Source organism: Geotrypetes seraphini, chromosome 15, assembly GCF_902459505.1.
Source record: "Geotrypetes seraphini chromosome 15, aGeoSer1.1, whole genome shotgun sequence".
In the NCBI taxonomy this organism is placed as follows: Eukaryota; Metazoa; Chordata; class Amphibia; order Gymnophiona; family Dermophiidae; genus Geotrypetes; species Geotrypetes seraphini.
In genome coordinates, this window is record NC_047098.1 from 38391434 (window position 1) to 38851321 (window position 459888).

Below are 459888 nucleotides of genomic sequence, written 5' to 3' on the forward strand. Positions count from 1 at the left end.
AAAGAGCGTTGATTGAACTGGGACATAATATTCAGTGGCACATACCAGCTCTTTCATTAAGCAGCTAGAACGGGCTTTAGTCCTTAGCCTGGACCTGTGCTAACATTTACTGTACATTAAAACCAGCACTGTGGTATAAAAACCAGTGCAAGCTGTATAAAGTGGATAGGTGCAGGAACTGAGGCTGACGTAGGTGGATCAGAGGAATGGCCAGCTGTGAGAATGAGCACATGGATCATGCACTAGCTGTCACAACTGCTGATAATGCAGCTGCACTCAAACTGCCACCTTAAGGGAGTTGCTAAGTACAGCCAAGCTGCTAGCAGTCTAGGAGCGCAGTCATAGATCAATTGGTGCAGGTCCTCACCTCCCTCCCTTGATCTGACTCCCCCCCCAACATCCAATTTCCCCTCCCACGACACCCCTTGATCAAATACCGAGCTCCTGATTCCTCAGTCATTTAATCCTCGACTGCCTCAGGTGCAGAGCTTCTGAAAAGAATTAAAAGCTTACACTTACAAATGCATGCTGGTAAACATGGAGCAGATTCTACAGTTGGCACTGAAAAAGATTAGGGCTAAGTGCTGTTCTATAAAGGGTGCGCACTTATGCGCGGATCTTGTGCCTAACTTTGGGTGCCAGACGTACATCTGCTGAAATCTGGTGTAAATGTTGGCATCCAAGTTGGGCACACTGAAACATTCTATACGAATTTGCATAGTTTGTCGGAATGCTCCAGACCCGCCTTGTCACCCCCATAACCTTGCCCCCGTTTGGTTTGTGCGCTAAGGGAGTCAGATGCCTGCATTACAGAATAGTATGCAGTCAGATGCATGCACAAAGTCTAACTTTAGCCAATTAACATCAATAAATGGCGGTGATTGTTAATGACTCATTAAGCTATTAAGCTGTGCATGCATTCTGGCAGTGTGCCCAAATTTTGGAGCCCAACATCACATGCCATATATAGAACCTGGGAATGTGCCAATGCTTTTTAAATGTCCATGTGTAAAAAAGAAGTTCATTTAGGCATTGAATATCCTGGTTCATCACCTGCAGCAGACATTAACAGTGCTGCCTGACACTGGTTGTATATTGGGGGGGAGGGAGGGGGAGGAGTAAAGAGTCCAATTATTTGTTTAATGAGAATTTGTTAGAAGAGTATTTGACAGTTGTAAGAATTACTGAGGACAACATTTCAGTTATGAACATGATTTATCCAGAAGGACCAAGTATCCTACCTCACTTACTCTGGGAAATCATTTTGAAGAAATAGTTATGCTAATAAAAAGTTATATATAACCTTTAATATATAAAAAAAAATCTTTAGTAAAATTATTCCTGGTTTAATTAACAGATTGAATACATTTTGCACTTAATGTTACTTTGAGAGTTTTTGTAAAAGTTTGCTTCATCTCATAGAATACAGCCTCGTTCACCGATTTTGGGTAAACTATGAACTCTCCATCATACATAGGAGCCAGCTCTGTGGGTGCTTTGGGTGCTTGAACACCTCTAATACTGAACAAATTCCTTGACTGTGGTCATTTCTGTTGGGTTTAGCACCTATAATAATTTTAAAGTTGGCTCTTATGCCATCTTTTTATGCCATCTTATGCCATCTTATGCCATCTTATGCCAAATATTAACAATGGTTAATATTTTTTTTAAAAAATCTTGTATAAAACTATTCCTGGTTTAACACAGAAGATCGAATACATTTTGCAGTCAGTGTTACTTTGACAGTTTTTATAAAGGCTTGCTTCTTCTCATAGTATGCAGCCTCGTTCACAAATGTTGGGTAAACTGTGTAGTCTCCATCATAGACAATGACATTCCCATCCAGATCCAAGAAAACTGGGTCCCCTGGTTTCAGTGCCTGCCAGTCTTGATCCTTCAAAAAATATAGACATTTTAAGAGCTTCTGTCTCTTTCTCATAAGATGTAAAGACAATTTAGAAGACAAAAATCATTTTATTTATTCAATTTGCTATACTGGTCTCCCAGGGGAGCTCAGAATAGTTTGCATGAGTTCATTTAGGTACTAAAGCAATTTTCTCTGTTTGTCCCAATGTGCTCATAATCTATCTAATGTACATGAGGCAATGAGGGAATTAAGTGACTTGCCAAGGTCACAAGGAGCAGTATGGATTTGAACCCACAACTTCAGGATGCTGAGGCTGTAGCTTAAACCACTGCGCCACACACTCACACTTTCTAAACTTCTATAACTGAACTCTCCATTCAATTCATGCCACTGACAACAATTGCACAGTGAAGAAACCACAATAGCTAACATCTTTCATCAACAAGATTCTTTTATTAACATTTGAGGTTGTTAATAGCAATTCACCTGTGACCATTACCTCAAGTTGGAGAAAATATTTCTTTACTCAACGTGTAATTAAACTCTGGAATTTGTTGGCAGAGAATGTGTTAAAAGCAGTTAGCTTAGCAGGTCTAAAAAAAAGTTTGGATAGTTTCCTAAAAGAAAAGTTCATAAGCCATTATTAAGATGGACTTGGGAAAATCCACTACTTTTTTCTAGGATACGCAGCATAAAATCAGTTTTACTCTTTGGGATCTTGCCAGGTACTTCTGACCTCGGTTGGCCACTGTTGGAAACAGGATACTGAGCTTGATGGACCTTTGGTCTGTCCCAATATGGCAACTCTTATGTTCATATGTTTGTGTATGTACCATCTCTTTCCTAATAATTCCTAGCATCCTGTTTGCTTTTTTGCCACTAGGCAGAAGTCATTTTTTTTGGGTGCTGACTCCTAAGGTGGACCCTGACATAAGGTAACTATGATTTGGATTTTTCATAGTCCTCATGTGTTTTGACAACTTTGAATAGTTTTGTGTCACCTGCAAATTTAATCACCTCACTGAGTGAAAAAGGTCTCGAAATGGCCTGAAGGCCAAAAAATCAAAAGTGAAGAATATTTAACCAAATTCAAGGGAATGACTACAAAATAAGAAAAATGAAGAAAACTACAATAAAATAAAATTGGGAAGGCATAAAAAGATTTCTAAGTTTGATTCGCTGAGAAGACACCAAAGGTACAGCTTCTCAGCTCCGCAGAAAACTGAGAACTGATGGTCCTGCAAGCTGATGTCTTTCAGGAAGGCACCGGCACGCATGTGCAGTATGGGCACTGCCTAAAGATTTAAAGTGACAGTGCATTTTACAGTGTCTGTACCGGGTTCCGTGGATGACATCACCCACATGTTAGAATATTTTGCCTGCTTGTCCTTGGAGATATTATATTATACATTTTTATATACTGTATAGCAGGCATATCCAACTTCGAACAGTTTCATGATCTACTTTTTCCGGCCAAAAGTGCCAGTGATCAACCACCATGAAAATTAAGTTTCAAACTAAATTTTAACCCAATAAAGTTTTATCTAGAATAGTGGATGGGATTTGCTTGCATTCTCACTAGAGAATTCAAGTACGCTTTGGGTAAGATCTTCTAGATACCTGCCGTTGCAGGCCTAGGTAGTACATTTTTCTGGCTTTTGCTATCTAATTAATTGGCATTAAAAGAATATACTTGCACAGACACACACTGATCCATAAGAAGAACCGTACCCTGAGTAAACCCCAGCGCCACATAAATTCAGTAATATTCAAGAGGGGTTTGAGTAGTGGCTCGTGGCTGGTTATGGGACGGAAATGGGAATGGATGTTAGGACATGATAAGTGCAGTATTTTTTGTGAAGTTTTTTTTCTACAAAAGGCCAGTTTTTCGTATGATTCTGGGTAATTCTAGTTAGACAAACATCTGTGTTAGTTAAGGACTGCGCCCAAATAGAAGCATACGGAAAAACAGGTGAATAAAAATTTAAATAATAATGTAGCTAAGGCCAGAGAAAAATACACTAAGGATTAATATAAGGGAAAGCATAATAATATCTGTGTATGTACTTTGCTGTTGAGCCAAATCATGGTGGAAAACATGATTACATGGAATCCATCTTGTGCCAGTGATTAGTTTTCTGCCTTCTTTGTCCTCTCTGAGTTTTCCCGCTCCCAGCAGCGTGGTGTTAATTAATGCCACATATGCTTGCTTTAGACTGGTAAAGAAGGATAACGTGCCCCAAACTGAATTGGATGTAGTTTTGAATGAAAATTATGATTTATTGAATGAATGAAAGCTTGACCAAGCAAAGAGTGAATGAAACAAATATGATTGGATTGAAGTGTATGACTGTGTTGCTTTGAAAAAACATATTTTATATATTTTAAACCTGAAGAAACACTAAGGAAAATCCTAAGGCAGCATCTGGAAGTAATTAGAGTCAGTCTCAAGAATAGGAAGAAGGGGGGCATTGGAAGCCCACGCTTCAGGGAGAAGAGAGGGGGATTTGCCCCCCCTTCCTCCAGAGTAAGGTTTCTGTGTAAGGCTGTGCAATTTGAACCTGTCAGCTTAGGAAGAGTTTTTTCCTTTAGGGCTGAGAATTTCTCAGCACCATGTTAATAATTATAGATTCTCTTGAATGTTATAATGTTAATTCAGAAATCAAAAGTAATTTTCTGAAAACTTTGTATAACTTTTAAACATGGAGGAATGTTTCTTTGTCTAAACTTTAAGACCACCCATAGAAATGTTATTGGTCGTCAACCTTGATGATGTCACTAAACCAAAAGTTATATAATAGAATGTTGTTAGAAGGCCAGCCTTTGGGCCACAATGACGATCTCCCATTAGCGCAACGTTAAGCAATGATGCTGTTCTTTTGATCTAATAATGGAAAAATAGAATCAATAATTCAATAAATCTTGGTTATCATTTTAAAAACCTTGCGCTGGTGTAATTTTGCATGTATTATTGTTTTCAAACCTGAAGCTTTCACAAAGGCGTTGATGTCCCTTGCTCAAAGTCACAGAATCTATTTTTGAATTCCTGGATAACAGAACAGATTTCTATCACATACTTCTCCCAGATGGTCCTGTGTATTAGGGAAATGATCAAAAGTGTTGTTTGCAAGGTCAGTTATCATTAGTTCAAATTTGCTCTTGTAGGATGAAACTACTCATCTCGCCAATGTATTTGTTTTCACCTTGTAGTTCAAGGTTCATATCACTTAGTTCGCATGTAAAGTCAGCGAGAAATGCCAGATCACATAACCACTCCTCATCTTCCAACTCTGCTTGGTCATCTCCCCTCTCCTTCAAAAAACTTCTTATTTCATTCAACAAATCACAAAATACATGACACAACTAATACGGTAAGTGTATTCAGGTTAAGCTTGGGCGAATGGATATCATCCAGTATATAACACACTGCTAAGGGGTGTTGGGGTAATTCTGAGAGGCAGGAGACCAGGTATGATGCCAGGCCTGTGGGGTATTGTCATGGGGCGTGAGGCGTGAGCGGCGTCCCCCTGGGGTACCCACAAACTATTGGCACAAATATAACAAGGGCACCTAATACACCCGCAGGCAAGATTCCCACAAGCAGGGAAAAAAGGATCAGCAGCGGTGGCAAGCCCTCGGCAGACGACCTGCCGGCACGAGCTCTCTCCTAGCGACGGGGTGAGCTGCTGGAGAGATAGAGCCAAGTAGGGCTGGCGATCTACTTCTGACCACTCCGCGATCTACAGGTAGATCGCGATCTACCTGTTGGACATGCCTGCTGTATAGACATATGCGTTAATAAAATCAGCTGCTAAACAAAAGATCTTACCTGGAGGTGATGGTGGACAAAAGCAACAATTTCACCAGCTTCATTTCTGGGATAATCAACTTTTTCTTGTATTTTATATACCTCAATGCTGCAAGGAGGAAATTCTTTTCCTAGAAAGAATATAATGTTATAAAAGATTGCAATGAGAAAATTATTTTCCTAGGAAAAAATATAAGGTTATAAAAGACTAAGGGGTTCATAATAAAAACAAACAAACTAAAAAGTGTCCTAAATGGCTACTTGGATGATCAAAAAGCCTGATCGTCCAAGTATCCATAACCAAAGCTGGTTTTTAGACGTATCTAAAAACAGCTTAGGCCTTTCCCCTGCCTCTAAACGCACAGAGAGAAAAGAGGCATGTTTAGAAGAGGGGAAAGGGCGGGTGGTGGGCGGGAGGTGGGCCGACCTACACCTAGGCGTACAATACGTATAACCAAACATTTGACAGGTTGACTAGTCGGTACTTAAACCTTTTTGACTTAGATGAAATCAAACCAGGTCTAAGTGCCGAAAAAGGGGCCGCTGAGCTGATGGCCACTGGCACGATCAGTTCAGCGGCCCGGCAACCTACCCACCGCAACCATCACGGCAGGAGAGATGCCTCATCTCCCCTACCACGATGCGATCACCCCTCTGCCCAAACTGCCGCGACCCACGGCAGGAGAGATGCCCAATCTTTCCTGCTGCGGGTTGTGGCAGTTCGGGTAGAGGAGGGATCGCATCGCGGCAGGGAAGATGGCCAATCTCTCCTGCCGCGATATATCACACCCCCTCCCGATGATATCAGGGCAAGAGGGAGCCCAAGCCTTCTTGCCCCGGCGATCGTGCCCCGCTACTTGATATGGCCAGGAGGTAGCCCAAGCCCTCCTGGCCCCGGCGACCCCCCCAACTAACACAACAGGCCAGGAGAGAGCCCAAGCTCTCCTGGCCCTGGTGACCCCCCCCCCTCCGATACAACGGGCCAGGAGAGAGCCCAATCTCTCCTGGCCCCGGCGACCCCCCCCCCCCTCTGATACAACGGGCCAAGAGGGAGTCCAAGCCCCCCTGGCCCCGGCGACCCCCTACCCCCATCCCCCACTACAATACGGGCAGGAGGGATCCCAGGCCCTCCTGCCCTCGACACAACCCCCTTCCCCCCAAGGACCCCCCCCCCCAGAACCCCGATCGGACCCCCCCCGCCGACCCGCGACCCCCCTAGCCGACCCCACTACCCCCCCACCCCTTCCCCATACTTGTAAGTTGGCCAGATGGACGGGTGCCAAGCCCGCCCGTCCGGCAGGCCAGCCGGGTCCAGAATGGGGTCGGATTGGCCCAGGAGACAGAAACCCCGCCCACAGGTGGAGTCTGAGGTGCCTGGGCCAATCAGAATAGGCCCCTCCTGTTTTTTTGCCTAGGTTTAGGCACCGTTTATAGAATTTCCCTCTTAGTGTTGATTCCCATACCCAACTCTGGGCATCAGACTTATGCCTGCTGAAACCTAGGGGTCCTTTTATCCTCCTCCTCCTTTTATCAAGCCGTGGTAGGTGTTTAACGCGTGTAATACTGCACGTTAAACCATCTGCCGTGCTAGTCGCTAACACCTGCATTGAGTAGGCATTAGTTTTTTAGCCAGCTGCGGGGGTTAGCGCGTGATGAAATGTCCGACGCGCTAACCCTGCTAGCGCAGCTTGATAAAAGGACCCCCTAGTGTAAATTCTGGTGACCAGGTTGGGTGTGGAGACCCAATAGTCTATAACACTATATGCCCTTGACCTGCCCATGCCTTTCCCATAGCCACACCCCATTTTGAGTTGGTCACTGTGGCATTTAGTTGCCTGGCATTAGAATAGCGCTACCCAACAAATTAGAAAGCCAAACTAATAGCCTCCAAACTTATCTCCAGAAAAAAGATGGTATTAAAAATTTATATAGTTAAAAAGATGGTATTAAAAACTTATTAAGCCAGCTTTATGCATTTCTAATGCTATAAGGGATTTTTGATAGTTATAGTAGCACTTGGGAATTTTGGCTGGTTATTACAAATGAGAAGGTTGTTAAATTGCTCTGGTCTATATTTTTTTGCAACTTATAGATCCATTTGAGTCAGTCCTGTACAATTCAGTCCTGTGTGCATCCCCAGAAGAAGCTGACACAAGTTTGGCAAAACAGGCACTATCAGGATTGGACTGATGAAAAAACTTTGAGATAAGTTTGGAGGCTCTTTAGTTTCATGGTTATTTTTATGTCAGCTGTTACCAATGTGCACCTGATTATATTCCAAGAACATAAGAACATAAGCAATGCCTCCGCTGGGTCAGACCCGAGGTCCATCGTGCCCAGCAGTCGCTCACGCGGCGGCCCAACAGGTCCAGGACCTGTGCAGTAATCCTCTATTTATCTTTTTCTATCCCCTTTTCCAGGAGAAAACTTCATTCACTACATACAAAAGGGTTTCATGAATACACAGTAGTGTCTGAAGATAGTTAAATGGGAAATCATATATAAAAATGATTAAAAAATAATTGAGAAATATAAATATAAGTTAATATACACAAAATAGGGTGTTTGAAAATATGAGAGTTTTTTTTTTTACAGGATCAGTGATCAAAATCTGGAACTGATAAGTCTCAGACTCAAATCTTTTAGCATTTCATCAGTTTCTGAGATCCTTTTTCTCTCATATATAACTAAACACCTTTTAGTTGTTATGAGAAGCCATATTTTCATTATAGAATAGCGCACAGCCAGATGTATGCACAAATCCTAATTGGTGCCAATTCATATCAATATGTTAGCATCCAATTATTGATGATTAATAGCTCATTAACCCAGATCTGGGCACCGTATATAAGAATGCAGGGATAGTGCTTTTGCATATCAGAGGCTTCAGATTCTATGATTGAAGGTGGTCATACCTAAAATCTAGGCATGCATTTGCCCTGCTAGACTAGTATTTATTTAAAAAAAAAAAACCAACAACAAAAACCCCCACCAAAAATAAACAACTGGGCAGCTACTTTCCTTTGTAGAATAGGTTCCAAACATGTGCTTTCTTGGTGCCTAAATATAATTGCCTCTTTACAGAATTACCTTCTATCATTAAACAAGAGCTAAGACAACTTCCCCCTCCAGGGCTGTGAATGCTGCCTCCATTGCATTCCCAGGCACAGCCAAGTATGAGAATAATACCAAAGATCCTTCTTCTTTTTAACCTACCACTATTAAAAAGTTCCACAAAATCTAAACCATGTTTGATAATCCTCCTCATGTTATCCAAAATATCAGCTCTGACAACTCCGTGGGATTGGGGACCAACTTCTACACCTGCGTTTGGAAGATGAAGGGTACAGTATTAGAAAGGTCATTTGAGAATAAATTATGGCACAGCTCTAATTCCTGGTATAATGTGAAATCTTTTACTGTATCACAGAAAAACAATATAACAATGCCATAGCTAGGAAGGAGAGGTTTCTACCCAGTTAAATTAGGCTGAGTGTCTCAGCAGCAGTTAACTGAGCAATGCCATTGAAAGTCCCTTTTGATCAATGGCATAGTGAGGGTGAGTGGCACCAGGGTGGTGGCAGCTCTCTTTTGCCCTCTTCCCCACCCCCCTATCACATTTGCGCCCCTTCCCTGGACCTTTTTAATGTCAGTGTGAGCGGCCGCCAACATGCTGCCCATGTCGGCTTCGGCGCACTCTCTGTCACTTTCTAGGCGCAAGTCCTGGAAGTGATGTCAGAGAGAGAGCGCCAAAGCAGAGGCGGGCAAGTTGGTGGCAGCTCTCACCGAAGTTAAAAAGGTATAGGGGAAGGGCGCACGTGCGGCAGGGGAGGAGTGAGAAGGGGGACAGAGAGGAGGAGGGGTGCCGGTGCCCCAAGCAATGTGCCCAGGGCGGACCACCCCCCCTTACTACGCCACTGCCCTTGACCACCATGGCACTATCTAGGCACAACCAGAGCAGTCATAAGAACATAAGAATTGCCATCTCCGGATCAGACTCTGGGTCCATCAAGTCATAGAAACATAGAAAATGGTGGCAGAAAAGGGCCATAGCCCATCGAGTCTGCCCATTCCAAGTATCCACCCCTCTGAATTTACTCCCTTAAAGATCCCACGTGAGCATCCCATTTTCTCTTAAAATCTGTCACGTTGCTGGCTTCAATCACCTGCAGTGGGAGTCTGTTCTAATGATCCGCACATGCGGAGGCCCCGCCAGGTCTACCCTGGCATAGTTTTAGTCCCCATATAACTGTATGCTTCTCAAGGGAGATGTGCATCTAACTTAACCTTACCCGTATCACTCTATGCCACTCTTAAGGAGATGTGCATCTAGTTTACCCTTAAATCCTAGAATGGTGTATTCTGCAATTACTTCCTCTGGGAGAGCATTCCAGGCGTCCACCACTCGCTGTGCTGATATTCGTCCTGGACCTGTCCCCCCTCAGCCTCAGTCTATGTCCTCTTGTCCGTGTCACATTGGACATTGTAAATAACTGCTTTCCCTGCTCCATTTTGTCAAATCCTTTCAGTATTTTGAAAGTCTCGATCAGATCCCCTCGTAGTCTCCTCTTCTCAAAGGAGAACAACCCCAGTCCTAGAAGTTATGCAGATACCATCAATATAATAATCCTAACTTTGCCCCGTTAGCTTTGAAAGGTACAGCACTGAATATCCATCTAACTGCACGACATCCAGGTATCGCCATATTCAGTTCTGGTGCTGACATGGCCTGGCATTGAATATCCAGGTCTAAATTAGCCAGCAGCAGTCAGCGTTTATAAAAATGTTCACTGTTGCTGGCTAAATATTGACCTGTGTATGTTCAAAACAACAGAGCTCCTTTCTTTAGATGACACAAAGAAGGAAATTCTTTGATATTTGAAGATGTAAGTTATGTGGCCATGAAAGTTTGCATATTATTCTTATAGTGGCTCAAAAAATATATATTGGCTTATAATATATACAGTTTGTCATACTTCCAAAGCTGTAATGTTAATTCAATAAATGGCATCTAAAGTTAGGCATCATTAAAATCCATGCTATGCACCAGTTCTATAAAGGACACTTAGTATTAAGCAACCTTTATAAGAACATAAGAAATTGCCTCCACTGGATCAGACCGAGGTCCATCTCGCCCAGTGGTCCGCTCCCGCGGTGGCTCCTCAGGTCTGCAACCTATGAAGTGGTTTCTGACCCCTTCTATAACCTACCTCAAGTTCTATCTGTACCCCTCTATCCCTTTATCCTCCAGGAACCTATCCAAACCCTCCTTGAACCCCTGTACAGAGTTCTGGCCTATCACATCCTCCGGAAGCGCGTTCCATGTGTCCACCACCCTCTGGGTAAAAAAGAACTTCCTAGCATTTATTCTAAACCTGTCCCCTTTCAATTTCTCCGTGTGACCCCTAGTGCTTGTGGCTCCCCACAGTTTGAAGAATCTGTCCTTATTTACTCTCTCTATGCCCTTAAAGATTTTGAAGGTTTCTATCATGTCCCCCCTAAGTCTCCTCTTCTCCAGGGAGAACAGCCCCAGCATTTTTAACCTGTCAGCGTATAAAAAATTTTCCATACCTTTTATCAGTTTAGTCGCCCTCCTCTGCACTCCCTCGAGTACCGCCATGTCCTTCTTGAGGTACGGCGACCAGTATTGAACACAGTACTCCAGGTGCGGGCACACCATTGTGCAATACAGCGGCATGATGACTTCCTTCGTCCTGGTTGTGATACCCTTTTTGATGATGCCCAGCTTTGATGATGTTTGCTTTCTTTGAGGCTGTCGCACATTGCGTCGATGGTTTCAGTGATGTGTGAATAGTACTTAGCATGGATTTATGCCTGTTGAAACCTGGTGTACGAGGGGCCGCTGAAAAGTTCTCAGCCCAACCAACAAAGTTGGGGGTAGTCTCCATCAAGGGCTATTACACTCAGTCCAGTGATTTTTCCACTTTTTTCATTCCATCGGAAAAATACGGAACAGACAAAAATGGAAAACCATTGGATTAAGTGTATCACCCTAGATGGAGACTGCCCCAACTTTGTTATTTGGGATGAGAACTTTTGAGAGGCCCCTCGTAAATCCTCATGCCCAACTGATGGCACTTGAGCATGTAAATCCAAGTATTCTATAGCGTGATGCCTAACTTCTGGAAATGCCCCTGATCTGCTCATGCCCCTCCCCCCCCCCCTTATGAGTTGCACGCTATGAAATTTAGGCAAGAATGTTATAGAATAGGGCACAGGACAGATGTGTGCAGAACTCCTAATTACTGCCAATTAAATGCCAGTCAGCTCCAATAATTAATGGTTAGCGTTTAATTGACTAATTAGTTTACACATGCATCTGGGATCTGTGTCCAAATTAGGGTGGCCTATATAGAATCCAGGGCGATGTGGCAGGATAACGCTCTCCACTGTGAGCAGCAGAATGACATCAAGGCTCTTTCTTTCATAAGAACATAAGAAATGCCTTCACCGGATCAGACCCTAAGTCCATCTAGTCCGGTGACCCGCATACGCGGAGGCCAAGCTTGGTGCTCCCTGTTGGAGACCTTAATTTCCATATTCCTCAATGTGATTTGCAAGAAGGTGTGCATCCAACTTGCGCTTGAATCCCAGAATGGTGGTCTCCGTCACAACCTCCTCCGGGAGAGCATTCCAAGCATCCACCACTCTTTGTCCTGACATTTGTCCTGGACCTACTGCCCCTCAGTTTCTGTCCATGACCTCTTGTCCGTGTCACATTCGAGAAAGTGAATAATGATGTTTCTTGGTCTATTTTGTCACTTCACATTAACCTGTTTATTTTTGTGGTCAAACAGCACAAGTTGGAAGTACTGTACAAGAAAATTTTGTATCTTCACTTTAATCCCAACACATTAAAAAGTATCAAATGTAGTAAGGAAAGGAGTGTTGTCAATAGTTCTCCTTTTAGCAACTACTGTACATAGTCAAACTGATGATGACATTCATGTGCTGCTTACCTACAGAATGCTTTGCTACAGATCGAGTTGTTGCATACTTCAGGTTTGAATGATCAATCAAAAGCACAGGGCAAGATGCTGGAGATAAAGCAAGCTAGGAAAAATTGGTAAAGTATTTCTATCACTTAATATGTATTTTGCTTCAGCAATAAAGAAATATGCATCTTGTTGGCAGGTTTAATGGACCATATAGGTCTTTATCTGCTGTCACCTACTATGTTACAATTAGGGGCATTTTCAAAACACAAAAACATTCCCTCCCCCCCCATCCCAAATTCAAAATTGGCACTTGGACGTTTTTCTCAGTAAAATGTCCAAGAGGCAGTTTTCAAACCAAATATTTTATTCCACTATGTTCGCCCTCCTGGATATCTTAAGTCATAAAAGGGCATGTTAGAGATGTGTTTTGGGTGGGATTGGGCCGGTTTAGACTTAGACATCTCACGGTGATAATCAAACCTTTCACAAAACGTCCTGGATGGAACTTAGATATTATTACCTAGACCTGTTTTAGAAGCGTCTAAGTGCCAAAAAGGTACCTAAACTGACCAGACGACCACTGGAAGCATTAAGGTATGATCTCCCAAACTCCCCAATTAGTCACTAACTCCTCTCCCCCCCCCCCCCCAAATATGTGAATGAAACAGTACATACCTGTGTCTAGAACAGCAGCATCTGATATAGGAAAGCCTAGTAGAACTCCATACAGCTGTCTTAAGTAGCCAAGTTGGGGGGGGGGGGGGCTAATGAACCATAGAGAGAAGGAGCCAGACCCATAAGCCAATGTAACATTTATGGTGAAAAGTATGAGCCCCACCAAAACCCTACTATACTGCCATATAGGTGCCACCTGCAGCCATAAGGGCTATTGAGGTGGTAGACAGGTGGGTATAGTAGGTTTTAGGGGAGTTTGGGAGCACTAAGCATAAATTATAAGGGGTTTATGGTGAGATGTATATCTGGCACCCTTTATGTGAAGTTCACAGCATAGAATTAGAATAGTGACCTATCTCACAACTAAATGGTATTAGAAAGCAAAAAGATGTGACTGTTTCTAAGAGGCTTTTGAAGAGACATCTTTTTTGCGAAATGAAGCATGGGTGTATGATATGTTGATTAAATTTATACATGTGTGTCTTATGGCTGTTTGGAATGCTTATTGTGAATGTAGTATTGTAACCCACCTTGTTAAAGGGGGGCTATAACTAAACAAACCATACTGATTTGGACATTTCTAACTTGGACATTTTTGTGGTCGAAAATGGTAAATAAGGTTAAATGTCCTGGTAGTCTAGACCAGTGGTCCTGGAGGACCACCAGGCCAATCGGGTTTTCAGGCTAGCTCTAATGAATATGCATGAGAGAGATTTGCATATAATGGAAGTGACAGGCATACAAATCTGCTCCATGCATATTCACTAGGGCTAGCCTGAAAACCCAATTGGCCTGGTGGTCCTCCAGGACAGGGTTGGGAACCACTGGTCTAGATGTTTTGGCAGTCAAGCCGTCCAAGTAGGCAATTTTCACCCAAAAAATTATTTGGACGTCCTGTTTAAAAATGGATTTTTCTCCACCTCAGATTTTGGATGTCTTGGGGGAAACGTCAAAATTTGGACTTGGACGTCCTATCGAAAATTGTCCTCCACATATTTATATATTTACAAAAAAAAACCACCATTCAAATAATAATGCATTCTAAATACATAAGAATCACTTTTCATAGAAACATAAACACCTGATGTTTTCCATAAACAACAGGATTGATCAGCCACAAAAGCTGATATCATGCAACAATACAGGAAGCGACAGCTCTCCCAGAGGTAAAATTCTGAGCATGTGTGGCTCTTCCCACATACAGTGATCTACTTAAGTCCCTCAGCTAGTTCCATAGTTCAAGAAGAAATAAAACTCTCAGAGAGGTGGGATGGATTGTGTGCTTGATCAATTCTGTACTCTATCTGGCTAATAGTCCTAGATTTCAAACGTACGGACTTTAATGCAATGGGAAAGTACCTGAAGAAAGAGCTGTTAGGATGGGAGGACATAAGAGAAGTGGAAAGACAGTGGTCTAAGCTGAAAGGAGCGATAAAAATGGCTACGGACCTTTATGTGAAGAAAATCAATAAAAACAAGAGAAAAAGGAAGCCGATATGGTTCTCCAACCTAGTGGCTGAGAAAATAAAGGCGAAAGAGTTGGCGTTCATGAAATATAAAAAAACCCAAGAAGAGGAGAGCAGAAAGGACTACAGGGTGAAACTGAAAGAAGCCAAGAGAGAGATACGTTTAGCGAAGGCACAGGCGGAAGAACAAATGGCTAAAAATGTAAAAAAGGGAGATAAAAATTTTTTCAGATATATTAGTGAAAGGAGGAAGATAAAAAATGGAATTGCTAGGCTAAAAGATGCTGGGAACAAATATGTGGAGAGTGATGAGGAGAAAGCAAATGTGCTAAACAAATACTTCTGTTCTGTGTTCACAGAAGAAAATCCTGGAGAAGGACCGAGATTGTCCGGCAAAGTTACACGAGAAAATGGAGTAGATTCTGCGCCGTTCACGGAGGAGGGTGTTTATGAGCAACTGGAAAAACTGAAGGTGGACAAAGCGATGGGACCAGACGGGATCCATCCCAGGATACTAAGGGAACTCAGAGAGGTTCTGGCGAGTCCTATTAAAGACTTGTTCAACAAATCTCTGGAGACGGGAGTGATTCCTGGGGATTGGAGGAGAGCGGATGTGGTCCCTATTCATAAAAGTGGTCACAGGGATGAAGCAGGAAACTACAGGCCGGTGAGCCTCACTTCAGTTGTTGGAAAAATAATGGAAGTGTTGCTGAAAGAAAGGATAGTGTATTTCCTTGAATCTAATGGGTTACAGGATCCGAGGCAACATGGCTTTACAAAAGGTAAATCGTGCCAAACGAACCTGATTGAATTTTTTGATTGGGTGACCAGAGAGCTGGATCAAGGACATATGCTAGATGTAATTTACTTGGATTTCAGCAAAGCCTTTGATACAGTTCCTCATAGGAGGCTGTTGAACAAACTTGAAGGGCTGAAGTTAGGACCCAAAGTGGTGAACTGGGTCAGAAACTGGCTATCGGACAGATGCCAGAGGGTGGTGGTTAATGGAAGTCGCTCGAAGGAAGGAAAGGTGACTAGTGGAGTCCCTCAGGGTTCGGTGCTGGGGCCAATCCTGTTCAATATGTATGTAAGTGACATTGCTGAAGGGCTAGAAGGAAAAGTGTGCCTTTTTGCAGATGATACCAAGATTTGTAACAGAGTAGACACCGAAGAGGGAGTGGATAATATGAAAAAGGATCTGCAAAAGTTAGAGGAATGGTCTAATGCCTGGCAACTAAAATTCAATGCAAAGAAATGCAGAGTAATGCATTTGGGGATTAATAATAGGAAGGAACCGTATATGCTGGGAGGAGAGAAGCTGATATGCACGGACGGAGAGAGGGACCTTGGGGTGATAGTGTCCGAAGATCTAAAGGCGAAAAAACAGTGTGATAAGGCAGTGGCTGCTGCCAGAAGGATTCTGGGCTGTATAAAGAGAGGCGTAGTCAGTAGAAGGAAGAAGGTGTTGATGCCCCTGTACAGGTCATTGGTGAGGCCCCACTTGGAGTATTGTGTTCAGTTTTGGAGACCGTATCTGGCGAAAGACATAAGAAGACTTGAGGCGGTCCAGAGGAGGGCGACGAAAATGATAGGAGGCTTGCGCCAGAAGACGTATGAGGAGAGACTGGAAGACCTGAATATGTATACCCTAGAGGAAAGGAGAGACAGGGGAGATATGATTCAGACGTTCAAATACTTAAAGGGTATTAACGTAGAACAAAATCTTTTCCAGAGAAAGGAAAATGGTAAAACCAGAGGACATAATTTGAGGTTGAGGGGTGGTAGATTCAGGGGCAATGTTAGGAAATTCTACTTTACGGAGAGGGTGGTGGATGCCTGGAATGCGCTCCCGAGAGAGGTGGTGGAGAGTAAAACTGTGACTGAGTTCAAAGAAGCGTGGGATGAACACAGAAGATTTAGAATCAGAAAATAATATTAAATATTGAACTAGGCCAGTTACTGGGCAGACTTGCACGGTCTGTGTCTGTATATGGCCGTTTGGTGGAGGATGGGCTGGGGAGGGCTTCAATGGCTGGGAGGGTGTAGTTGGGCTGGAGTAAGTCTTAACAGAGATTTTGGCAGTTGGAACTCAAGCACAGTACCGGGTAAAGCTTTGGATTCTCGCCCAGAAATAGCTAAGAAGAAAAAAAAAAAAAAATTTAAATTGAATCAGGTTGGGCAGACTGGATGGACCATTCGGGTCTTTATCTGCCGTCATCTACTATGTTACTATGTTACTATGTTACTATGTTAATAAAGAAAATAAAGACATCAAAAACCGTCATAAATCGACACTTGGATGTTCAAATGCCAATTTTTGAAGCTGAACTACTGAACATCTAGTGAGGCATTTTGCTCGCTGTGCACCTAGAGACCTAGGTGGCATTTTGGGAGGTATGGTATGAGCGGGCTTTGGGTGGGCTTAGACTTGGATGTTTTGCAATGATAATAGAAACTTTCCAAAACGTCCAGACGAAGACTTATGCATTCTGACTTAGACCTGATTTACAATCATCTAAGTGCCAAAAAGGTGCCCAAACCAAGGTGACCACTAGAGGGATAAAGTATTGATCCACATACTCCCCCAGTGGTCACTGACCCCCTTCACACCCCACAAAGATCTGAATGAAAGAATACATACCTGGCTCTAGAACAGCAGCACCTGGTATGGGAAAGCCTAGCAGAGTCATGTACTGTTGTCTGCCTGGTGAACCAGTGAACCATAGAGAGATGTATCCAGGCCCATAAGCCACTCTAGCCACTACATTGATGGTGCAAAGTGTGAGCCCACCAAAACCCTGCTATAGTGCAGACAGGTGCCATCTGCAGCCATAAGGGCTATTGGAGTAATATACAGATGGGTATGGGAGATGTGGGGGGAGGTTTGGAGGGCTCAGCATAAATCATAAGGGGGTTATGATAAGATATATACCTGGCAACCTTTATGTGAAGTTCACAGCAGTGCCCTCTATAGTGGACTACTGCTATGGTTACCATATGGCTCCAAAAAAAGGAAAAATGGGCTCCGGTTGGGAATGGATATTTTCTGCTTTGTTCTTTATGTGCTTTGAGCTGCCTGTATTTTGCAACTGTGACTATATGAAGGTAAGTACCATTACCTTTACAATTTAGTATGTCAAAGTCTACTTGGTTGTAATATTTGATAATACATAAGTACTAATGGAAGGAAACAATATTTTGTGAAAGTGAAATTATATTTTGGAACAGTTTGCGTTGTGTTTTTGACTAAGTTTTTTCAGACATGTATTTTACTTCTATTGCTTTAAATGGAAGTAAAACCCGGTTGTCCCAATCCATCCTCCTTTTTCTGGAGCCTTATGGTGTCTACCCACTACTCTGTTGGCATGTCTTTGCTAGTGTCAGGTCTATCCTAGAGTATACCCTTATCAGTTAGGTGTTTTGGAGGCAGTGTATACTGTACACATCATTCTCCATGTACATATTCATTGGGGATATCCTGAACATCTGACTGGCATGGGGTACTCCAGGACAGACTTGGGAAACGCTGGTCTATGTGGCCAGAGTATACAAATGCTTGCCTTTCTCACGTCCAACTGGTCTGGTTTAGGACGTCTTCAAGTTGAACGGTTATGTGGTTGAAAATGAGGTAAAACTTTGGACATCTTGGCATTCTGAATGTCCTGTTGCACAAGACGTCCACATAGATGATTTTCGGGACTTCAATATTTGGACGTTTGTTTCGAAAATGGACCTTTTCCTTCATCCGAATTTGGATGTCATGGGGTAAATGTCCAAATTCAGACTTAGACATACTATTGCAATGCCCCTCTATGGAAACAACTGTTACAGATGAGAAATAATGCTTTTTCCATCAACAAGCAGGGCTGAGTGAGGGAAACGCCAAGGGCTGCCTAAGGCCACTTCTGGGTGAAACCACACCCACACCTAGCCTTAGGCGAGCTTAGGTGGCCCTAAGCACCTCCCTAGGCTTGCGAAAATGCCTACAATGTAGGTTACCATCCTCGGGGCTTTTTTAAAAATTATTTTTAATGTACATCTTGATTGGCTGGCTAGACAGCGGTAGGACGTCTACTGCTGCCTACAATCGGGACACTGTTTATAGAATTTGCCCCTTAGTCCAGTGATTTTCCAATTGATTTGTTCTGTATTTTTCCGATGAAACAAAACAAGTAGGAAATCACTGGACTAAGTGTATAGCCTTCGAAGGAGACTATTGGTTGGGCTGAGAACTTTTCAGCAGCCCCTTGTACTGCCCGGGATCCAGGTCACTTTCAGTCTGCTCCTAGGTGAATGTATTTTTCTGTGCTGCAACCTCACCTCCATTGCCTCACTAAGCAAAATGAATCAGTGAGAAAGTCCTTTCTTGAAAAGATTGGCAGCATAACACAAACTTGCACATTTATGGACTCAGCTCTTTAAAATGGCAATAGTTATATAGTAAACCAGGGATTTATTTATTAAACAACGTCAAGTCAGGATCACTGTAATGAAAAGGGGAGCTGAGTTCTGACTTTTAAGCCATTCTCCTTATTGTTTCTCTGCAACAGTTTTGCCCCAGCGCAAAACAGCTATATATTGGGCAAGTGCTTTAATCCAATTCTTAATTTACCTTAATATAGTGAAACATCTGTACTGTGAAGTCATCATTTAAATCTTCAAGAATAAGAGTGCTACCCATGTTAGATGTTGTGTTGTGTAGGTCAAATATAAGATCAAAGGCATCATCACTACCTTTAGGACCAAATATGGAATTGATTTTCTGAGCTCTTTTCACTTCATATAACATATCTTCAGTTTCTTGCTCGCTGTTAATGTTGGTAGAAAAAAAGATAATAATTAACCATGTCACTTTTTCTTTATTTTCTATTTCTATCACACTTATATTCTGTCTTTTACCTATGAAGGAGGACTCGCAGGGAAATTCTATACATTTTTGAAATAATATTGCGTAAATAGAAAAAACCCCAGAAATGAAAGCTGATATAGACCATATTAAAATAAGAATAGCCTTACTAGATCAAAGCAATGGTCCATCTAGCCCAGTATCCCGTATTCATGGAGGCCAATCCAGGTCACAAGTACCTGGCAAAAACCAAATAGTAGCATGCCATGCCAATAGTAGCATTCCATGCCACAGATCCAGGACAAACAGTGGCTTTTCCCATGTCTGTCTCAACAGCAGTTTATGGACTTTTCCTCCAGGAACTTGTCAAAACCTTTTTTTAAAATCAAAGGCAAAATTACAGCTGGCTCCATTTTGTGAGGAGCCAGCTGTAATTTTGCCTTGTTAAGAAGCGTGGAGTATTCCGAATTATATGGATCCCCTGAAGTAGCCGTTTTCGGGCGAAACAGAAAGTCTTTTCTGTCGGGACTATGAAGTTTCACATTGTCAGATGAGTGATATTTGATATTTCGGTTTTTCAAAAATCACGCAGCTTCACGAAGTTTACATGCTTATAGCTGAGCTGATTGCCACATTGTAGGTGTTTGGGAATGAATTCTCCTTTGTGTTTTGGACAGATCTAATAAGTGATATCTTGAATTATATTAAAAATATTGAAGAAAACGATAAAAGACTGAAAAAATTTAGAAAAAAAATCTAATACTTTGATGTATGAAAGTTATCTATAATTGTACGGAGTTTTTTTATAAACCCGTGATGATGAGAGCGGCTTAGGGCTGCTCTCAATTGAGGTTTATTTTTCTCCATTGTGTTTTATGATTTTGTCTACAGTCTTTTTCTGTCCGTTTTGGTATGAATGAATCCCTTCTACCTAACAGCATTTACAATACGTGTTGATTCAAAGTTTTTTGTGTATAGAAACATAGAAACATGATAGCAGATAAAGGCCAAATGGCCCATCCAGTCTGCCTTTCCACAACATCTGCTATCGCCTCCTCTCTCTATGAGATGCCACATGCCTCTCACATACTATCTTGAATTCAGAAACAGTCTTCATCTGCACCATCTCCATTGGGAGACTATTCCATGCATCTTATGCACATTTATGCCACATGGGTACTTAAACATCTATCATTTCTCCCCTCTGCGCCTTTCTTCCAAATTATACAGTATACAGTATATTGAGATCTTAAGTCTGTCTCCATGTGCTCTCTGATTCAAATTTTTGAGGGACCCTGAGGCCAGGGCCGCCATCAGGGCAGTACTACCAGTCCTGCATTCAGGGGCCCGGAGCTGACAGGGGGCCCGGGCCAGTAGCGTACCTAGGGGGGGGGGGGGGCGGTGCGCCCAGGGTGCACGCCCCAAGGGGGTGCACAGGAGAGAGAGCTGAACGGGGACGGTGGGGGACCCGCGGGGTTAAATATAACTCAAGCCGCGAGGCTCGTCTTCTACTCCGACTGCCCTGCCGCTCACACAGCCGATCGGAAGTCTTCCCCGACGTCAGCGCTGACGTCGGAGGGAGGGCTTAAGCAAAGCCTGCCCTCCGACATCAGCGCTGAAGTCGGGGAAGACTTTTGGTCGGCTATGTGTGCGTGGCGGGACAGGCAGGAAATAGAAGACAAGCCTACGCGGCTCGAGCTACATTTTGCTGAGAAAGTTGCTAAGATGGGCTGGGAGGCAAACGGGGAACACAAAAGGGGGAGGGAGTGCGTTTTGGACACAAGGCATGAACTTGGGAGAGAGGAAGGGAGGGAAAGAGATGCTGAGGTTGGGGAGGGAATGCATTTTTGGACTCAGAAGGCATTGGCTTGGGAGAGAGGAAGGGAGGGAAAGAGATGCTGAGGTGGGGGAGGGAATGTTTTTGGGCACAGAAGGCAAGGACTTGGGAGAGAGGAAGGGAGGGAAAGAGATGGTTGTGTACACGGGGAATAGAAGAAAGGAGAATTTTTGGTCATAGGGAGGGAGTGAGGTACAGACAGTGGCATACCAAGGTGGAGTGGGGGCGGTCTGCCCCGGGTTTACGCCCCAAGGTTTACAGCTGGCCATCCTCCAGTGTTCTCCCTAGGCTGGCAAACTGTGTCTCTTTAGCCACTTGAGTGCCACCGCCGCCATTGGGAACAGGCCGGTGCCAAGTTCTCCCTGCTTTTCCCTGTGGGGCCGACCAACTCGCCCCGCGGGGAAGAGAAGCAGGGCGAACTCGGCGCCGGCCTGTTCCCGATAGCAGCAATGGCAGCCTATTCCCCAGTGGCGGTGGCAGCATTTTCCCAATGGTGGTGGCATAGGGGAGGGCAAGGAGAAAGAAAGAAAGGGGGGGACAGGGAGCCAGAAAAAAAAGAAAGAAAGGGGGCTGGGTGAAACAAAGAAAAATGGGGCACGGAGAGAGAGAGAAAGACAGACAAACAGAATGAAAGGGGGTATGGAGAGAGAGAAAAAGAAAGAAGGGGGCAGGGTGAAACAAAGAAAAAGTTTGGGGAGGGAATGAGGTCTGGAGGAGAGGAAGCATACAGGAGGCTGAAAAAAGGGAAGAAATATTGGATGCACAGTCAGAAGAATAAAATGCAACCAGAGACTGATGAAATTACCAAAGGTAGGAAAATGATTTTATTTTCAGTTTAGTGATCAAAATGTGTCCGTTTTGAGAATTTATATATGGTGTCTATATTTTGCACTATGGCCCCCTTTTACTAAACCGCAATAGCTTTTTTTAGCGCAGGGAACCTATTTGCTTCAAGAGCAGCGTGGGGCATTCAGCGCAGGTCCCTGCGCTAAAAACCGCTATCGCGGTTTAGTAAAAAGGGAGGGGGAATATTTGTCTATTTTTTATAGTTGTTACTGAGGTGACATTGCATAAAGTCATCTGCCTTGACCTCTTTGAAAACCCGCGGAATATAAATGATAATTAACATTTTCTCTGCGTACAGCGTGCTTTGTGTTTTTAAAATTTTATTGTTGGTAGATCATTTTGACTTGGCCACAAAGGTAAGGGGGAGGGAGGGGAGCTGCTGAAAGAGTCTACCTTGACGTGGTTGCAGGCTTACAAATCTTTTGGTCAAAGAGTGCGGCGACAGAGAAAAGTATGTATGTATTCGGCCCATGGAAGAAGGGGGGGGGGGGGGCGGGGGGGAAGGGGTTCGTGGGGGGCCCAATAGGATTGCTCAGTAAGGGGCCCAGAAATTTCTGATGGCGGCCCTGCCTGAGGCCTTTATACACAGATGCCTGGTTTAAGAGGTTTAAGGAGGCTAGGCATCTCAAGCCCAAATTATGACTTTTCCCACCTCTGCTGCTGCTTCCCTTTACAGCAGCAGCAGTGATAAACAAAAGAGGTGTGGAGCTGCTTTCTCTATGTCTGTCATTGTTGGCTCTGCTGGTCCCACCCCCTCTGATGTTGTCTTCCTGTTTCAGGATCAACAGAGCCAGCAGTGGTGCGCACAGTGGAAGCAATTCCTCTTCTGTTTTGTTTTGTTTTTTTGCCACTATTGTTGCTGCTTCTTCCCCTTTTAAGAAACGTCACTTCAAGACTTCCATGCCAGTAGTTAAAGCAATAGCTCAATCCCAGTACTGCAGCAACATTAAAAATATACATATAGAAAAGAAATGATTTTTTTAAAATGACGATCCTACTGATATTCAGCCTGTAGTGGTAAACGTTTTTGACAGCACGGGGCAGAATTAGGCCCAGATATTCAGCGTCAGCACTTATTTAGGTACTGACACTGATATCTGAATAGCGCCTGGAAATTATGCAGAGGCAGCCAATATTCAGTGCCATAAAGCACAGTTACTTACCGTAACAGGTGTTATCCAGGGACAGCAGGCAGATATTCTCACATGTGGGTGACGTCATCTACGGAGCCCCAGCGCGGACAGCTTTTCAAGCAAACTTGATTGAAGTTTCAAGTTTGCTACACTGCACCACGCATGTGCATGCCTTCTTGCCCACTAGAGGGCGCATCCCACCTCGTGGTCCTCAGTTCCATAACTAGCAAAGAAGCCATCCTCGGGGAGGCGGGCGGGTTGTGAGAATATCTGCCTGCTGTCCCTGGATAACACCTGTTACGGTAAGTAACTGTGCTTTATCCCAGGACAAGCAGGCAGCATATTCTCACATGTGGGTGACCTCCAAGCCAACCAAAAAAGGGCAGGTGGGAGGATGGCAATTTATGAAAACAGATTACGTAACACCGACTGGCCAAACCGGCCGTCGTTTCTGGACAAAGTGTCCAGACAATAGTGGGAGGTGAACGTATGAACCGAAGACCAAGTGGCAGCTTTACATATGTCCTCCATAGGAGTAGATCGGAGGAAAGCAACCGAAGCTGCCATCGCCCGGACCTTATGCCCCGTGACTCGACCCGGGAGCGTAAGACCAGCCTGAGCGTAGCAAAAAGAAATACAAGCAGCCAACCAGTTGGACAAGGTGCGCTTGGAAACAGGGTGTCCTAAACGATTAGGATCAAAGGACAAAAACAATTGAGGAACCTTCTGATGAGACCTGGTACGTTGGAGATAAAATGCCAACGCCCTCTTACAGTCAAGCGTGTGGAGCGCCGTCTCGCCAGGATGGGAGTGGGGCTTAGGAAAGAACACAGGAAGGACAATGGACTGATTGAGGTGGAAATCAGACACAACTTTAGGTAAAAATTTAGGATGGGTGCGGAGAACCACCTTGTCATGATGGAACACAGTGAAAGGCGGGTCCGCAACCAAAGCTTGCAACTCACTAATCCGTCGAGCAGATGTGAGGGCAATCAGAAATACCACCTTCCAAGTAAGGAATTTCAGGAGAGACTTGTCGATAGGCTCAAAGGGAGGTTTCATCAGTTGAGCCAAGACAACATTCAAATCCCAAACGACAGGAGGGGGCTTCAGAGGGGGACAAACATTGATTAGACCCTTCATAAAACGCGTCACCAGAGGATGAAGCGAAAGAGAACGTCCATCCAAGTGCCGATGGAAAGCCAAAATGGCACTGAGATGTACCCGGACAGATGTCGTCTTCAGGCCGGAATTAGACAAATGTAACAAATAGTCCAGAACCGAAGACACCGGGACCGAATCCGGATCCAGATGACGCGAGGAACACCAGGAGGAAAACCTGGTCCACTTTTGGGAATAACAAAGTCTGGTCGAGACCTTGCGAGAGGCTTCCAAAACTTCCCGCACCGACTGAGAACCGGAACCGAAGTCAAGGGGAAAGGAACCAAGCGGTCAGGTGTAACGCCTGAAGATTGGGATGCAACAGCGAACCCCGACTCTGAGATAGCAGAGAGGGAAACACAGGCAGAAGCAGAGGCTCCCTGACACTGAGTTGAAGAAGCAGGGAGAACCAGTGTTGACGAGGCCACCAAGGCGCAATGAGAATCATAGTGGCTCTGGATGACTTGAGACGAACCAACGTCCTCAAGATCAGCGGAAAAGGAGGAAACGCATAAAGGAACCTCCCTCCCCAGTCGAGAAGAAAGGCGTCCGCTTCCAGACGGTCCGGGGAGTACATTCGAGAACAATACAGGGGTAGTTTGCGAGTCTCCGGGGAGGCAAACAAATCCACTTGTGGAGTCCCCCAGCGGTCAAAGACCTCGCGCAGGACTCTGGAGTTGAGGGACCACTCGTGCGGCTGGAGAAGCCGACTGAGTTTGTCTGCCAAGCAGTTCTGTTCCCCCTGGATATAGACCGCCTGTAGGAAGATGTTCTGGGAGATCGCCCATTCCCAAAGGCGCAGAGCTTCCCGGCAAAGGGACCAAGAGCCTGTCCCACCTTGCTTGTTCACATAATACATGGCCACCTGGTTGTCCGTTCGAACGAGGACTACCTGATCGCAGAGCAGGTGGCAGAAAGCTCGAGCAGCCAGAAAGATGGCGCGAAGCTCCAACACATTGATGTGTCAGCGTCGGTCCTCCACCGACCACAGACCGTCCGCAGACCGTCGAGATGGGCCCCCCACGCGTACTCCGAGGAGTCCGTGGTCAGAACCTTGCGATGCGGAGGGACGAGAAAGAGCAAACCCCTGGAAAGATTCGAAGAGACGGTCCACCAACGGAGTGAGCGTCTCAAAGAAGGAGTCACCGTTATGCGAGAAGAGACAGGATCGCACTCCTGGCGCCACTGAGAGGCCAGAGTCCACTGAGGAATTCTCATGTGCAGTCTGGCGAACGGCGTGACGTGGACCGTAGAAGCCATGTGGCCCAGAAGCATCATCATGCGCTGAGCCGACACCATCGGCAGCTGAAGGATGAGACGACCCAACCGAACCAAAGCCTCCAACCGCGGAGGAGGTAGGAATGAACGGAGGCGAACAGTGTCCAGCACTGCGCCTATAAACTGAAGCGATTGGGTCGGGCATAATTGGGACTTGGGAAAGTTCACTTCGAACCCTAGTCGTTGAAGGAAGGCGATAGACTGTAGGGTCGCTGAGATAACCCCTTCCCTGGTCGGGGCCTTGATCAGCCAATCGTCCAGGTAAGGGAAGACCTGAAACCCCCGAGACCGCAGTGCTGCAGCGACTACCACCATACACTTCGTGAAGACTCGAGGGGACGAGGCCAGGCCGAAGGGGAGGACTCTGTACTGCAGGTGCAGCTCGCCCACCTGGAACCGTAAGAATTTGCGGAAAGCGGGATGCACCGGAACATGGGTGTACGCTTCCTTCAGGTCCAGGGAGCACATCCAGTCCCCTTCCTCCAAGAGAGGATATAACACCGGAAGTGACAACATCCGGAACTTCTCCCGGACCAGGAACTTGTTGAGCTTCCTGAGGTCTAGAATGGGGCGTAAGTCCCCGGTCTTCTTTGGGACCAAAAAGTAACGGGAGTAAGGTCGGAGGGTACAGGTTCCACCGCCCGAAGCCTCAACAAGGCCCTGGCCTCGGCCATGAGGACGGGGAGCTGGGTCCGGTTGTATGGGCAAGCCCCCGGTGAATGTTCCGGCGGCGCAGAGCAAAAGTTGAGAGAGTAGCCCTCGGAGACGGTCCGGAGCACCCAAGCGTCGGATGTTATCTCGGTCCAGGCCGCGTAAAAGGACCGGAGTCGACCCCCTATGGGAAGGGGGTCCGGCGCGATGGCGGAGGGGGGCCGGCCCCATCCGCCTATCCCGTCAAAAGGACGGCGCCGGCTTGGCAGGACCCTGCGCTGGAGTTTTGGTTTGTCCCCCTCTGCCCTGTCGAGGGGGGCGCCGAGGCGGTGGCCTTGAAAAAGCCGGGGTCGACTTCTGAGGGTACCTCCTCGGGGGAGGCCGGAAGGGTTTCTGCGGCGTGGCTCGAGGTTTCGGACGGACCAAGGAGGCTAATGAGCGCTCCTGTTCCAAGAGCCGTTTGGTCGCCGCCTCCAGGGATTCATCGAATAATTCGGACCCCACGCAAGGCAAGTCCGCAAGGCGTTCCTGCAGGTTTGGGTCCATATCGAGGGTGCGTAGCCACGCCAACCGGCGCATAGCTACCGCAAAGGCCGACACCCTCGATACCAGCTCAAACGTATCGTACACCGCATGGAAAAGGTACAACCGCAATTGAGACAGGTTGGACACAAACCTGTTGAACCCTTCCTTGCGGGAGTCCGGCAAGGCCTCACGATATTGGGGCAGATCCTTTACCATGCCACGTAGATAGGAGGAAAAGGTAAAGGCATAATTTAACGCCCTGGTTGCCATGAAGGAATTGGCATAGAGGCGACGACCAAACTTGTCAAGGGTCCGACCCTCCCTGCCGGGCGGAACCGCCGCAGAAACCCGGGAGGGTTGAGTCTTTTTGAGCGCAGACTCGACCAGTAGAGACTGGTGGGAGAGTTGAGCTTTCTCAAACCCCTTGGGTGGTATCGTCCTGTACTTGGACTCCATCTTAGACGGCACCGCTGCGACTGTAAGAGGTGAAGTCAGGTTCTTAAGCAAGGTCTGATGAAGGACCTTGTTCAGGGGCAGCCGAGGGGATTCCCTTGGGGGAGCAGGAAGGTCCTGCTCCTCGAGGAACTCCTTAGTATATTGCGACCCAGCCATGAGGTCCAGGCCCAAGGCACACGCCATGTCCTGCACAAAACTAGAGAAGGAGGACTGCCTGGCCGGCGGGGAGGGAGTTCTCGACCTCTCCGCCGAACAAAAGGGGGAGGGCTCGTGAGAATAACAGGGCTCCCTACCGGACCCCGAGCCCCATGAGGCCAGATCTAATGGTCTCGAGGGGGTCGGGGAACGTCTCCGCCTCGAAGAACCCCTGGGAGACGTCCCAGGCGTCCGAGGAACCGAGGTACGCCCCCTTTTCCTCGGCGAGGAGTCACGAGAACCCCCTCTCGCAGGGGAACGGAGAAGCCTCGGGTTGTCGAGACGAAGCTCCGAAACCCGCAAGGCCTCGCCCCCGAGCGGCGAGGAGCGGCCACGTCGCCGAGGAGAGCCTCGCGAACGCTTCGGCTTCCTCGGGCGACGCCTCGCCCGAGGCCGGCCCGAGGGCGAGGAGCCCCGGGAGGACCTCGAGGAGGAGGAGGAGGAGGAAATCCGTCTCACTCTGCGCACCTTGTCCCGGGGCCGAACGCTGCTCTCAGGAGGGGCCCCCGAGGTCGAGGGCAAGGTCGAGGCCGAGGTCGGTGGTGCCCCGGTTAGCCGAGACCGAGGGAGTCGAGACCGAGGTCGCCGAGGTCGGTGCCCCCGAGGCCAAAGCAGTCGAGGTCGCAGCCCGCTGCAGTTGTTCGAGGGCGCCAGACAGCTCCAAGGAAATCAATGCTCGGAGCAGGTCCTGGAACGCCGGGATCCCAACAATGGTAGGCAGGTCCGAGGCCGGGGGATGCTCCCTGGAGGGCGACCTCGGTCTCGAGTATTCCCTCGGTGCATTAGTGGCCGGAGTCCTGGGCGGGGCCGAGGACGACCCACCCGCCTCAGAGGAACTCGAGGATGGCTTCTTCAACGACCCTGGAGTCGGGGATGGAAAAGAGGACTTACCCGAGGCAGGTTTGGTCGCAGGCGTCGGCTTCGAAGTCGAGGTCGAGGCATGCGGCGACGCCGAAGGCGCCGAGGCCGAGGTCAAGGCCGGGGCCGAAGCCGAGGCCGACGTCGAGGCCTTCCCGGGCGCGGAGTCAACTGTAAAAAGCTCCGCCATCCTGGTGCGGCGTCGACGGAGCGCTCTAGCCTGAAGAGTGGAACACCGATCGCAGGAATTAGTCGGATGCTCGGGTCCAAGGCAGAGCAAGCACCACCGGTGGGGGTCAGTGATGGATAGTAACCGCTCACACCGGGTGCATTTCTTAAAGCCCGTCGAGGGACGGGACATGAAAAAGAAAGGGGTCGGGAACGAACGAAGTCCCGCGGCCGCGGCTCCCGGGAGCCCCCGGAGCCGAACGGAGGAAACAAACCTTGTTTTTTTTTTTCGACGAAAAACGACGGACTATGAAGGAAAAACAATAAATAAAGCACAGCGACCGAGCTAAACAACCCAGACGCGGTGTCAGAAGGCAGAAAAATAGGAGCTCAATTTCCACAGGGCTTCTGGCTCCGCGGAAAAAACTGAACTGAGGACCACGAGGTGGGATGCGCCCTCTAGTGGGCAAGAAGGCATGCACATGCGTGGTGCAGTGTAGCAAACTTGAAACTTCAATCAAGTTTGCTTGAAAAGCTGTCCGCGCTGGGGCTCCGTAGATGACGTCACCCACCCATATGCTGCCTGCTTGTCCTGGGATAACTGGACAGCTACCAGGCATAGTCTCCCAGTAGAGGTGGCGGAGACAAAGTCTATGTCTGAATTCAAGAAAGCGTGGGACAGGCACATGTGATCTCTTAGGGAGAGGTGAAGATAGTGGATGCTGTGGATGGGGAGACTTGATGGGCCATTTGGCCTTTATTTGATGTCCTGTTTCTATGTTTTTGTAACCATAAAGCTCTATGACCTCACAATGCAGGTGTAATGAGCCTTAACCTATAGGGAGAGGAGGAGATAGTGGATGCTGCAGATAGGCAGACTGGATAGGCCGTTTTCCTTTATCTGCCGTCATGTTTCTATGTTAGAATTGCATTATATGTGGTCCATTGTGCTCAGTTAGCTATCCAGGCACCAGCACGGAATGCCTGTGGTGCCCAGATAACTTCTGGATTTGCCCATACTCCACACCTGGACCATTTCCCAGAACCCTCATCTAATATTGCCACAGTGGTTAGTGCTAATATTCTGTAGTATTATCTGGTTTAATATCGCTGAATATTAGTAACTGGGTCGGTCAATATAGCATATTAGCAACTGGGTCGGTCAATACCCAATATTAACCCTCTTGCCCCATTAAATTATTTTTTAATATCAGGCCCAAAGTTTCCAAAATTACAGCTTCCTATGGTTATTCCAGTAGTCATTTACACTGATATTTGCATACATTATACTTCAATTCTCTATCCTGAGTGTTAATCTTGTCAAATTTGTGGCAACCCTCCTTTTAAAAATTTTAAGCAATAATCCATAATGGACATATCATTAATTGATAATTACAGTAATACTAAGAGCCTTTATTCAGACAAGGCATCTACTTACAAGCAATTCCTTACCCAATTGGGATGAACTGTGATGACTATGATAAACTAAAACATTTGGGGTCGATATTCAGCCAGCAGCGATGAGCAGCTGGTAAAACTCTTCCAGACATGAGCTGGCTTAATCCTGGATATTCACAGCTGGGGCATGCACAGCTCCTGGCACTGACAACCCAGGAGTTAACCAGGGCATGTCTGACAACCCAGGAGTTAACTAGGCACCGGCTGATACCCAGACCAGGGCCCAGCTAACTCAATGCATAAAAGACTTTCCTGCCTCAATCGCCTCAAGCCCCAGCCAATCAGGTTTGAGGACCCACCATATATAAAGACAAACTGCATACTTCCCAGCACACCCTGAAGAAAGCAACAGCCTGAAGGCTGAAACATCAGTTCTACCAACCCAGATGCAGCCAGACCCAGACAACTGCAACAATCAGCACATAAAGTTAGGACAGATGTTTTGCTCTCCTAACTTTATGCTCTAAATCCACCCCAGCCTGCCCCTAATCTAGTCAGTTATGAAATGGCTAGTTAGCAGTGTTATCCAGCAGCATTAATTGGTAATGTGCTGCTGAATATCAGCGACAGCTAGCTCAGTGGAGTTTAACGGAGTGGAAGCTTCTCCTGCCTGGTTAAACCCTTTTGATTATTAACCTCTTTAATTCATATAAGTAGTATTGTAAAAAAAAAAAAAAAGACACGACATAAACATTTTGGGCTCCTTTTATCAAGCCGCGCTAGCGGGGTTAGCGTGTGTGACTTTTAATCACGTGCTAACCCCCGTGCTGGCCATAAAACTACCGCCTGCTCAAGGCAGGCGTTAGCGGCTAGCGCAGCCAGAGGTTTAACGCGTGCTATTACGCGCATTAAACCTCTAGCGCGGCTTGATAAAAGGAGCCCTTTGTCTATAACCAGCAACATTGTTCAAAAGCAAACTGAACAATTTGCTCAGTAAGCATTTTTAAATCTCAAGTAAATCTACTTTAAATTCCCATCATCTCACCCACCCCATGTTACAAAGTAACTGAAATATCCACAGGATTGACCATTTTAAAATCCTGATGCATATACTGATGCATTCAAAGAAATTAATATTATTGATCTTAAGCAATATTTGCCAAAAGAGAGTATTTCTTACCTAAGATGTTCAGTGTCAAAAACTCGGTTCAGATCGCAGTCAATATACCTAGCACATTTTTGCACTGCTCTTGGATTGGTAAGAAAAGGCTTCACCACCATGCCTACTCTTTGAATTTCAGCACTGTTCTCCAGCCAGTGCTTAACTAACAACACTCCTGATAATTCATTGCCATGAGTCCCTCCAAAGATAGCAACCCTTCGTACAGGAGCAAGCTCGTGATCAACATGGCAGAAGGCCATTACACTACGTGTCTTATAGGAAGTGCTGCAAATCCAAACAGAATAGACTCAAAGTACCACAACTGATTCCGAGTAAAGAGTTAGAAACAAAAAAGTTACAGAATTCTATGTGACAGAGTTCTGTGCCAAGGTCAGAAGTGAACTACAGCATGTTTACAGTTGTCAAATAACTCTTCAGAGAGTTCGCTGCTGTGCTTGGGCGTTGCCAAAGTGTGCTCCCACTGAAAGCCAGCCCTTCAATTACCATGTTTGGGAAGTAATGTGTGCACATCAGCTAAACACACAAACTCGAGTGAAGATGCACATCCAGTATTTTTATGGAATCCTGGGGAATACAAAGTGCACTGCTTTCATAACTGCATTTCTTTACTACAGCTCAAAGATAATTCCTACTCTCTATTGCTACTGTAATCTAATAAAAATGTATTTCTACAAGGAAGATATCATGCAGTTCAAAATGATCTGTATCATATTGTCAGTAATCCTCATTTAAAACCCAGGCTCCATTTACAATTAAAACCAAAGAATGAAAAATACTAAAAAAGCAAAGAGTAGTTAAAGAAAACATGTAGACTTCAAAGCTTCTTTTGTTAAGTTTTTAATGCAAGATATTTGATAAGGCAGGTCAATATTCAAAAGCACTTAGCCAGACAGTGCATCTGAATATTCTTACAGAGTATCTCAGCGTCATGTGAATAGTGCTGGGGCAAAGCATGGGTAGAGCCAGGACAATCCCAGAACTTATCTAGAGAGCAAAAATTTTCAGGGGGAAAACAATCAATGTGGGCTACTCTTAGGATGTGTTATTTTACTGTTAACCACCATTATTAGTAAGTAGGTCTTATTACATCAAATGTATCTAGATTTATCAAATGAGCAGAATCATGTACATATGATTCGATTTTAGGAATATTTGATCTCAAGAAAGAGTCCTCAAAGATGGATAAAGGTTCAAGTACTGAGCCATTAGCCGATACTATTGGTCATCCTGGTGGATTAAAAGTAGTCTTGTGGATCTTGGGTAACATGTACCGTATATATTTGGTCGCACGGGATGCTGAACTTTTAAAAAGTTTTTTTCTTTAGTTGTTATGAATCCTGCTCCAAATGCTATATCCACTAATTTATAAATCTCTTCCTTGAGATGTTCTGTGGGGTCATCATCAACAAGAGGTTTGTAGTATCTTGAGTCATAGTCATTTCTGTTTTATATCACAGTTCCCCCCACCTTTATTGGCTGGTTTGATGACAATCTGATTACTGGAGGAAAGTGAGTGAACTGTGTAAAACTCCTCCTGTGAAGTTGAAATGCCTCTGTTTCTTTCTTTTCACTAATGCAGCGATGTCTTTTGTAGCAGACTGAGAATGCTTCAATAAGAGGATCTTTGGTTGTTGATGGTATCCATTTCTTGACCTATCTAAGTGGTCACATGTTGTATTTGGAAACGCATGTATAATCTGGAGTTTACGGGTAAAATGGAAAAGATCAATTTTGGTTTGGAATGTATTGTATTTACAGGATGGCACAAAGTTAAGGCCTTTTTTCAAGGTTAGAGGGGGGTCGGGGGGTTCAGGTGGGATTAAGAGGGGTTTGAGTGGGGGTGTGGGGGGTCTGGGTGAGGGTGGAGGGGGGATCCAGGCTAGGCGATCTACGAGGGGGTTCCAGCAGGAGGGATTGGGCATCCCTCCTGCCAGTAGTCTTTGCGGGGGGAGGGGGGGGACAGGCTGCTGCTAAACTTATAGCGGCATGTGCGAGGGGTGTATCAGTCCTTGTTAAAATCCTTTAAATAGCGTTAATGTAAAAAAATAAAGGTTATGTGTGCTTCAAATATTGTATTCTAAAATAGCTTTTAACACTTATGTAAACACCAAGGTCCGGATTCTGTATAGGACGCCTGATCTCAGAAACCGATGGGTGTCCTATACAGAATCGTACCAAAGCCCGCATAAAAAGAACCCGATTTTCTAACTGACGCCATGTTATAGATGCTGGTTAGAGAATCAGGTTGCCGCTGAGCTTGTTGCGGCAAGGGATCTCCCTGCCACGATAAGTTTAGCAGCAACCTGTCCTCACCCCCCACAAAGACTACTGGCAGGAAGGATGCCCAATCCCTCCTGCTGGTACCCCCTCATAGATCACCAAGCCTGGATCCCCCCTCCACCCCCACCCCCACACGGACCCCCCACACCTCCACTTGAACCCCTCTTAACCCCACCTGAACCCCCCGACCCCCCTCTAATCTTTTTCGATGGATAGGTGGGTCCTCCCTCTGTCCAGCCAGCAGGCCCGCCTCCATGTGAATGGCGGGCCTGCCCCTTCCCAGTGCATTATGGGATGCATTGGGGAGGGGCATAAGGCCTGATTGGCCCAGGCACCTAAAGCCCCGCCCATAGGAGGTTATGATGAAATGTGTCCCTGGGACCTTTTATTTGATGTTCACTACAGTTCCCCCTAGGGTGCTGCACTCCCCTGCTGGAATGTCTGTGTGGCCAGTGTGCTAAGAATGCTGGCTCCTCCTATGTCCCAATGCCTGGTATTTGTGCGTTTTTCATTTGGACATTTTTTTTTCTGAAAGTGGTTCAAAACGATAGACACACTGAAGATAAACACATCTGAGAAATGGTCATTTTTTTTTTTTTTTTTTTAAAGGCATTTTCCTTTTTTTAAATATGGTCATTTTCTCCATTGAATTTTTGAATGTTTTCCCAAAACATCCAAAATTGGATTTAGATATACATATTGAAAATGACCCTCCACATAATTTCAGGAAAAATACCTTAAATACTCGTAAATAATTATTTACAGAGAGTACAGCTTGTCACTTTGTCAAGGGATATGTTAATTCAGTCACTGTTGCAATTCTGCAAAAATTATTTACCATTGCCATCATAATTACTTGCCCTTTGAATCATTTCTGTTGAGTTTAAACAGCTCAGCACTTCTACACAAAACTGAGGAAAGCAACCATACTCGAGTTAATCTTTAATCTCAGACCAGTCTAACAATGCTTTATATCCAGTTAATTGAATATGAGTGCTACTTAAATCATATCTTCAGCTTACTGAAAACTCAAAAGCTCTTATTTACTAAAGTATGCTAAGATTTTGCAACTACCTTGCGGTAATAATCAAATCATGGTAACTTCAATACCTCTGCATTAACTATAGAAGCATTCTCAGCATTTTTGGGAAGGAGTTGTACAGTTAACACAACAAAGTTGTTACTTCACCTAAAAGAGGGCAGACTCGTATATAACTGGATACCCCCTTTTAGGTGCTCCAATGCTGTGCAGTGAGAGGCTATTCTATAATAACATCTGGGCACCAAGATTCCATAGAATACTACTGTGACCTGGCATCATAAGAACATAAGAACATAAGCAGTGCCTCCGCCGGGTCAGACCATAGGTCCATCCTGCCCAGCAGTCCGCTCCCGCGGCGGCCCCAAACAGGTCACGACCTGTCCAAATCACCAGAAGGGGCCCCCATGCCACCTTGGTTTCCTATTGAGTCCTATCTTCCCATCAAAGTCCTAGCCCTCCGGTCTTGCACATGCACGACCTGGTCGGGTTTCTATACTTATTTTCTGGTTAGCTTTCTCAGTATCCCACGATCCCTTTATCCCTCAGGAATCCGTCCAGTCTCTGTTTGAATCCTTGTACCGTACTCTGCCCAATCACGTCCTCCGGTAGCGCATTCCAAGTGTCCACGACCCTTTGGGTGAAAAAAAAACTTCCTTGCATTCGTTTTGAACCTATCTCCCTTCAGTTTCTCTGAATGCCCCCTCGTACCTGTTGTCCCCTTCAGCCTGAAGAATCTGTCCCTATCCACCCTCTCTATGCCCCTCATGATCTTGAAGGTCTCTATCATATCACCCCTGAGCCTCCTTTTTTCCAGAGAGAAGAGCCCCAGCCTATCCAACCTCTCGGCATATGGGCAGTGTTCCAGCCCTCTTACCAGTTTCGTTGCTCTCCTTTGGACTCTCTCGAGTACCGCCATGTCCCTCTTGAGGTACGGCGACCAATATTGAACGCAATATTCCAGATGCGGACGCACCATCGCTCGATACAGTGGCAAGATGACTTCCCTCGTCCTGGTTGTTATGCCCCTTTTTATGATGCCCAGCATCCTGTTGGCTTTTTTTTGAGGCCGCTGCGCACTGTGCAGATGGCTTCAGTGATGCATCCACCAGCACTCCCAAGTCTCTCTCAAGACTGCTTTCTCCCAACAATGCCCCCCCCAATTTGTAGTTGAACAACGGGTTTTTTTTCCCCTATATGCATGACCTTGCATTTTTCCACGTTAAAGCGCATTTGCCATTTGTTCGCCCAGTCTTCCAGCTTGTCTAGGTCCCTTTGCAGGTCCTCACACTCCTCCCTGGAGCTAACTCTGCCGCACAGTTTGGTATCGTCTGCAAATTTTATAACCTCGCACTTTGCCTCCTTTTCCAGGTCATTGATAAATATGTTGAAGAGTAACGGCCCCAGCACCGATCCCTGCGGCACACCGCTCGTGACTCCCCGCCAGTCAGAATATTGGCCCTTCACTCCGACCCTCTGCAGTCTACCCGACAACCAGTGCTCTATCCATCGGTGCACATCCCCTCCCACCCCGTGGTTCCACAGCACAGCACAGCACAGCACAGCACAGCACATCTTACGTTTATACACCTGCAGTTACACCAGCCATAGACCTGGCATAATTGGAGTTATGTAAATAAGGCAAAGCTGCATATAACTTACAGTATGTGGCAAGTTACATGCATAAGTGGCAGCTCCACCTATGTCCCTCCGGTGACCTGACCTTATGAACAACCCATCCCCTTTACATTTACATGTTATGCTACTTATGTGTGCCTTTACAAAAAAGCTTTAGTTGCTTTGGGGTCAATATTCAGTCATTTAACTGGCTCTTGGCCAGTTAAATTGCTTGCTTGGGGCTAATTAGTCATTTTCAGCAGCACTTAACCACTTAGTGCCGCTGAAAATGTCCAGTTAGTACTGCACATAAAACTGACTATTTGGGGGGTGTTTCAGAGGCAGAAGCAGCGCTTGGCTGGTTAAGTGCCGATATTCAGCACTTAAGTGCCAAGCTTTAGACAGTGTCTCAAGCTGGTTGAGTGATGAATATTGCACTTAACTGGCTTTGGTTTAGCTGGCTCAGGCATTGAATTTCTGGGCATAATGCTGGCGGCAGACAGCAAAACACTGAGCAGTACCAGCTGAATATCAATCCCTTTAATGCCACTTAAATGCATATGTGTATACTTACCTATGAAAGTGCTGGTATTCTATACATTTACATGCACAAATGACATAACTGCATCTACCCCATCTTCCTTCTGTATTGTTATTTTTGTTATTTTTGTCCTATTTGTGAAACGCCATTTACTTAACTTGTTTTAATCTTTTTTAATTGTATTGTTGCTGGTGTTTTTTATTTTATTTTGTATTCCTGATTATTTTATCTGTAAATCGATTAGCTGTATAAGCGATAGTATCAAATTTTAATAAAAACTAAAAACTTGAAACTTGAGTAATGCAGTTAGCTACACCTCTTGATGTAGCATCAATTGTTCTGATTTTTTGGTGTGTGAATAGCCAGTTATGCCAGTATTCTATAATGGAACCTATGCAACTAGTTTCCTAGTTATAGAATTGCCCCTTTTACATCTGCTTTGAAGCAGGTTTAAATGCTGACATCCAGTAGCAAAGTAAGGGGGCAGGGGGTACTGTTCCCTCTAAGCTGAGCAGGAGTCCTCCACTTTTGGTCCTGCCAGTCGGGGGTGGGGGGGAGGGAGAGTGTTGTTTCAATATTAAATTTTCAAACTGAGGGACAGGCAAGCTTTGCAGAACCCCAAGGAACCTGTCTGTCCCTAGCAATTGAAAATACAATATTGAAGCACCACCTCCCGCTGGCAGCAATGCAGTTGGAAGACTCCCATTCAGCTTAGAGGGAACAGTGGCGAGTGGGTGGAGGAGCAGAGCTTTCCGGGCACTCTCTTAGCAGGAGCGCAACACAGCAGCACAGCAATAATGTGGCTGGTGGGGATCCTTAAGTCCTGAAAGCTGAAGATTCCCAGCATCTATTCTCCCCCCTCCCCCCCCCATTTCCAACAATGGGCATCTCTTAAATGCATTGCCCCTCCCCGGTACTTCTTAAATCAACCAGTCATCCAGATACTGAGTCTTACTCTGATACAGGTTTTATGGCCGCAATATCCAGACGTCTGTGGACTGTGGCCTGCACCCGAACCACCTTCTCAAGGCGATCTGCAGGTGAATCCAGAAAATACTCTGTCAGAGGACAGAGAAACTCCAGTTTGTAGCCATCCCTGAGAGCCTCCAGGACCCAGCGGTCGGGGATAATGGCCTACCATTCCACCAGAAAGGCCGACAACCGTCCCTCCAATGCACGGGACAGGAGCCACCAGCCTGGCATCAAAACTGTTTCTTTGCAGAAACTGCCAGACTCCTCGTGGACAGCTGAAGTCGAGACTTGCTGAAGCACGGTCTGGCAGATGAAGAGGACTGTTGGCCCGTGGAAGAGCCCAGTGGCTGCCAAATCAAGCAGACGCTCATTTTTACCAGGCCAATACGTGTACTGAGCAATAGGGCAGTAGCATATCAAGGGCAGGGCACTCCGCCCCGGTTGCAGGGAGTTGGGGAGGGTACTGGGGGAGTTGCGGGCTGCAGTCCACCTGCGCATGGCCGTCAGCTCCACCATCCCCTGCCCACTCTGATGTCATCTTCCTGTTCCAGGACATCTAGGTTTTTACTTCTATTGAACTCCACTGCTGAGCTTTTTGTATCGACTCCAAAGAGGACGTTACATGTTTATATTACTATTATTTAAAAAAATGGCTCTTGCAAAGCTTAATCAAATTTAAGAGTTGGTAGATGGTTTAATGTTAGAAAAATGTCTGTAATAATTTTATAGCTTTTGTTTGAAAAAAACATAATGGACAAATTACCAAATACAACCCTCTCCCCCTCCCCTATATTTATGGATTAAATAGATATTACAGCTCCTCTAACTTTACCCATCCGGTCATTAGAAAATAATTCATTCAAAAGTTTTATAATTCTGGTTGAGCCTCTGAGAACCCGCCCCTTTCCTCCTCTTTGGGTTTACAACCAGCTTGACTCTACAGTACTTGTTTGAAATGGGGCATGTGACTACTAGAATCTTGGGCTCGAGCTCTATAAATCTTCCCGCTCTTTTTTGCGTCCAACCGTTACTACTGTACATGCTGTGCGGCTTCAAGTCCACGCGCTTCCTTCGAGAGGGAGGGTGTGTGCGTGGCTTGTTCAAAGGGACGGCGGACACCAAGAGATTAGTGACGCACAGAGGTTCTGTAGCATTCTTGCGCCCCCTAGTTTCTTGTCGTGGTGAAAGGGTTCGTGTGTCTTTATGAAGCGGGACTGATTTTTTTTCAGGCATTTGTATTCAATAGTAACGCCTTTGTCCAACGTTTTCCTGTCTTATGCATGTGAGGGGCTTTTTAAAAAATATATTTACGTTTTCCTGCCTTATGCATGTGAGGGAAAAGGTGTGTGTGTGGAGGGGCTTTTTAAAAAATATATTTTAAAAAATCTTTTCAAAATGAGTAGCTTATTTCACTCACCTAGTTAATATGAAATGCCTGGATTATTTACAGACATTTCTTATAACAGATTGGGTAAAATTCATAGTTATTCAACTGAACTTAATAGATATCAGGAGAGTTTATGGCAGTAACTATGAGTCTTCCTGTTTTGTGTGATGGAGGTTATTTTTAGAAAAGCCACTGCTTACTTGTATAAATTACAGCAGCTACAGTTTTGAACGGGACATATTGACATGATTAGAGTGGGTCTGAGAAGTATACATGCATTTCCAATTTGGAAACTGCAATACCCACATATTTTTTAAAATTCTAATGATGGCATTCACGATTGCTTTGAGGCACAGGTAAATGTCTACTAATTGCTGGTTTGGACCTGGAGTTTGCAGGAATGATTTGGAATGCAATTGTGCGTATATTTCTGACATTTAAAACCACTTTTAAAATGCCAAAAATAAGTTTTTTAGTTTGCCTCCTTAATTAGCTATTCTTCCACATTCAAAACCCCATGGGATACTCTTTTTTTTAATACGTTCCATCCTCAGCATTTTTCCAGACCATTCTACTCACATAGATTTATGTTTAACCAGCAGATGGAGACATCATTCTATACAGATACTGTGCAGTCCCTAGATAGCCAGTGTTTCTCTGTCTCCATCAGATGGTAGGCATTGGTGTAGTTTGCCAATTTGGGGAGCAGAGGAAGCAAAGTGCAAACAGTCATATTGGCTGGGGGGGGGGAGCAAATGGACCAATTAAGCATTAGCACCCAGAACATTTCATGGTGGCCCAAACTATGCCTATCAATATCCAATGTAATCTGACAGTAGCCTGAAGAGACTAGGTATTTATGAACATTCCAGGAGTGGGGAGATCTAGTTTTCCCCTCCAATGGGCTACAGGCAGAAAGGCTTAGATTGGCTAATACCAATCTTGGAGCCCTGTAGGACCTGCTAGTGCAGGGTCTCCACTCCCCCCCCCCCCCCCCCATGCACTGTATCTAAACTGGGTAGAGGTGTGGATGCAGTGGTCTCTTTCTTCCTCCTTTGTGGTTAGGAGGGGCCAGGGACCTGGGGAAGTATTTTTCCTTTAGCTGATTATATTAAAGTTGTTAGAAAAAAGATGGGGGTGGGGTTCAAGTGATGGTGAGCTAGGAACAAGACTTGTCTTGCTGGAATTCCTAAAAAAACGCATTGTTTCTCTCACATACTTGTAAAGCTGACAGATTGAAATACAAAGACAACCAAATTTGGATATTTCAGAATTGTAGTGCACAATGACAAAAAACACCAACAGTTCCAGGAAGTGAAGAAATGATCGCACTCCCATGGTATTCAATTAGCTATGCTGTACTTAGCCAAGTTAAAAATTTGGTGGAGGAAAGAAGTAATCTATCTTTCAAAGGAGATGGAGATCGGAAAAGTTTTAATGCTGCACTTGCCTTACCTAACACTCCTACCTGGGAACAAAGACAGTGCAAAACGCCACAGGGTAGAATAGACAGTATGTCAGATATGTTGCTACAAGTCAACAGTGGAGAAAACCGTTTGGACACTTGGGGGGGGGGGGGGAGGAGAGTTGAACAAATAAAGATATAGTAAAGCATTTTACCTGTAGTAGGAGGGGTTGAATTTTCTGGGACAATGAGCTATCGGAGGACTAGTTAAAAATCTGATTGATTTGTTACTACTATTTGAATAAGCAAAGTGGTTTACAACTTTTCAAAATTGAAAGAGAAAGAAAAGCAGAAACAGCACACTAAGCAGAGGCAGGAGTGGGTAAGAATATAACATATAGACACCAACCAGCAATCCCATTCAGTGCGCAGTTGCCAGATCTCTGAATGCTATCTAAAAATAGTGGGTATTAAGCAAACTAAACTAAAGCTTAACTTTGTATACCAAGTCATCATTCTGAGAAGGCTCGACTCGGTTTACAGCAATTAAATAAACAGGGATTTACAAATGATAAATAGAAGATAATAGCAAAATTTCAAAAGAATGATTTTTCAAAATATTTGGCAAATAGAGTAGTTTTTAAAGATTTATGGAAAAATTGAAATGAACTGGAACTCCTTAAAATTAAGGGGAGATCATTCCAAAGTTGAGAGTTTAAAGACCAAAGATTGACTGAAGATCTTGACTCCTTTAATCCTTTTTTTAGAAGGAAGGGAGAGTTTAAATTGTTGGATTTGTCTTGCAAAGGAGAATCAGTAAACATTCCAAAATAAAGGAATAAGAGGATTAAAGATACCATGTAGAATTTTAAAAGAAATAAAAGCGCATTTAAATTGAATTCTAAAATAAACCGGGAGCCAATGAAGACTCTGAAGCAAAGGGGTCACATGGTCAAATTTACGTTTTCCAAAGATCAGCTTCGCAGCAGATTTCTGAATTAATTGTAATCTATGAAGACAAATTTTTGTAATTCTGAGGTAGATAGCATTACTGTAATCAACTATTGTGAAACAGTAGTGCAGGTTTATAGATGACATTTTTTTCAGTTGGGATGACACTGAACTTTTGGACTTTGTGAATTTTATGAACACCTGTCATTTTTCAATTAAATTTGACATTACTTACCATGCTACTGAATTGCATTTCTTGGATGTGAAAATTGGTTAGATCAAGGTTTTCGCACTACAGTTTTCACAAAAAAACCAGGCCGTAATTCTTTGCTCCATTATTCCAGCATTCACTCGGAGGCTTTGAAAAATAGCCTTCCTAGGTCTCCGTTTCTTTGTTACAGAAGAATTTGTGACAGTGTTCAAGAGTATGACACGCAGGTTCACGGAGCGGGGTTATCCCAGAAGAATTATGAAGAAAGCGGAGAAAAGAGCTCGCTGTAACCCCAGGGAACAGTTGTTGACATATAGGAGACAACAGGAGCAGTCTGTGGTTTGTGTGCTTCATTTTTCTCAGATGTCCTCAGTTATTAACCAGAGTGTTAAGAAATATTGGCCAATTTTACAAACGCACCACAAATTGAAAGATATACCATGAATGGTGGTTTACAGCAGGGTGTGGAACCTGAATGATAAATTGTGCAAAGCTGATATATGGACTGATCAATACAGGGGGCCTACGGGTCACTACAAATGCAATCAGTGTGTGATGTGTGATGTCATGTTGGAAGGGATGGCGATTGAAATTCCTTACTGAAGGGAAGTTACATTGAAGAGATCCACCACATGTGCCTCTGAATGGGTGGTGTATGTTTTGGTATGCCCGTCATACTATTTTTTAAATTTACGTGTTGGTTTTTTTTTTTTTTTTAAGTATTTCTTTACAATCCTTCAATTTAGTCTCCCTGCTTTGCAATGATCAAGTCCCAACGTCCAGGAAGCTTCATTATTCCATCCAAGACAGTTGCCAATTTGTTCAGTTGCCGAATGGCTTGGGTATAGGTGGAAAAAAGCTCTTCCAGAGATGCAAAACGATATCCATGCATAGATTGTTTAAACTTTGGGAAAAGGTCGAAGTCTGGTGGACTCATGTCCGGACTGTAGGAAACATGAGGTAACACCTCCCAGCCGTATTTGTGTAGTTTTTCAATGATGAGTGGAGAACTCCATCTTCCTCACAGCCAATCAAAAGTCAAACAAATGATGATTTTTGCTTATGATCATACGAACATAAGATTTGCTGCTGCTGGGTCAAACCAGTGGTCCATCATGCCCAGCAGTCTGCTCACGTGGCGGACCTTAGGTCAAAGACCAATGCCCTATTTGAGTCTAGCCTTACCTGTGTATGTTCTGTTCCAGTAGGAACTTATCCAACCTTTTCTTGAATCCCAGAAGGGTGCATTCCCCTATGACAGCCTCCAGAAAAGCGTTCCAGATTTCTACCACACTTTTCCCTTCTAACTTTAGCAAGTGCCCTCTCGTTCTCTTCACCTTGGAGAGGGTGAACAATCTCTCTTTCTCTACTAAGTCAATTCCCTTCAATATCTTGAATGTTTCGATCATGTCCCCTCTCAGTCTCCTCTTTTCAAGGGAGAAGATGCCCAGTTTCTCTAGCCTCTAATCATTACAGACAAAGTTCCATGTGGAAGAAGTATCACAGCAGTGTATTATGATGTTTTGCAAAACAATGTGCAGAAAAATGCACAAAACCTGGCCTCAGTTGCTCTTGGCTTGGCCACTCATTCTTCACGACAACGCTCACCTGCACATAGGGAATGCTGTTATTGAAAAACTACACAAATACTGCTCTTGTTTCTGTGGTGTTGGCTTTCCTCCAAGCCGGCCTTTACAAGGGACTTACAGTTGCTTCCCTTCAGGTCCAAGTTACAGGGCTTTCTTGTTTTAGAGCTTGAGATTGCAAGTCTATGCTGGTGTCTCATCCAGACATAGCCAGATCTCTGTTCAAAGCCCCGTTCCCTTCGTGGGATCTTAATGTGGTTCTGAGAGGTTTCAGCCAAGCCTCGTTTGAGCCTCTGAATGAAGCGTCACTGATGGATTTGACACTTGTGGCTGTGACTTCAGCCAGACAGGTTTCGGACTCTAAGCTCTTTCTTGTAGGGAGCCTTTCCTTAAAATCTCTGATACTGGAGTCTCTTTACAACACCATTCCTTCCTTCATATCGAAGGTGGTTTTAGAATTTCATTTCAACCAAGAAATTCGATTACCAGCATTTCAGTCCACAGGTTTCAAGAAACAGGACCAGATTTTAAAGAAGTTGGAGGTGGGAAGAGTGATTCTTAAATATCCTGAGGTCACCAATGAGTTTAGGCTTGAGTATCTTTATGTACTGACTAATCCAGCTAGATGAGGTGTACCATCTTCCAAGACCACATTTGCTTTGTGGATCTGGAGGGCCATTTCCTCTGCATACATTGTTTGTGGGAAACAATCCCCTGTCTCCATCAAGGCACATTCGACCAGAGGCATGGCTTTGTCGTGGGCCGAAGCTAGGGCAATCTCTCCCGAGGAGATTTGTAGGGCGATGACTTGGTCCACTCTACATACATTTGCTAAATTTTACAGAGTGGATGTGACGTCAAGGGAGGACTCGGCCTTTGGGTTTTGGTCCTTTGAGGGGTCACGAATCTGTGGGATGAAGACTGATTCTTAACAGTTACTCCAACATCCTGTATTGTTGTAGATTGTGGCAGTGGTGGTAGTGGTAGAGGAGACTTAGGTATGTTTTCTTTGTTACAGAAATACTGGCTGTCCAGGGTCTTCAGAGGACCTATATAGGTGAAATCATCAAGCAACTTGTTCTCGCTCTCCTTCTGCTCATTGGAGAACATAAACCTATGCATCTGGACTGGTGTGGAGGGACTCAATGAAAGAAAATTAGCAGGTAAAATTTAATTTCTCTCAGAGGCAAAGTCTCCAAATCAGTTCATTTTAAACATAACATGGCAGTTATGAACCTTACTCCTAAATCAGGGTTTGTGGAGTATGAACTCAGTCTCTTAAATTTATTGCTAACACTCACCATAGTACTTTCACTGTACTAAAAGGAACTTCCTTCTGGAGTTCATAAGGTATAACATGTAAGGGCAACCAGTCCAAGTGTGTTTGAAAATTCCATTTAATCAAACCTGTGGCTCTCAATATAACAGTAAATGTTATGTATTTTTTTTGCTATATTTTCTTGACTTCTGACTACATTTCTTGGCATTTAAGAATCTCCAGCTCCATTTGATTCATAGAAGAATCACTTGGAACTGACATCTCTATAATCAGTGAGGGTCTGGTTAGAGAATAACACAGGGAAAAAATTTGTCCTCGTCTCCACCCTGTCCCCGGGAACTTGGTTCCTGTCCCTGTAAGCTCAATCCCCGTCTCCACCCTGTCCCCGCAAACCATTTGATCCCATCCGCACAAGCCTCGAATAGTTTTATACTGAACTTATTTTATTAAAGTATAAAAAGAAACAATATTACATTACATTACAGATTTCTATTCCGCCATTACCTTTTGGTTCAAAGCGGATTACAAAAAGAGTTATGGAAGAAGGGTTACAAAGTTAGATCAGAGATCTTTTCCAAGAGAGGGATAAGAAGGATCAGGGGTTGGGGAGGGGATGGTAAGAAGGGGTATTCAAGGTGGTAAGAAGGGGTTTCTTGAAGAGTATAGTTTTTATTTCCTTTCTGAACATCTTGTACAATTGTCATTTTATAAATCAGAGTTCTGGCTGCTGAACTGGCGGAAGAGATCTTCTGCTGGCAGGCCTTTGTTTAGAAACGTTTGTCAACACAGCTACAATACTACTTTATCCTAAAGTAAAAAAAGAAACAGAATTTTTGTCATCTGCTTTCCTCATTTTCTCATCATTCTCTTTGTTCCATCCACTATCTGCCTTCTCTTTGCCTCTTCCATATGGCATCTGCTCTATTTCTATGTCTCTGCCAGAAACTATCCGCCTCTCCCTTCCATCTCTCCCTTCCCCCCTCCCCAATTGGTCTGGCACCCATCTTCTTCCCTTCATTCCCCCCATGTCTTCTTCCCTTCCATCTCTCACTCCCTCTCCCAGGTAGTTTTTAGCTTCTCTCTCCTCCTTCCTCCTCCCCTCAGATCTGGTATTTGTCTCCCCAATCCAGCATGTGCCCTTTTTTCTTTAACCCCTCCTTCCATCCATTATGTGTTCCCCTCGCTCTCTCCTCCCCACTTCCCTTCAGCGTCTGTTCCAGTCTCTCCCCTCCCCACTTCCATCCAGTGTCTGTGCCTCCCTCTCCACTTTCTTCCAGCATCTGTTCCCCTCTCTCCTCCCCACTTCCCTTCAGCGTCTGCTCCCCTCTCTCTCTTCCCCACTTCTTTCCAGCATTTGTTCCCCTCTCTCTCTTCTACACGGTTCCATGCATCTGCTCCTTCCTCCCCTTCCCCTCTCTACTTCTTTCCAGTGTGTTTCCTTCTCTTCTCTCCTAAACACTTTCATGCTGTGTCTACTCCCCACTCTCTCCTCTCCATTTCCCTTCAGCATCTGTTCCTCTCTCCCCTACCCCTCTCTCTCCATTTCCCTTGAGCGCCCTTCGCTCTGTCCAGCAGCCCTCTCCCAATCACCTTCAGGCATCTCTTTCCCTCGTTGGGGCATTTCTTCCCCTCACCTTCGCAGGCAATTTTCAGTTTTCTCTTTCTGAGCTGCCTGAGCCGTTTCACAAGTCATGTGTGTGACTGCCCCAAAACTTCTCTGATGCAACTTCCTGTTTCCGCCTGGGTGGCTCGCGTCAGAGGAGAAGTTTCAGGGCAGCCACGATCACAACTTGTGAAAAGGCTGAGGCCGCTTGGAGAGAGAAAACTGAAAATTGCCAGTGAAGGTGAGGGAGGGAGATGCCCCGCCGAGGGGAAGAGATGCCCGGACAGCGGTGATCAGAAGGGAGGGGGCTGCTGGACCGCGCGATTGCGAGGGCTGCTGACAAGGAGGGGTGAGAAGTGAGACATTGCTGAAACAAGGCTGCCTTGTGAACTTCTAAAAGCTAAGTTACTCAGCATTTCATATTCTGCTCTTTTCACTGGTTTTCAGCATTATATCTGCTTAATTTCTCTTTTCCTCCCTGTTTCTTACTAAAAAAAAATATAAAAAAGCACAAAAAAATAAATCCTTCTCTTTCCTCTGTTAAATCTTATTTCCTCTTCCTGCATTTTTGTTTAAAATACTGTGTTTTAGGTGGTATAGAGCCTATATTTCTGGTGCCTGTGGCTCAGGGTGACTAAAGTAGGGAAAATCCTGTTATAAAATCCTGTGTTTTAGGGTAGCACTGATAGAACCTGCATTTTTGTTTAAAATACTGTGTTTTAGGTGGTATAGAGCCTATATTTCTGATGCCTGTGGCTCAGGGTGACTAATGTAGGGAAAATCCTGTTATAAATCCTGTGTTTTAGGGTAGCACTGATAGAACCTGCATTTTTGTTTAAAATACTGTGTTTTAGGTGGTATAGAGCCTATATTTCTGACTCACTAGTTTTTAGCCATTGTGTCTGATTAGGTGGAGAAGGGAGGGGCTCTGTTTTACTTCTAAGGTTAATTGCATTATCTTTGGGACATTGCTGAAACAAGGCTGCCCTGTGAACTTCTAAAAGCTAAGTTACTCAGCATTTCATATTCTGCTCTTTTCACTGGTTTTCAGCATTATATCTGCTTAATTTCTCTTCTCCTCCCTGTTTCTTACTAAAAAAAAATATAAAAAAGCACAAAAAAAATAAATCCTTCTCTTTCCTCTGTTAAATCTTATTTCCTCTTCCTGCATTTTTGTTTAAAATACTGTGTTTTAGGTGGTATAGAGCCTATATTTCTGGTGCCTGTGGCTCAGGGTGACTAAAGTAGGGAAAATCCTGTAATAAATCCTGTGTTTTAGGGTAGCACTGATAGAACCTGCAGTTTTGTTTAGGTGGTATAGAGCCTATATTTCTGGTGCCTGTGGCTCAGGGTGACTAAAGTAGGGAAAATCCTGTTATAAATCCTGTGTTTTAGGGTAGCACTGATAGAACCTGCATTTTTGTTTAAAATACTGTGTTTTAGGTGGTATAGAGCCTTTATCCCAGGACAAGCAGGCAGGTATTCTCACTAGTGGGTGATGTCATCCGACAGAGCCCCGATACGGACATCTTGCAAGCATGTCTTGCTTGAAGAAACTCAGAAGTTTCGAGATGCCCGCACCGCACATGCGCCAGTGCCTTCCTGCCCGATGTACCGGGCGTGTCTCCTCAGTTCTTTTCTTTCCGCGGAGCTGAGAAGTTTCACTTCATTCTGCGCTGACTGAATTTCAGTAAATTTTGCCTTCTTTGTCCGCGTTTTTTGTTTATTTGTTTATTCTACCTTAACTTAGAACGTGTATTTCTTTAAAAAAAAAAAAAAAAGTTAAAATTATTTCTTCTGGCGGTTCGGCCGGGCCGGCCTCGCGGCCTTGCAGCAACGATTTTCCGGCCTATGTCCCGGCCAATCACCGGTTTTAAAAAGTGCAGCAAGTGCCAGCGCGCGATTTCGTTGACGGACCCGCATCGACGCTGTCTTCAGTGTCTTGGTCCAGAACACATACCGAAATCATAAGAACATAAGAACATAAGCAGTGCCTCCGCCGGGTCAGACCATAGGTCCATCCTGCCCAGCAGTCCGCTCCCGCGGCGGCCCAAACAGGTCACGACCTGTCCAAATCACCAGAAGAGGCCCCCATGCCACCTTGGTTTCCTATTGAGTCCTATCTTCCCATCAAAGTCCTAGCCCTCCGGTCTTGCACATGCACGACCTGGTCGGGTTTCTATACTTATTTTCTGGTTAGCTTTCTCAGTATCCCACGATCCCTTTATCCCTCAGGAATCCGTCCAGTCTCTGTTTGAATCCCTGTACCGTACTCTGCCCAATCACGTCCTCCGGTAGCGCATTCCAAGTGTCCACGACCCTTTGGGTGAAAAAAAACTTCCTTGCATTCGTTTTGAACCTATCTCCCTTCAGTTTCTCCGAATGCCCCCTCGTACCTGTTGTCCCCTTCAGCCTGAAGAATCTGTCCCTATCCACCCTCTCTATGCCCCTCATGATCTTGAAGGTCTCTATCATATCACCCCTGAGCCTCCTTTTTTCCAGAGAGAAGAGCCCCAGCCTATCCAACCTCTCGGCATATGGGCAGTGTTCCAGCCCTCTTACCAGTTTTGTTGCTCTCCTTTGGACTCTCTCGAGTACCGCCATGTCCTTCTTGAGGTACGGCGACCAATATTGAACACAATATTCCAGATGCGGACGCACCATTGCTCGATACAGTGGCATGATGACTTCCCTCGTCCTGGTTGTTATGCCTCTTTTTATGATGCCCAGCATCCTGTTGGCTTTTTTTGAGGCCGCTGCGCACTGTGCAGATGGCTTCAGTGATGCATCCACCAGCACTCCCAAGTCTCTCTCAAGACCGCTTTCTCCCAACAATGCCCCCCCCAATTTGTAGTTGAACAACGGGTTCTTTTTCCCTATATGCATGACCTTGCATTTTTCCACGTTAAAGCGCATTTGCCATTTGTTCGCCCAGTCTTCCAGCTTGTCTAGGTCCCTTTGCAGGTCCTCACACTCCTCCCTGGAGCTAACTCTGCCGCACAGTTTGGTATCGTCTGCAAATTTTATAACCTCGCACTTTGCCTCCTTTTCCAGGTCATTGATAAATATGTTGAAGAGTAACGGCCCCAGCACCGATCCCTGCGGCACACCGCTCGTGACTCCCCGCCAGTCAGAATATTGGCCCTTTACTCCGACCCTCTGCAGTCTACCCGTCAACCAGTGCTCTATCCATCGGTGCACATCCCCTCCCACCCCGTGGTTCCACAGCTTCCTAAGCAGCCTTTCATGTGGCACCTTGTCGAAAGCCTTTTGAAAATCGAGGTAAATGATGTCGATGGGTTCCCCATTGTCCACCCGACTGCTTATTCCCTCAAAGAAGTACAGAAGGTTCGTTAAGCATGACCTTCCCTTACAGAATCCGTGCTGGCTTGTTCTCAGTAGGCCATTTCTCTCAATGTGCTCGCAAATGCCGTCCTTTATCATAGCTTCCACCATCTTCCCTATAATTGAAGTCAGGCTCACCGGCCTGTAGTTCCCGGGGTCACCCCTCGATCCCTTTTTGAAGATAGGTGTGACATTCGCCAATTTCCAGTCCTCTGGTACCTCTCCAGTTTTCAAGGATAGGTTACAAACATGCTGTATTGTGCCCGCTATTTCTTGTCTTAGCTCCTTCAGAACCCTCGGGTGGATCCCGTCCGGACCCGGTGATTTGCCGCATTTTAACCTGTCTATCTGTTTGAGGACATCCTCCTTACTTACCTCTATGTGCTCCAATTTTTCAGCCTGTTCCCCACTCATGAGCTCCTCTGAGTCCGGTATATTAGATGTGTCTTCTCTCGTGAAAACCGACGAGAAGAACGTGTTCAGCCTCTCAGCTACCTCTTTATCCTCTTTAATCACTCCCCCTCCTATCCCCATCGTCCAACGGCCCCACCTCCTCTCTTGCTGGTCGTTTCCCCTTTACGTAACTGAAGAATGCCTTGAAGTTTTTCGCCTCCCTGGCCAGCCCCTCTTCGTATTTCCCTTTTGCTTTTCTAACCTCTCGGTGGCATTCTTTTTGGCATTTCCTGTGCGCCTGGTGATTTTCCTCCGTTGGATCCTTTTTCCATCTCCGGAAGGATACTTTTTTGTCGTTTATTGCCCTCTTTACTTCTGCTGAGATCCAAATCGGGTCCTTTGACCGCTTGTTCTTGCAGCCTTTCCTGAAACTGGGGACGTACATTTTTTGTGCTTCCTGCAGGGTGTCCCTGAATAGGGTCCAGGCGCTTTCCACAGTCTCCATCCTAAAGATGTTTCTGAGCTTCCTCCCCACCATTTCCCTCATAGCAACATAGTTCCCCTTCTTGAAGTTGAGCGCAGTTGTTGCGGTCCTCCTTACTATGGGTGTCCCCCTTTCTAAAGTGAATCTGATCGCATTGTGGTCACTGTTGCCTAGTGGTCCTCCCACTTCTACCCCTCTTGCAGGCCCTCCTAATCCGTTCAGGATGAGGTCAAGAGTAGCACTCCCCCGCGTCGGTTCCCTGATCAGTTGCTCCATAAAGCAGTCCCTCACAGCTTCTACAAATCCTGTTTCCCTAGTGCAGTTGGAGTGACCCGTACTCCAGTCTATCCCCGGGTAGTTGAAGTCCCCCATCACTGTTACACTTCCAGTCCTGCACTCCTGTCTCAGTTCAGCTTCCAAGTCGTGTCCGACTCCTTCCGGCGCACCAGGTGGGCGATAATACAGCCCCAGTTTTATGTCTGCACCCTTGTTTCCCGGCAGTTTGACCCATAGCGATTCCAGCCCCTCTGCCTTCGTTGCCATATCCATCCCGACCGAGTAGATAGAGTCTTTTATATATAGTGCTATGCCTCCCCCCTTCTTGTGGGTCCTGTCTCTCCTGTAGAGCTTGTACCCCGGCAGCGCCACATCCCATTGATTCTGCTCTGTCCACCATGTTTCTGTAATTCCAATTATATCTAGGTCTTCCCCCTTGGCCACGACCTCTAGTTCACCCATCTTGGCCATGAGGCTTCTTGCATTTGCGTATAAGCACCGCAGGTCCCGTTGTTTTTTCTCCACCTCTGCATTCACCTGGGCCGCCTCTCCTGTTCCCTGTACTTCTGCTTTGCCCTCAGCCTTTACCCTCGTAGCTTTCATCTTCCCCACATTTCCGCCACCCCACTTCCCCGCTTTTCCTCTGGGTTTTCTTGCCCCCTCCTGGGCCCCTGCCTCTGTTCGATCCCCCTCGCCTTGTGTAGCCCCTATGATACCCTCAACTTTCGCCCTCGCGCCACCCAGTCCCCCTGTGTCTCCATGCCCTTTAGTCTCTTCCCAGCAAGCTCCCTTTACCTGTTGTTTCCCTCGCTGTCTGATCATAAGGTCCACTGGTCTCTCTACTTCCTCCGTGCAGTCAGCCCGTTCAGCATCTGTTCTGGATACTGTTGTCCGAAGCGTCAACATCAGATCAGCTGTCGGCTTTCCCCCTCTCCTCAGTTTAAAGCCCTCTCGATCTCCTTCTTCACATTGGCAGCCAGTAGTCTAGTTCCCTCTGTGCTCAGGTGCAGGCCGTCCCGCCGGTAGAGCTTACTCTTTCCCCAGAAGGACGTCCAGTTCCTCACAAAGTGGAAGCCCTCCTCCTGGCACCATCTCCGCAACCATGCATTCACAGCCTGGATGTCTGCCTGCCTCTTTGCATCTGCTCTCGGTACAGGCAGGATCTCTGAGAACGCTATCCTCCGGGTACTCCGCTTCAGTTTTCGTCCCAGGACCCTGAACTGGTCAGTCAGCGTGGCCATGCTGAAGTTCCTCCGGCTCACATCATTTGTTCCGACGTGGATTATCACCACAGTCTCCTCTGCCTCTGCTCCGTCCAGGATCCTCTCGATCCTATCAGTGACGTCTCGTGTCTTGGCCCCTGGGAGACAAGTCACTAGCCGGTCCTCCCTTCCTCCAGCTACGTGACTATCTACCTCTCTCAAGATCGAGTCTCCCACCACAATAGCAGACTTCCCTTTCCTCAGCAACCTCCTCTGTCTCAGGTCCGTGTCCTCGGTGTAGTGTGGTGTCTCACTCTCGGGGTCTCGGTGAGTCACGGTCTCCTCCTCTTGCGTGGTTCCTCCGCTAGGTCCTTCCTCGGTGTCGCCTTGTGGATCCTGGGTCTCGTCTGCCGACATCCATCCGTGCAGCTGCTGGTCCTGTCCTCCCGCCTTCCTATAGGCCTCCTCGATGAATCTCTCGAGGTCCCTCACCTGGTCCACAATGAGGCCTGCTCCGTCTGTGTCCTTGGTTGACCAGCTCGTCTCCTCTGTGTCGCGCAGTCCCTCCAGTCCCTCCAGTTCCTGGACCTTGACCCTCAATCTGCTGACCTCCATCCTCAGGCTTTCCAGTTCCTGACACCGACCGCATATGTATGCCCGCCTCCCGGAGGGGAGGTAGTCATACATATGACACTCGACGCAGTAAACTGGGTAGCTCTGCTGGGTTCCTGTAGCCTCCATATCCTTCTCTTTGCTCCTGCGGTCCCTCGGTGGTTGTGAGTGCCGGCCTTGTTCCACGCTTACTGCGCGTTCGTTTAAACGGCGCTGCTTGCTGTGGGAGTCGATGTTTAAGATGGAGACTGCTAAGGAGCCGTTTGCTTCCACTTCTGCTGATGTTTCGCCAGTCCATGCGAAGCCTGCATCGTCAACTCCTGCATCTGGCCTTTTGAAGCCAGCATCGTTCGCCCCGACTTCAGCCTCGAGTTCGACGCCGGTGCCTGTTCCCGTCTCCTCGGTTCAGGTTCCGCCGTCCACTGTCCCTCCGGTGGTCATCAAAGTGCCTAAGGCTAGCAAGCAGAAGCACTTGGCTGCAAAGGAGCGCGAAGACCGTGCTGGAGGACCCCCTTTCGGTGCGGATCCCTCCATATCGGCTTCGCTGCGATCCCTGCTGGAAGCTCAATTTGTCGAGCTTATGCAGACTATGGGACCTCGGCTCATCGCCTCCATCCAGGGTGACCTCCCGGTACCGGTCCCGGTCCCGGGGGGCGAGCCGCCCCCTCCCCCTCCTCCTCATCGTTCGATCTCGCTACTCGACGAGGAGGATCGGCGGAGGGCGGCGGGGGCCTCGCGGCGGGCTTCCTTTAGTGATATGCCACCTTTGGAGCCCATCACGCCTCCTCGCCATCAGAGTACTATACCAGCCGCTGATAATCGGAGCCCTGGGCATACTACCTCGCAGGAAGAGTTCTTCCGCACTCCATACCAGGCCTGGGTGGCAGCGCGTGAGTCCGCATCCTTGCCACCTCTCCGATCCACCGCATCCAGTCCCATCCATTCCGTGGAGGCTTCGGGGGACCGTGCAATGCATAGGCGTTCACGTTCTCCATCCCGTCACCGGGAGGGGCATCGATCTCGACACTCGTCTCGACACTCTTCACGTCATTCGGAGGTGTCTCCGCAAAAGAAGATGCAGCGTATGGGATAATCCTCGTCGGATTTATCCCCGCCTGAGGGACCGGAGTATGAGGAACCATCTACATCCTATTCTCCTTGCCGTTCTCAGTTCTCTCTGGACCCGGAGGCTTCTACTTCTTCTAGTCCGTCTCGCCGACCGGCGCTGGCGGACCAACTGTCCTTTTCTTCCTTCCTCCGTCAAATGGCGGATGACTTGGATGTGACTTTGGACACTGGTTCTCGATATTCCAAGGAGTATCTAGACACCATGCATTTACCTCACCCTCCGGCGGAGTCGCTTCGGCTTCCTCTGCATAAACTGCTTGACCAGACATTCATGCGCTGTTTTGAGATGCCATACTCCATCCCTGCAGTTCCCAGCAAGTTGGATGCTCGATACCGCATCATCCACCACAAAGGGTTTGAGGGGGCTCAACTCTCTCATCAGTCCCTCTTGGTCGAGTCCTCTCTCAAGCGATCTCATCCCTCCCAGGTTTATGCCTCAGTACCACCGGGTCGAGAAGGGAGGACGATGGATAAGTTTGGTAGACATATCTACCAGAACTCTATGATGGCGTCTCGAGTGCTCAATTACAATTTCTTCTTTTCTTCATATTTGGAGTTCTTCTTGCCGGTGCTCCGCAAGTTTATCCCTTTCATCGATGCTCAGGCTCGATTCGAGTTCGAAGAAGTGGTGGCGACCCTTTCCCAGCTACGCCTCCAGCTGATGCAATCCTCCTACGATGCCTTCGAGCTCTCGGCACGGGCGGCCGCCTGTTCGGTAGCCATGCGTCGCCTGGCATGGCTTCGTACGATTGATATGGATCCGAACCTCCAAGACAGGCTTGCAAATGTGCCTTGTGCGGGAGCGGATCTGTTCGATGAGTCTATCGAGACTGTTACTAAGAAGCTTTCGGATCATGAGAAGTCCTTTCAGTCTATCCTACGACCTAAGCCCAAGCCTCAACAGTCTCGACCTACTAGGCCGCCTTTGATTTACCAGCGGCGTTATACTCCTCGCCAAACTCCTCAAGCGAGACAACCTGCGAAGAGACAGCCCCCCCAGAAGACTCAGCAGAAGCCTCAGATGCCGGCTGCACCCAAGGCTACTCAGCCTTTTTGACTCTCTTCCAGGGAGCGTAACCGACCTCGTTCTGCCTCCCCCCATTTTTCCCATTGGGGGTCGTCTCCATCATTTTTGTCATCGATGGGAGACCATTACCACGGACCTTTGGGTCCTTACCATCGTAAGAGAGGGATACTCTCTTCATTTCCAACGGGTCCCTCTGGACCACCCGCCAAGAGAGTATCCTTCAAACTTGACGCAGACCGCTCTTCCTCTTCAGGAGGCTCAGGCTCTGCTTCGGCTCCGGGCCATCGAGCCGGTTCCGTTGGACCAGCAAAACCAGGGGTTTTACTCCCGGTACTTCCTCGTCCCGAAGAAGACGGGCGATCTGCGTCCCATTTTGGACCTTCGGGTCCTCAACAAGTTTTTGGTCAAGGAGCGATTCCGCATGCTGACCCTTGCTTCTCTCTACCCCCTCCTCGAGCAGAACAATTGGTTATGCTCTCTGGATCTCAAGGAGGCCTACACTCACATCCCCATTCATCCGGCCTCCCGCAAGTTCCTCAGATTTCGGGTGGGACATCTACATCTGCAGTATCGAGTGCTTCCATTCGGCCTCTCCTCGTCTCCCAGAGTCTTCACGAAGTGTCTGGTGGTGGTGGCCGCGGCACTCCGGAACATGGGCCTTCAGGTGTTTCCATACCTCGACGACTGGCTCATCAAGGCCCCATCAGCTCCAGAGGTCATTTCGGCGACCTTGACTACCATTTGTTTCCTGCAAAGCTTGGGCTTCGAGATCAACTTTCCCAAGTCACATCTTCAGCCCACCCAGTCTCTCCCCTTTATCGGGGCGGTCCTGGATACCATTCAACTTCGAGCGTTCCTTCCTCCTCAGCGCATGGATGCTCTCCTTCTACTCTGCCAGTCGGTGTCTTCTCGCCAATCCATCTCAGCGAGACACATGATGGTCCTCTTGGGCCACATGGCATCTACAGTTCATGTGACGCCTTTTGCCAGACTACATCTCAGAATTCCTCAATGGACCCTGGCATCTCAGTGGACTCAGGTATCCGACCCGTTGTCCCGTCACATCATAGTCACTCCTGCTCTTCGGCAGTCTCTATTTTGGTGGATGACCTCTTCGAATCTCTCCAGAGGTTTGCTGTTTCACTCTCCTCCCCACCAGAAAGTTCTCACGACCGATTCTTCGTACTATGCCTGGGGGGCCCATCTGGATGGTCTTCGCACACAAGGGTTCTGGACCAGTGCGGAACGGCTCCATCAAATCAATCTTCTGGAGCTCAGAGCCATCTTCAACGCTCTCCAAGCTTTCCAGCATCTGCTTCACGACATGGTGGTCCTCATCCGTACAGACAACCAGGTCGCCATGTATTATGTCAACAAGCAAGGGGGCACGGGCTCGGCCCCTCTTTGCCAGGAAGCCCTTCGGGTCTGGGATTGGGCTGTTCGCCACAACTCCTTCCTCAAAGCTGTCAACATTCAGGGGAAGGACAACGTCTTGGCAGACAAATTGAGTCGTCTCTTGCAGCCTCACGAGTGGACGCTCCATTCCGACCCCCTTCATCAGATCTTTGCTCAGTGGGGGACGCCTCAGATAGACCTCTTTGCTGCCCCCCACAACTTCAAGCTGCCTCAGTTTTGCTCCAGGGTCTACACTCCTCATCGCCTCGAGGCAGATGCTTTTCTGCTGGATTGGAGGAATCAATTTCTGTACGCATTTCCTCCATTTCCTCTCATTCAAAAGACCCTGGTCAAATTGAAATCGGACCAAGCCACCATGATTCTGATAGCTCCTCGGTGGCCCAGACAACCCTGGTTCTCCCTTCTGCTTCAACTCAGCAGCAGGACACCAGTCCTTCTTCCAGTGTTTCCTTCTCTGCTTACTCAACATCAGGGATCACTGCTTCATCCCAACCTGCAGTCTCTTCACCTGACAGCTTGGTTCCTCTCAACGTAACTCCTCACCAGTTCTCTCAAGCAGTGAGGGAGGTCTTGGAGGCTTCCAGGAAGCCTGCTACTCGACAATGCTATTCCCAAAATGGACTAGATTTTCTTTCTGGTGTATTTCCAATGCCATGGAGCCTCAGCGAGCTTCCCTATCCTCTGTGTTGGACTATCTTCTACACCTGTCTCAGTCTGGTCTCAAGTCTACCTCTATACGAGTCCACCTGAGTGCTATTGCGGCTTTCCATCAGCCTCTTCAGGGGAAACCTCTGTCTGCTCATCCTGTGGTTTCCAGATTTATGAAAGGACTTTTCCATGTCCACCCTCCTATCAAACCTCCTCCTATGGTTTGGGATCTCAATGTTGTCCTGTCTCAACTCATGAAGCCTCCGTTTGAACCTCTCAACAGGGCTCCCCTTAAGTTTCTCACCTAGAAGGTGGTTTTTCTGGTGGCCCTCACGTCTGCTCGCAGAGTCAGTGAGCTTCAGGCCCTAGTGGCGGATCCATCGTTCACAGTATTTCATCATGACAAGGTGGTCCTCCGTACTCATCCAAAATTCCTGCCTAAAGTGGTCTCTGAATTTCACTTCAACCAATCTATTTTACTTCCAGTATTTTTTCCAAAGCCTCATTCTCATCCTGGAGAATCAGCTCTTCACACTCTGGACTGTAAACGTGCTTTGGCTTTCTACTTAGATCGCACCAAGCCGCACAGAACTGATCCTCAACTTTTCATCTCCTTTGATCCAAACAAGTTGGGACGACCTGTATCGAAGCGCACCATTTCCAACTGGATGGCGGCTTGTATCTCTTCCTGCTATGCCCAGGCTGGATTATCCCTTCCTTGTAAGGTCACAGCCCATAAGGTCAGAGCAATGGCAGCCTCTGTAGCCTTCCTCAGATCGACACCGATTGAGGAGATTTGTAAGGCTGCCACTTGGTCCTCGGTTCATACATTCACCTCTCATTATTGTCTGGATACTTTCTCCAGACGGGATGGACAGTTTGGCCAAACAGTGTTACAAAATTTGTTCTCTTAAGTTGCCAACTCTCCCACCATCCCATTAGGGTTTGCTTGGAGGTCACCCACTAGTGAGAATACCTGCCTGCTTGTCCTGGTGTAAAGCAATGTTACTTACCGTAACAGTTGTTATCCAGGGACAGCAGGCAGCTATTCTCACGTCCCACCCACCTCCCCTGGGTTGGCTTCTCAGGCTAGCTACCTGAACTGAGGAGACACGCTCGGTACATCGGGCGGGAAGGCACTGGCGCATGCGCGGTGCGGGCATCTCGAAACTTCTGAGTTTCTTCAAGCAAGACATGCTTGCAAGATGTCCGTATCGGGGCTCTGTCAGATGACATCACCCACTAGTGAGAATAGCTGCCTGCTGTCCCTGGATAACAACTGTTACAGTAAGTAACATTGCTATATTTCTGGTGCCTGTGGCTCAGGGTGACTAAAGTAGGGAAAATCCTGTTATAAATCCTGTGTTTTAGGGTAGCACTGATAGAACCTGCATTTTTGTTTAAAATACTGTGTTTTAGGTGGTATAGAGCCTATATTTCTGACTCACTAGTTTTTAGCCATTGTGTCTGATTAGGTGGAGAAGGGAGGGGCTCTGTTTTACTTCTAAGGTTAATTGCATTATCTTTGGGACATTGCTGAAACAAGGCTGCCCTGTGAACTTCTAAAAGCTAAGTTACTCAGCATTTCATATTCTGCTCTTTTCACTGGTTTTCAGCATTATATCTGCTTAATTTCTCTTCTCCTCCCTGTTTCTTACTAAAAAAAATATAAAAAAGCACAAAAAAATAAATCCTTCTCTTTCCTCTGTTAAATCTTATTTCCTCTTCCTGCATTTTTGTTTAAAATACTGTGTTTTAGGTGGTATAGAGCCTATATTTCTGGTGCCTGTGGCTCAGGGTGACTAAAGTAGGGAAAATCCTGTAATAAATCCTGTGTTTTAGGGTAGCACTGATAGAACCTGCAGTTTTGTTTAGGTGGTATAGAGCCTATATTTCTGGTGCCTGTGGCTCAGGGTGACTAAAGTAGGGAAAATCTGTTATAAATCCTGTGTTTTAGGGTAGCACTGATAGAACCTGCAGTTTTGTTTAAAATACTGTGTTTTAGGTGGTATAGAGCCTATATTTCTGCCTTACTTGTAGTCTTACTTATAGTCCCACCAACCCCAGGGACCACTATTCATATATAGAGACCCATATAATCAGGACTACTCAAATCAAGTCACTTCACAACCAATCAAGATGACCTTTATTCTATGCAATCACTGTGGTGCTTTAATTCCAAGACATACTATTTGGAGACTTAAGGCTTGCCCCATCTGTCTTCAACTTGCCAGTATTAAGGAGGAGCTCTGCAAACTTAAACAGGAATTGAATACAATTAAAGCAGCTTCCATCACTCCACAAAATCATACCAACTTACCACCTCAAAGAATAAAACAGCCCAGGAATAAATGGGTCACAGTAGGCTCAGGAAGACTGCGACATATAACACAGAAACATCCACCTTCACTAATATTACCTCTACAGAATTCCTTCGCTCCACTTGTGCACTGCGATACTCAGGAAAACAGAAGGGAGGTGGGACTTGAACCAATGAAGGAAACTCAAGAGAACAAGAGCACCCTAAGTACAAATAAAAAAGCCAAAAACAGAAAACTATTACTGTTGGGGGATTCCATCATCAGAGGCATTAACCTTGGAATACAGGGCGAGGAGACCAAAATAGTGAAATGTCTTCCAGGATCCTCAGCTACCAGGAGTTCCAGGCAAATACTGACTATAATTAAGGAAGAAACTAAGGATTTTAACACTGATGTTGTTATCCATCTGGGAACAAATGACCTGGCCAACAACTCCACACTTGCAGCACAGAAAGCTTTTCGGGAGCTTGGTGAGGGCGTGAAACCTTTTGTAAAGACTTTAGCTTTTTCTGAAATACTGCCTGCATATGGAAAAGGAGAGCAAAGAGTGAAAAACACAGAGGACTTTAATAGATGGCTCAGAGCCTGGTGTCATCAAGAAGGCTTCAGGTACATAGGAGGATGGGGAAATACATGGAAGGACAAGAAGCTATATTGCACTGATGGGCTACATATTACTACAGCAGGAAAAAGAAACCTTGCAGAGAAATTTAGACAATATTTTTCTAGGCATTTAAACTAGAAGGTGGGGGTGGTGTATGTATGAAGGACAATTATAGAGACCACCCCCGGCAAAAGAAAAGATGTGATAGTAGTAAAGGCTGCAACATAAGCAATATCAGCAACTCATTTCTTAGTATTGCAACGGAAAGTGAAACGACACAAAAATCCATACGAAAAAGGAGATTATCGCTGAAAAATAGCTGGAAAGCGATGACCACAAATGCTCGCAGTCTAAGCAACAAAGTTCATGATCTGCAAGCCCTGATATTAGAGGCAGATCTAGATATTGTTGCTATCACAGAGACATGGTTCAGTGAATCACATGGATGGGATGCAAACATACCGGGATATAATCTTTTTAGGAAGGACAGAGATGGTCATAAAGGTGGAGGAGTAGCTCTCTATGTAAAGATCAATATCCAAGCGACCGAAATGCAAGGGACCTGGGGAGAGGAAGAAGCGATATGGATTGCTCTGAAAAGAGAAGATGGAACTTCTATCTACGTGGGTGTAGTCTACAGACCTCTGACTCAATCGCAGCAAATTGATAAGGATCTGATTGTGGATATCCAAAAGTTTGGAAGGAAAGAGGAGGTTCTGCTGTTGGGAGATTTCAACCTGCCGGATGCGGACTGGAATGTTCCGTCTGCGGAATCGGAAAGAAGTAGGGAGATTGTGGATGCCTTTCAAGAGGCTCTGCTCAGACAAATGGTGACGGAACCCACAAGGGAAAAAGCGATATTGGATCTGGTCCTCACAAATGGAGAGAGTATCTCTAATGTTCGAGTGGGTGCTCACCTGGGTAGTAGCGATCATCAAACGGTTTGGTTTGATATAACGGCTAAAGTGGAGAGCGGCCGCACGATACTTAAAGTTCTAGATTTCAAACGTACGGACTTTAATGCAATGGGAAAGTACCTGAAGAAAGAGCTGTTAGGATGGGAGGACATAAGAGAAGTGGAAAGACAGTGGTCTAAGCTGAAAGGAGCGATAAAAATGGCTACGGACCTTTATGTGAAGAAAATCAATAAAAACAAGAGAAAAAGGAAGCCGATATGGTTCTCCAACCTAGTGGCTGAGAAAATAAAGGCGAAAGAGTTGGCGTTCATGAAATATTAAAAAACCCAAGAAGAAGAGAGCAGAAAGGACTACAGGGTGAAACTGAAAGAAGCCAAGAGAGAGATACGTTTGGCGAAGGCACAGGCGGAAGAACAAATGGCTAAAAATGTAAAAAAGGGAGATAAAATTTTTTTCTGATATATTAGTGAAAGGAGGAAGATAAAAAATGGAATTGCTAGGCTAAAAGATGCTGGGAACAAATATGTGGAGAGTGATGAGGAGAAAGCAAATGTGCTAAACAAATACTTCTGTTCTGTGTTCACAGAAGAAAATCCTGGAGAAGGACCGAGATTGTCTGGCAAAGTTACACGAGAAAATGGAGTAGATTCTACGCCGTTCACGGAGGAGGGTGTTTATGAGCAACTTGAAAAACTGAAGGTGGACAAAGCGATGGGACCAGACGGGATCCATCCCAGGATACTAAGGGAGCTCAGAGAGGTTCTGGCGAGTCCTATTAAAGACTTGTTCAACAAATCTCTGGAGACGGGAGTGATTCCTGGGGATTGGAGGAGAGCGGATGTGGTCCCTATTCATAAAAGTGGTCACAGGGATGAAGCAGGAAACTACAGGCCGGTGAGCCTCACTTCAGTTGTTGGAAAAATAATGGAAGTGTTGCTGAAAGAAAGGATAGTGTATTTCCTTGAATCTAATGGGTTACAGGATCCGAGGCAACATGGCTTTACAAAAGGTAAATCGTGCCAAACGAACCTGATTGAATTTTTTGATTGGGTGACCAGAGAGCTGGATCGAGGACATATGCTAGATGTAATTTACTTGGATTTCAGCAAAGCCTTTGATACAGTTCCTCATAGGAGGCTGTTGAACAAACTTGAAGGGCTGAAGTTAGGACCCAAAGTGGTGAACTGGGTCAGAAACTGGCTGTTGGACAGACGCCAGAGGGTGGTGGTTAATGGAAGTCGCTCGAAGGAAAGAAAAGTGACTAGTGGAGTCCCTCAGGGTTCGGTGCTGGGGCCAATCCTGTTCAATATGTATGTAAGTGACATTGCTGAAGGGTTAGAAGGAAAAGTGTGCCTTTTTGCAGATGATACCAAGATTTGTAACAGAGTAGACACCGAAGAGGGAGTGGAAAATATGAAAAAGGATCTGCAAAAGTTAGAGGAATGGTCTAATGCCTGGCAACTAAAATTCAATGCAAAGAAATGCAGAGTAATGCATTTGGGGATTAATAATAGGAAGGAACCGTATATGCTGGGAGGGACGGGGAGAGGGACCTTGGGGTGATAGTGTCCGAAGATCTAAAGGCAAAAAAACAGTGTGACAAGGCAGTGGCTGCTGCCAGAAGGATTCTGGGCTGTATAAAGAGAGGCGTAGTCAGTAGAAGGAAGAAGGTGTTGATGCCCCTGTACAGGTCATTGGTGAGGCCCCACTTGTGTTCAGTTTTGGAGACCGTATCTGGCGAAAGATGTAAGAAGACTTGAGGTGGTCCAGAGGAGGGCGACGAAAATGATAGGAGGCTTGCGTATGAGGAGAGACTGGAAGCCCTGAATATGTATACCCTAGAGGAAAGGAGGGACAGGGGAGATATGATTCAGACGTTCAAATACTTAAAGGGTATTAACGTAGAACAAAATCTTTTCCAGAGAAAGGAAAATGGTAAAACCAGAGGACATAATTTGAGGTTGAGGGGTGGTAGATTCAGGGGCAATGTTAGGAAATTCTACTTTACGGAGAGGGTGGTGGATGCCTGGAATGCGCTCCCGAGAGAGGTGGTGGAGAGTAAAACTGTGACTGAGTTCAAAGAAGCGTGGGATGAACACAGAAGATTTAGAATCAGAAAATAATATTAAAGATTGAACTAGGCCAGTTACTGGGCAGACTTGTACGGTCTGCGTCTGTGTATGGCCGTTTGGAGGAGGATGGGCAGGGGAGGGCTTCAATGGCTGGGAGGGTGTAGATGGGCTGGAGTAAGTCTTAACAGTGATTTCGGCAGTTGGAACCCAAGCACAGTACCGGGTAAAGCTTTGGATTCTCGCCCAGAAATAGCTAAGAAGAAGAAAAAAAAAAAAAAATTAAATTGAATCAGGTTGGGCAGACTGGATGGACCATTCGGGTCTTTATCTGCCGTCATCTACTATGAGACAACATATGCAAGATATTTAACTGCTTGACAAATGGCCTGTACCCATGGCAACCAGGTTTTTTTTCCTCCCTGTTCCAGCAAGTTACCTATGGCTAGCCGCAGGTAAGTCACCATGTCATTCTCTAGTTTTGGTGTTTCTCCTTTGTGAAATGGCTGTTCTAGCTGTATATGCTGCAAACTATGCATGTATTTCCCCTAAACTCCTATTTATTTTCCAGAAAAAAAACTCCATTGTTAGTGAGCCTTTTATAAAATACTTAGGAAATTGTACATGTTCAAACTTGGATATCCCTATTTCTAGCTAGACAACATGCTGTAAGTTGAACCAGACTTATATATGTGTCAGTTTACTAGTCATAAAACTTCAAGAAATAAGCTGACATCATGTGCCAAAGTTGTTAACATTTGCATGTCATATAATGTGTTCTTTTTTTCTTTGTTGAAGACTACTCTGATACTGTGAAGAAGATGAAGAGGATTTTTAATGAAAATCCAATATGTACTACTGCAGGTTATTTCACAGCTGCTATATATATATTTATGTATGTTGTTTTAGTGTTGTCTAATTCATAAAAATAGAAAACTTGAAGACAGATCAAAAACACAAGGTCAGCTTTTTTCTCCCTGTTTCCTCCTTATGTCTTGCCATATCTGCAGACTTACATTCATTTTCCAATCATTATGGACCAGATTCACTTCATTTTTTTATATAGTCTTGGACAATGACTAGTCAGATTTTCATGGGGAAATCCATTCTCTGTTATTTCTAGAAATAAGATGTGGTGATTCCCAATTATATGGCACTTCAATCATATAGCACTCAAAGCAAAGGTTGCTTTGGGTGCCTGCTTCCCTTTTGGGCTCATGTGCTTGATTATTCACAGACTGAGTCAAAAAGGGAAGCATAGTGCCTCTCTACCAAACTTGGCACCAAGAACGGTCATCTTGTATGCCAAGCTCTTGTATTAGCCCTGCCCACCTCTATCTGCCCCCATAAACTTGGTCAAATATTTTTTTAAACCCAGCAATATTACTGGCTATGACCATATTCTCTGATAATAAATTTCCACAGATTAACTGTGTATTAACTAAAAAATATTCTTCAAATTTGCTTTTCCTCATCATCCCTAAAGACCAGTCCAGATAATAGGTATACAATCTCCTGCTAGCAAGTGAAGACTGAGAACCACAAATTAAAATATGTCACCCTATAAATATCCTGTGCAGCATCTAACCAGACAGCATTTCTGAGTCTCTAGCAGCTGGCAGATGAGACATTCTGTGCAATCTGGATTTGGTCTCATAGGCCTTGCCTAGGACTGTTATGGTAATTTTGGTTATCTGTCCCCCTAGCATATTTAAAAAAATAATAATAATAAAGTAACTTTAGAAGACTAAAGATCTGGAAATGCTTGGACTGGCTGAGACCACTTCAGTGTAACTTCAGGGTGCTAAACTCAGCTGAGTTGCCATCCTCTCCCACTGAAATCTCCTTTGGAGCTTCTGGTGATCAGTGCTGTGGCTTTCCTCCCCTATTATTTGAGGAGTCCCCAATATTTTAATATGGAATTTTGAAATATAAACAACAGCTTCAGAGACACACAATTTATGCAAACTCAGAGAAAAAAGTGAATATGTAAAGTTTAAAGTCCCTTGAGTGTTGTTTCTGGGTAGTAAGTCCCATCAACAAATATAATGTGTAAAAAAATAGAGAAAGAAAATCAAGTAAGGGCTCTTCTACAGTTGTAGCAGCTGAGGGCAGAGTTAGACCCTAGTGCAAGTAGGGATAAAGATGATGGATCACAATCCTTCTGGGCTCAGTAAAGTATTTGGGTGACCCTGACCAAGTGAAAGTATACAGCTGCTAGCAGTGCATATTGTACGTTCTTACCGCCCCATCATTCAACTATCTTCCACTCCTTCCCAAATCTAAATGATATAATAGCACCACATTGTCCTACAGCAACTCTTCTTGTACACCATCTTGAACTGAAAAGGTATGACGGGATATAAATAAATCTATTATTATTATTATTATTATTACGGTGACTGTATCACTGGAGTTTCAACAAGTGGCTGCTGGTGTATGTGTGTTTGTGTGTGACGCAGCTGGTGGAGAAGTAGCATGAAGAAATGAATAGGATTGTGGCCCTGTCTGTAAACTGAATCCTGATATTGAAAGTGACCCAGTTCTGGCATAAGTAGCCACCATTTTGTGGGAGGTGCAACCACAGTCTCCTCAGGAATGGCACCAGTACTGAGTCTGATGGAGGCTCAGATGAATGCATACTTTAACTCTTAAATCCTGCCCTGCTACCTGGCTAGATCTTGGTTTGTCCTATCCATGTATCAGAAATGTCTGTGGAAGGACCTGGAACCTAGAGGTTGGTGGGGACTATTGGATCTTTTTAGCACATAAAGGACAGTGGAAAGTTTCCTTGGCAGGGAAGCTGGATAAGGTAGAGTCTTTGGTGTCTGCAGATTGTTTGGGCATAAATGAGGATCAGATAGGGATCCAGTGAGTGCTAAGCATTCCCAGTGTTGAGCGAGCTGCTTCATTGTGTCCAGGGGAGGAGTAATTTGTATTTCCAGTTCAATAGGCAAGACATTTTAGACAGATGGTAATATCCCTATAGCTATAGCTGTGTACATCTCAAGAAGGAATCCACTCTGCCTCTGTTGTACTTCACTGGGCTTCTTAGCTCCACCTACAGTTCTTTCCTTCTGCACGTGTGCCTACAGGAGAGTTTGTTCTGCTCTCCTCATTTTATTATTTTATTCAATGTATTTTCGTCCCTTTTTCGGGAATTCTAGAGCTTGTAGCATTTTCTCAGCTCTGCTTGCTTTGAGAACACAGATTATCCCAGGACAAGCAGGCAGGTATTCTCACAAGTGAGTGACGTCATCCGACGGAGTCTCGATGCGGACGCCTCACAAGCAGACTTGCTTGAAGAAACTCGAAGTTTCAAGTCGCCCGCACCGCGCATGCGTGAGTGCCTTCCCGCCCAGTGCAGGGCACGTCTCCTCAGTTCTTACTTTTCCACGGACCCGAGAAGTCCGTCTTCGACTTTCTGCATGAAGTATTTTGTAATCCGCCTAGAACTGCAAGGTACAGGCGGAATAGAAGTCATTAATGTAATGTAATGTAATGTAATGTAATGTATTTTCACTTGTGTCTTCTTTTGTTCGCGGTTTTGTTTTATATTTACTAAGAATCGCTATGTCCCGGCCTGCAACCGGTTTTAAAAAGTGTTCCAAGTGCCAGCGCGCGATTTCCCTGACGCGATTTCCTCATCGATGCTGTCTTCGGTGTCTCGGGCCTCAACATCTCCCGAAATCGTGTCGGCCTTGCTCAACACTTAAGTCTCATGCTTTCAAGCGTCATTGCATCCTGTGGGAGCAGCTTTTCAGCATGGAGTCTTCGATGGAGCTTTCGTCCTCGAGGGGTGCTTCACCCTCAACATCATCCGATGCTCTCCAGGCTTCCACAGCTTCTGCTCCGAGTCTCATCAAACCTGCCTCGTTTGTACCGGCTATGTCTTTAATGCTTGCTGCAGTGCCTTCCTCTGTCTCTTCAGGTCAGATAGCACAGCAGCCCATTCCCCCGGTGGTGCTTAAAGTGCCCAAGGCTTCTAAGTCCAAGCACTCTCATACTGCTTCGAGGGAGCACGAAGCCCGTGCAGGTGGTCCCTTTGGAGATGCAGATCCATGCTTGCCGGCTTCGTTCCAGATCTTATTAGAGAAGCAATTCATTCAGCTCTTTACTACTTTTTCACAAGCTGCTTTCACAAATCCAGCCTGGGCATTCGGAGGTCTCCCGCGAGGTCGAGCCTCCTCCTGTGCCTCAGTCGCATGCACACTGTTTGCAGGGAGCAGAGTCTCTGCGAGTGTCTGGTCTGGCATCTCGGCATGCATCGCAAGGAGCAGAGTCTTTGCCCATGCCTCCATTGGAACCCTTACACTCGATGCAAGGAGTAGAGTCTTTGCGAGTGCCTCGAGGTTCTTCCATTCAGCCTCTTCTGCTTCGTTCCACAGCCTCAAGCCCTATCCATTCTCTGGGGACTTTGACTGGGACACACTCTCCTCGATTGTTAAGGCCTGCTTCTAGGCACAGCTCGCATCATAGATCGAGGCATTCTTCAAAGCATTCATCCAGGCATGCCTCACCTCATCGGAAGCAGCCTTTTCTTCAATATTCTCCACCGCCTACATCTCGAAGACCCGGTGGGTTCTTTTTCTCCATCCAGATCTCCTTCTTCACTGGAGCAAGCTGTCAGGAGGCCTACACACACATTCCCATCCAGCCGGCCTCACGTCAATTCCTCAGATTTCGGGTGGGAAATCTTCATTATCAATACAGAGTGCTCCCTTTCGGCCTGGCCTCGTCACCCAGAGTCTTCACTAAGTGCCTGGTAGTGGTGGCCGCTGCGCTCAGGAACCATGGTTTTCAGGTGTTTCCCTACCTGGACGACTGGCTCATCAAGGATTCCACATCTCAAGGAGTCGTCTAGCGACCCAGCGGACTATCTGGTTCCTGCAGAGTCTGGGATTCGAAATCAACTTTCCAAAATCCCATCTCCAGCCTACTCAGACTCTTCCATTCATCGGAGCTGTTCTGGATACTGTCCAACTCAGAGCGTTCCTTCCTCAACAACGTCTGGAGGCTCTTCTCCATCTTTGTCATTCAGTCTCCTCTCGCCCGTCCATCTCGGCGAGACACATGATGATTCTTTTGGGTCACATGGCTTCCACAGTACATGTGACTCTTTTTTCCAGACTTCACCTCAGAATTCCTCAGTGGACCCTGGCATCTCAATGGACGCAGGTTTCCAACCCTCTGACTTGACACATCCAGGTCACTCCTGCTCTGACACAGTCTCTTCGCTGATGGATGCTCTCTTCCAATCTATCCAGAGGCTTACTTTTTCACATGCCACCCCATCAGAAGGTTCTCACAACCGATTCTTCAATTTACGCTTGGGGGGCTCATCTAGATGGTCTCCGTACCCAGGGCTGGATCGTCAATGTCACATCAATCTCCTGGAACTCAGGGTGATTTTCAATGCGCTCACTGCTTTTCAACATCTTCTTCACGACCGTGTAGTCCTCATTCGAACAGACAATCAGGTCGCCATGTATTATGTCAACAAACGGAGGCACGTCTGTCAGGAACCTCTGAAAGTATGGAATTGGGCAATTCGCCACAACACCTTCCTCCAAGCTGTCTACATTCAGGGGGCGGACAACACCTTAGCAGACAACTTAAGTCGTCTTCTACAGACTCACGAATGGACTCTCCATTCCAAGTCTCTTCATCACATCTTCTCTCAGTGGGGAACGCCTCAGATAGATCTCTTTGCAGCCCCCCACAACTTCAAACTTCCTCAGTTCTGCTCCAGGATCTACACTTCTCATCGCATCGAGGCGGATGCTTACCTTCTGGACTGGACGAATCTCTTTCTATATGCGTTTTCTCCATTTCCTCTCATCCAAAAGACGCTGGTCAAGCTGAAGACCGACCGTGCCACCATGATTCTGATTGCTCCTCGGTGGCCCAGACAACCCTGGTACTCCCTTCTTCTTCAACTCAGCAGCAGGGAGCCATACCTACTTCCAGTTTTTCCCTCTCTGCTTACACAGCATCAGGGATATCTGCTTCATCCCAACCTGCAGTCTCTCCACCTGACAGCTTGGTTCCTCTCAACGTAGCTCCTCTACAGTTTTCTCAATCTGTGAGGGATGTTTTGGAAGCTTCACCGAAGCATTGTCTAGTTGTAACTAGACAATGCTATCACCAAAAATGATCTAGATTTTCTACTTGGTGTTTTTCTCATCATCAGGAACCTCAACATTCCTCCTTATCTTCAGTTTTGGACTATCTTTTGCACCTTTCTCATTCTGGCCTCAAGTCTACATCGATACGAGTCCATCTTAGTGTAATTGCGGCTTTCCATCAGCCTCTGGAAGGGAAACCCCTCTCTGCTCAGCCTGTGGTTGCCAGATTCATGAAAGGACTTTTCAATGTCAATCCTCCTCTCAAACCACCTCCTGTGGTTTGGGACCTCAATATTGTTCTTTCTCAGCTCATGAAACCTCTATTTGAACCAATTGACAAGGCTCATCTGAAGTATCTCACTTGGAAAGTGGTGTTTCTCATTGGTCTCACTTCTGCTCGACAAGTCAGTGAGCTTCAAGCGTTGGTTGTGGATCCACCTTTTACAGTGTTATATCATGACAAGGTGGTTCTTCGCACTCATCCGAAATTCCTTCCTAAAGTAGTCTCGGAATTTCATCTCAACCAATCCATTGTTCTTCCAGTGTTTTTTCCGAAGCCTCATTCTCATCCTGGAAAATCAGCTCTTCATACTCTGGACTGTAAACGTGCTTTGGCTTTCTATTTGGAATGCACTAATCCACACAGAACTGCTCCTCAACTTTTTGTCTCCTTTGATCCGAACAAGTTGGGACGTCCTATCTCTAATCGTACCATCTCCAATTGGATGGCGGCTTGTATCTCATTCTGCTATACCCAGGCTGGATTACCTCTTCACAATAAAGTTACAGCCCATAAGGTCAGAGCAATGGCAGCTTCTGTGGCTTTTCTCAGATCTACACCTATTGAGGAAATTTGTAGAGCTGCTACTTGGTCCTCGGTTCATACCTTCACTTCTCATTATTGTCTGGATACTTTCTCCAGACGGGATGGACAGTTTGGCCAAACAGTATTGCAAAATTTATTCTCCTAAGTTGCGAACTCTCCCACCATCCCACTTAGGTTAGCTTGGAGGTCACCCACTTGTGAGAATACCTGCCTGCTTGTCCTGGGATAAAGCACAGTTACTTACCGTAACAGTTGTTATCCAAGGACAGCAGGCAGCTATTCTCACATCCCACCCACCTCCCCGGGTTGGCTTATCTGCTAGCTATCAGAACTGAGGAGATGCGCCCTGCGCTGGGCGGGAAGGCACTTGCGCATGCGCGGTGCGGGCGACTCGAAACTTCAAGTTTCATCAAGTAAGTCTGCTTGTGAGGCGTCCGCATCGAGGCTCCGTCGGATGACGTCACCCACTTGTGAGAATAGCTGCCTGCTGTCCCTGGATAACAACTGTTACGGTAAGTAACTGTGCTTTTTGGTCTGTAGCTGACAAGCCGATTCCACTGAGTACTTGTTAGCTAGTCTTCATAGTTTTCTCCAAAGCTCAGGGCCATTCCAGAAGTGGGCTCACCTACTGCTAAGCAGGGGGTCAAGCGCAGGATGTAAGGTGCCCTTAGGAGGCTCGATAGTGTCTCGTAAGGTGCTGGCTGCATCTTCTTGCCTCTGCCCATCCTGGTGCACATACATTGGTCCACAGGGGTGGAGTTGCAGTCAGACATGGGGTCTGACTGGCAGCCCAAAGATCAGCTTTGCAGAAGCATTCCCATTATTGAGGCAGTAAATTTCCCATTCAACTACTGTGAGAGAGATGAGACAGACCACATCACAAATCTTTTGTCAGGTCACAGTGAGTACAGGCGAGATGAATCGGAGGAGATTGGAAAAGTGGGGTTTTAAGTGTTTCTGCATGTTTCCCTGTGCTCTCCCTCCTGAAAAATCCTACAATTGCTGTTGTTAGCCTTTTTTTCTAAAGCTCCCTGCTTCTCCAAAACTGCAAATTTTGCCTAAAAATTTGCTGGGATGGAGTCTTGGACTCTCTTCATGTGGATTCTTGCCAGAATTGTGCAAAATTAGCGCTTTTAGAGTGTACAGTGGTACCTTGGATTATCCCAGGACAAGCAGGCATGATATTCTCACATGTGGGTGACGTCATCTACGGAGCCCCAGCGCGGACAGCTTTTCAAGCAAACTTGATAGAAGTTTCAAGTTTGCACACTGCACCACGCATGTGCTAGCCTTCTTGCCCACTAGAGGGCGCATCCCCACCTCGTGGTCCTCAGTTCAATTTCATCTGCGGAGCCAGAAGCCCTGTGGAAAAATTGTGCTCGTGTTGCCTTCTGTCGCCGCGGCTGTGTACGGTTTTTCGACGCGGTCGCTGCGTTTGTATTGTGTTTTTTCTTTCTAGTTTCGTTTTCTCAAAAAAAAAAAGTTTATTTTTTCCGTCGCTCCGGGGGCTCCCGGTACCCGCGGCCGAGGAACCTCGTCTGTTCCCGGCCTCTTTTTGGGCCCATGTCCCGGCCCGTTACGGGATTTAAAAAGTGCGGTCGGTGTGAAAGACTCTTGTCGATCACAGACCCTCACCGGTGCTGTTTACGGTGCTTGGGGCCCCAGCACCCTACAGCCTCGTGTCCTAAGTGTGCCACCTTCCAGAAGAGGGCTCTCACACACCGCAAGGCCCGCATGGCGGAACTTTTTGCCGTCGAGACCCCGTCGGGGAAGGCCTCGAGTTCGGCCTCGGCTTCGGCCCCGGCCTCGATCTCGGCCTCGAACTCGGCTTCGGGCCCTTCTGCCTCGCCTCGTCCCTCGCTGCCCTCGAAGCCGGTTGCCTCGTCCAAGCAGGCCTCGGGTAAGTCTCCACTTCCCTCCTCAGCTCCAGGATCATCCAGGAAGCCATCCTCGGGCCCCGCGACGGCGGGTGGGTCTGCCTCCGTCCAGCCCAAGGTGTCCAAGTCGATAGCCCCGAGGGAATACTCGAGACCGAGGTCGCCCTCTGAGGAGCATCGACAGGTGTTGCCGCCGGGGCTGTCGATCCCGGCGTTTCAGGACTTGCTCCGGGCTTTGATCGCCTCGGAGCTGTCCGGGGCCATTGAGCACCTGCAGCAGGCTTCGGCCTCGACTGCCTCGGTCTCGGCGGCCCCACAGTTGGCGACCTCGGCCTCGGGTACCGGGGCTTCAGCTACCGAGGCACCTATAGCCTCGACCTCGGCGTTGCCCTCGGACCCGGCCTCGGTGGGACAGCCTGAGCGTAGTGTGCGGTCCCGGGACAAGCTGCGCCGGGTGCCGAGGATCTCTTCCACCTCGTCTTCGAGGTCCTCGCGGGGCTCCTCGCCTGCGGGCAGGCCTCGGGCGAGGCGCCGCCCGAGGAAGGCCAAGCGGTCTCGGGCCTCGCCTCGGAGGCGCGGCCGCTCGTCGCCGCCCGGGGGCGATTCCCTGTGAGTCGAGGAACTCCGCTTGGATAACCCCAGGCTTTTTCGTTCCCAGATCGGGGAGAGTTCCCGTGCCTCCTCGCCGGGGCGGAAGGGACGGGCCTCGATACCCCGTACCCCGGGGGGGTCCCCTAGGGACTCTTTGAGGCGAGCTCGGTCCCCGACCCCTTCGAGGTCACGGAATTGTGCCTCGTGGGGATCGGGGTCGGGTAGGGAGCCGAGGTACTCCCACCAGGCCTCTCCCTTCGGCTCGGCGGGGAGATCTCGGACACCCTCTCCTCCGGCGAGGCCTTCGTCTTTTTCGAAGTTCGTGCACGATATGGCGGGGGCCTTGGGGGTCGACTTGTTAGCGGGGTCCCATCACACTAAGGAATTTTTAGAAGAGCAGGATCTTCCCGCTCCCCCTCGGGAATCTCCTCGCCTCCCGCTGAACAAGGTCCTCCATCAGACCTTCCTAAAAAATTTGGAAGCCCCTCTTACAGTCGCGGTAGTGCCCACCAAGATGGAGTCGAAGTACCGGACCATTCCTCCTAAGGGGTTCGAAAAGGGACAACTCTCGCACCAATCGCTCCTGGTGGAGTCGGCGCTTAAGAGGTCGCAACCTTCCAGGGTCTCTGCTGCGGTCCCGCTTGGGAGGGAAGGTCGGACCCTCGATAAATTTGGCCGTCGCCTTTATGCGAATTCTCTGATGGCGACGAGGGTCCTGAATTATGCTTTTTCCTATTCGTCATATTTAAGAGCAATGGTGAAGGACCTTCCCGGGTTCCAGGAGGTGATCCCGGATTCTCATAGGGACAGGTTCGCCACCTTTATGTCGAACCTGTCCCAACTGTGCCTGTATCTGTTCCATGCGGTATACGACGCATTTGAACTCGCCTCGAGGGTATCGGCCTGTGCTGTAGCTATGCGCCGGCTGGCGTGGCTGCGTACCCTCGAGATGGACCCCAACCTGCAGGAGCGATTGGCTAATTTGCCCTGCGTGGGGTCGGAGTTATTCGACGACTCCTTGGAGGCGGCGACCAAGAGGCTTTCGGATCAAGAGCGCTCTCTTGCCTCCCTGGTGCGCCCGAAACCTAAGGCCCCGCCGCAAAGGCCTTTTTGGCAGCCCCCGAGACGTTATCCTCAAAAGACTACACCGGCCTTTTCCAGGCCTCCACCCCGGCGCCCACCCCAACAGGGTAGGGGAGGTCCCTCCAAGCCCGCCGCGCAGGGAACATCCAAGCCTGCGCCGTCCTTTTGACGGGATGGGCGGTTGGGGGCGGGCCCCCACCGCAATTTCGCTAAACCCCCTTCCCATCGGGGGTCGACTCCAGGCTTTTGCCGGGGCTTGGACAGAGATCACGTCAGACGCATGGGTGCTCCGGACCGTCTCAGAGGGCTATTCGCTCAACTTCTCCGTGCAGCCTCCAGACATGCCACCCGGGGCTTGCCCGCCCAATCTGAGCCAGTTGGCCCTGCTCCGGGACGAAGCCAGGGCCTTGTTGAGCCTACGGGCAGTCGAGGTTGTGCCTCTCGACCAGAGGGGTCGGGGGTTTTACTTCCGTTACTTTTTGGTCCCGAAAAAGACCGGGGACTTACGCCCCATTTTGGACCTCCGGAAGCTCAACAAGTTCCTGGTCCGGGAGAAGTTCCGTATGTTATCGCTCCCGGTTTTATATCCTCTGTTGGAGGAGGGGGATTGGATGTGCTCTCTGGACTTGAAGGAAGCGTATACCCATGTTCCGGTGCATCCCGCTTTCCGCAAGTTTTTACGGTTTCAAGTGGGAGAGTGGCACCTTCAGTATCGGGTGCTTCCCTTTGGTCTGGCGTCCTCTCCTCGGGTCTTCACCAAGTGTATGGTGGTGGTTGCGGCGGCCCTGCGCTCGCGGGGACTGCAGGTCTTTCCCTACCTGGACGATTGGCTGATCAAGGCCCCGACCAGGGAAGGGGTTATTTCAGCGACCCAACAGACTATATCTCTTCTCCAAGACCTGGGGTTCGAAGTGAACTTTCCCAAGTCTCAGTTGTGCCCGGCTCAGTCCCTCCAGTTTATAGAAGCCGTGCTGGACAAGGTTCGCCTTAGTTCTTTCCTCCCCCTTCCTCGGTTGGAGGCCCTCCTTCGATTGAGTCGTCAGATTTTGCTGATGCCAGTCTTATCTGCTCAGCGCATGATGGTCCTCCTGGGCCACATGGCATCGACGGTCCATGTTGCTCCGTTCGCCCGCTTGCATCTGAGGCTTCCTCAGTGGACCTTGGCCTCACAGTGGCGTCAGGATCGCGACCCAGTATCTCGTCCAATAACGGTGACTCCTTCTTTGAGACGCTTGCTCCGTTGGTGGACCAACTCTTCGAATCTTTCCGGGGGTTTGCTCTTTCGCGTTCCTCCGCATCGCAAAGTCCTGACCACGGACTCCTCGGAGTATGCGTGGGGGGCACATCTCAACGGTCTTCGAACGCAGGGTCTGTGGTCGGCCGAGGACTGTCTTTGTCACATCAATGTGTTGGAGCTTCGTGCCATTTTTCTGGCTGCTCGAGCTTTCTGTCATCTCCTGCACGATCAAGTAGTACTCGTAAGGACAGACAACCAGGTGGCAATGTATTATGTAAACAAGCAAGGGGGGACGGGCTCTTGGCCTCTGTGTCAGGAAGCCCTGCGACTTTGGGAATGGGCAGTCTCCCAGAACATTTTCCTGCGTGCGGTTTACATTCAGGGAGAGCGGAACTGTCTGGCAGACAAACTCAGTCGTCTGCTCCAGCCGCACGAGTGGTCGCTGAACTCCCGGGTTCTGCGCGAGGTCTTCGACTGCTGGGGGACTCCTCAGGTGGATCTGTTTGCCTCCCCGGAGACTCACAAACTGCCCCTCTATTGTTCTCGGAGGTACTCCCCGGACCGTCTCGAGGCCGACGCCTTCCTTCTCGACTGGGAGGAGAAGTTCCTTTATGCGTTCCCTCCTTTTCCTCTGATTTTGAGAACGTTGGTACATCTCAAATCGACCAGGGCCACTATGATTCTCATTGCGCCTCGTTGGCCCAGACAGCACTGGTTCTCCCTGCTTCTTCAACTCAGTGTCAGGGAACCGCTGCTTCTGCCTGTCTTTCCCTCTCTGCTGTCTCAGAGTCGGGGTTCGCTGTTACATCCCAATCTTCAGTCTTTACATCTGACCGCTTGGTTCCTCTCCCCTTGACTTCGGTTCCTGTTTCTCAGTCGGTGAGGGAGATTTTGGAAGCCTCGCGCAAGGTCTCGACTAGGCTTTGTTATTCTCAGAAGTGGACCAGATTTTCATCCTGGTGCTCCTCCAATCATCTGGACCCGAGTTCAGTTTCCGTGTCTTCGGTGCTGGAATATTTGTTGCATCTGTCGAAGTCTGGTCTGAAGATGACTTCCATTCGGGTGCATCTCAGTGCCATTGCGGCATTCCATCGGCATCTCGAGGGTCGTTCCCTTTCTCTTCATCCTCTGGTTACTCGCTTCATGAGGGGTCTCGTGAATGTCCATCCTCCTCTGAAACCTCCTCCTGTAGTGTGGGATCTTAATGTGGTCTTAGCTCAACTGATGAAGCCGCCTTTTGAGCCTATCGACAAATCTCTTCTTAAGTTTCTCACTTGGAAAGTGGTCTTTTTGATTGCGCTCACGTCCGCTCGCCGGATTAGCGAGCTGCAGGCTTTGGTTGCGGATCCTCCTTTCACTGTGTTTCATCATGACAAGGTGGTTCTTCGCACGCATCCTAAATTTTTACCTAAAGTTGTGTCTGATTTCCACCTCAATCAGTCTATTGTTCTTCCGGTATTCTTCCCGAAGCCCCACTCTCATCCTGGTGAGGCGGCGCTTCACACGCTTGACTGTAAGAGGGCGTTGGCCTTTTATCTCCAACGTACCAAGTCTCATCGGAAGGTTCCTCAATTGTTTTGTCCTTTGACCCTAATCGGATGGGACGTCCTGTTTCCAAGCGCACCTTGTCCAACTGGTTGGCTGCTTGTATTTCTTTTTGCTACGCTCAGGCTGGTCTCCCGCTCTCGGGTCGAGTCACGGGACATAGGGTCCGAGCAATGGCAGCGTCGGTTGCTTTCCTCCGTTCCACACCTATGGAGGACATATGTAAAGCTGCCACTTGGTCTTCGGTTCATACGTTCACCTCCCACTACTGTCTGGACACTTTGTCCAGAAGCGACGGCCGGTTTGGCCAGTCGGTGTTACGTAATCTGTTTTCATAAATTGCCATCCTCCCACCTGCCCTTTTTTGGTTGGCTTGGAGGTCACCCACATGTGAGAATATCATGCCTGCTTGTCCTGGGATAAAGCACAGTTACTTACTGTAACAGGTGTTATCCAGGGACAGCAGGCATATATTCTCACAACCCGCCCTCCTCCCCGGGGATGGCTTCTTTGCTTGATATGGAACTGAGGACCACGAGGTGGGGATGCGCCCTCTAGTGGGCAAGAAGGCTAGCACATGCGTGGTGCAGTGTGCAAACTTGAAACTTCTATCAAGTTTGCTTGAAAAGCTGTCCGCGCTGGGGCTCTGTAGATGACGTCACTCACATGTGAGAATATATGCCTGCTGTCCCTGGATAACACCTGTTACGGTAAGTAACTGTGCTTTACGAGCATAATCCGTTCCAGGAGCATGCTCATAATCCAAAATGCTCGTTTATCAAAGCGAGTTTCCCCATAGGAAATAATGGAAATTCGCTTTGATACGTTTCCCCCCCTCACCCCCCGATAACCGGCATTGCTCCCCCCGAAGACCCCCCTGTGATCCGGCACCCTCCCCCCCTCTGCGATCCGGCACCCCCCTCCCCCCCGCCATGATTGGGCACACCCCCCCCCGCCGCTTCTTACAGTCATCTGGGCACCGGCACCGGCATGTCCTGTGCTTGGTGCCGATGCCCGAAGATTGGCCTCCTCTTCTGCTGGGCCTTCAGCATCTGCGCATGCTCAAGTCCTGCGAGTTCACGGGGGGAGGGTGCCGGATCGTGGGGGGGAGGGTATCGGATCGCGGGAGAGCGCTCATAAATCGAGCAACGCTCGGTTTCCAAGGTGCCGATTTTGCAAATGTTTTGCTCATCTTGCAAAACACTCGCAAACCGGTGCAGTCATAAACCGAGGTACCACTGTACTTTAGAGCAGTGTTCTTCAACCGCCGGTCCACAGAAATTTTCTGCCAGTCCACAGGGCTTGCACCTCCATCAGGCCCAAGAGATTGTTCTGTAGCTGCCGGTCCTTGGTGTGATCAACGTGGCGTCTTCAGGCCAGCTTCCTGAGTGCTGCAGTGCACAAAGCTGTGGGAAAAGGCTCCTACCCGCAACCTGCGCCTGACCCGGAAGCCTTCTCTCTGACGTCGCAACATCAGAGGGAAGGCTTCTATATGAGGCATGGGACGAGCACGAGGAACCGCTTCCCACAGCTTTGTGCAATGTAGCACGCAGGGAGCCGGCCCGAAGACCCTGCATTGATCGCATCGTGGACCGGCCTGAAGGGGACAGGCCAGAAGGTAAGGCACATGGAGGGAGAGAGTCAACAACAGTAGGGGAAATGCTTTTATTTTTTTTTTTATTTAGTGATTTTACATCTGCTGTCTGTTCAGGAAGAAATGAATTTGTTTGTTTTTCTCTGGGTGTTGTATTGCTTGCAGAGTCTTGCATCTTTTTATATTGTACACCATTTAGACATTTGTTTTGATAGACAGTATATCAAAAATAAACAAACTTGAAACTTAGGGTTTGTTTGTGAATATTAATACTTTTAGGTTTTGGTCCTGCATTTGCATGGGGTTATCTGTTTTCTGGTAGAAATGAATGTTGAAAAGCATACAGTGTGCTTTGTGTATTTTAATTTTGTGGTTAACCATAATGTGTTGTTAATACAATTATATTATGTGTATATATGAAAAATGAATGGAAAAAATGGTGTTACAATTAGTACTACTATGGGGGTGGGGTCTGGGGTGGAGATGGGCACAACTTAGTCCAGTGTTCTTCAACTGCCGGTCCACAAAATAATTATTTTATTTCTGCCGGTCCATGGGTGTCAAAAGGTTGAAGAACACTGCTTTAGAGTGTCATATGGTGCAGTCAGAGGCAGCAACGTTCAGCTTAGCCTTTCCCCTGCCTAAACAGGTGACTAAACGCTCAGCTAGACTGGCGGGGCGGCCTTCTTAACTTTCGGGACTCGGCATGGCTATAAGTTTCATATGCCTGGCTGCGGATCCTCCGCAGTCTAAGACACAAAATTAAGTCGTCCCAGGGTGGCTCTTCACCCCAGCAGCCAGACATTGGTCAGACTTTATGAAATTTTTGTGGTCTGAGTTTCAGAACTGGCATTCTCCCCCTGCACAGTCCCATTCCGCTTCCATGGTGTCTCTCAGTAGCGTTGATCCTTTGGACCCATCCTTGACTCAGCCTGCCACTATTTTTGTGCACCCTGACTCTGATCTGGGGGATCATGATGTGAATAACCAGTTTGCTGACCCCTTATGTGCAGGTGCAGTGCTTCCTGGAATGGGAGATCAGGAATTATGTACTGGATCTGTGGATCCTGGGGATGATCCCATGGCGCTTCACTTATTTAAGTCTGCGGCTTTGCTGGACCTTATTTCTGAATCTTTGCAGGAGTTGCATTTGGTCACTTATTCAGCTCCGTCCACTTTTTCTTCCTGGCTTGATGGTATGCACTCACAGTCTGCTAGCTTTCCCTGGCACCTTGATGTGAGCATTCTGGTCTCGAAGCAGTTTGACTCTCTGGAGGGTGCTCTTAACATTGCTAGAGCTATGTCACGCTTGTATCCTCTGGCACAGAAGTGTCAGCAGCTTTTGGGTCAGCCCAGGGTAGAATGTTTGGTTGCATAGGTGTCTAAAAATACCTCTCTCCCCAGTGACGTTGTGGTGGTAATGGCAATGCAGTACCGCCATATGGTTGTGGTCCTCCAGAAACTCCTTGGCGCAGCTGCTTTAGGCATCCAAGCTGCTTCGGTGATGTCCTTTGTCACACATGCCTGTCTCTCTCAACTGCACACACTGGAGAGTGAGGCTATGGATCCTCTTCCCCACCTTCTTTTGGCTGGGACAGATTATATTGTTGATGCATTATATGCCTTAGGTGAGTTTTGGCAGAAGTGTCAGTGTACTCCATCTCTGCTCACAGGGTGCTCTGGATCAGATCATGAGCTGGTGATTCCACTTCCAAGGCTACTTTGGCTAGGCTGCCCTTTAAGGGGCAGTTATTGTTTGGCAAAAATTTGGATGCCCTCATAGATTTTGTTATGGACCATCACTTTCAAACTCTGTGGTTTCTTGGGTGAGGGCGCACGTGTCTCCTTCAGCATGCTTTGCTATCTTGCTGAGCTCCACACAGAGATGCCTTACAGGCTTGTCTTCCTTGGACTGTGGAACCTCAAGCATGTATGGATTGGTGGCTTCTCCTGCTCCTGAATCGTGGTGATGACTGATGCCAGCCTTCGGGGCTGTGGAGCCCATTGAAATCGTTGTGCTGTTCAGGGATGTTAATCGCCCTCTCAGTGGAAATGGTCAATCAACTGGTTGGACCTCAGAGCCTTTCGGCTAGCTCAGATGCAATTGCAAAAGACTCTGGAGGGCCAAGTGGTCAGGATCTTCTCCAACTTTGCAACAGCAATAGCATAAGAACCTTACTAGGTCATACCAATTGTCCATCAAGCCCAGTAGCCTGTCCTCACGGTGGTCAATCCAGGTCACTAGTACCTGGCAAAACCCCGAAGAGTAGCAACATTCCATGCTATACCCCTCTGGCTCAGGAAGCCTACCTTCTTTTTCTTTGAGTGGAACGTCATCTCCGAGCGCTGATGACAGCACATGTAGCAGGAGTTGGCAATGTTCAAGCATACTTCCTCAACAGACAGAGTCTGGATCTGGTTGAGTGGATTCTGTCCGTAGGGGTATTCTGAGCCATAGTGGGGTCAACCATGCTTCATCCTCATGGCCACGATGAGAAAAAAGACAGTGAGTCATTTTCTTTAGTTGAAGATCCAAGACCATGGCCTCTGGAAATTCTCCTGTATGTCTTGGCGGATCACAATCCATCCGCTGGTAAGGGAACAAAGCCCATAGGTCTGGACAGGTCTAGCAGGATCCTAAGAAAGGAAATCAGCAGGTAAGAACAAATTATTTTATTAATTATTTTGTGGTTTGAATGGCAGCTCATGTTCCCTATTAGGCTCGGTCATGTTCTCAGTATTAAAATGCCTAGACTATAAAGAAAACAGAATATTAATAGATACATGGAAAACCTTACGGTATGTCAATAATTTCACACCTGTTCCAATTCAAAAATCTACAAATCAAACTATATGGCTAAACTCCAAGATTCAAATAGGTGGATTCAAGATTGTCTGGAAGTATTGGATTAAAGCAGCTATACGTACGTTAGATGATGTTATACCACAAGGGGCGTGGCTTGGGAGTGCACGAGGATGGTCAGGTAGGGCAGAGGCTCTGTACATACAGACATTAATGACATAAAATACTGAAATAAAATTTTCATTTTAACGGAAGAAACGAAGGAAAATACAACGTGATGGCTTCAGGAAAACAAAACAAGTCTGAAATGGGGATTTCTAATACCGGCAGTGTTAAGAGATCTAAGCCAGAGCCGGCAACACCCTCAAAGTGTCCGTTGTCAAGAGAGAAAAGTGACATTGATTTTTGGAAAGAAATACAAGAGATAAAAGAAATTCTTCTAAAAAACGCCAAAAAGCTGGATGAAATACAGGAAGAAGTAATGACTTTAAATAAAAGAACAGAAGTGCTGGAGATTAAAACAACAAAAATGGAAATGAGAATGGACAGTTTTGAAGCAGAAAAAAGGCAATATAAACTGGACAGAGAAAAAATCTTTACACTCACCAGGGAAGTCGAGGATTGCCAGAATCGCATGAGACGGAGTAATTTGAGACTTTTGGGCGTACCGGAAGGGGTGGAGAAAAATAATCCGATTTCATTTGTGGAAAATTTTTTGATGAAAGTCCTGCCCCTCAAATCCAATTACCCGATAGAAGTTGAACGTGCACATCGCATACCAATGAAAAGATTGGATACTTTAAAAGGTCCTCGCCCCATAATTTTCAAGTTGCTAAGACACCAGCAAGTTTTAGAGGTGTTAATAATGGCTAAAGAACATGCAAATTTAAAATGTCAGGATGCCAAAGTCCACATCGTTCCTGATTTCGCTAAAACAACGGCAGATAAAAGGAAAAAATTTCTAGACATGAGGCCGAAGTTAAGAGACATCGGAGCTAGATTTGGCCTGATATACCCTGCGATTATGAAAATAACTATTGACAACAAAACTATGAGCTTTGATGAACCTGTGAAGTTGGAAATGTTTTTAAATCAAAGGGAGCAGCCGATGTCAATTTAATTTGACTTATTCACTTCCTGGAGTTGGAGTTGATTCTTCTTGGTTTTTATTTGATTTTATTTGTTATTCATCTTTAATATATTTGAGAATCTGCTAACTGACAGTTTGGCTCTGTTTATTTTGAATGGAAACTGTGAAATGGAATGATGATGAAAAAGGCAGTTTGTTTCTCTGTGAGCATTTAATATCTCTTTCTCAAAGTATGACTTTAAAGTTGAAATGAATTGATCCTTTGCTGTTACATATCTTAATAAAATATTAGAATATCTGATATATGTTATTACAATATATTCATGAAGATAAGATATTAATATACAGAGCTTATAGTGGCAGATTTAGATCATAGGTTATGATGAGTTAATGGAGGTTTTGATAAAAATTCAGTACAAAAGATTTCAGTTAGCAAAGATTTTCAAGGGACTCTAGTTTAAGGTTTAGTAGGCTTCTTTGAGAATATTTAAATAATAACAATAATTAAAAAAAAAAAAAGGAAAATATATTATTAATGCTTAATTTTCATTTATAGGTTTCTTACAAGTCTGATACTTTTAGCAGACATATAGAGTTTCACATTCTTTATTATCATTTATAATATGAGTGGAAGATCTTTATTTAGTTTCTTATTTTGATTTTTTAATATTTTGAGAATATTACATAAATTATTTATAAAAATACATATGATTATTACATACAATATTGTTTTATAATTGAAGTCTGTATAGAGCTTTTAGTTTAGCTTTACTTGGTCTTGTATGTGCAGTTCCAGGTTTTATCAGCCAATATTAAGGGTGGGAGAGGGAGGGATGGGAGGGGGGTTAAAGGGATTTGATAATTGGGGTAGGGATGTTGGATTGGGAGATATAAATGAAGATGGTGTTTATTCATTTCAAATGATTTCAGTTTTTTGTTCAGATATAATAATTGGAAGAACTTTTGTAAAAATTATTTGGATTGATGGAGATTAAAATTTTTTCACTCAATGTTAATGGCCTTAATCACCCAGTAAAGAGGAAAAAAATGTTAGCATTTTTAAAAAGGCAACAGGCTGATGTGTAATATATTCAAGAGACACATTTATCAGTGGTTGAATCCAAAAAGCTAGAAGATAATTGGGTGAAACACTGTTTTTTTCGCTCCCGCAATAGGGAAAAAGGCAGGAGTGGCTATATTAGTGAACACAAAATGTTTAGCTTCATTTAAAATGATAGATTTTGATCCTTTAGGGAGATGGATACGAGCGGAAATGAGAATGGGAAATAATACTTTGACTTTATTAAATATCTATGCCCCGAACTCGAATCAAAATGATTTTTTTATTAATATACAAAAATTAATACTCCCACTGGCTGCTTCTAATTTAATAGTAGCTGGAGATTTTAATGCTGTTATGGATCCTTTTTTGGATAAAAAACCAAGCAAAAATATAAAATCATTAGGGTTAGATAATTTGGTGAATACTTGTAATTTGAAAGATATATGGCGTATTCTTCATTTTAATGATCAGGAGTTCTCTTTTTGCTCACCAGTTCATAAATCTTTTTCAAGAATTGATTACATATTGGTATCAAATTCCATAGTGCAACAAGTGACACAAGCTTCCATTGATCCAATTATTTTGTCAGATCATGGAGGAGTGTGGATTACACTTACACTAGATAATAATGAATACAATAGATCATTATGGAGGTTTGATAATACAGTGGTGCCTCACACAACGGACGCCTCGCACAGCGCACGCTGCGCACAACGAACTTTATGTCTTGATTCGTACAACGAACTTCGTTTCACACAACGAAGTCGCCCGAGCTGCATCCTTCCGCGCAGGCACTGCGCTTAACTGCCCTCTCTCCGCCTGGCTCCCTCTTGCCCCCCCGACTCCCCGACACGATCGGGGCAAAAAGGAGCCCAAGCCCTCTTGCCCCGCCGATTCCCCAACTCCCCGACAATATCGGGCCAGGAGGGAGCCCAAGTCCTCCTGGCCACGGCGACCCCCTAACCCCACCCTGCACTACATTACGGGCAGGAGGGATCCCAGGCCCTCCTGCCCTCGACGCAAACCCCCCTCCCCCCAACGACCGCCCCCCCCCAAGAACCTCCGACCGCCCCCCCAGCCGACCCGCGACCCCCCTGGCCGACCCCCACGACACCCCCAACCCCCTTCCCCGTACCTTTCTGTAGTTGGCCGGACAGACGGGAGCCAAACCCGCCTGTCCGGCAGGCAGCCAACGACGGAATGAGGCCGGATTGGCCCATCCGTCCCAAAGCTCCGCCTACTGGTGGGGCCTAAGGCGCCTGGGCCAATCAGAATAGGCCCAGGAGCCTTAGGTCCCTCCTGGGGGCGGGGCCTGAGGCACATGGGCCCAACCCGACCATGTGCCTCAGGCCCTGCCCCCAGGAGGGACCTAAGGCTCCCGGGCCTATTCTGATTGGCCCAGGCGCCTTAGGCCCCACCAGTAGGCGGAGCTTTGGGACGGATGGGCCAATCCGGCCTCATTCCGTCGTTGGCTGCCTGCCGGACAGGCGGGTTTGGCTCCCGTCTGTCCGGCCAACTACAGAAAGGTACGGGGAAGGGGGTTGGGGGTGTCGTGGGGGTCGGCCAGGGGGGTCGCGGGTCGGCTGGGGGGGCGGTCGGAGGTTCTTGGGGGGGGCGGTCGTTGGGGGGAGGGGGGGTTTGCGTCGAGGGCAGGAGGGCCTGGGATCCCTCCTGCCCGTAATGTAGTGCAAGGTGGGGTTAGGGGGTCGCCGTGGCCAGGAGGACATGGGCTCCCTCCTGGCCCGATATTGTCGGGGAGTTGGGGAATCGGCGGGGCAAGAGGGCTTGGGCTCCCTTTTGCCCCGATCGTGTCGGGGAGTCGGGGGGGCAAGAGGGCTTGAGCTCCCTTTTGCCCCGATCGTGTCGGGGAGTCGGGGGGGCAAGAGGGCTTGAGCTCCCTCTTGCCCCGATCGTGTCGGGGGTGCCAGGGACCACACGGAGTCATCCACGTACCACCCGATTCGGGTAAGCGCAGGTATCGATGGGTGGCTTATTTGCGGGGGGGTGCCTTATTTTACATTTTTTTCTAAAAAGGGGGGGCTGTCTTATTTGATGGCCCTGCCTTATCATCGGGGAAACACGGTAGAAAAAAAAAAAATGAACAGTTAAGTCCCAGTTTTTGCCGCTGAGACTCTGCCCTCTCTCACTGTAAAATTAGACTCTACTTAGTCTGTCTTTAAATTTAAAAAATGTGTGTTGTTTTAAAAAACAATTATGTTTTTAGATGTATCTAAATAAAAATAATAACCAAAAATTTATCTTTTTTTATGTCATCTTAGCATATTTTATGCTACAGAACGAATTATTTTTTTTAACATGTATTGTTATGGGAAAACGCGTTTCACATAACGAACTTTTCGCATAACAAACTTGCTCCTGGAATGAATTAAGTTCGTTGTGTGAGGCACCACTGTACATTGGTTTCAGATTCAACTTTTCTTGAAGAAATTAAGTTAAAAATTTTGGAATTTTTCCAAATAAATACCTCAGCAGATATTAATGCGGAAATCTTATGGGATGCATTTAAAGCTACTATAAGAGGTAATATTATTTCTTATTCTGCGTATATTAAAAAACAACTTATTAAACAATTTTCAGATTTGGAAAAAGAAATTAAATTGCTGGAATCCAAATTAATAGATGATTGGAATCATGAAAATTTGCAAACTTTATTAAAGACTAAAGGCAAATATAATGAAATTTCTTCAAAAATGGCAAGGAAAGATTTGTTTTCTCTGCAAACCTTGTATTATGGAAAATCTAATAAGGCAGGAAGTTTACTTGCAAATTATCTTAAAGCAAAAAAGAGAAGAATAAAAATAAGTGCAATAAAAGATGAGACAGGAAATATGCATAATCAAACTAATAACATTTTAAATCAATTTTTAGCTTTTTACAAAGAGTTATATTCTTCCGAGTCTTCTATTGATAAAGTTCAAAAAGGTATGGAATTTTTAAATCTTCTTGAGGGTCCAAAGCTTCCTGATCATATAAAAAGAAGTTTAGAAGAACCTATATCATTAAAAGAATTAGAAACAGCATTGAAGTCTCTTAGAGTTGGATCCGCTCCAGGTGGGGATGGTTTTACTGTGGAATTCTATAAAACATTTCAAAATTCTTTATTACCCTATTTACTAAATTTATATCAGTTTCAACTTAATAAAGGTTGTATTAAAAGTACTATGGCAGAATCTATGGTGATTGTTTTGCCAAAGCCAAATAAAGATCCCACTATGGTTTCAAATTACAGGCCAATATCATTAATTAATGTAGATGGAAAATTAATGGCTAAAACACTGGCATTAAGATTGGCAAAGGCTCTTCCTTACATAATTGATGTACATCAAACAGGTTTCATTGCTAACAAACATTCTTCTAACAATACAAGATTGACATTTCATACATTAAATTTAACTAAAATGATGAATGAACCAGCTTTTGCTCTTTCATTAGATGCAGAAAAAGCTTTTGATAGGGTAGAATGGTCATTCATGTATCAGACTTTGGATTGGTTTGGTGTGGGTCCTGGTTTTGTTCAAATGATTAAAACTTTGTATAGCTCCCCTATGGCAAGATTATACATTAATAATAATTTATCTGAGAGTTTTAAATTACATAGAGGAGTTAGACAAGGATGTCCATTATCTCCTTTGCTGTTTGATATTGTTTTAGAACCCTTATTGATAGCTATTAATCAGACAAAGGGGATACAGGGTATTCCCTTGAAAGAATGGGAATACAAATTATCTGCTTATGCGGATGATATTTTATTATTTATCCCAGGACAAGCAGGCATGATATTCTCACATGTGGGTGACGTCATCTACGGAGCCCCAGCGCGGACAGCTTTTCAAGCAAACTTGATTGAAGTTTCAAGTTTGCACACTGCACCACGCATGTGCATGCCTTCTCGCCCACTAGAGGGCGCATCCCACCTCGTGGTCCTCAGTTCAATTTTTTCCGCGGAGCCAGAAAGCCCTGTGGATTTGAGCTCCAATTTTGCTGCCTTTCTGCTGCCGCGTTCCGTCTTTTTTCGAATCGCGGTGCTCTTTATTTTCATAGTATTATTTCAGTTCATTTCTAAAAAAAAAAAAAAAAATTTTTCTTTTCGTTGGGCTCCGGGGGCTCCCGGCAGCCGTGGCCGCGGGACGTCGGTCGTTCCCGGCCTGTTTTTCCGTACATGTCCCGTCCTGTGACGGGTTTTAAGAAATGCAGCCGGTGTGAGAGGTTACTTTCTATAACTGACCCCCACTGGTGGTGCATTGTTTGTCTGGGCCCGGATCATCCGACAGCTTCTTGTGACCGTTGTGCTACAGCCCAGAGCTCTCCGCCGCCGTCGGGCCAGAATGGCGGAGTTGTTTGCCGTGGACGCGCCTGTGAAGGCCTCGACGTCGGCCTCGGCTTCGGCCCCGGCCTTGACCTCGGCCTCGGCGCCCTCGGGAAAACCTGCTTCGGGTAAGTCCTCTGTTCCATCCCCGACAGCTAAGAAGCCATCCTCTGCCCCGGCTAAGGCGAGTGGGTCGGCGTCGGCCCCGCCTAGGGCCCCGGCATCGCACACCCCGAGGGAATACTCGAGACCGAGGTCGCCCTCCAGGGAGTGTGCTCCGGACATGGAACTCCCGACCTTCGTCGGGATTCCGGCCTTTCAGGACCTCCTCCGAGCTCTAATTTCATCGGAGCTGTCGGGGGCCCTGGAAGTGCTGCAACGGGCTTCGGTCACGGCTGCCTCGACCTCGGAGGCCCCGACCTCGGCGGCCTCGGCCTCGGGTATTGAGGCTCCATTGACCTCGACCTCGGTCTTGCCTTCGACCTCGGCCTCGGGGGTGCCGCCTGAGCATAGTGTGCGGCCCAAGGACAAGATGCGCCGGGTGCGCCGCATTTCCTCCTCCTCCTCCTTGAGGTCTTCCCGGGGCTCCTCGCCCTCGAAGCGACCTCGGACGGGGCGCCGCTCGAGAAAGCCGAAGCGCCCGCGGGGCTCGCCTCGACGGCGCGATCGTTCCTCGCCGCTCGGGGGCGAGGCCTTGCAGGTATCGGAGTTGCGCCTCGATAACCCGAGGCTTCTCCAATCTCCTCCTAGAAGGATTTCACGTGCCGCCTCGCCGAGGAAGAGGGAGAGTGCCCCCCGGACCCCGGGGTCCTCACCCAAGGGTTCTTCGAGGCGGAGAATTTCTCCTTCCCCCTCGAGGCCTTTGGAGCGGGGATCCTGGGGCTCGGGGTCGGCCAGGGACCCTCATTATTCCCACGAGGCCTCTCCCCTTTCCTCGGTGGGGAGGTCGAGAACCCCTTCTCCACCCGCCAGGCCGTCCTCATTTTCCACCTTTGTTCAGGACATGGCCCGAGCCCAGGGGTTGGACCTCATGGTGGGTTCTCAGTATTCTAAATAATTTTTGGAGGAGCAGGACCTCCCCACCCCACCTAGGGAGGTACCTCGGCTCCCCTTAAATAGAGTCCTCCTGCAGACCTGGCTGAAGAATTTGGCTAACCCTCTTACGGTCACGTCTGTCCCATCCAAGATGGAAGCGAAATATAGGACGGTGCCCCCTAAGGGGTTTGAGAAGGCGCAACTCTCCCACCAGTCCTTACTGGTGGAGTCTGCCCTTAAGAAAACGCAGCCCTCCCGGGTTTCGGCGGCGGTTCCACCCGGCAGGGAGGGGCGGACCCTGGACAAGTTCGGCCGTCGCCTCTATTCTAATTCCCTGATGGCCACCAGGGTACTAAATTATGCCTTCACCTTTTCCTCATATCTGCGTGGCATGGTGAAGGACCTCCCTCAATATCGTGACTCCCTACCGGACTCCCAAAGGGCAGGATTTGACAAGTTTATGTCCAACCTGTCTCAATTGCGGTTGTACCTCTTCCATGCGGTGTACGATGCATTTGAGCTGGTTTCGAGGGTGTCGGCCTTCGCAGTGGCCATGCGCCGTCTGGCCTGGCTTTGCACCCTCGATATGGACCCAAACCTGCAGGAACGTCTTGCAGACTTGCCTTGTGTGGGGTCCGAGTTATTTGACGAGTCCTTAGAGGCGGCGACCAAACGGTTGTCGGAACAGGAGCGCTCGTTAGCCTCCCTGGTCCGCCCCAAGCCTAGGCCCCCGCCGCAGAAACCCTTCCGTCCTCCGCCGCGCCGATACCTTCAGAAGTCTACCTCGGCTTTTTCTAGGCCACCGCCGAGACGCCCATCTCAGCGAGGCAGGGGGGGACAATCCCAAGCCCCGGCGCAGGGTCCTTCCAAACCCGCGCCCTCCTTTTGACGGGCTGAGCGGAAAGGGGCGGGTTCCCCTCCGCGATCTCACAGGAACCCCTTCCCATAGGGGGGCGTCTTCGGTCCTTCTATGTGGCTTGGACCGAGATCACATCAGACGCTTGGGTGCTCCGGACCGTCTCCGAGGGCTACTCGCTCAACTTTGTGTCCGCGCCACCGGATCAACCCCCGGGGGCTGCCTCTTACAACCGAGCACAACTTCCCATCCTTCTGGCCGAAGCCAGGGCTCTGTTGAAGCTTCGGGCGGTGGAACCGGTCCCCAAAGATCAGCTGGGGAAGGGGTTTTACTCCCGTTACTTTTTGGTCCCAAAGAAGACCGGGGACTTACGCCCCATTCTGGATCTCAGGAAGCTCAACAAATTCCTGGTCCGGGAGAAGTTTCGAATGCTGTCTCTCCCGATCTTGTATCCTCTTTTAGAGGAAGGGGACTGGATGTGCTCCCTCGATCTGAAGGAAGCGTACACCCATGTTCCGGTGCACCCCGCCTACCGGAGGTTTTTACGGTTCCAGGTGGGAGACCTGCATCTTCAGTACAGGGTCCTGCCCTTCGGCCTGGCCTCGTCCCCTCGAGTCTTCACGAAGTGCATGGTGGTGGTCGCGGCAGCCCTGAGATCTCGTGGGCTTCATGTATTCCCGTACCTGGACGATTGGCTCATCAAGGCCCCGACCGGGGAGGGGGTTATCTCAGCGACCCGACAGTCTATCGTCTTCCTGCAGCGACTGGGGTTCGAGATAAATTTTCCCAAGTCACAGTTATCCCCGGCCCAGTCTCTTCAATTTATAGGCGCAGTGCTGGACACTGTGCGCCTGCGTTCGTACCTCCCACCTCCGCGGTTGGAAGCCTTGGTGCGGATGGGACGTCTGATCTCTCAATTGTCGGTGGTGTCGGCCCAGCGCATGATGATGCTGCTGGGCCACATGGCGTCGAGGGTCCACGTCACTCCCTTCGCCAGGCTGCACCTGAGGATTCCTCAGTGGACCCTAGCTTCTCAGTGGCGTCCGGATCGCGATCCGGTGTCTCGTCTCATTGCGGTGACTCCTCCTTTGCGAAGATCGCTATGTTGGTGGACCAACTCTGCCAATCTGTCAGGGGGTTTACTGTTTCTCACCCCTCCTTTTCGCAAGGTTCTGACCACAGACTCCTCGGAGTACGCGTGGGGAGCCCACCTCGACGGTCTTCGGACGCAGGGCCTATGGTCTGCCGAGGACCGTCGTTGTCACATCAACGTGCTGGAACTTCGTGCCATCTTTCTGGCGGTTCGAGCGTTCGACCACATACTGCAAGATCAGGTAGTCCTCGTTCGTACGGACAACCAAGTGGCGATGTACTATGTGAACAAGCAAGGTGGGACGGGTTCTTGGCCCCTCTGCTCGGAGGCTCTTCGCCTTTGGGAGTGGGCGGTCTCCCGGAACATCTTCCTACAGGCGGTCTACATTCAGGGAGAACAGAACTGTCTAGCGGACAAACTCAGTCGGCTTCTGCAGCCGCACGAGTGGTCACTAAACACCGGAATCCTGCGCGAGGTTTTCGATCGCTGGGGGACGCCGCAGGTGGATCTGTTTGCCTCTCCGGAAACCCGCAAACTGCCCCTGTATTGTTCTCGGATGTACTCCCTGGACCGTCTGGAAGCAGATGCCTTCCTTCTCGATTGGGAAGGGAGGTTCCTGTATGCGTTCCCTCCTTTTCCTCTGATCATGAGAACGTTAGTGCGTCTCAAATCGTCCGCGGCCACTATGATTCTCATTGCGCCTCGGTGGCCGCGTCAGCACTGGTTCTCCCTGCTGCTTCAGCTCAGTACCAGGGATCCTCTACTTCTGCCTGTGTTTCCTTCTCTGCTGTCTCAGAGTCAAGGGTCAATGTTACATCCCAATCTTCAGTCATTACACCTGACAGCTTGGTTTCTTGCTCCTTAACTTCGCCCTGTGTGTCTCAATCTGTGAGGGAGGTGTTGGAAGCCTCCCGCAAGATTTCGACCAGGCTTTGTTATTCACAAAAATGGACCAGGTTTTCCACCTGGTGTTCTTCTTTTCACCTGGATCCTGTTTCGGTTCCGGTGTCCTCGGTCCTGGAATACTTATGGCACCTGTCGCACTCTGGTCTGAAAACCACATCTGTGCGTGTTCATCTTAGTGCCATTTCGGCTTTCCATCAACACCTGGATGGACGTGCTCTTTCGCTCCATCCTTTGGTGACGCGTTTCATGAAAGGGCTACTTAGGGTTTGTCCCCCTCTTAAGCCTCCTCCCGTCGTGTGGGATTTAAATGTGGTTTTGGCTCAACTGATGAAACCTCCTTTTGAGCCACTCGACAGGTCTCTTTTGAAATTTCTGACTTGGAAGGTGATTTTTCTGATTGCTCTCACATCCGCAAGACGGATTGGGGAGTTGCAAGCTTTGGTTGCGGACCCTCCCTTTACTGTGTTCCATCATGATAAGGTGGTTCTCCGCACACATCCGAAATTTTTACCAAAGGTGGTGTCTGATTTTCACCTCAATCAGTCCATTGTCCTTCCTGTGTTCTTTCCGAAACCCCACTCCCATCCTGGCGAGACGGCGCTTCACACGCTTGACTGTAAGAGGGCGTTAGAATATTACCTTCAACGCACCAGGTCTCATAGGAAAGTTCCTCAATTGTTTTTGTCCTTTGATCCTAATCGATTAGGGCATCCTGTTTCCAAGCGCACTCTGTCTAACTGGTTGGCTGCTTGTATTTCTTTTTGCAATGCTCAGGCTGGTCTTCCGCCCCCGGGTCGAGTCACGGGGCATAAGGTCAGAGCGATGGCAGCCTCTGTAGCTTTCCTCCGTTCTACACCTGTGGAGGACATATGCAAGGCTGCCACTTGGTCTTCGGTTCATACATTCACCTCCCACTACTGTCTGGACACATTGTCCAGAAGCGACGGCCGGTTTGGCCAGTCGGTATTGCGTAATCTGTTTTCCTAAATTGCCATCCTCCCACCTGCCCTTTTTTGGTTGGCTTGGAGGTCACCCACATGTGAGAATATCATGCCTGCTTGTCCTGGGATAAAGCATAGTTACTTACCGTAACAGGTGTTATCCAGGGACAGCAGGCATATATTCTCACAACCCGCCCGCCTCCCCGGGGATGGCTTCTTTGCTAGTTATGGAACTGAGGACCACGAGGTGGGATGCGCCCTCTAGTGGGCGAGAAGGCATGCACATGCGTGGTGCAGTGTGCAAACTTGAAACTTCAATCAAGTTTGCTTGAAAAGCTGTCCGCGCTGGGGCTCCGTAGATGACGTCACCCACATGTGAGAATATATGCCTGCTGTCCCTGGATAACACCTGTTACGGTAAGTAACTGTGCTATTTGCGCAATCCAGGTTCAACTATACCATGTTTGTTAGAATTGATTGAAAGATTTGGAATGTTTTCAGGATATAAAATCAATTGGAATAAATCTGAAATTCTTTGCTTAATGTGCATTGCATAAAATCTATGTTTGATTCATTTCCTTTTGTATGGAAAGAGGATGGATTAAAATATTTAGGAATTTGGATTAAAAATTCAATAGAAGATACAGTAAAAGAAAATGAAAAACTTTTATTAAAAAAGGTTTTGGAATTATGTGAACAATGGAACCCATTACATATATCTTGGTGGGGAAGAGTTCAAACCATAAAAATGATGATATTGCCTGTGGTTTGCTATCAAATGTGTATGATTCCGGTATTTTTTCAGAACTCTTTTTATAAAAAATTGAATGCAATAATTATTAAGTTTGTTTGGCTTGGCAAAACACCTAGAATTGCTTTGGTATCTTTACAGAAATCAATTAAGGAGGGTGGGGTAAATTTCCCAAATTTCTATAGGTATCATCAGGCCTATATTTTACGTCAAGGTATGTATTGGGTCCTCCCAAATCTCATTGAATACACTCCAGATTGGTTATACTTGGAATGGCGACTCCTGTCTCCTTTACATCTTTGTCACATTCTCAGTATCAAGATGCCCAGATTGTATAAAGAAAATAAACTTTTATTAGATACATGGAAAACTCTAAGATATGTAAGTAATTTAACTGAAATTCCTATTAGTAAATCGACAAATCAATCTATATGGCTAAACTCCAAGATTCAGATTGGCGGAACTAAGATTGTCTGGAGGCATTGGTTAAATGCAGGAATACGAACTTTAAATGATGTTATTTCAAATGGAAAGATGCTTGAGTTTACACAATTGCAAAATAAATTTGGACTGAATAAATCACAATTTTATAAATGGTTGCAATTGAAGCAGGCCATTCAGGCAGGGTTCCCTGAATGGAAAACTTTAAATTTTCAATACAGCATGGAATTTTTATGCTTCCAGGCAGATTTTCTGGGTCACCAGGCCGCACAGTGGTATAAAGTTATTAGTGAATTGGTTAATAAAAAACCTAAAAATGGTCTTAGGGATATTTGGAGCATTGAGATTAAACATCAAATTTTGGCATCTCAATGGCCACAAATTTGGTCTTGGAGAATAAGATGTACACTGTCAGCATCTATGAGACAAACTTGGTTTTTTCTTTTGCATAGAGCATTTTGGACCCCTGTTAGATTAGTTAGATAGTTCAATGTCTAATAGATGCTGGCATTGTAAGCTTGAAGTAGGGACTTTGGATCATCTTTTATTTTTCTGTCCTTTTGGAATTTGATCTGGGATCAAATAAATTCTTTATTAGATAATCCTGTAGCATTAACTTATGATACTGTGATATTTGGCATATCTATGAGGAAAAAGAGTCAGATATCGGCAAGTAATAACAAACTTTTATTGATTATGACAGGAGTTGCCATGCAACATATTACTACAAATTGGAAAGATCACACAAGACTTAATTTTAATTTCTGGTGGAATTCACTATGTCACATATATAGAATGGAACGTTCAATAGCAATACAAAATGGAAATTATAAAAGGTTTAATGAAATATGGGGGCCATTGACATTGTTTTGTAATGAATAAACACCATTTTCTTAACATTATTTATGATTGGAAGGGAAAGGGGAGGGTTTATATAAATGAAAAAAAATAAAAATAAAAATGTAAAAAAGAAATATGACAAAGATTGATTCAATTAAATAATTGTATGGAAAGGGAGGAGGGAAGAAGGGTTTAGATATATATACCTTTGTTATGATCTTGATAGATTTATCAAGTGATGTTAGTAAATCTATGTATTACTTATATTGTGCACTTGCTGAAAGTTTAAAAATAAATAAAGAATTATAAAAAAAAAAGATGATGTTATACCTAATGGTAAACTGCTTGATTTTTCACAGTTGCAACAAAAATTTGGTCTTGCTAAATCACAAAGTTATAGGTGGTTGCAGCTGAAGCAGGCTATTCAGGCGGGGTTCCCTGAATGGAAAAATCTTAACAATCAATTTAGTTTAGAGTTCTTATGCTTTCAGGCAGATTTCCTGGGACACCAGGCCACACAGTGGTACAAATTAATATCTGAATATGTGAATAAAAACCCAAAAACTGGACTCAGCATCAAATTACTGCGTCTCAATGGCCACGAATTTGGTCTTGGAGGATGAAATGTACAATGTCTGCATCTATGAGGCAAACATGTTTTTTTCTGTTGCATAGAGCATTCTGGACCCCTGTTCATTTACAAAGATTAGATTGCTCTAAGTCTAATAGATGTTGGCATTGTCATCTCGAAGCAGGGACTTTAGATAATTTATTGTTCTATTGTCCATTTATTTTGGCTTTTTGGAATTCGATTTGGGACCAAATAAATTGTTTGTTAGAGAATCATGTAGCATTGTCGTATGACACAGTTTTATTTGGCATGTCTATGAGAGCCCAAGAGCCAAATATCTTCCAACAATAATAAACTTTTATTAATTCTGACTGGAGTTGCCATTCAACAAATAACGTATAATTGGAAAGATTGGAAAAGACTGAATTATAGTTTTTGGTGGAATTCAGTGTGTCACATGTATAAAATGGAAAGAGCGATAGCTGTTCAAAAAGGTTATTTTAATAAGTTTAATGATGTGTGGGGGCCATTGATAAATTATTGTAAAGAATAGTTACCGTTTTTCCCTGATTTTAAATAATTGAAAGATTTGGGAGGGGGGGTTTGACTTTTTAATATTCGATATGAAGAGTACGAATGATTTTATTATATTGTATGTATCAACTGATATTAGTATGGTGGGTGGGAAGGGGATAAATTTTATTTTGGGAATATGTGTGATATTTCAAATGATGTATTAAGTTAATCTGTATTATTTTCTGTACACTTGATGTAAATATAAAATGAATAAAGAATATTTAAAAAAAAATATTTTAGATTATTTTTTAACACAATTTTGAACAAGCATACTTTAACCAATAATTTATGAAGCATAAAAAAAGTACAATGTCATATAGTGTAATTTTTTTGCTGTATCTTTTTCTTTTTTTCAAATCCAGGTTGTCTTCCTGTACCGGTATATAATCAAAAAAGGAGAAACAGACAACCTTTAACATCTTTTCCAGAGAACAATGAACCAAGCATCAGTAGTATAAACTCTTTTCCTGAAAATTTTGATTTTTCTCCTATGTCAGAAGGTAAGAACAAAAATGAAATTTATTTTATTTATTTAAAGATTTATTACTCGCTCCATCCTGTAGTTCTGTGTGAGTTACATAATTACATTCATAATTAAAATACTAACAATAAAATATTTTACATACAAGACAGCAAACCTAAACAATTCACTACTTTCTTCGCACTTCTGCATATACAACAGACATCATTCTGGAAAATGTTAAACTAAACTAAACCTTAAGTTTGTATACCACATCATCTCCACAATCATATAGCTCGGCAGGGGCCAAGTTAGGAGAGTAAGGGGGCTGGGGAAAAACTGCCATTGCATTTTTTGCGCAAAATTTGTGATTATCCCAGGACAAGCAGGCAGCATATTCTTGACTGATGGGTGACGGCACCGACGGAGCCCCGGTACGGACAATTTTAGAGTGATTGCACTCTAAGAACTTTTTAGAAAGTTCTAGCTCGGCCGCACCGCGCACGCGCGAGTGCCTTCCCGCCCGACAGAGGCGCGCGGTCCCTCAGTTTCTTAGTTTCCGCGGAGCTAAGAAGACGCGTTTTCAACGGCTGTTGAAATTTTTTCCTAACTTGCCTTCCCGCTCGCGTAAACGTTTGGCTTCATTTGCCTTTTTTCTTTCTTTTCTTGTGTTAAAAAAAAAAAAAAAAAAAAACTTTTATTTTTTTCTTCAATTTTCGGTTTCCCCCGGCGGGGCCTTCTGCCACCATCGAAGCCTCGGCCTTCGATTTGGCGGAAGCCGTTTTTCCTTTCATGCCCCCTCAACCGGGTTTTAAAAAGTGCCAGCGGTGTGCTAGGCCTATATCTCTCACGGACCCACACAACTGGTGTTTACAGTGTTTGGGTCCTGAGCATCAGGCCTCTACTTGCACCCGCTGTGCCACTCTCAAAAAACGGACTTTAAAAAATCGCTTAATTCAACAGCGATTGTTGTTCGGTGCCGAGATGTCCGACCCCGTTCCTTCGACTCCGGCTTCGGCGCCGATTCAGTCGGCACCCTCGTCTTCGACGCCGCGTGATTCCACACCGGCATCCCAACAGTCAGGTAAGCCGGCTAAGAAGCCTTCCCCGCTGGAACGTCTTCCGGCCTCGAGTGCAGTGAGTCCAATCCTGCCGCCTGTAAGACGCCAGCGGAAGCGCTCCGCCCCTATAGAGGTGAGTCCCTCGACATCGGGCTCCTCATCTCCGGGGCGTCGAGCGGCACCGCAGGTACCGCAGAAGAAAAAAGCGGTACCGGTGCCATCCCTCGATGACCGCATTACGGCCATCCTTCAGGTGCAGCTTAAGGAGCAATTAGAACGACTCCTTCCTGCTATCATGACACCGAACCTTCCGGTGCCAGTCCGCACCGAGCCATCGGTACCGGTTGTGGAACAACCCGTCTCGATACCGATTGTGGAACCCGTGTTACCCGCTTCCACTGTTTCGGTACCGCTTCACCTAACCTCATCGGTATCGATGCCAGTCCTTGCACCGGAGCCGAGAGCTCACCATCAATCGGTGCAGACTTCGGCACCGGTGCGACCGATAACTTCTCCGGACACGGTATCGATGAGGTCGGGTAAGTCGGTGCGCAAAACCCGACACATGCAAACGTCGACACCTGAGTCTCGGGACCATTCTTCCCATGTCAGGGACCCTGATCTGTGGGGAGACTCAGAGGAACCCTTTCTTTCCGAAGGAGAATGTTCCTCAGAGGAGGAGGATTCGGCTGTCCCTGACCCATCCTCCAAACAGGCCACTTCCTCTTTCTCTAGTTTTTTGAAAGAGATGTGTGAGTCCTTGTCCATTCCTTTGGAGGCTGAATCCAAAAAGTCTAAAGCTTTTTTGGATGCCCTTGATTTTGATCAGCCTCCAAAGGAATTTTTGAAACTTCCCCTTCATGATATCTTGAGGGAAACTTTCTATAAGAATTTAGAGACTCCTCTAACTGTCCCAGGGGCCCCACGTAAACTGGATTCTCTATATAAGGTAATTCCCATTCCTGGGTTCGACAAACCTCAACTACCACATGAATCCTTATTTGTCGAATCCACCCTTAAAAAGACTTCAGGAGCCAGTGTATATGCATCTGTCCCTCCTGGCAGAGAAGGAAGGGCCATGGATAAATTTGGTAAGAGGCTCTACCAAAATGCTATGTTGGCAAATAGGGCTAGTAATTATGCTTTTCATTTTTCTTTTTATTTAAAGCATCTCCTTACCACCATGGCTTCTTTCGAGAAATATCTTCCTTCACGAAAGCATCCCGCTTTTCACACATGCTTGTCGTCTCTTCTCCAATTGCGTAAGTTTATGGTTAGATCAATATATGACACCTTTGAACTTACCTCCAGAGCGACAGCAATGTCAGTAGCTATGCGTCGTTTGGCCTGGCTTCGGGTATCCGAGCTTGATGTTAACCATCAAGATCGGTTAGCCAATGCCCCATGTCTAGGGGATGAGCTCTTTGGGGATTCCATGGACTCAACCACACAAAAGCTCTCTGCTCATGAGACGCGCTGGGATACCCTGCTCAAGAATAAAAAGAAGCCTCCTCTGCCAAGACCATACAGGCAGCAATTGGCCTATCAACGCCGCTTCACAGCTCGTCCATTGACTACCACTGCTCAACAACCTAGGCGTCAGAGGCAACAGCAGCGTCAGCCTCCCAGACAACAGCAGCAGCAACAAGCTGTAAAACAACCTCCTCAGCAGAAGTCACAGCCCTTTTGACTTCATTCTCCGCAGTATAGCCAGTATCCCTATTCCTGCTCTCCTGCCTCAGCCTATAGGAGGTCGACTTTCTCTGTTCCTCAGCCGGTGGGAAGTAATCACTTCGGACCAATGGGTCCTCAACATCATCCGCCACGGCTATTCTCTCAACTTTCAGACTCTTCCACCTCAAAACCTGCCAAAAGAGTCTGCTTTGAACAGTCCTCAATCGGCCCTCCTTATTCAGGAGGTCCAATCCCTCCTCATTCTGAACGCTATAGAGGAAGTTCCTCTAGATCAAAAGGGGCAGGGATTCTACTCCCGTTACTTTCTAGTTCCCAAAAAGACAGGAGATCTCAGACCCATCCTGGATCTTCGCGACCTCAACATTCATCTAGTAAAAGAAAAATTCAAGATGCTTTCTTTAGCCATCCTTTATCCCCTTCTAAATCAAAACGACTGGCTATGCTCCCTCGATCTCAAAGAGGCTTACACTCACATACCGATCAATGTAACCTCGAGACCATATCTCCGATTCATGATCAATCATTGTCATTACCAGTACAAGGTGCTGCCCTTCGGTCTTGCCTCATCTCCAAGGGTATTCACCAAATGTCTCATTGTGGTAGCGGCATTTCTACGCTCTCACCACCTGCATGTATTTCCTTACCTGGACGATTGGTTGATCAAAGCCACTTCTGCTCAAGCGGTCCTTCTGGCCACCAACCAAACCATCCAGTTTCTACAACTTCTGGGATTCGAGATCAATCTACCCAAATCTCATATCATTCCCACTCAGAGACTTCAATTCATTGGAGCGATCCTAGATACACTCCTCATGAGAGCTTTCTTACCATCCAATCGTCTCCAGACTCTTCAGTCTCTATGTCACCAGGTACTTCCTCTGCCGTCCATCTCAGCAAGACAAATGATGGTACTCTTGGGACACATGGCATCCACAGTTCATGTCACACCTCATGCCCGTCTTCACCTGCGCACTCCTCAATGGACCCTTGCTACTCAGTGGTCCCAAGCGTCGGACCCTTGCTCACGACACATATCTGTGACATCATCTCTTCGTCAGTCTCTTCAATGGTGGTTGGTATCCTCAAATCTATCCAGAGGTCTTCTGTTCCATCAGCCGCCTCATCAACTAGTCATCACCACCGACGCCTCTCTGTATGCATGGGGAGCTCACTTGAACGAGTTCCAGACTCAAGGTCTTTGGTCAGCCCAGGAGAGGAAGCATCAAATCAATTTCCTGGAACTCAGAGCGATGTTTTACGCCCTCAAGGCCTTCCAACACCTTCTCTTTCCTCAGGTCCTTCTGTTGTGCACAGACAATCAGGTTGCGATGTACTACATCAACAAACAGGGTGGGACAGGCTCTCGCCTTTTATGCCAGGAAGCCCAGAAGATATGGACTTGGGCCATAGATCACCATCTCTTCCTGAAAGCTATCTACATTCAGGGGAAACAAAATTCCTTAGCGGACAAACTCAGCAGAATTCTCCAACCTCACGAGTGGACACTCGATCCTGTAACTCTACAGTCTATCTTCGATCAATGGGGCACTCCTCAGATAGACCTCTTTGCAGCTCCTCACAATCATCAGCTGCCCCTATTCTGCTCCAGACTTTACTCTCCACACCGTCTATCAGCAGATGCTTTTCTCCTCAACTGGTCGAATCAGTTCCTGTACGCCTTCCCTCCTCTGCCTCTCATGTTGAGAACCTTGTTCAAGCTCAAGAGGGAACGAGCCACCATGATTCTGATTGCTCCGAGGTGGCCCAGGCAACATTGGTTCTCCCTTCTACTTCAACTCAGTTCCAGGGAACCTTTTCTTCTTCCTCTGTTTCCTTCTCTGCTTACGCAACAGCAGGGAACCCTTCTGCATCCCAACCTCCAGTCTCTACACCTGATGGCTTGGTATCTCTCGGGCTGAACTCGACTGATACTCTTTTATCTCAGCCCGTTCGTTCCATTCTGGATGCCTCCAGGAAACCAGCCACTCTACAATGTTACCATCAAAAGTGGACGAGGTTTTCTTCCTGGTGTCTTCTTCATCATCTTGATCCCACTTCCCTAGCGGTGGAGACGTTGTTGGATTATCTTCTTTCTTTGTCTGATTCTGGCCTGAAGTCCTCTTCCATCAGGGTCCACCTCAGTGCCATTGCAGCTTTTCATGAGCCAGTCCATGGAAAACTTCTTTCAGCTCATCCCCTGGTGTCCAGGTTCATGCGTGGGCTTTTTAATGTGAAACCACCTCTTAAAGCCCCTCCGGTTATCTGGGATCTCAATGTGGTTCTTTCAGCTTTAATGAAGCCTCCATTTGAACCTTTAGCTACTTCTCCTTTCAAATTTCTCACTTGGAAGGTACTTTTCCTTATTGCTCTTACCTCTGCCAGGAGAGTCAGTGAGCTTCATGCACTGGTTGCAGATCCACCTTTTACGGTCTTTCATCATGACAAGGTGGTTCTGCGTACACATCCAAAGTTTCTCCCCAAGGTTGTTTCTGAATTTCATCTCAACCAATCCATTGTTCTACCGGTTTTCTTTCCAAAACCTCATTCTCATTCTGGGGAACAAGCTCTGCATACTTTGGATTGTAAAAGGGCTCTTGCTTACTATCTGGAGCGTACGAAACCCCACAGATCAGTTCCCCAACTCTTTCTATCCTTTGATCCGAATAAATTGGGACGTCCTGTTTCTAAACGTACGTTGTCTAATTGGCTAGCAGCGTGCATCTCATTCTGTTATGCTCAGACCGGACTGACACTGGAAGGTTCTGTCACGGCCCATAGAGTCAGAGCAATGGCAGCATCTGTAGCTTTCCTCCGTTCCACTCCTATTGAGGAAATCTGCAAAGCTGCTACTTGGTCCTCAGTTCACACTTTTACATCTCATTATTGTCTGGATGCATTCTCCAGAAGGGATGGTCACTTCGGCCAATCTGTTTTACAAAATTTGTTTTCTTAATGGCCAACCTTCCCTCCATCCCTTTTTTTGTTAGCTTAGAGGTCACCCATCAGTCAAGAATATGCTGCCTGCTTGTCCTGGGATAAAGCACAGTTACTTACCGTAACAGGTGTTATCCAGGGACAGCAGGCAGATATTCTTGCGTCCCACCCACCTCCCCGGGTTGGCTTCTTAGCTGGCTTATACTAACTGAGGGACCGCGCGCCTCTGTCGGGCGGGAAGGCACTCGCGCGTGCGCGGTGCGGCCGAGCTAGAACTTTCTAAAAAGTTCTTAGAGTGCAATCACTCTAAAATTGTCCGTACCGGGGCTCCGTCGGTGCCGTCACCCATCAGTCAAGAATATCTGCCTGCTGTCCCTGGATAACACCTGTTACGGTAAGTAACTGTGCTATTTTGACATATTCAAACACCTTCCACGACTCATGACATGTTCCCCATAAGCCACTTTCAACATTTCATTAGCTTCTGTAGCTTTCTTTTTTTGTTTTATAAATCTTTATTCATTTTCTTATGTTACAGCAAGTGGATTACATAAGCTCAATTAAAACTTGGATATACACACTTGATAAACTCATAATAAGTATCAGTAAAACATTTTTCTTTTGAAGCAAAGTATAAAATACAGATTAATATATAAGAATTTTAAATTATATAATAAATACTGAATATAATAGTTTCCCATCCCCTCCCCCCTCCCTTCCAGTCAATAATATATATTTTTATTGTATTCTCTTCTGTTATTGGTATAATAATTTAAATTATTGAAATATTTTGTATTAACCAGAAATATGCTCCCCTCCCTTTTCCCTTCTTATCATATATTTTAATTATGGGAAAAATGTATCATTCTTTACAAAAATTTGTTAATGGTCCCCATATTTTTTGAAATTTATTCATATATCCTTTTTGTGTTGCAATAGCGAGTTCCATTTTGTATATGTGGCATACCGAGTTCCACCAGAAAATATAGTTTAATCTGTCATGTTGTTTCCAATTAAATGTGATTTGTTGTATTGCTATTCCAGTTAAAATAAATAGAAGTTTGTTATTACTTGATGAAATTTGACTTCTTGCTCTCATGGTTGTTCCAAATAATATAGTATCATATGTCAAGGCTACCGGATTTTCTAACATCCTATTAATTTGGGGCCAAATTGATTTCCAGAATGATAAGATTAATGGACAAAAGAATAAAAGATGATCTAATGTCCCAACTTCAGTATGACAGTGCCAGCATCTATTAGATCTTGAGCTATCTATTTTTTGTAAACGAACAGGGGTCCAAAAAGCTCTATGTAGAAGAAAAAACCAAGTTTGTCTCATAGATGCTGACACTGTACATTTTAACCTCCAAGACCAAAGCCGTGGCCATTGAGATGCACTAATCTGATGCTTTATCTCAATGCTCCAAATGTCTCTAAGACCATTTTTTGGTTTTTTATTTATAAATCCGGATATTATTTTATACCACTGTGCGGCTTTATGTCCTATTGAGTCCATCTGGAAACACAAGAATTCCAAACTGTGATATTTAGTGAGGTTTTTCCATTCAGGGAACCCTACCTGAATAGACTGCTTCAATTGCAACCATTTAAAATATTGTGTTTTATTAAGGCCAAAATTGTGTTGCAATTGTGAAAACTCCAGCAACTTTCCATTTTTTATTACATCATCCAAAATACGAATACCTGCTATCATCCAGTGCTTCCAGATGACTTTAAAACCGCCAATCTTGATCTTGGGGTTTAGCCATATAGTTTGAGTAGTTGATTTACTAATTGGAATATGAGTTAGATTACTTATGTATCTTATAGTTTTCCAGGTATCCATAAATATTTTATGGTCTTTGTATAACCTTGGCATTTTGATACTAATTACATGACTAAGACGTAATGGAAACATAAGCCTCCATTCCAGCCAGAACCAGTCTGGAATATTATCTGTGGGCTCTGGGAGGATCCAATACATACCATGACGTAAAATATAGGCTTGATGATACCTATAAAAGTTGGGAAAATTTACCCCTCCCTCTTTAATTGGTTTTTGCAACGACACTAGAGCAATTCTTGGTTTTTTATCAAGCCATATAAATTTTGTCAAAATCCTATTTAATTTTTTATAAAAAGAATCTTGAAAGAAAACTGGTATCATCCCCATTTGGTAGCAAACTACAGGTAGAATCATCATTTTAACTGTTTGTATTCTTCCCCACCAAGATAAATGTAAAGGATTCCATTGCTCACACATTTCTATCACTTTTTGTAATAAACATTTTTCATTAATTTTCATTGTTTCATCTATTGTTTTTGTTATCAAAATTCCAAGGTATTTAATAGACTCTTCCTTCCAAACAAAAGAGAATGTATCAAATAAACCTTGTGTATATTTAGTGGAAGAACCTCTGATTTATTCCAGTTAATTTTATATCCTGAAAAATTTCCAAATTTCTCAATCAGTTCAAGTAGATATGGAATGGTGGATTCTGGATTCCTCAAATATAATAATAAATCGTCTGCATAAGCAGATATCTTATATTCTCTGTCTGAATGAGGTATACCTTGTATCTCCTTTGCTTGTTGGATAGCTAATATTAAGGGTTCTAAAACAATATCAAACAGCAAAGGAGATAAGGGACATCCTTGTCTAACTCCTCTCTGTAGATTAAATTTTTCTGAAAACGTGTTATTAATATATAATCTAGCAGAAGGGGAGCTGTACAATGTTTGTATCATTTGTATGAATCCAGGACCTATACCAAACCATTCCATTGCCTGATACATAAAAGGCCATTCTACTCTATCAAAAGCCTTTTCTGCATCCAATGAGACAGCAAAAGTAGGCTCATTCATTTTTTTTGTTAAATATAACATATGGAATGTTAATCTGGTATTATGATATGAATGTCTCTGAGCAACGAATCCTGTTTGATGCATACCTATAATATGGGGGAGAGCATTAGCCAATCTTAACGCAAGTATTTTTGCTAATAATTTTCCATCTACATTTATTAAAGATATTGGTCTATAGTTTGAGACCAAAGTGGGATCTTTATTAGATTTTGGCAAAACAATAGTTAAAGATTCTGATATAGTGCCGTTAATACAACCTTTATTAAGTTGATATTGATAAAGATTTAATAAATAGGGTAATAAAAAATTTTTAAATGTTTTATAGAATTCAACTGTATATCCATCACCACCTGGAGCGGATCCAACTCTAAGGGATTTCAAAGCTGTTCCTAATTCTTTTAGTGATATTGGTTCTTCTAAACTTCGTTTTATATGTTCAGGAATTTTTGGACCCTCTAACATTTTTAAAAATTCTAAACCATCTTTTTCTTTATTTAAATAAGTCTTGGAAGAATAAAGAGATCTATAAAATTTTAGGAATTGTTTTAAAATAGGTTCAATTTGTGTAAGTGTGTCACCATTTTCATCTTTTATAGCAATTAATTTTGTTTTTCTTTTTTTTGCTTTAAGATAGTTTGCTAATATTCTTCCCGACTTATTTGAGTTACCATAATACAACGTTTGCTGAGAAAATAAATCTTTCCTAATCATTTTAGATGAGATCTCATTATATTTACCTTTTAGTTTTAGTAATTCTTGTTGAATAGAATATTCCCATTTTTCTATAAGTTTTGATTCTAAATTTTTAATCTCTTTTTCTAAGATTAAAAATTGTTTTTTAATCTGTTTTTTAAGAAAAGCCGAATAGGAAATTATTTGTCCTCTAATTGATGCCTTAAAAGCATCCCATAGAGTTTCTCTATTAATCTCATCTTTGTCATTTATTTGAAAAAATTCTTTCATTTTTATTAGAAGATTTTCACAAAAAATTGGATCAGCTAACAATGTATTATCTAACTTCCAAATTGGTCTATTATTGTTTTGATCTATAATTTTAATTTTGATCCATACTCCACCATGATCAGATAAAATAATAGGATCAATAGCAGCCTGTGTCACCTGATGTGCTAGATGATTTGAAATAAAAATATAATCTATTCTTGAAAAAGAATTATGAACATGAGAACAGAAAGAAAATTCCCGACCATCAAAATGAAGTATTCGCCATATATCTGCTAAATCGCAAGATTGAATCAAATTTTCTAATCCCATAGATTTCATAACTCTACTTGGGTTTTTATCCAATAAAGGATCCATTACAGCACTGAAATCCCCTGCTACTATAAGATTTGAAGTAGCCAGTGGTAAAATTAGTTGTTGAAGAGTTTTAAAGAATTCATTTTGGTTCGAATTAGGGGCGTATATATTAAACAACGTCATGGTAGTATTTCCCATATTCATTTCTACAATTACCCATCTTCCATGAATATCTGAAGCTTTTAATTTGAATGTAGCAGAGCATTTTTTATTTACTAGAATAGCAACACCCGCTTTTTTCCCTACAGCTGGTGAGAAAAAACAATGTTTGACCCAACCTCCTTCTAGCTTAATAGATTCAATATGTGAAAGGTGGGTCTCTTGTATAAAGCATATATCTGTATTTTGCCTCTTTAAAAATAATAGTGCTTTTTTCCTTTTTATCATATGATTTAGACCATTAACATTTAAGGACATTATTTTAAGATCCATTTATCTTTTTTTTTTTTTTAATTTTTTAGATAATAAACAATAAATGATTTTAAGATAAAAATTTTCCCAATAATTTAAATATTTTGTATCTTTTCCCCCCCCCCCCTTCACCTATCCTTTTCTTATATATCTCCCTTCTATTCCCTCCTATCCCTCCCATCCCTCCCTTTTTAATTACGAAAACTTGGATACGCAGATTGAGGTTAGATTTAAATAACTCCCTCAAGCTATTAATTAATTTATCTAAATTACTACCAAAAAAAATTATTATTATTATTTTTTTTTTTTAAATCAAAGTAATCAAAGTAATATATGAAAATCTTGGTAATAAAACATTTTTCATTAATTTGGTCATTCTTAAAATATAAAATATTTTTTTTATCCATTTTTGTATATTTTTAAGTTTATAAGGATAACTCATTCCAAATGAAATAAAATATAAAAATATATTATCATATTATATAAAAAAATTTTATATAATATTTTAAATTTGATAATCAATTTATAAAACTTAAGTAATTAAGTAATTAATATATTCATCTTCTATTTTCATGTGCATTTTTATACAATAATATGTTTTTTAGGAACATTTCATATAGAGATCAAAAAGAAATTCATTTTTTACATTACTAATATTTCTAAGTATCAGATTTTGTTATTTCATCCAACTAAACCCATAGGATTTGAATGAACATCGGTGCATTTTAAAATTATCAATTTTGTATGAGGAATATATATTTATTTTATATGAGGAATAAATATGAGGCATAAGGGAATCCTTAAAGTAAAATCAAAAACTTGTCAGGCAAACTTGCGTTTCAAATTTTATATATTTTTCTATTGAAACGCAATGTAATGTATTTGAAACCCAAGTTTAGCCGGAAGCACCGCCTCTTACAGGAAATCATTCGATTAAACCAGACATAATATGATTGGAGGATGGCTTTCTTTCCTCTCTATACTCCGCCCTCAATATTTTCTATCCAATCAGCACATCCCTTATTCTTTTGTCAAAGAGAAAATCATCCTTCGTCATCATTTCAAGATGGATCTCTGTCTAATTCACATTCTTGCATGTTTAAAAGTTCTAGAATTGAATCTTGTGGATTTCTTCTTTGCTTCTTGTTGAGAACGTTGCATGTTGTTTAAATTTTTAATTCGATCCTCGTGCAAATTTTCCGTTGTCTTGAAAGTTTTGAATCTTTAACCGATGTTTTCAAATTTTCTTCTATATTGAAAGATTTATTTCCTATATAAGTATATATAAGTTTATAAGTATTAAAAGTAGCCATCAAATGTCTTTAAGTTGTCATTGGTTGATCGTGTTGATCCAGAAATTCCTGTAGTTTTTTGGGGTCCATAAAGTTTTGAGTTTTGTTAGCGATAGTAACTTTCATTACCGCTGGTTAAAGGAGTCCAAACCTAGCTCCTAAAGATCTCAGTTGGGGTCTCATGTCCAGAAATTGTTTTCTTTTTGATGCTGTTTCTTTCGCAAAATCTGGGACAATATGTATTTTTGAGTCTTGGCATTTGAGATTTTTGTTTTCCTTGGCTAGTTGACATATTTCTATTGCTTGTTGATGCCTTAAAAGTTTAAATATTAAAGTCCTTGGTCCCGTTTGCGTATTATTTCTTTGTGTTGGAATCCTGTGTGCTCTTTCGATTTCTAATTCTGTTTTAAATTTTAGTGGCAATATTTTAGGTAGAAATTTTTCCAGAAAGGCAATCGGATCGTTTTTTTCCACTCCTTCCGGTAGTCCAATAATTCTTAAATTATTCCTTCGTTCACGATTCCGGCTGTCTTCAAGATTTCTTTTAATTTCTGTCACCTCTTTCCATATGGTTTTGCTGTATCTCATATCTATGTTTAGTTGCTCTGCATTATCTTCCAATGTAGAAATTCTGTTTTCTGTCATGTCCACTCTTTTTGTAAGGATTGCGGCTTCTTCAATCGCTTTTTGTAGTTTTTTATTACTATCTAAGACAATTTCTTTTATTTGTCTCAGTTCTTCCATAACGTCTGGATTTTTTTCCGATAGCAGCAGCATTTTAGATGGTGTAACCGGCTCTGGTTTCGATCTCTTATTGCTTCCTGTTCCAGATACTCCGGCACCCAAATCAGCTTTATTTTGTTTACTAGAAGCCATGTTCTGTTATATTTCAGTGATTTCTTTTAAAAATAAATTTTTTTTTTGGTAGTATTTCTTATATATATAGCTTGTCTATGCGGAGCTACTCTCTCACCCAACCATCAGAGTTCGCGTCCAAGCCACGCCCCCTTCTGTAGCTTTCTTACCCAAATTAAAACAGAACTTCACGCTGTAGCACTGCTTATTGAGGTCACACATGATGAAAAATAGCCGATCACGAAAACACACTTTCACAAAAACTGCTGTAGCTCGGAGACGAAAACAGATACAGTATCGACAAACGGAAAAAAGGAGGTTGCACATGATGTTTCAAGCTACTCAATGCCCACCTAGCGTGTCTGAAAAGAACATCCAACGGTGCGCAATTCAAACTGTTATGGAACTTTTTGAACAAATCTCGTACATTCCAGTTCAGTGTGCTGTTTGTAGTCCTTGATACTATCAAGTGAAATCAGTGCTTCACATCCCATAATTTCCAGGATAGGGTTGCAGAAATCCAGGACTAGTTCAGAATCTCCATCCTGGAACTGGGTAACTTTTCAGCTCTAAAGGATTACATATAAGTTTCTCGCTTGATTGTTCACATGTGTTTTTTACTTATACAAATTTATTTTCCATGTGCTTTTTTGTGTAGGTGTCATGTACTTACAGGGATGTTATAGATGTATCTGTATGCATTGGGGTTTTTTGTATAAACAGTGTCCCAGCAGTAGGCGTCCTACCACTGTCTAACCAGCCAATCGGGATGCACATTTTCAGAAAAAAACCTACCTGAGGCAGGTGGCCTACACTGTAGGCATTTTCAAGGGTCTAGAGCAGGGGTCTGCAACCTTTAAGACATAAAGAGCCACTTGGACCCGTTTTCGAAAAGAAAAAAAAACTTGGAGCCGCAAAACCATTATAAAACAAATCTAACACTGCATATATTGTTTCTTATCTTAATGCTATATACAGGATCACTAAATTGAAAATAAAATCATTTTTCCTACCTTTGCTATTTGGTGATTTCATGAGTCTCTGGTTGCACTTTCTTCTTCTGACTGTGCATCCAATCTTTCTTCCTTTCTTTCAGCCTCCTGTATGTTTCCTCTCCTCCAGACCTCATTCTCTCCCCCAACTTTTTCTTTCTGTCTCCCTGTTCCCCCTTCTTTCTGTCTCCGTGCCCTCCCCCAAGCCACTCGGTTTGCTGCCACCGCAATCGGGGAACAGCCCCCAAGCCACCGCCGTCCCAAGCTTTCCCTGCAGAAGTGTTGCGCTGACCAGCATTCCGCTCCCTGACGTCAATTCTGACGTAGGAGAGGAAGTTCCGGGCCAACAAGGCATTTCTACTCATTCCATCCAGCCTGAGCCCCATCTCTCCTTGATCCAGCATTTCCCTTCTGTGTCTGTCAGAATTACCATTCCACCTATTTTCCAGCATCACCCTTCTTTGTGTCCATCTCACCTATATCCCTATCTCACCACTTTTTCAGAATCTTCATTTGTCTCTGTCCTTATCTTTACGCCATGTTCACCATTTGCCCTTTCAATGTCTTTATCTCCCCCCCCCCACTTTTTCAGCATTACTTCTATGTCTCTATTTCACCTCCTCTTCATGTCCCCTCTGTATCTCTATCCTTATTCAGTAGGTCCTGCTTACCCTTTCTCTTCTTTGTGTCACTATCTCCATTTTCAGCTTTCCCCCCCTTTTCCTTTGTTACTGCACCCTGTAGCTAGAATCTTTCCACCCTCCCTCCACTCCGGCCCAGCCCAGTATGAAAGATTTCCTTTTGTTTCCCTCCCCTCTCTCTTTCTCTCTCTCTTCTCCTCCCTCACCCACGAGTCCTGCATCTGGCCCTCTCCCTTCTATCTGCACCCGGCAACACCCCCTGCTCCGCGGCTCTCTTCAGCAACTCGTCAGCAGCAGTGATCAAGACAAGCTGCCGACATCGAGGCCTTCCCTCTATGAGTCCCGCCTTTGTGGAAAAAGGAAGTTGAAACAAGCGGGACTCGCAGAGGGTAGGCCCCGACGTCAGAAGCTTGTGTCGATCACTGCTGCTGAGTTGCCGAAGAGAGCCGCGGAGCAGGGGATGTGGCCGGAAGCAGGTAGAAAGGAGAGGGAGATAGGAAGGCTGTAGATCTCCGGAGCATGACACCGACCCCGGCCAGGATGATTTCTTTTTCAGGCGTGCACCTTACAAGTCCAGCGTCGCGGCGGGAAATAGCCATGCTGAGCAGTGAGCTCAGCACTACACAGATGAAAGCCTTGCTTGCTGATTGGTCCGGCGGCACGGCGGGGCGGGGCCGCCGGACCAATCAGCAAACAAGGCTTTCATCTGTGGATGTGCTGAGCTCACTGCTCAGCATGGCTATTTCCCGCTGCGACGCCGGACTTGTAAGCTGCATGCCTGCGTGACACACTACCGGAGCCGCAGCAAAGGTGGAAAAGAGCCGCATGCGGCTCTGGAGCCGCAGGTTGCCGACCCCCGGTCTAGAGAGATGAGTAGGAACACCTAAGCTTTCCCGAGGGAGATTCCCTTGCCACTATCAGCTCAGCAGCAACATAATTTTCTAACCGGCATCTATGCCGGTTACATAATTGGGGTGGTTAGGTGGAGTTATGCATCTCTCCCTTAGGGCATATATGATTCTGTGTAGGATGCCGGTGTGAGATTCTCAGCCTCTTCTTAGGCGGCTGCAGAAACTGGCATCCTATACAGAATTTCCCCCATGTGACTCCAGAGGTAGGTGGTTTTCTTGCCAAAACACAGGCTATGTCACATCATTCTACATGTTAATGTGGTTCTATGACAATAAAACTTGGAGTTTATATTGAACTTTAGTCCATCTTCTTTCTCTACTTTGTCATTGTGTTCTAACCCCAAAATAAACATGTTCAAACCACTGAGCCACTCAACACTGATGTTCATGAATAACAATGGTCAACAATATTGAAGTACTGTCTGTCTATCTATCTAGTACCTGTTTTATAGTAATCTCTTTAAATAATTGCTGATGACTTCAGATTGATAAAATACTTTTCTTGTTTGGTAACAATTTCACTTTTTTAACCTTTTATTACTAGTTCCTGTCCAAGATTTGTTTGGGAAAAATAGAATGGCAACATTATCTCACCAAGGAAAAACAATGGATAATAGTAGGTAGGAAAAAATGATACTGCTTTTGATTTTTTAAATCAAATTTTAAGAAACTTTTGCTGGCTTTTACAAAGCTGTAGTTGAGGTTTTATACTGTGAGCTAGCTGGGTGAATGCTCCGAAGCTCATAGAAACCATGGCTTTGTAAATGGAGCCATTTATATTTTCATGTTTTCATACATTATAGTTTGCATTTTTTATATAATAATATCAGACTGCCTAATTATAACATTTGGATACATTCTCTAGCTGATTACATGTTAAATCAACTTCTTTAGTAACTCTCCAGACCGGCCCAGTTCACTGGGAATCACGTCCATTTTGTCTGCAGCCTCAAGTGACCTTCCCCCTGTATTGGAGAGACAGGAGCAGGTTTCTGCTGGGTCCACTGCTTTGGCAGTGAGTCACATTGGGCTGCAAGGGGGTTTTTCTCCTGATTTTGTTTTAGCCTTGTGCAAGGCTTATCTTCAGGTGGCCGGGAGAAGAGAAAGACTTTTCAGCAGACATTGGTCAGGTGGTTGGACCTCAAAGCGGTAGTCCCAGTGCCTCCTCAGGAGCTTCGCACCGTCAAGTACTCCATTTACTTCATGGTGCCCTAGCAAAAGGGATCTTTTCGGCCCATTTTGGATCTCAAAGGTGTCTACAGTGCTCTCCCAGTGGAAACCCTGAATTCGGTAATTCTGGCCATTCAGCCTGGGAAATTTCTGACTTCTCTCGATCTGACAGAGGCCTATCTGCATGTTCCTTTTTGGACCTCTCATCAGTGCTTCCTACACTTTGCGATTTTGGGAGAGCTTTATCAGTTTTGTTCACTTCCCTTTGGTCTAGCTATGGTGCCACACACTTTCACCAAGATTATTATTTGTGATGGCAGCTGCCTTCTGCAAAGGAGGGCATTCTGGTGCACCCCTATCTGGACGATTGGTTAAATCTAGCGAAGTTGTTACAGGAGAGTATGGAGTTTCCCAGATCCTGGGCTGGGAGGTCAACCTGTCCAAGAGCCAGTTGACTCTGTCTCAGTGATTGGCATATCTCGGCGTTCTTTTTGACTCCAGCTTGGAGAGAGTTTTCCTTCCGGAGGCCAGAGTGTGCAAATTGCAGATGCAGATTCCCTCTCTGATGGCTTGCCGATGTCCGCTGGTGCAAGCCTTTCTGTAGGTCTTGGGGTTTATGGCAGCCTCCTTGGAAGTGGTCCAGTGGGCTCATGCTGACATGTATCCTCTTAAGTATGTGCTGTTTTGGCGGTGGTCACCAAAGATGCAAGATCTGGCCTCGCTGGTCCCACTCGGGGGTTAAGAACATAATAACATAAGAAGTTGCCTCCGCTGAGGTAGACCAGAGGTCCATCTCGCCCAGCGGTCCGCTCCCGCGGCGGCCCATCAGGTTCTTTGCCTGAGCAGTGGTCCCTGACTAGCTTTATAACCTATCTCTACTCCTATTCCTGTAACTTACCTCTACTCCTATCCCTATAACCCATCTCTACACTTATCTATACCCCTCAATCCCTTTGTCCTCTAGGAACCTATCCAAGCCTTCCTTGAAGCCCTGTACAGTGCTCCTATCTACCTCTGGAAGCACATTCCATGTATCCACCACCCTCTGGGTGAAAAAGAACTTCCTAGCGTTTGTTCTAAACCTGTCCCCTTTCAATTTCTCCGAGTGACCCCTTGTACTTGTAGTCCCCCTTAGTTTGAAAAATCTGTCCCTGTCTACTTTCTCTATGCCTTTCAGGATCTTGAAGGTTTCTATCATGTCTCCCCTAAGTCTCCGCTTTTCCAGGGAGAACAGTCCTAACTGTTTCAATCTGTCAGTATATGAGAGATTTTCCATACCCTTTATCAGCTTAGTTGCTCTTCTCTGAACTCCCTCAAGTACCGCCATGTCCTTTTTGAGGTACGGCGACCAGTACTGGACACAGTATTCCAGATGCGGCCGCACCATTGCACGATATAGTGGCAGGATGACTTCCTTCGACCTGGTGGTGATACCCTTTTTAATGATACCCAACATTTTGTTTGCTTTCTTCGAGGCTGTGGCGCACTGCGCTGACTCCTTCAGTGTTGTGTCTACCATCACTCCCAGGTCTCTTTCAAGGTTACTTACCCCTAGTAGTGATCCCCCCATTTTGTAGCTGAACATCGGGTTCTTTTTCCCCACATGCATGACCTTGCATTTCCCTATGTTGAAGCTCATTTGCCACTTTTTGGCCCACTCTTCCAGTGTCGTTAGATCCTTTTGGAGATCTTCGCAGTCTTTCATGGTTTTAACCCTGCTGTATAGTTTGGTGTCATCCGCAAATTTAATGACCTCACATTTTGTTCCCACCTCTAGGTTGTTTATGTAGACATTGAACAGGAGCGGTCCCAGCACTGACCCCTGCGGAACCCCACTCGTGACCCATTTCCAGTCTGAGTAATGTCCCTTTATTCCAACCCTCTGCTTCCTGTCCACCAGCCAGTTTTTGATCCATTGGTGGACCTCCCCTTGCATCCCGTTAGTTCGATGCAGCCTACACTGGGGGCTTCAGTCTTCCAAACTGGTTCAGAGTGACTCTCAATCAGCCCCAGTGGACAGTGCTTCTCACGGACACCATCCTCCTTAGTTGGGGAGCTTAATGTCTTGGTCGCTCAGCTCAGGGCTGCTGGTCTCTGGTGGAGGCGTCCTGGTTGTAGCCACACTGCAGTTTGAGGCCGGGACTCAGCAGTGCTCTCAGTGGCTATACACAAAAAGTGCACCGGAGTGTGACCCGGACTGGAGTCACCCTGCAGGTTTTATCAAGGAACTGGAATCAAACACAAACATGGCTGTAGCATGGCAACATGAAAAATTTACTATACAAAAATAAAGTCAGACTGTTCCACAAATCAAAAATGGCTCCAAGCTGAACAAAATAAATAACTGTCACAAAACAAAAATGGCCAGAGGGAAACTCTGGCAGCTCTCAGGATTTCTTACTTTTACCCAAAGTTTGTTTCCACCCAAGTCTGCTCCCAAGCAGAGCTCAGGTAAGTGCGGTTCACAACTCTCCAAACAGTCCTTGCAAAAATTATGTTTTTCACCTTGCAGTCTTCCTGGTCTCAAAACCATAAACCAAAAAGCAATCTCCAGCCTAACAATATATCCGGGCTGGGCACAGAGGAGTGGTCTAAGTTTGCCTTTCCAAAAAGCGCACACACAGCTTTCAAAACTCCCTCCCGGGTGTCAGCAAACTTCTCCCCCCAACTCTCTCTGAGTTTCACAAGCAAAACACAGTCCAGAAAGATGACTGGAAGCAGGAAAAAGAATCCAGTCACAAAAATTAGAAATCCACAAAAACTCACAGTCTTTGCTTAGTCCTTGAACATGGTTGCCAAGCCCACTTCCATTGGTTCTGGAAACCCAGCTAGCTCCTCATCAGGCAGTTCTCCCTGAAGTTCCATGGGAGTTTCTTCCTCTGGTACTGGTAGTTCTGGAGGTATTCTAGCTTCTTCTACCTCCATGGGTGTACAGCCATTACCCCTGCTTGAGCCTGTGAGGTCCTCAGGAGAGAGAGACCTCAGCATTCTCCCAATCCTGCCTAACAGCTTATTCCAGACTGTTGGCTTTTCTAGAGAAGGGACACCCTGCTCTGCCTGAGTCAGCAGGGAACCGATCTCTCTTGGTCCCCCAGTGGTGACCTGGATACAGGTTTCTCTGAGGGTTCTCAGTTCTAGCTTCATTCTGGCTCCCCCTGGTGGACAGCCAGGAAACCACCGTGACCAAGGTAGGTACGGATCCCGCCTGGTCACATGGTCAAGCAATGTTCTGGAGACCAGAGCCATTTGGCTAGCTTAAGTGGAATGCTTAAGTCCTTACTGGAGGGCAAGTTAGTTTGAGTTCTCTCAGACAATGCCAGCAGTGACCTATGTCACTCGTCAGGGGGGCACCAAAAGTCTTCTGGTGGCGCTAGATACCTTTCTGCTCATGGAGTGGGTAGAGGCTCATCTTCAGGTCATCTTGGCTTCCCACATTGCCAGTGGGGACAATGTTCAGGCAGATTTTCCCAGTTGTCATGTGCTGGCTCCCAGCAAATGGTGTCTCAGCCTTCAAGTTAATTGTTCAGTCCTGGGGTCGGCTGATCATGGATCTCATGGCCATAAGTGTCAGCACAAAAGCACCAAGGTTCTTCAGTCGCCAAGGGATTACCAGGCCGAGGGGCTGGATGCTCTGTTGCAGGACAGCCGGCTGTATATCTTTCCTTCCATGGTCTCTGGTGGGCAGAGTTCTTCTCCAGATTGCCCAGCACTCAGACCATGTGATTCTCATGGCTCCGGACTGGCCCAGGCGCCCATGGTACACGGATCTGGTTCATCTGCTAGTGGCAGGTCCTCTCCCGCTAACCCTCTTGCCCATTCTTCTGTCTGAGGGTCCATTTCCACAGTTCATTCCAGGTCCCTTTTATCTTACGACTTGGCTCTTGAAAGAGGCTCACCTCGGGAAGAGGGGATGTTCCGATATGGCGATCTCCACTTTCTTGGGATTGCAGAGAATTTCCGCTCTCGGGCTTATGTCTGTATTTGGCATCTTTTTGGAGAGTAGTGTTCTGCGCGTGGTGTGGTTCCCCTTCGAGCTCCTGGAGTTTCTGCAGGATGGCCTGGAGCGAGGCCTTGCCTAGTCTTCCCTTTGGATGCAGATTGCAGCTTTGTCTCCATGCTCGTGCATCCTCCATTTGAGCCTCTCGACACTTGTCATTGAAGGACCTTACTCTTAAGGCGGTTTTCTTGGTGTGGCTGTTCAGGCATGTTGGGGCACGGTGTTTGGTGAGCGTGTTCTTCTGGCAGCTCTTCAAGGGTCCCATGGGTACCCTAATATCTAATAGCATGGGTACTCTAATATCTAATAGCACAGCTAGGGGCCTACAGAATCATAGTTCACTGTATAAATTAAGCTATAATTTACAACAAACTAAACTTAAGGAAAAACAGTTTGGGGGTATCCCAGAAGAAGCAACAATTCAGGTAAATCTTAATTCTTTATTGTGTAAAAATATAGTAGACTAACATATCTACTGCTGAGTCTAAAGTAGTAGTCTATGTGGAGAATCTTTCTCAGTTTCAACTAATCACTTTCACTGCTTTGGTGCATCCCATCCGTTTTTGTGCCAGTCTGGAAGGACACTAAAGAAGGAGAAATTAAGTCCTTACCTGCTAATTTTCTTTCTTTTAGTCTCTCCAGATCGGCACAGACCCCGCCCAGTCATTTTGTTCGGTATTTTCGCGAAGAGTATGGGTTTTTTCTGCGTGATTTGGTTGTTGCTGGTTGTTTTGGGGAGTTGAAAGAGCAGAAGCATTTGGTTCGACTGGTTTTGCTGGCGAACTGTAGAACATTCTGAAAGGTTCTTGTTCTAATCAGTATCCAACAGTGTCTCCTGGTCTGATTTGGGACTGTTCCTTGGTCTTCTCCATGTGAGTATCGAGTTGTATGTTCTGGTTTAGCCTAGTGATTTCTGCATGGCTATTCGTAAAGACTGATTGTAAGAGGGATTGCACAGCCCACTTGTACTGTAGCCAAAAGTTAGTGTCTTAGTCTCCACCTTCTGGCAGAGGAGTGTTAAACCCATCTGTTTCTGTGCCGGTCTGGAGGGACCTAAAGAAAGAAAATTAGCAGGTAAGGAACTAATTTCTCCTTTTTCAATATCAAGCTTCATACCTTTTAGCTAATTATAATTATTCATATATAACATGAAAGTATGCTTGGGAGGAAGGATTGTTGTGGCTATGTTATCCGTGGGAGGTGCAAGACTTTGGCATGCCCTGCCAGGTGTTCTGCGATTTTGTACTGCCAGAATGGGTTTTAAGAAAATGCTGAAGACAATTGTTTGTAAGTGCCTTTCTGAACTGAGATTTTACATAATGTAACTGCTAATGTTTTATCTGATTAATGATCAAATTTTATGGTATAGTTTTTTGAAACTAGTTAAAATGTTTGTTTGTCTAACATTTATGACTATGATTATGTAAACTGTATAGATAATATACAGTATATAAATTTTTTAATATATAAATATGTACATTTTACAGGTTAAAAGGTGAAAAACAGAATATGAATGCTGGAATTTGGAAAGGAAATGATTGTCTGTTTCCAAGCAGAACAGATTTCATGTCTGATACAGAAATGGTTCATGGCCAGATCAGTACTTTGGGAAATATTTGGCAACAAAGGAGCTGTGAACCTTGTAAAACAAGGACAACTGCCTCTGAAAAAATGTATTCATCAACAGCACAATGGCCTCTAATATCTAATAGCACAGCTAGGGGCCTACAGAATCATAGTTCACTGTATAAATTAAGCTATAATTTACAACAAACTAAACTTAAGGAAAAACAGTTTGGGGGTATCCCAGAAGAAGCAACAATTCAGGTAAATCTTAATTCTTTATTGTGTAAAAATATAGTAGACTAACATATCTACTGCTGAGTCTAAAGTAGTAGTCTATGTGGAGAATCTTTCTCAGTTTCAACTAATCACTTTCACTCTTCTATTTAAAGTTAGTTCCCAGAATGCAAGTGAAAATCAAAGAAAATGATAGTTCTCTACGAATCATACCTGCAGTCATCGAATGCATGAAGCTTTGGAGTGAATATACTTATAAAGTACCATTGTTGTTTGAAGTGTTAGGTATGTAAAGTTTCAAACAAGTAACAGAAATTTGTAAAATTATAGAGAATGATCTAAATAGGTGTCCTGTATTCTCTTTCCATGGATTTGCATTATTTGAATGGTAACTCCTTAGATTATTTGGTTTTGGTTGCATATTCATTATATAAATTTTTAAGACTTTATCCAAGGCAGATTATTGCAGCCTTGAAGGCAATGAAACTCACAACAGCAATTCCCAATCCACTTCATGAAAATGTTCTTAAGCATCACATTACTAAAGTGGGTCCCTTCATTCATCTTATGGTTGAAGCGAGTCTCTTCCAAGGCCTTGTTCACCCCTCCTGGAAAACTGCTATCATACATCCTAAGCTCAAGGATCCAAAAAAGACCATTACCTCATGCTCTATTGCCAGTTTCCCATTTGTGGCAAAGCTCAGAGAAGACATTGTTCTCCCTCAGCTTAACGACTTTGTAGAAAAGACAAATACCCTCCATCCAAACCAGACTGTTTTTAGACCACTTTAGTAGGCATCACCACTTTTATTCCCTACTATTTAAATCAATCTAAATGTGTTCTCCTCCTTTCACTGGATCTGTCAACTGCATTTGATGTTGTAGACCAGGAGTGTCCAAGTCTTAGCCCATGCAGCTCGGCAAGGTATTTTGTGCGGCCCAGCTTGAGGGCTATGTGGCGTTTTGCTCATTGCTGCCCCTGGATGTTTACCTTCTGGCCGGCTCCCTCCTCTTCTCTGCCACAGTTATTTCTCTGCACAAAGCTGCGGGCGGCAGCTCCTCGCGCATCCCGCGGCTGAGCTGGAAACCTTCCCTCTAACATTGCTCAGTTGCAGGACGCATGTAGGAGCCGCCACCCGTGGCTTTGTGCAGAGAAACAACTGTGGCAGGGAGAAGGAGGGAGCCGGCAGAATGGAAATACCCGCCGGAGGGAGACATGTACTTGAGGCACAGAATGGAGGGAGAGGGATGTATTGGGAGTTGAGAAGGAGGGAGCACAAACTTCGGACAAATGATGGAAGGAAGGAGGAAGGAGGCATGAACTCGGGACACAGAATGAAGGGAAGGAGGGAGGGGAGCATGAGCCATAGGATGGAAGAATGAAGAGAGTGAAAATCGGGTGTTTGAGAGAGGAAAAGAGAGATGGTGCACGTGGGGAGATGAAGAAAGAGGAGAATTGGGCATAGGGAGGGAGAGAGAATTATTTGACATGGGAGTGGTAGAGGAGTGAGGTAGAGATGAATGGGGAAGAGAGATGAGAGGGAGTAATGTTTGATGTGGTGGTAGAGAGGGAACAGTGGGATGGTTGGAAAAGGATGTAAGAGGGACCTCAAGGAGGTGGAGAAGGTGGGAAGAATACTAGGATCTGAGTTACATACAAATTCAACTTAACGGTTAAAAAAACGGAACCCGTTCTTAACCCGGGCCTGTAGGGCCTCTAGTGTGGGTCCTATTACTTAGGCCGGGGTAATTTATTACGATTTGAAGAGGTTGTGAGAGCTGAGTTTGGAGAGCCTTGGTGAACCTAACACCCAATAAAGTGCAAAAAAGTCATAAGAAAAAAAAAATCTGCAGCTGATTGTGATTTGTGATGAGGCAGTTCTATTGGTGAGGGGTAGATTTTTTTCATTCAGATATTCATTAAAATGCTGAGGGTCAACACAATGATGGCTCTAGTGTTACTGAATATCTCATAGACTGCTGTTATTTACAAATTTGTAAAAAAATATAAAATCTTAATCTCACTGAAAAAAATCTACCCCTCACTTGCAGAACTTCCCCATCACAAATCACAAACAGTTTTGTAGAATTATTATAACTAAGATTTTTGTTGTTAGAAAAATGCACATCCGGGGGGGGGGGGGGAGGAATATAAGGTTATTTTAATTGATTATTTATACGGATGGTAATAGGGGGGAAGGGTGATATTTTGAGGTTTAATAAATAAGTCTGAATGATTATATATGTGTAATTTAGGTTTAAAATATGTATAATGTATTTCTGAAACTATGATAAAATTTTATAGTTACTTTAATGATAAAATTAGGTTGGGTGGGGGAGGGTAATCTGTATGAATCTTCTAAAATTTTAAGTGATGTCTAAAGTGTTAAATGTTTAATCTATTCTGTTTCCACTTATTGAAAGTGTTTTAAAATGAAAAAAAGATTATTTAAAAAAAAATCACAATCAGTTGCAGGAGATTTTTTTATTATTATTATAAATGACTTTTTTGCACTTTATTGGGTGTTAGGTTCACCAAGGCTCTCCAAACTCAGTTCTCACACCCTCTTCAAATCTTAATAAATTATGAGTAAGCTAGGGAGAGCCATGGAAGTAAATGACTCTAATCTTTGGAACCCCTGCTACATGCAATTATTATGCGACAAGCAAGGACCCACTCAACACGGCAGTGTAATTAAAAACTCCTAGTTCAAGGAAAGCCAAAAGCAGCAAGTAAATTTTCTAACATTGGAGCTAAGATGTATAGACTGCAAGGGACAGCACATGAAGTACTCTGGACGCTTGGGGGCCATATCTGTAAGCAAAGCCTGACTGAGAGGTGAAAAGTGAAGGCAAAAAAGCTGTTTTTTTAAGCGCTGGTCCGTGAAAACGCAAATATTGGGCCTCTTCTATTAAACTGAGCTAGCAGTTAATAGCATGGGGAGCCACGCTGAATGGCCCCCGTTGCTCCCGACACTCATAGGAACTCTATGAGCGTCAGAAGCAGCGCAGGCCATTCAGTGCGGCTCACCGTGCTAAAAACTGCTATCGCAGTTTCGTAGAAGAGGGGGATAGTGGTGCAAATGGGGAATATTGGTTGCATTTGATGCAAGTGCAGTTAGGCAAAATTGCACATCAACGCACGAGTAAGAGAATGGACTGTATATGTACACACATACACATGTATAAGCCATTATTCTACTACTATTTATCATTTTTCTATCGCTGAAAAGCGTACGCAGTATTGTACATTCAACATTCTAAACTTTTACATGCATATTTAGCTCGTAAATGTTAGTCCCCATTTTATAGAATTGTGGTGGGTGGGTATTATTTTTATTTATCTCATAATGCATATGAATATATCAATAGTCTCAATATATTTGTATGAAATTCTGTTCCGGGAGGGGATGGGGATGGGAGGGTTCTATTTAATAATAATTGTTTAGATATTAGGTATATTACATAATATTCAAGATATTATAGAATATAAATATGTAATGAAATGTTATATTTAATGTGTTATATGAGAGTTAATCAAGTGTGTATTTATAAGTTCATATGATTTTATCTAATACACTTGTTGTAATATGCAAAAATGAATAAAGAATTTGAAACGAAGAATTGTCTTCTAAATATTTCTGATTTGAATAAGGTACAACTTGGGCAGTTCAAGCCAACAGCCCCATTTTTGGCAGGACTTAAAAGCTGGAATTGAGACATCTAGGACAGAACATTTCAAGTTTCACAAGTATTTTAGAACAGAATTTGCTAACCTAGAGGCTGTTCTAATGTACAGGAGAAATGAGCATTTATGTACTGAGTGTTGGTGACATAAACATCCCTTTTAGGAAAAAAAAAAAAAAAAGGCAAAACTTTCCACGGATTGGAAACTAGCACATAAACATATTGGTGACAGCACCTGCAAATATATGTTATAGAATAGCAATATGCACATGCACACATTGGCACATACATGTTTATGTTTACCATTGTAGAAAAATAAACGTGTTTTCCCAACACTGTCACAGACACCGGTATCCCTTGCCAGTTTGGCTTTTTGGGAGGAACAAAAAACACTATGGGATTTATGAGACAACCTCCTTTAATTCCTCCAGGGAGGGTCCTGCTCAATAAGAGTAGTTTGCCAATACCTAAACATTCTCAGTAGCAGGTAGATTTACAGTGTGGATCTTTTAGTCCTCTTCTGAAATGGGGAATAAATGTCTATGAACTTATCATGCCCTAGTCTTGCCCAAAACATATGCATGAACTTGAGTTTTGAGATGTGTGTATCCTGCTTTGTAAAATGGGACTTAAATGTTTATGGACATCTGAAACACAACTAGCCCTTCTAAGATGAGCACTATAGCATGGTTTTTCAGGATCTTTATTTAACATAGAGCTTATACATTGAAGCTTCAGTATTGGATGTTTCTATGGATAAGTATTTTTGCACTTAGATAGCATATTCAGTGGAGCTAGTGATACATGTTGAACCACTGAATGTAGGTATAATTTGAAATATTTAAGTGTGTGTGTGTGTGTGTGTATATATATATATATATATATTAGATTTCTTATAGTAAATTAATTGCAACAATTTATTAAACAAAGTACTGAATTGTATGTCTTCTTGTTCTATATTACCTAGCAACACTTGATTCTGCAGTGACCTCTGGACCATATAGTGCAAAGACCTTTCTCCTGAGAGATGGACAGGCTTCTGTGCCCTGTGTATTCTATGAAATAGTAAGTACTTTTCATATTAAACTTAAAAAAATGTTGGGGGGGGTTAATTAAGTTTGCAATAATTCACAAATAAACACTTGTTACAGAAAAACAGAAAAATAAAATTAAATACATAAGAAAATTATTAATAGAAGAATTCAAAATCATCTTTCTTAGACCACAATTACAGGGGGATGTCCATTAACCCCATAGAGAAGACACTCAAAAGGAAAACAATTTTCAAAGAAAAGCAGAATGCATTGTGACAGAAATAAAGGAACAAATTCAAGATTTGGGTTTTAACACACAAAGGCATTGCAGCAGGAAGCCCCTTGCTACCTTTCTACCATTTTAAAAATCAACAAACCCACAAGGGCACTCAAAAGCACATTGAGATTATCCATTCTTTTCTTGACTAAGGTACATTTTGAGGAGACAAGGTGTTGTACTTTCTGTATTACTGATCTTTATGGGTGGAATAGATTTCCTCTTGATCATAGGCTTTCTTCAGACATGACTCAGTTTAAGAGGCAATTAAAATCTTTGATATTTTTGGTAACTAATGCTACCCAACTTGATAAGACCCTTTGATTCTTCTTAATTATACTGGACTCCCCCCCTCCCCTTTTATAAAACCATAAAGCGGTTTTAGCACTGGCCATGGCGGTAACAGCTCCGTCGCTCATAGTAATTCTATGTGTGTCGGAGCTGTTACCACCATGGCTGGCGCTAAAAAACGTGCTACGGTTTTGTAAAAGGGGGGTAGCCAAGTATAATTTGTTAGGCGGGATATATAACATCACATTTCTGAACTCAACAGTGATTGGTCTAATTATACTATTGGTTGTTTATTTGAGATGGGAGAGGGGTTTTCCTCTTGCATTATTATCTGAATACTGTATATTTTTCTATGAATGTATCGTTTTCATAACTGTTTGAAAAGAAATTCCAAATATCACTTGATAGTCTGTTAGCACAAATTATTTAAAAATTGAATTTAGGCCAAATAACTTATTTAATTTTTTTATAATTTATGATAGGATCGAGACCTTCCAAAATTAATTAGAGGTCGAGTTCACAGGTGCATGGGAACCTATGACAGAAAGAGGAACCTGTTCAAGTGTGTATCAGTAAGACCTGCTTCAGTTGCAGAGCAAAGAACTTTTGAAGAGTTTGTTAAAGTTGCAGATGCTGAAATCAGGCAATATATGAAAACAATAAATGAACTGTAAAAATATTAACAACATTTACAGTAACATCAACATATTTAGGATACCTTTCATCAATTAAAGCACCACTAGATCAAACATCTTACAAAACTATATTTTGTTCCAGTGGCATGTGGTCAGGGCTTTCATGGGATTCAGTGAATGCCCAGCTATGACATGGTAGTTTTTTTATTTTATTTATTGTAAAGTTTGCAGCATTTTCATGTCTTTACTTTCCTCCCCTCCTACCATGAGACCAGCTGAAGGAGGAAAGGGAAAAGTGTTGGACTTCTGGGGAGGTGGAGCTGAGGGAGGGAGAGGAATAGAAATGAAGAGGCAATTGATTCACAGAGGAGAAGGAGGGGAAGAGGCACTGGACCTGGAGGGGAGGGGGGAGTACAGTGAGAAGTGCTGGATCTGTGGGGGGAGGGTACAGGGGAAATATCAGACTGAAGGAGGGAACCAGAGAGAGAGGGGAGAGATGCTGGACTATGGTGGGATAGGAAAGAGTAAGAAAGATGATGGTCTGTGTGGGATGGAAGGAGGGGAGATGCTAGACACCCAAAATAGAGATACTGTACCTAGTAGGGAGAGAAGAGAAGATAGCCAGAGAGCGATGGCAGCTTGTGGGAAATGAATGGAAGACAGATGGATGAATGCTGAACCACATAGGAATGCTGAACACACAAAGAGGAATAGAATGAAGAGGCAATTGATTCACAGAGGAGAAGGAGGGGAAGAGGCACTGGACCTGGAGGGGAGGGGGGAGTACAGTGAGAAGTGCTGGATCTGTGGGGGGAGGGTACAGGGGAAATATCAGACTGAAGGAGGGAACCAGAGAGAGAGGGGAGAGATGCTGGGCTATGGTGGGATAGGAAAGAGTAAGAAAGATGATGGTCTGTGTGGGATGGAAGGAGGGGAGATGCTAGACACCCAAAATAGAGATACTGTACCTAGTAGGGAGAGAAGAGAAGATAGCCAGAGAGCGATGGCAGCTTGTGGGAAATGAATGGAAGACAGATGGATGAATGCTGAACCACATAGGGCAGGGATGTCAAAGTCCCTCCTCAAGGGCCTCAATCCAGTCAGGTTTTCAGGATTTCCCCAATGAATATGCATGAGATCTATTTGCATGCACTGCTTTCATAGTATGCTAATAGATCTCATGCATATTCATTGGGGAAATCCTGAAAACCCGACTGGATTGCGGCCCTCGAGGAGGAACTTTGACACCCCTGACATAGGGTGAGGGAAGGATAGGACAGAGAGATTGTGTTGAGTAGGGAGTTAAAAAAAAGAAGAGAAGCAGGACAGAGAGGGACAACTTAAGGACACAGAAGGGGATACTGGGACATGGACACAGAGGAACAATGTTGGATACTAGTGGAGATGTTGGATACGGTGGTGGAAATAGGGACAGGCACACAGTGATGATGCTGGACACTGGGAGGGAGAGGGACACAAAGGGGTGATATTGGACATGGGAGGATAGGAAAACAGGGATGATGCTGAACAAAGGAGTGGACAGTTAAACAGAAGGGCACTGGACATGGGGTATAGGGATATAAAAGAATGATGCTGAACATGGGAGGAGGACTGTGGACACAGAAAGAAGATGTTGAACAGGAGAAGAGAGGGACAGAAGAAGGGAGATGTTGAATTTGGGGATGGATAGGGAAATGCTGTACATGGAGAGAGGATAGGGACAGAGGGGATATCCTGAATATGGGTGAATATGGATGACTAAGGTAGAAAAATAATTTTATTTTCTATTTATTGATCAGAATACATATGTCAGTTATTGGAATATACAACTGCCAGAACTGGTGTTAAGGCATGGGTAGAGCTCAGTGCATAAATTTAGGAAGGGACTCCCAAAGCCCACTGCCAAACTGTGCTTTCAGGTTCAGGCATACTTGGGGCTCTCTTTGGCTATGGGTGAAAGGCAATTTCCTTGACTGCACCCCTCCTAACACTTCTGACATCTTCTATCTTTATGTTTTGCACAGAACTCTTTCTTATTCTTGGTTTTGTGACACATGCAAGGTCTAGATTCTTAGGGTTTCAATTTAATTTCTGTCAGTGCATTTCTACTATATTTCCAAGTTTGTAGTCAGTTATTCTGTATGTAGTGTCTGTTTTATGTGTGTGACCTAAACCGGCTATACTTTTAGTAAGAATTTTTTATTTAATCATCTGTAGTAAGTTGGCTTGTTCACTTTTCCCAATAGATGTATTGACATTCTGTGACCTACTTATTGTAATATTTAGGACATTAAGACCCAGATTCTGAAAACAGCTGTTAGGAAGGCGCCAGTAGGTACTCTAACAGCATCTAAGTTAAGTGTTTTCCAGTGTAATAGGTGAAACATTCTAGACAGATGGGTTGTGTCCCCATGGCTGCTTGCCATCTGCAGAAGGAATCCACTCTGGTTTTTTTTCTCTGTGCCTCTGCTGTACTTCACTGGGCTCCTTAGCTCCACCTACAGTTTTTCCCTTCCGCATGTGTGCCAGCAGGAATGTGTTTGTTCTGCTCTCTCCATTTTATTATTTTATTCAATGTCTTTTTGTCCCTTTTTGGGGGGGTTTGTTGTGCTTGGAACGATTATTCACAAAGACTTCAGTCTGCAGCTGATGGGTGAGTCCCTGGTGGTACCTGTCAGCCAGCTTGTATTTATTTCACAGGTGTTTGGGGCCATCCCCATCTTTCTCCTTCTGCCGAACAAAGGTTCAGGAGCAGGCTGTTGGGCATCCGTAGGAGATTTTGCGCCTCACCTCTGCCTTTCCCTGAGCGCACCCATTGGTCCACAGGGGTAGAGGTGCAGTCAGGCATAGGGTCTGACTGGAAGTCTGAAGATCATCGAGAAGGCATTCCCAGTATGAGGCAATGATTCTCTGATTCCAGCTACTGTAAGAGAGCTGAGGCTGTCACAGCCTGTGAGGTGAATCAGAGCAGGTTTGAAAATCAAAGTTTTAAGGGTTTCTGCATGTCTCCATGTATTACCCCACCTGAAAGATCCTAAAATTGCCATTTTTGCATTTTGTTTAATGTGAAAATTATCACAATTTTGGCATGAATTTCTTAGCAGCAGGCATCTTGGATTTTTAGCAATATTTTTTTCTAAAGCTTCCTGCTTCTGCAAAACAGCAGTTTTTGCCTCAAAACTTGTTGGGATGGAGTCCTTGGGATCTCCTAATGTGAATTCTTGCTAGAATTGCACAAATTTAGCACCTTAAGAGCATCCTTGTGCTACGTGGCACAGCCAGGAGAGGCAGCAGCCCCAAGTTTAGTCTTTCCCATGCTTAGCAGGTGAAAACACGCTCGGCTAACCCAATAGGGCAGCTTTTTTTATTTTAGTGGATTGACATGGCTGCTAGTTCCATGCACTTGGCTGCGGATTCTCTGCAGCCTAAGAAACGCAAAGTTAAGTCATCTGAGGGTGACTCTACGCCCCAGGAGCCAGAGGCTTTCTCAGAATTTATGAAACATTTGTGGATTGTTTCAAAGCAGCTGTTCTTCCTATGCACTGTCCCACTTCACATCAGATGCATCTCTCAGTAGCATTTCTTCTATGGGCACATTCTCAGCTCAGTCAGCCACTGTTCTTGTGCTGCCTGATCCTTGTCTGGGAGATCCTTTTGATAAGGACCTGCTTGCTGACCCCTTATTTATAGGCACAGTGCTTCCTGGGATGGGGGTCCAGGGGCTGTGTGCTGGATCTGTAGATCCCTCAGGGTATTTGGAACCTGGGGACATTCACACAGATCTTAAGTCTGTGGCTTTGTCGGTTTTAGTCATTGCAGGAGTTGAATTTAGTCACTCAGCCAACTCCGTCCACTTCTTCCACCTGGCTTTATGGTGTGTGCTCATAGTCTGCTTTCCTTCCCCTGTCACCTTGATATGAGTGTTCTAATCTTGGAGCAGTATGCCTCTCCAGAAGGTGTTTTAAGGATAGCGAGAGTCATGTCTCATTTGTAATCTCTGGCACAGGAGTGCCATTAGTTTTTGGGTCAGCCTAGGGTGGATTCTTTGCTTGCACAGGTGACTAAATACACCTCTCTAACCACTGAAGGTGGTGTGGTGCTTAAAGATATGCAGGACCACCATGTGGATGTGGTCCTTCAGAGACTCTGATGCAGCTGCTTTAGGCATAAAAGCTGCTTCGGCGGCATCATTTGTTACACATGCTTATCTCTCTCGGCTGTACAGGCTGGAGAGTGAGGCTGTGGATCCTTCTCTTCAACTTCTTTTGGCTGGATCAGATTATGTTGCTGACACATTGTAGCACTTATGCATGTTTTGGCAACAGTATTGGCATACTCCATTTCTACCTGCTGGATGCTCTGGATCAGACAATGGGCTGGTAATTCCACTTCACAGGCTACTTTGGCTAGACTTCCTTTTAATGGGCAGTTCTTGTTTTGCAAGGACCTGGATAACCTCATGAATTCTGTGGTGGATATCTGTATGCAAGTGCCACATCTCAGAGATATTTTTTCCAGGGCTCCCAACAATGGTATGCCAACTGCAGATGATCCCAGCCCTCCATCTCCCATTCTGCACCCTCTGCCAAAAAGGTGCAGTGAAGCTAGGCCGAGGGAGACCCCTGTACAGATAGAGGACAGACTCAGCATTCTTGTCCGCCTGGATTTATATGTCATCCAACCAATGGGTCTTATTTGGTTGGGCTGCAAGTTGGAGGGCCAAGCGGTCAGGGTCTTCTCCTACAATGCAACGGCAGTATCCTGTGTCAGTCGCCAGGGAGGGACCAAGAGCATTCCTTTGGCTCAGAAGCTTGCCTTTTTCTTTGGGCAGAACACCACCTCTAGGTGCTATCAGCAGCACATGTGGCGGGAGTCGACGATGTTGAAGACGACTTCCTCAGCAGCAGACTTTGGATCCGGGTGAGTGGGCCCTGTCCTCTGCAAACTATAGTGCGGCTTTGCTCTCATGGCCCCAGCAAAGAATGAAAAAGTAGATTATTTTTTCAGCCGACGATCTGAGCCCAGAAGCAAGGGTCTGGTTGCTCATGTGCAGCCAAGGCCTCAGAAGTTTCTCCTATATATCTTTCCTCCCTGGCACATGATAGGCCAGGTCATTCAGCAGATCATGGTCCATCCGGGCTGAGTCATTCTGGTGGCTCCAGATTGGCCTTGCAGACAGTCTGCATGGAGGACCCGGGACACTTTGCTCTTATGGCTTGGCTCTTGAGCACACAGCCTTAGCACACAAAGGCTATTTTGATGTGGCTTTGACACTTTTCTCAAGTCTAAGAAGTCATCTACGGTTTCTGCTTATGCTAAAGTGTGGAAGGCTTTCCAACATTGGTGCGCTCAGGACAAGGAGGAGCTTTATTCAGCTCTGATCTTGGTGATTCTCACCTTTCTTCAGGCTTGTCTTGATAATGGCCTCAATGTAGTATCTCTTTGGATTCAGTTAGCTGGGCTCTCTTGTTTTAGAGTTCAGGATTATTATTCCTCTTTGGTGTCTCATACTGATGTTGCTAGATTTCTGAAGGGGGTTCTTCACATCAGACACCAGTTAAACAGCTGTTCCCTTCCTGAGACCTCAACCTAGTGCTGTTGAAGGTGATTTTGGCTTTCCATGTTAATCAGGAAGTGCATTTGCCTGTTTTTCAGCCTACTGGTTCCCTGACACAAGATTGCTTTTTGAGAAAATTTGATGTGCGTAGAATGCTTCTTCGCTTCCTGGAGGTCACTAATGAATTTTGTCTCTCTGACCATCTGTTTATGCTGACCCTGTCAAACGGTACTTCCAAGGCCATGATTTCCAGGTGGATCTATAGAGCCATTTCATTAGCCTATATTCTTTCTGCGAAGCAGTATTCCATTTCTGTCAAGACGCATTCTATTAGGAGTGTGGCTTCTTCTTGGACCAAAGCTACTGCTGTTTCCCCTGAGGAGAACTGCAAGATGACAATGTGGTCCTCTCTACACACGTTTGCCAAGTTTTACAGAATGGATGTAGTGGTGAGACAGGACTCTGCTTTATGGTCTTTGGTCTTAGGGGCCAGTTCAGCAAGCCCACCTTAGCTTTTTGGGACTGCTTTTATACATTCCATCTGTCTAGAATATCATACTTATTGCACTGAAAAAAGAGATTATGTACTTACCCTGGTAAGCTCTTTTCCAGTAGATAAGTGAGACATTCTAGGCTCCCGTCCTGTCCTTCCTGCACCTGCTTACTATCTCAGTCTGTTTATGTTTCTCAGTTGTTTCTGGAATGCCTGTCAGCCCTTGGAGGTTAGGAAGAATACTGTATATATGTTACTCTTTCTATGGGAGTAGTTTCTGAGCTCCTTTGAGGCCTTTGTTGGCTGTTTGCAGTTGATGTTCTACTATTACTTCTTGAGCAGAACAATCATTGCTGAGCTTGATTGCCATAGATGTCTCTACTTCATGTTTATTTAGTGGATTTCAGTGCTTGGGTACTAACTGTAGGTGGAGCTAAGGAGCCCAGTGAAGTACAGCAGAGGCACAGAGAAAAAATCCAAAGTGGATTCCTTCTTCAGATGGCACGCAGCCATGGGGACACAACCCATCTGTCTAGAACTGTGTTTCTCAACTCAGTCCTGGAGTACCCCCTCGCCAGTCAGGTTTTCAGGATATCCATAATGAATATGCATAAACTTGATTTGCATACACTGCCTCCATTATATGCAAATTTCTTTCATGCATATTCATTGTGTATATCCAGAAAACATGACTGGCATGGGGGTACTCCAGGACCGGGTTGAGAGACACTGGTCTAGAATGTCTCACCTATCTACTGGAAAAGAGCTTACCAGAGTAAGTACATAATCTCTTTTTAATTGGCTATTAAAGTTGTGGTAATTGACCAATTAAAAACAAAAGAAAAAAGTAGGCACTTTGAGGTGCCTACAAAACACAGTGCCGGAATCACCTTTCCATAGATGCTCTGCGGTGACAAATGTCAAAAGAGGCATGGTTATGGGCATGGTTGACATTTGGCGCCGCTGAACGTGATTCTACTTTGAAGGTAGTTGCCAGAAATGTAGGCCTGTAAAAATCTGGCCATTTCCAGCTCCTACCTTCAATGCAGGCCGCAATTCTGAAAATTGTGCCATAATTGGAGTGACACGTGACTGATGACATTTTTTCATGCACCTGCCAATTATGGCACCCCTTTCAGAATCCAGGCCTTATTTTTTGAAGGTAGGGTCTTTGGTTTGGAAGTTAATGCTGGCATGGTAGATTTTTTTGTTGAGTGATATTACTTCACAATATGCCTGATACTGAGATGGTTTATGTTGCTGTTAATGAGATTTCACCATAATCAGAAATGTTTTTGTATGGTGAACTTTATGAGAAAATGTCCTAGCTCTGTACCATTGTTAGGGGAGGGCCAGAGGGTTCTCTAAATGCAGAATTTTTTTTGCCTCAATACCATATGGGGGAAGCATATATGTGTTGGGAGTATGTGGCTCATTTAGGGTCTGAAGAGTGCAATCTCTTCGACTCCCACCTGCAAGACTTGGTGTTTCTTTCAGGTGCTGAATCTTGCCCTAGCTGCAGTTATTTTGGGGATTCAGGGCAGGGGGCAGAACTTGAGTGCAGCAGGTTTTTGTCTTTCAAAAAGTTTGGCAACCCTAGACTATTTGGTCCCCAATTAGAAGCAGGAGGTAGCATTTCCATTAATGGCTTTCCATCTCTCCCTCTAGCGCCCCACCCTCACAGTTAGAACATCTCACCAGGTCACTGAAGGAGGAAAAAAAAAGTTGGGTTGTCATTGTCATGATACAGTAGTAAGGAGAATTGATTTACTAGGTCACATGCCTTTCTTTGGCCTGGTCAGGAACTCAAAGCAGGAACCTAATAACATTAAGTTTGACCTAAAGAGTTCTCATTAAAATTTAGAAGGCATGACAGGTTGTTAAATCTGTAGTTCATCAAACTGCAGGAATAATGCTTTTCCAGTTTCAGACAGCTAATAACTGGAATTATATGGACTGTCTTACTTAAGTTTGTAGCATTATATGCCTGGAATCTGCTCTCAGATAGCCATAATTTTCCAAATTTGTAAAGACAGTCATTGTACTATCACATATTGTATGCAATTTGTAGATTTGAGCCAAACAAGTGATTGGCTATATGATCTGTTTACCATATATTATAATTTAAGTTTCTTAAGAACATATATCACATTTGTTATTTAAATTGTTATTGTTAATTAATATGTTGCTAAAATAATAAAAAATTATCTGTAAAATGAGTGGTGTCCAGGTATTGTTACAGTATCAAAGGATTTAAAAAATTGGTTTTCTTCTATTTTGAAGTTAGCCAAGACTGAAAAAGGATAATTGTTAACTTTGGGAAGGTTGTTAGATGTATGGAATGGCCTCCTGGTGGAGATGGTGAAGACAAAGAATGTCTGTCTCTGAATTCAATAAAATGTAAGATAAGCACAAAGGAGGGAATAGTAAAAATTACTAGATGTTAAGGATGGGCAGTGAATATATCATATAATCAGTGAAATACACTTCCCCCTCCCCATTTGTGGTTTCCCTACTCGCGATTTCACATAATCGTGATTTTTTTTTGGGGGGGGAGGAGGAAAAAAAACCCATATTTTTGTCTTCCCCCGGCATCCCGGCCTTACCTGGTGGTCTAGCTGGTTTTTGGGGCAGGAACAATCTTCCTACGCTCCTGCCCCGTGCAGATAGCCATTAGGAAATGGCTGTGAGGAGTTCCCGTAGTCTTGGAACCTTTGCTCTGATGTCAGAATTGACGTCGGAGGGGAAGGCCCAAGTTGTGATCCGGCTGCGTGCAGCATATGAGTCGCTACATGTGCCCTGGCCCATCCCTGTGCAGAGTTGCTGATGGAGCGTGTTGGCTTCAGGGGTGGGGGGTGGTGCAGCAGGTGGGCAGATAGGGAGGGATCCCCGGCAGCAGCGGCTTTAGCAGGGAGCAGGCAGGGATCCCCAGTGGCGCCTGTGGCTTCTATGGACGGGTCGACTTCAGGGGGGGTGAAGAGGAGGCACAAACTTGACACGGAAGGGAAGGGGCATCAACATGGGGGCACTAACTTGGGACCTAGGAGGGAGGAAATAGAAAGGGAGAATTGATGGGCATGAGTGTGTGAGTGAGAGATGGTACACATGGGGAAAGGAAAATTGGGCATAGAGAGAAGTGAGGTAGAGATGCATGGGGAATAGAAGGATGAGAGGGAGAAATGTTGGATATGGTAGTGGAGAGGGCAGATTGAAGGTGATGCAAGGGGGAGGAATGTTGGACATAGTGATTTAGGGAGAAATGTCCAGAAAATAAGGCAAAACAAATAGTCTAAGGGTTCTGAGAGTGCGAAGTGCAAATAAGATACACCTAAATTAAATAACAATACTAAATAATCAATAATGTTAGTGATAGAGGCAACCTCAGTGTGGAGGATCAGCGAAGGGAGAAAAACTCCAGCGCTTCACACTAAAGGGCAAAGGTATAACACCTTTGCCTGCACATCATCATCGGTGGCCTCATGTGTGCAGAAATCAAAATAATAAATTAATAAGTGCCAAATCACAATCAGGTAATAATAACACTAGGTGTGGAAAAATAGCAAAAAAAAAACACTCTGAGAACCCTGAGTTCCATTTAATTTGCACTTCGCACTCTTAAGAGTTTTCTTTTTAAAGATGCATTCAATATTTAATTGAATTGCCTACTGCTCTTCTGTTTATTTTTAAACCTTCTATTCAGTTTTGTCTTTCCCTTCCTGTTGTGCTTAACCTCTAATTGTTGACTCCTACATTACTTAGATTGTATTTCTTTCCTTGCCTTGCCTATTGTTTCATTGTGTTCGTAAATGAGTTTTTTATTACGTTTTGCAAACTTAGTCCCTTTGTTAGTTATGTATATTTATTTTATGTATATTTTAACTATGTTTATCCCAGGACAAGCAGGCAGCATATTCTTGACTGATGGGTGACGGCACCGACGGAGCCCCGGTATGGACAATTTTAGAGTGATTGCACTCTAAGAACTTGGAAAGTTCTGGTAGGCCGCACCGCGTACGCGCGAGTGCCTTCCCGCCCGACAGAGGCGCGCGGTCCCCAGTTTCTTAGTTTCCGCGGAGCTAAGAAGACGCGTTTCCTCAACGGCTGTTGAAGAAAATTTTTCGATCTTCCCGCTCGCGTAAACCTTTGCTTAAATAAAGGTTTCTTTATTTCATTTCTTTTCTTTTCTTTAAAAAAAAAAAAAAAAAAGACTAACTTAGTTGTTTTTCTTTTCATTTTTCGTTTCGCCCCGGCGGGGCCTGTTGCCACAATCGAAGCCTCGGCCTTCGATTTGGCAGAGGCTGTCTTCACTTTCATGCCCCCTCAGCCCGGGTTTAAAAAGTGCCAGCGGTGCGCTCGGCCAATCTCACTGACAGACCCGCATAACTGGTGTCTGCAGTGTCTTGGTCCCGACCATCAAGCGTCCACTTGCACCCGCTGTGCAACTTTGAAAAAAAGAACACTTAAAAACCGCCAAATCCAGCAGCGGTTACTCTTCGGTGCCGAGATGTCCGATTCCACCGTACCGGCACCGACATCGATTCCATCTCAATCGGCACCGACTTCATCGACACCGCGCGATACCGCGCCGGCGTCGCATCCAGCAGGTAAGCCGGCTAAGAAGCCTTCCCCGCTGGAGCGTCCTCCGGTCTCCACTGCAGTGAGTCCAATCCTGCCGACCTCGAGGCGTCCACGGAAGCGCTCCGCTCCGATTGAAGTTAGCCCCTCGACATCGGGTTCTTCGTCGGAGTGTCGAGCAGCACCCAAGGTACCGCAGAAGAAAAAAGCGGTACTGGTGCCTTCGCTGGACGAGCGTATTGCCGCCGTTCTGCAGGTACAGCTGAGAGAGCAACTCCAACAGCTACTTCCTGCTCTTTTACCCCAGAACCTTCCAGTTCCGGTACGGTCGGAGCCACCGGTACCGATAGTGGAACGCCCTCTTTTATCGGCATCCACTTTGTCGGTACCGGTTCTTACCACTTCATCGACTTCGATGCCGATTTTAGCTCCAGCGCCTAAATCTCACCACCAGGCGGTACAAACCTCGGTACCAGCACAACAGGTTGCATCGCCTGGTACCGTATCCATGAGGTCGGGCAAGTCCACCCATAAGACCCGACACCTGGATCCCTCCACACCAGAGTCTCGACACCATGGCTCTCAGGTTAGGGATCCTGATTTATGGGGTGATTCTGAAGAGCCCTTTCTATCCGAAGGTGAATGCTCTTCTGATGAGGAGGAACGCCTTGTTACCAATCCCTCTTCTCACCCAGATTCCACATCTTTTCCATCTTTCTTAAAAGAAATGTGTGAATCTTTGTCTATTCCCTTGGAGGCTGAGTCAAAGAAATCTAAGGCATTTCTTGATGCATTGGACTTTGACCAGCCTCCAAGGGAATTTCTTAAACTTCCTCTCCATGATATCTTGAGAGAAACATTTTATAAAAACCTAGAGACTCCCCTGACTGTCCCAGGAGCCCCTCGTAAACTGGACTCCTTATACAGGGTGATTCCTATTCCTGGGTTTGATAAACCCCAACTCCCGCATGAATCTCTTTTAGTGGAATCCACTTTAAAGAAATCAGCGGGAGCTAATGTGTATGCCTCAGTCCCTCCTGGCAGAGAAGGCAAATCAATGGACAAATTTGGCAAGCGTTTATATCAAAACGCCATACTAGCCAACAGATCAGGAAACTATGCTTTTCATTTCTCATTTTATTTGAAGCATTTGATCCAAACAATATCTACTTTTGAGAAATATCTTCCTGATCGCAAAAAATCTAATTTTCAGGCCTGTACTTCTTCTCTTCTCCAGTTAAGAAAGTTTCTAGTAAGATCAATTTATGATACTTTCGAATTGACTTCTAGAGCCACGGCTATGTCAGTGGCTATGCGCAGGTTGGCATGGCTCAGGGTCTCAGAACTAGAGGTAAACCACCAAGACCGTCTAGCAAATGCACCTTTCTTAGGGGATGAGCTGTTTGGTGATTCCATGGATTCCACCACGCAAAAACTATCGGCGCATGAGACACGTTGGGATACTCTCCTAAAGAATAAAAAGAAGACTCCACCTACTAGGCCTTTCCGACAACAATCGGCCTACCAACGCCGTTTTGCTGCTCGGCCCTTACCTCAGGCTACTCAACAGCCTAGACGTCAGCGACAACAACAACAACGTCAACCTCCGAGGCAGACGCAACATCAACAAAAACCTCCTCCACCTCAAAAGTCTACCCAACCCTTTTGACGTGTTTCTCCAGAGCATAGCCAATATTCCACCATCTGCCCATCTTCCTCAACTGATAGGAGGGCGCCTGACCTATTATCTCAGCCGTTGGGAGATCATTACATCCGATCAATGGGTCCTCAACATCATTCGCCACGGCTACTCTCTCAACTTCCAGACTTATCCCGATCAAAGTCTGCCAAAAGAGTCTGCTTTGAACACTCCTCAATCCTCTCTCCTGATTCAAGAGGTTCAATCCCTCCTTCTTCTGAACGCCATAGAAGAAGTTCTTCTAGATCAGAAAGGACAGGGATTTTACTCCCGTTACTTTCTAGTTCCAAAGAAAACAGGAGGTCTCAGGCCCATTTTAGATCTTCGAGATCTCAACAAATGCTTGGTCAAGGAAAAATTCAAGATGCTTTCCTTAGCAATTCTTTATCCTCTGCTCAATCAGGGCGAATGGCTATGCTCCCTCGACCTCAAGGAGGCATACACTCATATTCCCATCCATCTAGCCTCCAGACAGTATCTCCGCTTCATGATCAACCACTGTCATTACCAATACAAAGTTCTCCCCTTCGGACTTGCTTCATCTCCAAGAGTGTTCACCAAATGTCTGATTGTGGTGGCTGCTTTCCTTCGTTCACATAAGAACATAAGAACATAAGCAGTGCCTCCGCTGGGTCAGACCACAGGTCCATCCTGCCCAGCAGTCCGCTCCCGCGGACATCATCTTCAAGTTTTCCCTTACCTGGACGATTGGTTGATAAAGGCCAATTCTCCTCAAACAGTGCTACTGGCCACCAATCAAACCATCTTGTTCTTACAGTTTCTGGGGTTCGAGATCAATTTTCCCAAATCTCATCTCATCCCCACTCAGAGACTTCAATTCATTGGAGCGGTGCTGGACACGACCCTCATGAGAGCATTCCTGCCGTCCAACCGTCTCCACACTCTTCAAGTTCTGTGTCAACAGGTTCTTACTCAAAGTTCCATCTCTGCCAAACAAATGATGATACTACTGGGACACATGGCTTCAATAGTTCATGTCACCCCTCTGCTACGTCTTCACCTGCGCACACCTCAATGGACCCTAGCTACCCAGTGGTCCCAAGCAACGGATCCTTGCTCACGTCACATATCTGTGACATCATCTCTTCGTCAGTCTCTACAATGGTGGTTGGTATCCTCAAATCTATCCAGAGGTCTTCTGTTCCATCTACCTCCTCATCAACTAGTCATCACAACCGATGCCTCCCCTTATGCTTGGGGAGCTCATTTGAATGAGTTCCAAACTCAAGGCCTTTGGACAGCCCAGGAAAAGAAGCATCACATCAATTTCCTGGAACTCAGAGCGATGTTTTATGCCCTCAAGGCTTTCCAACATCTTCTCTACCCTCAAGTTCTTCTGCTGTGCACAGACAATCAAGTAGCAATGTACTACATCAACAAGCAGGGTGGAACGGGCTCTCGCCTCTTGTGCCAGGAAGCCCAAAAAATCTGGACTTGGGCCATAAATCATCATTTATTCCTGAAAGCGATTTACATTCAGGGAGAAAAGAATTCCTTAGCGGACAAGCTCAGCAGAATTCTCCAGCCTCACGAGTGGACAATCGATCCCTTCACTCTACAATCCATCTTCGCTCAATGGGGCACTCCTCAGATAGACCTCTTTGCAGCCCCTCACAATTACCAGCTGCCCCTATTCTGCTCCAGACTCTACTCTCCTCACCGTCTGGCAGCGGATGCGTTTCTCCTCGACTGGTCAAATCTGTTCCTGTATGCTTTCCCTCCTCTGCCTCTCATGTTGAGGACCTTGTTCAAGCTCAAGAGGGAACGAGCCACCATGATTCTGATTGCTCCGAGGTGGCCCAGGCAGCATTGGTTCTCCCTTCTACTTCAACTCAGTTCCAGGGAACCTTTTCTTCTTCCAATGTTTCCTTCTCTGCTTACACAGCATCAGGAGACCCTTCTTCATCCCAACCTCCAGTCTCTGCACCTGACAGCTTGGTATCTCTCGGGCTGACTTCTCATGATACACTTTTTCTCAGCCTGTTCGTTCAATTCTGGATGCCTCCAGGAAACCGGCCACTCTGCAATGTTACCATCAGAAGTGGACACGTTTTTCTTCCTGGTGTCTTCTTCATCATCATGATCCCACTTCCCTTGCAGTGGAGACCTTGTTGGATTATCTTCTTTCTTTGTCCGATTCTGGCCTCAAGTCCACTTCAATCAGAGTCCACCTCAGTGCTATTGCGGCTTTTCATGAGCCAGTCCATGGAAAACTCCTCTCAGCTCATCCCTTGGTGTCCAGGTTCATGCGGGGTCTTTTTAATGTGAAACCACCTCTTAAAGCCCCTCCTGTTATCTGGGATCTCAATGTAGTTCTTTCCGCTTTAATGAAGCCTCCATTTGAACCTTTGGCTACCGCTTCTTTCAAGTTCCTCACTTGGAAGGTACTTTTCCTGATTGCTCTTACCTCTGCCAGGAGGGTCAGCGAGCTACATGCACTAGTTGCGGATCCACCTTTTACAATCTTCCATCATGACAAGGTGGTTCTGCGTACACATCCAAAGTTTCTCCCTAAGGTTGTCTCTGAATTCCATCTCAACCAATCCATTGTTCTGCCTGTCTTCTTTCCGAAACCTCACACACATTCTGGAGAACAGGCTCTGCATACTTTGGACTGTAAGAGGGCACTGGCTTACTATTTAAACCGTACTAAGCCCCACAGATCATTCCCTCAACTTTTTCTGTCCTTTGATCCAAATAAATTGGGACGTCCTGTTTCTAAACGTACGTTGTCTAATTGGCTGGCAGCGTGCATTTCATTCTGTTACGCTCAGACCGGACTAACACTGGAAGGTTCTGTCACGGCCCATAGAGTCCGAGCTATGGCAGCATCTGTAGCTTTCCTCCGTTCCACTCCTATTGAGGAAATCTGCAAGGCTGCTACTTGGTCCTCAGTTCATACTTTTACATCTCACTATTGTCTGGATGCATTCTCCAGACGGGATGGACACTTCGGCCAATCTGTTTTGCAAAATTTGTTTTCCTAATGGCCAACCTTCCCTCCATCCCTCTTTTTGTTAGCTTGGAGGTCACCCATCAGTCAAGAATATGCTGCCTGCTTGTCCTTACCGTAACAGGTGTTATCCAGGGACAGCAGGCAGATATTCTTGCGTCCCTCCCACCTCCCCGGGTTGGCTTCTTAGCTGGCTTATCCTAACTGGGGACCGCGCACCTCTGTCGGGCGGGAAGGCACTGGCGCGTGCGCGGTGCGGCCTACCAGAACTTTCCAAGTTCTTAGAGTGCAATCACTCTAAAATTGTCCGTACCGGTGCCGTCACCCATCAGTCAAGAATATCTGCCTGCTGTCCCTGGATAACACCTGTTACGGTAAGTAACTGTGCTATTTTGCTGATTTGTACATCACTTAGAATTTGGAATAGGCGATTAATCAAATTGTAAATAAACTTGAAACTTGAACCCTTAGACTTTTGTTTTGCCTTATTTTCTGGATCTTTTAAGTATATGTGGCAAAGTTTTTTGGGGAGTTTTATATTGTTTAATAGGGAGAAATGTGGCGTGCTGGAGAGGGGTGATAGAAAGAGAAATGGGGACGGTGGGCAGTGGTGAAAAATGCTGCACATGATCCAGGGGATGAGAGAGGGAGAAATGTTGGATTTGGCAGTAGAGGGGGTGGAAGAGATGCCTGGATCTCTCAAGACAGATGGACTGAGAGAGAGAGAGAGACATATTGCCAATAGGGGTGGAGGAGAGAGGAAGAAAAGTTGGACTCATGGAGGGACAAAGAGAGAGAGATGTTGGTTTGGAAAGGGAATGGGGTCTGGAAGAGAGGAAGCGTGCAGGAGGAAGAAAGAAATATTGGAAATGCAATAGGAGTCTCATGACAACAAAGGTAGGAAAAATAGACTCATGACAACAAAGGTAGGAAAAATAATTTTATTTTCAATTTAGTGATCAAAATGTGTCAGTTTTGTGAATTTGTATCTGTTGTCTATATTTTGCTCTATATTTGTCTATTTTTCTATAGTTGTTACTGATTGCATATTTTAAAGTCATCTGCCTTGACCTCTTTGAAAAATAAAACAAATATAAATGATAATTAACATTTTCTGTGCACAGTGTGCTTTGTGTTTTTTTTAATTTTGTGGTTACCATTATATATTAAAAAGATTATATTGTGTGTATATGAAAAATGGATGGAAGAAATTGCGTTACAATTAGTACTTTTATTCTGAGGGTGGAGTCAGGGGCAGAGCTTGGGCGGGTGTACTCGGTTGGTATTTGTTAGGCTTAGGGGGTACTTGGCTTGAAGAAGTTGAGAAAACTGGCCCAGAGGATAGAGGCACTTACTGACTACAGCTGCCAATGGGGAAGGGAAGAGCAGTAGACAGGTACTAAAAAAAGGAAAGAAAGCCAAGTCACATTAACTTTATTGATATAACGGCGTTGCCAAAGTGGTACACTTTGCAGTTAAGGTTAAAAAAGAGAACTGTAGCTAGCTTTGGGAACCATGTGCTCTTCTGGGATGGGATATTTTCAGATTGGGGATGGTATCTTGGAGCTGGGGGGTTGTTTCTGACCTTGAGGAAGTTTGTGGTGGGAGGAGGATCACCAAGCCTTCTTGTTGTGGTAGGCTTTCTGGAGCTGTGTTGCAACCTATGGGTGAGTGGTAATTGGGGAGGGATGAGAGGGGTGAGTGGACGTGGGGAGGATGTTGTACTTTGTTGTGTTATGTTCTTTACTTGCCGTTTTGTTTATTGACAAATTAATAAAATATTTCAACACTAAAAAAGAGAGAACTATTTGGAGAGAGAATGCTGCTGTGAAGAGCTGAGAGTGGTAGAAAATAGCTGTAAGGGGAACAGAGACTGAGTGATGGAGACAGAGGTTGGAGTGGGAGAGGAATAAAGAGTGCTAAGAAGGGATGAAGAGAACTGGCAGGGGGAGAGAATGTTGTTTGAATTGCTGAAGGTGGCATAAAACAGCTATAAGAGGAGGAGGGGGAACAGGCTGAGAGTGAAGCTATGGGAGGAAAATAGAGGGAGCTGGAAGAGGTGAAGAGAAATTGAAATTGATTGCTGACTGGAAGAGACACTACTGCTGTAAAGAGCTAGACGCAGTAGAAAGAAGCTTTAAAGGGAAGAGAGACTGGTTGATGGGGATAGGTACACAATGCAAGAATGAGTGAACATATGTTAAGGTGCTGATGCTGTAGTTCTGCTACATTGAGCCTAGATATCTGGCTGCTACTATTTTAAAAGCACTACAACCTTAGGAAGTAGTCAGAGTCTACAGTCAGGCACCTTCAAAATCTAGAGTCCTTTCCATAGCCTGCATTGGAGGAGGAAAACTGTTTTGTTAGTTGTCACAACAGCAGCACTGATAGCCATACACTCCTGGATGTATTTACTTATAGGGCCTAAGGTATTTACTCTCTAGGCCTAAGGTAGCTGCCCCTTTTGCTAGAGATAAAAGCCACCCTGATTCCAACTGTTGAGCCCAAGTTCCCTGATATCTTCCACAATTATTGCATATGCTTTGCATCCACTGGTGTTGGTGTGGCATTGGCAAGTCGTCAACAGAATCCTGTGAGTGCGGATTAGTGGGGCCTTGTCTTCTCACTGGTTGACCCGCTTATCATCATAGTGTTTCCATCCACTTGACACCAGTGGCTTCATATCTTTGATCAGTGGGATCTGAGCTCCATACCATCACTGGCGTGTTATTTCACTAGCTGTTTTACTCCATGCTACTGCTAACTACTGTATCCCCAGCAGCATGTCCACTGCTCCTCAAATCCACCAACACATCCTTCTCAGAGGGCAGACTTGACTTAGTGCTGTGTACCATGTGATATCCACTCATGTCTATGCACAGAGAGTTCTGCAATAAATTCAACAATCACAACTTCAACTTGCTTTTATATCTTTTTAGTAATTGGCTGGTTTCATATATTCCATTATCCAGATAAACTTCTCCTTTCTTTAAACTAGTCAATTGTATAGGATATCCAAAAAGTCTCCCATTATCTGGCATTCTTTAATCAGGAAATGTACCTTATTTGGAAAAACAAATCTATTATCCAGAATAAACCTGCTTCCAATTAATCTGCCTAAGATTTAGTATTATACACTGTGTAGCACAATGTATAAAAAATGTCTATCCAAAGTTGATGCAGAGTATTGGACTGTATCAAAGTGATTTTTAAGTAACTAATCTCACAGTTGCTGCTATATTCCCAGATCCAGCCTCAACAGAAACAACAAAAAAAAGCTGAAATGATAGATTAGTGAAGGTGATCAATTTTATTACACGGTATTACACATGTTAAAGAAATGAAATTTATCTGACACATTAAATTAAGAAAACAATATTCTAGAAAGCAGTCAGCTAGTTAACTAAAAATATCTGATGGAGAATACAGCTTTTAGTTTAATTTTAAAAATTATATTTCTAGAGTAGAAGGAGACCTTGAATGGTAAAAGTTTTTTTTAATAATAAGAAAAATATTGTACACTTTTTAAGTTCACAATCTTCAATAAAAATGGTGACTTGTCAGTGCTATAAAATGTCCCCCTGATATATAATGATGCAGCCAGCATCTTAAAGCAACACCAACCATGTCATTTTACTTTACTTATATATCCAGATATTCAGCACTTTCTGTTATCTGGATACCAGCACCTGAATATGCAGGAATAAGCTGTTTGCCAGCTGTTATCCAAGTACAGTACTGCTGATATTCAGCAATGGCAAAACTATCTGGACAAAGCTAAGACAGCCTTTTAGCTTTAGCTGTTCTAACTTTATCAAGTAGTTCAGGTTCATAAACTGAATATTGCCGCTAACCAGCTGGAAACTTCACACTAGCACAAACTGGACTGCCTAGGCAGTGTTCCCAGATTTTCAGCAGCATTATCTGGATAATTCCGCTGAAAATCTGTGTATGAGCCCAGTGACCAGCACTTATCCAGATAGGAGCCAGTTTTATCCAGATAAGTGATGCTGAATATCAACCAATGTATTTGTATTGAATCACTTCTAGACATTTTTCCTTACAATTATGAATTAAAATATGTCATGGTTGTGAAAAAAAGAGAAGAGGTTATTAAATACATTTCCAAAATACATTAGCACTAACAAATCACTTTTTAACAAAACATTCAATGAAAAATCACAAACATTACACAAAAATACAGAAAAAAATTATACAACACTTTTATACAATGTACATTTTTTTCAGTGGTTGATGAAAATTTCTGTAAATGTTAATTTAGTTTCATTGTTCTATTGTAAAGGCACAGGTTGGTTGGGAAAGATAGGTATGAAACCCTCTTTATGCTGTTATGGTTTAATTTTTGCCTGTTTAACAAATTTACATCCACCCCCCTTACAAAACCATAGTATGGTTTTTAGCATCAGCCACGGCAGTAACAGCTCCGACACTTCCTATGAGGACAATTCCTATGAGTGTCGGAGCTGCCTGGCACTAAAAACTGTGCTGCGGTTTTATAAAAAGGGGGGGGGGTAATTTTTATAATTTATGAGATGTGGAAGGGCATGTTTGATATGATATCTAAATCAAAGTTTGGACATTTTGCAGAAAAAGTCCCAAAATTCAGTAGCAAACATGACCATCTTTAAAACAGGAAAACATCTCTCTGAAAATGCCCATTTCTTAGATGTGTTTGTGCAAAAAAAAAAAAAAAGTCCAAATGAAAAATGCACAAAAGAAGCCATTGGGATGAAAGAAAAACCTTGCATTGGCATCCTCATCTTTTAAATATCTCACTTGGAAAGTGGTATTTTTAATCTGTATCACTTCTGCACTTCTGTATCACTTCTGCACATGTAAGCACTGGTATCGGATCCTCCATATACAACCTTTTATCACGACAGAGTAGTTCTCCAAACTCATCCTAAGTTCCTGCCAAAGGTTGTATCAGAATTTCACCTGAACCAGTCTATAGTTCTACCTGCCTTCTTTCCAAGAATTTATTCACACCCTGGAGAAGCAGCACTTCACACATTGGACTGTAAACATACTGTTGCTTATTACTTTCATCAGATAAAACCCCATAGAAAATCCACTCGGTTGTTTTTGTCATTTGATCTCAACAGACTTGGAAGAACTGTTCTAAGAGAACCATTTCCATATGGTTGATGGACTGCATCTCTTTCTCTTATGCCTGGACTAGGCTACCACTGCAAGGTCGTGTCACCACTCATAAAGTTAGAGCGATGGCAACTTCAGAACCTCACCTTCAATACATTCCTATTGAGGACATCTATAAAGCAGCCACTTAAAGTGGTCCTCAATTCATACCTTCACATCCCACTGCTATTTGGAGAATCATTCCAGACGGGATAGTCAATTCAGCCAAGCAGTTCTTCAGGGTTTTTTTTCTACATGACAGCCAACTTCCCTCCATCCCATTTTTCGTCACAGCTACAGAGTCTCACATGTGAACATATGCTGCCTGCTTGTCCTAGGATATAGCACAGTTACTTACCTGTAACAGGTATTATCCCAGGACAAGCAGGCAGCATATTCTTGACTGATGGCACCGGTACGGACAATTTTAGAGTGATTGCACTCTAAGAACTTGGAAAGTTCTAGCAGGCCGCACCGCGCACGCGCGAGTGCCTTCCCGCCCGACGGAGGCGCGCGGTCCCCAGTTTCTTAGTTTCCGCGGAGCTAAGAAGACACACGTTTCAACGGCTGTTGAAAACTTTTTTCTATTTTCGCCTTCCCGCTCGCGTAAACTCGTTGGGAAATATTGTTTCCCTCATTTTATTTTATTTTCTTTGTTAAAAAAAAAAACAACTTAATTCGTTTTTCTTTCATTTTTTCGGTTTCGCCCCAGCGGGGCCTGTTGCCACCATCGAAGCCTCGGCCTTCGATTTGGCTGAAGCCGTTTTTACATTCATGCCCCCTCAAGAAGTTTAAGAAGTGCCCGCTGTGTGCTCGACCAATTTCACTCACAGACCCGCACAACTGGTGTCTACAGTGTCTTGGTCCTGACCATCAAGCGTCTACTTGCACCCGCTGTGCCACTCTTAAAAAGAGAACTTTAAAAAATCGACAAATCCAACAGCGATTATTCTTTGGTACCGAGATGTCGGATTCGGCGGCACCGGTCCCCACTTCGACCCCGACGCAGTCGGCACCTGCCTCGTCGACACCGCGCCGGCGTCGCACCCTTCAGGTAAGCCGGCTAAGAAGCCTTCCCCGCTGGAGCGCCCTCCAGTCTCAATGGCAGCGAGCCCAATCCTGCCGACCTCGAGGTGCCCGCGGAAGCGCTCCGCTCCGATTGAGGTAAGCCCCTCGACATCGGGTTCCTCTTCGGAGTGTAGAGCGGCACCGCAGAAGAAGGTACCGCAGAAGAAAAAAGCGGTACCGGTGCCTTCACTGGACGAGCGCATTGCCGCCGTCCTGCAAGTACAGCTTAAAGAACAACTACAGCAGCTGTTACCTGCCCTTCCAGTCCCGGTCCGGTCTGAGCCTCTGGTACCGACAGTGGAGCAGCCTCCTTTGTCGGCATCCACCTTGTCGGTACCGATGCATACCACTTCCTCGGTATCTATGCCAGTCTTAGCACCGGAACCGAGATCCTTACACCAGGCTGTTCAAACATCGGCGCCGACACAGCCTATAACATCTCCCGGTACCGTTTCACAGAGGTCTGGGAAGTCGATGCATAAAACTCGACACCTAGAAACCTCCACACCGGAATCCCGGGACCGCAGTTTTCAAGTGCGGGACCCTGATCTGTGGGGCGATTCGGAGGACCCTCTTCTCTCAGAGGGAGAGTGTTCATCAGGAGAAGAGGATCCTTCTGTTTTGGATCCATCCTCTAAACCTGATGCAACTTCTTTTACCTCTTTTCTCAAAGAGATGTGTGAATCTCTCTCTATTCCCTTGGAGGCTGAATCCAAAAAATCCAAGGCATTTCTTGATGCTCTGGATTTTGACCAGCCTCCAAGGGAATTTCTCAAACTGCCTCTCCATGACATATTAAGAGAGACATTTTACAAAAATCTAGAGACACCCTTGACCATCCCAGGAGCTCCCCGCAAACTGGACTCCTTATATAAGGTCATACCTATTCCAGGCTTTGACAAGCCGCAACTCCCCCATGAGTCCTTACTGGTGGAATCTACTTTAAAGAAATCCACGGGGGCTAGTGTATACGCTTCTGTCCCTCCTGGCAGAGAAGGTAAGGCCATGGATAAGTTTGGCAAGAGGTTGTATCAAAATGCGATGCTAGCAAATAGATCAGGGAACTATGCTTTCCATTTTTCTTTTTACCTTAAGCATCTCATTCAGACTTTGTCATCTTTTGAGAAATATCTCCCTGACCGTAAAAAATCTGCCTTTCGCCAAACTTCTTCATCGCTCTTACAACTGCGCAAGTTCATGGTCAGATCAATCTATGACACCTTTGAGCTGACCTCTAGGGCCACGGCTATGTCGGTAGCTATGCGGCGACTGGCCTGGCTCAGAGTTTCAAAACTCGATGTCAATCATCAAGATCGACTGGCCAATGCACCTTGTTTGGGGGATGAGCTGTTTGGAGAATCCATGGACTCCACTACTCAGAAACTCTCAGCTCATGAGACTCGATGGGACACTCTCCTTAAGACAAAGAAGAAGACCCCACCTACTAGGCCTTTTCGCCAACAATTGGCCTATCAACGTAGATTTGTGGCTCGTCCTTTACCTCAGACCCAGCAGCAACCCAGGCGTCAGAGGCAACAACAGAGGCAAGCTGCTAGACCAGCACAGCAGCAACAGCAGGTGAAACCTCCCCCTTCACAGAAATCAACTCAACCCTTTTGACTTGGTTCTCCAGGACATAGCCAGTCTCCCTCCTTCTGCCCATCTTCAGCAGCCCATAGGAGGACGCCTTACTCATTTCATAAGCCGTTGGGAAATCATCACCTCGGATCAGTGGGTCCTCAACATCATCCACCACGGCTACTCTCTCAATTTCCAGACTCTTCCTGCCCAAAGTCTGCCAAGAGAGTCTGCTTTGAACACTTCTCAGTCTTCCCTCCTTCTTCAAGAGGTTCAATCCCTCCTTCTGAACGCCATAGAGGAGGTTCCTCTGGATCAAAAGGGGCAGGGATTTTACTCCCGTTACTTTCTAGTTCCCAAAAAGACAGGAGATCTCAGACCCATTTTAGATCTTCGCGATCTCAACAAATGCTTGGTAAAAGAGAAATTCAAGATGCTTTCTCTAGCTACTCTTTATCCTCTTCTCAATCAAGGCAACTGGCTATGTTCCCTAGATCTCAAAGAAGCATACACTCACATACCGGTCAATCTGGCCTCCAGACAGTACCTCCGCTTCATGATCAACCATTGTCATTACCAATACAAGGTGCTACCCTTCGGTCTGGCCTCCTCTCCAAGAGTGTTCACCAAATGTCTGATTGTGGTGGCCGCCTTTCTACGTTCCCACCACCTTCAGGTGTTTCCTTACCTGGACGATTGGTTGATAAAGGCCAATTCTTCTCAGATAGTACTCCAGGCCACCAACCAGACCATCATGTTTCTACAACTTCTGGGGTTCGAGATCAATCTACCCAAATCTCATATTATCCCCACTCAGAGACTTCAATTCATTGGAGCGGTGCTGGACACAGTCCTCATGAGAGCTTTTCTGCCGTCCAACCGTCTTCACACTCTCCAATCTCTGTGTCAGCAGGTTCCATCTCTGCCAAGCAAATGATGATACTCTTGGGTCACATGGCCTCCACAGTTCATGTCACACCCTTCGCACGTCTCCACCTACGCACTCCTCAATGGACCCTAGCGACCCAGTGGTCCCAAGCGACGGATCCTTGCTCACGACACATATCTGTGATATCCTCTCTTCATCAGTCTCTACAATGGTGGTTGATATCCTCAAATTTCTCCAGAGGTCTTTTGTTCCATCTACCTCCTCATCAACTTGTCATCACCACCGACGCCTCCCCTTATGCCTGGGGAGCTCATTTGAACGAATTCCAAACTCAAGGACTTTGGACAGCCCAGGAAATGAAACATCACATCAACTTCCTGGAACTCAGAGCGATGTTTTATGCCCTCAAGGCCTTCCAGCATCTTCTCTTTCCTCAGGTCCTTCTACTGTGCACAGACAATCAAGTTGCGATGTACTACATCAACAAGCAGGGTGGGACGGGCTCTCGCCTCTTGTGCCAGGAAGCCCAGAAGATTTGGGCTTGGGCCACAGATCACCACCTATTCCTAAAAGCTATCTACATTCAGGGAGAACAGAATTCCTTAGCGGACAAGCTCAGCAGAATTCTCCAGCCTCACGAGTGGACACTCGATCCTTTTACTCTGCAGTCCATCTTCGCTCAGTGGGGCACTCCTCAGATAGACCTCTTTGCAGCTCCTCACAATCATCAGCTGCCCCACTTCTGCTCCAGACTCTACTCTCCTCACCGTCTGGCAGCGGATGCATTTCTCCTGGATTGGTCCAATCTCTTCCTGTATGCTTTCCCTCCTCTGCCTCTCATGCTCAGGACCTTGTTCAAGCTCCAGAGGGAACAGGCCACCATGATTCTGATTGCGCCACGGTGGCCCAGGCAGCATTGGTTCTCCCTTCTACTTCAACTCAGTTCCAGGGAACCTATTCTACTTCCACAATTTCCTTCTCTGCTCACACAACATCAGGAGACCCTTCTGCATCCCAACCTCCAGTCTCTGCACCTGACAGCCTGGTATCTCTCGGGCTGACTTCATCTCTGCCCGTTCCTTCTGTTCTGGATGCCTCCAGGAAACCGGCCACTCTGCAATGTTACCATCAGAAGTGGGCACGGTTTTCTTCCTGGTGTCTTCTTCATCATCATAATCCTACGTCCCTTGCTGTGGAGACCGTGTTGGATTACCTTCTTTCTTTGTCTGATTCTGGTCTCAAGTTTACTTCCATCAGAGTCCACCTCAGTGCTATTGCTGCTTTTCATGAGCCAGTCCATGGGAAACTCCTTTCAGCTCATCCCTTGGTCTCCAGATTCATGCGAGGACTTTTCAATGTGAAACCACCTCTTAAACCTCCTCCTGTGATCTGGGATCTTAACGTGGTTCTTTCAGCCTTAATGAAACCTCCGTTTGAACCTTTGGCCACGGCTTCTTTCAAATTTCTCACTTGGAAGGTTCTCTTCCTGATTGCTCTCACCTCTGCCAGGAGGGTCAGTGAGCTCCATGCACTAGTAGCAGACCCACCCTTTACCGTCTTTCATCATGACAAGGTGGTTCTGCGTACACATCCAAAGTTTCTCCCTAAGGTTGTCTCTGAATTCCATCTCAACCAATCCATTGTTCTGCCTGTTTTCTTTCCGAAACCTCACTCTCACTCTGGAGAACAGGCTTTGCATACTTTGGACTGTAAGCGGGCTTTAGCTTACTACTTAGACCGTACTAAGCCCCACAGATCATTCCCTCAACTCTTTCTGTCCTTTGATCCGAATAAATTGGGACATCCTGTTTCTAAACGTACGCTGTCCAATTGGCTCGCAGTGTGCATTTCTTTCTGTTATGCTCAGACCGGACTGACTCTGGAAGGTTCTGTCACGGCCCATAGAATTAGAGCTATGGCAGCATCTGTAGCTTTCCTCCGTTCCACTCCTATTGAGGAAATCTGCAAGGCTGCCACTTGGTCCTCAGTTCATACTTTTACATCTCACTATTGTCTGGACGCATTCTCCAGACAGGATGGTCACTTCGGCCAATCTGTTTTGCAAAATTTGTTTTCCTAATGGCCAACCTTCCCACCATCCCTCTTTTTGTTAGCTTGGAGGTCACCCATCAGTCAAGAATATGCTGCCTGCTTGTCCTGGGATAAAGCACAGTTACTTACTGTAACAGGTGTTATTCTTGCGTCCCACCCACCTCCCCGGGTTGGCTTCTTAGCTGGCTTATCCTAACTGGGGAACGCGCGCCTCCGTCGGGCGGGAAGGCACTCGTGCGTGCGCGGTGCGGCCTGCTAAACTTTCCAAGTTCTTAGAGTGCAATCACTCTAAAATTGTCCGTACCGGGGCTCCGTCGGTGCCGTCACCCATCAGTCAAGAATATCTGCCTGCTGTCCCTGGATAACACCTGTTATCCCAGGACAAGCAGGCAGCATATTCTTGACTGATGGGTGACGGCACCGACGGAGCCCCGGTACGGACAATTTTAGAGTGATTGCACTCTAAGAACTTTAGAAAGTTCTAGCTAGGCCGCACCGCGCGTGCGCGAGTGCCTTCCCGCCCGACAGAGGCGCGCGGTCCCCAGTTTTCTTAATTCCGCGGAGCTAAGAAGACGCGTGTTTCCAACGGCTGTTGGAAGTTTTTTTATATTTCACTTGCCTTCCCGCTCGCGCGTATTTTTTTTCTTCATATTTTATTTCTTTCTTTCTTTTTTACCCTTTGTGTAAAAAAAAAAAAAAAAAAAATTATTATTTTTCATTTTTTTATCGAATCTGACCCGGCGGGGCCTGTTGGCACCATCGAAGCCTCGGGCTTCGATTTTGCTACAGCAGTATTTCCCTTCATGCCCCCGTCACCGGGTTTCAAAAAGTGTCAGCGGTGTGCGCGCCCTATCTCCCTTTCCGACCCACACAAGTGGTGCCTCCAGTGTCTGGGTCCGGACCATAGGGCTGAAACCTGCACCCGCTGTAGTTCTTTACAAAAAAGAACTTTAAAAAATCGACAAATTCAGCAGCGGATCCTTTTCGGTACCGCTATGGAAGTTGCACCGGTATCGACGTCGACGACTTCCTCCAAGTCGACTCCGACTACCTCGGCACCGCCAGATCCATCGTCGGTGTCAACTCCTGTAGGTAAGCCGGCTAAGAAGCCTTCCCCTACTGTTCTAGGCCCGCCAGTCGAGCATGCAGTGAGCCAAGTCCTGCAGACTGAGCGCCGGCCCCGTAAACGCTCCGCTCCCATTGAAGTCTCTGCATCGTCATCGGCATCGACTTCACCCGAGCGTCGAGCGGCACCGAAGGTACCGAGCAAGAAAAAACCGGTACCGGTGCCATCGGGACCAACGTTGGATGAGCGCATTGCCTCTATCCTCCAGGTCCAGCTTAAGCAGCAACTACAACAGTTGCTCCCAGCTCTATTGTCTCCGAACCTTCCAGTGTCGGTACCGACTGAGCCTTCGGTGCCGTCTGTCGAACAGCCTCTGTTATCGGCATCGACTGTTTCGGCACTGCAAAAATCTTTGTCCATGCCTGTTCTATCAGCAGAACCAAAACGGCGTGCTACTCCTACGGTGTCGGAACCGGTACTGGTCTCTGAACCCCGTACCGTACTACATTCCCCAGGTACCGTCTCCACTCGGTCTGGTAAATCGGTACACAAGACTAAACATACTGATACATCGACTCCACTTTCCCAGGGTCGTTTACAATCGGTACGGGACCCTGACTTGTGGGACGATTCAGATGATCCCCTCGGTACCGAGGAGGATTACACATCTGATGAGGAGGAACCATCGGTGCAGGATACTACTGCTAAGCCAGAGCACTCCTCCTTCACAAAATTTTTAAAGGAGATGTCAGACACCCTGTCTATTCCTTTAGAGTCTGACTCTAAAAAATCCAAGGCATATTTGGATGCCTTGGATTTTGACCAACCTCCTAAAGAGTTTTTAAAGTTACCCCTCCATGACATCTTGAGGGAAACTTTTTATAAGAATCTGGAAACTCCTTTGACAATCCCAGGAGCCCCAAGAAAACTAGAATCTCTATATAAAGTGATTCCAATACCTGAATTTGACAAACCCCAACTTCCTCATGAATCCCTGTTGGTAGAGTCAACCCTAAAGAAGACTACAGGAGCCAGTATGTATGCCTCTGTCCCTCCTGGTAGGGAAGGAAAGGCCATGGACAAATTTGGAAAGCGTCTTTACCAAAATGCAATGCTGGCCAACCGTTCAAGTAATTACGCTTTCCACTTCTCGTTTTACCTGAAGCACCTCATTCAACAGGTAACCTCTTTTCAAAAGTATATTCCGGACCGTAAACTTCCTGCTTTTCAGCAATGTACCTCTAGTCTTCTGCAACTCAGGAAGTTTATGGTCCGTTCTATTTATGATACTTTTGAACTGACGTCTCGTGCTACTGCTATCTCTGTAGCAATGAGAAGATTGGCATGGCTACGGACCTCAGAACTGGACGTAAACCATCAGGACCGGCTTGCCAATGCTCCTTGCCTAGGGGATGAGCTGTTTGGGGAGTCCATGGATACCACCACACAAAAGCTCTCCGCCCATGAAACTAGGTGGGACACCTTGTTAAAAAACAAGAAGAAACCTCCTCCTCCTCGTCCATTCAGGCAACAACCTTCATATCAAAGGAGGTTTTCTGCTCGACCGGCGCAGTCCCATCCTCCTCAACCTCGCAGGCAGCGTCAGCAGCAACAACAGACTCGTCAACAACAGCAGCCTGCTGTCAAACCAGCTATTCAACCTAAGTCGACACAGCCCTTTTGACTCCTTTCTCCAGGACATTGCCAGTCTTCCTCCCTCGTGTCCTCTACCTCAGCCCATAGGAGGTCGACTACAAGTTTTTCTATCTCGCTGGGAAGCAATCACCTCCGACCAGTGGGTACTTGCTATCATCGCCCACGGCTACTCCCTAAATTTTCAGACTCCTCCACCTCTAAGTCTGCCAAAAGAGTCTGCTTCCAACAAGGCTCAATCCCTCCTCCTCGCTCAGGAGGTTCACTCCCTCCTTCTTCTCAATGCCATCGAACCGGTTCCTCTGGACCAGCAAGGCCTGGGATTTTACTCCCGGTACTTTCTTGTACCCAAAAAGACCGGAGATCTCAGACCAATATTAGATCTCAGAGATCTCAACAAATGTCTGGTCAAGGAGAAGTTCAAGATGTTATCTCTTGCCACCCTATATCCTCTTCTTTCTCAGGAAGACTGGCTATGTTCCCTCGATCTCAAGGAGGCGTATACTCACATTCCAATTCATCTGATGTCCAGACAATATCTGCGCTTTCTTGTCAATCAACATCATTACCAATACAAGGTGCTACCCTTCGGCCTAGCCTCCTCGCCCAGGGTATTCACCAAATGTCTGATTGTGGTCGCAGCTTATCTCCGCTCCCACAACTTTCAAGTCTTCCCTTACCTGGACGACTGGCTCATCAAGGCTCCTTCTCCTCAGTCCGTTCACAAAGCCACGGATCAGACCATTTACTTCCTTCGACTGTTGGGGTTCGAAATCAATCTACCCAAGTCGCACCTCATTCCGACTCAGCGGCTTCAATTCATTGGAGCCATTCTGGATACTGTTCAGATGAGGGCTTTTCTTCCTCTAAACCGCCTTCACACCATCCTTCATCTCTGTCAGCAGGTGTTCCAGCAACCTTCCATCTCTGCGAATCACATGATGGTGCTCTTGGGACACATGGCCTCCACAGTACATGTCACTCCCTTCGCACGTCTCCACCTGCGTATTCCTCAATGGACCCTAGCGACTCAGTGGTCACAAGCGACGGATCCTTGTTCACAACACATATCTGTGACCTCGTCTCTTCGACAGTCGCTTCTTTGGTGGTTGAAATCATCAAATCTATCCAGAGGTCTACTGTTCCATCTACCTCCTCATCAACTGGTCATCACCACGGATTCCTCCCCCTATGCATGGGGAGCTCACTTGAACGAGTTTCAAACTCAGGGGTTTTGGACCACCCAGGAAAAGAAACACCACATCAATTTCCTGGAACTCAGAGCGATATTTTACGCTCTCAAAGCTTTCCAACATCTCCTTTTTCCTCAGGTTCTTCTCATTTGCACAGACAACCAAGTTGCAATGTATTACATCAACAAACAGGGAGGGACGGGATCCCGTCCCTTATGTCAGGAGGCTCAAAGGATTTGGACCTGGGCGACTGCTCGTCACTTATTCCTGAAGGCAGTCTACATTCAAGGGGAACAGAATTGCTTAGCAGACAATCTCAGCAGAATTCTTCAACCTCACGAATGGACTCTCGACCCTTCGACTCTCCAGTCCATTTTCTCTCAATGGGGCACACCTCAAGTGGATCTTTTTGCAGCTCCCCACAACCATCAACTGCCCCTGTTTTGCTCCAGACTTTACTCTCCTCACCGTCTGGAACCCGATGCATTTCTCCTAGATTGGACCAATCTCTTCCTTTATGCATTCCCTCCTCTTCCGCTCATGCTGCGCACCTTATTCAAGCTCAAGAGGGAACAAGCCACCATGATTCTCATCGCTCCACGGTGGCCCAGACAGCATTGGTTTTCCCTTCTACTTCAACTCAGTTCCAGGGAACCCATACCTCTTCCTCTGTTTCCTTCACTGCTTACACAGCATCAGCAAACACTGCTTCATCCCAACTTACAGTCTCTGCACCTGACAGCTTGGTATCTCTCGGGCTGACTCCAGCTCATGCTCTCCTGTCTCAGCCTGTTCGTTCTATTATTGATGCCTCCAGGAAACCGTCCACTCTTCAATGTTACCAACAAAAGTGGTCTCGCTTTTCTTCCTGGTGCCGGTTACATCACCACAATCCCATATCTACAGCAGTGGGACTGGTGTTGGACTATTTATTGTCCTTATCTGACTCTGGTCTGAAATCCTCTTCGATAAGGGTCCACCTTAGTGCCATTGCAGCTTTTCATGAGCCGATTCATGGGAAACCCCTCTCAGCTCATCCCTTAGTTTCAAGGTTCATGAAGGGCCTCTTCAATGTGAAACCACCTCTTAAAGCCCCTCCTGTTGTTTGGGATCTCAATGTGGTTCTTTCTGCGTTGATGAAGCCTCCTTTCGAGCCGTTGGCCTCAATGCATTTTAAATTTCTCACTTGGAAAGTGGTCTTTCTAATAGCTCTCACTTCTGCCAGGAGGGTCAGTGAGCTTCATGCGCTGGTGGCGGATCCACCTTTCACGGTTTTTCACCATGATAAGGTCGTCCTCCGCACACATCCCAAATTCCTTCCTAAGGTTGTGTCTGAATTTCATCTTAACCAATCCATAGTTCTACCTGTTTTTTTCCCAAAGCCTCATTCTACTCCAGGTGAACAGGCTCTGCATACCTTGGATTGTAAACGTGCTCTGGCTTACTATCTTGATCGCACCAAACCTCACAGATCATCTCCTCAACTATTCTTGTCATTTGATCCTAACAAGTTGGGTCATCCTGTCTCTAAACGCACTCTATCCAATTGGCTTGCTGCTTGCGTTTCTTTTTGTTATGCTCAGTCAGGCCTGACACTGGAAGGTTCTGTCACAGGCCACAAAATTAGAGCTATGGCAGCGTCTGTAGCTTTCCTCCGTTCCACTCCTATTGAGGAAATCTGCAAGGCTGCTACTTGGTCCTCAGTTCATACTTTTACATCTCATTATTGTCTGGATGCATTCTCCAGACGGGATGGACACTTCGGCCAATCTGTTTTGCAAAATTTGTTTTCCTAATGGCTAACCTTCCCTCCATCCCTCTTTTTGTTAGCTTGGAGGTCACCCATCAGTCAAGAATATGCTGCCTGCTTGTCCTGGGATAAAGCACAGTTACTTACCGTAACAGGTGTTATCCAGGGACAGCAGGCAGATATTCTTGCGTCCCTCCCACCTCCCCGGGTTGGCTTCTTAGCTGGCTTATCCTAACTGGGGACCGCGCGCCTCTGTCGGGCGGGAAGGCACTCGCGCACGCGCGGTGCGGCCTAGCTAGAACTTTCTAAAGTTCTTAGAGTGCAATCACTCTAAAATTGTCCGTACCGGGGCTCCGTCGGTGCCGTCACCCATCAGTCAAGAATATCTGCCTGCTGTCCCTGGATAACACCTGTTACGGTAAGTAACTGTGCTTTACGGTAAGTAACTGTGCTTTATCTGAGGACAGCAAGCAAATATTCTCCCAACCCTCCCACTTCCCACTTTGGCTTCTTAACTTTTGTACTGAACTGATGGTCCCACGAGCAAATGTCGGGCAGGAAAGCACCAGCAGATGTGCCCTATGGGCAGTCTCGAGACTTTGAAAGATTTAAAGTGACGGTATACTTTTGCACTGTCTGTACCAGGCTCTGTGGATGATGTCACCCACATGTGAGAATATCTGCCAGCTGTCCTCAGATAATACAGGTAAGTAACTGTGCTGTATAGCACTTTAGTTAATTAAAACAACAAGGCCCATTTTTAACCTCAGGACTTGATATTCAAAGCCATTTATTCAGATAATGGCAGCCGTTATACAGATAAATGATTTAGCCACTGCTATGCATGAATATCAGAAACACCATTAGGATGTACCACTGAATATTCTTACAGAGCTTCTTGGCACTATCCAAACAACGTTTGGGTGAAGCAGGAAGTAATCCAGTCAGTGGATAAAATTAGGACAGAAAAATTGCTGTTCTAACCTTATCCAGAAATCTATTCCAGTAGTTTGAAGATTGCTGCTACCCAGATAAAAATGGTACCCACTCTGTATAGATAATTAGTTCTCACTATCTTGCTGAATATCAGTGAATAATTGAAATGCCATGATTGGCATTTAAAACAAAGGCAAGGTGCAAAGTTTAAATACTGACCTGTTAAAAAGTTAACTGCATAGGATGTTTTGTGCAGCCTGAACCTTCCAGTCAGTAAATCAGCTGATTCTAAAGCATCCACAAAAATGTAATAATCTAAGGGCTCCTTTTACTAAGCTGCGATAGCGTTTTTAGCGTGCGCAGAAATGCCGCGCACGCTAAACCCGCGCTACATGGCTAGAACTAATGCCAGCTCAATGCTGGTGCTAGCTTCTAGCTAAAAACACTATTGCACCTTAGTAAAAGGAGCCCTAAGTTTGGCTTAGGGCCACAGGATTTGTTTGTACTACTTCAGCGTTCTCATATCTCCACCATTCTATATCTCCCCCTATAACTGAGTTTTCAGAAAAGCAGAAACCAATGTAACTGTACTTAAAAATTGTGTATAGATCATAAACATAACAGCTCAGAAAGTTGCCAGTTTTACTGATTAATTCAAGCATAAAACCCCCCCTCATTCTATAAAAGGAATGCCTAAGGGCTCCTTTTATCAAACCGCGCTAGCGGGTTAGCGCGTGCGACTTTTCATCACGCATTAACCCCTGCGCTGGCCAAAAACTACCGCCTGCTCAAGAGGAGGCAGTAGCAGCTAGCGCAGCCGGCGGTTTAACATGCACTATTACGCATGTTAAACTGCTATCACGGCTTGATAAAGGGAGCCCTAAATGTAAGCACCATTGGTGAGCACAGATTTATAGAATACTAGCACTTACGTGTCTGAATTTTACATATTTTCATGTAAGTGCTAGTTCGGCACTAACCTTTAATTCTATATATGATGCTAAAAATTATGCATGCTGGATTGGGCATGCATGCAATATAATTGCATAATGAGCCAATTAGTTCCAATAATAGGGTGTTAACAGTTATCGACGTTAATTGGTAATAATTAAAATTTATGTATACATCTTTTAGATGTTATTCTATAATGATGTGTGCATAAATCTTTATACACATATACAAAAAGATGGTATGTGTATGGGTGGGTCAGGGGCATTCCTGGAATTTGCACATTGTGTTACAGAATTAAGTAGATCCACACCTAATTTAAGCATGCGGATTTTCATCAGGTTTCTATTGATATAAATTGTCTTGCCCAAAATTGGGCACAGATCCCGGCACCAAACACTATTCTATAAACGGTTCCCAACTTGGAGCACCATTTATAGAATAGTGCATTTCAAGTAGAGAATGACATGGTGACAAAATTCATCACCGTTCCCGTCCCCGCAGATAACCGCGGGAAATAATCCCATGTCATTTTTTTAGTGTCTATTTCAGCCTCAGTCCTCCTACACCAGCATTCTTCAAAGCAAAGCTTGAGGGTCAGTAGTTGTGGCCATTCATACTCTGATTCTTCCCTCTCTCCTTAAAGAATGACATGAAGATTGTTTACCGCGGTTATGGACGGGGACGGTGATGAATTTTGTCACCGTGCCATTCTCTAATATCAAGCTCATTTTTTCAGCACCCTACGTATACACAATTCAGGCCCCAGTGGTTTTCTGTAATCTCAGCGTGCAATTTGCAAAGCACACAAATGCAAAGGGGCATTCACATGCACATGTCATCTATGCACTAAAGTGCTGAATTTACGTGCATACATTTATATCTACCACATACATGATATAAGTTGGCACCTAAATGCCAGTGTATGCTAGTGTTCTATAAAGGAATCAGGACTCCCAGATACTACGATTATAGAATTTGCACTTACAACTAACATTTTGACTCCTAACTTTTGGCACACTTTATAGAATTGCCCCTAAATGTAAAATAATGTTGTGTGCAATTAAACTTTGAAATATTAAAATTATTAGTAAACATTCATTTTAAAAAAAACTTCAGCTTCCAGGTACAGTCTGAAATTTCAGTTTTCTCAAAATGGAATCAAATGGGAATGAATTGATAATAAATTAAACCTGATCAGTCCTTTTGTTTAAGGCAAATGGTGCATTTGTGTGAGTTCTTGTTATAAACAGAGTCAACATCATTGAGCACAGATATCACAGGAAATACAACCAATACAGCAGGCTATTTGCCCCCCTTTATTAGTATTTTCATGCAAGCATTTAGATCAGGGTTTCCCAACCTGTGTACAGTGGCACACTAGCATTCCTTGAGACCTAGTCAGGCATGCTGTGGAAAAAAAGTCTTCACTGCCTAATGCTTGGCTCCAGATCTTCACATGAACTTTGCTCTCAGGTACAACACAGCAGTTAGAGACCACAGCAAGATTTCTGAGCAGATATGAGGTCACATATACCTTTTTCTTTAAGATGCAGCATGAGCCCTGGAATGTGGAAATTATCAGGCAGCATATAGGATTTAGACAGGCCCTGCTTTGTCTATGCAGCATACTGTACCATACTTCCTCTTCCCTGATTACTATCAGTCTGTGGTTGGGCTTTCCCAGCTTATCTTTCAGCCAAAGGAATCCCCTCCATATCAGCACTGCACGTTCCACAGTGCTTGCTGTGCCACACAACATTTTGTTAACATATGTGCACCTTGGACTTGAAAAGGTTCAGGAAGAATCTTGAGATATTTGTGGCCTTTAAGATCTTGTGATGTACATGGGCTTCTTTAACAGCAGGAATAAATAATAATTCAAATATACTCTAGCAAAGTTTTTTGTTTTTTTACTATACTCTGAGTAGAATAAAATGTGCATTCATTTCTCAAAAAAATGTGTTCAATAGGTGTCATAATCAGTGTTCCCTCTAAGCGGGCGGGTGTTGTGAGCAAACTTTTTTCACTGTGAGCTAAAAATATCGGGCGCCAGCAAGTTATGAGCCAAATAAATATGTTGCTTTCTACCACAGAACTTCCTTACGTTTGTATGGAATCTATCCCCTTTCAACTTTAGAGAGTGCCCTCTCGTTCTCCCTGCCTTAGCTACTAAGTCTATTCCCTTCAGTACCTTGAATGTTTCTATCATGTCCCCTCTCAATCTCCTCTGCTCAAGGGAGAAGAGGCCCAGTTTCTCTAATCTTTCACTGTACGGCAACTCCTCCAGCCCCTTAACCATTTTAGTTGCTCTTCTCTGGATCCTTTCGAGTAGTACCGTGTCCTTCTTAAAGTACCAGTGCTGGACGCAGTACTCCAGGTGAGGGCGTACCATGGCCCGGTACAGCAGCATGATAACCTTCTCTGTCTCTTCAGTCCAGCATCTGCCCCTTCCATTCACTGTCTGTCTTTCCCTGCCATCTCTCCTCCTGCCCCCCCCACCCCCCAATTTGGTCTAGCATCCATCATCTTCCTTCTGTTCCCCTCATGGTCTGGCATCTCTATCCTTCCCTCCCCCCTGTGGTTTTTAGCATATCTCTCTTCTCATTTCCTCCACTCAGATCTGATCATTCTCTGCTCTCTCTTCCCTTTTCTTCTCTGGTCTTCCTTCTCTATTTTCTGCCTCCATCTAAATTAAATTTAGTCCCGTTTCCCTCTTTTCACTGTGTCTACACACAGCTTGTCACCCCTTTCCCTCACCCCTCCATTATCTTACTATTTTCTTCCCCCTTTATTTATCTCCTCCTTCCATCCAGTATGTGTTCTTTCCCCACTTCCATTCAGCATCTGCTCTCCCTTCTCAGCTGACATCCATCTGCCTTCTGCTCTCTCTCCCTTCTTCTCACTTCCATCATCTGTCCCCTTCTCTCTCTCTCTCATCTCCTCCATTCCATCATCTGCCCCTTCTCTCTCTCTCTCTCTCTCTCCCCCCCCCAACTTCCATCATCTGCCCCCCTTCCCCTCACCTTTGTGGGTCACTTTCTTTCCCCTGAGGGTGGCTCATGTCACAGGGGAAGCTTTGGCCGAGCAGAACCGCTTGATTGACAGTGGAACTTACTTGATTGATGTCGATGCTGGGGCCCGTTGCCATTTGAAGGAAAAAAAAAAAGGTGGAAAAAAGGAACCTGTAAAGGCGAGAGGAAGGGAAACCTCCAGGACAGCTGCTTTTTGCCCTCCTTCAGCGGCCCAAGAGTTCAGACCAGCAGCGGCAGCTCTGTATGCTTTTAACTTCGGCACAGAGCTGCCCCTAATCAATAGTTTAGCGCGGTTTCATGAGGCAGCCTCGGGGCCTTTGATAGCCGGCCCGCTTCGATGATGCGATGTGGGCCGGCCTAGCAAAGGCCCCGAGGCTGCCTTATGAAACCGCGCTAAACTATTGATTAGGGGCAGCTCTGTGCCGAAGTTAAAAGCATACACAGCTGCCGCTGCTGGTCTGGAGGTGCGGAGACAAGGCAGGAGGCAAACGCGGTGGAAGGCAGGAGTCCCGGCGAAGGCAGGAGTCCCGGCACAGCGACTGCAACAGGAAGTTGCAAGTCAGCTGACGCCGGCCTTTCGTTGCGGCGGGGACCGAATCCTTCGCGGACCGGCAAGATTTTGTTTGCGGACCGGCGGTTGAAGAACTGTGCTCTACACTGTGTGCGCTGTGACGAGAAACTTGTGCACTGCGAGGTAATATTTTGTGCGTCAGTGCACCCCAGCGCAGCTTAGCGGGAACACTGCATAATACTTCATGCAAAATAATCTGGAGTGCTATTCTAAACTATATAGTGTCTGGAAAAAATGGGACCCCTTACATAGTTTCAAAATACCGTACTTTACAATTGTTTGCACATTTGATGTGACTTTTGAAAATATGTTAATTTTCTTAGTTAATTCATAATTTGTGTGCAAAGTGTCCTCCTTCAACCTTGACACAGTCACAAAGTCTTCAACTACCACTGAGCTGTTGGCTCAATGAATTCAGTGGTTTCATTAATTAAGATCTCAACTCTTTTTCAAGCTCAATGTGCAAGAACTCCATTCTGTTGAGAAATAAAGTACTCAGAAATGTCTGGAATTTCAGGCAGAAGTTTCTGCCGCAGTAGGATGTTTTTGGGTTATTTGGAAAAATGTTCTGGGTCCCATTTTTTCCAGACATCATGTAGATTCATTGGATCCAAATTTTTAAAATAGGTGCCGAGAAATGATTTGAGCATTTGGAAACTGAATTTCTTGTAAAAAAAAAATATGCTCAATAAAACACCCAGCAGTCATTATAGAATCACATCGCAGAAGATATGTCTGAAATATGTTGTTACAGAAAAGAGTCTGTTTTCTTGCATAATTGTTCATGGCAATCAACAATTCACAGCTTTAAAAAGACACCTTAGCAAACAATGTTTTCTCCATAACAACTGATGGATATATCCTGGTTTTTCAAAAAGTTAATATTGTATCGATTGACATAAAAAAATGAAACTGGGGTTTTTTAATGACGTGATATTTGTGAGACAGAGAAATTATTTGGGAGGTAGACAGATATTTATGTTGAGGGTGAAGAAAATCCATGGTAGTAAAAATCCATACATAATGAGCAGAAGGACTGCTTGGTTACCATATTTGATTCCCAGATTGCTATCATGCTTAAGGAAGACTAGCAATGCACTTTTGGTCTTTGTGAGTGTGACCTTTTTGTGTTTAGCCAAACAGCGAATATGAAGTGCTCAAATACCATCTACCTGTTTGTTTTACATAGAAATGTTCTTTTTGTTAAATACTAATAAAATACTATAAAATGGTAGGTATGGGCGTGAGAGAGATGTGCTCTTTTGGTGCATATTTGGCAAAAAAAGGCAAAAAAACAGACAACATGACCCCAACAATTGCCAGCATGTACCCCCATCCAATCTGGCAGTTTCCTGCATAGTAGATGCTTGAATTCTCACAGTATTTCTTCACAGTTGCAGAGTTGAGGCCAAAAGGATAAACCAAAAGTCCAGAAGCCATAATGAATACTGGAGGAGGAAAAAGAAATTTGATCATTAAATATTTTACATCTTTGAAAATATTTTTACATGCCATGCATTTAACTAGAAATACTATTAAAGATAAGTTCAATCAGGTTAATCTGAATATCTATAGAGTGTAACTTTCAAAGTTTGCTCCATTAGTAAACTAGCACTTTGCCTGCTGATGTGATCTTTTGTTTATGTTTATTGAAAGCTTCTATCTATACCACTACTAATGACTGAGAAGTCAATTCAGAGCAGTTTACATGAGCTTCTGTAATGGTGTTACAATACAGTTAGCGCTTTTTGAGATGGTTTTCAATACTCACATTTAGACCATAATCAATCATCTTGAAATTTTTAGCTTAATTCTATAAAACTTTTCTATATATAAAACATGTTTTACTTACATTACATTAGTGACTTTTATTCCACCATTACCTTGCGGTTCAAGGCGGATTACATTAGAAGTTATCTGGACAATTCCAGAAGAGATTACCGTATTTTCGCGGATATAACGCGCGCGTTATACGTGATTTTACGTACCGCGCATACCCCTCGCGCGTTATATGCCTGAGCGCGGTATACAAAAGTTTTTAAACATAGTTCCCACCCCGCCCGACGCCCGATTCACCCCCCCAGCAGGACCGCTCGCACCCCCACCCCGAACGACCGCTCGCACGCGCTCCCACCCGCACCCGCATCCACGATCGGAGCAAGAGGGAGCCCAAGCCCTCTTGCCCGGCCGACTCCCCGACGTCCGATACATCCCCCCCCCCCCGGCAGGACCACTCGCACCCTCACCCCGAAGGACCGCCGACTCCCCAACAATATCGGGCCAGGAGGGAGCCCAAACCCTCCTGGCCACGGCGACCCCCTAACCCCACCCCGCACTACATTACGGGCAGGAGGGATCCCAGGCCCTCCTGCCCTCGACGCAAACCCCCTCCCCCCAACGACCGCCCCCCCCAAGAACCTCCGCCCGTCCCCCAGCCGACCCGCGACCCCCCTGGCCGACCCCCACGACACCCCCACCCGCCTTCCCCGTACTTTGTGTAGTTGGGCCAGAAGGGAGCCCAAACCCTCCTGGCCACGGCGACCCCCTAACCCCACCCCGCACTACATTACGGGCAGGAGGGATCCCAGGCCCTCCTGCCCTCGACGCAAACCCCCCTCCCTCCAACGACCGCCCCCCCCAAGAACCTCCGACCGACCCACGACCCCCCTGGCCGACCCCCCCACCCCCCTTCCCCGTACCTTTGGAAGTTGGCCGGACAGACGGGAGCCAAACCCGCCTGTCCGGCAGGCAGCCAACGAAGGAATGAGGCCGGATTGGCCCATCCGTCCTAAAGCTCCGCCTACTGGTGGGGCCTAAGGCGCGTGGGCCAATCAGAATAGGCCCTGGAGCCTTAGGTCCCACCTGGGGGCGCGGCCTGAGGCACATGGGCCAAACCCGACCATGTGTCTCAGGCCGCGCCCCCAGGTGGGACCTAAGGCTCCAGGGCCTATTCTGATTGGCCCACGCGCCTTAGGCCCCACCAGTAGGCGGAGCTTTAGGACGGATGGGCCAATCCGGCCTCATTCCTTCGTTGGCTGCCTGCCGGACAGGCGGGTTTGGCTCCCGTCTGTCCGGCCAACTTCCAAAGGTACGGGGAAGGGGGGTGGGGGGGTCGGCCAGGGGGGTCGCGGGACGGTCGGAGGTTCTTGGGGGGGGGCGGTCGTTGGAGGGAGGGGGGTTTGCGTCGAGGGCAGGAGGGCCTGGGATCCCTCCTGCCCGTAATGTAGTGCGGGGTGGGGTTAGGGGGTCGCCGTGGCCAGGAGGGTTTGGGCTCCCTTCTGGCCCAACTACACAAAGTACGGGGAAGGCGGGTGGGGGTGTCGTGGGGGTCGGCCAGGGGGGTCGCGGGTCGGCTGGGGGACGGGCGGAGGTTCTTGGGGGGGGCGGTCGTTGGGGGGAGGGGGTTTGCGTCGAGGGCAGGAGGGCCTGGGATCCCTCCTGCCCGTAATGTAGTGCGGGGTGGGGTTAGGGGGTCGCCGTGGCCAGGAGGATTTGGGCTCCCTCCTGGCCCAATATTGTCGGGGAGTCGGCGGTCCTTCGGGGTGGGGGTGCGAGTGGTCCTGCCGAGGGGGGAGAAGAATCGGACGTCGAGGGGGGGCATCAGGCTTTCAGGATGGGGACAGGACTTCAAGGGGGGACAGGCAGACCTTCAAGGGGGGACAGGCAGACCTTCAAGGGGGGACAGGACTTCAAGGGGGACAGGCACGGAGAGGCGGGGCAGTGCACCGAAAGTCAGGGCGGGTGAACGGTGAGTCGGGGCAACCAGAGGAGAGTCGGGGCAGTGCACCGAAAGTCAGGGTGAGTCGGGGCAACCAGAGGAGAGTCGGGGCAGTGCACCGAAAGTCAGGGTGAGTCGGGGCAACCAGAGGAGAGTCGGGGCAGTGCACCGAAAGTCAGGGTGAGTCGGGGCAACCAGATGAGAGTCGGGGAGAGCGAAAGGAGAGTCGGGGTGGCCAGAGGAGAGTCGGGCAGCATGCGCGTTATATGCCTGAGCGCGGTATAGAAAAGTTTTTGTACATATCATCGTGATTTCTGCGCGCTATACCCCTGTGCGCGTTTTACAATGGTGCGCGTTATATCCGCGAAAATACGGTACATAGTTGAGCAGTTTACTTTGGGGGATTAAGATACTTTCTGTGGAGTTGGTTTGTCTTGATGGAGGTTTTGTAGTCTGGTGTCGTCATCAGTAGATTGGATAATTGGTGGTCAAGTTTTGCTGCCTACGTGGCCAGTAGGCCATCATACATTTTTTTGCATTTGACGCCTCTGATTGGGGGGCGTGAATGGTGTTTGGGTTCTCCTTTGCATGGTTGTGTCAGTTTGGATAAGGCGGTTGTTCAAGTAGGCTGGGCTGTCTCCATTGATTGCTTTAAATAGTAGACAATAAAATTTGAATTGTATTCTTGCTTGTATTGGGAGCCAGTGTGAGTCGAGGTATGCGGCGGTGATGTGGTTGTATTTCTTCAGCGAATAAATCAGTCTCAGCTCTGTGTTTTGTACTTTTTGCAGTTGTTTTATCATGACTGCAGGGCACGGGAGATAGAGGATGTTACAGTAGTCTAGAAGTCCTAGGACTAGGGATTGGACCACGAGCTGGAATTGTTTTCTGTCAAAGAATTTTCAGATTTGCCTTAAGTTTCTCATGACTGCGAATGACTTCTGCATTGTTGTGTTGATTTGTGGTTGCATGGTACAGCTTCTGTCTATCATCACTCCCAGAAGTCTTAGGGTGGGTTGAGTGGGGTATGTGATTGAGTTTATTACTAAGTTTGTTATGGTTGATATTTTGTTTGTTTCAAGAAGAATAAATTTTGTTTTGTCTGGGTTCAGTTTTAGTTTGTGTTCTTTCATCCATGTAGCCATTAATTCTAGTGTTCTGTGTAGTTTGTCTGTTATGGAGTGTATAGGTTGATCAAAAAGGAGGATGGTGATGTCGTCTGCATAGTTATAGGAATTTAAGCCTACTTTGTCTAGGTAGGTGCCAAGGGATGCAGTGTAGAGATTGAAGAGAATTGGGGATAAAGGTGATCCTTGGGGTATGCCACAGGGGTTGGACCATGGCTCTGATTTTTCTTTGTTTCTTATGCCATGTCAATGACACATGTAAACTAGTATGCTAAGTGTATCACGTGATGATATGCATATAGTATTGTATAAATTATGGGTCAAATTCTACACTGTTAGCCAGTGCTGTCAGAAAAGAAACCACACATTTACTAGAAGGTCTCAGAGTGCCCTCAAAAATATTTAACCTGCCCTTAATGTGAGCATTCCTGCTTTGGAGCATCCTATGTAATCATGCTGTGATGTGGAGAAGTTTAAAATATAGTAGTGATTCAGCCATAGGCCGCTGCCTAAACAGTCTCACCACCACTACTTAGGTTAGTACACTTATATATATATATATAAAAATACTTTTAAAGGCTCTAAACTGAATGTTAAATTAAATGATATATATAGTTATTATTTTAAATGTATTTAATGGTTTTAATTGAACGGAAAGTTGTTGAATCTCGGAGAGAGCGAGACCAGAAGTCTTTGAGCATGCGCAAATGCTCAAAGCCCAGTCCAGCCCAGCACAGGGAAGAGGGAGGATCTCCGTCGCACCGCCCAGCCCAGCCCAGCCCAGCCCAGGCCAGATGAGGGAGGATCTTATACCGACCTTATACCAACAGCAAAATGTTCAAAGTTCAAAATTCCCTCCTTACAAGACATTGAATCTTTATTTTCTCAGGTTAATTTAAAAGGCTCCCGATCTGAATTAATTCCCCCCTTCTATTTAAAAAAATACCATTCTCATTTTGGCCCTTTCATATTGTCTCTTATTCAATGCAGCCTGACTACCTCTACAGTTCCATCACAATGGAAATTTGCCTATATTACCCCTATTGTGAAAAATTACAAAACCAGTATTAATGAATTAACTAACTATCGTCCGATATCAAACATTCCATTTCTTGCAAAATTAACAGAAAAAATCATATTCAATCAACTTTCTGATTTTTTCGAAAAAACAAATGCATTGCACCCGAACCAAACAGGATTCAGAAAATTCCATAATACCGAGTATTCCCTAATAGGTTTAACCTCTAATATCCATTACTATCTCGATCAACACAAATCAGTAATACTTTTTTCCTTAGATATTTCCGCCGCCTTCGACACCATTGATCACGATCTTCTCTTAAGAAGACTAGAAGAAAAAGGAATTAACGATCAAGTCTTAGACTGGTTTAAATCTTACTTCACTAATCGAACCTCTACCGTTAGAATTCCACAAGGATCTATTTTGTCCCCTCTATTGTTTAATATCTTTCTTGCTCCTCTTTTAGAACTTTGTCAGGCCATAGGCTTCATCCCCTATTCTTACGCAGATGATATTCAACTCATACACCCTTTAGATCCCGAAAACACTACGGATATTTCCTCAATAAATCAAAAGCTAGAGCACGTGCAAAATTGGTTAAACACAAATAAATTGGCATTAAACACATATAGAAATTTTTATTCAAAAGCTGTCACATAAAGATTTGCCACACTGGGGGCCATGGCTGTACCCACGGCTACCCCGTGAGTTTGGAGAAAAAAGTCACCTTGAACTTCAAAAAAGTTTTTCTGCAACACTAAAGCAGCAAGTTCCATCAAAAATGACTTAGAAATCTTGGAATCATTCGGAAGCATGGATAAAGTAGCATCCACTATCATCCCTTCTGCTTCTATTCCTTTCTCTCCTCTCTTCTACCTTCCAAAGTATTTAGATCAACGCTGTCTTGTTAAAATGTTTATTTTATTTTTATTTTTCCTCTAACTCTACTTTTCACTTCTCTATTACCCTCCAGGTACTTTAGTTAGATTGTGAGCCTTCGGGACAGTAAGGGAATTTTTCAAGTACCTTTCTTATTTCTAATCTTAATGTATATTTTCTGTAAACCGCTTAGAACCTAACGGATGTAGCGGTATATAAGAAATAAATTACATTACATTACATTACATTAAACATTAATAAGACTCAATCCATTTTATTTAATTGGAAAAAAGATATTTCTCTTTCCAAACCTTTTCTCCTTAATAACACCCCCATTAACATGGTATCTTCAACAAAAATTCTTGGCGTTTATATAGATGAAAAACTATCCTACCATGAACACATATCATATATGGTTAAAAATTGTTTTTTTAAATTGCGGCAGATACGATCTATTGCTAAATTTCTCACTCCTTCTTCTTTAAATATTCTTATTCATTCATTTATAATAGCGAAAATAGACTACTGTAATGCCTTATTCTTAAACATCACACATAAAGAAATAAGAAGAATACAAATAATTCAAAATACAGCAGTAAAATTAATTTATAATTCAAAAAAATTTGACCACGTATCTCCATTGCTAATAGACGCACACTGGTTACCAGTAAATCATAGGATCTGTTTTAAACTAATGCTCCTAATTTTCAAAACTCTAACATCCAATGAACCTCAATTTATCTCTAAAACTCTAATTCCATATAAACCTCATCGATCTCTTCGCTCTACTGATCAATGCTTACTAACTGTTCCATCTTTAAAAATCATAGGCACCAGAAGAGCAGATATTTTTACTGTCGCCGGACCACAAAGGTGGAATAAGCTCCCTCAATTTATTAGAATTGAAAAAAATATTACAACATTTAAAAAACTTTTAAAAACATATTTATTTAAAGATGCCTTTGACTTTTAATAGTTCCTCTAAATTACTTATGATCTGGTATTATTGTTAATGAAGTATGCTTAAGCCATTTTGTTCTATCTTTTTTACCCTACCTCTTGTACTTTCCCTTTTTATTACAAAACCCGAAATTGTAACTTTTTAATTTTCCCTTGCCCCTCAAGTATGTTTTAAATGTTTTTATTTTGTGTTATATTAATATAATTAATTATGTTAAGTTTCTTATCTCTTATTATTACACTATGTACATCGCTTAGAAATTGTTATAGGCGATCCATCAAAAGATTGAATAAACTTGAAACTTGAAACTTGAAACTTGATCTTCGGGCACCGGCACCTCCTGTGCACTGGTGCTGGTGCTGGTACCAGTGCCCAATCGGGATAAACGATGTCGTTGCGGTGCTCGAGGGCGGGGGGGATGTAGGATCATGGGGGGGGGAATGCCGGATCACGGGGGGTGGCGCTCGTAAACCGAGTCAAACTCGGTTTCAGAGGCGCCGATTTTGCGAATATTTTGCTCATCTTGCAAAACACTCACAAACCGGTGCACTCGTAAACCAAGGTTTGACTGTACCTAACTTTTAAGAATGCCCATATCCCACCCATCTAGCCCAGCATCCTTTTTCCACAATGGCCAATGCAGGTCAGAAACCCAAATAGTAGCAACATTCCATGCTATCGATCCCAGGGCAAGAATTGGCTCCCCCCATATCCGTCTCAATAGCAGATTATCAATTTACAGTATGTCAATCCAGTAAGCAATGTCTATGGCACAATATGTCACATCCAAAAGTCTTCATAATTCTCACTGAAAGTAGCTAACATTTTCTTCTTGTAAGTGCCACTGATCCAGTAACAGCAATCAAATTTTAAGCAAAATAAATGTTTCATACAATTAACTGAAAGCAATATTTTGGACAGAAATTTAAAGCATCTTAAGATATGAACTGTTTGGGGTCTAATCACTAAAAGTGATAATTCTGGTAATTTATCATATTTTATAGATAAAACTCATTGGGGTCCTTGAGCATGCTTGCCACACTTTAAAAGGCTTACCATAGGGCATGCATTTCTGTCCCACGATAAATTTTGCTATCTGAATGTGTACACTGCATGGTAACATAATTTTTCATAATTTTCTTCTAAGGGAGCAAGTTTGTTGATGAGAGTATGCATTGTCACATGTTATTTGATTAGCCTGGTATTAGCTCATGGGGCCTTATTATCTATAAAATAGGTGTCAGTAAGGGCTTACGTGGTAACTTTGTTTGATGGTCGTGCACCAATGACAAGATTAGTGCATGGCCATTAATTAGGAAAAAGGGAAAGTGGGCCATTTTCCAGCCATGGCACAAGTGGCTTTAATGCATAGGCAATGCACTAATGGCCACTTTTGCCATGGCTTCAGTAAAAGGACCCCATTGTGCCTTAAGTGTGCTTCATTTTTATACTATTCACCAAAATTAAGATGCAAATAAAGAGAATTATTGCATCTAAATAGACTTATCAAACTTTAATGTCTCATCTTCCTTCAGGCTCTGCAGCGGTACAGAGAGGGACTGTAAATCGCACAAGCTGCAGTTCTTAGTACAGATGTACAGAGGGTGCCATTGAACCTTTCCATAACTGGCAGCTATACTGAGTTACAAGTCTGTGCAGCCTTGGCTGCTCTATTACAAAGAAGCAAAGTCAGCTCAGTAAGTCCTTAGTCTTGTCTTTCTTGAATGCAACAGAATTACAATATCAAAGCAAACTGCTTCCCAGATACACCAGGACTGGTAAATTAAGTACAGTATATCTGAAATACTGAGAACTACACAGCTTTTCTATAGATACCTGGAAGACAATTTTAAAAGAAAGAAAACAAGTGGGGAGTGGGATAGAACATGTCAACCTTGAGACAATCTTTTATTTGTATAAACTTAAAATAAAATACATGAATAAAAAGTCCTATAAACTTAAATGTCCTCATTGTGAAAGGATCCAGTTGATGACCCAAAATGGTCCGTGTTTCGGCCTCCAGGTGGAGGCCTGCCTCAGGGTGTCACTCCAGTGCTGGGAATACGGACTTTAAAAATAAAACTTGTAGGATTCGTAAAACAGATCAAAGCTAAAAAAAATTTAAAAAACAACAACAAAACACCAGGGTACGCAAAGGTCTGGGAGGGCTAGAATTGAGGTGATCATGATTGTTGGGGGAGCCAAGGGGCCTAAAATGTAATTAGTGGAGGGGGGAGGACATAAACTGAAGGGTTGACAAGGACATGCATTTCCTTCCACCAGCCCTGCTTCTCTGTTAAAGTACATTCTTCTGAATGTACTTTAACAGAGACCCAATTTTAAGATGTAGTTTAAACATTTACCTGTGCATCTCTAAACAGAAGCATTTTTAAAGTAACTGCAGCTGCTGTTTGTTTTCTGTTCTGCAGGATGAACTTTGAGAAAAGGAAGCAGCTGAAAGATCTTTTAAACAAAGGGAGGAGGATATGATTTTTTTTTTTTTTTATACCGCCTGGAGTCTCAGCGGTTTTCCAAATTACATACATAAAAAACATAACCACATACTCATGCCATTTTACAATACTTCTTAAAGAAATATATGCAAAATAAAGAATGCTGGCATGAAAAACTGAGCTCACAGGATCACCTCTACATTTGTTAAGGATCTCTGCCAAACACTTATAGAGCAGCTATTTTTAGGGACTGATATATAAACCCTGGAAATTATCCAGGCTGATTCCCAAGCTCGGCAGCGAACCCAGACATTTGATGCTGGGCCATATCTGGTGACCAGCATTTAATTTCCAGTCTATTTTTGGCCACTAAAAATATAGCTGGCTAAGTTATAGCAGTCAAAAATAGACCAGCTGTTTACGTGGGTCTGACTGCTCAACTTAGTTGGTGAGTCAGTGAATATTGGCACTAACTGGTTATGTTGTGCGACATAGCCAGTGACCGGACTGGCCACTAAGCGCTAATATTTAGCAGCCATCTTGCATTGAATATTAGAGCTTAGCCAGCTAAATGTTGTTCCTGGCTGGTTAAATAGCTCTCAATATCAGGAAATTTAACTTTATTTTTATTTTATTTTAATAAATGTTTTTGATTACAGGATGCTGGGCTGTATAAAGAGAGGCGTAGTCAGTAGAAGGAAGAAGGTGTTGATGCCCCTGTACATTGGTGAGGCCCCACTTGGAGTATTGTGTTCAGTTTTGGAGACCATATCTGGCGAAGGACGTAAGAAGACTTGAGGCGGTCCAGAGGAGGGCGACGAAAATGATAGGAGGTTTGCGCCAGAAGACGTATGAGGAGAGACTGGAAGCCCTGAATATGTATACCCTAGAGCAGGGGTGCCCACACTTTTTGGGCTTGCGAGCTACTTTTAAAATGACCAAGTCAAAATGATCTACCAACAATAAAATTTAAAAAAAACACAAAGCATAGAAAATGTTAATTATCATTCCTAGTCCAGGGTTTTTCAAAGAGGTCAAAGCCGATGACTCTATGCACTATCACCTCAGTAACAACCATACAAAAATAGATAAATATACCCCCCTCCCTTTTTACTAAACCACGATAGCAGTTTTTAGCGCAGGGAGCTGCGCTGAATACCCAGTGCTGCTCTCGACGCTCATAGGCTCCCTCGCTAAAAACCTCTATTGCGGTTTAGTAAAAGGGGACCTTAGTGTAAAATATAGACAGCAGATATAAATTCAGACACATTTTGATCACTAAATTTAAAATAAAATCATTTTTCCTACCTTGTCTGGTGAATTCATGAGTCTCTGGTTGCACTTTCTTCTTCTGACTGTGCATCCAATCTTTCTTCCCTTCTTTTAGCCTGTATGCTTCCTCTCCTCCAGACCTCATTCCCTCCCTCAACTTTTCCTTCCTCTCTCCCTGCCCTTTCTTTCTCTCTGCCTCCCTTTTTTTTCTGTTTCTCTTCTTTCCTTCTGTCTCCCTACCTGCCCTTTTTCTTTTTTTCTCCATGCCCTCCCCCAAGCCACTGCCACTGCCATCGGGGACCAGGACCCAAACCGCCACCAATAACAGGCCCAAAAGCCGACACTGCCCCAAGCTCTCCCTGCTTCGGCCGACCAGCATCGCGATCAACCTATTGGGGGAAATGCTGCCGGGTCCTGCCTTCGCGGAAACAGAAAGTAGGCAGGACCCACCAACAAGAAGAGGAAATGCTTCACTAACCTGTCTCCCGCCTTAGCCCGTATCGAACGCTTGCTTCAGGGCTCTCAACATATGCGTGCCGGCTTCCCTTCTCCCCCCCCCCCCCCGGACATAACTTCCGGTTTCGGCGGGAAGAGAAGAGAAGCCGGCATGCACACGTTAGAGCCAGGAGCACAAGTTCACTACGGGCTGAAATCTCCAAGCCGGGGTTTTTTTTTTTATGTTCAGCAGCGGCGGCAGCAGCAGATGACAGCTGGGTGGACCGCCCAGCTAAAAGGCCCTAGGGAGAACACAGAGGAAGGCTGATCGGCCCGGTAGATTAGGACGGCAACACGAGTCTATCACGGAGCCCGGGATGGGCTCCGCGCTTGACTCAAATTGCCTTCCTGAGCTACCAGTCGATTGCGATCGACGTATTGGGCACCCCTGCCCTAGAGGAAAGGAGAGACAGGGGAGATATGATTCAGACGTTCAAATACTTGAAAGGTATTAACGTATTTCTCTTTTCCAGAGAAAGGAAAATGGTAAAACCAGAGGACATAATTTGAGGTTGAGGGGTGGTAGATTCAAGAGCAATGTTAGGAAATTCTACTTTATGGCGAGGGTGGTGGATGTCTGGAATGCGCTTCTGGGAGAGGTGGTGGAGAAGAAAACGGTGATGGAGTTCAAAGAAGTGTGGTATGAACACAGAGGATCTAGAATCAGAAAATAATATTAAATATTGAACTAAGGCCAGTACTGGGCAGACTTGCATGGGCTGTGTCTGTATATGGCCATTTGGGTTGGTTGGGCAGACTGGATGGACCATTCGGGTCTTTATCTGCTGTCATCTACTATGTTACTATGGATGAGGATGGGCTGGGGAGGGCTGGGAGGGTGTAGATGGGCTGGAGTAGGTTTTAATGGAGATTTCGGCAGTTGGAACCCAAGCACAGTACCGGGTAGAGCTTTGGATTTTTGCCCAGAAATAGCTAAGAAGAAAAAAATTTAAATTGAATCAGGTTGAGCAAACTGGATGGACCATTTGGGCCTTTATCTGCCGTCATCTATTACGTTACTATGTTACACTGAAATCAGGGAAGAAATCCAGCAGAAAACATGTCAGATTCCATGCTTACTCTGTTACATAATGAACTGAATGTGGGTACTTGAAATCTCACTGTTTCAAATAGTTAGACACCTTTAACAAAGGCCAACTGCCCTTTATATAGCAAATTTTGCAAGAACTTATACAGCAAGAACAGCTATTATAATGAACTGCTTGTAGCAAATGATTCTTTTATTTATTTATTTTTTTAAGCCATGAGAGTCCTTGCCAAACTGTATCACATTTCCAGAGATATTTAAGGGACAAGTTAAAAACACGCCCAAAGCGTGTGGCTATCCAGTCCTGTGCCTTGCTGCTTGCTTCTCTTTACAAACCTCAGTTGCCAATCCTTTTATGCATGAAAGAGTTTAAATTGATGGTTTACTATGACAACGGTGGCAGCTCCCTTTTTTTGCAAGTGGTTGTTAAGATGCCTGCCGTAGTTCACACAAGGGTACATGCCAGGATTCCCAGCCCGTTCATTACAGCATCATAGAAAGCACACATATCCCTTTCTTTTTAAGATTTGTTTTATTCCTCCAGGAAGGGAAAACATCTCTGCCTAGCTGATTTTCATCTCCAGTCTACTACTACTACTACTATGTATTATTTCTATAGCGCTGAAAGGCGTACACAGCACTATACATTCTAACACACAATAGACAGTCCCTGCTCAGAAGAGCTTACATTACATTAGTGACTTATATTCCACCCGTACCTTGCAGTTCTTGGGAGGAGCCAGCTTACAATCCAAGCCTCCTGAGTAAGCATTTAGTGGTGTAGCGAGGGGGAAAAGTGCCCGAGGTTGTGGTGCCACTTCCCTGCCCTCTTTTCCGCTCCCACCCCCCTTCACTCCTACCCCGATCCCTCCTGCTGCACGCTCGCCCCCTTCCTCTTTACCATTCCCAGCGCGAGCAACAACCCCAACCTGCTACATGTGCCGTCAGCTCTTCCTCTGACATCGCTTCCTAGGCGCAGGTCCAGGAAGTGAAGGCAGAGGAAGAGCCGATGCTGGCACAAGCAGCAGGGTGGGGTTGCTCGTGCTGGGAACGTTAAAGAGGTACATGGGAAGGGGCGTGTGGGGCAGGGAAGGAGCGGGGCTGGAGAGGAGGACGGGTGCCGGCGCTTCCACCACAACTGTGCCCAGGACAGACCGCCTTCCCTTACCACACCACTGCGTGCCTTCCTATCACCTGAAACCAGGTAGCTCCTTATAGAATTACCCCCGGGGTGACTATTCTCTTACATACTTGGCCATCTAGCAGGAAACTCTTTTCCCAGGTTAAAACAAGAGGGAGTGAAGAAGGGGAGGGTTGTTCTTATTCATGGCTCTGGATTACTAAATTGAAAAAGTCGGGGAGTTATCATTACTCAAAAGCGTCTTTGAAGAGGAAACATTTTAACACCCCTTTGAATTTAACTAAGCTTTTTTCTTCCCTGAGATAAGAATTCCAAATGAGAGGAGCTGTTACACTAGCTGAATATTTACCCCTATGTGCTCAGGCTTGCAGAAATGTATAGAATGCTAGTAATTGACAAAATTATGCTTTCTACGTACAAAAACAATTTTACCCATTGGACATTTTAATACTAAGACTGTTGAATTTACACAAGAAGTTCTGTACTGCTATGAAGACCAATTTTGACCCCTGACGCAGGCACTTGCCGAAACATGGACCATGTTGTATCATCCAAGAAAATCTGCTCTGTCTGATTTTTGGCTATGCCTTGTTGTTCCATCTGCGACACCACTTCACCGTTATTACTCAATGTTTGGTTTGTGTTTCTGCTTCCCTTCCCTCTGGTCTGCTCTACCTAACTGGACAGTGCCACTGAATACTGGCCATTTTGTAAGTGTGCAGGAGAGGGATGTTCCAAAAGCAAAGCTGGGGAGGAGCCAGTAGTTATGCAGGAGCTGGCAATATTCAGTGTCAGTGCCCGCACAGCTAAGCAACCAAATGGGACTTTTGTCACTTAGCTACGCAGGTGCCAGTAGTGAATATCAAGTCCTGCAAGTAGCAGCCGAAGATGTGGATGTGCGCTCCTTCCTCCCACCACTCCTACTATGGTCCAACTGCTTTCAAGTTTCAAGTTTATTAGGTTGCTTGTTGAATCGCTTAATCAAACTTCTAAGCGATGTACAATAAAATATAAATGAAGGGAAACAAAAACATTACATACAATTTCTCAATTATAACGTAAAAAAAAAAAAGGGTAAAAAGGGAAAGAACTCCATTTTTTATAGTAAAGAAAGAACATAAAGGGAAAACACATAAGGAAGTTAAAATTGGCTGAAAAATAATTTACTAAAATAACACTGTATAAAAAATTTTACTTAATTTGCAAATGCATCCTTGAACAAAAAGGTTTTTAATTCGCATTTAAATTTCCCGAACACTTTCTCCTCCCGTAAAAACATAGGAAGCGCATTCCAGATCTGGGGGGCTGTACATGAAAAAATATATTGTCTTCTTGTGCCTATTACTTTCAAAGTAGGAATTGATAAGAGATTCCGTTCACTAGATCTTAAAGTTCTTTTAACAGAATATGGGATAAGTAGTCTGAATAAAAATGCTGGAGTTTTATTTTCTAATGTTTTAAAGATAATAGTACATAATTTGTGTGTAATTCTGTGTATGACAGGAAGCCAATGAGCCTTTTTAAGGAGTGGTGTCACATGGTCGAATTTTTTAGATTTTGTTATTAATTTAATGGAAGCATTTTGAATAATTTGTAAACGTTTAATTTCTTGTAGCGTAATTCCTGTAAATAATGAGTTGCAATAATCGATTTTAGACATCACCAGAGAGTGAATAAGAATATTAAGTGCTTTAGGACAGAGGAATTTAGAAATGGATCGAATTTTCCGCAATCTATAGAAGGTGGTTTTAACAATACTACTAATATGATCATGATAATTTAGTTTGTTATCAAAAATTACTCCTAGAATTTTAGTATTTTTAACTAATTGAAGAGGAATATTTTGAATCATAATAGGAGTAACTAAGGAAAAGTTTTCCTTCCAAGATCCTACCCCCTACAACCCCACTTCCCCACCCCCCAACAGAGATCAGATCCCACCATCCTGCTCCTTCACTCACCTACCTTTAGGCCCCCTCAGAGCCTTCTCACATTCCTGGAATGCTGATCTCTAGCAGTAGCACTGCTAGACTACCACAGTCCAGGCTACTCCACTGGACCACCAGGGAAATTATGTATGCTCTTGGAAGGCAACTTACAAGTGAGTGGGGGAAGAAGGGGATAATCTCAGGGGACCATAAAGGAGATCAAAATTAACATGGGGGAAGAAAATGACAGATCCACTTATGCTGGTCCCAGCTGATATTCAGCCAGAATTTACATAAGTCCTGTTTGAAAATTGGCCACATAAGTTCAGATGACCAGCAGACTCAGGTATTTAATGCTGGTGCCTGGATATAGACCAGCATTGAACATCCAGGTCTAATTTAACAGCGATGGTCAGTGTTTAAAAAAAAAAAAATGTGACCACTGATAGCTGAATATTGACCAGATAAATGACTTGGTTAAATGGCACGTCTGTGCAATAGCCCAAGCCCTACCCCCTTTTCAGACAGATAATTGTGGCTGTGCATGAATTTATGCTTTTGAATATTGACCTCAATGTGTCTAGCAATTAAATGTTTTGTTGGTAATATGTACATGGAATATGCCCAGACTTGGTACCAGTAAACTCTAGGATTAAATCTCACCGCTTGCATTCTCTATGAGATTAGCTGTCATGGTGATTAATTAGTCATATAAGCTCTTAGTCAAATATATGCCTTTCTCTCAACTAACCCTACAACTGTTGATTAACAGAGCTGTGCAAGTATTTTCTACATATATTAAAATTATGCATAAAAAGAAAAATTGGGAAAGAGCAGTATTAAAGGGAATTTCATAGTGAGGATCAACGCTATTGAGTATTCCTATGAGAAAAATCAGATCACCCCAATACCACATAATTTTGAGATCTCACTATAAGGGTAATTAACATGAAAGGAGAGCCTTGTGGTTAGAGAGCAGGGAAGTCACAATTTGGAACCCTGCCGATGCTTATTGTTACTTTGAGTAACTACCGCTTTCACTACTCGGAACTAGAGAATGACACGGTAACAAAATTCATCACCTTCCCGTCCCCGCGGATAACCGCGGGAAATAATCCCGTGTCATTTTCTAGTGTCTATTTCAACCTCAGTCCTTCTACACCAGTATTCTTCAAAGCAAAGCTTGCGGGTCAGTGGTTGTGGCCATTCATACTCTGATTCTTCCCTCTCTCCTTAAAGAATGACATGAAGATGGTTTCCCGCGGTTATCCGCGGGGACGGGAACAGTGATGAATTTTGTCACTGTGTCATTCTCTACTCGGAACGGCAATCTTTAACTTGAGTAATTTACCTTTAGTGAGTGCATCCTTATATTGTAATATTTTCCTTTGATTTCTCACAATATTCTAATCTGTTTCTCCTTTTCTTCTGTAAATCACCTTGAACCTTTGTAGGTGTAGTGCGATACACAAATACCAGATTAGATTAGTATGTAACATCACTCTCCATTGGCCCAGATGCAAATGTAGAGCAAGCATTACTAACACAGTGTCCTTAACTATTTTTCCAGTAGTGGCCTTGTTGGCAAACATCTTCAGTGTGCAAGTTAAGATTGTTGCTGAACAAAGCAGTCAGCACAGTGGTCAGCTGGGGCATGAGGGAGGACTTCTCCAATGACACACTTGACCTAGAGTCCAAGGGGCACAAGGGAGGACTCCTCCAATGACACTGACTCCAATGACAATGACTGAGACTCCAATGTCATTGGACTCCAATGACATGACTGACATGATATGAGACATGACATGACATGAGATGACAATGACAATGACTGAGACTCCAATGACAATGACTGAGAGTCCAATGTGGTCAACCTGGCTGTTCAAACAGAGTCCAATTCATTTTTGTAACTAAAATAAGGTCTACTCCTCTCAAAAAAATATTCTCTTTCCTTAAACCCATCTCCCACCACACATTCTCTATCCCTGTCCCCAGCAAATCCATCCCAGGTAGTTCCAGTCTTCCAACCTCTTCGAGCTGACTCTTCCCCCACCCCTGCCCTGAATTTTTAATTTTTTTTTCCTATCTACACCATTCCCATATGGTTTTATCTTTATTTGATAAACGGCCTTTCCTCCACATATATCAAAGTGGTTTACAATACACTGAATAGTATGCATGAAGGCTGAACAGAAGGAATTGTTGAGCAATTCCATTTATCCCTCATTTCTATACACACATTAACCCTCAGTATCTTTGAGTCTTGTAATTCCACCTCTAGTTTCTTCCATTCACCAATACACCTGAAAAAAATCTTGTTACCTCATTTTACATCTTTCATCATTTTTTTCTGTCTGTGCTTTTGCAATCCTGATTTATTTCTTCATCTCTCTCAGCTTTATATGGTATTCCTTTTGTGAACTCCTGTATTTTATGGATGATACTTTTTTATTTTCATAGCCATCTCTTTAGAGAACCAAATGTTTCCCTTTTCCTCCTGCTGTTGTTTACTTTCCTTACAAAAAGATCTGTTGCCCCTTTTTATAGCCCCTTACAAGCCCAGTGTATCCTAGGATGCTCCAGATGGGACAGGATACCTCCATTTTGAAGATGGCAGCACCTCAGGTGGGAGCAAGTGGGCATTGCTCCTACCTTCTACAAAGTACGGGGTGAGGGTAGGAGGGTTTGGGGAAGTGGCCCAATCACTAGACCACCAGGGTACAGTTACTGAGGGGGCTGGATCTGGCCCGATCCGGCCCAGCCTAGCTAAGGTGGGCCTCTAGGTAGGCTGGGCTATCCTGTCCAGGAATCCCACTGGACCACCATGGCTTATTTTAAATTTAAGGGGGTCACTAGGAGGTCACTGGGGTCAGGAACCACCAAGGTTTTTATTAGGGGGGGACAAGAAGCCATTAGGCACCTCTTCTCTCAACCAACCCTTCCAATGTTGCTTATTTTTTCGGCATTAAATGCACCAGGAGAGCTTTTTTTTTTAAGGATTCATGCAAAATAGTAAATGTCCACATTTAAATGTGGTCTGCATTAATGGTTTCAATGCGGCGCTCTAACGCCAGCGCTAATCACTTCTACTGCTGGTGTTAGATCTTGAGCATCAGCCTCAAAGGTTTGGAACCAAGTGTTGAAGCCTCTCATCTGCAGCACAGGGCCAGCCTTAAAGAGGCAGTCAGAAGGGCACTAGGGAGAAGGATCCCTAGGCAAGAGGCACATAAAATGTGTAAATAAAAATCAACTGCAGCATATTCCTTTCATTGCCCAGCTTGCAGCTGCATGGGGGAGGAGAGGGGGAGGAAGGGTACCATGCCTGCAGCCCTTTTCTTACAGCAGTGCTTTGTATTCTGAGCATCTTCAAGCTTTCGGCATTGTTCAGTACCTTGTCTATAAACTCATATTTTACAGCAAGGGCTGATGGGGATTAGCAGCATAACGGAATAGCTTTTCATCTGGAATAAAGCCATAAAAATATGTGCCTATAAAAAGCAAGGCAGACAGTGGAGAATAGCTTCAATTAAGAGTTCAGTCCCACCTTCTTAAATGTTTCCCCCCCCCCCCACTCAGGGAATAAAGAAGGACAGAGAGTATTGCCTGTGTTCCATGCTGTCAGCCAGAGCTCAGGATGGGATCGCAGAGGATTTCTATGTGCAAAGTGTCCTGAGAGCTCGTCAGTGACCTGTCATTATTTCAGGAGAAATGTCTCTATTGGATCATAAAACTATCTGTAGCAGTGCTCATTTCTCGCTGCTGACTCTGGCGCATCGTAAATCAGGACCACCGCTAGTCAGAATGGAAATAGCGGTCTCATCCACCCTCCCCCCTCCTCAAAGCTATTTTTACAGCCCAGGTGTTTCAGAACTTGGACCATATAGTGAAATGCATGCCTTAACAGTGCTTGGCAGATTTAAGGGGAAAGAGAAGGCTGTTAGTTACTAACAGGGAAAAATTAACTTAGAAACCTGGCTCTGCCCCCTCAATTTTGTGTCATAGGGTGTTCAGAACCCTGCAAAAACTGTTCTGTCTCACTCTCCCTAAATCTGACGCCACCTCTTACCTCTGAGACTGACGAAACTACCAGTACTTATTAATGAATGAATGCTGTCTTGAACACAGGAGCTCCACACATAAAATGATGTATATATAGCATCCTTCCTCTCAAGAGTGATTAAAAAGATTTGCTCAAAATAATTTTTTTTATTTTTATTAATTTTTTTTCATATAACAACAAGTGTATCATAAAAATTCATACAATTACCTTAAGTATAAACTTGATATCTCCATAACATACTGTACATACAACATATCTTATATAATTCTTACTACAACTTAGACATCATATAAAATTTAATAATTTTATCGACTATTATTTAATTATGAATCCCTTTCCCTCCCCTTATTTTGTTAGTTGCACACAATATAACAACTATTATGATAATTTATTTATATTTTATGATAAAGAGAATAAACCAACCCCCCCTCCTTTATCAAGTATCTTATTATGGGAAAAAAATTATATCAATCATTACAAAAATCTGTTAACGGTTCCCAAATCTTCTTAAACTTATCGATATATCCTTTTTGTGTTGCAAATGTACGCTCCATCTTATATATATGGCAAACTGAATTCCACCAAAAAGTTGTAATTTAATCTGTCATAATTCTTCCAATTGTATGTTATTTGTTAAACTGTTATTTGTTATTATTTGACGAGATTTGACTCCGAGTTCTCATTGCAGTACCAAACAAAATCGTATCTCAAAATAATTAAAATCCTAGGTCATTTCTAAAAGGCTTTCCTACTGTGTATGTTAGACAGAAAAGGGGCCTTTCTTCCTCAAAAAGGCAGTATATCAAGAATCCAATAAATAATACAGTAATGATAAAATCACCTAGCCCTTTAAGTATGTTAATGTATGTATTGTACTTCAATGTTTGCAGTACATAACTGTTCCCAGGGGAGGAGTTGGGCCAGAGTTCCAATATATCTGTGGTAAAATACTCATGTGCAAACATATCCCCTAATTCTATCAACTTAGGCCCAAATTCTGTAACCAGCGCCTAAACTTAGGCACCTATTTTGGAGGCGCTGATTGAAACATAGGTGCCTATCAAGAAAGCGCGATTCTGTAACAAGGCGCGTCTAAAAATTTAGGCGGCCTTCAAAAAAATAGGCGCTATGCATGTTAGGCGTGGGCGTGGCTACGTGTTAGGCACCTTCTTACAGACTTGCTGCTCTTAAGCATGCTTAAGCGCTCAGCTAGGCACCTACCTTTTAGTTGTGCCTAGAGCTGGCCTATTTCTTGGGCACCTCCAAAATAGGTTCCGCTCAGCGTGATTCATTAAACTGCACCCAATTTTACTTGAATCGTGCTGGACAGTGCCTAATTAGGCGCCTAACTTTTGGGCGCTTCTTATAGAATTTGCCCTCAACTTATTTCCTACATGTAAATGCCACTTGTGTGCTAAGATTACAGAATGCTAGCAGTTTCCCATGTGAATATAAAATTCACATACGTAAGAGCTATGTGTACACTCAACAGCATTCTATAATGAGACTCCCAGAATTTAAATAAGGTACCCGAAACTGGTTGCCGATATTTGGACGCTGATCCAAGCTGTGCACCCAACTAAACTGGCTAATGAGCCAATTAATGTCAATTACTGGATACTAATTGGCATTCATTAGCTCCAGTTTGAATTGGCGCACACATCTTGCTATGTGCTATTATATAACAATGTGCGACCCAAAAGGGGCATGGCCATGAAAGGTGCACGGACAGGTCAACGGCATTCCTAAAATTTACATGCAGTGTTATAGAATACTGGGGATGTGAATCCAAATTGGGTGCTGGGAATTACACCTGGTTTCAGTAGGTGTAAGTCTGGCGGCCAAATTTGGATACCAAAATTAGCACTCTAGTACCTAATATAAAATACAGTTGTCCCCCCCCCACCCCCTCCCATCTGCAGGGGATTGGTTCCAGGACCCTCGTGGATACCAAAATCTGCAGATGCTCAAGTCTCCTGGTGCAAATCTGAATGTGCATGCAATTTTAATTGAGTAATGAACCCAATTATCAGCACTAACAAGCAATTTTCAGCGCTAATTGGAATTAAAAACTGATGCGAGTAATTTTGGCCATAGGATAACCACAGGGCAAGATTTAGGGCTCCTTTTACTAAGCTGCGCGAGCGGTTTTAGCGCGCACTAGACGCTAGCGCCAGCATTGAGCTGGTGTTAGTTCTAGCCACAGAGCGCGGGTTTAGCGCACGCTAAAATTCTGCGCGTGCTAAAAATGCTATCGCAGCTTAGTAAAAGGAGCCCTTAGGTTGCCCCCTTTTACTTGAGGTTCCAAAAAGGGGGCAATTTACATACATGGTTATAGACTAAGGGAGGGTCTGCGCCTAATTTAGGTGCAAGGATTTACACCATGTTTCAGCTGGCGTAAAATGGCCACGCCTAAAGTTAGGCTCAGCACCTGATGCTAAGTGCTGTTCTATAAACAGCGCCTAAAACAGCGCCATATCTAGTATAGCACTAAGGTCTATTTTTTGGTGCTGATTTTTTATCCACCATATATACAATCCTTTGTACCTAACTGTGGGCATGATCATATTTGACTGCCAAAGGTTAGTGTATGAGTGCCCAAATGATGGCAAGCACATAAATCCAAGTACATCTATAACATTGCACCTAATTTCTGACCTACTCATGCCCTTCCATGACCACGCCCCCTTCAGAGTTGCATGTCATGAAATTTAGGCATAAATGTTATAGAAGAGGGCATAGAGCAGCTTTATGTGTACTTCCTAATTACTGCCAATTACCATATATACTCGAATATAAACCGGGATTTTGGGGCAAAAAAATTGGCCCAAAAATGGGGGTCCTAGTATATATTCAGGCTAGCATCCAGCGCCCAACCGAACCCCTCCCAGATTTATTGCAGGTCTCCACCAGGCCACCAAGTTCTGCACCCTGTCCCTTCTCCCTGCCCTGTCCATCGTATCTCCTCTGTCGCTGGAATCCCTGGTGGTCTAGAGAAGTAGAGGGCAGGAGTGAGCTTTCCATGCTCCTGCGCTGCTGTTCGGTGCTAAGTGGCTTTCTGAATGGAGGAACTCGCAGCAGCGACTGACCAGGTTAGCAGCGGGGCAGGAGCCCAGAAAGCTCGCTCCTGCCCGCTACACCTCTGGATCACCAGGGATTCCAGCAGCAGAGGAGGTACGATGGGCAGGGAGGGAGGGACAGGGTGTAGAGCCTGGGAGGGAGGGGGCTGTGTGCAGTGCCTGGCAGGGAAGGGGTTGGGTGCAGAGCCTGACAGGCGAGGGAGGAGCGCTGGGTGCAGATCCTGGCAGGGCAGGGCACTTGAATATTAAGCCACCTGACTTATATTAGAGTCAACAATTTTTCCTCCTTTTGGGAGGAAAATGGGGGTCTCGACTTATATTCGGATCGACTAATATTCAAGTATATACAGTAAGTATTTCTTAACTCCAATAACTGATTGTTAGCGCCTTATTGACTAATGAGCTTTTGCATAAATATGGGAACTGCGCCCAGGAAATAGTATATAAATGCATGTTTAGGGCTTGAGCATGGTATGGGCGGGTCCCACATTAATGTGTATAGGTTATAGAATATTATAATTTATGCATCAAAATACTACATTTGTATTTCAGATGACATAAATAGGGATAATATAGTGGCAATAAGACTATTTTTAAGGTATCCTGTTAAAAAATTTCCTTTCAAACATACCAAATTGCTTCTCTTTCATATTCATATCCATGTGCGTGACAGGTAGAAAAGCACCCAAAAGAGAAACCAAAGAGATGTAGCAGAAAGATAGGGCAGTCTAGTGGTTGGAGCCAGAATCAGAGAAGCTGGGTTTCAAATCCTACTTTTTCCTCAACTGCTCCTTGGGAAGGTTCCTTCATTGCCTCAGGTCCAAACTTAAGGCCAAATAGTCAAAGGATTTTATGCTTCTAAGTGTGAGAGCTATGCTCCTAAATTGACTCTGAAAATTTACTAGTGCTTAAATTTATACTGAAAATTTTGCTAAATTCCTAAATTTGAGATCATGAAAAGTGGGTGGCAACAGGGGCAGATTTAGGTTGGGGGAAAATATGGTTAGGAGCTTAGTACTGGGTTTTAACGCTAGACTCATAAATTAAGTTCAGAAATGTAGGCAAATGAATGGCAGGCCTACATTTACAAGCATAAATTAACAGACATTTTCAACTGAAAACAGGGGACAAATTTAGAAGCCTAAATCTAAGAACGCAGCTTTAAAAAAAAAAATAAAAAAATACTGAACTCTTTCATTGTGAGCTCTGTGAAGCAGGGAAATACCTACTATACCTCTATGGGCTCCTTTTACTAAACTGTGATAGTGGTTTTAGCACGCACTTAGCGTGCGCAGAATTGCCCTGCACACTAGACGCTAACGCCAGCATTGATCTGGTGTTAGTTCTAGCCACGTAGCGTGGGTTTAGTGCACGCTAAAATTCTGCGTGCGCTAAAAACGCTATCGCAGCTTAGTAAAAGGAGCCCCATGTAACTGGATTTGACCTCAGGTTTGGAAGAGTACGAAGAGTAAGTAATAAAATCTGAATTGTAAAGTTTCATTAAAAGGCAGGGTTCAGGACTATGAGAGTCCTATCGCTCATGACTAGATAAGTTAAATGGAAAAAATTTAAAAAAGGCAATTCAAGCTTAGGGAACCATGCTGGAATTCATCACTCCCCAGAGCATGGCACAAACAAGGCCAGTGCAAGGATTTTTGGCACTCTAAGAAAACTTTTAACCTTAGGTATCTCCTCCCTCGCACACTAAGCTTCAGCCCCTCTTGCAACCTACTGACTTGGCTTGGCACCCCAGAGGCCCTTACCTAGTTCAGCCCCTGTGGCTGTCAGGAGGAAGAGCAGAAGGTTATAAGATCTCATGGTTCATACTGCAAGACTGGGGGGTGCGAAGCTTTGGCACTTAGGTGCAGTTAGACTGGGTTTCAAGAAACTGTTGAAAACACAATTATTCGTCAGTGCTTTCATGTGATGAGATAATGTGGAAATTTAAATACCTTATAATGTTTTAATGTGCTAGATATTTTGACTTGTGTGAGGTGGCTTTGAAGAGCTAAGTATTTTTTCTTCTTTTCACTGAACATGTAACATTCAATTTTTATGTATGTTTTTATGTAAACTGTGCAGGTATTATACGGTATATAAATTTAAGAAATAAATAGCTCTATTAAGTGCCAGTGCCCTCCTTCCTCCTAGCCATGGCAGATGATCCACCTGTATAGGGCCCCTGGGAGGGTAGAAACCAGAGGGAGAGGACACAAATTACCTGTTCCCTATCTTTTGCCACCTCCATAATCTTGGCACTCTAGGCAGTCACCTAATTTGCTTAATGGAAGTGCCAACCCTGGGCACAAGGCTTCAGCTTCAACATGCCACAAAAACACAACATAAGAACATAAGCAATGCCTCTGCTGGGTCAGACCTGAGGTCCATCATGCCCAGCAGTCCAGGACCTGTGCAGTAATCCTCTATCTATACCCTTCTAGCCCCTTTTCCAGCGGGAAATTGTCCAATCCTTTCTTGAACCCCAGTACCGTACTCTGCCCTATTACGCTCTCTGGAAGTGCATTCCAGGTGTCCACCACACGTTGGGTAAAGAAAAACTTCCTAGCATTCGTTTTGAATCTGTCCCCTTTCAACTTTTCCAAATGTCCTCTTGTTCTTTTATTATTCGAAAGTTTGAAGAATATGTCCCTCTCTATTCTCTCTATGCCCTTCATGATCTTGTAAGTCTCTGTCATATCCCCTCTAAGTCTCCTCTTCTCCAGGGAAAAGAGATCCAGTTTCTCCAATCTCTCAGCGTATGAAAGGTTTTCCATCCCCTTTATCAGACACGTCGCTCTCTGAACCCTCTCGAGTAACGCCATGTCCTTCTTAAGGTACGGTGACCAATATTGGACGCAGTACTCCAGATGCGGACGCACCATCGCCTGATACAATGGCAGGATAACTTCTTTCGTTCTGGTTGTAATACCCTTCTTAATTATGCCTAGCATTCTGTTTGCCTTCTTAGTGGCCGCTGCACGCTGTGCCGTCGGCTTCATTGTCATGTCCACCATTACCCCCAAGTCCCTTTCTGGGTACTCTCATTTAATAACATCCCTCCCATCGTATAGTTGTACCTCGGGTTTCTGTTTCCCACATGTAATACTTTACATTTCTCAACGTTGAACTTCATCTGCCATCTCGTTGCCCATTCCCCTAGTTTGTTCAAGTCCCTTTGCAATTCTTCGCAGTCCTCTTTAGTCCGAGCTCCACTAAATAGTTTGGTGTCATCCGCAAATTTTATTATCTCACACTTCATCCCTGTTTCTAGATCATTTATGAATATATTAAATAGCAGCGGCCCGAGCACTGAGCCCTGCGGGACCCCACTCGTGACCCTCCTCCAGTCCGAGTAGTGGCCCTTCACTCCTACCCTCTTTTTCCTACCCGCCAACCAGTTTCTGATCCATCTATGTATGTCTCCTTCCACCCCATGGTTCTTCAGTTTCTGGAGTAGGCGTTTATGGGGCACCTTGTTAAAGGCTTTTTGGAAATCTAGATATAGGATGTCTATGGGGTCTCCTTTGTCCATCCGTTTGTTAATTCCTTCGAAGAAGTGCAATAAGTTCGTTAGGCACGATCTCCCCTTGCAGAAACCATGTTGGCTGGTTATCAGAAGTTTCTTTCAAAATGTTCATCGATGTTTTCTTTTATCAGTGCTTCCGCCATTTTCCCCGGAACCGAAGTCAGACTCACCAGTCTGTAGTTTCCCGGGTCACCTCTTGATCCCTTTTTAAAGATGGGCGTAACATTGGCTATCTTCCAGTCCTCTGGGATCATGCCTGTTTTCAGGGATAGATTGCAAATTTGCTGCAGTAGTTCCGCTATCTCCTCCTTTAATTCCTTCAGAACCCTTGGATGGATTCCGTCCGGACCCAGGGATTTGTCATAAGAACATAAGAAACGCCTTCACCGGATCAGACCGAGGTCCATCTAGTCCGGTGCTCCGGCGGCCCATTTAGGTACTCCTTTTTGGAGACCCAACTTTACCGTATCCCTCAATATGATATGCAAGAAGGTGTGCGTCCAACTTGCGTTTGAATCCCAGTACAGTAGTCTCCACCACAACCTCCTCTGGGAGTGCATTCCAAGCACCCACCACCCGCTGTGTGAAACAGAACTTCGTGACATTTGTCAGTTTTTAGTTTTTCTATCTGCCTATCTGCCTGCGTACATCTTCAAGGCAGATCTGATTAAATAAATAACCAGAAATAGCTCTCTAAGGGGAAATTCATATTTATCACCAAAGAATGTTTGGATCTTCCCTATGAATGCTCTAGAGAATTAATGTGCCATATATTAACCAGATGGCTCCATGGGTCATGCATTTGATATACTACCTTTCTGTGGCTACAATCAAAGTGGTGGGAATCAAACCCAGTTCCCCTGGGTTTTCAGGCCACTGCGCTATATATTAATACATTTTTAAGTATTAAAATGGAATCATGATAGATACAAGTTTGGGAATGACTGGTGTAACTTTCATGTTTCCTTAAGTTCCTGCTCTTTCAATACGCAGAAGCAAAGGAGAGAAGTGGTTAAATTATTTGCCCCCTTATTCTCCATCCAACACTTCTGATCCTGCTATGTCCCCAGGCCCTTTCACTCATCAGGTTTCCTCCCTGACATGATGGCAGATGACACAACCAATGAAGAATCCACAAGGGCAAAAATGTTTCTGGCATCTTAACCTTCTGAGAGTCCACATGACAGGACTTCTTATTAGTAGAGTGGGAATATTTACTGCAGAAGGCTGAAAGAGGGAAAGACAACCATTATTTACTCACGCTTGATAGCCACCTCTGGCAAGAACAAATTTGCAATTAATCACCAGCTTATCTCTATGAGGAACCATTGATTTCAAGGACAGCATGTATTTCTTTTATTAAGCCAGTGAGGGAGGTAGCTTTTCCATAGCTCTCAGCCCCTAGAATCTGTTTTCAAGGGTCATTACATTCTCAAACAAAAGAAATAACAAGTGTTTGCCATCATACAATACTGGAGCTACCTATCCTTTCAGAGCAAGAACTGGTGAGGCCAAAAAATGCTCAAACACACCACCTGGCTAGAGCTAACTCCCTATCTGTGACTGTGAAGAAAACAGAATGCAATCCTATGCTGGGGTACATTTGTGGAATAACTTACTGGGACTTCTAAGATTATGCACGAATTGTGCTAACTTTAAGAAGTTATTAAAGACACAGCTGTTTGTTGATGCCTGCATGTAATGAGAATGACATTTTTTCTTCAACTGTCTTGACATAACACCACCATATAAAATGGGATGATAGACACTATTGTTTTTAGGTTAATAGCTAAGCGGTTTCCAGCAACAAACATTCATAAAATTAACCATGAAACGTATTAAGTGGTCTATAAATGTTTTAAATAAATAAAATAACTTTAGCGGAATAACTGCCTACTTACTCTTCTAGATCGCTTTGTTTGACACTGCTCCTTCAGAATGGCGGTTCTCAGAGCGCATGCACGCCCTAGTGGAAAAAAAAAGAGGGCACGCTCTTTCTGAAATAGTGCACACTATTTCTAAAGAGTATACGCTATTATCAGCAAATGACAAAACAGCAAAATGGTCAAAACAAAAACTTGAATAAAACAAAAGTTTCCAAAAATAACACAGGAAATGACATGAAACAAACATTTTGCTGGCTGCCCATCCCTGTAAAATACTAGCACAAACCCAACAGGTTATCATGCCACTGTACCGGGCTGTGGTGCGCCCTCACCTGGAGTACTGCGTCCAGCACTGGTTACCGTACATGAAGAAGGACACAGTACTACTCGAAAGGGTCCAGAGAAGAGCAACTAAGATGGTTAAGGGGCTGGAGGAGTTGCCGTACAGCAAAAGATTAGAGAAACTGGGCCTCTTCTCCCTCGAGCAGAGGAGATTGAGAGGGGACATGATTGAAACATTCAAGGTACTGAAGGGAATAGACTTAGTAGATAAGGACAGGTTGTTCACCCTCTCCAAGGGAGAACAAGAAGGCACTCTCTAAAATTGAAAGGGGATAGATTCCGTACGAATGTAAGGAAGTTCTTCTTCACCCAGAGAGTGATAGAGAGCTGGAACGCTCTTCTGGAGTCCGTCATAGGGGAAAACCCTCCAGGGATTCAAGACAAAGTTAGACAAGTTCCTGCTGAACTGGAACGTACACAGGTAAGGCTAGTCTCAGTTAGGGCACTGGTCTTTGACCAGAGGGCCACTACGTGAGCGGACTGCTGGGCACGATGGACCACTAGTCTGACCCAGCAGCGGCAATTCTTATGTTCTTAACAGCAATAGCACCTAAATTAAAGGCACTGGAAAGCAGGTGAAAATATAAATGCTTCCATGTGTGTTTTATAAAATAGATGTGTAAACCATGGCTCTGCCCACATTTTTCCCTAGCTCCATGCCTACTGTAAATGAACATGCCTATAAGTGTATTTCATAAAATAGATGCATAAATCATGGGTCCGTCCACAGTGTTACCTAACTCCTCCCCATGGTGCCTATGATTTGCAAGAAGGTGTGCAATCCAACTTGCGTTTGAAACCCAGAACACTAGCCTCTGCCACCACCTCCTCCGGGAGAGCATTCCAAGCGCCCACCACTCGTTGTGTGAAACAGAACTTCCTGACATTTGTCCTGAACCTGCTGCCACTCAGTTTCAGGCTATGACTTGTCCGTGTCACATCTGAAAATGTCAGTAATGCTGCTTCCTGGTCAATTTGGTCAAATCCTTTTAATATTTTAAAAGTCTCTATCAGATCCCCACGCAGTCTTCTCTTTTCAAGGGTGAACAGTCCCAGTTTTCCGAGGCGTTCCTTGTAGCTTAAATTCTCCATGCCTTTGACTAGTTTCGCGGCTCGCCTCTGCACCCTCTCCAACAGAATTTTATCCCTCTTAAGGTTTGGAGACCAGTGTTGGACACAGTATTCTAAGTGTGGTCTGACCATTGTTCTGTAAAGTGGTATTATAACATATTCCGACCTACTCGTGATCCCCTTCTTAATCGTGCCTAACATCCTATTTGCTTTCTTCGCCACCGCCGCGCATACCATAGTAAGCAGTTTTCAGAAAGAAACGGCATGGGTAGTTTTTCTTTGTAAATAAGCTACATGAGACTGCCTCCATGTTCCCCCAGATTCTATAAAGGTTGCCCAAATTTGAGCTTGAATTCCAATCCGCGAGCAAACTAATCAATTAATGAGCCATTAACAATCAATTATTGATGTCAATTAGCAATAACTGGAACTTATGGGCGGATCTATCTATGTTCTGTTCTATAACACAGCACGCTTAAATTGCCTCAAGTGCATCTCTAAAGAGGGTATGGTGAGGGGAGGGCATGGGCAGGTTGGTGGTGTTCCCAAAATATAGGCGCAGTGTTGTAGAATAGGATCATTTATGTGCCCAGCTGTCATTGGTTGCACACCAGCTTGTACACCAGGTTTCAGCAGGCGTAAGTCTTCGCACTCAAACTTGGGTGTGGGAATCTGCTGTTCTATAAAGGTTGCTTAGCACTTGATGTAGATCTTAATGGCACCATTTTTTGTGTGAGTGAGATAGGATGATGAGTGTGGATTTAGATTATGAATGTATCTTGAATGTGAATGAATTAGGTCTTTCTATAGCAGAGGTCTCAAACTCGTGGTCCATGGGCCACATGCGGCCCGCCAGGTACTATTTTGAGGCCCTCGGTATGTGCCTCAAAATAGTGAAAAACTATCTAAACTTCACTTTCTGCATGTTGCATTGCTTTCAGCTGTGTATAGCTGAAATTATCAGAAGCAATTAAGGAAAGATTTATAAACTATATCGAGTTTTACCTCATGCAAAATTGTCATCTATTTAATCAGACATTAACTATTTTTTTCTGAGGCCCTCCAAGTACCTACAAATCCAAAATGTGGCCCTGCAAAGGGTTTGAGTTTGAGACCGTTGTTCTATACATAATGGAGTTCCTTTTATTTTATTTTCATTTATATGTAATTTTAGGATGTGATTTGTATTTTATGTAACCCGCTGAGAACTTGTGAAAGAATTAGTGGAATATCAAATTTCAACAAACATAAACATTTACTGAATTTGGTCCATGGTTGTTAGATACTGGCTGGTTACTGGTGGTGTAGTAAGGGAGGGGTGAGGGGGGTGTTCTGCCTCGGGCACCATGATGGTGGGGGCGCCAGCACCCCTCCTCTGCCTATTCCCACTCCTCCCCTTGCCACGCGCGTGCCTACCCTGTACCTCTCCAGTTGCTCACCTCCGTGAGCAACAACTTCAACATTTTACTCACGACCGTGTCAGCTCTCCCACCAATGTCACTTCTGGGTGTCGCACATAGGAAGTAAACTGAATGTATGTGTCACTTGTTGTTTGTTCAATATAATTATGTTATATTAAGTCTTTTCTGTAACTCTTTTGTAACTTCGTCACCTGCAGCACATATTATATTATATATATTCAATCTCTAGGCAGTGTTCATTTTTTGATTGTGTGGACTTTCGGACTTCATCCAGGCATTGTATTGCCGGTTGCTAAACTCTTCATGAGTCCAATCTTTATTGAAATATAATTTATAAAATGTAAGGCTTCTGAAAAAGTATTTGTATATTTTTATCAATTTTATCTTTTAAACTTTATCTTTTAAACTTTTAAACTTGTAAATCTTTCTCTCTAATATTATTAATAGAAGAACTTCACTTAGCTTAGTGGTGATCAGTTCTTTCATCCCTCCCGACATGCATGTTTCAACAAGGAAACTTTTCTTCAGGGTCAAGGTAAATGTACGTGGGAGCTAGTTTTCAAGACTAAAACTAGCTCCCGCGCATAGGAAGTGACATCAGACGGAGAGCCACCAGAGTTGCAAGCACGTGAACAACTAGAGGTATGGGGGAATGGAAGGGGTGTGTGCAACTAGAGGCAGTTAACAACTAGAGGTACGGGGGAAGGGAAGGGGTATGTGCACGGGGCAGAGGGGAGCAGGGAAGGAGGTGGGGGAGGGGCACCTCCACCCCAGGAACCTCTCACCCTTGCTATGCTACTGCTGGTTACTTTCAAGTTTGTCCTCCTCAAGTTTGTTCTTTTGCAGAGGATGCATCACAGCCAGTTTTTAATGCTGTTGGTTGTTGAACATTAGAAAAGAAAGAGTTCAAGATTTTTGTGCCCCCCCTCTCCTCCTCTGATGAGCAGGAGCCAAGGGAACAGCTGGTTGTACACAAAACAAAGTTGACTATTTAAGAACATAAAAATAGCCTTACTGGGTCAGACAAATGGTCCATCAAGCCCAGTAGCCTGTGGCCAATCCAGGTCACTAGTACCTGGCCAAAATCCAAGGTGTAGCAATATTCCTTGCTACCAATACAGAGCAAGCAGTGGCTTCCCCCATGTCTTTCTAAATAACAGACTATGGACTTTTTTTCCAGGAACTTGTCCAAACCTTTCTTAAAACCAGCTATGCTATCCGCTCTTACCACAACCTCTGACAACATGTTCCAGAGCTTAATTATTCTCTGAGTGGAAAAAAAATTTCCTCCAATTGGTTTTAAAAGTATTTCCCTGTAACTTCATCGAGTATCCACTAGTCTTTGTAATTTCTGACGGAGTGAAAAATCGATCCACTTGTACCTGTTCTACTCCACTCAGGACTTTGTAGATTTCAATATATACGCCTGCATCATGTGCATCTGTCCTGCAGTTTCCTTTTCATCTTTAGTCAATATATAGGGACAGCTATGTTTAGCCCATGCATACATAGTACAACTGAAAATTCTAACTACCTGCTCCACCTGCAGTACAATAAGGGTATTTCATCCAGCTGGTAATTTCACAGGGTAAAATTGTGTGAAAATTTTCTTCTCCTACACATAGTTTCTTTTGGGTTTCCCCATGTCTCTTAATGGGCTATTCTTTTTTCTTTTTTAACATTAAATGCAAATGCTTAAAAAATGTATGGAAATAAATACCCCCCCCCCCAAAAAAAAAAAAAAAAGCCAGAAGAAGGGTGTGGTGGGAACCACAGAAGTGTGGTTTTCCCCACAGACAGAATGTCGCTAGATCAAATTTTAACACAGGTTTCCCTTGCTGCTGTCCCAGCTCTACCCCGACATTTTCTAACCTCTGGTGCTTAAAGCATGGTTTAAGGTGAGGGTGACTGACTGATTCTAACTCCTCTGTGAGTCAAACATTTCCATTTGCGCAGTCACTGGTCTATTCTGCAATTCATTCATGACAGACACATTGAATATGTCTTGTCCTTCTGTGGTGGATGCTTTCTGACATATTTTAATCACCCTTGCACTATAAAAAGAACACATTCTTAGCTTTCTAGGCCAATTATCCTTTGCAGTAACAGAGTATATTTATAAAGATGCTTCCTTCCCGAACAGTGCACGTTGATTTTGTTTGGAAGGGGTGCAAGAATTTTGTTTCATTTTTTTCAGTTTAAGCACATGCTATATGCAAACAGTATGTGCTAAAAACAAAATAAATATTTTAATTATTTTCAGTTCATTTTCATATGAAATCAAGCCCTTTTATGTTGTGCTTTTCTTTCATTTTGAAATGAATGTGCATCTTTAGTGCAAAAGAGACCTCAGGACTCATCATTAGCGGGACACTGAAAACAAGGTAAATGTCTGTCTTCTGAAAGAGTAGGGAGTGGAAGAGTGAGCTGGGAAGGGGGAATCATCTTCATGGGAAGATGGCTGTTATTGGATCATCTGTCATGTGTATGGCTGGAATGCCTTACCCAATAAAATCTGGAAGATTACTAACTTTTTATCTTTCTGGATACTTTTTCCAACAGGCATTTCCTGGGAGGGTATCATAAAGAGAGATCTGTACTGTGAACTTGTTATTGACATCGGTATCTTATATAAGGTCAAAGAAGTATTTAAGAAAGGTATACAACAGGACTGATGAAAGTGCTTTCATATTTTATTTTGCCTGTTTAATGTGTTTAGCATATTGTATTATTGATTGTTTTGCCATTATTTTATGGATTTTTAATGCTTGTTTTTATTCCAACCCACTTAGAAGTTTAGATAGACAGTATATAAAACCTTTTAAATAAATAAATAGAGCAGGTTTGATTGCAGGGCCCACCAGCTGTAAAAAAGAAGGCAGGAAGGAGAGGAAGAGTGACTCATGCTTGCAATGGAATGTAGCTACAGTCCCAGTCAGACGAGCTTACAGGTGTTGGACTAGAGAAAATGGGGGAAGGGGTTGGGTAGGAAGAACTTGATCTCAGAGATTTTAGAAAGTAAAATAGGAGGCTGAGACTTTGGGGGGTGGAGGCAGAATAGTAGGAGGATTTTTCTAGGGGGACAGAAGAAGAAGATGGGTAGGATTTATAGGGAGGCGACAAAGAAAGAAGGATTGAAGTTGGGGACTTTAGGGGGGCACGGCAGAAGATGTAGCAGGGAACAGAACAGAAAATGGATTGGACTCAGAGACTAGGGGGAACAGAGCAGAAGAATATGATTGGTTAAAAACAAGAACCTGGTCACTGAGTGGGAGAGAAGTAGTATGGGAGTCAGGAATTGGATGTGACAGAGCAGAAGTATCATATTTGGAAGAATTGGAACATGCTGATTGGGTGGGAGTGGGACAGTGTTTGGGGGCAGAATAGGGGATTAAAATGAGTGTGAATTTAGAGTGGATAACAAGATCTGGCATTTTATAGTCATGAGATGGGCTGGGAGTACATATGAAAGTATGAAATGTGGGTAAGAGAAAGGGGATGAAGGGTGAAAAGGTTGGGTTGTGGTGTGAATGACCTGTGAAAATAGATGGGTGTGCTGTGGAGTGGTATGAGAGAGAGGAAAGAATGAAGGAAGTGAATAACAGTGAAAATGGGGTGAAAGATATGGAGAAAGAGGGGCAATAGGAGATGGTGGTGAAGGTAAGCAATAGAAGAATGGCCCTGTCGCAAAGAAAGGAAGGAAAGACAAGGATGAAGCTGGAGTTGGTGAGGAGACAAGAAGCAGTGGAGCGAAATAAAAGTTGAGAGACTTGAGCTCAGAAGATGGAAATAGAAAACATGGGAATAGGTGAAAAATAGATGGGGAGAGATGGGGCATGGGAATGCTGAAGAGGGTGTAAGAGGAGATGGAAAAAGCTGGTGGGTCAATGAGAAGTGAAAGGAAGGAGACTAAGGACTAAAGGGGAAGAGAAAGGAAGAATGAGGGGTAAAAATCAGACATGAGTGGATACGGAGGCAGAGAATGGAAAATTGTAAAAGGAAGATTAGTGTCAGACAGATGTAGAGAAGAAAGGGAGAACAACAAGAGGAGAGAGAAAAAAAGAAAAGTGAAAGAAAGACTGGGACTAATTCCATTAGAAAAAAAAATTATCCAGACAGCAAAGGTAGAAAAGATAAGGTTTGGAAAGTGTCAGCTTTGGGAGATGTGCATATTTCCATACCACAAAAGGAAATTTAGGCCCCCTTTTATCAAGCCACATTAGGGTTTTTTTTTATTGCCGGTCACATCAGTAAAAGCTCCAATAGTCATAGAATTCCTAAAAGCATCAAAGCTTTTACCACAGTGGCCGGCAATAAAAAACCCTAACATGACTTGATAAAAGGGGGCTTTATTTCTGTTTTTAATTTTTTCAGTAGTACACTGGATATAGAGTCTATCTTTTGGGGGGTTTCAATTTCACTTTTTATTTGTTTCTAATTTGTAGTTTCTTATTCAATATTAGGTAAGGGTCTATTTGTGTTTGGACTTAGGGCCAGATTCTCAAAATTTATTGTGCCTTTAATGATGATTTCTAAACCGGCTCCAGCCAGCAGTATTTTACCGCACACCTTCTTGCAAATCATATGGGTAAACAAGGTCTTCATTGGGGAACATCTGGCTTGGCCTCCGTGTGTGCGGGTCACTGGACTAGATGGACCAAAGGTCTGATTCGGTGAAGGCGTTTCTTATGTTCTTATGATTATCAGATTAGCTCACCATGGTCTTTTCCGAGCTTCTTAGTACTAGTCTTCGACTCTGCCATGTAAATGTGTTACAATGAGGTTATAAATATTACAATGGTAGTAAAACAGGTCCCGTCGGACTCCATATATTTTGCAATTTGGGCTTGGAATATACGATCCATGTAGCCTCAATAACATAGATAACAACACTAAGCATAAGATAAGTGCTTTTGGTCTACAACCTATAATGTCAATTGAGATTTACACTATGCAGTATGGTACTAAGATGTGAATATTGAAAAATTTAAAAATTCAAAAACAAAAATTCAAAAAATTTGAGTAGTATTTAACTAATAAGACTTGGTATAGTATAGAGCAGTGGTCTCAAACTCGTAGCCCGGGGACCACATGCGGCCTGCCAGGTACAATTTGAGGCCCTCGGTATGTTTATCATAATCACAAAAGTAAAATAAAACAGTTTCTTGATCATATGCCTCTTTAGCTATAAATGACAATATTATTATTAAGACTTAGCCAAAAGGAAAGATTTATAAACTATAAAGAGTTTTACCTCATGCAAAATTGTCATTTCTTTAATAAGACATTAACTATTTTTTTCTGAGGTCCTCCAAGTACCTACAAATCCAAAATGTGCCCCTGCAAACAGTTTGAGTTTGAGACCACTGGTATAGAGTCAGATAATTATGAAGGTTTTTGACCTATGAAAGACACCCTTACCACAGAACAACCAAAGGAGAATATCATTATGATCCTTGGAGTGATAATCTGAGATCTTTTCCTTCATTTAGGTATCTTAACTTTCAGGTTAATCTTGTGGGGAGCTCTAAACATTAGGCCATATCTCTATCTCATAAGAACATAAGAATTGCCACTGCTGGGTCAGACCAGTGGTCCATCGTGCCCAGAAGTCTGCTCCTGCAGTGGCCCCCAGGTCAAAGACCAGTGCCCTAACTAAGACCAACCCTAACTGAGTAGTGCCAGTGAATATTGGCTCAGACTGCATCAGCACTATCTGAGCAGTGCCACTGTAATCCTGGGATGGAGTCAGGTTGGAATGGAAGATATGGGAGCTCCAGCCATATTCAGTGCCTGCGCCTGCATACCAAGCTTGCTGAGGGGGGGTCCTATCTTTGCCCGATTAAGTATGGTAGTGCCAGTGCTGAATATCAACTGGTACCTGCTTAACTTTCAGGTCAGCAGAAGATTCCAGATCAGCCATTCCCAACCCAATCCTCAGTGTACACTTCACACCTAGCCCCATCAGATTTTCAGGATATCCACAATGACTACTCAAGAGTCATATTTGCATGCAATTAAGGCAATGCATGCAAATCTATCTCAAACATATTCATTGTGGATAGCCTGAAAACGCAATGAGACTAGATGTGCCCTGAGGACCGGGTTGAGAGTGGCTGCCCAGATGCCCTTGCCTAGATTTTGCCTCAAGCTGAACATCTGGCTGTAATTCAGGCAGCAGCTGTCAGAGGCTTTAAAATCTCTGCCTACCATGAGTTGAATATTGATCCTATATAGTCTATGGACGCAGCAGAGGTCTTGCAGGGTGTGTCCTTTGTCTATAGCAAAAACCCACTGAACAAATTCTCAATTCCTGTTTTGTTTCAGAGGGCAAATCATCATATCTTCCCCAAACCTCTCCCCCTTTGCATTTTAAAACATAATTAGACAAGCTAGTGTGATTGATGAGGTGAGCTAAAAGACAATGTCATCATATGACCCCAGCACATGACCCACCGGGAATCTTTCAGCTCTGACAGCTCAAATTTACAACTGTAATTCCACTGACTAGGAGACCACTGTTCATAGAACGTCTCACAAAGAGTGCAGACAGCTCCAACCATCTGACAAATCTGCAGAAACTGCAACTAAAAGTATGTTTGTGTCAAGCCTAAAAATGACATGAAATGCATCAATTTAAAAATTAAAAAAAAAATCTTTCTGCACATGGGAACAATATCTTGCCATTCTTTCCACATCAGGGCTATCAAAATACTCCCCATCATGGAACTACCCATTATTCATTAATAGCCCCAAGTTTCTATACAATATGCTATTTTGTGTCTTGTTACAATTTTTATGCTTTAATCAGTACCTATTTACTATACACTTCTCCCTCCGTATCCGCAGTTTCCATATCTGCGGATTCGCTTATTGGCTGCTGACTCTGCCCCCTAATTTTCCTCACTGAACCCGGCGTTTCACATTGAAAATCGCTGCTTCCGGTGGTTCATGGAGGAAATTGCTGCTCCTAGTAGTTCCTGAAGGAAATCGCTGCTCCCAGCATTGTATGGAGCAAATCGCAGGTTGGGTAATTCACGGTTTATTATCTTTTTCAGGTCTATTTTACCGAAAAATCGCGAATAACATGCAAAAAGTTATTCGTGGTTTTTCAGTATTCATGACTATGTTCTGCCCATATCCCCCGCGAATACAGAGGAAGAAGTGTATACTTAAATACTCCACTCAGTATGTCATGCAACCACATCACAATATCAAAAACATCAAACATTAGGAGCAAAATAGCTTCTATTAGAAAGCATCACATCAGGGATATAGAGGAGCTGAAGACCTTTTCATCTGATCCTGCATCGGCACCACTTAATTGACAAGATTTTAGTAGAAGGGATTCCATAAGAGGCTTGTTGAAGAAGTAGGCAGCCCGGCCCCTTGCCCAGGTCAGTAGTGAGAGATGCCTTTGTAACCTAAACTGTCCTTTTCAGGACAACTTAGATTTATTTTTAAGTAATGTTTCCATTCTATTTCCCCAACCTTTTTGTTCTTCCCTTTAAGTGTTTTCTCTTTTTCTATCTATTGTAATTTCCAATCCCTTCTTCCCTTTTGTTCCTGCTCGTCCGTGTCTGTAAATCTTTTTTTTTTTTTCTCCCCCTGGTCTGTTTTAGCCTACATTATTTTTTAATTGGTATAATATTAAGGTATTTTGTACACCGCCCAGAAGGTTCAAGTGGGCGGTATAGTAAATTTGAAATAAACTTGAAACTTGATTGTGCCATGGTACATCCTGGTGTGGGCTGAGCTGAGCTGTTGAGAGGTCAGGAGAAGACAGCACCTTGGCCAGCTCTCCAGTCAGAAAAAGAGATATACAAAAGCAAAGGCCTAACAGGTTAAAAAACAAACCAACCCCATAAGGAAAGAGGAGCATGAGGAAGGGAAAAAACAGAGAATATTAAATTGTCATGTTTTCTTCTCTGCAATCCTAACAAGCCACAAATCTGTAAGCTGCTAAACTTTTCCCAGGGGTCACATTCAAAGCCCAGTCTGCTTTGAGTTTACTGGTTTCACAACCTGTGTAATATATACAGCTGTTTAATGATGCCTGCTGTCATTACAGAGAAACATTGCAAAGAGCGGAGGAAAGAAAGGCTGTCTATGTCTAGTATTTTATACTCTCTTCACGTTTCCAGGACAGTGTCATGAAAAATACAGTGCAAAGCAGGTCAGCCATAGCCAGACTCTCAGCTTGAAGAAATGCAAAAGGATTTTACCCCTAGTCTGATGGCCGTACTTAAGCAATGAAAGTTATAATAGTGCAGCAGATGTGCTCAGCATTTGCAATGACTAGAAACATTTCACTAATGGTACTATGGAAAACTAAAGTCCTTCCAAGTGGTCTGTAAACCATGAGGGGACAGGAATCAAAAGGAATCAGAATGGCCGATTTTCACGCAAAAGAGAGTAGACGCTATCGTGCCTCAATAGAGATGACATTACCTTAATTAGTGCTCAGTAATGGGGAATAGTCCAAATGCTTAGAAAGTGCTCCAGCAGCAGACCACACACAGTGGTTCTAGACTTTACTGGTCTAGGTTTTTGCATTCGCAAAGACCAAGATCACGAGAAAGAGCACAAGACCCAGACGACAATAGATTTTCATCTTATGAATCTATCTCAACTTTACATATAGTATATATATTTTTAAAACCAAAACATGACTTTCCCGTTCTTTGAATCATTCTAATATGTCTTTTTACACTGTAAATGACCTTGCAGGACTGTTAAAGAATGCCTGTCATGTTAAAGTCTTTTTACACCAGAGGATTTTGCAGGATTTAAGTATGGAACAGTCTAGCCATTAATGAGGCCTGTTCAGACCCATGGGCATTACAAAAACTTTGAACCAATTTCTGTTAGGCATTTCCAGTACCCCAATAGGGAAGATTTCAGAATCTTTTTTAGGACTTACCGTATTTTCACGCATATAACGCGCGCGTTATACGCGTTTTTACCTACCGCGCATACCCCTCGCGCGTTATATGCGTGAGCGCGGTATACAAAAGTTTTAAAACATAGTTCCCACCCCGCCCGACTCACCCCCCCAGCAGGACCGCTCGCACCCCCACCCCGAACGACCGCTCGCACGCGCTCCCACCCGCACCCGCATCCACGATCGGAGCAAGAGGGAGCCCAAGCCCTCTTGCCCGGCCGACTCCCCGACGTCCGATACATCCCCCCCCCCCCCCGGCAGGACCACTCGCACCCCCACCCCGAACGACCGCTCGCACGCGCTCCCACCCGCACCCGCATCCACGATCGGAGCAAGAGGGAGCCCAAGCCCTCTTGCCCGGCCGACTCCCCGACGTCCGATACATCCCCCCCCCCCCGGCAGGACCACTCGCACCCCCACCCCGAACGACCGCTCGCACGCGCTCCCACCCGCACCCGCATCCACGATCGGAGCAAGAGGGAGCCCAAGCCCTCTTGCCCGGCCGACTCCCCGACGTCCGATACATCCCCCCCCCCCGGCAGGACCACTCGCACCCCCACCCCGAAGGACCGCCGACTTCCCGACAATATCGGGCCAGAAGGGAGCCCAAACCCTCCTGGCCACGGCGACCCCCTAACCCCACCCCGCACTACATTACGGGCAGGAGGGATCCCAGGCCCTCCTGCCCTCGACGCAAACCCCCCTCACCCCCAACGACTGCCCCCCCCCAAGAACCTCCGACCGCCCCCCAGCCGACCCGCGATCCCCCTGGCGACCCCCACGACCCCCCCACCCCCCTTCCCCGTACCTTTGGTAGTTGGCCGGACAGACGGGAGCCAAACCCGCCTGTCCGGCAGGCAGCCAACGAAGGAATGAGGCCGGATTGGCCCATCCATCCTAAAGCTCCGCCTACTGGTGGGGCCTAAGGCGCGTGGGCCAATCAGAATAGGCCCTGGAGCCTTAGGTCCCACCTGGGGGCGCGGCCTGAGGCACATGGGCCCAACCCGACCATGTGCCTCAGGCCGCGCCCCCAGGTGGGACCTAAGGCTCCAGGGCCTATTCTGATTGGCCCACGCGCCTTAGGCCCCACCAGTAGGCGGAGCTTTAGGATGGATGGGCCAATCCGGCCTCATTCCTTCGTTGGCTGCCTGCCGGACAGGCGGGTTTGGCTCCCGTCTGTCCGGCCAACTACCAAAGGTACGGGGAAGGGGGGTGGGGGGGTCGTGGGGGTCGCCAGGGGGGTCGCGGGTCGGCTGGGGGAGCGGTCGGAGGTTCTTGGGGGGGGCGGTCGTTGGGGGGGAGGGGGGTTTGCGTCGAGGGCAGGAGGGCCTGGGATCCCTCCTGCCCGTAATGTAGTGCGGGGTGGGGTTAGGGGGTCGCCGTGGCCAGGAGGGTTTGGGCTCCCTTCTGGCCCAACTACCAAAGGTACGGGGAAGGGGGGTGGGGGGGTCGTGGGGGTCGCCAGGGGGGGTCGCGGGTCGGCTGGGGGAGCGGTCGGAGGTTCTTGGGGGGGGCGGTCGTTGGGGGGGAGGGGGGTTTGCGTCGAGGGCAGGAGGGCCTGGGATCCCTCCTGCCCGTAATGTAGTGCGGGGTGGGGTTAGGGGGTCGCCGTGGCCAGGAGGATTTGGGCTCCCTCCTGGCCCGATATTGTTGGGGAGTCGGCGGTCCTTCGGGGGGAGGGATGTATCGGACGTCGGGGGGGGGGGCATCAGGCTTTCAGGATGGGGACAGACCTTCAAGGGGGGACAGTGCACGGAAGTCAGGGGGGGTGAACGGAGAGTCGGAAAGTCAGGGCGGGCGAAAGGAGCGTCGGGCAGCATGCGCGGTATACCCGTGAGCGCGGTATACCAAAGTTTTTGTACATATCATCGTGATTTCTGCGCGCTATACCCGTGTGCGCGTTTTATACGGGTGCGCGTTATTTGCGTGAAAATACGGTAATGATTTTCAACTTTTATATATCTTCAGAAATTAGAGTAATGGTATTCTTAAATTGCACTACCTCATTTCAAGACCCTATGCTTGATGGCAAAATCAGTAGACCCTTGTTCCTTAACTGCGAATTCCTCTATGGCATTGCTATGGGTAGTTTTGGCACTATAGTAGTGTCCCGCAAACTTTTTGGCCAGCGGCACACTAAACCCAGTGCCCCGGCCGAAAAACACCCGGAAGTGTGCATACATTGATGCGATGATGTCACGCGCATGCATGATGTCATAAGAACATAAGAACATAAGCAGTGCCTCCGCCGGATCAGACCACAGGTCCATCCTGCCCAGCAGTCCGCTCCCGCGGCGGCCCAACAGGTCACGACCTGTCTGAATCACCAGAAGGGGCCCCCTTGCCACCTTGGTTTCTCATTTGAGGTCCTATTGTCCCATCGAAGTCCAAACCCCCCGGTCTTGCACATGCACGACCTGGTTGGCTTTCTATACTTTTTACCTGGTTAGCCTTCTATACTTGTATTACATCCCAGCACCTCTCTCAGTATCCCACGATCCCTTTATCCCTCAGGAATCCGTCCAAACTCTGTTTGAATCCCTGTACCGTACTCTGCCTGATCACTTCCTCCGGTAGCGCATTCCAAGTGTCAACGACCCTTTGGGTGAAGAAAAACTTCCTTGCATTTGTTTTGAACCTATCTCCCTTCAGTTTCTCCGAATGCCCCCTTGTACTTGTTGTCCCCTTCAGTCTGAAGAATCTGTCCCTATCCACCCTCTCTATGCCCCTCATGATCTTGAAGGTCTCTATCATATCTCTCCTGAGCCTCCTTTTTTCCAGAGAGAAGAGCCCCAGCCTATCCAACCTCTCGGCGTATGGGCAGTGTTCCAGCCCGGAAGGATACTTTTTTGTTATTTATTGCCCTCTTTATTTATTTATTTATTTATTTATTTATTTATTTATTTAGATTTATATCCCGTTCTCCCAGTAGCTCAGAACGGTCTACAAGTAAACATACACAGTAGAAGTAATTAGGCAAATAAGATGTACAATAGGTTTAGATGCTTGGACATACAAGATTGTGCAGTATTTATCAGGGTACAAACAATTTTTCAGAGTACAGACAATTTATCAGAGTACAGACTAAGAGAGGACAATACTGAAATTTAGGAGAAGTTAAATAGGGGAGAGAAGAGAGAGGTGGGGTTTAAGGGGGGGTGTAGACTGAGGGAGACCTTTAGTTGAAGAGGAGGGTCTTTACCATTTTACGGAATGTCAATAAAGAGTTCTGTTGCCTGAGTTGGGGGGGGAGTTTATTCCAGAGATGTGGGATGAAGTGGCTGTAGGATCGTTTGCGGGCAGTTTCTGAGAGGAGGGACCTTCCAGGGGGAATGCATAGGCGTATTTCCGATTTTGAGCGGAGGGTGCGAGTGGGGGTGTAGATGGGAAGCTTAGATTTTATGTAGGAGGGGGTGGTGGCATAAATTCTCTTGTGGGCTACTGCTAGGGCCTTGAAAGCACAGCGCTGGCTAATTGGGAGCCAGTGTTCAGCGCGGAGTGCTGGGGAGACAGGATCATGGTAGTTGAGGTTGTGTAGGAGGCGGATAGCTGCATTTTGGACACGTTTACTTCAGTTAACATCCAAACTGGGTCCATTGACCGCTTGTTCTTGCAGCCTTTTCTGAAACTGGGGATGTACATTCTTTGTGCTTCCTGCAGGGTGTCCCTGAATAGGGTCCAGGCGCTTCCTACAGTCTCCTTCTTAAAGATGTTTCTGAGCTTCCTCCCCACCATTTCCCTCATAGCAACATAGTTCCCTTTCCTGAAGTTGAGCGCAGTTGTTGTGGTCCTCCTTGCTGTGGGTGTCCCCCGTTCTAATGTGAATCTGATCGTGTTGTGATCACTGTTGCCTAGTGGTCCTCCCACTTCTACCCCTCTTGCAGGCCCCCCTAATCCGTTTAGGATGAGGTCAAGAGTTGCACCCCCTCGCGTCGGTTCCTTGACTAGTTGCTCCATGAAGCAGTCCCTCACAGCCTCTACAAATCCTGTTTCCCTAGTGCAGTTGGAGTGACCTGTACTCCAGTCTATCCCCGGGTAGTTGAAGTCCCCCATCACTGTTACACTTCCAGTCCTGCATTCCTGTCTCAGTTCAGCTTCCAAGTCGTGTCCGACTCCTTCTGGCGTACCAGGTGGGCGATAGTACAGCCCCAGTTTTATGTCTGCACCCTTGTTTCCCGGCAATTTGACCCATAGTGATTCCAGCCCCTCTGCCTTCATTGCCATATCCATCCCGACCGAGCAGATAGAGTCCTTTATATATAGTGCTATGCCTCCCCCTTCTTGTGGGTCCTGTCCCTCCTGTAGAGCTTGTATCCCGGCAGCGCCACATCCAATTGATTTTCCTCTGTCTAATTCCAATTATATCCAGGTCCTCCTCTTTGGCCACGACTTCTAGTTCACCCATCTTGGCCATGAGGCTTCTTGCATTTGCGTATAAGCACCGCAGGTCCCGCCGTTTTTCCTCCACCTCTGCATTTACCTGGGCCGCCTCCTCTTGATTTTTGGGCAGTTCTCCCGTTCCCTGTGTTTCCGTTTTGTCTTCAGCCTTTACCCTCGTAACTTTCATCTTCCCCACATTCCCGCCACCCCACTTCTCCGCTTTTCCTCTGGGTTTTCTAGCCCTACCGGCCCCCTCCTGGGCTATCATCCATTGAGCTTCTGTTTGATCCCCCTCGCCTTGAGGCGCCTCTACATTGCCCTCAGCTTTCACCCTCGTGCCACCTAGTCCCCCTGTGTCTCCATGCCCCTTAGTCTCCTCCCAGCAAGCTCCCTTTACCTGATGTTTCCCTCGCTGTCTGATCATAAGATCCACCGGTCCCTCTACTTCTTCTCTGCAGTCAGCCTGTTCAGCATCTGTTTTGGATACTGTTGTCCGAAGCGTCAACATCAGATCAGCTGTCGGCTTTCCCCCTCTCCTCAGTTTAAAGCCCTCTCGATCTCCTTCCTCACGTTGGCTGCCAGTAGTCTAGTTCCCGCTGTGCTCAGGTGCATGCTGTCCCGCCGGTAGAGCTTGCTCTTTCCCCAGAAGGACGTCCAGTTCCTCACAAAGTGGAAGCCCTCCTCCTGGCACCATCTCCTCAACCATGCATTTACAGCCTGGAGGTCTGCCTGCCTCTTTGTATCTGCTCTCGGTACAGGCAGGATCTCTGAGAACGCTATCCTCCGTGTACTCCGCTTCAGCTTTCGTCCCAGGACCCTGAACTGATCAGTCAGTGTGGCCATGCTGAAGTTCCTCCGGCTCACATCATTTGTTCTGACATGGATTATCACCGCAGTCTCCTCTGTCTCTGCTCCGTCCAGGGTCCTCTCAATCCTATCAGTGATGTCTCGTGTCTTGGCCCCTGGGATACAAGTCACTAGCCGATCCTCCCTTCCTCCAGCTACGTGACTATCTACCTCTCTCAAGATCGAGTCTCCCACCACAATAGCAGACTTCCCTTTCCTCAGCAACCTCCTCTGTCTCAGGTCCGTGTCCTTGGTGTAGTGCGGTGTCTCTCCCTCGAGGTCCCGGTGAATCACGATCTCCTCCTCTTGCGTGGTTCCTCCACTAGGTCCTTCCCCAGTGTCGCCTTGTGGATCCTGGGTCTCGTCTGCCGACATCCGTCTGTGCAGCTGCTGGTCCCGATCTTCCACCTTCCTATAGGCCTCTTCGATGAATCTCTCGAGGTCCCTCACCTGGTTCACAATGGGGCCTGCTCCGTCTGTGTCCTTGGTTGACCAGCTCATCTCCTCTGTGTTGCGCAGTTCCTCCAGTCCCTCCAGTTCCTGGACCTTGACCCTCAATCTGCCGACCTCCATCCTCAGGCTTTCTAGTTCCTGACACCGACTGCATATGTACTCCCGCCTTCCCAAGGGGAGGTAGTCGTACATATTGCACTCTGTGCAGTATACCGGAAAGTACCTCTGGGATCCTGGGTCCTCCATCTCATAAAGTGCTGGGGTGCTGCTGTTGTGGGTAAGAGAGAGAAAAAAGGGAAAAGAGAAAAGAAAGTGATTATTTGGCGTTTCTGGCTCCCTTGCAAGGCTTCTTCGCAAAGGCGCTCTCGTTAAGTTCCTCGGTATGTTGGAGTGTGCCCGGCGTGCAGCTAGCTGAAAGAGAAGAGAGAGAAGAAAATAGTGAGAAGAGAAGAAAGAAAAGTAACTGTGGGTTAAATTTGTTTGTTTTTTTTTAGTAGCTTGAATGGGCTCTTGGCTCCTTCTTAAGGCTCCTTCGCAAAGGCGCTCTCGCTAAGGCGAGCGCCTTTGCCGCTCACCTTCGCCGCGCGCCGAACGGCCTCGTGCCGTTGACTCCTCCCCTTTTAAGGGGGAGTCTGTCCGATGATGCTGAGGGGGGGCGGAGCTACCTCTCGCCGCTACCCCTAGGCTTGCTGGTCTCCCTGCTGCTAGTCTCCCTTCCGCAGCCCTTCTCCTCCGCTTCCTGCTGGTGCTGGTGTCTCACTGTCCTCTCGTTCCTCTTCCACGAGGCACCCCTGGCTGTATTTTATGTCATCATGTTGATGTATATTTATGTCATCATGTTGATGTCTGTGCATGCACAGAGGCCCATCTGGCCGTGATCCTAAATGTGTTACTTCAGTGGGGGGAGGTGAGGGGAGAGAAGGAGAGATGCTGGCAAGGAGGAGAGTCGTCAGTGCCTGCTATCTGCCTACAGGACGTGCCTCTTGCCACAAGAGGCACATCCCATAAGCAGTCAGCCAGTACCGGCGCCTTTCCTTACCAGCGTCTCATCGGGGCACACCTAGAATTTGCTGCAGCACACAGTTTACGATACACTGAACTATAGGCTGTAGGGAACATAAGAATTGTCATACTGGGACAGACAGAGGGTCCATAAAGCCTAACATCCTATTTACAATAGTGGTCAATACAGGTCACAAGTATGTGGAAAGATCCCAAACAGTAAAACAGATTTTATGCTGCTTATCCTAGGAATAAGCAGTGGATTTCCCCAAGACCATCTTAATAATGGCTTATGGACTTTTAATTTAGGAAATTATCCCAGACTTTTTAAAACCATGCTAAGCTAACTGCTTTCACCACATTCTCTGGCAACAAATTCCAGAATTTAATTACATGCTAAGTGATGAAATATTTTCTCTGGTTTGTTACTTAGTAGCTTTATCGCATGCCCCCTAGACCTAATATTTTTGGAAAATGTAAACAAGCGATTCAGATCTACCCGTTCTACTCCAATCAGTATTTTATAGACCTCTATCATATCTCCCCTGAGCCTTCTCTTCTCTAGGTTAAAAAGCCCTAGCCACCTTAGCCTTTCTTCATCGGAAGTCATCCTATCCCTTTTATCATTTTTGTAACCCTTCTCTGTACTTTTTTTTTTAATTCCGCTATATCTTTTTTGAGATGTAGCAACCAGAATTGCACGCAGTATTTGAGGTGCATCCGGACTATGGAATAATACAAGGGCATTATAACATACTCGTCTTTCTTTTCCATTCCTTTCCTGATAAGTCCTAGTATTCTATTTGCTTTCATAGCCGCCACTGCACACTGAGCTGAGGGATTCAACGTATCCTCAATGATGACACCTAGATCCTTTTCCTGGGTGGTGACTCCTAACATGGACTCCTAACATAGCTATAGTTTGGGTTCCTCTTTCCTACGTGCTTCACATTGCACTTACTCACATTAAGGGCTCCTTTTATCAAGCGCGCGACTTTTCATCATGCGTTAACCCCTGCACTGGCTAAAAACTACCGCCTGCTCAAGAGGAGGCAGTAGCGGCTAGCGTGGCCGGCAGTTTAGTGCTCGCTATTACACGCGTTATACCGCTAGCCCGGCTTGATAAAAGGATCCCTAAGGTATTAAATACTTAGGGATCTGGATTCAGAAAACATTAGAAGAAACTATTCAGGTAAATGAAAAATCCATTTTACTAAAGGTCTCAGAGATGTGTGAGCAGTGGAACCCATTGCATTTGACCTGGTGAGGGAGAATCCAGACTGTAAAAATGATGATTTTGCCTATAGTTTGTTATCAAATGGGTATGATACAGGTCTACTTTCAGAAATCTTTTTATAAACAATTGAATAATATTCTAACTAAATTTATTTGGCTAGGTAAAAAGGCTCAAATTGCTATAGTAACTTTACAAAAGCAGATTGTGGAGGGTGGGGTAAATTTTCCCAACTTTTATAGGTACCATCAAGCCTATATTATGCACCAGGGAATGTATTGGATCCTCCCAGAACTTACGGAACATATGCCTGATTGGTTATATTTGGAATGGAAAATTATGTCTACTATGCGACTTTTTCAAGTTTTGAGTATAAAATTACCCGGATATGCTAAAGACAACAAAATTATATTAGATACTTGGAAAACAATCAAATTCATTGACAAACTAACAGATGTTCCTATAATGAAATCTGCTTTACAATCCTTACGGTTAAACTCCAAGATTAAAGTGGGCAGTGCTGGAATCGCCTGGAAGAACTGGATGCAGGCTGGAATTAGAACATTAGATGATGTTATATCCAATGAAAATCTGCTGGAATTTTCCCGACTGCAACAATTATTTGGTATTTTAAAATCTCAACAATATAGATGGTTGCAGTTGAAGCAGGCCATTCAGAATGGGTTCCCTTAATGGAAAACTTTTAAAACCTATTATAGCTTACAGATCCTTTGCTACCAGACAGATTTAATAGGACATCAGGCTTCTCAGTGGTATAAATTAATTTCAGAATTTTTGAAAAAAAACCTAAAAATAGTCTCAGAGATATTTGGAGCTTCAAGATCAAACAGTATATTTCTGTATCTTGTTGGCCACAAATTTGGTCTTGGAGATTAAAGTGTACAGCGTCAGCATCTATAAGGCAAACATGGTTATTTTTATTACATAGGATTTTTTGGACCCCAGTTCGTTTGCACAAATTAGATAGTTTCAAATCTAATAGATGCTGGCATTGTAATACTGACATAGGGACCTTAGATCATCTGTTGTTTTTTTGTCCGCTTATTTTACAATTCTGGAAGTCTATCTGGGGACAAATAAATGTTATATTAAAATCTGATATTTTATTAACATATGAAGCCATTATATGTGGTACTATGTTTGTTAAACCTCGATTAAATAAATATGAAAGTCGTCTCTTTTTGATTTTTACTGGAATAGCTATTGAAATGATAACAAAAAATTGGAAAAATTATGATAGATTAAATTATACGTTTTGGTGGACAAGTGTATGTAATACGTATTAAATTTGAAAGAATTCATGCTGAACATTTGGGACACAGTGGTTTTTTAAATAAAATATGGGGTCCATTGGCTTTATTTGTTGATTTTCAGTAAGAAATTTCCTCATTTTATGATTTTTTCACTACACATCCGGGAGGGTGGGAGGGTGGGAGATATTTATAAAATATACTTGTATATCAATTTTTTTTTTTTTTTTTTGGAATAAGGATATTTAACTTTTATTATTATTTCATACACATGAATTAATGTACTTTTCTAATAATTGTTTATATTTTATATTATTTTATGTAATAATAAGTTATTGAATATTATTATTATTTGATAAATAGGGTGGGTGGGTAAAACAATATTTTTTATAATTTCTTGTATGAATTGGTGTATTTTAAGAAAATAGGTCTGTAATACTCTTTCTGTAACAAATGTAATACACTGTTGTAGTCTTCTAAAATAATAAATTTTTTTTTAAAAAAGGAGCCCTAAATGTCATCTGCATTTTGATGCCTAATCTCCCAGTCTTACAAAGTCCTCTTGCAATTTTTCACAATCTTCTTGCGATTTAACAGCTTTGAACAACTTTATGTCATCAGTAAATATAATTATCTCACTAGTTATTCCCACCTCTAGATCATTGATAAATACATTAAAAAGCAGCAGAGCCAGCACAGTCCCCTGGGAAACCCCACTATTTATTGTCCCAAAAAAACCCTTTGTGGAAATAAATGCTAATCTCTAAATGGGAAGGACTGTAAAAGGATTTTTAATATAATAATTTATTATAATTTGATGGAGGAGGAGGGAAAAGTCTCAGACTCCGATCTGCTGCAGTCAGTCAGTGCCGGCGCCTCTCCTTACCTTATAATTCAGACAGATACCAATTTGGGAAACACCTCATTGGCATAAATAACCTCCTCCTCCCAAATTTCAGTTCTGTTAGCTACATTAATTTTCCTCATAGGGCTCCTTTTGCAAAAGTGCGCTAGCGGTTTTAGCTCTCGCTTAGCGCATGCTAAAATACCCCGCGCACTAGCCGCTACCGCCTCCTTTTAAGCAGGCGGTAGTTTTTCAGCTAGCGCGCACTATCGTGCGTGCTAATATTGTGCATGCGCTAAAAATGCTAGCGCTCCTTCGTAAAAAGAGCCCTAAGTCACAGAATTAATGTCCTTTCAGAACTTGATCACCAGATTAATAACATCTCAAAATGAATATCAGAAAATGTAGAACATCTAACCCTCTCACACAAACTTTCAAAGTTCACTTTTCTCAATGTTATGGAATTTTCAGTGGATGTGGAAGTCTTTGAAGTTCAGCCGTGCTCGTTATGCAATTCAGCCAAAGCTGTTTTATGAATGTTTAAGTTTTCCAACACATTTAACTTTTCTCTTTCAGAGGACTGCAAAGATTTACAAAGGGACCTGAACAAACTAGGGGAGTGGGCGACGAGATGGCAGAGAAATGTAAAGAGATGGTAGAGAAATGTAAAGTCTTACACGTAGGAAACAGAAACCCGAGGTCCACTACATGATGGGAGGGCTGTTATTGAGTGAGAGTACCCAAGAAAGGGGCTTGGGGGTAATAGTGGACGTGACAATGAAGCCGTCGGCACAATGCGCAGCGACCGCTAATGAAAGCGAATAGAATGCTGGGAATAATCAAGAAGCAGAACGAAAGAACTTATCTGCCGTTGTATCGGGTGATAGTGCGCCCGCATCTGGAGTATTGGTCGCCTTACCTAAAGAAGGATATGGCGATACTCGAGAGGGTTCAGAAGAGAGCGACGCGTTTCATAAAAGGTATGGAAAACCTTTCATACGCTGAAAGATTAGAGAGACTGGGGCTATTTTCGCTGGAGAAGCGGAGACTTAGAGGGGATATGGTAGAGACTTACAAGATCACGAAGGGCATAGAGAAAGTGGAGAAGGACATATTCTTCAAACTTTCAACAACTACAAGAACGAGAGGGCATTCGGAAAAATTGAGAGGGGACAGATTCAGAACCAATGCTAGGAAGTTCTTCTTCACCCAATGGGGGGTGGACACCTGGAACGCGCTTCCAGAGGGAGTGATAGGACAGGGTACGTATGGTATTGGAGTTCAAGAAGGGATTGGACAATTTTCTGAAGGAAAAGGGGATAGAAGGGTATAGATAGAGGGCTACTATACAGGTCCTGGACCTGATGGGCCGCCGCGTAAGCAGACTGCTGGGCATGATGGACCCAGCAGAGGCACGGCTTATGTTCTTATGTTCTAAATTGTTGTGGTGAGGCCTGGTATGCCCTAACGCATCTTCAGTGAAACGCTGGCTGGCCACTCTCAGCTGTGGCTGAATTGCATACGAGCACGGCTGAACTTCAAAGACATCCACATCCACCAAAAGTCCCATAACATTGAGAAAAGTGAACTTTGAAAGTTTGTGTGGGAGGGTTAGATGTACTAGATTTTCTGATATTCATTTTGAAATGTTATTAATCTGATGATCAAGTTCTGAAAGAACATTAATTGTATGACTAAGAGGACAATTAATATAGCTAACAGAACTGAAATTTGGGAGGAGGTTTTTTATGCCAATGAGTTGTCTCCCAAGTTGGTATCTGTCTGGATCGGTAGCATGGAATATTGCTACTCTTAGGGCTCCTTTTACGAAGGTGCGCTATGGGTTTTACCGCACGCACCAGATTAGCACGCGCTAGCAAAAAAATCTACGGCCTGCTCAAAAGGAGGTGGTAGCGGCTAGCGCACACAGCATTTTAGCGTGCGCTTTGTAAAAGGAACCCTTTGGGTTTTGGCCAGGTACTAGGGACCTGTATTGGCCACCGTGAGAACGGGCTACTGGGCTTGATTGACCATTGGTCTGACCCAGTAAGGCTATTCTTATGTTCTTAAGACCGCAGCAGATCAGAGTCTGAGGCATTTTCCTCATCATCATCAAATTATAATAAATTATTATATTAAAAATAATTTTACAGCCCTTCCCATTTAGAGATTAGCATTTATTTCCATAAAGAGTTTTTTGGACAGCGAATATTTTGCACCCTTTAATTTGTGATTTTTTTGGGGAGGGGTTCTCTTGGTAAAGAACCCTACTATTTACCCTTCTTCATTACATAACATAACATATTCATTACATAACATATTCCCCTCATTCCCTTATTATGGAACGTTTACAGATTTTCCTATGCAAGAGGCATCCAACAATTCAAACTCTCCCTTCACTTCCAGGAAAGGAATTAAAAGAGTTAAGATCTTTAGTCAATCTTTGGCTTTTAAACTTTTGCAGCTATGGAATAAACCCCCCTTAACTCTGAGGAGTCCCAGTCCTTTCCAAGTTTCAAGTTTCAAGTTTATTAAAAATTTGATTAATCGCTTAATCCACATTCTAAGCGATGTACATGTTATTAAAATTACAATAAAAAGGGGAATAATACACTAAATAGGACTGAACACATTATTGACAAAATAAAAACAAAACAAAACATGATACATGGGGAAAAGCATGGGTAAAAGTTACAATATATTTTATAGATAGGAAAACAAGTAAGGAAAATACATGAGGAAGGGAAAAAGCTGAATATTTCAGTAAAAGATTAGGGGTAAAAGAATTGTTATTAATTTGTGTAGAAAAGATTAAATAGAGAAGGCGTCTTTAAAGAGAAAACTCTTCAGCTTACCTTTGAATTTTTTCGTAAATCTTTTCGTAAATTTCTAAAAACTTTTTTATTTGCTAAACATTTTGAAAATTAATTTCTTTGAAACTTTGTTTTTACTTTCTTCAGTTTTTATTTAATTGTTGTAAACCGAGTCAAGCTGATGACCTGGTATATAAAGTTAAGCTTTAGTTTAGTTTAGTTTAACCTAACAAATCACTTCTATATTGCATAAAAAGTTAGTTTGATGCGGTTTCAGAATTTAATAAATACAAACTTTAAAAAAATTAATTGGCAAACAAATGTGTCTTCAATTGCTTTCGAAGATGATAATAAGACATGGAACTCAATAACAAAGGTTTCAGTTCCTTATCCCAGAAAGCTGCCTGATAAGAAAGCAAAGATTGGTGATTATTTAAACCTACTCTGTTTTCTGTCTTTCAACCAGTTGTTAATCCATAATCGGACATTACCTCTTATCCCATGACTTTCTAATTTCTTCAAAGTCTTTCATGAGGTACTTTGTCAAATGCCTTTTGAAAATCCAAATATACAATATCAACCGGCTTACCTTTATCCACATGTTCATTCACCCCTTCAAAGAAAAGCAGTAGATTGATGAGGCATGATTTCCTTTGACAAAAATCCATGTTGGCTTTGTCTCATTAATCCTAGCTTATGTATATGCTCTGTAATTTTGTTCTTTATAATAGTCTCTACCATTATGCCTAATACTGATGTCAGATTCATTGGTCTATAACAGTGGTCTCAAAATCACAGCCTGGAGGCCACATGCAGCCCAGCAGGTACTATTTTGAGGCCCTCGGTATGTTTATCATACATCACAAAAGTAAAATAAAACAGTTTCTTGATCATATGTCTCTTTAGCTATAAATTACAATATTATTATTAAGACTTAGCCAAAAGGAAAAATTTATAAACTATAAAGAGTTTTACCTCATGCTGAATCGGGTGCCAGAGTAAAGGAGAAGGAGGCAGTGTGCTCGGGTAGCCTGATTGAGCAAGGGAGAGCCGGAGACATAGAGTTCTGCACAGGGGAAGGAGGCAGGAAGAAGCACAGGACTCGGGAAGCGACGAGAGTACGCTCCGCCCACCCCCACCGCGTCAGAGGCAGCGTCGGACTCCCCCTTGAAAGGGAGAGAGAAAGGACACAAAGCGGACACAAGTCACAAGTAATCTCAAGTCACAAATAATCTCAACTGGTATCTTAAAGTAGGAACAACAATGGAAGCAGAAGGAAGCCAGAAGATGAGCTTTCCAGTGTTCTGCACAGACTGTCATATGTATGACTATCTCCCCTTGGGGAGACAGTCATATGTATGCAGTCGGTGTCAGGAACTGAAAAGCTTGAAGAAGGAGGTCAAGCGACTAGAGGACAGGATACAGGAGCTAGAAGGATTTCACACCACGGAGAGACACAATGAGGAGGAAGTCAGGGAACTCAAGAGATTCATTGAAGAGGCATACAGGACGAAGGTGGAAGAGAACGAACTTCAGATGAAAGAAGAAGCTACACGGATACCAACTTACAAGGGAGAGCAAGAAGAAGATTACCTCAAAGATGACACCCACAGAGGACTACCGCAAGAGGGGGAGAATTTGGCTAGTCGAGGCCCAGAAGAAGAAAGAGTGAAGCACATTGAGGACATTGACCTGAGACCGAAGCGAAAATTGAAGAAGGGAAAGTCAGCGATCCTAGTTGGAGACTCGATCCTTAGGCATGTGGACAGCCACATAGCAGGAGGGAGAGAGGACCGACTGGTGACCTGCCTTCCGGGAGCAAGAACCAAGGACATCGTGGACAAAATTGGAATGATCCTGGAAGGGGCGGAGACAGAAGAGACCGCTGTAGTGATCCACATCGGGACGAATGATGTCAGCACGAGAGACTACAAAAGAAGCACACTGTTAGAACAATTCAAGATTCTGGGAAGGAAGCTGAGAATGAGGGCCCAGAAGATAGTGTTCTCAGAGATCCTACCAGTACAGAGGGCAGATGTGAAAAGGCAGGAGAAATTACAATCAATAAATACGTGGATGAGGAGATGGTGTGAGGAAGAAGGATTCTACTTCGTGAGGAACTGGACGGCGTTTTGGGGCAAGAGCAAGCTCTACAGGAAAGATGGACTGCACCTGAGCGCGGCAGGAACTAGACTCCTAGCAAACAACGTCAAGAGAGGAATAGAACAGGCTTTAAACTAAGAAGAAGGGGAAAGCCGACAGTTGACCAAGGGTCGACGATTCGGAAGACGGTATCCTGTGAAGATACTGAGGGGAAAAATGGCTGGGAAGAAACAAGGGACAAACTGCAGGAGTCGACTAACCCAGAAGAAGAGGTTACAATGTCTGCAGCAAAAGAGAAGAAAATAAGGACCGAAGCACAGGGAAAGGAAAGGAGGACAGCAAAATACCAGGATCTAAAGTGCATATATGCTAATGCAAGGAGCCTAAGAAACAAAATGGGGGAACTAGAAGCCTTGGCCAACGCAGAAGACATCGACATCATTGGAATCTCTGAAACATGGTGGAATGAGGAAAGCAAATGGGATACAGCACTACCGGGATACAAGCTCTATTGCCAGGACAGATCAGGACAAAAAGGAGGTGGAATAGCCCTATACATAAAAGAAGGTATACAATCCACAAGAATGGACACAGCAGAGACGGCCAACAAGCTGGAATCTCTATGGGTTAAAATACCGGGAAGGAAAGGGCCTGAAATAAAGATGGGCCTATATTATCGCCCACCCGGGCAAACCGGAGATATCGATGAGGAAATGGAAGCCGAGATGAAGCGAGAATGCAAAAGCGGCAACACGGTTATTATGGGAGACTTCAACTACCCTGGGATAGACTGGAGTCTTGGAAGCTCGAAATGCGCTAGGGAGACAAAATTCCTGGAAGCTACACAGGATTGCTTCATGGAGCAGCTTGTTAGAGAACCGACGAGAGGAAATGCCACTCTGGATCTAATCCTAAATGGGTTAAGGGGACCTGCAAAGGAAGTAGAAGTAGTGGGACCGTTGGGAAACAGCGATCGAGTTCAAGGTTGAGGTAGGAGTATCAAAAGGCAAGAGATCCATAGCGACAACCTTTAACTTCAGGAAAGGAAACTACGAAGCAATGAGGGAATTGGTAAGGAAGAAACAGGAACACTTCCAAAACATGGCTAACGGTAAATCATGCCTGGTCCTTCTTCAGGGACATGGTGAGCGAGGTGCAAAATCTGTATATCCCCAGATTCAGGAAGGGGTGCAAAAAGAATCAAACAAAAGACCCGGCGTGGATAACCAAAATAGTGAAGGAAGCGATAGGCAATAAGAAAAATTCATTCAAGAAATGGAAAAAGGACAAAACTGAGGGGAACTGGAAAGAGCACAAGAAGCATCAAAAAGAATGTCACCGTGAGGTTCGGAAAGCCAAAAGAGAGTATGAAGAGAGGCTAGCCAGGGAAGCAAGAAATTTCAAACCATTCTTCAGATATGTTAAAGGGAAGCAGCCGGCTAGAGAGGAAGTGGGACCGCTGGACGACGGAGACAGGAAGGGAGTGGTGAAGGAGGAGAAGGTAGTAGCAGAAAAGCTTAACATGTTCTTCTCGTCTGTATTTACTAACGAAAACATACCGGAACCTGAGCAATTCTTCAACGGAAGTCAGGCAGAAAAATTAACATCCATAGAAGTGAGCCTTGAGGACGTTCGCAGGCAGATAGAAAAAACTAAAATCTAACAAATCCCCGGGTCCGGATGGCATACATCCAAGGGTTCTGAAGGAATTAAAGGAGGAGATAGCGGAACTACTGCAGCAAATTTGCAACTTATCCCTGATAACAGGCAAGATCCCGGAAGATTGGAAGATAGCCAACGTTACGCCCATCTTTAAAAAGGGATCAAGAGGTGACCCGGGAAACTACAGGCCGGTGAGCCTGACTTCAGTTCCGGGGAAAATGGCAGAAGCACTGATAAAAGAAAACATCGATCAGCATTTTGAAAAACACGAACTTCTGATAACCAGCCAGCATGGTTTCTGCAAGTGAAGATTGTGCCTAACGAACTTATTGCACTTCTTCGAAGGGATCAACAAACGGATGGACAAAGGAGACCTCCATAGACATCATATATCTAGATTTCCAAAAAGCCTTTGACAAGGTGCCCCATGAACGTCTACTCCGGAAACTGAAGAACCATGGGGTGGAAGGAGACGTACATAGATGGATCAGAAACTGGTTGGAGGGTAGAAAACAAAGGGTAGGAGTGAAGGGTCACTACTCTGACTGGAGGAGGGTCACGCGCAGTGTTCCCGCTAAGCTGCGCTGGGGTGCGCTGACGCACAAAATATTACCTCGCAGCGCACAAGTTTCTCGTCACAGCGCACACAGTGTAGAGCACAGTTCTTCAAACCGCCGGTCCGCAAACAAAATTTTGCCGGTCCGCGAAGGATTCGGTCCCCGCCGCAACGAAAGGCCGGCGTCAGCTGACTTGCAACTTCCTGTTGCAGTCGCTGTGCCGGGACTCCTGCCTTCCACCGCGTTTGCCTCCTGCCTTGTCTCCGCACCTCCAGACCAGCAGCGGCAGCTGTGTATGCTTTTAACTTCGGCACAGAGCTGCCCCTAATCAATAGTTTAGCGCGGTTTCATAAGGCAGCCTCGGGGCCTTTGCTAGGCCGGCCCACATCGCATCATCGAAGCGGGCCGGCTATCAAAGGCCCCGAGGCTGCCTCATGAAACCGCGCTAAACTATTGATTAGGGGCAGCTCTGTGCCGAAGTTAAAAGCATACAGAGCTGCCGCTGCTGGTCTGAACTCTTGGGCCGCTGAAGGAGGGCAAAAAGCAGCTGTCCTGGAGGTTTCCCTTCCTCTCGCCTTTACAGGTTCCTTTTTTCCACCTTTTTTTTTTTCCTTCAAACGGCAACGGGCCCCAGCATCGACATCAATCAAGTAAGTTCCACTGTCAATCAAGCGGTTCTGCTCGGCCAAAGCTTCCCCTGTGACATGAGCCACCCTCAGGGGAAAGAAAGTGACCCACAAAGGTGAGGGGAAGGGGGGCAGATGATGGAAGTTGGGGGGGGGGGGAGAGAGAGAGAGAGAGAGAAGGGGCAGATGATGGAATGGAGGAGATGAGAGAGAGAGAGAAGGGGACAGATGATGGAAGTGAGAAGAAGGGAGAGAGAGCAGAAGGCAGATGGATGTCAGTTGAGAAGGGAGAGCAGATGCTGAATGGAAGTGGGGAAAGAACACATACTGGATGGAAGGAGGAGATAAATAAAGGGGGAAGAAAATAGTAAGATAATGGAGGGGTGAGGGAAAGGGGTGACAAGCTGTGTGTAGACACAGTGAAAAGAGGGAAACGGGACTAAATAGTAAGAAAGAATTTAATTTAGATGGAGGCAGAAAATAGAGAAGGAAGACCAGAGAAGAAAATGGAAGAGAGAGCAGAGAATGATCAGATCTGAGTGGAGGAAATGAGAAGAGAGATATGCTAAAAACCACAGGGGGGAGGGAAGGATAGAGATGCCAGACCATGAGGGGAACAGAAGGAAGATGATGGATGCTAGACCAAATTGGGGGGTTGGGGGGGGGCAGGAGGAGAGATGGCAGGGAAAGACAGACAGTGAATGGAAGGGGCAGATGCTGGACTGAAGAGACAGAGAAGGTTATCATGCTGCTGTACCGGGCCATGGTACGCCCTCACCTGGAGTACTGCGTCCAGCACTGGTACTTTAAGAAGGACACGGTACTACTCGAAAGGATCCAGAGAAGAGCAACTAAAATGGTTAAGGGGCTGGAGGAGTTGCCGTACAGCGAAAGATTAGAGAAACTGGGCCTCTTCTCCCTTGAGCAGAGGAGATTGAGAGGGGACATGATAGAAACATTCAAGGTACTGAAGGGAATAGACTTAGTAGCTAAGGCAGGGAGAACGAGAGGGCACTCTCTAAAGTTGAAAGGGGATAGATTCCATACAAACGTAAGGAAGTTCTGTGGTAGAAAGCAACATATTTATTTGGCTCATAACTTGCTGGCGCCCGATATTTTTAGCTCACAGTGAAAAAAGTTTGCTCACAACACCCGCCCGCTTAGAGGGAACACTGGACTCACGAGTGGTGTCCCGCAGGGTTCGGTGCTTGGGCCGCTGCTATTTAATATCTTCATAAATGATCTAGAAACAGGGACGAAGTGCGAGATAATAAAATTTGCGGACGACACCAAACTATTTAATGGAGCTCAGACTACAGAGGATTGCGAAGAATTGCAAAGGGACTTGAACAAACTAGAAGAATGGGCGGCGAGATGGCAGATGAAGTTCAACATTGAGAAATGTAAAGTATTACACGTGGGGAGCAGAAACTCGAGGTACAACTATACAATGGGAGGGATGTTATTGAATAAGAGTACCCAGGAAAGGGACTTGGGGGTAATGGTGGGCATGACAATGAAGCTGTCGGCACAGTGTGCAGCAGCCGCTAAGAGAGCGAATAGAATGCTTGGTATAATCAAAAAGGGTATTACAGCCAGAACGAAAGAAGTTATCCTGCCATTGTATCGGGCGATGGTGCGCCCGCATTTGGAGTACTGCGTCCAATATTGGTCGCCGTACCTTAAGAAGGATATGGCGTTAGTCGAGAGGGTTCAGAGGAGAGCGACACGTCTGATAAAAGGTATGGAAAACCTGTCATATTCTGAGAGATTGGAGAAGCTGGGTCTTTTTTTCCTGAAGAAGAGGAGACTTAGAGGAGATATGATAGAGACTTATAGGATCATGAAGGGCATAGAGAGAGTAAAGAGGGACAAATTCTTCAAACTTTCTAATAATAAAAGAACAAGAGGGCACTCGGAAAATTTGATAGGAGACAGATTCAAAACGAATACTAGGAAGTTCTTTTTTACCCAATGTGTGGTGGACACCTGGAATGTGCTTCCAGAGGACGTAATAGAGCAGAGAATGGTACTGGGGTTCAAGAAAGGATTGGACAAATTCCTACTGGAAAAGGGGATAGAGGGGTATAGATAGAAGATTACTGCACAGGTCCTGGACATGTTGGGCCACCGCGTGAGCGGACTGCTGGGCACGATGGACCTCGGGTCTGACCCAGCAGAGGCATTTCTTATGTTCTTATGAGGCCTTCCAAGTACCTACAAAACCAAAATGTGGCCCTACAAAGGGTTTGATGTTGAGACCACTAGTCTATAATCTCCTGCATCACCTCTGGAACTCTTTATGGTCAAACTAGGCTTTTAGACATAGCTATCCAGACTAGGCCTGAATTGTATTTTTAAAGAGAATTAAGTTGTCAGCATTATTGATCCAAGCTGCTACACCAAAGAACATTGCAACATGTAGCTGGACTGTTTATTCTAGGTAAGATCATTGGACAGAAAAACCATGGTCATCATGGTCTTGGACAATTTTGCACATCCAAGAAGGTGGTCAGAGGGTAGGTCTGCTGAGACTTCCCTAAGATGTGCCTACCAGAGAATGGCATAATCCTCATTAGCTGGACCAATCATGAATTGCCAAGCTCCATTACTTCCATTTTAACCTGAATTGTAACAGAATTCCATTTTAACCTGATTGTAACAGAATGTGAAAGAGATTGTAAGTCAAACAATGTAATGTAATGTAATGTAATTTATTTCTTATATACCGCTACATCCGTTAGGTTCTAAGCGGTTTACAGAAAATATACATTAAGATTAAAATAAGAAAGGTACTTGAAAAATTCCCTTACTGTCCCGAAGGCTCACAATCTATCTAAAGTACCTGGAGGGTAATAGAGAAGTGAAAAGTAGAGATAGAGGAAAAATAAAATAAATAAACATTTTAACAAGACAGCATTGATCTAGATACTTTGGAAGGTAGAAGAGAGGAGAGAAAGGAATAGATGTAGAAGGGAGAACCGTTGAACAGTAGAATTCTGGAGAAATTTAGATGATAGAAATAGAACAAAGCAAAGATAAAAGGCAAAACAATAGATAAGATTAAAGATAGATCATAAGCTGGAAAGAAAAATAAAAATAAAACTTTGTCTTCAATCCACGGTTTCTGCATCATTGATGAAGTGGAGCAAGTAAGTTTAGGAGGAGGGATAACGTTTCCAAAAAAAGGGCTGACAGTACCAAGATTCCTATGTCTTCTCCCCTGCGATGGTCTTCTATCCATTTATTCCTTCCCAGACACACTGCCCGTGTCCCAGCCGCTCCAAGGAAGTTGCCCCAGATGAGGTTCACGGGATTGCAGGATTTTCTCCTCTGCGGGAAAGCCGCCTGGATCTGAATGTCTGTGTGCTGATGCCGCTGGAAGCTTGGCAGGTGACTCTCGGTGTATTTGTAGGCCTAAGACAGCAGGGCGAAAAGCCGGGATGACAAGAGGCTTGGTCACTGCCGACACAGGCACCGACCTCCATACAGTGATCAGAAAAGGAGGTGGGCTCAGAGGAACAGCCAAACACAGTCCCAGTGGAGGAAGTAATGACACACCCGGAGCACCACTCTGCACCCCAGTCCTCTCCCGTTTCCTCCACCTGGCTCCCCAGTCCTGAAGCCAAACCTGCAATCCAGACCCTGTCATATCCAGGCTCACCGCCAGTTCCTCTTGCGGAAAGTTCCCTTCAGCTCCTTCAACTGCAGGCTGTCGACAGTAGTGCGGCATCTGCGCTGCCCTCGCTTCAGGAGCCCTGCTCGATCGTAGCTTCCGGCCGCCCGCCCTGGATCCACCTCCTCCTTTTTCGCTCCTAAATAGGGGCAAATTGCAGTACGCAGCCATCTGCACATCGGAGCAGAGGATTTAGACCAGGTCTTCCACTATCTCAACCAGGACAGGTCTCTGTCCGGTTTCTCCCAGCTGCCACCATAAAGTCTATCGAACTACGAGTGCAGGGCCCTTTAACTGCCAAGCTGGATCCAACGGTCAAATCATTAAACAGTAAGTAATTTGAAAAAATAAGTATAGAACAAAGGGAAAGAAACTCAGAAAAGGAAACTAATATCAAAGATAAAAGCAAAAATTAGAAATCAATAACAAAAATTATATAAGACAAAAGAAAAAAAACCAAAAAAGAACAAAAAGTAATCAGTAGATGACTTAACTGTCCGCCATCTTGTTAGAACAATGCCAGAGTGTTTGAAGAAGAATGGTGTTGGAGGAGTAATATATCAATAGTATTCCTCTTTCTTAGAAGACAGGTTGTATGAAAGCTTGAACTTAAAACAGAGGGCAGATTTTAGTAAGGTGGAATAACGTAGCATCTTCAGATAGACCCCTGTCATTTCATATGCCATAGGGTACTTTCTCTTATCCCTGGTCTTTCAATATTTCTCTGTCCCCTTTGGCTGAAGGGATCACATTCAACTTTTACTAGTATGGATTCTGAGCAGGAAACTGGTAAGTCAAATTTTAATTCTTGTCAGAACAGATGAAGGTTTGGCTTCAGTTTCACAAATTACAACTGGATGTGGACAACATAGCATCTCTTGTGATTTTTAGGCAAGAGAGAATTTTGCTCACTAGTCATTAGTCACCAGTGAAGGTGTCCATAGTCTTGGGCTGTTTTTAGATTCAGATCTATATTTTGCACTTGCAGAGGGGAGGGGAGGGGGCTCAGTGCTCAAATACCTTTGCACTGGCCCTTTTAAGAACACTCTTCAGAGTATCAGACCATGTGCTAGCAGCCAGCTCAAAGCTGGAATTATTTCTCCAAGACAATGCAGCATGTGAAGTTCAACACGAGCTGTGTTATTCAATTTGCATAGTAATGAGGTGACTAGTTTGGTCTGCCTTCTGTGATTTGCAGTAGGTAAGACAACTCAGGCTTTATCTGTCTGGACAAGACTTGTGTACAATTACTTATGCTCCTGCAGTCTCACAGCTGGAATACTGTAGCATTGTGTTCTGGTCTTACTCTGGCTTTGCAGTGACATCTATGACTTCCTCAGACCCTGACTGGATTAGGACAGGAAGAGCCAATCCTAGAGAGGCTCCACTGCTGCTTTCCATGAAAAGAACCAAGTTTAAGATGTTAAGCATTGGTTTTAAGCATTTCATACAGCTTGGCCCCTAATATTTGAGCACTTTATTGTGCTACTGCGAGCAATTCTATAAATTCGTACCTAAGTCTAGGTACCTCAATTCCGTGCTCTTAGCGCCAATTCTATAATGGCATCTTGGTGCCAAGATTCTGCTGTAGAATACTAGCAGAAAATCAGCATTGGTGCGCCCTCTTTTGCCATGTCAATAGCAGGCATAAATTAGCTTGCTAGGAGCACCAAATGATGCACACAGTTTATAGTATTCTATAGACTATGTGGATAACAGAGGGATATACCTATGAGCCACCTATGCTCCACCCATATCTATGCCCCTATGCAGTTCGGACCATAATATTTAGGTGCTAACTTACAGAACAGTGTATATAAGCACCTAACTGTTAATTAATGATGCCATTGACTTTATAAAATCTTTCTGCTTCAGGTTCCACCACCGTCTTTTATTAAGCTGGAGGTGATCTGGCACTCAGTGTTTGTTTTAGATAGGACCAAAGCTCTGGAATTTAATTCTAGTGAATTGGTGTGCTAGAGAACATCACCTGACTTTTAGGAGTAGTTTGGAGACTTGATTTTTTTTCACAAATCAATTAATGGTTATGGCCTGAAAGAACTCACACATGAAATTGCTGATCTGCTGTTGGTGATCTATAACCTGTTGCTAAAATCGTCCATGGTACCTGAAGGTTGAATCAATGTTACATTGATTTTTATAAAGGATTCCAGGGTGATTCAGAAAATTACAGACCGGTAATCTCTAATCCAAAAAACTTTACATTAACAAAATTGAAATTAGAAATAATAACTTTATTTAAAAGACAATTTCAGCATTCATCCTTTACATTATACCTGCTTTTTTTACTTATATTACTTGTTTTAAACAATTGCCAAATTTCTTTTTCACAAAAATCGGTAAAAGCTTTTCAGATATCTTACATTAATAACTCTATGGATAATTCTCCTTCTACTCATCAGGACCCTGCTTTTGTTACCATTCCAGTCATATGGGGACATCGGCCAAAAAAATCAAAAAACAATAGAAATAATACTCGTTACTCTGAACATATAGAAATTCCCTTACAATCTCGACAAACATCCTCAGCAATATTGAGCTCATCATTAACCTCTCCACAAATTTATTCTACTACAGTAGATCTATCATTTTCCGACTTGAATATTAGTCAACTCAAAATAGGTATAATAAATATACGTTCCATTAAATCAAAATATCATATTCTTAAAGACCTCATCACTCAATATTCTTTTGATATTTTATGTCTAATTGAAACATGGCTTTCAGAAGGAGAGGAAGCATACCTTGATTATGCTTGCCCCCCAGGTTTTTCATTTATCTTTAATCACCGTTGCTATAAAAAAGGAGGAGGGTTAGCAACTATTTATAATGGTTCCCTTTCAATAAATAAACTTGATTCTTCTTCTAATACACACATTGAATATCTTCAATTTTCTGTTCAAACTAGACCAAAAACAGATATTCTTCTACTATACATACCACCCCCAATTAGTATTGATACTCTTAACCATCTGCAATCTCTCCTTTTTGATTTTGGTTCTTCTACACTAAATCCATTAATTTTAGGAGATTTTAACATTCATTTTGATGATCATGCTAACAATTACACTAAGACCGTACTTTCTTATATCACCTACTTAGATTTACACCCTCTATTGACCCAACCAACTCATCAAGCCGGTCATATATTAGATATGGCTATAGTTCCTAGATCAGCAACTTCTAATTACGTTGTAAATTCATCATTACCAGTTCCTTGGTCTGACCATTTTTTAATATCCATATCGTATTCTATATCACATAGAAAGCCTAATTCTGAAAATCGGACAATTAATTTTAGAAATTTCAATAATATTACCCCAGAATTAATACGATCATCTTTTCAGTTTGATTTTTCCAATACAAACATTACTGATATAGAAACTCTATTAACCCAATGGAATTCTTCCACAAATACATTTTTAAATGAGCATGCTCCACTACAAATTAAAATAATTTCAGCACGGAAAATTCAAAATCCATGGTACACAGCTGATCTTACACTTATGAAAAAACAACTTAGATCTACTGAACGGAAATGGAGAAAAAATAAAACACATGAAAATACTCAATTATTTAAAGAGCTTTCAAAATTATATAAATCTAAAATTAACCAAACAAAAGCAAAATTCTATTCAGAAAAAATAATAAAAGCCAAAAATCCTTCAGCATTATATGTACTACTAAATTCATTGACATACTCAAAAAAACATCAAACACAAACTTACAACACATTACCAACAGCACAAGATCTTGCAGATTTTTTTATTGATAAAATTAAAACTATTAGGAATTCTTTTACACAACAGCAGTCCAATATTCAAAATGATCATTCTATCACAAATATATCGTATTCAACATGTTCCCATTTTAGTCTGCCTAGTCTTCATGAATTAGAATCTATACTTAAATCTATTAATGCAAAGAGTTCGGTAGTAGATTCAATTCCTCCATTCTTTCTAAAAAAATATTTTGAACACTTTGGTCCATTTATATTAAAATTAATAACTGAAAGTTTAACACAAAGCACTATGCCCAAATGCTGGAAAGCCTCTGTGATTCGTCCTATTATAAAAGACCATAAGATCAGTTCGGAAAAAATCTCAAACTATAGGCCTATAGCTAATCTTCCTTTTATAGCTAAACTGACAGAAAAGATTGTTTTCAACCAAATTTCTGAATTTGCTGAAAAAACAAATGTGCTTCATCCGAACCAAACAGGATTCCGGCCACACCATAGTACTGAGCATTCATTAATAGGAATGACCTCCTCAATACACTATTACTTAGATCATCACCAATCGGTCTTATTAATATCCATCGACCTTTCTGCGGCTTTCGACACCATAGACCACCATCTTTTATTAGACAGACTTTCTTCAATCGGTATTACTGATCAAGTAATGTCTTGGTTCAAATCTTATTTTACCGAGCGTACTTCTACAGTTCTATTTAATAATTCAAATTCTAAAAGTTCTGTAACCTCCCATGGTATTCCCCAAGGTTCTATTCTGTCCCCCTTGCTCTTCAATATTTTTCTTGCACCACTGATGACCGTTTGTCAATCTATAGGTTTTCACGTATTTGCATATGCTGATGATATTCAACTTTTGCACCCGTTAGATCCTAGCAACCCTTTGGATATCACAGCTATTAATAATAAATTAGAACAAATCCATTATTGGTTAGACACAAATAGGTTAGCTCTTAATATTGAAAAAACAAAAACGGTGCTTTTTCCCTGGAAAGAAAATCCTAAACTTATCACCCCTATTAATATAAAAAATATTCCTTTGCAATTAGTTGATTCAATTAAAATTCTAGGAGTCATATTTGATAGTAAACTTACTTTTCATGAACATATAGGTAGTATCGTAAAATCATCATTCTATAGACTCCGTCAAATTCGCTCTCTGTCACAATATCTTTGTACCAAATCTCTAAATATCCTGATCCACTCTTTAGTAATCTCTAGAATCGATTACTGCAATGCCCTCTATAAAGGAATTGCACAGAACGAAATAAGACGACTTCAAATAATACAAAATACTTCAATTAAATTAATAACAAGGACAAAAAAATTTGATCACGTAACACCACTCCTCAAGAAAGCTCATTGGCTGCCAGTGTCCCATAGAATAACATATAAACTAAGCCTACTCACTTTTAAAGCAATGTTTTTTAAAACACCTGCATTTATTTTTAATACACTAATCCCCTACTCTATAAATAGAACATTACGATCCAACGAACAGCATTTATTAACAATTCCATCTCTCAAAATCATTAACACTAGAAGACAATTTATCTTCTCTGTTACTGCTCCACAAATTTGGAATTCTCTGCCAATATATTTAAGGAAAGAAAATGATATTGAGAAATTTAAAATTAACTTAAAAACATTTCTTTTTAAAGATGCATTTGATTAACAAATTCTTCCCTTGAATTTAATAATGCTGTTTTCGACAATTCTTTGAACTCCCATCCTTATGTTTTTCCCTACCTACTTTTCTATTATAAATTGTATTTCATTTCCCCTTTTTCCCTTCGTTCATGTTTGTTTTTATTTAATGGTTATATATTAATTAATGTTTTATTGTTAATTTTAAAAATGTAATTTTTATCTTATAGTTGTAATTTAAATATTTTCTTTTATGTATGTACATCGCTTTGAAGCAAGATTAAGCGATTAATCAAAAATTTTAATAAACTTGATAAACTTGAAACCTGACTTCAGTGCCGGTCAAAATAGTGGAAATTATTATAAAAAATAAAATTATGGAACATGTAGAGAAATATGGTTTAATGAGACAGTCAGCATGGGTTCAACCAAGGGAAGTCTTGCCTCACCAATTTGCTTGATTTCTTTGAAGGTGTGAATAAACATGTGGATAAAGGTGAGCTGACTAATATAGTGTATCTAAATTTTCAGAAAGCTTTTGACAAAGTTCTTCATGAGAGACTCTTGAGAAAATTAAAGAATCATGAGATAGAAGGCAATATTCTATTGTAGATTAGGAATTGGTTATTGGACAGAAAACAGAGGTTAAATGGCCTTTTTTTCTCAATGGAGGGTAAATAGTGGAGTGCCACTGGGATCTGTACTGGGACCAGTGCTATTTAACATATTTATAAATGCTCTGGAAATTGAAACAACAAGTGGGGTGATTTTTATAAAGATGTTAAATGTAGATAATGGTGGTTGGATGTCACTTTAATTTTATGAATGCTTGTTACTTGGAAAATGCTTAGAGCTTAGGCAGTGTATATTTTTAAATAAATAAAATGATCTGAACACTAAGGGGTCCTTTTACTAAGGCACGCTAGTGTGTCTTAGCGTGCGCTAAATAATACCATGTGGTAAATGCTAATGCGTGGCAACGCGTCCATAAGATATAATGGACACGTTAGCATTTAGCGTGCACTAAGACGCACTAGCGTGCCTTAGTAAAAGGACCCCTAAGTATGTTTTGAAAGTAATGTACTGTTGTGCTCTACATTACTATATTGTTATGTTTTATTAAGTATATTAACTTGTAACCTATTCTGAGCTCTTCTTGGAGGACGGGATATAGATTAGAGAATGACACGGTGGCGGTTTACCCGCGGCCACCGCATTTTAGCCGCGGGTCACCCGCCGAAAACGGGGAAGAAAACTAACAGTCGCTGCGGCGACGGGGACAAGGCCATTCACCGCCCGCGGGGCGGTGAATGGTCTTGTCCCCGCAGTGAGGCATGAAGGATCGCGCGGTCCCCGCAGCTCACACCCGCCTGCCCAATCGATTCTAGTGTTTAGCCAGCTCTCTCCCTTCTCCTCACCTTAGTTTGTAGATTTTCTTTTTCGGCGACCCGCACGCTATCAGAGAGCCGCGCACCCGCTGCTGCTCAGTTTCGATCTTCTGTTCTGACGCAACCGGAAACAGGAAGTTGCAGCAGAGCAGAAGATTGAACACTGAGCAGCCGCGCGTGCGCGGCTCTTTGGGAAAGCGTGCAGGTCGCCGAAAAAGAAAGCCTGCAAACTAAGGTGAGGAGAAGGGAGAGAGCTGGCTAAACACTAGGATCGATTGGGCAGGCAGGTAGTGGCTGCGGGGACCGTGCGATCGCTAGTGTTCCCGGCTCAAATTGGAAGGAGGGAGTGAAAGGGAAAAGGATTCTGGGCCAAGGGGATGAAGTCGGAAAGAAAAACCCACAGCAGGAAAGAAAGGGAAGGACTGGCAGGTGAGCCAGATGCTAGAAGCAGGGGGGGGGGAAGAAAGAGGGAAAAAAGCTAGATGGGGTTGAAAAGAAGAGACACACTGGTATGGAAGAGGAAGATAGGGGAAATCTGGACACAGGAAGGTAACAGAAAGAGGGGAAATTATGTGCATGGGGCATAGGGACAGAGACATAAAGGGGACATGCCATGGGGATGGTATATGGACACAGGGGGGGCAATGACAGATACATAGGGGAGATATTAGAAATGGAGAAAATAGGAGCACAGAAGCGAGATGGTTTGTGGGGATGGGACAGGGACCGAGCTTGCAGGCTCCAGTGGCTTGCACAAATTACATTGTAACGTGCCATGAAAATAAGAGGAAGGAAGGTAGATAGGCCACGCGAGAGGAGCTGAAGGGTAGTAGAAAGGAACAGATGGTAAAGGAGGGAGGGAAGGGTGGTGGTGGAAAGGAATAGAACAGACATTGAAGGAGGGTGGAGAGGAACAGACCCCCAAGGGAAATGTGGAAGACAGAGTGGGAAGAAGACAGATGCTAGACTATGCGGGAGCGGAGGGAAGAAAATGGGTGCTAGACCAATTGGGGGGGGAGGGGGGTTAAGGGAGAGGCACAGTAACAGCAAATGGAAGACGCAGAGAGAAGACACACAGTGGATGGAAGGAATTCAATGAGAAGATGTGGAAAGCAGAAACCAGACAACAAAGGTAGAAAAAAAAATTATATTTATTTATTTATTTTTTGCTTTAGGATAAAATAGTATATTAGTTGTGTTGATAAAAATTTATAAACAAAGCCCTGCCAGCTGAACATCTCTTTCTCTAGTTCAGCAGCAGGAACTTTGATTTATAAGAAAGGAATAAGCTAAATATTACAGTACTAAGGCTTATATGGATGCAGCGGGGACGGTGACGGGGCGGTGAATGGGATGGCGGTGACGGTGACGGGGCGGTGAAGGGAACGGCGGTGACGGGGCGGTGCAGAGGATGGTGGGCCGGTGACGGGGACAGATTTTTTCCCCGTGTCATTCTCTAATATAGATCCAAATCAATAAATAATACAAGCAGCTGCAGGAAGCCAATGTAATTGATATAATACCGGAGTTACCATATATGATTGAACTTCTTACTTCCAGTTACCAACCTGGCTGCAATATTCTGTGACAACTGAAAGCATTGTAAGAACATAAGAGCATAAGAATAACCTTACTGGGTCAGGCCACTGGTCCATGAAGCCCAGTAGCCCATTCTCACGGTGACCAATCCAGGTCACTAGTACCTGGCCAAAACCCAAGGAGTAGCAATATTCCATATTACTGATATAGGGCAAGCAGTGACTTCCCCCATGTCTTTCTCAATAACAGACTATGAACTTTTCTTCCAGGAACTTTTCTTAAAACCAGCTATGCTATCCGCTCTTACCACATCCTCTGGCAACGCGTTCCAGAGCTTAACTATTCTCTGAGTGAAAAAAAATTTCCTCCTATTGGTTTTAAAAGTATTTCCCTGTAACTTCATCGAGTGTTCCCTAGTCTTTGTAATTTTTGGCGGAGTGAAAAATCGATCCACTTGTACCTGTTCTACTCCACTCAGGATTTTGTAGACGTCAATCATATCTCCCCTCAGCCGTCTCTTTTCCAAGCTGAAACTGGTTTTACTTAATCCATTGAAAGGTGAATTTCAAATAGTCCAATCAGCTTGTACTGGTATTTTTAGTTATTGGATTTTATATTGTTTTATTCTGCTTGGTTTGAGAAGTTTTATTGTAAGTAAATCATCAAGTATAAAAATAAAACAGAATCTCTGAAGGTAGAAAGATCTGCTACAACTGCTGCTTTCTGCTGGTGTGAAGGGCTGAAGAGTGCACGTGGTGTCTTGATTTAGCTGATAAAAAATGCTAGCTATTTACTGTCTCTGTTTTCTGATGAGTTTATTTTGGTTTATTTAGCTCTTTTACAGATATGGTTAGGATCGAGGCAGATTTGCGGAACCTTTCATACTGCCTCTTTCTTCCATACGTCTTTCTCATGGTTTTGTATTTTTTTTTTAAATTTATAATTTTGAATACTTTACAATATCCAACAGTTCAAAAGAAAAAAGGATATCACATAAAATAAAATAATACATAATCAAATCAGACATACAAAGTTCCTTTCAAGCCCACATTAATGGAGAGTATATCTTGCTATTTCTAATAAAATAAAGTTCAGGAAATATAAAGAATGGTAATTCTTGGTTCATAGTTTTGAACCCTGAATCATTCCTTAATCTAGGATACTATTTATATTAATTCTCCTCATATTTCTCAATGAGGTGAAACAAATCTCATTTCTATTTCTTTTCTCTTGCAATTAAGAATTGTTGTATTTGTATTGGATCCCAAAAAGAATATTCAATATCTAGTAGTTTGATCATATATTTACAGGGAAATTTCAGGTAGAAGGATGCATCCAGTGCCAACACTCTATCCTTCAATTTCAAAAATTCTTTCCTCCTCAACTGTGTAGTTCTGGATACATCCGGAAAGATCCTGACCAAATCCCCACAAAATTTTGTTAACCTATTTTTGAAATAAAGTCTCATTATCAACATTTTATCCATCTCGCTCATGCATGTTATTACCAGGGTGGACCGAATCTGAATCACATCCTGTGTGTCTTCTAGAAATTCAGTCAAATTTACCTCTGGTGTGACCAGATGGTCCTCCTCCTGGGCAGATTCAAGTTTTTTGAAAGGAATGTAATAATAATTTATTGGAAAATTCTCTGCATTGGCCAATCCCAGTACTTCTTTAAAGAATTTCCTTAATAAAATCTCAGGTGACAGTAAGTGAGTTACTGGAAAATTGACCAAGTGTAGATTTTTCACTCTATTCATATTCTCCATAGATTCAATTTTAGAATGTATTACAGTTGAATCTTTAACAGCTGATACAGAGACAGCTTGCAAATTATTACATTGATTTTCCACCACATTTAGTCATTTATCCAAACAACCTAGGTTAGCATCCACATTTTCTAATTTAGAAGAAACTGACTGGGAATAATCTCCCATTTGCTTCATCGTTGTCCTGAGAAACCCTTCAACCCTAGATATACCTAACCATAAGTCTTTTAAGGTAATATCCTGTGTTTCTTCTGTTCGTGTGCTTTCATCCACTCCACCAGAAAATGTCAAAGATTTAGGTATTTCAGCATATACTAATTTACTTAAATGGGTAGATGAGTCTCATGGTTTTATACCTTTCTTAGCTACAGGACTGAAGGTCCCGATGCTCAAAGCAAACCAGGCTTGCAATGTTTTATTTAGACTGGTTTTAGACAGTCTAAAATGAAATGTTATTGTTTGCCTAATGCACAACAGCTTTCCACGCTACTTTTGTCCTACACAGATGCAGTGACCAAAATCCTATGCAAACAAGCTCACTAGTATTAAAACGAGGCCTTTAGTGATTCCCTCCAATACTCAGAGAAACAGTGCACAGAAAGCCCCTGCTCTATCAACTGAAAACTAACAACTGCTCCCAAATAGGTGCCAGGAGGCACATTGATTAGGCAAGGCACAGATTTAGAGGATCCAGGAAAGCAATTGAGCAGCATGTTTTCCCCTCTACTGGACTGCAAGTAGAAAACAAATGCAGAGAGAACAAATGTATAAAGAGCTCACAACCTGAAAAAGTCTGCCTCTCAGATTTGATCACTGGAGCACAGGCAGCAGCCACCTCACTTATCTCCCCCTATGCTCCCCCCCTCCCCCCGTGATCTCTATTCATTGGGCAAGCTCCTCTTATCTACACCCTTCTCTTCCAGCGCCAACTCCAGTCTCCGTTCCTTCTTTCTTGCGGCGCCATATGCCTGGAACAGGCTGCCTGAATCAATACGTCGTGCGTCATCCCTGGCAGTGTTCAAATCCAAGCTAAAGGCCCACTTTTTTGAAACTGCCTTCAACTCTTAACTCCCCCCTCAATGCTGTCAGATACCTTTACCCACTGTATCATTTCCTCTACCATTATCTCCCTAACCCTGAAATGTCCTGTCTAAATTAGATTGTAAGCTCTTTTGAGCAGGGACTGTCTATTGTATGTTAAAATGTACAGCGCTGTGTACCCCTTTTCAGTGCTATAGAAATAATAAATAGTAGTAGTAGTTTGTTGTTTTTGGAAGGCTTGTTTCAGCTAAAACTTGTGCACAATCTGCCCCCCCCCCCCTCAAGAAAAAGCACAGGCACGAATAGGCAGGTTGCAAATCAAATACATGCCTGTAAGTCAGTGTCTTGCAAACTTTGGAAAGCCACGGCACACTAAACGCGGTGGCCGCGGCTCGAGGCAACCGGGAAGTGCCCAGCTGTCGACGCAATGACATCGCCAGTGGGGGGTGCTGGAAGGGAAGAGGTGCAGAGAGAAGGAGAGGTGCTGGTGATAGCTGACTGCCTATAGGATGTGCCTCTCGCCGCGAGAAGCACGTCCTGTAGGCAATCAGCCGGAACCGATGCCTCTCCTCCTCCCCCGGCGTCTTATGGCACACCTGGAATCTCAGGCGGCACACAGTTTGCGATACACTGCTCTAAGTGATGATGTTTTACGTAGCCAGTTTAATTCCTCAATACTGCCAGGAGTCCCGGAGACTACATCTGTACCCTCTGCTGGGCATGTGCACAAGATTTCTGCCTCCCGTACTGCTGTTGTGGGCATGCACCAGGCATGTCCCTCCCCCCCCTCCCTTTTAAGATCCAATGCTCAACACTAAAAGCGGGCTTATCATTTGCATGTTGTTAGTGTTGAGCATTGGTCAGTAATTTAGATTCGTTGTTCCAACGGATGTTTTCCAGCGCTGTTCCCTACAGCGTCGGAGTTCTGAGCATCTCCCCCTGAGTATTTACAGTAAGAAAAAGGTAGGCTTTCTTTAATGACTTGCCACTGTTGAAACATTTTCAGCACAATAGCTTTAATACAATTAAAGGAGAAAGTAGGATGCAGACATGAATTTTAAAAAAGGGGTTTTTTCCCCCTGGTTTGGTACATTTGTCTTCTAAGATTTAGGCTTTGAACTTTTCTTAGCCACTGCCATTGTTATGGGATGGAAAATATGATATTTTATTCATGCTGCTTCCACTTTGCCTCTCCCATAAAACAGGATATCAAGTATGTTTATCTTTTTGCCTATAATCAGCGCTGATGTTATACCATGAGCAGAATCCAGGCACTTTCCCCCGCCCAGTTCCAGATGTTGTTGATGTCTGTAGATTGACTTTACTGGTCCAAAGAGGGAAAATGAACATCATCACACACAATGTGATAAAGTTGATAACAGGAGAACAATTGTCAAAGTCAGTTCTGTGAGTAAAACAATGCTTTAGCCATAAAAATAGACTTTTTAAATACTCTATGCAGGTAAAATTATGCATGTAGTGCCACTGTGTGCATCATTTTACCAGCAGAAGGATGAGGTAGTCCTGGGATAGGGTTAAGGAACATGTGCATTTTCTGTTGCATTTCAAAATTTCAAGCGTGTGCATAATTTTACTTGGAAAAAGTTCTAGCAGACACAGGAGTTGCAGACAAGTGCAGGTACTTGTTTTCTTAGGCAAATTTCAAAATGAAAGAAACTAGCAATTACCCAAGGGCTTTGCAAATATTCAGGCCTGGAAACTGGCCTCATGGGAACTAATTTTATAAAGTATTTTCTGCATATAAAGTATTACCACTGCTACTTATCATTTCTATAGTGCCACTAGACATACAGATTACACATAAGAGACCATCCCTGCTCGGCAAAGCTTATAATCTATTCAGGACAGACAAACAGGACAAATAAGAGATTAGGGACTTTCTTTAGTACAGGAATGATCATAAATCCTGTCCCCAGTTCCTCCTCTGCCCTCAGTCTCTTTCTTCTCCTCCTCATCTTATTGGTGCAGCCTTTGCTGCTCCAGGCTCTGGCTGCAAGCCCCTGCCTCAATTAATGTAAACAGATTCCAACAGCAGTAAATCCCCTTTAAATCTGTCCTCTTAAAGGAACAGGAGATCATGAGCTGGCAGCTATTCCTATATTGCTGGCCTAAAAATTTCCATGCCTTTAAGAGGACAGACTTGGAGGTTGTGCAATCCCTCTACAGGGCAATCAATCTTGAGAATGTCTAAAATAATATGCGTATCAAACAGGTGAATATGAGGTTAAAATTTTTAAGAAATTTTTAAGGGTTCGGTCTGTGAGAGTAAAACAGAGTAGTTTCTGTGCACCAGCGGCTCAGTCCTGTTTCATTCTTCAATTGGCATTTGCGATTTGGAAAGCAATTCAACCACACTAATGTATTATCTAACAACCAGACCCTTGAGAAAGGCTTTGTTAGCTGAAACACGGCCCGTGTCGGGTCCGTCAGTTTTTAATGCGCTTGATGTGGATATATTTTTTTGACTTTGATTGAAGAAATAAAGGAAGGTCAAGAACATTGTGTTTCGTCCACAGTTTGTTTTGTTGTTGGATCAATCTCTCCTGCCACCATCCAACACCTCCAACTCCCCTCAGCAGCAGGAGAGCTGCCCATGCTCTTTCACCATCACGCAACACAACACCCCACCACCCCCCATGCCTCCAATGACCCCCGCCCTCTTTCCCTTACCTTATTTTCAGATAGCTGGCCGGAGGGATGCCCACTCCCTCCGGCCTGCTGGCCCGCCTCTTCAAAATGGCAGGCCTTCCCCTCCCCATGACATCCTGGGATGCACTGGGGAGGGGCCTGAGGCTCTGATTGGCATAGGTTGTTTAAGGCCCCTCCTAAGGGTGGGGTGTCAATTAGGCAGGAGAGATTAAGCATCTCTCCCGTTGCAGAGGCGAGTTGGGAGGGGTGTTGGTTGGTGGCGGGAGACGTTGGGCATCTCTCCCACTGCCAGGGAAGTGTGGCGATTGGCAGTGGGAGAGATTGGACATATCTCCTGCTGTTGTGGGGGGGGGGGGGGTTTTCCTTGATTCTGCGCATGTGCCCATCACTATAACCAGCGATGGGCACTTGCAAATTTAGCGAGTCTTCACTACTTTCCGCCAACCTCATTTGCATGAGCCTTTTTTGGAGAATGACTACTAAGCCCGTCAGTTTTTTACGTTTGTTTTTTGTTTTGTTTTTTTAAATCTAGCCCTTTTTCTTTTATGTGCCTATGATCCACACACCTACTCACATAATGAGAGAAACCATCTCTGGCCTAATAGTCAGTCTGGACACATGGGGGTGCTAAAGATAGAGAAAGGCATTGTTGATCTTTGTTTCCCTGCTGGTTGAATCTGTCAGATGAATTTTGTTCATGTTGCACAACTTTAGGCAGATTGAGATGAATAAAAATTGACTGAATAATAAAATAATTAAAAAAGTTAAAATATCTTTATTCCTAATTCACTGGGCTTTTCCACTTTTTAGTTGAGTGTATATATGCACTATTGTGGTTAGTGGGGGATTTTCCATCTCATTGCATGTTTAAAGGCACTTGTAATATGTCATGCAAAGCCTTTCGCATGTATCTCAGAAGTCAGCTAAAGCTGTTGAGGGATGTCTGCTATTCTGATAAGCACACTTGGCTCAGACTCAGTGAAAATCAAATCTGGAAGTTTTTGAAAAGATTATTGTCTACTGCTGTACTGTAAATCAGTCACTGTTTGAGGTGCATTCATTAACTAAAAACCATGTACACATTTAATATGATTAAATATTTCTTGAGCAAAGGTGGCAAAAAAAATTTTCTGTCCTCTTTTTGTCTCCGCAAATATGGTTTGGAGCTGGTAGTGGAGGAATTTGAACTGTATATGGAAATGAGCAGGGAGCTAATGAAGTGACTTGAGGAGAGGTGTTAGGCAAGTGTAGCAACATTGACAGAAGATAAATTATACAGCTGAATTCTGAACTGACCAAATGAAAGATGGTTTAGTGGGAGACCTGCAAGGAGCAGATTGCAGTAGACTACATGAAAGTTGATGATAATACAGAAATTGGCTTCAAGTTGATGAGAATGCAGGAATTGGCTCTTATATAATTTCATGGCCAGAAACATGTATTTAAGTAGGCACAACATCAAGATGGTAGATGCTTAAATATGTACCATGCATAAGCATTCCTAGTGGTATAGTTTAGGCAGTGCTGGTATGGAGTTGCAATATACTGTATATACTTGAATATAAACCAAATATAAGGTTACACGAGAAAATGGAGTAGATTCTGCGCCGTTCACGGAGGAGGGTGTTTATGAGCAACTGGAAAAACTGAAGGTGGACAAAGCGATGGGACCAGACGGGATCCATCCCAGGATACTAAGGGAGCTCAGAGAGGTTCTGGCGAGTCCTATTAAAGACTTGTTCAACAAATCTCTGGAGACGGGAGTGATTCCTGGGGATTGGAGGAGAGCGGATGTGGTCCCTATTCATAAAAGTGGTCACAGGGATGAAGCAGGAAACTACAGGCCGGTGAGCCTCACTTCAGTTGTTGGAAAAATAATGGAAGTGTTGCTGAAAGAAAGGATAGTGTATTTCCTTGAATCTAATGGGTTACAGGATCTGAGGCAACATGGCTTTACAAAAGGTAAATCGTGCCAAACGAACCTGATTGAATTTTTTGATTGGGTGACCAGAGAGCTGGATCGAGGACCTATGCTAGATGTAATTTACTTGGATTTCAGCAAAGCCTTTGATACAGTTCCTCATAGGAGGCTGTTGAACAAACTTGAAGGGCTGAAGTTAGGACCCAAAGTGGTGAACTGGGTCAGAAACTGGCTGTCGGACAGATGCCAGAGGGTGGTGGTTAATGGAAGTCGCTCGAAGGAAGGAAAGGTGACTAGTGGAGTCCCTCAGGGTTCGGTGCTGGGGCCAATTCTGTTCAATATGTATGTAAGTGACATTGCTGAAGGGTTAGAAGGAAAAGTGTGCCTTTTTGCAGATGATACCAAGATTTTTAACAGAGTAGACACCGAAGAGGGAGTGGAAAATATGAAAAAGGATCTGCAAAAGTTAGAGGAATGGTCTAATGCCTGGCAACTAAAATTCAATGCAAAGAAATGCAGAGTAATGCATTTGGGGATTAATAATAGGAAGGAACCGTATATGCTGGGAGGAGAGAAGCTGATATGCACGGACGGAGAGAGGGACCTTGGGGTGATAGTGTCCGAAGATCAAAAGGCGAAAAAACAGTGTGACAAGGCAGTGGCTGCTGCCAGAAAGATGCTGGGCTGTATAAAGAGAGGCGTAGTCAGTAGAAGGAAGAAGGTGTTGATGCCCCTGTACAGGTCATTGGTGAGGCCCCACTTGGAGTATTGTGTTCAGTTTTGGAGACCGTATCTGGCGAAAGACGTAAGAAGACTTGAGACGGTCCAGAGGAGGGCGACGAAAATGATAGGAGGCTTGCGCCAGAAGACGTATGAGGAGAAACTGGAAGCCCTGAATATGTATACCCTAGAGGAAAGGAGAGACAGGGGAGATATGATTCAGACGTTCAAATACTTAAAGGGTATTAACGTAGAACAAAATCTTTTCCAGAGAAAGGAAAATGGTAAAACCAGAGGACATAATTTGAGGTTGAGGGGTGGTAGATTCAGGGGCAATGTTAGGAAATTCTACTTTACGGAGAGGGTGGTGGATGCCTGGAATGCGCTCCCGAGAGAGGTGGTGGAGAGTAAAACTGTGACTGAGTTCAAAGAAGCGTGGGATGAACACAGAAGATTTAGAATCAGAAAATAATATTAAAGATTGAACTAGGCCAGTTACTGGGCAGACTTGCACGGTCTGTGTCTGTGTATGGCTGTTTGGTGGAGGATGGGCAGGGGAGGGCTTCAATGGCTGGGAGGGTGTAGATGGGCTGGAGTAAGTCTTAACAGAGATTTCGGCAGTTGGAACACAAACACAGTACCGGGTAAAGCTTTGGATTCTCGCCCAGAAATAGCTAAGAAGAAAAAAAAAAAAAAAATTTAAATTGAATCAGGTTGGGCAGACTGGATAGACCATTCGGGTCTTTATCTGCCGTCATCTACTATGTTACTATGTTACTATGTAACCTTTTTCCCCCAAAAAATGAGGAAAAAAGGTTGACTCAAATATAAACTTGGGGGGATTAATATTCAAGTTCAGTGCCTGCCCTGCCAGACTCTACATCCAGCCCCCCTCCCTCTCTGTCCTGCCAGGCTCTGCACCCAGCCTCCCTTCCTCCCTGCCCTGACAGGATCTGCATCAAAGTCAGCTGGGGCAGGAGAGGAAAGGGATCCCTTGTGTCTCAGCCCACCGCTGGACCACCAGGGATTTAACAGGAAAGGGGAGGGAGGGAAAGTTGGCTGGCGCAGGAGACGCAAAAAGGGATCTCTCCTGTCCTGGACCACCACTGGACTACCAGGTCCAAATATAAACCGAGACCCCCATTTTTAGGCCATTTTTATGGCCCAAAAATCTGTTTATATTCCAGTATATACAGTATATTAATATTTATGGTACAGATATAAATTTATATTTAAATCAAATTTGTGTCTGAGAATTTCTATGCTAATGGAAGTCATTGTAGGATTCTATTTTATAAGGGCACATGTGTACTCTTCTTTTTGGACTTTTAATGTAGACACCCTGTTATGAAATTAACTTCAAACTGTAAGCCAGAGGAAGAGAACCAGTCTATAACTGCACCTACAGACGATCTGTACAGATTTTCAATGTGTGCAGGGCCTTTCAACAGCCTTTCCAGGTCATAGAATGTAAATGGCTTCATTCCCCAAATGTAGAAACATTTCCAACCATAAGGGATATGTACTGTAAGTCTTCATGTGGGGATGAATTAAGCCTTCTGATTAGAAAAACAATGTTGCCAATCTCAGTTAGTTTCTCAATAGATTTCAGCCATCCACAAGATAATATAACACTGTAAATCAGTGCAAAGAAAATTACAGACTTTTTAGTATCCAGATGTCTTTAATTTGAATGCATTAACTTGAATTTTTTGCCCGCTTTCACCCAGTAGGAGATTTTTAATTGTAATTAGCACATGCTCTCATAAGATACTCTCTCCTTCAATGGTTTTCCTTCTGTTGCTTTGGAGTCAACACATGATACAGGAATGTAACAATCACATGTGCAAACATTTTCCTTAGGAATGAAACAAAACGAACATCCAGTAGTGGAGTATTCCAGATACGGCCTAAACTTAGAACTCTTCACTCCACCAGAGCTATGTTCCTCTGTTATATTTATTCCTCTATTTCACGCCTCAGTGGGGCGAAATAAGACACAGAAGGAGCTCTGGAGCAAGGAGAGGAGGAAAAGTATCAATTACACTCGCTAATCAAACTCTGTAATCTGTAATCAAACTCTGTAATAAGACCTTTATAAGATATATATGTGGTAGCTTGTTTGGGAATATGATCCATATATATCCATAAGCCACTTAGCGTGAATGTATTGGAAGATGCTTGTTGGTAAGAGAGCACTTGATACTACTTCAAGCCTGGAGGAATTAGGAGGATGAGTCCTGAGACTGTGCATGGCTAAGCACAATACAGATAGGCCTTCTGCAAAGAGACCCATTCATAGACCTATCTGCAAGTTAAGATCAGTGAAAGGGGTCATCCAGAGCACTCCAGTTAATGCAGGGGATAAGCCCCATTTTTTAACAGGGTACCTGGCTATGCAGGCCCAGTCTCTGGCCGTGGCTGTTTTTTGGAGATGGTGTCCAAGCAATTATGATGCACAAGGTTGAATATGGTCAGGTATTCAGAGGGGATGGGTGGAGGAAGGAAGAAAGGGTCAACCAATGCTAGTAATCATGTCTTAAATTACCCAATCCCAGATCAGTGGGAAATTTGTTATTTCCTGGATAGGTTCTTCCTTCTTTCTATGGAAGGAATGCCAAAAAATCTTATTTAAGCATTCAGGATCCTCCCTGTTTCTCGGAGATAATAATAATAATAACAGTTTATATACCGCAGTATCGTGAAGTTCTATGCGGTTTACAAAAGAATAAAAGAAGGTACAAATTGATTGAACTTAAAAGAGGTGAAAGCAAGTGGTTGATAGGTCAAGAGAACCGTTATTGAGGAGAAAGAGATGTATGGGTCAGCTGTCTAGATACTTCAGGAACAGATGTGTTTTTAGGCTCTTCCTGAATTCCTCATAAGTAGTGGGCGAAAGCAATTGTTCTAGATCTGTACCCCATAATGCTGCCTGATGTGAGAGAAGGTGTTTGTGGTGTTTTTTTAGTTTACATCCTCTAACTGGGGGGGAAACAAAGTTCAAATGTGAACTTCTCTTGTGTTTGTTGGCTGAGAAGGAGAAAAGGTCAGTTATGTATTTAGGAGCTAGTCCGTATAGAACTTTAAAGCAGAGGCAGGCGAACTTGAACTTTAAGCGAGCTTCCATCGGCAGCCAGTGCAACTGCCGGTAGTAAGGTGTCACGAGATAGCTCATCCACCCATCTCTCCACTATTTTGTTCCTTCCAGTGTTCTTAATATGGTTGTTGTTCAAGTCCGATATTTGTGAAGAGTCTTTGTTGTGGTACCAAGGGTACTCGAGCTAAAATTTGAATTCTTAAGGAGGATCTTTAGCTTTGTCTCCAATAGCCACTGAATAGTATATATTAAGCCTGTGTTTGTGGGTTTCAAACTGGAGCTAACATGGAGAGCCATGCCAGCCTAGAAGCTCCAGCTGTTATGACACGGTGCTTAATGGCGCTTTTTGTATACTTTGGCTCATCAAAGGTTTCCTAGCTTTAGACAGCAGGCAACTGCATGTGCTCTGGTTATACTGATTACTATTTATTCTAATTTAAGCTCAGGAAGTACTGCATTATTTAATAATACATTTCAATAAATGAAACTGCTTCTAGTTTATTCCAGTCTTGTGTTTACCAGGATCAGATAAAGCATTATCAGTTTTCAATTTCCAGGGTAGAAAGAAAAGGTGAGGTAATGTTCTTTTTTTTTTTTTTAATAATCTTTATTCATTTTAAAATAATTTCAATAAGTGAAGAACAATAAATAAAACATTTACACTATAGACATCACTTAAAATATTACAAGAGCAATAACCCCCCCCACCCAAACTATTCTTTATCATTCAAGAATCTATAAATCAATCATAATTCCGTAATTCACTACACCTCACAATCACAATCACGTAAAGAAAAGCACTTGCATGAGGTTACAGCAGTGAGGCAGGCAACGTTCCAGAACGTAAGGTAACCATTGGAGGCAGTGCAGCTTGTGCGTGTGTCCGGTGCTGGAGGAGGTGAGAGCTGAAGGCGGTTGCGGACGTGACCACCGGACACTTAAGGCACAAGTTTTCCATAAAGAATCATTCTTTATAATATCGAGGGCCTCAAAATAGTACCTGGTGGGTCACATGTGGCCCCCTGGGCCGCAGGTTTGAGACCACTGATCTACAGACAGAAGTGAGGAGAACAGTACTGGATAGACATGAGGAACAGCAACAATTGCAGTGCATTCAGTGGGTATTTGGGGGCAAGGAATGCAATTTACATTAGCTAACAGGGAAACCTTTCATGTTTCTCCTATTTCTTTCGGCTCACTTTGGGTTCTACGGAGCTGGTTTATCAAGCTGTAACTTTCATCTCCCAGGGTCAATGTTAGACATGCTGTGGCCCAGAGAACAAATCTGGAAGAGGGCCCCAAAGATGTTCCTTCTTCAGCTTTGGGGAAGTTTGGTAAGGGGGCACAGGACAATTGCTCTGTTTGCACCTCCTTAGTACCAGCCCTGCCATCTTTCTCACAGTGTGGGCCCCAAACACAAGGATAGTTGCCAAACTATTTGGCTAGCCTAAGTGAAGAAGCAGGGACACTGACGTGAAGCCTCACATACATGCCATTGGTTTTCTTGTACTATGGCTCAAGGCTTTTCTAATACAGATTCTCTTAAAAAGAGCTAAAGAAGAGGAAAATAGAAGCCGGCCATACCCCAGTCTCTTATTAACCCCATTTTACAATTGCATTGTTCAAATTGGACTGAAAAAAAAAAGATGTGAAGCTGCCTGAAAAAGTGCTTAGAAAAGTGGGCTGGTGTAGGATGGAAGCGGCAATGACACAGCTTTCTGTGTTTGTTCCCCACGGTTACTATGGCAGCGTGGTGCATTCTTCCAAGTGGGAGAGGAGAACCCCGGGAGATGAGATAATACGGGTCTGAGTCTTCAGGACAGCGGCTGTCTCGCCTCTTGACCCATCTGACACTCTCATTCACCAAATGTACATTCACTGCTTCCAAACAACAGCCGTCAGTCAAAGGAAACATTTCTAAGAGGACTTCTAGTTGTTCAACTTGGTAAAATCGACATTATGAAGCCTGCATTTTAATCAAGTTGGGAGGGGTGCATTATAAGGCAAGGATGAAGGTCCAAGTGGAAAAAGAGAGTACTATTAAACACATCTGGCTTCCTGTGCAATGAGATTTTGTTCCCTGATATATTCACATTGAAAATCAATTTCATTGCATCATTTATTTTGCAGTGTCAGTGCTGCTGTGTCACAGGAGAATACCTCAAGCTCTGTGGCCATACAAGGGAGCTGGGAGTCCGAAGACACTGGACTTCCAGAAAGGAACAAGGCCTTATATTGTAATTATTATTTATGCATTTTATTTTTTTATTTGAAACTAGTCTTTAAGCCCGTTACATTAACGGGTGCTAGAATATAGAAGGACATGGCAGTACTTGAGAGAGTCCAAAGGAGAGCAACGAAACTGGTAAGAGGGCTGGAACACTGCCCATACGCCGAGAGGTTGGATAGGCTGGGGCTCTTCTCTCTGGAAAAAAGGAGGCTCAGGGGAGATATGATAGAGACCTTCAAGATCATGAGGGGCATAGAGAGGGTGGATAGGGACAGATTCTTCAGGCTGAAGGGGACAACAGGTACGAGGGGGCATTCGGAGAAACTGAAGGGAGATAGGTTCAAAACAAATGCAAGGAAGTTTTTCTTCACCCAAAGGGTCGTGGACACTTGGAATGCGCTACCGGAGGAAGTGATCAGGCAGAGTACGGTACAGGGATTCAAACAGGGATTGGACGGATTTCTGAGGGATAAAGGGATCGTGGGATACTGAGAGAGGTGCTGGGATGTAACACAAGTATAGAAAGCTAACCAGGTAATAAGTATAGAAACCCAATCAGGTCGTGCATGTGCAAGACCGGAGGGTTAGGACTTCGATGGGAAGATAGGACTTCAATGAGAAACCAAGGTGGCAAGGGAGCCCCTTCTGGTGATTCAGACAGGTCATGACCTGTTTGGGCCGCCGCGGGGGCGGACTGCTGGGCAGGATGGACCTATGGTCTGACCAGGCGGAGGCACTGCTTATGTTCTTATGTATGTCTGTCTTTCTTTCTTTCTGTCTCACTCCCTGCCCTTGTGTCTTTCTTCTTTTCTTTCTGTCTCCCTCCCTCCTATTATTTGTCTTTCTTTCTATTTGTCTCTCTTTCTGCCCCCTATGCAGCATTTATCTCCCCTTGTCTACTTTCCTGTACAGTAGCCATATCAGCATTCCCTTCTCCTCCATTTCCTTGTGCATCAGCATTTCCCCCCTCCCTACTTCCCTGTGCAGCATTTTCCTCCCTTGGGTGCTAGAATATATGTGTGTGTCTGTCTTTATTTCTTTCTCTCTCTGTCTCCTTAGCCACTTTTTCCTGTCCATTCTCCCTTCTTTTTACCTCCCCTGTGTCCACCACCACCCCTTCACTGCTCCCCTTATCCAGCAGCAGCCCTTCTCCCTTTGTTTTACCTCCCCCCTGTCCATCATCACCTCTTCCTGCTCCCTCTGTCCAGCAGTAGGTCTCCCTTCATTTCCACCTCCCCCCCCATCCATCAGCATCTCTTCCTGCTCCCCCTGTCCAGCAGTAGGCCTCCCTTCATTTTTTCCCCCTGTCCATCAGCATCTCTTCCTGCTCCCCCTGTCCAGCAGTAGGCCTCCCTTCATTTTTCCCCCTGTCCATCAGCACCTCTTCCTGCTCCCCCTGTCCAGCATTAGGCCTCCCTTTATTTCCCCCCCCTGTCCACCACCACCCATTCAAGCTCCCCTTATCCAGCAGCAGTCCTTCTCCCTTTGTTTTACCTCCCCCCTGTCCATCAGCACCTCTTCCTGCTCCTTCTGTCCAGCAGTAGGCCTCCCTTCATTCCCCCTGTCCAACAATAGGCCTCCCTTCCTTTTTCCCCCCTTGTCCATCATCACCTCTTCCTGCTCCCATTCAAGCAGCCTGTGCAGCAGTCTTCACATGCTGCTTCGGGTTCTTCTACTGCCCTGATTTACTCTGGCACGTCCCTGATGACATCATCAAAGACGTGGCAGAGCAAATCAGGGTAGTAGAAGTGCCTGAAGCAGCATGTGAAGACTGCTGCTTAAATCGCCGGGTAGGTAGTCGGGTCAGCGGCAAGGGAAGGGTGGTGAGCGGCAAAGGACTCTCTGAGAGGGGGGGGCAAATGCACTGTGTTGGGGGGAAGGGTAGGCAGATGCAGGGACCGGGTTGCGCGTTTTCACAGCTTCTGTGGTGCCTGAGCTGCAGGAGAGGGAGCGGGTTGTACGTGGCGGGGGAGACCCCGACTTCCCGAGCTGCAGCTTCTTCGTCGTTGAAAGTCGCCGCCGCCGCCACAGCTCCTGTCTCGCAGCTGTGTAATTTTTTTTTTTTTTTTTAATTTGAAAGCCGCCGCCGGGGCCGCGCATGCGCAGTCGTATTTTCGCGACAGCTCAGGGAACACGGCTTTTTTTAGTGCGCATGCGCGGCCTACCATTTTATTACCTCTTCGACAAATTCCGCTAACGCTGCCTTCCCCCCTTCCCTGCACCCTCCTGACCTCGACATGCCTCCATTCCCTCTGACTACGCCCCCCTCCCAAGCCACTATGGCCTCTCTTTCTCAAGCTCTGTTTTATCTAATTGCCCTGCCTTTTCATAGCCTCATATTTAACATCACTGTAAATGTACCACCGCTTTAACATGGAACATCGCTGTATACGTACAGTCTCTTCTTTAGTATATGCCTTTTTATTACTGCTATTTATGTAACATCTTTGTAAATGTAATAACACTGTAATATGTATCATCGCTGTAAATGTACAGTCTCTTCTATTGTTAACCGCATTGAACTTCCATGGTATTGCGGGATACAAGAATAAAGTTATTTTTATTATTATTATATTAGATTATGCTAAACAACACAAGTATCCATTTGTTACAGAAACATTGGATAAGAAAGGATTCCATAGAAACTTGAAGAAGAAAAAAAATTAAAAGGAAATTATAGCAATCCATCCAATCCCTTCCACTTTAGACCACAACATAAAGGGAGCAGGACTTCAGAAATTATTGGAATAATTATACTAGGAATGTACAGAAAAGGCAAGAAAAGGTAAATAGTGGGATAGGCCCTAGATAATTATTTCATCTTCACTCAAACTATTAAATAACAGAAGCAGGAATAGCAGACACTTTCTTACTATCTAAAAGGAAACATAACTGATCGAAGCAAACAAATATTTAACATCTTGGTAATTAACTAAGGAGGTCTTTTACTAAAGATTAGTGCATGGTATCTGCAGCGGAGCCCATAGGAATAAAATGGGTCCTTTGGCAGATAACACGTTAATCTTTAGTAAAAGACTAAATATTTACAAGGATAACAAAAGAAAAAGTTGTGCCAAAAGCCCAAGTTTCTTGGCACATAGCAAGAAATTATTTATATCTTTCTTGTGTTGCATGTGCAACATCCAGATATATCCACTCTGCAGACTTCCTGAAATAGTCTCATTGGCATATTTAAATCCTGATCAACAGCAACACTAGCTAATAGGATGGCTCATCCTTGGATCTCGTCAGATGATGATTCCAAAATTCCAACACGTCAGGAAAATTCAATGCATGCAAACTAAGATGCCTAGCATTTATTTATTTAAAAATGTATAGTCCGCATATCTATGCGGATAACATTAGAACACACAAAATAAAATCACAAAAACATAATACATACAATAAACCAATCAACACATCAAAACAGTCATTAAGGGCTCCTTTTACAAAAGTGTGCTAGCGGTTTTAGCGCACACTAGCCGCTACCGCCTCCTTTTAAGCAGGCGGTAATTTTTCGGCTAGCGTGCACTTAAAACACTAGCGCACCTTTGTAAAAGGAGCCTAAAATAAAATTCATAGGAGCCAATAGCAATATCCTCATAGAAAGGCAAAAATTAACTCACAGAACTACCGAGAAAATCATGAATGTTAAATCTTCCGGCAGATACCGAGCAAAAAAATGATAAAATGCACCTGCTCATGTTGCAAAAGGTCGCACAAACAAAACAGTTTTTAATCCCTTCTTCAACACTTGAGGCTTGCCTTAATTCCAAGGGCAACATATTCCAACAGATTGGTCCCTGCACTAACATAGGATGATTTTTTCATTTGTTCTACTTCCCTATGTATAACAATTTTATTCTTAATTACTCTCATTAACATAAGAACATAAGAATTGCCATACTGGGCCAGATCAAAGGTCCATCAAGCGCAGAATCCTCTTTCCAACAGTGGCCAACCTAGGTCCCAAGTACCTGGCAGAAACCCAAAGAGTAGCAACATTCTTGAACTGAGATTGTGATGTCATAAGAACATAAGAATTGCCACTGCTGGGTCAGACCAGTGGTCCATCATGCCCAGCAGTCCGCTCATGCAGCGGCCCTTTGGTCAAAGACCAGTGCCCTGAGTCTAGCCTTACATGTGTACGTTCTGGTTCAGCAGGAACTTGTCTAACTTTGTCTTGAATCCCTGGAGGGTGTTTTCCCCTATAACAGCCTCCAGAAAGGCATTCCATTTTTCTACCACTCTCTGGGTGAAGAAGAACTTCCTTACGTTTGTACGGAATCTATCCCCTTTTAACTTTAGAATGTGCCCTTTTGTTCTCTCTACCTTGGAGAAGGTGAACAACCTGTCTTTATCTACTAAGTCTATTCCCCTCATTATCTTGAATGTTTCAATCATGTCCCCTCTCAGTCTCCTCTTTTCAAGGGGGAAGAGGCCCAGTTTCTCTAATCTCTCACTGTATGGCAACTCCTCCAGCCCTTTTAACCATTTTAATCGCTCTTCTCTGGACCCTCTCGAGTAGTACCATGTCCTTCTTCATGTACGGCGACCAGTGCTGGATACAGTATTCTAGGTGGGGGCGTACCATGGCCTGGTACAGCAGCGTGATCCCCTTCTTAATCATTCCTAGCATTCTGTTTGCTCTTTTCGCTGCCGCCACGCATTGTGCTTCATCAACTTGTCGACCAGTACTTCCAAGTCTCTTTCCTGGGGGGTCTCTCCAAGTACTGCACTGGACATCCTGTATTCATGTATAAGATTTTTGTTACCCACATGCATCACCGTACACTTATCCATGTTAAACCTCATTTGCCATATCACGGCCCATTTCTCGAGCGTGTTTATGTCACATTGCAGGTCTTCGCAATCCATCTGCGTCCTCACTACTCTGAATAACTTTGTATCATCTGCAAATTTAGTCACCTCGCTCGTCATACCAATTTCCAGATCGTTTATAAATATGTTGAAGAGCACGGGTCCAAGCACAGAACCCTGCGGCATTCCACTCGTGACACTTTTCCAATCCGAGGATTGTCCATTTTGCCCCACTCTCTGTTTCCTATCCACCAACCAGTTTTTAATCCACATGAATATTTCACCCTCGATTCCATGGCTCGCAATTTTTCATAATGCCTCATTCCACCAATGCCTAAGAGCCAACCTCATCAGTGATGTCATAATGGCTTGATTGTTTCCAGCAGTGGCCAACCTGGGTCCCAAGTACCTAGCTAGATCCTAAGAAGTAAAACAGATTTTATGCTGCTTATTTTAGGAATAATCAGTGGATTTCCCCAAGCCATCTCAATAATTGCCTATGGACTTCTCTTTCAGGAAATTAGGCGCAGTTTATAGAATAGCGCTTACACCTGGGACATTTAACTTCAGGTGCATCTATTTGCACCAACTGAAATATGGTGCAAATCTTCAAGCCTAATTTAGCCGCAGATGCCCCTTATTCTCTAATTACGTGCATAAATGTGAAGAATACCCCCAATCCACCTATGACCCTCCCATTTCTATGCACCCTTTTTGGCACCAAGTTTAAATTTGGACACAGATCTCGTGCCTAAATGTGCATGCAAAAATTTAAATTAAATCCAATTAACATTAATAATTGCTTGTTAAGAAGTCAATCAGCACTAATTGGTTCATTATTCAATTAAATTGCACGTAAATTGTGTGCAAACCCAAATTTGTGCACGTTTAGCATTAGGGGGTTTATGTGCACCTGACATCCATGAATATGCATATATATGCATGCAAATCCAAATATGTGCTAGTGGAGTAGGTATTTGCAAGAAGGTATACATAGAGGTAAAGTATAGGCGAAGCTCTCACTTTTGCACAGGGGCATAGCCAGAAGTTGATGTGGGGGGAACTAAGGGTAGATTGGGGGAGCAATCATTTCCTCTTAGTCCCCCCCCTCCCCACCCTGCTGCCACTGTTGCTACACACCTCCTCCCCTCTGATCATACCTTTGCTGGCGGTGCTCAAACCCCACCAGATGAAGCGTTTTCCTGCCAGAACCCAGCTTGCGCTGCCTGTGCAGCAGAAGTCAGCAGCTGCTCCAGCCTCCAATGCCAGCACTTCCATGCATGCTCAATTAAAATACATAAACTGAGCATGTGTAGAAGTGCCACGTCAGCCACCAGAGAGGCCTGGCTCTGGCTTTACTTGCCAACTACTAGAGTTACCATCTAAACACTGATGACTTTGTTTTGATTCCTCTCTCTTTCCATATATGAATCCAGTGTTTTTATTCCATGCATGTATGAATTCTGCTACGGTTTTTTAATCTCCACCACCTCCAGTGGGAAGGTATTCCAGGCATCTACCACCCTCTCCATGAAAATGTACTTCCTGACATTTCTCCTAAGTCAACTTCAATTCATGTCCTCTACTGCTTCCCCTTCTCTGGAAAAGATCAGTTTGAATAGTAATACCTTTCAAATACAGTATTTAAACATTTGATTATAGAAGAGGCACCTACCATGGGGTCTCAGGGTGCCTAAATAGAGGTTCCCAGTTATAGAATTGGCCCCTCATTGCATTCCTCATCTACCTGCTCAAACAAGTAATCTGGACAATTTATAGCCAAACATTAAAGGGAAGATAAAGGAATGGAGACTTACCATATTTTTCGCTCCATAAGACGCACTTTAAATGAGGGTGCATCTTAAGGAGTGAATGTTAAAAATATTTTTTTAAAAAGAACCCGTATCTTTTTTTGCCATCCCAGCGGTCCAGCGCGCTTTCTGCGCTCCTGCCTCAGTTCCCCTGCTCTCTTCCAGCAGCGTCAGCAGCACAGCGGTGCATGAGGCAGGCGCACGCTTTTTGCATGCCTGCATGGTCCCGCACTGCACTCTGAATGGCTGCCTGTCAGTTCTTGTCTCACCAAAGAACATTACTTAACAGATAAGTTCTTGTTTGATTTTTTGATGCTTTTGCATAACAATACTTTATTGTTGCTTGAGGGAATATCAATGATTGGGTGGTGAGGTTTTGGGGGGAATACTTTCCCCTTTTTCCTCCATGTCTCTCAACACAACCCTCTAATTAGAAAAATTAAAGCGGTATTTATTTTCACTTCAATACTAAAGATCTAATGAAAGCGTGTTCTGTAATTTATTCTATGTGATTTTTTTCATGTTTTCTGTTTTTTGATAATTTTTTCCTCCATATTTCATTTTTGACTTGGTTTGTTATAAGGGCATTTTGTCTCGCGGATCAGATGGGAGGGAGAGATGGGTCAGCGAGGGGGATGTGCAGCAGAGGGAGATAGAAAGATGCTACACGGGGGATGGGAGGAAGGGAGGGATACAAGCTGCAAGGGTTCTGCTGCATAAGGGATGGATGAGAGGAGAGGAAAGATGCTGCACATGTGGGGAAGAGAAAGGAAATAGGAAGAATTGGGGTGGAGGAGAGGAAGGGAGAGATGATCATTGTACATTAAAAAAATAAGATATCCCCGAAAATAAGACCTAGTGCCTTTTTTGGGCCCAATATTAATATAAGACAGTGTTTTATTTTGGGGGAAACACGGTACTACTATTTATTATTTCTATAGCGCTGAAAAGGCATACATAGCACTGTACATTTTAACATACAATAGATAGTCCCTGCTCAGAAGAGCTTACAATCTAATTTAGACAGGACATTTCAGGGTTGGGGAGATTATAGTGGGTATAGGTATCTGACAACAGTGAGTGGGACTTAAGGGTTGAAGGCAGCTTCAAAAAAGTGGGCCTTTAGCTTGGATTTGAACACTACCAGGGACGGAGCATGACACATTGATTCAGGCAGCCTATTCCAGGCATACGGCGCCGCAAGAAAGAAGGGATGGAGTCTGGAGTTGGCAGTGGAAGAGAAAGGTACAGATATCTACCATTCACATATACCATCCTACCTACCTACAAGAAAGAGAATAATATGAGTTAAAATACCTACTGTCTGATGTTTTCTACTACCGATCTCTCCTGTCTCCCTCCCCCACAATAACTTGTAAATTTCTTGCATCATCAGCCCCTCAGCCCCTACCTCCATGGAAACCTTACATGAGTGTAATAGTGACTTCATGGAAGGGTGATGTCTTTGTTGTGTCTCATCTAGCAAGAGGGCTCAGGGACCTGAAAGGAAGTTCGGTCACCAGTGATTTTTGCATTCTCCTCAAAAGAAAAAGAGCAGAAGAGGAGCCTGGATAACCCGCACAATAGCCACATTATGAACATGCCAAGATATGGTTGTTTCAGAAACATTAGAATTGAGATGTGCATGGGTAGGCTATCTTGAACTCTGAATGTGAAACTGGATTGTAATTTTAAAAGCAATTTTAAGTATGATTATTGTTGTATTTTACCTTCAATTAAAATGGTTAACATAGTAATTGACGGCAGATAAAGACCTGAATGGTTCATCCAGTCTGCCCAATAATTACACACATTATAAATTCCTGATTAAATTAAATTGTCTATCATCTTTGATTTTTCTGGGCCATAGATCGTAAAGGCCGCCCGGTACTGTCCTTAGATTCTAACTACTGAAGAAGCTCACTCCAGCCTATCCAAATCATCTTGTCATTTGCGAAATACAGACCATAGAAGTCTGCCCAGCACCATCCTCATGTTTCAAATGACTGGAGTTCCCATCAAAGCTCTCTCCAGCCTTAAACTTCAGAGGCTTAAACTCCTCCTCCTCTTACCTCATTCATCATGTAGAGGATAAGAACAAAAGAGAAAGGGGAACAGGGACATTCCCTGACAAATAAGTCAATTCTGCTCATATCAACAAATGAAAACAAGAGAACACGTCATAAAACATTAGAAACTTGAGGCTTCATACAAAGTTCTGGCAGGTAGACGGAAATAACCCACTGGTCCCAGAATAAAGTATGGATTTACAAGAAAGAAGACTAGCAAAGGTAAGAACCTAATCTTTTGTTCTGATTACAATACAATACAATAGTGTCTTATATACCACAATGCTCTGCAAGGAATCTATGCAGTTTACAGTAAAAATTAAGTCAGGTTTTGGAAGTTACATCGTTAGAGTGGGAGGTGTTTGTTGGGAGGAAGGGGTGAAGATAAGAGAGTAATTATAGGGAGAAGAAGTGAAGTCAAGGTTGTCTTAGTTGTATTGATAGTTTGTTCCAAATGTGGGGAGAGGGGCTTGGTATTCAAAGGTAGCCTCAAACATCTTCTTCCGCAGGGCTCGGTCTTGGGCCCGATTCTATTCAACTTATTCATAACAGATATGACCCAAGGACTTAGAGGAAGGGTATCACTGTTCGCCGACGACGCCAAACTTTGCAACATAGTAGGTAAAAACACTTTGCCTGATAATGTGACCCAGGATCTACTGCTGCTGGAACGGTGGTTGGCAACATGGCAACTAGGCTTCAATGCTAAAAAGTGTAAGGTAATGCACCTGGGTAAGAGAAACCCGCACAGAACTTACAGACTAAATGGTGAGACCTTGGCCAGGACCATGACGGAACGTGATCTAGGGGTGATCATTAGTGATGACATGAAGGTTGCAAATCAAGTGGAGAAGGCTTCCTCCAGGGCAAGGCAAATGATGGGTTGTATCCGTAGAGGTTTTGTCAGCTATACAGGTCCATGGTGAGGCCTCACTTGGAATATTGTGTTCAATTCTGGAGACCACACTACCGGAAGGATGTGCTGAGAATCGAGTTGGTTCAACGAATGGCCACTAGGATGGTCTTGGGGCTCAAGGATCTCACGTATGAAGAAAGACTGAATAAACTGAGGCTGTACTCACTTGAGGAACGAAGAGAGAGGGGAGACATGATTGAAATGTTCAAGTACATCATGGGCCGTATCGAGTCGGAAGAAGATATCTTCTACCTCATGGGACCCTCGACCACCAGGGGGCATCCGCTGAAAATCAGGGGAGGAAAGTTCCATAGCGACTCCAGAAAATACTTCTTCACTGAAAGAGTAGTGGATCATTGGAACAAACTCCCACTGCAGGTGATTGAGGCAAACAGCGTGTCAGATTTTAAGAGAAAATGGGATATTCACATGGGATCCCTAAGGGAGTGAAACCAGGGGGCGGGTATTTGGAATGGGCAGACTTGGTGGGCTATAGCCCTTTTCTGCCGTCTTTTTCTATGTTTCTATTTTTTGAGGTGATGGGAGGGGTAGTTTGAAGCATTGTGTTACAGTGTTACACGTGAATTGAAGAAGGAATGTGGGACTTTGATCTGCTGTTAGAACCTCTGTGTTTTCTCCAATAGATTGCTCTGTGAACCATGCAGGCTATCTTGAAATGGATTCTCTTGTTCATCGGTAGCCAATGTACTTGTTCTAATAGTGGACTTGCCCTCTCATATCGATTCTTTTTGAGAATTAGTCTTGCAGCCATGTTTTATAGTAGTTGGAGACTCTTGTGCTCTTTTTCTGTAATGCCACTGTATAGCGAGTTGCAGTAGTCCAGGTGGGGTATTAGGACAGATTGTGCTACTGTCCTGATACTGGTCTTGTTAGGATTGGTCTAATTGCCTTCAGTTGTCTCATCTTAAAGAATAATTTTTTCATTAGACTGGTGATATGAATGTTGTAGGTTACGACTGAGGCAAGTGTAACTCCAAGTTCTTTGGAGGAATTTTCTATCTTTAGCCTCTCACCTGTCGGTAGCTCTAGTTCTGTGCTCAGTGGCAAAATATAATCTCCAAACCATAATATTTTTTGTTTTTGATTTGTTTAGATTGAGGAAGTTATTCATTGTCCAAGTATTTAGGTCATCAATAGTGGTTCTCAGGTAATTTAGGGTGCTATCAAAGGATTCTTTGGCTATGAGAATGAATATATCATCTGCTTAGGAGAAGATATGAGCCTGGGTTAAAAGTAAGTTATTTCCCAGTGCTCTTAGATAGATGTTAAATAGTGCAGGTGATATGGACACCACAGTTGGCCTTCCATGATTGGGATCTCTTCTCTTCCTTCCAGACTTCATATGTTCTATTTTTTTAAGAACTGTGAGAACCATTGTAATACCTTGCCTTATGCTCCTAGTTCGTTTAATTTGAGGCGTAAGAGAGAGTGGTCTACTCTATCAAATGCTGCAGAAGTATCAAATTGTAATAGTACAGATTGTTTGCCTTTGCTGAGCTGATTTCTTATTTCGGATGTTAGTTCAAGTAACAGAAATTCAGTGCTGTGCCTTGTTCTGAAGCCATGTTGTGATTTGTGGAATCCATCTGTTTGGTCTATGAAGTTAGCTAGCTGAGTGCATACACAGAATTCTAGTAATTTTGCAGGCCATGGGGATCCACTATTGGCCTGAAGTTTTCTACTTTGGTCAGATCAAGGTTTGTGGCTTTGGGTTTGGGTGTCAATGCTACGGTTGTTTAGGGATAGAGTCCATTTTCTAAGCATCTTTTTAATAGGTCTGTAAGCCATAGCAGATTAGAGATCCTCTGTGTGCATCCCACACTTTTTGGAATTCCGTCACCATTTTCCTCTCTACCACCTCCCTCGAGAGGGCATTTCAGGTATCAACCACCTTCTCTATGAAAAATAATTTCCTAACATTACTTCTAAGTTTACTACCCCGCAACCTCAATTTATGCCCTCTGGTTTTACCATTTTCTCTTTTTTGGAAAAGATTTGATTCTGTATTAATAACTTTCAAGTATTTAAATGTCTGTATTACATCTCCCCTGTCCCTCCTCTCTTCTAGAGTATACATATTCAGGTCTTCCAGTCTCTTCTCTTATGTCTTTTGGCACATACCCTCTACCATTTTTGTCGCCTTCCTCTGGACTGCTTCAAGTCTTGAGTGTCCTTAGCCAGACACTCAATCACATAGAGATGTAAATCTCCAGCAGAAAAAGTCCCTATTGCTTAAAGATTGCATACAAGCCTAAGGAAAGAAATCTGGATTTTTTTTTAATATGCTAATTTTAAGAGATCCTGTATAAAATGAATTGCTTTATTTCTAGAATGAAGCCCTGCATGTCTCGGATATACTTGCTCTTGATGGACGGATGTGCAGATGTAGTGTTTGATCAAGGTTAAAGAAATAATTACCTTCCTCCTCGGTGACACCCATGTGCCACTGGAATTTCAAGTTGGCTTTTTGATGCTGTATCATTAGGTAGAATAGATACCCCAATTGGGAGTGTTTCTGGTGAACATATTGGTTAATTGAAAGGAACTGAAAATCCACCAAAACATTCAGAGCAGATGTTCCAGCTGGGGAATTATCTTGATGGAAAATGTCAGATTTGCTAATGCGCTCAGTCTTGCCTGACCTTCATTTAACATTTGTTTCCTGTTTGTTTTGCCACCTTTCCAAGGTTTTTTCCCAGGGCATTGAAACTGAAAGTTTCCTGGCACCTGCAAAATGTTGTGAAAAGGCCCATGACCCCAGAAGAAGGCAGTCTTACTGCTGGGAACTTCTCTGGCAAGCAGAACTGCAGCCATTGGGAACAGTGTGAACTGTATCTGTTTATGGAGATTTTCTTTGTTGTCTGCTTTGTCATACGTATGTCTCGAAGAAGAAGAAAGTTCCCAGAACCCAAGAACCACACTGATCTGCTCTCCCATGCAGGGCCAGCATTAGGGGAGGGCAAACAGAGCAGCTGCCCTGGGCCCAAGGCTCAGGAGGGCCCACTGTGGACCGGCATGCCTTCCCCTTTCTATTGCACCAGTCTGATGTTACCCGTACCTGTCACTGACAAATTCATTTTTGCTGCAGGGGACCTCCAGCTGTGGCAGCCAATCTGAACCATTCCCTGCTTTTCTTCTGCCTGGTCCTCCCAGGCGGAAACCAGAAGTTGCGTCATTGGGGATGGACTGCAACAGAAAGAAAGCAGGGAGGGGAGCTGTAAGCAGCGCTTCAGAATGACTGCCGCAGCTGAAAGTCCCCTGCAGCAAAAACGGATTTTTCAGCGATGGAAGGTAAGAGCAACATCAGACCAGCGTGGATAAAAGGGGAAAGACATACAGGTGAGGAAACTCCCTTTACTAGCTGTAAGGGGGAGGGAGTTAAAAGAAGTGCTTATAATATAACATATAAATACACTTTCAGTTCAAAGCGGTTCACAAAGTAAGAAAGTTATACAAGCATAACAGATTATAAATTTATTTATAAAATTTATCAAACAAATAAGTCTTCAATGCATCTTGATAAATTGGCCACTTACTTAGCAAAATGCATCTGCCGGATGTTTGTGCCTTACTAAAAGGGCCCCTAAGTTTACTTATATTGGAATCAATTTGGAATGTACTGCAAACAAGGTACATTTTAAAATATCAATGTCCTGGTCACAAAAGTAAAGTGACAAGGGGAATGATAGTCATTTTCTATACCTTTGAGGCATAGGCAATGAAGAAAGAACACTTATTACCTTGTAGATCTATCTCTCTACACCTTTTTATTTATTTATTCATTCAATTTTCTATACCGTTCTCTCAGGAGAGCTCAGAACGGTTTACATGAGTTTATTCAGGTACTCAAGCATTTTTCCCTGTCTGTCCCAGTGGGCCCACAATCTGTCTAATGTACCTGGAGCAATGGGGGGATTAAATGACTTGCCCAGGGTCACAAAGAGCAGCGTGGATTTGAACCCACAACCCCAAGGTGCTGAGGCTGTATCTTTAACCACTGCGCCACACTCTCCCAGGTTTCAACCTGCATGGCTGGCATCGCTACCTGGATGGCTTGCCACCATCTAAAATTAAACATATCCAAAACTGAGCTCCTTATCTTTTAACCTGAACCTGTCTCTCCTCTTCCCTTGTTCTCTATTTCTGTGAACAACACCCTCATCCTCATTGTTTTGCAGGCTCGCAAACTTGTGGTAATCTTTGACTCATCTCTCTCCTTCTCTTTACGTATCCAACAGAATGCCAAAACTGCTATTTCTTTCTCTACAATATCGCTAAAATCTGACCCATAAGCATTGCCTCCGCTGGGTCAGACCCGAGGTCCATTGCGCCCAGCAGTCCGCTCACGCGGCGGCCCAACAGGTCCAGGACCTGCATAGTACTCTTCTATCTATACCCTTCTATCCCCTTTTCTAGTAGGAAAATGTCCAATCCTTTCTTAAACCCCAATACCATACTCTGCCCTATTACGTCCTCTGGAAGCGCATTCCAGGTGTCTACCACACGTTGAGTAAAGAAGAACTTCCTAGCATTTGTTTTGAATCTGTCCCCTTCCAACTTCTCTGAATGCCCTCTTGTTCTTTTATTTTTCGAAAGTTTGAAGAATCTGTCCCTCTCTACTCTCTCTATGCCCTTCAAGATCTTGTAAGTCTCTATCATATCCCCTCTAAGTCTCCTCTTCTCCAGGGAAACGAGTCCCAGTTTCTCCAATCTTTCAGCGTATGAAAGATTTTCCATCCCTTTTATCAGACGTGTCGTCCTCCTCTAAACCCTCTCTAGTAACGCCATGTCTTTCTTAAGGTACGGCGACCAATATTGGACGCAGTACTCCAGATGCGGGCGCACCATCGCCCGATACAACGGCAGAATAACTTCTTTCGTTCTGGTAGTAATACCCTTCTTGATTATACCTAGCATTCTATTCGCTCTCTTAGCGGCCGCTGTGCACTGTGCCATTGGCTTCATTGTCATGTCTACCATTACCCCCAAGTCCCTTTCTTGGGTACTCTCTTTCACTAACATCCCTCCCATCGTATAGTTGTACCTCGGATTTCTAGTTCCCACATGTAATACTTTACATTTCTCAACATTGAACTTCATCTGCCATCTTGTCACCCATTCTCCTAGTTTGTTCAAATCTCTTTGCAATTCTTCGCAGTCCTCTAGTCCGAGCTCGACTAAATAGTTTGGTGTCGTCCGCAAATTTTATTATCTCACACTTCGTCCCTGATTCTAGATCATTTATGAATATATTAAATAGCAGCGGCCCGAGCACCGAGCCCTGCGGGACCCCACTCGTTACCCTCCTCCAGTCCGAGTAGTGGCCCTTCACTCCTACCCTCTGTGTCCTACCCGCCAACCAATTTCTGATCCATCTATGTACGTCTCCTTCCACCCCATGGTTCTTCAGTTTCCGGAGTAGGCGTTCATGGGGCACCTTGTCAAAGGCTTTTTGGAAATCTAGATATATGATGTCTATGGGGTCTCCTTTGTCCATCCGTTTGTTAATTCCTTCGAAGAAGTGCAATAAGTTCGTTAGGCACGATCTCCCCTTGCAGAAACCATGTTGGCTGGTTATCAGAAGTTCGTTTCTTTCAAAATGTTCATCGATGTTTTCTTTTATCAGTGCTTCCGCCATTTTCCTCGGAACAGAGGTCAGACTCACCGGTCTGTAGTTTCCCGGGTCTCCTCTTGATCCCTTTTTAAAGATAGGTGTAACGTTGGCTATCTTCCACTCCTCCGGGATCACGCCCGTTTTCAGGGATAGATTGTAAATTTGCTGCAGTAGTTCCACTATTTCCTCCTTTAGTTCCTTCAGAACCCTTGGATGGATTCCATCCGGACCCGGGGATTTGTCAGTTTTTAATTTTTCAATCTGCCTGCGTACATCCTCAAGGCTCACTTCCATGGATGTTAATTTTTCTGCTTGATCTCCATTGAAGAATTGATCGGGTTCCGGTATGTTGGATGTGTCTTCATTTGTAAATACGGACGAAAAGAACACGTTAAGTCTTTCTGCTACTTCTTTTTCCTCCTTCACCACACCCTTCCTGTCTCCGTCGTCCAGCGGTCCCACCTCCTCCCTAGCCGGCTGCTTCCCTTTAACATATCTAAAGAACGGTTTGAAATTCCGTGCTTCCCTGGCTAGCCTCTCTTCATACTCTCTTTTGGCTTTTCGAACCACATGGTGACATTCCTTTTGATACTTCCTGTGCTCTTTCCAGTTCTCCTCAGTTTTGTCCTTTTTCCATTTCTTGAATGAATTTTTCTTATTTCCTATCGCTTCCTTCACTATTTTAGTTATCCATGCCGGGTCTTTTGTTCCCTTCCATTCTGAGTGCACTGCCAAGACCCTCATCCATACCCTCACCACCTCTCGCCTAGACTACTAAACTTGTTTCTCACTGGCCTTCCGCTAAACCATCTCTCTCTCCTTTAATCTGTTACATGCTGCATGGTACCGGAAACAGAGAGAGATGGTGGGCAATGATCTGAAAGGAGGTAAGAGAGGAGGAGTGTGTGGTGCAGTGGTTGGATCTACAGCCTCAGCACCCTGGGGTTGTGGGTTCAAACCCCGCACTGCTCCTTGTGACCCTGGGCAAGTCACTTAATCCTCCATAGCCCCAGGTACGTTAAATAGATTGTGAGCCCACCGGGACAGAGAGGGAAAATGCTTGAGTACCTGATTGTAAAAACCGCTTAGATAACCTTGATAGGCGGTATATAAAATCCTAATAAACTTGAAACTTGAAACTAGAGACAGAGAAGTTGGATGTGAGAGTGGAGTAAATGAAGGGGAAATATACTTGAAGAGAAGATTGTTGTGATGAGAAAGGGAGGGAAAGATAGGGGAAACTATTTGGGAAGAGAAAGGAAGAGATGGTGGACCTGGGGATGGAAAGGAGGGAGGGAGAAATGTTAGGTCTGGGGGTGGAAGGGAGAGAGAGATGCAGCATCTATTTTTCCCCTCCAACCCATTGTTCAGCATTAAGGGGGACCACGGGGATAGATGAAGAGAGTTGAACCCATGGGAGGGCAGAAGGGAAGATAGGTGGGATAAAAAGATGCTAGGGGATGGAGAGAAAGAATCAGGGAGAAATAGCCTGATGAGCAGAGACAGGGAAGGAGATTCTGGAAAAGGGAGATGACAAAATGAGTGAGAGTACAGTGGTAGATATATGGTAATGGGGAATAGATAGAAAGAAATAGGAATCTGGAAAAGGAGTGAGATGGGAGGGACTGAGAGGAGATGGAAAATTGATAGGTAGCTGAAAATTTAAAATAGAAGGGTGAGAATTGAGTGGAGAGAGGCAAAAAAGGGAAGAAAGAAGAAAGGGAAAAATCAATATGTTGGAGTCAGGCATAGTGAGGGAAATGGAACAAGAGAGGACACCAGACAATGGAAAGAGAATTAGTAGAAGATAGACAAAAAGTAGAAAGAGAAACTGGGACCAAGATGATGGAAAAAATGTCAAGACAACAAGGTAGAAAAAAGTGTTTTATTTTGAATTTATTAACTGGAATATGTTATCTTTGGGATGTGTGAATCAAAAATATTTTTCTGTTGTATTCAGTGGCATAGCCATACAGCTGAAATTTTCTCCCCGCATGAATGCAAAATATAAATACTTGAGCTAGTAGAGATCCCCGAGTCCTGACAACTGAAGACTTCTTCCTCCGGTCTAGCAACCAGAAGTCTCCAAGCTTTGCAGCTAATGGCAGTATCCTCAAGTTGCCAGTGCTTTCATGTATACATGAGAGCCAAGCAGGAGGGGGGTGGGGGGAGAGGAGTGAAGGCAGTGGCTCTGAAATACTGCTACCAGCTACAGAACTTTGAAAGTTCTGGTCACTGGACCTGAGGAGGGGGAGGATGTGGTCATCAGTCGATGAGGCTTGGGATTCCCCACCGGCTACATTAAGGGAGATGTTCATTTTGAGGGGGCCTAAGCTCAAAGGGGGAGGCCCAGCCCCCTCTCATGGTTATGCCACAGATTGTGTTCAGTACAAAATGAAGTACTTGCAGAGTTTAACTTTTTTTCTTGGGGGGGGTTCAGTTCCATTTTGGTATTCATATTTCTATTTCTAATTTGTGATCTATTATTCTATGTTTTGTGTGTGAAGAAGTCATTTAAAGATTGGTGGGGAAATTGAGAGATGGGTAGGTAGAAGAGGGGCCCCCTCTTTAATTTCTGCCCTGGGCCCCATTATGACTAAAATCGGCCCTGTTCTCATGTATGCCTGAGCTCTTTAAGAGGGAAAGTTCCTTCTTTTAATATAAACATTACAATTTGCAAAACGTGTCCCCCTGATAAGTCCCATTATTATTTTTTATGTCCACGTGAATGGCTGAAATTAAGGTGAGCGTACAACTGCAGGTGATATCCTTGTACAGGACTAACCTGTCACTAGTTTCCAGCGATACCACTCTCTCCGAGATTCTCGATCTCGGAGAGAGCGAGACCAGAAGGCTTTGAGCATGCGCAAATGCTCAAAGCCTAGTTCAGCCCGGCGCAGGAAGAAGGATTATCTCTCCTGCATCGCACCGCCCAGCCCAGCCCAGCCCAGCCCAAACCAACGAGGGAGGATCTTCGGGCACTGGCACGTCCTGTGCATTGGTGCTGGTGCCGGTGCCCAATCGGGTAAGAGATGTTTGGTGCTGGGGGGATGTAGGATCGCGGGGGAGGGGGGGTGACGCGAGCGAGGGGGGGGAATGCCGGATCGGATTTTAAAAAAAAGTTGTAAAACGCGGGTAAGCGAGTGGGGGGGGGGAGGATGCCGGTTCGGAGTAAGCGGGAGGAGGTTTTAGCATGCGCGGTATACGCGTGTGCGCGCTATATTACATTTTTTAAACATAAATTTGTGTTCCCCGCGCACTATACCCGTGTGCGCGTTTTACACGGGTGCGCGTTATATGCGTGAAAATACGGTAATGGAAAAGCTCCTAAAAAAGCATCTCCCTTAGGTATCCACTTAACTGATTCCTTCAAAGTTAGGTATCTTTCTTCAGTTGCCTATATTGTTTTCCCCACTGAACCTTGTAACTACTTGAACCCTGTCAAGTTATTCTATCGATAAATCCAGATATCTTATACTTGTATTTCTATACCACAACATGTAATTTACTTAAATCGTTGTAATGTAATTCTCTCGGTAATGTCCTGATCTCTTTTAACTGTAATCCGCTTAGAACCGCAAGGCACAGGCGGAATAGAAATCACAAATGTAATGTAATGTAATATATTGTTTTGTTTTATTGTGTTTTATACTGCTTTTTGGTGTTTTTATCTTATGATTATGTTTGGGGGGTTTTTTTGTAACCCGCTTAGGTATAAATGGAATATAAATGTTTTAAAATAAATAAATACACAGAAAAGTTCCAGAGGCTACTTTATACTCAGATATTCAGTGCTAGTATCCAGGCTAGTCCAGTGCAGAATACTTAGACATAAAGCAATCTAAGGTATCTGCCATTTTAAAAAATGCTGGCCCATGCAGACTGAATACCAAGAGGAAAATTCTGATCTGCATCTTTACATTAAAGAAATTCTTTAAAGTATTTTAACCTTTTCCTTAGAAGTGTTCACTCAGAAATCCTGTAGTGATGATAAAGTGTTGGGCATCAATCAATCAGTTGGAAGGTTTCCAAACCCAAATCTCTAGGCTGCAACCATAAAGCTTTTAATAACATACAGGTTTTCAAAGCTTGGTCAGAAAAGCTGTGGGTTGCTATGTTGTTGAAACTAGACCATGTGTGCTGCACACAAAAATATACTTCACAGGGGAGCCTAATTTATATCTGAGTCTGTACCAATTATAGACGGCTACACCAATAGTCATCCACATGAAGAACATTAGCAGCCAGAAAAAACTTCTGCAGGCAAGATGCTTTTCATTTGCAGAATTAGTGCATTGAAAGGTACTTTGATAAATGTAGGATTGGAAGAATGCAAATTAACCCAAAATAAAATTACTCATCTATTAAAGAGAGGTATGAGAAAGGGGTAGGGACTTGATAAATCACTTTTTCTGTGTAGTTTACATAATCAAAGTGGTTTTCATATTTTAGACAGATACTTATTATTTTGTACCTGGGGCAATGTAGTGGGAAATGACTTGCCCAAAATCGCAAGGAGCTGCACTAGGAATTGAACTCACAACCTCAGGGTGCTGAGACAGCTGCTCTAACCACTAGGACAGCTGATAATGATGGGTGATGACAAAGGAGCATCAGAGCTTTATTATTTATTTGGATTTTCCTCACATCTTTTTCAGTAGTATTTCCAGGTGAGTTACATTCACATATGAACACTAACAGGCTCATAATCCAAAAACACAGGTGTCCAAAAAGCATCCTAAATCGGCACCAGGACATCCAAGTGCTGATAAGCAAAACCGTCTTTTTGTACGTCTAGTGAGGTGTTTCAGCCTCTGTATATTCAGAGCATGAGTTGAGCGTGGTGGAGACGTGCTGTAGGCAGGCTCTGGGTGGTCTCAAGGATTAGTTAGACATGGACTTCTTGCAGCAATAATCAAACATTTTGCAAGACATCCTGGACGGAACTTACATGTTTGGAACTAGACCTATTTTAGAAGGGTCTAAGTGCCTCAAATATGACCAGATGACTATGGCATAAATCAAGGTATGACACCCCCACACTCCCCCCAGTGCTCACTGACCCCCCTTATACCTACAAAGATCAGAATACAAACTTACATACCTGTCTCCAGAACATCAGCACTTGGTATAAGAAAGCCTAGTTGAGCTGCACACAGGTGGCTTAAGTAGCCTGGTGGCTGGGCTAGTGCAGAGGTTCTCAATAGAGAATGACACGGTGACGGTTTACCCGCGGCCACCGCATTTAAGCCGCGGGTCACCGCCGAAAACGGGGAAGAAAACTAGCAGTCGCTGCGGTGACGGGGACAAGGCCATTCACCGACCGCGGAAACGGTGAACAGGTTTGTCCCCGCGGGCCAATGTACCCCCTTCTAGGAACCGCTATTTACCTGTGTTTCACCGTGCTCCTCATTTGTCAGATCAACCCTTCCTGCCAATCGCAGCAGAAGGGTACCCAACCCCTCCTGCCGGTCCTCCCAATGGCCTCCCCTAAGATCGCCGGCAGGAGGGTACCCAACCCCCCCCAAAGAACACTCCCACCCCGGAACCCCCTTAGTCTTACTTTCCAAGTTGGACCGGACAGCTCCTCGCTCGTCTGGCCAGCAGGCCTGCCTCCGTCCAAATGAGGCGGGCCCGCCCCTCCCCTCCCCTGCCTAACCCACAGGATCCTAGGGCCTGATTGGCCCAAGCACCTAAGGCCCCTCCTATAGCGGGAGTGGCTTTAGGTGCCTAGACCAATCAGGATCCTAGGGCCTGATTGGCCCAAGCACCTAAGGCCCCTCCTATAGCGGGAGTGGCTTTAGGTGCCTAGACCAATCAGGCCCTAGGATCCTGTGGGTTGGGCAGGGTAGGGGCGGGCCCGCCTCATTTGGACGGAGGCAAGCCTGCTGGCCATACGTGTGAGGAGCCGTCCGGTCCAACTTGGAAAGTAAGACTAAGGGGGTTCCGGGGTGGGAGGGTTCGTTGGGGGGGGGTCCAGCAGGAGGGGTTGGGTACCCTCCTGCCGGCGATCTTAGGGGAGGCCATTGGGAGGACCGGCAGGAGGGGTTGGGTACCCTTCTGCTGCGATTGTCGGGAGGGCCGTTGGGGGGGTCTACAGGAGGGGTTGGGTGCCCTCCTGCCGTGATCGCTGGGGGGAGGGGAGACTTGCAGCCGTAGCCGCGGTCACTATGCTAATCACGGCAGGGAGATCTTTGCCGCGATTAGGTACAGCGGCCGCGTCTAATTACCATATAGGCTAACATTGTAAGCATTTAAAGTACATGTCGTGTTTGTTTTTGCATTGCTAGCCCCAGGGGTGGTGGAAGATTAGTGATTGAAAAACTGTATGAAAAATAACTATTTTAAATTTAGTGATCAAAATGTGTCAGTTTTGAGAATTTATATTAATTAATTTTTTCTCTGCGTGTTTTGTTTTTGTATAGTTATTAACTAATATTTAACTAAGTTTTAAAGTTTTAAAGAATGTTTCCTTTATACGTAAATAAAGAAAAGTGAATGGGATTGCAGTGGCGGTGACGGGGCGGTGAATGGGGTGGCAGTGGCGGTGACGGGGCAGTAAAGAGGATGGTGAGACGGGGACGGGGCGGTGACGGGGATGGTGAGACGGGGACGGGGCGGTGACGGGGATGGTGAGACGGGGACGGGGCGGTGACGGGGACCAATTTTTTCACCGTGTCATTCTCTAGTTCTCAACACACGATACACATACCCCAGGTGATGCACACACCATTGTTAGGGGGTACATGGTGCCAGCACTGTATGTCTCCCAACTTCCTTCTGTGTCGCGCATCTCCCATCTTCCTCATCTTCTTTCCCACCCTTCCCCCACCTCCCCGGACCAGCAGCAGCAGCTCACTGTGTGCTTTTAACTTCCCCCAAAAAACTGCCGCTAGCATTAGTTTAGCCGGTGATTCCGTCAGGCAGCACTTTTACCTATTCTACACCACTTAGGATTGTGTAGACCACAATCACATCCCCCCTCAGGTGTATCTTTTACAAGCTGACGAGCCCTAAACTCTTAAGCCTTTCTTCATATGAGAAAAGTTCCATCCCCTTTATTATCTTACTTGCTCTTCTTTGAACCTTTTCCCATATCTTTTTTGAGGTCGCACTATGGAGTGATACAGAGGCATTATAATATGCTTGATCTTATTTACCATCCCTTTCTTAATAATTCCTAGCATCCTGTTTGCTTTGTTTGCTACAGCCACACACTGGGCAGAAGATTTAAGTGTAGTGTCTACAAAGATACCCAGATTTTTTTCTTGGAGGATACCTAGCATCTGGCAACTATGATTTGGATTATTCTTCCCAATGTACATCACTTTTGCATTTGTTCCCATTAAATTTCATCTGCCATTTGGATGCTCAGTCTTCCAGTTTACCAAGGTCTTCCTGTAACTTTTCACAGCCCACATGTGTTTTAACTGAATATTTTGTGTCATCTTCAAAATTAATTACCTCATTTGTCATTCCAATTTTCAGATCGTTTATAAATACAATACAGTCCCAGTACAGACCGCTGTTACATCATCACAAGAGACTAAGACCATGATAATTAAAGACTCTGTCAGTGTGGAATAAAATGGAGATTATGAAAAACAAGATACAGAATTTAAACTTAAAGGTAATGAATTTTCCTCTAACTCTTTCTGTGTCACCTAGAAAACCTTTTAAATTGTTCCATAGAGAGGCTATTGGAGTAATGGAAGAAGCAGTTCTACCACCCATATCATTGAAAAATGGAAGATCAGAGAGCTAGCGAAGAAGTGCTTAGAATCTAACCGCATTTTTTGAAACATCTTAAGAACGCAACATTGCTGGTGACTTTTGTGTTTGAGTCTGATAAGGATTCTATTTTGAAGCTTTACTTTTGTCAGCATCAAGTTCAGATTTGGGGTCAACATGTTTACATTTGTCCTAATGTCTCTAAACAGACTCAGGATAGACATAAAGCTTTCCTATTCTTGTGTCATGAAGTTCTTCCTGCATTTTCCTGTTTAGTGTATTAATGTATTTAGCACATTTCCTGTTTAATGTATTATTAAGTTTAGTGGTCAAAACTTAATATTGTTTGGAAACAAAGACAATTAAGATTATTTCTGACCTCACAAGCAGAAAGTCAGGAAATACCGATCTGTGAGTTTTGAACACACCTGTGCTGCTGGTGTGGAGAAGGAAGTCCTGCAGAGTCAGGGTCAGGAGTGGTAGGGTGGACTCCTGCCATTCCCTCTTCCAGATTCTGGGCAGCTGTGCTGATTCAGCCAGTAGCAGCTCTCGGTTTTCTTTGGCTAGGAATTGTGGACCTCTGCCAGCCATGCAGCTCTGGCTTGACTATGGCCTCCTATGATCAGAGCTTCAACTATAATTTATATATATTTTAAAATGTATTATTTACAGTAAAACCGTGGTTTACGAGTATAATTTGTTCCGAAAACATGCATGTAATCCAAAACACTCGTATATCAAAGCGAATTTCCCCATAATGAAAGCTCAAGACAATTCGTTCCACAACCCCAAAACGTTAATACAAAATATTATACGTTCTCGTATTGCAAGACCTCGCTCATTTAGAACAGTCACAACACTCCTACAGCATCAGAGAGAGAAGAACCATCGGCTCTATTGTGATGATGTGATGCGTGTATATTGTATGTACTCGTATTACATGACTTTGCTCGTTTAGAACAGTCACTACACTCTTGCAGCGTCAGAGAGAGAAGAACCATCGGCTCAGTTATGATGTGTGTACTTGTACTTGTATTGCAAGACATTGCTTGTATATCAAGTTAAAATTTAATCAAATGTTTTGCTTGTCTTGCAAAACACTTGCAAACCAAGCTACTTGCAATCTAAGGTTTTACTGTACTTGTAGGGTCATGAAATAGTTAACTGTTGTTTAAAATATTGCTCTGGCCTACATAGCTGAAAACAGTGTATAATCTATTGACTGCATCTGCCTAAAATGTATGTCCCTACCTTACCACATTGTAAGCTGAATTGATAAGAGTTTGAGCCATGATGTACCCTGCCCTTCTGTAAATTTAACTGTAAGAGTTAGATAGGTGTCCTGCTAGTGTGAGCTTAGAACCAATGAGTGTTAAGAAAAGTAACACGTGAAAAGCTTTTTCTAGAATTCAGTTGTATAGCCAGAAAAATGAATAAATATCTCTGTAACTTCCTGGTTTCGGCACTTCTGAGCCAGCTTGGAGCTCAGGGGTCCAGTATGCATGCTGTGAATAAAACTTGTACTTTCTTCACGCCTCTGACTTTGTGTGTCCAAGTGACCTTTCATTTGGCTTCCGAACAGGGACTTGAAGGTCTCTTGACCACTGGTTACTCGATTGGTCACTTGTTTCTGGTCCTACGGCTGATATGTCTGCTTAGCCGGCTGCCTTCCTTTTGGGGGGTTGAGAGACCTCAGGATGTTGGACCGCTTCAACTGACTTATCTAGTCTCAGTTTAAAGTACAAGAATCTGTATCTGTATCTGTATCTGTACCTGGAGTGGCCACTATCTGGTAAGTGGGGATTGATCATCCCTATCCTGTCTCTCGTCTCCTGCCTAGTAAGCCACGTGATCTGTCGCTGAAAAGTTGTGGGAAAGGGATTCTAGGAACTGTTATTTTCTGGTTGAGTAACTGAACTGAAATCTGTTGTGTTTTGTGTGTTTGAGAGTGTCTGAGATGTCCTTGAGGACGAAGCGAGTGTGGACCTGTTAGTACTGCGTTTTCCTAGTCCAGAGACGGGCGGGGCCAGGAATTCAGGGAAGTGTTTTTGTCCTCCATTGCACAATGGGGGGATGTCTGTCTACCTGTGGGGATCCCTTGATATGTTAGCTAATTTTAAAAAAGGAATTTGTCTTTGATTATACTTAACAAATCAACCCTTATTTGTCTGTGCCAGTTAGAATGGCCGATATTTGGTGTGGGCTGGCCCCCTCTGGATCCCTGGAAGAGGACATAACTCGTCAGGTTTTTATGCATTCGTTTGCTGTCATTCCTCTTCCAGTCAGCCAATTTTTGCATTCCAATGGGAAAACCCTTCCACTGGACAAACCTCCTAAGTAACCTGGACCCGTCTACCCCAGGGCTTTAAAATTAGCCCCTCTCTATTCAGCACTGCCCTTGCTTCAGACCTTGCCAAATTCTTCCCTTCATCTGATTCCCAAGTCCTGCAGTATCCCGGGTTCTTTATGACTTCTGTCTGTTCAAATGTATCAGTGAAGTTTAAACTGTCAGTTGTTCACAGCATGAGAGGAGAGTACTTTTCCTTTTGTGCTGATAAGGGCCATGAAGTGTGTAGCACTTCCAATGTGGTTTCTCCTGAAACAGATAAGTGGTTTTGCATTTGAAGTTTTTGGCTATGTTATAAAATGTATATGCATATTCAGAAATGCATATAAACGAAAAATATGATTTCTGGAACTTATATTCCATGCTAAAAAGAAGTTCTTTGTCCAAATTTAGTAGTTATTTGTCTAAATTTAAAAGTTCTGAAAAGGACTACATCTGTAATTTGATCTCTTTGATCTTTAAGCAACTCTCTCTCCTTTGTGAAATTCTGTAGGAAGGGGGAGTAAGTCTCTACTGAGACCCATGTTGATTGTAAAAAAAAATAAAAATGAACAATGTTTAAACTTGTGAGTACAGTAAAACTTTGGTTTGGGAGCATAATTTGTTCCAGAAGTATGCTTGTATTCCAGGGCACTAGTGTACAAAAATATACATACTTGTATTGCAAGCCCTTGCTCGTTTGGAACAGTCACTGCATTCCTGCAGCGTCATATAGAGAGGAACCATTGGCTCAGTTGTGAAAATGTGATGCTTCTATACTGTATGTACGTGTATTGCAAGACGTTGCTGGTAGAGAATGACACGGTGAAAAAATTGGTCCCCGTCACCGCCCCGTCCCTGTCTCACCATCCCCGTCACCGCCCCGTCCCCGTCTCACCATCCCCGTCACCGCCCCGTCCCCGTCTCACCATCCTCTTCACCGCCCCGTCACCGCCACTGCCACCCCATTCACCGCCCCGTCACCGCCACTGCAATCCCATTCACTTTTCTTTATTTACGTATAAAGGAAACATTCTTTAAAACTTTAAAACTTAGTTAAATATTAGTTAATAACTATACAAAAACAAAACACGCAGAGAAAAAATTAATTAATATAAATTCTCAAAACTGACACATTTTGATCACTAAATTTAAAATAGTTATTTTTCATACAGTTTTTCAATCACTAATCTTCCACCACCCCTGGGGCTAGCAATGCAAAAACAAACACGACATGTACTTTAAATGCTTACAATGTTAGCCTATATGGTAATTAGACGCGGCCGCTGTACCTAATCGCGGCAAAGATCTCCCTGCCGTGATTAGCATAGTGACCGCGGCTACGGCTGCAAGTCTCCCCTCCCCCCAGCGATCACGGCAGGAGGGCACCCAACCCCTCCTGTAGACCCCCCCAACGGCCCTCCCGACAATCGCAGCAGAAGGGTACCCAACCCCTCCTGCCGGTCCTCCCAATGGCCTCCCCTAAGATCGCCGGCAGGAGGGTACCCAACCCCTCCTGCTGGACCCCCCCCCAACGAACCCTCCCACCCCGGAACCCCCTTAGTCTTACTTTCCAAGTTGGACCGGACGGCTCCTCACACGTATGGCCAGCAGGCTTGCCTCCGTCCAAATGAGGCGGGCCCGCCCCTACCCTGCCCAACCCACAGGATCCTAGGGCCTGATTGGTCTAGGCACCTAAAGCCACTCCCGCTATAGGAGGGGCCTTAGGTGCTTGGGCCAATCAGGCCCTAGGATCCTGATTGGTCTAGGCACCTAAAGCCACTCCCTCTATAGGAGGGGCCTTAGGTGCTTGGGCCAATCAGGCCCTAGGATCCTGTGGGTTAGGCAGGGGAGGGGAGGGGCGGGCCCGCCTCATTTGGACGGAGGCAGGCCTGCTGGCCAGACGAGCGAGGAGCTGTCCGGTCCAACTTGGAAAGTAAGACTAAGGGGGTTCCGGGGTGGGAGTGTTCGTTGGGGGGGGGGTCCAGCAGGAGGGGTTGGGTACCCTCCTGCCGGCGATCTTAGGGGAGGCCATTGGGAGGACCGGCAGGAGGGGTTGGGTACCCTTCTGCTGCGATTGGCAGGAAGGGTTGATCTGACAAATGAGGAGCACGGTGAAACACAGGTAAATAGCGGTTCCTAGAAGGGGGTACATTGGCCCGCGGGGACAAACCTGTTCACCGTTTCCGCGGTCGGTGAATGGCCTTGTCCCCGTCACCGCAGCGACTGCTAGTTTTCTTCCCCGTTTTCGGCGGTGACCCGCGGCTTAAATGCGGTGGCCGCGGGTAAACCGTCACCGTGTCATTCTCTAGTTGCTGGTATAGCAAGTTAAAATTTAATCATTGCTTGTCTTATAGAACACTTGCAAACCAAGTTATTTGCAATCCAAAGTTTTACTGTATATTCCAATCTTTGTTTTGTATTTCTGTATATAAAAAATGTAAGTTTAGGTATAACAATGTAATTTTTAGGAATGCTTTTGTATTGAAGTAAATATTTTTGCCAGTCAGCTGATAGTGAAGGGACTGCTGCTTTAGAGAGCGCTTGTGTCAGACTACCCTGCTTAGTGGGTGGATCCAGAACTGCATTTAGCTTAATTTTATAAGTCAGCTCTTTGGGGTAGGAACCTGATATAGAATAGGGATTGAGAACAATTCTTATGTGTTAGTACACATCTTAAGTTCAATTATTTTGTACCTTCTCTAATCTTTTGTAAACCACATAGCTCTTCACGGTATTGCGGTATATAAACTGTTATTATTATTATTTATCTGAGTCTTTCAGATAGTGGGTCTGCCTTTTAAATTTTCCTGTGGCCATATTTACATTGATTTCAAGTATGCCTTCCTCGTGTCACCTACCTTGGCTTTCAAATCTCCAAGGGTACCAGGTCCCTTCCTACACCGAGGTCCAGGCTGTCTGTAGTCTCCCTGTCCCTGATAACTGCAAGGCTCTGAGCACCTTTCTCAGTATTGCAGGATACTGTCCCATCTGGATCCCTGATTTCTCTACTATTGCTCGTCCTCTGTATGATTCCACCAAAGGCGCTGACTCAGCCCCTTTTGTCTGGACCCAACTTCAGGAGCGGTCTTTTCGCTGCCTCCAAAAACTTCTGACTCAGGCCCCTGCCTTCTGGCCCTTCTGCCCAAGAAGCTGAGCTTTATGCCCTCACTTTTGCCCTGCGCCACTCTGCCTCTCAGTCTTGCAATATATATATACTGACTCCAAATATGCTTTCCTTAACTTGCATTCCCATAGGGCCATCTGGAAACATCGAGGTTTCATTATAGCCTCCGGCCGCCTGATCCATCATGCTCCCCTCATTCTTGACCTTCTTGAGGCCGTACAACTACCCTCATGTGTTTCTGTTATGCACTGCCATGCTTACAGACGCGTGATGGACCTTGTCTCTCGTGGCAATGCCCTTGCCGACCGCACAGCCCGAGCTGCCAGTCTCTGCCCCCTCTTTCGGCTCCTCTGTATACAATCATTCCTTTTCTGGATTCCCTTACACCCCAGTACGCTTCTCAGGAACAGACTTGGGCATGCATTATTTTGTGCCAGTCTGTCCTGAAAGGGGGGTGGATACAAAATGCGCCAATTCAAGTGCCAATCCAGACCCACACACTGATACTTCAAACGCAAGCACAACACCCTCATAGTTATTCCTCAACATCTGGCCCTCACGATTGTCAAAAGATGCCATGATCTGGCACACTCTGGAGAACCCGCTATGAAAATTGACTCAAGAGACATTTCTTTATCAATCACCTTGATCAGCTAGTCCGGAATATGGTCCGACAGTGTGTTGTCGGTTCTAGAATAAAATTCCCAATCAGATGACTGCCACCTCTTGGATACCAACCTATTGGAACATATCCGATGCAGGTTCTGTCTGTAGATTTTACCCACATGCCCATTTCCCGTTCCCTCAGTCACTTCCTAGTCTTCACAGACACCCTGACTAGATGGGTCAAAGCCTTCCTTACTTGCACTGAACGCGCCAGAGACGTAACCAAACACCTCCTGAATAATTCCGTGCCTTGATCTCCTTGTTTTTATAGGCAGTGACAATGGCCCTGCTTTCATTGCCGATGTTGTCCAACAAATTGCTCAGGCCCTCCAAATTGAATAGAAATTATATGCTGCTTACCATCCTGAGAGCTCTGGTCAGGTCGAAAGAATAAACAGAACTCTTAAGACCCTTCTCACAAAATGAATTGAAGAAACTAATCTGTCCTGGCCTGTCCTGCTGCCTTCTGTTCTTTTTCAGATTAGATGCATCCCATCTAAGCCCCATTTGAGCTCATGTCCGGCCGGCCACCACCCATTGTGAACCCAGATCCTGGTTCCTTTGCTACTCTGGGATCAGATATCCTCCAGAGTCAGGTCCAGTCTTTAGCTAAAGCCCTTTAAGAGCTCCACAAATGGGTCCTGGAAAGGGCCCCACTATCGATAGCTACACAAGTCCATGGGTATGTCCCTGTAAATACAGTATGGCTAAAACTTGGAAGTCAGACCCCCTGAAACTTAGGTGGATAGGTCCTTTTACTGTAATAATTTCTTCTCTTACAGTTGTCAAGGTGTCCGGACATGAAACTTGGTTCCACTACAACACGGATCTTCAGCTGAAGCTTTCTAAGACCTCAAAAGTTCTGAATATTTACCACTGTACTTAGCAGGTGTTCTGAATATAATTCTTTATAAGTGTTTGAGTTTAATTGACTGCCTGTGGTTCACACTGCCTTTAGCAAGTGTCTTGAGTATAACTGTTTGAAGTTTTCTAAGTTGTGCCTGAAAGAAAAATGAGCTTCCTATGTTAGTATATATAGATATGATATTTGTGTTGCCCTCACTTATGTTTCTTTCTTCTGTATTTTGTACTTAACAAGTGCAGCCCCTTTGCCTGATGTTTGTTTGCATGAAGGAGTTAAGTACAGAAAGTGTCAAACATTTGAGGGTATTTTCTGTTTCCAACCTACTGGTGATGAAGTTTAAAAGTGGGCGGAAATCTGCATTGATGATGTTGAGGGTCCACTTATCAACTAGACTCTTATTGTAGACCCCACTCGCCCGGTGTCTTTGTATTGTGATACATGTGTGCTATTTGATGTTTCTCAAGGTCATGGTACTACCCCTAATTCAGTTTTGTGTGGCTCCCTAGATTGACAGTGTTATTATACCAAATGTGCTAAGTATATAGGTCTGTATAACCTGATGCCTTTAAGAACTGCCCCTATGAGGAAACCTTCACTAATGGTGGAGCCTTTATGAGAAAGAATACCCCGTCTGCCTCCCTTACTATAGGTCCTAGCTCCGGCCCCTTGTGTACTACAGGCTACTGTAATCCCATGGTATTCACTATCACTGACCCATATAACTGGAATGCCAATGTCCAAGTCCAGAAGGCCAGAGACTGCATGGCATTGTATATTGATGGTAAAAGGTGAGACCCAGGTACTGATGTATATGTCCGAATTGCATCCCACTCATGTGCTCCTGTCTATCACTCTGTGGTGTTTCCCCAGTTTTATGAAATTATGAAAGTAGATACTAATATCCTGTAATCACTAGAAATCTGTTTATATAGTTTGCTGAAACTATAGGTCAGACTCTTAATGTTAGCAATTATTTTGTATGAGGAGGGACTGGTATGGGAGAACAGTGGCTATGGGAGGCAATGCAGCTGGACATGTTAAACCTGACTTCACAGACCCTCACTTTTACGTCAGGTCCACGACCTTCACGATGGGCCTTGTGAACCTCCATTGTTGCTTCCCACTGTCTTCAGCCCTTCAGACACTGCTTAATGGAACTTCCTATGAATTATGGTCAGCTCCTGATAGTTGATATTGGCTCTGTGATCCGTTTGCCTACTCTTGGTTGCCTGCTTAATGGACTGGTACATGTGTGCTTTGCATGATCCGTCCCAGTTTCTTCCTGTTACCGCTGGCCGATGGTGAACACCTGGGAGCCCCTGTATTCAACACCAGAGGTCGCCAAAAGCGGTCTACTTCCACCAATTCCCTTAAAATAGGTGAATGGGGTGATGACTGGCCTGCAGAACGGATCATTGCTGCTTATGGACCTACCACATGGACCGAGGATGACACCTGGGGCTATCGGACCCCAATCTATATGCTGAACTGCATTATTTGTCTATAAGCTGTACTTGAACTGATAACCAATGAGACCTCCCGAGCTTTGAGTACCATTGGCAGAGCGAATGCTAAAATGCGCACTGCTATTTATCAGAATCGTCTAGCTTTGGACTATTTACTAGCTGCTGTGCCTGTGATAAATTCAACCTCTCCAACTGCTGCCTTGAACTTGAGTAAAGTGATTGAGAACGATGTGGATTGTATCACCAAACTGGCTCATGTTCCTGACCAGACCTGGCGTGACCTTACTGCAGACTGGATCTCTGGTACCTTCAGCTCCTGGTTGCCCTCTGGTTCAGCATTGAAGATCATCTTGCTGGTTGCTGCCCTGTCTTCTCTGCTCCTTTGCTGCCTGCCCTGTATGGGCCCCATAGCCATAAAGCTGCTCCACTGAACTATGGACACTGTTGTCAAACGTTCCACTGCTGCATTGGCCCTCTCCCAGTATCGTCCCTTACCCACTGGGGACCCCGACTTTCCTGACCCCTAACTTTATTTTGTCAGGCTTGGCTCCTTAGGTACGCCAGCCTAAAAGGGGGGAATGTAGGGTCATGAAATAGTTAACTGTTGTTTAAAATATTGCTCTGGCCTACATAGCTGAAAACAGTGTATAATCTATTGACTGCATCTGCCTAAAATGTATGTCCCTACCTTACCACATTGTAAGCTGAATAGATAAGAGTTTGAGCCATGATGTACCCTGCCCTTCTGTAAATTTAACTGTAAGAGTTAGATAGGTGTCCTGCTAGTGACCTGCTAGTGTGAGCTTAGAACCAATGAGTGTTAAGAAAAGTAACACGTGAAAAGCTTTTTCTAGAATTCAGTTGTATAGCCAGAAAAATGAATAAATATCTCTGTAACTTCCTGGTTTCGGCACTTCTGAGCCAGCTTGGAGCTCAGGGGTCCAGCATGCATGCTGTGAATAAAACTTGTACTTTCTTCACGCCTCTGACTTTGTGTGTCCAAGTGACCTTTCAATTCGTTCCACAACCCCAAAACGTTAATACAAAATATTATACGTTCTCGTATTGCAAGACCTCGCTCATTTAGAACAGTCACAACACTCCTACAGCATCAGAGAGAGAAGAACCATCGGCTCTATTGTGATGATGTGATGCGTGTATATTGTATGTACTCGTATTACATGACTTTGCTCGTTTAGAACAGTCACTACACTCTTGCAGCGTCAGAGAGAGAAGAACCATCGGCTCAGTTATGATGTGTGTACTTGTACTTGTATTGCAAGACATTGCTTGTATATCAAGTTAAAATTTAATCAAATGTTTTGCTTGTCTTGCAAAACACTTGCAAACCAAGCTACTTGCAATCTAAGGTTTTACTGTACTTACTTGGGTGAAAGGTGCGGCACCATTAAGAGGGGCAGCCAGGCCACTAATAAACTCAGTATGTTCCTTTGCAGCTTATTCTTTGTGTTGCTTACTGAAGCAACGACATCACAAGGTTGACTTGGGCCCCCACTGATAAGAAGAAGTGCATCACTAGCCAAATTATCTGTTCACTGTTTCTCAGGTGGGGACAGAGTCAGTTTTAGAGAAGCATTTGGGGGAGCATCAGTGGGCAGAGCTCTTAGGACCCCCCTCTCTCAAACACACATACGTTTTGTATTCTAGGTGACTGCCTAACTGACCTAATGGAGGAGCTGGTCATTATTAAAATTAAACCAAATTATGCTAATTAACAGTAGCCAGAGCAGGAAGCAGAAATAAATAAAAATGATTAGCACTAGTTGTTAGTTGTAGAAAGGTTAATGATGCTCCAGACAGAGCCCACAATTATGTATTCAAGAGTACATAGAGAATGACACAGGGACAAATTTTTCCCCATCCCCGCGAGTTCTTTGCCTTTCCCTGCCCCATTCCTACAAACTCTGTCCTCATCTGCACAAGCCTCAAACACTTTAAATCATACGTGTTTGAGGCTTGTGAAGATAAAGCAGAGCTTACAGGAATGGGACAGGGACAGGGACAATGACATAATTCATAGGGACAGGATGGGGAAAATTTTGTCCCCGTGTCATTCTCTAGTACATGTCAGTTTCCCCACTTCTAGATCTCCATGTTACATCTACACTTCTCCCTCTGTATACACAGGGGTTAGGGGCAGAGATGACCCGTGAATATTGAAAGACCGTGAATAACTTTTAGGGCCAACTCTGACCCATCCCGCCTCTCTCCTGTGTCCCGGACCTCCCCAGACCTTACCTGGTGGTCTAGCGGTGAAGCGGGGCAGGAGCGATCTTCCTATACTCCTGCCCCGTGCAGAGCCGTCATCAAAAATGGCTGCTGTGAGTTCCTATTGTAGTCTTTTTTTTTTTTTCCTTTGCAGGAGCAGGAGAGGCAGAGGGGAAGGCAGGAAGAGCAGCCAGAGCAGGCTGCAAGACCGGGGTCGCGGCAAGAGTTAGCTCCGCCCCCCCACCCGCGTCATAGGTTGCATCGGGCCCGGGCTCCCCCTTTAAGAAGAAGGGAGCCAGGGCACGAGGCAAGCCTCGGCAGCGTTCTTCTTTCTTTTTTTTTTCCTTTGCAGGAGCAGGAGAGGCAGAGGGGAAGGCAGGAAGAGCAGCCAGAGCAGGCTGCAAGACCGGGGTCGCGGCGAGAGTTAGCTCCGCCCCCCCCCACCCGCGTCATAGGTTGCATCGGGCCCGGGCTCCCCCTTTAAGAAGAAGGGAGCCAGGGCACGAGGCAAGCCTCGGCAGCGTTCTTCTTTCTTTTTTTTTCCTTTGCAGGAGCAGGAGAGGCAGAGGGGAAGGCAGGAAGAGCAGCCAGAGCAGGCTGCAAGACCGGGGTCGCGGCGAGAGTTAGCTCCGCCCCCCCCACCCGCGTCATAGGTTGCATCGGGCCCGGGCTCCCCCTTTAAGAAGAAGGGAGCCAACGGCGCCCAGCCGTTCGGCGCGCGGCAAAGGCAAGCGGCAAAGGCGCTCGCCTTAGCGAGAGCGCCTTTGCGAAGGAGCCTTGTGAGGGAGCCAGAAACGCCAAGTAATTCACTTTCTTTTCTCTTTTCTCTTTTCTCTCTCTCTTACCCACAGCAGGAACACACCAGCACTTCACGAGAGCAATGGAGGACCCAGGATCCCAGAGGTACTTTCCGGTATACTGCACAGAGTGTAATATGTACGACTACCTCCCCTTGGGAAGGCGGGAGTACATATGCAGTCGGTGTCAGGAACTGGAAAGCCTGAGGATGGAGGTCGGCAGATTGAGGGTCAGGGTCCAGGAACTCGAGGGACTGGAGGGACTGCGCAACACAGAGGAGACGAACTGGTCAACCAAGGACACAGACGGAGTAGACCCCATTGTGGACCAGGTGAGGGACCTCGAGAGATTCATCGAGGAGGCCTATAGGAGGAAGGTGGAGGAACAGGACCATCAGCTGCACAGACAGATGTCGGCAGACGAGACCCAGGATCCACAAGGCGACACCAGGGAAGGACCTAGCGGAGGAATCACGCAAGAGGAGGAGACCGTGACTCACCGGGACCCCGAGGGAGAGACACCACATTACACTGAGGACACGGACCTGAGACAGAGGAGGTTGCTGAGGAAAGGGAAGTCTGCTATTGTGGTGGGAGACTCAATCTTGAGAGAGGTAGATAGTCACGTAGCTGGAGGAAGGGAGGACCGGCTAGTGACTTGTCTCCCATGGGCCAAGACACGAGATGTCACTGATAGGATCGAGAGGATCCTGGACGGAGCAGAGACAGAGGAGACTGTGGTGATAATCCACGTCGGAACGAATGATGTGAGCCGGAGGAACTTCAGCATGGCCACACTGACTGACCAGTTCAGGGCCCTGGGACGAAAGCTGAAGCGGAGTACCCGGAGGATAGCATTCTCAGAGATCCTGCCTGTACCGAGAGCAGATACAAAGAGGCAGGCAGACCTCCAGGCTGTGAATGCATGGTTGAGGAGATGGTGCCAGGAGGAGGGCTTCCACTTTGTGAGGAACTGGATGTCCTTCTGGGGAAAGAGCAAGCTCTACCGGCGAGATGGCCTGCACCTGAGCACAGCGGGAACTAGACTACTGGCAGCCAATGTGAGGAAGGAGATCGAGAGGGCTTTAAACTGAGGAGAGGGGGAAAGCCGACAGCTGATCTGATGTTGACGCTTCGGACAACAGTATCCAGAACAGATGCTGAACGGGCTGACTGCAAGGAGGAAGTAGAGAGACCGGTGAATCTTATGATCAGACAGCGAGGGAAACACCAGATAAAGGGAGCTTGCTGGGAGGAGACTAAGGGGCATGGAGACACAGGGGGACTGGGTGGCACGAGGGCGAAAACTGAGGGCAATATAGGGGTGCCACAAGGCGAGGGGGATCAAACAGAGGCTCAAGGGATGATAGCCCAGGAGGGGGCCGGTAGGGCTAGAAAACCCAGAGGAAAAGCGGGGGAGTGGGGTGGCGGAAATGTGGGGAAACCGAAAGCTACGAGGGTAAAGGCTGAGGGCAAAGCAGAAGCACAGGGAACAGGAGAACTGCCCGAAATTCAAGGGGAGGCGGCCCAGGTAAATACGGAGGTGGAGGAAAAACGAAGGGACCTGCGGTGCTTATACGCAAATGCAAGAAGCCTCATGGCCAAGATGGGTGAACTAGAGGTCGTAGCCAAGGGGGAAGACCTGGATATAATTGGAATTACAGAAACATGGTGGACAGAGGAGAATCAATGGGATGTGGCGCTGCCGGGGTACAAGCTCTACAGGAGGGACAGGACCCACAAGAAGAAGGGAGGCATAACACTATATATAAAGGACTCTATCTACTCGGTCGGGATGGATATGGCAGAGAAGGCAGAGGGGCTAGAATCGCTATGGGTCAAATTGCCGGGAAACAAGGGTGCAGGCATAAAACTGGGGCTGTACTATCGCCCACCTGGTACGCCGGAGGAAATCGGACACGACTTGGAAGCTGAACTGAGACAAGAATGCAGGACTGGAAGTGTAACAGTGATGGGGGACTTCAACTACCTGGGGATTGACTGGAGTACGGGTCACTCCAACTGCACTAGGGAAACAGGATTTGTAGAAGCTGTGAGGGACTGCTTCATGGAGCAACTAGTCAGGGAACCGACGCGAGGGAGTGCTACTCTTGACCTCATCCTAAACGGATTAGGGGGGCCTGCAAGAGGGGTAGAAGTGGGAGGACCACTAGGCAACAGTGACCACAACGCGATCCGATTCACATTAGAAAGGGGGACACCCACAGTAAAGAGGACCGCAACAACTGCGCTCAACTTCAGGAAAGGGAACTATGTTGCCATGAGGGAACTGGTGGGGAGGAAGCTCAAAAACATCCTTAGGATGGAGACTGTAGGAAGCGCCTGGACCCTATTCAGGGACACCCTGCAGGAAGCACAAAGAATGTACGTCCCAAGTTTCAGGAAAGGCGGCAAGAACAAGCGGTCAAAGGACCCGGTTTGGATCTCAACAGAAGTAAAGAGGGCAATAAACGACAAGAAAGTGTCCTTCCGGAGATGGAAAAAGGACCCAACGGAGGAAAATCACCAGGCGCACAGGAAATGCCAAAAGGAATGCCACCGAGAGGTTAGAAAAGCAAAAGGGAAATACGAAGAGGGGCTGGCCAGGGAGGCAAAAAACTTCAAGGCATTCTTCAGTTACGTAAAGGGGAAGCGACCAGCGAGAGAGGAGGTGGGGCCGTTGGACGATGGGGATAGGAAGGGAGTGATTAAGGAGGATAAAGAGGTAGCTGAGAGGTTGAACACGTTCTTCTCGTCGGTTTTCACGAGAGAAGACACATCTAATATACCGGACTCAGAGGATCTCATGAGTGGGGAACAGGCTGAAAAATTAGAACACATAGAGGTAAGTAAGGAGGATGTCCTCAAACAGATAGACAGGTTAAAATGAGGCAAATCGCCGGGCCCGGAAGGGATCCACCCAAGGGTTCTGAAAGAACTAAGACAAGAAATAGCGGGCACAATCCAGCATGTTTGCAACCTATCCTTGAAAACTGGAGAGGTACCAGAGGACTGGAAATTGGCGAATGTCACACCTATCTTCAAGAAGGGATCGAGGGGTGACCCCGGGAACTACAGGCCAGTGAGCCTGACTTCAATTATAGGGAAGATGGTGGAAGCTATGATCAAGGACGGTATTTGCGAGCACATCGAGAGATATGGCCTACTGAGAACAAGCCAGCATGGATTCTGTAAGGGAAGGTCATGCTTAACGAACCTTCTGTACTTCTTTGAGGGAATAAGCAGTCGGGTGGACAATGGGGAACCTATAGACATCATTTACCTTGATTTTCAAAAGGCTTTCGACAAGGTGCCACATGAAAGGCTGCTTAGGAAGCTGTGGAACCACGGGGTGGGAGGGGATGTGCACAGATGGATCGAGCACTGGTTGTCGGGTAGACTGCAGAGAGTCGGAGTAAAGGGACAATACTCTGATTGGCGGGGAGTCACGAGCGGTGTGCCACAGGGATCGGTGCTGGGGCCGTTACTCTTCAACATATTTATCAATGACCTGGAAAAAGAGGCAAAGTGCGAGGTTATAAAATTTGCAGACGATACCAAACTATGCGGCAGAGTTAGGTCCAGGGAGGAGTGTGAGGACCTGCAAAGGTGCCTGGACAAGCTGGAAGACTGGGCAAACAAATGGCAAATGCGCTTTAACGTGGAAAAATGCAAGGTCATGCATATAGGGAAAAAGAACCCGTTGTTCAACTACAAATTGGGGGGGGGCATTGTTGGGAGACAGCAGTCTTGAGAGAGACTTGGGTGTGCTGCTGGATGCATCACTGAAGCCATCTGCACAGTGCGCAGCAGCCTCGAAAAAAGCCAACAGGATGCTGGGCATCATAAAGAGGGGCATAACAACCAGGACGCGGGAAGTCATCATGCCATTGTATCGAGCGATGGTGCGTCCACATCTGGAATACTGCGTTCAATATTGGTCGCCGTACCTCAAGAAGGACATGGCGGTACTTGAGAGAGTTCAAAGGAGAGCAACGAAACTGGTAAGAGGGCTGGAACACTGCCCATACGCCAAGAGGTTGGATAGGCTGGGGCTCTTCTCTCTGGAAAAAAGGAGGCTCAGGGGAGATATGATAGAGACCTTCAAGATCATGAGGGGCATAGAGAAGGTGGATAGGGACAGATTCTTCAGGCTGAAGGGGTCAACAGGCACGAGGGGGCATTCGGAGAAACTGAAGGGAGATAGGTTCAGAACAAATGCAAGGAAGTTTTTTTTCACACAAAGGGTCGTGGACACTTGGAATGCGCTACCGGAGGAAGTGATCAGGCAGAGTACGGTACAAGGATTCAAACAGGGATTGGACGGATTCCTGAGGGATAGGGGGATCGTGGGATACTGAGAGAGGTTCTGGGATGTAACACAGGTATAGAAAGCTAACCAGGTAATAAGTATAGAAATCCAACCAGGTCGTGCATGTGCAAGACCGGAGGGTTAGGACTTCGATGGGAGGATAGGACTCAATGGGAAACCAAGGTGGCAAGGGGGCCCCTTCTGGTGACTCAGACAGGCCGTGACCTGTTCGGGCCGCCGCGGGAGTGGACTGCTGGGCGGGATGGACCTATGGTCTGACCCGGCGGAGGCACTGCTTATGTTCTTATGTTCTTGTGAGACTACAGGCACTCATGGCAGCCATTTTTGATGATGGCTCTGCACAGGGCAGGAACATAGGAAGATCATTCCTGCCCCGCGTCACTGCTAGACCACCAGGTATGCTCTGGGGAGGTCCGGGACGCAGGAGGGAGGCGGGGGATGGATCGGAGGAAAAACCATGAATAACTGAATTTGTGAGTACTACACCCGCAAATTTGGAGGGGGGGAGTGTATTTATTGCATCATAAAAACAGAGTTTTATATATTTTCCTTTCCCACATTTTGTTTCCGGCTTGCAAATCACTCCAGGTTGAAGTTCCAGTCTAGGGATTCTGTAGAACCAGTGTTCAGAGCCTCAGCTGCAGAGAAAGAATTAAGAGTGACATCTCTGAGGGAGATTCACGGTTCAAGTCCATCTAGTGCTTCTTATCACCACTGTCTGCCCATTTTTATCTCATTCACCTCAATCTCTGCATTTATCATAGTAAAGAGGTACAGTGACCTTTCTTGAGAGGTCAATCTCCAGAATGACAATAAAAAGATCAGTATTTAGTTGGTGCAATCATCAACTAAAGTTAAACACGGACACTGGCATAGACATTTAACTTAATCCATACATTCAAAGCTGCTACCCATCCTATCTGTCAATGAGACAATAATCACTTCTGTTCAGTAACAGCACATCATCATCTTGGGCACTGAACTGTGGGGTACCACATGGATCCATATCTGTCACCTGTATTATTTAATATCTATCTCAAGCCTCTGGCTGAGCTGCTTCAGTTGATGGACACAAAATTCTATATCTATGCTGATAATCTGTAGCTACTTATACTCACTGAACCAGATCTACCCACAGCTTTGAGTAAATTGATTTCTTGACTAACAGCAACTCAGGAATGAACAAACAAAAAAAATTCTGCCTGATCATAAGCAAAATAGAGATTCTGTGGGTTCCTAACACAAGTGGACAAGTGCCTGACTTCAAAATACCATATAGAAAAGTATAAACTCCACTTAAAATTAAAAGTCATAAATCTTGGGATGCTGCTAGACTCATCACTTACTTTGATCCCATAATTCAAACAACTTTTAAAGCCTGTTTCTATCACCTGCAGCGACTGACATAAAAAAATACTTTGAGGCAGCATCATTCCGTCTACTGGTACAATCTTCTATTCTAAGCATGCTGGACTATTGTAACATTATTTATGTAGGATCTTTCAAGAAAACCCTTCAAAAACTCCGAATTATTCAAAATTCGGCAGTACGTCTGATTTTCGGTTTAAAAAAATGGGAACACATAAGTCCCTACTATCAAAAACTTCATTGGCTGCCCCTTGAGGCAAGAGTTTTATTTAAATTCTCCTGTCTCTGTTTCAAATCAATCTTTGGCTTGGCCCCTATGTACCTGGTCTCCCACTTCAATTTGTATTGTACTATTAGGCCCACACATAGAACCCACATATTTGGACACCCAACAATAAAGGCCTGCCGTTACAAAAGATTCCTGGACAGAACTCTAGCCTTCCAGGCAGGTAAACTGAACGACTGGCTGGGTAACATTATCATGCACTCCTCATCCTATTTTAGTTTTAGAAAATTAGTAAAAACGAAACTGTTCAACCAATTTATCACCTAAGAATTTGTTGTTCATTATCTCTCATACTCTGTATACTGAATTCATTGCTTCTACATTGTAACTATGTCGCTGACTGTCCAGCTCTTCTTCTTGTACTTGCATTCATTGTACTTGTATTCATTGATTCTATACTGTAACTATATCGCTGATTGTCCAGCTCCTCTTATTTTAAACCGCCTCGAACTACCATGGCTTTGGCGGTATATAAGAAAATAAACTATTATTATTAATTATTATCTCTCTCCATATATTGATAATAATAATGTCATGACAAGACTACCTTAACTCCTTGTACATTGGTCAACCCCCCAAAAAAAAAGGTTTGCGCCAGTTCCAACTAATTCAGAATGCTGCAGCATGAATGATGGAGGGCTGTAAGCCGTATAACCACATCACACCCTTCCTGCAAAACCTGCACTGATTACCAATATCTTACAGGGCCAAATTTAAAGTTGATTTTCAAGGTCTTCATCAATTGAAAACTGCTGTCCAAAGAGAGATTTCTTCAAAACTTGGAACAGGAAATAATCTGAGGGAGCCAGGTCAGGACTGTAGGATGGATGGTTCAGCTGTTGAAACCCACATTCTCGGATGGCAGCCTGTGATTGTCATGACATGTGCACTGGCGCATTGTCATGAAGAAGCAGCATGCCTGCAGTGGGTTTTCCTCATCTTCTCTCCTTGATTGACTCCTGCAAATTGTGTTCATTGTGATCATTGTGTTGGTGTAATTTTCCCCAGTTATGGTTGTCTTATGTGGTGTGACCTCCAGAAGCAAAAGTCCTTCATTATCCCAGAAGACAGTTGCCATGATTTTTCTGTCTTGAACATTTTGGGGCTGGGGGATGACTTGTGCTTCCATTACATTGACTCCATTTTGGGCTCAGAATCTCTGATAGACACAAGTCTCATCTCCAGTCACCAAAAGATGAATAAAATCCACTTGGTCTTCATGGAGCATCTCCAAGTTCTCCTGACAGCACTGGAGCCTCGTATCCTTCTGACATGGAGTCAACATTCTTGGAATCCATCTTGCACTAACCTTAGACATGCTCAACATTTTATGAATTATTTTCCAATCTGTACCTGCTGAGATGCCCATTTCTTTGGCTATTAGGGAAACCTTAATTCATCTGTCTAACAAAATTAAATCCTCAACTTTCTTGTACATTTCTGTAGAAGTTGCTTCCACAGGCTGTCCAGTGTGAGGGTCATCTTCAATGGACTCTGTACCCAACTTAAACTGCTTACTCAAAATTTTACTTTGTAGGATGATGGGGCAGTCTCGCCATAAACTGCAATCATGCGTTCATGGATTTCCTTTGGCTTTTTCCCTTCTTTTGTGAGAAATGTTATCACTGAACAGTGCTCCAAATCTAGCAGTTTCTTACTTGATTTGCACAAGTTCTCTCCTGACATCCTGTTTCTTGGAATGTTAGACTTGTACTGAGCTGCAACTGTGCATGAGTAACCTTGAGACACAGCATGCACAAACTTGTTTCAACATGCTTGCTACTTTCTTCGATATTCAGGTAGATAAATTATGGAATGCCCCTCGTACCACCTATCTTGTCCTGTCTATATATCTCAACTGCACTTGTCCCCTTAGCTACCTATTAAGATGTTTCATCATATTGTACAACTTTACAACATTTAATATTTCACCTTAACTCAAAGCCCAAAGCAAATTACAGAGTTAAAATATCATTACAAAGCAACTCATTAAATACCACTTACAGCTTCAACAAAATATTCCCATAAAACCATGCCTTTATTATTCTTTTTTAATTGAACATAGCAATGTATCTGACTTAACTCTGAAGGGAATTCATTCCAAAATTTGGAACCTAGAATTGCAAAAGCTGCTTTAGATAGGTAGACTGTAATTTAATCTTATTTTCTCAGGTTCCACCCAAACTCTGCCCATCTGCAAAGTGCATACAATCACATCTTGGAATATCATGTAGCCAGAAAATTGTCACTTATATGTGTGTTCACATATTCACCTAAATAACAAGAATGATAATATTTCTGCATGATCATTACCTAAAACTAGGTAGCTCCTTGCAGAATTAGTCCCTTTGTGCCAGCTTATTTGAGAGGAGATAATATGGGCTTCTAAAAATGTCACATCTGTGATTCTTCACCTTCCTCCCCCCGCCCTCCCTCCTGAATACTTCCCCGGGAATACCCCTTCTCAATCTAGTTAAAAGTGCATGTGTTATGAACTCCATATGTACTTTTCAGACATCTTAAAGAAGGGCAAATTTTAAATAGATCAAATAACTCAGATAACTATTTATTTACGTAAATTAATTTAAAATTACCCTAGCCGTATATAATGTAGCATACCAGCAGCACCAGAGAAACAATGGGCCCGATATCCAGCTGGCAGCACTTTTGTTGTCCACCGCCAGCATTAAATCCAGATATCCAATGCCAGGCCATTTCTGGAGATCTTGAAAATCGGGGGGGGGGGGAGGTGGGGAGAGGGAATCGCTAAAAACTTAACGAGTTATGCCAACATTCTGCGCTAACTGGTAAACATTTTAACAGTTAAAGTAAGAGCAGCTATTTGACCACTATACTTATCCAGTTAGGTGATGAATATCGACGCCTAACCAAATAAGTCACACAATATATCCACGGATAGGTTATAGAGAATGACACGGTGACAAAATTCATCACCGTTCTCGTCCCCGCGAATAACCGCAGGAAATAATCCCAGGTCATTTTCTAGTGTCTATTTCAACCTCAATCCTTCTACGCCAGCATTCTTCAAAGCAAAGCTTGTGGGTCAGTGGTTGTGGCCATTCATACTCTCATTCTTATGTGAGCCAAGGATAATGAAGCCATTGTGGCATCACTGATGTGATTGGCTCTTAGGCACTGGTGGAATGAGGCATTATGACATCACAATATCTGCTCTGGATACCAGAGACTGTCATTCTGTAGTGTCTGTTTCAACCTCAGTCCTTCTACACCAGCATTCTTCAAAGCAAAGCTTGCGGGTCAGTGGTTGTGACCATTCATACTCTGATTCTTCCCTCTCTCTTTAAAGAATGACATGAAGATGATTTCCTGCGGTTTTCCGCGGGGACAGGAACGGTGATGGATTTTGTCACCGTGTCATTCTCTAATAGGTTATTTAACTGTCCAGGAGTTTGGATATCGGCCAGAAAAAAACATATTCAAAATTATTTAAATAACCAGGAGAGGTTCCTGACCTTTTAAATTGCCCGTTTGGGGCTAACTGAGCGTATTCAGTGGCACTCAGCCGGATGGTGCTGCTGACAATGCCCAGTTAAGCCCAGATTCTATAAATGATGCCTAAAGTTAGGCACCTAGCCAATCCGGGTGCTAACTTAATTTTCTTACTTGGCACTGATAATTAAAAGCACCATTTTAAAAAAATTTAGAAACATAAAAAAATGAATTAGCTGGAAGGTGCCTACCACGTCAAGGTAGGAGGCATCTATACTGAGGCACTTACCAGCAAGCAGGTGTGGTTAGGGGCAGATTCAGGGTGGATTTGGGCATGGTTTGACTTAGGCAAAAAAAAAAAACAGCTATCTCTGTAGCGGGTCCACATTTGTGGAAAGCACTGCCTGGATGTAGAGACAAACCGTCTTTTATAAAGCAACTGAAAACTTTTTTGTATTTTGTTACAGCTTTTTATTAGCTTAGTATTATGAAAGCTATTTTAGAGCTTTGTAAAGAGTAAGCTTTTATTTACTGTATGCTATTTTTAGCAGAAGTGTTTAGGATTGGTAGGGAGGAGTTTTACGAGAGTGTTCTGTTGTGTTAAATCTGTATGTACTTGAATATGTATGTTTTATTGTTAACTGCTTAGTTTTAAGCAGAGAAAAATTTTTTTAAATAAAAATAAAATAAATTATGCACCGGTAGGTGCCTAACTTAGGCATACTCATTTAGGCCAAGAAAAGCCTGGCCTAAATGGCAGTGCACCTAAGGATTCAATGCCTACCAGCGCTTAAGACCGCTTAGGTACCACTAGGTGCGATTCTATAAATGGCGCCTAGCATACCATACCATACCAACTCTTGTATCTTGCATATGTCAGCTAGCAATCACTGCGCTTATACAATATTAGAATTGCTACAGAGACATACATATTATATAGAAATTACATGGAAGATATCATGCAAGGGACTGCATGGGAATGGGTCAATACACTGAGGGAAAAATGAGAGTTTCCAATGCTTTCCTGAATTGGAAGTATGTCGAAGGCTGCCAGGGAGGTTGTTCCAGATTCTGGTCCCCTGAAACTCAAAGGTGGACTCAAAGAGAGCCTTCCTTTGAACATGGCGGACGGAGAGGGGGTAGTAGTTTCCATCGCTGGATTGTCCTTGAGTTGTGGAAGGATTGTGTGAGATTTGAATGGTGGATGTGAGTCCAGCTGAGTTTTCACCATAGATGGTCTTTTGTACCATGAAAGCTACCTTGAATTGGATCCCGCTTCTGACTGATAACCCGTGTAGGAAGAGGTGTAACCGTCTCATATTTGGTCTTGCGTAAGATTAGCCTTCCCACTGTATTTTGGAGCAATTGTAGACTCTTAAGGTCTTTCTCAGCAATACAGCAGCGGAGCATATGATTGACAATGGCACTCAACGGCACCCAGAATTTAGGCACCATTTCTAGAATCTTGGCCTTAGTGCCTAAGCTGAACCTGGCTATTTTGTGGGTTTTCTGGGGAAGGAGTCAGCACTTAATTGGTTAAAGGCCAAATTCCACACTTAACTACCTGAGGTAACTTCATAAATCAAACCGCTTAAAACATAGTCCTATCTTTGTGCAGCTCACCTTAGACCAGTGGTCTCAAACTCGAACCCTTTGCAGGGCCACATTTTGGATTTGTAGGTACTTGGAGGGCCTCATATAACAATAGTTAATGTCTTATTAAAGAAATGACAATTTAGTATGAGGTAAAACTCATCATAGTTTATAAATATTTCCTTTTGTCTAAGTCTTAATTTATAGCTAAAGAGACATAAAACTTTTATTTTACTTTTGTGAATATGATAAACATACCGAGGGCCTCAACATAGTACCTGGCGGGCCCGCGAGTTTGAGACCACTGCCTTAGACAGTTAGGTGTTCAATATTGTACTTAACTAGCTAAGCTTTATTCAGCAGCAATGCCAGTGTCTGGATATGGCCCAGCAATGAATATCCGGGTATAAAGCTGACAGCACCAAAAAAATGTTGACTGCCGATGGCTAAATATATTCATATATTTATAGATATATATCTACCCCAAACTCATTAAGGTTATTAATGAACACATCTTTGTATAATTTATGAAAAACCTAGGGATGGCCTGACATTCTTCTTTCTGGTTTTGCCTCCTAAAGCTTTCATTTCCTTTCCTTGTATCTGAATACTTTGTTCTAGTCTCCAGAGACTCAGTGATTAATTCTCTCCCTTGCAGTCTCCAAAGCCCTTTTCTTAATCTCCCCTTGCTCGATAAATCCTGCGGCGCTGGCTGAAGGTGGGACCACAGCTGGGAACAGTGTTAATTCATTCCTCACTGCCTCTGTTCATTTTAAATCATTATTTACAGACCTAGGAGTGATTTAGGATTTCTTCTTCTGATTAATACTCGGGATTGCCTCCTCATAGCCTCAGTCTTGAGTTCATTGTGGATTCATGGACATCACTGGATTTTTCTGTGTGAGTTTAAGGATGAGTGTACTCTGCAGGCTTTCATTTCCAAGTATTTGTTACGTTCTCTTTTCCAGAACAACAACAGCTCATTCATGGGCTGTACATACTACAGTAAAATTTCAGAGGAAAATTCAGGAGCTGCTCCCTAAATGTACTTACCCACCATATAAAGTTCCCAGCAGAAACCAGAGTTCCACATAAGTGGAAACCTTAATCAGCAAACCACAGAAAGGGCAATTTTCAAAATAATTTAGCCCATGACCAAAAGTTATCCCGCTCTATCCAGTTAAAAGTATGTGTGTGCTTCCTTAAAGCATGAAGTGTTGTTGATTGCAAGAGAACATTCCCAAAGTGGTACTTAGAATAAGTTCTTGGGATTTCCAAAAGTTTGCACACTATTTTCCATACCTTCCACCCTTACCGCTGATGCTAAAAATTGGTACAACATATGCGGGCACTTTTAGTTCATGGATTGAAAATTAGTCACAATTAAGGACCCTTTGTAATCATACATATAGATTTCAAAGATTTAAAGGGGTCAAGTGATAGTTAGCTATGGGGAACAGAGGGGGAAGAGTGAACTGGGCAGCTGTGGGGAAAGGAAGGATGAAAATTGGGCACATTGCTGGTCAGATCTAGGGGAGGCTGTGTGAATTTAACAGTCGGTTCTGGGAGTGGGAGGGGGAATTTGGAGACACTTGGAGAGCTTCTTTTTATTTTCTGGAAGCTCAGACAGGATGGATGAAAATGAGGGATGGCAGTGCTGTCATTGCCAGGGCCTCATTCTGGACCATGGCCACATTGCACACAAGGGAGACAATGTGCAAGCCAGATAGCAAATGCATATAGCCTTAATACTTCTCAGAACTGCCAAGTATAGAACATGTAATTATAATATGCATATTATTTGTACTGTGCAAGTTCAAATGACCTCCTTATCTTATGTCATATACCAAGAGTGTGCAAAAGATTATAGAAATATAGAAACAAAGAAACATGATGGCAGATAAAGGCCAAATGGTCCATCTAGTCTGCCCATCCACAGTAACAATTAACTCTTCCTCTCTCTAAGAGATCCCATGTGACTATCTCACACCTTCTTGAATTCAGACACAATCTCTGTCTCCACCACTTCTTCCGGAAGACTGTTCCACACATCTACCACCCTTTTTGTATATGAGGAACAATTGAGTATAACTTTTCTTAAGGTAGAGCTATATGAATATTTCTGTCTTGATTTTTTAGTGTTACACACCAAGTTGGAATAAACAGGCATTTCTGGTTAAGTAACAGATTATGTCTAAAATTGTCCATCTCCTGTCAGACCCTTCCAGTTTCAAGAAGTTCTAGTTCATGTTCTTGATAGTCTGGTATTAATCAGTCTTCTATAAATGTGTCTAGTCCCTTTATGAATCCAATTATCCTATTTAATAGGAGCATAAGAGCTACTAGAATGTGTGTTGGTTTTGCTTCTGATCATTTCAAATGAATACACATCCTTATTAAATACAGATCTAGCCTGGAAAATGGTTTTCACCATTCTTCTCGACAGGTATGAATCTCGCTGACACTATGCTCCTCCTGAGCCTCATTCTTTCTTACAAATATTGAGTCTACTGCAGAGCAAGACAACTTGTATTAAGTCATCCAGCTATACTGCTCCTGGTTTTCACTTATGACATATGTAGGCACTTTTCATTTCATGTTAAACAAGATTACACCAATCAAGATAGTGTTACAAAACTAGCATTTTGAAAACTATATCTGTTCAATAAATGTTTGATCACAACCAAAGCTGGAGAGTAAATGCATTCCGTGGAAACAGCTACTGTAGTCAGCATTTGGGAAGCACCTGATACTGTGAATCAGCACCATGGACAGTTCTATATGGAGCAGGAATGGAGTACCATGGTATTTAGCAAGAAGCATTACTACCAAATTGACAATTAGATGGCATGATTATAACAGCCAGCTCGTCTCTCCAGTTCCCCCATAATGAAGTCACTCTCATTGATTTATCACTACCTATGAGTCAGTTTCGGTGTACAAACTTTTGAAATAACCTATCCATAGTAACACAGTCACAGCTGGCAGCCAAGGATGTCTTTGGCCCTTTCAGAATGACCAGCTGCCATGCCTAATAAGACTCTACTAAATCTCTGGCTATCTCCTTCTCCTTATAGCGTCCCAAACATGATTAAATTCTTTCACTCTTGGTTTCATTATACTTCCTCTCTCCCTCCAGCGTAAGAGTGCCCACAGTTTAATAATTTAGGCATATAACAGTAGCTGAAACATTCTGAGTATTGCCAGATGAGGAATTAAGGAGGAGGGGTTTGGGAGAAAAGGGGTGGTGAGGTTGAAATACAGTCAATATTGATTTAAGTGGCAGAAAATACCAAGGATGGAGATGGGCAAAACAGGGAATGACTGACTGGAGGTGGAGGAGAATAGGGTTGTTATTGGCGATTGGTGGGGGAGTAAGCCAATTGGTCTAGATGTGAAGGTAATTTTAGTGAGTTTGAGTTTTTTTGGGTGAGGTAGTGTGAAGGAGAGGGAGCAGATGGTATGAGGGAAGTTAGTGAACTATTTCCTGCCATTCCCTTCATTTTCTGTTATGAGGCTTGTTGTGAGGGTTTCTGGGGGTACGGTTCTTCTTTGGGGTGGGAGGGGATTTTCACAACTGGCAAAGAGCCAGTGCAGAAGGATGTTTTGTTTCAGTATGGCTGGAAAATTGAGATTACGGAAAGCAAAGATTTTATGGGGTCTGCTCATGAGTGACACCTCCACGAATACAGCTGGGGGACCTGTGACACCATGGGTCCCTCTGGGGGAAGTGGGATTCTTGTGGATCTTGTGAACTTTGAATGCAGGGCTAATTCAACATCAAATAGCTCCATAGAAGGGAAGATAAGTCAACATGAAGTGAAGAATATTTCGAGCAATGTCAAATGAAAAAAATGTTAATAAAGTTGTGACCCATGTTTTGCCTCTAGCAACATGTTTTGATATGTTATTTGTTGAGTATATTCATATTTTCTAAATTACAAAGAATATGTGAATGCCGATGTTATTATCATGAGTCCTTGACCCTAAGTTTCTTTATTAAGTAAAATGTTGCTTTTTGAACTTTACTAAAATGTTAAACCCCTCAAACTGCTGTTTCTGAAGGTGAGGTGGACATGTTCAATGCAGAGCCAAAACATGAGTTTCAAAGCTTTGAACTGAGAGATTAATGGAGCTGTGCTATTCTTCATCAGGCATTCTGTATATACATACATCAGGCAAGGAGCTTGGATCTGCCCAGGTAACTGTTTGCATATTTCAACCAGATGGGGCACAAGGGAATGGATTTATTAACTGAGTAAATCAAAAAGACTGTGCAAGCAGCAAACAGATTAGTATTTATACAACAGATGGCATTTTCTGCATCCAAACTGAAGACATATTAATTCTTCAGGAAAGCCCTTGAAGGTGTAACCTCTCAAGAGCCAGGGTCTACCATCATGAAGAAAAAACACCTCCAAAATCACTCCAGAGTCTGCAATATAAACAAATCATCTAAAACTTGTAAACACAGATTTAGGGGTCCTTTTACTAAGGCGTGCTAAATGCTAACGTGTCCATTATATTCTACGGATTCGTTAGCGTTTAGCACATGCTAATATTTAGCGTGCCCTCAAACAGCTAGCACGCCTTAGTAAAAGAGGGGGTTAAATAGATGTCAGCCTTAGAACCCAAAACATAAGAATAACCCTATTGGGTCAGTATCCTGTTTCCATAATGGCCAATTCAGGTCACAAGTACCCAAAGAATAGTAACATTCCGGAATCCAAAAGAGTAACAAGATTCCAGAATCCCAAATAGTAGCAAAGCATTCCTTGCTACTGATCCCAGGGCAAGCAGTAGCTTCCGCTATGTCTATCTCAATAGCAGACTATGGACTTTTCCTCCAGGAACTTTGTTCAAACCTTTTTAAAACCATCTCCATTAACCACTGTTATCACATCCTTTGGCAACACGTTCCAGAGCTTAACTATTCTCTGAGTGAAAAAATATTTCTTCTTATTGGTTTTAAAAGTATTTCCCTCTAACTTCATTGAGTGTCCCCTAGTCTCTGTAATATTTTATGGAGTAAAAAATTGATTCACTTCTACTCATTCTATACCACTCAGGCACCATTTCCAGTCTCTCTGTTTAACTGATTATAACTTTTTGCCTCCATATTGATGTCACCATCTCTTATCGAGATAAGATGCTTACCCAATTATAAAGATTTTAGCTTGTATGAAGACAGGTGTTCACCATTTTCAGGTTTTTGCTAAGAATCCTTGACCCCCCTGTATTGATTTAGATCCTCAGATTTCTGCCAGCTTCTCTCCCCTCCATCTTACCTCTTTGCCCCTACCAGCATCTCTCCCTCATCCCTCCTTCCTTTCCCACCATCATAGATTTGTTTTCTCATCTATCAGCAACTAAGACATAAAAAATACACAAAATCAGCAACATTTATACAAGAATAAATTTCTAATATTTTTCTTTCAATATTTTAATTAAACTAAAAAATCATAGTAAACAAATAGGCTTTAACTAGCTTACAAAAAGTATCAATAATCCATTTCAAGGTGAAGTTGAAGAAGCAGCATATTCCATAATAGAGGGTTAATTTTAGAGAGTAATTATTGCACCTATATGATAATATACAAATGTAAAATGGCTCCTACAGAACTGCCCCAGGAATAGAAGTATGCATGATAGAATGGACATTCGCACTTTTACTATTAGGGTTGATGGGGTTTACAGGATGAAGTCATAAAGTATACATATAAGAGTAAATGCTCAAAGCAATTTAAATGGCTAGGAGAAGCTCCTGGCTATTTAAATTGCTTGGCCAGGGCTAAGCAGAGCTATTTAGAGGCACATAACATCCCCACTAACTGGCCATCCCCTATCCAGTGACCTTATGAGTGGGCTAAGGGCAGAATTTGGCCAGAGCAGCAACCTAGTCAGCCAGCAGCAAAATTGAGTCACCAACCAGCTAGGTGGGTAGGGGTTGGGGTAGGGGCATAAAGTCAGGACAGAAAAAGGCAATCTTAACCTTATGCAGTGAGATTAACTAGGCACCAGTTTGAATATCAGCTGGTGCCTGATTAACTTCCAGGTGGCAACCAAAAAGGGTGTGTGCCTCCCCTTTGATCTATTCTTCCTTCCCCCCCCAAACTGGAGCTACCCCCTTTAAGATTCTCTTTCCACCCACCCCGCAAAGAAAATCTGAAGAGGCACCAAACTCCAACCCCTACCCACCCCACTTTTTTGGGTCCCTTATGGCCTGGGGGAAACGTGGAGGAGTGAGGCTCACTCCTATCCATCATAACCTTGTCATCCAATAAAGCTGCCATAACTTCTAGCTGCAGCTTCTCAGTACATGAAGTAACACAAGGTCTCCACTAGAAGCTGCAGCAGCCATTTTGATGAGCAGGCCAGGCTAGGCATGGGTGGTAGGCATAGCTCCTGCTTGTTTTCTCCTAGAGAAGGGACCCACCAAAATGGCCTAGAAAAGGCCCACAGGGATAGGGAGAGGAGTGAGGGGCTCAGGCCACCTTAGACTAAAGCAAACAAATTACTAAACAAGCTCTCTACATGCTGCAGCTCCCTGCTCTCTACATGCTGCAGCTCCCTAGACAATTGTCCCTCCTACCTTCTCCCTTCTGCACCTGAAGTAACATTGTGTGGATTTATCCACTAGGTTAGCAGACTCTATCTACCTCAACAGACTCTATCTACCTCATGACATGCTTTATCGAACCATATCAGCTGTCTAGCTGAATATATTCCTCCCCTAAATGTTCACTTCTGAATTACCTCTTTAATTACTCAATACGACAATCTCCATCTGAAAGAATCCCTAAGATTTTAATGTATCTCTAGAGCATCTTTGCACTGTATTGTCTATCTAAGCTTCCTTGTACTGTTCTAAATTGTTCTCCATAAACTGTACTGTAAGTCACCTTGAACCTCAGTAGACATAGCAGAACTCATAAATCCCAGATTAGATTAGAATTTCTTTGGGCGTGGGTGGGAGGGAGGGAGTATCTCAGGTTCCAGGTGAGTGGGAGGAAGGATCAGAAGGAGGTAGTTGGGAGTGGCCAGAATTTCTTATGAAGGTTTGGCTGATATTCAGCCAGGACCTGCAGAAGCTACAGGGGCCAGCAAAACTTTAATTAGCTCCAGATAGTGCTGCTGCCTAGACAAGGCCTGGCATTCAATATCTGGGACTAATTATGCCCACGCAGTCAGCATTTAAATAATACTGAATGCTGTGGGCTGGATATTGACCAGATAGATTACAAAATATCTTAATTATGCAAATAAGCCAATAACCTACGGCCATTGATCTTCTGCTTACAACAGAAGATCAATGGCAAACAGAAGAGAGGGAGTAAAAACTGCAGCCACACAGGATAGCAAAAGGAAAAAGTGCAAGTGGCCTAATGAAATGGAGTGGAACAGGCTTTATTATTAGACCTGATACAGGCTGTGTTCTGGCTTTATGCCTGTGTCAGGGGTCACTGAAATAACTGTTCCAACTTTTGAATGGATATAATATAGTGACATAGTAGATGACGGCAGATATAGACTCGAATGATCCATCCAGTCTGCCTAACCTGATTCAATTTAAAAAAATTTTTTTTTTCCTTCTTAGCTATTTCTGGGCAAGAATCCAAAGCTCTGCCCGGTACTGTGCTTAGGTTTCAACTACTGAAGTCTCCGTCAAAGCTCATTCCAGTCCATCTACACCATCCCAGCCACTGAAGCCCTCCCCACTAGTGCTGCCCGATTCAGGAAAAAAAAATTTGATTCGATTCGATTCAGCCTATTGAATTGGTTTTTCGATTCAATTCGATTTTCCTGCCCAATTGGGTGTTTTTTTTCAAACATCCTTATGGGTTTATTTTATAGCCTCTTCACCCCCTTTGTCTTCTCCTAATCACACTGGCGCTGTGGTGTAAACAAAATAAATAAACAAAAAAGACTTTTCCTCTCTCTGTTAAATCCTAGCTCACGTTTGCGGTCTAACACTAGCTCTGGCAGGATACACATTTCAAATCTGACATATTGTAATCACAAAACAGAAAATATAATTAGTTTTTCTACCTTTTGTTGTCTGGTCATTATTCAAATTTTGTTGGTCTCAGGCTCTAGTTGTCTTCTGATAACTTGCTTGCCAGGGTCTCCTTCTTTCTTCTTTCTCCCTGCTAACCATCCATCTTCTATCTCTGTCCTCCCCTTCTGTTTCCTTTCCCTCCCCTGGAGGTCTGGCATCTTTCCTTTTTTTCGTCTCCCTGCACAGATCCACCTTTTCTCAACTACCCTTTCATCCAGCATCTCTCCCTCCTTTCCCACCACTCCAGTATCCATCATCTCTCCCTTTCTTTTCCCAGCTACCCTTCTATCCAGTATCTCTATCCCCCCTCCACCCCATCCCTTGTGTCCAACTTCTGTCCCTTTCTGTTCCTTCCCTCCCTAAATCCCATTGTCCATCATCTCTCTCCCTCTCCTCTATTTTCAGACCCATCTTCCTCCCCAAATTCCGGCATATGCACATCTCTTTGAACCCCCCTTCCCTCTCTCCGTGTACATCTACACCAAGGCCCCCCTCCCCTGAAGGTCTGTCCCCCCTGAAGGTCCATACCCCCTGAAGGCCTGCACCCCATGCCTAAAGGCCTGTTTCCCCCTTAAAGGCCTGTCCCCCCTTAAAGATCTGCCTCCCACCCCTGAAGGCCTGCCTGTCCCCCCTAAAGGCCTGCCTGTCCCCCCTTGAAGGCCTATCCCAACCCTGAAGGCCTGCCTGTCCCCCTTGAAGGCCTTTCCGCCCTTAAAAGCTTGCATCCCACCCCTGAAGGCCTGCCTGCCTGTTCCCCTGAAGGCCTGCCCCACCCCCCACCCCAAAGGACTGCTCACTCTCCACCCTCCCCCCCCGGAAGGCCTGCATGTTCCCCCTGGCCTCCACATACTGTTTACCTTCGAGGAACAGCCTGCAAACAAGATCACGGTGCTAGTGATCTTTGTACTGCTTCGGAGCTGTTTCCTCAGAGGAAGCAGTACAAAGATCGCTAGCACCGCGATCTTGTTTGCAGGCTGTTCCTCGACGGTAAACAGTGCGGGGAGACCAAGGGGGGAAGCCGACAGCAGCACTTCCCGACTGACCCTCCCCCCTCGCCCTCTAAAGCAGGTGTGGCAGAGGCCGGCCAGCAAGAGCAACGTTGCCACCCCTGCTTTAGTTGGTGAGGGGGGAGGGTCAGGCGAATTGGGAAGCCGATTTTTTGTTTTGTTTTGAACTGATTCGAATCGATTCACCCAAAGTGAATCGGTGAACCGATTTGAATCATGAATCGGGCAGCACTACTCCCCACCCATCCTCAACCAAACAGCCATATACAGACACAGACCATGCAAGTCTGCCCAGTACTGGTCTTAGTTCTTCAGTATTTATTATTATTTTCTGATTATAGATCCTCTGTGTTCATCCAACGCTTTTTTGAACTTCATCACCGTTTTTCTCTCCACCACCTCTCTCGGGAGTGCATTCCAGGCATCTACCACCTTCTCCGTAAATAAGAATTTCCTAACATTACTCTTGAGTCTACCACCCCTCAACCTCAAATTATGCCTTCTGGTTTTACCATTTTCCTTTCTCTGGAAAAGATTTTGTTCTAGGTTAATACCTTTCAAGTACTTGAACGTCTGAATCATATCTCCCCTGTCCCTCCTTTACTCTAGGTTATACATATTCAGTGCTTCCAGTCTCTCCTCATACATCTTTTGGTGCAAACCTCCTATCATTTTCATCACCCTCCTCTGGACCGCTTCAAGTCTTCTTATGTCCTTCGCTAGATACGGTCTCCAAAACTGAACACAATACTCCAAGTGGGGCCTCACCAATGACCTGTACAGGGGCATCAACACCTTCTTTCTTCTACTGGTCACACCTCTCTTTATACAGCCCAGCATTCTTCTGGCAGCAGCCACCGCCTTGTCGCACTGTTTTTTCGCCTTTAGATCTTCGGACACTATCACCCCAAGGTCCCTCTCCTCCTCCGTGCATATCAGCCTCTCACCTCCCAGCATATACGGCTCCTTCCGATTATTAATCCCGAAATGCATTACTCTGCATTTCTTTGCATTGAATTTTAGTTGCCAGATATTAGACCATTCCTATAACTTTTGCTTCTTTCTGTTTCTCTAAAGCCCCATTGCTGCTAAATATGTACGAGATAGATTTGCATATAATGGAGGTCAGGTCCATGCAGACCTATCTTACACATATTCATTTGGGATATCCTGAAAACCTGGCCTGTTTGCGGGACTTCTGTGATGGATTTCTGTGATAGATGGTGTAGCCACAGCTTGATACTCCTCACCAAGTGTACCAACATTTTAAACTGCAGCCTCACAAGGGAGAGAATTCATTGTATATCCAACTAGAAGAAAGACAGAGATCTAAATATTGGCATTTGTCAAGAAGGTTAAACCAGCCATTGCTGGTTTCAGGCTTAGCACTATTGAACAGAAGGGTGATAAAGGAGCAGTACCCTGCCCTCTCTCGTTCCCCTTTCCTTTGCTTAGGATTTATGACTCTAGACTAGGAATTTAAGCAGCAGGGTCAATACAGTGGAATGCACAAATACGTTTTTGCAGTAAGCACTTATACCATGCACTTTAATAAAGGATTTTGTTCACTCTCCTGAGGGGAGAGTGGAAAACAATTTTAGTAATTTGCTCAGGAGGATCCCATTTGTCTCTGGCATCCAGCAGACAGTGTTTTACATTTGTATCCTCCAATACACATCACCTGCAACCCTCTGTCCCCCAAAGCAATCCAATCCCAGCTGATAGTAGGAGAGCACAGCTGTCAACTCAATAGACCCAGTGCTTCATTATACCTGCTTTTCCTACCACAGGCGCTGCTTTTGCCCACATGAATCACTGCTCACATCAATTGTTTAATCTGCCTGGTGCCGTGCATGTTTCTACTGCTTACCAAAAGAGTCCACAACAGGAATAACCGATTAGAGAAACACCTGGCCTGCCAAGCCACCAACTCCATCTCCGTTCCTGCTTTTAGCTGGGATCAAGCAGCCAAATGTGAGGAGGGAATTAGAAAGGTGGGTGAGAAAAGAGGTGATGGATGGAGATTATGAGCAGCAGACAGAGGCATTAGTAGGAACTTAAAGGAAATTAGGTTCCCCTCAATCCAAAATTCTCCCCATCTCTCTCTGCACTCCCTCTCCATCCATCTACATTCTCCCCGTTTCTTTAAGGCTAGTCCCTCATCTATCCAGCATTCTTATCATCTCTCTCTGGCCCCTCTCAAACATTCAGCATTTCATCACTTTCTCTCTCTCTGCCCTCCTCAACCACCCATCTCCCTCTTTCTCTCTCTCTCTCTGCCCTCCTCAACCACCCATTTCCCTCTTTCTCTCTCTCTCTCTCTCTTACACACACACACATTCCCCATCCATCTGAGATCTCTCTCTTGCCCTCAAATCATCTGGCATTTCTCCCTCTCTCTCTTTGCCCTCCCCTCATCCTTCTATCCCGTCCCATTTCTCCATGGCTCCCTCTTTTCCATCCAGCATTCTTCCCTATCTCATTCTCTCTGTCCCTCCTCATCCATCTGGCATCTCACATGTCTCTCTCTAACCCCATCTCCAATCCATCCAGCATCTTCTACATCCATCTGGTATCTTCCATCTCTCTAACCCCACCCCCATCCATCCAACATTTCCTATCTATTTCTTTGCCCTCATCCATCCAGTACTTTCCCTTATCTCTCTTGCTTCCCCTCATCCATCAAGATTTCTCTCCTCTTTCCTTTCTGTCTCCCTTCTTCCTCCACCCTGCATCTCCCCTTTCTCTCATCCCCCTCCCCATCCAGAATATGTTTCTCTCTTTTCCCCATTCTTTACATCTATAATCCCCCTTTCTTGACTATTGTTGCCACTTTGCAACTGAAACTTCATTTACCAACCCTAGTCTCTGCAGCACATTGAAAATAAAAGCAAGGATGAAGCTTTTGAGCCTATAGTCACTCAAGGCCTGTCATGTTTCACAGAGAGAAGGGTCTCAGACATGTGCATGGACTCAAAAGCCCCATACTTGCTTTTGTTTTTTCATCTCCTAGTTGCTCCTCTAGTACCCCTTCCCTTTTCAGATTGGTGCCCATTGAATAACACTCCCCCCTCCCTTCCCATCAGCTCTCTGAGTTTCCACCCCAGGCCCATACAGTATGTTCCCAGCATGAACATTTTCTGGCTTAGAGCAAAGCATGGAAAGACATAATATGTTTTTAGCTTTAATTTCCTAAAATTATTTTCCCCTTCCCTTTATCTCTAAGATGTATGACACCTACTTCCTATAAAAGAGTAACCTGATATATAGAGCAAAGAGGTGATGACTGTGCCTAGGGTAATAATTATTTATTTTTTTATTTATTCAATTTTCTATACCGTTCTCCCAGGGGAGCTCAGAACGGTTTACATGAATTTATTCAGGTACTCAAGCATTTTTCCCTGTCTGTCTCAATGGGCTCACAATCTATTTAATGTACCTGGGGCAATGGGGGGGATTAAGTGACTTGCCCAGGGTCACAAGGAACAGCGTGGGTTTGAACCCACAACCCCAGGGTTCTGAGGCTGTAGCTTTAACCACTGTGGATTCACTCTATCCACTGGCAATAAGAAAACTGAGATGACAGCATGGTGTGGTTTAATATTAAGACAGGTTTAGAGAGGGCTCATTCAAAAGTATAGAAGGTTCCAGATTTTTAAAAAACTAACTTTGTTCAGATGGGGGATTATGTCAATGAATTGTTTTCTGAATGGGAACAGCTGGAAGAAGTAGGAAAGCAGTGGACAAAACTGAAAGGAGCTATTGTAAGGGCAACAAACCATTTTGTAAGGAAAGTTGAAGAGGAATAGAAGGTCTCTTTGGTTCTCAAAAGTAGTAGTTGAAAAGGTAAGGAAAAAGAAGATCGCAGAGAGAGGAAGATAGGCTAAAATATATGGAAAAGTTAAGAGGCTGCTCAATTAGTCAGGATAGCAAAGAATATGGAAGAAAAAATAGCTGACATGGTAAAATGTGGGGGGGAGGGGGGAAGACATTTTTTAGTGACAGGAAAAAATGTAAAAATGGCATTGTGAGAACTAAAGGTGAAGGGGAGAAATATGTAGAAACTGATAAAGATAAGGCTGAATTGGTTAACAGATGAAGTGCCAGGAGTGAGACTGCAGAAGTCAAATGCAAATAAGGATGGAGGCATGGTAGGCCCTGATCAAAACACACAAAATATTCACATCTCAAACGGGTCCTGGCACCCTACTCTCTGGTCAGACCATTACAAATATTCATTCACTATCAATTGGGCTCAAAATAACAACAAACCCATCCCAAAGAAATCACACATCAAGACCAGACCGAAAATTGAACCTATCACATTCTGGAACACAGTCGACCCCGAAATAGACCCCAACAACCCCAAAGAATTCATAAACAGTTGGCGGACCCTCAGTGAATCTACACTAAATGAACTAGCTCCAATAAAAAACAAAAACAAAATAGACAGACCATCTAACAAATGGTTCGACGACGAACTCTCACACCTAAAAAGGAAATGCAGACAACTAGAAAGGACATGGAAAAAACAGAAACATAATCACACCAAAGATGAATGGAAAATCCAAATCAAACAATACAATGCCAAACTGAAGGAAAAACGAAAAAACTACTACTCCAAACTCATCGGCACCGAAAAAATAGACACAAGAAAACTTTTTGACATCGTAAGAAATCTCACTGATACCAAATCATTTCTCGCCACCCAAGGAAACCAAACTCCCACAGCCACCCAATTAGCGGACTATTTCAAACACAAAATCATCACAACCAGATCCACATTCAACAATTCACAAATCAACATAGAAGAAATACGAATCAATCCCACAATAGATGAAGCAATCTCAGCAGACAGGATCTGGACAAACTTCCCAAAGATACAATGGTCAGACTTGGACAGGCTTTACAAAAAATACAGCAAATCCTCATGTGACTTGAACAACTGTCCCCCATACTTACTAGCTACAGCTTCCACCAAATTTAAAGCTAGCCTCACACTATGGCTTCAAACTACACTAAGGGAAGGTCATTTCCCACCGGAATTAGGAGAAATCATAATTACTCCTATCCTGAAAGATCCCAAAGGTCCTATAGACAATCCAGCAAACTATAGACCAATCGCCTCAATCCCACTATACATCAAACTAACAGAAGGTCTTGTCGCACAACATCTCTCCAACTACCTTGAAGACCATCACATACTGCATCCATCACAATCTGGATTCAGAACTAACCATAGCACAGAAACTCTATTGGTATCACTATTAGACACAGTCCGACAACACCTCAGCAAAGGAAACAAGCTGCTTCTCATTCAACTCGATCTTTCTGCTGCATTTGACCTAGTTGACCATTCCACACTATTCCAGATATTAGACGCAATAGGAATCTCAGGTAATGTTCACAACTGGTTCCAAGGCTTCCTTAAAACTCGAACATACAGAGTCAAGTCAAAAGAGCACCTATCCGACCCATGGTCAAACCCATGTGGAGTACCACAAGGATCACCATTATCACCCATATTATTCAACCTCTTCATAGCATCCCTCGGCATAACCCTAGATGCCCTAAACACAGTATCATTCAGCTACGCGGATGATATAACTATCCTCCTCCCCTTTAACATTCAAGACCCCTTATCCACAAACCACCTGAATATAATAATGGAAACGGTAGAAAAATGGATGTCAAGTCATAAACTGAAACTGAACTCAGAAAAAACTAAATTCCTACTACTAGAGAAGAAAAAAAAAACATCTTTCACAGAACTGGAATTAAATACAATCAAGTACCCAATGCAAAGCACACTCAAGATCCTGGGAATACAACTAGACAGAAACTGCACAATGCAGACTCAAATCCACAAAATCATCCAAAGAGCATTCTTCACAATGCGTAACCTAAGAAAAATAAGAAAATTCTTCAACAAAGATCAATACAAGATATTAGTACAATCCCTAGTACTAAGTATTGTAGATTACTGCAACAGCCTCTACCTATCATGCCCAAACTACATGATAAAACAACTACAGACTGTTCAGAACACGGCCCTCAGACTCATCTACTCCCTCGGCAAATATGACCACATCACCAATGCATACCTAGACTCACACTGGCTACCAATAAAAGCAAGATCCCAGTTCAAATTCTACTGTCTACTATACAAAGTAACACACGGAACAGCACCCAGCTACCTAAACAACAGACTATACTGTAACCTCTCACACAGATTAAGGAGAACTCAGAGCCTATTCATTTACCCCCCTCTCAATGGTACACGATGAAAGAAACTATACGACAGCCTTTTAGCGACACAGGCAGCAAAGATTGACACTACCATCTCCAATCTACTGATCAAATCAACAGACATTAAAGTATTCCGAAAAGAAATCAAAACTCATCTCTTCAAAAAACACTTCTCATCATCTTAACCTCACTATAGCACTAGAAAATATTCTCATGAACACCACCACCACCACCATTGCAATACCTCAACATTGTACAACTCACTTCAGTATCCCGACTCTATTATTTCTATTCATCACAACAACCTATTACTATCTACTATTTGCTTTCAATTTCTCCTGGAAATGTCCAGACTAACATTTGTAACTTGATACATTCTTGATTCTATGTACTGTAACGCTCCTGGAAATGTCCAGTCTTCTAACTTGTAATCCGCTTAGAACCGCAAGGCACAAGCGGAATAGAAATCACTAATGTAATGTAATGTAATGTAATGATCAATTTTCATAGGATTGTTCATGAGGAGCTAGAGAAACTAAAGGTGGATAAAGTGATGGGGCTGGATGGCGTACATCTGAGGGTACTGAAGGAACTTAGGGAAGTTCTGGCAGCTCTGCTGACTGACCTATTCAATTCTTTTCTAGAGTCAGAAGTAGTTGCAGGAACAGAGAAGGGCAGATGTGATCCCTCTCCACAAAAGTTGAAGTAAGGAAAAAGTAAGGCACTATAGACTGGTAAGTCTGACTTCTGTGGTAAGTAATTTCATGGACATGCTTTCAAAACAGAGAATAGTGGCGTTTCTGGAATCAAGTAGATTACAGGACTGGAGGCAACATGGATTCACTAGAGGCAGATCTTGTCAGATAAATCTGATCAATTTCTTTAACTGCTTGACTATAGAATTGGATAGAGGGAGTGAGCTAATTGTGGTGTATTTAGATTTTAGCAAAGCCTTAACACAAGCGTCTAATAAATAAAATGAGTGCTTTCGATAAGGGCCCCAAAATGACAGACTGGGTCCGGAACTGATTGAGTGTAAGGCAACAAAGGATAGTGGTCAATGGAGATCACTCTGAGGAAAGGGATGTTACCAGTGGTGTACCTTAAGGTTTGGTTCTTGGGCCTGTTCTTTTTAACATTTTTGTAAGCAATATTGCTGAAGGGCTGTCAGATAAGATTTGCCTCTTTGCGGATGATACCAAAATCTGCAACAGAGTAGACACCCCTGATGGTGTGAATAACATGAGGAAGGATCTGGCAAAGCTTGAAGAATGATCTGAAATTTGGCAGCTAAAGTTTAATGCATTTGGGCTGCAAAAACCTGAGGAAACAGTACAGTTTAGGGGGTGAAGAACTTTTGTGCATGAAAGAGGAGTGGGATGTAGTTCTTTTTTCCTTCCCTCCCTAGCGTCTTATAGGTTTGTCAAGTTTGTCAAGACTTAGCTCTTGTTATGCGTTGTATTGTTCCCTAAATTTTGTAATTTTAGTACTGTGTACATTGCTTAGAATTATGATTAAGCGATTAATCAAAATTTTATTAAACTTGAAACTTGAGTGTGGTAGTATGTGAAGATCTACAGATGGCCAAACAGGTTAAAAAGGTGATGGTAAAAGCTAGAAGGATGTTAAGGTGCATAGGGAGAAGTATGGCCAGTAGGATAAAGGAGATAATGATGCCCCCTGTATAAGACACTGGTGAGATCTCATCAGTTTTGGAGACACCTTCAAAAAGATATAAACTGGAAGGCTACTAAAATGGTCAGTTGCCTTTGTCATAAGGCATATGGGGACACATTTAAAGATCTAATGCTCCCATTATGTTCAGCAGAGCTGAAGTGCCAGAGATCTTTATGAGCTCCGTTGCTACCTGGATACCCAATTCCAAGAAGGAGATTTTAGGCCAATCACGTTTCTTACAACCTTATCCTGGTACATTATGCAACACGGATATCAATGGGTAGAATCAGGGACTACAAATTAGAGAATGACACGGGGAAAAAATCTGTCCCTGTCACTGCCCCGTCCCCGGCCCACCGTCCCCTTCACCGCCCCATCAACGCCATTCCCTTCACCACCCCGTCACCATCACCGCCATCCCCTTCACTGCCCCGTCACCGTCACTGCCATCCCATTCACCGCCCCGTCACCGTCCCCGCAGCATCCATATAAGCCTTAATACTGCAATATTTAGCTTATTCCTTCCTTATAAATCAAAGTTCTGGCTGCTGAACTAGAGAAAGAGATGTTCAGCTGGCAGGGCTTTGTTTATAAATTTTTATCAACACAACTAATATACTACTTTATCCTAAAACAATAAATAAATAGAATTTTTTTTTTTCTACCTTTGTTGTCTGGTTTCTGCTTTCCTCATCTTCTCATTCAATTCCTTCCATCCACTGTGTGTCTTCTCTCTGCGTCTTCCATTTGCTCTGTTACTGTGCCTCTCCCTTCCACCCCCCCCCCCCCAATTGGTCTGGCACCCATCTTCTTCCCTCCGCTCCCCCATAGTCTGGCATCTGTCTTCTTCCCTTCCAGCGTCTTCTCCCCACTCTATCTTCCACATTTCCCTTCAGGGTCTGTTCCTCTCTACCCTCTTTCAGTGTCCATTCTTTCCTTTCCACCACCACCCTTCCCTCCCTCCTTTACCTCTGTTCCTTTCTACCACCCTTCAGCTCCTCTCGCGTGGCCTATCTATCTACCTCCCTCCCTCTTATTTTCGTGGCACATTACAATGTAATTTGTGCAAGCTGCTGGAGCCTGCGAGCTCGGTCCCTGTCCCATCCAAACCATCTCGCTTCTGTGTTCCTATTTTCCCCATTTCTAATATCTCCCCTATGTATCTGGCATTGCCCCCCTCCCCCCCGTGTCCATATACCATCCCCATGGCATGTCCCCTTTATATCTCTGCCCCTATGCCCCCATGCACATAATTTCCCTTCTGTTACCTTCTTGTGTCCAGATTTCCCCTATCTTCTTTTCAATCCCATCTAGCTTCTTTCCCTGCCCCCCTGCTTCCAGCATCTGGCTCACCTGCCTGTCCTCCCCTTTCTTTCCTGCTGTGGGATTCTTTCTTTCCCTCTTCATCCCCTTGGCCCAGAATCTTTTTCCCTTTCACTCCCTCCTTCCTAGTGTGAGCTGGGAACACGATCAGCAGCCCCACCCGCCCAATCGCAGCATTCAGCCAGCTCCCTCCCTCCACCTCACCTTATATTCCGAGTTTGCCGGCTTTCTTTTTTTGCCAAGCCGCACACTTTCAAAAAGCCGCCCACGTGCGGCTGCTCAGTTGTTCAATCTTCTGCTCTGACGCAACCGGAAACAGGAAGTTGCAGCAGAGAAAATTGAACAACTCCAGCAGCTGCTTGTGCGCGGCTTTTTGAAAGTGTACGGCTCGGCGAAAAAGAAAGCCGGCAAACTCAGAATATAAGGTGAGGTGGAGGGAGGGAGCTGGCTAAATGTTGCGATCAGGCGGGTGGGGCTGCTGGACCGCGCGATCCTTCATTGCCTCACTGTGGAGACAAGACCATTCACCGCTCCACGGGGCAGTGAATGGCCTTGTCCCCGTCCCTGCAGCGACTACTATTTTTCTTTCCCTGTTTCGGCGGGTTACCCGCAGCTACTCGCGGCTAGCCGCGGGTAACAACCACCGTGTCATTCTCTACTACAAATACTGCATTGCTTTGGGATGTAAGTTCAAAACCATGACTGGCCAAAATGTCTACCTCTTGAAAGTGGGTAACTTGGAAGCGCTGGGGTTCTGTGGGAGTGATAGTACCATTGGCATAGTAGGGGGAGGGGTCTGCCCCAGGCACCGCCTTGGTGAGGGTGCAGGCACCCATCCTCCTCTCTGTCCCCCTGCTTCTTTCCCCCTACCCCCACTGCCACGCATGCACACTGCTTCCCATCCCTTGTACCTCTGCAACATTCCTGGCATAAGCAGCAACCCCCACCCTGCTGTTGCACCAGCGTCGGCTCTTCCTCTGATGTCACCTATGCCTAGGAAATGATGTCAAAGAAAGAGCCGATGCTGGTGCAACAGCAGCTTGAGGAACGTTACAGAGGTACGCGGGAAGGGCGCCTCTCACGCTTACTACTCCTGATCTTGTCCGCAATTTTTGCTGTCTTCAGTGCAGATGAAAACTTCAGTACCAAGGAGAACCTCCCACAATTTCTTGCAGAGCCATGAAATTCACTTACAGTTCTCATTCCAAACAGTGAGGAGGTTAACCAGGTGCCTTCTGGGTATAACAAGGAGATAAATCCTTGTCAATTGAAACTTGAATCCCGGCCAGATTTTTCCACATCCTTAGACTTCTGGTGCCTGAGGCACAGGTGCTACCCACTCTCTGTTGGAAAGAGCTGGGGAGAATGCCAGAAAAAGCTCTTATTTGTGATTTTGTTTCTTCTTTGCTAATGAATAAAACTGATTTTGTTACCTTTTCAATTTCTGTATAAAGCCTAAATTACTCTGAAAGATAAGGCTGGACCTTGACAACTGCTATGGTTCTGTCTTGTGGCAATCACTCATTCCATTTGCTCACACAGAGAAGTAATTCTCAGCCTGGTCCCGGAGTCACACCTAACCATAATTAATATGCAAGAGATAGATTTGCATTGCACACCTGGTCTCCAATGTATGTAAATCTATCTCATGCATACTTATTATTTACTAGATATATGAAACACTGTATAGGGTTACCATATGGCTCCAGAAAAAGAAGGACGGATTGAGACATCTGGGTTTTACTTCTACTGAAAGCAATGGAAGTAAGGAAGACAGATAGAGACATCTGGGCTTTACATCTATTGAAAGCAATGGAAGTAAAACCCGGATATCTCAATCTGTCCTCCTTTTTCTGGAGCCATATGGTAACCCTAAGCCACAGAAGTGATAGTCCCCAAAATCAAATTGATTGGTTTTGCTTCCAGAGCTAGGTTGACTCTTCATGAAGGCAGCAAGTCCCATCTCCCAGCAGCACCTACAAACCTGAAGCAATTCAGAAACACTGAAAAGCCAAATGATGAAAATGGACATGGAGGAGGGAGAGACAAAAACATTTCAACATTACTCAAAAGGCTGCAGAAAGGCTATAAAGAGGCTTCTGAACGTGAGTATATTACTAACCAAACAGACCCCCATGCCTCACTTCTGAGCACTCCAGGAAGCTAATAGCCACTTAACCTGTGGCAGGGAGCCCAGGCATTAGGAGCAGCTCCTCTACATTTAATTTTAATGGTCTGCCTTTCATGGATAAGCCAAGATTTTACAAAGGAAACTGCAGCATGGTTATCTGACAGATCTAGCCTGACACTCCTCACAGATTCATATGACTGAATTAAATTTAAAAAAAAAAAAAAAAAAAGAAGAGACATTTCAGCAGGGATGCCAGTTTCAGCAAAGGAAGGTCTGAAGACTGGGAAAACACTTCTAATATTTATTTGGAATCTTAGAATTAATGGGACAACTGCAAGCAGCCAAGTCATGTATAGTTCCTGTCCCTGAATAAGTTGCCAAAGATAGAAGATCACAGAGCACAAAAAACTACACTATGGTAGGAGGACACAGATATCAGCTCTGTGAGTACTTAAGCAATCTAAGAATAGTGGATGGAGTCACTCAAGAGGAAGGCGACTAAAATGGTGTGTGGTCTTCGTCATAAGGCGTATGGAGACAGACAAAGATCTCAATATGTATACTTTGGAGGAAAGGCGGGAGAGGGGAGATATGATAGAGATATTTAAATACCTACGTGGTGTAAATGTGCATGAGTCGTGTCTCTTTTATTTGAAAGGAAGCTTTAGAATGAGAGGTGATAGGATGAAGTTAAGAGGTGATAGGCTCAGGAGTAATCTAAGGAAATACATTTTTACCAAAAGGGTGGTAGATGCATGGAACAGTCTCCCAGAAGAAGTGCTGGAGACAGAGACTGTGTCTGAATTCAAGGCGTGGGATAGGCATGTGGGATCTCTCAGAGAGAGGAAGAGATAATGGTCACTGCAGATAGGCAGACTGGATGGGCCACTTGTCCTTTATGAGCCATCATGTTTCTATGTAGTTATACTGGGTCGGACCAGTGGTCCATCTAGCCCAGTTTTCTCATTCCAAGAGTAGCCAATCCAGGTTACATGTACCTTGCAGAAACCCAAATAGGCTACCAATCCCAGGGCAAGCAGTGGCTTCCCCCCTGTCTCTCTCAATAGCAGACTATGGAATTTTCCTCCAGGAACTTGTCCAAACTCTTTTTAAACCCAGCTACACTAACTGCTGTTACCAGATCAGCTGGCAATGAGTTCCAGAGCTTTACTATTCGTTGAGTGAAAAAATAATTCCTCCTATTGGTTTTAAAAGTATTTCCCTGTAACTTCATTGATTGTCCCCCTCCTAGTCTTTGTATTTTTTGAAAGAATAAAAAATCAATTCACTTTTTTACCGATTATACACCATTCAGTATTTTGTAGATCTCTTATCATATCCCCCCCCCCCACCCTATCAGTTCAACCTCAATATATATTTATTCTTTAGCCTTACATTGAGGCCCCTCCATATAGTGCTCAAAGCAGCCTGCAATGTAGCCTGGGGAATGTGAGATTTGGGTGCTTGAATCTCCCCAGCCTAGGCAAAAAACATTAGCAGTCTCTATTTTAGGGATGCCTATGTATTAACCCTTTCCACGTGAGAGCTCCACCTGCAGCCTACTACTTATGGCCATCCTCTCTATGCTTCTTATTGTCTTACACTCCCTTCCGCTATACACATGCCATTAATGTGCATGATACTGGTTTGTCATGATGGTAGGACCTGGAAACTGCTTAACACCACATGTTTGGGTACAGTAGGAATTATTTTTTTTAGAAATCTATTTATCTAAATTTATACCTGAGAGAATGGAGTTTTTAAAATGACATGCCTACGACATAAGAACTTTCCTGGTTCTCCTTTGTGTGTGCTTGTGGTATTTTTTAGTACCTACATTTTGAGGTGGGGAGGTTTTCCTTTGTGTAGGGAGGCTGAGGAATTGGAGCTGGAAAGCTATTAGATGCACAGTGCTGTATCCTGGATACTCAGGGCCTGTTTTACAAAACCACGCAGCAACAGCCCCGAAGCCCTTTAAATCTCTATGGGCTTCGGGACCGTGCAGTGCGGTTTTGTAAAATAGGCCCTCAGTATGGACCAGGCAGTGAAAGGCAATGGCAGGAGGCAATGTTGTTTGACTCCATAATTTGTGTAGATCCCGTTTGACCCTCTTCCAGTGGCTCTAAGAACGGTAGCTGCTCCTTTTTAGCTATGCAGGCTCCAAGGTCCCAGATGCAGGTTTCAAATTTATTTAAAATTTCTTATACCGCTCAATCAAACTTCTGAGCGGTGTACAATAAAAATATAGCTTTCAACAGATAAAACAAGATTATGTCTTGACAATTAAAAACGACATGAAAATTTAGAAGGACAAGACAAAACTCAGATTAAGACAAACGGGTACAGATGGAGAGAGGGGAAGAACTACAATATTTTGAGAAAAGAAAACGATAAGGGATGAACGACGGGGAGGGAAGGGTGTTGCCAACAACAGTCAGCAAGTGTGTGGCCCTTACAAGGGCAATTAGGTTTTGAAAGCATCTTGGGACAAGAATGTTTTCAGCTTTGTTTAAAAATGAAGCAAATCATATCTCTTGTAGTACGAGGGGGTGCTGAAAAGGTCTGAGCCCAACCAAGAAGGGAATAGCATGAATCCACATATTACATTACATTAGGGATTTCTATTCCGCCATTACCTTGCGGTTCAAGGCGGATTACAAAAGATTAATAAAAACGGTGTTACAATGGGAGAACTATTGATTAGCTAGAGAGGTAAGTAGTAGATCTTTTAACATTTCACGGGTTGTTAAGGGTAAGGCGGTTTGCAAAAGAATTAAGAAGGGGGTCACAATGGAAGCTCTGTTGTTATTACTAGTGAAGTAGAGAGTAGATCAATTGTCAGTTTTAGAGTTATTAAGAGTACGTGATGTTATTGCTGCTTCAGGAATTTCTTGAAAAGTATAGTTTTTATTTCTTTTCTGAATGTCTTGTAGTCTGGGGTGGTCGTCAGAAGGTTGGAAATTTGGTTGTCCAGCCTTGCGGCTTGAGTGGCTAGTTCCCAAGTTCAACATACTCGGCACATCATGTCTGAAGTTTCTATAACCCTTCCAAAAAAAATACTCTGATGTCTGATCACTGAAATACTGATACAATCACCTCCAAATCACTTGAAAATTGTCGCCCTTTCAAACTCTTTTTAAGGTTTGGAAACAGAAAATAGTCAGGTGGAGCAAGATCTGTTGAGTAGAGTGGATGGTCTATACCAGTGGTTCCCAAACCTGTCCTGGGGGACCCCAAGCCAGTCAGGTTTTCAAGATATTCCTAATGAATATGCATGAGAGAGATTTGAATACCTATCACTTCCATTATATGCAAATCTCTCTCATGCATATTCATTAGGGATATCTTGAAACCCTGACTGGCTGGGGGTCCCCCAGGACAGGTTTGGGAATCACTGGTCTATACACTGAAATTCCAGCTGAGTCAAACATCCATGGTTTTGCCAATCTTGTGAGCAGGTGCATTGTCTTGCAAAACGAGAACTCCTTTCTGCAGCATCCCTCTCCTTTTTTCTTTCAATGCCTCGTTTAATTGGCACCGTAAGTTACAGTAGTATTCTGCATTAACTGTTTGGCCCCTTGGAAGATAGTTACAATACCTTCCTGATCCCAAAACACTGTGGCCATGACCTTTCCTGCTTTTTGGGTCTTGAATTTCCTTGGCCTTGGAGAATCAGAGTGCCACCACTGCATGGACTATTTTATCTCAGGATCATAGTGGTGTAACCTGTTTCATCAACAGTAACCAGTCATTCCAAAGAGTTGGCATCAGCTCACTGAAAATGCTGCAAAATCAATTTGGAAGTGTCCACTCAATGTCATTTGTCATCAGCATTCAAACAGACATGGGAGAAGTCACTGCTTGCCCTGAATTGGTAGCATGGAATATTGCTACTTTGGGGGGGGGGGGTTTGCTAGGTACTAGTGACCTGGATTGACTACTGTGAGGATGAGTTAGATCAGTGGTCTCAAACTCGCGGCCCGGGGGCCACATGCAGCCCGCCAGGTAGTATTTTGAGGCCCTTGGTATGTTTATCAAAATCACAAAAGTAAAATAAAACAATTTCTTGATCATATGTCTCTCTAACTATAAATGACAATATTATTATTAAGACTTAGCCAAAAGGAAAGATTTATAAACTATAAAGAGTTTTACCTCATGCAAAATTGTCATTTCTTTAATAAGACATTAATTATGTTTTCTGAGGCCCTCCAAGTACCGACAAATCCAAAATGTGGCCCTGCAAAGGGTTTGAGTTTGAGCCCACTGAGCTAGATGGACCATTGGTCTGACCCAATAAGGCTGTTCTTGTATGTTCTTATTTGGTCACTCACTTGACCGACAGCTTCTGCATACCCAGCTGCTCATAGATTATACACCTAACACATTACCTAGGTATCTGTAGTGTCTCAGCAATTGTTTTAGCAAAATCAGGTTATGGACACGGTCAACAATTTCAGGAGCTGACGCTGTTTAAGGTCTCCCAGACCTTACTGCAACTTCGGTCTCAGAATCTCCATGCTAAAAGTTTGCACACCACTTCTTCACTGTGGAGTATGATGGGCATTTGTCACTCAGTGTTTGCATCATGCATTCATGGATTTCCTTTGGAGTTTTCTTCTGCGGGAATAGGAACTTCATGATGGCTGGTAGTTCCACACTTGAAAATTCCACACTTTTCATTGACATGGTTTAATCAATGATCTGAAACAATGTCAAAACATAGCATTACGAAAATTGGCACACTGCAAAATAAAATAACACTAACGGATTTAAGAAGTTGGTTGGGCTGAGAACTTTTCAGCACCCCTTCGTACCTGTATGCATGAGATAAATTTGCATATTCTGGAAACAGTATGCATGCAAATCTCTCTCATGCAGATCTTGAAAACCTGACCTGTTTGCAGTCCTCAAGGATTGGGAGTGAATACCATGGTCTTGTAACCTTCATAGCATTATAACCCTTATTAATGCCCTGTACCGATGGTTTTAGACAGTGAAAAAGTTCAATGTGAGACTTGTATGCTTCCCCCCCCCCCAAACACACACACACCATTCTCATTAGGGTGGAGGTCAGGGCATCTGAAGTCAGTTTCAGGGCACAAGAGGGCAACTGTCCAGGCAGGTATCAATCTCTCTCTGAAGGCAGGGAACTTCTAATACTGCCTGAGTCCTCAAGCTCCATGGCCTCAAAGACAGATTTCCTGGTATTAGCATCCTGAACAGCTGAAACTTCAGGAAAATAGAGGAAGCAGCTGGAATCCAGTAATAAAAACAGGCACAGGTCACTAATCAGAACTATTTTTAAACACCAGCTGCAGCGATCAAAACATATCCACTGCCATTATCCAAATAGAGGCCAGTACTAAATATCCAGATAGGGCAGTCAGCATTATTTATTTATTCAATTTTATACCATTCTCCCAGGGGAGCACACAATGGTTTACATGAATTTATTCAGGTCCTCAAGCATTTTCCCTTGCCTATCCTGGTGGGCTTACAATCTATCTAATCTGGGGGCAATGGGAAGATTCAGTGACTTGCCCAAGGTCACAAGGAGAAGTGTGGGTTTGAACCCACAACCTCAGGATACTAAGGCCTTAAACACTGGGCCACACTCTCCCTACACTAGAACTTATCTAGACACTGCAATATTTAGCCTGCTGTCCAGATAACCCAGAGCCATCTATCTGCCCTAAATTATCTGAATAGCAGGCTGAATATTGTCCCTGTCCATATTAGTTCCAGGATTGTCTACACACTATCCTTGTATTAGGACAGATCATGAGATAGTGGCACCCTGAGCCAATTAGCTTTGGCCTTCCCCCTTCAATTCACTTCCAGCTCCCCCTGATCTCTCTCCCCCACCCCCACCCCAAGTTTCGATATCTCTCCCCATCCAGTCTCTCCCTCTCCCCACAGGTCTGGCACTGCTCCCCCTTTCTCACTCCCCTGCAGTCCTATAATATTCATGTCAGTCGCCAGAAGCACAACAAACTGCCTTCAGCCAGCCCCTGAGTCTTCCCTCTGCCACTTTCCACCCACAGAAAATTACATCAGAGGAGGCAGAAAGCAGCAGAAGGAAGATCCAGGAGATGGTCGAAAGCAGTTTGTCGTGCTGCTGGCGACCAACATAAACTTTACCGAATCATGGAGGAGTGAGAAAGGTGAGGGAGGAGTGCTGGACCTGCGGGGAAAGTTAAAAAAGAAAGGATGACACTGAACATGGAGGGAGGGGGTAGAAAAGGCTTAACAAGTTGAGATCAGAGCCTGGGTATTTTAGAGCCCTTAATCTCTGGCATCCTGGGACAGAGTCTCACCTGGGCCAATGGTTCCGCCAACCTTGCCTGGCACTATCTACACAGTGCAGAAGCTGTCTGTAAGGATATTCAGAAGCGATATCCAGATAGTACCTTTGAATAATCCAGTCAGCAGCACTTAACCAGATAGCAGGTGCTGTTATCCAGACAAGTGCTTTTGAATATTGATTCCACAGCTACTATCATAAATCAAAGAACAAGTTGGCTCATATCGATTCAGTACTGCTTATCCTCATGTCATTTTCTGGAAATTTCTCTGGGAAGTTCAATAGAGATTGAGTCTTCTTCTCATCACCATCATCACATATGACACACGTAACAGTAAAACTTTCTAACCCATTGCTACTGTACAGTAGTAACTAAGAAGAAATTCTAGAAATGGTACTCAAAATTTAGCGCAGAAAAAAATCTGTGCTGAATGATCAGTGTCCTTTATAGAATAGTGCATAAAGCCAGGATTTCCACTCAACTTTAGGCCTAAGGAATTACACCAACCGAAACCAGTCATAAATCCCGGCATGCAAGTCAGGCGCAGATTCCCTGAATTCTATAATACTGTGTGGAGTTTAAGGAAATGGCTCTGACCCAACCATGCTCCTCCCGTGGCCATGCTCTTTTTGCAGATCTGCACGAAAACACTTAGGCCCGGATTCTCAGAACGGTACAGGAAACGGTCAGCACCTGGAAAAAATGGTGCTTGTCACACATCACTCAAACTCCGGTGCCATTTTGAGAATCTGCGTTGAAGATAAGTACCGGAAATGTAGGCCAGGGTTTTACAGGCCTATCTTCAATGTAGAAACACATTTAGCGGTGCCGAACGTCAACCCTGTCTATAACCATGCCTCTTTTGACATTCGGCACCAGAAAGCATCTACGTAGATGCAATTCAGGCATCTTCTTCTGTAGGCGCCTTACTTTTTTTCCTTAATTAGTTTTTAATTGGTTTTTAACAGCGTGTTCGATTACCGTAATAGCCAGTTAAAGCACTTAACTTAGGCGCCTTCCAAATGGCACCATTTTGAGAATCCAGGCTTTAAGCACTATTCTATAAATGAACATGTATTATAAGTGTGTTTTCACATGGATCTGTTTTGGCACCTTGCTTCTTTTAGAATCATTGTTCCCTCTAAACTGTGTGGGAGTCTTCCAGCTATAGTCTTGCCAGCGGAGGGTGCTGTTTCACTATCAAATTTTCAAAAGGGAAGGACAGGCAAGCTCGTTAAGATTCCAGGGAACCCGCCTGTCCCTAGCAATTGAAGCACCACTCCCCACTGGCTGCAAAGCAGTTGGAGGACTCCCACTCAGCTTAGAGGGAACAGTGGTTAGAACAGGGGTGGGCAAACTTTTTGATTCTTGGGTCACAATGGGTTCTTAAATTTTCCAGAGGGGCCGGGCGACTAGGAAGCGGGGGTGTCTGATGCACCATAGAATGATGATGGTAAGAGAAAGGGCTAAGGCAGAAAGAAAGAAAGAACCCTCCCCCCACACACACACAAAAAAAGGGCAGACTGTTGTCTCTGGCTTCTGCTTTCATCTTCTTTTCACTCTCTTCCTTCCAGCATCTGCCCTCTCTGTCTCTTCAATCCAGCATCTGCCCTTTCCATCCAGTCTGCCCTCTCCCCCTTCCATATGGTATTTGCCTTCTTTCTATGCCCCTCTCCCCTTTCCATCCAGCTTGCGCCCCTCTCTCCTTTTTACATGATTCATTCCAGCTTCACTGCTGTCTTCATTTTTATCTCTCCTACACTAGATCTAGCATCTTTGTCCCTCTTTCCTTATTTCTCTGTTGACCCCCTTCCCACCATCAATCTCTCTCTACTTTCTCATTCCTCTGTATCTCCCCTTTCCGTCATCTGAGCTTTCCATTCCATTCTGACCCCTTCCCCTCCTCTAATCTCCCTGCCAGCTGTTTCCTTCCTTTTTTTCCTCCTTCCCTGACTCGGAGGGACGGGTCTTGCAGATCTCTGTACCTTTCGTTTGCATGGGATGCAGTCAGGAGTCCTGGAGGTTGTTCCTTTCCCTTTTTTTTCTCCTTCTGGTAGCCTCTAGAGTTCAGCCCACAGGCAGCCGCCCGCAAACTTGGGATAATGCCAAAGAACGGCAGTGCCAAGTCGCGATCGCCACCCTCCTCTTCCTTTAAGGATTATAGCCTCCAGGTAAAAGCCCTTTCGATCAAAGTGTCGGCCATTCCTTGGGTGGTGGTCCCTTTCTGCTCAGGCAGCGCTGGGCTTTCCTGCCCAGATCTCAATCCCCTTTCTCTTTCTACACGCACTTGTGGACTTTTTGCAAGCTTCCCTCCTGACCCAGCCACTCCTCCCGCGAAACCTTTTTTTACTTGGGCTGCGGAGATCGGAGGTGCAACAGAAAGGCTGGCACGGCTTGCATTTTATTTTTGAGGAACACGCTGAAAGGGACTCAGAAGGGACATAAATCACTGCAATTAGCCCTGGGGCTGAGATCCTCCCAAATGACGCTGCCTACGCTCCTGCCGCACATTCCTCCGCTTAGGTCAAAAATGTCACTTTACATCTCAGCACAGCCGTGCACCGCTTCTGGCGCCTTTCCTCTCGGCAGCGGATCCCCTTGTTCTCAGCGGTTGTGACACTGTACCGGCTCGGCGGGCCGAATTAAAAAGCTAAATGGCCCGTAGGCCGTAGTTTACCCATGTCTGGGTTATAACGTATTTCTGCAACAAAAATTCAGTGCAGAAGTAGCACTTAACATTCATTGCCATATATAGAACTTTCCCCTCAAAGTATAAACAATGTTTTCAGAGCAAAGAAGTCATTATATAGCCACTTTACTACTTCAGATTCCTTACTGCTCTGGAATAGAAGCTGGAGGCTGCAAACTGCTATTATCACTCTATGCAGCCGTAAGACAAACATAGGGCTGAGCCCTATCACCTGCTTATTTTAGACAAAGGAAATCTGGAAATAGCAACAAGTATGCTCAACCACAGGGTAGAACTTCCTTGCTGTTGTTGAGAGACTTCCTTCCTAACCTTAAGCAGTCAATTTTTTCCTTCCAGTCAATTACATAAAGTTTTAGCTGTCCAGGTGTGTTTATGTGTTTACATTTATTAAAACTTATTATAGCGCTAATTCTGGCCAGCAGATCATAGTGAATTTCCTTTCAGTTGAAGGAGACTCGACTCCTGTGAATCTATATCATGGAAGTATCTCCCCTCTCCCAACTTTATTCCAAAGTATATATACTGAGATCTTTAAGTCTGTCCTCATATGTTTTATAATGAAGACCACTGACCATTTTAATAGCCACTCTCTAGACCAACTCCATTCTGCTTATCTCTTTCTGAAGGTCTCCAGAACTGCATATAATATTCTAAATGAGGTCTCCTGTACCCTTTTCTCACCAGAGTTTTATACAGAGGCATCATCACTTCCTTTTTCCTACTGGCCATTACTCTCCCTATGCACCCAAACATCCTTCTGGCTTTGACCATCACCTAAACAAGTACTTTTGCCTCAGGTTTTTACAGCCCAACATAGCATTAAATCTTAGCTGTCAATTTCTAGGCCTTTCTAAAACCTTCACTAGATCCCTCCTCGTGTTATGTACATCATTGTGTTATGTACACCTGTTCCTAAAATACCTACAAAACTGACCCACTCACCCATTGACCCTCTATAATTTATTCCTCCTATGTCCTATTAATCACTTTCTCCTCAACAATGAATCTCCTGTCCTATTAACTCTCTTTCTTTACCCCTCTTAAGTTCAATTAATTTTGTACCTCGCTTAAACTTTGTAAACCGCATAGAACTTAATGGTATTGCGGTATATAAACTGTTATTATTGTTATCATCCAGAGTGTCTACCTTATAGCAGATTTTGGTATCTTCCACAGAGAGGCAAACCTTACCAAATAGCCTTTTATCAGTATCACAAAAATGTTAAAAAGAATCAGACCAAGAACTGATCCTTGCAGCACACCATTGGTGACATCCCTCCATTTATTAGTACCTTCTGTCACCTTCCACTCAACCAGTTCCTAATCCAATCCGTCGTTTTAAAGTCCATACCAAGGGCACTCCGTTTATTTATAAATCATCTATGTGGAACTGTGTCAAAAGCTTTGCTAAAATCTAAGTACACCACATCTAGAACTCCCCCTCGATCCAACTCTCTGGTCACCTAGTCAAAGAAATTAATCAGATTTGTCTAACAAGATCTATTTCTAGTAAAATCATGCTGCCTCAGGTCTTGCAATGTATTTGACTCCAGAAACTTTACTATTGTCTGTTTTAGAAGCATTTTCATTCATGTATTCACAACAAAGGTCAGACTAACTTGGGATGGATGCTCTTACAGACACTGATCTAAGAGAGATTCATTCTAGTATTGGCCTTACGCAGGGGCAACTGAGGTAGCCACACAGGGCCCTGCACTCCTAGTTGCCCCAACCTAGCATATACCCTGTCTAGGGTTACCAGACATCCAGGAAAACCCAGACATATCCTCTTTTTAGAGGATTGTCCGGGTTCCCGGACGGACTTTCTAAAACCTGCCAGTTTGTCCGGGTTTTGGAAAGCCCTTAGCACTGGCTGCATCTGGAGGGCCTTCAACAAGCATGCTGTAGATGATGTCACACACATGCTGGAGGCCCTCCAGACGCGGCCTGGAGGTTGTGAAAAAAAGAAAGGAGGCTTTTGGGGGCAGGGCTGGAGGCAAAAAAGGGTGTGGCTGGGGGGTGGAACAGGCCATTATTAAATATGATAACCCTAAACTCCCCCCCCCCCAACACACACTTCTTAAAACAGTGTTTCTTTGAGGAGAGCTCAGGGCAACAATTTGCATAGGCTATTTATTGCCGACCTCAGAGCCTGCTCGGTGCTGCATCCTGCCCTACATCCCACTAACTTCTGATGTAACTTTCTGCTTCCGAGAGTATGGGATGCAGACTCCAGGGTTGGCGGCAGATGGCTAATGTGAATCGCTGCTATTGCCCTGAGCCCTCTATAGAGAAACACTGTTTTAAGGGTGGCAGTAGCAGGTTCAGAGATAAGAGGAACATACTGGACAACTGGGGGAGCCTAGCCAAACTGGTCTGCACAGGGTCCTGCAATTGGCAAGGCTGGCTCTGGCAAAGTCTCTAAACTGGGACATTTTTCTGCCTCCAGGGCTTGTAGCTAAACTACCATCTGCTATATGCTGATGACATCACTGTACCGGTTTTCATATTTATTTTTTTATTTATTTTATTCAATTTTCTATACCGTTCTCACAGGAGAGCTCAGAATGGTTTACATGAGTTTATTCAGGTACTCAAGCATTTTTCCCTATCTGTCCCAGCAGGCTCACAATCTACATAAAAACATATGAATTGCTGCTGCTGGGTCAGACCAGTGGTCCATCCTACCCAGCAGTCCGCTCACGTGGCGGCCCCAAGGTCAAGACCAGTGCTCCAAATGAGTTCAGTCTCACCAGTTTAGCATGAACTTGTCCAACTTTGTCTTGAAACCCTGGAGGGTGTTTTCCCCTATAACAGACTCCAGAAGAGCGTTCCAGTTTTCTACCACTCTCTGGGTGAAGAAGAATTTCCTTACGTTTGTATGGAATCTATCCCCTTTCAACTTTGGAGAGTGTCATCTCATTCTCCCTACCTTGGAGAGGGTGAACAGTATGTCTTTCTCTACTAAGTCTATTCCCTTCAGTATTTTGAATGTTTGGATCATGTCCCCTCACAGTCTCCTCTTTTCAAGGGAGAAGAGGCCCAGTTTCTCTCATTTCTCGCTGTACGGCAACTCCTCCAGCCCCTTAACCATTTTAGTCGCCCTTCTCTGGACCCTTTCGAGTAGTACCATATCCTTCTTCATGTACGGTACCATGGCCCGGTACAGCGGCATGATAACCTTCACGGATCTGTTCATGATCCCCTTCTTGATCATTCCTAGCATTCTGTTCGCCCTTTTCGCCGCCGTAGCACATTGTGCAGATGGCTTCATGAACTTGTCGATCAGAACTCCCAAGTCCCTTTCTTGGGAGGTCTCTCCAAGTACCACCCCGAACATCCTCTATTTGTGCATGAGATTTTTGTTCCCGACATGCATCACTTTGCACTTATCCACATTTCTGGACAATTCTTTTTGCTACATTTAAAACCAAATAGATAAGGGGACCTGAACAAAAAATTACCCAGAAATTGTTCCTTTGTCTTTAACAATATCCAAATCTCCTTCACAACTGTAACATTATACAGCATTAACAATGAAAGCAGAAAGGGAATATTAAGAAGAGGAAAGAAGGCTAGGAGTTAGCCTTGAATGAATAAGGCAGCTACACTCTCTGTTATCTGCTTTTAGCTCTGGCCTTCAACAGGACTTGCTCACGCCCAAGAGAAGACCAACTATCAGGGTAAATCAAATAGTAAAGGCAAAATACATTTCAAAGCTTTAAAAGAAGTAACTGTGAGCAATTGACCATATCACTTTTCCACATAGTTTCCATGCAAGATGACGCATTTGTTGTATCATTTAACTGGCTTCTGCATTCAAGTTTCAAGTTTATTATAAATTTGATTAATCGCTTGAACAAAATTCTAAGCGATGTACACATCAATAAAATTACAAAATTTTAGGGGATAACAAAACAAACGAAAAACCAAACCTTGCAGAACATATTGAAGACTAATCTTACAATCATATTTAAAACAAGAGGAGAGAGTGGGAAAAGAAATACAAATTGTTGATAGTAGATAAGACAATTATGGGAAAAGACAATAGGAAGGGAGAGAACAATGTGCTACAGGGAAGTTATAGAATGGACTTGAAATGAGACTCCTAGACAAGCTTTCTAATTATCAAATGCATCCTGAAAAAAAAAGCTTTATAATTTGCTCTTAAATTTATCCAAATTGTGTTCTTCCCTTAAATAAATAGGGAGGGAATTCCATGTTTGAGGGGCTGTGACAGAAAAAATGACTTGCCGTCGTGTGTTAATAATTTTAAGAAAGAGAATAACTAATAAATGTTGTTCATTGGACCTCAATAATCTAGTTGAGGTATCAGGAATCAGTAATTTATGAATAAAAACCGGAGTTTTGTATAGCAAAGATTTGAAAGTAAGCAGACTTAATTTATACATTATACGGTGCGCGACTGGGAGCCAGTACGCATTCTTGCAGAGAAGTTTCCAAGTTTCCAAGTTTTATTAGTGCTTGATAAATCGCTTATTAAATACCTAAGCGATGTACAATTCAGGTAAAATATAAATACAAATACGTTGACCTTTAAATTAATAAAAACAAAAAACAAAAAAACATACTGGGTTAATACACATAAAACAAGCGGGTAGAGGGGAAAAGTTACAATATATTTGTAGAGGAAAATATACATTTAAGGGAAAAAATAACTCAGGGAAGGGAAAAAAGCGAAATTAAGGGATATCAAGCCTAGCGTTAATAAAACAAAATTTATAAATCTAAGATTCATATGTTAAAAGCTTCCTTAAAAAAATAGGTTTTTAAAGCTCTTTTAAAAGAAATGAGGTCCTTTATGTCTCTAATGTACTGAGGTATAGAGTTCTATAAGGTAGGGGCGATAATTGAAAACATGTCTAGTCTTCTAGTACCAATAATTTTTAAAGATGGAACTGTTAACAAATTTTTTGATGCTGATCTAAGGTTCCGTGAAGCGTTATAAGGAATGAGCAGTCTAGTGATGAACTGAGGTTCATTGTAGTTCAAAGATTTAAAAACTAGCAGTAATATTTTATACGGGATTCGATGAGCAATAGGAAGCCAGTGGGAGTCTATCAACAGAGGGGTGACATGGTCAAATTTTTTTGCTTTATAAATTAGTTTGATTGCAGTGTTTTGAATGATTTGCAGCCTCCTTTTTTCTTTTTGCGGTATATTGAAAAAAAGGGAATTGCAGTAATCGATTTTGGAAATAATCAACGAATGGATCAATATATTTAAAGACTTAGGTTTAAGAAACTTGGATATAGAACGAATCATACGTAATTTAAAGAAGCATGATTTAACGGTGTTCCCTATGTTCTCGTGAAATGAAAGCTTGTCATCCATGATAATACCTAAAATTTTTAATGAGGAAACAGAATCTAAAGGAATATTGTCTAGGACAAAGGCAGTATCCAGTGAAATGTCCTTTTTCAGCTGCTCCCGAAGCCAGGTGAGCACTGCTTCCTTTACTTCATCGTGCTTTGCCTTTTGCTCTCCAGGTCGCAGTGATGCACCCGTGTCTCGTCACCAGTAACAATTCTCTCCAGAATACCATCTCAGGAACTGGGTCGCAACTAGAGGTCTGCACGGGAATGGGGATCGCGGGAATCCCACGGTTCCCATGGAGGTCCCACGGGAATCCTCCCCCTAACCCACGTGACTCCCACGGGACCCCCCTCTAGCCAACGGGACTCCCATGGGGATGGAAGGCTTTGGAAGCAGGGTTCATCCATATAATATAATGGACACGTCAGCCTTAGTAAAAGAGGGGGTTTATAAGTTAATTACCTGAACAGAAAACAAAAAAAGGGTTCCACCAAAGAGATTCCACAAGGAAAACAGCAGCGCAAACACAAAAGAAACTGGAATTGATGATCCTGTCAGAAGTAATTGCTGCTTTTTATGGAAACGGGCGGGGATGGAGATAATTCCTTGGGGGGATGGGTGGGGACGGAGAGGATCCTGACGGGGACAGGTAGGGACAGAGAGGATCCTAGCGGGGACGGGCGGGAATGGGTGGGATTTCTGTCCCCGTGTAACTCTCTAGTCGCAACCCCACATGCTGTTGCTTGTGCAGATCAGTAAGCTGTTTGGGAACCCATCGTGCAGACTTTTCTATATTCCAAGTCATCATGCATTATGGCAAACGCAGATCCATAGCTGATAGCCAAATTTGTAGCCAATTAAGACACAGTTATCTGTCAGTCTTCTCTAATCAAGGCATCTACCCTGTCAATATGCTCTTGTGTGCGCAATGTTGATGGGTGACCTTTATCGGTTACACTTGTTTTTCCCGCTTTAAACCAATGACCTTCATCGGTTACACTTGTTCTTCCCACTTTAAACCTTTTTATCCACTTATAAACTTTCGTTAATCCATGGTGCTATGTCCATACTGAGTCAATATCCATTGGTGAATTTCCACAGGTTTTACTCCCTCTGCCCAAAGAAAGTGCACTACTGCGCGTTGTTCTTCGATGGTGCAATCTTGCAATGGAGCATCCATGTTTCTGACTTTATGGCTGCCACATGACTAAAGGTCAATAACTGCACTGTGCGTGGACGAACTAGCCCACAGGTAATATGCGAGTACAGATGTTGCATTTCACTAGCTCTGTTCCTGTTATCGCGTAATTTAACAATTGCCTTTCATTTTTGATTCACCCTCGTATAATGAGCGTAGAAAGCTGATGGCCCTATTTAGTCTTAAATAAGAGTTAATGAACTGGAACAAAGTGCAAAGCCTCAACCTCACATCCTTCTTAGACAGACCAGCAACGAGACACCTGATCTGTCATCAAACATCTTCAATGATCAAGACTCAGTGCTAAACTAGACAAGAATCTTAGCATGGAAGGACTGAACACTAACCATTTGGAGACTGCTTGTTTGGGAAATAATTCAACACTATACTAAATAAGAAAGGCTTGGTCAGAAAGGACAAATGACATAGAAAAAGTTTAAGCTCTTTGATGTTGCAAAGAAACCAGACAAAGTTGGACAAGTTCCTGCTAAACTGGAACGTACGCAGGTGAGGCTGGACTTATTTAAGAGCACTAGTCTTTGACCTGAGGGCCGCCATGTGAGCGGACTGCTGGGCAGGATGGACCACCGGTCTGACCCAGCAGCGGCGATTCTTCTTGGATTGAATAGTACGGCACTTCGTAAGGAGAGTCCTAAAACCCTACTGTACCCAAGATTAAAATGTTGTCTAGGGATGAGTCAAGAGCAGGACACAGAAACATAATAAAACACTGACTTAAAACGATGTAATTACTACATAACAATAAGCAGACAAGACCAAGAGCATGTTTCTGGTTTTATTGTATTATCTCAATATGATTAACCTGTAAGCCAGGACTTCCTCTTATTTGTGACTGTAATGAGAAATGGATACATTTGTCTTGAAAGTCAGTGAATGACAGAAGACCAAAAGGCATTGCAAACTTCAAGAAAAAAAAAATCAAAAGCAGGACTGAAGTGGGAGCTAGAATGCACTTAAAGAAATAAGAAAAGTAATTCATGGTCAACCAGTGTTTGTTCAATTCAGGGAAACTCCTAGAGGTACACAAGGGCTTCACATCCATGGTGATATCCTAAACAAAGGTCCACGATTGGTTCTCAATCTCTATAAACCACATGACACATGCAGGTAAAGATGGTTCTGTCAGACAGGAAATGACACAAACACAATTGTCTCACGCAACCAGTTTCTTCTGAAGTATTAGTAGTCACTAGAGCAAGGATCCCAGGACATAGACCCAATGCTAATACTGAGTGACAGGAGGATGCCTAAAGGAAGGAGAAACATTCAAAAGTGTGTGACATATGGATCTTTCTCTTACTAGTACTGGAGCAAGAAAATTACTAGAAACTAGATTAGGTTCATGGTTCTTATCTGACATCAGAGTCTCTCGTCAATAATCAGCAGGAAGCAGTCAGTGAGCTTTTTTTTTTTAAAAAAAAAATAAAACTAAATAAATCTAGGGCCATGATAGCATGTGCTGACTGGCAGATCATATGTGGGTCCTGGACGATATTCAGCTGGGACACACATAAGGCACTAAGTTAAGGCCTAGGCTGAATATCTGCCAAGACCTGCATAAGGGGAAGCAGGTTCTCCCACCTCTCAGATTTTGATACCCTGTGGATCCTCCTTTAAGATTGTTGGTGGTATAAAGATCTAATAGGTAAGAACGATGGCCACCTACTCCTGCTCCTCATGGTTCTGGCCTTAAAAATGGGTGAAATGGTCTCTAGAGACATTCTCGCAGTACTGCAAGGTTGCATCTAGTGGTTGCTGTGGCCATTTTGAGGCTGGAGCCACAAGAGGCAGGAGCAGGTGGGCATCACTTCTAATTTTTGGACTCTTATACCACCAATTATCTTAAAGGTAGGCCCGATGGAACTACAGGAGGGGAGGGTAGATAGACGGAGGAGAAATAGAATTTGAGGGATCAGGATGGAGAAGGGACCAGAGAACCCCTTAAGCCATACCCAGAAGTTATCCAGACACTGGCTGATATTCACTGCTGGCACCCAGACAGCTAACTGAGCAAAGATAGGATCGCTTTTTATGTGGTCCTGTCTAACCACAGAATATTGTTGTTGTCCGAATAAGTGCTCACCACATAATGCCCCTCTCCTCCCAGATTTAAGATGGGCAGTTAGAGCTGATATTCAGTGGCATGTGCAGATGGCCCTCACCGGTGCTTTAACCAGGTAGGAGCCCCTCCCATTCGATTAAATTGTTCAAATATCAGCCCCATCTGTTTATTTATTTATTTTACAAATTTATATCCTGCATTATCTAAAAATCTAAGCAGATTACAAAAAAAATAATACCCAATAAAAGCATCATAAAACAACCAACCAAAGAGAACAAATAAAAAATAACAGGTCTGAGTGTCTGCTTCACAGGATCCTCCTCGATTCACTTAATTTACTTCCACTTTGCACCTATGGCATTGGTCACTATTATCACATTTTTTTAGTTCACTATCACATTTTCACATTTCACCCCTCCCCCCCCCCGGGACTACTGAAGAAGGCTTTTTGCCAAAACATGGAACCATGTAGGGTCCATATCACACAACATGTCAGTTATTCATGAAGTGGAGGTTTTGTACTTTAATTTGACTAGTCATAATAAACGCCTCATCAAGATCATTATATTCCACAGTCTGTTCTTCTTTTGTGCTTTGGACTTCCGTTCTTTGACTGTGGAACATCTGGGCCTTTGCTTTGTTTGCTTGAGTTCTGAACAAGATCGCCTATCATTACCTCTACTCAGTTCCAGCTTAGACTCTACTGTTATCCTAGTCGGAAAAACTGCCTTTACACCTATCCTATATAATAAAACCCTAGCCGCGCATGCGCACTTGCCTGCGTGCTTCTGTGATCTCTGATCTGTGATCAGTAGGTCCGTGGCAAGCAGGAGTGCGGATACGGCGGCCAGACAACTCGGAGAAACAGCACAGCCGCCGACTCCCCCCTCCCGCCCTCACTCACTGCCCAAACCACCGTCGCCAAACCCTTTTCCTTCTGGCCGGCTCACCCGCCTTTAAATTAAGAGAAAAGCGCTGCACCGTGCTAACACTGGCCTCGCCGTCTTCTGTCCACTGTGGCCCGCCCTCTCTGACTACTTCCTGTTTCCGCTAGGGTTGGCCGCTGTGGATAGAATATGCCGAAGCCAGCAGTAGCGCGGTGCAGCGCTTTTCTATTAATTTCAACGCGGCGGCTGGGAAGGGGCGGCGGAAAATGCTGATGCTGCACAGGGAAGGCCGGGAAATACTGATGCTTCACAGGCAAGTGTGTGTGTGATGGGGAAATGCTGCTTCTGCACAGGGAAGGCCGGGATATGCTGCTGCTGCACAGGGAAGTGTGTGTGTGAGGGGGGGGGAAATGCTGCTTCTGCACAGGGAAGGCCGGGATATGCTGCTGCTGCACAGGGAAGTGTGTGTGTGAGGGGGGGGGGGAAATGCTGCTTCTGCATAGGGAAGGCCGGGAAATGCTGCTGCTGCACAGGGTACTGTGTGTGAGTGGGGGCGGGACTGCGGGAAGGGAAGGGGGGTAAGGGAAATGCTACTGCTGCACAGGGAAGTGGTGTGGGGGGAGGGAATGCTGCTGTACAGGGAAGTAGGGGGGGGAAATGCTGCTGCACAGGGACATGGAGGGAGAGGGAATGCTGCTGTGGCTGCTGCACAGGGAAGTGGGGGGGAAAGAAAGACAGACAGCTAGCACCCGTTAATGTAACGGGCTAAAATACTAGTTTAAGAATAATGAGTGGGGAAAAAAAGGGAAACATCATGAAAGGAGTCTGTCACAGGGGAAAACACCCTCCAGCAGGGCAGGATTAATTTGTTGAGAGCCCCTAGGCACACAAGTCCACTGGGCCCCCTGCCCCACCCCCTGTCCCACCGAACCCCGCCTCCTATCCCACCCAACCCCACCCTTTTCTTCTATTTATACCTCCCCCTCCATTATCTGGCATTTTCTCTCCTCTCCCTCTTTCCCCCTGGTCTGGCATCTGTCTCCTTCCCTTGCTTCCCCCTCCATGGTCTGGTATCTGTTTTCCTTCCCCTCCCTCCCATGGTCTTGGCATCTCTCTTCTCCTCTCCCTTTCTTGGTCTTGCTTCTCCCTCCTTCCATCACTCCCCTCAATTGGGTGCATCAGTATTTCTCTCTCCCCCAGCCCCCATTGGGTACATCAGCATTTCTCTCTTCCCCCTCCCCCGACTGCTTGGTAAGGTCAGCTTCCCTTTTACGTAATTAAAACAATAAGGAGGGCTACAACATAAACATGTTAAAAACAACAATATAAAACAAATAAAATCATATAGGCAAAATCCAAGTCAATTTATGGGGATGTTGTAAGAAAAAAAAATCCTCTTTTAATTACACCAAGGTATAGAACAAATGCATGCCTTAAAGTAGTTTGAAAAGTACATATTAGCAAGGTCTCATTCTCATTCAGCATCAGTCACTTCAGTTCACATCAGTTCACTTCTACTATCGTCCTCCTTGAGCCGCCTCCCTCCCAAAGGCCAGTGGCCGGCAGTGACAAAGACCTGCTCCTCACCTGCAGGCTTTCTCTCAGCAGGAACCTCCCCGCATCAGCGCAGCCTGGGCCTAAAAGCAGAGCATTCTCTTCAGCCACCTCTTACTTTGCTCTGAGCCCAGTGGGCCTGTGCAGAGCTGAGGCCCTCAGGCAGCCATAGGGAAGGCTCACCACCCCAGCCAGCTGCCCCGACTCCGTTCCCGTTCGCAGCCCAACATCCAGCAGCCTTCCTACAGTTTATCACTGGCCTGGCTTGGTTGGCTGGTTTGGTTTTTTTACCTGGCCGCGCCATTTCCTGCACCCGGCGGCAAGTTGCGCTACACGTGCCTAGGTAACGCTGCTCTGAAGTCGCGGTTACGGGAGAAAAAGCAGCAAGAGAGTGGGAGGGAGGGAAGCTGACCCAAACCTTCTTCCCGACGTCACTGACGTCGGAGAGGAAGTTCCGGGCCAGCCAGGCAGCAATTGGCTGGCCCTGAACTGCCTCTCCAAAGTCGGAAGAAGATTTGTGGGTCGGCTCCTGGATCTTCCCTTAGTTGTAGAGGGCGGCGGCGGCCCGGAGGGGCAGGCTTCAGCGCTGGAGGGAGGGAGGGAGGCAGGCAGATGCTGCGTCAGAGGGGAAGCTTTGGGCTCAGCACTGCTTGCAAAAGAACGGTTGCTGTTGGGGGGGCCTGATGCTGCCGATCATAGTTTCTCGGGGGGGGGCGATGTCGATCTTAGTTTCTCAGGGGGGGGCCCGACGCTGATTTTAGTTTCTCAGGGGTCCGTCGCCGTTTTTAAAAAATGCTGAGTTGTCTGTTACTTGTTTCTTCAGTGGGCCCCCCTGACAAGTTCGGGCCCTAGGCATGTGCCTCTTGTGCCTATTCATTAATCCGTCCCTGCCCTCCAGGGAATCAAGACAAAGTTAGACAAGTTCCTGCTGAACAGGGACATACGCTGGTAGGGCTGGTCTCAGTTAGGGCACTGGTCTTTGACCAAAGGGCTGCTGCGTGAGCAGATTGCTGGGCAGCAGCATTTCTCATGTTCTTAGGTTACAACTGGAATAAAATGTTAAACAAATAAGAATAGTCATATTGGATGAGATTAATAGTTCATGTAGCCATAGGCAGAAGCACTAAGCGACATTTCACAATGAAAGTGAGAAAAATATCTCCAGTGTAGTTGTTCCACTGCTTCTTATATACAAAGATGTCTGTCCTAAGCCTCAGGAAAGAATGCATACACCACCAGAGCTTCACCTTTCTATTTGTCTAAGAGAGGGTTGACATGGGCTACTTGTGGATGGGGAGAGGAAGGTATCTGGCACAGGAAGGCTTTCCTCAGTGCAGAGGTTAGAAAATAAATACTCTCACTTTAACTCCATTGACTCGAGGGCCACCTCAGCTGAAATAAGAGAATCCACAGGGAGCGGAAATTAAAAGCCAGAATAGAAAATGCTTACAGAGGCACAGTAAGTCTTTAAATAGGCTATTAGCTTGATCAAGTGTCTCTAGTAAATTTTAATTTGTCAATATCATTTAGACTCTGTCGTTTATTTACAGCCTGTCCAATAACAATAAAAACATCAGCAGCTCATGCTTTTAACTGCTATAGCATAGTGACTGCTTCAAGAGCAAACTAGATGCATATCTCCTTAAGAGAGGCATATAAGGATATGGTGGACTATAAATTAAGCCAGGTGTACACCTGGCAGGGCCTCCGCGTGTGCGGATCGCCGGACTTGATGGGCCGAAGGTCTGATCCGGAGAAGGCAGTTCTTATGTTCTTATGTTCCCTCTACATGCTTGTTAAATGAATTTTTAACATCTATGTTTGCCCATAGCAAAGTCAGAATTCTGTCACAGACAAAGGCATCAGAACTCTGGCACAATGGGTCGCACAGTGGCTACCAAAGATAGATCAGTGCTAGGGGAAAGTGAGTTCCAATCCCTTACAGGAAGACCATGCTCCCAAGAGAGGGACTCTTCATCTCTAGGGGATCCTAAGCACAGTTTTAAATGGCAAAAAAAAGTTCATTAGAATTACAGCCTGGTGTCAAGGGATAGTAGAACTATGGCAGGAAACACAAAAGGAGACAAACTAGGGGATGCACTAAACTTAACGAGCATCACTGAACCGGTTTGACCAGCTTTGCGATCGATCGGATTTCTCGACCCGATGCACACAACTGCTGGCCGTGTGTTTCTCCGAGTGATCCCTCATTCTCCAATCTGAGCATGCAAATAAGGGGATTAGTATTGAAATGCTATGCAAACTAGGCAAGCAGTAAATGCACAAAATAGCTTCTGCCAGCAAAAGAAATAGTGATTGGTGAAGACCAGTCGCTCACAATCCTTGCCAACTCTTCAGCCCGGTATTAAAGTTATACTATAAAACCAATAAGAAAAAAGCGGTAAAGAGAAACAGGACGGAAAAGTATAAATGCTGCCTCGCTGTTGGACAGCACTTTTACATCAGCGCTATCCAACAGTTTTCAATAGTTCCTTCTAATATCACTTTTGAACAGCTCTGTCGAACAGCTATTTCAAACAGCTCCCAAAAGAAGAGAAATCTCTACTTATATTGCATTTTACGACAACAATGTTTTGTGGCCGATGCATTCAACGCGTACCGATGGCATGTGCATATGATGCACACAAATAAATCACACCTAAGACTGATGTACAACAGGTACACGTGTACACTGCAGCATGAACCAACAGGAATATTCTGTGAATGCGTTTAAATCGCTCTCTCAGCGATCGATTGCATGAGATTAGGGCAAGCCTCTGCTCAAATCATTTGCATGTCAACTCGGTTGTGCATCAATTGCTCGTCCACAATCGGTCAACAGCGATCCAGTCGGCATTAGTGATTATCTTTACTGCATCCATGCCAAAGTTTTTTCCCAACTCCACGGGGTCTGTCGCCATACCACTCTGTCCCTATCCCTGACCACGCAAGCTCTGTCTTCATCTATACCAGCCTCCAGCACTTTAAAATCATAAGTGTTCAAGGCTTGTGCAGATGAGGACAGAGCTCACAGGGATGGGACAGGGATAGGGTTTGTGGAAATGGAGACAGACCCTGCAGGGATAAGGACAAACATTGTCCCTGTGTCATTCTCTGGAACAAGTAATGCCAGGTGACTGAGCTGTTGCAGTTCCAGATACAGTGAGTGATCTGGTGTCACAGAGGACAGAGGAGAAAAGGCATCTACATCAGCTCTGCCAAATATCTCTCTAGGCAATTCTATAACTAGGAACTTGTAATTAGTTACCCCTTTGAGCAAGTATATGTGCATAACCAAAAAAGGTTTGGGCAAGTTCCTGGAGGAAAAGTCCACACTCTGCTATTGAGAAAGACGTGGGGGGAAGCCACTACTTGCCTTGGGGTCTGTTGTGTTGAATGTTGCTACTATTTGGGTTTCTGCCAGGTACTCGTGACCTGGATTGACCACTGTTGGAAACAGGATACTGGGCTACATGCATAGGCACAAAAGCTGCACCCTAGACCCCACCCAAACTCTGCCCAAGCTCTGCCTCAGATCCCATCCAAGCTCCACAGAACACAAATACCAAATACATAATAGCTGGCTATAAATGATAAATATAAACTAAACCAAAATCCCAAAAAGCCACACCTTCCATGTAGTACAACACCAAAGAAATAGAAAGATCCATTTCCTCCTATTCTGTGTAAAATATAAAGATCACACATGCCAAGGAGTGCAATTAGGGCAACTGCCCCCTGGCTACAGAGAGCCCTAAGCCTGCTGGAAACTGAAGATGGCATGGGATTTTAGGGTCACCTCCCAAATTTCTACTCTGGGCCCTAGCACTGGTAGGATAAACATTTAAATTCTCATATATTCTAATCACAAAATAGAAAATAAAATTATTTATCTACCTTTTGTTGCCTGATCATTTTATTTTTCAAGTCATGTTGGTCCCAGGCTCTGGTTTCTGTTTCCCTCTGCCTTCTCTTAACTCGCTCACCAGGGTCTCCTGCTCATTTGATATTTCTTCTTTCTCTTTGCTTACCATCCATCTTCTATCTTTGTGTACCTATACTTCCCTTTTCAGCATCATCTCCCTGCATTTATCAGCACTACTCAATATCCCTATACCCCTCAAGTCCAACATCTCTCTTCTATGTTCTTACTCTCTCACATATCTAGCACTTTCCATTGTGTTCATATACCCCCCTGTCAGGCACTGGCTCTCTGTGTCCATGTATCATTCCCATGCAGCATCTCCCTTTGTGTCCCTATCCCTATTCTCCTCTCCATGCCCATTATTTCCCTTGTATTTCTGTATACCTCCCTGTGTGTCTCCCTCTCTCTGCTGTGTGTTCAGTATTTCATTCCTTTATCCCCTTAGTATGGCATCTCTCTTTGCCTTCTCTTCAGCCCACCCAAAAGGTCCATCACCTCTCTAACTTCCCTCCAGCAGCCCCCTTCCATAGGTGCAGAACATCTCCCCCTTCCCTCCAGCTCCCCCTCCTGCAGGTCCTGCAGCTCTCTCCCTTTCCTCTAGCTCTAGCCCCCCTCTTGTGTCCTTCGCTCCATCTTCATCCTCCCCTCCTGTGCCCTTCTCTCCACCTCTAGCCCCCCTCCTGTACCCTTTCCTCCAGCCCCACATCTGTATCCTTTCCTCCAGCTCCAACCCCCTCCTGTGCCCTTTCCTCAAGCTCCAGCCCCCCTCTTGTGCCCTTCCCTCTAACTCCAGCCTTTCTTCCTGTGCCCTTTCCTCAAGCTCCAGCCCCCATCCTGTGCCCTTCCCTCCAGTCCCCCTCCTGTGCCCTTTCCTCTAGGCCCAGCCCTCTGCTGTGCCCTTTCCTCCAGCTCCAGTCCCCCTCATGTGCCCTTCCAACTCCAGTCTCCCCTCCTGTACCCTTCCCTCCAGTCCCATCCCCAGCTCATCTATGCTTTGCCTTACATTCCCTCCTCCTTCCCCTCAGGTCCAACTGCTCCAGCCTGCCTGCCTCCCTCCCTCCCTCCCTGCTGCTGGCATTTCCCTTCTAGGGGAGTGAGCCAATCCCTATACAGGCCTCCTCAATTGTACTCATGGCCTTCTCTCTGCTTATGATGCAACTTCCTCTTAGCACAAAGATATAAAGAAGGGCCCAACAGAAGGAAGACCACAGTACCATCGAGCAGGCCTGTGTAGGGATCAGCTCGTTCTCCTAGAAGGGATGTGACAGCAGAGAGGGAGGGAGGTGAGGTAATCACAAGAGCAAGACTTTTTAACTCTCCCACAGGACAGTAATGAGAATGGTTCCCGCAGCAGCCAATTTTTTGGGGGGAAAGGGCAGGGCCTTTTCCTTTCCAACACCTATAGCTACATGGACCATTAGTCTGATCCAGTATGACTATTCTTATGTTTTAAAGGCTGGGTGGTTTTGGTTTTTTTCTCCTTTTTTTGCCTTTCTATTCTTATGTTTTTAACATTTTATTTCAATTGTAACCTAGGCCTCCTTTCGTGATGTTTCCCTTTTTTCCCCTACTCATTATTAACTAGGTGTAAATCTAATCTAATCTGGTATTTCTGAGTCACGCTATACCTAAACAAGTTCAAGGTGACTGTTTTTATTTGTGGTATTAATTCTTCCCAGCTTAAGAGACTACAAATATTCCAAATACTGCTGTTCTCCTGTCTTACGCTAAATCAGGAGTGTCCAACCTTTTGGCTTCCCTGGGCCGCATTGGCCGAAAAAAATGTTTCTGGGGCCGTGCAAACACTGCAGCAAGACAGAGGAGGGAGCCGACAAGACGGTAAACACCCAGGGGCAGCAGAGGAAAACACTGCATCGCCCTCGACCAGGGCCGCATGCGGCCCTCAGGCTGCAGGTTGGACACCCCTGCGCTAAATGATTCAAATGGGTTATCCTCCTCCGCATACGTCGCCATTAGCTTCCCAATGAATTCAGTATTCAACACAAAATTCTAATGATCTAGAGATGGGACTAACTAGTGAGATAATTAAATTTGCTGATGACACAAAGTTGTTAAGTCGCAAGAGGATTATGAAAAATTGCCAGAGCACCTTGCAAGACTGAGCATCAAAGTATCAGGTGACGTTTAATGTGAGCAAGTGCAAAGGGATGAATGAGGGAAAGAGGAACCCAAACTACAGATGAGTTCTATGTTAGGAGTCACTGCCCAAGAAAAGGATCTAGGTGTCATCGTGGAGGATACAATGAAACCCTCAACTCAGTGTGTGGCGGTGGCTAAGAAAGCAAATAGATTGTTCGAAATTATCAGGAAAGGAATAGAAAACAAATATGAAAATGTTATAATGCCCTTGTATCGCTCTATGGCACTGCTGCACCTTGAATATTGCATACAATTCTTGTCATTGTATCTCAAAAAGATTTAGCAGAATTAGAAAAGATACAGAGAAGGATGACAAAAATGCTAAAAGGGATGGGACGACTTCTCTCTGTGGAAAGGCTAAAGCAGCGTAGGCTCTTCAGTTTGGAGAAGAAATGGTTCAGGAAAGATATGATAAAGGTCTATAAAATACTGAGTGGAGTGGAAAGGGTACATGTGAATCACTTGTTTACTCTTTCCAAAAATACTAGGACTAGGGGGCATGCGATGAAACTACTAAGTAAGAGACTTAAAACAAACCAGATAAAATATTTCTTCACTCAACATATAATTAAATTCTCCCTTAGCCAATATTGTAATTCCTTTCTTTTTCTAATTAATAAGGTGTAAACCACTCTGCTGATATATTAAAAGGCGAAACAACAAGAAACCAAGAAATATAGCTAAAATATATGGCTCAATAATGCAATTGGTTGCTTCCCAGCAGCAGTGTTTTCAGTTGGGTTTGTTGCACATCCCATAACAGGAATGAACCTCACTTGTAAGCCAGAGTATGTCGGGTACAATCTCAAATCTCTCAAACGTATTTCCGCATGTCCTAACACTTGCACAGTGCCCAAGTCAGCTTCCTTCTGAGGTTCATGGGGTATAATTAGGGTTTCTATTTTAAGGTGTTTTTAAACTATAAATTTAGGAGTTTGTTTTCCATTTAATTAAAGGTTCTTCGAGGATAGAAAAGTTGATGTTTACTAGCATTTTCAATGCATGGGTACTTTGTCTAGTTAAATCAAATATGCTTCTTTTGTATAGCAGAGGAGTAAACAGCATGGATACCCCCCCCCCAAAAAAAAAAAAAAGTGGATCATCCAAGGCAGGCCAGGAGAAGGATTCATAGGGGAAGTCGTGTTTGTCTGGGGATTCTCCAAGAAACATCTTTTTTTTATGCATCAACAGTGTTTTCTCAACGTCTGTCTGTTAAAATCAAAAATCAGAGCTCCTCTGAATTATACATACAGGCAACAAATCAATATGCACTTGGAAGTTCCTTATAATCAGACAATTGGTGCCAAATGCTATTAAGACTAGTTCTGTATGAAGCCAGGATTAAAGAACATGGCAAGTATAATCCAGCATCCAAATCTTCCTTACTGCTAATCCTGGACAAGGCTTTAATTGCCAGGTAGGAGAAATAGTTGAATTGCTGCTGTAGAATCATTCTGTTTCTCCTTTCTTTCCAGTTTTTTCTGTCCTTTTTTTATTGTAATTCTTTTCGGTTTTCTCATTTTATTGTAATCCACCCTGATGGTTGCGCAAAGGACGGTATATAAACTTTTAATAAACATATTTAATCCCTTACTCTCCCCCAAGCAGCTGGGACAGTGGAGCCTCACTCATTCGTCTACTTCCAGTTAAGCTGGGGTGCACAAGTTCACTCCTCAAGGGCAGCGAACAAGCTAGGATTTCAGGAAATCCCTAATGAACATGTATGAGATAAATTTGCTTACAATAAAGAAAGCATGAACATAACAACATAAGAATTGCCGCTTCTGGGTCAGACCAGTGGTCCATCATGCCCAGCAGTCCGCTCACGCGGCGGCCCTCTGGTCAAAGACCAGCGCCCTAACTGAGACTAGCCATACCAGCGCACGTTCTTGTTCAGCAGGAACTTGTCTAATTTTGTCTTGAATCTGGAAGAGCGTTCCAGTTTTCTACCACTCTCTCGGTGAAGAAGAACTTCCTTACATTCGTACGGAATCTATCCCCTTTCAACTTTAGAGAGTGCCCTCTCATTCTCCCTACCTTGGAGAGGGTGAACAACCTGTCCTTATCTACTAAGTCTATCCCTTTCAGTACTTTGAATATTTCGATCATGTCCCCTCTCAATCTCCTCTGTTCGAGGGAGAAGAGGCCCAGTTTCTCTAATCTTACGCTGTACGGCAGCTCCTCCAACCCCTTAACCATCTTGGTCGCTATTCTCTGGACCCTTTCTATCTCCATTGTATGCATATTTATCTCATGCATATTCATTATGGATATCCTGAAAACCTGACTTGTTTAATGGCAATTTAACACTGAACCTGTTCATCCCTAAATTATTAGCTCTGATAGCTCACTCCCCCTTCCCCCATTTCAGCATCATCCATGTGCACTGGTTCCAGTGACTTCATTAGAGCATCAGATCTCCCCATTTGCCCAACCTCTGAAAGGATCTTAACATATCTGCACTTGTATGTTAAATTAAGGATTTTTTTTTCTCAGTCCCTTTACTACTGGTGGTCTCTCTTCTCCACTACTTGCATTCTCCATATGTGCAGTCATCCTCCACCACTGTTCCATCTAAGCTGAACAAGAATCCTTCACATGTCCTGTCAATAGGGGGTGCTGTCACATTTTCTATAGCGAGGGACAGGCGAACTCTGCAGGACTCTATGGAACCTACCTTTGCCTAGCAACTGAAAGCACAATATTAAAGCACCACCTCCCACTGGCGGCAATGCGGTTGGAGGACAACAGCTCAACATAGAGGGAACAGTGCCTCCTCCCCAACCCGAGGTTCATTTAAAGTTTGTGATGTTTTCAGTAATAGCCTAGCAGTTAGTAGGACGCCAAGAACTCCCAAGGCCTTGAATGTTTAAACTACACTTTTATATCTAGTAATTATTTTCTTGGCCTCCTCCAGAGATGGAAGAAAAAGGGGTATGACACCCGTTCAAGTAGATTATTCAGAGCAAACACCGGCACCGGATATTTGAGTGTGATGTAACCACTAGGAGTTACCCAATTACTGCCAACGTACAGCGGTGGTACATATATTTCTGGTTAATTTAGGACAGCCTTTCTGCTGTCCCAGATTAACCGGAGAGCTATTTTGATACAACCCAGATAACTGTCAGCTTCACCCTGACTCTGCCCCCCCCCCCCCCCCAACTCCCATGGCACTAACTAAAGAGTGTTATAGTGTTCAGAACAGATACCCAGTGGCACTTCCAAATATCCGCTCTCAGTCTAATCGGTGTGGTTTTACTAGGTTCAAGTTTATTTCGTATTTAATATACCACCCATCAGCAGAGCCATCCAAGCGGTTCACAATCTAATCGGGCACTCTAAGTATTTTTCCTTATGTCTCCCAATGGGCTCACAATCTAACTGGGGCAATGGAAGGTTAAGTGACTTGCCCAGGGTCACAAGGAATGGTTCTCGATTTTGTTTAAGAGCACACGGATTTCAGTAGTAAGACCTGGAAATAGTCTCAGAATTGACTTGTAAATGTGTACTCACAGCCCCTGGACTGCTGAATGCAGCCAACACTCATAGGAAGCTCAAGGGTGAATAGGAGACCAGCTTAGAGCATATCTTGATAATACTAAAAATTGTCAGCTCTCCTTGTAGTTTCACTATTTATTACGAGAAAACCAGGGAAGAGAGATAAAATGTTGATATTGAGAGATTTATTTTAAGGGATAGCGAGTGGCTAGCTCTGTTAACATTAGCCAATAGCTTTTTAATAGGTTCTTAGTAGAATAAAAACTTTGAAACCATTGATTTAGAGGACTGACAAATCTCTTTAGCCTATGAGATAGTAGATCTGGCACTGACGGGTCTGGAGCTAGGGGACAAACGCAGCCCCTACCCTTCTATGTGATGATTAGACAGAAGCAACCCCTACAACGTTATGTGATGAGGATAGGAAAAAGCAGACCCGCGGTAGAGTGTGATGAGGGTGGGGACAAGAGCGACCCCTACAGTGCTGTGTGATAACTGACATTACAGAAACAACCCCCACAGTGCTGTGTGATGACGGGACAGAAATAGACCCACTATGTTGTGTGATGGTGGGACAACAGTGGCCCGTGCTGCGCTGTGTGTTGACTGGGCAAAAGCAGCTCCACAATGCTCTATGATGATGATAGGCAGTGGCATAGTAAGGGAGAGGGAGGTCAGCGCTGGGTGCCATCTTGGTGGGGGTACTGGCACCTATCCTCCTCTCTGCCCCCTACTCCTTCCCATCCCCCCACCCCTCGCCGCGCACATGTGCCCCTTTCCTTGTATCTCTAGAATTTTCCTGGCATGAGCAGTATCTCAAACTTGTTGCCCGCATCAGTGTCAGCTCTCTGTGACATCACTTCCAGGTCCCACGCCAGAAGGAGACCCAATACAACGCGGGCGGCAAGTTTGAGATACTCGCGTCAGGAAAATTAAAGAGGTACAGGGAAAGGGAAGGGGGACATGCATGCGGCAGAGGGGGGGGCAGAAAGGAGCAGGGGGTGGAAAAGAGGGCAGGGGAAGGGCGCCATTCACCCTCACCACACCACTGATGATAGGACAGAAGCAGTTCCAGTGTGTTTTACCATGATAATACAGAAGCAGCCCCATTTTGTTGTGTGCTCATGGAACAGAAGAATCCCCTGCAGCACTACATGATAAGGCTGCCATGACATTACCTATAAAGATCTGGTTTCGGACTGGGAGAGATTCGCTTACCTGCTGCCGTCTGCATGTAGCCAGCCAGGGTACAGAGCCGCCTCTCACAGAGTCCACTGGGGAGGAACACGATGACTACAGCCAGCAGGGAACTGAGTGCCAGCAAGGCACAGCCACCACAACACAGCACAGCACTAGTCTGGGAGAGAAGGGAGAATAAGGGAAAGAGCCATCAGCATGCTGCACGTTAGTTAACCCTAGAACAGTGCCTTACAATCAGAGGATAAAAACCTGCTCACTATTCCATCTTTACGAATTATAAATACTAGGCGAAACACACTTTTCTCCGTCACTGCTCCCCAAACCTGAAACCTACTACCAGCCCTGGTAAGGGAAGAAAGAACCCTCAAAGTTCAAATCAAAATTAAAAAGCTGCAGCCTTTAATTAATTTGCCTTTGGAGTCCACTCAATATTCCCACTCAACGCAGGCAAGCATTGATCAAATAAATGCCCCTCTATTTTATCCCTTCTCTGTTCTCTTTCCTATACCAAGTTGCAATTGCTCCCCCCATTTCCCTCTCGTCGAAAGTACGTCTGTGATTCCCCAAAATTGTTTGTCTCCCCCATTTTTACTTTTTATTGTTCATCGTTTTGTAATCTATGAAAAATGAGATTTTATCAAATCTCAAATAAACTTGAAGGACATAAACAACCACGCTTTACCATTGCCCTGCCTCAGCCATAGGCAACTGGTAGGATCTTATAGGTGGGTAACCACAGTAATGATGGCAAATAAAGGCCAGTACGGCCCATGCAGTCTGCTCAGAAAGGCAGCCATTGTTATATTTGTGACTCCATGCAGGTTACCCTCATCTCTGGTCTTCACTGGGTTGTAACTGATGTCCAATACAGACTACCCTACTCTATGGGATCCTTTTACTAAGGTGCACCAGTTTTTTAGCGCACGCAGGAAATTACTGCACGCTACGCTTCTAGAACTAATGCCAGCTCAATACTGACGTTAAGGTCTAGCGTGCATGGCAATGTAAAGCGTGCTATTCCGCGCGTTAAAGCCCTAACGCAGCTTAGTAAAAGAAGCCCTATATCTCTTTTTATTTTTTTCAAGTGTGAAAGTTATTTAAATTTTACTGTGAGTAGAAATGTTTAATACTTGTATTCTATCATCATGATATATATTGGGAACCTCTTTTTGAATTCTGTCACTATTTTTAGTCCCTGACTTCCCATGGAAGAACGTTCCAGGCATCCTCCTTCACCCTTTATGTGAAAAAGTATTTCCCGATGTTGCTTCTAAGTTTCCCTTCTTGCAGCTTTATTTCAGATCCTCTAGTTCTTTAGCCTATCATTTTTGGAAAAGGTCTACTGTATTTGTTTATGTATGTAAATGTCAGTGTTGAATCTCCCCTGTCCCCCCTCTCATCCTGGGAATACATATTCCAGTCTTCATGTCTCTTCTCATACATCTTCCGACACAGACCTCATAACATTTTGGTCACTTTCTACTGAATGGTTTTATTTTATTTATTTATTTATTAAAACTCTTGCTATACTGTAATTTCAGAAAGGGTCAAAGTGGTGTACAATCTAAAAGAAGAGGTAGAAAGGAACTCCAAATATATTCAATAAAGAAGTTATGTTTCATACCATTTTTATTGAAGTAACATATACAAACTTTAAAAAAAATGACATAGGATTAAGAATAGAAGTAACAAATACCAACATAACAAGCAGAGCCCAAATCTTATGGCTCCACTCCTTAGATAAAAAGGAGCTAATCAAACTTCGAATATGTCCTTCATATATATTCACACAAATTCTCAAAATATAAATATAAAATTCCCATTAAGTCCATCTGTTGGGATGTATTCCATTGTCAGTTGGATGTGAACACTTGTCCCTGGTGACGGGTCATAAGCGCGCCGACAAATTGGAGCGGACAATTGAGCGCAAGACAGCAGCGCGCCGCACAAAAACCTTATTTTAAAGGGCTCCGACGGGGGTGTGTGTGGGGGAACCTCCCCAGTTTACTAAATACTGGTCACGCTGCCATGTTGGGGGATGTGGGGGGTGTAACCCCCCACATTATACAGAAAACTTAACTTTTCCCCTAAAAAATAGGAAAAAAGTTGTTTCCTCTATAATGGGGGGGTTACAAACACTCAAAACCATCTCCAATGGCAGCGCGAACAGTATTTAGTAAACTGGGGGGGTTCCCCCACACATACCCCCGTCGGAGCCCTTTAAGGTTTTTGTGCGGCGCACTGCTGTCTTGTGCTCAATTGTCCACTCCAATTTGTCGGCGCCCGTTTGTCCGGCGCGCTTATGACTGTGAACCACCTGCAACTAGGAGGGAAGTAGGGAGCCCCACAAAAAACAAAATCTGTAAAAGAAAAGGAAGGGGGTGGGGGTTACACCCCTTAACTATGTGGATCATTAAGAACGAGACTCCAGGTTCTAGGAGAAAGGGATTGGATGTAAGGGTCCCAAACCTGGAGAAAGAGGCACACCCTTTTGTGAGTCCCACGAGCATCCCAGACCTCAATAAAGCAATGCACACACACACACTCACAAAATCAATCCCCTCCCCCCACCACACACCCATTTTTATTGTACTCCCTCTGCAAGAGACCCATGAATAGCAACCAAAAGTACTCAGGCAAAAGCTTGTTCAAAAAAAGAAAGCCTTTTGAGTTTTTTAACATCAATCCTCCCAAATCTGATCCCACCACCAACATGTACAGAAGCAGAATTACCTTTTTGGCTCCTTATGTCCCTCTCAGTGCAGCCAGTATTTGGCCGCTTTCTTGTCACGTGTGCGAGGGGATTAGGCCCCTTAGGCGCCTTTTCTCAATAAACTATCAGGCCCCTATGATCCCTCCCTTTCAACCCTCAGTCAAGATTTTGATAATTAAATTCAACAACCATTGCCCCAACACCACCCATCCTAGAATGATCCTGAGAAAGCTAAACTTTTGATCCCACAGGTCTATATTATTTATTTATTTAAGTCCGCCTAAAAACTAAGCGGTTTACAACCATACATACATAAAATATTAAATTTTAAAGTCATCTGCCTTGACCTCTATGGAAAAGAAATGAATATATATTATAATTAACATTTTATCTACATACAGTGTGCTTTGTGTTGTTGTTTTAAATTTTGTGATTACCATACTGTATTAATAAGACTATAGTGTATGTATATGAAAAATGAATGGAAGAAAATGCATTACAATTAGTACTATTATTATGGGAGTGGGATTTGGGGCGGAGATTGGGCAGGGGTACTCGGTTGATATTTGTTAGACTTAGGAGGTACTTGACTTGAAGAAGTTGAGAAACACTGCTGAAGAATATTCAAATAACATAGATATGATGCTAATGTTGTTCGTACAATACAAAGAAACATCTTAGAGGGTATCTGGGGGGGGCAAGTGCCATTCTTAGTTTCACTGTTAACCTGATAAATTGTCCATCACTAGTTTGGAGCTCTTTAATATTCATACTGTGCTGATAAACAGCTAACATATTCCATGCATCAAGGGCTTGCATAACCCATACAAGCATCATCAGGTTTCTGCGACATACCCCAGTGCCTCCACTAAAAAAAAAAAAAAAGATGAGATGAGATGCATCTCATTACCACTTTAATGCTTGAGACTCCTTTAATTGAAACACACTAATGGAAGATCCCACTTGGCTCTCAGGGAAGAAGACAGAGGGATGCCATCTTTGTGAAATCCCCCATTAGAACAACAGTACAGCACTGCTTCAATTCACCCCTGCAGCTGCTGGCTCCATGCCTGTGACTGGCTTCTAAAAGTTTTGACTACAGCATCTTAAAGGCTGAGAGGTTTATTCACATGCTATAATTAAAGCTTTAACATGAAATTAAACCTCCTGGGTGTCTGCAGAATATAGACATGTGTTGGTTGGGCTTTCAGTACACGGAGAGTGCTGCTGCTGCCTCAAATAGGTTCCCTCTGGGGAGGGGATGAAGCTGTTTGCCAAAGAGTCAGGCAGGCAGCTGCACTTCCACCTTCCAAAGCACAAGAGTAATCTCTCAGTGGTAGCCACCAAAGGCCTGTGGTCAGCCAGGGTCACGTGTTAGGAGGCAGAATGAAGCATGTTCTAAACCTAGAAACCAAAGAGGTCAAGGAAACTTCCAGGGATCTATCAGTAAAGGCGCAAAACTTAGGATTAGGAGCAAAGCCTATTGGCATCCATCTGGTGATCATCTCACAGGTCCCTTCTGTGCCAGGTGCCATCAAGCTACGTTTTACACTTCAATTAATGACTTCCCCTTCATTGCCAACCAAATTCTAAGTCACCGTGGGATTCTAGCCTGGCCTTTTCTTTCTGTAACTCTTTCTCTACAAGTTCTAAGCACAGAGGGCCAGATTCGGTTAATGATGCCTCACCCCATTCCACCTCCAGCTTCGCCCCCAGCCAAACCGCCTGACTCGTTTCCCGAGGCCCAGAGGCCCTCTGCACATACACGGAAGTCGACATGATGACATCATCATCGTCGTATCGACACCCACACTTGTGCAAAGTAAAGAGTTGCGCGGGGACAGAAATCCCACCCGTCCCCGCCAAAGTCCCACCCATCCCCGCGAGGAATCCCTCCGTCCCCACCCATCCCCGCGAGGAATCCCTCCTTCCCCACCCGTCCCCGTGAGGAATCCCCTCCATCCCCATCCGTCCCCGTGAGGAATCCCCTACGTCCCCACCCATCCCCGTGAGGAATCCCCTACGACCCCGCCCGTCCCTATAAACTACAGAAATAGTTATTTCATTTAATTATGCTACTGAATTAAAGGCTCTGGTAGAAACCCATTTAAAAATAAGCAAAAAGACTTTATTAATTTGGAAATATTAATTGGGAAGAATACATACTTTGTAAATGGGTTTCTACCAGAGCCTCTAAATGTTTATAAATTTTTATCAACACAACTAATATACTACTTTATCCCAAAGCAAAAAAAAAAAAGAATTTTTTTCCTACCTTTGTTGCCTGGTTTCTGCTTTCCTCATGTTCTCATTCAATTCCTTCCATCCACTGTCTCTCTTCTCTCTGCGTCTTCCATTTGCTCTGTTACTGTGCCTCTCCCTTTTTCCCCCCTCCCAAATTGGTCTGGCATCCATCTTCTTCCCTCTGCTCCCCCCATAGTCTGGCATCTCTGTCTTCTTTCCTGCCAGCGTCTTCTCCCCACTCTCTCTTCCCCATTTCCTTTCAGCGTCCTTCTCCCCCCCATCTTCCCCATGTCCTGTCAGCATCCTTCCCTCTGCCTTCCACATGTGCTTTCAGTGTCCTTCTCCCCCCTGTCTTCCCCATGTCCTTTCAGAGGCCTTCTCTCCCCTCTGTCTTCCCCATGTCCTTTCAGCGTCCTTCTCCCCCTCTGTCTTCCCCATGTCCTTTCAGCGGCTTTCTCTCCCCTCTGTCTTCCCCATGTCCTTTCAGCGTCCTTCTCCCCCTCTGTCTTCCCCATGTCCTTTCAGTGTCCTTCTCCCCCCTCTGTCTTCCCCATGTCCTTTCAGCGTCCTTCTCCCCCTCTGTCTTCCCCATGTCCTTTCAGCGGCCTTCTCTCCCCTCTGTCTTCCCCATGTCCTTTCAGCGTCCTTCTCCCCCTCTGTCTTCCCCATGTCCTTTCAGCGTTCTTCTCCCCCTCTGTCTTCCCCATGTCCTTTCAGCGTCCTTCTCCCCCGTCTTCCCCATGTCCTTTCAGCGTCCTTCTCCCCCCCCCCGTCTTCCCATGTCCTTTCAGCATCCTTCTCCACCCCTCTGTCTTCCCCATGTGCTTTCAGCGGCCTTCTCCCCCCTCTGTCTTCAGCATCCTTCTCCCCCCTCTGTCTTCAGCATCCTTCTCCCTCCTCCCATCTTCCCCATGTCCTTTCAGCGTCCTTCTCCACCCCTTTGTCTTCCCCAGTGCTTTAAGCGGCCTTCTCCCCCCTCAGTTTTACTCATTTCCCTTAAGCGTCTTTTCTTCTCCACTCCACCTTTCCTTCATTTCTTCCTTCCTGCCCCTTACCTTTGTGGCGCTTCCCCACCTGACCGACAACAGAACAGGCCCGGTCGGACAAACCTCCCTGCCCTGTAGCCGCGAATCTAAATTACCTTCTTACAGCAGCTGGAGTATTGAAGCTGCTGTAAGAAGATAATTTAGATTCGCGGCTACAGGGCAGGGAGGTTTGTCGGCCGGGTCTGTTGTCAGTCGGTCGGTCGGTCGGGGGAAGCGCCACAAAGGTAAGGGGACCCCAACGGCTGTGCACACTCCCCCCCATGGCTGCAACCGGGGCGGACCATCCCCCCCTTTTGGTACGCCATTGCCTTCTCCCTACCTGCCCTGCCGCACTCAGCCGACCAGAAGTCTTCCCGACGTCAGCGCTAACATCGGGAAGACTTCCGTTCGGCTGTGTGCTGCGGCAGGGCAGGTAAGGAGAAGGAGACTAGCCTCGCGGCTCGAGTGCCATCCAACCCCGCAGGAACCCCGCGACCCTCGGAGGCGTTCCCACGGGATCCCCGTGACCCAAAGGGGGAACCCGCGGGATCCCCGTCGTCCCCGTTCCCGTGCAGCTCTCTAGTGCAGAGGGCCTCCAGATGCAGCCCCGAGCTAGGAACTTCCAAAACCTGGACAAACTGCCAGGTTTTGGATAGCCCTCTGGGCACCCAAACAGTCCTCTAAAAAGAGGACACGCCCGAGTTATCTCAGGCGTCTGGTAACCCTACTTATACTCCTCATGTGCTTGTCCTGATTTTCTCCAGAACTTTCTCTTTCCTTCCTCCTTGTGTATTTGTTTCTCTCCCTCCCCCCCTCCATTTTTATTCTTGTATTGTAAACCATATAGGTTTTTGTTTGATTTGCTGTCCATCAAATAAATATGAACTTTGAACGAATCTTCTACTCTGCACTCAGCTATTGTTTCTTATCACACTTTGTGATCCTGTCTTAATAGCAACAGAAATCCTTCTTTTTTTTTTACTCTTTCTAAGAGCACTAGGCAGTTTCAAAAAGGTACAAATATGTAGCCAAAACTATGGGGTGAACATAGTCTCAATCCTTTCATTCCAGTGCATAGCCAAATGCATTCTTTCATCAAGCTAAACTACATCAGGGTTCGGTGCTGGTCTTGATAAACAAAATATGGAGATCAAACCAGCTCTCAGACTGAGCATAAACAAATATAAACCAAGGAGCGACTGTGAAGGGTCAGAGCTGAAACCAGTATGCTCAGGGCCTACTTAACCATTAGGCAGACTAGACAGTCTCCTGAGGGGGAGGGGAGGGGGCAGGCCCAGTAAACGGCAGCTGCAAAGCAAAACAATAGATCCTCACAGCCAGACTAATTCAAAGAACCACCAGAGATGTCTTTTACCCACAAGGAGGGCAAATTTCAAGCAGCCAATTTACCCTGGTGAAAGGCTTTTGGAAATTGCCCCATTAGTGCAGGCAGGGGGTAATATTTAAACCTCCAGTTAGCAGCTTTTTAAAATGCCAGCTGAGGTGTTTCACTATACTGGGGTTGATATTCAGTGGGATTTTTCCTACCTGGTAAGTCTTGCTGACTGGGCCAAACTAGATGTTCCCTGGCGCTTACCCGGATAAGGTCACTGATTATCTGAACAGACTGTCACAGCACTTTTGGATTAGTGACAGAGCCCCCACATGCATGTCGGTAACAAAAATCTCATGCACGAATACAGGATGTCTGGGGTGGTACTTGGAGAGACCTCCCAGGAAAGAGACTTGGGAGTTCTGATCGACAAGTCGATGAAGCCGTCCGCGCAATGCGCGGTGGTGGTGAAAAGGGCGAACAGAATGCTAGGAATGATAAAGAAGAGGATCACGAACAGATCGGAGAAAGTTATCATGCCGCTGTACCGGGCCATGGTGCGCCCTCACCTGGAGTACTGCGTCCAGCACTGGTCGCCGTACTTGAAGGAGGACACAATACTAATCGAAAGGGTCTAGAGAAAAGCAACTAAAATGGTTAAGGGGCTGGAGGAGTTGCCATACAGTGAGAGATTGAAGAAATTGGGCCTCTTCTCCCTTGAAAAGAGGAGACTGAGAGGGGACATGATCAAAACGTTCAAGATACTGAAGGGAATAGACTTAGTAGATAAAAGCAGATTGTTCACCCTCTCTAAGTTAGGAAGAACGAGAGGGAACTCTCTAAAGCTGAAAGGGGATAGATTCCGTACGAACATAAGGAAGTTCTTCTTCACCCAGAGAGTGGTAGACACCTGGAACACTCTTCCGAAGTCTGTTATAGGGGAAAACACCCTCCAGGAATTCAAGATAAAGTTAGACAAGTTCCTGCTAAATTGGAACTTACGCAGGTGAGGCTGAACTCATTTAAGAGCACTAGTCTTTGACCTGAGGGCCGCCGCGTGAGCGGACTACTGGGCAGGATGGACCATCGGTCTGACCCAGCAGCGGCAATTCTTATGTTCTTATGTAACCAACCAATCCTCTGGCAATAATCTCTTTACCCCAAGATACTCTTCATTCACAGGGTATAATCACATGGGCTTTTAATATACATACTTTTAAAAATTAATTACATCTTCTTCAGGGCTTCAACGGTGACACTATGATATAAAAGTCTTTTGAGTATTAAGTGTCATCGCTGAAGCCCTGAAGAAGATGTAATTAATTAATTAATTTTAAAAAGTGTGTATATTATAAGCTCCTGTGAATGAAGAGTGGTGAACAGATAACTAACCAGGCATGTTGGACCACACAAATGCAAACCCAAATATGCCCAGTTACTTATCCACTAAATGACAGCCAAACACCCAAATACTCTTTTTAAGTGACCCTGTCCCTATCAAACAGACATTAAAAAAACCCCACAGAGAAAGTATGTATGTGCTTGTATGTCTATTTCTCAGTCTTCAGAGACACAAGTACAGGACACGGGCACTGTGATGTCACTCCCACTCATGTTCTCACTTATTGAATACTTCCCTAATCAGATCTGCCCCTCATCATGCAAAGTTCTGGTGGTTGCTTTCATCTCTTTTCTTCAGTCTACATCAGGTTTTACCCCCCACTCCCAGCCACCCCCTCTCCCTTTCTCAGCACCCTCTACTTTCCAAGAGCACTCATTGGCTCTCTGCATGGTCAGCCCAGTCCCTTCACCTCATTTGCAGAGCCCACAAACTTTCCCCTCTTTCCTGTGACAAGAGCTGCCTTCCCATTACCTAGATCGTGCCCTCAGTCTCCTATGGTTGGGGACAATCTGTACCCTTTCCAGGTTGCAAGTTCTTTGGCATTATCAGTGTTATCATTCTCCCTATTCCTCCCCCCCCAAACACCCCTTTTTGGTTTTGGGGTAGCTCTACCTCCAACCCCTCCTTTTGGTTTTGGGGTGGCTCTACCTCTGCAATAAGACTTTCAAACAACTTTTAGCGCATATCATTTGAACCAATTTTCAAAGCAAAAGTATACAGGTACTTTCCCCCTGAAAATAAGCATAACATACACGTTAAAAGTACTGCATGTATTTTGCCTATTTTTTGTGTGAGGGGGATAAAATATTACTTATTTACTTGTCTAGCTATTTATTTATGAGTCACACCATACAGCAGTGTCCCACAAACTTTCTCGATCCATGGCACGCTAAACATAGTGGCTGTGGCTCAAGGAATCCGGAAGTGCACAGACGGCGCCGTGTTAATGTCAACGCATGCGTGATGTCATTTTGTCCATATCCGCACATATTGTTGCAGACAGAGTCAGAATTCATAGACTAAAATCATGTCTGTCTATATCTTGGACAGACATGATTTTGGTCTATGGGAGATAAAATCAGCTCCCCGTATTCAGTGATATGCCAATTAATTGAGAGTTGGGAAAATTTAATCTATGTCCATTATGTGTTTTTATTTGTTTTATGATTATGTATGTTATTTTGTACTCCGCCTTGAATAAAGGTGGAATTTAAAGGGAAATAAATCTAAATGTCAAGAACATTGCCCATTTCATTTCAAACTCAAAATGTCAGGAAAAAAATGAACTCTGGAGGTTTTCCCCCAAAGTGTGCATTATTGACAACATTGCCCCAAAGCAAAAAAAGAACAAAAATAATCCCCAGTACAATGAAAAATCCTGTAAATGATACAAGAGACTAAACAATTTGCAATTTTTGGCCAACACACCTCTAGTGCTGCCAATAACAGACACTAAAAAAAGTCAGGCTGTATGTCTGGAGATTTGTATCAGTATCTCCCCACCCAACACAAAAACAGTATACAGTGCTCCCCTGCAAATTAACGGTCAGCGGTTCACGGTCCCGGTCATTCGTGGTATTTTCCAACTGCAAATGACCGGGCAGGAAAGGGCACTCGGAGCGCCAGCGAGTGAAGGAAATCACTCGATGTATGCTCCAACCGCCTCTTCCTGTACTAAAGTTAGGCCTTACCAATCGTGCCATTCTTTAAGGAGAGAGGGAAGAATCAGAGTATGAATGGGCAGAACCACTAACCCTCAAGCCTTGCATTGAAGAATGCTGGTGTAGAAGGACTGAGGTTGAGATAGACACTAAAAATGACACAGAATGGTTAGAACATAAGACCATAAGCATTGCCATACTGGGACAGACTGAAGGTCCATCAAGCCCAGTATCCTGTTTCCAGCAGTGGCCAACCCAAGTCACAAATACCTGGCAGAAACCCAAAGAGTAGCAACATTCCAGAGCTGAGATTGTGATGTTATAATGCCTCATTCTGTCAATGCCTAAAAGCCAACATCAGTGATGTCACAATGGGTTCATTATTCTTTTATTTGGCTCACATAAGAATCAGAATATGAGTGGGCACAACCACTGACCCTCAAGCCTTGCATTGAAGAATGCTGGAGTAGAAGGACTGAGGTTGAGACAGACACTAAAGAATGACACGGTTTGGTTAGAACATGTATCTGCTTCAAATCAGTTTTCAGTATGTCTCCATGTTACTTGTTTCCCATTTCTCCTTAAATTACTCAAACAAGCCTACATATAAAATCCAGTTATTTACATACCTTCCTGTCAAATTATGTCATTTTAAGATATTTTTAGATAGAACTCTCGCTTTTCAGGCAGCTAAATTGAATACCTAGTTTGGCAAAATTATGCTAGAAGTTTTATCTTACTATAATTTTAGAAAATTATTAAAAACACAACTATTTGATAAATTTGTAACGTAAGTGTTCTAATGTTAATGCTTTTAATCTATAGGCATTATGTATCTTCTAGAAATAGCTTTTCTTGTATTGTAAATCGGCTGGATGTTCAGCCTTATCTTGCTGTGAACCGCCTAGAACCTTTTACTGGTTTGACGGTATACAAGAAATAAATTATTATTATTATAAGACCATAAGCGTTGCCATACTGGGACAGACTGAAGTTCTGAAGTATCCTGTTTCTAGCAGTGGCCAACCCAGGTCACAAGTACCTTGCAGAAACCCAAAGAGTAGCAACATTGCAGAGCTGAGATTGTGATGTCATAATGCCTCATTCTACCAATGCCTAAAAGCCAACTTCATCAGTGATGTCACAATGGGTTCATTATCCTGTACTTGGCTCACAATGGGCATAACCACTGACCCTCAAGCCTTGCATTGAAGAATTCTGGAGTAGAAGGACTGAGGTTGAGACAGAAGCTAAAGAATGACATGGGATGGTTTCCCATGGTTATCTGTGGAGATGGGGACAGTGACAAATTCTGTCCTTGTGTCATTCAGCCATATGTTAGAGGGCACTGAGAAGATTGGAGAACTTCAGTCAAAATATGGTTTATAAATAAATCAGAGTGATAAAGTACATTATTGGCATAAAATGCTGGATGGACAGACATAAGGTCTGTGGGAGAGGTGAACAATTTCATCAGTATGAAAATCCTCTCAATAATGACGCTAATAATGGAGATGAAAGTATGCCAATGGTAATGTAACTAAATGGGACTGCATCCTTGGCAGAAACAGGAGAGTGAGCGGAATGGATAGCCTTCCTAATGCTCTCAATTATATCAGCAAAATATAATGCAAAATCATCGTCAGAAAGTAGGAGATATCACTTCACTGCTGTATCAGGAGCTGGATAAGTAAGCTTGCTAATGACAGTAAACAATCGCTTTGGTTAGTTTACATGTGAATGAACCAACCAACCACCTAAGAGAAGCAATTTCTCTTTGCTAAGCAGACATAGTCCATGTAGGCCTGATAGCATTCCTTACAATGAAAAAGGGGCCTTGGTCTTGTCTTTTCTCCATTTCTATTCTGCTTGATAGGCCTGTTGGCTTTTTAAAATGTCCGGTTCTTCCGGCGTCTGGTCTGAAAAATCTTGGAAATGGCTGGAGAATGTTTAAATGACTTATGTAAAGTGCTACTGGCCACTTCTTCATATACATGTTCTATGCTTATTCTTCTCGAAGTTGGCACTTTAATTTTGGTTTTCCCCTATCGTGTGGATTTGTATATTCAATTTTCTTCCTGCTATACCCCATGCCTCCCACCCAAATGCAAAATATAAATTGGTGGGCTTCCCAAAGCCCTGGCAGCTGAAGATCTCTTCCTCTAGGAAGGAAAGATAGATTTGGTCAGAGATGTTTGGAGGTTGCAAAGAAGAAAAACTACACTGGCACTGGTATAGTAATCTTTGTTGTTTATTTTGAATTTTAAAATAAAAGAAATTACATTACATTACATTAGGGATTTCTATTCCGCCATTACCTTGCGGTTCAAGGCGGATTACAAAAGGTTAATTTAAAAAAGACAGAATTACAATGATTAGCTAGAGAGGTAAGTTGTAGATCTTAAGAGCATTTAGAGGTCGTGTTGTTATTGCTGTTTCAGGAATTTCTTGAAAAGTGTGGTTTTTATTTCTTTTCTGAATGTCCTATAGTCTGGGGTGGTCATCAGAAGGTTGGAGATCTGGTTGTCCAGTCTTGCGGCTTGAGTGGCTAGGAGGCCGTCGTGTAGTTTTGTTCTTTTTACTTCTTTGATTGGGGGGGGTATGAATGGGGAGTGCGTTTTTCTGTGTCTGGTACTGGGTGCTTGGATGAGGCGATTGTTCAGGTATGATGGGCTGTCTCCGTGTAGGGTTTTAAATAATATGCAGTAGAATTTGAAATGGATTCTTTCTTGGATTGGGAGCCAGTGTGAGTTGATGAAGGCTTCAGTGATGTGGTCATGTTTTTTCAATGAGTAGATGAGTCTCAAAGCTGTATTTTGGATTGTTTGGAGTTGTCTTATCGTAGTTGCAGGACATGGAAGGAAGAGTATGTTACAGTAGTCCAATATACCTAGTATTAGGGATTGTACTATAAGTTGGAATTGTGTTCTTTCAAAGAATTTTCGGACTTGTCTCAGGTTTCTCATGATTGCGAATGATTTTTGAATTGTTTTATTTAATTGCGGTTGCATTGTGCAGCATCTGTCTATGGTCATGCCTAGTAGTTTTATGGTGGTTTGGATGGGATATTTGGTTGCGTTTATGTCTAGGTTGGTTGTGGTTTGGATCTTGTCATTTTCTAGGAGGATGAATTTGGATTTGTCTTGGTTGAGTTTAAGTTTGTGATTTTTCATCCAGGTTGTGACTGCTTCAAGTGTTTGGTGAAGTTTGTCTGTCATGGTAGGTTTAGAATGATCGTATGGGACGAGGATGGTGATGTCATCCGCATAACTATAGGAGGTTATGCCTAGATTATCCAGATGCGTTCCTAGAGAAGCAGTGTAGAGATTGAAGAGGGTAGGAGATAGTGGAGATCCTTGTGGTACGCCGCAGGGGTTTGACCAGGATTCTGACTTTTCTTTGTTTGATTTTACACTGTAGGTTCTGAGTTTTAGGAATCCTTCAAACCAGGAGTATACTTTATCTGAGATGCCTATTGCATCTAAGATCTGTAGAAGGATGTTGTGGTCTACTAGGTCGAATGCCGCCGATAGGTCCAGTTGTATGAGTAGCATTTTTTTCCCTGTACTAAGTTGTTGTCTGACGGTATCCATAAGGGAGCCTAGTAGTGTCTCTGTGCTGAAGTTTGTTCTGAAGCCTGATTGCATGGGGTGGAGTAGGTTATGGTCCTCTATGTAATTGGTGAGGAGTTTGGCTACTAGGCCTTCTATAATTTTGACATATAGCGGAATTGAGGCTATAGGTCTAAAGTTAGATGGGAGGTTTTGTGGTGCTTTTGGGTCTTTTTGGATTGGGGTGATGACAATTTCGCTGAGGTCAGCAGGGAATGTGCCTTCTGTGAGCGTGAATTGGATCCATTGTAGAGTTATGGTGCGGAATTTTACACTAGAGGTGGTAAGGAGATATGAGGGGCAATGGTTGAGGTCACAGGAGGCATGGCTGTATTTTTTGTAGAATTTGTTGAATTCTGACCATTGTATGTTAGGGAATTGAGTCCAAATTCTGTCTGCTGCGATTGCCTCTTTTCCTGTAGGGTGGATTGTGATTGGATTTTGATGGGATGGGTTAAGGATGAGTGTGGCTCTGGTGTTGGTGATTTTGTTCTTGAAGTGTTCTGCTAAGAGGGTGGGTGATGGTGGAGGTGTGTTCGTGGTGGTAGTGTATGGTTTGGTGTCTGTTAATTCTTTCAGGATTTGGAATATTTTTTTGGAATCTTGGGTTTCCGTGCCTATGAGATTAGTATAGTAGCTTTTCCTCTTATCTTTTAGTAGATTTTTGTATTGTTTGTTGATTTTTTTCCAGTCGGTTTTTGTTTGATCTTGGTTCTTTTTTCTCCATTTTCTTTCTAATCTTCTACACTGTCTTTTGAGTTGGAGTAATTCATTATCAAACCATTGGTCTGATTTCCTGCTGGTTCTGGTTTTGGTTTGTAGGGGTGCCAGATCATCAAGGATGTTGGTGGATACATTTTTCCAGTGGGAGATGAAGTTTTTTGGGTCGCAGTCTTGGATAGTTTCGTCTACCTTTGACCAGAAAATGGTTGGGTCGATATGTTTGCGTGAGGTATATGTGGTTTTTTTTTGATTGAGGTGTGTGTTTGGTCTTGGTCCAATTGATGTTGAAGTTATAAATGTAGTGGTCTGACCATAGGGATGGGGACCATGTTCCGTTAGGAGTTTGGATTGCTGGATTGGATGGTTGGTGAGACATGAATGCAGCAATGTCCAGTTGATGACCTTTTTCATGAGTGGTTTGTGGGTTTAGGATCTGGAAGGATAAGGCATTGAGGAAGGATAGACAGTTATTTGCTGGTGTGGAGGTTGTGTCTTCTAGGTGTAGGTTTAGGTCTCCTAGGATGAGGTTATATTCAGCTGTTAGTGAGTTTTGGTAGATGAAGTTTTCAAATTCAGGTCTCACTGTGGTCCAGTTTCCTGGTGTTATGTAGCAGAGCAAGCAGTTTAGAGAGTTTTTTAGTGTTGGGTTTGTGAGTTGACACGCTAGGAAATCCATTTGTGGAGTGGATGTTTTCTCAAGTATGTTTAGAGTTAGGGAGTTCTTGAATATTATTGCTAGTCCTCCTCCTCTTTTTTTCTCTCTGCAGGTTACTGTTATTTTGTATCCTGGCGGGCATACTTCTTTTATTCTAGGGTCTGTGTCTGAGGTTAACCAGGTTTCAGTGAGGAATAGGCAGTCAAGTTTTTCTGTTTTTATCCAATTTTTTATGTTTTCTGTTTTGGGTCCTAGTGCTCTGATGTTAACATAGGCACATGTAAGGGAGGTCGTGTCAGTCTGGGGAATGTGAGTTGTTTCCGGGTATATGAGTGTTGTGGGAGATGGATGAGATTTTGTTTTCGGAAGTGTTGATCTTCTTCTCCAGGTAACAGTGATGGAGTGTTGAGTGCTGGCGTGGTGGTTCGAGTTTCTTGATGTGAGTATTCTTCTGTTGGGAAGTTGGAAGTTGGTTGTACTGGAGGATGTGGTTGTGGTGGGTAAGTTGTTTGCTGCTGCTTTCCAACTAGAAATGAGGAGGATTATCAAAAGGGTGGCTAGTGTGTGTGTATGCAGGGAGAGCTTCATTTTTGATGTCTGGTTCGGGGGGGCGGAGCAGGGCTCCCACGCCGGCCCGATCTGGCTGGCTTCTGTGAAGTGGTGCGCTGGGTCGTTTTTAAATGTAATATGTCCTCCGGCTGGATTGGGGGGGCGGAGCAGGGCTCCCACGCCGGCCCGATCTGGCTGGCTCGTGTTGGTGCTGTGCGCTGGCTTTTTTAAGGTAAAATGTCCTCCTGCTGGATCGGGGGGGGCGGAGCAGGGCTCCCACGCCGGCCCGATCTGGCTGGCTCGTGTTGGTGCTGTGCGCTGGCTTTTTTATGGTAAAATGTCCTCCTGCTGGATCGGGGGGGGCGGAGCAGGGCTCCCACGCCGGCCCGATCTGGCTGGCTCGTGTTGGTGCTGTGCGCTGGCTTTTTTATGGTAAAATGTCCTCCTGCTGGATCGGGGGGGGCGGAGCAGGGCTCCCACGCCGGCCCGATCTGGCTGGCTCGTGTTGGTGCTGTGCGCTGGCTTTGGGTGGGGCATGGTGGGGTGGATTGGGGCAGGGGGCCCACTTGACTTGTATGCCCAGGGCCAGATTAAATGGTAGGCCTGGGTTTGCTTTAATCTAGCATCAGAATCTATTCAATTCACATCATGAGCAAACACGCCATACACAGAATAGGTCATAAGATTAAACTGAATGATCTGATTGGCTATTCCCTATAAGGTTAAAGGTGAAGCTAGCACTCTTGGTATCAACCATTTTTTCTTGCTGATGTGCTGCAATCATACAGCCTGAATTGTGATCCTGCTACTGATAGGTTCTTTAAGAAAGAGAACATAAAATCAGACCATTTTCTGTCTCCATTCCCAGGAAGATCAATTGTTTATCCCAAAACAAATTAATAGTCTCTGCACAGCTGTAAATATCGCTTTTATATGTCACACAATAAATTCACTTTCTGCACAATCCCATATCAATGCTTTAATTAACGAACACCCTTGACACAAAGCCTGCAGCCTTCATCTACACTTCACTCATTAGACAATAAATCTGAGAATCATCTGCTAAACATTCTTTTCCTTCTCCAGTAAAATACCTGAGCAAGGCGGGAATTAGACAACTAGCAAATAACGTCAGAAGAGCGATAGAGCAAGCTTTAAACTAAGTAGAAGGGGAAAGCCGACAGTCGACCTGGTATCGACGGTTCGGGAAACAGTATCCAGTGAGGGTACTGAGGGGAAAGATTATGAGGAAGACACAAGTGGCAAGCAACAGACTATGAACAACAAGGGAGTCAGATGAAGCGAGAGGGGGAAAGGATGAGCATGCTGAAAGGGGAAGTCAAAATGGGACTGGATGATGAGAAGGAATAAGAGGAGGACAATAGGAACATGCCACAAGGGGAAGGCAATAGGAATCTACCACAAAGAGAGGACAAAAGAGACAATACTCAGGAGTTGGCAGGCCAGGAAGGGGACAGAATGAAGAATGGAATGCAAGGGAAAATAGAAAGGAAGGGAAAATGCCAGGAGTTGAACTGCATGTATACTAATGCAAGGAGCCTAAAGAACAAAATGGGGGAACTAGAAGTCATGGCCAATAATGAGAGACTAGACATCATAGGGATCACGGAAACATGGTGGAACGAGGAAAACAAATGGGACATAGTACTGCCAGGATACAAACTCTACCAAAAAGACAGGACTTACCAGAAAGGGGGAGGAATAGCACTATACATAAGGGATTACCATTCACTCAACCACTGTGGACACAGCAGCGACAAATGCCCAACTGGAGTCATTGTGGATCAAAGTACCAGGAAGCAACGGATCCGAGATAAAGATGGGACTGCTCTACCGTCCACCTGGGCAAACTGAAGCTGAGGATACAGAAATGGTAGCCGAGCTGAGAAGGGAATGCAAGAACCCAAACAACATAGTTATGGGAGATTTCAACTATCCTGGTATAGACTGGTGTCTTGGAAATTCAAAATGTGCAAGGGAAACGGAGTTCCTGGAAGCAGTCCAGGACTGCTTCATGGAACAACTTGTCGAGGCACCAACGAGAGGATCAGCTATTCTGGATCTAATCCTCAATGGGCTGAAAGGACCCGCAAAGGATGTGGAGGTCATGGGACCACTAGGAACCAGTGACCACAACATGATTCAGTTCAAAGTGCAAGTAGGACTACCTATGGGAAAGAGAACCAAGGCAACAACATTTAACTTCAAGAAAGGGAACTATGATGCCATGAGACAAATGGTGAGAAAGAAGCTCAGAAACAGCTCCAAGGAAACTCGGACTGTGGAGCAAGCCTGGTCCCTATTCAAGGACACAGTAAACAAGGCGCAAAACCTATATATACCAAGATTTAGGAAAGGTTCCAAGAAGAATCAGACGAGGGACCCTGCATGGATAACCAGTGAAGTAAAGAAAGTGATAGGAGACAAGAAAAAATCATTTCGGAAGTGGAAAAAAGATAAAACTGAAGGAAACTGGAGAGAGCACAGGAAGCATCAAAAAGAATGTCACCGAGTAGTCAGGAAAGCCAAGAAAGAGTATGAGGAGAGACTGGCCAAGGAAGCAAGAAATTTCAAACCATTTTTCCGATATGTGAAAGGGAAACAGCCAGCGAGGGAGGAGGGTGACCGGAAGGGAGTGGTGAAAGAGGAAAAAGAAGTGGCTGGTAGGCTAAACAAGTTCTTCTCGTCGGTCTTTACAATAGAGGACACAACCAGTGTGCCAAAACCGGAAAAAAATCTTCAGGGGAGATCAAGAGGGGAAATTATCATGCATGGAGGTAAGCCTCGAAGACGTTCTCAGGCAGATAGATAGATTAAGAACGGACAAAGCTCCGGGCCCAGATGGGATCCACCCGAGAATACTGAAAGAGCTCAGAGATGAAACAGCAGAGCTACTGCAGCATATTTGCAACCTGTCCTTGAGAACAGGGGTAATCTCGGAGGACTGGAAGATAGCGAATGTTACACCGATCTTCAAAAAAGGATCGAGAGGCGACCCGGGAAACTACAGACCGGTGAGCTTAACCTCTGTTCCGGGGAAGATGGCCGAATCACTGATCAGGGAAGGTATCAATGAGCATATAGAAAAAAATAATCTGATGAGATCGAGCCAGCATGGTTTCTGTAAAGGCCGATCATGCCAGACAAATCTACTGCAGTTCTTTGAGGGGATAAGTAAGCAATTGGACCAAGGTGACCCAGTAGACATTATATATCTAGATTTCCAAAAAGCCTTCGACAAGGTACCCCATGAACGCTTACTGAAGAAACTGTGGAGTCACGGGGTGGAAGGGGACGTGCACAGATGGATCAAAAATTGGCTGGCGGACAGGAAACAGAGGGTAGGAGTAAAGGGGCACTACTCTGACTGGATAGGGGTCACAAGTGGTGTTCCGCAAGGGTCAGTGCTGGGCCCACTGCTGTTCAATATATTTATTAATGATCTAGAAATGGGGACAAAGTGCGAAGTTATCAAGTTCGCGGATGACACAAAACTCTCCAGCAGGGTCAGAACTGTTGAGGAATGCAAAGAACTGCAGAGCGACCTGAACAAACTGAGTGAGTGGGCAAAAAAATGGCAGATGAGCTTCAATGTGGAGAAATGTAAGGTCTTGCACATAGGGAAGGGGAACTCCATGTACAGCTACGCGATGGGAGGGAGGGTACTCGGGGAAGGCAGCCAAGAAAAAGATCTGGGGGTATTGGTGGATAACACAATGAAGCTGGCGGCGCAATGTGCAGCGGCCTCAAAAAAAGCGAACAGAATGTTGGGCATTATCAAAAAAGGTATCACTACCAGAACGAAGGAAGTTATCCTGCCACTGTATCGAGCAATGGTGCGCCCACATCTGGAATAATGCGTCCAATACTGGTCGCCATACCTCAAGAAGGACATGGCAATACTCGAGAGGGTCCAGAGGAGGGCAACGAGGATGATAAAGGGGATGGAGAACCTTTCATGTGCCGAACGGTTAGACAGGCTGGGGCTCTTTACCCTGGAGAAGCGGAGACTGAGAGGGGACATGATAGAGACTTATAAAATCATGAAAGGCATAGAGAAGGTAGAGAGGGACAGATTCTTTAGACTAGCAGGGACAACTAAAATAAGAGGTCATTCAGAAAAACTGAGAGGAGACAGATTCAAAACGAATACAAGGAAGTTCTTCTTCACTCAGAGGGTGGTGGACACCTGGAATGCGCTTCCCGGAGAGGTGATAAGACAGAGTACAATTCTGGGGTTCAAAAAGGGACTGGATGACTTCCTGGAAGCAAAGGGGATTACAGGGTACAGATAGAGGTTTACCTTACAGGACATTGAGCGAATAGGGTATGGATATTTTAGGTTAGGTAGGGAACACTTTCAGGTCATGGACCTGGGGGGGCCGCCGCGGGAGCGGACTGCCGGGCACGATGGACCCCTGGTCTGACCCAGCAGAGGCAATGCTTATGTTCTTATGACTAATCATAACTGCACTCTTTTCCCAGTAAAAAGTCTTAAGGCATCCATTAATAGTGACAGCAATGACCCTTCATCTCTATGACAGCTCTTAGCTTCAGGCTGGAAACTGGTGGCTGTAGACATTTCTTACAAGATAGCCTCTCAGACATGTTATCCACCAAGTAATACTCTTTTGAGGTCTCAGTCTTTTTCTCAAGTTTTCCATAAAGATTATGCATAAGATCTATTTGTATACAATAGAAGCAGTACACGTAAATCTATCTCATGCATATTCATTGTGGCAATCTTGAAAACACAACTGAATTGTAGCCCTTGAAGACCATTGTTGCCCATGCCGGACAATGTTTCCCAATGGGTTAATTTTGCATATTTTACAAATATTGCATAGTAACTATAATGCTGTCACTTCAAATTGATCCAAAAGTTACTATGCCAATAGTGGAAGATCTCTATGGAGTATGTGGTTTTCTCAAAATATATGCAGCATTACTTTGTGACAGGCTGCATATAACAACTTCTAAGATAATATGTATAAATGTTCGGGTGAAGATGACAGCTCATGCATATTAAAATGCATGAGTAAAGAGCCTGCTGAGGATCATATGAATACTTAGTATAAGTGTTAATATGGGTGTATGAAGTATTGATGAAGAAAACTCTGTCACAGGCATTAAAAAACTCCACTCACAAAACACCATACATAACTCTCAAAGGAACACCCTACTAGTGTGCACACCATCAAAAATGAACAAAAACGTAGCTGTTCCGTCGAGTTCTTCCAAAAATTCCCCAAAGGTCAATACTTCAACGCCCACACCTTATGACGCAGTACTATCTTAGAATCTTCAGATATACTCAGCTAAGGTCTTCACGTTCCTGTCATGTTCCATGACTGTAATTATTTTTTTTAATTAAAAAAATTGTAATTGTACCATCCGTAGTTCTGAGTGATTTCCACTAAAACATACATAATAAAAGTATACATAAAAAATAAAAACAAACAGCATACAACTGGACATCGCTCCTAAGCCAGAGCGGGAGAGGGAAGATATGATAGAGACGTTTAAATATCTATGTGATATAAATGTGCATGAGTCGAGTCTCTTTCATTTGAAAGGAAGCTCTGGAATGAGAGGGCATAGGTTGAAGTTAAGAGGTGATAGGCTCAGGATTAATCTAAGGAAATACTTTTTTTTTACAGAAAGGGTGGTAGATGCGTGGAACAGTCTCCCAGAAAAGGTGGTGGAGACATAGACAGTGTCTGAATTCAAGAAGGTGTGGGATAGGCACGTGGGATCTCTTAGAGAGCGGAAGAGATAATGGTTACTACAGATGGGCAGACTGGATGGGCCATTTGGCTTTTATCTGCCATCATGTTTCTATGTTTCTGTGATCGCTGTCTCAGATTTACTGCTAACGCTTTCTCCAAAAAGAGCTTCCATCTGGAGATGATAAGATGTACTGTAACGTGTTCAAATAACTTATCAAAGTCTGCTTGAAAATTCAAGCCTTTGGGACACATTATGATAGAGGATATTTCAGTATCGTTCTACCATGTTTTCTTGGTGTCTGACTACATTGTTTGTTAGAGAGATCATTGAATTTCTCCACTCGATGCACAAAACAATCACTTGCTACTGAGACCTCTATCCATGCTGTTCTCTTGGGTTTCTCCACAATGTCCAGTTTTTTTGCATCAAGCTTTTCATCAGTTGGACTCAGAATGTCCCAGGTGATCAAGACTTCTTCATTTTCCATAATTGTTAGGGTCATTGTTCTTTCCAGTACAACAATGTAATAATGATTGCAAAGTTTCCAACAGAAGAGATATGCCATCTTAAGAACATAAGAATAGCCTTACTGGGTCAGACCAATGGTCCATCAAGCCCAATAGCCCGTTCACACGGAGGCCAATCTAAGTCACGAGAACCTGGCAAAAACTCAAATATAAGGGTCATTTCATAAATAATGCACAGATTGGCATCATTGGGGAATGGATGATGCAACTGTAGTAAACCTTGTTTCACTTTCACTTCAGGGCTTCAAGCAGCTTAGGAGCTCTGTAGTGTTTAGGAGCTATGTAGTGTACATAGTGTGGCTGTGACAAGTGTGGGAAATGGAGACTGCAGGTGTCTCGGGTACTGTGTCTGTTGACGATCAGGTCGTATATTACAATTGAAACTCTATGTGGCAAAAGCCCAACAGAAATCCACAGTGCATTACATGAACTTTGTGGTGAGTTAACAGTGGACCATAGTACAGTTTCTCGGTGGGCAACTCGTTTTCGGAGTGGTCGTGAGAGCATAGATGATGATGCAAGACCAGGAAAGCCGAAATAAACAACCGATGAACGATGTATGAAACTCGTGGTTGATACTCTTGAACAAGATCATCGTGCAACATGCAAGGCACTTTCTAAAACCACAGGAATTCCACCAACATAAGTAAACCGCAGAAAAAAGCACTAAGCCTGACCTCAGTTGCTCTTGGCTGAGCCACTCATTCTTCACAACAACGCTCGCCCACACATAGAGAATTTCGTCATTGAAAAACTATGCGAATACAGCTGGGAGGTGTTATCTCATGCTCCCTACAGTCCAGACACGAGTCCACCAGACTTCAACCTTTTTTCAAAGTTGAAACAACCTATGTGTGGACATCGTTTTGCATCTCTGGAAGAGCTTTCTTCCACCGTTACCCGAGCCATTCGGCAATTGAACAAAAACGATGTCTTGGATGGAATAATGAAGCTTCCCGGACGTTGGGACTCAATCATTGCAAAGCAGGGAGAATATATTGAAGGACTGTAAAGAAATACTTGAAAAAAAAATAAAAATAAAGATGTAAATAAAAAATAATAGTGTGCATTATTTATGAAATGACCCTCGTAGTAGCAGCGTTCCATGCTACCAATCCAGAGCAAGCAGTGGCTTCCCCCATGTCTGTCTCAACAGCAGACTATGGCCTTTTCCTCTAGGAACTTGTTCAAACCTTTTTTAAAGCTAGCTATATTAATTAATTAATTTATTTATTCACTTTTCTATACTGTTCTCTCAGGGGAGCTCAGAACAGTTTACATGAATTTACTCAGGTACTCAAGCATTTTTCCCTGTCTGTCCCGGTGGGCTCACAATATATCTAATGTACCTGGGGCAATGAGGGGATTAAGTGACTTGCCCAGGGTCACAAGGAGCAGTGTGGGTTTGAACCCACAACCTCAGGGTGCTGAGGCTGTAGCTTTAACCACTGCGCCACACACTCCCCACTGCTCATACCACATCCTCTGGCAACGTGTTCCAGACCTTAATTATTCTCTGAGTGAAAAAATATTTCCTCCTTTTGGTTTTAAAAGTATTACTCTGTAACTTTATCGAGTGTCCCCTAGTCTTTGTAAATCTTCATGCAGTAAAAATTCGAGCCACTTGTACTCAGGATTTTGTAGATTTCAATCATATCTCCCCTCAGCCGTCTCTGTTCCAAGTTAAAGAGCCCTAACTTATTTAGTCTGTCCTCATACGAGAGTAGTTCCATCCCCTTTATCATCTTGGTCCCTCCGGGTCATCAATTTTCAGGTAAGGGGGAGGGGCAGCGGAGATTGGGGAGGGGGGTCACTACTAAGTGGGGGAGCGATTGGATCGCAGAGGGTAGCCCCGCCGAAACGGGGAAGAAAAAATAGTGGCCTCTGCGGGACGGGGACAAGGCCATTCACCGCCCCGTGGAGCGGTGAATGGACTTGTCCCCGCGGTGAGGCAATCAAGGATTGCGCGGTCCACGCCATCTCCCTCCCTCCTCCTTACCGCCGGTTGAATTTCTGCCGGTCCGCACAAAAAAAAAAAAAAAAAGCCTCCTTCCTTTTCCCCTGCTCTTACCGCTATGCTCATGCTGCAGCTACTAAAGCCGACAGGAAGTCTTTCCAACGTCAATTCTGACGTCGGAGAGGACGTTCTGGGCCAGCCAATCGCTGCCTGGCTGGCCCAGAACATCCTCTCCGACTTTAGAATTAAGTAGGAAAGACTTCCTGTCGGCTTTAGTAGCTGCAGCATGAGCATGGCGGTAAGAGCAGGGGAAAAGGAAGGGGTTGTTTTTTTTTTTTTTTTTTTTTTGAGTGGCAGGGAGGCAGCAGGCTGGCTTTGGCTAGGGAGGGAGAAAGGTAGGCAGGCAGGATTCGGGGGTGGGGGTGGGACAAAGTGTAGAAGGCAGTGAGAGGGAAATAGGAAGGAGGCACTAGGGGCACTAAAGACATGGGAAGGAGGCACTGGGGGCACTAAAGACAAGAAGGGGCACTAAGGACATGGGAAGGAGGCACTGGGGGCACTAAAGACAGGAAGGGGCACTAAGGACATGGGAAGGAGGCACTGGGGCACTAAAGACATGGAGAGCAGGCACTGGGGGCACTAAAGACAGGAAGGGGCACTAAGGACATGGGAAGGAGGCACTGGGGGCACTAAAGACAGGAAGGGGCACTAAGGACATGGGAAGGAGGCACTGGGGCACTAAAGACATGGGGAGGAGGCACTGGGGGCACTAAAGACAGGAAGGGGCACTAAGGACATGGGAAGGAGGCACTGGGGGCACTAAAGACAGGAAGGGGCACTAAGGACATGGGAAGGAGGCACTGGGGGCACTAAAGACATGGGAAGGAGGCACCGGGGGCACTAAGGACATAGGAAGGAAAGAGGGAGGGAATAGAAAGGGATAATTCTTGGGCCTGAGTGCAGAAAGAAAGAAATAAAAAAAAGGATACACAGACAGAAGGAAACGCAACCAGAGACTCATGAAATCAATCACCAGACAGCAAAGGTAGGAAAAATGATTTTATTTTCAATTTAGTGATCAAAATGTGTCAGTTTTGAGAAGTTATATATTTTGCACTATATTTGTCTATTTTTCTATAGTTACTGAGGTGACCAAGCTTGCGGAGATGGGGTGGAAACAGGGTTTTAAAATTTTAGTCCTAGTAGTTTGCCGGTCCACAAAATAATTATTTTATTTCTGCCGGTTCACGGGTGTAAAAAGGTTGAAAAACACTGATGTAGAGTATGCCGGCTTTCTTTTTCGCCCAGCCGCACGCGTTTAAAAAGCTGCGCTTGCGCGGCTGCTCGAGTTGATCAATCTTCTCCTCTCTTACAACTTCCTGTTTCTAGTTGCATCAGAGGAGAATATTGAACAAATGAGCTCCCGCACGTGCGGCTGGGCGAAAAAGAAAGCCGGCATACTCTACATCTAAGGTGTGATGGAGGGAGGGAGATGGCGGAACACTGCAATCGGTCGGGTGTCTGCTGTTTTTGTATCACTGCCTTCCTGCGCTCACGTTCCAGATCCACCTTCATTTTTAGTGTGCACAATTGACCTGATTCGAGCTTTAGATGAACATGGGGGACACGTCATTGCAAGGGAGGACAAGTCAATTGATTTATTTTATGTTCTGTTTTTACTACAGGGCAGAGGCACTGAAACAGATTCTCAGTGCAGTAGTAGTAGTAGTAGTGGTGGCAGGATTCTCTTCTGTCTTCATGGTGTTTCGCAGTACTGAGGCTTATATGGATGCTGCGGGGACGGTGACGGGCGGTGAATGGGATGGCAGTGGCGGTGACGGGGCGGTGAAAGGGATGGCGGTGACGGTGACGGGGCGGTGAAGGGAATGGCGGTGACGGGGCGGTGCAGAGGATGGTGGGCAGGGGACGGTGCAGTGACGGGGACAGATTTTTCCCCGTGTTATTCTCTAGTGGGCATCTCTCCTGCTGCAGAGGGGTCACGGCCAGGATTTTAGGGAAGGGTGTTATGATGCAGCGGAGAGAATGGGCTCCCACTGTATCACAACACAGGGCTTTCTAACAGTCTCTGACACTGACCAGCACCCCTGGACCACTTTTTTTGTCGCCATAAACCAACGCCGCTTTTGAAAATGGCTCAGCATTTTTTATAATCCACTGGAGATTTTCCTACTTATATTTCCATGGAAACTATTGATTTCATGATGATTTCTGTTATTATAGAAATATATGAAACTTAATAAAGAATTATTGATTAAAAAAATAAATAATCCACTGGAGGGCTCATTTCAATGTTGAAGAGCCCATTTGCATGTCAGTGTCAGAGACCGCTAGAAACCTCACTAAAGACAGAGATAATCCCTTTTGATAATCTGCTGCTAAACTGCATAAAGGCTAAACCGCTGGAAAACAGTTTATCGATGGCATTAAACTTTTGAGAATCTTGCCCTTAGAGATTGTTCTCTGTGCAAGATCCCCAAAGTATGGTAATAGTATTTTGCTTATTGACCGACCCCTGATGCAGGCATTGTTCGCCAAAACACAGCTTGTGTTGGGTCATTAAAGACAAGTCCCTGTTCATTGATGCCCTTTGTATTGCTGTATTGTGTTTGGTGTGCTCTGTCCCTTTTTGTGCTGGTTATGGCACTTTCAAGGTCAACACATAACACATTTAAAGGGGAGACAAAACACAGATAGATAAAGGTAAAGGGTCATGGACTTGATATACTGCCTTTCTGTGTACAACCAGAGCAGTTTACATATTTTATGTAGGTACTTTCTCTGCCCTACTGAGCTCACAATCTGTTTTTGAACCTGGGGCAACTGAGGGTTACATGACTTGCCTAGGTCACAAGGAGCTGCAGTGGGAACTGGTTCTTAGAATAATAGAAGATAATCACCATTATTTTCTATCTAATTTCAAAACAAAATTGCATGTGGAATAAGAAACGGTGCCTGACAGTGATCTCAGCTAGAGGAGAAGTGGATAAACAAGACCTGTTACAGTATGCACAACTGATATTAGTCCTTGTATGTTTGCCTAGCTAGTTAGTTGCTTCTTCCATTAAAGGCTTGGGAGAAGACTCAAGCATTGCCAGAGATTGTGGTAAGAGCGGATAGCATAGCTGGTTTTAAGAAAGGTTTGGACAATTTCCTGGTGGAAAAGTCCATAGTCTGTTATTGAGAAAGACATGGGGGAGGCCACTGCTTGCCCTGGATCGGTAGCATGGAATGTTGCTGCTCCTTGGGTTTTGGCCAAGTACTAGGGACCTGGATTGGCCACCGTGAGAATGGGCTACTGGGCTTGATGGACCTTTGTTCTGACCCAGTAAGACTATTCTTATGTTCACCTGCTTCCTGGGAGTATTCCAGAGTATACAGAGAAGGCTCATTGGTGGATGTCACATCTTGTGATTTCCTTTGGAGAGGGTGTGGTTAAGATATTCCTTTATCTCCCTTGTGGTTGGTCTGAATACCACAGGTAAGTATCACTAGTCTATAGATTTCTATCTATCCAAAGAATCTATTGATTCACTTTCATGAATGTACTGTGTATCTCTACCCACAGTGTATCATCCAATACTATTAGTGTTCAGTGTATCTGTCTGTGGACTATATTTCTGACTATAATGTATTAGCCAGAACTAAATGTGTACAGCAGTGGTTCCCAAACCTGTCCTGGGGGACCCCCAGCCAGTCAGGTTTTCAAGATATCCCTAATGAATATGCATGAGAGAGATTTGCATAGAATGGAAGTGGCAGGTATGCAAATCTCTCTCATGCATATTCATTAGGGATATCTTGAAAACCTGACTGGCTGGGGGTCCCCCAGGACAGGTTTGGGAACTACTGGTGTACAGTATGGCTGTTTCTGAGCTGTCTCTCTCTCCATAGTGCATCAGCCAATACCATTTGCTCTATGTCTCTCTTATTGTTGTATCTCTGTAATGTGTCAGCCATCCCAGTATGTTTAATCTGTCTCCTTCTGACTCGCGCTCTCAATCTGCCCTGTGCTCAGAATTCATAGGAGCTCATTTTCTGCACTCTGTCTCTTTACAGTAGGAACTCAGGCCCAGATTCTCAAAAATAAAATCGGTATTTAACACGGTCGCTAAATTGGTTTCCGACAGTTTAGCCTGCATACATTTCAGCGGTGGAATAATCCCAATGGCTCATGGCGGTCTTTCGCGAGCTTTCTAGCAGTCTCCGACACTGCCACGTAAATGAGCTCTTCAGTATTCAAACGAGCACTCTGGTGGATTCTTAAACATAACCGAGCCATTCTGCAAGAGCGGCGTCAGCTTTTGGAGACAAAAATCAGCAACTGGTCTGGGGATGCCGGTATAGTGACAGCACTGTGAAAAACACATCTCTGACATGTGTTTTGAAAAAAAAAAATCCCCAATTGTATTCCTGCCACGCCGCTGCCAACCACCAACTCCCCTCGGCAGCGGGAGAGTTGCCCATACTCTTCCACCTAACTGACACCTCTCTTCCCCGCAGCAGGAGAGATACCCAATTTCTCCTGTTGCCAACCAACCCCTCCCCAACCAAGCAACCAACCAACACCCCCAACTCCCCTCAGCAGAAGAAGAGTTGCCCATGCTCTCCCTCCGCCACACAACCCCTCCCCGTGCCTCTGACCACCGTCCTCTCCCCCTTACCTTATTTTCAGCTGGTTGGCCGGAGGGATGCTCATAGACAGCAGTCTAGGGTGGGCCTCACAATATTTTGCCAACACATCAGCAACTACAGAACTTGGAAGTGGGGCTGGAGATTGTGTATGTGGCCTCCCCACTGCAGTTCGCCTTATTTTTGGTCTAAAAAAATGGGAACACATTACCCCTTACTATCAAAAACTTCACTGGTTGCCAGTGGAGTCTAGAGTTCTGTTCAAATTTTCCTGCATCAGTTACAAAGCAGTTTTTGGGATGCAACCTGATTATCTTGCCTTCCAGTTTTCCATGAATAGTTCCAATAGGAGTACGCGTAGAATAAACCTATTTAATTATCCTTCTTTTAAATCATGCCAACACAAGAAGTTTTTTGACAGAATTTTATCATTCCAGGCCGCCAAACTGAATACATGGCTTGGAAGATTAATACTTGAGGCCACTTCCTATTTTGACTTTAGAAAATCACTAAAATCACGTTACTGTCAAATCTAATATGAATTTTAATAGCTTTTACTTACTAATTGAGCGATTGTCTTAACTTTTACTGATTTTATCTGACGTATCCTTTTTACTGATTGTTTTATTCTGTATTACATACCAATTGTTTATTCTATATTTTAAATACTGGCTGTATGTATCCTTTGTTGTGAACTGCTTCGAACTTTTGGTATAGCGGTATACAAGAAATAAATTATTATTATTATTATTATCTTCCCACCTCCTGTCTGTACCTAAGCTTTGTCCTTTGACCTCCTTGCTTTCTTCTGTTCCCCCTGGAGTTGTCCAGAGTAGACCTCTCCTGAAAGCAGGCTTTTCTCTCTGTGCTCTATTTCTCCATAGGTACACTCCACCCAGGGACAACTAAAGGAGACAAAAGAGTGATGTCAATCTCTCACTACCCTATCCATTTGCCCTCTGAACACGAGCTCCACGTGACACTGGCTGAATTTATAGCTGCACAGAATGCTTTCTTTCCATCCCTCCCTGGGAATTAAATTTATTCACCACTACATTAAACTCTCCAGCCCAGGACATGATGCGGTACCACCACAATACTTTTAACTAAATAACTCCATGCTTTAAATATTCTTTGTTATTAACAGGCTTTGTCGGCATAGTGGACAGTGAGTCATATTAAACCACACACATGGTTACATTTATTTAAATTGACTTGCTTAAATATGTCAATACTTGAACCCTAATATTAAACCAACAGCCTATGGCTGTCAAAATGTATTTTAATTGGAGTGCATTACAATTATAGATGACTTCAGAGTAGATGACAGCTACCCATCCTCCCTATCCAGGACTGAAATTTAAGAACTAGTCAATAGATTTATTTATATTTTTTTTTAAATGGTAAGAAGTCCAGGCAAAAAGATAATTCATAAAGATACTGCCACAGTAAAATGGAAATTTGGATATCAGTGACATGTCTGGATCTGTGATAAGAACAAGAGGAGCAAGAATCTGTAAATTAAACAGGGGTTCCTTACTTTCATCCTTACCCTTTCACATGGGAGGTCAATGTGGCAAAGATGGGGGAGGAGCCTCAGTACAGTATAAAGGCAGGGGGGGACATGGAGGATGAACTACAAAATAAGGAAACTGAATGTCTCCAGGACCACATCACTAACCCCAGCTACTTACCCCTTCCAGAGAATTGGCAATGTGTTTTTCCCAAGATCATTATTATTATGCTTATGATTTCTATAGTGCGCATAAGATGTACGTAGCACTTTTCAGAGAGACATATTCTAAGGCTGGTTTTGTAGTGGAATTAAATAGTCATAAATTCTTGATTAAACCTGGGAATTAATCAACGTGCCCTGGAACGTCACATCAAATGTTCATAGCATTCCTTTATGCCTTTATGTTCTGACTTGCAGGAGGTAGGGAAGGGCAGGCTACAGTATTTATCAGAATTTTATTTTGCACCCATGCTCTTAACCTGTTTCTTGCTCCATCTGCAACATTTATCTAATGCTTTGGACTTAGTGGTTTCTACTATGCTAATGACATTCAGATTGTAGCCTGTATCAATCAAGACCACCTAAGCCCTTAAAATTCTTGTCTGGATTCTAATTATTCAAGACCATCTTTGAATCCATGAGCCCCAGTCTATACTTATATCAGTTCCCCTCCTATTACAACTTCAGGAGAAAGTTAAAGACTTATTTTTTTTCTCTTTAAAATAGCTATCCAATATGCTCTCTAGAATCTAATTGTTAATGTAATAACTGATCCCAAATCTTATTGTAAGCCACAATGATTCCTTGTTGAAAATTGTATGATATAACTAAACTATATGGTATGGTATGGTATGGGGTGAGTGGAGAGGTCATACCTGTGATTGCTGGCTGGACAGACTCCAGAACCCATCAAAATCTGAAACCTATTGGATTGCCAGGAGATACCTCCTCAAGCTGTTTGTCCTTGTATTTTGGGCATTCTTGTACCAGTATGGGACTCAGTTACCACTTCAGAAGTCCACCTGGACTCAACCCCCATGAAGTCCTCATTTTTGTGCACTACAGAAAATCTGCTCAATCAAATCATTACTTGAGGCCATGGACCTTTGGCTCATTATTCATGCTCTTGTCATGAATAGGATAGATGACTGCTATGCTCTTTACAACAGCCTTAAACAGATGTGCCTTAGGCACCTTCAGCTTATCCAAAATAACAGCTGTCAAATTACTTTACAATGGCTACCCATCTCATCTCATATAGAATCAAATTAAACATCATTTTGCTGGCCCATCCAACAATTCACACAGATTGCCTGCATACTTAACCAACCTATGCTTCAGAACAATCTCATTTGGAGGGCACATGGGTTTAATGTACTGCCTTTATCTGGTATAACCAGTTATACTTCACAGTCTTGAGCGGATGACCCCTTCCTATGTCTATACCCACAACTTCATAACAATCTAAATATGCATGTACTCCTTCATTGATCTGATATACTGCCATTCAATAAGCACGTCACAACAGCTTACAAACTGAGTAGATGTTTCAAAACCATCATACTATCACCACACGCTGACAACTTGTTAGATAAAAAGTGAAAACAAACAGGAAGTATGAAGGAAGGGCATAGCTATTCCAATAAGAGCAAAAATAGGTGAGCAAATACATCAGGGAAGAGAGACATCTGAAACATGGAGAAAACAGCCACATTTTCACCTCAGTTTTAAAGTTGACCGAGTCTGGTCTCTTTTGGATTGTACCAACTGAGAATGGTCATTTTGTTTAACATCAATAAAGACTTTATTCAAGTATTGATTGATGATCATCATCAGTTTGCTTCATTCCCCCAGTTGAAGCATCTTTGGGATTCCATTCTTTGTTTTTTTTTTACTTGCACCACAGCTTAACGCCCCTTAGTAAAAAGGCCCCTCAGTGAGCGAGGAGCAGGCAGCCAGTGTTGCTCCTTCAGTAGAGGGATAAAATGGTCAAAATTGTCCTATCGTACAAAAGCTGCATGGTTGTATTTTATAGGAGCTGGAGTTTTTTCATGTTATGTGTCAGCTCTGCAAAAGAGGAACTGCGGTAATCTAATTGATTTATCACAGGTGCATATATTAAGGGCTCCTTTTACAAAAATGTGTTAGCGGTTTAACGCGCCTAATAGCGTGCGCTAAACCGCTAGCCGTGCTAGACACTACCGCCTCCTCTTGAGCAGGCAATAATTTTCCGGCTAGCGCGGGGGTTATTGCATGATGAAAAGTCACGCGCGTTAAACCTACTAAAGCACCTTCGTAAAAGGAGCTCTAAGTTTCACAATAATAATGTAAAAGAAGGGTTTTGAGGAGCAGAGTTTTCTCACTGAAAAAGAGGACTTCTTGATCATGGAAGAAATTTGGGTACCATAGGATATAGATTAGAGTGTAGTCTAGTGGTTAGCAGAGTGGGCTGAGAACCAGGAGAACTAGGTTTCATGTCCACTGTGGCTTCTTAACCTTCATTGTCCCAGGTACAAAGCTTAGATTGTGAGCTTACTAGAGACAAAGAAAGAACAGTAAAACCTTGGTTTACAAGCATAATTCATTCCGAAACCATGCTTGTAATCCAAAACACTCTATCAAAGCGAATTTCCCCATAGGAAATGGAAACTCACGACAATTCGTTCCACTACCCCAAAACTTTAATACAAAATACTGTATATGTACTCGTATTGCAAGACCTTGCTCATTTAGAACAGTCATTACACTCCTGCAGTGTCAGAGACAGAAGAACCATCGGCTCAGTTGTGATGATGTGATGCCTGTATACTGTATGTACTCGTATTGCAAGACCTCGCTTGTTTAGAACAGTTACTACACTCCCGGAGTGTCAGAAACAGAGAAGAACCATCAGTTCAGTTGTGATGATGTGACGCATGTATACTGTATAATAATAATAATAATTTTATTTCTTATATACCGCTATACCAGAAGTTCAAAGCGGTTTACAGCAAAGAAACATACAATCAGAGAATGAAATACAAATTAAAAAAACAAAACATTCAGTCTGATACAGGATAGAAACAAGCAAATAGGTACAAGGTAAAAACATTCAGACTGGAATACAATTACAGTTGAACATCGATTAGGTCTAAAGTCTAAAAGTTGGAACAATGGCATAATTAAGATGCTGTTGGGAATTGATAATGAGGTTGGAGGAACATGATTGAAGTTTTAAAAACTTGTCGAACAGATGTGTCTTCAGTATTTTTCTGAAGTCGACGTAGGAAGTGGCCTCTAGTATGGGTTTTACAAGCCATGCATTCGGATTTAGCTGCTTGGAATATTAGCATTTTGTCGAAAAACTTATTGTATTGACATGATTGGGGGGGGGGAATAATTGAATAGGTTTGTTCTGTGGGTGTTCTTATTAGAACAGTTTAGAGAGAACTGAGAGGCAAGGTAGGCTGGGAGCATCCCAAAAACAGCCTTGTAGCTAATGCAGGCAAATTTGAAGATAATTCTAGATTCCACAGGCAACTAGTGAAGTTTCTGAAAATAAGGGGTAATGTGTTCCCATTTTTTCCAACCAAAGATTAGGCGGACCGCAGTGTTTTGAATTAATCTCAGCTTATTAAGTATCTTTTTATAAGCTCCTAGGTATATAATATTACAGTAATCCAGGGTACTCAAGATGGATGATTCTACCAGTAAACGAAAAGACGATTCGTCAAAGAATTTTTTGATGGTGCGGAGCTTCCATAGGACCGATATGCATTTCTTGAACAATAGATCTGTATGATTTTCCAGGGTTAGGTGCTTATCAAGGGTTATACCTAGTATTTTTATGGTTTGATCAATTTGGTATTCTCGACTGTTCAAATTAATTTTCTTTTCTTTTATCTTTTCGTTGGGAGTTGCCAAGAAGAATTTAGTTTTTTCTGTGTTGAGTTTTAATTTGAAGGCTATCATCCAGAGCTCAATTTGATTTAGGATGTTGGTTAAGAAATTAATTAAATCTGATGACAATCCGGTTAGAGGGATCACCACAGTAATGTCGTCTGCGTAGATATAAAAGTTGAGCCTTAGGCTTTGTAGCAAATTTCCCAGAGAGACGAGATAGATATTAAACAGGGTAGGAGATAGAGGGGAACCCTGAGGTAATCCGCAGTTGTTGTTCCAGCTGTAGGAGAGTTTGTCATCCTTGAATACCTGGTAGGATCTATTCTCTAGGAAGCCCTGGAACCAGTTGTGGATGTTTCCTGTGATACCTATGGATTCTAAACAATTCATTAGAATGGTATGATCTACTAGGTCGAAGGTGCTACTTAGTATGTACTTGTATTGCAATATCTTGCTTGTATATCAAGTTAAAATTTAATAAAATGTTTTGCTTGTCTTGCAAAACACTTGCATACCAAGTTACTTGCAATCCAAAGTTTTACTGTATTTGTATGTGGGGAGAGTATAGCGCAGTGGTTAAAGCTATAGCCTCAGCATCCTGGGGTTGTGGGTTCAAACCCACATTGCTCCTTGTGACCCTGGGCAAGTCACTTAATCCCCCCCCCCCCCCATTGCCCCAGCTACATTAGGTAGATTGTGACCCCGGCGGGACAGATAGGGAAAAATGCTTGAGTACCTGAATAAATTCATGTAAACCGTTCTGAGCTCTCCTGGGAGAATGGTATAAAAAATTGAATATATCTAATATAATAAAACGATAAGCCGCGCATGCGCACTTCCTAAGCGTGCGTCCGTTTTCTGTGAGCTGTAGCGACCCATAGGAAGTGCGCATGCGCGGCTTACGGTCTGGCCTCACGCAAGGCAAGACAACTGCGCGCCCTTCTCTGCTCTCCACCTGCAGAGCGGCAGCTGCCGCCTGCTAGCACACCCTGCCCTCTCCAAGCCGGGACCGCAGCCAGCCAACGATCGCCTCCACAGTGCGGAACAAGTCGACAACTCCCCCCTCCAGCACCAACCGCTGCCGCTCCTGTTTGAAGCGGCCTGATGAGGTTCACGGCCGGCTGTAGCAAACCTCACAGGCCGCTCTCCACATGAAGCATGTTCCCTCTGACGCGATCGCGTCAGAAGGAACATGCTACCATATGGAGAGCGGCCTGCGAGGTTCAAAACAGCCGCCCATGAACCTAAGCAGGCCGCTTTGAACAGGAACAGGAGCGGCGGCACTCCCCCCTCCTTTCAGCGGCCGGCAAACAACATGGAGGGTTGCTTCCTTGAGGAATCGGCTTCCAGCCTCATATCTCAGGCCTGACCCGCGACTCAAAGGGGAGAGGATATGCTGGATGGAGGGAGCAAGACAGATACTGGTTAGAAGACTGAAAATAAAGGGGGAAGAGAGAGAAAGAGAAGATGCTGGGAGGGAGGAGTTACCAAAAAAAAAAAAAAAACCAAAAAAAAAACCTCCCAAAAAAACAAACAACTGGAGAAATAGAAGCAGATAGAGATGCAGAAAAATAAATGGAGGAAAACTGAAAGATAAGGTTAAGATGGATGTAGGAGAGGAAGTGAAGACAGGAATGAGAGAAGAGCCAGATAGACTGCAAACCCTGGTAAGAAAATTGAGAGAAGAGAGAAGAAACTGGGATAAATATGAATAAAATGGCCAGACAATAAAAGTAGAAAAAAAGAATTTTATTTTTAATTTTATTAACAGAAAATGCAGTTTTACTGTAAATTTGCACTGCTTTCTTTTTATATTCCAAAGTGTATAGTGTTTTTTCTCTTTCTCTGGTGTTGAACTGCATATTGCTGGACAGGGGGAGCAGGAAGAGGTGCTGATGGACAGGGGGGGATGAAGGGAGGCCTACTGCTGGACAGGGGGAGCAGGAAGAGGTGCTGATGGATGAGGGAGCAGGAAGAGGGGTGAGGTAAAATAAAGGGAGAAGGGCTGCTGTTGGATAAGGTGAGCAGTGATGGGGTGGGGGAGGACACAGGGGAGGTAAAAGGAAGGAAGACTGAACAGGGGGAGCAGACAAGGGGTGGTGGTGGACAGCCAAGGAAAAAAAAGAAAGAAATACAGAAAGCGGCTAAGGACAGAGAAAAAAAAAATAAAGACAGACACACACACACATATTCTAGCACCCGTTAATTTAACGGGCTATAAGACTAGTAAATAAAATAATATGTAAGCTGCCTTGGTTGTACCACAGAAAAGCAAGAATGTAATAAGCATCCAACCTCCTATGTTCCAGACATCAGTTGCCAGATCTGTACATCTTGGTCACTTCCAGCAAGGTTGTCAAGGGTAGCATTAGCTAGAGATGAAGTGGCTATGAGGCTGTCCTGTCATTATCTTTTTGTATAGGGGAAGCAGAGATTGAGAATCATCCACTAGACAGATTTCTTGACTGCACAACATTGCTTTCTGATTCTTCCTTTATCCAAGGCCCAGGTGCACTTCCACACACTTCCTAAAATTGCTCCTCATGGCCCTAAAACATGTTGGAAGGGAACAGTAGATTCTCTTCCCTCACATAATCAAGCAGCACACATGCCTCCAGCCCCTTCATTTTCCCCTGAAACTGATTAAGTCACCTCTGCAACCTCAAGGATTATTAAGCCATCAATCACAGCTGTCACAGGCGTAACCTCCTCAAGATCAAATGCCCGCCCTTTATTTAGGGGATGGCGTGAGTCAAAATATCCAAGATGCAAAGCACACCAACTAATGAGCTTCATTTCGCCTCTTTGCCAGACATAAAGTGCCGCTGCTAAGCTATCCATGACATAAATCAGACAGGTGAAATGATCAATCAAGTTAGCTTGTCTCTTTCCCTATCTATTCCCCAGAGTAGATGAAAAGGCAACATCTGAGGACACTATCACAGACTGTAAGCTATAAAACTGAGTATCCTGCAAGTACCGTATTTTCACGCATATAACGCGCGCGTTATACGCGTTTTTACCTACCGCGCATACCCCTCGCGCGTTATATGCGTGAGCGCGGTATACCAAAGTTTTAAAACATAGTTCCCACCCCGCCCGACGCCCGATTCACCCCCCCAGCAGGACCGCTCGCACCCCCACCCCGAACGACCGCTCGCACGCGCTCCCACCCGCACCCGCATCCACGATCGGAGCAAGAGGGAGCCCAAGCCCTCTTGCCCGGCCGACTCCCCGACGTCCGATACATCCCCCCCCCCCGGCAGGACCACTCGCACCCCCACCCCGAACGACCGCTCGTACGCGCTCCCACCCACACCCGCATCCACGATCGGAGCAAGAGGGAGCCCAAGCCCTCTTGCCCGGCCGACTCCCCGACGTCCGATACATCCCCCCCCCCCGGCAGGACCACTCGCACCCCCACCCCGAACGACCGCCGACTTCCCGACAATATCGGGCCAGAAGGGAGCCCAAACCCTCCTGGCCACGGCGACCCCCTAACCCCACCCCGCACTACATTACGGGCAGGAGGGATCCCAGGCCCTCCTGCCCTCGACGCAAACCCCCCTCCCCCCCAAGAACCTCCGACCGCCCCCCAGCCGACCCGCGATCCCCCTGGCGACCCCCACGACCCCCCCACCCCCCTTCCCCGTACCTTTAGTAGTTGGCCGGACAGACGGGAGCCAAACCCGCCTGTCCGGCAGGCAGCCAACGAAGGAATGAGGCCGGATTGGCCCATCCATCCTAAAGCTCCGCCTACTGGTGGGGCCTAAGGCGCGTGGGCCAATCAGAATAGGCCCTGGAGCCTTAGGTCCCACCTGGGGGCGCGGCCTGAGGCACATGGTCGGGTTGGGCCCATGTGCCTCAGGCCGCGCCCCCAGGTGGGACCTAAGGCTCCAGGGCCTATTCTGATTGGCCCACGCGCCTTAGGCCCCACCAGTAGGCGGAGCTTTAGGATGGATGGGCCAATCCGGCCTCATTCCTTCGTTGGCTGCCTGCCGGACAGGCGGGTTTGGCTCCCGTCTGTCCGGCCAACTACTAAAGGTACGGGGAAGGGGGGTGGGGGGGTCGTGGGGGTCGCCAGAGGGATCGCGGGTCGGCTGGGGGGCGGTCGGAGGTTCTTGGGGGGGAGGGGGGTTTGCGTCGAGGGCAGGAGGGCCTGGGATCCCTCCTGCCCGTAATGTAGTGCGGGGTGGGGTTAGGGGGTCGCCGTGGCCAGGAGGGTTTGGGCTCCCTTCTGGCCCAACTACCAAAGGTACGGGGAAGGGGGGTGGGGGGGTCGTGGGGGTCGCCAGGGGGATCGCGGGTCGGCTGGGGGGCGGTCGGAGGTTCTTGGGGGGGAGGGGGGTTTGCGTCGAGGGCAGGAGGGCCTGGGATCCCTCCTGCCCGTAATGTAGTGCGGGGTGGGGTTAGGGGGTCGCCGTGGCCAGGAGGATTTGGGCTCCCTCCTGGCCCGATATTGTTGGGGAGTCGGCGGTCCTTCGGGGGGGGGGAGGGATGTATCGGACGTCGGGGGGGGGCATCAGGCTTTCAGGATGGGGACAGACCTTCAAGGGGGGACAGTGCACGGAAGTCAGGGGGGGTGAACGGAGAGTCGGGACAGCGCACGGAAAGTCAGGGCGGGCGAAAGGAGCGTCGGGCAGCATGCGCGGTATACCCGTGAGCGCGGTATATCAAAGTTTTTGTGCAAATCATCGTGATTTCTGCGCGCTATATTCGTGTGCGCGTTTTATACGGGTGCGTGTTATTTGCGTGAAAATACGGTAGTCCTCACTTCTGTATTCCTTATTTCAAGAAGAATTCTTAGCAAGTATTCAAAGCTCTTAACTTTCTCCAGCAGAGTAGGTTCAATAAGATCAAGCACTCTCAGATACTTTCAAAAGATCAATAAAGTTCATATTGTATCATTCAAAGATGGGAAGAAGTTGACCTCAGTGGCTACATCTGTGCCAAATTGAGTCTTGTATGGTGCAGACTTCTATGTAGCTAGCCTCCTCATCGGTTAGGCTCCGACCACCTCCCATTTTTAATTATGTACTTTTTCTTTTAAATAAATTTTCGTATATAATTTCATTTCATTTCACTTATAATTAATTTAATAACTTATCTTCAGTTCATAGCTGAACAGGGCTCTGACATAGATCCACGTTTCTCTAAGACTCCCGTGTTAATAGACCCACTGCCAGACTTCAATAGTTCTTGAAATATGGAATACAGAAGTGAGGAGTACTTGGAGAATACTGGAATTTGAAATACCTTGCTTGAATTGTCTATAAAAACTTGCCGATTTATATTGTAACTATAAAACTGAGCCATCACTGGCAGGATATCCTGTTGTCTCACAGAACACACAATCAGGTCTGTCAGCCTAGGTCACAATTGGAGCAGCCCAGGAAATCTATGAAGAAACCCAGTAACAAATTAAGGTTATCAGAGGCTCCAGGCTCATTCCAACCTTATTTCAGAACATGTTAACTTTATGACTGGAATGTTTGATTAATATCCCCAGTACCAGTGTTCATTACAGAAAATGAGTACCAAAAGAAACCTATCAACCGGATCATATACAAAAAGTGCAGCCGTGGTGATGGGGAGCCTTTACTTAGGGGCAAAGAATAGCAAGTTCCGGAACCCCAATTTCCAGAGCTGAGATTGTGATGTCATAATGTCTCATTCCACAGTGCCTCAGAGCCAACCTCATCAATGATGTTACAATGGCCAATCCAAGTCTCAAGTATCTGGTCAAAACCCAAGGAGTAGCAACATTCCATGCTACCGATCCAGGGCAAGCAGTGGCTTGCCCCATGTTTTTCTCAATAACAGACTATGGACTTTTCCTCCAGGAAACTGTCCAAACCTGTCCAAACCTGTCCAGAGCTTAACTGTTCTCTGAGTGAAAAAATATTTCCTCCTTTTGGTTTTAAAAAGTATTGCCCTGTAACTCCATTGAGTGCTAGAGGAATTACAGTAGTCACTCAATATTCCTCCTCATTATGGTTCTGAACCTATGTTGGGCATAGCTAGATGGTGGAGGCCATGCTAGTTTCACACAAACTACAAGCCAGCCATGGTCCCAGAGATTATCAATAGGTAGGGTTCGTTTGATCTAAAAATTGATCTAAAAATTTGATCTAAAAATTTGATCTAAAAAGTTTATCTAAAATTTGTTATTCTGCTTATCATACTTCTAAGTGGAGTACAGAAATATAAAACCGGGGGTAATATATTCTTGTGGGTCAAGACCAACATACAAGGGACATGAAGTGGAGGGGGAGAACTCCATCGGTAGATAGGACAGTGAAACAATTAAGGTGAGTGCAATGGGGAGGGATGCTTTTTGAGAGAAACTTTAGAGAAAAGGGTTCATACATCGAAGGCGTCCTTGAATAAGAAAGTCTTCAACTTTGATTTAAAGCGGTCTGGTAGGGGTTCTTCTCTTATGTGGATTGGTTTAGAATTTCACAGTTGTTGGGCAGTTACTGAAAAAAAATAGAAGATCGGGTTGTGCCATAATTTATGTGGATTAATGAAAGAGTTGCAGTTAATATGTACAAGATCCCAAGTCTTTAATGAACAGTCATAAAAATATATATACAAGTATAGTCATAAAACAGTTTGTATCCAAAAGGATTGATGAACCCAGACCCGACATGGTCTGTGTTTCAAAGAAACACTCCTTCCTCAGGGGTCCTAGAGTGTGTCAATACAAAAAAAGTCTGATGGATAACAACTGGATAAAACTGGAGTCAGCAGTGAACAGCTAAGCAGACGCAAGGGCTCCTACGCAGTGCAGTGAAGGAAGAAAGAGAGGCAGAGGGGAGAGAGATGAAGATTAGAATTTTATGGTGGAAAATTGCCATAGGAAGGCTCTGCTCTGCCCTGGCCCAGCCGCCTAAACACGCCCAATTCCACCCAGATGTTTCAGATTTAGAAGCCAAAAATTGGATAACCTTAGCTATACCAAGATCACTAAGATTGCCAGTGCTGGGGTCATAGCCTGGGAGCTCTCGTGAACTCTGATCATTAGCTTATAGCATCCTCCTGTATTTATTTTAAGCAAATAATGAACAGATGAAGGAAAAATTTGATACTACTGTATAAAAACCTTTCCATCCAGTCCTCCAAACTAATAATCCAACTTTTGATGAGCAGTCACAGATGCTGAACGTTCAAAATCTTAGCTTCAAGATATCTAAATTAAAAAGATTTGATGCATTGAAAGGTTTTTCCCATTTGTTTGTATGGGGAAAATATGGCATAAATCTGGTACTTAGTGAGGTATTGCACAGAAACAGATGGCTGAGAACCATGGGTGCTATATAGGGAAATACAAGGTGGGTGGATCATGCCTGTCCTCTCAGAGTGCTAAGTATTCTTCAGATGCACCTTTACAAGCCTTTTACGATTCCTATATATCCTGTGTGTCTCTCTCTAATCCTTCCAAAACAGGTTTCGCCTCCTTTTCCTAACAAGCAGCAAAATCCAAGGTTCAGTTTAATTTTCACAATAACATAACATAACATGAATTCTTATATACTGCAGCTACCTCGCGGTTCTGTGCGGTTCACAAGCCAGGGAATACTAATTAATCATAGTATGAACACAGCAAGTTAATCAAAATATTTGCCAAACAAATATGGGGTTTTTTTTTACATTTTTCTAAAGGCCAAATAAGAAGTAAAAAAATGATATAGAAGTACTAACTTCTTTTTCCCACATAGCCGCCTCATATGCCAAAGTTTTACCTAAAAATCATCTACAGACATATCCCTTTACTGAAGGAAAGTAAAAGAATCTTACTTTGCGTAAATGTTTATTTCCTTTAGTCTTTTAACCACCAATTCAATAAAGCTCAAGGTTTTTAGCAAGGAACAAGTGTACTTTTAAAGGAAGATCTGGATTTTTTTTTTCACATCTATAACGGATTATTTATTTATTTAAAAATTTATATACCGCATAACTATGCGGTTTACAAAATTACATGCATACATATTTAAGAAATGCTAACCAAGTTTCAACAAGACAAACACAAAAAGACATTAACTTACAGTATCATTATTAAAATCTTCTTTTAAATTCATCCTACAAGATGGAAACACAAGATCCCATAAAATCATTACTATTTTTTTCCCAAGATCCCATAAAATCATTACTATTTTTTTCCAGGCATTTTACCCCATTCTGTTTAAGATGAGATGAACTCTTGAATCATGCTTGACCTCATAAAGCACCAGCTGTTCCTTGAGATTTTGCTCTCCCTGATGACTTTTGTGTAAGAGTTTCTGTACTGTTTAATGAAAGACTATACTGTTTTACGCAGGAGGGAGGAGGGGGGGCAATAGCGCCTCCTTTCTCCTTCTACCATTAATCTTCATTCACAACCATCTGGGGACTTTTCACCTACTGATTAGACCCACCCATCCTCCCTAATATGGTCATTTTAGCAACAGCCTCAAGCTGGGAGCCTTGCACCAGAGATCCTTCCAGAACCTTGCATTATAGGTTTTCAGTCTGACCACTAGGTGTCATTCCCCGTCAAGAAGGGATCGAGGGGTGACCCCAGCAACTACAGGCCGGTGAGCCTGACTTCAATTGTAGGGAAGATGGTGGAAACTATGATCAAGGATGGTATTTGCGAGCACATCGAGAGAAATGGCCTACTGAGAACAAGCCAGCACGGATTCTGTAAGGGAAGGTCATGCTTAACGAACCTTTTGTACTTCTTTGAGGGAATAAGCAGTCGGGTGGACAATGGGGAACCCATAGACATCATTTACCTCGATTTTCAAAAGGCTTTCGACAAGGTGCCACATGAAAGGCTGCTTAGAAAACTGTGGAACCACGGGGTGGGAGGGGATGTGCACAGATGGATTAAGCACTGGTTGTCGGGTAGACTGCAGAGGGTCGGAGTAAAGGGACAATATTCTGACTGGCGGGGAGTCACGAGCGGTGTACCACAGGGATCGGTGCTGGGGCCGTTACTCTTCAACATATTTATCAATGACCTGGAAAAGGAGGCAAAGTGCGAGGTTATAAAATTTGCAGACGATACCAAACTGTGCGGCAGAGTTAGATCCAGGGAGGAGTGTGAGGACCTGCAAAGGGACCTGGACAAGCTGGAAGACTGGGCAAACAAATGGCAAATGCGCTTTAATGTGGAAAAATGCAAGGTCATGCATATAGGGAAAAAGAACCCGTTGTTCAACTATAAATTGGGGGGAGCATTGCTGGGAGACAGCAGTCTAGAGAGAGACTTGGGTGTGCTTGTGGATGCATCACTGAAGCCATCTGCGCAGTGCGCGGCAGCCTCGAAAAAAGCCAACAGGATGCTGGGCATCATAAAGAGGGGCATAACAACCAGGACGCGGGAAGTCATCATGCCATTGTATCGAGCGATGGTGCGTCCACATCTGGAATACTGCGTTCAGTATTGGTCACCACACCTCAAGAAGGACATGGCGGTACTTGAGAGAGTCCAAAGGAGAGCAACGAAACTGGTTAAAGGGCTGGAACACTGCCCATACGCCGAGAGGTTGGATAGGCTGGGGCTCTTCTCTCTGGAAAAGAGGAGGCTCAGGGGAGATATGATAGAGACCTTCAAGATCATGAGGGGCATAGAGAGGGTGGATAGGGACAGATTCTTCAGATTGAAGGGGACAACAGGTACGAGGGGGCATTCGGAGAAACTGAAGGGAGATAGGTTCAAAACAAATGCAAGGAAGTTTTTTTTCACCCAGAGGGTCGTGGACACTTGGAATGCGCTACCGGAGGAAGTGATCAGGCAAGAGTACGGTACAGGGATTCAAACAGGGATTGGACGGATTCCTGAGGGATAAAGGGATTGTGGGATACTGAGAGAGGTGCTGGGATGTAATACAAGTATAGAAAACTAATAAGTATGGAAACCCAACCAAGTCGTGAATGTGCAAGACCAGAGGGTTAGGACTTCGATGGGAAGATAGGACTTAAATGGGAAACCAAGGTGGCAAGGGGGCCCCTTCTGGTTATTCAGACAGGTCGTGACCTGTTTGGGCCGCCGCGGGAGCGGACTGCTGGGCGGGATGGACCTGTGGTCTGACCCGGCGGAGGCACTGCTTATGTTCTTATGGCTCCCTCCCCAGCCACTGCTGACCAGTGCTGCGAGTAGAGTTTTCAAAAAGAACCAGGATTTCCCAACAAAAAAACATATCAGAGAAACCCAGACAAGAAATACATTTAAAACTCTGTTACTTAGTAATGCTAACCCCTGATATGTTCAAATATAAGTTTCTAGTCATCATTTATCATTGATTTCAATGACTCAACAACTTCAGCTTCATCAGCATTTAATGTATTCTGTTCTGCACGTAGTTCCAAAGTTTTCTCGAATCACTTCCAACAACGTCCTTCTTTCAGATCTTTGACCAGGTTGTGATTCCATGTGTAACAGGCACCATCTTTCTTCACAGCTTGTTTGGCGAGTATTCAATTAGAAACAGTTTATATAGCAGTTTGTTTCACTGAACATAAGAACATAAGCAATGCCTCCACTGAGTCAGACCTGGGGTCCATCGTGCCCAGCAGCCCGCTCACGCGGCAGTCCCAACAGGTCCAGGACCTGTTCAGTAATCCTCTATCCTCTATCTATACCCCTCTATACCCTTTTCCAGCAGGAAATTGTCCAATCCTTTCTTAAACCCTGGTACCATACTCTGCTCTATTACATCCTCTGGAAGCACATTCCAGGTGTCTACCACTCGTTGGGTAAAGAAGAACTACCTAGCATTCGTTTTGAATCTGTCTCCTTTCAACTTTTCTGAGTGCCCTCTTGTTCTTCTATTTTTTGAAAGTTTGAAGAATCTGTCCCTCTCTACTCTCTCTATGCCCTTCATGATCTTGTAAGTCTCTATCATATCCCCTCTAAGTCTCCTCTTCTCCAGAGAAAAGAGACCCAGTTTCTCCAATCTTTCAGCGTATGAAAGGTTTTCCACTGTTTGATCTTAACAATGTTGACTTGTGAAAATATTCACTCAACACATACCGACATATGAGGCAGCAGAACCAGAGAACACATGAATTCCGACATGACATTTCGGCTTGCTTTTTCAATCTGTCAATTGTTTTAGTTCGAACCAGAATGTAGGAGGTTCTATGCCCATAAGATGATGCAAATCTGTTTTATATGACATGAGTTCTCGCCACTGACCAGAAAGACGATCACGGTGACAAGTGATGTGTGCCATTAGTCACGTGAGGTGAATCAGGTGGTGAACTAATGATGATGTTGTTGCTCACATACGCTGGTTCCCAGTTTCCCCACAATATTAGAAAATTATTAATAACATAAACGATATAAATATCATAATAATTATTGCAATTGGATTTTCATTGCCTATGAGATTAGTGTTGTGAGTGAAATGGTTATGACGTGCTGACAAAAACATGCTATGCCACAAAAACCCAGATTTTGATAGATTTGAGAGAAAAATATATAGAAACCCAGGCAACCCCCCCCCCCCTCCAAAAAAAAAAAAAAAAAAACCCCAACCCAAAAAACAGATTTGGTGGAAAAAAACCCAGGCCTGGTAACACTACTGCTGACCCAAGGTGCAGAATCCCCATTTCAGAAACTGAATCAGGAACCCTCCACCCACTGAGTCAGGGCAGGATTATGCAGTATCTTAGCAGGCAGAAGAAATAAATGTCTAATAGCAACACTGCAAGATCTTTTATATTAGCAGAATATTTTTCAGTTTAGCAATCTACTTTCTTCCTCAGCACACAGCTGTAGCTATCCATTGGCATTTTCTCTATTAATATGTCCAATGTTCTAATCTTCTCTGCCTATCATTCAAACACACCTTCTGTGCCAAGCATTGTGACAGCAGGATTTGCAATGCATCATGGGATCTCAAAGCACTTGAAAACTAAAGATGTCTACCCTCATCCAAATTTCAATGCTTTCCCTATTGTAAAACTGTTTTGAGAGGCTGATAACAAAAAGCAAGACTTATTTTTATTTAGTACAAGTAAAATCTTTAGATACGGAATCTGAAGAGCAGCTGAAGTTAGGAAAAAGCTGTAAATGTACTTCTTTGACAAACTCCTTACTTATCCCATTTGTGAATCTGCAATTGCCATCCTCTGTACAAAAGTAAACCCTCATCCCTTTTGTCCTATCTAACCACAAGGAATTACATTACATTAGTGATTTTTTATTCCGCTTGTGCCTTGCGGTTCAAAGCGGTTTACATAAGAAGAGAGCTGGACATTTCCAGGAGGGTACATGACATTGGAGAATACAGATTGAGGGTATAGACTTAATGACAGAGTGAGTGTGTAGACATAATAACAATGGAAGATAAATCAGGTTACATTACTATACATATCAAATATTCTGTTTCCATACGTTGGTAGGTAATCGGTTTCGGTAGGGTGAATTAGGTTCCAGGTATTTTTATTTATTTTTTAATTTATTTATTATTTTTTTTTATATGTATTTTTTGTCGATTGATGGTATGGTGCCAGGGAGTGAGCAAACCTGGTTGGTGGAAGAGGAGAGGGAGATTAGGTAGATTGTAAATACTTTTTGAAGAGCAGCGTTTTGATTTCTTTACGGAATGCTTTGAAGTCAGATGTTGAGGTTAACAATCTAGTGATGGAGGGTTTGAGTTTTGCTGCATGCGTTGCTATGAGGTTATCATAAAGCTTTTTACGATGAGTGCCATTGAGTGGTGGGTATGAGAATGGTGTCAGTGTTCTTCTTATTCTGGGTGGAAGGTTATGTTTTAGGCGATCGTTTAGATAGGCAGGTGCAGTACCGTTGAAAACTTTGAAGATTAGACAGTACAGTTTGAATTGAATTCTGGCTTTAATTGGTAGCCAATGTGAGTCTAGGTAGGCGTTGGTGACGTGGTCATATTTTCCGAGGGAGTAGATTAGTCTGAGAGCTGTGTTCTGAACGGTCTGTAGTTTTTTGATCATGTTTGTAGGGCATGGTAGATATAGGATATTGCAGTAGTCCACAAGACCTAGTACCAGGGATTGTACAATGATCCTGTAGTGTTCTTTGTCAAAGAATTTCCTTATTTTTCTTAGGTTGCGCATTGTGAAGAATGCTTTTTGGGTAGTTTTGTTGATTTGAGTCTGCATAGTGCAGCATCTGTCTATCAGCACTCCCAGGATTTTGAGGGAGGTTTGGATTGGGTATTTGATTGCTTTAATTTCCAGGTCTGTTATGGATGGGTTTTTGTCCGTTTCGAGCATTAAGAATTTGGTTTTGTCCGAGTTTAGTTTTAATTTGTGGTTTGTCATCCATTTTTCTACTTCGTTCAGTATTGTTTCCAGGTGTCCTGTTGAGGTGTGGTCTTGGGTTTCGAAGGGGAGGAGAATAGTTATGTCGTCTGCGTAGCTGAATGATGTTACATTTAGGTTGTCAAGAGTGGTACCAAGGGAGGAGATGTAGAGATTGAATAGAATGGGTGAAAGTGGAGATCCCTGCGGGACTCCGCATGGATTTGACCATGGGTTAGATTTCATATCGTTTATCTTAACTCTGTACGTTCTTGTTTTAAGGAATCCTTGGAACCAGTTGTAAACCACCCCTGAGATCCCTATTGCATCAAGTATCTGGAGTAGTATGGTATGATCAACTAGATCGAAGGCGGCGGAAAGATCTAGTTGGATAATTAGGATCCTGTTTCCTTTACTGAGGTGTTGTCGGGCTATGTCCAGTAGTGTTGCTAGTAGTGTTTCCGTGCTGTGGTAAGATCTAAATCCTGATTGAGATGAGTGAAGTATATTGTGGTCAGCTAGGTAGTTGGTGAGGTATTGAGCCACAAGTCCTTCAATCAGCTTGACATATAATGGGATCGAAGCGATAGGTCTATAGTTGGTAGGTGTGTCTACTGGACCTTTTTGGTCTTTCAGTAAGGGTGTGATTATGATCTCTCCAAGATCTTGTGGAAATTGGCCTTCTATGAGAGTGCTTTGTATCCACTGCGTGAGGCTGGTTTTGAATTTGTGGGAGGCATTTGTGAGTAGATACGATGGGCAGTAGTTCAAGTCGCATGAGGTGTGGCTGTATTTTTTATATAGTCGGTTCAAATCAGGCCATTGTAGAGTTGGGAAGGTGGTCCATGTTCTGTCTGCAGTTACGGCTTCTTCCATTGTGGGGGTTGTTATTAACTCGTCGAGTGTGGTAGTTAAGTTGTTGAAGGTTGTTCTGATTTTGATGATCTTGAGTTTGAAATGGTCTGCTAATTGGTGAGCTGTTGGTGTTTTATTGCCTTGAGTGGCAAGGAATGGGTTTGTGTCCGTAAGTTTTTTTACTAAGTTGAAGAGTGTTTTTGTGTCGGAGTTGTTTGTGCCAATTAGTTTAGTGTAGTATGTTTTGCGCTTTTCCTTAAGTTTGATGTTATATAGTTTGATTTGGGTTCTCCAAGCGGATTTGGTTTGGTCATTTCTCTTTTTTCTCCAAGATCTTTCAAGTTGCCTGCAATGCCTTTTTAGTAGGTGGAGTTCGGAGTCGAACCACTTGTCTGAGGGTCTGCAGGTTCTGTGTTTGGTTTTTTCTGGGGCTAGCTCGTTCAAGGTTGCTTCACTTAGGGTGTGCCAGTGTTTTATGAAGTCCGTAGGGTCAGTGGAGTCGATTGCAGGGTCCACTTTTTCCCAGAATGTGGCTGGTTCAATTTTCTGTCTAGATTTGAAGGTTGTTTTTTGGGGCATAGGTTTTATGTTATTTTGAGGCCAGTTGATTGTGAAGGTGTATTTGTGGTGGTCTGACCAAAGAGAGGGATGCCAGGTACCATTGGTGATGTGAATATTTGGTGTGTGGAGGTTATGAGGCGTGAATGCTGCTATATCCAGTTGGTGGCCTTTTTCATGCGTGGGTTCCGGATTGAGGATCTGGTAGGATAAGGCGTCGAGGTATGAGAGTATTTCGTTTGCTTGTTTGGATGTGTGGTCTTCGAGGTGGAGATTGATGTCTCCTAGGAGCAAGTTGTATGTGGAGGATAGAGAGTTCCGGAATAAGAATTCTTCGAGATCAAGTTTTGAGGTGTTCCATTTTCCTGGAGTGATGTAGCATAGCAGACAGTTCAAGGTGCCTTTGAGTGTGTTGTCGGAGAGTTGGCATGCAAGAAGGTCTAAGTGAGGGGTTGATTGTTTCTGTAGCACTTTTAGGTTGAGATTGTTTTTTACTAGAATCGCTAGTCCTCCCCCTCGTTTGTTTTCTCGACATACCATCTCTAGTTTGTAACCTTTGGGGCAGAATTCGGTTATGCATGGGTCTGAGTTGGATGTTAGCCAGATTTCGGCTAGGAAGAGACAGCTTAGTTGTTCTTTGATTATCCAGTCTTTGATTAGATTTGCTTTTGGGCTTATTGATCTTATATTCATGTAGGCACAGGCTAATGAGGTGTGTTTTGTGTTGGAGTTAAGGTTGCAATTGAGGTAGAGGATATTTTTTGCTGGTGTTTGTTGTTGTTGTGTGGTGGTCTTGTGCTTTGGTGGAGGTCGTTTTCCCCAGACGGTGGGAATGTGTTCTTGGCTGGTCAGTGGGCAGGATGTTAGGGTTCTGGTGGTGTGGATTTTTCTGGGTGGGTGTGGTTGTCTGAAGGTTGTTGTCAGAATTGGGATGGGTGATAGGTGATATCCTGTGGTTTGCCAGTTTGAAATGAGTAGTGAGAGTATTAGGAGGGCAAGTATGATTTTGTATGCGTGATTTTCCATTTTGTTTGTGGGGTGGAAGATTCTTTGGATCTGGTATCTTTTTGGTTAGAGTTGTGGCAATGGTGTTGGTGGTTTTGAGTGTATTTTTTTTTTTTTAAATAGTAATCAGGCACGGAAGAGGATGGAGAGAGATTCTAATCGCTCTCCTCTCTGGTGAGGTGATCGCCTATGTGTTTAGACTCTGGCTTGTGGTGGCATAAGAGGAGTCTGGTCCCTCGCAGGTCGGGGAGAGGGCGGAGCAGGGCTCTCACGCTGCCTCTCCTCTGCTGGGCTCTGGACTCTGTGGCAAAAGGCTGCGCTGCTGGGAAGAGGAGTCGGGTCCCTCGCAGGTCGGGGAGAGGGGCGGAGCAGGGCTCCCACGCTGCCTCTCCTCTGCTGGGCTGAGAGAAAAAGATGTCCGCGCTGCTGGGAGTGGAGTCGGGTCCCTCGCAGGTCAGGGAGAGGGGCGGAGCAGGGCTCCCACGCTGCCTCTCCTCTGCTGGGCTCTGGGCTCTGTGGCAAAAGGCTGCGCTGCTGGGAAGAGGAGTCGGGTCCCTCGCAGGTCGGGGAGAGGGGCGGAGCAGGGCTCCCACGCTGCCTCTCCTCTGCTGGGCTGAGAGAAAAAGATGTCCACGCTGCTGGGAGTGGAGTCGGGTCCCTCGCAGGTCAGGGAGAGGGGCGGAGCAGGGCTCCCACGCTGCCTCTCCTCTGCTGGGCTCTGGGCTCTGTGGCAAAAGGCTGCGCTGCTGGGAAGAGGAGTCGGGTCCCTCGCAGGTCGGGGAGAGGGGCGGAGCAGGGCTCCCACGCTGCCTCTCCTTCACTTACTTATGAGCTATAACTAACTCTGCCCGTACTACCTTATGGGGCCTCTTAACCTGTAAATTGCCTTGAACCTGTATTGGATAAGTGTGATCCAGAAATTAAGATTAGATTGGTTTAGATTAGAGAGGTTTTTATAACTCTCCAATAGTCACAAAATGATAGGTATAAGGCCTGCAATTGCTGATTTCAAATGTTCCCAAATAAAGCTGGTTTCCATTCTCAGAAGGAAAGCAGATAGATTGATGTACCCATCCTCCACTTTTACTAAATATTGAAGACAAGATGTATAAAGGAATTTCTGTCACTTTAGCATCAATAAGTTGTTTTGTCCCTAAATAATTCATAATTGATTAAACATCACTAGTGCCACCTTATAAACTAACAGATTTATTGAGACGTGAGCTTTTAAGGAGAGGAGTCCACTTTGTCAGATATGTCTTGTTCTCCAAATCTAATGCCTCAATAAGCCTGCTGGTCTATCTTAGGGTGGGCAACCTGCAGCCCACCACTAAATTTTATGCAACCTGTAAGCCCATAGAAAACATCATTAACCAGAGTTTTGGCAATTTAAAAAAATACTGCATTTCGCAAATATTTTCAGAATGAGCAGTTTGTTTCTATTGTTTTTAGTTAAATCTTTACTTATTCATCACAGGTCTATGAGGCTCTGTGCATTTCTGGTTCCAACATTATATAATGTGGCCCACCATCTAAACCAGTGTCTCTCAAACTTTTTTTTAACTCCGGCACACTAAACAGAGCAAATATTTTTTGTGGCACACTAAACGGAGCAAATGTTTTTCACAACACATAATTGAAATTATAAAATTGCAAAACCAACAAAAAATAAATAAAATTTGAGAATTATTTTTTTAATAAACACCCCTTTCCCCCACCCCCCATTTTTGACAAAGACATGAAAGCGGTTTTTAGCACCAGCTGGCATGCTGAATGCTGTGCACTGCTCTGACATTCATAGAGTGTCGGAGCAGCGCACAGCATTCAGCGTGCCGGCCAGCGCTAAAAACCACTTTCGCAGTTTTATAAAAGGGGGGTTAAAGTTCTTTAAGCTATGTATGGGTAATTGTAACAACGGTGAAACTAAAGTAGATAGAATACAATTGCTAATCAATGCGATGGATATGCTTGTTTTTGAATGCAAATTAACTAAAAACGCGGCCTGATAGCTGAAAAGCAAGTACGCATTTCATCATCCACCATCTCCAGTCATTTTTTTTTTTCAATTAATTTCTGTCAGAGCTGAAAATCCAAGTTCGCAAAGATAAGAAGATCTAATCTAATCCTTAAGTTTGTATACCGCATCATCTCCACGTTCGTAGAGCTCGACGTGGTTTACAGTAGAAGAAATAGGAAGGAACTACAACAGAGGGTTAGAGGTAGAAGTGTGAAGAAAATTTAGAGGACTTGGGATGCCAAGATATAAGAGTTTCCTTGATTCCTAAGTTAGAGGGAGACTTACATTTTTTGAGAAAAGCCAGGTTTTCAGATGTTTGTGGAAAACTTGGAGAGAGCTCAAGTTCCAAAGAGGGGAGGTAAGGTTGTTCCAGAGAAGATCCAAATAGTAGCAAAGCCTTGATTGCTTTGTTGCTCAAGTTAGGATAACTACTGCATAACAAATAAAATTAAAGTTAAAAATACTTGCCAATAGTTTTCAAGGACCAATCACATCAAAGAATGATGGTTGTCTGGGCAGTTTTATCCTTATGCACACAGACGCTCATAACATTGACAGACTCGTGTACATACATGTCATCTAGTTTACTGTATACTTATGGAATCTCTCGTGGTATAGCACTGTGCCTTGGCATACAGTTTAAGAGACACTGATCTAAAGCTTGCCCACCCCAATCTATGTGGTGTCACCAATCTCGGTGTCATTTTTGGTTCTACAAACTAAAGAGAGGGGAAAAAAACTGCACACATTCGATCAAAAAAATGAGTAGAGATGACCGAGAAATCCAAACTGGCAATGCTTTAATGGGAAACAAATGTCTGCAGCTAAATTTAAATGACCCCCCCAGCTCGGGCTGTGTTTTGGCATACTGCCTGCATCATGGTGTAAGTGGGTGCACCTAAATGCTGCGTCATAACTGTCGATTTATGCTAATAGTCTAAGATGAATTTGGCATGTACAAATTTGCTGTTACAGAATATTAGTTTAGCGCTCAGATTTTTGTTATCCAACTTTCAGCGGTGTTTTCGGAATCACCTCCCAGGTATACAGTCCCTGTGAGTCATATCACAGGCCCGTCCTGCTACCAGTCTGTTTCCTTGCTTTGCAACATTCAGAAACATTTTTGGATCTTGTGCTCTCACAGTTATGGTTTCAGACCATCTGGTGCCCCTTCTAGACACTAAAACTTTGGAGGCCTTGCCTTGTAGAAGAGGAGCAGTGTAGGGAGGGTGACCATCTGACAACATATACGGAACTGTTGTGAGAGGAGTATGTTTAGAAAATTACTTAAAACCCAGTTATTTCTTGATGCTTTCTTTTATTACTCCAGCCCTCACTTACCATCAATTTCGGAAATATTTTAAAACTTATCTATTTAAACAATACAATATTTAATAGATTTCAAAATTATTATGATAGGCGGGTTTCTTTTCTAAATTATTTTTATGGAATAAGGTTTAAAGTTGCTTATCTATTTTAGTATAAATAATCTGTATTTTGCATATTTTCTTTTGAATAAGTTAAGGTTGTACTTTGCTAGTCAGTATCTTTTATTGAATTGTGTTATTTCCTTTTATAAGATAAGTCTTTAAGCCCGTTACATTAACGGGTGCTAGAACATATGTGTGTGTGTCTGTCTTTATTTCTTTCTCTCTCTCTCCTTAGCCGCTTTCTTTCTTTCTGCCTTTCTTTTTCCTTGGCTGTCCATCACCACCCCTTGCCTGCTCCCCCTGTCCATTTTCCCTTCTTTTTACCTCCCCTGTGTCCACCACCACCCCTTCACTGCTCTCCTTATGCAGCAGCAGCCCTTCTCCCTTTGTTTTACCTCCCCCCTGTCCAACATTAGTCCTCCGTTCCTTTTTCTTCACCCCCCTGTCCATCAGCATCTCTTTCCTTCTCCTCCTGTCCAGCAGTAGGCATCCCTTCCTTTTTTATCCCCCCTCCTCCTTCTTATCCCTATGATACTCTTACCTTGCTCTGCCCCTGATCAGAGGTTCCCAACAGCCGCCCAATTGCACCCATTGGAAAAGTTCCCACTGCCGCATCCCGCACCCCTCCTAACGCGGCTCCCGCTGTCCTTTCTGTCTGTCTCTGTCCCTGGCCCCCTTTGCCTGTCTGTGTTTCTGTGTATCTCCCTGCCCCTGTGTCTTTCTTCTTTTCTTTCTGTCTCCCTTCCTCCCTCTGTCTGTCTGTCCAAAGCAGCATCCCATCCCCCTCCATTTCCCTCCCCCCACACCAGTTCCCTTTGTACCTGCCCCTGTGTCTTTCTTATTTTCTTTGTGTTTCCCTTCCTCTCTCTGTCTGTCTGTCCAAAGCAGCATTCCCTCCCCCTCCATTTCCCTCCCCCCCCACCAGTTCCCTGTGCAGCAGCATTAGCGTTTCCTCTACACCCCCCCCTTTCCCTTCCCACGGTCCGGACTACAAATGTGGTGATTCCAGCAGCACTTGCATCAGTCTCCACATGCTGCTTCGGGTCCTTCTACTGCCCTGATTTACTCTGGCACGTCCCTGATGACATCATCAGAGACACGGCAGAGCAAATCAGAGCAGTAGAAGGGCCCGAAGCAACGTGTGAAAACTGATGCACATGCTGCTGGAATCGCCATTCGGGCCCGCGGGAAGAGAAGGGGTTGGGCGGCAAAGGAGGAACGGAGATCGGCGGCAGCAGGAGGAACGGAGATCGTCATCTGGCTGCGGTCCGGCTTGTGGAGGCGATCGGCTGGTGACGTATTAGCGCGCATGCGCACTCCTTCGGCCACAGATCTACATGCGCACAGAACATGCAAATAGGAGTGCATATGCACGGCTAGCTCTTTATTATATTAGATTGTTATTCGGATCTGTATTTTAATTACTTGATGTAATTACTACTGTGTAAACCACCAAGAACTGATGGTTTTGCGGTATATAAAAATAAACTATTATTATTATTATTAGTCATACTTCTTTTCCTTAGTAAACCTGATGAAATGCTTATGATCCACAGTTATGATATTAATCTGTTTTAGGCTCTGTTTCTATGCAAAGCTATGCTAGCATTTTTTAGCTATGAATTTTAAGACCTCTTTGTATGTCTATTTTATTATATTCTAAGATTATGAATGTATACTTTGTTAACCCTTTAGTTGTAAACAGTATAGAAATGTTTTAAATAAATAATATGATGCATGTGTAAACCAACATGTACTTTCTGCCATCTCCAAACGTGTAACAGAGAAATAGTGTGTTGACCAAATGAACTGTCATTTTTCATACTAATTAGTAATACTGCCTATATAACAGTCAACACACAGGGGCGGGGGGGAGAATCTCAACTTGGGAACCGGTACATGCCTACTACTACTACTTATCACTTATATAGTGCTGAAAGGCGTACGTAGCGCTGTACATTTTGACATTTATAGATGGTCCCTGCTCGGAAGAGCTTACAATCTAACTTGGACACAGACATGACATATAGGATTGGGGATGCAGAAACAAGGTGAGAGGAGTTAGGAGTTGAAAGCACTCTCAAAGAGGTGGGCTTTTAACTGGGCCTTGAACACTGCCAGAGATGGAGCCCGCAGTAGGGATTGAGGCAGCTTGTTCCAAGCAAACGGCACAGCAAGGTAGAAGGGACGGAGTCTGGAGCTGGCAGTTGAAGAGAAGAGCACAGATAGGAGGGACTTCCCAGGCAGTGCCTTCTAACTCTTCAATACAGCCTTTCATGATCCCCCTGCATTGCAACTGTCCTTTTTATCTGTTTTACAGCTATCCGGGTTATTCAGAGCATTTAGGAAGAGATAAATATCACATCCACTCCAAACACATGTATTTTTAGTAAGCAAAATGAAGAATAAGTCACCTGAAAATTTTATATTAGGACACCTTGCTTGAGCAGTGTTTTCTGGAGTGTGGCAAGAAAACAGCTACTAATAGTGGGATGTTATCTTGCAGAGTGATGAAGGGTAGCAAATCAAAGAGAAGAGAGAGTGTGGAGAAATTAACACTTCAATGGGCTAGCTGTGACCTCCAGCAGGAGAGGCAAAGCAACTTAATGAAATTTTAATTATAGATGCCAAACAGTGCACCAGTCCTGGGAACCAGAACAGACCTTCCAGGACCACTGAGGTATTATCATCTCTTCCCCTGGGAGGAAACTGCATGATCCTCCAATGCTGAGACAGGTGTTGGGTTAATGACTTACAAACATGCTTTGCTATGCGTTAATTGTACTGTAGAATGATTAAATAAGAAAGAGATAAGTAATGGGCTTTTGGAGAGGGAGGGAAAAGGGGACTTGTACAACACTGCACTCAGACAAGCCTGGTTAAAGAGAAATATAAGACGTACCTTCTGGATAAAGAGCAAGATGAGTAAGAATCTAGACAATGACCTAGAATGCAGAGATTCGCAGATAGCAGGCATTTGTAGACATGTATCACGTGTCTATGAGATACAGACAACATGCAGACCAGAGAATTCATCCTTAAGGAATTTTCTTCCTTCTGGTTTGCAAGGCAAACTAAATCATTCTCTATTGCATAAACATTAAAGATGTGGGTAAAATTTTGGAGACTGAGGGCCAGATTCTCAAACCTAACCGTGCCCTTAACAATGGTCGCTAAACCAGTTCCAGCCAGTTTAGTGTACCAGTATTTTACAAGCTGATTATCAGAATGGCTCACCATGATCTTTTCTGAGCTTCCTAGCAGTCTCCGACTCTGCCATGGAAATGTAGTACAACATGGCCATTAATATTTAAATGGTAGTAAAATGGACTCATTAATATCTAAAGGCACATTCTGGGTGATTCTCTATCATCCCTAAACTCCTTATGCCACATGTGCAGGCAAAATTCTCCAGCAGGGTCTGAGCTGTTGTAGCCTTACGTTCTGGTCATGCCTGAGCACTGATTGGCAAATTTTTTTTAGAAGACCCTCTGATTCCTCCCTCCCACTGATCCCCCCCAGAGCCATTTGATGCCCCCAACAATGCCAGCATTCCCTGCCCTCACTCCCACTGCCAGCCCCCACACCATATCTTTGGGATGAAGGCCAGTGGGAGGGATGCTTACTCCCTCCAGCCGGCAGGCCCACCTCTTCAAAATGTCAGGCCTTCCCCTTCCCAGCACATCCTAGGATGCACTGGGGAGGGGCCTAAGGCTCTGGTTGGCCCAGGCACCTAAGACCTCTCCCACAGGAGGGGCCTTAATCATCTGGGCCAATCAGGGCCTTAAGCCCCTTCCCGGTGCATCCTTCACCTCCAGGATTTTAGCTTCAATTGTAAACCCTATGGGGAAAGGACGCACTAACCTTGTGGCACTCCTTTGTACACTCATGGCAATTCACAGTTACTAAATATTCTTTTGATAACTATTCATGAAGGCACTTGAGGTAGAGAGAAACAAAGAAGGATTAATGCCAGGGCTCAGGGTAAAGACACTTGAACAGTGAGCATTATTTCCTTACATATGTATGACATAATGGACAAGGAAAATAGCTACTGTACGTGAATATAAATCATGTTGAACTACTACTGGAATAGTATAAGCCAATAATCAAAATAAATAATGTTTTGCCTTTTTAGGTGTTTCATTGTATTATGGTGACATCATGAATTCCATATATATAAATGTTCTACCATGCTGTCTGTTATGGTGTATCATTTGTATTCTGCTGACATTTATCATATTTCTGTTATACGAGTGTTCTGCTGTGCTGTTCTCATATATACATTACTGCCACTATATCATATTTTTGCTATTATAGTGGTATCTCGGAATCCGAACGCCCCAGAACTCAAACAACTTGGAATCTGAACTATTTTTTTAAATTAAATTAAATTTTGCCCTGGAATCCGAATGCTGCTTTAGAATTTGAACATAGGGGAACTGCAAGGGTTGCTCAGCCCAAAGTAGAGAATGACATGGGGAAAACATTTTTCACCGTTCCCGCCCCGTCTCCGTGAGCGCATCCCCGTCCCCGCCCCGTCTCCATGAGCTCATTCCCCGTCCCTGTCCCTGCCCCGTCCCCGCCTTGCAAACTGTCAGACCCATCTGAACAAGCCTCAAATAGTTATGATTTTATACTGAACTTATTTTATTAAAGTATAAAAAGAGACAATATTCTGTACAATTGTCATTTTATAAACACAAATAACACAGAGCAAAGATCAACAAAACCCCTGTCTCCCCTCCTTTTCACAAATATCCCCTCCACTATTGTGAAAACTTAACAAACCAAATTACTACAGAATGCTACTTAGAAAAATCAAGCTAACAGAATACTTCAGTCACACATGACAGGAACAGTGTTAGGGGAGTGCAACTAGAGCAACAGCCCACTGGTCAGAGAGCCCTAATCCAGCTGGAAGCTAAAGAAGCACAGCCTGGGCTTTGCGGTCCCCAGTTATGTCTAATACCAGCTCTAGCAGGATACATATTTCAAATCTGAAATATTCTAATCACAAAATATAAAATAAATTTATTTTTTCTACCTTTTGTTGTCTGGTAATTTTATTCTTCAAATCACATTGGTCTCAGGCTTTGGTTTTGGGTTCCTTCTGTCTTCATCGTGGCATGGCTGGCTCCTGAAGGTAAAATAGTAGGCAAGAGTAACTGGGGAGGAGATGCCGAGTCTGACAGGGGCGCAATTATTTTTACCACAGGAGCAAGACTTTTCACCGCTCCCACAGGGCGGTAAAAGGTCTTGTCCCTGTGTCATTCTCTAGCCCAAAGCTTCCCCTCTGACGCAGGGCTGTTCCCTGTTTCTGCCCGGGCGGTTCGCATCAGAGGGAAGCTTTGGGCTGAGTACCGCTTGCAGTTGCCGTTGCCGATCTTGTTGTCTATGCCAGTTGAGGTGCCCGATCTTGCTGCCTCTGCCAGGGGGGGCCCAACCTTGCTGTCTATGCCACAGCGCATTGTCCCTGCACAGCCCAAAACAAATCCAGTGTGTATGCTGTTAAAATTATTTGAAAATCTGAGTTTGTGGGACCAAGGAACGGATTAATCCAGTTTCTATTATTTTCAATGGGAAAAATTGTCTTAAAACTCGAACATTTTGGAACTCAAATGGGGTTCTGGAATAGATTAAGTTCGGATTCCGAGGTACCACTGTATTAAGATTTAGGATTTTAGGGCTCCTTTTACTAAGCTGCTATAGCGTTTTTACTGCACGCAGGATTTCAGTGCGTGCTAAACCCGCACTACGTGGCTAAAACCGCTATTGCAGCTTAGTAAAAGGAGCCCTTAAATTTGCCTATTTCCAGATATATCTCCTTGAACTAACAGTCTGTTATCTCACAACTGATATGCTGTTAATACAATATAAGTTGTCTATGGCAAACTAATCTTGTTGTACACAAGCTCTAGCTGACCTTTTCAGCATCCCTTTTTCCTATGGTACCAGAACAGGAGGCAATTAAACCCAGCCTCTCTTCCTTCTTTCCCCTAGACTCAGCTAAGGATCGCAGAGCTACAGAACACACTCCAACACTGCAGATCTCATCAGGGACACCATTTCCAACAGAAGCTTTTTAGGCCCTTCATAAATCCTATTAGTATATTCCTGTCCCTGGTGTGATCTCAAAAGGAAGAAGTGGAAGTACGGAAACAATAACAAATTGGAGAGAGAGGAAAAAAAAAATCAAGGTCTGGTCTAACATGTTCCCCCAGAAACCAGATCATTAGGCAGCTGCAAAACTATCAAGGAGTGAAACCTTGCCCTTGGTGCATGTATTCCTGGTTCCAGAAATTAATGATGGGTATACAAAACACCCACTGTGCAAGTAAATACAGTTGAAAAAAAATGAGCGATCTGAGTAATCTTTGCCCTTTAGAGAAACAAAAAGTAAATAAATAAGCCAAAAGCACGAGCAGCTCATGACGGCGAGGATAAGCTGGGGACAGCAGCTCTGTCTGTGACTGTCACATTAGCTCCCTGAGAAGGATGATCGATTACATGCCTCTCACTGGTGAAAGGTTCAGTAGTACAGAGCCTTAGGAATGACCCCTTTCAATGAGGAAGGCAGCATGAATGCTCTCCCTCGAGTCGAGCCAGCGGGACAGCAGATTTCTTAACCTAGGAACATCCCTAAGGTGTTAATTAAGAGATGTCCTTAATGGTCAACTGCCTGCTGGAATCCTGCTTTCAGACAGACCTGCCAACCTCTCTGCTGGATTCAGCACTAGGTACGTACTCAAAAACCAGCACAAGATTATTCAAATGCATCTTAGTAGGTTTATATAAATGTATACATTATTGTGTCTTATTACTACTACTACTTATCACTTCTATAGCACTGCTAGATATATGCAGCACTGTACATTAAAAACATTAAAGAGACAGTCCCTGTTCAGTAGAGCTTACAATCTGAACAAACAGGACAATTAGGGGGTTAGGGAGTTTCTCAGGCATGGTTACTTTATTACAACATGTCTGAGTATATACAGTAGAGCATACATGAGATCTATACATAATCTGGATATATTTAAACGCGAGGTATGTCTTAGAAAAGTATTGTCAACTTTTGAAGGGATAGTAATAATGACAAATAATTATATTATGGTCCAGGTGCCCTGGGTGGCAGACATTATTCTACTTTGTGCCAGAAGCATCCACTGCTGGCCTCATTTCCTCTATTTCATTTAATGTAGTGTCTTATATACCGCTAAATCTCCCAAAGAATTCGAGGCGGTTTACAAAACAATTAAATTCACTTATGTAATGGCCAAAAATCTAATCAGGTACTTTGAATTTCCCTCTCTGTCTCAACGCGCTCACAATCTAACTAAAGTACCTATGAAAGAAATAATTACTTACTCATCTTGTTCTGGGGCCCAGGGATGACTGTTAAAACACTGCCCTCTGCTGCACAGTCAGCATTTAAAGGAGTCTCCCTCTCCAGGCTGCAGGCAACTAGAAACATATAGGCAGCCATGCTGGAGAGCACTCCAAGGGAACGTGGCAATAACATAAAATGAACGAGATCAGGAGAAAGAAATGTATTCTGGAAAATATAAGAAAAAGAATTTGATGTGCTATCAAAGTGGCATGGCTGTCTTTGTAAATTCCTAGCAGAGAGCCTAATGTACTAAAACACCCACAGACACATCAGCAATCACAGGTAATTCCTGAATGGTCTCATGTATACCTGGTCCAATTTCAAGGAGAGTCCCCAGTGAAATAAAAGGGCTCCTAAGATCAGGCCCCAAAACTTTGGATAGCCCATGAAATTTTTTCATCAATTTCTGAGATAGTTGAGTGGGGATCTCTAGATCACTTGTCATGCCAGATATATGTCTGGCTGCGGAACAGCAAATGGCTAAAAATGTAAAAAAGGGAGACACAAATTTTTTTCTGATATATTAGTGAAAGGAGAAGGACGAAAAATGGAATTGCGAGACTAAAAGATGCTATGAACCAATATGTGGAGAGTGATGAGGAAAAAGCAAACATGCTTAACGAATACTTCTATTCTGTGCTCTTGGAAGAAAATCCTGGAGAAGGACCGAGATTGTCTGGCAAAGTTACAAATGAGAATGGAGTAGATACTGCGCCATTCACAGAAGAAAGTGTTTATGAACAACTTGAAAAATTGAAGGTAGACAAAGCAATGGGACAGGACAGGATATTGAGGGAGCTCACAGAGGTTCTGACGGGTCCTATTAAAGATTTGCTCAACAAATCTTTGGAGACAGGAGTGGTTCCTGGAAATTGGAGAAGAGCGGATTTGGTGCCAATTCACAAAAGTGGTCACAGAGATGAAGTGGGAAACTACAAGCCGGTAAGCCTCACTTTGGTTATTGGAAAAATAATGGAAGCATTGCTGAAAGGCAGGATAGTGAAATTCCTAGAATCTAATGAGTTACAGGATCCGAGGCAACATGGTTTTACTAAAGGTAAATCATGGCCTAATGAACCTGATTGAATTTTTTGATTGGGTGACCAGAGAATTGGATCAAGGACATATGCTAGAAGTAATTTACATAGATTTCAGCAAAGTCTTTGACACAGTTCCTCATAGGAGGCTCTTGAACAAACTTGATGGGCTAAAGTTAGGACCCAAAGTGGTGAACTGAATTAGAAACTGGTTGACAGACAGACACCAGAGGGTGGTGGTTAATGGAATTCGCTTGGAAGAGGGAAAGGTGAGTAGTGGAGTCCCTCGGGGATTGGTGCTGGGGCCGATCCTGTTCAATATGTTTGTGAGCGACACTGCTGAAGGGTTAGAAGGAAAGGTTTGCCTTTTTTACAGATGATACCAAGATTTGTAACAGAGTAGACACTAAGAAGGGAGTGGAAAACTTGAAAAAGAATCTGCAAAAGTTAGAGGAATGATCTAATATCTGGCAACTAAAATTAAATACAGAGAAGTGCAGAGTAATGCCTTTGAGGATTAGAAATCTGAAGGAGCCATATGTGATGGGAGATGAGATGCTGATATGCATGAATGGTGAGAAGAACCTTGGGGTAATAGTGTCCAAAGATCTAAAGGCAAAGAAACAGTGTGACAAGGCGGTGGCTGTTGCCAGAAGGATGTTAGGCTGTATAGAGCGAGGCATAACCAATAGAAGAAGGTGTTAATGCAACTGTATATGTCGTTGGCTGTGGCCCCACTTGTTCATTTTGGAGACCGTATCTGGCAAAGGACATAAGAAAACTTGAAGCAGTCCAGAGGAAGGTGACGAAAATGGTAGGAAGTTTGCGCCAAAAGACATATGGAGAGACTGAAAGCCCTGAATATGTATACCCTAGAGGAAAGGGGGGACAGGGGAGAAATGATTCAGACATTCAAATACTTGATAGGTAGTAACATAGAACAAAATCTTTTCCAGAGAAACGAAAATGGTAAATCCAGAGCACATAATTTGAGGTTGAGGGGTGGTAGACCCAAGAGTAATGTTAGGAAATTCTTCTTTACAGAGACGGTGGTTGATGCCTGGAATGTGTTCCCGAGTGAGGTGGTGGAGAGCAAAATGGTGACAGAGTTAAAAAAAAGCATGGGATGAACACAGAGGATTTCTAATCAGAAAATATTGAAGAACTACGGCCAATACTGGGCAGACTTGCACGGTCTATATCCTGTATATGGCCATTCATCTGAAGATGGGCTGAAGTGAGGTTTGACGGAGACTCCAGTAGATGGAACCTAAGCACAGCTCTGGGATTTTGGCCCAGAAATATCTAAGAAAAAGAACAATTTAAATTAAAACATTAATTTATAGAGCGTGTGTGATTGGACAGACTGGATGGACCATTCGGGTCCTTATCTGTCACCATTTACTATGTTGCTATGTTTTACTATGTTACTGTTATTAGCATGAAGACATCAGGATTTAAGAATTAGGACCTTAGTGAAATTATTAGCATAAGTTTAAATGATCAGCCCTAGTAAAATTTCAAAAATGCCAATTTAGAAGCATAACTCTAAAGCAGTGGTCTCAATTCTCAAACTCAAACCCTTTGCAGGGCCACCTTTAGTACCAAGTAGGCACTTGGAGGGCCTCAGAAAAAATAGTTAATGTCTTATTAAAGAAATGACAATTTTGCATGAGGTAAAACTCTTTATAGTTTATAAATCTTTCCTTTTGGCTAAGTCTTAATAATAATGTAATTTATAGTGAAACTGTTTTATTTTTGTGATTATGATAAACATACTGAGGGCCTCAAAATAGTACCTGGCGGGCCGCATGTGGCCCCTGGGCCACGAGTTTGAGACCACTGATCTAAAGTATGTGCAAGGTTACTACAGTTTATGGTGTAGTTATTTTCAGTTTCTGTAGAAAGGGGCTGCTTGTGATTTTCTTGATGTTGCCAGAAATAAACCCATTGGGTAACAGATGTGCTATTCCAGGAGTAGGGAACTCCAGAGCCGTATTCCAGTCGGGTTTTCAGGATTTCCCCAATGAATATGCATTGAAAGCAGTGCATGCAAATAGATCTCATGCATATTCATTGGGGGAAATCCTGAAAACCCGACTGGAATACGGCTCTCGAGGACTGGAGTGCCCTACCCCTGTGCTATTCCAAAACTCTGCCCACAATGTGGCCCTCTGTGTTTAACGTGATTGCTTATTTTCATTCCCTGCTTTATTTAATTATGTCCAACAGTGAAATGCCTATCCAGAACATTTAACCCCATCACAGAGTACAGTACATCATGAATTAACCAAAGAGTTAAACATTAAAAAAATAAGAAATAAGATACACTTATAAAGAATTATACAATAGAACTTATTTAAAAAAAAAAAAAAGCAACAACCATGGACTGAGTATCATAATCCCTAAAGAAGAACACATAGATAGTATTTAATGATCATTTTTTGAAATGCCTCTCCTTCCTTTCAGAAAATCCACACATTTTACATGTGATATACAGAGTTTCCAATACTGATGCTGCTTTTCTCTTCAGCTTCAGGAATCTCTGCACAGTGCACTGAGTGCTAATAACAGGTCTCTTAGGATGAAGATGTCTGGGTCTTCGGTTTTTCTATTATCTCCAGTACAGAGCGCTTAATAAACTGATGTACTCCATTCCACAGCAGGCACACAAACTGTTGTTGACATTTGCAGCTTCTTTGCATTTATAAAACTGCTTAAGATGTCAAAGGCGCTCTGTTGTCTTTGAAAAAGACTAACAGATATGGCTTCTTGTACTCTGCCTGAGAAGATCATAAAAGTGCATTACTGTCACAGCTCAACAGCATGCAATAATCCATACCAGAGCCTGTTTTTATCTCCTGATGTATACAATCCAAAAGCTGTACTAGACTGATTTAAATTATTAGGGAAATGACTCACACCTTGCTGCATGTTAACCATTCATGAACAGTTAACCATAATTCCCATTTAATCAGTTAGCTTAGCAGGGTTTAAAAAAGGTTTAAGTCCGTAGGCCATTATTGAGATGGTTTGGGGAAATCCACTTCTTATTCCTAGGATTAGCAGCATAAAATCTGTTTTACTACTTGGGATCTAGCTAGGTACTTGGGACCTGGGTTGGCTACTGTTGGAAACAGGATGCTGGGCTTGTTGGACCTTCGATCTATTACAGTATGGAAGTTCTTGGTTTTATAAGTACAATATTACAAGCTTTAGCCTTCATCTTCAGACACAGCACAAGGGAAAGCTCTAAGTCTCTATTTTCCAGATTAGAATTGGGAGGAGAGACTTCACTTTACTGTAGTGCCTTAATGGTGCTGATCCAATAAAGTACTTCACTAATGACTAGATTTGCTGAAGTGTGTCCCTCCACTAAGTGTGCACTAAGATATATTATTATGAATGTCACTTTTTATGCAGTGGGACCTATTCACTAATGATTAGCATGATTGGCATTAGCAACTTCTAACTCTCAGTCTGATTTAGACAGAAGTGACAGCCAAAGAAACCTCCTTTCTTTAGCCAATAGATGCAGAAAACTTAGGGGCCTATTTACTGAAGTTGTTCAGTGATTTCATGTCTATGAGTAGACAATCAGATTTTTTTGTTCATGGTAGCACAGGTTCATTCTGTTCTCAATTCAGATGATTTGGTTCTTCTAGTGCAGTGTCTCTCAAACTTTTATTTTAGGTCCAGCACACTAAATGGAGCAAATGTTTTTCACGACACATAATTGAAATTATAAAATTGCAAAACCAACAAAAAATGAAAAATGGAGAGTTATTTATTTACACACACCTCTTTTTTTTTAAACAAAACTATGAAAATGGTTTTTAGTACCAGCCGGCACGCTGAATGTTGTGCGCTGCTCTGACACTCATAGAATTCATATAATGCCGGTTGACATTAAAAACCACTTTCGCAGTTTTGTAAAAGGGGGGGTTAAAGTTCTCTAAGCTATGTATGAGTAATTGTAACAACGGTGAAACTAAAGAAAATAGAACAGAATTGCTAATCAATGTGATGGATGTGCTTGTTTTTGAATGCAAATTAATTCAAAATGTGGCTTAAGAACATAAGAACATAAGCAGTGCCTCCGCCGGGTCAGACCATAGGTCCATCTAGCCCAGCAGTCCGCTCCCGCGGCGGCCCAAACAGGTCATGACCTGTCTAAATCATCAGAAGGGGCCCCCATGCCACCTTGGTTTCCTGATGAGTCCTATCTTCCCATCGAAGTCCTAGCCCTCCGGTCTTGCACATGCACGACCTGGTTGGGTTTCTATACTTTCTCAGTATCCCACGATCCCTTTATCCCCAGGAATCTGTCCAGTCTCTGTTTGAATCCCTGTACCGTACTCTGCCCGATCACTTCCTCCGGTAGCGCATTCCAAGTGTCCACGACCCTTTGGGTGAAGAAAAACTTCCTTGCATTTGTTTTGAACCTATCTCCCTTGAGTTTCTCCGAATGCCCCCTCGTACCTGTTGTCCCCTTCAGCCTGAAGAATCTGTCCCTATCCACCCTCTCTATGCCCCTCATGATCTTGATAATTCACAAACAAGCACACGTTTCATCATCCACCATCTGCAGTTATTTTCTTTTTTTCGATTTAATTTCTATCAGAGCTGAAAATCCAAGTTTGCATTTTTAACGGTATGGCAGTGGCAGTCGTATGAGTATTGGTGCTTTAAGAGACCTTTAAGCTGGTGTCCGGTTTATTTGCACTTACGATTGTATTGTATATAGCAGGCTGTGATGTTTCCAGCCTTGATTTTTGAACTGATTCTCAGAAGAAGCGTGTGGGCGAAACGGGCCCGGCAGGATCAGTGTTAAATTTATAAGATAAGTGAACATATTTAATAAAGTAATTTAAATAATTTTAGGGATTGCTGTATTTTGCACATTAGAAAAGTATAGGAGGAGGAGGAAGACCAATGATTATAATATGGTTTCATTCAGCTTAACAGCTATTTCAGCTGATTTGTATGGAATAAAAAACCCGTCTGAGGTCTTTTCTCCTTCCTCTTTCAAAAGAAGTGGTGACTCAATACTAAAAGCATAAGGCAACCAATTTAGAAGAAATTATTTTTCTTCAAGAACTGATTATATAATCCTAACTTTGTATTCCACTTTGGACATAATTTGCTATTTTGAAGTGTGGAATTTGTATCAAAAACATTTTTGTGTGTTTGTGCTATAATTTGAATGTAGAAGTAGGCCATTCTCAAAAAAAAACCTCATTTTGGATGGTTATTTTTGAGAATGGGATAGATTCCGTACAAACTTAAGGAAGTTCTTCTTCACCCAGAGAGTGGTAGAGAACTGGAATGCTCTTCCAGAGTCTGTTATACACCCTCCAGGGATTCAAGACAAAGTTGGACAAGTTCCTGCTAAACTGGATGTACCCAGGTGAGGCTGGACTCATTTAGAGCACTGGTCATTGACCTGGGGGCCACCGCGTGCTGGTCTGACCTAGCAGTGGCAATTCTTATATTCTTATGTTCCATGTCTTTGCAACAACCTACCTCCTTATATTAAGTCAGAACAGCCATTCCCTATGTTCAAATTCAACTTACCAAAGAGAAAGTGGAGAAGGAACTGTACACATCAACCTGAGATTAAACAGAGTTTATTGAATACAATTAGATCTTATAGTACAAAAGATATAACATGACCATGTGTATTTACCGTGGGGTTGTTTGCCTTGTTTTTTTGGACTGCACTAAATCTCAACTTAAACATTTTATTTTGCATTGGCATAGGTTTTGTACTTTATGCTTCTAAACAGATTTCTGGAACACCTGAAGATAGGGTAGTACCTTAAGTTTACTCTCGGAGCCAGATTCTCAAAACTTTAATGCCGTCGCTAAACTGTTTTCTGGCAGTTTAGCCTGTACGCAGTTTAGCAACGGATTATCAAAAGGGATCATCACCCTCTTTAGCGAGGATTATAGCAGTCTCCAACACTGATATGCAAATGGACTCTTCAACATTGAAATGAGCCCTCCGGTAGATTCTTTAAAAATGCCGAACCATTTTTTAAAAAGCAGTATTGGCTTTTGGCGACTAAAAAAAAGCGACTGGTCCAGGGTTGCTAGTCAGTGTCACAGACTGCTAGAAACCAAACCCCTGTGCTGTGATGCAGCAATAGAGATGCCCATTCTTTCCGCTGCATCACAACACCCCTTCCCTGCAGCAGTGGTGGCAAAACCACCCTGGAACGACGGTGACACTCTCCTGCTGCACAAATCCCTGCCGCAACCTGACCTGGACCCTCCCCCTGCGGCAGGAGAGATGCCCGCACTCTCCCACTGCACAAATCCCCAATGCAATCTTACTCGACCGACCGACCCCCAACCCCCCCCCAACCCCACACAGGGGCTTTAAACAACCTGGGCCAATCAGAGCCTCAGGCCCCTTCCCAGATGCATTGTGAAGGGACCTAAAGCTCTGATTGGCCCGGATGCCCCATAGGACGGGCTTTAGGCATCCGGGTCAATCAGAGCCTTAGGCCCCTTCATGGGAGGGGCCTTATACAACCTGGGCCAATCAGAGCCTCAGGGCGATGGGTACATGCAAATTTAGCGAATCTTCAGCTGCTATCCGCTGACCTTATTTGCATGCAGGTTTTTTGGGGTTTTTTTTGAAAATGTCTCGCTTTTTTAGATTCACTATCAAAACGGCTGCGTTAGCAGACTCGCTTTTTAACGCGGGTTTTTGAAAATCCTGCCCTCAGTTCCTTAATTTGTAATGTGATGACTAATATTTAAGGTCTATGCTATCAATTTTATGGTGTTTTTACTTCCTTTGATTTTATTACCTATGTAAACCAGTTTGACCTTCTTTTAGACAGAGCAGTATAGCAAATTCTGTGCAATAAAGGGTCGTGGATTTGATATGTCACTTTTCTGGGATACAACCAAAGCAGTTTACATATTCTGTGCAGGTATAGTACCTTCTCTGTCCCTAGGGGGCTCACAATCTGTTTTTGTACCTAAGGCAAAATGGTGGGTTAAGTGACTTGTCCAGGGTCAACAGGAGGAAAAAACTTGTATCCCTTAGTAAGAAAGCAGTTCATACTGTATGCTGGGTGGGGTGAGGGATTCCATCTAGGGCTCTGTCACCAAAAGGTTCAATACTGTGCCTGCATCACAGCAGCAACTCAAACAAAAGAAGAAGGGGGCGGGGCAAAGAGCACTAGAGGCACTGGGGTGGTTTAAGAGGATGGAATTAAAGGCAGCTGGGTTACAAGTTTTACCACTTTCTATATCTAAGATGAGAATTGGAGCCCAGGAACTCTCTCCCCCATGCACTCCTCATGCAGAAGAAATACTAGGACAAAAATCTTTCCTCCATCACTCCTGTCAGTAACATTTTCCTGCTGGATACCAACTTTGCAAGTAACCTTAGCACCTGGGAGTTAAGACTCAGTAGATCTTGTGGAATCGGACACCCCCATGAATACCTGCCACAATCCTGGGATTCTGACAACAGTTACTAGTTCTTAAATATTTTCTGAAGGGTTGGGATCAATTTAATCATACGTTTTTTTTGTCCATAAGCACCATCTCCCCTCATGCTGACTATATCTATATATTGTGAAGTCTCACTAAGTAAATATCATGGAACAAATTCCCAGTGGAAGGAACCCAGAATATTTCACAGCTGGAGTAAGAACACAGCAGCTTCCCAACCAGCAACCAACATCTGGGCGCAAAAGCCATGTGAGCGGTAAATGAACAGTCCCTGGGTTTTGAACGAAGGCATTTATTAGCTGAGCAGGGAATAGTTGCTAATCAGGAATGTGTTTAATGGAATGACACAGAGGACAGGATCGTTATGGATTACGTGCTCTGAATTCTATTTGCTACGCGGAATGAATAAAAATGACAGGTTGCTGCGATTATGGATATGTTGCTAGTCATATGAATAATCCATTTTTAAATACCGCACAGATGTCATGCCATACATTTTCTGGAACGATTATGTTCACAGTCTAGGATATAAGTGAAATACAAGGGGAATCCCGTTATAAGGATCAGATCTAATCATCCTTATATCAAAAATACAATTAGAATAGACAAGTGAATTACTACCTGGGTGCAGATTTCCGGAGTGTATGAGGCGATTTGGACCATAAATCGCTGTCTTGTAATGTAGATAGGGTAAAAAGAAAAGATACACCAGACAGTCACATTTCTGTCACCTTGTGGATCTTATAAACAAGAAGGATCTTAAAATGGGGCTGCCGAACCCCATGCGAAGGTTTTTGATGGAGAAGCATAAAAGATGAAGAAATCTCCAAACAATCCTGGTGCTCACCGTACAAATGTTTTTTTTAAATACCCTGAGTGAGGAGAATGACTGTCACCTCTCTTCTCCACCCGTCTCCCCCCAAAACTTCCAGTTTGCAGATCAGTACAGATTCTCCCTTTCTGCTATAAAAGTTTATTTTTTATTTTTTTCAACGCATGCAACAGACCAAGAAATATGAACTCTGAATGCCAAACCTGTTGGCCAGAAGTCTCTGAGACACTATTACAATCGTTTAAAAGTGGATCTGGGATACCAGTAACCCAGTTACCATCTGTATATTTAAAGGTTGCGGTCCTTATATTATCTCAGCTTTGCTGTATAATTATGATGATTTGGGGCAGAGGCAACAGCACATAAAAAAGCCCCTCTCCATAGGTAATTCAGTTAGACAAGCAAAATCATTATGCGTCCTCCCTTTTTGATCTGGTGCAGCATTTACTTGCTAAGGAGGTTGAAGGGAAAAAAAAAACCTCCAAGTTTTAGTAAGCTGGGTCCTGGACCATCACGCCCAGCCACATTTGAATGCCGCAACACTGATCCCTATCGAGTTTTTGAAAGCTTGCCACTGATAAATCCGAGGAATGAATCAAAGCAACTGGGAGGGGGGTGCTGAAAAGTTCTCAGCCAAACCAAGAAGGGACTGATGTGGATATGGTTCAATCAATGGTCTGAAACAATATCAAAACACAGGGATTGGCACTTAACGAAAATACGATAACACTCTTTTCAGCTACAGTGGCAAATTAACGCTCAAAATTTAAGAAGTTAGTTGGTTGATTGGGCTGAGAACTTTTCAGCACTTCCTTGTAAAACAATTGAAAAAGACTTTTTTTAAAAAAAAAAAACCATGAAGGCTGGTGGGGAAGGGGGAAACATGGCCCTAGTATGAGGTGCGTACCCGTAAAATGCAAGAAATGCAATATATACTGTACTTGGACAAGAAAGAACAATTAAAGAATATGATGACAAAAGGGGGATGGGGTAAAACGCGGACCTCGCGGATCTAAAACCACACGTCCTTAAAAATCCAAGGTCCGTGCATTGACAAATCCGCCTTCGCTTTCCCTGCAGCTCAGCTCAGGCCCCCAGCTCCCTTGTGGACCTCATGGATCTGAACTGCATGTCACATCCTTAAAAATCCGAGGCCCGTGCCACTTTTAGTCTCTGGCTCTGACAGAGCTCTATGACAATTGAACTCTGACGGATCCTAATGCTTTTCCCTCCCTATGCTAGGATCCGTCAGAGTTCAATTGTCATAGAGCTCTGTCAGAGCCAGAGACTAAAAGTGGCGCGGACCTCGGATTTTTAAGGATGTGACGTGCAGTTCAGATCCGTGAGGTCCACAAGGGAGCCGGGGGCCTGAGCTGAGCTGCAGGGAAAGCGAAGGCGGACTTGTCAATGCACGGAGCTCGGATTTTTAAGGACGTGCGGTTTTAGATCCGCGAGGTCCTTAAGGTCCGTGTTTTACCCCTTCCCGACAAAAGGTAACAGAGTTCCATTTCCTGGAAAGTTGCCCGAGAGCCAGACGAACCTAGCGGATCTTGCCAGGGAGACAGTCCAATGAACTGATGGCAAGGTGGAAGGTAACAAACATTTCCAGGTCCGCCACCAACCTATGTGAGAAATTAAAGCACCAATTCTGCTCGGCAGAATTCAGTTCCTACAAACCATCTAAGCTGCACGCCTCATCAGATTTTCCTTTTGGTCGAAGTTGCTTTTGCTGCGTTCTGCAGTGAGGAACAACCTTCCTAACCTCACAGTGGGGAGCTGAAGCAGACCTCACAAGGAATGTTCGTCACTGGCGAGAGAGGCCAAACGAAGGCCGATACAGATGTGCTATTATATGTGCCTGGGTTTCAATGTCCCCAGCATGGGGTGACAGAAGGACCCTGATACTTCCTGTTGGCTCTCTAACGAGCCTGGATTCAAAATTTCAAACCAGAAAAAGATATCTCTAGCTAGAGCTGCAGTATTTCTGTTTCCATCAAGACTACCAGATGAGAAGGACTCAACCTGCAGGGACACACCACCCAGTTCCAGCCTCGCAGCCGCTGCCTTTATCGGTGGCAAGTCAAACGCGCACAAGGCAAATGTGCGCGGACAATTGCGCTCAGACGTCTTCGCGCGTTGGACTATGAACCGCCTTTATCCATTGGCTTTAGTTCAATTTCGAATAAGTTTAAAAACCTGGCTGTTTTCACAATAGTTCATTTGATTTTGGCGGCCCTATAGTCATTTTTAAGCAATTCAACATACTTTTTTCTAACTTTTTCCAACCAATTTCTGTTTTTATCCCACAGTTTTTACTTGTTATGTTTCTTTTTTTTTTTTTAACGAACTGTAAACCTAGTCGAGCTCCTCAGGGAGTAGATTCGGTATATAAAATGAAGATTAGATTTGCTTGTTTTGAGCAAACTCTGCTAAAAGTGGCACCGCCCCCCTCCCCCCACCAGCACCCTAAAAGCACTTACTGCCTGCCCCCCCCCCCTCGCACTTACCTGCCAAGAACTGGACGGAATCTCGTTGAATCTCCGCAGCCCCCCGAAAGTGTGGCAACCGGAGACCTGAGCGGGGCCCCGGGAGCAATGCCAGAGCAAGCCGAAGCTCAGCGGCTCCTCGCCTTTCACGATCCACGCCGACGAGACGAAGCCGAAGCCGCACACGGCCGCCAGGCAGGAGGACAGCAGGAGCCAGAAGCAGCCCACGCAGCCCAGCATCCTCCGAGCCGGGCTCCAGGAGCCCGCGGGCAGCTCCAGCCCCGGCGGCTTCTTCCGATCCAGCCACGAATGCATGGGAGCTCTAGACACCAGCTACCATCGTCGCCCTTCTCCGGTTACATCACACACCCCCCCCGGGGAAAAAAAGAAGAAGAAAACGCTCATAAGCAGCCTCTGGGGGGGCAGGAAATGCCCATGAAGAAGACGGTGGTGGTGGCGATTAACGGTAAAGTTTGGGCTCCTTCCCGCGAAGGGAGGGAGGCTAGTGAGTCCGCCCAGCGCTGGTGATCCCTCTGAGACAGGGGGAGGGGGAGATCGCAGCCTTAGAATCCCGGCAGGTGCCCCCCCTAGGGCGTAGTCGCCCGCTTAGGCAGCCGAGCACCTTTGCCTAGTCTACGTCCGAACCTCTCTGCTTTAGGCTCGATCCAGACGGGCAAGAGGAACGTGGCGAAGTCTGAAAAGAGAGAGATGAAAGCAGCGCCTTGTCAAATGAGCCCAGTGGTGTGCCGAGTTCTTTGGCTTCTTTCTTGGGGAGAAGGCAGGGCTAAGCAACCTAAGGAGGGGGGGGACAATGAGAGAAATTAAGTGCAAGCCAACAACATTTCAAAGCAGGCACTTACTTGCTTTTTGGAACATTTTTTTTTAAAACTAAAACAAATGTTTGAAACTGTTACACATTGTTGTCAACAGATTTGGAAGGAAAATACGTGGCGAACTGATTGGAGAAGATCACTGTTCATACCTATAATGAAGAAAGGTAGAAACATAGAAAATGGTGGCAGAAAAGGACCATAGCCCATCGAGTCTGCCCCTGCCAAGTATCTGCCCCCCTGAATTTACTCCCTTAAAGATCCCACGTGAGCATCCCATTTTCTCTTAAAATCCGTCACGTTGCTGGCCTCAATCACCTGCAGTGGGAGTCTGTTCCACTGATCCACCACTCTTTCGGTGAAGAAGTACTTTCTGGAGTCCCCATGAAACTTCCCTCCCCTGATTTTCAGTGGATGCCCTCTGGTGGTCGAGGGTCCCACGAGACAGAAGACATTATCTTCCGACTTGATAGTGGCGTACCAAGGGGGCAGGGGGTGGGGCATACCGCCCCCGGGTGCCAGCTATGAGGGTGTTCCCAGCCTTGGAGTCACGGCCCGGCCCCAAGGCTCTGAGTAGCCCCCGTGGCCCAGCATGTTCCCAGCCTTCTCGTCCGGTCCGATGTCCCTGTACCTTCCATCAAGCTGAAAAAAACTGCCGGCCTCGGAGTGATTCAGCTACGTCGCCCGCGGCTCCCCTTCTTGCGTTCCGCGTCTGCCAATGATGCAACTTCCTGTTTCCGCCCAGGTGGATCATGGCAGAGGCTGGGGGCGACGTAGTAGAATCACTGCTGAGGCCGGCAGTTTTTTCAGCATCGGACCAGCAAAGGTTATTCCTAAAAATATTTTTTTTACATGGAGGTGTCAAAAAATGATGGGCCCCGGGTATCACATACCCTAGGTACGCCACTGAAGAAAGGTAAAGATTTTGAGCTTGAAGGCAATTGAATAGAAGATTAAAGGATTTCAATCTCCTTGGCTCTTTCGTAAACAAAGAAGCAACTAGCAGGGAGGAAATACTCTGCAGAATAGTACTTGGTCGCTCTTCAATGAAGACTCTCGACAAGGTATTCAAAAGGCAAATGAAGATCAGACTTGTCCATGCACTCATTTTTTCAGTGGTCAGTTATGCGAAAGCTGGACACTACGGAAACAAGACAGAAAGAAGACTGACTCATTTGAGTTTTGGTGCTGGAGGATTTTAGGCATGCCACGGACTGCTAGAAGAATAACAAATCGATTCTGGAAGAGATCAAACCGGCTATGTCACTCGAAGCCCAAATGATGAAGTTACAACTGTCTTATTTTGGTCACACCATCAGAAGAGAGAGAGATCACTGGATAAGGACATCATGTTTGGGAAGGTCGAAGGAACCAGACAAAGAGGGCAACCTGCAATCAGATGGCTAGACATGTTGAAAACAACCACGGGGATGCCGCTGGAGGACCTTTCTGGGCTAGCACAAAACCAATTTCTTTTTAGATCCACAATTCATCAAGTCGCTAGGACTCGAGCATGAGATGATGGCACTAACAACAACGAAATGTTGTAGCGAAGAGAAAGCAAATTCAAGATTCTGAGAAGCTACTTTCAGTTCAGTTAGAAATACATTATGAGCCACGGACATGCTGAAATTATATAGCACCCTGGTCTCAAAACATATGGACCCCAGTACCTATCAGTGACTAGGGTTACCATATGGCTTCAGAAAAAGGCAGATGGATTGAGACATCTGTTTTTTACTTCCATAATGGATGTAAAACATGGATGTCTCAATCTGTCTTCTTTTTTTCCTGGAGCCATATGATAACCCTATTTTTTGAAGGGTTTGGAATAAAAGGTGAAGAAGCCCATTTGATTTGTCAGATTGCATCATGTGATCATCCATCAAACTCCTTTGATGTGCAGCTGTAGGTAGGACATAACATCAAGAGGCAGCTGCAAATGACAATGATGGGGGTACAGCAGTGCTGGATGATGTAACAGAAATATCAGCTAAAGTGACTGGACAGATAGCTATAACAGATTAAAAGTCAGAAATTTTAAATGAAAAACAGTATTTCACTCCTAGGGCAGGTGCAACATGCTAAGGACATGTCCCAAGAAATAAAAAGACTCAACCTGTAGTGAATGACATGATGACAGAATTTGTCATCATCCCCATCCCCATGGATAACTGCAGGAAACTGTCCCATGTCATTCTTTAGTGTCTATCTCAAACTCAGTCCTTCTACACTAGCATTCTTCCATGCATGGCTTGAGGGTCAGTGGTTGTGCCCATTCATACGATGATTATTATGTGAGCCAAGTATAGGATAATGAACCCATTGTGACATCACTGATGAGGGTAGCTCTTAGGCACTGGTGGAATGAGGCATTATGACATCACAATCTCAGCTCTGGAATTTTGCTACTCTTTGGGTTTCTGCCAGGTACTTGTGACCTGGATTGGCCACTGCTGGAAACAGAATACTGGGCTTGATGGACCTACATTCTGTCCCAGTATGTTCTAACCATCCTGAGTCATTTTTTAGTGTCTGTCTCAACCTCAGTCCTTCTACACCAGCATTCTTCAATGCAAGGCTTGAGGGTCAGTGGTTGTGCCCATTCATACTTTGGGTTTCTGCCAGGTACTAGTGACCTGGATTGGCCACCGTGGGGATAGGCTACTGGGCTTGATGGACCATTGGTCTGATCCAGTAAGGCTATTCTTATGTTCTTATGATTCTTCCCATTCTCCTTAAAAAATGACATGGGGGATGGTTTCCCCGCAGTTATCCACAGGGACGGTGACAAATTCTGTCACCATGTCATTCCCTCTGCTCATAGCACACCATTGGTCTCACAACTTGCCCTGTGTTAATGCTTATAAACTATCATTACATTAATGCACATGTGGTCAGGAACCTTACATAAGCAGGTTAATGAGGTATATCTTCATACAATTTGTACTGGTGTCTGGAAAAAGGACCCCCAACATTTTTCCAAATAACCCACGAACAAATGTACTATTATTGACAGGTGTTACTGCAATATGCTGTAAAACCTGGGTAAAAAACATAACATAAAAGTCTTCTTCTATACCGCATAACAGTAAAGATCCATGTGGTTTACAAAAGTAAGTAGACATTCAAGATGGATACAGTCAATTACCTAAAAAATTTAGTGAACAAATAGTTTTTTAAGTTTTTCCTGAATTGTTGATACGAGCCAGCATTAGAGATGAGGGAATTTAAATCTTTATCCTAAGAAGCTGCTTGATAGGCTAAAAGACGTTGATGGTATTTCTTATATTTACATCCTTTGACAGAAGGGAATAAGAAGAACGTAACTGATCGTCTTGGACACTTTACATTAACAAAAGTAAAAGAATCTACTAAATAGCTGGGAATAAGACCAAATAGTAATTTATAGCAGATGCAACCAAATTTAAACATCACCCGAGCCTCCAATGGCAGCCAATGCAGCTCACGAAAAAATGGAGTAATGTGATCATACTTTTTTCATCCAAAGATCAAGCGTATAGCTGCATTCTGAATTATACGTAGTTTTGGGAAATTTTTTTGAGTACCAACCATGTAAACTATGTTACAATAATCTAATTGACTCAAAATCAGGGACTGGACTAACTATCTGAATGATGGAACGCCAAAATATGATCTTATGGTACGTAGTTTCCATAAAGTATGGAAACATTTGCACACCAAGGCGTCTATCTGATTCTTCATTGTTAAATTATAATCCAGAATAACGCCTAAGATTTTAATAATAGGGAGAACTTGGTAAGTTACTGAATTCACTGTCACACTTGTATCAGTGGTGGTTTGGCACGGGGAAACATAGAAAAATTTAGTTTAAATTCGGCCATCCACTGTTCAATTATTAAAAGTACTTCAGATATTATATGCCTGATCTGAGGGAGTGAAATTGAGACTGGGACCAAGACAGTTATGTCATTGGCACAACTAAACAACTTAATCCCTGTTTTCAAAATGATGTCATTTAGGAAATGATCATTAAGATGAGTTTCAGCAAAATGACATTTAGGGGGGAATTCAATAGGCACTAAGCAATTTGGCGTGCGCTAAATGCTGACGCCAATTATAGTCTTATGGGCATCTTAGTGGTTAGCGCACACTAATGCCTGGATTCTCCAACCGGCGCCGATATTGGCAGCTGCCTTAAACGCAGCCACCAGTTGGGTGTCAGTCATGCGATGGCGCCGGTTACACAATTGCGCCTCTGGCAAAGGTCAGCACTGCAAATGTAGGCCAGGATTTTCCAGGCCTACATTTTCGGTACCTGCCTTTGAAGTAAGTCATGCTTCCTTAGGCACTTTAGGCCGCCTAACGCCATGTCTGGCATTAGCCACGCCTACGGTGGCATTAGGTGGCCTAAAGCACCTATGGAGATGCGATTCCGGCACAGATTTTTTTAAGCACCAATAGGCGCCTTGAAACTCAGTTAACAACATTGTATAAACAGCGTTTGGTTTTTTTCCGAGCTTGGGTGCTTACTGATGCATTAAAAAAACAGCACCTTTTAGAGAATCTAGGCCTAAATGACTTAGCACCCATTGATGAATTCCCCCCCTTAGTTAAGAAGATAAAGTTGCAATTAAATTTTTGCAACAAAATAAGGCATAAGATGCAAAGCATTTGCTAAGGGTGTTTCTTAATAAAAAGTTGAACTAATGTATTTCAAAGTTCATACTAAGGGCACTTTTTTCAAAGCAATGCTATTGGCAGCACACTGAATGCAAAGAAGCCCATTCAGTTCCCCTGGGCTTCTTTGCATTCAGCACATGCTAATCGGTAGGACTGCTTTTTGTAAAAGGAGCCCTATATGTTTAAACAATTGCAAAGTAGTTTGAAACCAAGTAAGGGATCCCGTTTTTTTGCAGACACTGTGTGACAAGCTCAGAATATCCCTGCTTTGGCCCAGTTGATGACCTGCACAGACCTTGCAAAATAAATATTTCCAAATTAGTTGATACATCCAAATCTTTTCTTTATCTCCTGACATGCTGCCCTTGGGCTATGGGAGTATATTGATGGCAGGTACAACAGTATATTGTTTTATCCCATGAAAAATTGTTGAGGCAAAAGAATATCGAGGGAGAGTAAAGTTAATGATTAAGAATACAAGATATCAAATTTAGTGTGTTCTCAAGGACATTTATTTTCCATTTCAAAATGCAAAGCATTCTCTTTAAAATCACTAGAACATTTAAATGATTGATTTTGTTAAGCTTCCCCCACGACCACCACTACCACTTTATTTGTGCACAGTCAAAGACAATAAATTCAATTATTTAAATGACTAATGGACTGATTAGTTAAAACTTGAAAGGCTGTGAACAGTGTTCGTGCATTAAGTCCCCCTGTTCTACTTCCAAGGCAGAACTAGATGAAACTGCTACCATTTTAATGTGCTTTCACTCACAGCCCCATTCATCACACCCAAGGAAAGGATGGATTCAAAAGCAGAGGATGAAATATATTTAAAATGTCAACAACTATTGATTTTGGATGACACCTTCAACCAAGAAAGGTAGCAAACTATCCCCAGGAGAAGACCCCTTTCTTATAGGACAGAGGGACAGGATCTCTTAGATTTGAGCTGTTTCAATGCGCAAGTATTTAGGCAATGACCATCCAAAATCTCCTTTGATGGGTTTCCAAAGCTCTTAAAGTAACATAGTAGATGATGACAGATAAAGACATGTCTGCCTAAGGTATCTCTGCCTAAGACATCCAGTCTGCCTATGATAACGGTGACGGGACTAAATCGCACGAGACAACGGCGCGAAAAGCACTATTTTAAAGGGCTTCGACAGGGTGGGTGGGGGGAACCCCCCCCATTTTACTTAATAGACATTGCGCTGGCGGTGTGGAGGGTTTGGGGGTTGTAACCCCCCACATTATACTTAAAACTGAACTTTTTCCCTAAAAAACAGGCAAAAACTTTGGTTTCAAGTATAATGAGGGGGGTTACAACCCCCCAAACCCCCCACAACGCCAGCGCGATGTCTGTTAAGTAAAATAGGGGGTTCCCCACCAACACCCCCTGTCGGAACCCTTTAAAATAGTGCTTTTCTTCGGCGCTCAGTTGTCGGCGCGCCGTTGTCTCGCACGATTTTGTCTATGAACCAAGATAACTCTTAGCGTATAGTATGTTGTGATACTATATAATATATATATGCATACTTGATCTTGATTTATCCTTACCATTTTCAGGGCATACACCATAGAAATTTGCCCGGTACTAGCCTTGTTCTTCAGCTACTGAAGCTGTCATCAAAGCTCCACTCCAGCCCATTCAGATTTATCCAGCCATGATCAGGGCACAGACCATAGAAGTCGACCCAGCACTGGCTTTGTTTCCAAATTACTGGAGTTAATATCCCAGCTCAATAAGGATGTGTAAGACAGTGAATGCACTTCAATAATATGTTCCTGAAGAAATGCAACATCAACATTTACCAATGGGAGTCTGCTGCCTAGGATAGCCACAGATGGAGCAAAATCTTATAACAGAAGAAGGTAGAAAAGTGAGAGCAGCAGAAACAGACCAAATCAGCTCTCTGTTGATCCCCCATCCTGCTTGGAAACATGTGCAGGCTGTGACAGGATCTGTCAATTCCAGACTGACTCACCAGCCTCTGAACCAACAGAACAATCATGGAAGGCAATCATCCTCAACAATAAAGAACTACATATAGAAGACTTGAGCCAATGTCTCAATACTTGTGTCTCAAGATGCAAAGAATCTAAGTTCAATGCTAGCTTTACATTAATCTGGGTCAGCAATAAGGGAGATGCAACCAGGGCAATTACCCTGGCCTTGGCCTTATCGTCACCACCACAGGTGATCCCCCCCATGCCTGCCCAAAACTGAAGGAGGTACAGCCTGCTGTAAGATTTGGGGCTTTCTCCCAAATTTTGGTTCCGAGTCCCAGCATTTCTAAAACTGGTCCTGCCTAAAGTGAACTATATAGTTGCCCTGAGCACCAGAACTTGACTGAATAGGAGGGGGGAGGGGGGTTAAGAGGCAAAACATTCTTCACCAGGACCTGACAACAAAGAGACTACACAAATCCTGTGTGGGGATACTAATGAGTATCCCCAGACTCTGACAACTCAAATATCAGAACCCTGTGGGTGGTTCAGAGGGGACAGGGGACAGTGTTGACAGCCATCCACACCACTGCGTACCAAATTAGGTTGATCTACAAAAGTATGCAAAAAAAATCAACCTTGTCAAATCTTGTCTCCACAAGACTTTTTATGTCCACTTGGTATGTCTTACTCATGTGTCAAGTTTCAGCTTGATTAGACAATATTTAGAGGTCACCCCTGCATGCATTGTTTGCTTGTGTGTTGTGTACGTAGGTGATTGTGCATAATTAGTTTGTATGGCATCATCTAATTTGCAATCTACACCCAAAAACTGCTCATTGGGAAGTCAGTCTGTCAGCTGTCAACTGCTAGACTGCCACATGGACTGGATGTTCTTTGACTGGTCAATTTTCATCACTATGATGAAGGAAACCCTTTACCGGAAAGCTGACGATGGTGGTATGGGATTGAGCCAATGAGAATTAAGGCTCCATACAATGACATTGCGCTGCTGTCTAGTCTCAACACATATCCAAATAAAACTGTTGAAAACAAGGCACTCACAGCCATTTCCAGACAGCTATGGTTTCTATCCAAGCACTTAGCAGTACTTGCCTTTTTTGATAACAGAATCACACCAGAAACAAAGCCACGAACGATGCAAAATTTACAGCGTCCACCATTGCCAGACATTGCACAACATCTCAAGCGTACAGATGAGTTGGAAACTGTGACCTTTGAAAGTCTTGTAACACAGTGAACACAGTCATTTTTTGATCTCTTGATTGAAGGAGGAGCAACAAAAGCAAACATATTCCTGAAGAAACATCCCACAGAGTGGACTGACGATCCAGTTTTCTTTTTTTTTATTTATTTATTTATAATTTTCAAATTAACAAATCAAGATACATCTTGTACAGAAAGTGATTACAACAAAAGAACAAATAAAAACATAATGAATTATATAGAAATCAAATATTTGTATAATCTCTCAAGTCCACCATTTGATCCATGATGTGAATTAAACGGAATTTTAACAAAGAACCATTTTATAAAAGATAAGTGGTACGTGGTTAACTGAAATTCCAGGCGCCTTATATCTCAAGCCCTCATTCTTTCCCCTTTTCCAGGCGAGACTTGGAGAGAAGGGCTGTTAACTGATTTGGTTCGAAGAAAACATATTTTTGAGAGTTATATTGAACTATACACTTGCAAGGATGTCGAAGATAGAAAGTTCCCCCAAGAGCCAAAACACCAGGTTTTAATAATAAAAACTCTTTTCTACGTCTTTGTGTATCTCTTGCCAAATCTGGGAACATCTGAATCTTTAAATCAAGAAACTTTTTCTCTTTATTTTTAAAGAATAATCTCAAAAGCCAATTCTTATCTAGCGTAATAGCCAGGGTAACAATCAATGTAGCAGGTATTGCTATTTCTTTATCAGATAGTTCAAGTAAAGCAGATACATCAATTGGTCCCTGCGTTTTTTCTTGAAGATCCTTATTTTTACTAGGCAAATAATAGACCTGGGTGAAAGGAGGCAATGAATCTTCCGATACTTCCAATATCTCCAGCAAATACCTTTTTAACATTTCTCTTGGAGTCACTGTTGAAATTCGTGGAAAATTAATCAATCTTAAGTTATTATTCCTGGAGAAATTTTCAAATGTCTCAATCTTCCTTCTTAAATTTATATTATCCTTAATTAAGGTGTCCTGAAGAATCTTGGAAGATTTAAGTTGATCTTTAATGCACTGGATATCTAATTTTGATTCTCCCAAGTCTTGTTTTATCTGAAGAACTTCTTTCTCTTGAGTTTTTATTTTCCCCTCTATTTGAAGATGGTTACTATTTACTGTTCTAGTCAGATTGGCAATCAAATCCCACAAAGCTCCCATTGTGACTTCTTGGGGCTTTACAAGGTCATTAGTTTGCAAGTTTAATAGTTGTATATTAGGCTCACCAGCTACAGGAACCTCTCCTCTCCGTCCCTCCTGTATTGGAGTTAATCCCAGCGTTGTTGTATCCTCAAATACACTCAGGCTCTGCTGCAATCCTTGTGAGCCTGAGTCGATGTTCATCTCACCGTTCCCTGCAGCCTCTGGGGGAGAGCTCACGCCGACTTCCGGCTGGCTCCCCACTCCCGGGGAACTGGTGGCTCGAGGATTGGGAGGAGGGATTCTCGTGTCGGGGCTCAAAGAGATCTCATGAGCCCGAAGAGACGCCTCGAGTCCGTCACCAAGGAGCGTCCCAGCCGGGTGCACCACCGACGTTCCCATGACGCCCTGCATCCGTCTCAGCAGATCTTCTATATTGCCTGAGGAGGCTGAACCGGGACGCCGCGGGGCCGAAGAGGCTCCCTTTCCCCTCCTTTTCGGCATGGTAAATATTCTGCGATGTTAACCGCCAAAGAAAAGTTTCCTTTAATGAAGATTTGCGGGCGGTTGCTCAGCGCTCCACAACCGCGGCCATCTTGGATCGTGCTCCAAACTCACGATCCAGTTTTCAAGGAACTTTGGAATCGGGCATCCAAACTGACTGTTGTTAATGATACAGCAGAACGAGGGATAAGCCTTATTGAAAAATACAATGACACTTTGACAAAACATGAACAGCAATTTGTTCTTTGGCTAGTGGCCAGCCACTGAAAGAAGTTTCCTTCTGCATCAAAGACAGCTCTTATTTTATAGACCATTGATTATTTGTCAAGTGAACAAGGATTACAATATACTGTTAAGCTTAGTTGTAGTTTTCAAAAACAGCAAGGTAGGGTAATCCCTAACTTTGTTTTAAGTCAAATTTTGTGAGGTTTTTTTTTTATTTTTATATAAAGAAACAAAATTAACGTTGTGAACAAAATATGTTAATTTATTTGTTGGAACACCCTATTACCACATCTATGAGAGTGGATCCCACATTTCAACCATCATGCCAGGGGGTTGTGAGGAAGGCAGTCCACACCTGGTATGGTCTTTCTCAGGGTGCCAGCACCCCTCCTCCTCTCCGCTCCCCCTTTCCACTCCTCCCCCTGCCACACGCGCCCCTTCCCCGTAGCTTTTTTAAATTCGGCACGAGCAGCGAAGAACTTGCTGCTTGTGCCAGCTTCAGAGCTCACTACGTCAGAGAGAGCTCCGAAGCTGACGCGAGCAGCAAGTTCTTCGCTGCTTGTGCCAAATTAGAAAAATACAGGGGAGGAGCACGGCAGGGGGGAGAGGGATACCACTGCCCTGGGTGCTGGTCCCCCTCACTGCATCATGCTGTGACTTTCTGAAACAGAAACACTCAGACAACAGCAACAAACATACCTATGTGTCTTTATAAAATAGACTTTCAAATGCACAAAAGCTTAAGCATAAATTTACAGTTGCTGTGAAGAAGCAGGATTTAAACACAAAATAATCTTTACACGATTAAGGTAAAGAACATAAGAATTGCCGCTGCGGCCTTTAGGTCAAAGACCAGTGCCCTAACTGAGTCTAGACTTGCCCGCATATGTTCTGGTTCAACAGGAACTTAACTTTGTCTTGAATCCCTGGAGGGTGTTTTCAACTATAACAGCCTCAGGAAAAGCGTTCCAGTTGTCTACCTCTCTCTGGGTGAAGAAGAACTTCCTTATGTTTGTACGGAATCTATCCCCTTTTAACTTTAGAGAGTGCCCTCACGTTCTCTCTACCTTGGAGAGGGTGAACAACCTGTCTTTATCTACTAAGTCTATTCCCTTCATTATCTTGAATGTTTCGATCATGTCCCCTCTCAGTTTCCTCTTTTCAAGGGAGAAGTGGCCCAGTTTCTCTAATCTCTTACTGTACGGCAACTCCTCCAGCCCCTTAACCATTTTAGTCACTCTTCTCTGGACTCTTTCGAGTAGTACCGTGTCCTTCTTCATGTATGGCGACCAATGCAGGACGCAGTATTCCAGGTGGGGGTGTACCATGGTCTGGTACAGCGGCATGATAACCTTCTCCGATCTGTTCGTGATCCCCTTCTTTTTTTTTTTTTTTGTAAATCATGTTTATTGAGGTCAACAAAGGGCATACAAGAAATACAAATGCAACCGGGAAATACAAAGGCAAATAAGTACAAGCAGCTGGGAATAGTACAAAAAACAATACATAACAATCTCGCCATGGGGAGGGGTGGTAGGGGGGGGTGTTTGTTTGGAGTGGATGTGTGGTGTAAGCATGGTTGTGTGATTGGTTTGCGGTGGCTGGTGTGGGTGCTGTATCTTGCGTAGGGGTTTCTCCGCGATAGGTTCTACGTTCTTATGACAAAAACTTTCTGGGGTCAAGCGGGGGAATTGGGCTGTTCTCCTAGTTGATGAGCTTTGTGATCCCCTTCTTAATCATTCCTAGCATTCTGTTCACCCTTTTCGCAGCTGCCGCACATTGTGTGGACGGCTTCATTGACTTGTCGACCAGTACTCCCAAGTCTCTTTCCTGGGGGGTCTCTCCGAGTACCGTGCCAGACATCCTGTATTCGTGTATAAGATTTTTGCTACCGACACTTATCCACGTTAAACCTCATTTGCCATGTCGCAGCCCATTTCTCGAGCGTGTTTATGTCACATTTCAGGTCTTCGCAATCCTCCCGCATCTTCACTACTCTGAATAGCTTTGTATCATCTGCAAATTTAATCGCCTCGCTCGTCATACCAATTTCCAGGTCGTTTATAAATATGTTGAAGAACACAGGCCCAAGCACCGAACCCTGCGGCACTCCAAGGTTTATTGATTTATATTCCATCTATATCTAAGTGATGTACAAAATAACATTCATAATTAACCCCTCCCCCTTTTGCAAAAATATAACGTGGTTTTTAGCACTGGCTGCGGCAGTAACAGCATCTATGCTCATAGAATTCCTTTGAGCATCGGAGCTATTACTACCACAGCCAGCGCTAAAATCCGTACTACACTTTTGTAAAAGGGGAGAGGTGGTTAAGTACAAAATTTAAAACCAAATCAATGCCCCCTATTGGAGCAATGAATTAGTCAACCCAAAGTCACCTAGAGATAGAGCTTTTTTTCTTGACACTTTTTGGCTGAAGAACTTTTGTGTCTGAGCATGTACTTTTCAATAATAGTATTTTGTAAGGAAATGTGGGCTCATAGTTACTGCCATTTATAGGAAGTGTTTTTGAAATCAGAGCAAATTAGAACAATCCCTGAAAGACTCAACATGTTCTTCTCGTCTGTATTTACAAACGAAGACACAACCAACATACCGGAACCTGAACAAATATTCAATGGAAATCAAGCAGAAAAATTAACATCCATGGAAGTGAGCCTTGATGATGTACACAGGCAGATAGAAAAACTTAAAACTGACAAATCCCCAGGTCCGGACGGAATCCATCCCAGGGTTCTGAAGGAATTAAAGGAGGAAATAGCGGAACTACTGCAGCAAATTTGCAACCTATCCTTGAAAACAGGCATGATCCCAGAGGATTGGAAGATAGCCAATGTCACGCCCATCTTTAAAAAGGGATCAAGAGGTGACCCGGGAAACTACAGACCAGTGAGTTTGACCTCGGTTCCGGGGAAACTGACGGAAGCACTGATTAAAGAACACATCGATGAACATCTGGAAAGAAACGAACTTTTGAAAACAACCCAACATGGTTTCTGCAGGGGGAGATCGTGCCTAACGAACTTATTGCACTTCTTCGAAGGAATTAACAAACGGATGGACAGAGGAGACCCCATAGACATCATATACCTTGATTTCCAAAAAGCCTTTGACAAGGTGCCTCACGAACGTCTACTCCGGAAACTGAAGAACCATGGAGTGGACGGAGACGTACATAGATAGATCAGAAACTGGTTGGCGGGTAGGAAACAGAGGGTAGGGGTGAAGGGCCACTACTCGGACTGGATGGGGGTCATGAGTGGTGTTCCGCAGGGCTCAGTGCTCGGGCCGCTGCTATTTAATATATTCATAAATGATCTAGAAACAGGCACGAAGTGTGAGATAATAAAATTTGCGGACGATACAAAACTATTTAGTGGAGCTGGGACTAAAGAGGAATGCGAAGAATTGCAAAGGGACTTGAACAAATTGGGGGAATGGGCGGCGAGATGGCAGATGAAGTTCAACGTTGAGAAATGTAAAGTATTGCATGTTGGAAACAGAAACCCGAGGTACAACTATACGATGGGAGGAATATTATTGAATGAGAGCAACCAAGAAAGGGACTTGGGGGTAATGGTGGACATGACAATGAAGCCGACGGCACAGTGCGCAACAGCCACTAAGAAAGCAAATAGAATGCTAGGCATAATCAAGAAGGGTATTACAACAAGGACAAAAGAAGTTATCCTGCCATTGTATCGGGCGATGGTGCGCCCACATCTGGAATACTGCGTCCAATATTGGTCTCCGTACCTTAGGAAGGATATGGCGTTACTCGAGAGGGTTCAGAGGAGAGCGACACGCTTGATAAAAGGGATGGAAAACCTCTCATACACTGAGAGATTGGAGAAACTGGGTCTCTTTTCCCTGGAGAAGAGGAGACTTAGAGGGGATATGATAGAGACTTATAAGATCATGAAGGGCATAGAGAGAGTAGAGAAGGACAGATTCTTCAAACTTTCGAAAAATAAAAGAACAAGAGGACACTTGGAAAAGTTGAAAGGGGACAGATTTAAAACGAATGCTAGGAAGTTCTTCTTTACCCAACGAGTGGTGGACACCTGGAATGCGCTTCCAGAGGGAGTAATAGGGCAGAGTACAGTACAGGGGTTTAAGAAAGGATTGGACAATTTCCTGCTGGAAAAGGGGATAGAGGGGTATAAATAGAGGATTACTGCACAGGTCCTGGACCTGTTGGGCCGCCGCGTGAGCGGACTGCTGGGCATGATGGACCTCAGGTCTGACCCAGCAGAGGCATTGCTTATGTTCTTATGTTCTTATGTTCAAGACAAGCTAAAAATACTGTATAATACTTTTTGTTATTGATAACTTGTTATAGTTATTCTTTCAAATAATCTATTATTACTGATTTTTTAGATAGCTGCAGTAACACATGGAAAACATAAGATTTAAAAACAAAGCAGAATGAAAATACACAACCATGCATATACTAAAAGAAATTATCTTAAATTTCACTTTTATATACAACTGTTTTTTAAAGAATACTCATTTTTAGACACACATTTTGTAGTGGTTATATAATTCATTGATTTTATTCATTCGGCAAATAAGTGCTATCACATTGTCCATATTCTAGTTTCTTAAACACTTATTTAATCAATCAACTATAGCATTAGCCCATTGGTTAGATTTCTCTTTTTAACTTTTTAATTGATTAATCTTCAATTGATTTGATGATTGTCTAATGATTTCATAATGATTCTATGATTAATTTTTAAATGATTTCTTAATTAACTTATTAATACATCATTTTGGTCTGAATTTTTAAAAACTTTTTCATAGAAACATTTCTTAGCACACAATGTTAAGCGTTTTAAATATCTATTGATTATAATAGCTAAGTAAAAATGTGCTGATATATTGGTTATATTTAAGCTTTTTAAGCCTTTATTTAATCAATTAATTACAGTATTAATTTACCTGCATAATCTCAAAAAATTTTTCATGTTTATTGGCATTTCACTTCATTGGACTTATATTCTGTCTTTGAATTTAGTTGACAAGCTTTTCATCATAATGAGTAGTTCACATTGAACAAAAAAGTATTTTAAATGCACCACACCGGTCATTTGTTCCTGTCTCATTTCTTTATTTTTGCAAAATATATATATATTCTATTAAATGCAAATGGATTGTTTGTTTATAATATGTATAAATTTGTATTAATTCACATGTATTTTTTAATGTACTTTTTAGTTTGATACTGTCCCCTGAGGAAGGCGACGATGTCACCGAAACTTGGATCCTAGTCGGGACTTTGTTTGGTTTTTATATATTTTAGTGTTCATTTTCAAATAAAAGATTCAGGACCATCAGTTGGCAGTGACATCTCCAGTGCCTCTTTTTTTTTGTTCTTTAAACTAAAAGAAAGACTTTCAAGTGCATGTTTATGTTTGTTAAAATTCTTAGAGACACAATACAAATAAATGATTGATCTAAGCAATTTACATAAAACACTCATAAAATCAAGAAATTTCTAACACAAAAGATCACTAACTCAAAACCAAAAATTATACAACCCCCCCCCCCCCCCAACATAACCACAGCTTGAACCACCCTCCAATAACTTTCTGTTTCTCTTTTTAAATCAAAAGATGAAAAGCCAGGTTTTACATGCTTTCTTAAATTTTTTCATATCATTTTCCAGATAAAGTTCCCTTGGTAAACTATTCCACCAAACAGGGGCCATAACAGAGAACACTCTTGATCTCACCCTTTCCCCTTCTCAAAAGACATCCAGAAAGATTGCATGGTTCCGTTGATATAATTGCCCAACCAGGATTGTTGTTTATTTGCTTGGAATTCTAGCATCCTGTCCAAAAAAGACTTATATTTATAACCAATGATCCTGGGGTAGGTAGATTGTGAGCCCACCGGGACAGATAGAAAAAATACTTAAAGAGTACTTGCTTACTAGTCCATGTAGTGTAAACCGCTTTGATATCTGCAGAGGAAAGGCAGTATATCAGATAAAGATAACCATAACCATTTGGGCTGACAAGTCCAAAAGTCCTACATTACCAAGTCAAGTGAGAAGAGTACAATGGACACCATAACAGAGGTCACTGCTTGAAATGTCAAATATGGTTTTAAACCACAATCCATTAAGGCTTGCCATACATGTTAGAAATCCAAATCTCCAGGTCCCTTAATTTGTTATCAGTCGATAAAGCCTTACTCTTGTATCAGTGGATAAAACCTCGGTTCCCTCTAAGTTCACACAACTCTACTAATGGCAACTGTTCGTCATTCCTGTCTATTCTTAAAATGTCAGTCTTGTCAGTATTTACAGCCAACCATTCCATTTAAACCAGCGTATGATATTTTCCAAACCCTTACTGATCTATTTTAATTTATGCTAACAAATCCTTAACAGGATATAGCATATCATTAGCATAAATCTAACATTTTCAATCCAACTGTCTAACAACCCTATCCAGAGGTTGTAAAAAAATATTAAACAGGAAGGGTGAGAGCACTGATCATTGAGGAACTCCCATTCCGCAATTTCACCATAATAAAGCTTCACTATTTACCTCCACACTAATTTCTCTACTTTCAAAAAAAGATATCCTTTTTAAGACCGTCTCTCTGTTCCGAATTTCCTACTTGACGACATTGCCTTACTAAGTTTATCATGTTAGACCAAATCAAAAAACTGCAGAGAAGTGTAAAAGTATCACCTTATCTCCTTTTGCTAAATATCTTGGGCTCCTTTTACGAAGCCACGTTAGCGGCTTTAGCTTGCACGACTTTTAATCACGCACTAACCCCCACGCTAGCCAAAAAACTACAGCCTGCTCAAGAGGAGGCGGTAGTGGCTAGCGTGTCCGGCAGTTTAGCATGTGCTATTACACACGTTAAACCGCTAACGCAGCTTCATAAAAGGAGCCCCTTAACACTGAGGGCTCCTTGTACAAAGCCGTGTTAGGCTTCTTTTATTGCTGGCTGTGGCAGCATTAGTATGACACTCACAGAATTCCTATAACCATCTGAACTAATACCACTGCAGACAGTGATAAAAAAGCATAACACAGCTTCATACACCAAAGAGGGAGTGGAAAACATGAAAAAGGATCTGCAAAAGTTAGAGGAATGGTCTAATATATGGCAACTAAAATTCAATGCAAAGAAATGTAGAGTAATGCATTTGGGAGATTAATAATCGGAAGGAACTGTATATGCTGGGAGGTAAGAGGCTGATATGCACGGACGGGGAGAGGGACCTTGGGGTGATAGTGTCCGAAGATCTAAAGGTGAAAAAACAGTGTGACAAGGCGGTGACTGCTGCCAGAAGGATGCTGGGCTTTATAAAGAGAGGTGTAGCCAGTAGAAGAAAGAAGGTGTTGATGCCCCTGTATAGGTCATTGGTGAGGCCCCACTTGGAGTATTGTGTTCAGTTTTGGAGACCATATCTGGCGAAGGACGTAAGAAGACTTGACACGGTCCAGAGGAGGGCGATGAAAATGATAGGAGGCCTGTGCCAGAAGATGTATGAGGAGAGACTGGAAGCCCTGAATATGTATACCCTAGAGCAAAGGAGGGACAGGGGAGATATGATTCAGGCATTCAAATACTTGAAGGGTATTAACGTAGAACAAAATCTTTTCCAGAGAAAGAAAAATGGTAAAACCAGAGGACATAATTTGAGGTTGAGGGGTGGTAGATTCAAGAGCAATGTTAGGAAATTCTACTTTACGGAGAGGGTGGTGGATGCCTGGAATGCACTCCTAAAAGAGGTGGTGGAGAGAAAAACAGTCAAAAAACAAAAGGAATTGACCCCAAAATATCCACAGAGAAGAAAATCCAGAGAAAACCAAAAAAACTCTGTGGAGTGACGATGTTCCTAAATGGACTTTATTTGAAAGTGTCAAAGTTCCAAAGGTACACTGAAATCATCCACATAAAATAAATGAATCCACATAAAAATATGTTATCCACATAAAAGCCTTAAAGGACCTAGGGATATAGGACCCAACACGGTCCGCGTTTCGACATAAAATCTTCTTCAGGGATCCCTGGGAGTCCTATAAAGGTGAATACGTGGGAAACAATTGTGTGGTGAGCCGGAACTAAGACACTGCTTGCATTTGCAATAGAAAGAGGAACATCGTCATTCCACAGTTTTTTTGGTTTTCTCTGGAGAGAAAAATGGTGACAGAGTTCAAAAAAGCGTGGGATGAACACAGAGGATCTAGAATCAGAAAATGATAGTAAATATTGAAGAACTAAGACCAGTACTGGGCAGACTTGCACGGTATGTATCTGTATATGGCCTCTTGGATAAGGATGGGTAGGGAGGACTTCAATGGCTGGGAGGGTGTAGATGGGCTGGAGTGAGCTTTGACGGAGACTTCAGTAGTTGGAACCCAACTACTTTGGATTCTTGCCCAGAAATAGCTAAGAAGAAAAATGTTTTTTAAAAATTGAATCAGGTTGGGCAGAATGGATTGACCATTCGGGTCTTTATCTGCTGTCATCTACTATGTTTTAAAGGGGGAGGAGACGGGGATAAGTCCACAACTACCACTAGCACAGTTTCCATGCTAAAACCTTTCCTAAAAGCAGATTGTGCATTATCCAACAAGTTAGCCTGGTTCTGCCGTCCTCATGTGCCACTGCTTCATGGGACTTTTGAGTGTGTGGTGCGGTGGTTGAAGCTACAACTTCAGTACCCTGGGGTCGTGGGTTCAAATCCCGCACTGCTCCTTGTGACCCTGGGCAAGTCACTTAATCCTCCATAGCCCTAGGTACGTTAGATAGATTGTGAGCCCACCGGGACAGATAGGGAAAATGCTTGAGTACCTGATTGTAAAACCGCTTAGATAACCTTGATAGGCGGTATATAAAATCCTAATAAACTTGAAACTTGAAACCCTCTTAAAGGAAAACTTTCAATTCTAATTCAATTTCTTAAAGTGGGAAAACTGTGTTATTAATCCAACAATCTCCTTTTCCCTGACAAGTGAACTTATCACAATTTTAAATTACTACTGAAGAGCTATGATAGCATTTTTTGCCTGGTAAACAAGTGCTTGTTTTGCTGAGAAGGAGAGACAGAAGGGAAAAGTAGCTGATGATCCCTAGGTCTAGGAGAGAGGGGAAAGCATCCTGAGAATGGCAGTTTTACTAAAGATTTCAAGCAGGTCTAAAGGGATTAACTTGGGGGTCTAAGAGAAAGGAAGAGGAATTTCCCAGACCAATAAGTTTCTACAATAGTGTCAGGTACGTAGTTGTACTGGGGGGTTGAAGTAGGATTTCCCAAGGAACACTGGAAGGTTCCCACATCCAGGGAGTACGGAGACAAGTAGCGCTGGGTAGTGTTCTGGAAGATTTCCTAAGTATATTTATTTATTTGGATTTATTTACTGCCTTTTAGAAGGAATTCATTCAAGGCGGTGTACAGCAAAAATAAGCCAAACATAAGCAATAGACAATTACAGCAGTAAAAATATTCAAATTACAATATGTCAACACAATACACGATAAAACATTTTAATAGACAGCATAGGGCAGGGGTGCCCAACGCGTCGATCGCGATCGACCAGTAGCTCAGGAAGGCAACTCGAGTCGATCGCACTCGTGTTGCCGTCCTGATCTACGGGCCGATCAGCCTTCCTCTCCAGTGTTCTCCCTAGGGCCTTTTAGCTGGGCGGTCCGCCCAGCTGTCATCTGCCGCTGCTGAACATTAAAAAAAACCCAAAAAAACCGGCTTGGAGATTTCAGCCCGTAGCGAACTTATGGTCTGGGCTCTAACGTGTGCGTGCCGGCTTCTCTTCTCTTCCCTCCGAAACCGGAAGTTATGTCCGGGGGGGAGGGGAGAAGGGAAGCCGGCGCGCACATGTTGAGAGCCCTGAAGCAAGCGTTCGCTACGGGCTAATGCGGGAGACAGGTTAGTGAAGCATTTGTTCTTGTTCCTGCCGGGTCCTGCCTACTTTCTGTTTCCGCAAAGGCAGGACCCGGCAGCATTTCCCCCAATAGGTTGATCACGATCTTGGGCTGATCAGCCTTCCTCTTCCCGACGGCAGAATTGACGTCGGGGAGAGGAATGCTGGTTGGCCGAAGCAGGGAGAGCTTGGGGCCTGTTATTGGTGGTGTTTGGGTCCTGGTCCCCGATGGTAATGGCAGTGGCAGTGGCTTGGGGGAGGGCAGGGAGAAAGAAAGAAAAAGGGCAGGCAGGGAGACAGAAGGAAAGAAGAGAAACAGAAAAAAATGAAAGGGAGGCAGAGAGAAAGAAAAGGCAGGGAAGAGGAAGGAAAAGTTGGGGGGAAGGAATGAGGTCTGGAGGAGAAGAAGCATACAGGCTAAAAGAAGGGAAGAAAGATTGTATGCACAGCCAGAAGAAGAAAGTGCAACCAGAGACTCATGAAATAACCAGACAAGGTAGGGAAAATGATTTTATTTTAAATTTAGTGATCAAAATGTGTCTGAATTTATATCTGCTGTCTATATTTTACAATATGGTCCCCTTTTACTAAACCGCAATAGAGGTTTTTAGCGCAGGGAGCCTATGAGTGTCGAGAGCAGCGCTGGGCATTCAGTGCAGCTCCCTGCGCTAAAAACTGCTATCGTGGTTTAGTAAAAAGGGAGGGGGTATATTTGTCTATTTTTGTATGGTTGTTACTGAGGTGACAGTGCTTAGAGTCATCTGCTTTGACCTCTTTGAAAAACCCTGGAATAGGAATGATAATTAACATTTTCTATGCATACAGTGTGCTTTGTGTTTTTTTTTAATTTTATTGTTGGTAGATCATTTTGACTTGGTCATTTAAAAAGTAGCTTGCAAGCCCAAAAAGTGTGGGCACCCCTGGCATAGGGTATAAGCAAAGATGAAGCATATAGACAGATAAGATAGAGTTAACAGAAGTAAGAAAATAAGGGGACTTGTGAAAAGAACATGGTCCTTGAAAATGATCTCAGTTAGGGTAGGAGTGGATAAACATGTCCTGCTATAGAATGTGTAGCCGATATCACTCCTTGTGTGCGTGTGACTAGCAAGTTAGTTACTTCCTCCAAGGCACTTAAGATACGCAAGTACCATAGTACTTTGGGGAGTAAATTCTCTATTACTGCGTTTAACTTAGGCGTGCTTTGGACGTCCGATGTAAGTGAATAATTACGGAGTTAAGGGTCTTAATTAATGTTAATTGGGAAATAAACGACACATAGACGTCCCTAAGAGGTAGTTGACGGACTGACGTCTACAGAAAGCATAGTCCCGTCTCCAGCTCTGGATGTGGGCGTTCCGTGGGCGTTCTGTGGGCGTGCCAAAAGGGGACGCTAGATAGGCGCTACCTGAGCGAACGCCTGCGTCTAAATATCGTGTATTATGTAGACGTAAGAAACCCTGGTCTAACTTGGATTTCAATGCCGTTTCAACTTTCGTAATTGCGGCTCTTTGTTAGACGCGAGGCAGACGTTCGCTGTGTTTTTCATCAATAATTCCAATAGTGAGTTTGAATAGGTAATTTTCATCTTTTCTCTGTCCTAATAAATATAATGTCAATGGAACACATTATATTGCATGGATAACAAACCACATTTCTGCCCGAACAATAATATAATTTACACATGGCTTTTACAACCCCCTTTTTTTTCTCAACAAACAGCACTGCAATCGGCTCTCTTTTGAAAGCAAAGAAAAAACAGCACACATTATCAGCACTTAAAAAGAGAATAAACAGATACACACCTTAACATTCAAGCTTCCCTCATTGCAAAATGGAGGTCTTCAGTTGCACAAAACTGACCTCATTGTGACCTCATCAATCTGCACCTTCAAAGTAGTATGCCACAATTAAAAGATGTGCTGGGTGTAGAACTCACAACCTCTGGATGTTAGGAGCACAGGCTGGCTCCTAACACATAGAGCTAAAGCTGCTTCTACTTAGGTCCATCTCACCACCCTTTCATATCATACTTGACTGAGCTGTCTATGCTTCATTAGCTATCATATCAGGATGAACTCAAATAAGTTTAAGCAAAGGAATGCCTAAAGATTTGGAAGGTTTTCAAGTAGAAAACAAATATCAAATATGTATTAAAGAATTGCAGCACAAATGACGCTGATCGGTAAGGGCAAAAAAACACCACTTTTCCGGGTATGACGCCTAAACGGAACAGTTTACTTACAGTCATATATCCATTAGTACAGTGCTTAGAATGAAGATTAGCGTGTGAGAAAAATGGAGCTCCACCTCACATGCATTCAAGCACACTTGGGAATATGGGTTTGGGGCTCAGTGAAAACAGCGCTTTTAACCATTGAGCTACCACTCTTTTGTCTCAGCCTACTATGACATTATAGCTAAACTCCTTTTCCCTTAGCACTTCACTAAGATATGATATGACAAGGGAGCCAGAGACATTGGAGCAAAAGTTGCTGTAGCTCAGTGAGGAAAGGCACTCTCTACCAATCTTCCGGGCTTTGAGGGTTCAAATCCCAGCCTGTATTTTACTTGTGGTATATCTACCTTCCAGGTGCACTTTGATGATGCTTTCCACTTCTTATAGGAGTTGAATATAACATTACTGTACAACTTTGCTGTGTAGCAGAAAAATAAACTTTTCCCCCTTCCATGCTAAGAATTTGAGTTCAACTCATCTTATATTTCTCCTTTTAAACATGGCATACTTTGTTAGTTTTTATCATGGTAAAGTATACATTTCTGAAATGGTGAAGAAACAATAATATACAACTGCAGTGTTTTGTCTCCTAGCAGAATTAACTGCCTATAAGAAGCGGTATAAGCAAATCCAAACTGCTATAAGCACAAGAAAGCATTTCTAGGTCAACACGGTAATGCTCCTGTTCCGACCTCTGAAACTCCCCGGTTCAACTCCCACCTTTGCTCATTTTAATAAGGTCCTAGTTTTTTCCTATTAGCTCTTATAACAGGGTCTACATGGTGGACTTTGCCATTTGTAAGGTGCACATTTCCCTTTCCAGGCAAACCTATTTTCAACTTACCATGGCTCGGACATCCTAAGCAGTGATGAGAGCACATTAACCAGGCAATCCACAAATGTCATCTTGCTGTCAGAGGAAAGGTTTCCTCTCATCACTGCTTAGGATGTCCGAGCCATGGTAAGTTGAAAATAGATTTGCCTGGAAAGGGAAATGTGCACCTTACAAATGGCAAAGTCCACCATGTAGACCCTGTTATAAGAGCTAATAGGAAAAAACTAGGACCTTATTAAAATGAGCAAAGGTGGGAGTCGAACCAGGGAGTTTCAGAGGTCAGAGCTCAGAACAGGAACATTACCGTGTTGACCTAGAAATGCTTTCTTGTGCTTATAGCAGTTTGGATTTGCTTATACCGCTTCTTATAGGCAGTTAATTCTGCTAGGAGACAAAACACTGCAGTTGTATATTATTGTTTCTTCACCATTTCAGAAATGTATACTTTACCATGATAAAAACTAACAAAGTATGCCATGTTTAAAAGGAGAAATATAAGATGAGTTGAACTCAAATTCTTAGCATGGAAGGGGGAAAAGTTTATTTTTCTGCTACACAGCAAAGTTGTACAGTAATGTTATATTCAACTTCTATAAGAAGTGGAAAGCATCATCAAAGTGCACCTGGAAGGTAGATATGCCACAAGTAAAATACAGGCTGGGATTTGAACCCTCAAAGCCCGGAAGATTGGTAGAGAGTGCCTTTCCTCACTGAGCTACAGCAACTTTTGCTCCAATGTCTCTGGCTCCCTTGTCATATCATATCTTAGTGAAGTGCTAAGGGAAAAGGAGTTTAGCTATAATGTCATAGTAGGCTGAGACAAAAGAGTGGTAGCTCAATGGTTAAAAGCGCTGCTTTCACTGAGCCCCAAACCCATATTCCCAAGTGTGCTTGAATGCATGTGAGGTAGAGCTCCATTTTTCTCACACGCTAATCTTCATTCTAAGCACTGTACTAATGGATATATGACTGTAAGTAAACTGTTCCGTTTAGGCGTCATACCCGGAAAAGTGGTGTTTTTTTGCCCTTACCGATCAGCGTCATTTGTGCTGCAATTCTTTAATACATATTTGATATTTGTTTTCTACTTGAAAACCTTCCAAATCTTTAGGCATTCCTTTGCTTAAACTTATTTGAGTTCATCCTGATATGATAGCTAATGAGCATAGACAGCTCAGTCAAGGTATGATATGAAAGGGTGGTGAGATGGACCTAAGTAGAAGCAGCTGTAGCTCTATGTGTTAGGAGCCAGCCTGTGCTCCTAACATCCAGAGGTTGTGAGTTCTACACCCAGCACATCTTTTAATTGTGGCATACTACTTTGAAGGTACAGATTGATGAGGTCACAATGAGGTCAGTTTTGTGCAACTGAAGACTTCCATTTTGCAATGAGGGAAGCTTGAATGTTAAGGTGTGTATCTGTTTATTCTCTTTTTAAGTGCTGATAATGTGTGCTGGTTTTTCTTTGCTTTCAAAAGAGAGCCGATTGCAGTGCTGTTTGTTGAGAAAAAAAGGGGGTTGTAAAAGCCATGTGTAAATTATATTATTGTTCGGGCAGAAATGTGGTTTGTTATCCACATTTTTCTAATGTCCAACCCAGACCATGCTCACACGCTAATCTTCATTCTAAGCACCTTCACTTTTGTTTCCTTGCATCCTAACAGTTCTCAGAAGTGGTGGAATTTGCTGTTTCTCCTCAGCATTCTGCAGCCACAGGTGCATGAGATACTTTCATTTGCTCCTAACTGCAAGCCATTCTAGTAGGAATGTGTTTCTTTTGATGCAATATAGGCATTGGCCAACAGCTATGAGTTAAATCAAACTTCAGAGGGCTTGGACAGGTGTTGAAGAATGATCGAGTTAGGGGGGGATGTTTTTGGTGGGGGAGGGTGTTCAGCATGAGAGAGAACAGATTGCATTAAATATTAGACAATGGCTGCACATAATAAAAGCTGAAGCAAAATATTGATATGTAAAGGCAAGGCTAAAGAGTTACCAGGTGTTCTGGCTGAGAAATGAATATAAACTATTTGCTAACCTTACTCAAGACTTGAACCCCCTGATATATGGAAGATGAAAAGCAATGCCTTAAGGCATAGAGCTATAGAGGTAACTTTGTTTAGAACATAGAGCTTCGTATCAAAGCTTAGAGATGTGAAGGAAATGACTACAATGTCACTACAGCTGTATATGGCAAAACGGCATCCAATGCACATCCAATTAGATTTGAATCCTAACGGTTCCTATGACGTCAGACGCTAATTAGGCATGCTTTAGTATATAGAAAGCTTTGGCACAGCCATTTTTCCTATGTAAGACCCCCTCATGTGAGTTGGTGTTTGTGGTGTTCCGTTTCCTCAATGATGAAACTTTGTGCTATGACTTGCCTGTTCTCCTTTATACTCCCTTCTGCCTTTGACACTCCTCCCCACCCCCATTATCTGTATTTCTTTAGTTTATGGATTTTTCTGGGTGTTGGTGTGAGGGATTGTTGAGGACTTAGGTTTTGTGTTAAGTGTGGAGGGGAATAAATTGTTAGGGAAAAGAAGGGGCCAGGTCAGGTTACACACAGATGCCCACACCCACCACTCTCCCTGCTTTCATAATGTCATGGTCTGCCCCACCTCCATTTTCCATATTAGCAGAGTACACCAAAAAGAAAGAGCGGAGGGGGCCTACAACTTTCAATTAACTCCAAGTGGAATGGATGGGAACCTGTGTTTAAATATGGGAAATATGTCATCAACCAAGGCAGCTACTGCATCAGATGGGATACATATTAATGAGATTCTTAAGTTGAATGCAGGAGAGGTGTCTAGATATGGCCAGACTTGGGGGAGGGGGGGGAGAGATATGCTGGATAGTAGTCTGGAATGAGAAAAGATAAAAGCAAGAGGTGGAGGATGTCATGGAGGCAAGGAGAGATTAGGGATGCAAGGGTATTTGCAACAGAAAGGGTGAAAGGTTGACACTGGGGATGGAAGGAGATTAGGGAGAAACACTAGGTTTTGAGGTGGAATGGAGAGATGGCATGTAGGTTCCAGCCCTCTCCTCCCCTCCCCTGGTATGCATCAAGGAAAATAACAGAAAAGAGAGGGACAGATGTTGATGCATAGGGAGCTAGGTTGTGAAAGGTGGGATAAGAGGATTGTAAGGGATAGCCCTAATGAGCATGCATGAGAGACCTGCATCTAATGGAGGTGTCAGCCATCAAATCTACCACTATGCATATCCATTAGGGGTATCCTCAAACCCTAACTGGCCTAGTGGTCGTTCATGACACTGTTGGGACATACCTCTGTAAACCACATGATACAGCAATGTAGCTCCGTGAAGCACCTAACGAATACAATATAAGCTGAAACACAAACACACTGTCAGCTATATATGTTTCATTTATTTGATGGATTTTATTGTAAAACATAAATCCATTGACTTGCTGTTGTACATAATAGATGGAAATATGCATAATATAGGATGCAACCACAAAAAACAAAAGGGAACAAGCCTGAAGAAGTATTTAATACCTTATTTAACTCAGATGGTGCTCAGAATCCACGGATGGAATAGAAAAAACTCAGGATGGGGAACAAACCCCTAAAGAGATTGGTCATTGAAAGTGCTTCATTCTGTTTAGCATGTCCATAACATAGGTGAGTATTCAATGATTCAAAAAAATATAGTTTCAAAAAGTGCAAGCAAACTTAACTTCAAAGTCCATACAGCGATGGTCCGGCAGGGTTCTGACGCGTTTTGCCAAGGAGGCTTCTTCAGAGAACCCGCTGTGCTGTGTGCAATTCAAAATTAAATGCTTCCTGGTTCAAAGGAAGAAGTCTTTCATTTCCTGTGACAAAGATGAAGTCAGGCAAATGTCCAGGCTGCCAACAGATGGCACGGGTTGCACCTTAAGATGAAGTCAGGCAAATGTCCAGGCTGCCAACAGATGGCACGGGTTGCACCTTAAGATGAAGTCAGGCAAATGTCCAGGCTGCCAACAGATGGCACGGGTTGCACCTTAAGATGAAGTCAGGCAAATGTCCAGGCTGCCAACAGATGGCACGGGTTGCACCTTAAGATGAAGTTAGCAACATGGCTCCTGGAGAGCTACAGATCCTTGGAAGGGTGTAATAGTTATTATCCAACTATGATGCCCTCGATGGGAGTTGAAGCTGATGAAGATTGGCACTCAGGCCAGGAGGCTATCTGGATGAAAGATCTGCAGTGACTGAACCGTGATATAGAGGCTGTGGCGTGTACATGCAGAGGAGGTCCAGTGGAGCCCCAGGGTCCATGCGGCATGACTGGCCTGGGAGTGTTCAGAGGACATAGTGGGTCCTAATGGGGGTCTTTTCCTTTTCCCTTTCCCCGGCCACGGCCTCGACCCCGGCCACGGGTGGCCGGGGGGGAACCCTGCCTGGTGGGAGCCTGGCTGGAGGAGGTCTGGGAGGTGGATTGAGCTCCAGGATCCCCATGAGAGGCAGTCTGGGTGATGAGCTGGGGGAGAAGGTGTGAAAGAATGCCACATATGTCCTCCAGGGCCCGGCGAGTCCCTGCCTGCTCTTCCAGCATTGCAGCCTGCAGGGCACGTGTTGCAGACTGCTCGGCCACCAGGGAGGCCAGGTGCTGGTTCATGACATGTGTGGCTTCTTTTATCTCAGCCACCTCCCTGATGAGCAAAGTTTGCCTCTGGTGGATGTGGTCACCCACCTCCACCAATTGACGGTGGAGCTCATCAGGGGGGGCCTCCAGCTCTTCACCCTGATGGAAATCTTCCTCCCCCAGGGCTCCGACCTCATCCACCTCTTCTTCCCCCTCCAACTCTTCCCCCTCCTCTACTGCCCTGTTGTCATCGTGGGGATGAAGGGGGGGCGCCGGTGCAGCTTGTGTATCACTGTTCTGAGGAGGAGGGGTGGCGTATGATGTGCCAGCCACTGCTTCCTCCTCCTCCTCCTCCTCATCCCCTTCATCCCTATCAGCAGCAGAAGGAGGATGGGACGCCTCTGCAAAAAGACAAGAAAATACACATTGGTATTAGTTGAAAGCGGTAACATCTGAGAACATCATTTGAATTGCATCACAGGTCACAATAATGTACATCTGGTCATTTACAAGGTATTATGCAGGCTAACATATGGAACATTAGCAACTTATTCCACATGTTAGGCTTCCAAGAGTATCAAAACAGGCAATGGCTTTTATTATATTACTATGAATTGCATTGGTTGTATAGTACTGTTGTAGTTTAGAAAGATATAAAATATGAGTTAAAACACCAACAAGTGATTTTACCTTGGTGCCCCAGGGAAGTATCAATGGCTCCCACAACAGGACCTATTCCAGGACCCACTATGTCCATCACCTCACTCTCCAGGACAGTCAGTTGGAGGTTGCCGCAAGGACCCTGCGCATTAATCCGTTCCTGCTTCCGCCGGACCTCTCTCCGCAGGGCACGCCACCGTTTTTTAAGAGCCTCTATATCACGGCCCTGATGGTGTACAGCATCTATGTCACTGCAGATTCTTCTCCAGATAGCATGCTGGCCTTCTATCCCAATCCTATCAGCTTCCCTCCCAAAGAGGGAATCATAGTTGGCCCCGACTTGGGCCACAAGGATCTGCAACTCTCCATGCAAGAAATTCGATTTTCGCTTTGGAGCCATGTTGCAAGGTGTAGCCATCTTTTCAGGCTACTTGTAGAACACGTTGAAACACACCCCCCATAGAACACCCAATGAGGTGTGATGGGCGTGGTTAGGAAGCGGGCCAAGGGACCGCACCCGAACGGCACCCAATAGGCATAGAGAAAGTTTTCCCGCCATGCTGACGTCAGACGCTACATAGGCGTGCATGGGTATAAGAAGGTCCAGGTGAGCAGCGTTTCCTTTCTATTCTGTCCTATTGCTTATGCAGATGTTTGAGACTTTACTCTGTCTTAGTCTTTTACATTTTTTTTCCTATCTCTGCCTCCCATTTCTCTCTATTCCACAGAGCCATTAACAAGCTACATGTCATTCTAATATGTTGTTTTATCTTTTCTAGAAGCAGCTCAGATAATAAGTCCAGGTGAGAATGATATTTTGTAAGCTACTTAGGTGTCCTTATGATAGAACTAAAGAAACCAACCAGCAAAAACTGACTTCTCTTTATGGGCTTTCATTGTGTGCTATTGTTTATAATAGTTATTTTATTTCTGATATCTCCTACTCTCCATTCCACAGGGCTGACAAAAATGACTGAGAAGACTGATAAAGACCATGCTGGTAGATATTTTGCTGGTAGAAAAATGGATATGTAAGTAAAATGGATGTGTTCATACATCTGAGAGGGTTTACTCATAGAGTTAAAGTTAATTCTTTGTAGAATCAAATTACAGGCAAGTTAAAATCAGGTGAGGAATGGTTCTGTGTACTACTCATTGATAAGAATAGGTCGGGTGTGTTGGGGGGGAAACACTGCCATTCAGTGGACATCCAATCAGTGTACATGGTTCAGGTGGAACACTCCTAATGAGTGCCTAATGGCTGCCATTTTTAATAAGGAGTCTAAAGGTATGTTAGCAGCTCTGTTACTTCTAGGTGTGTGTTCTGCCACAACTTCAGTGTTTAATTTTGGAGACATAGGTCTTTGTTAACAGTTTCTCTCTATTCTTCATTTCAGATTAACTCTGCTCATCACCTATGTGTTTGCCAGAGAGAGACCAGACGAGCAGCTCAGCACACCAGCTTGCACCTAGCCAAACAGTTGTAGGTGAGAATGATATATGGTAACCTTTATTTGCTTACTCTACTATTCTTCACTTGAGTCACTCTTCTGATGAGTGAAATAAATGTTCACAAAGCTAACATGTTTCACACTTCTATTGTTCTCTTCACACAGGTATCCTTGATGACTTTCAGGAACAATAGTAAATTGATAATGTTGGCCTCATAGAACACCATGGCACGCATTCCTGCTGTTATATGCACACAAACTTTTTGTTTTCAGTTAGTCTATTCCCTCACATGAGTTCTAAACAGTAGCAGTGGAGGATTACAGGTGATATTAACCCACACCATCAGCGAGTTAAGGCTATTGCTTTAACAACTATACCACGGTGACATCTAAGCAGCTCAACATAAATGAGGTTAACACTTTGGTTCAGGGAAGGGAGGACAGATATGGACCTTGGGGGTTGAACCCCCTGTTTGTGAACCTTGTGTAAACCAGCTTCTTCTCTTTTCTGTTTTCAGGCAACTGTAGTTGTTCCTGCAGTATTGTCAGATGGGGTTTTGTATTACTGAGAGCAGTGCAGCTGTGAGCATCTTTGTGGTTTCCACACCTGCTGTTCCGCCACTAATTTCTGACAAGTGGGATGATCAGTGACACTCAGAAAAGCACACAGACAATATAAAGCATAAACAATAACACTTTATTATACACATATAAGAATTAAATATAAATTATCCTCACCTTGACCCCAGACCATCCTCACCATTGGGAACCCCTGCAATAGATAGATGGATAGACCAAAGGACTGTCCCGTGAGACGTGGCCAAACGTCATGGATTCTACTGTCAGGGTCAGAATCCCGTTCTTATATAGGATGCACACTGCGGAGTTCATAGTAAAAGCATAAACAGCTGGTCCTGCTGTTACAATTAGTCCTGCTCTTTTGTTCTGTGTTTTGACAACACCCAGGTCAGGATGTCAGAAGGAGGTGTTTGCAGTAATTGTTTTCCCATGAGACTGGTTTCACTGTCCCTTTGAAGATCAAGGAGGTTAGGATGTTCACTGTCCCTTTCTTTTTGATGTAGTTTCCCATCTGTCTTTACTTATCCTTTTGGTGTGGTCAAGGAAGTCAGATCAAAGAGGTCAGGATCTCAAATAAGCAAGGAGGTGTTGCAGTTTATTGTCTCTTTGATGCTATCCAGTTGTCACTCAAATAAAGGAAGTCAGGATAGGTGTTGCACTGTCTCTTTGATGCTATCAAGAAGGTGTTACAGAGGCCATCTGTCTTTACTTATCCTTTTGGTGTGGTCAAGGAAGTCAGATCAAAGAGGTCAGGATCTCAAATAAGCAAGGTTATTGTAGAGACCTCTGGTATTACTTTTATTTGGGGGTCAGGAGTTCAGGTCAGCAGACTTGAGAATACATATTAGTAAACAAAATTATCAGTAATATGCTGGGGCATAACATTCCACCCTTGGATTCTTAAGTCTGCTCCCATCAAAAGTCCTCCTAATAGCTAAACACCTTTTGTGCCATATCACAGCCTCTAGTAATAGCATCCCACCCATGGAGTGCAGTGGTAGCTTCAATATGATCATATTTGCTCACTGCAACACACTAACATTCTGTAAACATACTGAAAAGGGAGCTTGACTAGCAGGAATCACAAGTTCAACAGTACTAAGGACACATTGTTTCATTTCAAAATTTACACCATTTTCTATCTAAGGGTACAGAATGTGATGTGGTTTTTAAATCAATGCGATAAAGTTAATTCTTTGTGATATCATTAACGACATGTAACATTAACTGATCATATCGTAGCGTTAGTTCATAATTATGTACAGTATTTGGCACCCATTCACCTTCCCATCTAAATACATCTGCTACTCTGGAGCCAAAATATGCTTGTTTGCCAGCCAGTATTTCAGAAACAATAATATTTACTATACCTCAGGTTCTACATTTAGGTAAAGGTAAAATGGGAAAATTAATTTTCCCTTCATAAATTATTTCCTTATGTTCTAAACCTGGTATTCTTGCATTCCCTAATATTTCTTGCTAATTAGGCATTTTACTTGAAAGTATCACGTATAGGGAATCATGGAAATTAATCTTATTAATATTATATTTGTGCTCTTACTCATGGCTTACATACATTTAGGGTAGCTTCATAGTCACCATCGATCACTGCAGTTATCTGGTATCCTGTTTTTCTTAGCAGCTTTGGTTAGGGTCTGGCTATGCTCCAGTTTCAATAGGCTTGCTATGCCACTCACATGCCTTCACTCATGTAAGATTCACGAGCACCGCCTCCAGAGACCAGCCCTAATGTGAAGTGGCAGGATATAGGCTCACTTCTATTCCCAAGTCGGTGCCACATAATAGCTTCATGGCACTGTATGTCTGGTTGCGTGTCATCATCTTCTCGATCTGGTGAAATTTTCTCTTAACCCAGCATGTTAGCCAAATCATCAGAATGAGAGAGCAGAGCTGACCAATTTTATCACAAAAGGATGAAAGTCTATATGGAATAACATTTCCCAGTACGTGATTTTTCAAGGAAAATATTTCCTCATGACTGTTTAGCTTCAATGCTTTAGTTACAATAAACACCCCTAGTGGTAAAAGAGAAGATAAGAGAAAAAGGAGAAAAACCACTTTATGTACAGAAGGTGAGAACATGTGACACAATACTGGTGTGTAAAGTAGTATTTGTGTGAGATGAGAGAAACAATACTAATGCACTTAAAGATCTTCTGTAGGACATTCAGAAAATACACCTTTTTATGTTCTGGACATAATTATTATGTCATTTAAGAGAGACCATACACACGTACAAAATGTGATAACATTTGACACAATACTTGTGTGTAAGGTAGTATTTGTGTGAGATAAGAGAAACAACACTAATGCACTTAAAGGTATTCTGTAGGACATTCAGAAAATACACCTTTTTATGTTCTGGACATAATTATTATGTCATTTAAGAGAGACCATACACACGTACAGAATGTGATAACAAAATAACTTATGTCAGAGATGTGCACTGCACTGTTTATACCTGGTAAGTTAAATAAAGAGAGACCATTTTTTATTTTATTTAGCAAATATCAAATACCAATGAACACCATTTTACCAGGTATAAAGCTTTCTAATTATTTCTTTTCAGATATCCTTTTATAATATAACCCCTAACTAAATTATCATTGGGCTGTATAGAAACATAGAAAGATGACGGCAGAAAAGGGCCAAGGCCCATCAAGTCTGCCCACTCTATAGACCCTTTTGCCTTTAAGATTAGCCAATGTTTTGCCCTGACCCACGTAGGGATCCCACATGGGCGTCCCATTTATTCCTAAAATCTGGCACGCTGCTGGCCTCGATTACCTGTGAGCCATAGCATAAAATCATTGTGAGCATGGTTTTCATAAGATACTTTCTGGTATGTGGGGGAATCTTTTTTGGAAAGGGATATGGTACCATTTGGACTAATAGAAGGGGTGGAAAAAACTCTGGAAATGGCCAATGTGCAATGTTGGGGTACCCCATAAGCTAAAACAGACAACACATAACAGAAACAGACAAACACAGAGCTCCGGCATGCTTTCTTCCATCGGTAATGATTCAGGGTTGAATTTAATCTGTAAATAAGCACACTATTAATCAAAAGACTCACAAACAAATGTGGTATCCATTGGATTCCCACTATCAGGTCACATTGCTGGAAGTATTTTAAATGTGGCACAGTGAAATTGGTTCTCCGGACCATGTCTGGATACTAAGCTTCTAAAAGAAAGAGAGATAGAAATTTAAGTTAATTGCTCTATATAGTTCTTCTTTTCTATTTTTCTTCCATTTCAAAGCTCTGTCACACAATCATAAAAATTCAAGCAGGGACGCTTTAATCTATAAAACATATAAGAGAGGTTTACGTGCAGGTACAGTGGTTCACAATGTCAGTGTTTGAGGTAAAAGACACATTTGCAAAATTACTTGGAGTGCAACTTCCTTATACTATCTAACAAAACTTTATTTATTATTCTACTTTTTTATTGTCCAACCTACCCCATATGTTACCCCAGATGTGAAATATGTTGCCTCCAAAATCCAAAAAGGCCCAAGTCTGTTTTTTACTTTGGGGAGAAGGGAAGTTTAGCTTTCTCTATCACCTCTCGGCATCTGTAAGTATTTTTTGTGGTAGTCTGGTATATGTATATTGCCTCCCTTGCCAAGTAGATGTAAATGGTTCTGGACATTGCTCCACTATAGGAATAGTAAAAAATGCATTGGTTCATGTTTACAATTTTTTGTGGAGATTAGTACTACTATTGGTTTCCCCACCACTACTGATCTCATAGGAATGTCTGGCAATTTACCAAAACTATAGATTCCATCGGAAAGCTATCATGTTAACTTTTTTTGGATATCTGGCACGGAATCCCATAGATTAATCCCAAATTGGTAATTGTCCAATTTTAAAATTTGTAAAATTTTTTCTTCCTGCTTGTATAATTTTCCCCCCAATCCTGATATTTATATTCCTACACCCCAGCGTCCACTACAGCTTGTACCTGTTGCTCCTCAGGTTTCTACTAAATATTTATCTCTACCTGCAGACGCTGTTCTAATTTGGTCCAGGCACACACTGAGGCTCGGCATTCACATTATTGATCCTCCCAACACTTCCACCCTTTTAAATCAGGATAAAGAATGGAAGCAGTTTCCTCAGGGGGAGCCGTTGGCACCCTCTCTCCTTTGTTCACTTGTGCTTGAACCAAATTGTTTTGTATGGAGCGGTATACCTTTGGAATACGTTATCCGGAGTTTCCTGTGGCCAAACCGGAGGTGGAGTTTGCAACCGGAAGGCGGAAGCAAGGATAAAGTCAGCAGCATATCCTTTGGAGGAGTGCAGCGAGGAGCTCAGTTCGAGTTCGGAGGTGGAGAGAGCCGGACCAGAGTTCCAGAGCCAAGTTCCAGAAGGACTCAGAGGGACCAGTGGACCGAGCCGGAAACCAGTTCCAGACCGGAGACAGCACGGGCGGTGCGAAGACTCATCAGTACCTCTGGTAAGAGTACCTAGGGGTAGCTGGTGAGGATAAAGTGGTGCTGGTTGGGGAGGACTGGAGGCTGGGGGAGGCTAGTAAGAGGAGGAACACTCTTTATACGGCCACACTTGGGTTCCTTTTCTTGTTTGTTTACTTTCTAGGTCCTTGCTATGGAGCAAGCCCAGATGTTTGCAGCGTTGGCTGAGGAGTATCAGCAGCAGCGTGAGGATCTGGAGGGCATCTTGAAGGCGCGGGACGAACGCCGGCAGGCTAGCCAGGAGAACATGGAGCAACGGCAGGGGAAACTGCTGGAAGCCCTGCAACAGCAGAATAAACTCTTCATGCACTTTTTGCAGCAGAGGACTGTACGCTCGGAAGGACGTTCACCTCCAGTCGGGTCGGTTGCGGATCCGGTAGGACTATTTGAGTGTTCATCTGTTAGCCTATGCCCGATAGCAACCCAAAACACAACTGCTGATTTTTTAAACCCTGTTGGGAAGGTGGCGGTACCTGCTGGGTGTTGAGCAAGGGGTGGAACGGTGGTTGCCCTGCTTGGCTAGGGAAGAAGGGGGAGAAACCTGCCTCGATGCTCAGGAACCCTTTAGAGAAAATCTGGGCCAGGCCCAGATACGACCATATGAACCACACTCAGCCAAGATTGGTAGGAAAAGAGTGAGGAAAGCTGCTCACAGAGTCTCTCAGTCCTCTCCTCATAGACTTAGTCCCCCAATCCAAGATAGGATAGGTTATGGGGAAGGGAGGATGAGACATTCACAAAATGTAAGTAAAATGATTAACTTATCCAGCCAGGGCGCCAGAGGTAACACTGAATTGGCCGATTCCAATACCCCGGGGCAAGGACTAGAGTCTGCATGCACTGTTAGGGTCTCCGTGGGTGGACAAGAGACAGAAGCACTGATCGACACAGGAGCTGATCAGTCAATGATGGCTATGCAATTTTGGAAGAAAGTGTTCCCTGGTGAGAAAGAGGTTTCCCATACCCGGAGGATGGTTATAAAATGTATACATGGGGATGAAGTGATGTATTCTCTGAGGCCCACTACCTTATTATACCAGGATAGGGTATATCAAATTTCGGTGGCTTTGGTCCCAGGAGCCCCATATGATCTGATTTTGGGTCAGGACTGGCCTGGGTTGGACAAAGTCATGGTGTCTAAGCAGGGCCTGGTTAACACTCGCTCACAGGGCCTGCCAATGGTAGAAGCGGAAGGTGAGCTTGGCAAGATATTTCCCTTTCAGGAAGGGGTAGTAGAAAGGCCGGCTCAGAAGCAGATGAGAGCTTCAAGAGCCCAAAATCGTAGACAGCAGCAACAAAGAGCTCAGTCATTGAAGAGAGCTGGTCAGACACAGGAATTTCCAGGGTTGCCACGGGAGATAGTTGCTACTTTCCCCACATTCCCAAGCGAGCAACGTACTGACCCTTCATTGCAAGAGCTCTGGTGGCAGGCTACGGGTCTCCAGTCAGGTAAAACAGGGCTGAGGATTAAAAGGGGTCTCCTTTACAGGGAAGAAGTATGCCCAGAGGCTTCAGTGGAAAAGCGGGAACAGTTAGTGGTCCCGAAGGGTTTTCGTAAGATCATCCTACAGATGGCCCATGACTCCCCTTTAGCAGGACACAAGGGGATACAAGCTACTCAGACCCAGGTACTGGGCAGGTTCTTTTGGCCAGGGTTGAGACAGGAGATAGAGGAGTTCTGTAAGTCCTGCCCTACCTGTCAACGGCTAACCATGAGTAAGCCAGCTCGAGCACCCCTTATCCCTATCCCGGTGGTGAGTGAACCCCTTAGGAGGTTAGCAATGGATATAGTGGGCCCTTTAGAAAGGACTCCACGGGGGTATAGTTTTATTTTTGTGGTAATGGATGTGGCTACAAAATTTCCCTGGGCCTTTCCATTACGTAAAACCTCATCCAAAGTATTGATGAAGGAGCTAATGAATCTATTTTGTATGGTTGGTTTTCCCCAAGAGGTTTTATCTGATCAGGGGAGTAACTTTCTATCTAGGGAGATGGAAGAGTTTTTGAGGGATCTGGGGGTTAGGCATATCAGGACGTCCGCTTACCATCCCCAAGCGAACGGCCTGGTTGAGAACTTTAACAAATCCCTAAAACATATGCTGAAGAAAGGGTTAAAAGGAAATATGAGAGATTGGGATTTGTTTCTCCCCTATGTGTTGTTCACGGCCAGAGAAAGGGTACAGGATTCGTTGGGGGTTAGTCCCTTCGAGATGATGTATGGGCGCACACCCCGAGGACTCCTGGATGTCGTTAAGGAAGGCTGGGATCCTCCAGAGGAAACTGAAGTGAATGTGTTGTCACATTTAGCCCAATTGAGGCAGAGACTAGCCCAGCTAGCCGGGTTAGGTAAGGAGAACTTGGAATGGTCCCAAAATAAACAGAAAACATATTATGATAAGAGGGCTAAGGAACGCCGGTTTGAAGTGGGAGAGCGGGTGCTGATATTGGTGCCCTCTGACCCACACAAATTTTTGGCACACTGGAAAGGGCCAGCCACCATAGTAGAGAAATTAGGTCCGGTGAATTATAGAGTGAAGGATGAAAAAAATCATCTCCAGACCTATCATATTAACCTCCTAAAACCTTGGAAGGACAGGGAAACGTTAGCGTTGGTGGCTCAGCGGTGCCAAGAGGACGATTTAGGCCCACAGATAGCCGACCTAGGTCGAGAGGAAAAGGTTAATATAGGTACAGAGCTCTCGGCAACCCAGACCCGACAGGTGCAGGCTCTTGTAGGAAAGTTTTCTGATGTGTTTTCACCTACTCCAGGCCACACGAAGGGGATTTCTCATGACATCATAATGGCTCCAGGTAGGATAGTGAGGGTCCGACCTTATCGATTGTCCGAGGAGAAAAAGAAATTGATTAATGGGTTAGTTCAAGAAATGCTGGCACTGGGAGTCATCGAACCCTCACAGAGTCCCTGGTGCAGCCCTATTGTGATTGTCCCGAAGGCAGATGGGTCTCCCCGGTTTTGCATTGACTTTCGGCAGGTCAATGAAGTGTCACAATTTGATGCGTTTCCCATGCCATGGGTTGACGAGCTGTTGGACCGTCTTGGTCAGGCGCAATATTTGTCGACCATTGACTTTACCAAAGGGTATTGGCAGATTCCCTTAACAGCTGCGGCCAAGCCCAAAACAGCATTCAGCACCCCCTATGGGCTCTACCAATTTACCCGTATGCCTTTCGGACTTCACGGGGCTGCCGCGACATGTCAACGCGCAGTTAACGAGGTCCTAAGGGGACACCAGGCATACGCAGAGGCCTACTTAGACGATATTGTCATATACTCTTCATCGTGGGCTCAACATCTTGAACATGTCACAGCTGTACTGGAATCTCTCAAAAGGGCAGGATTTACTATAAATCCCAAAAAATGTTTTCTGGGGCAGCAGGAAGTGAAATACTTAGGATACACAGTAGGGCGAGGGAAAATTAGACCCCTGGTGGATAAGGTCCAGTGTATCCAGGACTATCTACGTCCTACTTCAAAGAAGCAGTTGCGGGGATTTCTGGGACTTCTTGGGTATTATAGGAGGTTTATCCCGGACTTTGCCACTAGAGCTACCCCATTAACTAACCTGTTAAAAAAGGAGGGTCCCGACAAATTACCCTGGGGGTCTAGCAGTACGGAAGCTTTTCAGGACCTGTAGGGTAGTCTCTGTAAGCAACCTGTCTTGACAGCGGTGGATTTTAATAAACCTTTCACACTGCAGACGGATGCTTCCGAGGTTGGATTAGGGGCCATCCTTAGTCAGGAAGAGCAGGGCCTTGAACACCCTGTTCTATATTTAAGTAGGAAATTGCATCCTAATGAAAGAAACTATGCTGTAGTAGAGCTAGAATGTTTGGCTGCTAAGTGGGCGATGGAGACCCTAGTTCACTACCTGGAGGAGCGTAAGTTTACATTAGTAACTGATCATGCTGCATTAAAATGGTTGAGCACAATGAGAAACAATAATGCGCGGCTCACTCGGTGGTATCTTGCACTGCAAACCTTTCGATTTACAGTGGTACACCGACCAGGCAAGTTAAACACTAATGTAGACATTCTTTCCCGTATCCCAGAAAACACCTCCCATACTTATGCTTATCAGGATAAGCATCGTTTAAGGGTAGGGGTATGTGACCAGCCAGGTATTCTCCCTGCCAAGGTCCCAGTTAGGGCAGGGGGAAAAGTGAAAATGAAAACCAGGAAGGGAAATTCCAAGGTCCCTCCGGTTCCTCAGTCAGACAATATCTCCTTGGACCACCAGAGGGAGCCTGAGTTGACTGAGGAGGAATTAGGTGATCTTTACCCAAGTCGCCACTGGGGGAGCCCAAGAGGCCCCTGGAACACTGCTGACTCAGACAGAGTAGGGTGTGCACCTAAGGTATTTAAACCAGCAGTGGAGAGCAGACAGGCAGGCCGGTTAGGGAGAAGGTTTAGGCCTTGTCTCCCTGAGGTAGGCCGGTTAGAACTTAAAGTGTCTTCTTTTTAAAGAAGCCTTTAACTGACAGTTTACTTTCTCAATAATATCAGTTAATTTCTTTTCCCTTAAATACAGACTATAAATACTCATTCTTATGACCATTCTTGGTCTCTTATTTTTTCCCCTTTTTTCCCTAATTTGTTTCCCTGTACTCTATTAACAAATATTGTATTTCTTCCCCGCTTTCCCATTGTTTCCAGTTTTCTTCTTGTCTAAAGGTTGTAACCCTTGTTCGTTTAGTAGAATATTATGTATAAGTGAGTTCATTTTAAATTCTGTTTTATTTTATGTAAAACGCTTTGAAATTGGAAAAGCGTTTAATCAAACAATTTAATAAACTTGAAACTTGAAGGTTTAGGCCTTGTCTCCCTGAGGTACTCCCTGGGAGCCCTGGTCTCAGCTACAGTGGGCTACACTGTGCTGGAGGCATCGCTATCTCTTTACTGTACCTGGGACAGTGGGGGGGGGGGGTTTGAGGTGACATGGCCAGCATCACAAGGAGGAGTGTGGGATTGAACTCACAACCCCAGAGTGCTGAGGCTGTAGCCTATCAGCACTGCCCCACATTACAGCATGTCCTGGTGAGCTTACAATCATGCAGCAGGGACAATAAAATAGTTTGGTCAGAAGGAGCAGCGTGGCTTGAAACCCCTGACGTCAGGGTACTGACGCTGTCACTTTAAACATCATGCCACTATCTCCCTAGAGCAGCAGATTGATACAGGAAAGTTGAAGGTATTTGAAATGACATAGCAGCACTTTAATATATTTGTTTTCCTTTGGCAAAGTTGATTTCAAGATGTTTCTATTACAAATGCGATGTTCATGACCCAAAAATTAGTTGTGTGCATGTTGTGAATGGAATAGATGCCTTATAGGAGCTGAATTTGTCATTTAAAATCCTACTACTGCTCCTTTGGGATGTGCTTTAATTTCAGTATTCAATGTAAAAGATTTATTATGCACAATTGTAGTTTTTAAAAGGAATCAAGATTTACCCACAATAACGACCAATTTGATTGAGACAGGTTTCCATCATTATTACATGACTATTTGTGAGGGCCTGACTTGGAATACTTACTTCCCTGGGACATGAGGCTCTTCTGTTATACCGCCGGGTCAGGCGGGTCCAGGAGTTCCTGAACTGCAGGTATGACCTGCGATGGCCTGCCACTCTAAAATAGTGGTGCTCATGGACCAAAAAGAGCATGGCCAGCAGCCTGGAGTCCTCAGTACTGAAGTTTGGCTGTCTCCTGGCAGCCATTTTAGGAGAAATAACTGCGTATGAAGAACGGGTGATTCTATGACATCACAACGCAAAAAAACGCGATGATGTTTTTGTGTCGCTTGGGCGTGCTTGCAGCGGCCGCTCCGCGCTACATCAACACTGTTGATTACATCCTAAACCATGCCGATATCGCTGTTATACAAAAAAGTATAGCAGAACGCTTAGAAGCTTACCATGTAAACCTAATGAAACTTCACCTCCCCCAAACACAATGACAAGTTATAAATGAAATAAATGAAGATTGGGAAGTGAGGTTCACATATTTTAGCTTAGCTATGCATGTTTGGGTGGGTGGAAAAAAAAAAGAATATTATGTCTTTGGTAACCTTAGTAAGGACTTGAACCCCTGCCCTTTGGAAGATACATGCAGTGCTTTTAAGCACTGAGCTATGTTGGGGATTTGGGAATGGGAGTCTCCAGAAATGACTTTAGGTACAAGCTTAGAAGCTTACCATGTAAACCTAATGAAATTTCACCTCCCCCCATGTATTTAGGTTCACACGATCTACATTTGAACAAACACAATGACAAGTTATAAATTAAATAAATGAAGATTGGGAAGTGAGGTTCACATATTTTAGCTTAGCTATGCATGTTAGGGTGGGTGGAAAAAAAAATGAATATTATGTCTTTGGTAACCTTAGTCAGGACTTGAACCCCTGACCTTTGGAAGATACATGCAGTGCTTTTAAGCACTGAGCTATGTTGGGGACTTGGGAATGGGAGTCTCCAGAAATGGCTTTAGGTACAAGCTTTGACAAGGGGTAATCATTGCAAGTATCTACAGGTGTATTTGATCTGAGAACACCCAATGAACGTCCAAAACGATTTCAAAATTCTAACGGCTTCTATGACGTCAGATGCTACTTTATGGTTAGGGTTAGGGCTAGAGTTAAGTAGCTCAGTAGCTCAGTGAGTAAATGCGCTGTACTAATCATCCATAGGTTGTGAGTTTAACTCCCGGCTTGTCTTTTACTTGATTATAACATGAGGGGTTTATGCTGCAGGAGTGTGTTGTTGGGGTGTTGCAGGGGTGTCTAGGATGACAGAGAATAGTCACTTGCATTTTCAACAATGCATTTGAATTTCTTAAGACAAAACCTTAGTGAGCCGGGGGAGGAAGGTCACCGCAGCCTCGCGCCTCAGATGAAAAGGTTAATTTTTTAGGGACTGTGTAAGCTGATCTGGGACAGTCTTCAGCGACTCGGAGCCCTTCTCCCAGCTGGGCAGAAGGAGGAGGCTTTGGCGGTGGTGGTTTTGGTGGTGAGTGAGGGCGGGAGGGGGGAGTTGCCTGGCTGCTGCATCTGCACTCCTGCTGGCCACAGACCTACTGATCACAGAGCAGAGATCACAGAAGCACACAGGTATGTGCGCATGTGCGGCTAGGGTTTTATTATATAGGATATACACCTATCGCATCTCATTTTCATCACAAATACATTAGCGAAACTATACACAATACATTACAAAGTTGAGCTTGGGTTTGATAAAATAAACAGCATAATTTTGTCTCTGTATTACATTTATTGAACCATACTTAAGAATATGGGTGTTGCATCCGTGCTTTACACCATTGAGCTACCAGTCTTTTGCCTCAACTGACTGTGATATGATAGCTAAGTAGAGTATACTTTAGCACATCACTAAGGTATGCTATGACAGGGGAACCAGAGACACAGGTGTAGGTCAGTGAGTAAAAGCACTATATCGATCATCTGTAGGTTGTGAGTTCAACTCCCGGCTTGTCTTTTACTTGTGGCATATCTACCTTCCAGGTGCACCTTGATGATGTCACAATGAGGTCAGCATTGTGCTGCTTGCTACTTCCTCTTCCTGTGAAATAGAAGCCACATTCAGGTCTAATCTGTGTTTTGATTCTGTTTCTAAGTTGGGCCAGTGGAAGTTATGGGATTTACCTTTGTTCTGAAGAATGAGCTGATTGTTGCAATGTTTTAAGACGAGGAGAGTGTTCTTTCGAGCAAGATATCACTTCTAAACTATCCTCTCTGAAATAATGTCTCTGGGAAATCGAGAGAAAGCTTATTGGATGACTTAGGGTGCCTTTCCTGCCAGTCTTTGTGGAACTTAAACGAAGTTTATATGGTGTTCAAAGTCCTATCCTTTCCACTTCTAATAGGAGGTGAGTATGACATTTCTGTACAGCTTTCTGTGTAGCATACATCTACCGGTTCCCACCTTCCATACTGATAATGTAAGTTCAACACCCACTCGGTACGTTTCATCTTCTAGTTCTCCTTTGAAACATAACATATTTTTTTTCCTTGTATTAATGGTACAATTCTGATATCCTAGAGGAAAAAGATACAACACAGTAGTGTTCTCTGTCTGCCATTCCCTACCTCACTGATATTGCTAGATCAACTAATATATAGTTTACAAAATGGTATACTGTGTTTTGGTTATTTTTTTCATCATCCTATACTTACAATGCTGAATGAGTGATAATAAAGAGTATAAATAAAGTATAATCTAAAAAAAAAAACAAACGTACCCACGTCTATCACGGGTCCATTGGAGACGTCTTAATGACGTTTCAGAAACCTGCGTCTATCTTGCGCCACGCGGTTCTCGAGACGTTTACCGCCCGCCTAAGTAGCGTTTGATTGACACTTGCGTTTGCCGGACGTCTAAAGTACGCCTATGTTAGACGTACTAATAGAGAATTTACCCCTGGGTGTCTTTGCTTTGAAAATGAGCCCCATACTCTGCTACAGGAGCTAATGTATACATTGTCAAGTTCAAAATATCAATAAAGAAATTAAAAAAAAAAAAAAAAAAAAAGAAATGGAACAATGCTCAAAGCAGGCCACTAAAAAGATTTATTTTATCAAAATAGAAAAGAAAAGGAGAATTTTACAGGGATTACTGCAATTGTCTCACTAAAAATATTCATCTCTAGGAGGCACTTTAAAGTGAAGATTAGGAGAATTTGCTCTATCACAAGAGAATGCAAATCTCAGCAAAGCATTGGAGCAGGTAAAAGTGATAAACCAGACAGGAGAGAGAAGCTGATAAGAGCAGAAGTAACAGACTTAAAAAACCCCCAAACAAGAGATGGGTCTATAAATGATTATCGGTCACCATTCTCAGTGGATTGCAAGGGAACCAGGAGTGAAGAGGATTTCGGCAGCCAAGAAAATTGGATCATATTATGGATTAGGAATTTTAGTTGAAGAAAAAAGGATTTCTGACTGTATTATGAAGGGAAAAAGTGACAAGATCTGCCAAGAAAACTGAGCTAAGGGAGGAACTGAATGTGAAGTCAAGTTAAAAAAACCCCGAGATAAACCTATTCAGTATAATGTGCTTTCAACTCCTAACTCCTCTTACCTTGGGTTCTGCATTCCCAACCCTATGCCATGTCTGTCTGTCCAAGTTAGATTGTAAGCTCTTCTGAAATGTCAAAATGTACTGCATATGCCTTTCAGCACTATATAAGTGATAAGTAGTAGTAGCATAATGGCAGATGACTACAAGGCCTATCCAGTGTGTACAATATCTTTCCTGTTACAGTACCACAGAATCCTTCTTCATTTCCTTTCAGCCAAGGAGCCTCCATAATTATTCCCTGCTATCTAGACTCCTGTTGTGATATTTGCCTCAACCACCACCACCAGGAGGCCTCTTTTACCAGTCTTTTTTGTGAAGAAATATTTCTTTATGTTATGCCTGAGTCTATACCCCACTTTTTTATACCATGACATCTTGTTCTAGAATGTCTTTTCCACTAAAAAAATAACTGCTTTATGTGTATTATTTATACCTTTAAATATGCCTATTACATTTCCCTCTCTCTCTCCTTTAGAGCAAGGCTTCTCCACCCAGTCCTCGGGACACACCCAGTCCCATTGGATTTTCAGGATATCCACAATAAATATGCATGAAATATATTTGCATACCAAGGAGGAAGTATATGCAAATCTAATTAAAGTATATTCACTATGGATATCCTGAAAACCCAAAGGGACAGGGTGTGCCCCAAGGACTGGGCTGAGAACCACGGCTCTAGAGTACACACATCTAAGTTCTTAAGACTCATTTCATTGGTCTTATGGTGAAAACTCTGCACCTTTATCTTTATTGGAAGCTTCTATACTGCTACTAATGACTGGGGAGTCAATTCAGAGTGGTTTTTTAAAGACATCTGTAATGAAGAAGGATATAACCTGCTGGAAAGGGTACAGAGGCGAGCTACAAAGCTAGTAAAAGGTATGGGAAATTTGAGCTACAAAGAACGCCTCAGAAAACTGAGCTTGTTCACTCTAGAGAAAAGAAGAATGCGTGGAGATATGATAGAGACTTTTAAAATACTAAAAGGACTAGATAAAATCCAGCAAGATGCATCGTTATTCACGTTGTCAAATGTGACTCGGACGAGAGGTCATGTACTGAAATTGAGAGGTGACAGGCCCAAGACAAATGTCAGGAAGTTCTGTTTCGCACAGCGAGTGGTGGACGCTTGGAACGCTCTCCCCGAGGAGGTTGTGACGGAGACCTCCATTATAGGATTCAAGGGCAAGTTGGATGCATACCTCCTGGCAAATCACATTGAGGGATACAGGTAAACAAGGTCTCAATATGAAGCACCTAGTTGGGCCTCCGCATGTGGATGGACCAAGGGTCTGATTCGGTGAAGGCATTTCTTATGTTCTTATGAATTTTAAATAGAGTCAAGAGGGATTCCACTGTGAATGTTGTCGGCCTCCTAGCTGTTTGGCTAAGGTATCACGTTTGTATTTGCATTATTACACTATTATATATGTATGCTATGCTTACACAAGATTACAGTTAACCATTCTAAGTATGCTATATTTACACCCTCCTAAATAGGTTAAGCGTTACAACTAAGTAATCTATATTTACAAGCATTCTAAATAGCTCGAGCAATGTGTATTATATTTGTCCTATTTACTCTCATCCTAGATAATTCTAGTTACACTCATCCTAATTTCTTTTAGTTGTTTACTATATTCATCACATCTTAAAACATTTCTGGAAAGATCTACTCTGTACATACATGTCATGTCCTGTCCTCCTATCATGCTCCTAATGGGGGAGGGGGGGAAGCCTGCTATTTTCCTCTATGTTGCTTCTTCCCTCTGTTGGCTCACAGCTGCAGTTGAAGTAATCTGAGAAAAGGATAGCCTTTATCCCTTTCTTGAATTTTCTGGTGTCCTTTTCTAGCTTTTATTCCTTCGGTAGGGCATGCCACCATGTTGGAGTCATTATAGAGAACATTCTTGCCCTTGTGCTTTTGTATTGGATGTCTTTGAAGTAGAGACTCCTGGCTCGAGTGCAGGGCGTGAGGTGGAGTATGGTTATGTAGTCTGGCCGCAAGATATTGCGGTTCTGAGAGGTGAACGGTTTTGTGTGTCAGAAATAAGATCTTGAATTTCACCCTTCACCCTTC

General features: G+C 44.1%; 3 protein-coding genes across 4 annotated transcripts; 1 reads left to right on the forward strand and 2 right to left on the reverse strand.

The window, feature by feature from the left end:
- Positions 1 to 1287: 1287 nt before the first annotated feature.
- Positions 1288 to 31733, reverse strand: ASPA (aspartoacylase). The gene is made up of 6 exons (XM_033922907.1): positions 31308 to 31733; positions 19388 to 19583; positions 12656 to 12749; positions 8892 to 8999; positions 5697 to 5806; positions 1288 to 1894 (listed from the first exon to the last, which is right to left on the reverse strand). The coding sequence occupies exons 1-6, from the start codon at positions 31547 to 31549 to the stop codon at positions 1688 to 1690; spliced, it is 957 nt and encodes a 318-aa protein (XP_033778798.1). The 5' UTR covers positions 31550 to 31733; the 3' UTR covers positions 1288 to 1687.
- A 7207-nt stretch (positions 31734 to 38940) lies between these two features.
- SPATA22 (spermatogenesis associated 22) lies at positions 38941 to 123207 on the forward strand. Of its 2 annotated transcripts, XM_033922469.1 has the most exons (9): positions 38941 to 39041; positions 44318 to 44462; positions 63422 to 63487; positions 95160 to 95297; positions 110779 to 110854; positions 116889 to 117228; positions 117357 to 117486; positions 121856 to 121953; positions 122973 to 123207. In XM_033922469.1, exons 3-9 carry the CDS (start codon positions 63445 to 63447, stop codon positions 123162 to 123164), a joined length of 1017 nt encoding a protein of 338 aa, XP_033778360.1. In that variant the 5' UTR covers positions 38941 to 39041; positions 44318 to 44462; positions 63422 to 63444; the 3' UTR covers positions 123165 to 123207. The 2 variants fall into 2 exon arrangements, with proteins under 2 accessions (XP_033778360.1, XP_033778361.1); XM_033922470.1 differs by lacking the exon at positions 63422 to 63487.
- Positions 123208 to 160501: 37294 nt separating this feature from the next.
- Positions 160502 to 413963, reverse strand: LOC117349409 (transmembrane protein 211-like). The gene is made up of 3 exons (XM_033922848.1): positions 413362 to 413963; positions 340799 to 340937; positions 160502 to 161770 (listed from the first exon to the last, which is right to left on the reverse strand). Exons 1-3 carry the CDS (start codon positions 413653 to 413655, stop codon positions 161544 to 161546), a joined length of 660 nt encoding a protein of 219 aa, XP_033778739.1. The 5' UTR covers positions 413656 to 413963; the 3' UTR covers positions 160502 to 161543.
- Between the last annotated feature and the right edge of the window lie 45925 nt (positions 413964 to 459888).

Excerpts from the sequence above, each read along its gene's own strand:
- ASPA (XM_033922907.1), bottom strand. The coding sequence starts at position 31,549 with ATGGCCTTCTGCCATGTTGATCACGAGCTTGCTCCTGTACGAAGGGTT. Across the intron at positions 12,750-19,387 it reads AGATGTTTCACTATATTAAG|CTTGCTTTATCTCCAGCATC; the intron begins GTAAATTAAGAA and ends AATTTTTCCTAG. Across the intron at positions 5,807-8,891 it reads TGTGGAACTTTTTAATAGTG|GAAAAGAATTTCCTCCTTGC; the intron begins GTAGGTTAAAAA and ends TATTCTTTCTAG.
- SPATA22 (XM_033922469.1), top strand. The coding sequence starts at position 63,445 with ATGAAGAGGATTTTTAATGAAAATCCAATATGTACTACTGCAG. Across the intron at positions 95,298-110,778 it reads TTTTTCTCCTATGTCAGAAG|TTCCTGTCCAAGATTTGTTT; the intron begins GTAAGAACAAAA and ends TTTTATTACTAG. Across the intron at positions 117,487-121,855 it reads ATTGTTGTTTGAAGTGTTAG|CAACACTTGATTCTGCAGTG; the intron begins GTATGTAAAGTT and ends TATATTACCTAG.
- LOC117349409 (XM_033922848.1), bottom strand. The coding sequence starts at position 413,655 with ATGCATTCGTGGCTGGATCGGAAGAAGCCGCCGGGGCTGGAGCTGCCC. Across the intron at positions 340,938-413,361 it reads TTCCGTCCAGTTCTTGGCAG|ACTAGTGCTGTGCTGTGTTG; the intron begins GTAAGTGCGAGG and ends CTTCTCTCCCAG. Across the intron at positions 161,771-340,798 it reads CTACATGCAGACGGCAGCAG|TATTCATTATGGCTTCTGGA; the intron begins GTAAGCGAATCT and ends TTCCTCCTCCAG.